Consider the following 537,731-nt stretch of genomic DNA (forward strand, 5'->3'; position numbering starts at 1 on the left):
CCTATACTTGCAATGTTAAAATAACGCTTATAAATTACATCTTTCCTCACAAAGTATTTGAGGTAGGAAGTTGAACTTTTTACAGATTATTTATTGGAATATGGGCTACAACTTAACACAGGGATTTTACAAAATTTTAGTTCAGTTATTAAAGATGATTTTTTTTTCAATTGTAATGAAAATTCACAACATTTTTTTGCAATTTTTTATTTATATATTCAAAAATATAGAGTTTTTTGGAAAAAGGCTGTGTTAAATATGCAGAAAGTACTGTGTAACATTTATTGAAAGTTTGAAACAAATATGTTTGGAAGATCCTTAGAAAACATGTAATTAGTATGAGAAAATAAAAGTTTTGGGAATCGAGCGACAAAGATTGGATTAACTTTTTAGTGCATTCCAGGTCCATAGGATGGATTATCTTCATCCTCTGCAAACTCCTCCTCCAGCTTCCTCTTGTTCCTCCTCCTGTTTACTCTTGCTTGTATTTCTAGACTCTTTACAGCCCTGTCTGCAGCCCGAAGGCGTTCGTTGTCTAAAGCAAGCATCGCTCGTACCATGTTAGAACCTATCTTCATTCCCATATTTCTAAATACCTTGCACCTTACAATGTTGCCATCATTGAAAGTCGCAACAGCATCATACACACCAAAGTGAAGTGTTTCTATTCCAACAAATACAGTCTTGGGGATTCTCGACCATGTTGTTGTTGTTGTTGTCTTCAGTCCTGAGACTGGTTTGATGCAGCTCTCCATGCTACTCTATCCTGTGCAAGCTTCTTCATCTCCCAATACCTACTGCAACCTACATCCTTCTGAATCTGCTTAGTGTATTCATCTCTTGGTCTCCCCCTGCGATTTTTACCCTCCACGCTGCCTTCCAATACTAAATTGGTGATCCCTTGATGCCTCAGAACATGTCCTACCAACCGATCCCTTCTTCTGGTCAAGTTGTGCCACAAACTTCTCTTCTCCCCAATCCTATTCAATACTTCCTCATTAGTTATGTGATCTACCCATCTAATCTTCAGCATTCTTCTGTAGCACCACATTTCAAAAGCTTCTATTCTCTTCTTGTCAAAACTATTTACCGTCCATGTTTCACTTCCATACATGGCTACACTCCATATAAATACTTTCAGAAATGACTTCCTGACACTTAAATCTATACTCGAGGTTAACAAATTTCTCTTCTTCAGAAACGCTTTCCTTGCCAGTGCCAGTCTACATTTTATATCGTCTCTACTTCGACCATCATCAGTTATTTTGCTCCCCAAATAGCAAAACTCCTTTACTACTTTAAGTGTCTCATTTCCTAATCTAATACCCTCAACATCACCCGACTTAATTCGACTACATTCCATTATCCTCGTTTTGCTTTTGTTGATGTTCATCTTATATCCTCCCTTCAAGACACCATCCATTCCGTTCAACTGCTCTTCCAAGTCCTTTGCTGTCTCTGACAGAATTACAATGTCATCGGCGAACCTCAAAGTTTTTATTTCTTCTCCATGGATTTTAATACCTACTCCAAATTTTTCTTTTGTTTCCTTTACTACTTGCTCAATATACAGATTGAATAACATTGGGGAGAGGCTACAACCCTGTCTCACTCCCGTCCCAACCGCTGCTTCCCTCTCATGCCCCTCGACTCTTATAACTGCCATCTGGTTTATGTACAAATTGTAAACAGCCTTTCGCTACCTGTATTTTACCCCTGCCACCTTTAGAATTTGAAAGAGAGTATTCCAGTCAACATTGTCAAAAGCTTTCTCTAAGTCTACAAATGCTAGAAACGTAGGTTTGCCTTTCCTTAATCTTTCTTCTAAGATAAGTCGTAAGGTCAGTATTGCCTCACGTGTTCCAGTATTTCTACGGAATCCAAACTGATCTTCCCCGAGGTCGACTTCTACTAGCTTTTCCATTCGTCTGTAAAGAATTCGTGTTAGTATTTTGCAGCTGTGGCTTATTAAACTGATTGTTCGGTAATTTTCACATCTGTCAACACCTGCTTTCTTTGGGATTGGAATTATTACATTCTTCTTGAAGTCTGAGGGTATTTCGCCTGTTTCATACATCTTGCTCACCAGATGGTAGAGTTTTGTCAGGACTGGCTCTCCCAAGGCCGTCAGTAGTTCTACTGGAATGTTGTCTACTCCGGGGGCCTTGTTTCGACTCAGGTCTTTCAGTGCTCTGTCAAACTCTTCACGCAGTATCGTATCTCCCATTTCATCTTCATCTATATCCTCTTCCATTTCCATAATATTGTCCTCAAGTACATCGCCCTTGTATAGACCCTCTATATACTCCTTCCACCTTTCTGCTTTCCCTTCTTTGCTTAGAACTGGGTTTCCATCTGAGCTCTTGATGTTCATACAAGTGGTTCTCTTATCTCCAAAGGTCTCTTTAATTTTCCTGTAGGCAGTATCTATCTTACCCCTAGTGAGATAAGCCTCTACATCCTTACATTTGTCCTCTAGCCATCCCTGCTTAGCCATTCTGCACTTCCTGTCGATCTCATTTTTGAGACGTTTGTATTCCTTTTTGCCTGCTTCATTTACTGCATTTTTACATTTTCTCCTTTCATCAATTAAATTCAATATTTCTTCTGTTACCCAAGGATTTCTACTAGCCCTCGTCTTTTTACCTACTTGATTCTCTGCTGCCTTCACTACTTCATCCCTCAGAGCTACCCATTCTTCTACTGTATTTCTTTCCCCCATTCCTGTCAATTGTTCCCTTATGCTCTCCCTGAAACTCTTTACAACCTCTGGTTCTTTCAGTTTATCCAGGTCCCATCTCCTTAAATTCCCACCTTTTTGCAGTTTCTTGAGTTTTAATCTACAGGTCATAACCAATAGATTGTGGTCAGAGTCCACATCTGCCCCTGGAAATGTCTTACAATTTAAAACCTGGTTCCTAAATCTCTGTCTTACCATTATATAATCTATCTGATACCTTTTAGTATCTCCAGGGTTCTTCCATGTATACAACCTTCTATCATGATTCTTAAACCAAGTGTTAGCTATGATTAAGTTGTGCTCTGTGCAAAATTCTACCAGGCGGCTTCCTCTCTCATTTCTTAGCCCCAATCCATATTCACCTACTACGTTTCCTTCTCTCCCTTTTCCTACACTCGAATTCCAGTCACCCATGACTATTAAATTTTCGTCTCCCTTCACTATCTGAATAATTTCTTTTATTTCATCATACATTTCTTCAATTTCTTCGTCATCTGCAGAGCTAGTTGGCATATAAACTTGTACTACTGTAGTAGGTGTGGGCTTCGTATCTATCTTGGCCACAATAATGCGTTCACTATGCTGTTTGTAGTAGCTTACCCGCATTCCTATTTTCCTATTCATTATTTTCCTATTCTCGACCATATAACACTATTTACACTTCCATTGGGGTTTTGAGTTTTTCCGTGAATACACTTTTTCAACAGTTCAGGTGCTGCTAAGTCTCTAAAAATAGGTTTTATCACCTCCATTATTGCATGAGGCAGACTATGCTTATGAGTGTACACTTCACCAGTTAGCAATCCTTTGTTATATTTACACCAACTGTCTTCTTCTTTGGGACACAAGCTATGTTGGGGATTTTCATCGGTTGAAGAAGTATGAAAAAAAAAAGAGCCCAAACAGCCTTCTTCATTTCGTCGACACTTTGTGTATTTTGCCTAATAACCATTCCATAATAGTTCTGTATTTTGTCAATTACACTGTCAGTTAACCTTCCCTTCCCATCCAACCCTTTACCATCGCTGAGTTTTTGTTTTTTGTACGAAGCTTTCAGTCGCCGAAGTCTTGTTCCCATTCGCACCAGCGATATATATTGAACCATCACAGGTTAGCCACAACACATACTTTATCTCACATCACTAAAATGTACCTGATGAACACGGACGTTCATAATAACACCATTTGACAGCAGTTTAACAGCGCCACAGTGGGTCACGCCCATGTAGAACACATTTCAAAAAAAATTTAAAAATAGTTGTAGTCTTCGGAATTGAATAAATTATATATCTATTAAAAGGTAATAGTCTGCAGATTCAGAAAACGCAAAAAAGTAAAAATTGAACTTTTCATGATTTTGAGCCTTTCCGGAGCCCCTTAATGGCGCCTTGCTAGGTCATAGCCATGGACTTAGCTGAAGGCTATTCTAACTATCTCTCAGCAAATGAGAGAAAGGCTTCGTCAGTGTAGTAGCTAGCAAAGTCGTCGTACAACTGGGGCGAGTGCTAGTACGTCTCTCTAGACCTGCCGTGTGGTGGCGCTCGGTCTGCAATTACTGACAGTGGCGACACGCGGGTCCGACATGTACTAATGGACCGCGGCCGATTTAAAGCTACCACCTAGCAAGTGTGGTGTCTGGCGGTGACACCACATTTCTTGACTTCCGCAAGGGGTTCGATACAGTTCCCCACAGTCGTTTAATGAACAAAGTAAGAGCATATGGACTATCAGACCAATTGTGTGATTGGATTGAGGAATTCCTAGATAACAGGACGCAGCATGTTATTCTCAATGGAGAGAAGTCTTCCGAAGTAAGAGTAATTTCAGGTGTGCCGCAGGGGAGTGTCATAGGACCGTTGCTATTCACAATATACATAAATGACCTTGTGGATGACATCGGAAGTTCACTGAGGCTTTTTGCAGATGATGCTGTGGTGTATCGAGAGGTTGTAACAATGGAAAATTGTGCTGAAATGCAGGAGGATCTGCAGCAAATTGACGCATGGTGCAGGGAATGGCAATTGAATCTCAATGTAGACAAGTGTAATGTGCTGCGGATACATAGAAAGATAGATCCCTTATCATTTAGCTACAAAATAGTAGGTCAGCAACTGGAAACAGTTAATTCCATAAATTATCTGGGAGTATGCATTAGGAGTGATTTAAAATGCAATGGTCATATAAAGCTGATCGTCGGTAAAGCAGATGCCAGCCTGAGATTCATTGGAAGAATCCCAAGGAAATGCAATCCGAAAAGAAAGGAAGTAGGTTACAGTACGCTTGTTCGCCCACTGCTTGAATACTGCTCAGCAATATGGGATCCGTACCAGATAGGGTTGATAGAAGAGATAGAGAAGATCCAACGGAGAGCAGCGCGCTTCGTTACAGGATCATTTAGTAATCGCGAAAGCGTTACGGAGATGATAGATAAACTCCAGTGGAAGACTCTGCAGGAGAGACGCTCAGTAGCTCGGTACGGGCTTTTGTTAATGTTTCGAGAACATACCTTCACCGAAGAGTCAATCAGTATATCGCTCCCTCCTATGTATATCTCGCGAAGAGACCATGAGGATAAAATCAGAGAGATTAGAGCCCAGGCAGAGGCATACTGACAATCCTTCTTTCCAAGAACAATACTAGACTAAATAGAAGGGAGAACCGATAGAGGTACTCAGGGTACCCTCCGCCACACGCCGTCAAGTGGCTTGCGGAGTATTGATGTAGATGTAGATGTAGATTGCTTGGCACAAGATTCATTGTGGCTTTGATGCCAGGGTGAGACAAGTTGTGAATGGCATTAAAGACATCATGGCAATGTTTTTGCAGGATTAAAGGCCTTAGACAGCAGTACTGCAGTTGCACCTCATACCGTTCCCAGATCCATCCACTGGCACACAAGTCGAATGAAACGATGAAGATGCGCCATCAAGGACGAACTGTTGTACAAATGCATCCACCAGCTGGTTATCTGCAATTTTAGATCACTCCACCATCGTTAAGCTGGCAATACTATTGTAAGGGCAATCAGCTATGGTCTTGCCCTGCCCTTGATGTGGTGTATGTCTGTACTAAACTGAGTCACTAAGTTGGCATGATGGCATTGACATGGGGAAACAACTTCAGTTGGCCACTGTAAAACAGAAGTGAGTGGTGAGAGTTCTCAAAAACAGCAAAATGTTGGCCCTCCAAAATCGGACTGAACTGTTTGATGGCCTGGTACAGAGTGAGCGGCTCCTTATCTACAGAGCTCCATTTAGCTTGCGCCTCTGTAAGATAACATGTATTTCTCAGTGTATGGTGCAGGAGATGTGGGTTCATATCTACACTCCTGGAAATTGAAATAAGAACACCGTGAATTCATTGTCCCAGGAAGGGGAAACTTTATTGACACATTCCTGGGGTCAGATACATCACATGATCACACTGACAGAACCACAGGCACATAGACACAGGCAACAGAGCATGCACAATGTCGGCACCAGTACAGTGTATATCCACCTTTCGCAGCAATGCAGGCTGCTATTCTCCCATGGAGACGATCGTAGAGATGCTGGATGTAGTCCTGTGGAACGGCTTGCCATGCCATTTCCACCTGGCGCCTCAGTTGGACCAGCGTTCGTGCTGGACGTGCAGACCGCGTGAGACGACGCTTCATCCAGTCCCAAACATGCTCAATGGGTGACAGATCCGGAGATCTTGCTGGCCAGGGTAGTTGACTTACACCTTCTAGAGCACGTTGGGTGGCACGGGATACATGCGGACGTGCATTGTCCTGTTGGAACAGCAAGTTCCCTTGCCGGTCTAGGAATGGTAGAACGATGGGTTCGATGACGGTTTGGATGTACCGTGCACTATTCAGTGTCCCCTCGACGATCACCAGTGGTGTACGGCCAGTGTAGGAGATCGCTCCCCACACCATGATGCCGGGTGTTGGCCCTGTGTGCCTCGGTCGTATGCAGTCCTGATTGTGGCGCTCACCTGCACGGCGCCAAACACGCATACGACCATCATTGGCACCAAGGCAGAAGCGACTCTCATCGCTGAAGACGACACGTCTCCATTCGTCCCTCCATTCACGCCTGTCGCGACACCACTGGAGGCGGGCTGCACGATGTTGGGGCGTGAGCGGAAGACAGCCTAACGGTGTGCGGGACCGTAGCCCAGCTTCATGGAGACGGTTGCGAATGGTCCTCGCCGATACCCCAGGAGCAACAGTGTCCCTAATTTGCTGGGAAGTGGCGGTGCGGTCCCTTACGGCACTGCGTAGGATCCTACGGTCTTGGCGTGCATCCGTGCGTCGCTGCGGTCCGGTCCCAGGTCGACGGGCACGTGCACCTTCCGCCGACCACTGGCGACAACATCGATGTACTGTGGAGACCTCACGCCCCACGTGTTGAGCAATTCGGCGGTACGTCCACCCGGCCTCCCGCATGCCCACTATACGCCCTCGCTCAAAGTCCGTCAACTGCACATACGGTTCACGTCCACGCTGTTGCGGCATGCTACCAGTGTTAAAGACTGCGATGGAGCTCCGTATGCCACGGCAAACTGGCTGACACTGACGGCGGCGGTGCACAAATACTGCGCAGCTAGCGCCATTCGACGGCCAACACCGCGGTTCCTGGTGTGTCCGCTGTGCCGTGCGTGTGATCATTGCTTGTACAGCCCTCTCGCAGTGTCCGGAGCAAGTATGGTGGGTCTGACACACCGGTGTCAATGTGTTCTTTTTTCCATTTCCAGGAGTATATGTTGATTTAAATCCTGTTGATTTAAATCAACGTCCCCTGGCAGGCAATGTCATCAATTCCTCTGTGTGTTTGACACATATCTGTGGAAATCACTGTGTACCTTGTGCTTGTGAAAAATCGTCTCCACCTGAAGAAACCGCAATTTGCAGCTGGTTGACCAGAATGGTGAAAGTTTCACATTATCAGTGTTTGGTGAAGAAGAAACATTTTGCTGTTTCGAATCAGAATGAGAAGTCGATCGCACATTTTTGGTTGGAGTTTCAGGGCTGGAGTACAGAGCGAAAGTTGTCAGTATTTGATAAAGTAGAAGATGTCTTAGGAGGAATATCCATTGTCTACGATGACGAAAATGCTGACACCGTTTGTAAATATTTTGGGTGAAATAGCTGGAAAGTCACCAGTGTAGGATACCTTTTGCAATGTTATCCTAAGTGCGAATGATGAAACGGTATAAGATAACAATTTATTCCGGAAATACACCTTGGAAGAGACACTGGTAACATAAGCATCTTACAAACACAAAAGGCACCAGGAATATAGAGATATCACTTTCCACCACACTGCACAATGCACTTCGATCAATCGATCTTATGATCCTCACAACATAATCTATTCATTGTGGCACCAGGGGCAAATCAAATATACAAGCCACGTTTTTGGAATTTTGATCTTCTGTACATTCTGTTCAAATCAAGAATACTGAGACCCCGCAGAAACATGACTGAGGACGAATTTGGAGAATCACTCTCAGAGGAAATTGATAGTATCCCTTCATGTTCATTGGTTAATTATTTCATACTGTAGCTCACAAATTAAATTAATATATAAAAACTACTTATGCTTAAGGAGCCACTGTCTTTCTGTTTAATTCAGTCCAAACTTTTTTGCGTTTATTTATGTATATTGAAAAACTAGTTGTAGACACAGACCACTGAAGACGTTCCTGCATTGTGTGTGTGTGTGTTGAACTGAAATTTTCTTTGATGAGCATAGCCATCTATTGTTGAAATTTCTTTTCTAGACCGAAAGGTGTCAGGCAAGCAGTAGACTGAAATTGTGTCATGTGGGTGCTCGAGATTTGTTGTGATTTTATATGTATCAAAGTAAACATTAGTACAATTGCCTTCCTTAGAGTAGCATGATACTTAGGTCTTTATAACACATGTCATGAGAGTGATATAAACAAGTGGAATGAATTGAAATGCAGAAGGTTTGCAGAAGGAGCTGAATTCATGAAGTGAATTACTAATCCGAAACTCCAAAAATTATTGAGGAAAAACACAAATTAATAAATCTAGAGGAAAGAGGAATGAAAAGCAAGACAGCTAGTGTGGTAGAAAAATGAGAGAACTGTATCCACAGAGTGCAAATGTGTAACAAACAAAAGAGTGGCATGTAAATACAATGAGTTGATGGATTCAGTGAAATAAGCAGTTCAGGGTAAAAACACTGTCAGTGACAAGACAAATCCCATTAAATCTTACAAAAGAAAGAGACAGTTTATAAGTGAGCATTTACGTATTTATATGTCCATTACTAAGCATGGACATGTAACTGATGTCATTTTGTAGATGCATGTATGCCTGTAGGAGCACGTATGTACGTTTTGGTAAAAATATAAGATGTAATTAGCTGTTAATATTGCTGACCTAAATACAGCTTGTCCATCAAACAATACATAGTAAATTCATTAGACACAAATACACATACATATGCAACAAATTAAATTAAATTAGAACTTAAGACCATCTTTAGGACATCTTTTGATTTTTTTCTACCACTTAAAATTCCTTTCCTGTGAGCCACTGTTGGTGGCGGCGTTTCCAAAAAATCTAACTGTTGAATCATAGGTCTGCCCTGACAATACATTAAATTAAGGGTGATTCACAGTATAAATCAACACAATGAAATGGAATGTCAGGCTGTGCTTTATAATAGATATTCATCTTAAAGATATGTGGTAAATTGCTGAGAAGTGAAAGAGCACAAAAATTGTTGTCCAAACATTTCAAATCATCGACATTTATTTGCTATAGTAGATATATACATACAAATATAAAAAAACAATATTTAGATTGGTGTAAATAGTACCACTACTTTAGCTTTTGAGTTTTTCCTTATAAGTACAGAATACCATTCAAATACAACTGTATTTTTCTCCTTTAATAGAGATGACTTTTTCATTGTTAAAAAGGCGATTTAATGAAAGTATGAATTTCTGTTCTTATTGATGCATATTGTATGCCTTTTCTCGGTCCAAATGTTGCTTCCAAATATCTGGCCTCTTTTGTGAAAGACCACTCAATGGAAAATATCCAATTCGTCAAGGAACAGTTGCTACATCTCATGAAAATAAAGCAAAATTATGGAGTAATGACTAAAGGCCAATACACACTGTTCATCAAGGCACCATCATGTCACAGCACCGGTACATCTCAGCACTATCATGTCAAAGTGTATTCACACTGTCCACCACGTCAAGTCAATTCAAGTCACGTGATCTCAGCTCACATGGCTGTCCTCACTGTTCTTTCCATGGGAATTGCTATCTTCAGAAGATGGTTTCCATGTGTTTTTACGTGTGAAGAGCACATACAAAATGTTATAGCTCAGGTATGTGGATGCTGGACTCAAAATTTGTATGAAAATGAAATTTACTGGGTTCAACTTGCAGGGATATTGTGTATGTTAGAGAAAGAAGACAGAAGTGCAAAACAACGCAAAAAAGAGTTTGTGTCGGAAAATACACTCCTGGAAATGGAAAAAAGAACACATTGACACCGGTGTGTCAGACCCATCATACTTGCTCCGGACACTGCGAGAGGGCTGTACAAGCAATGATCACACGCACGGCACAGCGGACACACCAGGAACCGCGGTGTTGGCCGTCGAATGGCGCTAGCTGCGCAGCATTTGTGCACCGCCGCCGTCAGTGTCAGCCAGTTTGCCGTGGCATACGGAGCTCCATCGCAGTCTTTAACACTGGTAGCATGCCGCGACAGCGTGGACGTGAACCGTATGTGCAGTTGACGGACTTTGAGCGAGGGCGTATAGTGGGCATGCGGGAGGCTGGGTGGACGTATCGCCAAATTGCTCAACACGTGGGGCGTGAGGTCTCCACAGTACATCGATGTTGTCGCCAGTGGTCGGCAGAAGGCGCACGTGCCCATCGACCTGGGACCGGCCCGCCTCCAGTGGTGTCGCGACAGGCGTGAATGGAAGGACGAATGGAGACGTGTCGTCTTCAGCGATGAGAGTCGCTTCTGCCTTGGTGCCAATGATGGTCGTATGCGTGTTTGGCGCCGTGCAGGTGAGCGCCACAATCAGGACTGCATACGACCGAGGCACACAGGGCCAACACCCGGCATCATGGTGTGGGGAGCGATCTCCTACACTGGCCGTACACCACTGGTGATCGTCGAGGGGACACTGAATAGTGCACGGTACATCCAAACCGTCATCGAACCCATCGTTCTACCATTCCTAGACCGGCAAGGGAACTTGCTGTTCCAACAGGACAATGCACGTCCGCATGTATCCTGTGCCACCCAACGTGCTCTAGAAGGTGTAAGTCAACTACCCTGGCCAGCAAGATCTCCGGATCTGTCCCCCATTGAGCATGTTTGGGACTGGATGAAGCGTCGTCTCACGCGGTCTGCACGTCCAGCACGAACGCTGGTCCAACTGAGGCGCCAGGTGGAAATGGCATGGCAAGCCGTTCCACAGGACTACATCCAGCATCTCTACGATCGTCTCCATGGGAGAATAGCAGCCTGCATTGCTGCGAATGGTGGATATACACTGTACTAGTGCTGACATTGTGCATGCTCTGTTGCCTGTGTCTATGTGCCTGTGGTTCTGTCAGTGTGATCATGTGATGTATCTGACCCCAGGAATGTGTCAATAAAGTTTCCCCTTCCTGGGACAATGAATTCACGGTGTTCTTATTTCAATTTCCAGGAGTGTAGTTATTAAGTGGCACAAAGGGGAATTTCACATACAAAGAGTTCAAGGAAGAAGAATCTTCATTTTATGTTTTAGGAAGTTGAAGCATCAGTTTCTTCATTCATCACGTTAAATTACAGCCGGAATTACTAAAAGGAACACAGTGTTACAAGCTGCCACCACACCCCACGAAAAATTGGTTTGTTTAAGGTTAAGTGTAGTTGCTGGTCCTGTGCAAATTTTTGTGCAATAGTCATATGTCCCTCAATACCTTTCTCTTCGATATTCATAGGTTTTCTTTATGTCTTGTACTTGGCATTTAATAGTTCGAGTGCCTTATTTGTGCTGGGGCTAGCTGCTGAAACCATATAAATATTTACTGCTGGTACTTGCTAAATTGTTTCACACACAATCCAGAGAGCTACTTAACAGCAAATAAGCCTGCCACAAACTAAATGTTTTAGTCTATTTCTTTTTGAAACAGCAGACATGCCTGACAACATACAAATAAATTCCAGCAACAATCAATCTGATTACACCCATAGCAATTTTTTCACTTCAAGTGCAGTACATTTCATTGTAAGACATTAAATACTGTGTCGTCCATAAAAGAATCAACTTTATAAATGTAGTAGAGGATAAGTAATTTTGTATGCTCTTGTCGTACAACTCAGACCACTGCCTTACTGCTTCAGTTAATCTTTCATCGCTTATAATAAGAAACAATGAACTGAAACAAATTATAATGAATAATGACCAAAAAACAACTGGTATTAACCACAAAAACCACAAACAGTGCTATAAATAGATCTGTGCTTGACAGTGTATCTAGGGGAAGTGAGTTTGTGGGTCATGTGATCAACAACAGATCGATTAGAAACAATGAAATGAAACAATTTATAATGAACCAAAAACAACTGGTATTAACCACAAAAACCGCAAACAGTGATATAAGTAGATCTGTGCTTGGCAGTGTATCTAGGGAAAATGAGTTTTTGGGTCATGTGATCAACAAAAGATGGATGACGTCAGCTGGTAAAACTTTCTTCTTGAGGAACCTTGATGGTGCTGTGACATGACATGCAAGGTGCGATTTGTGCTTTTACCAGTAGGGGGGATGTTTTAGAGGGTTAGTAGAATTATGTATGTTACTAGCTTGGACCATGGTGTTACGCATGGTTAAACAGCTATTTATAAATAGATGTTAATGCCAAAACTCACTATTCACATGTATGCACTATCAGAAAGGCCATCCCTTGTTATATCTTTAAAAGTACATTATAGGTAAAGCTTATTTACAAGATCATCTATATACAAGTATAAGAGGAGAATTCAAAAAGTAGAGGCACATTTGTGAAAAGCTGTACTTATTTTGATGATAGAAAACTGAAACATATTAATAGCATCAATAGTAAGAGTTATTAAAAACTTTCAGTGTTCGGCTCCATAAATTTAAATTATATGTAAAGTTTTACTCCAATGCATGGGAAATAAACATCCCAGGTTGGGATGCATAAACTAAAACCAGAGGAAGGGATGGTCTGATGCAGAGGGGGGGGGAGGGGAATCCCCCCCATCCCCCTCTGCAAATTGCACACTGATGACATGACGGGATGGGATGGCCAGTGTGGATGCCGCCATTTGAAACGCAATGCGCAATGATTTGAAGGGATGGTATGTGAAGTGTCATAATGGCCACTGTGAATTGGCCTTAAGAATACACAAATCCACTACTATAACACAAGCGCATACAGCAAAAATTGAACTTCCTGTGTCAGTAAATAACAACACTGTCACTGAGCTGTGCAATTACCACAATTTGAAGTGCATTCTGTAATGTTTGTATATTTCACTTCTCCTGTTGTATTCCATCAGGTGGGATTCGATCTTAATTGCGAACTTACGTGTTTGTTTTCCTAACTCTGGCAGTTGGAATGTCAGTCTGCTATTTTGGCATGTATCTTGTTGATGAACAATTTGTCATAGTTTACAGTTTTGTTACATTTTACATTACAGTAGCCATATTCTGTGGATAACATCTTTGGGATGTAGACAAATCAAAGATGTGCATTTTATTTGGTTTATGGCCAATACAGTTAAATAACGTAATGTTACTAAAGACTGTTGTATTACAGCACTAATTTTGATTATAAAGTAATCTAAAACATTAAATTTAAGAGTTTTGGGAAAGATACTCTGTGATTGTCCTTTATGATCTTTAATGTTTTTTACCTACATGGAGGTGTTTGAAGATCTGTTGCACAGAGATGGTACTTTTATGAATATCACTACAGCCAACATCTGCTGCTTTGGGAAGGGAAGTAAGATCTTTGAATGTTTATAATTGTGCTTAAAATACTGATATATTCACAGAAATAAAGCAGTTGAGATAACTGCAGAACACTGGCTGTTGTGTACATGCCATTTGTGATTAGTTGACAGAGATATCAGCCAAACACAGTAGGATATGAAATTTCTCATGGAGATGAAAGCAGCACGTATCATGTGGCTACTACTGAACAAGAAAGGAAGGTGGAGAACAATAAAAATTGGTAATTGTGTACCACAGTGAGCCTATTACTACTCTCCTCACACTATCGCTGTTTCCCCCTTATTGCTGCTATCTCATTCATTCATTTCTACTGCTGCTATATCACCTCACTGCCTCTGTCTCTCTCTTGCTCGTTCTCATTGTCATATTTTCGTTCTCTCATTAATACTGTGTTTCACCACTTCCACTGTCTCCTTCTCTTTATTCCATGCCCACTGGCACTATCTCCTTTTCCTACCACTGTTCTGTCACTGTTAACTATGGTTGAAATGTCTCTAGGCACTATTGGACTTAACATCTGAGGTCATCAGTCCCCTAGACTTAGAAAAAATTAGACCTAACTAACCTAAGGACATCACACACATCCATGACTGAAGCAGGATTCGAAACTGCGACTGTAGCAGCAGCGTGGTTCTGGACTAAAGCGCCTAGAACCGCTCGTCCACAGCGGCCGGCTGTTAACTATGTTCCAGTGCTATGGTGTCCCTCTTTTTCTCTCACACTGTCATTGTCTCCATCGCTCTTTCGATACCACAACCAGTGTCTACTATCTTCCAGTGTTTATTACTTTTCCATCTCCTTCCCACTGCCACTGTCATCTTCTCTCAACATAAAAAGTGTGAATATATTCACATGCCAAAATTTTTAGAACTTTTAAGATGCCAAGAGAAGTAGTATGAGACAGCTGGTATCCTATTTTTCAGTTAGAGTCTTTTAGTTCAAACAGGAGCATATTCGCCTTTTTTGTGCTCCAGTAGAAGCATTTTTCCGCCAGTTCCCTTCTCTTTACTGGTATAGCAGGGCACAGCACGCATATGGGAGCAGCTTTATGTGCCATTAAAACTCTGATAGTTTGCTTATGTGACACTGAAATAACACAAAACTAATTTTACACCTCAGACTAGATTCTAAGCGCACAAAAATTTTGCATGTTCTTTGGTACAACAACAAGGGATTCCCAGATTCCTTCCTGTGGCAACAAAGACGCTTTGCAGCACATTTGTCTATGCTACATCACTTTACAAACTACTTTTTCGCCTCAAACTGGATTTTATGTACATATTTTATGTGTACAAGTAAGATAAAACTGAACCTCTATCTCAAAAACAGAGTTTCAGGGAGAGCATAAGGGAACAATTGACAGAAATGGGGGAAAGGAATACAGTAGAAGAAGAATGGGTAGCTTTGAGAGATGAAGTAGTGAAGGCAGCAGAGGATCAAGTAGGTAAAAAGACGAGGGCTAGTAGAAATCCTTGGGTAACAGAAGAAATATTGAATTTAATTGATGAAACGAGAAAATGTAAAAACGCAGTAAATGAAGCAGGCAAAAAGGAATACAAACGTCTCAAAAATGAGATTGACAGGAAGTGCGAAATGGCTAAGCAGGGATGGCTAGAGGACAAATGTAAGGATGTAGAGGCATATCTCACTAGGGGTAAGATAGACACTGCTTACAGGAAAATTAAAGAGACCTTTGGAGAAAAGTGAGCCACTTGTATGAATATCAAGAGGTCAGATGGAAACCCAGTCCTAAGCATAGAAGGGAAAGCAGAAAGGTGGAAGGAGTATATAGAGTGTACTTGAGGACAATATTATGGAAATGGAAGAGGATGTAGATGAAGATGAAATGAGAGATATGATACTGCGTGAAGAGTTTGACAGAGCACTGAAAGACCTGAGTCAAAACAAGGGGCCAGGAGTAGACAACATTCCATTAGAACTACTGACGGCCTTGGGAGAGCCAGTCCTGACGAAACTCTACCATCTGGTGAGCAAGATGTATGAAACAGGCGACATACCCTCAGACTTCAAGAAGAATGTAATAATTCCAATCCCAAAGAAAGCAGGTGTTGACAGATGTGAAAATTACAGAACTATCAGTTTAATAAGTCACGGCTGCAAAATACTAACGCGAATTCTTTACAGACGAATAGAAAAACTAGTAGAAGCCGACCTCGGGGAAGATCAGTTTGGATTCCATAGAAATATCGGAACACGTGAGGCAATACTGACCCTACGACTTATCTTAGAAGCTAGATTAAGGAAAGGCGAACCTACATTTCTAGCATTTGTAGACTTAGTGCAAGCTTTTGACAACGTTGACTGGAATACTCTCTTTCAAATTCTGAAGGTGGCAGGGGTAAAATACAGGGAGCGAAAGCTATTTACAATTTGTACAGAAACCAGATGGCAGTTATAAGAGACGAGGGACATGAAAGGGAAGCAGTGGTTGGGAAGGGAGTAAGACAGGGTTGTAGCCTCTCCCCAATGCTATTCAATCTGTATGTTGAGCAAGCAGTAAAGGAAACAAAAGAAAAATTCGGAGTAGGTATTAAAATCCATGGAGAAGAAATAAAAACTTTGAGGTTCGCAGATGACATTGTAATTTTGTCAGAGACAGCAAAGGACTTGGAAGAGCAGTTGAACGGAATGGACAGTGTCTTGAAAGGAGGATGTAAGATGAACATCAACAAAAGCAAAACGGGGATAATGGAATGTTGCCGAATTAAGTCGGGTGATGCTGAGGGAATTAGATTAGGAAATGAGACACTTAAAGTAGTAAAGGAGTTTTGCTGTTTGGGGAGAAAAATAACTGACGATGGTCGAAGTAGAGAGGATATAAAATGTAGTCTGGCAATGGCAAGGAAAGCGTTTCTGAAGAAGAGAAATTTGTTAACATCGAGTATAGATTTAAGTGGCAGGAAGTCATCTCTGGAAGTATTTGTATGGAGTGTAGCATGGACGATAAATAGTTTGGACAAGAAGAGAATAGAAGCTTTCGAAATGTGGTGCTACAGAAGAATGCTGAAGATTAGATGGGTAGATCACATAACTAATGAGGAGGTATTGAATAGAATTAGGGAGAAGAGGAGTTTGTGTCACAACTTGACAAGAAGAAGGGATCGGTTGGTAGGACATGTTCTGAGGCACCAAGGGATCACAAGTTTAGCGTTGGAGGGCAACGTGGAGGGTAAAAATCGTAGAGGGAGACGAAGAGATGAATACACTAAACAGATTCAGAAGGATGAAGGTTGCAGTAAGTACTGGGAGATGAAGAAGCTTGCTCAGGATAGAGTAGCATGGAGAGCTGCATCAAACCAGTCTCAGGACTGAAGACCACAACAATAACAACATCTCAGAAACAGGTAAAGATATCAAGAAAATTTTCAAGATGGTTCAGGATTGGGATTATTTTTTGTTTATTATTTTTATTTAATCATTATTTTTAATTTTTATTATTTATTTTTAACTAAAATAGCTGTGTGGGGGTATGGGCTGCAACCCTAGCACATTTTGTTTATTTATACATTATATTGTATAAAACATACATTTTATTAGGAAATTCGATGAAGGGGCAGGTCAGTTTAAGTCAGGATCTTAGACTACATGTGAGATTTGGAACTGCACTGTGTGACGTAACTTCAAATAAATTTATGTACACCTGAATCTTTCTTTGACTGCTCACATTATTAGAGAACTGTGGTGTTACTGTAGTGTTCTCTGGCCCATCATCACTTACGAAATTTTCAAAAACTATCAGCTGCAGTGGAGCAACAAAAAGGATTTCAGTTCTCACCCTTTTTTTAACAATCTGAGCCACTCATCCAACTTCAAAAACTGTTCAGCTGTGTTTTTCAAGATTAACATTTGTCAAGACTTTTACTTTGATTTACTTTTATTTGAAAATTAGCTTGGCAATTACACCACAATATGGTGGAATGAGCTGGGATAGTGATCTAATCCGGATCAAAGTGCTGAAGTCAACCTGTGAGTTTCAGGTGTACCATTACAACATCAAGACTGAAAAGATTTTATTTCAAAATCAATATTTTAAACTGGACACTGAAACATTATGGAACCAAAAGATTATTTGGACGAAGAAATTGGACTGTGGAACTGTGAGTACCAATGGTTACAACCAATTTGGACGTCACAACAACTGAGGTGTATCATGTACTTTTATTTCATCTTTCTTCATTGTCATCAAAGTACTAGGCTGTGCTTTTGGTTCAGGGGTGTTTTTCTTGTATGTTACTTTTGTATATTCTCATAATGTCTGCCAACTGTGGGGCCAACAATTGAGAGGTGAAGGAGGTGGCAAATCCGATACAAGATAATGAGGAGGTGGTTGAAGATAATGTGAGTGATTACAGTCTGGAGGGGAAGCAGTAGGTGAAGATTCAGACAGTATCTGTTCACCAATTGAAAGGTTCAGTGCTGAGGAAATAGTTGGTGATAGTAGCAACCTTTTTAACATGCTGCAAAACTGATTTGGGAGAAATTAGATAAACAACATCAGAGGGTAGACAGCCAGACTGAGGCAAACTGGAAAATCAGACAAAAATTTGGCCATTTAGATAAAAACTTAGTGAGAAGAGGTCATTTACAAAAATCTATCAGAAAAGATTTAGATGATGTCAAATTCAGATAGAGAAAGCTGAAAAGATAACTGATAGGTTAGAAGTAGATTTAAACGATTTTAAAAGGCATGCAAATACAGAGCACTGTAAGATTCAAACTTTTATTAGTTCTGTAGAAAATAAAACCAAGAAGGTAGAAAACAAGCTGATCAGTGAGATAGAGAGAAGTAACAGGAGCCTAAAAACCTTACAATCTATAATTAAACGTGAAAGTGACAGTATTAATTTGAAACTGAATGAATGAAACAGAATATTTAATAAAGAAATGTCAGATGTTAAAGCTGATGAAATTTTTGTAGGAAAGATGGTAGGAATAGTATAAACATAAAGAACTTTTCCAGGGAAAACAAACTCCACCCAATGGATTTCGTTTTCCAGTGTAGGCATTATTGTACTAATAGTATAGTATAATAACCAGACAACTCGAAAATTAAATACGCACAGAAATTTTTAGACGTGGAGAAACTGTCATGGGCTAATAAGAAGATACTCATATGTACAGGTATGACTTTTGTAGAATTCAGAAGATGTTTTTTGAACAAATTTTGATCTGAAACCAAACAAGCTAAGATTAAATTAAAGTTCTTGAGTAGAAAAGAAGGTAGTTTTCAAGTGAAATTTTTTTGTAAACAGCAACTTTAAACACTTGTACACTTAGATAAACTATTAGATGAGATAATACAAAGAGATGCAACAAAGAGGCTTTTGTCACATAAGGTAAATTGTGTGTTAATTTACATACCAGATGACTCCACCAAACGGTTTTTAAAACATGTTGATAAACTAATGTAGCATCAGAAAGAAATGAGAGACAGAGGGATAGTCAAAGGTAACATGGATTTTGTCAGAATGGGAATAGCCCAATGATCACCATGGAGACAGAAATAAAAGGATCAATTATCATGATGATAGTAATAGTATGGACAACCATTGGAATGACAGATACAGAGATGATGACAGGAGAAATAAGAATTGGAATGATAGATGAAGGGATGATGAAAGAGGTCATGAGCAAAGAAGTAGGCAATGGGAATGTAACCATAGAAGGTTCGATAACAGGAATTTTGAAAATAGAAGAAGTGGATTGGAAGACTAAACTGCACTTTATAGGGAGCCTGTTAGTTTGGTGCAACATAGATGTCAAAATTAGCCTACTAAATTTAGAAGAGGCAGTGGTAATTTCAGAGGGTTTTCATAGTAGAGATTACAGTAGTTCACACCAGGTAAATGGGATAGAGTTTAGCAGAGATTTTTAGGAAGATATATTATGGGAAATGAAACATCAAGAAAATGGGAAGTAGAGAGATGAAGTTGATAATGATGATGATGATGATGTCTTCACAAATTTATTTGATGAACCTTGTAGCTGTAACAGAGTTTTGATCAAAGATACTGGTGATGATAACCGTGATGAGACGGGTTTTGTGACATTAATGAGTGATGAAGATATGGAGGGGAGTGGGAACTTACTTGTGCTTACATTAAATGTGTTGAGACTCAGAATCATGTACTTTAGGGGGGAGAAGATAGGATAGGCAGTAGTTATGGTGATAATGATGATGTTGATGATTCCAGAACGAGATTTTCACTCTGCAGTGGAGTGTGCGCTGATATGATGTTGATGATGTTTGTGCTATGAATAGTGATGTTATTGATGGTGATCTGGATAATGATGCTGTTGATGATGTTCCTGATGTCGAAAGTCATGATGATGTTATGCCTTGTAAAGAATTAGATGGGATGATTTATGTTGAGATTAAAGAGGATCATCACATCTGATTCGGATGTCACTGCACCTGGCTGGAACGAAGGTCATCACACATAACAAACCCCAACCCCCCATGACACACACAGTGACCTCATCTGCACAATACAACCCCAACCACATTGCACTTGCTACACCCATGCCTGGGGAGACCCATCCGTGTCATGCTTAGGCCTGAGCAGAACGCCACAGAACACACTGCATTCTCACCTGCACAAAACACCATCAGCTGTCCCCATCCAAACAGCAGCTCCACGTGACAAACTGTGCTACACCCCAGCAGATTCGCTTCAGCCAGCTGCTTGCACCTACATCCCTACCACAGCTCGACGTAGCTGTATCCTGTCAAAACATATGAGTGCACGTCATGCAACCACACCCCACAGAATGCCACGTCTGCACTGGAGCAGTTCACTGACACTGAGCGCGACAGTCGCTTATCTTGTAACTAATCAATAGTGCCCGCAACAAGTTCACCTACCCAGGAAGACTATCCTAGTTGCCTTTATGTCCCATGTGACACTGAATTTTCTCTCACGCCACTGACTATGACTGTCACTGGATTTCACATCTCTGATTGCCGACATATGAAAGTGATCTTCTCATTAACTCGGGTTCTGACGAGTGTCCTATGGCACTTCCACAGCTGCTCGTCCCACTTCTGACAACCACTCTTCGGCAGACATCAGATTGTTACCACTTGACGGCTCATCGACAATGGACAAATCTATGACATTGCAACTGCATAAAGCTGCCAGTTTGTCATTTGCAGTAAACGGATGCCTGACCCAGAACCCACTGCTGTCTCTGTCTTGCTGCATACATGGACATTCTCTTTTATGGGCATAATAAAAACAGACCTAACAATGAACTTTTATCACTAATTTCAGCTCTCCTCAGTAGTATAGCAGGCCGTATTCCTGTATTCTTATAGGTTCCGCTGCATCCCAGAACCTTTCGTCCTGGCGCCTCCAAACATACCTAGTACATTGATCGTTCAAGACAAACAACAAGAATAAATCCTACATCCAACGACATCAACGCTATGGCCGCTGCTGTGCGTCATTGGACTCACTCCACAAGGAAAACACATTGCTCCCGCAGAATCATAACGACACACCAACTGCCCCAGCCCTTTCGCATGAGCAGCTCGTGTACCTGACACACAACTGTCATGATGATGATGGAGGGAGCACACACATGATCCCAATCCCACACCCACCCGATGTCCAACCATGCCCACTCGCCTCTCCACCCATCATACACGCTGTAACTGATCAACCAGAACATACAAAGAAACACACATGATGGTACACTGTGCTTGTCCTCAGTGTCGGCTACTCCACTACTGGCACCACCAGCCATGCTCCTCTGGCTGTACAGCACACTGTCGCCATCTCTATTCCACATGACTCACTGGAAGGTAGCTCGATCACCATCTGCTGCAGATTATCACAGGACGACACCGACCTCACCGACCACATTCACTGGGTTTCACATTCGATTACAGCACACCTACCACAGGTTGATGATAGTATACAGTGCCACAGTTCGACCACTGCCAGCTATGCTGTTCGCCTCCAACTGTCACTGACAACTTCAGTGCCTCTTTCTGACACAAGTTCAACACAACAATGCTGCACTCTAGGACTGCATCTCCATCTGTACCGACTTCAACAGGTACACGAAATGGAATGGTACTCAACATTGCTAATTCGTCTTGGCCTCCAATCCATGACAGACAGTCACCTCATGGGCCACTGCCATCAGAGTTTGCACCACCTAATAAATTTATTGTTCACATCAGTCACACTGCGCTCTCAACATACACTGTCACTTTGATCAGATTAAAGTCCCTCTGGTATCTGTGACTTCAACATGCAGACATCCTCGCCACTCACACCCCACGCCTATCTCTTCAGTGACCTCCCATCTGGACACACCAGTTGCTTCTCATGTCACCCACAACTATGTCGCCTAATTAACGCTCATACCACGCCCATCGCGACTTCGAGAAATGACCCAGTTGTGTCTCTCGAAGGTGCCAGCGATGGCACGACTATTCACGCGCATCTGTGTCACATCACATCACATGAACAATCGGTCCAGCCGTGCCTCTTGAAAGGGCAAGCAGCGACACAATTGGTCATGCGCATCTGCACCACATCACGTCAAGAAATAGTCCACTCATTCTCGCAAAAGTGTCAGCGACGGCACGATTGGTCATGCACATCTGCATCACATCATGTCAAGGAACAGTCCAGGCTTGTCTCTCGCAGGTGCCAGCAACAGTATGACTGGTCATCTGCACAGCATCATATAAGAGAAATGGTCCAGCCATGCCTGGTCCCTAACCATGTCATGACACTGTTGGTCAGAAGACATTCACACCTACGAGAAACTGTCCAGCTCTGTCCTGTTCCTACTCCAACCATGGCATGGTTGGTCTGACAAATATGTGCAAAGACGATGAATCGTCAGGACACTCTCCTTACCGACTATGTTTTGCAGCACCATGGGGGAGGGTCTGTGTGGAACACCCACTACGATATACATCGCTGCTGAGATGAGTACAATTTCTGTGACTTGACCAGAGAATTCAGTTCCAACTTAGCGTCCATGTCGTACAGTTGTGTGTCCTTATCTGTGTATGTATTTGTTCAATAAAGTGTAAGTCGTACCTCACTTACATCCTATCCACACTGTAAACGACTTCCACAAGTCATTGGGTAGGACCCATAATGTAATTTCACGTTTCGAAATCTGCAGTGTGACTTTCAACAACTTCTTGGCAACGTATTGGCTAATATTACGTCCATCCATTAATAGGGACATTTATCGTCAATTCGTTTAACTGCAATTATGACTTTTCATTTACAAACAATTGGGTACCAAATATACTGTAAACTCACAATACGAAAGTAATTAACAATGTTAACTAAGTGGTTATGTAGGTTATTGGCTTATATATTTAAATTCTGTTTACACTAAAAAATAATGTAGTCATATTTGAAGCAGGAAACTTGATAGGCACACTTGGGATAACGTAGTTTTAGCGAAGTCAACAAAAATGTAGTCAGCATTGTTTATCTGAATCATTTTACTTATTTTTCCATGAACACAATAGATACGTTTTTGACTTTGTATCCTATTTCAGTTGTGATCACCAAATGATAACAAATTCTGTAGTTCTGAACAGCTTCTGTGATTGTAATTAACCATATGGGAGAACCGATACAATGTGAGATTTAGAGCTGCACCGTGTGACGCAACGTCAAATAAATTCGTGTACACCTAGAACTTTTTTTGACTTTTCACGCTATTAGAGAACCATGGTTCTCTCTGGCCCGTCATCCCTTAAGAAATTTACAGAATCAATCAACTGCAGTGGAGCAATGGAAAGGAGTTAAGTACTCGCCAACATATTTTTTTGTTTGGTAGTCTGAGTTACACCCTTACAACGTCAAGAACTTTTTCGTTCTTACATGTTTTTCAAGATTAACATTTGTAAAGATTTTTATTTTGATTTACTTTTATTTGACAGTTATTGTTCCCAGCCAGTTGGTTACACCGCAAATCCGTGGCTCGGTTTTGGTACCCAAAAACAATTTGTAGGGTGTTTCTCTATAAAAGATATAGGTTTTTGGAAACGTGCAGATGACACATCTAGATAAATGTCTGCAGAACATACGATAAAAATGTATGTGATTTTATGCTGTTAGTTGTTTAAACATCCGGTGCTGATGGCAGAAAATGGTGAAAATAGGTTTTTTCGGGTTTTCTTAGGAACGTTCATTAACTAAATCGTGCTTCTACAAGCCCTTTAAGACTCAACGCAGACCACATCAAATGTAAAAAGAGCCAACCGATTTGCTTCATTTGCCTAAGCTGGAGGTATTGTGTGAATTCAAGCTTTGACCCTGTACCATAGGATACTTACAGCAGGACAATCCTTCTGCCCAAGGGCTATCCAAAACACTTGACCTTCTTTTTGTCACCAACAGAATGCGAAGTATGAACCCCGGAAAAATCCAGTTTTAATGTGCGGCGTTTCGGGACATGTCAGTAGCACATGCTGTCGCATGCATACCAATAATGCTTCTCATTCCAGTATGGCAATATAGAATCCAGCCGTGTGGAAGCAGGTACTGGTTTCCTTACAGCAACTTCAACAAGAACAGAAGATTCTTCTGAAAACCTTGGTATACTCGCATGCCTCCTTACCCCAGGCGAGGATGGTGTTACCTCCACCATTGCAAGCATTTAAAGAAGGGAAGGAGTCATGGTAGCCTTCATCACAAGGTTCGAAAAGCAATTCCAGCTAACAATTGACGACGACCTTTTCTCTTAGCTTACTCTGGTGCTTAGACATATCAGACTTTTCAGTGACTTCACTCTTGTGCAGATCCTCGTACCCTGTCACATGTTCATTTAAAGGCACAACTGAACTCCTGTTATGCTTCATGCAAAATTCTCAGTGCTCAGACACACAGAAACATTTTGACGTCATCCACGATGCCAGGATCCCCTGCCAGTCCTTCATTTTATTAAACAGACAAGAAACCCAGAGCGCTTCAGCCACCACAGAACCCAGATCTGTCCTTCGCTCATTACAATTTTACAAGTTCGTAGTACAAGGTTCTCTTGCACTACCGGTTTATAGCATTTTGTTCCCCTGCTGCGCCGTTTGACAGCGTGCTTACCAAATGGTTCAAATGGCTCTGAGCACTATGGGACTCAACTGCTGAGGTCATTAGTCCCCTAGAACTTAGAACTAGTTAAACCTTACTAACCTAAGGACATCACAAACATCCATGCCCGAGGCAGGATTCGAACCTGCGACCGTAGCGGTCTTGCGGTTCCAGACTGTAGCGCCTTTAACCGCACGGCCACTTCGGCCGGCTGCTTACCAAAACAGATTAACTCACAATCATGGATCCACTATCTGTCTCTCTCACAAATTTGTTTCTTGTGCCAAATGCACACGCAAGCTCCATGGCTACCCTACTCCATGCTGTAGTGGCGTTCCTGCACTGTGCGCTCGATGACCTGATTGCCTGTTATGCATCTGTAAGCGTGTGGGACAAGGATTTTCAACTACAGAAATCATATCCTTGGTAGCGCCATTATTTCCGTCTGCAGATGACATTCTGAACACTTCTCCAATTGAATTAACAAACTTACAGGACGCTTCCATTCAGGATGTGGTGTGTATATCCAACTGTCACACATTAGACTTTCCTAGTCTCCCAGGACTGTATAGCATCCAAGTGTTGGACATTTCCGTGGTGCTACCGACGTAAGTTTCAGTGCTAACTGGTGACTATGACCCACACTCCTGCTGTGGTACATCAGTTTCCTAAACAGTAAATGTGCTCCACAATACTACAGATGTGGAGGAAGTTTCTTTAACCACATACCTCCTGACACTTTTCAGCCGATGCCCACCAGATAGACCAAGGACATTGTGTTCCAGCGTTAATGTCGTACATGGCAACCATTCAGATTACTCCAGTTCAGGCAGTCTTATTCAAGGATTTGTTCTCCAAGCTGGCTGTTTCAGTTATGGGCCTTTAAATTCACAACTTGGCGGCTCACCTATCCATGAAACTCATTCGGCATGCCACAGGTCTGACTCTCACAGACAACTCAAGTGTTCGACAAGCTCGAACACATCACAGACACCCATCTTCTTCTGACAGAATTTGTGATACCTTCTTCCATCACAGATAGACATCGAGCGCTCTTCCATTGTTTTCAGAAAGTAGACTGTGCAAGACACAGCATGCCAGCCTACATTCCATGCCATGGAAGACACCTGTAATGGTCATGCGTCATGTTTCCTCAGTCCGATGGAAATACATTCAACCACAGGGACCTCCCGCATTACCACAGCGTGACTAGCTCTCTTTCTTGCACAACCTCTAAGGATGACCATTCTGTTGCACCCTCACGGAAATTTAAATACAAATAATGGCCATGCCAGAGCATGCCTCTACTGCTAACTTCTATAATGAGGCTAAGTCTTCCACAAGAACTATACTGCCTTTTCTTCTTTTCAGTTATGCTTCAGATGGTTCTCATTTGAGCCAGCCGCAGCTTTCACAGACACAACCAGGCTGTCCTTGCCATCCTCTGGAAGACTTTTAAAGACCTCAGGTCAAGGATTCCGGAGACAAGGATACACCCATTAGGGCAACCCACATCCATGATGTTCCTCTTCAATTACCCAGAGCAACTCATCCATGTGAACATCCCTGCAATATCATTTTCTCTGACATTTTGATGATGCTGCCACCTCTTCTCACAGGAAAGTTGGGGGTAGGGGGAAGAGGGATACAGGATCATTGTCTGGCATCAAGATGGCTTCTCTTTCTTTCCTGTAGCAGAGAGGAGTGCTGTATTCCAGGCTACCACTTGCAACCACAATTACACAGCAGATGGTAGAGACAAGCAGATTTTCACACCAAGGAATCACAAAATGCAGGCCAGCAGGTAAGCATATCGACCACAACATAGACCAGATTCTATATCAACCACTGGACGACCAAAACACGCTAATCTGTTTAGGAGTTAGCCTGTGTCTGTTGCCATGAGATGTATGTGGTGCCAGGCTTGCCACCACTGCACGCATATCACCACCAGCAGCACTTCATTCTCAGGCACAAGTTAATGTCTGCCTGTCACATGTTTGCTGAGAAGAGAACAGCCGCTATCCATCAACTAGGCACGTACTTAGGACGCTGCCTGGCTGCTAGCAGGTCACTGAGTTTGATGATTCAGCAGGACCTACACCTCAAAACAGCCTCAGTTACATTCGTGGCTTTAACTGACGATCTACTCTTCCCAACGTCATAGCAGTCCAAGCAGTTCCAACCACAGTACCAACCACAGATGACGACCACAGCAGCACCACAGGAAGCCACCAGCAGTTGCAGCTAGAACTCTCGCCCTCAGCAGGATGGTTTATACTGGTTGGATTTGTTCTTATGTTGGCACCAAAATTTTCCAATTTGTCCATACAAAATCGCGGGGCATTTTTATTCGATATTTAGAATAATTGTAAGGATTGAATTACGAGAAAACCAAAACTTATGTCAGAGCTGATTTTTAATTGCCATTTTACGAAAATTATGTGGCAAATCTGTGAATCGCTTGCAACGTGATGAAAGCTGATTAAACCTATTAAAAATTTTCTGTGTTTTGCAAATTATATAACAGGGTTCTATACGCAGTCTCGGGAATATGGTTAAAAATTGTTACCACAAAAAAGTATTAGGTTGGTTGTAAGGGATCCGTGATCCCACGAACATAGATGCTAGTATCCGACGCCCAGGTCGATAGCAAACAGGAGTCGATTGTTGAGCGCTGCAGGAGGTAGAGAGAGGAGTGTCGAGTGAGCAGTAGTACTGGAGAGTGTCGAGTGAGAAGTGGTACTGGAGAGACGGGCAAGAATGGTGGTCGAGTGAGTAATTCACCGGACTATGACAAATGAGCGCGTCCCCCTGATCGACGTGGGGTGGACCCTCATCGATACCGGTTCGTGAGTGATATGAAACCAAAAGTGAAAAGTTGTGTGTTTCGCGTCAACCCCGTCGGCCACCAACAACCATGGATTGCAGTGAGGATTGTTGTGAATGTTAACCATCATCATTACGTGTGACGAAGTACTTAAAATCAGCAACCAATGAAAGATATAACCATAATTAAACATGTAAGGCGAAGGTAGCAATTGCCTCAGAACTTGTGTGCTAGTAGAAAATACATATCAGTTTGTACCTCGCAACCTTTGTGGTCCTTAATAATAGACAAACTTTCAATCATTCCACTATTCAGTCTCAGAACAGCAGCACTCGGTTGAAATACCCCCAAAACCATAGCAGAAAAACCGATGGCCACTCATCCATTAAGCACACGGTCATATAATTATAATAATTAACTGTTTGGCAGCTTCGGTAAATTACACAAAACCCAATAAAGGACAAAATAGGGGTGTTTCGTGGTGCACAAGGTCATAGCGTTTTTGCTTTGCATGTTGGTATTCTGATTGCTGTTGGTTTATTTATCGCTTGTAATTTTTTATTCGTAGTTTACTGTTGCTATCTGAGTTTACATATTGTCATTTTGTCTGTGGACGCTCGAAAATGGAGTGCCAAGTGGAGAAATCGGAACATTTTCGACATTTCAAGTTCAGTAGAGGGGTGACAGCATCGAAGGCAGTCAGAAACACTTGCACCATCTGTGGATAAGGCTCTTGGACAGTGCACAGTAAGAAAATGATTTCTCGTTTTGAGGAGCATCGTTTAGACATTAATGACTCTCCATTTTCAGGAAGATCTTGGGCGTTTGATGAAGATCATTTAAACCCATTAATCCATAATAATCCCTGTCAGTGTGCTCGAGAACTGGCAAATGTGATGAACTGTGATCATTACACTGTTGTGTGATATTTGCACACAGTAGAGAGGGTTCAAAAATCTTGTGTGTGTGGGAAGAGCATGTTGTAAGTCAAAATCACAAAAATCAGCAGGTATCCAAATGTGCATCTCTGCTTACTCGTCATTCAATTGGCTCGTGAACGGCATGGACGATTCCCGTCCTGTATCATTACTGGAGACGAAAAAGGTTGTCTTTAAGATAACATAAAGGAAAGAAGGAAAAGATTGAACCCAAAGAAAGCAACGACTTGTTGCAGGTACACACCCACAAAAGATAATGTTATGCATCTGGTGGAACAGCAATGGTTTGGTGTGCTATGATTTGCTTCCCTAAGGTGTAACCATCACTGTTGACATATATTGTCAACAACTGAGACGTCTTACAGATGCAGTCCAATAACAGCGACCAGGAAGACTGTGTGAAGTGATGCTACTGCACGAAAACGCCCACCCACATTCTGGCAGTCTGACAAAAAACACTACACAGTGGTTGTGTTGGGAAGTCATTCTGCACCCATCTTATTCGCCTGATCTTGCCCCCTCAGATTTTCACCTTTTCTGCTCTCTATTAAACAACCTCCAAGAAAATTCCATTGTGTATGAAAATGCGCTTCGAACATGGCTCGACAAGTTTTTAGTAATGGGGAAAATCCGGGTCTGGAGCACTCTGCGTTATTGCCAGATGTATCCAAGATGGCAGCAATGACGTCATCCAAGATAGCGGCATGTAGACTTGACAACAGCGCATGACGTCATCCAAGATGGCGGCCATGACGTCTAATGATGACACAAGTACTGTTATCCAAGGTGGCGGCTTTTGGCAGGAAAGTGCCACACCCCCCTCTCCCAGAAAAATGGCCAGAAGCTCAAATTCCAACAGAATAATGCAACACACCTCGGTCATCTCTACTAACCTAAGAAAATCATGGGAAGATAGGTCACTTGGGCTACGTCCACTAACCTAAGTCATCTGACTGCCACTTCTTCCTATGAACTGGCGCCGAGTTTGAATGTTGGCTGTAAATAAAGGTCAATTCGTGTATCTCTACTAAGCGAAGAAAATGGCACAAAAAAGGGCATTTGGACTAACCTCAGTCATCTGACCGCCACCTCCTCCTAAGGATTCGTTGGAAAAGGACTCGACCAGTGCTGGACATAAGTCTTTATTTTGCATGTACCAGTCTTTACCTAAACAATTTATGGAGCTCAGCTGTCCAATGTGTTCACCACGAGCTCCAGACTAAATTGACTTAGTACACAGTACCACCACCAGAGGGCGCTCTCATCTGTGATGTAATCCAAGATGGTGGTAAACAGTGCATTCGCCACGAGGTCTGGACTCAAACTGACCTAGTACACAGCGCCACCACCAGAGGGCACTGTCGTCCAAGATGGCAGCCATGACATCATGTGATGACACAATTACCATTATCCAAGATGGCGGCAAACAGTGTGTTCACCACAAGGCCTAGTGCATATTGACACCACCAGAGAGCGCTCTTGTGGACGTGGAATGAATTTTCGCAAATGCCACACCCACCCTGACTTGGAAGGAAATAGTTAAAGGCTCCACCACGATCCTCAACTGACTGCCACGTCCCCTTACCAACACAGTTGTCAGACCAACGTGTACTAGCGTGCTCTAACGTGTACTAACGTGCACTAATGTGTACTAATGTGCACAGAGCATAACGTCATCCAAGATGGCGGCTGCGACGTTAGTTGATGATGCAAGTGCCACACCCCCCCCCCCCCCCCCCCCCCCCCCGGCTGGAAGTTTGAATTTTGGCGGAAGATAGGTCAATTGGGGATTCTCTACCAACCTAAGAAATTAGCGAGAAACAAAGCTCACCTCCTCTAACCTAAGTCACCCAACCGCCACCTCTTCCTAGGGAATGGTGGGAGAATCAGCCTGTGCTGGGCTGCTGGAGAGAGGAAGGACTGTGCTTTATTTATTCTGGAACAATTTATTTACGGATGGAGTATATTTATCACACTGACACAAAACACTCGCCCTGATGTGCTTGGGGTCACAATACACATTCTGCAGACATTCAAACTACTCGTAAATAACGCAACAGACACGCTCACTAATGGCAGACTGTCAAAGTAATGCATTCCACAGCCTACACACATGCAAACTGCTACATCGAAATAATTTCAGTACAGATCTCAAAACGCCTCCTAAATAATGCAGCACAGTGATGTGCAGACACGAAATCGTAAACTGTCCAAATAATGCATAGTACAGCCTATAGATTTGCTCACAAAGTAACGCAATAGACACGCAATCAATGCTTGCAAGTACCCTCAGCCACCCCCTGTCCACTAGACCGCACAGAAAGTAAATGGAATCCCCGTGAAGTGATGTGGCCGTCAGCTGATAAACCACACAAACATACGCCCGCTAAGGTCCCGCACGCATGATGTGGTGGTGCCCATTCCATACTTGACACCTCTGAAATTCCTCGCGAAATACGTGATCACCTAGGCATCATTGATGACACGACCAGATGTGTGCGCAGTGAAAGTTTCCTCTATTTTTGAGTATACAGTCACTGTTATACTGACATCAAAGAACTCAAAGGCTTGCTCACGCAGCCCTCATATGCAAGACATCTCCGGGTAGCACATGTCCTTACCGTTGATGACAGAGTAGCTTCAAAATTTCGCAAATGCATCTAACGATGTTCTCAATCTTATACTCATGTCACGTGACTATGCAAAAAATAAGAACCGAGTCGACATCGTGGGAATTGTATAGTGCTCCCGAAATAGTTAACACTCGCTTTCTTGACGTCTCATCTAGTATGCACGAAAATTCTTGCCCTAACGGAACCTGTTTACGAAAATAACGCAGAATAACATAGAATGCAGTCTTCCTCGCGGACCTAATGCGGTATCAACTCCATCACGTGTTAGTTACCCTTCCTACTTTCATCACACACATATGTTCCCTCAGCTATGTAGAGGCTCCTATATCCCAGCGCAAAGGATGTGAATGAATCGAGCATTGTGATTGGCTCTTATCGAATTTACCCGCCAGTATCGCAGCAGGATCAACCTTTTCTTTCTTTCTGCAGACGGGACTTTCAGTGGTAAAATTATTTTGCACAGATTGCTAAATTGCACTTGCAGTTAAACCCGCAAAGTTGTCTATAGATCATCAAGTACATACAAGGCTCACAAGAATATTGGAAGCCACGAATATATTTACCAGTCTAACTACAATTAAATATTATTACGATTGCTGCAACAGTCTGCCTCTGATCGATGTACACGTAATTTCTGCTCTTGATGAATGTGCTTGTGGAACAAATCTCAGTATCTATAGCGCACATAATTTTCCACGTAAGAAATCTCTCTCATATCCTCACAGTTATCGATATGCTGAATCTATACGTCCCTCACGGTAGGACACACAGTCATCCTCTCTAGTCATGCCACAACATAAAGCATAGTAACTTTACAATGCAATAAATACACATTTTACACAACGTAAGCCACAGTAACTTTACAATACAATACATACACATTTTACACAAATAGTGCAGTTATCTGTTATATCTGTACAGCACCCAAATATATTATGGTATGCCTACACTCACACCGGCTATATGTCACGATGCTCTTCAGTCCTAGGGAAGCACCGTCAGCCTTTTCTTTCTTTCTACAGACATGACATTCAGCGACAATAAACTATTTTACACTGATCACCATATTGCACTGACAACTGAACCTCGCAAAGTGCCATACATATCGTCAAATATGGAAAGACTGTTACTCAATTACACTGCTGTCCAACTAAGGATATGAGCTTGAATATTAGAGCGTGAAACTGATATCCAACCCAGCAATATATCACCGCGTACCATGCCGATGTAATAAACATACAATTCATATCCTCCACCATACAAAATCATCCCTTTTACATCAAAGCACCATCAGCACACCGAAGTTGCCCTCAGTACTGTTCTACAAATTTGGGATCGTTTCCCTTCGTCTCGAACGCGTTACTGTTTCTGCTTCAAACCTGCTTCCTTGCTTGCTCGCCTTTATACTGAAATCAGAGAATGTGGGGGTGACTGGATACAGTCCAGTACAGTGCTATATTATGCCTCCAGATCAGTGCATTTGGGTTAGGTGTTGGTAGCTGTGCTACATATACAGGCAATTTTAGAACACAGAACAGGAGGTTAAGTCATGATTGCATGGATAGATCTGACATAAAATCGATAAAATTGCAAAAAATGACGCATGAATAGGTATAACTTGACCAAATATACAACGAAATGTGGGGAAATTGAGGATGTACTTGCGTATATTCTGGTTCGCGCCAAACGATTTGTACATAGGAACTAGTATGCGGGAACAAGAGGAATCCGAGAAAACGTTGACATCGAAATGAAGGGAATCAGAGAGGCAATCATTTTTTCCCGTGGAGGCAGCACTATACTTTATATCTATTGAGGTACCAGTGATATACACGAGTTGAGTACTGTCTTTGATGCTTTTCAGGAGGACAGAGAACCATTCATCTCTAAACTTACTTGCATCTGCATTAAAGGATAACAGAGAGTGGATGGGGTGATCGATTGAGAAGGAGCTGTAACGAGGTACAATTTAATGGTTGACTGATGCATTCTAGAGATGGAGAAGTTGCTGCCGGTCAATTTTTCCAGTGTTCTGTCCGGATGCATCAGTCGTGTGACATTGCCAGCACTCTAATCGTATGTTCTGTATGTGGTTTAAAGCACTGTCTACTTGCGATCGTTAATGGTAAACCTGGCGGTCATCAAAGGACTTCCATTTCATGTGTGATGAAACTTGACACATTCCTCTAAACGAACTTTGATTTATGCGATGTACTCCATCCTCCCTGTCGCATCTCAGGTGTAAAATCGAGACTTCAGCATCATAACTAAGTTAGCGATAGGTGCTGGTGAGGTGCTGTAATCACCGTGTACACATTTTCCCGACAGATGTGCTGTTTAAAGAGTTAGTGACGGAATGACTTGTAATTTTCACATGTCGGACGCTGCTGCTCTGCGTTTATTTGTTTCCTTGTAGAAGGTATCCCCCAATACTAACGATCGTTTATATAGGCCTGATGCAGGCATTGTATAATTTCTGAATCGTGATCAGATGTGAACGTCTCCAGAAAGCTATATTGTGCTCGTATCATGCAGAGAAAATGTTTTACGAAAGTAGTTTTTTTAGTTTTACTGTTCGATAACATAGTTTATCGTAGAGAAACTGGGAAGAAGGATGTATGTCATGCGCTTGAAATATATTTCTCACAATGAAATTTTAACAACGCTACATTCCATACGACTGTTAGGTTGGAAACGCAAGTGATCTAACATTATAGCCCGTCTTAAGTGCAGAACGTAGTAGCCTTAGGAGCGCGTGTGTTCATGTTCTCTCTTGCCAATACCTTCCAGGTACCGATCCTAGACTCGAGGACAATACTTTAGAGTTGATAGCTTGTTTTTTTTACGTAAAAATGCGTCAAACTCCATCCATCTGGAGCTCCATCGCGCATAAAAATCATTCGTTTCTTGTTCTTCTTGACTGCCTGCTATTACATCACGGCACTTTGAAATCTATTACTATACATCGATAAGGAGTGCTAAGTGTTCCACTTCACCCCAGGCAAGACGATTTTTTTTTAAATTTTTATTTTTTAGAAAACCTTTCTTAAATGTGTAATAACAATAGCAAGTTAATGATTTTTACAAGAAATTAATGTTTATTCACATGTAGGATATGTGTTACTTGAATAAAGTTTCCAGTACCTTAAAAAAGTCACAACATAACCTGTCAAAGTAAACAATACAACTGAGCAGAAAAGTTAGCGGGAAAAAACAGTTGACTGTCACACGCTTTAGAACAGACCTAGACGGTCAGAGAAACATCATTGTTCTCACCATTTACATTGAATTGCTAATACAGAGAAATATTATAACAAACATTGCATTTTGTCTCAGTTCACCCCATAGTAGACCAATGGCCTTTGTAGTCTGGTCCCTTCAACCCCCACAAACCAAACCAACCAACCATTCGTGTTCCACTTCACCCCATTGAACCTAACTTCTACACACTTGATTTTTTTTTCATTTTTGTTGGCTACAAAAAAATCCTAGGTTTTACAAGAGGCCCACTGGGACAAAACCTTTGAATCAGTACAATGCTAATGGTTTAGATAAAGCTGTAAATGAAATAAAAAGCGGAAAATTAACTTCGCGTGCAGCTTCAGAGAAGTGTAACATAGACAAGATGCAGATATATCCAAAATGCAAAAACCACCACCAAAAGTCTCACAGTGAGCAGACAACTTTGAGTTCTGTGGAAGAGTCTGTTTTAAAAGGTAGGTCCTATTAATTTGCTGCGCTAAAGTACAGTACAGTACCGCATTCATTCTAAGTTATTAAACAGTTACTGTAGATAATTATAGTATCACGTTGTAGATACCATGTTTAGGCAGAACCTATCTAGGCCAAGTGTAATACTCCGTAATTAAATTATCTAATAAGACAAACACATCATGTTATTCAAACATTATTCATTTTCAGATAAAATTATTCTTTTCGGAGAATGGGGCTTTCCATTAACATACATGGATTTGCGTGTTGTTGTTAAAGGATATTTGGACAAGAAAGGCAGGACTTTAAAGAAGTTCAAAAATAATCTACCAGGTGAAGACTGGGTCATTTCCTTTCTGACGAGGCACAAAGAGCAGCTTAGCTCAAGAATGAGCCAAAATATCAAAAGAGTCAGAGCTGGCATTTCTGCACAAACAATAAATGATTATTTTGACAGTCTTGAAGAAACAGTTAGTGGTGTAGAGTCTTGCAGTATCGTTAACTACACCACTGGGCATTAAAATTGCTACGCCACGAAGATGAAGCGCTACAGACGCGAAATTTAACCGACAGGAAGAAGATGCTGTGATATGCAAATGATTAGCTTTTCAGAGCTTTCACACAAGGTTGGCGCCGGTGGCGACACCTACAACGTGCTGACATGAGGAAAGTTTCCAACCAATTTCTCATACACAACAGCAGTTGACTGGCGTTGCCGGGTGAAACGTAGCTGTGATGCCTCGTGTAACGAGGAGAAATGCGTACCATCACGTTTCCGACTTTGATAAAGGTCGGATTGTAGCCTATCGCGATTGCGGTTTATCATATCGCGACATTGCTGCTCGCGTTGGTCGAGATCCAATGACTGTTAGCAGAATATGGAATCGGTAGGTTCAGGAGGGTAATACAGAACGCTGTGCTGGATCCCAACGCCCTCGTATCACTAGCAGTCGAGATGACAGGCATCTTATCCGCATGGCTATAACGGATCGTGCAGCCATGTCTCGGTCCCTGAGTCAACAGATGGGGACGTTTGCAAGACAAAAACCATCTGCACGAACAGTTCGACGACGTTTGCAGTTGCATGGACTATCAGATCGGAGACCATGGCCGCGGTTACCCTTGACGCTGCATCACAGACAGGAGCGCCTGCGATGGTGTACTCAACGACGAACCTGGTTGCACGAATGGCAAAACGTCATGTTTTCGGATAAATCCAGGTTCTGTTTACAGCATCAGGATGGTCGCATCCGTGTTTGGCGACATCGCGGCGAACGCACATTGGAAGCGTGTATTCGTCATCGCCATTGGTAACACGTCTCTGTCACCTCTTGTTCGCATTGACGGCACTTTGAACAGTGGACGTTACATTTCAGATGTGTTACGATCTGTGGCTCTACCCTTCATTTGATTCCTGCCAAACCCTACATTTCAGCAGGATTATGCACGACCGCATGTTGCAAGTCCTGTACGGGCCTATCTGGATACAGAAAACGTTCGACTGCTGCCCTGGCCAGAACATTCTCGAGATCTCTCACCATTTGAAAACGTCTGGTCAATGGTGGCCTAGCAACTGGCTCGTCACAATACGCCAGTCACTACTCTTGATGAACTGTGGTATCGAGTTGAAGCTTCATGGGCAGCTGTACCTGTACACGCCATCCAAGCTCCGTTTGACTCAATACCCAGTCGTATCAAGGCCGTTATTACGGCTAGAGGTGGTTGTTTTGGGTACTGATTTCTCAGGATCTATGCACCCAAACTGCGTGAAAATGTAATTACATGTCAGTTCTAGTACAATATATTTATCCAATGAATAACCGTTTATCATCTGCTTTTCTTCTTGGTGTAGCAATTTTAATGGCCAGTAGTGAATTATGAGACAAATTTGACAGATGATCCAGGAAGCAAAAAAATTATTTGTAGATGGGGTCAAAAACACCCTGAAAAAGTAAATGACTTTCCAAAATGATCAACAAGCTTGATGTTTACTTGCAGTGGTGTTGGTAAATTGCTACCATTTTATGTTGTAACAAAACCGAAAATTTGTATGACTCATGGCGCATTGGGAGGCCTAAGGGCACATGCTACAAGTGTACAAAGAGTGGTTGGTTTTACCAAAAACATTTTGAGGACTGCTATTTTACAATAGTTTTGCCTTACCTGCAGAAACAGACCGAACCAAGAGTTCTCGTTGGTGACAATTTGTCAAGCCATTTTTGTGAAACTGTTTTGACATCTTGTGGAGATAATGGAATCACATTTACGATGCTCCCCAACCACTCGTCTGGCTCAGCCTCTAGATGTGGCCTTTTTTAAGCCTTTGAAAAGTAAGTGGCGGTCACTACTCCAAATATGGAGAAATCAGGGTAACCGAGGCTCTCTGACTAAGATACATTTTCCACCTATCTTGAAGAAACTTATTGAAGAGCTTAGTGAAAGTTGTGGAGACAACATTAGGAGTGGTTTCAGAAAAATGGGCATTGTTCCATTAGATCGCCAGGAAATACTGAATCTGTTGCCTGACAAATGAGTGGATGCAAATCCTGTTGGTATTGAAGATAGCCTGGATGAATCTGTAAAAAGTCTGCTTAGGGAGCTACGCTATGGGAAAGAAAAACCGAGACCAAGAACCAGGCGAACGGAAAAAGTCCACTTTGAACCAGGAAGAAGTGTCAAGAACGTTGGAGAAGATGAACCACAGTCAGAAGAACTGAAGACGTCTCGTGGCAGCAATGACGAAGATGAGGAATACTATATGGCTGCCTCAGAAGAAAGTGAGAAAGAAACTGAAGCAGTTGAGTCAACCACAGAAGCTGATTACATGACCCTCACTGTAGGAAACTTTTTGCTTGTAAAACTAAAAGACAAATAACAAAAAATGACAAGATATATTGTTCGCAAGTCTCAGGTGTGTCAGAAACCAGCAGCGGTAGTAATAAGGTTATAGAAGTAAGTTTTTTAATGCAGTATAGATGCCATAGACACAGTTTTGTATGGTCAGAAATCAAGGAGACAAGTATTGTATATCCTCATGAATTTATCGCATGTCTTCCGAAGCCAGCAAATTTTCGCTATGGTCGCCTTCAATTTCCAAAAAGTGTTTTCTAATTTTTTTGTGAATAAATAGTTTTTTAAAAACATGTTATGTGTTTCAGTTCACCCCAGCACTGTTAGAACATGATACAGCAGTCATTTAATATGTTGTATCACTTCACCCCCCTTACCTGGTGTGAAGTGATACAAAGGGTTTTTTTTAAAAATAATAGGTGAAGAAAACAAAAAAATTAGAAAGGATTATATGGACTGATATTCCTAACACAGATCTAATCAGCCACTGATATAAATAGATTATTTTTTTATGTGTGTTAATATGTTTTTAATTTGCAAACTGTATCACTTCACCCCATTTTACGGTATTTTACGGACTATAAGACGCTACGGTCTATAAGATGCACCTTAATTTTTAATCAGTTTTTTAATTAACATTTTACGATTTTTATTATTAAACTGCAATGCCAACCTAAAAAAATTCCTTGGTATATAAAACCGAACCAACCTTTAAAATCCCTGAAAATCGTCATCAGAACTTTCTTCTTAGTCTTCCCCTTCGTCGTTATCGTTGTTCTCTTCATTTAAAAGATGGTCTTCACTGCCATTGACAGCATTAGTTATGCCGCACTTCTTGAAACATTTAACAACAATGTCTTCTTTCACTCTAGACCAGGACTCTTTTATCCAATGACACACTTGTTCGATTGTAAGTCGTTTTAAAGATACTTTCGGTATGAGCTGGTGTTGCATTTCATCCATCATCCATTTGATCCACTCCTCTCTCATATACGCTTTAAATAGTTTATTTATCGAGACATCAAGAGGTTTCAGCTGTGAAATAAGTCCTCCAGAATAACAGCAAGCTTTATATATCTCTGTCTCAATTTCTCTTTCACAGGATTTTTCAAATGACTTCTAAACTGATTTAGAACGAGATGAGAACTCTTCTTCACTAATGAACCTTTCCTTCTATTCCCGGATTTTTTAATCCATAATTTCACACCAACCTCGTCCTTCCAACCCTTATCATACAAGTGAACAACAGCACCTGGCAGTAGTGCAGAAGGTTTTGGCATTGTTTTGTACTTGAAAATGATCATTGGATTAAGTTTAGTACTGTGACCACAACAGGAAAGAGCAACAGTCTAGTGCATTTCTTCACGTCCACTTGTTTTTATAGTTACAGTTTTAGCACCTTTCATGGTAACAGTTCTGTTAATCGACACTACAAATGTCAAAAGAGTTTCGTCCATATTCTTTATTTGGCTTAGTTCCACACTAGTTTCCTTTCGATGTTGAATAATGAATAATAATACTCTTGTGACGCTTTCGGAGATGTTTTGGTTTTGGTCCGCTTACTATGTCCATGATGCTTCATAAACCTGTATAGCACCAGCCAACTCCGCCCTTAAAGTCTGTTAAGTTCCACTATAGCGGTAGCTTACGATCGTGTATTTGAATCGTTTTTTTTATTACTTCCAATGCCATTTTGACGTTGACCTTGAATTCATTTCAATACGTCATCTTCTAGTTTTGGCCATTTTGCATTCAGTCCTCTATCTGCAAATTTAGACTTCCTTTTTTGTTCAGTTCTTCTTTACTAGCCGACTAATCGCGAATGGTTTTTTTCTGTTGGTGGAGGACCGAAATGCTGCTCAGCTGCCCTGTTCTCATGTTCTCGTGCATATGCTATTACTTTCAATTTATAGCCCGCATCATATGAGTATCTTTTATTTTCTCCCTTAGGAAACTAGTTACTAACAAATATATTGTACTGTTACCGATTACACAAATCACTTTGAATTCAAGTTCATGACACCCTAGACTGCAATGACGCATCATAGGGTAGACAGTGTTCTGGGGGTGTGATGGTGGGTTGGGAGGGAGACAGTGTTAGCAACCTTAAGAATCTCCGCAACTCATGTTCGTCGCATCGGTGGATAGCTGCTGCCAGTTGAATCCAGTGCTGCAAGTTGAATCCAGTGTTGCAGATAGAAATAGATTTCCCGCAATATCGAATGTATGGGCATTTTTAAGGCTGGTGGAAATTTTAAATCAAACACAGGACATTTTTATATTAATTTCGAGTAAAAGATGCACCTGAGTTTTGGAGGCAATTTTTCGAAACAATGTGCATCTTATAGTTTGTAAAATGCGGTAGATTTGTTATCTTCTATATTTATATGAATGATAATATTGTAAAAGAATATGTGTCTTAGACGTCTATAAGGATTTTCCTAATCCTAAACGTCCTTGACTTCGTAAGCTTACAACCACGATTATGCCCATGTTTGAAATCGTAGAGGCAACTTTTATTCTTCAGTGGAAGAAACGTCTTGAAGCACATGAACAGTGCAGTTCTGTTACTACTGTGAAACAATTTTTGGGCTTAGTACGTAATTTATACTTACCTTTTTATGATTACTGCTCTGTGGCACCACAGCTACAAATATAGAAGAAACTTCCACACTTACTTAACCACATCAACTCAGCAGCTTATGTCCAATAGTAAACGAAAGGTTCTACTGTAAATTAGCAGTTTCTTAACGAATAGTTGGCACTTGAATAGGAAAAATTTCACACACCTGCTTCTGTTTCTCATCTTTATGTTGAAAAGCTAGTAAACTCCGAGGCAGCAACAATGCATTCACTTCACGTGCAGGTCAGCATGGTTGACGGATGCATGACTGAATAGTGAAGAAAGAACAATGAGCAAACCAATAACTAAGTGGAGCCAATAACGGACACGTGGGAAGGTAAACAGTTGTTGTGTGCTTCATTGTATTCTCTGTTTCTCCTTAGGGTGAGTTTATTTTGCGTTGCAGAGCGTCTGAAGCTTGTAGAGGCGGTGTGCAAAACGTGTAGCTGCTAAATGGAAAGTTAAGCGATCTGCTCATATTTTGCATGGTCAGACAGGTGGGTTTGTGTGCTCGGGGAGAGACAATGATGAACTCCATTGCCTCTAGCGAAGGTAATCGAAAGAACTGCAGACGCTCTAAAGATACATAAAGATAGTGTCGTCAAAATTTGTAAAGGCAAATATTGTGAAGAAGGGGAAGAGTCTGCTTCATCCAAACTGCAGACACTCGTTGAAAAGAGGACAGAATCACAAGTAACAAACTTGGACTCTTTTCAAGAAGATACTGTTCGTCTGTATCTGTATATGTACGTTACTATTCGTGAAGCAGACTAATTTAATGGTAACAAGACGTCTTTGTTAACGGTGTAACACGACAGCCTATTGTAAAAGGAAGAGACACTTCCTGAACACACACACACACACACACACACACACACACGCACGCACCAAAGACACAGATGCCAAATATTCTTCAAACTCGCGCGCCTCACCCATCCAAACGCGCTACGAAACAAATGAACACCACACAGTCACAACAACACATAATGGCGAAGAAAACTCGGCCTATGTTTTGAAAAATCGGAGAAAGTGCAGTGTCAAGGGACCATAGGTCACGAAATCTGCCTGTTCACTTCGCCAACAACATATGAGAAAGCACCACACCATCAAAACCGCAAGTTACACACGAAAAACGTGATATACATTCATTTCCGTTTGTAAATGCATAATAAACAGAAAAATCAAAAATTGCGTTTTGCTGTTTTGCAGATGAGAAGTTGTAGCTTGTGCAGCAGAATAGCTACCAAAATAAATGTTCCATAGTATCATGTAAGGTATCTAAACTAATGCATACATCCACTTTTTTTGGCAATTAGATATAAACAGAACTTTGAGATATTGTTACAAACAACACATAGTGCATCAGGTCGTTGATAAATATCTCATCTGTGAACTATGAACAAATGATGTATAATATTTTATAACAATTATTCATTCACAATTTTAAATATTATGTACCAAAAGTTTTGCTAAATGTTAATTTGTAACAACAATTTTAGTGATAAAAAATTTAAAAAAAGAATCCACTGAAGATCGCACAAAATGTGCTGAAACATGTCTGGATGAAACAAAACAAAAAAAAGGTGTCTTGCATAAGGCGAAACTCCTATTCCCATTTTGTAGCAAATACGGACATAACAAAAGAGCTGCAACACCACAAGATGATTATTTCTATGCCAAGCCAGGTATTTCCTTCACGGTTCTTCAAGAAATTCAAGAACACAATCCTCAAACTTTAAAAACCATACTCATCACAAAATTCAACAACCTATGTTTGGTTTATAAAATGCTACCTATGTAACCATAACTGTAAACAACATGTCATCAGTGGAACAGTAGACGAAATGTGAGGCTGAAATCACGTGGATAATGCAAGAAATCCAGTCTTTATATTCCAAAAAACAGGCTCTGAATATTGAACTACACAGAGTGCATACAGAACTAGCAAATCACATAAAGTATTTTTTGATGAATTAATGTACAGGGTTAGAACTTACACAGATACCATAATAGGCAGAAAACAGTCAATCCAACAAAAGAAACTCACCAAAATGATAAACCACACAAACACTTACCAGTCCCACCACCAATACAACAAATATACCTTTCACAAAAGTGAGATCAAACTAACAGTCATAAAATTATCTGAACAAGAAAGTAGCCTACTTGGAAAGGGTCCCAAACATAACATAAACACAATGATGACACACAGGACAGCTGAAAACATCATAACAGAAAGTGAACACATCATAAAGCAACAAGAAAAACTAAACACACATGAATTCAATGCAAATCTAACAAGAGAACTAGTTTCTGAGGAAATAAGAAACATAATCAAAGAGAACAAAACCACCATAAAACTAAACACAAGGACTGCTGGAGAAAAAACATATAGAAAACTACAGAACAAATTAACACAAGAAAAAGCCATCATCACAAAATCAGACAAGGGTAATGCAACAGTAGTCATGAACAAATAGGAATACATTGACAAAACATCAGAATTCATTCAAAGCAACATCACAGAATTAAGAAGTGATCCAACAAACTGATACCAAAGTAAGTTACAGAAAACGCTGAAAAACATAGAAATAAGTTTTACAGAAGCACAGATTAAAAGAATGATACAGAAAAATCCCTAGGCCCCACCCTAAAATCACTGCCTAAAGTTCACAAACCCAGAATACCCATATGCCCATTGATAAACTTTATCAAAGCACCAACAAACTACTTAGCCAAACACACACACACACACACACACACACTGCTACAGGCAGTATACAAATATACTGAAAACAGAAGTCTAAAGAACTCAGGTGACTTAATAGAAAAAATAAGGAATGAAAACATACCAAACACAGCAACATTTATTTCATTTGACATAATTTCCATGTGCACACATATCCCAACAGAAGATGATAGAAAGAAACCTTCAACTACAAGGAAACGTACCCACAACAAACATACAAGAAATATCAGCCATCCTCAGACTCATCACAGAACAAAACTATTTCACATTCAACAATAGATTTTACTCTCAACAAGATGGACTACCAATAGGATCCCCAATCAGTGGCCTCCTAGATGACATTTTTCTCAATCAGATAGAAAAACAAATCTTTGACAAAATAGAAATACCAAAACAGTACAAAATAATATATTGGTACAGATATGTAGATGACAAAATTTGCTTAATAGATGAACCACAGCCATGCATAAAAGAACTTCATGACAACATAAACTCCATCCATCCACAAGTAGAGTTCACCATTGAAACACAAACAGATGAAAAACCTAATTTCTTAGATCTCACCATACACAAAAGAAACAACTAAGATGAATTCACAATCTACAGAAAATCCACAATCACCAGCACCATTATTCATAACCAATCCAATCACCCCATAACTCACAAAGAAGCCAGCATCAGATATTTATACACAGACTGAACAAAATACCCATGAGCAAACACAATTACACACAAGAACTGAACACAATAAAACAAATTGCACAGGAGAATGGGTATGATGCAAAGAGAGTAGACAAAATGAACCACAAAATACAAAAACAAACAACACAGAACTACGAAACACACACACAAACGAACACAACACAACACAAGAAATCAGCCGACAGTAAGCAACAAATGGCACATAATGACTTACAACAACAAAGTCACACACAAGCTGGGTAATATACTAAAGAAACAAGGAGTCAACATAGCATACAGAACCAACAACACAATACAGGGCAGACTTGGAAGAAATAACCACCAACCCTGACAAATACAGCCAGTCCACTATATACCAACTTACTTGCAACTGCTGCCAGTCTGTATATGTGGGCCAAACATGCAGGAATTTCAGAATCGTGTACACAGAACACCTCAGAGCACTGAAAAGCAATAGCTCACACTCAACATTTGCAGACCACCTGATAGCACACAATCACCACCCAACAAACATTGAAACTGACTTACACATCCTTAAAACTAGTAACAGCTTATACCAAAAATTAACTATGGAAGAAAACTATCACCTCCAAAAATCAAAAGCCCAAGGAAAAAAAGTACTCAATGAATACCCATCACTGTGCAATAAAACCCTCTTCACCACAATAGAAGAACTATACAAATAGCACCCACACGAAAACAACTCAAGAAGTAAAAAAGAAGAATCTGTCTCTCTCCCTCTCTCTCTCTCTCTCTCTTTCTCTCTCTCTGCCCCAGTCCTGAAAACACACACGCACACACACACACACACATACACACACACACTCAAACAAACCAAACACACAGAGGCCAAATATTGTTCAAACTCGCGCGCCTCACCCATCCAAACGTGCTACGAAACAAATGAACATCACACAGCCACAACAACGCGTGATGGCGGCGAAAACTCAGCCTATGTTTTGAAAAATCGGAGAAAGTTCAGTGTCAAGGGACCACAGATCACAAAATCTGCCTGTTCACTTCGCCAACAACATATGAGAAAGCACCACACTACCAAAACCGTAAGTTACACACGAAAAACGTGATATATATTCATTTCCGTTTGTACATGCATAATAAACAGAAAAATAAAAAATTACGTTTTGCTGTTTTGCAGATAAGAAATTGTAGCTTGTGCAGCAGAATAGCTACCAAAATAAATGTTCAATAGTATCATGTAAGGTATCTAAACTAATGCATACATCCAGTCTTTTTGCCAATTAGATATAAACAGAACTTTGCCATAATGTTATAAACAACACGTAGTGCATCAGGTCGTTAATAAATATCTCAACTGTGAACGATGAACAAATGATGTATAATATTTTACAACAATTATTTCATTCATAATTGTAAATATTATGTACCAAAAGTTTTGCTAAATGTTAATTTGTAACAACAATTTTAGAGTTAAAAAATAAAAAAAGAACCCACTGAAGATCGCACAAAATGTGCTGAAACATGTCTTGCTGAAACAAAAGAGAAAAAAAGGTGTCTTGCATAAGGCGGAATTCCTCTTCCCAATTCGAACGCAGTATCATTTTATACACAAGGAGTGCGTTTGTTAAGCGAGAAGGATATTATGATCTTGTAAAGCGAATTCAGTATCACACATAAAAAGGCGGTGTGGGAAGGTATACCACTAAGCAAACGCACAACTGTTTCTACTACAGCCAAATTGCGTGTGTGTGCACCAGCCAACCGTCAACACCACCCTGTTCCATGCTGAACTGTTTTTCTCTGTCAATCGCTTTGTTATTTTGGTCCGAGTATAGTTGTCATTGCCGACTGCATGCAGATTACGAATAATGTCATTAATACATCAGCTGTGGTCTACACCACATCGTTTCACACGAATTAATGGTAATATTTGAAAAGTTAAGTATTAGTTACCTATCCAAAAATTGTTGGTTTAACCAGGTACTGACGCTGATTTCTTAAAAAAAAAATTAGTTAATGCAACCCTAATCGATCCCTTCTTGTCCCCCCCCCCCCCAGCAGAAAATTTCATTTCATCAATTATCCTCTGCTCTACCTCATTGGGAAATGACAGTGGTAAACAAAGTACCCTCCGCCAAACAGCAGGCAAGCAAGCGAGTTACTATTGTGTCGTCATGCAGTTATGAGCTATGTTTAAAATTTCGAGTCTCTAGTTCATCGGGAAGTTAGCTTAAAATCAACTGCAAAATTTGTGCTGAACAGAAGAGCAGTCAAGAAAGCTATCTAATAAAATGTGGTAAAAAAGGTATCGTGTGGATGTACCTTAACAGCCTTTTTACTTTCACATGTGCTTTCTGGTTACCATAAGTAGCAACTATTATTTCCCGTAAAACATTTGAACTTTCTGTTTTACGAATGTGTTCGGTATACTGCAGTGATGATTAAAGATCCTCCAGTTGCTATCTTCCTCAGTGCTCTTATAACTTAGTGCAAGCTGGTATGACATCCCACGTATGTGTAACTGACTTTTGTGTAGAAGAAGAAATACAGCGCAAAAGAAATTACAAATTAATTTTACTCATTCAAAAATGATTTGCGAATGACACTTCGTCCCTTGCTGATAACTTTTTTGTTAGTGTGTTTGACACATCCAAATAATTTCTGCAGGAAAACAAGTTTCGTACCCGTTATTGTGGGGGGGGGGGGGGGGGCGGGGTAGGGATGGATTATCTTCATTGACGTTTCTACGAGCTCTTGAAAAATACAACGACACTAACACCCACACAAATTTAGCGCGATAGTAGAAAACACACCTGCGGAAACCGAAGACAATGGAAATATCAATAGTCATCTAACGGCAATGGTAGGGGGAATGCATGTACATGTTTTCAACGACTGTAGGAACCCGTGTCCCAAATTTACTGTGCTCTTTTCATTAAAAGTTTTGAAGCTATAAGTTCATAGGGAGTTCTTCGCAGAAAATTCCAGTTCCATTCGTGTTCCTGTTACATACCAAACAATTGACGACGGTTTCCTTGTAAATAGGAAGAATAATTGATTCTAAAAATTTTTCCACACGTTCACACGACGAGCTTAAGATTCTACACCGCTGCAGCCATGCATCTCGTCCATAGCGTCATGCACAGGACAGCCTGCCCGTTCGGTTTGGACCCCCACGCTTCCGCCAAAGAGCTTTTACATACGCAATGGTATTAGCAAGAATCTGACCGGCATTCCTGTAATACATATTCTTTAGTACGTCGATCAGAATGGCATGAGATGTACCTCACAGCAGAGCAGGAACATAAACCAACCAACGGAGCACAAAATACGTGAATATGGTTCTCTTTAAAAGACTGATGGAAAAGTGGGGAACGGCTCCCTCAGTCATTTCTCAAAAATTTTTGGCATACAAATATATTTGCAATCTTTTAACGCAGAACGTTCTTAATCCTTTTATCCAGTCTCACGTCCTAGTTAATCCTTCGGACAGCATAACCTTCTCACTGTCACCGTGTATAAAAGTCTCTTTACTACTTTCTCCTTTTTCTCCTATTGATTTTCAGCATTTTCCACTGCTACTGCCCCCTCCCTCACTTGGACGGTCTCCATTTTTCTGTCTTTCCCACTACCACTGTCTCCAACACATCTTGGCAGCTCAAAACTTCTAGGAAGTCCACCCTATTTTTCCTCTATACCCACACGTTCCAGATTTCGATCCAAAGTGCTACCTCATATACCTACTTGTTAAATTTCGCCTATTTGGTAGGGCCCAGAACCCCCAAGCTCATGTAGAGTCTTTTAGCGTGAATAATAGTAACGAATGAAAGAGAAAGGTAACAAATTTTTTTGTACGTCATTAACATAACTGAACACAAAAATCAACAAAGGTAGATTAAAGAATAACAGAGAAAAAGTTCCGTCCATAATAATAATTCCAAGATGCAACCAGCAATAATCTTCTACTGTCGTCTGCTTGTCATATGTACTCCTGGTGCCTCAGGTGTGTTTATATTGTTGCTTGATATGATGGTCCACCCTGGTGACGAAAGCCTGTATTGCTGCGCCAGCATGTCTTCTTCGTTTTCTGAGGTTTTCGCTGCTGAGTGATTGTCTCTTCCACTTGATGCTGTCGATGAGTCATTGTCGGTAGGTGCGTCTGCCTGTTCACGTCATACTGTTCCCTCCATGTACTGGTAATACGGTTTCAACCATTCAGTTGTTACGATTTCTTGCTTCACATTTATGTCTAATGTCATCACTTTATAAGGACCTGTATCAGGCGGTTGGACCTGTATCTGGCAGTTTTAGTGGCTGTTGCATGGTATCATCAAGCAGCCAGACGCAGGGGCTGTTCGTGAGCCCTTATCTAGGAAAGCCCTTCTATCCCCATGTCTGACGGGTGGTACTGTTTATACACTACTGGCCATTAAAATTGCTACACCACGAAGACGACGTGCTACAGACACGAAATTTAATCGACAGAAGGAAGATGCTGTGATATGCAAATGATTAGCTTTTCAGAGCATTCACACAAGGTTGGCGCCGGTGGCGACACCTACAACGTGCTGACATGAGGAAAGTTTCCAACCGATTTCTCATACACAAACAGCAGTTGACCGGTGATGCCTGGTGAAACGTTGTTGTGATGCCTCGTGTAACGAGGAGAAATGCGTACCATCACGTTTCCGACTTTGATTAAGGTCGGATTGTAGCCTATCGCGATTGCAGTTTATTGTATCGCGACATTGCCGCTCGCGTTGGTCGAGATCCAATGACTGTTAGCAGAATATGGAATCGGTGGGTTAATGAGTGTAATACGGAACGCCATGCTGGATCCCAGCGGCCTCGTATCACTAGCAGTCGAGATGACAGGCATCTTATCCGTGTGGCTGTAACGGATCCTGCAGCCATGTCTCGATCCCTGAGTCAACAGATGGGGATGTTTGCAAGACAACAACCATCTGCACGAACAGTTCGACGACGTTTGCAGCAGCATGGACTATCAGCTCGGAGACCATGGCTGTGGTTACCCTTGACGCTGCATCACAGACAGGAGCGCCTGCGATGGTGTACTCAACGACGAACGTGGGTGCATGACTGGCAAAACGTCATTTTTTCGGATGAATCCAGGTTCTGTTTACAGCATAATGACGGTCGCATCCGTGTTTGACGACATCGCGGTGTACGCACATTGGAAGCGTGTATTCGTCATCGCCATACTGGCGTATCACCCGGCGTCATGGTACGGGGTGCCATTGGTTACACGTCTCGGTCGCCTCTTGTTCGCATTGACAGCACTTTGAACAGTGGACGTTACTTTTCAAATGTGTTACGACCTGTGGCTCTACCCTTCATTCGATCCCTGCGAACCCTACATTTCAGGAGGATAATGCACGATCGCATGTTGCAGGTCCTGTACGGGCCTATCTGGATACAGAAAATGTTCGACTGCTGCCCTGGCCAGCACATTCTCCAGATCTCTCACCAATTGAAAAAGTCTGGTCAATGGTGGCCTAGCAACTGGCTCATCACAATACACCAGTCACTACTCTTGATGAACAGTGGTATCGTGTTGAAGCTGCATAGGCAGCTGTACCTGTACACGCCATCCAAGCTCCGTTTGACTCAATGCCCAGGCGTATCAAGGCCATTATTACGGCCAGAGGTGGTTGTTGTGGGTACTGATTTCTCAGGATCTATGCACCCAAATTGCGTGAAAATGTTGACATGTCAGTTCTAGTATAATATATTTGTCCAATTAAAACCCGTTTATCATCTGCATTTCTTCTTGGTGTAGCAATTTTAATAGCCATCAGTGTAACTATCTCATGTGGTTGCTGAGCTGCCTAACAAATTCTGTTCTTGACTCTTGCACAGCTGAGAGTGTCATTGGCTCTGGTGTCCAGCCGTGCGGAAGTTGAATGGGCCACCAGAGCAAATGGACCTTGATGGACGATAGAGGGCAGCGTCGCCGCAGCGCTGCACTCGCCTAGTGAATGCGCGACCGTCTCGCCACGTGAATACGTCGCCCAATAGTGTCCCTTGTGACTGGGTGTTGTGTGATGTCCTTAGGTTAGTTAGGTTTAAGTAGTTGTAAGTTCTAGGGGACTGATGGCCATAGATGTTAAGTCCCATAGAGCTCAGAGCCATTTGAACCGTTTTTGTCCCCCGTGGTCGGCATAAATACCGCCGCACCTCGAATGCTCACTTATTCACTCAGTCGCGTACTTTGTCTGACAGCATACGTTATTGTATCTATAGAACTACTGACTAATTGTCGACGACTTTACCTTGGTGTTGGTTTTCCTCTTTGGTTTCGATTTGGATCGTGGCTCGTACTTGACCTCTTGACAGCACTGTGTCGAAAGTTCGTTGCTCTTCGTTGTTGCATAGGTTGCTATTGACTTCCTCTTGTTATATCGAGTCTGCCGTTCGGTCATCCCTGTTGCTCGACTCAGGCATGGGTTTGAGTCATGTCTGCATGTGGTCTTCCCACCTTGTGTCGTCATCGTTTCTCTCCTGTTGTTCTGATGTGCGCACCAGTATCCGGCTACTCGTGGATACAGCAATTGGCGAAGAGGGAAATGGAAGTTGTTTCATAGCATGGAAGCTAAATTGTTTAGCCTCCTCGAGTAACAGCAGCAGCTGATGCATAACCAGCAGACACAGACGGTCTTGTTACTAAAGTCGCTTCAGGTCTTGGTGGACAAACGTCGCGTGCAGGAGACTGATATGCCTCAGAGACTGGTGCCACCTGCACTCGACTTCACATTCTGTCCTCCATTGTTTCCTCCTTTCAGTGACGCTGTGGATGATTGGGGCACATATTTGCATCGACTGAACCAACATTTCACTGCGTTTCAAGTCACGGTTGATTCATTGCAGCTATCACTCTTTCTTTCTTGGGCTTCGCCAGACATGTTTTTTCTCATCCGAAAATTGGCGCCTGTGTCTGACCCTGTGGTGCCCTCCTGCACTGCCCTCCTTTCAGAAGATATTCGTTCTGCTTTCTAAGTATTATTCCCAGCGGTACCACGTGGTTGCCTCCAGGCTAGAATTTCATAAATACCATAAACAGACGGGAAAGTCATACCACTTGTGGGTCACTGACTTGCAAGAACTCAGACAAAAATGTGATTTTACTTGCGCTAGTCGAGGCTGTAAGGCTTCCTACGATGACTCCTTGATTCGTGATGTGGTGGTTCAACTGGCGCCTGACCCAGAGGTTCGCATGGCGGCATTGAAACTGGATAACCAGTCGTTTAGAGGACATCTTGCGCATCGCCCATTCATTCGAAATTACAGAGGCGGCTAACGAACGACTCATAGCAAGGCTACAAGTGGCTGCAGATCACACACCACCACATGCGTTACCTCATCGTCGTAATCGTAGGATAACAGCTAGGTTGCAGCCGATGGCTGCAGGGGCCGCTCCTTTCATGCCCGCAATGGTTTTCCCCTCACCACCAAGCAGACTGTCTAGATCGCTGTGGTCCTGTTCACTCTGTGGCAAAGAGGGGCCCTCGTCTCAGTAGGTCGCAGTCACACGACCCGCCCCCATACAGCGCCTTTACCACACCAAGACATGGTAGATATGCCTTAGACAGTAGTCCCCAGGGTGATCCCTTCATGCAGAAGCTGTCTCTCACGCTTTGCATGTCTCTCCAGGACATCCATTTTCAGGTGGACACGGCCACCGTCTCTTTCATCAATCAGGCGACTTATGTCCGACTGGGTTCACCTGACTTGTCCCCACCATCGTGCAATTTGGTGGCCTCTGTAGACGATGCGATTCCTATTCTTGGGCAATTCTCAATTGCGGCAACTTACAAATACGAGGGTCATTCAATAATTAAAGAGGAAAAAAGCATTTATTTTTACAAAACCATAGTTTTTCTACTTTTCAACATAATCCCCTTCAACATTTATGCATTTGTTCCAACTAGCCACAAACATTTTTATTCTGGCTGCAAAGAAATCTTTATCATAAAAGTTTGAACCAATTTCCTACAAACTTCCTTGTTGTCCCTACTTCAGTGCACCAAACAAATGGAAAGCAATATGTGTAGGACTGTAGGAAGGATGAGGCAGTACTACACAGCCCATTTTGTCGATGGTTTCACGGTTTAGTTGAGCAATGTGAGGACGTGCGTTGTCTTGCTGGAGAATCACACCTCTCCTCTGAGATCCACAACGTCTCTCTCTCATGGCTGGCTTCACATTGTTTAAAAGCAAATCCAAGTAGTATTATCTGTTCATTGTACGCTGTTCGTCGAGATAATCACAAATAATTGGACCTTCAGCATCCCAAAACACCGTCAAAACGACGTTTCCTGCTAATGCCGAGGTTTTGAATTTTTTCTTGACAGGTGAGTTGGTGTGCTTCCACTCCATGCTTTGTCTTTTTGATTCTGGCTCATAATAGTGAACCCAAGTTTCATCACAAGCTAAAATTTTGTTGAGGAAGTGCTCACCTTCTCTTTCATAATGTTCCTTTAGCTCTGTGCAAAGTCTCAACTTTGTTTACTTGTATAGCCGTGTCAACTCCTTTGGGAGTTGTTTGGTGCCCTGAAGTAGGGACAACAAGGACGTGATAAAGTTTGTAGGAAATTGGTTCAAACTTTTATGATAAAGATTTCTTTGCAGCCAGAATAAAAATGTTTGTGGCTCGTTGGAACAAATGCATAAATGTTGAAAGGGATTATGTTGAAAAGTAGAAAAACTATGGTTTTGTAAAAAAAAAATGCTTTTTTCCTCATGTTTTGCGGAACTTCATCTTGTTACACATAATGTTATGAACTGTACCAGTACTAACCTGAACCTTATCGACTATCATTTTCACAGTCACATGGCGGTTGGCACGAATAATGTCATCTATTCGACTTTCAAGTGAGGGAGTTGAAACAGCAACTGGGTGGCCAGAACGGTGATCATCACTGAGTCGCGACCATTATTGAACTGCTCTACCCACTTGTAAAAATTTGCAAGATTCATACAACCTTCACCATAAACTTTAGACATTCTACAGTAATATATTCACTGGTTTCTCGCCTTCAGCAAGTAAAAAACGAATAACAGAACGTTGTTCAATTAATGTGGACGTTTCAAGCGGACTCGCCTACTAAATTCAAATGAATGTGCGCGAATCTTCTAGTTGGTTTTGGAAACTGAAATTGGCTGGAGAGGGCGTTGGCTGAATTTTTTACAGTGCCACTCTAGGCATTCTCATGGCCAATTTTTTGCAACCTTTTTGTACGCCTGGCGCACAGTTTTAATCTGCCAGGAAGTTTCAATTTCCTACTGATCACGTCTGGTGCCTATCGAAAATGCGACAAAAAATCTGCCTTTCTTATTGGAACTGTGACACTGGCGATGATGAAGTTCCACTTCAGTTCATGAGGAAGTCAAAGGTCTGCAATGCGTACATGCTCTCCAAATGTTTCTTGATTCATCCGCGTGGTGAGGATATGTTGTGACGGTGCTATCGAGCAATTTGTCACACGTTTAGTGCACACTCACTCACTTCTGACCCTGAGTCAGTCAAGAAATTCTTACCCGAGTAGCAGCCATATACAGGGTGAGTCACCTAACGTTACCGCTGGATATATTTCGTAAACCACATCAAATACTGACGAATCGATTCCACAGACCGAACGTGAGGAGAGGGGCTAGTGTAACTGGTTAATACAAACCATAAAAAAATGCACGGAAGTATGTTTTATTACACAAACCTACGTTTTTTTAAATGGAACCCCGTTAGTTTTGTTAGCACATCTGAACATATAAACAAATACGTAATCAGTGCCGTTTGTTGCATTGTAAAATGTTAATTACATCCGGAGATATTGTAACCTAAAGTTGACGCTTGAGTACCACTCCTCCGCTGTTCGATCGTGTGTATCGGAGAGCACTGAATTACGTAGGGATCCAAAGGGAACGGTGATGGACCTTAGGTACAGAAGAGACTGGAACACATGCTAACACCTTTTTATTGGTCTTTTTCACTGACGCACATGTACATTACCATGAGGGGTGAGGTACACGTTCGACGGGCGTTGCATAGGACGTGGAGGACGCATAAATTGGCCAGCCCGTTCTGCTGATCTTACACCTCTGGACTTCTTTCTGTGGGGTACGTTAAAGGAGAATGTGTACCGTGATGTGCCTACAACCCCAGAGGATATGAAACAACGTATCGTGGCAGCCTGCGGCGACATTACACCAGATGTACTGCGGCCTGTACAACATTCATTACGTCAGAGATTGCAATTGCGTGCAGCAAATTATGGCCACCACATTGAACATCTATTGGCCTGACATGTCGGGATACACTCTATTCCACTCCGTAATTGAAAACGGAAACCACGTGTGTACGTGTACCTCACCCCTCATGGTAATGTACATGTGCGTCAGTGAAAAAGACCAATAAAAAGGTGTTAGCATGTGGACGTAATGTGCTGTTCCAGTCTCTTCTGTACCTAAGGTCCATCACCGTTCCCTTTGGATCCCAACGTAATTCGGTGCTCTCCGATACACACGATCGAACAGCGGAGGAGTGGTACTCAAGCGTCCACTTTAGGGCACAATACCTCCGGATGTAATTAACATTTTACAATGCAACAAACGGCACTGATTACGTATCTGTTTATAGGTTCATATGTGCTAACAAAACTAACGGGGTTCCATTTAAAAAAACGTAGGTTTGTTTTAAAAAACATACTTCCGTGCATTTTTTTTATGGTTTGTATTAACCAATTACACTAGCCCGTCTCCTCACGTTCGGGCTGTGGAATCGATTCGTCAGTATTTGATGTGGTTTACGAAATATATCCAGCCGTAATGTTAGGTGACTCACCCTCTATATATCAAAAGCCTGAATGCTTCGTGTATCGCTGATAGCATCACATTAGCGTATACTCTTATTCCACTCTTCTTTGAGCACACCCAGAATCGTTGGCGGACGTCGGCGCTGTTTAGCGCCCGTCGATATCATTTGGGTGCTGGCAAGATTGCGTGCATCTTCGCATGCCTGCTCCTTATCTTTGGTGATGCCGACACCTTTGTTCTCCATTTTCTTCTCAGGACTGATGCCTGCATCTTGCAACATGCTCCTCTTTTCGTCGGTATCTCTTACATGGCGACGACAACTCTAACATCATTCTTGCTTCTACTTGCTCCAGCTGTTCTATCCTTCGGCCCTGTTTGTGTGTCTCCTCACAGCCATAATGCGCCACACGAGCTACCTTTGTGGTCTCTCATTTTCTAACACTGCGCAAACTGGCCTTCCCCGCCACACTATCATCCTCTTTGTCAGCCTTATGGGACACTCACGTGGTGTCAGGTGTTCACAGGCTGCAACCGCCACACGAATGTTCGGTGGAAATTTTCGTTGTCGGAGCACTTTTAGTGACTGTAGTGGCATAAGGTCAGGTCCTGCTAAAGGTCGCAACAGTGGTCTGTCGCCCAACAGTTCATCCTCGAAAACTTTCTGAAGTCGATGTTCCGTCAGCATTGTACACATCAGTACTTCCTTTGGAGTCGCGTAGCATTGCTGTGGTAACATGTCTTCCACTTCTTCTGTAACTGCTCTATCCAGATGTCCCATGGTGATGATGTATCTAGTTTCATTTATGCTCACACCGTCCCGTTGAAAAATACGTTCAGCGTGTGTAAACCACATTAGTGCCCCATGTTATTTATTTGATGTCTTTCTGTTTGAGCCGGCCGGAGTGGTCGAGCGGTTCTAGGCGCTTCAGTCTGGAACTGCGCGACCGCTACGGTCGCAGGTTCGAATCCTGCCTCGGGCATGGATGTGTGTGATGTCCTTAGGTTAGTTTGGTTTAAGTAGTTCTAAGTTCTAGGGGACTGATGAACTCAGATGTTAAGTCCCATAGTGCTCAGAGCCATTTGAACCATTTTTTTCTGCTTGAACCATCTCCATACTGGTTTCATGTGGTGGTATTGAAGGAGGAGACAGTTCTTCCTTTATGTCAGTTTCTTCCTCTTGTATTTCTCGTTTGCCTCTGCCTTGGAGAAGAAAGTATGTTATCTTAGAATTATTCTAATCTTGTTTTTTTTTCTTTTTGGGATGACCACTTCAGTGTGAATAATAGTAGCGAATGAAAGAAACAGGTACGGAATCTTTTCATACTTTATTAATGTAACTAAACACAAAAATCAACAAAGGTAAATCATAGAATAACAAGGACAAAGTTCTATCCATATCAATGTATCCATGCTGGAATCATCTTCTACTGCATCATCTGCTTGTTGTTACAGCCTCCACTCATCCATATTTTTCAATTCCACTGCCCCCCTCTATTTTACTCCCACTGCTTTTATCTACATCCTTTTCAGCTTCGCTTTTACTGTCACTATCTCTCACTGTCAGTCACTATCTCCTGTCTCTTTGATTCCCACTACTATATTCTTCATCCATCTCTCTCTCTCAGACTGGATTGGTAGTCAGGGGCTCGTATTATTAACCAACAAACGGATTGTAGTAACACTTAGGAAGTGTATTTCTTTTGTTCAAACGTACACTTTTTAAAAAAATAGAATAATGCCTATTGACATTAACAGACTAAAAGTATGGTAAATTAGGATGTTGTTAGACGATTCTAGTGCAGGTAGTTTATGAGATATCTTATTTTGAAAAGTTTCTGCACCAACACTTGTTTATACCATTCAACCTGTGTCGTTGCTAAATACGATGTTTTTATGTTTGTTTACAGTGTGCTTGTGTGTTCCTGAGTGCATTGCGACTTGCTAGCCTGTTAGTGTGTGACAGTCAAAGCAGTAGGTTGTGATTGGACGATGGGATTAACCAATGCAGAAAAAGTCGACATGCTCATGGCGTATGGAGGGTGTAGGAAGAATGCAGTCCGTTCTTTCATGGTGTATGTGGCAAGATATCCTAATAGACGTCAACCGTTTCAGCAACTAATTATCAATCTCTTCAACCATTTACGTGAAAATGGTAGCGTAACACCTGGACAACGTAACAGAGCGAAACAAGTAGGCACAAGTATTGCAGCCTCCTAACAGACCATCTTCCACAGAAGCTAGAAGACGTTCCTCTGCAGACTGGGAGTAACCTGTGGTACCAACAGGATGCACGAAGCACTAAAGCATGTCTTCGTGAATTGTTTCCAAATCACTGGACTGGATGCAAGGCACCTGTACCTTGATTGGCCCATTCCATGGATTTGATGCCGGTAGACTTTTCTCTGTGGGGCAAGCTAAAACATGCTGTTTACAAGGACATACCATGTACACCCTATGATCTGCAACGATATATTACTGTAGTCTGTCCGGACATCTCTGCTGAAATGCTAGCTTGTGTGCAGCAGTTGTTCCATACCAGTCTAGAAGCGTGTACTGTTGCTGCCAGTGGTCATTTTGAACAAAACCTGTGATGGTCAATTATCTCGTTACTGGTCGTAATCCACATAACTAGTGTGTGCACTTGTGTTGTTCTTTCGTGTGGCGGTCATTATCCACACAGCTAGTGTATGCACTTGGGTTGTTTTTTAGTGTGTGCTACCAAAGGTATTGTACAAATGTCAGAATAGGAACTTTTCAAAATACGATATCTTGTAAAGGACTCGCACTAGAATCGTGCAACAAACACTACTGACATTCTAATTTACCCTACTTTAAGTCTGTTAATGTCAATAGGCATTGCTCTATGACTGAACAAAAGATATAATTTCCAAGTTTTATTACAATCTGTTGACTGGCTAATAATACAAGCCCCTAACTACCAATCCATTTTGTGGAAACTACACATCAATTGCACTTTGAATTTCCACAATATTAGCGGTGCAAGTTTTTGGTGATTCACTCTGTATACTTTGACTCATAGAAACAACAAATAAGTACGCATAATATGAGGTTAGCACAAAATCGTTTGCTATATATTTTTTCTGGGTACTTTGATCTTGTATCAAAGTTCATTCAAAATGCCTGGCTTATGATTTGTACCTTAAAAACGAGTAAAAATGTTGCTATAAACATTTCATTGAATTTGCAGGCTTTCCAGTTTTACACAATTTTTAGAATGCATTTTAAGTTATTTTCAGGTATATTAAGACCTTTTAAGCCAATTTTGTGTCACTGCAAATTTGGGCATATTTGTGTAGGTTTGAATTGCCAATTATATAGACACAGTGCATCGTAAAGTTTTATTGGAGTAGTATTTCCATAACCCTAGAGCCCTTTCCACGTGTTCACTACACCTGTTATAACTACATTTTCGCCTCTCTGAAAAATGCACTGTTAAAATTCGAGCCAGTTGCTATGTTACACTCCTGGAAATGGAAAAAAGAACACATTGACACCGGTGTGTCAGACCCACCATACTTGCTCCGGACACTGCGAGAGGGCTGTACAAGCAATGATCACACGCACGGCACAGCGGACACACCAGGAACCGCGGTGTTGGCCGTCGAATGGCGCTAGCTGCGCAGCATTTGTGCACCGCCGCCGTCAGTGTCAGCCAGTTTGCCGTGGCATACGGAGCTCCATCGCAGTCTTTAACACTGGTAGCATGCCGCGACAGCGTGGACGTGAACCGTATGTGCAGTTGACGGACTTTGAGCGAGGGCGTATAGTGGGCATGCGGGAGGCCGGGTGGACGTACCGCCGAATTGCTCAACACGTGGGGCGTGAGGTCTCCACAGTACATCGATGTTGTCGCCAGTGGTCGGCGGAAGGTGCACGTGCCCGTCGACCTGGGACCGGACCGCAGCGACGCACGGATGCACGCCAAGACCGTAGGATCCTACGCAGTGCCGTAGGGGACCGCACCGCCACTTCCCAGCAAATTAGGGACACTGTTGCTCCTGGGGTATCGGCGAGGACCATTCGCAACCGTCTCCATGAAGCTGGGCTACGGTCCCGCACACCGTTAGGCCGTCTTCCGCTCACGCCCCAACATCGTGCAGCCCGCCTCCAGTGGTGTCGCGACAGGCGTGAATGGAGGGACGAATGGAGACGTGTCGTCTTCAGCGATAAGAGTCGCTTCTGCCTTGGTGCCAATGATGGTCGTATGCGTGTTTGGCGCCGTGCAGGTGAGCGCCACAATCAGGACTGCATACGACCGAGGCACACAGGGCCAACACCCGGCACCATGGTGTGGGGAGCGATCTCCTACACTGGCCGTACACCACTGGTGATCGTCGAGGGGACACTGAATAGTGCACGGTACATCCAAACCGTCATCGAACCCATCGTTCTACCATTCCTAGACCGGCAAGGGAACTTGCTGTTCCAACAGGACAATGCACGTCCGCATGTATCCCGTGCCACCCAACGTGCTCTAGAAGGTGTAAGTCAACTACCCTGGCCAGCAAGATCTCCGGATCTGTCCCCCATTGAGCATGTTTGGGACTGGATGAAGCGTCGTCTCACGCGGTCTGCACGTCCAGCACGAACGCTGGTCCAACTGAGGCGCCAGGTGGAAATGGCATGGCAAGCCGTTCCACAGGACTACATCCAGCATCTCTACGATCGTCTCCATGGGAGAATAGCAGCCTGCATTGCTGCGAAATGTGGATATACACTGTACTAGTGCCGACATTGTGCATGCTCTGTTGCCTGTGTCTATGCGCCTGTGGTTCTGTCAGTGTGATCATGTGATGTATCTGACCCCAGGAATGTGTCAATAAAGTTTCCCCTTCCTGGGACAATGAATTCACGGTGTTCTTATTTCAATTTCCAGGAGTGTATTTATAAATAGTTATAATTATAATTGTGGCTCACAGTGCAAAAACGGCTAGAGACCAGTTTTTGCGGTTCCTTGCACAAGTATAGTAACTTCGAAAATCTGCATCTTGGTAATGGATACTGATGTCAAAAAAAATATCCAAATTCCCGAGATTATCATCTGAAGAATAGGTGGTAAAAATTTTGGCAATCTGCCATGAGTAGAAATTGCACAAGTGACCATCCCCATAACTGGTACTTTTCATATGCAAAAATTCAAGGGTTTTGGGGTTTTCTCAGGAACCGCTCATGATCAAATGGTGCTTTTATAAGCCACCCAAGTTCCACCCTCGCCAGAGTTAATGTGAAAGAACTAACAGAATTGATCAATTTGCCTGGGTTGAAGGAAGCGTAATGTTAAATTTTGACACTGTACTGTAGGATAGCGACTGTCTGCCTGTTCTCCTGACAGTTATACAAAAGGTCGCTAGGCCAAGGGGTATCCACAACACCTCCATGTAGCAACCTTGGACGGACGATCTATTTTTATTCTTAGTAAGTCTATAATGTATAAGCTCTCTTCTGGAGCGATAGTAGTAAGCTCAATGCTTTCATATGGAATGCGTGCTACGCATTGATTGCACTGTCTGAAACTAAAACGATGCGTACAGAGTGCAGCGTTGTTGGTAACAATTCATTGTCATTTTGCCTAGACTGTAAAAACCCACAACAAACCCTTACCTCTGTGATCAATGGACCTCAAGATATGACCTGAAAAATCACATTTTCGCGTGGCTTTTTGTAACGCTTTGTAGTGCACAAGCGATGAATTTTTATTCGAATAGCAAACTGATTGACAGATTTTTTAAATTTTTTTTTTCAAGAGAGCTGTCATAACAACTGTCATCCAGAGAACAAGCACTGTTACGGCTTATGTTTTGTTCGTCTTGGCACATCGCTCAGAGAATGACAGTGGTGTCACCGCCAGACACCACACTTGCTAGGTGGTAGCCTGTAAATCGCCCGCGGTCCTGTAGTATACGTCGGACCCGCGTGTCGCCACTGTCAGTGATTGCAGACCGAGCGCCGCCATGCGGCAGGTCTAGAGAGACTTCCTAGCACTCGCCCCAGTTGTACAACCGACTTTGCTAGCGATGGTTCACTGACAAAATACGTTCTCATTTGCCGAGACGATAGTTTTAGCATAGCCTTCAGCTACGTCATTTGCTACGACCTAGCAAGGCGCCATATTCAGTTACTATTGATATTGTGAATCATGTACCGTCAAGAGCGACGTTCATCATTAATGGATTTAAGTTAAGTATTCCGTCAGCTACGTCCGTTTTTTCTAAATTCTAATTTCCTTGTCCTGTTCCAGACCTCACGCCAGCCTGCGTGAGCTAAAACGCGTGCCTTTCGGCCTCCTCTAGTAACACGGTGTTGGCTCTCATGCCAACCACAACAATGACAATTACCGCCAATAGTGCAATGGTGTAATTCATGGTCGTCTGTGTGTTTCGTTTCGTTGCGCTTATTCTCTAATAATACACAACAGAATGACTGCCACTCGTAGAGATAATGAGCAAAACGGCCACTACGATCCTGTAAGGCGAATTCAGTACTCTTGGTTAACAGGAAACATTTGATTGCGATGACCATATCGGACGTGAGGGTAGCAGCGAGCTGCATCACCCCATTCTGTTTTCAGACGTTAGCCACTCCGTTATTCTGATCCAGGTACGAAATGGCAATGGAATATATTCGCGGCACCCATGTAGCAGAGTCACCACACCCTGATGCATATTTTGGTTACCTACCACTACTGTATCGCGTAAGTTACCACTGTCTGTGTCAGCATCTAATAACACGTTATGAGTTCGAACATTGAGATATCTAGAAAAGGACAACACAAATTTTGAAAACCAAGGTTTTATGAAAGCCAAGTATTCTGAAGCTGGCTTTCCACATGCTACAACACAGATATTACAGTAAGTGGCATGACGGCTGGTACGACAACGGAACTGTGTGCCGCCGTTTTCACAAGCACCTATTGAAATAGTACCACTATTTTCCAATACGGCGTCAGTTCAAGCTGTTTGTACAGACGTTGGTGATGATCAGCTGTCATCTTTCCAGTACTTATACGACCATTTCAGAAGTTGAGTTTTAGTTAAATAAGACAAATACTGAAGCTATTCTGTATCGAATTTTGTAATTAGGCTTTCTGCAAGTTCACTGAAAGACACAAATTTAGTTGGTGACTGGATATCCGTATTCCTTTATTAAAAGCTACAGTCAAGTTGAAATTATACAGCAACAAGAAATCTTGTTGCTTACTTTCTCAGCTTCACTTAACAGATGTTTTAAGGGCATTTATGTTGCCAGTCGTAGAATCAGAAAATAGTGTCAGTATTGCATCAATTTTTATCATTTGTGGAGTTAAATGAGCTGCTGTGAAACCACAAATCAACTTCTGCTAAAAACTAAGTAACACTCGATCACTCACCTGCAAATCTTACCCATGTGTCAGAGAATGGAAATATGTACTTTCACAACACAAATAAACAACCTTGTGCTGATAACTGCATTGCAAAACCTTTAGCCACCACTTTGAATGCTGTCGTTGTTACGGTCTTCAGTCCGAAAACTGGTTTGATGCAGCTCTCCTTGCTACTCTACCCTGCGCAAACCTCTTCATCTCCAAATAACTGCGCCAAGCTACGCCCTGAATTTTCTTACAGTATTCACTTTTGTTGGTCTCCCTCTACGATTCTTAGCCCCCCCCCCTCCCCCGCGCACATGCCTGTGTGCATGCGCGAGCGCCTCCCCCCCCCCCCCCCCCCCCACACACACACGTGCTTCCCTCCAATACTGAAATGGTGATCCCTTGACGTTTCTGAATGTGTCCTACCAACTGATCTCTTCTTCTAGTCGTGTTGTGTCACAAATACCTTTTCTCCCCAATTCTATTCGGTACCTTCTTAATAGTTATGTGAGTGAGCTACCCATCTAATCTTCAACCTTCTTTTCCAGCACCACATTTCAAAAATTTCTTTTCTCTTCTTCTTTGAACTGGAATCATCCATATGTGGGTCCACTCCATGCAGATACTTTCAGGAAAGACTTCCTAACTGTTGAGTCCACATTCGATGTAAACAAATTTCTCTTCTTCAGAAACACTTTTCTTGACATTACCAGTCTACATTTCATGGCCTTTCTGCTTCAGCCGTCATGAGTTACTTTACAGCCCAAAAAAAAAAAAAAAAAAAACGCTCATCAACTGCTTTAAGCATCTCACCTCTTAATCTAATTCCCTTGGCATAACCTAATTTAATTCGACTACATTCCATTATGCTCGTTTTACTTTTGTTGATGTTCATCTTATATCCTTGTTTCAAGACACTGTCCATTTCATTCAGCTGTTCTACAATGTTACCCTGCAACCTAACCAAAACGTTGCACTGACGTACAGATCAGTCTGGTTACACTACTAGGTTTTTTTACTTTCACATTCATTATCTTTACCCACTCACAACCAAACTGTCAACTTCGAACCTATCCTAGACCTTGGGCTAAGCTACAGATCAGTTTGTCACCACAAATAGATTTTTTTGTTTTGCTTTTTGTGCAAAAAGAGCCAAATATTTGTGATAAGCAAGAATGTAAATGCATGCTATGATACGCTGACAGGGGCATGTGTCCTGTGCTATGATTAGCTGATAGAAGCAAACTGAGCAGCCATCATCTTTAATTCAGTGACTATGGAGCTAACTTACTGTATTTGGTGCTTTTTGTATTTACACTTTCTATGAAAATATGCTGTTTCAGTACAGATCACATTAACAGTCTCTCCAAAACTCTTTGGGTTCAGTACAGTTTGTCGTGCTGAAGTGACAGGAAGTGCCAGTTTTCTGTTTAGACTCGTTATCCAAATTGTGACTTGAAGAAAAGATATTTTAAGACATTAGATTAATCTGACTTGTCTTATATTAGAAATACATCCTCAGAACATAACTTAGTCAAATGGAACCAAAAAATCAATCAGTCGACCACACTGACAATATCAGTGCCCCACCATTGTGGTAGGTAACACACATCCATGTGACACACCTATGTTGCAACCGCCTAGTTAATATCGGCAATGACAGTATGAGAGTGGTGCATACCTACCAAGGCATGCTGTGATAAAGTTTGCCTGAAGAGAAGTGGTCCCTGAAAAACATAATCTACCAAATACAGAATGCTATTTTACTTATGGGCTTATGTAATATTTATAGTGTTTTCTATTGGTCATAAAGGGCACTAAACAGAAAAATAATCAAATATGTGCACAACATATCACTAATAGTTTAACGAACAATGTTTAGTACAACAGGCAGATTATTGCCACTGGGTGGTATAACACATACACATTGTTTCTTGCTACTGCAGATCACCTTACCTTCCACATTGTTATATGCTCACCATCCTAGCTGGAATATTGTTTCTGTCCCTTACACATCACTGTGGAACTCAAGTGCAAGTGACTATGTCTATTGTTTAGCTGATACTGCTTTAATCTTCAAAACAGTATTGCGCCAGTTTGCTGCTTTTGAATGTGGAATGTGTCCAGTATTGTACAGCATCTAATTTTATTACTTATTGCAACATCTCCTTATGCATGCCTTGAAGGCCCAATGGATGTCAGTTCCCCCCCCCCCCCCCCCTCCCCGCCAGCCATTTGCCAGTCCCGGCCATTTGCCAATTTTCCAGACCATTACGCCACTACTTCTCATTCAGATATTTCCTCAGTTGGTGTCATGAGGCTGAGTGAACCCTGTACTGGTCTCCCACCGAGGAGAAATCATTGGCAGTACCGGGCACTGAACTCGGGTCCTTCACTTAGCAGCCATCTGCACTGACCCCTCAACTATGAAGGTGCACCTAATTTTATTACTACTACAGATGAACTACAGCAAGCTCCTGATATGGGTTGTGGATTACCTGTGTGTAGTTCTACAATTTTTGAAAAACAAAAAAATGACACCTGGAGTATTATGTTGTAGTTAGAATGAATATTTTCATCTGGAATACACTGTTCGTGCATGTGACTCGTGTTTTACAGCCAGATGAAAGTGCAGGCCTGAATCCCACCATCAGGTACCCCTGAAATATTTTTCCATTGTTTTCCATTTTATCTTCATGTAAATGCCTGTGGCTGATTTTCTTTCTATATTATTCAGGTATTCTTCAGGGACAGTTCCTTTCAGAATTGATATGAAATAAAAACATACTTAGAAAATTTAGTTTGCTTCTGAGGCAATAAATAAATAATAAATTACAGTGATGATATAAGTTCAAGGGGAAAGTAATCTCTAGAATGATAAAATCTGCTGGAGTGATTTTCAGTTAAAAAATTGGATCACTACCAGTGACATGCAATAAGATAGGCTTTCAAACTGACACTGTCAATGAAGTTCTCTGCGAACCAATCCAAACATGCTGCTTACTGTCCATAATGCAAGCAATGACACCAATAAACTCACTTGGGTGGTGACTGTTGATACAAGATATTGTTCCCTGATCAGAGTTCTCTATTTTTGATACCAGACACTGTCATACAGTAGATGAAGGGGGTTTCTCTCTCTGTCTGCCTTAATAATGTATAAAGCACATTGTACTATGGTACTTATCACACCAGAATTTGAGCAAGTGACACACAAATAGGAACTGAATGTAACATGAGCAAATTCTTTGACCATTTTGTAATATAATTGCGTCACTGTCACAATAACCATTTTAAAATTTGTCAGTTTCCTGGTTCTCAATCCAACAATGTTTGCCTCTATGCTGTGCATCAAAAGGAATCTTTTAGTCAAGCAGGCACATACAAACTAGGCCTACTATCACCGAAAGGACATTTGAGGAGCAGCAGAAGAGATTTCTCAGTTCTTAATGATCAATTACGTAAAAAAAGTAAACATTTGTAAAGATAAAAAAATCCAGGCATATTACATAGGGCTGAAAAGTATTACAAAATGAATTTGTATAGGTTCTAGAGATTACTCATATTTCAATAATATTATCATTATTGAGATGGAGTAATGGGGACTGACTGATGAGCTAATCCTTAATGTGGTGGTCATGCTTACTGCCTTGCTTGGTTTATTTATTTATCATGCAGTCTTATGGTAACAGGATACACTATTTCTTTTATTCTTTTGGCAGACCTGCTCCTTTTCCGTAACATGCCTCATTGTCTTACTCCGTGTTTTCTTTATGAAAGGGTAGTATCTGTGTATGGATTTTGTACTTCTAGTTATAACTCCTACAGATTTTTTATATGGCCGTGCTACATGTTCCACCCTGTAAATGATTCAGTCACATCAACAGGCATCCTTGTTGAATGTTTTACATGGAGATACTTATAAATAATGCTAGTGTATAGTGTTTTTCTTGAGGGTAGCTGTGGTCGTGTATTTCTGTCATGCTTTAATTTCACTTGTCTTATTTCAGTTTTTGTGGGAAGGTTCTATACTGACTCTTTTCGTTGGTAGCATCAGTTTGTTTCTCTGTGATTCTCATGGTCACGTCACAAACTCTTAAGCCATTATGTGTACATTGGCCTTCGCAATCTTTGTGATCTTCTGGGTGCTTGGCACTTCCTTAAATATGGAGATATTTTCAGGCATACATTTAAGTGAGTGCCCTATTTTGCTATATTTTAGTTTGTCATTTTCTCACTGGATGGTCTCTACCACAATACTGCACACTGTCAACCATTTATTTTGTATTACTTCGGTTTTTGTATTATCCTTCATGATACGGTATTTTTATTTTTGTTGCATGTTGATTTAGTGCTACTCTTCTTATATCCATTTATTTTCATGATGCATTTTGGGTGTTAATTATTATTAGGAATCTCTTGCTGCTTCTTTAGATCACTGGATTTTCTTTACTACCACTAGCAGTATGGATGTAGAATAGTGCATTATCTCACTTGTTCGTAGGATCTTTTGATGTATACGGAGAAACTGTTGTGGTCTTCTAATCAGTTTATTATAGTATACTCTGGTTATTTGCAGATTAATTTATCCTAGTAGTGTTTTTTCGCTCATAGGATTGCATGCGTGATCTATGCCCTTCACTGTAATGGCATATCAAATAGTTTGCATAAGAGGAGACTCTAAACCAACAATGGTTATTTTGTAACCCTATAGTGCGAACACACATACTCAGTGTGCAATACAAGTGGCACCACAGATGGCCTAGAGGGGTTACTTCACAACCTGGACAGATGGTGCAGCAACCTGTGTGCACAACAGCCCAATATAAGCCTGGTACACCGGGCCCTAGGCCTGCCTTATGTTTACTTGCTTATTGCATGCTCATCTACGAGACTGTACCTTGATGTGTGTATAGTTATGAGACTTCATTCCATTCTGTTGTTCATTCAGTATTATTGTGTACCTCTTCATGCGGAAGCAGAATAAAACTTGGTTGCCGTTACTTCTGGTATTCTGTACAACCTTACAATAGGTTACTATAGTCAGACAGTATTTGTAACCATTCCTTGACATTTTAGGACAACTTCACCTGTGCTACTTAAATTGTTCGCGGTGTGCATTGTGCACATTAGAATTATTTCATGTTAAAATGTGTAGAAATGAGGTACCTTATAGTATATTTGCCTCTTATTAGGCATGAACATGTACTGTAGACTTGGTTTCTAGACTTCAGAGCACTTATATACTAGAGCAAGACAAATGATGATTACATTAACAAGTTTCACATTAACTATAGAGCTGCATAGATTTTTTAGGCCTAAATTGGGTACACATAAGGATTGTAAAAACTGTGTTTTGATGTTTACTAAGTATAAGGAAGGAAGACCAGGTTTGAACATTCCATTGATGGTGAGGTCATTATCGATGGAATACATCCTTGGATTTGGGAGGGATGGAGATGGAAATTGTCTGCTTCCTTTTCAAGGGATCACCCTGCCTATTGTGTTTAGCAATTTAGGTAACCTACCTGTGGATGGCCAGATGGGGATCTGGATCCTGGTCATCCCAAATGCAAGTCCTGTGTCATATCTTGTGACAACTCACTTAATTTTTAGTATAAGACCCAAGGATGTTCAACAACTGTAGAGTAATTAAAGAATGCATAGATTTATCAGTATGAGCTGTTTCAACTAGTCCTAATGCATCATCAGGATCCATGGCAACTTGTACCTGAGTCGGGAGTGCAGTTGTGGTGACTTACATTCAAGCTTAATAATTATGATGACTTACGTTCGAAGTTACTAAAAAATTAAGAATATGCGAGTATCAAGGGCACACTACATTAAAAATGTAGGTACAGAAATGCTGCTAATCACAATGTAAATGATTAGTAAGGTACATTTAGACTCACTGTATCAGCAGTAACACCACTAGCCAGCTCTTGCATGTCACCATTTAATGACTGTATAACCACCGCACATTGCTGCAAGCATCTGTTTCAGCATAACACAACTGGGTAAGGTTGTGTATACATAGCACCCAACCAGATGGAAAAGCGCATTGAGTCTGCCACTGGTGTAATGGAGGCTACCATTGTATTGCTTGAAGAAGCACCATGGCTTATTCACTATCTGCTGGTGCAGCTAGCAGTACTGGTCAGTGTTATTCAGTGGGCCGGGTGCCATATGGGTCTGTGTTTTGCACTAGTGGGCCTGAAGGCTGTACTAGGACTCTATTAACCATCACCCTCTTAGTGACTGCCATTGTTAGACACTGCCAATTGGACTATGAAGGCTGGAGTACAGACACAGTCTTCATTTCAAGCTGTTGTCTAGCAGGTAATTGGCACCACCCAGTCACCCTGTGGCTATGATGAAGAACTGCTTCGCCAGCACTGACTCAGCATCACCTGCTGCCAACCTGCCCACCCAAAAAGAATGAGTTGATCTGAGCCAAGACATGCATGTGGGCATGGCCAAGATTCTGGTAGCATACCACTACTGAGGACTGTGGATTTGATACCCACCCCACCAGATAGACTTGGGCCTAGAGTGTTGTAGTATTCTGTAGAAGACTAATAAATGAATCTGGTTGCAATATGACCATTGCATAACTCACTCCTGTCTCTCACTAAGGAACTCATATGCTACAGGTGAGGTAGTTCGAACAGACACTCTAAAATGGGGCCAACAATATGCAGCATTTCTGATGCTGTTACACAGCATAATCATCTGAATATAAGGCAAATTGTTATGAAATGGTAACAGGACAACAAATAAAGAAAATATAAAGTGACTGATTGCAAGTGTTTATCACTAATAAGTATATCTTAGTGATTTTAAGTATGGGCTGTGGCCAGGTACGTCTCTTTTGGAAGCAGCTCAAGTTTTAATTTCTTTTACATTTTGTTTATCCAAATCGGAACTGCCCAAAAATACAGGTTGTACCAAAAAAATCATCCAGTTTAAAAAAAAATCATGACTATTATGTTATCTGAGATGTGTGTAAACAACATACTGTTGGAAAGAGCAAACTCTCAAGTTTTACATGGTTCCCACTAGGCAGCAGCAGTGTGCACCCACTTCAGTTCTAGTAAAATTTACAATGAACCTGGGATCTCCTGCTTACATGGCAGTTGCTCTACCCATCAGAGCCACTGAGGACACAGAGGATAGTGCGACTGCAGGGACTTCTCTGGCACGCCTGCTGTGAGACCCACATTCCCAACATATTGTCCTGCACTATATTCATAGTGCCCCTGCCCATTATATTCACTATTCGTGGTTTTTCTGATTCCCGTGAGAATATGGAGTATGGAACAACCACATGAAGTTGTACAACATGACAGGAACTCTCCAAAATTTAATGTGTTTTGATCAGTTTCACAGGAAAAGGTCCAATTTTCAATTTTCTTTGCCAAGAACACTGTTACAGGAAGCACCTATCTCGATATGCTTGAGAACTTTCTTTTCCCACAGTTGGAGACTGATTTGAATGACTTCATTTACCAACAGGATGGGGCATGGCCACAATGGCACTTGGAAGTGCAAGAATTTTTAAATGAAAGGATTACTAATGATGGATCGATCACACTGGAACAAATGATTCAGCCTCACATTACTGGCCTCCAAGGTCACTAGACCTGACTGTATGTGATTATCTCTTGTGGGTGTTCGCAAAAGACTCTGTTTAAGTGCCTCTGTTACCAGTATCAATGAATAAACTGAAAAATCACAGAACAGCAGCTATGGAAGCTGTAACTCAAGACATGCTCGCTGCAGTGTGGGAACAGTTTGAATACCGCATTGACAAATGCCATGCATCACAAGGTGGGCATATTGAACACCTATGAAAAGATTTTTTGAGTTGCCCATTCATCAAAAGACAAAATTCATTGTATTTGTTTATTATTTTCAGAAATATAGACATGCCAAACTGTATGATTCTTTGATACACCCTGTACTATGCTTTTGAACCTTTGTAAAACATTGGACATTGCATCTATAGAATGCTTGTATTCTATAATTTATTCACACATTCGTCATGTTCTGGAGATTCCAATGAGGAGAATTTTCAGAAAAGTGGAAAAAGTGAAGGATTACATTAGAAAAAGACAATAAAATCATAGAAACTTAATTTGTGCACATTTTTAACAATAACAGTGAAGGAACCTGTGGACACTGAAGGTACTCTATTTTACTTATTTTATGTTTACCATTAGATATCAGTTTAACTTTTTGTCAGAAGAAACCCATAACCATGTTCTGTAATAGTGTCTTCTTCTCCACTAGGCAGTGCCACAAGTTCCTCCAAAAAAATTGTAACACAACACACACACAAATGTCATACAAACTAATGTAAATGCACCCGATGATGGAGGTTTAAACCTTTGAAACGCATCATGGAAATAAATAAAACAGTGACTGGTAACAGTAAACTTGTTGTTTCATTTAATGTCAATAGCAGTCAAGGTAAAGCCTAACCTAAAATGTTCACATTTAAAATAATAAACTATCACTAAACTGCTTAAAGCTAAATTAAAAAAGAAAACATTCCTTTTTTTTTTTTAAAAAAACTGCTGCTTCTTTCATTGTATTAAATAGTAATTGTTTATTTACTGAATTACACTGATGTTTTTCGAAGAAAATAGTTACCACATCAGTAAATACTTAGTTCTGTTTACAACACATTGCTACCAGTCATGCATATATCATTTCTACTTGCCATGTAGCGAATGTAGTGTTTCAATCCTTGAGTGTACAAATATAAATCGATTATTTTTGTTCAAATATATATCCATATAATTTGTAATGTGGCATGTTTTCTTTTGAGTTTATTGATATCCCCAATTTCTTGCTTTATGTTAGATGGGAACTTGTTGAACAACTTTGTGCCAAAGTGCTCAGACAACGAGGCAAAGATTAAATGAAAATTATTCATGTGTCTCGTAATGGTCTTGTGTAGATCACAGTTCAGTTGAAAAGATTTTATATTGTCATACATAAGAACCATTCATGAGTTAATGGACTAGAAAGTGAGTGTAGTAACATCTTTAAAAAAAAACCTCTCCAAGATGTGCAGTTACCTGATTTACATAATGTTCATACTGATTAACGCTGTTCGCTTCTTTTGAATAAATTCTTTATTTATTTCTGATGCACTGCCCGAGAAGAAAATGCCATCACACAACAGGATGCGAAATTATGAAAATAAGCACATTCTTTATCTTTCAAGTCAATACAATGACAAATACTTTTGAAAACCAAACTTGCTGATGTGATCTTCTTGATTAGTTCATCTCTATATTCTTTTTCTTGCGTCTTTGTCCCCTATCAACACAGGGTCGTCATGATTATTAATGGAGTTAACATGACTAAATTAATGGGTGGCCAGATGCCCTTGCTGTTGCTATCCTGTTACCCCCGGGATGGAACGTGAGTATCCCAACTGTCTGTGTGTAGTGTTATTCATGTGAAAGTGAAAAAGGTTTTCTGATTTTTTTATGAATCATCTAACGAAGGTGTGACTTGGGTACCAGCCCAGTATTCACCTAGTGGGAGGCCGCATCCAGGCTGGTTGTCACATTGAACCTCATCATTAATCCACTGGGCAGATTCAATCCAGGGCTGGCACACTTCCTCATCCTGAAAGTGACAATTTAACATGCATAGGTATCCAGTCTATCTATATTGATATAATAACCTGCTATCCAGCTGGACCCAACAGAATTTTATACTCAATGTTTCATTAGTGAATAGCCACTATTGTCTACTTATGTTGACAGCGGGTCAATTTTGCTTGTTTGAAATTGCATAATTTGAGTCTTTTTGCAGTTAAGAATTAAATTGTTTGCTGCAAAGCAGTTTCATTTATTTATTTATTCTCCATGGACAAATAGGATTTGTTTTGGATAGTTTACATATTGATCAGTGTAACAGTGTGGGAAACAATTATATACAATAGGCCTACAGATAAAAAAATTATGTTGCTTTTTTTTTGGTACATGTAAATACTATTTACACAAATGAAAGTATTCTACTCCTCTGAGAGGAATTCCTTAATACTATAAAAACACTTATTGCTGAGGACATCCTTCAAGGCACTTTCATAGCAGCTTCCACTTAAGCTGTTTAATTTTTTTGGAAGTTTGTTGTAACATTTGATCCCCATGTAACAGGGGCTCTTGTCTGCACTTTTTGTATTATTTCTTTCCAGGTGATAATCATCCCTCCTAGTATTGTACATGTGCACTTCTCTATTTAGATTATTGTACTGCTTATATTTTAGCATCAGCTGAACAGTTTTATAAATATATTGTGATGGGATTGTTAGTAGTTTCTTAATTTTGAAAATTGCTTTGCAGGACACATTATATCTAAGCTTACACACGATCCTAACTGCCTTTTTTTGAAGGATGAATACCCTATTTACATCCTTGGCAGCAGCACATCCCCATACTTCAATTCCATATGTAAGGTAGGGATACACTAAAGTATAGTAGATTATATTCACTTGCTCATATTTTTAAAAAAATGAAACATTGTCTACATTGCATAAATTGATTTGCTTAGTTTTTGACATAAGAAATCGATATGATGCTCCCAAGAGAGATGCTGATCTAACATTACACCAAGGAAGGAAGTTTTAGCTTTCAATTTTATTTCTGAACCATCATCAGACACAATACTCCATTGCATTTCATCTTGTTTGTGGTGTATTTGAAATTCCATTAAATTTGTTTTATTGATGTTTAAGCTTAAGTGATTGTTTTGGAAATAATTCTTCAACCCAAATAAGACACCAGAACAATTTTGGGCCAAATCATTCTCATTGGTTCCCCAGTTAACCTCTTCTGTTATCATCTCCACTGCATCAGGTAAGGTTATGTTTGGCTTCGTGATTAGTATACTCATATCAGCAAACATTACAGTTAATGAACCATCTTTTAAAATAACTGGAAGATTACCAGTATAGGTTACAAACAAGAATGGATCCAGCACTGATCCTTGTGCGACACCACGTTATGTTACCACATTCTGAGGTTGGTTTCATAGTTTCAGGTATGTAACCCACTGTTTTCTGTTAAAGTCTGATACTATAACAGTATAGTTTGCCATGTAGAATTTTGTCACAGTTCAGAGATATACACTGAGTCAAGTTACAAATGAACAGTTTGAAGTAGCCACTTGCAGGTAATTTCTGAAAAGTTTACTTGTAGCAGATTATGATGAGTGCTAATTTATCCACACTGATAATTATGGAAATTACATCTAGTTACTTAATGTATGTATTTCTATCCTGGGGAAGAACAACTACCTTGGAAAAAAGATGTTTGCTGATCCATCTCTTACATTAATCAGCTGCTGTTTTTATTGAAAGCTCGAAACAAAGCATCCATGTAGCTTTATGCTGAACTTTATCCTGGCTACCTCAAAACCTGTTTATTATGAACATTAGTTTAACATTAACGTTATAGTTTCTGTTAAAAGATTATAATTTATAGGAGTCACTAATAAGGTACTCTTTTACTTTGTTTGAGTATCTGAGGGGTTTCACTTCTATGCCTGATGTTTATCAACAAAATGATAGATATTTGCACCAGAATATAAAACTCTTTTCTGAAGCCTAGATATGGGCGCATAGTGTAAATGGAATTTATTTTCACTTTTATTATTATGGTTAAAAATTACTATTAACCACAAATACCTTTAATGAGTAAATGTACTGGCAAGGATGTATAATTATCCCTATATCAATATTCTTATGAATACTTCTGTAAATAGGTACTTTTGTACTACAGATCCCATTTCAAACTGTTTTGAGTTCTGTGTGAACGAGTTTGCAGCATTTTTAAATCACTGGATATAATTAATCATTAATGTAAAATTGTGTGTGTTTTTGACATAATTCTATTGTTTGAAGTCACATAAAGTAACAGGGTGGGGAAAACATTTAACAAAAACTGGGATTCCACCCATCACAAATATCTGGTACTACATTATGAACTTTACATAAAGTTACATATAAAACTATAACCATGCACCTTAATATTGTTAAGTCACTGTACTGATGCAATTGAGGTACCAGAAACATAATTAACTGAAAATATGTAAAAGCCACTGCAAAGAAAATGTCAACCTATGATCAACGAAACTGGTACCTAGAAATTTGATGGTAACTGTTTTCAGCTAATCATAAAGACACACAATTCATATTAGTATTAGAATCAAATCTATATTTACAAATAGACTTTAAGAAAAGTAATTCAGACATTACTGTAGAAAGGCATTTAATGTAATTTGACCACAATGATAATAATAGTTCAGCATGTTAACTTATTTATAAATTTTGAAATGAATCTTGGAACCAAATTCTGTAGCCAATTTTATAAAACCAATCAAACTTTAATAGAAAACTGTAAAAAGTCTATTTGAAATAATGTGTGATCAAACATCTTGATTGTTAAAATGTATGTAAGGACTAGAGGCAGTAGCCATACAGAATTAGTAATATCCAGTTTTTGGAGGTCTGTGTTTAGGCACTAAACATGGGCCAGTTTGTGGTGCAACAAACAATATTTTTAAAGTATTTTTTTTGGCTTCTTCATTTAATTTGATTATCAAGGCAGGTAGCTCCCAGCATACAGAGCCAAAGCTTTCATTACAGGTGGAGTTTAATGCAGCACAGATATACTCACCTCATTTCAACATCAAGAAGTTAAGTAGCACATTTTTTAGCTATATAACCTTGTTATATTTTGACATCTTAAATATTACAAACTGGCACTTCAGAATTTTCTTTGCATATTCTGTTCCATTATGGTGTGTTGAGCATTTCATGGACTTTCATCACAATATTGTCCGCAGAGGTTATCTGCTTCACTTTGTTAGCAAAATTCACCCAAAAATTGTTTGTTGAGATATAAGGGGCAGTCAAATGAAAACAAGACAGTAAACTGTTTATTTTTTCAAAAGTAATCCCCATAACCATTAATACATTTATTCCACTGTGTGACAAGATTGTCAGTGCCTTCAAGAAAAATGTTTGCAATTGCGTATGGAACCATGATTGTACCCAGGTGTGCACCTCTTCATCTCAGGCAAATTGACTGCCACAGACATTTTTCCATGAAAGCACTGACCATCTTGTTGCACCGTGGGATGAATGTGTTAATAGTTATAGGGATTATTTTTGAAATAATAAAAAGTTTACTTACGTTTTTCCATCTGTCTAATTTTCATTTGACTGCCCCTTATACTTGCATGAAATGTGACTTATGCCGTTCAGGGAAATAATTGGACAACCAAAATACTCCCAAAGTCTGTCAGCTATTTGTATGAATTAATGTTAGTGGCAATCTATATCACTTAGAGATGCTATTGCAGTTCCATTTTATATGCTTTCCATTAATTTTGAGTTCAGTGCACTGTGTTTGTGGTACGTTTCCTGTTCACTCCCATCAAATGTTGCAGTGTTAGATTTTCAGTTTCCACCACAAAGTGCAACACAAATTCGTCTCTCTGAAACAGAATATCGTGATTTTTACTGTGTGACACAGAACTAGGGAGTTGTTCACGAAATTTTATTCCAACAAGAAAGATAAACTTTTTAGAAGTGGTGCATCTTACTTTTTAACATTTGCTGTAGTAACTTGTACTCAGTTTTGAGGTGGTTTACACAAGCCAGTGTCTGCAACAAGTGGACCACTGTTAGTCCCACTTGCTGGTAATTTGAGCTATGGTAAAAGTCTGGAACAATAGTTACCTTATCCAACTTTCTGAAAATAAGAGTAAGATCAGCCTGGCCACTTGGTCAGTTTCAGTGTATACATGGCCTATGGAAGTAGTGGTCCGAAATCTTTATATAAGTTTTATGATGGAGAGGCTTATTATTGAAAAACTGGCAGTTCTTCCTTCCTATGTGATTGGAGCTAATAAGAGTGACTGTGAAATAATGTTTTAGTGTGTCAAGCAATGTTGATCAGATAAGTATCATGGTTCATAGAATCTGTTAGTGCTTAAATTAGTGAAATAAATTTTTATAATGTGTTACCTCCTCATATCATATATATGTGAAACAGTGCTTTAAAAATGAGTAAATGAGTACATATTGCTGAATAAGAGGCTCCACAACTCATCTGTGCTTCAGTCCTCGTGTAGCCTTAAACAGGCCATGTTACTGACATTCCATCATTGATTACAATATGGTGTCACTGTTTTTGCTAGAGCCTGAATAAATAGGTGTTGTGTATGGTAGCCTATTAATATGGGGTTCCTTGCACAGTGTATCTTGTAATTTTGCAGTTTAAAATCTATTTTAAATACATACGAATGCTTTATCTTTGCTTTGAGTCACTGCCATCCAAAGAAGTTGAATTACTTATCAATGAGGGTTTCCATGCTGCTTATAGCATCCACTTGCTGATTCATTGCTTATTATAAAACGAATTGTAATATGGATTAACAGCTCACTCTCTTACACTCATTCATTCTCTCTCTGACATTACTGATGATTGCTCAATTTGTTTAGGTACAATACCCTTTATAATACAATACAAAAGTGTTATCTCATGTATGTGTCCTCCAAAGAGGAAGGGAAGCTTCAGATCGCCTTACGTGAAGTATGAAATTCACTAAAGAGCCTTCAGTTCTATAATTACAAAGTTAATTAATGAGCCTCTTGCCGTGTTTGCAATCAAATTTATGGACTGTTCAGAATCATGTTCAGTAACATAATCTGTTTATGTAATTGTTTTCATGACACGAGTTAGAACCTGCGTTTCATTCATGAAGTCCAATAGTCCAGTTTGCTAACATTATTACGAGAAACTAACCTTTCTAAACATTATTAGCAGAAGGTAGGGTGGATGGGGAAAGGCACACTATACTTGGTTTGATTCCCAATGACACCTCAGACTTTTCTGTGGTGAAAATGTCTGAAATGTGGTCCATTCAGCTTTGTGAGGTCAAATGTGAAAATGCCTAAGAAAATAATCAGCAAAATTGACATATGAGCCACTGAATTGGCATCAAATGTGCAGGCTTGAACCATATGACTTTATTTCAAAAAAGGTATATTGTCTTTTTTTTTTTTCAAAACTCAGAAAACTGCTTACTGACTTAGTTCTAAGATCATTCAACTAAGGTTTTTAGGTTTTTTAAAGATTATATGCAAAATCTTGAATATTTGTTTCCTAATTTTGTACTGTTTATTAAAAAAATGCACAAAAGTGAAATATGGGTACTTTTCCGTAAATTAACATTTTAAAACAAAATACCATTTCAGTTCTAGCAATGAAGTTACTGGCCTTCTCTTACAGTTAACATATTTTCTCTGGAATTGCTATGAAGCTTCTTGCTACATATGATTTGCCACTGTTTTTCTACAATTTTCAATTGTTTATTGTCCTTTCAGTCATGTTTCTTACTGTTTCCTGCCACCACCCTTTCCTTTTTTTCTTTTTTTTTTAAAGAAATTCTGGATCAATATGCTTGGGCATGGTGTACCATATTTTAATGGAATAATAGCAGACATAAATGAAAATAGAAATAGTTGAGATGTATATTTATTCATGATCACTATGGACTCATTTTAAGGCTGGGATATGAAACTTTTGGTTTGTTCCAATTTATTTGATACTTCATTGTAAGAAAGGAAGATGTGTCAGTCTCAGATTTGGAGGGTAATTGGGAAATATCATGATTATTCTTAGCAACCTCAGTTCTTTAGGTGGCTTTTTGAAGTGAACCACAATATCATGCTTTTTGGCCCTTGGAGTGAGAGGGGGCGTAGTGTAGTTATGGTGGAATTCATTTCCTTTTTGTATAGTGTTCCTTATATGAACAAAGTTAAGACTTTCCCAAACTGGGACTTGATCTTAAATACTCTACTTTGGTGGGAAGAGTGCCTACAAATTGAGGCAGTGAATGACTCCTCAGAGGTGAACATATTACTCCAACAGAGTGACTTCATAGAGCATTGCTCACAGAAAGAAGTTACTGAAGTGTGACTCCTACTTTGGGAAATAATTTAAACTCATCACATAGTTTTACCTTATTACATTATAGCAGGATATAACTATGTTGGACTTTGAAACTGCTCTGCTTTAAATATGGAGTCTTGCCGGGTATAAGGTAACATAAAGTAAATTTATCGTTGAAACAGTTATTTTGTTTATTTCTGTTATTAGTGACATGTTTGGAGTTTCATGCTTGAGGTTCTTCCCTGAATGAAGTACAGTGATAAATGGTGCACTTTAAGGTTCTCAGTGCAGCTAATATCTACCACTTGACATGTCTCATACTGAGAAAGACAGGAGGGTTTGTTGCATCTTACAGCAAAAATAAGTAAGGGGAAGGTAGGATGCTACCATAAAGATGATATGTTAAGTTGCAGACAGGCACAATTAAGACACTTACACATACACTATCGGCCACAGCCTTCATCAGAAAAAGAAACACACATGCATTCATTCAGGCAAGCAAGCACACCTTGTGTACACATGACTGCCATCTCCAGCAGCTCAGGGCAGAATGCAACTGTTACACGAAATGCAAGCAGCAGTCTGCAGAGGTTGAGGAAGGTATGGGTGGGGGGAGAGAAGAGTGCTGTCAGAAGGTGCAGGGACTAGACTGCCAACAGGTGCAGTGTTGGTGGGAGTCCTTAGGGCAGGGAGGTGGGCAGGGGGGAGGTTGATGGAGTGAAAAAGGAGCATTGTCAGATGGCAGCACTCAAAGAGGGTGGGAGATGAGAATATGGAGGAGGTGTTAGGGCAGGGGGTGAAAACTGTTGGGTGGAAGCTGTGGGGAAAGTATGTTACTTAGGTCAAGGCCAGGATAACTTTCTCCTCCGAATGCGAAAATATATTGTTGGCACCCACCTACACAAGGAGAAATGATCACCATAATGAAATAAGAGAAATCAGAGTGTGGATGGAAAGATTTAAGTGTTCGTTTTTCGCACGTGCTGAAAAAAAGAAAAAAAAAAAAAAAAGGCGGACAGTGCTTCCACACCAGTGGCTTCAGCAATTCGGCAGGTAAATTCAGTGACAGCCAATCATAATGCTCCATTCATTAACAAGACATCCTTTGTGCGGGACGCAGGAGCCTCTACATAGTAGTGAGTATGTTTGCATTTCGGAGATGTATGTTGAAAGCAGGTCTTAACGATTTCCAGGAAGGGTAACATGTGATGGCTGGGGTGCCACTTAGGACCATCAGGAGGAATGCATTCAGCATTATTCTGCGCTATTTTCGTTGACAGGTTCTGTTACGGCAAGAATTTCCTTGCAGACAAGCTGAGACAGCATGAATGTGCCTGCAAAGGCTACCATTAACTCTTTCTGGGACACTATACAATTCCTGAGAGGTCGACTTAGCTCTTATTTTACGTAGCCATGTGACATCAGTATAACATTGAGAATCTTTTAGATGCACTTGCGACGATATGTAGCTATGCGAGCATTTTGCGGCGATGTGTCAGCCATGTTTGGCTGGTTAGTGCATTCACAGTTAGATGCAACTCACATGTCCTGTTAGGATTGTTACGAACAATGCAGCCTGTGCTATTCTGGAAAACAATGGAACAGATTTCTGCAGTGGCTACGAAGGTGAGGCACTCGGCAATTAGGTCTTCGCTGGACTGCAGGTAGAGAGAAGGTGAACACGTGCGTGTGGTCCAGAGGGTGACTTGGCGCTTATTTACATAGACATGTAACAACAGTATAACACTCGAAGAACTCTAACTGTATACCCGAAAATAGACGCGATTTTCACTTGCTGTCGGCAGTGGCGCCATAGCAATGGCTTGCGCTCTGGCACTGGATTGCATCTGGCTGGACCTGCAAAGCGTGTGCGTGCGTTGGAACAGTTCACTGATATGTGGCAATATTTACATACACTGAGTGTTTGTGCAATACATTATTTTCGGGTGTTTAAGCATTGCGAGCATGTTTGAATAGCGTTACACATGCGTTAATTTATACAATTTATGAGTTGTTTTCCTGTCCATTGCATTATTTTGTGAACAGGTGTGCAGACTGTGCAATGTGATTTCGACAGTTGATGATTAGCAAGCATTTTTGGAGAGCCTTATACATGCATTATTTTGACAATTATTTCGGCGATTTACGAGTAGTTTGCATTTCTATAGACTATTTACTGCGACCTCGAGCACCCGATGGGGAGTGTTTTGTACCAGTGTAATAAATAAACTACGTGAAATCCGTCCCTAAATAAATTGTATGCATTATTTCGACAGTTCATATTTAGTGTGTCTGCACATCAGTGTACTGCATTATTTCAGTGATTTACAAGTAGTTTGCAGGTCTGTTAACTGTGTATTGTGACCCCAAGCATGTCAGAGCGAGTGCTTTGAATCAGCATAATAAATGAGTTCGTGAAATCCGTCCCTAACTAAATTGTTCCTAAATAAATAAAGTACATCCCTTTCTCTCTCCAGCAGACGAGCGCAGGCTGAGTCCTTTCCCCAGCATTCTTCCCCTCCAGACAGCCTTCTTGGAGTATGTCAAGGAGGGGGACGATGGTGCCTCTGGTAGCAGTACTGTGTACTAGGTCAGTTGGACTCTGGACCTAGTGGTGAACATACTTGATGGAGACAGTGCCTCAAATTATTTAAATAAAGATTGTTTAAATAAAGACTTGCTCCCATCCTATCCAGCACAGGCTGAGTCATTTTCCTGCCAATTCCTAGGAAGAGGTAATGGTCAGGTGACTTAGGTTAGTGGAGGTAGCCCAAGTGACTTATCTTCCCGCCAAAATTTGAAGTTCCCACTATGTCATTGCAATGTTGCCATATCTGTCGCCGCCATCTTGGAGCTGCCATCTTGGGTCCACCATCTTGAATAAAATTGGCAATAATGGGAATTGGTGTGGTGTATACTTTCTTCCACTACTCATGTATGTTAGCTCTCTGTCTGATAGCCTGCAGCCATTCATGTCTGTTGTGCATTCCGACAGACTTGGGCAATTCCAGCAGACATTGCGACACCCCACATGTCCAGAATTGCTACAGAGTGGCTCCAGGAAAACTCTTCTGAGTTCAATCACTTCCACTGGCCACTGAACTCCCCAGACGTGAACATTATTGAGCATATATGGGATGTCGTGCTGTTCAGATGCAATCTCCACCCCCTTGTACTCTTACGGACAGCCCTGCATGATTCATGGTGTCAGTTGCCCCCAGCCCTACTTGAGACATTAGTCGAGTTCGTGCCACGTCGTGTTGTGGCACTTCTGCGTGCTCCTGTGGGCCCTACACGATATCAGACAGGTGTGCCAGTTTCTTTGGCTCTTCATTGTACAACAACTATTTAAGAAATGGTTTTGGTGCCAGCACCAGTTTTTAGTGCGGAATCTAGTAATATATTACAGCCCAATACACATTGCTCCCATATGGACTGCAAAGGCACTATTAGACTAATGAGAGTGAGAACAGAGGCATTTAAACAGTCACTCTTCCTGTGCTTTACATGTGAACGTAGCAGGAAGAAACCCTGATGTATGACACAATAGGAGTAATCCTTGGTTACGTATTTCCCATTGGTTTGGAAGGTGTAGGTCAGGGAAGGTCATAGCATGCCACACTTCCCACGGGGAGGTTGTGCAGGCCGCGTGCAGGCCATGGCTCGGCTTTGCTTGGTCCTTCCAGGAACTACTGGTACGGTGCGACATTTCGTTAAGTACTCCGGTGCGACATTTTTCGGTCGGCACAACTCTCTTCAGTTCGGCAGAATCATGTGTTAGCATTGTTTACCTTCATTAGTTGTTCGTGGTATGATGGATGTTCACATGTCTAGTGGATGTTTGCAGAAAAAGAGCCAATCTAGGAATCTATGGTCACAAGCCTTTAAAAATGAATGGGAATAGCGATATTACACTACCATGCAGAAAGAATTTAAAGATTTAGTTGATGATGAAAGAGCAAAAAATTACACTGATCCACAGATGCGATTCATTGGTCAATACATCAAGAAACAATTCGTTCTAAATTTGCAGAGATGGAGCATCTGAAGAAATTGATGGTATGAATACTAAAGTCACATGCGTTATGCCACTGTCACGTGCAACAGTTTTTGATGGAACCGAACGAAGAGTATGGAGACTTTATATATTACCTCAGAGTGCTTTGGTTAAGTCAGGGTGCATGCCTGGAACGATGTTTGACGATTTAAAACTCGCTATTGTTGAATGTATGAAGCAAAAAGAAGTGCAGGGACGAAAATCCAGAATGGATTGCAGACCTTGCATTTTAAGTGGGCTAGAGTGCACACTACCCACAGCTAGACACTGCAAGGTGAGAAACTGATTTCTGATTTGATGGATATGCATTTAAAAAGAAAATCGTGTTCTAGTGGGGACACATTCTGACAAACACAGTCCAGTTCCCCAAGCTCAGTGGCGTTAATAAAACGCGAGGTTTGAAGAATTCATTGTGGCCTTAAAAGAATTACAAGGATGATTTCCTAAACGTTTTGAGGACACTGCCAATCTTATATCTGTTTTTGGGGTGGTTTGCCTTCGCCTGTACATTTCTTATGCAACTCATTGATTTGCAACGCAATTCTCTTTTTAAAGACAAATCCCCTTAATGTTAAAACTGTCTGTGATGTCTGTGTTTGCTTTCCTCAGGTAGAGTTTCCACGTCTCCATACTGAGGTTTAAAAAGTGCTACAATGGCCAGACATGTGTGTACAGAAGACTTTTTTTGATTACGAAGCTAAATAGTCATGATTACATGGGAACTTGAGTGCAAACATCTGTGAAATTGCATGCTTTTGCCTGTAAGTCACCAGTTTGCAACAGATAAAAATTATATTATATGTTCACTGTGCCAATAATAATTAAATATTGCTGAAAATTTGTTTTGTTTTTGATACGTGTTATTGCAAAATGTGAAACAAAAAACTAAGTCATATGTAGTGCATCTGCACTGCCATTTGAGTGCAGCGCGTTCACAGTTTTCCCCTCTTCCCCCTTGTAAGGAGTCCTTAGGCCCTTACTATAAGTTTGCACTCGGCACAGGTCGATAGGGCAAACAATCGATTATGTCGTGTTGCGAGAGCGAGTGTAGAGTTGAGTCAGTCCTAGTGATGGGCTAAACTGCGATTTTCCGATATCAGTGATTTCTGTGAATGCTACTTTTCAGTATCTGTTATTCTTAACTGTGATTTGTCGCAGTTAAGAGTCGCAGTTAAGGAACCTAAGTCGCGTAACCCTCCGCCACTGCGACTTCTGCGACTTCCCACCGCATGAAAAAGCTACATCTGTCCACACAGAAAATTGCATCTCAACAAACCTGTCATTGGTAAGTATGTTTTACGTTTGTTCTTCTGTTGGCTTTAATCTTGTATTAAAGAAACAACTGTGAAAATATTAATAGTGTGATTAATATGTAAGTAGCCATACAGTACCGTAATAGTTCGTGTTTAGAAAATGAATTCTAACGTATTGTTATGTTCTCAGGTACCCGAACTACATTTCAGTCACTCAGTAAAGTGATAACTCAAAATATCATTGTCAGCAGATCTGGAGAAATTGCCACTGCGTCTTTAGACCGTTTTCGTCAGATGAGAGGTTAGTTTCTAAGTGTTTCGATGGACTTAATTACTTAAGTGAGATCGTTCTTGCAAATGTGAAATATACCCCATTGAGTGGCTTTCATTACAGCAAATATTAGCAATCTACTCTGGCAATTATATTGCTTGTAATTAGTGACAGCAAAAATTGTTTAATAAACCGTGTGATTTTGCAGACACAGTTCTGGTTGCTGTACGTATCTATCCACATCAAGGCTGTAGGGAGAGACTCGTGAAGATTCAAGAGAGCTCTTAGAGGATTTGCAGTTTAAAAGTGACATTATTGCGAAATAAGTGTGCAGATGAGTGATTAAACTGTGTTTTATTGAAGTTGTTGTGCGATTTTAAAGGAATAATAAATGTTAAATACAGTGAGCGAATAATGAAAATCTCATTTTCCACATGTTAAGCCGTCCTATACCCGTAATTTTCCGCCACATATTTATTGGTAAACACTTGTTGGAGAGTGACATGCCCCCCCCCCCTCTTTCTCCACAATCTTGTTGTGACACTGACCTGTAACATATCCCGAAGTCTACAATATGCATTTTGAGGCTGTTGATACGAAAGTGGGAAGTACAGATCTTACAGTTAAATCAGGAATAGCTTAAGTGAATTCCTTGAAAGTAACACAGGAAAAGCTTACTTATGTAGGTGGTAGTTGTGTCGGCAAAAAGTTCTTGTGTGTGAAGTTGCCATGTAGAACACCAGGTGTAAAACTTTTCTCCTGAGTCTTGAACTGTGTCGGAACAAAAGTGAGGCATTCATATGACTGTTTTCATTTCTCTACACTTATACAGATGTCTGAGTTCTGCTGTGTTAACATTGCAAAGTCCTGTAGGCATGTGGAGTATTAACCAAAACTGTCATATTGGAAGCAGAATCAAACACATTTGTTACGTTACTTGATATTTTCGGGAGAAAAAGGCAATGTTGCTTCTTATTAATATAATACATTCAGAGTCACAGCAGTATTTGACCAACCATAACTGATGCTGAATGTGCATGTCGTCATATAATATGAAGGGCTTATTTCAATAGTGGTACAAATCCATTACCTCCACTTTTCTGTCTATAATGCTTCTGAAATTAGTGATCCAAACAAACATAAATAAAGCTTCATCTCTAGCAAGAAGCCATATGCTTGAATATTTCTGGTATCTCAAATGCAGATTTGTCAGCGCTCATTTAACTTTACGACTCTGTATCTCAAAATGAACAAAAATGGACTTGTACCACTATTGAAATAAGCCCTTCATATGCGCACACGGCACATCGATCTCGTGAGGCACAAGGCTCTCATAACGAAGTACGTACGTCGGTCAACAGATGACACTAGGAAAAGTATGTTAACTGCGCTTTTTAGTTGCTACTTGCGACTCTTAGTTCCGATTTGTCACAGAAATCGCAGTTTGACTCGGTAGCGAGTAGCGTAGTATGAACTTTGCTCAACAGATGGCAGTGCTAACTGCGCTTTTTAGTTGCTACTTGCGACTCTTAGTTGCGATTTGTCACGGAAATCGCAGTTGGGACTCAATAGTGTATCGCAGAGATGGGTGTAGTACGAACTTTGGCCCACAGATGGCACTGTTAACCGCGCTTTCTAGTTGCTACTTGCGACTCTTAGTTGCGACTAGTCACTGAAATCGCAGAAAGCAGTGCTAAATTCGACCAATAGATGGCTCACGTCTTTGAATATGAAATACTACTTGCGACTGCTAACTGTGACTGAAATCGCAGTTAGATTCTGTAAAGTTGCTACTGTGATATCTGTGACTTCTCAGTCACTGATTTCTAACAGATACGCGATTTCCTGCCCACCACTAGTCAGTCCCATGTTGTGGGCCGAGCTGTGTGGAGGCCAGTTGTTATAATGCAAGGCTTTACCGACAAAGGGAGTGGCCATCGCCGCGGTTTAACCCCTTTGTGCTAGAATAATACTGGGAAAATGAAGTAGTATAATTAAGAGAGTGATCCGTGATATTTCAGTGCCGATATTTTGGTTTCGCGTCTACCGCGCCGGCATCATTTTGGATTGCAGTGTTGGATTGCAGTGATTGTATTAGCATGTGACGATAATGAATAACGAAGAAGCCTGTGCTGAGATTAGCCGTAATTAGATATGTATGATGACGGCAGTGGCCGTCTCCTCCTTTTTGTGTTTTTGAGACCAATATAGGTTCTTGATTAGTGAAACTGTTTTGGTGTGCTTCTTGTTACCAGACGTTTCATTACTACAGCATTTGAGAAGGACAAATTGGAAAGTAAGAACTCCGTAGCAGTCAATTCCGATTGCCAGCCCCATTAGGTACACGGTCACATTAATAATAATTATTGGGCTGCTATTCGGTCAGATCAGGATCGGGTCGAAAAGATATATCAGAGGTGTTACACCTTGGCTTACCGTGAAAGGACAAGTGGAATCTTTGGACGAATAGTAAGAACAATAGGCAATTTTATCTTGCTTAACGCGAGAAAATATTTTTTTTCAATTTTGGATGAAGACAGAGTATAAACTTTAAAATCACGACAAGAAACAGTGCATTTTGAACAATACGAAGTAATAGAATCTTACGGTTGTGACTAAACTGTTTTTTCTCGCTATATTTAATAAGAATAATAGTGTCGATAAACTGTGTTATAATGTGCAAATGCGTAAATCCACACTAAAAACTTTGAAAAGTGAACACCAAAGAAAGACACGTGTGAACATTACAATAGCAAAACGAGCCAAGAATTAGTCACGAAAGCTTTACAGAAGTGTTTAATAGTAATATTGTGACCGAAATTGCTCTTCGAATAGTGAAACTCGGACAGCTTCATGTGGCCCCATAAACTGTTATGCAGGCGACAATTTATTGTGGTGACGCAATTGTTGAGTGACGTCACGCAGACCCGTGTAGCAGCGGCGCCAAAGAGCTTTGATCCGCGAGGTGATTTCACACGCCATCCCAACTACCTGTTCAAGGAGTAGGTCAGGCACGGACGCACTACACTGACAGCGAGCAGCGCGACTTCGAGACACCAAGGGCCAACCCGGCATCTAGCAGCCGTACTACAAACTACACTCGCCTGCAGCGCACGGAGCGGCCGGCGGAGAACTACGTCGTCTCACCACGGATCTGCAGCGCGACTTCGAGACACCGAGCGCCAACTCGGCATCTAGCGGCCGAACTACAAACTACGCCCACCTGCAGCGCCACGGAGCGGCCACCGGAGAACTACGACGACTCGCCACAGATCTTCAGCGCGAATTCACGCGGCTCCGGCGGCAGTACAGCGCCACACCCACTTCAAACGTCAAACATCGTGACTCGTGGTAACTTCAATTGGTGAGTGAAGACGACTGGTTGGCATAACATTAAATTGCAGTGTGCAGTCTTCGCGGTAAATAAACAATTGTTAACTGAGTGTCACATTAGGAAAAGTGCCCAATTACAGTAATTTCCGAAAAGTTTGCGAAACATACTCTGAAATATAGCGTACTTATTGATGCATGCTGTGCTGTCTAAATGGTGATTCTACAGATATGCTCATTGTTTTTGGGGATTTTACATTTATAGATTTAATGAATGGTGTGATTTATCTTATTTAAAACATTTTACATAAACTGTGTATATGAAAATTGATATTTGAAATTATTAGATTTTGAGAGTCGTTATGTTCAGTATTCATACGTATTATATCAATTTTGGGATTAACTGAAAATACTGCAGGTACTGTTTGATTAGTTTAGCAGTAATGAGGAGTGTTTTGGGTTACTAGAGGTTAATTTATATTTCTTGCCTGTGCATTAAAAATAAACCAAACATGTCTACTGAAGATAAGCAGGTTTGTGAGGCAGTAGTTGAAAGGAAAGAGAGAGGACAGGAAGACAGAGATGATTCGGGAATCAGTGATTATGGAGTGTCAGTAGATAGCCCATTAGCACATTCAACTAGTTATCCTGAGACACCGGGACAAACGACGAGAGATAAGCCAGTTTCAGAGGATGCAGATATGCGGTCGATGTTGGCAGACTTGCTACAAGAATTTAGAGAATCATTAAAGGAATATTTTCAAGAAACAAGAGAAAGGAGAGAAATATTCCACAAATCACTAAAGGAAGATTTACAAGAATTCAGAGAATCATTAAAGGAAGATTTACAATAAGCTAGAGAGACATTAGAGGAAGATTTACAAGAGAGCAAAACATCACAAATGAAGATGGCATGTAATCTGAAGAAGGAAGTGCAGGAGTTACCAGAACGACTGAAGATGAACATCGACGGGAGAGAGAGGAAGCTACAGAAGAGCAGAGAACAAGTCCAGGGAGACGTGGAGAAGATGGAAGGAAAGTTAACAAAAAAGATAGAAGACGATGCTGAAGAAACTAAAGCCGAATTGGGAGAAAGGATCAACGAAGTGGAAACAAATTGCAATCATCGAATCGCCGAGGTAACACAGATGCAGAAACAATGCAATGATGTGGTTAGGGGGATAGGAGATAGGCAAAACCAACTGGCTGTCAATCTGAGAAATGCTACAGCCGTGCAATGAGAAGAGGATAACCAGAGGGTTGCAATGGAAGGAGAGGCCTTCACTTGTGGAGTCAGGAAGAAGGAAGGGACTACTAGTTTTGATCAGTTGGAAGGAGAATTCTTGAAGAAATACTGATCCTAAAGTCATCAGTGTGCAGCACTTGAGGACCTACTACACCGCAAGTCACTTAATACATGGAGAGGAACGTTGAGAGAGTCTGCCGAACATTTGTGGGAATTGAACGAGACCTTGGAACAACCCCTGAGTGATGACATAAAGATATCTGCGATAAAAAGAAGATTGAGCCGGAGAATGCAAGAAACTGTATCCGGGAGCCTAATTAAAGATAGGGAGGCCTTGATAGAGATACTGGAACAGTTGGAATCTGTTCGATCACAGGAACACAAGCAAGCTAATGATCAAAACCAAGAGGGAAGTAATGACCCAAGGAAGCATTTTAATCATTCGTCTGATTATAGAGGAAGAGGTGGAGGGACCGGAAAACTGAATGACACTCCAGGTGAGGTCCGGTCAAGATTGAGAGCTACAAGGACCCGAATAAACCTACTAAGATATATTTAGGACAATTAGTTGTTAAACGGACATTTGAAAAAGGGGAATGTTTATTTGCATTGTATTTTCTGATGTATTATAATTAGAACTTCATATTTCATATCAACGATTACCTGAGAATGGGTGTAAAACCTGTAACAACTAATTTGGTAATATAATAATTCAAATGTCGTGTTCACGTAATAATTTTTGATTGATTTGGACAATGCCATGTTTGTGAGATGTAATAACCTTTTGTAGAAATTATTGTGGAGGCAGCCCACTACCAGAGTCGAGGGATTATTTGGTGAATTGTAATTTCATTAATTATTTACACTGTGTGTTTTGTTCAGATGTAATGGTATCTAAATTTCCCTTGCCGATTCTTTTACGCCAGAGGCTCCAAAGAAGTTTTCGAGGGTGGGGATGTAATGGGTCCGTAGGCCCTTACTATAAGTTTGCACTCGGCACAAGTCGATAGGGCAAACAATCGATTGTGTCGTGTTGCGAGAGCGAGTGTAGAGTTGAGTCAGTCCCACGTTGTGGGCCGAGCTGTGTGGAGGCCAGTTGTTATAATGCAAGACTTTACCGACAAAGGGAGTGGCCATCGCCGCGGTTTAACCCCTTTGTGCTAGAATAATACTGGGAAAGTGAAGTAGTATAATTACGAGAGTGATCCGTGATATTTCAGTGCCGATATTTTGGTTTCGCGTCTACCGCGCCGGCATCATTTTGGATTGCAGTGTTGCATTGCAGTGATTGTATTAGCATGTGACGATAATGAATAACGAAGAAGCCTGTGCTGAGATTAGCCGTAATTAGATATGTATGACGAAGGCAGTGGCTGTCTCCTCCTTTTTGTGTTTTTGAGACCAATATAGGTTCTTGATTAGTGAAACTGTGTCGGTGTGCTTCTTGTTACCATATATTTCATTATTACCGCATTTGAGAAGGACAAATTGGAAAGTAAGAACTCCGTAGCAGTCAATTCCGATTGCCAGCCCCATTAGGTACCCGGTCACATTAATAATAATTATTGGGCTGCTATTCGGTCAGATCAGGATCGGGTCGAAAAAATAAATCGGAGGTGTTACACCCTCCACAATCTCAAGACAGCGTGGCACGGCAGTGGGGGAAATGTGCAGTGGGGCTGAGCCCATTGATAGTGGTGCCCGAGCGCAGACTGTGAGCCGAAATCCTGGCCGTCCCTGGTGTAGATTAAGAAATGGGTCGTTCGCGAACTAATGGGTCCACAGGAACGGTTCACCAAGATGAACGGAAGGAGCGAGGAACGAATTCTAAGGAACGGTCTTCCGTAGTTTACTTTGGTCGCGGCTTTCTACTTATAGTTCCCAGGAACAGGAAACGGCCCTGTTTAAAACTATTCCAATGCAAAACTTCCACTTAACTGACAGTTGTAGTTGCGTCCACCAGAGCATCACCGTCTTCTCGTAGTTGCAGTTCCTATAGACTCACCAGTAGCGGCTTCTACCTTCTCGATGCTGCCGGGCCTCGTCTGCTTGTGTCCTCTTCAACTTCTGCGACGACTCTGCTTCTTGCTGCTCGTGGATGCCCTTAAATACCCATTTTGAAGGTCTGCCCTGCTCGGATGCAGCCCTCGCATCCGCTTTCTCTAACTTATTTTTCGGTCTTCCCGGACATTTCGTCGCTGTGGACCTATATGGGTTTCGATATGTCCGGCAGAGTCCCGGGGCGGAAAGTTCCTTCTCGCCCTCCAAGGTCCGAGAGACGCGCTGTTCGTATCCTCGACGTGTTTACTAGCTCACGCTATTTGTACTGTGTGACACTTTCCCTTCCGTGTCTGCGGAACTTCGGGTTGCACTGCGCGGCGTCCGCGTAAGAAATAGTGGCTGAACCTTTACATTATGAATAGCTATGTCATTTTGTTAATTAAATCCTCTGGGGACCTGACGGATTAGCTTTTATTTGAGTGTCTCAGACTGCATGGAAATACTACGATACTTTTACAAGAACTTTTGCAGCCTGGACATCCGTTGCCAACCTGCATGACAGCTTTGTTAGTAACACAGGGTGTAACGCCGGAAATGCATATCCTCCTATTGCCATCTATTGTACTATAAATTTTTTTCCTTATTTTGTTACCTGAAGATATGACGTTTCTGTGTCTTTGTATATTGTAATTGTTTTACTATTTGTATATATATGCATTTATGTCGATGTATAATTGGTTTGTTTTGTACATACTATTTGTATTTTTACGCTGAGTCTTGCTATCGAACGATTACATCGATAGGTCGTGTGGAGAACCAAAGTGTTTAGGATCTTTGGTAGTGTGAACTAGACCGCGTGGAGCGCAGGTAGAGCAGAGGGAGTCTGGCTGGGGTGGTGCGGTTGAGCAGGTGTGTTGTGTGAAGCTCCCGCGAGTTGCCGCGCTTTCGGGGTTTGGCAGCATGTAATTTCGCTCGACTTGCTATGATAGTTTCTGACATGGTGTCGCGGACGGGAAGCATTAGCTGGCGCACATCAAGAGCCCGTTTCGCCTGGTGACCGTGTCGAGAAGAAGGCGCGCCAACATCCAGCTTCTGCAACAGCGACGGCCGACAATGAGTGACTGTCGCCACCTCCTCGATCGACGGCTTCAAACCTTCAATCAACCAACAAGGAAGACTGGTAGCACGTAAAGTTTTAGAACTGTATGGGAGACCTCAGCTTTTCAAACTGTTAAATTTTTCTGACTAAATTACAGCAACGTAGCATGAACCTTCGTTGCTCATTGTCCCAATTGCATTACCAAGCAGGGTCCCTTCCTTTTCCGGAATGAACCTGAGTGTCGTTGAAATTCAAACGTCAGCATTAAAGTAATATCATTCCATTTCACTGCTTTAATATCAAAGGTCAGTTAAGGTATTCATAGCTGGCTACAATATTTAGATTACACAAGCACAAATTAAGAGTGCGAGTTTTGTTACCGTGTTTTGGCTTACCTGTGACTGCAGCTCAGCTTGGTACGTACTAAATTTTACTATTGTTAATTGTTCAGAATCATTTAATTCAACTTCAAAGTTAAATCTCTTATTTCTGAATTGCGCAGATTCAAGTAGCTTTTGAAATGATTGTTGAGTTAGCCCAAGACTAACCATATTTTACTGAATTTCGATGTGCTTCAGAAAGAAAGCTCACTATTAATTTCAGTCACTAAATTAACTTTCAATTTTCCGGTTTTATTAATTCTTTTGCTAAATTAAGTCAGAGTGTAGCGAAATTTATTACTTCTGACAAACTTTCAGTTTTCACACTACATGTGTCAACCTTCAGTTGCCACGCTTCTAGTGCTAATTATATGTGTAATAACCTTTCTTTTTCAGTTACTATAGTAATTGTCCTTAGGACTGGCGACCGTAATTTCCCCCAAATCTCAAATATCTAATTACCGCTAGTTAATTGTTAACGTAACGACCGCACATTTACTTTCTTTATTAACTTTACCCCTTTTCAAAATTAATTTCCACCAGTTTCATTTTTTTTTACTTTCATTTAGATGTACCCCTTTCCTCCCTCTTTACCGACAGATTAACTTCGGTGACGATTGCTTTTCCCAAATTTCCATTAGGTATACGCGGTTTAATTTTTCACTGTCATCAAGGTCGATAAGTGAGGAGGAGGTTACAAGGGTCACAGCGTTTTCATCTAGTTGTATCGATGCACTGTTACCGCAGGTATCCAGACCTAAGACCGACATATCACAGACAATGGACTGTACAAAAGTGTTCTGTAACGATTATTATACTATATTGGTCAATCTACAACTGTATATGTTCTCTCTACAATGTGTGTGTGTGTGTGTGTGTACAAACAAATATTCTAACAGGAATTTTCTTGCATTTTATGAAAAAATAAGCTAGCTGTGTGGTGTAATCTAAAGGCCTATAAAATTAAAGAAAAAGAAACATAATGAGGTAGTTGAAACTGAATTGTAGCCTGGGATGTGTTTAGGTAACACGCTGGTAGGTCACTATAGAGCCACGTCTCCTGTAAAGGTCAACACTGTCACGCTATACAAAGAAATAAACAGTATACCAATTTTATAAAAATTTTATTTCACGTTTTTTGGAAATTTAAGAAGTCCTTTTCAATTTCTGACACAGGTTATTAAATGTTAATCGTTAACACAGGTAATTGTATCGAACTAGGTTACCACGCACAACACTCTGGAGTTAGTGGTTACAGACGGCTACGACGACACAGTCTCCAGTTTGCCAGACACTCGAGTGGTCAGCGCCGGCCCTGCCCCTTGCAGGCCCGCCGGTGCACCTCCAGCCGGTCCGGGTAGAAGGTGCGGCCGCAGCCGTGGCACGGCACCAGCTGCTGCAGGTGCGACTGCCACGCCGCCTCCACCGTCGCCTCCAGGTCGAGGCCGCCGCTCTCTGCAACCGAAAGCAACGCCAGCCGTGTGCTCACTGGGGCCCTGTTCTGCACCTTCCTGCCGCTCTGGCAGGCGAGCGCACCGAGTGACATTGTTTTCGAAGGAGAGCTCCCACATTATTCTGTAAGCATTTCAGAAGCGATGCCGTACGGTTCTAGCTAACCGAGACGCTGTTGTCTGTTCTCCTCGCGCCAACCAGTCAAACGCAGTCTACCGAAGATCAGCACGTGCGCACTGCAGCGCGCACAGCGGCACGAACCTGAAGTAGCTAGCAGCTGACATGGGCACACTGTTGTTTGCAGTACCGAAAAGTGTATTTAGAGTATGTAGTACTGTTCAAATTTCGCTGACCCTGTTTTTATGCATTATTAATAGCGATAGATAATTTGGCTGTGTTCTGGAAACTGTCACAAATGTCACATTATGTCATTTTATTCTCATTCACGTCGACGTCTTGTTTTGGATTTTACGTTACAGCATATGAGTTACAAATGGTGTGTAGTACCACAGCACACAAACACATCTATAAAAGCACCTGAAGAATTCGTAATTTTTTTCCGTCGTTTCTTAGTTGCTTCAAAATTCATGAAGGTATACTTCCATGAACCCAAAAAATTGTTTGAGAGAGTCAAAGAATAAGAAGATGCATAGAATGTCGTTGTAACTCTCTCCTAGAGATCCAAATGATGAAGTAGCCTACTTCCCTGTATGATACATCAACGATTTGGGTCTTAAAAACAAAATAAAAAAAACGCCTTTTCGAGAACATGTGGTGAGTGCAGCTATTGAAGTTCGTCATAGTTTATAACATGCACCTGATGAATCAAAATGTTTCATATATGGTGGTATAGTCTAAAAATGTTATGGCGCGGATCTTTCATCTCTGTCTACTGTTGTTAAGGATTCGATCACAGATAAATACTTGCAACAAGCAAGAGTAGAAAGACGATTGGTGCTAGTTTCATTCGCAGTAATTTAAGTTTGCTGTTAGATTCCTGTCTGACACACGCTCTGAAATAGCTACGTATCTGGGAAAAAAATGTTGAATTATTTGTAACAAAAAAATACAAATGTTAGTCAGTTGTTTCAAGCAAAGCAATGTCACCTTCCATTTCTTAAACATATGGAAGTCACGAAAACGAAGATAGTCATTACTGAGAAAGTGTGCCCTTACATGTCAATTACAACGAATATATTTACTTTCATGAATAACGAAGTCTCACTATGTGTTACAAACATGAAGGGGAAAAAAAATTTTTTTTCATACCCAGCAGCATGCGAACCTACGACATTTCGCACTACAATTTAGAGTCTTAACCACTTGGTTACGACAGCTCACTTGCAGCCGCTGCTTTGTTCTTGGTAATTCTAATCGACAGAGATGCAGGCTGACTTTGTTGCCGAATGATGTGGGCGTAGGCCGTAAATGCATGAAATTTGATAAGATTTCCACTATCAGTCTTCACAAAGCTCCTTCCAATTACTACATAAGAGTTTTAAACGCGTACGCGAAGAAATCGGTAATTTCAGCTAACACTCATTCAATATACGTAAGCATAGCCGACCTTCGGAAATTTGATGATTTTTTAAATTCTCAATTACGTAAAAATAATAGTTATTTCGTGAGAATATTGACCAAAAATGTTTTTTTATGTTATAAGGAAAAAGGTCTATCATGAAATCACTTTCCACACAGATGCATTCTGGTGATCCTTCAGTAAAACATAATCACTAAATCCGAAACTAAAATCACTCAATAATTCTAAAATAACATTCTAGCTGTAAAAAAAAAAAAATCACACTGAATCGAACGAGTGGCCACCTCTGAGTTCAGTTGTCGGAAAATCGGCGGTAGGACCGATCGGTAACAGGTCTCAGAAGCTTACAGAATAGCAACTTCGGATAAAGAACCGAAAATGACGTCACTACCGAGGATAACCTAGCGCACCGATCGGTATGAACGGTACAGAATAGGGCCCCAGGACTCGGAGCGGCTAATATGTTGTCACCGTGTGAGCTGAGATGAAACTCTGGAGCTTTTGACAGCTGTCGTCCTGAGACGTTCAAACTTTTGGCTACTGGGATAAGCGAGGCGTCCGTCTTGGGGTAAGTTTGTGCCGCAGTCTTGCTGCTTGCAGGGAGAATTTCCCCTGCAGCTGTTCACATCACTCAAGGTAGTTCACGACGACTGTCGAGTGCATTGCTGGCAGTACCTCAAATGGGGTGAAGTTAACGGCGTTAACCGATTTTGGACTTTAAACTTAAATAATTCCAAAAACTAGTAACATTAATGAACCTATATTGGATAATGGAATGCAGTCGAATGAAATCAGCTGAGGGAATTAGATTAGGAAATGAGACACTTAAAGTAGTAGATGAGTTTTGCTGTTTGGGAATCAAAATAATTGATGATGGTCGAAGTACAAATATATATCTTTGTTAAGGTTCCTGCATATTTTTCCAATACTGCCTGAAAGTAGTTGTATGTTAGTTCGTACACGCCAATTAATAAAATTCATTGTAAAATAACACAGATGTAAATAACTCAACGAATACACAAATCCCTGCTAATCCCTGCTACAATCACTTAGTGTTGTACTACGATACTGTAGCGCTGGGACTATTACGTGCATGAGGGCTGCGTGCATATACCTCCAAGCAAACAAAAAATTAGATGAGTGTCAAGAGAAAGTATTTCCTTTCCATCACTTTATTATCAACATCAAAAGAAAACTACTGTGGAACCATGCCAAATAGCGAAATGGACGAAACTCTTCTGACATTTGATGTGTCGAGTAACAGAACTGTTGCTGTGAAAGGTGCTAAAACTGTAACTATAAAAACAAGTGTACATGGAAAAAAGCGCTATACTGTTGTCCTTCCTGTTGTACTGACGGTACTAAACTTAATCCAATGATCAAATTCAAACGAAAACAATGCCAAAGCCTGAAATACCACCAGGTGTCACGTACATGACAATGGCTGGATGGACACGAGGCTCGTATGAAATTATGGATAAACAGAGTGTGGGAAAGAAGGAAAGGTGCTTTATTGAAGATGAGTTCTCTTCTTGTTCTAGATCAGTTTAGTGGTCATTTGAAAGATTCTGTGAAAGAGAAACTGAGAGAGAGAAATATAAAGCTTGCTGTTATTCCTGGAGAACTTACTTCACAGTTGCAACCTCTTCATGTATCGATAAATAAACTATTTAAAGTGTATATGAGAGAGGAACGAAACAAATGGATGATGGATGAAACGTAACACCAGTTTAAAACGACCTACAATCGAACAAGTGTGCCAGTGGGCAAAACAGTTGTAGTCTAGAGTGAGAGAAGACATTACTGTTAAATCTTTCAAGAAGTGCGGCTTAAGTAACGCTCTCGATGGCAGTGCACGACCATCTTATATATGAAGAGGACAACGATGACGATGACGATGAAGAGGAGGAGGAAGAGTAATAAGAAGAAAGTTCAGATGACGATTTTCTGGGATTTTAAAAGTCAGTTCGGTTTTATAAACTAAGAATTTGTTTTAGTCTGGCCGACAGGTAATTTTATCGATAATGCCTAACTTACCACAGAAGGTCTACATAAATCAGCTGTAAAAATGGACTTCAGAAAAGTAGAAGTGTTCGACTTTCGCATGAAAGCAGCATATCGCAATGAGGGAGGAGTCAGAACGGGCGTGGTGACTTCCAACTCTCGAAGAACACGTACGGAAATGGTTTACTCAATGCAGAGAACAGGACGTGCCCGTTGGAAGTCATACCCTTCAGAACATTGAAAGGGTCGCCGCAGATGACTAACACTTTAAGAAACACACAACCTCGTTCTCAAGGTGAATGCGAAGGATGTGCGACACTTTTTGCTCAGGACGGAAAAATACATGAAACTGAGATTTTCCTATATAGTCACAGAAATTTGTGTCTGCTTTTCGTTTGAAAAAATTAAAATGAATAAAACATAAAACTGGTAAAAATAATCTGAGTTCTAGCTGCTATTTTCTGCTTCCCTTTGTACAGAAATACGTTGTTATCGAAACTACAGTGCCATTTTTAACTAATACTCTTATTCAACTTTTTCCCAATTCCAACTTGATCAGCCAAACACCCCTTTTACAGAGCTCTCAATTACTCGAACTTCTTGTTAGCTCCCTTCAACTTCTTCCTGGCATTTCACCTTTCAGTTTTAATATATTTCTCGGATTGCTTTGAAAAAGTTTCAATGCCAATGTTATCAAATGTTATACCACTACAATGGTCTTCTCAACAGCTACTTGCTGTCAACAGAAAGTACCTGCTTCAGCATCTCGGTTGTTCCAAGAGTTAAATACGATTAAACATACAACAAAACTGCGCGCCCCTCTGTGTACTATCAATTGCAGAAAACCTCGTTTCAGTATCGAAATAAATGGAGTATTGCACCTTACCCTCTCACTTTGTTTAAGCGAGGCACCAGTGTAGAGAAGTTTCCAGAGGTGTGTTTGTGTACCGAACGTTCTGGGCGCTACTACCTCGCGTATACAGGATGCAGAACGATAACCCGACAATGAGGTCAGAATCGGGTAGCAGACATCGTATCGAGCAAAATGTACCAAATGACGAGAGGTCGGAATTGCAGCGTTATGGGACGACTGCCAATCAGATGCGAGCCAGCTGAACTTTGACCAGAAAACGAACATGTCTGGGAGTACATAGCAGTGTGCTCTGTCCGACTGAGCTGCTGCTGCTGCTGCTGCGTTCTTCGAGGGGATGAGCCAGCTAGTTCAGCGATGCCTATTTTGTGGCGATGTTGGAGGCAGAAATTTAAATAGTGTGTTTAAAATTTAATTTCTCTTTTCGTTTTCACCACTGTCTTGGTTGACACTGATCACATGTATTTATTAGAATAAAAGTTCATTCGCGTTTTCTGTAAATCACTAAGAATTACAGTATGTGGCCTTTAGATTTAATTTTCAATAACATTGGACATTACTGTGCCACACATATGTCGACTATCCTACTGCAGTACTGTTTTTACAGCACAGCTTACTATCTCAACAAAATAATGACATTATAGTACTTTTAGCGTAGTTGATCAAACAGTAAAGTTTTACCCACGAAGTCTAGCGTAACCAGCCACGGACAGTAGGGGAAAGTTGCTTATATTGTACCGGCCCCTAATTCGCACTATTGCTTGTACTACCGGACATTTAGGGAGGTCAGCGTGAACTAGGTGCTTCTTGGAGCCATATTGTCAACTACAGTATGTGTTCTGCGTGTTGAGGAACAGATCGTTTAAGACTGCGTTGATTTTGTAGTAGCCTTTTTTGTAATTTTTTTGTGCACATGGTCAAGAGAATCACTGTTAGAAGGTAAACGGCAATTTGATGTTTTATTTATGGGGGAATATTAATGAAATAACGATTTTTTTCAAATAGTTACGAATCTGCTTTCGTTGCCGTTCGTTTGTAGAACGTTCGTTTGTAGAAAACTGACAAAGAGAAAATTACGAGGTTGTCCGTAATGTACCGCTACAAGTTTCCGATATTGCACCGGTAGAATTTACGAATCTTGCTAGTAAATAAAGCTTTAAAAATGCGTTTAGTATTATGAGGGCAACGGCAATGTTTAGAGACGACGTGGTGAATTTTGTAATGCGTTCTTTGTCCTAAGTTAGCGTGACCAGACGTCCCGTATCTTACGGGATCCTCCCTTATTTAGCTCAAGTGTACCGTTGTCCCGACAAAACAACTACGGTTGATACATTGTCCCGTTTTTTATTAATCGTCGAGTATATTTTGAAGTAGCCTGTTTTTAAACAGTGTTTAGCGTAACCAAATGGAGAACAAATGTGGTCATGACCAAAGAATAAAGTAAATAGTCTGATTAAATTAAACTGAATGAGAAGTTCTGTGGTTGGTGTCATAGAGTAGCAATATTTGTATTCTGTGGTCGGTACTACGTAATGCTTGCGGATGGCAGCTTTTCCATGGTGTGCAGAAGTTGGTAATGGCGCGATGGATCACGGGAAATCCAGACGACCAATCCCTATTTCGTTCTTCATTTGTTTCGGTGCCGACACCGCGCACTACACTACGAGTAGTTTATCAATTTGTGTTTCTTTTTGCATTGTCTGTTGCCTCAGGCCACCGCGTTAAAAAGTGTGATTCAACTGATTTTAGACGGCTAGAGTCGCAGACTACGTTGCCTGGTGTAATATACTGCGAACTACCGTATTATAATACGGCGGAAAAGCGTTATGGGAAGAGAAGTTCAAATGAACTGCATTTAGCTGCAATGCGTTAATCAAGGCTAGTGAAGATGTAGATGTAAGGATAAGTGAAGACAAAACTAAATACCTGGTTACTACTAGAATGCCAACAGCAGTAGATCAGGAAATGTTAAGAGTTGGAGACATGCAGTTTGAAAGAGTGAACACATGTAAGTATCTGGCGTGGACATCACATCGAGAAATGTGAGTGAATCCGAACTGAAGAAGAGATTACGGGCGGGAAATGCGTGCTACTTCTCACTCAATAGGTTACTTTCATCACGGATATTGTCTAGGAATTTAAAGATTAGAATATACAAAACTATTATTCTACCAGTTATGCTGCGTGGGTGTGAGACTTGGTCTCTCACTGTGCAAAATGAAAAGCCGTTTCGAGTATTTGAAAACAAAATTTTGAGGAAAATTTTCGGAGCAAAAAGGAATGAGTTTAGCGGAGAGTGGCGAAAACTGCGTAACGAAGAGGTTCACATACTCTATTCAAGCCTTGACATAATCAGTATCATTAAATCACGTAGGCTGCGATGGGCGGGTCACGGAGCTCGAATGGATGAGGGCAGCGCAGCGCGCAGAGTACTGTTAGGGCACTTAGAGGGAAAAGTTCCTGTGGAGAGACCGAGGCGTAGATGGGAGGACAATGTGAAGGCCGATTTGAGGAGCCCAGGTATTGAAGGTGGAAATAGCCCAAGACAAGGACAGATGGCGAAAATACGTTGCTGCGGTAATGGGCTCTCGAGTCCGGTATGACCAGTGAGTAAGTAAGTGTTTAAAAGTCGCCTAAGCCAGCAACTAAGAGGCATGCAGAAAATAAAAACAAAAATGCAAACGGGGATGAAAAAAATGTTTGGTCACAGTACAGGTGTTTTCCAACGAGATTGAAAGCAAAATGATAGAGCGTATTCTTATGTTTCAAGACACGATCTTCAGTTTAACCACGTCGGACGTACGAAAACATACGTTTGACAATGCTGAAGGAAACATTACCCCATCGCTCAAGTACCGATACTTTTCGTTCATTTCCTTGTCCCTACTCGAACGCAAGTTTAGTACCAACGTTCCTCCTGCTTTCACTAATGTGGAAGATGCAGCGTGTGCGATACGGCTGTCGTGTCCCGCGTGCCGCATTAGCATGAGCGGGCCGGCCGGCCAGGGGTGAAGGACCGGCGCGACATCGACCGCCGCCGCCGCCGCCACCGCCGGCGTGGGACCAGCCGGTGCCTGGACGTGGACGTAGACAGCCCCCACTTGTAGTCCTGCACCAGCAGGGAGACGCAGCGGCCACACTCCAGCGCCCTGCTACCGCCCCCTCCCGGCTGTAGCGACTCCAGCACGTACACCACTCCGTACGTCACATCCGGTCTGTGTCTGGATGCAAGACTTCCTTGCAGGTAGAGCTTTAAAGCCGCTGCCTTGACGGAGCAAAATCGACAGATGTAAAGTGCTCCAAGGAAAGGTGACAGGACCCTCACTGTTCACAATATATACAAATGATCTGTTGTATTAAGCCGAAAGCTCCACGACGCTGTTTGCCGATGATGCCACAAGACAGTATCGATTTGCAGAATGACCTCCACAGGACTGCAGGCTCTGGCAGGTGACCCTGAACGTAAATAAATGTACACTACTTGCCATTAAATTGCTACACCAAGAAGAAATGCAGATGATAAACGGGTATTCATTGGACACATATATTATAGTAGAACTGACTTACATTTTCACGCAATTTAGGTGTATAGATCCTGAGAAATCAGTACCCAGAACAACGACCTCTGGCCGCAATAACGGCCTTGATACGCCTGGACATTGAGTTAAGCAGAGCTTGGATGGCGTGTACAGGTACAGCTGCCCATGCAGCTTCAACACGATACTACAGTTCATCAAGAGTAGTGACTGGCTATTGTGACGAGCCAGTTGCTCGGCCACCATTCACCACACGTTTTCAATTGGTCAGAGATCTGGAGAATGTGCTGGCCAAGGCAGCAGTCGAACATTTTCTGTATCCAGAAAGGCCCGTACAAGACCTGCAACATGCGGTCGTGCATTATTCTGCTGAAATTTGGGGTTTCGCAGGGATCGAATGAAGGGTAGAGCCACGGGTCGTGACACATCTGAAATGTAACGTCCACTGTTAAATGCGAACAAGAGGTGACCGAGACGTGTAACCAATTGGCAACCCATACCATCACGCCGGGTGATACACCAGTATGGCGATGACGAATACACGCTTCCAATGTGCGTTCACCGCGATGTCGCCAAACACGGATGCGACCATTATGATGCTGTAAACAGAACCTGGATTCATCCGAAAAAAATGACGTTTTGCCATTTGTGCACCCAGGTTCGTCGTTGAGTACACCATCGCAGGCGCTCCTGTCTGTGATGCGGCATCAAGGGTAACCGCAGCCATGGTCTCCGAGCTGATTGATAGTCCATGCTGCTGCAAACGTCGTCGAACAGTTCGTGCAGATGGTTGTTGTCTTGCAAACGTCCCCATCTGTTAACTCTTGGATCGAGACGTGGCTGCACGATCCGTTACAGCCATGCGGATAAGATGCCTGTCATCTCGACTGCTAGTGATACGAGGCCGTTGGGATCCAGCATGGCGTTCCGTGTTACCCTCCTGAACCCACTGATTCCATATTCTGCTAACAGTCATTGGATCTCGACCAACGCGAACAGCAATGTCGCGGTACGATAAACCGCAATCGCGATGGGCTACATCCGACCTTAATCAAAGTCGGAAACGTGACAGTACGCATTTCTCCTCCTTACACGAGGCATCACAACAACGTTTCACCAGGCAACACCGGTCAACTGCTGTTGTGTATGAGAAATCGGTTGGAAACTTTCCTCATGTCAGCACGTTGTAGGTGTCGCCACCGATGCCAACCTTGTGTGAATGCTCTGAAAAGCTAATCATTTGCATTTCACAGTATCTTCTTCCTCTCGGTTAAACTTCGCGTCTGTAGCACGTCATCTTCATGGTGTAGCAATTTTAATGGCCAGTAGTGTAACATAAGAGGTCTGTTCAAAAATTCCCGGAACATCCGTAATTTCCTGCCAGGGATGTCTAGGAGCGAAATGCGGTTGGCATCCCTGCACAAGCCTCAGTAGTGTAACATAAGAGGTCTGTTCAAAAATTCCCGGAACATCCGTAATTTCCTGCCAGGGATGTCTAGGAGCGAAATGCGGTTGGCATCCCTGCACAAGCCTGGGTCTAACGTGTAACTGCCGGAAGTTTCATTGTTGTATGGGTGCTAGCTGTTGTTCAGTGCTGTACTGAGTAGAACAGTTTGCAAATTTCGAGATGGCAGAGTTAGAGGAGAAGCGCGTCTGCATTAAATTTTGAGTGAAACTCGAGAAAACCTTTACAGAGACACACCAAACGATGCAGGAAGCTTACGGTGATGACTGCTTAAGGCGTACTCGGTGTTACGAATGGTTCACGCGGTTTAAAAATGGCAGGATGAAGTTAGATGACCCTCGTTCAGGACGCCCTCGACGTCTACCGTCGATGCTCGTCTCAGAAACATCAGCGAAATTGTGAGTACCTATCGGAGGCTGACTGTTCGAGAGATTGCAGAAGAATGTAGTATTTCGGTTGGATCATACCATGAAATCCTGTCACAGCATCTTGGAATGCATCGTGCTGGCACCAAGTTCGTCCCACAGGTCATAAGTCACAATCGGTGAATAGCTTTTGCATCGCGCAAATGAGAACGAGATGTTCCTTAAGAGAATCATAACCGGTGATAAGACGTGGCTCTACAGTTATGATGTTGAGACCAAGGTTCACTTTCCACAATGGCTCAGGAAATGTTCTCCAAGACCAAGGTCGTAAGCTGAGGTCAAACGTCAAAGCCATGTTGACAATTTTCTTTTACTTTGAAGGATTAGTTAATCACAAATTCATGCCACAGAGACAAACTGGTACTATTGGGACGTGTTGCGACGCCTGCGAGAAAATGTGAGAAGGGATCGCCCTGAAATGTGGCGAGACAATTCATGGCTCTTGCACCACGGTAACGCACCCACACATTCATCCCCGTTGGTGCGTGACAGCTGCATAAAAAACGAGATCACTGTGCTGCCTCATCCTCCGTACTCTCCAGATCTGGCCCCGGCGAACTTCTTTTTACTTTCCAAAGTTGAAAATCCCGTTGAAAGGACGAAGATTTGCAACGATAATCATGATAACAGAAAATTCGCAGACGGCGTTACGCGCGATCCAGCATGAGGCGTACCAAGACTGCTTCCGGGAGTGGAAACGGCATTGGGAGCGATGTATCAATTGTGGAGAAGATTATTTCGAAGGAGAGACCATGTACAATAAGTTAACGGTAAGCGTGAAAATACGTTGTGGACAAAGCCTCAGAAGTTTTTGAACAGACTTCGTACTGCGCATACACAGGAAAGGAAATCCAGTACCATACAACTACACTACCGATGAGAAACTACTGGAAACAGTATCTACCGTAACACGTCTAGAAGTAACTATCCAGATCGGCTTTACGTGGAATGAACACACAAAACAAATAGCTTGAAAAGCAAACGCCAGACTGAGATTCACGGAAAGAATCTTAAGGAAATGTAACTCATCCACGCTTCTTCGACAGATTCCTGAGTATTGTTCATCTATCTGGCATCTGTACCTGGAAGGACTGATAGAAGAGACAGGGGAGATACAAAAAACGGCGGCACGTTTTGTCACCGGATCGTGTAGTCAGCGCGAGAGCGTTGCAGAGATGGTCAACTAACTCCAGTGGCAGACGTTGCAAGAGACGCGATGTGCATCAGGGAGAGGTTCATTATTGAAATTTCGAGAGAGCACTTTCCGGGAAGAGTCGGAAAACATATCACACGTCCTCTCACATACGTCTCCTGAAATGACCACAACGAGAAAATTTGAACACTTTGAGCTGATACAGGGGTTTACCGACAATCTTTCCGCCACCGCGCTATTCGCGAATGGAACAGAGAAGAGTGATCAGACAGTTGTACCACGTACCTGCGCCATACTCCATCAGTACAGAGTACAGATGTAGGTGAACTGGTGTCCTCTAGCCACGTAGAGCGATTGACAGGTCTGAAGAAAACGTGTAATACTACAACAAAGTATGCAACGCTATAACATAGCATTACCATTCAAATATTTAATTCTATTCCTTTTCACCAATACAATTTTTTGTTTTCTTTCTTATGTATCATCATTTTCAATACTGTGTAAAAATTATAAACTGAAAATAAGAAACTGATTTGTTGTTGTTGTTATGGTCTTCAGTCCAGAGACTGGTTTGATGCAGCTCTCCATGCTACCCTATCCTGTGCAAGCTTCTTCATCTCTGAGTAACTTCAAAAATGGCTCTCAGCACTATGGGACTTAACTTCCGAGGTCATCAGTCCCCTAGAACTTAGAACTACTTAAACCTAACTAACCTAAGGACATCACACACATCCATGCCCGAGGCAGGATTCGAACCTGCGACCGTAGCGGTCGCTCGGCTTCAGACTGTAGCGCCTAGAACCGCACGGCCACTCCGGCCGGCTCTCTGAGTAACTACTGCAACATACATCCTTCTGAATCTGCTTAGTGTATTCATCCCTTGGTCTCCCTCTACGATTTTTACCCTCCACGCTACCCTCCAATACTAAATTGGTGATCCCTTGATGCCTCAGAACGTGCCCTACCAACCGATCCCTTCCTCTAGTCAAGTTGTGCCACAAATTCCTCTTCTCCCCAATTCTATTCAATACCTCCTCATTAGTTACGTGATCTACCCATCTAATCTTCAGCATTCTTCTATAGCGCCCCATTTCGAAAGCTTCTATTCTCTTCATGTCTAAACCATTTATCTTCCACATTTCACTTTCATACATGGCTACGCTCGGTACAAATACTTTCAGAAAAGACTTCCTGACACATAAATCTATACTTGATGTTAACAAATTTCTCTTCTTCAGAAACGCTTTCCTTACCATTGCCAGTCTACATTTTATATCCTCTCTACTTCGACCATCATCAGTTATTTTTCTCCCCAAACAGCAAAACTCATCTACTACTTTAATTGTCTCATTTCCTAACCTAATCCCCTCAGCATCACCTGATTTAATGCGACTACATTCCATTATCCTCGTATTGTTTTTGTTAATGTTCATCTTATATTCTCCTTTCAAGACACTGTCCATTCCGTTCAACTGCTCTTCCAGGTCCATTGCTGTGTGACAGAATTACAATGTCATCGGCAAACCTCAAAGTTTTTATTTCTTCTCCATGTATTTTAATTCCTACTCTGAATTTTTATTACGTTTCATTCACTGTTCGCTGAATAATATACATATTGAATAACATCGGGGATAGGCTACAACCCCGTCTCACTCCCTTCCCTACCACTGCTTCCCTTTCATGCCCCTCGACACTTATAAATGCCATCTGGTTTCTGTACAAATTGTAAATAGCCTTTCGCTCCCTGTATTTGACTCCTGTCACCTTCAGAATTTGAAAGAGAGTGTTCCAGTCAATATTGTCAAAAGCTTTCTCTAAGTCTACAAATGCTAGAAAGGTAGATTTACCTTTCCTTAAGCTACCGTCTACGATAAGTCGTAGGGTCAGTACTGCCTCGCGTGTTCCAACATTTCTACAGAATCCAAACTGATCTGCCCCGAGGTCGGCATCTACCAGTTCTTCTATTCATCTGTAAATAATTCGTGTTAATCTTTTGCAGTCGTGAGTTATTACACTGATAGTTCGGTAATTTTCACACCTGTCAATTCCTGCTTTCTTTGGGATTGGAATTATTATATTCCTCTTGAAGTCTGAGGGTATTTCGCCTGCCTCATACATCTTGCTCACCAGATGGTAGAGTTTTGTCTGCTCCCAGGGCCTTGTTTCGACTTAGATCTTTCAGTGTTCTGTCAAATTCTTCACGCAGTATAATATCTCCCATTTCATCTTCATCTCGTCCTCTTCCATTTCCATAATATTACCCTCAAGTACATCACCCTTCTTTAGACCCTCTATATACTCCTTCCACCTTTCTGCTTTCCCTTCTTTGCTTAGAACCAGTTTTCCACATGAGCTCTTGATATTCACACAGGTAGTTCTCTTTTATCCAAAGGTCTCTTTAATTTTCCTGTTTGCTGTATCTATCTTATCCCTAGTGATATATGCCTCTATATTCTTACATTTGTCCTCTAGCTATCCGTGCTTAGCCATTTTTCACTTCCTGTCGATCTCATTTTTGAGACGTTTGTATTCTTTTGCGCCTTCTTCATTTACTGCATTTTTATATTTTTTCCTTTCATCAATTAAATTCAATATTTCTTCTGTTACCCAAGGATGTCTACTGGTCCTCATCTTTTTACGTACTTGATCGTCTGCTGCCTTCACTATTTCATCTCTCAAAGCTACCCATTCTTCTTCTACTGCATTTCTCCCCTCCGTTCTTGTCAATCGTTCCCTAACGCTCTCTCTGAAATTCTCTACAACCTCTGGTTCTTTGAGTTTATCCACTTCCTTAAAATGCCACCTTTCTACAGTTTCTTCAGTTTTAACCTATAATTAATAATCAATAATTTGTGGTCAGAGACCACATCTCCCCCTGGATATGTCTTACAACTTAAAACCTGGTTCCTAAATCCCTGTCTTACCATTACATGATCTATCTGAAACCTTCCAGTGTCTCCAGGCCTCTTCCACGTATACACCCTTCTTTCATGATTCTTGAACCAAGTGTTAGCTATGATTAAGTTATGCTCTGTGCAAAATTCTACCAGGCGACTTCCTGTTTCATTCCTTACCCCCATTCCATATTCACCAACTACTTTTCCTTCTCTTCCTTTTCCTACTATCGAATTCCAGTCCCCCGTGACTATTAAATTTTCGTCTCCCTTCACTATCTGAATAATTTCTTTTATCGCATCATAATTTCTTCAATCTCTTCATCATTTGTGGAGCTAGTTGACATGTAAACTTGTACTACTGTAGTAGGCGTGGGCTTCGTATCTATCCCGGCTACAATAATGCGTTCACTCTACTGTTCGTAGTAGCTTACCCGCGCTCCTATCTTTTTATTCATTATCAAACCTACTCCTGCATTACCCCTATTCGATTTTGTATTTATAACCCTTTATTCACCTGACCAGAAGTCTTGTTCCTCCTGCAACCGAACTTCACTAATTCCCACTATATCTAACTTTAACCTATCCATTTCCCGTTTTAAATTTTCTAACCTAGCTGCCCGATTAAGGAATCTGACATTCCACGCTCCGATCCGTAGAACGCCAGTTTTCTTTCTCCTGATGACGACGTCCTCTTTATAAATATCAAAATTGTCATCTTGGAAGACGGGACTTTCCACAGCATACTAATCATGAAGAAAGGGCAGCACTTTGTCACCAAGAATTTCGAAATAAGCCTCATACACGTTCATGGTAACCTGGATGAGCGGGCATGGTGGACGAAAAATACTCTCATAACATCACAGAATTACCTCCGCCCTAAATTACATCTTCTGCACACTGAAGCCTAAACTCCTCATTCAGCCCTCGATTCACTTCCGCTGTTACTTGGCTGCGAGGTGTACACAGTTCCTTACAGACATCTTGGAGAATATGGAATGATACACCAACAAATCAAGCCACTTCATTCAAAGTGTCATGATGAGCCCAACCAAACACGGTGCCCCTCTTTTGCCAATCTGTGACATCTACAGATCGGACCATCTTAATGCGCTGTTTTCAAACAACCAATGCTCCATAAATTAGGACATTATACCATTCGACCAGCCGACCAAATAAAAACCCACAAGGCCCCTTTCATATTGTGTCATGCGTTCATAGCGCCGTCTCTCATTAGTACACACAGTTGTCACTCAAGATCTGACGCTCTTCATACCCCATGTATATCCTAAGAGGCCTTGCACGAGTACTAAATATGAACAGCACTTATGGCTCTGGTGGTCGTCCTACCTGTGACAGAGAATTGCAACTGTAATCAGTTCTGCACCTGCAGACTGTGTGTACGTGTATCAAGTTATAACCGACATCCCACCATATCTTCTGGGTGCTTCACTATTTTCTGTCAGGCAGGGTATTTTTCCGCTGAGCTTACTTCCAATCAGCTTCCTAGTAAACAATGTGACCAGTCAATGAATCAGTGATGTTTGCTATAATGGTGCACTGCAAGTTTCTCAACAGGTCCCAAACATGTGCTGTCGCATTCATCTCAATAGATATCACACACAATTCCATGGGTTCATTGCTACCTCCGAAGGTAAGATGTCCACGATGTTAGCACAGCGTCCTAATGCAGTATCACTTTGGAAGACCAACTCAACGCCGAAATTTTGACTATAGGTCTGGGGCAATAGCTCGGAGGATACTGTCGGATGCTGCACAGCACTTCACTTGCTGTCGATATCAATGAGAGGCATCCGACATCTGTACATCATGTGCTGGCTCAAATTGTGACTGACTCACGTCTCTGTTAAAGCCGTGGAACTGAAAGCGTCGACTGTGCATTGGTACCCAGCCACCTCGACACTCCTGTATGATGAACAACAGGCGCCACACAAGACCTGCACTCGCACCTGAAGAAAACGAACGTTGCCGAACCAGAACGAAGGTGACAAGATAACATATAATTGATCCAATCATCCTACATTGATTGAAATTAAGCTAAATGAGAAGTTCATACAGACAGGTACTAGGGATGTGAAAATATCACAAGATTCTCATAACAGTACAGTGAAAAATAATGTTCATATGTCACAAGATTCAAATAAAAGCACACTGAAAAATAATGTTAATATATTGCATCAGAATATCAGGGGTTAAAAAACAAAGTAGATGAGCTTCTTGTTTGTTTAGAAGATTTGGAAATTGAGGGTTGAATAGATGTACTATGCCTGTCTGAACATCATATAGTCAAAGGTATAGAAATGGTAAATTGAGGTGGATATAAGCTTTCTGCACATGTAAGTAGAGACACTATGGAGAGAGAGGAGTTGCCATATATGTTACAATTAGTCACAGCATGAAAAATTTGGAAACTAAAAGAATTTGCATAGAGCAACATACAAAAGCATGTGCATGTGAGTTTAAACTCAATAATGGCACTTTTATAATTGTAGCCGTGTATAAGACCCCATTGGGAAATTTTCAACTATTTTTGAAAAACTTGGATTCTTTGTTGTGCTACCTGTCAGACAAAGGAAAGTAAATTATTGTTTGTGCGAATTTCAAGATAGATTTTCTGAAAGAGCCCGGTAGACAGCTTGACCTTGAAGTATTACTTGATCTTTTCAATGTGACAATCAGTTATTGATTTTCCTGCACGGATGGTACAGGAAATCCATTCACTGATAACGTTCTCATAGACCAAGATAAACTTAATCAAATAAAAATGTTTCCTGTTAAGAATGGTCTGTCTGATCATGATGTGCAGCTAATTAAAGTATATGATATAGCTCCAAACAATAATGCAAAACAGTCCTCCAAAATAGTGCATTGCATTAACGATTGAAGTAGTCAAAATTTTAGGGAAAGCTTGCACAGCTAGGCTGGGATGAGGTGTACAGGGAACATGATGCTAATTTAAAATTTAACCTATTTCATAATACTTTTGTGAGTATATTTGAAAACAGTTTCCCTAAGAAAACAGTGAAATATAATTGTAGGAAACTATGTAAAAAGCCATGGCTTACTAAAGGGATAAAAATATCTTGTAAACAGAAAATGGAAATGTATTTTATAGCTAGGAGAAGTAATGCTCCTAAAACAGTGAAACATTATAAAAAACTACTACACTGTATTAAGAAAAGTTATTAAAAAGTCCACAAGTATGTGCATTATGTCTGAGATTAGAACATCTGATAATAAAATTAAAACAATTTGGAATATTATGAAAAGGGAAATAGTGCAACTGAGAGCATAGGAAGACTGTATTTCTATCAAACACAATGAAAAGTTTGTTAGCAAGAAGTCAGAAGTAGAAAACATTTTTAATAATCATTTTCTAAGTGTTGAAGAGAAAATAGGATCCAGTTATCCATTAGAAAATGCAAGGCAGTATATGGAAGAGGCAGTACCTATGCAATTTGATAAAATTGAAATTCAACCCACCTCTCCTACAGAAATTAGGAATATAATAAATTCACTCAAAAGTAAAAGCTCACATGGAACTGATGGCATTTCTAACAGATTACTGGAAGCTTGTTCCCAACAAATAAGTAGAATTCTCATCCCACATATGTAGTAGCTCACTGAAACAGGGCTTTTTTTCCAGACAGACTGAAATACGCTATTGTTAAACCATTGCATAAAAAGGGGCTAGATCTGATGCTAACAACTACCACCCAATATCACTTCTGATAGCTTTATGCAAAATTCTTGAAAAAATAATGTTGTCAAGAGTAGCATCACATATTTGTAAAAATGAATTGCTAACAAAATGTCAATTTGGTTTTCAGAAAGGCTTTTCAACAGAAAATGCTATATATGCTTTCACTGATCAAATATTAAATGAATTTAATAACTGAACATCACCCATTGGGATATTTTGTGATCTCTCAAAGGCTCTTGATTGTGTGAATCATGAAATTCTTCTAGATAAGCTTAAGTATTGTGGTCTGAGTGGGACAGTGCACAAATGGTTTAATTCATACTTAACTGGAAGGATGCAGAAGGTTGAAATTAACAGTACAGATAGTCTGCAAAAACCAGCAGAGTCCTCCAACTGGGGAGGTATCAAGAAGGGTGTCCCACAAGGTCCAGTCTTGGGTCCCTTATTGTTCTTAATATATACTAACGACTTACCACTCTATATTCATGAAGATGCAAAGCTAGTTCTTTCTGCTGATGATACAAGTATAATAGCCACACCAAAAAAGCAAGAATCAGCTGAGGAAATTGTAAATAATGTCTTTCAGAAAATTATTAAGTGGTTCTCTGCAAAAGAACTCTCAATAAATTTTGAGAAAACACAGTTTATACAATTCTGTACAGTGAATGGCATAACACCATTGATAAATATAGACTATGAATGGAAGTCTGTTGCTAAGGTAGAATACTCAAAATTTCTGGGTGTGTGCATTGATGAGAAATTGAATTGGAAGAAACACATCAATGATCTGCTGAAACGGTTAGGTCCAGATACTTACGCTATTAGGGTTATTGAAAATATGCCTATTTTCATACACTGTTTTCATATGGCATCATATTTTGGGGCACTTCGTCATTAAGAGAGAAAGTATTCATTGCACTAAAGTGTGTTATCAGAATAATAGCTGAAGCCCACCAAGGTCACCTTGCAGACAATTATTTAAGGGACTCGGAATATTCACAGTACCTTCGCAATACATATATTCACTTGTGAAGTTTGTCATTAACAGCCCATCCCAATTCAAAAATAACAGCGAAGTGCATAACTAGAACACTAGAAAAAAGGATGATATTCACTATTCTGGATTAAATCTCACTTTGGTACAGAAAGGGGGGAATTATGCTGACACAAAAATCTTTGGTCATTTGCCAAATAGTATTAAAAGTCTGACAGATAGCCAACCAACATTTAAAAGAATTTCTGAGTGACGCCTCCTTCTTCTCAATAGAAGAATTCTTAGGTATTAAGTAGTAACTGTAAAAAATTAATTAATTAATTTAGTAATTAATTATTTTGTGTAAAGGAAACTTATGTTAAAGTGACATGTTCCACACCATTACGAAATGTCGTATTCATGATCTATGGAACAAGGATAAATGTATGTATGTATGTATTTAGGCTCCATTCCAGGTGTTCTCTCGTCCAAATTCTTGACACACAAGTGGACTGCAGAATCTGTACTGTTCCAGGTAATGGACGTCTACAGGACGAGCTGGATAAACTTCATATTGTTCACATCAACACAGCCCCCTCCGCTGTAACGACAATCCTAGCATGCAGTTCTGTTTCATTCTACTTAAGATGCCTACGAGCCATATAATTTGTAGGTATCGATCATCAGCTGTTGTTGACTGCTGGCGTCTGCTAAGAGACAGATCTTCAACGTCTGCTGTCTGGCAACAGTGGCCGAATGTTCGAACGACGTTCCCGCGTGTACGTCAGCTCTGCAGCCAACTGACAACCATTCTTGCTGTAAAGTGACAGTGTCCTACTTGTTGACAGACTGAACAGTGCATACGAGGCACATAATCCAGATCATAATTGGAGACACAGTGTCCGCTACTAAATCAACCTGAAAATGCAGGTTTACTTTCATCTGCATTGCAATGGAGGAGTTTATGAGCATGAGGTTTATGATACAAACCCTATGCAGATCATGAGAGTGGAGCTAAATTTTATTAAGCTGAAATGATATGAATAAAACAAACTGAGGCGAACTGAAGAGTGAGATACGCTATCCGATCGAAAGTATCCAGGCAGCCCTATTTAATGCGGAATCGACCACTGGCTGTGACGAGAAGGGGATCCTCCAGTATAGAAGGAAGCTGGGAGTGGTGCGTCATCGGCAGAGAAGTCGCAACAGGAGCATTGGTTGGTCAGGAGAGCTCAGTGATTTTGAATGTGGGCTAGTCATTGGAAATCATCTGAGGAACAAATCAATCACAGACATGTCAAACCCTTGTAAAGCTGCCCAGTCGACTGAGGTGACGTAATTGTGAAGTGGAAATGCAAAGGAAGAACCAGAGCTAAATGAAGACCAGATAGAGCTTATGTACTCACAGACGTGGACCGTAGAGCATTGCACAGTGTGGCTGTAAAATATCGCGTAAAATCAGTGGAGAGAATCACTCGCGTGTTCCAAAGGGCTACCATCAATGCAGTTATCGCAGTGACTGTGTGCAGGGAGCTAAAAACGATGGGGTGCAATAGGTGAACAACTCATTAGCTGCACGTTCCTGTAGTCAGTGTTAAGCGCCACTGGACAGTGGATGAATGGGAGTGAGTGATCTGGAATGATGGATCACGCTATACCCTGCGGTAATCCGCTGAAATGCTAGCATGTGTGCAGCAGTCGTTCCATGCCGGTACGAAAGTGTGTATTGCCTCTGCCAGTGGTCACTTAGAACACAACCTGTGATCGACAATTCTCTTGTTACTAGTCAGAATCCAAAATGGTTCAAAATGGCTCTGAGCACTATGGGACTCAACTGCTGTGGTCATCAGTCCCCTAGAACTTAGAACTAATTAAACATAACTAAACTAAGGAATTCACACACATCCATGCCCGAGGCAGGATTCGAACCTGCGACCGTAGCAGCAGCGCGGCTCCGGACTGGAGCGCCTAGAACCGCACGACCACCGCGGCCGGCGGTCAGAATCCACATAACAGTGTATGCAATTGTGCTGTTATTTAGTGTGTGCAACCACAGGTATTGTACCAAGTGTTGGTGTGGGAACTTTTCAAAATACGATATCTCGTAAACGATTCGCACTAAAACGCTGCAACAAATACCTCTGACAATCCAATTTACCTGACTTTCAGTTTGTTCCCTCCAAAAATAGTATTTTTGCACAAAAAATGCACTTTTACGTGTTACTACAATCTTTTTATTGGCTAACATTATGAACCCCTGACTACCAATCCACTCTCTGAAAACTGCACATCAATAGCACCTTCCATTTCTGCAATATCTGCGGTGCAAGTTTCATGCGATTCACCCCTGTATACAGCATGTTGCATCTACCCATAAAAATTTTGAGGTTTTTGGCTCCCTAACTGAACCTGATACAAATCTGATTTAAATTGATTTATACACAGTTGGTTTAAATGTATCATAAATAATGTTCTGTTTTAAAAAATTATCACTCATTGCTGTAACTCTACAGAACGGGTAACATCTCTTATGCTCACATGTTGTTGTTGTTGTGGTCTTCAGTCCATAGACTGGTTTGATGCAGCTCTCCATGCTACTCTATCCTGTGCAAGCTTCTTAACGCCAGTTTTCTTTCTCCTGATAACAACGTCCTTTTGAGTAGTCACCGCCCGGAGATCCGAATGGGGGACTATTTTACCTCCGGAATATTTTACCCAAGAGGATGCCTTCATCATTTAACCATACAGTAAAGCTGCATGCCGTCGGGAAAAATTACGGCTGTAGTTTCCCCTTGCTTTCTGCCGTTTGCAGTACCAGCACAGCAAGGCCGTTTTGGTTAGTGTTACAAGGCCAGATCAGTCAATCATCCAGACTGTTGCCCCTGCAACTACTGACAAGGCTGGTGCCCCTCTTCAGGAACCACACGTTTGTCTGGCCTCTCAACAGATACCCCTCCGCTGTGGTTGCACCTACGGTACGGCTATCTGTATCGCTGAGGCACGCAAGCCTCCCCACCAACGGCAAGGTCCATGGTTCATGGGGGGGGGGGGGGGGATCTAGATAAATATTCCCCTCACTTAATGTTTGGGGTCCAGATATTCCTTCTACATTTATAGATATGATGTTCAAAGTTCGACCTGAAAAATACCTTTTGGATAAACACCGATGATCACTAGAACTGTTCTGAGGACTATGGTTTCATTAGAATAATTGTTAACTCACTGCCCAATCGAAGATTCTAGTTGAATTTCAAGGAAGACAAAGTTATTCAGAGGAACCAAAGAAATAGTCTACTCGACAGGAGTGTATTATCACAGATGCTGGATGACCTCACTTTGACAGTACAGAAAGATGAAATGAAATGAGTGTGTGGCTATGGCCACCTGTCGGGTAGACCGATTGTCCGGTGCAAGTCTTCTCAGGCGACGTCACTTGGGTAATTTGCATCTCGATGAGGACGAAATGGTGACAGAGACGACACAACACTTGGTCTCCGACCGGAGAAAATCTCCGAACCGGCCAGGAAGCGAGCACGGGCCCCTCGCACGGCGTTCAGCCGTGCTGACCACTCGCGTTACTGAGATATGATTTTGAAAAAGCAGAGCAGGTGTTCACAAGAGCTCTGGAAGTGTTTTCTGATTACTGCAATGAGAACCAGTTGAATCCAAACCTACACAAAACTCGTGTCTGCCACTTCCATCTACAATGCATACAGGTAGGAAGAAGTTACCTTAGACCAGGGGCGGGCAGGAATCCTGCACATGTGCGGTGCACTTGCACGCGTGCAGTTAACAGGTGTTCCGTGTGCACACAGGGGCAAGCTGGCCACCCGCTTATCTCCCATCCCCAACATACCTTCTGTCCGCTCCTTCCTCTGTAATGCGTTTTGTTTCCTAGCTTGCTTTATTGAGTGAATGAATAAGGTTAGTAGGAGTGCTTGAAAGAAATCATGGTTTGAAAGAGTACCTATTACCTACGATACGTTTTATTTAATTATCACAGGTGGAGTTTACAATACGTTTAATATCTGGAACAAAATTTCTACATACAGACAAACACAAACAGTTACGTAAATTTTCATCACTGATGTTTGCTCTTAACCGAGACTTACTAATTCAGCAGATGGTTTTCCAGATCTCGCTATATTAAGCGCAGTCTTATAACTTGCACATACCGCTGGGCTATTATTGTTTCGTACTGGTAACTTGAAAACAGTGCTCCATAAAATGTTGAATCAGTTAGATGAGAGACATGACGAGAGAAAGTCGCAGATCTCTCATGACAACAGCAACTACGACAAATTCAAATGGCTCTTAGCACTATGGGACTTAACTGCTGTGGTCATCAGTCCCCTAGAACTTAGAACTACTTAAACCTAACTAACCTAAGGACATCACACACATCCATGCCCGAGGCAGGATTCGAACCTGCTACCATAGCGGTCGCGCGGTTCCAGACTGTAGTGCCTAGAACCGCTCGGCCACTGCGGCCGGCCAATTACGACAGATTCATCTGGTATCGTCAGATCGCTCTTCTTAAGCTCAGTCAATTCCCCATCCGCTCAGAATCCGACAATAAATTGTACTCGTCCTTGTGAAATTTATTATAATGGCCTTCAATACTAAACTTCCGTTGACCAGCGAGAATACTGCCACATACTAAACATTTCGAATTTTCACATTTTTGCACAAAGAAAAAAATGATTCTCCCATTACTTTTTAAAAGATAACAAATCTCCACTTCTCCGTTTCTTGAAATACAACGTTCACTACGTAGTGCTCGCTTCGTATCAACGTCCGCAGCTTAGCCTGGCACTACACTGCCGCAACCTGCCGGCTGTCGCCACAGCCCCGGTCGACGATTGCACGCGAGCAGCACACGTGCAGCGCAGTGCGCTCATGAGCCGCGTGCAACGTTTGCCCGCCCCTGCCTTAGACAGATCACTCACTCACTAGCGGCACTACCTCAGTACAAAACGTAAGGTGTCAGCCCGAAACAACTTCATTCAGAATGTACTCGGTAGGTCCAAACTTCTGCTACAGCACTCTGTCCCTCTTAGCGCGAGTCCGCCCACACGGGAGGAGGCGCTGGGAGGGCGCACTCACCGCCGGCCGCGCGTCCCTCGGCGCCGGCGCCGGCGCCCCCCGCCAGCAGCTGCAGCAGGCGGCGCTGCGCCCCCAGCAACGCGCGGCCCTCCGCCGTCCTGAGGCGGCGCCGCTGCCGCGCTGCCCAACACAACGGCCGTCACTGCCGGCCGGGGCCCACACCTGCCACAGCGCGGCTCACCTCTCAGCCACTGCCCGGCCACTGACTACACCAAACGGGTAGCGTTCATCTCACGCTAGGTGAGGAGAGCCCTACGTCATAGTAACGTAACGCTACGTCATCCTGGCGTAAATAAACCTAAATCGACTTCATGAGTACGTATATCGATCTTTGCAGTTGTGCCGCACAGGTTGCACCGATAACGTGAAAGCTAAAATAAACAGACGTGTACAAACGAAGTGACAGCTGTTGTGTGGTAATGCTCATCCCAGTTGAATTACTTATTAAGCTGTAATCTCAACAATTTTGGATCTTATTGGGTGTTTCTTGATGTAATGAATGTCTGAACGAAGGAACCATAACAATAACGAAAGTCAAAAATAACGTCTAGTCATTTAAAAAAAAATCCAATTAATTGTGCAAAAATCATGTGGATAGAAAAATGAAATAGAGAGAAATTAGAGTGTTTCGTATTTTTATAAAACCCAATGGATGTTCATTATTTCTCTTCATAGCTATATACTGTGAAAAATCAATGACCTGCAAGTCACATTTACCACCATTTTAAGCAACTGAAAGCAGTGAGTGCTGTTGCCATTTTCAGCTACTTTATGTATGACTCTGACGCAATATGGAAATAACTATGCTACTCATGCCAAACACCCCCAAATTTATACAATGTCTATTGAGAGAATAAACAAACACACTATTCCGCCATCGCATATGAAACATCAGTTAGTTCTGCTAAAAACAGTGGGCTGTTGAGGTTATTTTGTCAAGTAGCTCACCCATTGTGACAGTGTTCAACATCATTTGGCATCTAATAGGAAACCTACTTTTTTATAGTTGATACTGTTAAAATGAGAGTAACAATTATAGACGAAATACAGTTTTTTTTACAGTATACAGCGTATAAAGAAAAATGAGATGTGTTATAAACAGGTTACATTATACTTTTAAATCAGCAATAATTTATTTCTGAAGAGCAAAATTTTCTGAGTTGATTTGCAACATGAAGGCAAAAGTAAAATTCCAGCAACATTCAGAATTATCTTTGGAACGACATTAATTTCTCGATTTAACGTTTCCGCCCAGAAGAATTTTGTACAGTCCATCGGCTTTTGTAAAAATATGAAACACTTTACTTTCTCCCTATTTCACGTTTCTGTCCACATGATTTATGCACAATTAATCGGATTTTTAAAAATGACTACTCGCTTTTTTTGACTTTCGTTGTAGTTATGGTTCCTTCATTCAGATATTCGTTATGTTCTAGAAACACACAATAACATCCCACATTCTTGGGATTAGAGCTTAATAATTAATTATTTCACGTTTCTGTCGACAGAATCATGCACAATTTATGGTATTTTTTAAAAAAATTATTACAAGCCTGTTTGACTTTCATTATGTTCATGAAATAGCCAATAACATCCCAAAGTCTTTGATTACAGCTTAATGATTAATTATTTCACGTTTCTGTCCAAATGATGTATGGACGATTCATCACATAAAAAAAGACTGCAAGTGTTTCTTTTTTTCGTTATGGTTCCTTCGTTCAGACATTCATTATGTTCAAGAAACACACAATAACATCCAAAATTGTTGGGATTCCGGCTTAATAACTAACTCAACTCGGCTGAACATACCGCACAACTGCTGTCACTTCGTTTGTACACGTCTATTTACATTTAGCTTTCACGTTATCTGTTCAACCTCTGTGGTACAAGTGCAATGGTTGATATACGTGCTCATGAAGTCGATTTAGTTTTATTTACGTCACGATGACATAGCGTTATGTCACTATGATGTAGGGCTCTCCTCACCTAGCGCGAGATGGATGCTACCCACACCAAACGGCTCACAGTGCGCACAAAATAACTTGGCTCACACCTTCGCAGGGGAGGGGCACCGGTAGTGGTGGGGGATCCACCACAAACGGCCACTGCGCAGTAGGGGAGGGCACTTCTACTGCTCGGGCCTACACACAGATGCGTATCTCGCACGACTTCTAAACTGAAACTGGCGAGTTTGCAAATGGGTTACGTCAGTATCACCAGTAATATGACAAATATAGTCGTCCAAATTCGATATTCTCTCACTAGGGTACAAAAAAGAAATAGTCACGTAAATAAAGGACGAACAACAGCAAAATGAGTGCAATCGCATCCTGCCAGAAGGAAATCTTATAAAGTAAAAACGTGGCAGTACTGTGCCTAGTGCACATCTCACTCACTATTCTTTCTTTGTTTCTCGGGGCCTTTGTCCCGCTCCAACGCGGGGTCGGCTTTGTTAGTACGGATTTGGCAGTGTTAATTGGAGAGGGTGGCCACATGCCCTTTCTGACGCCACCCCGAACCCCCCTGGGGTGGAAGTAGTGTACCCCATCTGTCTGCGTCTAGTGTAAGTCATGAAATAGTGCGAACATTTTCAAATGTCTGTGAGTCGCGTAACTGAGGCGGAACTTGGGGACCAGCCTGATATTCACCTAGCAGGATGTGGAAAACCGCCTAAAAACCACATCCAGGCTGGGGCCCTCGTCGTTAATACGCCAGGCGGATTCGATCCGGGGCCGGCGCGCCTACCCGAGTCCAGAACGCAGCGCGTTAGCGCTCTGGGCTACCCTGGCGGGTCACATCTCACTCACTATAACAGTAACAATATAAAGTAAAGCATGTGTGTAACAAGGAAATTACATGTCCAACCTCTGACGACCTGTTTGTCAATATTATCTAAATATAAAATTCACTACATTGTCTCTCCTGAAGTTTCCACCTCCTTTATTCTATTTGTTGTGCAGTTCGGATTACTAACTAACAGGCCTCTCAAGCACACTTTTTAATGAGATTTTTGCTCACTCGCTTGCCTCTTCCGACAAACGAGGGTTGCTCAATAAACAATTATCGTAATTCTTTTTTACAATCATAACTTCTTGCATCAGAATTTAATCTTATGATCTTCTGCTAGTTTGATGTCATTCTCGGCACTCCTGGTTCTCAATTGTGAGAGGCGGACAAGCTGAGACACGTTCAGTATCACCTACCGCAGCAATGTAGGTGATGTGCAGTGAACGATATGTGGCTTTGAAATTCTCTTTGCGGCTCAACAAATCTTGAGCTGAGATCTGCGTACTGTCACAGGAGCCCTGTGGAGAGTCAGTTATTGCTTACAGTGCAGCTTAATGATTGTTTAAGTCTTTTAAAAATGGGAGACAAACAATTTCAAAGGAAGGAGGATATGGGATTCCAGTTACTAATCTTACAGAAGACAACAACAACACCACTCCTGTCACTGTGAGAGAGAATTGACGAATAACCTTATGAACACTTTCTGAAATACAAAAAATTTCATTGTGTACTACCCATAAGTTGAGACAGGAAAATTAGAGTTAGAAGACTGCCAGTTCCCAAACAAAAGGACATTCATGCACAGGTCTGCATGCAGTGTAAGTTGATGTTAGAGAGTTTCTTTCAAGGATAATCACTGCTAATGAAACTTGGCTAAATCAAACAACGAAGCTCAGTGTGGAAATTTTCTCCATCACCAAGCCCCAAAGAAGCAAAGTTTGCTGGGAAAGTTACGGGCATCTCCTTTTTTGATATTCTTAAAATGTTGCATCAGCATATTGTACCTGCACACACACAACTGGCCAGTACTACAGCAATGTCCTGAAAACTTTGCAGGCCCATATCAGACATAAAAAACACATACCCACGAAGCAGGCTGAATGCTGCATCACATTAATGCACAGTCACATATTACAAATGTTGTTGCTGAATATCTTGGAAAAGTCAATGTGAAGTGCATCCCTCACACTTCCTATGCCCCAGATTTAGACCCATGTGACTTTTTTCTGTTCCCAGATCTAAAGAGACACCTTTTGTGCGAAGCATTTTCCATCGTCAGAAGGAGTGAAGATTGCGGAAGTGACTCTGAGAGACCTTTCAAAAAATGGTTTCAAGCATTTCTTTGGAGACTGGCAGAAATATTGAGACAAGTGCACTGCATCCAAAGGAGACTATTTTGAGAAGGACCATCAAAATTATGTGAATGAGTAAAGCTATGTTGTGAAAATAATCGTAATCATTCTTTTTGAACAGCCCTCATAAATGTAATGGCATTCCATATTATCATACGAGCCTGATTATGAAGAAGTTTAGTTGTATCAGTGTCTAGTTACGTAGTACAGACTTAGCAATCAGAACGCTCGGAAGAGTGCAGGTCGGAAGGCGACAGCCAACTGGGTCACCATCCCTTCGGAGCAAACTGTCGGGCTTGCCCCCCTAGGACTGAGAAGGAGAATGCGTTTCTGCTCGTGGGCCAAGTTATTTTGCGCGAGTTCTATCCCAGTTACCTCTACCTAAACTGCATGTTGAATGGCAACCGTCTGAGTGTGACAGACGAACACACACGTAAATCGTCCCTTGTCTAATAACAATGTGGCTAACGCGAACAGGGCCGGATTTATCCGTAGGACAAGTGGGCTGGGGCCTAGGTTTACAATAAAAAAGGGGGCGCCAAGAGACCTCTAGCAGTGCTTGTTTTTTCGATAGAGCACGCCAAAAACGAAAAAAAGGTATTTACAGGGCTATTACAAATGATTGAAGCGATTTCATACATTCACTGTAGCTCCATTCATTGACATATGGTCACGACACACTACAGATACGTAGAAAAACTCATAAAGTTTTGTTCGGCTGAAGCCGCACTTCAGGTTTCTGCCGTCAGAGCGCTCGAGAGCGCAGTGAGACAAAATGGCGACAGGAGCCGAGAAAGCGTATGTCGTGCTTGAAATGCACTCACATCAGTCAGTCATAACAGTGCAACGACACTTCAGGACGAAGTTCAACAAAGATCCACCAACTGCTAACTCCATTCGGCGATGGTATGCGCAGTTTAAAGCTTCTGGATGCCTCTGTAAGGGGAAATCAACGGGTCGGCCTGCAGTGAGCGAAGAAACGAATGAACGCGTGCGGGCAAGTTTCACGCGTAGCCCGCGGAAAATTGGCTCATGCCACAACTGGAGACCGACAGCGCCGACTTCATCTTTCAACAAGATGGTGCTCCACCGCACTTCCATCATGATGTTCGGCATTTCTTAAACAGGAGATTCGAAAACCGATGGATCGGTCGTGGTGGAGATCATGATCAGCAATTCATGTCATGGCCTCCACGCTCTCCCGTCTTAACCCCATGCGATTTCTTTCTGTGGGGTTATGTGAAAGATTCAGTGTTTAAACCTCCTCTACCAAGAAACGTGCCAGAACTGCGAGCTCGCATCAACGATGCTTTCGAACTCACTGATGGGGACATGCTGCGCCGAGTGTGGAAGGAACTTGATTATCGGCTTGATGTCTCCCGAATCACTAAAGGGGCACATATCGAACATTTGTGAATGCCTAAAAAAACTTTTTGAGTTTTTGTATGTGTGTGCAAAGCATTGTGAAAATATCTCAAATAATAAAGTTATTGTAGAGCTGTGAAATCGCTTCAATCATTTGTAATAACCCTGTAATTTGAACACATGAAAGTAAGGCAGCAGCAGTGTCGCTAAAGTAGCGTTTGGATCATTGTTGAGTTCAGTTACAGGCAACTGGGTGTCGCTGGGTGCAACTGTTGTACATTAAATTTGTGTTACGCATCGATTCGAACTGTTGAACTAAACCGGGAAGATGCTGTTGAAGCTAAGAGAGTTTGCGAGTGTAAGTGCGGAGTCGATGATATGTTTCTTTTAAGTAATTCCGTTGTTAATCTATCAGATCTTAGGCGCGAAATCGCAAAAACTATAGTTCTTCATCTGATATTTCGGTCATCTTTCGAGCGACCAATGGGACGACGGCCGAAATATCAGGTAAAGAAGCGGGGTTTCTGTGGTTGCAGCCGGAAATCAAATGAGCCGCGAAAATATGAAGATGCACAGTTCCATTATTGACTAATTGTTGTAGGGCAACAAACAGAAAACGAAAACTAAAAATTTCGAATACAATCGAGTGGTGAGTGATGAGGAGTAGGGCAGGGGAGGGGGAGGTTGCGCCGAAAAATCTCTGGCCTAATGCGTCTTCATTTGTAAATCCGGCCCTGGCCACGAAGCGATTATCAACAGATGCGAAATAAAATACTTTTCCCATCAGTCACTACGTTTAAATGCGACACATCTTCCGCAAGACGAAAATCGTTTTTCGCCGTCTTATTTACTATCCGCAAATAAAGTTTGCATTCGGCGCGGTGGCTGCTGAGAGCAACCGTAAAGGCATTTCCCATATACCAATCGCTCCCATCAGACGCCGCGCCGAGTATCAACTTCATTAACGCCTTTAATACATGTTAAGGTCTGAAAAGGATTTGCTAGCTTAGTTAAATGTGACGCCTGGAAAACCGCTGTTACAAACGCTGATTTACGTAGCACAATCATTTTTTTCTTCAATTAGACAGGGTGTAAACAGTTTCAGTTTAAAAACAAGACGAAACCTGACAGTCCAAGCACGTTCAAAACCGGTTGCGTTTCCATGGGAGCGAAAGTCGATTGCGGAATTGGAAAACGGGCAACTAGAAGCGGATTTCCAGAATCGATTTTGAAGTGTTTACATGACCACTCAGAAGCGGTATTGGGAAATTGGTTTACGAAATCCGGTTTTGGGAGCCCCGTGTAAGCGGAGTGAGTGTATTACACAGGATGTTGCAGAATTCTGAAGAACGAAATGAACTGCTTTAGAACTAGTGAAAAAAAAGAGGGAAGACAGTTCTGTAGTATTACTTCAAAACACGAGGACGAGGCGATAATTGACAATTCAAATAGAATATTTATTCTGCCTTATTATCACTTACTTTTTACTCATTCATTCTATTACATTTGAAACAATGCTAGGAGATCGATAAATTAGCTACCTCTAAGTACAATGGATTAGAAAAGTAGTGTCCCAAATAATGCAGACCATTCTTGTACAAAGTTGACGTATTTTAAACAGTTAAACACGTCACTGCTGTTGGAATGGGATACGCAGGTACTGCTTGCGAGTAAATAGAAACCGATAGTAGAATGTGCAAGGGTATCTTCTTCTCAATCGAAAGCGAAATACATTTTTACGAGCTTATTATCTGAAGTGATTCATTGCCTACAGGTATGCATGTTACCATTCAGTGTCACAGATGCATGTACTGCACATATAACGGCATTTCTCTCAACGCGACAGTAAATATCGAGTTTGCAGGATGATTATGGGTCCGTCTGGGTTCTACATATGATATGCTGTGTGTTAGAAGGGGATTTATACAGTTTCACAAGAATGTATATTCTACATGAATGAAGACACAGACTTGGGGTGGATTTTAAAAGATTACCAAGGCCCAGTTGTAAGCTGCCGATTCATCTGATAGCCGATAAGCGTCTCCGTGGCGTATCTGGATCGCTCGTTCATTCATTATCGAAACGACAAAACTAAAGACATTTTGTGTGCTCTATTTCAAAAGCTGCGAATCAGTTACAACTTTGCGTCGCGCGCCGGGTGGGGGAGAGGGCGGGGCTAAGTGTATCGCATTGTAGTGTTGGCTCCCAAGGTTGTCTGGCCTCACGCTATGTTTTCTATGGTACGCGTTCGTGAAACATTTCGTCTGCGTACCTCTCCTTTTCGATAATTTGAGTGCACTGCGATGTCGTATAGCAACACTAGCGAATGTAGTAACTCCATTAAGTTTGGGACGAGTTTCACTACCGTCTGGGTATTTGTCGTGCCTCTGGTGGCGTCCACGCGGAACATTTGCGAAAGGTAAATTAATACTTTGATACTAAACATAACTACAAAAAGTGCCGTAACGTGGTAGTATGTGCTTACGTGTAAAAGATATACCTTGTAAAATCGGACAGTTCTTAATTTAAAATAGAGCAGTGCTCTTCCTTTTATTAAGACGACCGGTAAATTAGGGTAGGGACGAATCATCGAAATGTGAATATCGACATTCGATATAACTGAACACTGCCGATGCGAATTTCGATATCGACAATTAATGAATGAAAGATAGCGACATTCAAACAAAGCAATGCTCTTCCTTCCTTAAGATGCCGGGAAACTCGGACTAGGGATGGGCCATCGAAACATGAATATCGATATTTGGTGTTACCGAATACCACCGTATTTCGATACCGACGACTAACGAATGAAAAATAGCGATATTTCAATATATCTGTGCCGAAAAAATAGTACGTAGACGCTTCAAAATAAAAACTTAGTGGTCCTATGCATAAATTAAAATATACCTCAAGTTTCTATCTTCATACTGGAGAAGACGTTGCCTTGTGAGACAGCAAAATCTTTTTGAAATACTATATTTTAGCCAGTGAGATGAACGTACAAGGTGACAAAAAATGCATTTCGGCAGTATTGTTGTAAAACCTTTTTCAGTTTCCTGCAGGATTTTCACGGTAAACAGACGAACAACACGATTTTTTTTTACTGGAGTACTAAATTTTCTGCTACCACGTGCCGAAATAAACCTCAAGACATACAGTAACGTTTGTAGCAATGTAAAATAGGGAATAATTTTAAGTGGCGTCTTGTAACGAAAAATCTTGTGCTGATGCTTCAGATCACTGCTTAGAAAAACTGTTGTAACCGTTAAGTACGACTTTTTTTAACAGGCATAAAATAATAATCCCTACTCATTAACAGACTGATCGTAACTTCTTGCCAAACTGCAACACGGCGTTCTCCATCCGGATAGCACAGGGATAACTGGCGTACCGTTACGCGTACGATCTTTTGGTTAATGACAACTCGGCTAAGGGGGTGTAAAGTAACACCATTACGTCAGCGGTCACAACACGGAACGACTCGAGGAGAAAGCAGAGTGAAGAAGGCCGGTCGGGGAAAAACTAGACGAGGCATAGGACGAGGTCGCTCGGTTGGCATCAGTGCACTCTAGCGGGCATTTCCGTTACTTCCGTACGGTTTGACGAGAAAAACAGGAGTTACTGACAAGGCGAAAGAAGGTGAACTACTTCTGAACAACACTACTGGCCATTAAAATTGCTACACCACGAAGATGACGTGCTACTCACGCGAAATTTAACCGACAAGAAGAAGATGCTGTGATATGCAAATGATCAGCTTTTCAGAGCATTCACATAAGGTTGGCGCCGGTGGCGACACCTACAACGTGCTGACATGAGGAAAGTTTCCAACCGATTTCTCATACACAAACAGCAGTTGACCGGCGTTGCCTGGCGAAATGTTGTTGTGATGCCTCGTGTAAGGAGGAGAAATGCGTACCATCACGTTTCCGACTTTGATAAAGGTCGGATTGTAGCCTATTGCGATTGCGGTTTATCGTATCGCGACATTGCTGCTCGGGTTTGGTCGAGATCCAATGACTGTTAGCAGAATATGGAATCGGTGGGTTCAGGAAGGTAATAATACGGAACGCCGTGCTGGATCCCAATCGCGTCGTATCACTAACAGTCGAGGTGACAGGCATCTTATCCGCATGGCTGTAACGGATCGTGCAGCCACATCTCGATCCCTGAGTCAACAGATGGTAACGTTTGCAAGACAACAACCATCTGCGCGAACAGTCCTACGACGTTTGCAGCAGCATGGACTATCAGGTAGGAGACCGTGGCTGCGGTTACCCTTGACGCTGCATCACAGACAGGAGCGCCTGCGATGGTGTACTCAACGGCGCACCTGGGTGCACGAATGGCAAAACGTCATTTTTTCGGATGAATCCAGGTTCTGTTTACAGCATCGTGATAGTCGCATCCGTGTTAGGGGACATCGCGGTGAACGCACATTGGAAACGTGTATTCGTCATCGCCGTACTGGCGTATCACCGGCGTGATGGTATGGGGTGACATTGGTTACACGTCTCGGTCACCTCTTGTTCGCATTGACGGCACTTTGAACAGTGGACGTTACATTTCAGATGTGTTACAACCCGAGGCTCTACCCTTCATTCGATCCCTGCGAAACCCTACATTTCAGCAGGATAATGCACGACTGCATGTTGCAGGTCCTGTACGGGCCTTTCTGGATACAGAAAATGTTCGACTGCTGCCCTGGCCAGCACATTCTCCAGGTATCTCACCAATTGAAAACGTCTGGTCAATGGTGGCCGAGCAACTGGCTCGTCAAACTACGCGTCACTACTCTTGATGAACTGTGGTATCGTGTTGAAGCTGCATGGGGAACTGTACTTGTACACGCCATCCAATGCCCAGGCGTATCAAGGCCGTCATTACGGCTAGAGGTGGTTGTTCTGGGTACTGATTTCTCAGGATCTATGCTCCCAAATTGCGCGAAAATGTAATCACAAGTCAGTTCTAGTATAATACATTTGTCCAATGAATACCCGTTTATCGTCTGCGTTTCTTCTTGGTGTAGCAATTTTAATGGCCAGTAGTGTAACTGGCGTTTGGGATGGCACCTGGTGCCGCGTCTGCCTGCTTCAGTCTGTCTGTTAGTGAAAACCGTACCAAAATCTTTACAGTAGTTCCTGACATTTGCCTTCACATACAGACAGAAAAACGCAGTGACTGAGTGTAATTTATGAGACGTGTGGGTGACTTGAAGCAGTTTTTTCACTGATCACTGGACAGCAGTGGCATCGTTTCCACAGCGAAAGCGGACTTTAGTTCGTCATACAGCCAGTTTGGCCGAAATGTTTATAAATTACATACACAAACGTTTTTCCTGGCTCAGTCTATCCATCAGCGACAAAATCTCTACACTATTTCCTGAGATTAACGTTAAAATACAGAGAGAAACAGCGGCGGCAGACTTTAATTTGTACATGTATATAGATATTATTGAGCGATAGAAGAATATTTGGGGGCTGTACTCTGATGCGTTCCAAAGATATCACTAGATTTTGAATTCTTCCTTTCTTTAAACTTCTATTTCCTTTGACACACACATAAACAGGAAAATTTATGAAGATGTTTACGTGCGAATGTATGCGAAACGTCCGTGGGAAACGTAAGACAGTCAGCTCGATCCAACTATCTCAAGTTCTCGGCTGAAATGGCCTGAAACCTCCGCTCCGCCTCAGGACAGACCACTTCCGTCGCCAGAAGGGGCGTCAAATCTCGCCCCTTAAAGTGTCGGCAACCTTTTTAACCAGGGTCCTACATGATGAAATGTCACGGAAAAACAAAGCTGTCAGGTTTCTGTTATCCTTTCGTTGCGTATTTCTCATCTTCCTAATTATTTAATGTTTTAACCGCACCATCTCATAAGTCACGTCACTTGATTTTGGGAAACGAAGGAAAACCTAAATGTGGCTGTTTTGACCGGGGATTCGAACACAGCTCCTCCGGGACGCAAGACGAATTCCGCTACCTCTCCGCCAACTCGCAGGCGCGCTAACGTCATTAGTCTCGAAATGTTTGGACACTCAGAAATACTGAATATTTTCGTTACTTTTCGACACTCCTCTTAAGAGTTGGCTGTGCGATGGCGTCTGGTTTTACCGTTTGCGTTCGGTCTACTACGTCACCAGTAAGAGAAGCACTTCACTACATCAATGACAAAAACCACTACAGTTGCTAAAACTACGAGGGTTGGAACTTAAACAGTGGCAACTATTTATTCACAACCGATACAAAAGAGTTACATGTTTGCATCTGTTACTGTCCTTCAAAGTAGTCACCAGCGTTGTGTAGAACCTGTTGCCAGCAATGTGGAAGGCGTAGTATACCGTTAGCAGAGCCTGTTCTGTTCATGGTATGAATGGAGCGGTCTACTGCCTGTCGAATCTCTGGAACAGTTCTGAAGCGAATGCCGCGAAGTGATTCCTTCACGTTCGGAATCAAATCAAAGTCACAAGGACTTAAATCGTATTACTGCTCGTTTTTGGAGCATCACCTGCTACCAACTTTGCGAAAGAAGCGGCGACACTTTCTGCGCAACCCACCCATCATTTTGCACGACAATGCGCGGGCGCATTCAGCGCAATGTGTGGCTGCTCTGTTCGGTCGATGGGACTGGGAAGTACTGTACCAACCACCATACTCCCCGGACTTAATTCCTTGCGACTTTGATCTGATACCGAAGATGAAGGAACCACTTCGTCGGATTCGCTTCAGAACTGTTCCAGAGATTGGACAGGCAGTAGACCGCTCCATTCGCACCATCAACAGAGCAGGCTCTGCTAACGGTATACAACACCTTCCTCATTGCTTGCAACGGGTTCTACACAACGCTGGTGACGACTTTGAAGGACAGTAACAGGAGCAAACATCTAACTCTTTTGTATCGGTTGTGAATAAATTGTTGCCACTATTTAAGTTCCAACCCTCGTACTTATTCCCAAAAGGGAAAGCACAACTCAGTTTCAGAATACATATCTTCAGGCGCATATTAAAACTTGAGTCTACAAAGGATGCAGAACTGACGTTAAAATAGGTTAAAATATGTTGTAATAGTGCATTCGTGGTACATGGCATGCACAGGATATCCTCTTCAATCCTAGGCCTGCACAGTCTCCCGCAGAGGACGACAACAATCCGGAAGGCGCGCCACACGTAGATTCCCGTGAAGAAAAAAGGCGGTCTTTCGAACACAGTGCTGCATAGACACCCACCAGTTCCGTACGAAGCACAACCCAAACATAAAACTGTCTTCATACGAATCCATGTGTAGCACATCCCATAAGCCTACACCGTTGTCCTCTGGCAGGCCTAGATTGAAGAGGATGTCCTGTGCATGCCGTGTACCAGAGGTGCACTATTTCAACATATTTTGACGTCAGTTATGCATCCTTTGTGGACTCACATTTTAATATGCAGCGGTTTTTATCACTGATGATGAATAAAAGTTGTGGATGTCCCGTCATGAGAAACGTGTGACTTCACTACGCTTTACACGGAGTGATCAATCAACCACGCTGAACGGTTACACCCACTATGCATGTCGCGTCCCGCAATGAAAAAGCGAGCCAATGGCGTGCGCGACAAAGGACCCTTGAAAATGGCAGCACTACTACGTCAAGCAGTCAAATAGTTAAACCTGCACGATAAATTCATTTTTTTAATTTGCAGATCTGCATCTGTAACCGCTACAGTAGGTAGGTATTTCTTATGAATTCTGATAGAGCGGGCGTGACCACGATTGAAATCAGTCGCTCGTAAAATAGGAATGACACTGCAATTAACCCTGCATACGAGAAGAGGAAAAGGCGAATCTAGAAGTTCCGTGCGCTGTTCCTGAAGGCGACGAGGGACTTTTATGTGGGTCATGCATAGGCAGCGGGGGTGGGTCATGCGCGGCTATAAAGCCGTGTCCGCCTTCAAGGCCCGGCGGGGCCCTAAACGCGATCGAAACAGTTGGCCGCTTCCCCGCCGCAAATAGCTCGCTCCTCGCCGTCCCAATTTTCCCTGTGGTCTCTTGCCCTCCCCCTTTTTTATTCGGCTCTGGAGGTTCTATAAAAACTATATTTTGCCACATTAGGCGTACCCGCAAGTTTTTATGCCAGCGATTGCCATGACGACTGATAACTAGCAAATAGAATATGGCATGTCGTTCAAATCGGGGAATACCCCAAGAGAGTCTTATACGACCATCACTGTCCACAAAACATGGTAAATGACCTAGTAGAGAAAGTCGGGAGGTCCATGACATTGTTAATGGAGTATGCTGTTGTACTGGGTATAAATTAACTACGCATACAAATTTGTAGAGTTATTAGAGGAGACAAAAAGAAACACTTCCTTTATGTGATACGATGATCACTCGTGCACGGTTTTTCCGCTAGATGTACTTGCGTCGTTTGACTGGACTTGCCTCGGATCAGAGTTCACACTTGTTTTGACTGTTTCGTATGCTACACGTTGACACTGGATCTTGATTTGCAAGACAAGCACATCTTACTGCTAGGAAGGGTAAGTTTTCATTACTGTTACCAGTGTCCACGTCCCTGCGTAAACAATAACATTATTATTTCCAGAATGAGATTTTCACTCTGCAGCGGAGTGTGGCTGATATGAAACTTCCTGGCAGAATAAAACTGTGTGCCCGACCGAGACTGGAACTCGGGAACTTTGCCTTTCGCGGGCAAGTGCTCTACCATCTGAGCTACCGAAGCACGACTCACGCCCGGTTTCAACATTATTATTGTTTATGTTGTATTGTGTTTGCATGAAACTTTTTACTGATGTTTACAGAGTCTTGATGACTGATTACACTCTAAGGTTTATGGCAGAAACAGCAACCAGCCACAACTAAGGTTTAATAAGGTCTATTTGCATCGAACCATGATCGATTTCGGATTTGTTACACATCCGTCTTCAGATAGTTGTCACAGAAATCGTTGTTTTCTTGTTGGGATCTTGTTCTGCATCTGTTATTGGTTTCCTGCACTAAAGTTTTTTTGTTAACTATTTGGTAAATTCCACGAGAGATTTGGTTCTTATGACCTCATAATATGATTTATGAAAAGGTTTTAAAGTTATTAAAACGTGAAATGTCGTGAAAACTTATTTTCTTGTATGGTCTTGTGTGACGATATCACCCTACGTTTTCTTTTTCGAATTTTGAAACAACACATTTGTGGACGTGCACTGTCTGAGTGTTGTTCAATTCACTGGAAAATATTTTACAGCACACCATTCTCTGCTTAATGGAAGCACACACAATAAACATTTACAAACCGTTGCCCAAATTCACATGAGTGCCATAAATAACGTTTTCAAAAATTTTACAGATGTTACTTTACGGATGATGTGACAGTGTATCACACACACATTAGTCGTTTTACTCATTATAAAGTGTGGGGCCTTGCGTTGTCATATCGGAGGAGAAGTTCGTTTGCATTTTTACGGCGACGAATGCGCTGAAGTCGTTTCTTCAATTTTCTGGGAGTAGTACAGTACACTTCAAAGTTGATCTTTGAACACTGAGGGAGGACACAAACAGAATAAGCCCTTCAGAGTCCCAGAAGACCGTCGGTATGACTTTCCCGACTGAGGATGTGGCTTTGAACTTTCTTTTCGGAGGAGAGGTGGCGTGGCGCCACTCTGTGGATTGCTGTTTTGTTTCCGGTTCGAAGGGATCAACACATATCTCGTCGCCTTGGCGATGTTCGACAAAAAAACTGTCACGACCAGCCTCGTAACACGCAAACAATTCTGCACACAAAGTTCTTCGTTGGTCTTTATGGTCTTCTGTTCAGAGGTGAGGAACCCAGCGGCCACAGGAGCCTCCGAGTACTGCAACTGTTGGGCCAGTGTGTCAGCACTACCAACAGAGACTACCAGTTGTGCAACGACTGGCTTAATTGTGATCCGTATATCACCTCGAATGAGAGTGCCCCACGTTCCAACACTGCAGGAGTCAGGCCGGCCGACACTCGGGAGACCGGACAGGTTGGCGCGAACTTGTTGCAATGATGACAGACGCCTCGCCCAACGACTCACGGTGCTTTTGTTTACTTCCATATCTCCGTAGACATCGTGCAAGAGCCTTTGAGTATCTACAGTGCTCTGGTTTTCCTCAAAAAGAAGGCCAGAGAGAGCTCTCTGCTTGGAACGCAGCTCCGTTACAGGCGAATTTTGAAGGCTGCGTATACCGCCGCCACAGATCGGAACGTCATGAACTATAGGGGCTGAAGCGGGAATGTTCCACCATGTCCCACATCAAATTACGCATTCTTTTCAACCGAAACAAAAAGAATGTGTTGCATTACTAATTGAACGCCTCTCTTATTCTGTCCCTTCGCGCGTCATATCGCACGGCACTTCTTGAAATAAAACAAACCTATCCGTCGATTCTGACCACTCAGTTTATTTCAGGAGAAACAACCGAGGTCCAGTCAGCGGCAATAGCTGAACTCACTATTCATTTCCCCAATTGAATTATTTGCTGCAGCTTCCCACCATGCAATTAGCAGCATTTTCCAGTTATTGTAAAACACTCTTTATAACTTGTCGTCTACATCTACATCTACATTTATACTTCGCAAGCTACCCAACGGTGTGTGGCGTAGGGCACTTTACATTCCACTGTCATTACCCACCTTTCCTGTTCCAGTCGCGTATGGTTCGCGGGAAGAACGACTGCCGGAAAGCCTCCGTGCGCGCTCGAATCTCTCTAATTTTACATTCTTGATCTCCTCGGGAGGTATAAGTAGGGGGAAGCAATATGCAAACTACACCGCGATGCAGAGCGCCTCTCGTGCAGAGCCTGCCACTTGAGTTTGCTAAACATTTCCGTAACGCTATCACGCTTACCAAATAATCCTGTGACGAAACGCGCCGCTCTTCTTTGGATCTTCTCTATCTCCTCTGTCAATCCGACCTGGTACGGATCCCACACTGATGAGCAATACTCAAGTATAGGTCGAAGGAGTGTTTTGGAAGCCACCTCCTTTGTTGATGGATTACATTTTCTTAGGACTCTCCCAATGAATCTCAACCTGGCACCCGCCTCACCAACAATTAATTTTATATGATCATTCCACTTCAAATCGTTCCGCACGCATACTCCCAGATATTTTACAGAGGTAACTGCTACCAGTATTTGTTCCGCTATCATATAATCATACAATAAAGGATCCTTCTTTCTATGTATTCGCAATACATTTCATTTGACTATGTTAAGGGTCAGTTGCCACTCCCTGCACCAAGTGCCTATCCGCTTCAGATCTTCCTGCATTTCGCTACAATTTTCTAATGCTGCAACTTCTCTGTATACTACAGCGTCATCCGCGAAAAGCCGCATGGAACTTCCGACACTATCTACTGGTCATTTATATATATTGTGAAAAGCAATGGTCCCATAACACTCCCCTGTGGCACGCCAGAGGTTACTTTAACGCCTGTCGACGTCTCTCCATTGAGAACAACATGCTGTGTTCTGTTTGCTAAAAGCTCTTCAATCCAGCCACACAGCTGGTCTGATATTCCGTAGGCTCTTACTTTGTTTATCAGGCGACAGTGCGGAACTGTTTTGAACGCCTTCCGGAAGTCAAGGAAAATGGCATCTACCTGGGAGCCTGTATCTAATATTTTCTGGGTCTCATGAACAAGTAAAGCGAGTTGCGTCTCACACGATTGCTGTGTCCGGAATCCATGTTGATTCCTACAGTGTAGATTTTGGGTTTCCAGAAATGACATGATACGTGAGCAAAAAACATGTTCTAAAATTCTACAACAGACCAATGTCAGAGGTATAGGCCTATAGTTTTGCGCATCTGCTCGACGACCCTTCTTGAAGACTGGGACTACCTGTGCTCTTTTTCCAATCATTTGGAACCTTCCGTTCCTCTAGAGACTTGCGGTACACGGCTGTTAGAAGGGGGGCAAGTTCTATCGCATACTCTGTGTAGAATCGAATTGGTATCCCGTCAGGTCTACTGGACTTTCCTCTGTTGAGTGATTTCAGTTGCTTTTCTATTCCTTGCACACTTATTTCGAAGTCAGCCAATTTTTCGTTCGTGCGAGGATTTAGAGAAGGAACTGCAGTGCGGTCTTCCTCTGTGAAACAGCTTTGGGAAAAGGTGTTTAGTATTTCAGCTTTACGCGTGTCATCCTCTGTTTCAATGCCATCATCATCCCGGAGTGTCTTGATATGCTGTTTCGAGCCACTTACTGATTTAACGTAAGACCAGAACTTCATAGGATTTTCTGTCAAGTCAGTACATAGAATTTTACCTTCAAATTCACTGAACGCTTCACATATAGCCCTCCTTACACTAACTTTGACATTGTTTAGCTTCCGTTTGTCTGAGAGGTTTTGGCTGCGTTTAAACTTGGAGTGAAGCTCTCTTTGCTTTCGTAGTAGTTTCCTAACTTTGTTGTTGAACTACGGTAGGTTTTTTCCCGTCCCTCACATTTTTACTCGGCACGTACCTGTCTAAAACGCATTTTACGATTGCCTTGAACTTTTTCCATAAACACTCAACATTGTCAGTGTCGGAATAGAAATTTTCGTTTTGATCTGTTAGGTAGTCTGAAATCTGCCTCCTATTGCTTTTGCTAAACAGATAAACCTTCCTCCCTTTTTTTTATATTCCTATTTACTTCCATATTCAGAGATGCTGCAACGGCCCTATGATCACTGATGGTATGGGGTGCCATTGGTTACACGTCTCGGTCACCTCTTGTTCGCATTGACGGCACTTTGGACAGTGGACGTTACATTTCAGATGTGTTACGACCCGTGGCTCTACCCTTCATTCGATCCCTGCGAAACCCTACATTGCAGCAGGATAATGCAAGACCGCATGTGGCAGGTCCTGTACGGACCTTTCTGGATACAGAAAATGTTCGACTGCTGCCCTGGCCAGCACATTCTCCAGATCTCTCACCAATTGAAAACGTGTGGTCAATGGTGGCCGAGCAACTGACTCGTCACAATACACCATTCACTACTCTTGGTGAACTGTGGTATCGTGTCGAAGCTGCATGGGCTGCTGTACGTGTACACGCCATTCAAGCTCTGTTTGACTCAATTCCCAGGCGTATCAAGGCCGCTATTACGGCTAGAGGTGGTTGTTCTGGGTACTGATTTCTCAGGATCTATGCACCCAAATTGCGTGAACATGTAATCACATATCTGTTCTAGTATAACATATGTGTCCAATGAATACCCGTTTATCATCTGCAATTGTTCTTGGTGTAGCAATTTTAATGGCCAGGAGTGTATATTCACTTAAAATGTGGCGTACTGCATGTAATCGGTTCACCATAAGTGCCACCGGAGGGTCCTTCGCCGGGGCAGGAAACCACATGACAACGGACAACATTCAAAAGAAGAGGCTCGGCAGCGCTTCGCGACAGTTAACTTGGAATAAACCAGAGCGTAGGTGGGAGGGATCCGAACGCCGCCGGCAGATCGTTCCCTAATCGATACAGCCGGCACTGGGTCATTCACAGCTCTATGGCCCGCTACGTCCCGGAATAACCGCCGACTCAGTCGCTAGGGGCGCCGACGGCACCTCACCAGAAACCTGTGCTTCCGCCTTTTAAATAATTGATCAGGCACAGACTGTTCGTTCGACCTGAAACTACAACACTACCGGCATTGCAGGGAGACGCTTCTGCTGTCACCAAAATGAATATGCGACGCTCGTACACCAAAATGCACTGCAGAATCCTCTCAGCCGAGTAGGTCCACGATTTGAAAGTTTTAAATCTCAGATAACTGTCGCCAAACTGCTAATTCTGTAATTTATAAGAATATGAGAAACGTGGGTGACTTCCAAGATCTACTACCCCTTATGGGCAAATTCATCCGACGTGGAATTTTAGAACAGAACAATTCTCCATTCTACTAATCCGAAATCGTTCTATAGTGTTTTGAGAAACATCTTGTTGAATAATTTGATGTTGGACGGTACGCATCCTTCATGTAATTATCAAACATGGTTGTTTCCGATTTTTATTTTCTGTTTCTAGAATTACTACCAATTATCAGGTAGCTGGAAGCACACAACAAATGAGTACATACAACGGTTCACAAACATAAGTGTCTGTTCTAATGTCTAAGTTTGGATATCTGTACTTGAGACAAAATAAGCGACACCCACACACACTTTGTTTAATATTTTGTATAGGACAAACTCTTATTTTTATGAACCGTTTTAAGTACCGATTAGTTGTGTGCTTCGATTGTCTGCTGATGAGTTGTAATACTCGAAATTCCAATTCCAATAAGTTATTTGACAGCTGTAACTGAAAACAATCATGCTTAACAATCTTACTGAATAGCAGTTCATGTCCAGGCCGACATATGCACCAGGTATCGACCAGATCGAAGTCATCTTTCACTCCCCCGAGCACCAGCTCAGACTTGCCAGCCTCGTCCTCGGAATGTACAGAAAATGCGAGAGACGCGAGTGTGCTCCCGGAGAGTTGTTTGCCTCAGCGCTGTACAGCGACACCAGGTCACAGGCAACGCCGTGGGGCACCGCACTCACCCCTCCCCGTGGCAAAGGCTACCGAACATCTTGTAGTGACGAACAGGCGCTCCTTTGATAGGCGGCATTTCCTTACATCTACATCTGCATATATACTCCGCTGGCCACCAAGCGGTGCGTGGCGGAGGGCACAATTTGCGCCAAAGTCATATCCCCCCCCCCCCCCCCCTCTGTTCCACTCTCGGATCGCGCGAGGGAAAAACGACAGTCTGAACGCCTCAGTACGAGCTCTTATTTCCCTTATCTTTGAATGATGATCATTACGCGATTTGAAAGTTGGTGGTATTAATATATGCTCTACATCCTCGGTGAAGGTTGGATTTCGGAATTTAGTAAGCAGCCCCTTCTGTTTAGCGCGTCGTCTATCTGCAAGTGTGTCCCACTTCAAACTTTCTATGAGATCTGTAACGCTCTCGCGATGGCTAAATGTACCAGTCACGAATCTTGCGGCTCTTCTTTGGACCTTTTGAACCTCTTGAATCAGACCCAACTGGTAAGGGTCCCATACAGACGAACAATACTCCAAGACTGGACGAACTAACGTATTGTAAGCTATTTCCTTTGTTGAAGGACTGCATCGCTTCAGGATTCTACCAATAAACCGCAATCTAGAGTTCGCCTTACCCGTTACTTGTGTAATCTGATCATTCCATTTGAGATCATTTCGAATAGTCACACCCAGATTCTTCATTGATGTTACCGCTTCCAAAGACTGATCATTTATTTTGTACTCATACATTAATGGGGATTTTCGCCTTGTTATACGCGGTAGGTTACACTTACTAATATTGAGAGATAACTGTCATTCATTAAAACACGCATTTATTTTCTGCAAATCCTCATTGATTTGTTCACAAATTTCGTGTGATACCACTTTCCTGTAGACTACAGCATCATCGGCAAACAGTCTAAGGCCGCTGTCAATACCATCAACCAGATCGTTTATGTAAATCGCAAAAAGCAGAGGACCTATTACGCTGCCCTGGGGCACACCTGAAGTTACGCTTGTTTCTGTTGAAGTCACCCTGTCTCTTAGAAAACTTTCCATCCAACAGCATATGTCATCGGATAGACCGTAAGCGCGCACCTTTTGGAGCAAGCAACAGTGAGGTACTGAGTCAAATGCCTTTCGAAAGTCGAGAAATATGGCATCAACCTGGGAGCCGGTATCTAGAGTCTGTTGTATATAATGCACAAAGAGGGCCAGCTGTGTCTCGCATGACCGCTGTTTCCTAAAACCGTGCTGGTTTCTGCAGATGAGCTTCTCAGAGTCTAGAAAGGTCATTATGTCTGAACACAAAATAGGTTCCACGATTCTACAACAAATCGATGTCAGTGAAATTGGCCGGTAATTATGTGCATCCGATTTTCTACCCTTTTTATAGATTGCTATGACCTGAGCCTTCTTCCAGTCCCGTGGGTCTTTCCGCTGTTCCAATGATCTCTGATAGATGATGGGTAAGAATGGTGCTATATTTGTAGCACAGGAGCACTGACTCTACGGACATGAGCTGGGGGACGTGACTGCTCTACAGTTTGTAACGACCATGTTCTCAAGTCTTGCCTGCCGAAAGAATTCGCCACTTACAGACCAGAGGTGGACGCTATCCTGAGGCCCCGGTAGTACACGAAGCGTGCTCGAAATAGAAAATTCTTCATCTGCTTCGACTGCCTGGATGCTTTACAAGCCATTCTATGCGTAGTACTGCAGAGTAACCTGTGCGTATTTCTGCTGCTAGCACAATAGTAAGTAAGTGTATCTAACGAATAACGCACTGAGGTGACAAGAGTTATGGAATACCTCTTAGTATCGTGTCAGACCTCATTTTGCCCGGCGTAGTGCAACAACTATATGGGACAAGGACTCGACAAGTCGTTGAAAGTCCCCTGCAGAAATATTGAGCCATGCTGCCTCTGTATCCGTCGCCGGTGTAGGATTAGGATTTTTGCACTAACTGATCTCTCCATTATGTCCCATAAATGTTTGATGGATTTATGTCGGGCCAAATCATTCGATCGAATTGCCGAGAATGTTCTTCAGATCAGTCGCGAACGGTTGTGGCCCAGTGACATGACATCGTTGTTTGGAAACATGGAGTCCATGAATGGCTGCAAATTGTACCCAAGTAGCCGAACATAACTTTTTCCAGTCAATGGTCGGCTAAGTTTGACTAGAGGACGCAGTCTATTCGATGTAAACACAGCCCAGCCACCACTAACTTGAACGGTGCCTTGTTGACAACGCGGACAAATCAAGAGATTTGCGCCACACTCGAACTCTATATCTGCTCTTACCAACTGAAATTTGGGAGTCATCTGACCAGGCCACATGTTTTCCAGTGGTCTAGCGTCCAACCGATATGGTCACGAGCCCAGGAGAGGCGCTGCAGGCGATGTCGTCTGCTGCCATAGCCCATTAACGCCAATTTTCGCCGCACTGTCCTAACTGAAAAGGTCGTCGTACGTCCCACATTGATTTCTGCGACTATTTCGCGCAGTGTTGCTTGTCTGCTAGCACTGACAACTCTACGAAAACGCCACTGCTCTCGGTCGTTAAGTGAAGTGATCAGCCACTGCGTTGTCCGCCGTGAAAGGGAAAGCCAGAAATGAGGTATTCTCGGCACACTCTGTGAATCTCGCAATACTGAATTCCCTAACGATTTCCGAAATGGAATGGCCCCTGCGTCTAGCTCCAACTACCATACCGCGTTCTGAGCCTGTTAATTCGCGCCATAATCACGTCGGAAACCTTTTCACGTCAATTACCCGAGTACAAATGACAGTTCCCCCAATGCACTGCCCTTTTATACGTTGTGTACGAGATACTACCGCCATCTGTATATGTGCATATCGCTATCCCGTAACTTTTGTCAGCTCGGTACATATTGTAAACATACAAATCGGGACTTGTAGTAGGTACAAAACAGTTATTTTACTCGGGGCAGTCGCAGCTTCCAAAGTGCAGTTGATGATTTTAACGATGTGCTAACTGAAAATTTAATATGTATTAGTCCAACTGAAGATAGGCGAAATCGCAAAACATGTATTGGTATAAAAATAAAAATACACAAAAAAGAGGATGGTCGCTGTATTTGTTAAAGTAACATAATCCACAGACACAAAGCTCAACAAGCAGTGCACTGGATAAATTAATGTTATCAGTATGTTCAATACGGGGCTTTGTTTCACAGGATATTGATCTGTTCTGTTATTATCACTTCATTTTGCAATTTTCGAGTCATATGCTATCACTTTGTTCATTTATGTTTTCTAGAGGCAAGTTTTTGCATGTTTTATAAATGTGTATTGTTCTGTCTCATCTGAGTAACTTTTTCTTTAATTTAATTCAAAAGTAAGACGAGGAAATAAAATAAAACGTTCCAGCCTTTGCCACGTGTGCCTAACCAGGAACATCGGAGTCTGATGTGGTAAAGGCTGGGACATTTATTATACTTTTTAGTCAAACATAGCTGCTCTAAATTCTGATCATGCTTTTTCGCAATGTAGTGTTACAGTTCACCAAAATTTCATTTTGATGAAGACACACTTAATAGGGTCGACACCTAGGTCAGTGTGCCATACAGTTATTTCCAACCGGTTGGCTTTATAATGTTACACTTAAACTAGTATACGGCTGTAATAGCCATGTTTAAAACTGTATTACAGTAACACTGTTACTGATTCGTAACTATTGAGCAAATAATACTTTCTGTACTTGTTAAATTTTTAATAATGGCAGGATTCACAAACCGAAAAGGGGGTTTTCACCACACAGCTCATTTTTAAATAGCAGTGAGAAAGCTATTCATATCTATTACAATGCTTTTCTTGTTGCTGTAAAACTTTGAGTAACTTAAAAAAAAAAAGCACTCCTGCCTTGTCACTGCAATAGACAGCCAAGGAGTTCCTTCTCGTGTCCAGCTATGCCTGGGCAGAGTGTAGATGCGGCTCGAACATTTTCCTTCCTTCGGTAACAGGAAACGTTGGCGGACTGCATAGTATATCGTAACGTACCACTCGTAATTAATAGTATAGCTCATCCCTATTACAAGGGGCGGGTGTCAAGTTGTAACCATCAAGTTGAAATAATAAAGTTACGTAATTAATCTTTTTTTCTTTGTTTATATCTGCACGTTGAAATTCCCGCAGGAGCAGGCAAATCAAAATGGTGCAATCTGCGGGCAAGGTAGGGTGTCGTGCTGCAATTAGTTTCCTGCGTTTGAAGCAAGGTGGAGGTTCCCGTGCTCTAAGAGCCGCCTCTGACAATGGAGGCGACAGAGGAGAAAGTAAAAATCAGTCATGGGTCAGTTTTCGACGTCCTGTACGAATTTTGGAATATGGAGAACATGACAAAGATCACCACATCACCACCCACTGGATTCCGCGACTTCTTACACGCATTCAATCAGCACGCCGAACGGAGGCAAGAGCGGAAACTTTGAAGCTATGACAGCAGATGACTGCTTTAAGACATCCAACCAGCACTGACGAGTGCTGGGCTTACGGGTTACGACCTCGGGAAAAAGGAGCAACGCAGACAGTGCAAGCGTGTGGATTCACGCCGCTGAAACACGCGAATACTCAACCGCCATTAGTCGGCCGCGGTGGCCTAGCGCTTCTAGGCGCTTCAGTCCGGAACCGCGCGATGCTACGGTCGCAGGTTCGAATCCTGCCTCGGGCATAGATGTGTTTGATGTCCTTAAGTTAGTTAGGTTTAAGTAGTTCTAAGTTCTAGGGGACTGATGACATCAGATGTTAAGTACCATAGTGCTCAGAGTCATTTGAACCATCAAGTAAGAGCATATGGACTATCAGACTAATTGTGTGATTGGATTGAAGAGTTCCTAGATAACAGAACACAGCATGTCATTCTCAATGGAGAGAAGTCTTCCGAAGTAAGAGTGGTACAAATGGCTCTGAGCACTATGAGACTTAACTTCAGTCCCCTAGAACTTAGAACTACTTAAACCTAAGTAACCTAAGGACATCACACACATCCATGCCCGATGCAAGATTCGAACCTGCGACCGTAGCAGTCGCGCGGTTCCAGACTATAGCGCCTAGAACCGCTCTGCCACAAGTAAGAGTGATTTCAGGTGTACCGCAGGGGAGTGTCCTAGGACCGTTGCTAATCACAATATTCATAAATGAACTTGTGGATAACATGGAAGTTCACTGAGGCTTTTTGCGGATGATGCTGTATTATATCGAGAGGTTGTAACAATGGAAAACTGTACTGAAATGCAGGAGGATCTGCAACGAATTGACGCATGGTGGAGGGAATGGCAATTGAATCTCAATGTAGACAAGTGTAATGTGCTGCGAATACATGCTTTATCATTTAGCTACAATATAGCAGGTCAGCAACTGGAAACAGTTAATTCCATAAATTATCTGGGAGTGCGCATTAGGAGTGATTTAAAATGGAATGATCATATAATGTTGATCGTCGGTAAGGCAGATGCCAGACTGAGATTCATTGGAAGAATCCTAAGGAAATGCAATCCGAAAACAAAGGAAGTGGGTTACAGTACGTTTGTTCGCCCACTGCTTGAATACTGCTCAGCAGTGTGGGATCCGTACAAGATAGGGTTGATAAAAGAGATAGAGAAGATCCAACGGAGAGCAGCGCGCTTCGTTACAGGATCATTTAGTATTTGCGAAAGCTTTACGGAGAAGATAGATAAACTCCAGTGGAAGACTCTGCAAGAGAGACGCTCAGTAACTCGGTACGGGCTTTTGTCAAAGTTTCGAGAACATACCTTCACCGCGGAGTCAAGCAGTATATTGCTCCCTCCTACGTATATCTCGCAAAGACACCATGAGGATAAAATCAGAGAGATTAGAGCCCACACGGAGGCATACATACAATCCTTCTTTCCACGAACAATACGAGACTGGAGTAGAAGGGAGAACCGATAGAGGTACTCAAGGTACCCTTCGACACACACCGTCAGGTGGCTTGCGGAGTATGGATGTAGATATAGATGTAGAACCGCTATTGGGTAACGTAATGCTACGTGTCCTTTGAGACTGTTACGATGTGGTGTTGACAGATTAATGCTGCTAAGGCGAAAACTGTTACAGGAACATACTACCGAAATGAACTGATGAGGATACGGGAGGCTTTCGAGACGAAACATCGTGGGAAGCTGGCCGAGGGTGTTGTCCACGACGACTACCCTTCAAATGTCCTCGTCGCCAAGTATTCTGCAGACACCGCAGCGGATGGTTTCTTCCTCTTTCAACCTTGGAGGAAGAAAGCACCGTGCGGTAGGATTACCAGAATGACAGGTGATGCTGTAGTCGGAACGTTTTTGGAACAGCCAAAATGCAGACTTCCACTACCGGAGTCTCGGCTACACTAGTGGCCATTAAAATTGCTACACCACGAAGATGACGTGCTACAGACGCGAAATTTAACCGACAGGAAGGAGATGCTGTGATATGCAAATGATTAGCTTTTCAGAGCATTCACACAAGGTTGGCGCCGGTGGCGACACCTACAACGTGCTGACATGAGGAAAGTTTCCAACCGATTTCTCATCCACAAACAAGTTTCCGACTTTGATAAAGGTCGGATTGTAGCCTATCGCGATTGCGGTTTATCGTATCGCGACATTGCTGCTCGCGTTGGTCGAGATCCAATGACCGTTAGCAGAATATGGTATCGGTGGGTTCAGGAGGGTAATACGGAACGCCGTGATGGATCCCAACGGCCTCGTATCACTAGCAGTCGAGATGACAGGCATGTTATCCGCACGGCTGTAACGGATCTTGCAGCCACGTCTCGATCCCTGAACGAACAGTTCGCGGACGTGTGCAGCAGCATGGACTATCAGATCGGAGACCATGGCTGCGGTTACCCATGACGCTGCATCACAGACAGGAGCGCCTGCGATGGTGTACTCGACGACGAACCTGGGTGCACGAATGGCAAAACCTCATTTTTTTCGGATGAATCCAGGTTCTTTCTACAGCATCATGGTGGTCGCATCCGCGTTTGGCGACATCGCGGTGAAGGCATATTGGAAGCGCGTATTCGTCATCGCCATATCACCCAGCGTGATGGTATGGGGTGCCATTGGTTACACGTCTCGGTCGCCTCTTGTTCGCATTGACGGCACCTTGAACAGTGGACGATACATTTCAGATGATCCCTGTGAAACCCTACATTTCAGCAGGATAATGAACGACCGCATGTTGCAGGTCCTGTACGGGCCTTTCTGGATACATAAAATGTTCGACTGCTTCCCTGGGAAGAACATTCTGCAGATCTCTCACCAATTGAAACCGTCTGGTCAATGGTGGCCGAGCAACTGGCTTGTCACAATACGCCAGTCACTACTCTTGGTGAACGGTGGTATCGTATTGAAGCTGTACCTGTACACGCCATCCAAGCTCTGTTTGACTCAATGCCCAGGCGTATCAAGGCCGTTATTAGGGCCAGAGGTGGTTGTTGTGGGTACTGATTTCTGAGGATCTATGCACCCAAATTGCGTGAAAATGTAATCACATGTCAGCTCTAGTATAATATATTTGTCCAATGAATATCCGTTTATCATCTGCATTTTTTCATGGTGCAGCAATATTGACGGCCAGTAGTGTATATTGCTCCAGATATGGAAAAACATGCGCGCCGCACGGCAGGGTGGGTGGGCTGGAGTGGCTGCCTACCTGTGAGGACTATGGCGGGTCGCTCCGGGGTGGGCCTGCGCTGCGCGGGCGGCAGGCGGTCGTTCTCCTGGTGCCACCGCTTGAGGCACTGCGCCTCGTGGATGTGCAGCGACGCCTGCGTGAAGCCGCGCCCGCACAGGTAGCAGAGCAGCATGCGCGGCCCGCGCGGGCGGTGCTCCGGGGAGGCGGCGCCGGAGGCGGAGGCCGGCGACGTGGGGGCGGGCGACGCGGCGCCGGAGGCGGGGGCGGCGGCGCGGTCCTGGCGCTGCGCGCACTGCGCCTCGTGGATGCGCAGCGACGCGCTGCCGAACAGCCGGCCGCACCAGCGGCAGGCGTGGCCGACGCGCGCCATGGCGGCGGCCGCCGCCGCCGAGAACGGCTCCCCCATCCCCTTCGCCTCCTCCTGCGGCAGCACAGCGCGCCACAAATCACCCTGTCTGCTGTGTACGTACCACATGAAATAAAATCGTCCCAACTTCTGAACGGTTTGCGTTAGGACGTTCAAACTGCACGGTTGGTGGCGTGGAATGACAGGAATTACACTGAAGCGCCAAATACACTGGTACATGCACGCGTCTTCAAATATAGAGGTATGTAAATAGGCAGAATACGCCGCTGCGATCGGCAACGCCTATACGGGGTGGTCCATTGATAGTAACCGGGCCAAATATCTCACGAAATAAACGTCAAACGAAAAAACTACAAAGAACGACACCTGTCTAGCTTGAAGGGGGAAACCAGATGCCGCTACGTTTGCCCCGCTACATGGCGCTGTCATAGGTCAAATGGACCTACACGAATATGTAATAAAAATGGGGGTTCCTATTTTAAAAAACGCAGTTGATATCCGTTTCATCACTGGCAACGCCATCTAGCGGGCCAACCATACCGCCATCTGGATTTCCCCTTCGAGCTAGACAAGTTTCGTTCTTTGTAATTTTTTCGTTTGACGCTTATTTCATGGTTGGTTGGTTTAAAGATTAAAGGGACCAAACTGCAAAGGTCATCGGTCCCTTGCTTCATAAAAACACAGAGCACAGTGAAACCATCCACCAGTCAGGCGAAGCACTAAAATAAAAATTCCGGGGGAAGAAAAGCCCCATGGTCAATGGTAAGACAACACGGAAAACGGAGCACAGCAACAAAAACTACATAGAGAACAAAGGCAGAAGGAATTAAAACTGCACAGCAGAGGACTGTGGCTGGCTGATCACGAAAATAATAGGATGAGCCAGCCACTCTGCAACACGTTAAAACCTCCAGCCTAAAAGATTAGGGTGGAGTCGAATTATAACACAAAACAAAGTAAAAGATACAGCACAAAAGAGGGTGATGTAATAAAATTAAATGGACCATATTTCATGAGATATTTGGCCCGGTCACGATCAATGGACCACCCTGTATAGGACAACAAGTGTCCGGCGCAGGTGTTAGATCGGTTACTCCTGCTACAACGATAGATTACTAAGATTTAAGTGAGTTTGAACGTGGTGTTATAGTCGGAGCACGAGCGATGGGACACTGCATCCCCGAGGTAGCGAGGAAATGCGGATTTTCCCGTACAAGTGTACCGCCAATATCAGAAATCCTGTAAAACATCAAATCTACGACATCGCTGGGACTGGAAAAAGATCCTACCAGAACGGGACGAACGACAACTGAAGAGAATCGTTCAACGAGATATAAGTGCAACCCTTCCGCAAATTGCTCCAGATTTCAATGCGGGGCCATCAACACGTCTCAGCGTGTGAACCGTTCAAAGAAACATCATCGATATGGAATTTCAGAGCCAAAGGCCCATTCGTGTATCCTCGATGACTGCATGACACGAAGCTTTACGCTTCGCCTGCGCCCGTCAACGCAGACATTGGTCTGTTGATGACTGAAAACATGTTGTCTGGTCGGACGTGAATAGTTTCAAATTGTTGTCGAGTAGATCAATGCCGGCCGCGTTGGGCGTGCGGTTCTAGGCACTTCAGTCCGGAACCGCGTGACTGCTACGGTCGCAGGTTCGAATCCTGCATCGGGCATGGATGTGTGTGATGTCCTTAGCTTAGTTAGGTTTAAGTAGTTCTAAGTTCTAGGGGACTGATGACCTCAGATGTTGAGTCCCATAGTGCTCAGAGCCATTTGAACCATTTTTTTCGAGTGGATCAACGTGTACATGTATAGATACAATCTCATCAATCCATGGACCCTGCATGTCAGCTGGAGACTGTTGAAGCTGGTGGACGCTCTGAATGATGTTGGACATGTACACTTGGAGTGATATGGGACCCCTGATACATCTAGATACGACTCTGACAGGTGACACGTATTTAAGCATCCTGTCTAATCACCTGCATCCATTCATGTTCATTGTGCATTCCGACGGATATGGGCAATTCCAGTAGGACAATGCGACACCCCACACGTCCACAATTGCTACAGAGTGTCTCTAGGAACACTCTTCAGAGTTTAAACACTTCCGTTGGCCAACAAAGTCCCCAGACATTAACACTATTGAGCACATGAGGGATGCTTTGCAACGAGTTGTTCAGAAGACATCTCCACCCCCTCGTACTCTTACGGATTTATGGACGGCCCTGCATGGTGTCTATTCCCTGCAGCATTACTTCAGACATTAGTCGAGCCCATGCCACGTTGTGTTGCGGCACTTCTGTGTTCTCGCTGGACCCTACACGATATAAGGCAGGAGCCGGCCCCGGTGGCCGAGCGGTTCTAGGCGCTTCAGTCCGGAACCGCGATGCTGCTACGGTCGCAGGTTCGAATCCTGTCTCGGGCATGGATGTATGTGATGTCCTTAGGTTAGTTCGGTTTAAGTAGTTATAAGTCTAGGGGACTGATGACCTCAGATGTTAAGTCCCATAGTACTCAGATCCATTTGAACCATATTTCTTTGGCTCTTCAGTGTAGTATGCGCATGCATGATTTGGTTTAGCGTCGAAGCCCATTTTCATTTGGATGGGTTCGTCAATAAGCAAAATTGGCGCATTTGGGGGACTGAGAATCCGCATTTCGCTATTGAGAAGTCTTTTCACCCTCAACAGGTGACTGTCTGGTGTGCAGTATCCAGTCACGGAATAATCAGTGCGATATTCCTTGATGGCATGGTGAGTACCGAACGGTACATCAAGGTTTTGGAAGGCGATTTCATACCCATTATCCAAAATGACTCTTTTTTGAGAAAATGTGGTTCTTGCCAGACGAAGCTCGACCCCTTCGAAGCAGGAGAGTGTTTGATGTCCTAGAGGAGCTCTTCAGGGACCGCATTCTGGCTGTGGTGCATCCAGAGGCCACTGGCAAGGGCCTCGATTGGACGCCATATTCTCCGGATCTAAACACATGCGACTCCTTTTTGTGAGGCTCTATTAAAGACATGGTGTACAGCAATAACCCCAAAACCATTACTGAGCTGAAAACAGTCATACAGGAGGTCGTCGACAGCATCGATGTCCCGACACTTCAGCGGGTCATGCAGAATTTCGCTATTCGTCTGCACTACATCATCGCCAATGATGGCAGGCAAATCGAACATGTCATAACCTAAATCCGAATATCTGTAATGACGTTTACATGTTGAATAAAGTGTGTAGTTTGTAACTAATATAGGTTTTTTTCATATAGTTCAATAATTGTCACCCTGTATTGTGTCTTCATTTCGAAGACTGGTTTGATGCAGCTCTCCATGCTATTCTATCCCGTACGAGCCTCTTTATCTCTGAATAGCAACTGCAACCTACATCTTTCTCAATCTGTTTACTCTATTCATCTCTTGGTCTCCCTCTACGATTTTTGCACTCCACACTTCCTTCAAATACTGAATTGGTGATCCTTTGACGTCTCAGAATGTGTCCTATCGACAGATCCGTTTTTTGGTCAAGTTGTGCCACAAGCCTTTTGTCTCCCCAATTTAGTTCAGTACCTCCTCATTTGTTACATGATCTATCTACCTCATCTTCAACATTCTTCTGTAGCAACAAACTTCAAAACCTTATGTTGTCTTCTTGTCCAAACTGTTCATCGTCCATATTTCACTTCCATACATGGCTACACTCCAGACAAATGCTTTCAGAAAAAGACTTCCTAACACGTAAATTTATAGTCGATGTTAACAGACTTCTCTTCTTCAGAAATGGTTTTTTTTTTGCCATTGCCCATCTACATTTTATATCCTCTCCATTTCGGCCATCATCAATTACTTTGCTGTCCAAATAGCCTTCTACTTAAAATGTCTCGTTTTCTAATCTGGTACCCTTAGCGTCACCTGATTTAATTCTACTACATTCTATTATTCTTTTTTGCTTTTGTTGATGTTAATCTTGTATCCTCTTTTGAAATCACTGTAAATTACGTTCAACTGCTCTTCCAAATCCGTCGGTGTCGCTGAGAGAATTACAATTTCAATGTGCATATATCATATTATAATGAATCCAACCCTATTGGAACTTCTGCTCAAGTAATGAAATGTGCGATACCATCTAAATTTTATCCACACTTCAGTTGATTTTATTACATAAATTATTTATTTCTGATATCATTTAAATTTTACCCAGACTTGAGTTGATTTTAAAGCGTAAATTAATTATTTTTTATCTACGAAAGCTAACAGTGTTCCCTAACTGTCCAAATTCTTCCGTAAATGTGAAGCTTGTTTGCAGACGGTACCCAAATCCAAAAAATTCAAAAAATGAGTTAGAGATGGCAGCCCCTACCTAATCGCTTGTTGGATCTAACAAGTAAATATTTCGTTGCAAAAAGTACCAAATTTCGTATATAGAGGTCGTCAAATCCAGCATCCGATCTTTCACAGCAAAAGTAACAAACCCTACTGCACTGATCCATCTTTCCAGTCAGTTCAAAAACCATTCTGTGAAGCAATTAATATGAAGCATATTCGATTGTTATGCGACAGTTGTGCATCTCAAAAGTAAATTATTGTATTTTGTTACTGTTTTGTGTGATTGCATGTCAATATGGATTTCAGATTGAGTGGTTTTTTTCTGTGTATTGTCATTCATACATGCGTACAGACAGGTCTTTTGGTATCGTAGAAAAGTAACTCTGGAAGCTTGAAACTGTAATGCTCCCAGAGGAATGTGACAGTGTATGTGAGACAGTAGGAACACTTCACTCCGTGAATTCTGATTTTTTCTGGGTCAGTTGGTAAGTGCTCAGTCAAATATCAGTTCCAAAGTAAAAACTTTCAAAATTAGTGAAGCTAAACGTGTCACTATTCATCGCATATGGGCAGTGGTTGATCTGCCTGCTGCATATGCAATGACGCCAGTATGCAAACATAAAATGATCAGAAGTGAGGTAAGGTATAATCGTATTTTGTCTCAAGTAAAAGATTTACCAAATAGTAGTCATGTACAACAGCCAAAGAAAAATAATTTGGTACCCCTACTTTCTGCAGTGGGCTATGAATTGAACCAAATTTTACAAAACTGTGGTAGAGGATAATGATGTAAAATTACTTAATGAGGAGGGAGACAATGATAACATACACATGCATTATGATGACTGATGTTTCCAACCAAATATCGATAGTACCAGGCAAATTAATTTCTGTATGTATAATCATTATTAATATAGTATCTCTTTACAACTTAAACAAAATAACTCTGTAAGACTTTAACTACATCCTATTCTAGAAGGTCCAGTGGAGAATCAATATATGATAAGCTATGTTCTAAGTAAGACAAAGATAGATTATGTTTTAAATGTTTGATTGACAAACATGTACTCTAAATTCATGTGCAACGAGTGTGACAAAATATATTAGTATTCAATGTTATTTGCTCATCATGTATAATCTGTAAACTTTTAAAATAATTTTTACGACAAAAAGTACCAAATCCAAATCAAATTACTAATAACTGTACAATAATAACGAAGAATACCTTAAATTTTTCTTAAAGGAACATCAGTGAGTCCCAGACAAACAGTATATGAACTTTGGCTTACACATACGAGAAATTTTATGGCCATGGTGAATTTTCCTGCTATAATGGAAAATTTGCTCCCTTGGATTTGGTACCTTTTGGAAACGAGCTCCACAAATATATTTTTCTACTTGTATTTCGATAAGTTGTCCTGCTTATATCTTACACAATCAAAATTAGTAGTCGCAGTTTTAAAAATATATGATCTGAAAATAAATCTATGTTAGATACAATAATTTGTATTTTCAGTGTTAACTTCAAACAAAATATCTGTCTCCATATATGATTTCGTTAATTTTACTTTCTATAATGAAATCGATATCATAAAATAACAGGAAGCTTCTGTGTTTGATGTTCTCAAAATTTGCAGTCTTTGTTATTACCCATTAGACCTATAATTCGTCACATAAAAAAATATTTTCAGAAAATAATACATTTGGCAAAAGTGACAAGCACTTTCAATAATGAAAGCCATCTTAACGTGAAACTGACTTATTTCCTGTACTAGAGGATACTGTAATCTGGGCCTATAACATACATACAATTTTTTTGTCGCCAAGCACGTCAGACTGGGGTTAGCATTTTTCAGAGTTTAATTCATGTTGCTGTCACCTTACGATCGGATGCTTTTCCGATGAAAGTCTTTGGACTGTATGAACAAGGTATATTTTCAATGTGTTTTTTTGGAAGGGTTTATGCAGTATTTGCGAAAATATCAGTTTTCAGTGAGAAGATAAAAATGAACACATATGGTAAACTGAAATAATTAATTCTTCAGGTACAGTTACTATACAACACCCAGGACCTTCTTTTATAGAATATTGCGCAGCAAAAGACACCCAGACACTGAATCCATCTTGAAAAGAAAAATACCACCAACAATTGAACTGAATGTGCACAAACTCTAGGGATTGAGCAATGAGAGGATACGGAAAAAAGGTCTGTTGAACTTATGTCCGGAAATGCATGGTTTCCATGCTAGAGACCATTCATTCAATCATACATTGTTACAGAGACAGCGGTCTAACGCGCTCTGTAAGATGCAGTCACAGTTAAATTACGTCTCGAGATATGGTTTCCATGTGCCTCAAAGCATGCGTGTAGCGCCATATCATGTTCTGTCTCACACGTTTACATCGGCGAGGCTGCATCTTAAGTGTCAAAGGCAGCACGAATACGCTGCTCCGGCCATCTGTAATGGGCCCTGCATACTTTTGAGATGGTCCCACAACCAGAAATCGCACGAATTGAGATCCGGTGAACGAGTAGGCCATGCAACTGGGCCCCCTCGTCCGATCCATCGACCAGGAAGGATACGTCTGAAATGCGTCCGGACGTTGACGGCGAAGTGGGCTGGAGAACCATCATGTAGCAGCCACGTAACACTTCGAATCATCAACGGCACTTCTTCCAGCAAAGGGGAGGCAAAGTCACCCGCAAGAAACGTCGACAGTTCCGGCCTGTTAGGCGACGTGGAAGGAACACTGGTCCCAGAATACGGTCGCCAATTATCCCGGCCACCATACCATGGGGGTTCTGCATACTATCCCACAGACGACTATTATGAAAGCTGAAGATGCCACTCTGCATAAAGATGGCCTCATCTGTGAATAGGATGGATGACACAAATCCCGGAATCGTGGTTGCCTGGTGAAGAAACCAGTGACAAACCTGCTCCCGATGTGGGAATTCTGTCCTACTAAGCCCTGTACACGCTGTAATGATAAGGATAGTAACAATTGCCGGCCGAGATGGCCGAGCAGTTCTAGGTGCTACAGTCTGGAACCGCGCGACCGCTACGGTCGCAGGTTCCAATCCTGCCTCGGGCATGAATGTTTGTGATGTCCTTAGGTTAGTTAGGTTTAAGTAGTTCTAAGTTCTAGGGGACTGATGACCACAGTAGTTAAGTCCCATAGTGCTCAGAGCCATTTTTTTTTAGTAACAATTGTCACGCAGAATGTTCCACACGGTCGTCTGGCTTACCCTGTACTGGTGGGCCAACTGCCTGGTACTGACACGGCGGTCACTTTCCACAATGTTAATCACATTTTCCTCGAAGAGTGGCGTCCGAACATTTCGGGTACGTCTTTCATGATTTCCTGCTTCCTGAAACGACCCTGTCTCAGACAAACGGTAAAACACTGTTGCAGACACTGAATGCTGTGTTTGTTGTCGGCGGGGATAGGTCTCCTGCCATTTGCCTTTTGGTAACTAAACACCATGGCGGCAGGCTCTCGATTCGAACACGGAACCATTGAGTTGAACGCTGTATCACATCCACTACAAGGTGAGTCGGCAAAAGAAATGAATCGGACAAAACATTACCAATTACTAGGGCAGGCGAGGGCGCTAGGGTATAACGTATAAGGAACTGTACCACCCTCTAGGAGGAAACCATGCATACTGTAACTGCGACTACATGGTACAGTACGTATTAGACCGCAGTCTCTGTAACAAAGTATGACTGAATAAATGGCCGCGGCGTGGAGTGGCCACGCGGTTTGAGGGGCCCTGTAGCGGATTTCGCTGCACCTCCCGCCGGAGGTTCGAGTCCTCCCTCGGGCAGGGATGTGTGTGTTGTTCTTAGCATCAGTTAATCTAAGTAGTGTGTAAGTCTATGGAGCGATGACCTCAGCAGTTTGGTCCCTTAGAAATTCACACACATCTGAACACTTGAACAAATGGTCTCTAGCGTAGAATCCATGTATTTTCGGACATAAGTTCATTACACCATTTTTGTTCCGTATCTTCATATTGATCAATCCCTAGAGTTTGTAAACGTTGGAGAAAATCAACGCTCCTTCTCTATAGGTATGGAGCATACCCAAATAAACGCAAGGTTAAATAGATTGTACCTCGGTACAAATCGCTAACACTTTCCTAATATTATTAGAGTTAAACATATATGCTCACGAATCGGCTTTCGGCTTCTTAAGCCATCGTATTTAATAAATTTCGAAATTTATTGGCTGACTGCGAATTCCTGGATGTCAGCTATTTAGGTATAGATCTACTACCCAATAGCGACATATGAAAGTTTGTGCCAGACCGGGACTAACCCGGAATCGGGAGCGGCGAATGCAAATAAGGGCGGGCTATACACGTAGGCGATGAATTTGGTGGATTAAGATAGCGTGTCTTGTTGATGTTTGCGGCGGTCCAGCGAGTGTGCACGGATAGCTCATGTGGTTAAGGCGACCGCTCGCTTAGAGCGGGGTATGCGGATTCAACTCGCGGTCTGCCACAAATTTTCATTCCACTATTTGTTTAGTTTAGTTTTAGTTTCAAAAATGGCTCTGAGCACTATGGGACTTAACATCTGAGGTCATCAGTCCCCTAGAACTTACAACTACTTAAACCTAACTAACCTAACGACATCACACACATCCATGCCCGAGGCAGGATTCGAACCTGCGACCGTAGCAGTCGCGCGGTTCCGGACTGCAGCGCCTAGAACCGCGTGGCCACCGCGGTCGGCATTTAGTTTTAGTTATGTCATGTTCCGTAGATCATTTTCCCCATTATTTTATCGGTATGATGTGGAACAGGTCAGATTACAAGATATATATATACACACATGAAAAGTGCTAATACTAATATTACTGAAATTTTTAGTTGTACACATGTAACTACATTTAGAGGTACAATCTTTTTTTTAAACTATTTCTGAAATAGAAACTCGTCCATGGAGTAGAAGGAGTTGTCCAAAAGAAATGATTTTAAGCTAGATTTAAAACTTCATCTGCAACCTGCCAGATACTTAATGTTGTTGGGCAGATAATCAAAGATTTTTGTTGCTGAATAATGTAGTCCTTTTTGAGCAACTGACAGCTTCAATAACGGATAGGAAATGTCATTTTTCCCTCTAGTTTTGTACGTATGAACATCACTTTTTTCTTTCGTGCAATCAATACTTTATGTCCGAGTGGTGAGTTACCCCAGAAAACTATTCCATAAGACATTATTTAGTGGAAATATGCAAAGTACGTTAGGAGGCTGATCTGTTTATTACGAAGATTAGCGATTATACAAAGAGCGAAAGAAGCTGAACTTAGTTGTTTGAGAAGCTCAGTAATATGCTTCTTCCAGTTCAAGTTGTTGTCAATGTGAACACCCAAAAATCTGGAGAAATGTACCCTGTTAACTGAGCCCTGTTCATATGCTACATCAATTGTCGATATGACTCTATTCGGTGTACAGCACTGGATATAGTGAGTTTTTTTTTCAAAATTAAGGCAGTGTCCATTTTCTGAGAACCACTTACTATTTCTTTGAAATACATCCTTAACAATATCTGCATATGCTTTTTCTGGAATGGGATTTATTATAACACTCGTGTCATCTGCAAAAAGTACTAGTTCCGTTTGCTGAACGTTAAGTGGGAGGTCATTCATATGAATAAGGAACAGCAGAGGACCTAAAATTGAACCCTGTGGGACTCCCTTTGTGATAACTCCACATTGACTGGAATTTACCACCCTCCCAACATTATTTGTGCTATTCAGCACAACTTTGGTAGGAGGTCTATACCTAATACAGCTGATGTCAACAAACTCGCATTCCGCTAATCAATTTCGAAATTATTTCATACAGCTAAGGGTCGTCAACATTGTCTGTTGTTCCACACATGCATGTAAGCATTTATTAAGTTATAATCATTAAGTACAATGTTTACAACAAGTCAGCTTTAATTTTATTTCTTGTGACTACTGCAAAAATGCGAAATCTTGATGCAAATTTTCCAAAAATATGCCGTCTTTTTTGTGTATCGTGAACATACAGTTAAGGACGAAATCTGACTGCCGTGCTGGTTTTGGACAGATGACTTTAGACAAAACTAGACCAGATATAGGAATGAATCAGGTCCAATACCAGTGTCACACATATTTAATCAATCTTGAAACAGAGGAGAGGAAAACTGATAGTGTAGCAAAGACTGTATCTCGAGGATATTATCACTATGGGAGACTCGAAACTGCTCTGAACTGTTCATAACAATTTTCTTTGTTTATTTTCTGTAAAATGTCTTCAAGTAACGCAAGAATTCCAACGGTTGAAGTACATTCGTCGCGCCATGAGAAATCTGAATTATCTCTCTTTCTTCGTCAGTGTGAGTGCTATAAGCGACTGTTGTTGAATCAGAACTTTTATGACCCCGAATGTAGAAAGAGAAGGGATTTGTTCCCACAAAACGGAATACATGACGCATGAAAACTGTAACGTTATTATTTCCCCTTTCTCCCAAATGGCTTCAGTTGGCGTAATCTCTCTAGCAAGCAGCAGAAAGTTCACACTATTCCCCATCCGTCACCTGCGACGCGAGACTGAATGCACAGAATAGTTTTTGAAACTCGAAGGAGTGAGAAAAATTTGTTTCGAAATACTTACCAAAAAAAGAAACAGCCCAAAAGAATGAACATAACCTTTTTTCTTGACAAAACCTTGAAGCAGCATTCCTGTTCAGTTAACGCTGAGGCGGTAACAACATGGCCGCACATATCCCAGTCACGTGCACGGAGCTCACCGTAACAGCGGTAAGCGAGGTCCAAGACTACCCGTCTCTTAACTGAAAGGCCAGAATAAGGAAATGCCCGTTCACGTTTTTTTAGGTGAACTTCCTGCTCTTATTGGCAACTGGAATTCAGCATGTCGATGTCAACTGACGGTAACTACTCGCCTTGCAAATATCATGGTAGTTTGCGATACAAGTCTGCCATTCCATTGCGAGTCTCGGGTATTCGACGAGACTCGAACTACCATTTAGTTCAGTGGTAGTCAAGCTTTTTTACCTAATGCTGCTTTGTGTCTGTTTTAGTAGTAAAATTTTCTAACCTCCCAACGGTTTCTCACTGTTGTATTATTACCTAGCATTCTGCCTAGAGGCAGGTCCATGTCCTCGTAAGGAGAATTTCTGACGCCAATGTTCCCTGTCTTCAGTTTCTTGCTGTAGTCTGCTGTATCTCCTTCCGTCTTTCATGTCATCCAGATGTTGAATTCTCTTCCTTCTTCGTCCTGTAGCCCCTTTAATCTTCCCTTCAATGGCGTCGTGTATGAGCCCCTCATGTCTGTGTCAGATCCAGTTAACCTTCCTCTGAACAACTGTATTCAGAATAGGAGGAGGAGGAGGATATTGGTGTTTAACGTCCCGTCGACAACGAGGTCATTAGAGACGGAGCACAAGCGCGGATTAGGGAAGGATGGGAAAGGAAGTCGGCCGTGCCCTTTCAAAGGAACCATCCCGGCATTTGCCTGGTGTGATCTAGGGAAATCACGGAAAACCTAAATCAGGATGGCCGGACGCGGGATTGAACCGTCGTCCTCCCGAATGCGAGTCCAGTGTGCTAACCACTGCGCCACCTCGCTCGGTGTGTATTCAGAATAGTTTTCTTCTCTCTTATTCTTCTCGGTAAATCATCGTTTCTCACTCGATCTGTCCAACTGATCTTCTCTATTCTTCTCCAGCACGAAATTTCAAAACTTTCCACGTATTTTTTTCTCAATTTTCCTCATGGTCCACGTCTCTGCTCCGTACAGTGCATTGCTCCACATGTAGTACTTCACTGGTTTCTTCCTTAATTCCAAGCTCAGCTTGCTGGTCAGCAGAGTCCTCTTTTCATGTTGCATGCGGCTTGGACCATGGCAGTTCTTGCTCGAATTTAATTTGTGCAGTGGGTACCCACTGTCAGTAAGATTCCCAAGTACTGAGCTGCATCACATTCTCCAGTTCTCGATTGTCACAGTTACCCTCAAATGCTTCTCCTGTTTTCATAACCGCATCGCTTTCGCTTTCTCGTTTCTGATTTCCATGCCAAGTTTCATTTCGCTCTAGGTGATACATAAAGTAGGCAACTAACTTTACATTATAAAATATATAAATCAGAGTTACAGCACGTTAAAGCATATGATAACGCACTAATGTCCACAACTAAAGCAACAAACCACTGTTTCCCCATGTTGTGTCTAAATCACGGTATCATCATACAAAATGTCAACAGATGTCCGTACAATCGTGTTCTTCACGGAAGATGGCATTCCGGTCAATGGACAACCACGTCTGCGATGACGTCAGGGCACCTATCTCAAACGGGGTAGTCTTTGCCGGGTAATCCCATATCCACAAGCGCTGTGTACACAATCACAGACGGTGCAGTATAGCACAAAGAAGACGCCTACCAGACTCTCTGTGAAGGAGGGCCACAAGAAGAATGGAAGCAGGACAGTCGCAAACTCATGTGGTTCAATGACTTGATGCGAATCGTTCTGTTGTTTCACAGATTTGGCGACAATTTGTAGAGACCGAATCCGTATGCCGGAGACCAGGGCAGGGCCGACTATGAGTGACGTCAGGAAGAGAGGACCGCTATTTGGCCGCAAGGACACGACGGTAGCGCCTCAGTATTGCACGGCAGCTGACATCTGACCTCGCAGCATCCACTGGTCGTGTTGTATAGAGACAAACGGCAGCATACAGAGCCTTTATTGTCGGAGACCTTCTGTACGTGTACCTCTGATGCGACTTCACAGGATGAAACGTCTAGAGTGGAGCCGTCAACATGCCACCTGGACGGACGAACAGTGGGCCACTTTTCTTTTCGCAGATAAGTCCCGATTTGGTCTGGAGAGTGATTCTCGATGCATCGCATCAGGAGTGAACGTGGAACACGATTTCGGAATCAAAACATTGTTAAACGGTCTAATATCAAGGAGGATCCTTGTGGGTAGGTATTATGTTAACCACTCAAACAGCTCTTCCTCATATTATACGGGTAATTCGGCAAGGTCTAACTGGTGTCGAGTATCGTGGCGAGATCTTGGGACCTCCTGCGCGATTGTTGCGAGGTGATGTGGGCCCAGACTTGGTACTGATGGACGATAATGCTCGACCTCATAGAGCACAGGTGGTTGATGTTTTCCTGGAAACTGAAGATATTGCATGCATGGCGTGGCCTGCTCGCTCTCCTGAGTTAAATCTTATAGAGAATGTATGGGATGCACTAGGGAGACGGGTTGGATCGCGTCAGCGTTCACCAACCACCCTCCAAGACTTTCGAGCGGTTCTGCAGGCAGAGTGAGCATTATTGCCTCAACATGACATTGATGGCGTTATTCACAGCATTTCCCGTCGTAGTATTGGAGCCAGAGGTGGTCACTTCCAATACTGAGCACATTAACCAGCTGTCGGAATGTGTGTGAGCAAATCCGTTAAGATGGAACAAAGACGAAGACAGCTTCTGTCTACCGTTATGCACGTTGCAATTTCTTGCGTTCTGTGTTCTTTACTTTGTTTCTACATTACTATCATCTGCTTTCACTGTTTTGCGACAAAATAAAAGCAACCTTGCTAAATTTCCTTTTATTGCTTTAATTTTGGACACCAGTGTAATTACTTCCCAAACATTTCACGTGAAAATCTTATGAAAATATTTCTAAAATTCCTTGTAGCGTCCACAATGAAAGTTCGAACGCCCACTAGTCGGTGGTAGAGACGAGATTCACTACCATTTCAGTTACTGCCTAGAAAGATACGTTACTCGCATGTTTTGCTCCACGCCATCTAGTTCTATACAATGGAAGCCACCTGGCGGTGTGTGACGGAGCGTACTTTTGGCACCTCCTTCCCTGTTCCACTCGTGCATGGCGCGTATGAAGAATGATTGGCGGTAAGCCGCTGTATTAACTCTAATTGCTCGGATTTTCTCATCATGGCCATTTCGCGAGACGTACGTGGGAGGAACTAACACACTGAGTCTTCCCGGGAATTGCGCTCTCGAAATTTCATTAGTGAACTTCTCCGTGACGCACAACAACTCTCTTGTAGTGTCTGCCTCTGGGCTTTCCCGAGCATCTGTCACTTCTGCAATGGTCCCGTGCTGACTGAACAACCCTGTGACAAAACGCCGCTCTTCGTTGGATCTTTTCTCTACCTGGTAAGGACCCTACGTTGATGAAGAATACTCAAGAATCGGTCGAAAAAGCGTCTTGCATGTCATTTCCTTCGTCGCTGAGTTACATTTGCTTAAGACTCTTCCTACGAATCTCAGTCTGGCATCTGCTTTTCCTACTACTTGTTTTATGTGGTCATTCCACTTAAGCTCGCTCCACACCGTTGCTCCTATACATTTTAAGGTAGTTACTGTTTTCAATAGTTTATGTCATCGGTAGTGTAATTGTGAGCCATTGGGTTCTTCTCCGATACGTGTGCAGTATGTTACATTTATTTATTTTAAGGGTCAACTGGTAGTGCATGCAGCACACATTAGTCCTCTGCAGGTCCTTCTGCAAGTCGTTACAGTCTTCTGGCATTGCTACCTTCATGTAGACCACTGCATCATCTGCGAATAACCTTAAAGAGCTTCCGACGCATTCTTTTAGACCTTGTATAGAAATTCTAAACAGTAGCGGTCCTGTCATGCTTCTTTGTGGTCCTCCTGAAATTACCTTTACATCTGTCGATTTTATTCCGTTAAGGGCAACGTGTTCAGTTCTTTCTGCAAGGAACTCTTGAATCCAGCCACTCGGTAAGCTCGATTTTTTTTCCCACTAAGCGAAAGTGCGGGCCGGCGTGGGATGCTTTCCTCCTGAAGTCAAGGAACTCGGCACCAACCTAAGAGCCGTTGTCTACAACGCTGTGGATCTCATGGACGAACAGAGCGTGCAAGAGTTTCGCAGGATTTCTGTTTTGCGGAATCCATGTGAATTTTAATAGGAGAGACAGTCGGACTCCAAAATAGTCACAAAACGTAAGCATAAAATACGCTCCATAACTCTGCGGCAGATCGGGTTCAGCAGTACAGACCTACAAATATGTGCACCCGTGCTGTAACCCTTCTCAAAAACAACAATGACCTGTGCTTCTTTCCAGTCGCTACGCACCCGTCGTTGCTCCAGCGTTCTACGACAAACTGCTGCTAGAATTGGATCAGGTTCTTTGGCATTATCTCTGTAGAGTCTCACCCGGTCCATAGAGCTTTCCACCCCTACGCCACTGTACTTCCTGTTCTACTCCGCGATCACGTATCTCAAAACCTTCCGTTTCGTGTCCGACTCTGGCGGAGTGGGGACTATGTATTCGTAATCGTCCCATTCCTTCTTTCAGGGAGGTACGGTTTCCGTCGTGCGGCAAATTGGCTTTTCCACAGCCCACAGCGCAGGCTGGGGTAATGCAGCAGGAAGTGTTGGGGCCGCAGCTAGTAGTGCTGTCCCGGCGTCGCGTGTCGCCCCCTTCTTTATTTTTTACTACGGCAGGGGCCGGCCGCAGCACGGCACAACTGCCGTCTCTACCCGTTGTGTCCTACGTGTGTCCTGGCCATTAAATTTGGAATTATTTTCATACAGCAGCGAGTTCACTTCTCACAACTTCGAGTGTTACCATTAGTGTCAGTATAGCCATTTTTTTTACAGCAAACGTATCACTCAAATGGCGCATTCACGAGCACTAATGTACCCACAACTTGGTAAGTCGATAAGAAAAGTATTTGTATGCGATGGCCACATCAGCAACGAATAACGAATTCTTTGTAATGGGTATGTGCCTCGACAATGCTGAATACACACGGTACAAAATTTAGCCGTTACTTTCACAGCCGTAAACGTGAGCTACAGAAGTCACCGACAGCACGCGGCATCCGTAGAAGACAAAAGGTTCAGAAATTTGGATTTTTGGGCGCAGTTGGTTACGAGCGCCCTGCAATACCGCTAGCTTCTCCCCATGCGTCCACCTTTAATCACTGTCTCAACGGGCTGCGAATTGAGTGGTTTGCGGTTGAAGTGTCACATCAAGCTCTCCTCACTATGCACCTACAAGAAGAAAGTTTCGTCCAAACAACGAAGGATTTTTGTTTCAGCATCGTCGTTTCGACGGCTGTTTCCTTGACACTGCTGAATAGTCATTTCAAGAAAGACAAAAGCTGTTTCGGGACGCGCTGACTGCTATCTACTTCCAAAGTGGTAGTCGTTCTATGACTACGGTCAGTTACACAAGGCAGAATACACCATAATTTTAAATGTAACGTCCACAGCGACATCTCTGGCAGTGGTCTCGGATCTGTAAGCAATGCGCTTCTGAAAAGTGTACAGACAAACAGAGTGTGAGAGCTGAATGTTTTGTTTTGTCGGTTGCAGTTTAAAACGAGTGCAAAATATCTGAAGCGTCACGAGGCTGTGTTCCATGTAAGCCATCTAAAGACATCAAAGATTTCATATCGAGCTGCTGCTAAAATTCTTAGAAAGTCAAAGACATTATTTGCTAAGTGTATAAAACAATAGTTGGAGGTTGGAAACGTGGATGATTTACCAGAGAGAGGCCTAAAGTGCCAAGCAATAATCGATATTGGCGGCGATTGGATTAACTATTAGGTAATTCTGCAATTAGTAATAACATGTATTTTCATGTAAACATATATTTAACATAGTAATAAGTGCTATCGGCAGGGGATGTCAAATTGATTCCATATTTTTAGATTTCCAGAAGGCTTTCGACACCGTTCCTCACAAGCGTCTTCTAACCAAACTGCGGACTCCAAAAACGTCACAAAACGTAAGCATAAAATACGCTCCATAACTCTGCGGCAGATCGGGTTCAGCGGAATAGGCCTACAAATATGTGCACCCGTGCACATGAGTACTAAAAGAAATCAGCTAAATTTCGATTACGCGATAAGTCACACAAATCTGAAGACTGTAAATTCAAGTTCCTCACAAACGTCTTCTAACCAAACTGCGTGCCTACGGAGTATCGCCTCCCAAATACTTAGGGATTAAAATTACAAATAACTAAATTGGAACGATCACATAGGTAATGTTGTGGGTAGAGCAAACCAAAGACTGCGATTCATTGGCAGAACACTTAGAATGTGCAACAGGTCTACTAAAGAGACTGCTTATACCACGCTTGTCCGCCCCATTCTGCAGTACTGCGGTGCGGTATGGGATCCGCATCAGGTGGGACTGACGGATGACATCGAAAAAATACAAAGAAGGGCAACTCGTTTTGTATTACCGTGAAATGTGGGAGATACTGTCACAGACATGATTTGTGAATTGGAGAGGCAATCATTAAAACAAAGACGTTTCTCGTTGTGACGGGATCTTCTCATGAAATTTCAATCACCAGTTTTCTCCTCCGATAGCGAAAAAATTCTGATGGCACCCACCTACATAAGGAGAAATGATCATCACGACAAAATAAGAGAAATCAGGGCTCACACAGAAAAATTTAAGTGTTCGTTTTCCCGCGTCCCGTTCGAGAGTGGAACGGTAGAGAGACAGCTTGAATGTGGTTTGTTGAACTCTCTGCCAGTCACTTTATTGTGAATAGGAGAGTAATCACGCAGACGTAGATGTTGTTGTTGTTGTTGTGGTCTTCAGTCCTGAGACTGGTTTGATGCAGCTCTCCATGCTACTCTATCCTGTGCAAGCTTCTTCATCTCCCAGTACTTACTGCGACCTACGTCCTTCTGAATCTGCTTAGCGTATGCATCTCTTGGTCTCCCTCTACGATTTCTACCATCCATGCTGCCCTCCAATGCTAAATTTGTGATCCCTTGATGCCTCAGAACATGTCCTACCAACCGATCCCTTCTTCTTGTCAAGTTGTGCCACAAACTCCTCTTCTCCCCAATTCTATTCAATACCTCCTCATTAGTTATGTGAACTACCCATCTAATCTTCAGCATTCTTCTGTAGCACCACATTTCGAAAGCTTCTATTCTCTTCTTGTCCAAATCATTTATCGTCCATGTTTTACATCCATACATGGTTACACTCCATACAAATACTTTCAGAAACGACTTCCTGAAACTTAAAATCTATACTCGATGTTAACAAATTTCTCTTCTTCAGAAACACTTTCCTTGCCATTGCCAGTCTACATTTTATATCCTCTCTACTTCGACCATCACCCGTTATTTTGCTCCCCAAATAGCAAACCTCCTTTACTACTTTAAGAGTCTCATTTCCTCATCTAATTCCCTCAGCATCACCCGACTTAATTCGACTACATTCCATTATCCTCGTTTTGCTTTTGTTGATGTTCATCTTATATCCTCCTTTCAAGACACTGTTCATTCTGTTCAACTCCTCTTCCAAGTCCTTTGCTGTCTCTGACATAATTACAATGTCATCGGCGAACCTCAAAGTTTTTATTTCTTCTCCACGGATTTTAATAACCACTCCAAATTTTTCTTTTGTTTCCTTTACTGCTTGCTCAATATACAGATTGAATAACATTGGGGAGAGGCTACAACCCTGTCTCACTCCCTTCCCAACCGCTGCTTCCCTTTCATGACCCTCCACTCCTATAACTGCCATCTGGTTTCTGTACAAATTGTAAATAGCCTTTCGCTCCCTGTATTTTACCCCTGCCACCTTCAGAATTTGAAAGAGAGTATTCCAGTCAACATTTTCAAAAGCTTTCTCTAAGTCTACAAATGCTAGAAATGTAGGTTTGCCTTTCCTTAATCTATTTTTTAAGATAAGTCGTAGGGTCAGTATTGCCTCACGTATTCCAACATTTCTACGGAATCCAAACTGATCTTCCCTGAGGTCGGCTTCTACCAGATTTTCCATTCGTCTGTAAAGAATTCGTGTTAGTATTTTGCAGCTGTGACTTATTAAACTGATAGTTCGGTAATTTTCACATCTGTCAACACCTTCTTTCGTTGGGATTAGAATTATTATATTCTTCTTGAAGTATGAGGGTATTTCGCCTGTCTCACACATCTTGTTCACCAGATGGTAGAGTTTTGTTAGGACTGGCTCTCCCAAGGCCGTCAGTAGTTCTAATGGAATGTTGTCTACTTCCGGGGCCTTGTTACGACTCAGGTCTTTCAGTGCTCTGTCAAATTCTTCACGCAGTATCGTATCTCCGATTTCATCTTCATCTACATCCTCTTCCATTTCTACAATATTGTCTTCAAGTACATCGCCCTTGTATGGACACTCTATATACTCCTTCCACCTTTCTGCTTTCCCTTCTTTGCTTAGAACTGGGTTTCCATCTGAGCTCTTGATGTTCATGCAAGTGGTTCTCTTATCTCCAAAGGTCTCTTTAATTTTCCTGTAGGCAGTATCTATCTTAGGCCTAGTGAGATAAGCCTCTACATCCTTACATTTGTCCTCTAGCCATCCCTGCTTAGCCATTTTGCACTTCCTGTCGATCTCATTTTTGAGACGTTTGTATTCCTTTTTGCCTGCTTCACTTACTGCATTTTTATATTTTCTCCTTTCATCAATTAAATTCAATATTTCTTCTGTTACCCAAGGATTTCTACTAGCCCTCGTCTTTTTACCTACTTGATCCTCTGCTGCCTTCACTACTTCATCCCTCAAAGCTATCCATTCTTCTTCTACTGTATTTCTTTCCCCCATTCCTGTCAATTGTTCCCTTATGCTCTCCCTGAAACTCTGTACAACCTCTGGTTCTTTCAGTTTATCCAGGTCCCATCTCCTTAATTTCCCACCTTTTTGCAGTTTCTTCAGTTTTAATCTACAGTTCATAACCAACAGATTGTGGTCAGAGTCCACATCTGCCCTGGAAATGTCTTACAATTTAAAACCTGGTTCGTAAATCTCTGTCTTCCCATTAGGTGTACAATCTATCTGAAACCTGTCAGTATCTCCAGGCTTCTTCCATGTATACAGCTTTCTTTTATGATTCTTGAACCAAGTGTTAGCTATAGATAAGTTGTGCTCTGTGCAAAATTCTACCAGACGGCTTCCTCTTTCATTTCTTAGCCCCAATCCATATTCACCTGCTATGTTTCCTTCTCCCATTTCCTACACTCGAATTCCAGTCACCCATGACTATTAAATTTTCGTCTCCCTTCACTACCTGAATAATTTCTTTTATCTCGTCATACATTTCATCTATTTCTTCATCATCTGCAGAGCTAGTTGGCATATAAACTTGTACTACTGTAGTAGGCATGGGCTTTGTGTCTATCTTGGCCACAATAATGCGTTCACTATGCTGTTTGTAGTAGCTTACCCGCACTCCTATTTTTTTTATTCATTATCAAACCTACTCCTGCATTACCCTATTTGATTTTGTATTTATAACCCTGTATTCACCTGACCAAAAGTCTTGTTCCTCCTGCCACCGAACTTCACTAATTCCCACTATATCTAACTTTAACCTATCCATTTCCCTTTTTAAATTTTCTAACCTACCTGCCCGATGTAGATGTAGTGTATTTTATTTCATACAGACAACGGCGTACACTTTCTTGTGGAACTGTCTGTAAATAGACCGTGTTGCTAAGGGATCTTCGCCAGCTATAGAATTCGCAGACGTACATACAAAGCACTTCGAGAAAACCTTCAGGAAATCGTTATCATGAACGGCAGGTAGGAAACGAAAGTGGAATGTAATCTCCAAAGGAATGGGAAGAAGAGAAAGACACCCTATACGCTAAGCAGCGCGCTGCGAACATCACCAGGCCCTTACACTATATTCCAAACAAGATCCCACCATACATTCTACGTGCATTAAGGAGAGAGAGACTACAGTTAAAGGCGTCTGGAATTCACAGTAATTCCCGCACTGAAGTGGTGAGGCGGCATTGGGGGGGGGGGGGGGGTGGAAACAGTACATCGGCAGAACTTAGCGATGTACACTGTCTGATCAGTAACATCCTGACACCCCTGTGTAATGCGGAACTGACCTCTGGATGTGACTAGAGGCAGACCCGCCAATATAAAAGCGGGCAAGAGGTGTTGTGTTGTCAGTAGAGAAGCAGTAACAGCAAAATGCATCGGTCAGGAGAGGTCAGTGACTCCGTGCGTGGACTGGTCGTTCGATGTCATCCATCACGGGCCTATCAGCCCTTCTAAAGCCGACTCCTGATGATGTGGCAGTCAAGTGGAACCGCTAAAACAACAGCACGCACACATCACGACTGTCGCACGGAGACCATCCAGTGCTGCAGATGGTGACTGCACAAAGTCGCACGAAATCACCAGAAGGATTCACTCGTCAGTGCTAAGGTGCTACCAACAGACCAGTTACCACAAACTGACAGTGTATGTGGTGTAAAAAGGAAAAGCGTACAATGGTTGAACACCTCCTCATAAGTGACAGTTTCCTGTACTCAGTGCTAACCGACGCCCCTGGACACTGGATGACAGGAGACTAGTGCTTTGGCGTGATGAATCACGCGAAACCCTGTGGTAATCTGATGGAAGGGTCTGAGCTTGGCGAACGTCCGGCGGACATTACTCGCCATCGTGTGTAGTGCCACCAGTGAAATATACAGGATATGGTGTTATGGTACGGGGGTGTTTTTTGTGTTTACGGTGTGGTCTTCTTATTGCGCTTAAGAAAAAGCAAACGCGGAAGGATATGAACATAGTTTTCAGAATTGAATACTGCATGCAGTAGAGGAACAGTTCGGAGCAGACAATTGTTTCTGTCAGCGTGACAGCGGCACCCTGTCCTAAAGCATCTGTGAGGCAAAGCTCTGTGGACAGTAACAGTCCTTATTTTATATATTTTATTATATTTACACGCCTAGTTCCGTAGGACCAAATTGAGGGGCAAATCTCCAAGGTCATGGAACGTGTCAGTACGTGAAATTACAACATAAAAGTAATAACAGATAAAATAAAATGTTTATGAACCCGAAAAAGTCAAGCCATAAGTTTAAGTAAACGCAATTAACAATACAACAAGAACCAACTTAATTTTTCAAGGAACTCCTCGGCAGAATAGAAGGAGTGACTCATGAGGAAACTCTTCAGCTTCGATTTGAAGGAGTGTTGTTGCTGCTAAGATTTTTGAATTCTTGTGGTAATTTACTGAAATTCGATACAGCAGTATAATGCACACCTTTCTGGACAAGAGTCAAGGAAGTGCGATCCAAATGCAGATTGGATTTCTGCCTAGTGTTACCTGAGTGAAAGCCGCTTATTCTTGGGAATGGGCTAATATTGTTGACAAGAAATGACAGTAAGGAATATATACATTGAGAAGCCCCTGTCAGAATACACAGACTAGTGAACAGGGGTCGAGAAGAGGTTCGCGAACTTGCACCACTTATTGCCTGAACTGCCTGTTTCTGAGCCATAAATATATTTTGAGAATGGGAAGAGTTAAACCAAAATATACCATAAGACATATGCGAATGAAAATAAGCAAAGTACATTAATTTTCGTGTCGAACGATCACTCACTTCAGTTACCGCTCGAATAGCAAAAATGGCAACATTAAGTCTTTGAACAAGATCCTGAACGTGGGCTTTCCACGACATTTTCCTATCTATCTGAACACCTATAAATATGAAGTGTTCAGTTTCACTAATCATATGCCCATTCTGTGAAATTAAAACGTCGGGTTTTGTTGAAATGAAATGGACTGGCTTGCTCAGAGTCCCTACCTGAAGCCAATGCAACGCCTCTGTGGTGTGTTACAGCATCGACTTCGCTCCAGATCCCTGCCTCCTCTTGTTTCGGTTCTTAAGCAAAACTGGGCTCCCATTCCTCCAAAGACATTCATACACCTCACTTTAAGTGTCCCGAGCAGAGCTCAAGCCGACATAGAGGCGAAGTGTGGACACACCTCACCAATATCTGTGCCCACATTTCGCTTAAATCAAATAGTGAACCTCGCAGTTCTGGATAACACACATACTGATGCTTGTGTTTCACTCCTACGTCGCCGTACCAATTCCGGCGCCTAACGGCAAGACGCGCACTAATACTACTAACAACCCAAATCCTGCAGAGCTCGGTCTGAACATCATTCCTATAACGGTGGGGTATCCATATTGTAAATAGTTCTCCGCTTACACTGGCTCAAGTAGCCAGTGTTTAATTATAACCATCCTGTATGTCATTTGAGCCACTAATTTCATCGCGTGCTTCAAATAAAAAATAAATACTAAACGTCTACAATCTGCGGCACACGTTATTGTTAACGCAGCGATTAGCCTGCTAACCGAGTTCCATACCTGAAATGCCTACGTGTCCGAAGACATTTTTCATTTAGTGTTCTTCGAGACAGAGCAGAGGCAGATAAGTAAGGATGTACGAGGGTGAGTCAAATGAAAAACTTAAATATCTTTTTAATATTATTTGTTGTGCAGAAGTGGTACAAAGCTGTATCAATTTTCAACATAATCTTCCCCACGCTCAATGCAAGTCCTCCAGCTCTTACGAAGTGCATAAATTCCTTTAGAAAAAGATTCTTTTGGTAGTCCGCGCAACCACTCATGTACAGATTGGCGTACCTCTTCATCAGAACGGAACTTCTTTCCTCCCATTGCGTCTTTGAAGGTCCAAATATGTGGAAATCACTTGGGGCAAGGTCTGGTGAGTATGGTGGATGAGGAAGACATTCAAAATGCAGGTCTGTGATTGTTGCAACTGTTGTACGGGCAGTGTGGGGCCTTGCATTGTCATGTTGCAAAAGGACACCTGCTGACAGCAATTCACGTCGCTTTGATTTAATTGCAGGCCGCAGATGATTTTTTAGGACATCTGTGTATGATGCACTGGTGACAGTGGTCCCTCTAGGCATGTAATGCTCCAAAATGACGCGTTTTTTTTCCCAAAACAGTCAGCGTAACCTTCCCTGCTGATGGTTCTGTTCGAAACTTCTTTGGTTTTGGTGATGAGGAATTGAGCCATTCCTTGCTCGCTCTCTTCGTTTCCGGTTGGTGGAAGTGAACCCAGGTTTCGTCCGCGGTAACGATTCTTGCAAGGAAGCCATCACCTTCTCGTTCAAAGCACCGAAGAAGTACTTTACATGTATCAACATGTCGTTCTCTCATTTCAGGAGTCAGCTGCCATGGCACCCATTTTGCAGACACTTTGTGAAACTGGAGCACATCATGCACAATGTGGTGTGCTGACCCATGACTAATTTGTAAACATGCTGCAATGTCATTCAGTGTCACCCGGCGCATTTCCTTCACTATGGCTTCAACAGCTGCAATGTTCTGTGGAGTCACAGCTCGTTGTGCCTGACCTGGACGAGGAGCATCTTCCACTGAAGTCACACCATTTGCGAACTTCCTACTTCATTCGTAGACTTGCTGCTGTGACAAACATGCATCACCGTACTGGACCTTCATTCGTCGATGAATTTCAATAGGTTTCACACCTCCACTATGCAAAAACCGGATAACAGAACGCTGTTCTTCCCTGGTGCAAGTCACAAGTGGGGCGGCCATCTTTATACTGATACTGCGACAGTATGTGTGCATCTGCACTATACTGCCACCTACAGGCCATTCTGCACGCTGTTTGTAGCACGCTTACCAACTTACAGGATAACGGCGCGAAATTTCGATTTGTTATTACAAATTTAAGGTTTTCATTTGACTCACCCTCGTAACTACGCAAGGCTACTACAAGGAAATTCGATCTGGTGCATAGCGTACTTACGGCGTCGCTATCCAAAGCCTTCATCCTTAAGGTAAACATAAAAAACTTCCAGCCTGTCTTATAGTCAAACTTGCACTACTAATCTTCTTAATGGTTCTCCAGTTGACAAATAATGTCTACCGTACTGCATTTTGGCTTTCGAAACAAATATAGCAGAAATAAACATGACATTGTCTTTACTTTCTAAGATATCCATAAACTATTCTCGGACCAATGTTTTCTTCTTCGGTCCTGCAGCTATGCAGTACAAGTACGTCTTCTAGCTCGCGCTCACGCCAAAGGAGTGAAAAGATCCGACTTTCCTCGTGCGTTGTTTAGAACTGCAGGCCGACCAGACTGCACGTATACTATTCTATGTGAAAAGTGGGCCAACCTCCACGTGGAACTCAGCCTGTTGGCTAAGAGTCTGAGCATGTTGTTGACCTCAGACACTTAAGAGTGCCACGAAATCGGGACATCATACACTTGTTTACATTCCCGAATGTCTCAGGAAGCATTCTTTACGAGAAATGCAACGGGAATTCTTCTGGTGCCTCGAGACATGCACTCTCATTTTCCGTCCCTAGTGAACGGTTATTACCGGGACTCGATCCACTGTACCCACACTAGGAAATCCCCGCCACCAGACGGGACACTCGCTTCGCAAGACACGTGAGGGATTCGCCCGTTGCCCTCACTGGAAAGGAAAGCTGAGATCTATAGTCAAAGGAACACTTTCTACGTGATCCCGTCACTTTACCCGAAGATAAAGAACAGAAATTTTGTCGGAACGTTGCTTCAAGACGACGATACTGCTCAGCTGATAACACGGGGAAACGTTATCGATGAGAGCACGCGCGAAAGTCTGCCTTCTCATAATCTTATTTAGTTTTCAGTGATTTTGATATCGAAACATTCCTTGTAGTATACTTCTACTGTTCGATGATTGTGATGGCTTCAGCCGTTTCTCTTCATACACACAACACTTTTTTTTCAGATAACCCTGTCCTCGTTGAAAGCTGTACTCACCTCCAAATTAGTTTCATACTTGTTGGGCTAATTGCAAGCAGCGATTATAAGACTGTCTTCCTTTACTTCAATTAGTTGAAGATACGGAAGTACGACATTTGTTTGCACAGAACACGCAATAAAATCTTGGCTGACGTTGCGTATTGTACACAACACGGTTGCTAGTATTAAAATAAACGACATTCGGAGATTAAACAAATTTATTTTACAGCAATGTGCAACGGCTTAATGACGTTTCTCTACATGAAGAAAGAAAGTTAACGTCATATTGCCAGAAATCTCTGGCACTTCTGGAGAAGAGGTCACATTGCAGCACTGTAACTCTCATTTCGTTTCCAGAAGGTTTATTTTTTTCTCATAAGGTTTACAGTGTGCTTATGATACAATACATTGCAGTTACACAAAAAGTCAGAACCATTTAGAAGTCCCGTTACGATCTGAATTACCAAACACAGTCCTAGTAGGAAAGGATGTCTTAATCGTAAGGTTCCAAAGAACGATTCAAAGTCTCAACCGACGTCGCTTTTCGACAGATTACGTGAGAGACTGGCACGGACGCTGTATAGGGTCGGAGGTTAACAAACTCGTCATTTTCGTGAATACACTTCGTCACGCCATGCAGCTCCAGCTAAGAAAGTGGAACGTCTACAAGCCTATTGTACTACATGACGACAGACTATTCTGCGGTGTAAAGCTTCAAGATTCTTCTTAAAAAGATTGATATCGGAGGGAGCAGTGCATCCTGCAAAACGTCCTTGTTCTGTTGACCTGCAGGGTGTCATACCATTGTCCATGATACTGTAATTACGACTGTTCGCGCTGAAACCTAATGAAGCGCAAAGTAGGTGGTTAGTATGTTGTAGCAGAAACCAGTGCTCCCAAGAATCTGTTTTCTCTTTTGGAAGTTATGGCAACAAGTTTCGCGAACACAAGAAGATTAAAACAGAGTTGTTGAAATGTATAACAAATACTACGACTGGCATTGCGAATCTTTACAAAAGTTAAAAAAAGCTCCATGTATTTATGTGGGTACTAAAATCAAATGGATACTCTGCTGAAAGAGGCGCAGCTGATTTCCTTCCGTGTCTTTGGGAAATGCAGCTTCCGCTGCACCTCTTATGACCTTAATCGCCCTCCTTCCATTTCTAAATGTTAATCCGCAGCATGTAGTTAACGCCGTCCCGCCCCTTCTCATAACTTGTTTCATTTCCTTTTTAACCTCAAACTGCATCTTTCATTACAACCAGTTTTATTTCTCTTAATTTAATTTGTCACACTTTTCCCCACATCTCTTCAGATACTGATGCAACCAATGCCCACCACTAACCTTATTCTCGGGCTTCACGTCCTTTCTCAATTTTTCTTATAGGCTGATAAACTGCATCTCCATCTATAGTTTCTGTCTTTATCTTACTCGTCAATATACTGTTATTCTGAGCTCCTTCTCTCCAATACTTTTTTCGTCACGAGTTCAAATGGTTCAAATGGCTCTGAGCACTATGGGACTTAACATCTGAGGTCATCAGTCCCCTATAACTTAGAACTACTTAAACCTAACTAACCTAAGGACATCACAAACATCCATGCCCGAGGCAGGATTCGAACCTGCGACCGTAGCGGTCTTGCGGTTCCAGACTGCAGCGCCTTTAACCGCACGGCCACTTCGGCCGGCCGTCACGAGTTCTTATATCCTATTACACTTTATGCTACCCTGACGTTTTACCTTATCTACTAGAAAGAAAAATCACCCCATATCGACATTGAAGAACACCATACAAGTATTATCGGTACCGATCACTGTTATTCTGATAAATCTCAGCGAGAGTGCTTTACGGATGCAGACTTTGTGGACGGCTTTCTTGCGTCAAAAATGCATGAACAACTGCCACGACGTTTTTCTATTTCTCTGTTTTCATTTCTTCCGTTACCCTACTGATTTCCACATTAAGTACGAGGATGTGAACGAGTGTGATTGCACACGCTGAGAAACAGTTGCTGCCAAAAGTTCACGGAAAATTCTACCAGCCAACTCATAATTATTGGTTGAAATGGCTCTGAGCACTATGGGACTTAACATCTGTGGTCATCAGTCCCCTAGAATTTAGAACTACTTAAATCTAACTAACCTAAGGACATCACACACAACCATGCCCGAGGCAGTATTCGAATCTGCGACCGTAGCGGTCGCGCGGTTCAAGACTGAAGCGCCTAGAACCACTCGGCCACACCGGCTGGCTCATAATTATTAATGCGGATAAACTGCACGATGATTTGTGTTTTCTAGTGTCTCAGAATGTAGCATATCTGTCGTTCCGAGAAATTCTTTGTGTCTACACCTTATATTCCACATCAGTGAGTTTACGCCTTCTTACGATCTCCTCTCTCTCTATTCTTTTTTTGTGAAGTTCTTCAATCCCGCTAATATCAGTATCCGTGTAAGCACTCAGTTCCACGATAACGTACCTCTCTCTCTGTGATCCAATTCTGGTTCTTTGCTTCCTCTTTCTCTGACTCGTGGATGTGGTCAGCTTCACGGCGCGGCTTTTAGTTTAACTCCACCCTTAGCTATAAGGACGCGTGCCTCCGGGTATCTGGTGGTGTCAGATATGGTACAGGACAGCTGGACTGGCGTGAACGACTGACCGTAGGCAAACGGCGTTTGACGCATCAGACTGCTATGAATAGCGCGATCCGAGCTCGAAACCCTGTCCTGCGGTTGACCCGGTTCCCAGGCAAATCAATAGGACACCGTCAGAACAGACACCTGCACTCCCACAGAAAATTTCATGAAACTCGGGACGGCTGCCTCAAGGCAGGATTGACGAGGGCGCCTATCTTTCTAGGAGCTCCAGGAACTGAAAAAGAAAGTGCGCCATCAAGACGTGGAGTGCACTGAGTCTGGAAAAACACAGTAACAAGAATAAACGTAAATAATGTTTAATGAAACAAAAGTCGTGTCCTACGCATCAGCCTACTGAGGCTACGTCATTAAAGAGGCCGTAGAGGTCAAACAGTGCAACCAAAACTTTACCGGGACAGCGCCTACAGTCTTAGTCTCGTATGGAAACGGCATCTCGATCCTGGGAGATCCAGAGAAATTTTCCCGACCTGTTTACGTTCCAAAGCGACCGGTGGCGCCACAAACATCACAGACGTCTTCCTCTGCATCTCTCCCCATTCCTTCTCCTCTCGATACGACGGCCCTGCCCATCCACCCGACACCTCCTCGTTTTCAGCGTTAACACTGTCTCACCCAACACCTACCAACGAAATTCAGTTTAAGAGAAGCCTAAAGGATTTATTGGTGGCCAACTCCTTCTACACCACTGATGAATTTCTCAGTAGAATCGACTGATTTGTGTGTGTGTGTGTGTGTGTGTGTGTGTGTGTGTGTATATAACTTCTGCACAATTTCAGTGCAGTAATGTGTTCATTGTAAATAAGTGTGTGTGTCTGTGTGTGTGTGTGTGTGTAAGTGCATTCTAACTTCTGCACCATTTCAGTGCAGTAATGTGTTTATTGTAAATAAGTATTATAGTAGTTCTATTACATGTTTATTACTTTATACATAAATTTTTTTTATTTTAAATTCAGTGAATCTGTGTTAGTAAAATGGTTCTTTCATATAATGTTCATTAAAAAATTACGATCATTCCACCTCGGACCTGTGGGATGGTACATTAGCTTATTTGTTTGAGTTATAAATATCTGTCATGTATTATTATATTTCTGACATGTTCTACATCCTGGAGGACCTCCTCACTAAGGATCAATAGGAATGAAAGTAAATCTAATTTAATCTAATCTACCTTCATCTCCATAGCTCCTACCCAATCGACCCCAATTTTTCTATCCACACCCTTCATCCCTATAGAACACCTTTCCCCCTAAACAAATCCTTTTCTCTCATGCAAGTCCTTCGGATGTTAAGTGAAAGTGCCACTTATGCGGTGGATTTTAAATGCATGTATTTTTGTTTTTCCGTCTTGTTTTTCCGTCTTTTAGTCAATCGATTTTATTTTACACAACAAAAACTCAACAGTCGTGACATTTTATGTAAATGCCAACAATATTTGCACATTTTAACCTTTTCACGTTTTAATATTATTCCTTTCGTTTCTGAATGCTCTTGGCTATTGGCAGCTCACCTCTACCCCCTCCCCCCCTCCCCTTTCTACCCACATGTTGCGAGGAGGATGAAACAACAAAGGGAAAAGACCTCCGTCAACCATCTCCCTGTCCTAGACTTTGAAATCTGCCCCAACATTTGTGCCCCGACCAGCTATAACTCCTTCCAACATATCCCATCTTGTCATCCATTCCCCTTCCCTTCCCATTTCCCTATACTCCTTTTTTCATTCCCTTCCCATCTGCCGGCCGGTGTGGCCGAGCGGTTCTAGGCGCTTCAGTCTCGAACCGCGCGACCGCTACGGTCGCAGGTTCGAATCCTGCCTGGGGAATGGATGTGTGTGATGTCCTTAGGTTAGTTAGGTTTAAGTAGTTCTAAGTTCTAGGGGACTGATGACCTCAGCTGTTAAGTCCCATAGTTCTCAGAGCCATTTGAACCTCTCCATCTTTCCCTACACCTTTTCCGTTTCATATTATGGAGCTATTCACATCAAAAGCTTCGCCTCCTTCCCTGTCTTCCCAACATCCACTCTAACATCTTCTCCACAGATGCTACCAATAGAAATTCTTTACTTATACCCATTCGCCGCTATTCTGCTAAACACCTAACATTTTTTCTTTCAAAAACAGCCAGTTTTTTTCCCAGTTAAAGTCCTTTAACTTTAAGTGAGCGTGCAGTGACTGTTTTTAAGGCCACTATTTCTACAATTGTTTTAAATGTATTTATATTGTTTAATTCCTACCATTTAGTTTTCTTATTGTTTTCGTTTTTTTAACGAAGTAAATCAAGTTTCTTTTATATAAAAACCTTCACAATATTCACCGTTTTACAAATTTTAAAATCATTTGTAAGTATTTCACCTTTTTAATGTATTTTCGTCTCATGGATGTTTAAATCCCTTCGCAGAACAGCAGGTGGTTGTACCACTGACAGCCAACTCCCTACCTCCCCCACCCACTCCCGCCCCAGCCCACAAGGGGCGAGGCCGATTAAACAATAATACAGAAAAAGCATTTCGTTCTCAAATCTCCAAGTCTGGAGAGTAATTTTCGTGCAAGATGAGTAATTCCCGTGCCAATGGCCGCCATAGTCGAGACGGGTGAGTGCACCTGTTGGATTTCTGGAAGGTGTTCTGAATTGTAGCGATCCAGAACACTCCCTTTGTCAGCAACCTTCGTGCGATTTTCGCCATGCTGAGTGTCTTTCGCTTAACAGCTTCTCCATGGCCTGCTGGAACCCCTGTCTTACTGCACCCTCGGCCTACAATAATCAGGATCGTAATACACTCCTGGAAATGGAAAAAAGTACACATTGACACCGGTGTGTCAGACCCACCATACTTGCTCCGGACACTGCGAGAGGGCTGTACAAGCAATGATCACACGCACGGCACAGCGGACACACCAGGAACCGCGGTGTTGGCCGTCGAATGGCGCTAGCTGCGCAGCATTTGTGCACCGCCGCCGTCAGTGTCAGCCAGTTTGCCGTGGCATACGGAGCTCCATCGCAGTCTTTAACACTGGTAGCATGCCGCGACAGCGTGGACGTGAACCGTATGTGCAGTTGACGGACTTTGAGCGAGGGCGTATAGTGGGCATGCGGGAGGCCGGGTGGACGTACCGCCGAATTGCTCAACACGTGGGGCGTGAGGTCTCCACAGTACATCGATGTTGTCGCCAGTGGTCGGCGGAAGGTGCACGTGCCCGTCGACCTGGGACCGGACCGCCAAGACCGTAGGATCCTACGCAGTGCCGTAGGGGACCGCACCGCCACTTCCCAGCAAATTAGGGACACTGTTGCTCCTGGGGTATCGGCGAGGACCATTCGCAACCGTCTCCATGAAGCTGGGCTACGGTCCCGCACACCGTTAGGCCGTCTTCCGCTCACGCCCCAACATCGTGCAGCCCGCCTCCAGTGGTGTCGCGACAGGCGTGAATGGAGGGACGAATGGAGACGTGTCGTCCTCAGCGATGAGAGTCGCTTCTGCCTTGGTGCCAATGATGGTCGTATGCGTGTTTGGCGCCGTGCAGGTGAGCGCCACAATCAGGACTGCATACGACTGAGGCACACAGGGCCAACACCCGGCATCATGGTGTGGGGAGCGATCTCCTACACTGGCCGTACACCACTGGTGATCGTCGAGGGGACACTGAATAGTGCACGGTACATCCAAACCGTCATCGAACCCATCGTTCTACCATTCCTAGACCGGCAAGGGAACTTGCTGTTCCAACAGAACAATGCACGTCCGCATGTATCCCGTGTCACCCAACGTGCTCTAGAAGGTGTAAGTCAACTACCCTGGCCAGCAAGATCTCCGGATCTGTCCCACATTGAGCATGTTTGGGACTGGATGAAGCGTCGTCTCACGCGGTCTGCACGTCCAGCACGAACGCTGGTCCAACTGAGGCGCCAGGTGGAAATGGCATGGCAAGCCGTTCCACAGGACTACATCCAGCATCTCTACGATCGTCTCCATGGGAGAATAGCAGCCTGCATTGCTGCGAAAGTTGGATATACACTGTACTAGTGCCGACATTGTGCATGCTCTGTTGCCTGTGTCTATGTGCCTGTGGCTCTGTCAGTGTGATCATGTGATGTATCTGACCCAGGAATGTGTCAATAAAGTTTCCCCTTCCTGGGACAATGAATTCACGGTGTTCTTATTTCAATTTCCAGGAGTGTAGTTATAGTACTAGTACCAGCTTCTTTCATCTTGGACCACTTTTACAAGGATACCGGACATATCGCGACAGTATAGTTTACAAACAGAAAAATTATCAATCAATACAGGGGTTAACATACTTAAGAGTTCTTATCGTTTCAATTGACAGTAGGACTTTTTATGTGTATCGGACAGCAGCTTTCAGTATTGTAACTGAAGGATGTAATTTCTGTCGAAACGTGGATCCAAAATATGGATATTCCGAGATGTTCTAAAGCTTGATACTCTGTACAAACAAGGAATGATTTGTAGACTGAAAAAAAAAAACAAAAAAAAGAAAGAAAGAAAGAAAATTGTTCAGCAGCAATCGCTGTACAATGTTTAACCCGTATAATGGTGGCTGTAGAGCGGATGACAATTGTAAATACCTTAAACAGTAATCGTTACGCTGAACATACTGTTTCGAGTCAGTAAGGCCTGCTTTTTTGACAGTTGTGAGTATTTATCAATGACGTGAAGTCGTGAGATATCTAGTAGACAGGACTGACTATGGGCACGGGACCACAAGTATAAATTCAGTCTTTTCGCCAGTGGAAAGGATATCAGAAAACTAAATGCTGATGGACAGATGTTGTCCCCGCTAGCGTCCCATAATGTCTTACTCCGATTAGAAGTCCGCGTTAAGGTCACGTAGTTATAATCAGACTGACGGAGGCCTCTTACTTGCGAAACAGTGGAACGCAGATGATTTAGTTGGTTAGGAGTTATCATCTCAAAAAGATCTGCACCATCTTATTTTGTTCCTTTTTCTTCGTTTTCATGTCAGTTAGTTGTGTATTAGAGTTACAACTCAGAAAAAACAAGCAGCCACAACTTAGGTTTAAAAACTACATTTAAAACTCATCATAAACGGTTGTTGTTGTTGTTGTGGTCTTCAGTCCTGAGACTGGTTACAGATTTGAAAAGCTCTTCTTCGGAATGCTGTTACAGGCTTTTTCTTTTTATTAATATTTGACCTTGTGTTCCCGCGAGTGAAAGATAAAAGGTCGACGCCTGTAGCAAGTATCGGAAGACGGACTTTTCATATTCGTCACCGCTTATAGTGACTTTTAAATACAGTCTTTAAACGTTATCTGTAACTGGGTTTTTTACAACGTTATAGTCCTCCATTATCTTTATAATTATCATCGTTATTTTCGAGTAGTACTATGTCTTCAGTTTCTAGACTTAAATTGTGATCATATAGTTTTTATTGAAAAGGGGACGAGTGGAGTAAAACGCAAAATAATTATGTTAATCGTCATCTACTTTAACGGATCAGTTGAGGGGTGAATGTGTGGATAAAAAATAATTAGTTCCCACCAACAGTGTTCTGCGCAAGGTCACATACATACAACGTAATTTCACAAAGTGCTGCATACAAGAACTGATTCGCGATTTAGATATGGAATGTTAACAACAGACTAAATATAATTATTCTATATTAAAATGATAAAATTATGTAATAACATATTACCAATGAAGTTTGATTTTTTCCTGTAAACCTGTTTATTCTGGGTCTAAAATGCAACAGAAACTCTGTCAACAGTGACTCATTTAAAAACTTGTATTTCAAACAGGAAAGAGAGTGTGAGGCCATAAAGGTCTTAGATCGTCATCCATTGATGACTGAAGCCTCTTGCTCCGTAAAGTACGTCCTCGCTTTCAGGAATCAGTCGTTTAACGTCTTTGCCTTTCGGTGCTGTGACAAAGTTGCAACTCGTCACCAGACTTGCCTCATTTATTTTTTTCTGAGACTATTTCAGTCAGCGGGCAACAATTCACGAGCACTTAATGTTTAACATTTCGGTACATCGGTTGGAAATCCCGCTCAGAGTGGGAACCAGAGGGAGCGATGGCGGACGTGCCACTGAATGATACGGAAAGCGACCAAATCCGAAACCCTCAACCTGAATTTAAAACCGAAATAAAACACAGAAAATAAAAACGGTGCACTTCATGTTAACGCACAATTTCACTCGGATCTTTTGTAAACGCAATAACATGGTGAAAGAACAGACAGAAACGAATACAGATTTAGCCTTCGAATTAAAACGACGTCGTAGTAGGAAAGTGGTTACAATATACACTAGTGGCCATTAAAATTGCTACACCAAGAAGAAATGCACATAACAAACGGGTATTCATTGGACAAATATATTATACTAGGACTGACATGTGATTACATTTTCACGCATTTTGGGTGCATAGATCCTGAGAAATCAGTACCCATAACAACCACCTCTGGCCTTGATACGCCTGGGTATTGAGTCAAACAGAGCTTGGATGGCGTGTACAGGTACAGCTGCCCATGCAGCTTCAACACGATACCACAGTTCATCAAGAGTAGTGACTGGCGTATTGTGACGAGCCAGTTGCTCGACCACCATTGACCAGACGTTTTCAATTGGCGAGAGATCTGGGGAATGTGCTGGCCAGGGCAACAGTCGAACATTTTCTGTAGCCAGAAAGGCCCGTACAGGACCTGCAACATGCGGTCGTGCATTATCCTGCTGAAATGTAGGATTTCGCAGCGACCGAATGAAGGGTAGAGCCACGGGTCGTAACACATCTGAAATGTAACGTCCACTGTTCAAAGTGCCGTCAATGCAAACAAGAGGTGACCGAGACGTGTAAGCAAAGGCACCCCATACCATCATGCCGGGTGATATGCCAGTATGGCAATGACGAATACACGCTTCCAATGTGTGTTCACTGCGATGTCGCCAAACACGGATGCGACCATCACGATGCTGTAAACAGAACCTGGATTCGTCCGTAAAAATGACGTTTTGCCATTCGTGCTCCCAGGTTCGTCGTTGAGTACACCATCGCAGGCGCTCCTGTCTGTGATGCAGCGTTAAGGGTATCCACAGCCACGGTCTCCGAGCTGATAGTCTGTGCTGCTGCAAACGTCGTCGAACTGTTCGTGCAGATGGTTGTTGTGTTGCAAATGTCCCCATCAGTTGACTCAGGGATCGAGACGTGGCTGCACGATCCGTTACAGCCATGCGGATAAGATGCCTGTCATCTCGACTGCTAGTGATACGAGGCCGTTGGGATCCAGCACGGCGTTCCGAATTACCCTCCTGAACCCACCGATTCCATATTCTGCTAACAGTCATTGGATCTCGACCAACGCGAGCAGCAATGTCGCGGTACGATAAACCGCAATCGTGATAGGCTACATCCGACCTTTATCAAAGTCGGAAACGTGACAGTACGCATTTCTCCTCCTTACGCGAGGCATCACAACAACGTTTCACCAGGCAACGCCGGTCAACTGCTGTTTGTGTATGGGAAATCAGTTGGAAACTTTCCACGTTTATTCGACCTGTCATCACCAAACAAGGTTGCAATCCAAGGTACTCTGCGCGACGTTTACAAGCCAACGCAAATTTCCGATGCGGCATTTCATTTCCATTTCTCGTCAGCAGCAGGCGGAGAACACGTGGGCAGGTACGAGGCCCTCACGGCAGCGGCCCGTGCTGCCTGCTGCCTGCTGCCGCCTGCACCTCGACACGCACGTCGCTAGGCTGACTGCGGGGCGCCCGCCGCCTGCGCGCCGCACCTTTGTGCCCGTGCCCGTGCTGTGGTGTCGGGCGGCGGTAACCACGCAAACAGTGCGGGAAAAGCATCGATTAGCAGCGCCCTGTGTCTGTGGACGGCAGCCGGGCCCACACGTCCGTCCCTCCACTCGACGCGTTTCACCTGCTCCTCACAGTGCAACGCTGCTCCCACTTCCTTCCTTCCTTCCTTCCTTCCTTCCTTCAGCTTACGCTGCCCAGTTCATTTCGGTGCAATGGGTAGCTGTCCTTCCCAGGGCAAACACGAAAAATAAAGATGTGTGGGAGAATCGTTATAGCAAACAGCTGCTACGGCTGTGAAAGAACTTTTAATGTAGACAAACGCGAAGCTGTACTCTCTCAAAAAATAAATAAATAAAAAAATAAAAATAAAAATAGTAATGTCGCTGGCTAAGCTGCCCGCTAGCCAATTTTTTAACTGCTTAGCCTACATTTCCAGACTCTCTGACTTAGCACAAAGAGAATTTTAAAAGTACAAAGTGAATGTTCTAGGATTGTTCGAGTCGCGATGCAGTGCAGGGCGTTCGGAGACTTCCATGCAATTCCAGGATGACTGTATCTTTTAAATGAATGAAGATAGAAATTTGCGATGAATTTTAACTTACCCACGATCCAGCTACAAGCTGCTGTTTCATGTGGCTGCTGGTAAGGGATACTAATCCTGCAGCTACTTCGCTCGCTCGTTCGTGGCCCAACGTCCGTCGAGAACTGACAGTTATAGGAGTGACGTACAGTATATGGATATTTTGTACACCTGGCTTTTTCGACAGCTGCAAGAACGTGCCGAAAGTTACGTTTATCAACAGGACGGAGCACCAGTGCATTTGCACGTCCATATAAGAGCATTTTTTTAACCATCAGTAAATTCCTATCCCCGATTCTTTGAAGAATCGAACTTTCGTGTTGCGCACGATATAAAGCTACCTGTCAGAAACTTCGACAGCAATTCGGCCTGGCGGCTTCTTTAGCGCCTGAAAAGCATGAAAAACCGCACCCTCGAGGTACGAGCGTCTATCGACTTCCAACAACCTTTACATATGAGGCACTGAGAACCGTACGGGCGCAAAGCACGGACACAGAGCAACCCTCAAGTGCTATAGCAACCGCTATGCTTATTTGGTGTCGAAATTTCTGAACGCATATATTTAATGCGCTCAACAAAAGAGTGTTGCCGAACTGGGGCTCTTAAAGTGACCCTTCCCCATGTTATTGACGCTGAAGTTGATGTTGCACTACCGCGTGATGTAGGATTTCTGGCTTAGTCAGACATCACATTAGGCTCGAAGAAGCAGTTCCGAGAGCAGTGGAGATGCAAGAATCATATAGATGACGAAATGTGGTGTGAGGTACCTGTGACAGATGTTAGATTGGGTACCATTCCCATAAGAAAGACCGCTGCATAATGCTACTGCTCTGTGATTGGCTGCTGTGTTCGCAGCAAGGGCGCCAAAACGTTAAAGTATAGTTATTATTATTAGTTGAACTACTCATTGGAATGACTTCACTTTTTAATATAAATATCTCTCAACGGCAGACTATCAGTCAGTCATTTCAGAATTATTAAAAACAATTTAAATCTAAAACAAAAGACTGACAAACGTTCGGAAGCGTTCGGGTCACGCCTTTTCTCGTATGGCGCGCGAAGTGTTTCGGGTTGTTCGTCACTCCGGATTAGGCCGTCGAGAAGAACAGACTTGTTGTGTGTCGTAGGATGTGTTTCCAATTTTTATTTACGTTCCTGTTCGTCATTCTGGATTAGGCAGTCGAGATGTACAGTCATGTTGTCTGTGGCAGCATGTGTTTGTCAGTATTCCGTATTAAAAGATTCACTCCGGTAGTCATGAGGCACAGACACGTGCCACAAATAGTGTAAAGATACATTTTCGTAAACATTGTGTTTGATCATGTACTTTGCTGTATCAGAAGGTGTTGTGTTAATATGATGTAGTCTTCTCGTGTGGCTATATTAAAATACGCGAGTGGCATCCCAAAAAAGTGATACATTGTTTCAGAACAGAACCTCGCTAAAAGTCAGTTTCAGCCTCAAGATACAGGACCTACGACCCGCGTGCTGTTTTCTGCGCTGGGAACATCAACTTGAAGACAGCAGGTCAGTTAACTATAGCAGAACCTTCGTATTCCACACAGTGCAGTGGAAACAACTAGGCGCCTCACGTATAATGCATGCACAGAACAAATGTGCTCTGTGACACGTCATCTGCAGTAATGCAGAGGAGGTAAAGGACGATGGTCGTTATTAACACCAACAATCAATTCATTCTTCCTTTCTTGCCGTAGTGATCATGCGAGAGGATGTCGGGAAACAGAAGGGCTGAACAGTATGAACTATGTTCAAATTTCGCTGAATGGTTTTCAACTGCCGCTAGTGGTTCCAACTTTTACACGAAAGCAAAAATTGCCTTCGCGCTGCTCTCCAAAGGGGTGCGATCACGTTCAGTGAGGATGCAGCCCCAAACGTCTTTAGAGAAGGATTGAAACGTCTGAGGGTGTCCGCAGCGTCAAAGATTGCCAGGAAAATCTTCCTTTTGCTCATCGCACTGCGAACTGCCGTTTCCAACAGTGAAATGTCGATTCTGAGCTTACGTCAATGAAACGGGTGAAATTTGGGTTCAAAATGGTTCAAATGGCTCTGAGCACTATGCGACTTAACTTCCGAGGTCATCAGTCGCCTAGAACTTAGAACTATTTAAACCTAACTAACCTAAGGACATCATACACATCCATGCCCGAGGCAGGATTCGAACCTGCGATCGTAGCGGTCGCTCGGCTCCAGACAGTAGCGCCTAGAACCGCACGGCCACTCCGGCCGGCGAAATTTGGGTAAGACAGGCTGTGACGATCTTCTCGCTGTATTAAGTCCACGACGGCATAGAGCGCAATTGTCGGGAAATGTTGTGCCAACGTGGCGTCAGTAACCCACCTTCCAGCTCACATAAACGTCTGAGCTGTGGCCTTTTCTTCGCGTGCGTCGACACTTCGCTGTCTGAACGGTGCCCACGCCGAAGGTGACATCGCTGGGTGCCACGCTCGTACACCAGTACAGAGGTAGGTTGTAGGCACCTTTGAGCCAAATTTGAAAGTTGTGCATCGGAATGGAAGGTAATTAAAGGGTTTCGAAAAAGTGATCCTTTAAGTCTATTGCACAGTGTATTTTTCTCAGAACTTTGCGTCTGTGCTTTGCTCCCGCATGGTTCTCAGTGGCTCATACGTAAAGTTTGTTGGAAGTCGATAAGTACACTCATTCTCAAATACTAGAAGAATATATTCTGGGTAATTTGCGCGCCGCCAGTTACGCTGCCTTAAGACACACACAGCTTCTGACTGTAATACTTGACTTCCTGTGTTAAACCTTCAACATAAGATTATAGCACTTACCGAGTAAATTTTGACAGCATTTTAGATTTTTAAATTCGCCCAATAACTGTAATGAAATGTTAGACATCAAATTTTTGTTCCCCCTGGCAACCGTTACATTGGCAACAAACAAATAGAAATGTACTCCAGGCTACCCATTTAATAACATAGAGGGTGACAATTATTGAACTATATGAAAAAACGTGTACACACTACACATATTCGTATTTCGGTTATGACATGTTAGATATGCCTGCCACCGTTGGCGATGATGTGGCCCAGACGAATAGCGAAATTCTGCATGACTCCCTGAAGTGTTGGAAAACCGATGGGGTCGATGACCTCCTGAACGGCTGTTTCCAGCTCACAAATGGTTTTGGGGTTATTGCTGTACGCCTTGTCTTTAATGTAGCCCCACAAAAAGGAATCGCCTGTGTTCAGACCCGGAGAATATGGCGGCCAATCGAGGGCCATGACAGTCGCCTCTGGGTACTGCAGAAGCAGAATGCGTTCCCCAAAGTGCTCCTCCAGGACATGAAACACTCCCGCGCTTCGACGGGGCCGAGCTACGTCTTGTCGAAATCAGAATCTCTTTGGATAATGGGGATGAAATAACCCTCCGAAACCTTCACGTACCGTTCGGTAGTCACTGTGCCATCAAGTAGTATTGCACTGATTATTCCGTGACTGGACACTGCACACCACACAGGCACCCGTTGAGAGTGAAGTGACTTCTCGATCGCGAAATCGGATTCTCAGTCTCTGAAATGCGCCAATTTTGTTTATTGATCAACCCATCCAAATGAAAGTGGGCTTCGTCGCTACAAAAATGGTTCAAATGGTTCTGAGCACTACGGGACTTAACATCTGAGGTCATCAGTCCCCTAGAACTTAGAACTACTTAAAACTAACTAACCTAAGGACATCACACACATCCATGCCCGAGGCAGGATTTGAACCTGCGACCATAGCGGTCGCGCGGTTCCAGACTGAAGCGCCTAGAACCGTTCGGCCACTCCGACCGGCCTCGTCGCTAGACAAAACAATGTATGCGCATACTAATTCCCATCATGCCGTGCAGTTTGAACGTCCTAACACAAACCGTTCAGAAGTTATGACGATTTTGTCACCCTGTAGATGACTCAACGGTCAATCAGCCGCAGGAGGCGCACCGGTCTCGCATCTCGCCCTGCAACATTGTCCTCCGACGTCGTCTGATCGCACGGTTCGTCATTTTTTTTGTCTAGATTAGAAAATACTCTGTTAATGTGCCTTCTTTTGCACGACTTTGGGTGAACTGCACCGCCACTTAGTACGTAAAGTGAATGCAGTCTAGCAGTCCTATAGATGTTTGCCGTGCATGCCGTGGAGGGCATCCCTTGAAAAGTAAATCAAAACTTTTATCCTAACCACAGCAGTACCAAGTATCCCAAGAAGGTTTAATGTACTACCATGCTCAAAAGTGTCCGAACGATCTGAAGGGGTTCCGCCCGATTTGTGTGCAACCCACATAACGTTTCTGTCTTGCAGGTCCTCTGCTCTCTTTTCAGTAATGTCGTTTGACTATACGAAATGATTACTATCACTTTATTAGAGACGACACAATCTTTAACACGTGTAATCTGAAATTTATTATAATGAATAACATTTCAAAATGGAGGTTTCAATTTGAAATTACGTGAGGAAGATTTTAGTATTGGACTGGGAATCTGGTCTGCAATCCAACAACTATTGCGCCTGTTAACTAACCACGAAAGATCTTAAATATGGCTGCAGTCACAACCAACAAAGTGTGCCCATGCTACAACTTGAAACCGCACAATCAAAATTTTTGCGCCGGACCAGGATTCGAATACAATCACGCAAAATGGATCAAGTATTTCACATCTGCGGTGGCAAGATATCCAGCAGAGAAACAGCAAAAATGTATTGCCTGAGTGCGAAAGTCAGGTCAGCTTCATTGGCAGGGCCTCCACCACAATTATTTCATTACGTGAGTGGAGAAACTCCAGAATCAAAACATTTTCTACTATATATGCTAGCTTTCAAATAACATCATTTTGTGCTACTTCCTTCAACTGTGGAAAACATCAATTCACTCCTGTGTTTCGATTGAAGGACGCTGTCTGACAGAGTGGGATCATTGTTAACGCTGTCAAAGGAATACTATAATTTTGTTTGCAAGTGGATTTCATTGACGACGAACCAACGTAAGTCGATCAACTTTGGACAGATGTAAGTAGATTGAGAAGGAGAGGAATTTTTGTAAGTACAGTGAACTGGTTCATGTATTCAAATCAGCACTAGACAAAGTGGTATCCATTGGGTGTAAAGATAAAGACTAAGTGAATAGGGTCTTTTTCAGCTAGTCTATACTTACAATAAATCTCTAAAACCAACGTGTCTGTCTGTCTGTCTGTTTGAACATACTGATCATGAAAACAACTAGACGAATTTTCAAGGGCTTTTCACAGGTAAATTAAGCGTAGGTTTGATTCATCAAAATCGGATCACAAAAAAGATACCTTACTTTAAAGCTTTGGGAATCTGTCCATCTTACTAGTTCGGATGTTTACTTTACTGACACGACAATAATGATGTAGTACATTAAAGAAGCAATAGATGGCGCTTAGTGAGAGAAGGATCTTAAAAAGTTTACAATAGTGACAATCTTAAGCACCACAATCTTATCGTTACGAATGCAAATTAACATTGAATTTACTTACCTAGGATATATGAATTTACTGCTGTCGCTTTCTGTATTAAAAACTTAATGAAATCGCTTTGCTTCTTTCGATAGATTTTATTTATATTTGACTTCTTGGCGAGGAGAAACGAATATATTAACAAAGGGTTCCGTTTTTGTCGACTAAGGCACAGGACCCTAAGAAGCGACAGTATACAAAGACTCTTCTTTAACTCCAGTCGCGGAGCACAGTCGTATAGCTGGTATATATATATCAAAAAAACTTACATGACTATCACTGTCTATCCCAAAGCCAGTATGTTCACTCTGTGTAAGACAAAGTTGAGTTTCACACGATCGGTGCTTGTGGAACTGCAGCTGGCTCGTGCAGTGCAGTTGTGTGTTCTTCATAATAGTCAACATACTACAGCACAAAATATGCTCTGCAGTTCTAACAGCAAAATGACTTCAGGGAAACAGATCTCAAAATCAATGTGTCTGTTCTGCGATCCTGTCCTACTGAGTCTGGAAAGAATGTCAACTTATGTAGCGACTTTTTTGAAGTATGAGAGGTTCGTTGCAACGGAACCCAGGGTCTTACCTGCTGCTGCTGCTGCTGCTGTTGTTGCGGCGGTTGCTGCTGGTGGACAGGCGCCCTCTTGGGCTGGGTGGCCTTGCAGCTGCGCTGGTGCACCTCCAGGCGGTCCGGGTTGAAGGTGCGGCCGCAGTTTTCGCAAGGCACCAGGCTCCCCTGCAACACAGGGCGGTCACCTGCTGCTGCGCTGCGACGCGGCTCGGCTCATCACTCAGCAACACATCCACATTAAACCCCACAACTGAGCGCAGAAAGAAACAACATCCTACAATCTTAACCCTCAGGTGGAAAACTCCAGAAATTTTCACAGCACCGTTTACTCCGTGAATAAATGACAAAGACAGCTAACGTCCGGTAAGAGGACATTATTTACATCAGAGACCTTTACTTTAAAAAGTTCATCGTTCTCTGAGAAAAACAAGGGATTTAAAATAACAAATAATTTTCTGCAAGTGAAGAAAGTAATGAAAACTAATGCAGCTCCATTGAAGGGATATATTGATAATGACTGCGTCAAAAGTTTTCAGAGCAACTTTTAGCTGGTTCCACGTTGGGAACCGTTTTATGCACCGAGAAATTTTTTGGACACACATAAACAGCATTATTTGTGCAGCGCTGGTTTGTTAGGCCGAGTCTGGAAATTAATTTCGGTAGTGATGGATTTATTATACCGTCCAACATGTACAGCAAAACCGTGTTAATAAATTTATTCTCGTCTCGGTTTCAGTAACCAGGTTATTTAAGAAGGGCGGGTGATTGGCCCACCGCTTCCGATTGCCCTGGTGGGGCTACCACCTTATCGCCCAGGCACTGAAGATTTCCAGATGTTCGGCATATGGGCTTGGCATTTTCTCCGCACCCCTAAACGTGGTTTAACCGCCAGCATCGGTTACGTGGAGGAAATGGGAAGGAAAAGAGAAATGATGAGCTACGGATAGGAAAAGGATAGGAGACAGGTTTTCGATAGGTCGTTGTGGGACACACTTGGTCTGGCTCCTCCCTTTCGGGCTGTCCGGCATGGGTGACCCTTCTGGTAGCTACGCTACCGCTGACATAGCTCCGCAAACCTCCTCACCCGCACGGACACTGCTACGTTAGGGCGGTGTCCCCTGAGGAGGTGATAAATGTATTAACTGAATTGCATTCGAGTGCAGCATCTGCTATCAATATCTAATAAAACATTTAAGTGTGTCAGCCACGAGATTTTAATGAAATTAGATTATAATCGTTTTATTTGTACAAAATTTAATGTAGTTTGGTCTACAAGTAAACCGACTTCTATCCTGTAACTATGTTCAAGAGAGGACAATTATACGTATATTGTTTGAAAACAAGCTGTGAGTCACTTTCCAGGACGTTGGTTATTATGGTGAGACAAACAGAACATTGGCAGGTGGACTTTTAGTGCAGTGTTGCAATGGATATTATTGTCAAGCGGCACTGGCTGTTCAGTGATGTCTGTATTGTGTCCTGGGAGAAAGTATACCGCCACTCGCAGACGCCTTTTGTGCATGTGCTGCCCGGATGTGACTTAGTCAGCCCTCTACCAGCAATGATTCGAGTCACAGTCGTTGTTTATGAGAGCCACCAACGTCTTGCCAGACCTCCTGGCCAACGTTCACGTTCTCAAACCAGGCCTAGCACTGAAACGTCCGTACAGGAATATCTCTAACTCTCCTCTTCTCCTTCTACCGGATCCCCTGGGCCTCCCCTAATCTCTGGTAGGACACCTTATTTTTTGTCTCACCAATCGAAATATCATTTAGTAACTTTCTATTTGGTAATGCCATCTTCTCCCACACTAAAAACACACACTTAGCAAAAACGTTACTTTTTAAAATAATTGCATTCCTGTATAATACTTAGTTTGGTGACGTCTGTCGAAATCTGCAAACTTTGCGTCTCATCGATTCATAAATCCTTACGCTGGCGTCTCCATTGTGCGTTACCTCCCGACCACAAGACGAAATAAGCGTCAATGTCCGTGTGGTTTCTCAAGCCGCTACAACAGCGTTCGGCTCGCCTGGGGTGTCATTTTCTTGCTACACAATTTTCTCTCACTGTGTCTTCGGGAGATAGACGTTGGAGCTCTCGCACAAGCGCATCACACATCGTTTTACAAAATCGTCATCGAGATGTGGCTACAGCATTTTGGGACACTGGGGAGGGGAGGGGTGAGGGTCAGCAAGTCTCACTTTTTATCTTCTCATCTGCACGCTGCAAGGGAGATACAACACGAAGGCTACAAAGAATTTGAAAGCATTATTCAATTCATGCTAAGTTATTGAGAAGGAAAAAAAGACGATGGTTTCACCGACTGACTCTCTTTCCAGAAACTCATGAAAATACGGCAGAGAACCGCTCACCTCCCTACCTACTCATTGGCTACTCGGTCTTGTACAGTACCTCACTACCTCGTCACTGACTACAACTGTTCGAATGCCTCCTGGCTGCAGCTCTGTACACTTCGTTACAGAAGGCCTGAGAAAGCAAATGACACAGTTTCAGCAGCAGGCCACTTGTCCATTTTACAAGCCCAGATTGATCTCATAATGGCTTCCTGACCATGATTTACAGTTGACGCCCTGGTCCCACAATCTTCCGGATCCCGACGCATCAAAAACATGTGAAATGCCATTGAGCGCAAGGTCAAAGCCTACAAACCAAGTTCAGATAATGTAAACGGTGACTATGAGACCCGTGTAGGGATATCTGGTGCTATCTACACTCCTGGAAATGGAAAAAAGAACACATTGACACCGGTGTGTCAGACCCACCATACTTGCTCCGGACACTGCGAGAGGGCTGTACAAGCAATGATCACACGCACGGCACAGCGGACACACCAGGAACCGCGGTGTTGGCCGTCGAATGGCGCTAGCTGCGCAGCATTTGTGCACCGCCGCCGTCAGTGTCAGCCAGTTTGCCGTGGCATACGGAGCTCCATCGCAGTCTTTAACACTGGTAGCATGCCGCGACAGCGTGGACGTGAACCGTATGTGCAGTTGACGGACTTTGAGCGAGGGCGTATAGTGGGCATGCGGGAGGTCGGGTGGACGTACCGCCGAATTGCTCAACACGTGGGGCGTGAGGTCTCCACAGTACATCGATGTTGTCGCCAGTGGTCGGCGGAAGGTACACGTGCCCGTCGACCTGGGACCGGACCGCAGCGACGCACGGATGCACGCCAAGACCGTAGGATCCTACGCAGTGCCGTAGGGGACCGCACCGCCACTTCCCAGCAAATTAGGGACACTGTTGCTCCTGGGGTATCGGCGAGGACCATTCGCAACCGTCTCCATGAAGCTGGGCTACGGTCCCGCACACCGTTAGGCCGTCTTCCGCTCACGCCCCAACATCGTGCAGCCCGCCTCCAGTGGTGTCGCGACAGGCGTGAATGGAGGGACGAATGGAGACGTGTCGTCTTCAGCGATGAGAGTCGCTTCTGCCTTGGTGCCAATGATGGTCGTATGCGTGTTTGGCGCCGTGCAGGTGAGCGCCACAATCAGGACTGCATACGACCGAGGCACACAGGGCCAACACCCGGCATCATGGTGTGGGGAGCGATCTCCTACACTGGCCGTACACCACTGGTGATCGTCGAGGGGACACTGAATAGTGCACGGTACATCCAAACCGTCATCGAACCCATCGTTCTACCATTCCTAGACCGGCAAGGGAACTTGCTGTTCCAACAGGACAATGCACGTCCGCATGTATCCCGTGCCACCCAACGTGCTCTAGAAGGTGTAAGTCAACTACCCTGGCCAGCAAGATCTCCGGATCTGTCCCCCATTGAGCATGTTTGGGACTGGATGAAGCGTCGTCTCACGCGGTCTGCACGTCCAGCACGAACGCTGGTCCAACTGAGGCGCCAGGTGGAAATGGCATGGCAAGCCGTTCCACAGGACTACATCCAGCATCTCTACGATCGTCTCCATGGGAGAATAGCAGCCTGCATTGCTGCGAAAGGTGGATATACACTGTACTAGTGCCGACATTGTGCATGCTCTGTTGCCTGTGTCTATGTGCCTGTGGTTCTGTCAGTGTGATCATGTGATGTATCTGACCCCAGGAATGTGTCAATAAAGTTTCCCCTTCCTGGGACAATGAATTCACGGTGTTCTTATTTCAATTTCCAGGAGTGTACTTCCAGCTACATACCAACGACGCGTTTAGAATCCATATTACTAAGATCCACAGCTGCTTGATGCCATAAGATAGAATAACACAGCGATAAGTGGCTGATCGATGCAGCTATTTGTTCAAATGTGTGGTCCGTGGTTGGTATTTAGGTTACTCATAAGATTACTAACAAATCACAGTAGCTGATATAACTGATAACAGATACGTTGCACAGTATCAAGACTGCCTGTCTACCTTTACGTGCGAACACTGCCAATACGATTGCAAAATGAAGCGTAACTCGTTCGAAAAATCGATCTACTTCTAATCTGATAGCCTGTCTGCTTTTTCATTTTGGATCAAAGTGTATGGTTGTAACTACAACACTGCATCTATTCTATCGATCTTCTACTTGGTCCGATAAAACATATGTAAGGTAGTAGTTGCAACATTTGTCTCAATAATCTGCAATATTTTTTGTTAAGTTTCAAATCCTTTCCAATTAGATGCTCAACAACCCCTCAGGGACTCCAGTTCGACGAAGCCATGCGAATCTTTCATTCTTTCCTTCAGGCAATATTGTCCCAGTGTGCGCTCTGTTGTGTTACACTGTGCAAGTGGCCAAAGCAGTAGTATTGAGTAAATGTGGCTCATTTATGTTTTCAAACAGCTATAAAATGCATAGTTATTAATGTATTTAATTCATTAGCCAAGATTAGGGACTTTGGACCCTCTCTTACATGTTGCCAGGCACTCTTAGTGAGTCAACATTACAATATGCGTCGTATATGAGTAATAATAATAACAATAATAATAGCAATTAATATATGAAGTTTACGAAATGTAAGTCTTGTTAACGCTGTGTTAACCAATTTTCTCATTATGTTCTTGTTGAATGTGAGCAATGCCGACGAACAGACAATTGCAATTCTGAGTACCAACTACACACCGATCCGGAGGTGGGTACTGTCTCACAGGAGCGAGTAAGCTGTTTTCAGCGACAATGCCCTCTGATACAAGCATGCCTCCTACCACAACAAGTGCCCCCGTAACGCAGTGAAATTTGTTTTAACTTTTATAGCTTTATATGGTAACAGGAGGGAAAGTTTAGTACTACAAATAGTGTTACCCTCAATTTACACGTTAATGGGACGTTTGTATGATTTTGTATGACATCAGAGTTTCGTCTCATTCCGATTGGGTGCAAGTTGTAATGTTGATGGTGTTAGGACAGCAACCAGCCACAAATTTACTTTGAGTTCCTTTATTCAAAGGAAACCGTTACCGGTTTCGAATCGTTGCGATCCATCATCAGACGGTTTACATGCTTTCTTTCTGACATTTGGTGTGTTTTTATAGATTAATTGTCCTAAAATATAAATAAAACATAATTACAAACACGCCACACACAGATGGTTGCGTTGCAGATTTTCGTTGCATGTGACTTACGTGAAACGTCGGTTTCGAGTGATTGTTTCCATAACGTTCATCCAATCGATGTAAATGCATTTCCACTGCATCCTCGTTGTTGCACACGTAATAGTTCTCACTGTACACTTTAGATTTGTCGCTGAGATCATTCCAACCAAGCACCACATGTTTTGGTACATGCAAAGAGCTTACAAACATATGGGTGTTACAGATGCTATGATATATCGTAACATTTGACGATGATGCCCTATGTTTGGAAAGGATCATATATTCTTTACAAAACTGTAATGTCTTTTACATTACTACAGAGAGATTGATTTTTTTTAAAAATCTGTTATTGCTAATTTAATTATAAAGTTTTTTATATATATTTAGAACTGTATAGGTAACATAGTATATTATTTTATTACATTTGGCAGCATGAGAATTATAGTAACATAAATTTTCTACTTGATCTGCAGATAGGTGTATTAATATTATTTGCTTTGGAGGCTGGAAAGTAATTTTTGGAAATTTTTCAGGAAAGGGGTGTTAGCCAACTCTGTTTGTTCGTTAAGGATATAGTCTGGGGTGCTGTTTTTGTGTGTGTGTATTTCTAATTCTTCTAATATATTCATAGTGGCTCCTTTTTCTGTTAGATGCAAAATCTTTAAGTTGTCCTCAATGTTTCCCACTGAATGGTTTTCTTCACCAATATGGGCTGCAAATGCTGATTTGTTCAAGTTACCAAGTCTTAGAGCGTCAATATGTTCTTTGTATCGAATTTCAAAACTTCTGCCTGTCTGTCCAATGTAGAATTTTGGGCATGTATCACATCTGAGTTTGTATATTCCTGATTTACGGTAGGGGGCTCTTGGAGGTGTTTACATCAAGGATTACTTTTTGTTGTAATTTATTATTTGTGGAAAAGCTGATTCTGATATTTTTCTTCTTTTTAAATAAGTTTGCTATTTGGTATGAAAGTGGGCCTATGTATGGGAGAGCAGCATATTTAGGTTTGGCTTCAGTGGCACACTGATTTGGCTTGAAGTGACTGCTGTGAAGTGGATCTGTGGGTTGTAATGTATTTCAGGGACCTTCGTTCATCATATCAATTGCCTGATGAACCGAGCACTGCTGGATTATGTTATCGTAACGATAAATATACATGTCTGCACTGACTGAAATGTATGTTTGAGATACTGGCGAACGTTATGATCGGTTTTTTAAATAACTAGTGTACTTTTCCAGTATGAAGAATTTTAATTACTCTCGTCCTGTTATTCTGAAAAATAACCGCTGTTTACCTCACAGTTTAGCGCCCCAAAGATCAAATCCATCCACTGGTGTGGACATCTTGCTGGCCTAGTTGAAGAAACCATGCCCGTATTTGGCGGGACTGATAGACACGAATCACTGAAAACCGTTTATCGATACGCCCGTATCTGGTTCTGAATGTAGAATTATTTTGGAATACGGGTCCACCGCTATCAGAATCGCAGCACATGACTCGCTGTTGACTGTCAATCATGTTGGCTGGACTTTAAAAGCATCCTGTCCAAGTGAGCAACAAGTATCAATATCCTCTCGACTGCAGCCAGATCAACAGATAAATGTAAATAGTTTGAGCGTCCACAGTTTTTCTCAATATTAGACACGAACATTGGATACGATGACATCCCGTGACGAAAGAAGGATTTGTCTGAAAAGCTCTCTTAATTCTGACGTGTGAAACCTAAGAGGCAGTGGCGTAGGACCCATTCCAAAGCGTTTCTCGTCAGCCTTGTGCTTTACTGCGCAACACGCAGAATGTGCTGAGCGTTATCAAGATTGTCTTAAGACAAGTGCGAGATAGCTTTATCACGGAGTGCGGCATAGTGGCGTGTGCTGGTGAAATACCTCTCACCTGTGTACAATTAGTGTGTCTCTTGTGTTTTGGGCTACCTCACTTTATGGCATGCTTTACAGTGTAGTTATTAGTACCGTCATTAAAATACGCTCCGGCGAAGTATTCTCATACACTACTGGCCATTAAAATTGCTACACCAAGAATAAATGCAGATAACAAACGGGTATTCATTGGACAAATATATTATACTAGAACTGACATGTGATTATATTTTCACGCATTTTGGGTGCATAGATCCTGAGAAATCAGTACCCAGAACAACCACCTCTCGCCGTAATAACGGCCTTGATACGCCTGGGCATTGAGTCAAACAGAGCTTGGATGGCGTGTACAGGTACAGCTACCCATGCAGCTCAACACGATACCACAGTTAATCAAGAGTAGTGACTGGCCTATTGTGACGAGCCAGTTGCCCGGCCACCATTGACCAGACGTTTTCAATTGGTGAGAGATCTGGAGAATGAGCTGGCCAGGGCAGCAGTTGAACATTTACTGTATCCAGAAAGGCCCGTACAGGAACTGCAACATGCGGTCGTGCATTATCCTGCTGAAATGTAGGGTGTCGCAGGGATCGAATGAAGGGTAGAGCCACGGGTCGTAACACATCTAAAATGTAACGTCCACTGTTCAAAGTGCCGTCAGTGTGAACAAGAGGTGACCGAGACGTGTTACCAATGGCACCCCATACCATCACGCCGGGTGATACGGCAGTATGGCGATGACGAATACACGCTTCCAATGTGCGTTCACCGCGATGTCGCCAAACACGGATGCGACCATCACGATGCTGTACACAGAACCTGGATTCACCCGAAAAAATGACGTTTTGCCATTCGTGCACCCAGGTTCGTCGTTGAGTACACCATCGCAGGCGCTCCTGTCTGTGATGCAGCGTCAAGGGTAACTGCAGGTATGGTCTCCGAGCTGATAGTCCGTGCTGCTGCAAACGTCGTCGAACTGTTCGTGCAGATGGTTGTTGTCTTGCAAACGTCCCCATCTGTTGACTCAGGAATCGAGACGTCGCTGCACGATCTGTTGCACCTATGCGGATAAGATGCCTGTCATCTCGACTGCTAGTGATACGAGGCCGATGGGATGCAGCACGGCGTTCCGTATTACCCTCCTGTACCCACCGATTCCATATTCTGCTAACAGTCATTGGATGTCGACTAACGCGAGCAGCAATGTCGCGAATCGATAAACCACAATCGCGATAGGCTACAATCCGACCTTTATCAAAGTCGGAAACGTGATGGTACGCATTTCTCCTCTTTATATGAGGCATCACAATAATGTTTCACCAGGCAACGCCGGTCATCTGCTGTTTGTGTATGAGAAATCGGTTGGAAACTTTCCTCATGCCAGCACGTTGTAAGTGCCGCCACCGGCGCCAACCTTGTGTGAATGCTCTGAAAAGCTAATTATTTGCATATCACAGCATCTTCTTCCTGTCGGTTAAATTTCGCGTCTGTAGCACGTCATCTTTGTGGTGTAGCAATTTTAATGGCCAGTAGTGTATATTCATCGAGTTGATGACACTACAGATATGCGACGTTCCTTTACGTATCTGTCTGTCTGCGCAAAAGAGTAAAGTCGGTGACTTGTCCGTTTGCTCTGCGTGGTCGCGCAACAGTGATGACTGTAACTGTACTTTCGCCGTCCCATGACGCTTAGATTCTACAGAGCCGGGCGCACTGACTGCGAACAGAGAGAATCTCGCTGACTAGCTGGACAGTTTTTTGTCGCATCCTACTGGACAAGAAAGCTGAAGCGATAGCGTGCACCTCCTGCGATACACTTTTAGGAGTGCAGCCTGAAATATAGATGGGACAGCGTCGTGTTCCGCGGCTGGGGACCCGTGTGCCGTCCCTCTGTGCGGGTGGGCGTGGGTCCGGCCCTGCCACCGGCGCGCGGCCGCAGCCCTGACACACAAACCCGCGCAGCCCGGCGGGGAGTCGGAGTCTGCAGCGCGCTATTCCAGGCGCCGTCGCGTGTCAGCCTCCAGCTGCGATCCGCCGCGGGCCACGCCACACGGCAGAGCGCTAGAGAGACTGTGTAGGGACAGAGCGGCCATAGGTGAAGTTGCCGGTGATTGGTTGATTAGCTATGCCGCCATTTTTCTGCCAAACGTCTGTCGCGCTTCCTATGTTCGCCGTGCTTTTGAGTTGAAGTTCAGAGGACTTTTGGAAACGATTAAAAGGTATTTGAATTATTGGGAGACTTGTGCGTTGTGCATGCATCTTCGATTTAGTTGTATATCGTTTATTAAGCTCTTAGTTCCTTAACAGTTCGTGCATACTGGTAGCATCACAAGCTTTTCTGAAGCCAATATCTGACAGTCCTTGCTGGAAACGGAAAGTTCCTGTAATTGTTGTGCCATGCTCATTCGACTGTATAGCGTCAAACTTTATTTCGTTCCGTGTCAGAACACTACGCATTATTTTGGTTTCAGTATTATTGCCTGACTGTTGACGCAGGCAAGTTGTAAGCACGTTTTTCGCAGTTGTCGTAGTTGCTTAAACATTATTCATTTATTCGTAGTAAATAATTGTAGGGTACCCTTGAAGACAGGTTTTAATAGACCTACTTACTGTGGGGTACAAGGGATGCGGTAGTTTTCTTGTTATATTTGGTCGTTATTACAGTAGCCTACATTTAACATTACCTGATTTTTGTAATCTTCGTAAGCACTTGTTTAGTTGTGACATGCAAAAATTTTGAAGAGGTGACAAGAAGTACTAATACGTCTCACACTTTTTGCATGTCACAAGTAAACAACAGCTTACGACTTTCATTCATCTGACGTAATACGGGTACGTTAAATCTTTAGCGTTTTGCACTTTCGATACAAAACAAATACTATACACTATATTTTTTATTTGCGTTACTTTCATTGCAATATGTCTAGTAAACGACCTTTAAAGGAGCTAAATGCAAGTAACGAATATTTTTTACAGCCACTGTTTAAAATTTTCCTGTGCTGTACGTAGTAGGCTACTATGAGTATATTATAGCTGTAAAGAAAAGCATTTAACGAATGATTTCGCCATATTGTCTTGTGCTTTTGATTCGGTGAGTGTGTACTCCACTACTGGCCATTCAAAAGTCCCGCCCGCAGTTTGGCAGAAAAATGGCCGCCGTATCGTCCGGTTGGTCACTCCCTCCCTATACAGGCTCTCTACAGATCACGAGTGCACGGGATGACGGGGGAGGGCAGTAGGCGAGCCGGTGAAGGGAGGGAACACACGGAGGGCACGGCTGCCAAAGCTGCGCCCCTGCGGCCAGCATCCCTCCCAGTCTCCCGCCACCCTCACCCCAATTTTGCAATTTTTTCTACATCTACATCCATACTCCGCAAGCCACCTGACGGTGTGTGGCGGAGGGTGCCTTGAGTACCTCTATCGGTTCTCCCTTCTATTCCAGTCTCGTATTGTTCGTGGAGAGAAGGATTGTATGTATGCCTCTGTGTGGGCTCTAATCTCTCTGATTTTATCCTCGTGGTCTCTTCGCGAGATATACGTGGGAGGGAGCAATATACTGCTTGACTCTTCGGTGAAGTTATGTTCTCGAAACTTTAACAAAAGCCCGTACCGAGCCACTGAGCGTCTCTCCTGCAGACTCTTCCACTGGAGTTCATCTGTCATCTCCGTAACGCTTTCGCGATTACTAAATGATCCTGTAACGAAGCGCGCTGCTCTCCGTTGGATCTTCTCTATCTCTTTTATCAACCCTATCTTGTACGGATCCCACACTGCTGAGCAGTATTCAAGCAGTGCGCGAACAAGCGTACTGTAACCTACTTCCTTTGTTTTTGGATTGCATTTCCTTAGGATTCTTCCAATGAATCTCAGTCTGGCATCTGCTTTACCGACGATCAACTTTATATGATCATTACATTTTAAATCACTCCTAATGCGTACTCCCAGATAATTTATGGTATTAACTGCTTCCAGTTGCTCACCTGCTATATTGTAGCTAAATGATAAGGGATCTTTCTTTCTATGTATTCGCACCACATTACACTTGTCTATATTGAGATTCAATTGCCATTCCCTGCACCATGCGTCAATTCGCTGCAGATCCTCCTGCATTTCATTGTTGCCATCATTACACGATGTTCAACGCGTAAGGTACGAGTAGAAATGACCGTTGTATCAATATTTTTTCTATGGCTATGAGTAATTACACAATGGACCAGAGAAGAAAAGTCTAATGATTTTAACAACTTTTGTTTTATCGTACGACATTACAGGTAAACATTCACCTACTATTACGTTCTCGCCATGTAGACCATGGGGCATAAAATAATATTTTATTATATCTCAGTGATCTTTCAGATTAATATTCACTTGTGTTCAGTATAGGCGTTTGTTTATCGCTTGTGGAGACTGGTTACACATTTCCACAACAAGTGTTTTTAATTTAGCTGTGTATAGGTTACGGACAATATGTAATGACAATAACATTCCAAAAATAGAAAATATTATTGGCTTAATATTTGACCTTGGCTGTGAGTAATTATTATTATTTAATGCATATCATGATCCGAGCACAAGTCTTATGGCTGGTAGGCTCGACAACTTGTAACATATGTACTACACGAGAAAAGCTGGTATGCTGTATACGAACTGATCTAATTTCATTTTTTGAAAATTTTGCTATGTTAACAGGTGCATCTGAAGATGGGACTGGCAGTCCCAAATACGATTATGTAATAAGAAAGTTATAAAACCATCCTTGCTGCCAGAGCCTATTTCGTGCGAAATTGCTAACGGCAGCTTCCTTAAATGTTAAGAAGTGTAAGAAAATGGTTATAGAAAAGAGAAAATACGCAACTGTATGTGATTACAATGTTAGCGGTGAGTATCTTAAGCACATGACATCATTAAGTATTTAGGGCTAACATTAAGGGGCGATATGTAATGGGCCGATTACGTAAAGTCAGTATTAAGGAAGACTTGGATTTGGTGGAAGGGTTTTGGGGAAGCGCAGTGAATCTGTAAAGGAAATCACCTGACCAATTCTAGGGTACCGATCCAGTGTTTGGATCTCTGATCGTGATTACAGAAGTCGAACGAATTCAGACACACGGTGATACAATCGTAAAAAATGGTATAGTCCATAGAAAACTGTAGCCGGCCGCGGTGGCCGTGCGGTTCTGGCGCTACAGTCCGGAACCGCGGGACTGCTACGGTCGCAGGTTCGAATCCTGCCTCGGGCATGGGTGTGTGTGATGTCCTTAGGTTAGTTAGGTTTAAGTAGTTCTAAGTTCTAGGGGACTTACGACCTAAGATGTTGAGTCCCATGGTGCTCAGAGCCATTTGAACCATTTTAGAAAACTGTAACGGAAATGCTAGGGAAGTTAAATGGGGATCTTTGGAAGAAAGACGATATAGTTCTAACGAAAGAGCACCTGCATTCGAAGAGACAAGTTAGAAGACGAGACTGAAGTTACATCGTCCATGTAACACATACATACGGAAAGTTATGATGTCAACAGCTATCCACTTTCATATCACGAATGTGAACAAAGCGAGCATCATGTCACACATAGCTAATACGCAATCATAAGTTTATAGAATGAAAGAACAAAACAGATAGAGTGTAAAAATTTAAATTAACAATGAAGTTTCCTTGCTCTTGTTGTTGTTGTTGTGGTCTTCAGTCCTGAGACTGGTTTGATGCAGCTCTCCATGCTACTCTATCCTGTGCAAGCTTCTTCATCTCCCAGTATCTACTGCAACCTACATCCTTCTGAATCTGCTTAGTGTATTCATCTCTTGGCCTCCCTCTACGATTTTTACCCTCCACACTGCCCTCCAATGCTAAATTTGTGATCCCTTGATGCCTCAAAACATGTCCTACCAACCGATCCCTTCTTCTAGTCAAGTTGTGCCACAAACTTCTCTTCTCCCCAATCCTATTCAATACCTCCTCATTAGTTACGTGATCTACCCACCTTATCTTCAGCATTCTTCTGTAGCACCACATTTCGAAAGCTTCTATTCTCTTCTTATCCAAACTAGTTATCGTCCATGTTTCACTTCCATACATGGCTACACTCCATACAAATACTTTCAGAAACGACTTCCTGACACTTAAATCTATACTCGATGTTAACAAATTCCTCTTCTTGAGAAACGCTTTCCTTGCCATTGCCAGTCTACATTTTATATCCTCTCTACTTCGACCATCATCGGTTATTTTACTCCCTAAATAGCAAAACTCCTTTACTACTTTAAGTGTCTCATTTCCTAATCTAATTCCCTCAGCATCACCCGACTTAATTTGACTACATTCCATTATCCTCGTTTTGCTTTTGTTGATGTTCATTTTATATCCTCCTTTCAAGACACTGTCCATTCCGTTCAACTGCTCTTCCAAGTCCTTTGCTGTCTCTGACAGAATTACAATGTCATCGGCGAACCTCAAAGTTTTTACTTCTTTCCCATGAATTTTAATACCTACTCCGAATTTTTCTTTTGTTTCCTTTACTGCTTGCTCAATATACAGATTGAATAACATTGGGGAGAGGCTACAACCCTGTCTTACTCCTTTCCCAACCACTGCTTCCCTTTCATGCCCCTCGACTCTTATAACTGCCATCTGGTTTCTGTACAAACTGTAAATAGCCTTTCGCTCCCTGTATTTTACCCCTGCCACCTTCAGAATTTGAAAGAGAGTATTCCAGTTAACATTGTCAAAAGCTTTCTCTAAGTCTACAAATGCAAGAAACGTAGGTTTGCCTTTTCTTAATCTTTCTTCTAAGATAAGTCGTAAGGTCAGTATTGCCTCACGTGTTCCAACATTTCTGCGGAATCCAAACTGATCTTCCCCGAGGTCGGCTTCTACCAGTTTTTCCATTCGTCTGTAAAGAATTCGTGTTAGTATTTTGCAGCTGTGACTTATTAAACTGATAGTTCGGTAATTTCCACATCTGTCAACGCCTGCTTTCTTTGGGATTGGAATTATTATATTCTTCCTGAAGTCTGAGGGTATTTCGCCTGTCTCATACATCGTGCTCACCAGATGGTAGAGTTTTGTCATGACTGGCTCTCCCGAGGCCATCAGTAGTTCAAATGGAATGTTGTCTACTCCCGGGGCCTTGTTTAGACTCAGGTCTTTCAGTGCTCTGTCAAACTCTTCACGCAGTATCTTATCTCCCATTTCATCTTCATCTACATCCTCTTCCATCTCCATAATATTGTCCTCAAGTACATCACCCTTGTATAAACCCTCTATATACTCCTTCCACCTTTCTGCCTTCCCTTCTTTGCTTAGAACTGGGTTGCCATCTGAGCTCTTGATATTCATACAAGTGGTTCTCTTCTCTCCAAAGGTCTCTTTAATTTTCCTGTAGGCAGTATCTATCTTACCCCTAGTGAGACAAGCCTCTACATCCTTACATTTGTCCTCTAGCCATCCCTGCTTAGCCATTTTGCACTTCCTGTCGATATCATTTTTGAGACGTTTGTATTCCTTTTTGCCTGCTTCATTTACTGCATTTTTGTATTTTCTCCTTTCATCAATTAAATTCAATATTTCTTCTGTTACCCAAGGATTTCTATTAGCCCTCGTCTTTTTACCTACTAGGTCCTCTGCTGCCTTCACTACTTCATCCCTCAGAGCTACCCATTCTTCTTCTACTGTATTTCTTTCCCCCATTCCTGTCAATTGTTCCCTTATGCTCTCCCTGAAACTCTGTACAACCTCTGGTTCTTTCAGTTTATCCAGGTCCCATCTCCTTAAATTCCCACCTTTTTGCAGTTTCTTCAGTTTCAATCTGCAGTTCATAACCAATAGATTGTGGTCAGAATCCACATCTGCCCCAGGAAATGTCTTACAATTTAAAACCTGGTTCCTAAATCTCTGTCTTACCATTATATAATCTATCTGATACCTACTAGTATCTCCAGGATTCTTCCAGGTATACAATCTTCTTTTATGATTCTTGAACCAAGTGTTGGCTATGATTAAGTTATGCTCTGTGCAAAATTCTACAAGGCGGCTTCCTCTTTCATTCCTTCCCCCCAATCCATATTCACCTACTATGTTTCCTTCTCTCCCTTTTCCTACTGACGAATTCCAGTCACCCATGACTATTAAATTTTCGTCTCCTTTCACTACCTGAATAATTTCTTTTATCTCGTCATACATTTCATCTATTTCTTCATCATCTGCAGAGGTAGTTGGCATATAAACTTGTACTACTGTAGTAGGCATGGGCTTTGTGTCTATCTTGGCCACAATAATGCGTTCACTATGCTGTTTGTAGTAGCTAACCCGCACTCCTACTTTTTTATTCATTATTAAACCTACTCCTGCATTACCCCCATTTGATTTTGTATTTATAACCCTGTAATCACCTGACCAAAAGTCTTGTTCCTCCTGCCACCGAACTTCACTAATTCCCACTATATCTAACTTTAACCTGTCCATTTCCCTTTTTAAATTTTCTAACCTACCTGCCCGATTAAGGGATCTGACATTCCACGCTCCGATCCGTAGAACGCCAGTTTTCTTTCTCCTGATAACGACATCCTCCTGAGTAGTCCCCGCCCGGAGATCCGAATGGGGGACTATTTTACCTCCGGAATATTTTACCCAAGAGGACGCCATCATCATTTAATCATACAGTAGAGCTGCATGTCCTCGGGAAAAATTACGGCTGTAGTTTCCCCTTGCTTTCAGCCGTTCGCAGTACCAGCACAGCAAGGCCGTTTTGGTTAATGTTACAAGGCCAGATCAGTCAATCATCCAGACTGTTGCCCCTGCAACTACTGAAAAGGCTGCTGCCCCTCTTCAGGAACCACATGTTTGTCTGGCCTCTCAACAGATACCCCTCCGTTGTGGTTGCACCTACGGTACGGCCATCTGTATCGCTGAGGCACGCAAGCCTCCCCACCAGCGGCAAGGTCCATGGTTCATGGGGGGTCCTTGCTCTTATAACAAATTTATAACTGCATTACAGAATTAACTGTTCAACAAACATAGAACTAGAGTGAAAAGTAATCAACAGTATTAGAACTGCGGATAGAGTATTTGTTTTTGTCTATGTTGCCTTGCACGCTCCACTGAAGATGCTAAAACTTGTCTTCAATAGGACAGTAATCTTGGCAAGTCCATTGTTTCGCTGGTAGCCATGTGGCATGTGACCTGCTCTTAACCTTTTGATGGCGGCAGCTGCCTCCGCTTGAGACCAGAACTAAGAAGCCTCGGGTGATACCGTATGGGCCGTTGTGACACCCATTACCACATTCCTTCCTGTTGCTTTAAATTTTTCGTGACAAGAGAGCGGTGAGGGCGGTGTTTCGAGTAGCATTGGGACAGGCGGCCTGCCAGTGCGTTCTGCGAGCAGCGGCGACGTGTGCGTGTGTGTGTGCGTGTGTGTGTGTGTGTGTGTGTGTGTGTGCGCGCGCCCCAGGCGCCTTATCCGTGACGGGAGCAGTTTTCAGAGAATCGAAAGTAAGAAGGGGCGAAATGAGCAAAGGGGACTGGGAATGGTGAAGTAAGATGAAAAGAAGGAGAGGAAGAAGAAGAAGAAGAAGAGGAAGGGAGTGGATTGGCGGGTACTAAAATGGGGTAAGGGGGCGAAGATGTATGAAAAGGAACGTTGAATGGATTCGTACTGAACTGTGTTCAGCAGCAATTCAATAAGATCTACCCCTCCTTGGTACAGCCCACTTTTGCCGTTTTCGGCTACTAGATGGAGCCACTCTCGCTATGCCAATGAGCAACGGAACCCCAAAAAGAACATTTTGCGTCTGTTGTTTTTGTTTGTTACGCTTTTGTTTTCAACGGCAATGAAACAGTGGAGAAGGAATCGCGTTGTTGTTCCAAACAGTGCAACGTTGGATAGCGTGCTGTTTTTTTAACAGTACCACACAAAAAAAATCACTGAAACGTGTACCTTTCACTTCATCGTTAAGTCGTGTTCATCTCAATAGACGGCTCACGGGCTGAGCAGTGATAAGGGTTAAATAAACATCCTGGCATATTAAAACTGTGTGCCGGACCGAGACTCGAACTCGGGGCCTTTGCTTTTCGCAGGCAAATGCTCTACCAACTGAGCTGCCGAAGCACGACTCACGCCGCGTCCTCACAGCTTTGATTCCGCCAGTACCTCGTCTCCTACCTTCCAAACTTCAGAGAAGCTCTCCTGCGAACCTTGCAGAACTAGCACTCCCGGAAGAAAGGATATTGCGGAGACATGGCTTAGCCACAGCCTGGGGGTTGTTTCTAGAATGAAATTTTCACTCTACAGCGGAGTGTGCGCTGATATGAAACATCCTGGCAGATTAAAACTGTGTGCCGGACCGAGACTCGAACTCGGGACTTTTGCCTTTCGCGGGCAAGTGCTCTACCAACTGAGCTACCCAAGCACGACTCACGCCCCGTCCTCACAGCTTTAATTCCGCCAGTACCTCGTCTCCTACCTTCCAAACTTCACAGAAGCAAAGGTCCCGAGTTCGAGTCTCGGTCCGACACACAGTTTTAATCTGCCAGGATGTTTCATATCAGCTCACACTCCGCTGTAGAGTGAAAATTTCATTCTAAAGATTAAATAAATAAATAAAATGGGTTGATGTCGACACTGAGGAGGAAGTGTAAGGTAGAGGCGCAAAGTCGAAGTTTGCCCTGAGCAACAGTTACCGTAGTTACGTCATTGCAGGCGCGTAACTTCAGGAAAATACTAGGCACGGATATCTAGTTGCTGCTTAGCGTCTGTCAAGCACAGTGGCTTGCTGTCGCTCACACTTTACGTTTTTCGGTAAGTGGAACCACGGCGCCGGCCGCTGTGGCCGGGCGGTTCTACGCGCTTCAGTCCGGAACCGCACTGCTGCTACGGTCGCAGGTTAGAATCCTGCCTCGGGCACGGATGTGCATGATGTCCTTAGGTTAGTTAGTTTTAAGTAGTTCTAAGTCTAGGGGACTGATGACCTCAGATGTCAAGTCCCATAGTGCTTAGAGACATTTGAACCATTTTTGAACCACGGCTGACGCGGGACACTTGAGTTCCGTCGACATAGAGATTATTCAATGGCGCAGCACGAGCTCAGTTTGAAAGAGTGGTGAATGAGATTATGGGATGTACACGAGATAATTTAGCGAAACAGCGAAAAGTATTGTGATGGCTGGGGATAAATTTGAACTCCCACCTTTCCCCAAGGTCACTTCTACTGGTGTCGAGGACACCGCGGTGCTGTTTGATTGCAGAGCAGAATCCATATCGGGCACCTGGCAACGCCGCGCGCATCACCCAGCAAACAAGGTGTGACGTCAGTGGTGCCTCCCACGCCGTCCGCAGGGCCTCAGACGGCTCCTGTCCTCTGCCGGTCTGACCTACAGCCGCCCACGTCTGGACAAAGCGCAGTGCGCGGTGCTACGTCGACCTTGCGGCCGGTGCGTCTACGTCTGTGTCGAAAGTTTCCTGACGCGGGCAACACTTCCCTATTCAGACTGCCGATCTATCCAGTAAAACTTCCTGACATACTGTATATGCGCGCAGATCCATCTCCGAAATCGGACCCTTGGCTTCCGCACGCACATCTAAGGTCGATATATAGCTGTCGAGAACGCTTTACGACCCACCCAAGTCACAGGTTCAGTCTGCCATTTCTTCTGTGAATGGGGGCTGACACCGAACCGCGCCAAGACGGCAGAAAGCTCATTTCATCTCAACAACAGACTCTCAAATAAGAAAATCTGTGTCTACTTTCAAACGAAACAGCTAACGCATAAAGGATATCCAAAATTTCTGGAAGCTTTACTAGACAGGAAAAAACATTTTCTTACAGCGGTTGCCGAGAACGGCTGCTAGACTTGGTCAGCATCGGCACAGAAAAATCTGCCCTTCGGCTGCCGCACCCCGTGGCAGAGTGCTGTACTGCGTCCATGTTTGGCTAAACACAGCCCGAATTAGGTTTTTTCATACACAACTACAGACGTCATCACAGGAACGCCCGGAATCATTCAAAAGTTCGGTTTATCTTCGCTTAGACAAAGTAGCACTTTCACCGCTGCGACGATGGAACTGGCAAAGAATGCAGACTTCTAGTACATAATTACACCTGAACCATCAACAAATAAAAGTGTCTTCGTCCACGTCTGTGTGCAGAAACAGAACACAGCGTCCCTTCCTGTAGTATAGATCAACATGGTTAGAATTATGGGTACCCTACACTCATCTTCCTCTAACGCTGATCCACAGTAAGTTCTTTAAATGGTCTCATTGGTGCTTTTGGTCATGTAACTGTTTTTATTAGGGAAGGAAGGAAGATTGGATTTAGCGTCCCGCCGACATCAAGGTCATTAGAGACGGAACACAAGCTCCGAGTGTGTCAAGGATGGGGAAGGAAATCAGCTGTGCCTTTTCAAAGGAACCATCCTCACATTTGCCTGGAGCGGTTTAGGGAAATCACAGAAAACCCAAATCTAGATGGCCGGGCGCGGGTTTGAACCGTCGTCTTCCCGAATGCGAGTCCAGTGTCCTAACCACTGCGCCACCTCGCTCAGTAACTGTTTTTATTGCACTATGGCCATTTCTGCTTATGTGGCAATGTCAAGCATAAGAATCGATGTCATATTGTGGCACAGAAAGAGGTTACAAAGGTAACAACGTCCTTGTAGGGCTGTGTTACCCTCGACGGTAATAGAAGCAACAGTTGTTATAAATGATACGAGTAAACGACAGAAATCTGTGTTTTTTATATGCGGAAGGAAATACAACACTATTTGTACAGAGTAGTAAACATTATTAACCATGCCCTAAGTTGACTGACTCTCTACGGACACAATTCTATTTCAGCCTGCATGTAAATAACGCATCACCCACTCGTGTCATTCATAACATCTACTGCTTCTATAACCACGACTTATCTTAGAAAATAGATTAAGGAAAGGCAAACCTACGTCTCTAGCATTTGTAGACTTAGAGAAAGCTTTTGACAATGTTGTCTGGAATACTCTCTTTCAAATTCTAAAGGTGGCAGGGGTAAAATACAGGGAGCGAAAGGCTATTTACACTTTGTACAGAAACCAGATGTCATGACCATTATAATTATCCGAGCTGTTATGCCGTCGTCGGTTGATGAATTCTGTGTCAATTCCCAACGTTTCGTCCCCATCTGCGGAGGACATCTTCAAGGGGATCTGTAGCTCGATGGAAGGTCCAACACACCCACTGGCTCGCTACTGAATTCATCAATCGACCACGGCATAACAGTCCGGATAATTATAACGGACATGACATTTCCGGCCATGAAAGTCTACATTTTAGTATCAGAAAACAGATGGCAGTTATAAGAGTCGAGGGGCACGAAAGGGAAGCAGTGGTTGGGAAGGGAGTGAGACAGGGTTGTAGCCTATCCCCGATGTTATTCAATCTGTATAGTAAGCAAGCAGTAAAGGAAACGAAAGAGAAATTCGGAGTAGGAATTAAAATCCATGGAGAAGAAATAAAAACTTTGAGGTCTGCCGATCACATTGTAATTCCGTCAGAGACAGCAAAGGACCTGGAAGAGCCGTTGAATGGAATGGACAGTGTCTTGAAAGGAGGATATAAGATTAACATCAACAAAAGCAAAACGAGGATAATGGAATGTAGTCAAATTAAGTCGGGTGATGCTGAGGGAATTAGATTAGGAAATGAGACGCTTAAAGTAGTAAATGAGTTTTGCTATTTGAGGAGCAAAATAACTGATGATGGTCGAAGTAGGGAGGATATAAAATGTAGACCTGGCAATGGCAAGAAAAGCGTTTCTGAAGAAGAGAAATTTGTTAACATCGAGTATAGATTTAAGTGTCAGGAAGTCGTTTCTGAAATAATTTGTACGGAGTGTGGCCATGTATGGAAGTAAAACGTGGACGATAAATAGTTTGGACAAGAAGAGAATAGAAGCTTTCGAAATGTGGTGGTACAGAAGAATGCTGATTATTAGATGGGTCGATCACATAACTAATGAGGAGGTATTGAACAGAATTAGGGAGAAGAGAAATTTTTGGCACTCCTTGACTAGAAGAAGGGATCGGTTGGTAGGACATGTTCTGAGGTATCAGGGTATCACCAATATAGTATTGGAGGACAGCGTGGGGGGTAAAAACCGTAGAGGGAGACCAAGAGATGAATACATTAAGCAGATTCAGAAGGATGTGGGTTGCAGTAGGTACCGGGAGATGAAGAAGCTTGCACAGAATAGAGTAGCATGGAGAGCTGCATTAAGCCAGTCTCTGGACTGAAGACCACAACAACAACAAAAATCGAGGAGGATAACACAGCCTAAAAGGACGTCGTTGCTTTTAACATGTTTCTATATGTTAATATGATATCCAATCTTATGCTTGATAATGTCACACGTATAGAAATTGCGATAGTACAACAAAAGATAGTTACAGTCAAAACCGCAAAATGGCGTCATTTAAAGGACTCAGTAACTCAATCCTTGTATCTCGACCAGTCCTCCTGCGTTTGACGAACGACGCATCATTTTGTATGCACCTAACACAATAGGGATAAATTGTGCGAGATGCACAGGAAATGGGAGCTAACAGCTCCCCCCAGCTGTGACTCCGGCGCTGGGAAACAAACAGTTTAGCACATCGTGCCCACTTCGAGCATATACTGAGAATATGGAGGAGGTGCTGATGGCACCAAAAGACTTTGAATACCTGTACACTACCTGATCAAAAGTGTCGGAACACCTCTATGTAATGCGGAACTGATCACTAGGTGTAACGAGTGGTGGACCAGCCAGTATAAAAGGAGGCGAGGAGTGTTGTGTTGTCAGCAGAGAAGCAGAAACAATACAACAGGTTGATCAGGAGAGCTCAGAGGCTTAGGACGTGCTCTAGTCATTGGGTGTTACATGAGTAGCGAATCCATCAAGGACATTTCAACGCTCCTAAAGCCGCCAAATCCGACCGTTGGTAACGGCACAGTGAAGTGGAAACGCAAAGGAACAACCGCAACAAGCCGAGGACCAGGAAGGCCTCATGCACTGACGAATGGGAACGGTTGAACATTCTGGAAGGGTTTGTAGAAAACAGCAGATAAAAATTCGCTTGATGCCTTCCTTAGAGAGACTCTCCATTCAATATGACTCTGAGCACTATGGGACTTAACTTCTAAGGTCATCAGTCCCCTAGGACTTAGAACTACTTAAACCTAACTAACCTAAGGACATAATACACATCCATGCCCGAGGTAGGATTCGAACCTGCGACCGATGCGACTGTAGCGCCAAGAACCGCTCGGCCACATCGGCCGGCAGAGTCTCCATTCCTTCCAAGCTAATTATGTAAGTGTAGACCAGATATGGCTCAAATTCAGAGATACAGTATCGACAGCAATAGATAGATTCATATCGCGTAAGTTAATAAGAGAGGGGACTGATGCACCATGGTACAAAAAACACGGCAGAAAACTGTTGCAGAAGCAACGAAAAAAGCATGCGAAATTCAGTTACTAAATACAGTTTTCCGTAATGCCTTCACGAAAGAAGACGAAGTAAATATTCCAGAATTCGAAACCAGGACAGCTGTAAACATGAGTGACATAAAAGTAGATATCTTAGGTGTTGCGAAACAACTCAAATCACTTAAGAAAGGCAAGTCTTCCAGTCTAGGTGGTATACCAATCAGGTTCCTTTCAGAGTATGCAGACACAATAGCGCAATTATATACAACCGCTCACTTGACGAAAGGTCTGTTCCTAATGACTGGAAAGTAGCACAGGTCACACCAATATTTAAGAAAGGAAATAGGATTAACCCATTGAACTACAGACCCATATCACTGACCTCAATTTGCAGTAGGATTTTGGAGCATATACTGTACTCTAACATTATGAATCACCTTGAAGAAAATGACTTATTGATACATACCCACACGGATTTAGAAAATATCGTGCTTGTGGAACACAGCTAGCTCTTTATTCCCATGAAGTAATGAGTGCTGTCGACAAGGGATCTCAGATCGATTCCATATTCCTAGATTTCCAGAAGGCTTTTGATACCGTTCCTCACAAGCGACTATTAATCAAATTGCGTGCTTATGGAGTATCGTCTCAGTTGTGCGAATGGATTCGTGATTTCCTCTCAGAGAAGTCACAGTTCGTAGTGATAGACGGTAAATCATCGAGTAGAACAGAAGTGATATCTGGCGTTCCGCAAGGTAGTGTCATAGGCCCTCTGCTATTACTGATTTACATAAATGATCTAGGTGATAATCTGAGCAGCCCCCTTAGATTGTTTGCAGATGACGCTGTAAATTACCGTCTAGTAAAACCATCAGACGATCAATTCCAATTATAAAATGATCTAGAGAGAATTTCTGTATGGTGTGAAAAGTGGCAATTAGCACTAAACAAAGAAAAGTGCGAGTTCATCCACATGAGTACTAAAAAAAATCCGATAAATTTTGGATGTACGATAAATCGCACAAATCTAAGAGCTGTCAATTCGACTAAATACCTAGGAATTACATTTACGAGCAACTTAAATTGGAAAGACCACATAGATATTATTGTGGTGAAGGCGAAACAAAGACTGCGCTCTGTTGGCAGAACACTTAGAAGATGCGACAAACCCACTAAAGAGACGGCCTACATTACACTTGTCCGTCCTCTGCTGGAATACTGCTGCGCAGTACGGAATCCTTACCAGGTAGGATCGAAATGCAGAAATATGCGATTTGTTTTGGAACACTCCTGCATTCGTGAATCGAAAAAGTAGGACATCGAAAAAGTGCAAAGAAGGGCAGCTCGTTTCGTGTTATCGCGCAATAGGGGTGAGAGTGCCACTGATATGACACGCGAGTTGGGGTGGCAGTCACTGAAACAAAGGCAGTTTTCTTTGCGGCGAGGTCTATTTACGAAATTTATTTCACCAACTTCCTCTTCCGAATGCATTAATACTTTGTTGACACCCGCCTATGTAGGGACAAATGATCATCATAATAAAATAAGAGAAATCAGAGCTCGAACGGAAAGAGTTAGGTGTTCCTTTTTCCCATGCGCCATTCGAGAGTGGAATGGTAGAGAAGTAGTATGAAAATGGTTCGATGAGCCCTCTGCCAGGCACTGAAGTGTGAATTGCAGATTAACCATGTAGATGCAGATGTAGAAACCGCATAAAATCGGCGGAAGGCGCGTCTCGTGAGCCCCAAAGCGCCACACTCAGTCCAGCTAGCACGACGACTGTGTGCAGGGTGTTAAAAAGGATGGGGCACAGTGGTCGGGCAGCCCCTAATGAGCCACACGTTTCAAAAGCTGGTACTAAGGGATGCTTGGTGTGGTGTAAATAGCGACGCCACTGGGCAGTGGGTGACTGGAAATGACTGATTTGAGTGATGAATGACGCTATACCCTGTGGCAATCTGATGGAAGAGTTTGGCTTTGGCGGGTGCCTGGAGAACGTTACCTGCCATCGTGTGTAGCACTAACAGCGAAGTACGGTGGAGGTGCGTTGCGATGAGAGGGTGCTTTCTGTTGTCAGTGTGTGGTTCGCATTTGGCGCCCAACAAAACCCTAAATGCCGAAGGGTATGAAGAGAGTTTACAGCATTGTGTACTCTGCGCACTAAAACAACACTTCGGATACGATGATTCTTTTTTCAGCATGACAATGCACCCTACGCCAATGCACAATTTGTGAGGCAATAATTTGTGGACAACAGTATTCATTAAAAGTGTCCCCAGCAAATTAGAAGCCTTTATATAGGTGAAGGGTGGACACAACACATATTAATATTCACTAATGTGTGCTAGGATAAGTTTGATCAGATATTGTATATTAGAAACTTAGACGTCTAACATTTTTTATAAAATCCAAATTAAAAAGATGTAAATGCGATAGTAGTTAAAACTCTGGTATATGGTTAGTCTGTAATGCGATGCTACCATTTAACTAACAGAAAGTCTCTTCTGGTTTAAAAACACCACATCGGCTCTCACGTAAACCTTGCTGGACTAGCGTATTTAGCGCCGGCCGCGGTGGCCCAGCGGTTCTAGGCGCTTCAGTCCGGAACCGCGCGACTGCTACGGTCGCAGGTTCGAATCCTGCCTGGGGCATGGATGTGTGTGCTGTCCTTAGGTTAGTTAGGTTTAAGTAGTTCTAAGTTCTATGGGACTAATGACCTCAGATGTTAAGTCCCATAGCCATAGTACTCAGAGCCATTTGAACTATTTTTGACTAGCGTATTTAGGAGAAGACACACCGTAAGTAGTGGCCTAGCTGAAGTTTGTACGACATTTTTTTAAGTTCTCTCAGTCGTACCATGACGCTTAGCTGGTAAGAGGAAAGCTCGCGAAAGACAACTGTTTCTGTCAGTCAGATAGTTTCACAACACTGCATGTTCCAATCTCAGAGACTCATTCTATGAACAACTAGGCTCTTTCTGGTCTAACCATTCTCCTCCATACCACATCTCCCTTGTAACGCTCGTCCAACTAGTTATGCGGGAAAACTACTGCGGAGTTTTTCTAGCAGGAGAGAGGTACCAGCAGGGTGAGCCTTCCAGCAACGCCTGAATTGGTCAGGCAACGGTCCGTGTTCGAATCCCGGCTCAGCAGACATTTTGAATCTGCCTTTAACGTGCACTGCAGTACGGACTCCGCACCAGCGTGGAACATTCGTTCTGTCGAGTCTGGGATCGAAACAGGGAACGAAGTTTGCACGAATTAGAAACGTGCGGCATACGTTTTCTGTGCGATACTCGGAACAGCGAAATTATTGCTTCACATCCGCAGTACTGAAGTCGACAGTCAGAATGCGGTTGCAGATAAGATTCGCAAAGATAGTGGTTCTGTGTTATCGACACAAAATCGCCGCGTCATACGCTTGGAGAGCCCCGAGGCTATCTGAGCTACGTGGGCGCTGAGATGACGCCAGCAACTGAGCTGGTCTAAAGTTCGCTGCACTCTCCCACACCACAGTCTACTGCAGTTGCGCAAGGAAAAACTGCCCATGGGTGGTGTCTCCGCACTTTCATACTTTGGAACTTGTGTCCATAACTTGTTAACGAAGGTAGAATGACATCAACGGGATAATCTCTCTCTTATATGGAACTTCTACAAAATAAGCTAGTAAATACAGTAAACATGAACAGCGTCACGGTCGAATGAAAGCAGTTCTCTTTGTGTTTCACACTGCTTACGTAGCAACAGACCTGAGACTGCGATGTCCACTTTGCCTCGGTCTTTTTATGCGTCATATTTACTGGCTTATTCTTCCAAACGATTCAGACCAAACAAGCCTTATGTGACGATACTCTTCTCAGAGTTTTTGACTGCCGTCACAAGAAGCACGCCGAGCTATTTATGAAAAACAAGTTGCTTCAGTATTTTGGTACATTAAGAAGTTACGAGTATTAATCTTACGACAAAATACTAGTCTCTTTGGATAGGGTGACTCGTAGAAATCCTTGTCTTCTGTCTTGAATCATATGTGAAACGTTACATGCGTAGATGTAACGCCAGAGTATGTACTACGGCTCAACAACAAAATGCGAGAGTCATAGCTAAGTATACCACATGTGTCATAAGAAAATGTTAATCTCACTTGTACTGGAAACACTGTCCGTGTTCATTTCCGTAATGTTTGCAAACTGTCGCCTCGCTATAGTTCCGAATGCACCAAAAGTCATCCACCCTTAGCTACACTGCGAACGAAGTATACTCGCATACAAAGTTAATCACCGTCCAGAGACATCACGCTAAATACTAGGGGGTGCATTCAAGTTACAACACTTTTTTTTTCAGGACTGGAAACAGACAGAAATATGCGATTTGTTTTGGAACACTCCTGCATTCGTTGTGAATGAGCGACGAAGATGGCAGCACTGTGCGACGCTCAGAACTCTTACGGTAGTGGCGAGAGCGAGGACTGTTTTTTTGTTTTGTTTTTTTTTGTTGTTTTTTTACTCAAAATGGCGACGTTTCGATTACAAGAACAGCGTGTAATCATTCGTTCCCTCCATTTGTGTGGTGTTGAAATTCATCACCAGCTGAGTGAGGCATGTGGTAATGGTATCATGGATCTACATTACTGGCCATTAAAATTGCTACACCTCGAAGATGACGTGCTACAGACGCGAAATTTAACCGACAGGAATAAGATGCTGTGATATGCAAATTATTAGCTTTTCAGAGTATTCACACAAGGCAGACGCCGGTGGAGACACCTAGAACGTACTGACATGAGGAAAGTTTCCAGCCGATTTCTCATACACAAACAGCAGTTGACCGGCGTTGCCTGGTGAAACGTTGTTGTGATGATGAGAAATGCGTACCATCATGTTTCCGACTTTGATAAAGGTCGGATTGTAGCCTATCGCGATTGCGGTTTATCGTATCGCGACATTGCTGCTCGCGTTGGTCGAGATCCAATGACTGTTAGCAGAATATGGAATCGGTGGGTTCAGGAGGGTAATACGGAACGCCGTGCTGGATGCCAACGGCCTCGTATCACTAGCAGTCGAGATGACAGGCATCTTATCCGCACGGCTGTAACGGATCGTGCAGCAAAGTCTCGATCCCTGAGTCAACAGATGGGGACGTTTGCAAGACAACAGGTTCTGTTTACAACATTATTACAACATTATGATGGTCGCATCCGTGTTTGGCGACATCGCGGTGAACGCACATTGGAAGCGTGTATTCGTCATCGCCGTACTGGCGTATCACCCGGGGTGATGGTATGGGGTGCCATTGGTTACACTTCTCGGTCACATCTTGTTCGCATTGACGGCACTTTGAAGAGTCGACGTTACATTTCAGACGTGTCACGACCCGTGGCTCTACCCTTCATTCGATCCCTGCGAAACCCTACATTTCAGCAGGATAATGCACGACCGCATGTTGCAGGTCCTGTACGGGCCTTTCTGGATACAGAAAATGTTCGACTGCTGCTAAGGCCAGTACATTCTGCAGATCTCTCACCAATTGAAAACGTCTGGTCAATGGTGGCCGAGCAACTGGCTCGTCACAATAGGCCAGTCACTACTCTTGATGAACTGTGGTATCGTGTTGAAGCTGCATGGGCAGCTGTACCTGTACACGCCATCCAAGCTCTGTTTGACTCAATGCCCAGGCGTATCAAGGCCGTTATTACGGCCAGAGGTGGTTTTTCTGGGTACTGATTTCTCAGGATCTATGCACCCAAATTGCGTGAAAATGTAATCGCATGTCAGTTCTAGTATAATATATTTGTCCAATGAATACCCGTTTGTTATCTGCATTTCTTCTTGGTGTAGCAATTTTAATGGCCAGTAGTGTGTCTAATGTGTGGTCGAGGGCGCGACAGTTCAATGAGAGCACAACGTCGGGCGACAACAAATAACGACAATCTCGACCTCGCACCAGCCGCTCTGACGACACGATCGAGCGAATGGTGAAAGTTATTTGGGAGGATCGCAGAATCAATGCAGAACACATCGCCTCCGAAACTGGCAGTTCCGTAGGATCTGCGCACACAGACCTGGAAGTGCGAGATGCCTCCTGCAGGTAGATGACATGAATGGTGCGCGCGTGAAATGTTGCCAGAAAATATCGACACGTGATGGCGGAATGAAAGCGACTTTCATCTCACCGACTGTGACAATGAGTGAGACGTGGTGCCGTTTTACAATCCTGAAATGAACTGCCCGTCAGGACAGTGGAAGCGTTTACTCTCGCCCCGAACAAAAGACTTCGGATTACCGCCAAAGCTGAAAAAAAAATGAAGGTGGCTACGTTCTCGGATAGCGGTGGCGTAACCCTTATTCATTGCGGCGCTACGGTGACAGCTGCATTCTACCAAGGTGAGGGTGGGAGAAGGGGTGAAGGCGTGGTGACAGGAAGGGGATCTTATGTACATTTATCACTGTTGTTGTTGTTGTTGTTGTTGTTGTTGTTGTTATCGCTGCGCGGGATTAGCCGAGCGGTCTAAGGCGCTGCAGTCATGGACTGTGCGGCTGGTCCTGGCGGAGGTTCGGGTCGTCCCTCGGGCATGTGTGTGTGGTTTTGCCCTTGGCTAATCTAGGTTAAGTAGTGTGTAAGCTTAGGGACTGATGACCTTAGCAGCTAAGTCTCATAAGATTTCACACACATCTGACCATTTGTTGTGACCTTCAGTCCAGAGACTAGTTTGATGCAGCTCTCCATGCTACCCTATCCTGTGCAAGCTGCTTCATCTCTGAGTAACTACTGCAACTCACATCCTACTGAATCTGCTTAATGTATTCATCTCTTGGTCTCCCTCTACGACTTTTACCCTGCATTCATCCCTCCAATATTAAACTGGTGAGCCCTCGATGCCTCAGAACATGACCTACCAAGCGATCCCTTCTTCTAGTCAAGTTCCAGACTGTAGCGCCTAGAACCGTTCGGCCACCCCAGCCGGTTATTTGTCTAAACTAGCGTGGAAAACCGCCTAAAACCCACACCTAGTCTGGCAGGTGTTGGAGGCCAATGGTCGTTAGCCCGACACCTGGATTCGACTCAGACGTGGCCCACTCCCGTGTTTCAGCAGCTAGCGCACTGAGCGTTACGCTAAACGAGCAGCTCACTACATAGTGATACACCGTTTCATGCTTCTGTTTTCATATTACAAATTGTTGCTTTGCCATGTCGTGAATACTGAAACACTAATATCCGCCCAGGGTAGCGCAGTACGGAAACGTGAACTGTACATGGATTTGTTGCCATCTTACTGACGTTTACGAAGAAATGCGACATGTCTGATAACTGGTGTGGTGGAGACAAAAAGTACGCAGTGTGAAACACCTGACAAAACAACTAGAATGCATCGCACTGCTGCCGCTACGGCGCAGTAACACTTTCATGTCGACGCCGTAAGAGAGGCCCGGCGGCCAGATTGCTGTCTAAATGGACGCCGAGCCGCAGCAGCAATATCGCTAAGCACGAATTCATACAAACGCAGGGCCTAGTACCGGTCGTTAACCCAGTACTGTTTTTCAATAACAACAGCAACGTACAGTTCTTAGCCCCATGCGACATACAATCAAACAGCAACGTCAAATATTACTCTGTTCTTTGACAAGCTGGTAAGACGATGTACTTATGACCGGCATCGAAGAAAATATAGCGTGATACAACGAGTACAAAAATGGTTCAAATAGCCCTGAGCACTATGGGACTTAACATCTGAGGTCATCAGTCCCCTAGAACTTAGAACTACTTAAGCCTAACTAACCTAAGGACATCACACACATCCATGCCCGAGGCAGGATTCGAACCTGCGACCGTAGCAGCAGCGCGGTTCGGGACTGAAGCACCTAGAACCACTGGTCCACAGCGACCGGCTACAACGAGTACAACTTCTATCGAAAATATGACCGAAAACTTCAGAAACTGGGGACATGCTTACGTCAGCAATGGTGTCACCATTTCCTCAAACACTGTCGGAAATGGAAAATGTCGTCAAACCATGACCACCTAGACAGAACGCTACCCAAGTAATGCACCAGTATTTCGAAGCCTGTGGGATTCCTTCATTAAAATTATATCCTTAAGCGAGCTTATTTTCAGTACAGAAAAAAATAATTCCTATAGATGAAGAATGGTATGAGTTCTTGATGGCTGTTGGGTGTGCCCAACGTTATTGAGAATTTCTAGTTGCTGACAGCAACACAGAATGCCCATGGGGTGTGCACGTGTACCTTATCGCCATATTTCTTAGTCTAAGAGATTTCGTTTCAGTCATAAGAGGGAGATGGGAGCATCATAGCGACAGATCGCACAAATTCAGTTGGATGCAATGGACTGCATGCATAATAAGTGGCGACCAATGGAGACCCTATACAACATTGCGCAAGAAGAGCAGCCGCGGTTCATCCCAGGAGGACTACACACTACGAGAAGATGGTAGGATAGTTAGACTGCCGTGACAAGCAGATACATGACAACAGCTGAAATTCGGGCGGAGGTTACGGGCAGACCGTCAGTACGAACCGTCGGGTGCAGATTGCTGGAAGCTGGGCTCAGATCCCGAGTAGCAAAGCGTCGCTTACCTTTGACACCACGCCGTATGCAGCAGAGACTTGCTTGGTGTAGACACAGAAACAACTGCAGTACTCACGGGCATTCTGTGGTCTCGCTCCTGTTTGTGGCAATCAGTGCGACGGCAACGAGCCTGTAGACGGGCTGGTGAAAGATCACACCAAGTCGCCATTCTCGAGACCCATGCCTCTCCATCTTCTGGAACTATGGCGTGTGCAGCTATTGGATATGACAACGGGATTGATTTGGCAATTGTGAAAGCGAGGCTGCTTGCTCGCCAATGTGTGGCAAGAATGATAAGCCACGTCGTCACGCCCTTCATGACCAGCGTACCAAATAGCACATCCAGCAGAACTCCACAGACACCTTGAGCAGTTCAAATGGTTCAAATGGCTCTGAGCACTATGGGACTTAACATCTGAGGTCATCAGTCCCCTAGAACTTAGAACTACTGAAACCTAACTAACCTAAGGACATCACACACATCCATGCCCGAGGCAGGATTCGAACCTGCGACCGTAGCAGTCGCCTTGAGCAGTGATAGCACCCATGACTGTCCTGCCCAGCCCCTGATTCCATCACCAATAGAGCAAGTCTGAGAAGTTTCGCAGAGATGCACATTTCCATGCCAGCCCCCAAGCTTCAGTCTTCAGAGACTTAAGATTTTCACTGTTTCAGGCATGGCAAAAAGTTCTTTAAGGAGGCATTCTGAGACTGTTTACTTCAATGTCACAACAATGTTTGCCCATGGGTCTACATCTATGTCTACACAGATACTCCGCAAGCCAGCATAGGGTGCGTGGCGGAGGGTGTCTTGAACTTCTACTAGTCATTTCTTTCCTGTTCCAATCGCAAATGGTGCGAGATAAAACGACTTTCTATAAGGTTGCGTAGGAGCCTCAATTTTCTGTCTACGTGGTGTTTATGCGAAATGTACGTTTGCAGCAGTGGGATCGTCCCGCAGTCAATTTCAAATGCCGCTTCTCTAAATTCTCTCAACAGAGTTTCGGGAAGAGAACGTAGTCTTCCCTCCAGTGATTCCCACTTCATTTCACGAAGCATTTCCGTAATACTCGCTGTTGCTCGAACCTGACGATAATAAATGTTGCAGCACGCCTCTGAACTGCTTCGATGTATTCCTTTAATCCGACCTGTTGGGGATCTCAAATATTCTACCAGCACTCAAACAATGGGGACCACTGCTCTATGCGTGGTCTCCTTTACAGGTGACCCACACTTTCCTGAAACTCCCCCAGTAAACCAAATTCGGCCACTCGCCTTCGTCATTGCCGATCTTACATGCTCGTTCCATTTCGTATCGCATTGCGGTGTTACACCTGTGTCAAACAGCAGACTACTAATGCTGTAGTAGAATGTAATGGGACTGCTTTTCCTACGTATTTTCATTAACTTACATTTTTCTACATTTAGAGATAGCTGCCATTCATCACAAAAACTAGAAAATTTGTCTAAGCCACCTTGTTTCCCCCTACAGTCGCTCAACATCGACACCTTCCCATACACGAAAGCACCATCAGCACACAGCTGCAGACAACTGCTTACCCAGTCCTCCAGATCATTTAGGTATATAAAAAATAACGGCGGTGCTATCATACTTTCCTGGGGCACTCCTGACGCCCCTGTCTCTGATGAACACTCGCCATCGAGGACAACGTGTTGGGTTCTACTACTTAAGAACTCTTCGAGTCACTCACATATCTGGGAAACTATCCACATGCTCGTACCCTTTTAACAGCCTGTAATATGGCACCGTGTCAAAAGCTTTTCGGAAATCTAAAAATGTGGGATTCCCCTGTCACCCTTCTTCGGTAGTTCGCAGTAAATAAGGTGATAAAAGGGCAAACTGAGTTTCCCACGATCGATGCTTTTCAAATTCGTGCTGATTTGTGGACAAAAGTTATACTGTCACAAGAATTTTTTTAATATTTGAACCGAGAATGTGTTCTGAAATTCTGCAGTAAACAGATGTTAAGGATATTGGTCTGTAATTTAGCAGGTCCGTTCTTTTACCCTTCTTATATACAGAAGTCATCTGTACTTTTTTCAGTCGCTTGGGACTCTGTGTTGAGCAAGAGATTTGTGATAAACGCAAACTAAGTGAGGGACGAATACCGCAGACCACTCTCTGTATAACCGAACTGGAATTTAAGCCGGACCTGGCGATGTATTTGATTCCAACTCTTTTAGCCGCTTTTCTGCGCCGGGGGTGCTTGTTACTGTGTCCTCCACATGCAAGCCTGCGCGACGATCGAACGACGATACGTTTGTACGATCTTACTGTATGAATGATTTTTTAAATGCAAGATTTAAAACTTTTGTTTTCCCTTTGCTCTCTTCTACCGCCATGCCATCCTCATCAACGACTGACTGGTTAGAAGTCTCCAACCCGCTTAGTGATTTTACGTTGGACCAAAAATTTCTCGTGTTTTTGGGAAGATCTTCCACTAACGTATGACGGTGGAAGTTTTTGTTTGCTTTCGAGCTTCGATCTTTTTACAGACGCACGAATTTGTACTGATGTTTGCCTGTCGTCATCTGCGCGTTCATTTTGTGACAATCTCTGCCTACTCACAATTTTCCAAATTTTGTTATTCAACGACGGTGTGTCTTTCGCATCCTTAAGACACTTACTAGGCACATACTTCTCCAGAGCGTGATTAACTACCAGTTTAATTCCTCTACGTCCATGACATCGCAACTAAATGATGTTCATTCATTGTCAAAGTAGGTTGCTAACGACTGCTTATCTGCTCTTCCAGCACAAAAGCCGGCCGGAGTGTCCGAGCGGTTCTAGGCGCTTCAGTCTGGAACCGCGCGACCGCTACGGTCGCAGGTTCGAATCCTGCCGCGGGCATGGATGTGTGTGATGTCCTTAGGTTAGTTAGGTTTAAGTAGTTCTAAGTTCTAGGGGACTGATGACCTCAGATGTTAAGTCCCCATAGTGCTCAGATCCATTTGAACCATTTGAGCCAGCACAAAAACTTTCGTAGCCTTCTTGATAGACTTATTAAGTCTAGTAACCATCGTGGCTATGATCACGTCAAGATCACTAATCCCTGTCTCTATCCTGACACTACCGATAAGGTCAGGTCTGTTTGTAGCTACAGTGCCTACAATATTTCCGTTGGGTGCGGGTTGTCGAACTAGCTGGTCAAATGTGTTCAGAACTACTTCACAAGACTGCCTGTTCGTACTATCTGCAACGAATGTACAGACGTACCAGAATATATTTGGAAGGTACAAGTCACATCCGACTAATATTGTATGATCGCGGTATTTCCGCGCTATTAAACGTAGACTTTCATTGAACGATACCTCATACCTCGTTGTAATGTCGATGATGGACATCATATTCGAATGAGGTGAAAGTTTAATAATCTAATACGCGACATGTGACGAGCATCTCTGTAAATATCGTACTCGCGTTTCGTAGTGCACCATTTCTCATTTTCGTCAACGTATATCAGTATCATTTCAGGATAAGAACAGTCTTGGATGTGAAGATATTTACTATCAGTTATGTGTTTCTACCTTTTGCAGCATCATCAGATTGTGTAAAAGTAGCTAGATATGTAATCCATCTGTCATGAAACAACATAAAATGAAAAATGGTAACAGTAACGGGATATGTAATCCATCCGTCATAAAAAACATATAAAATACAAAGTGGACGTTGAGCACACCAGCCTGAGAGCGCCATAGTAGTACAATATAGGCCCACGCTTGCAAAATATGGTATGAGGCATTATTTTCGTTTTGTTGAGTGAAGTTAAGGGAGATATATTTCAAGTGTGGCTTATCAATGACCTTATTTTATCGTAGGTGACTTTACCTTTCTATACTCTGTTACTTATATATTTTTTTTTAGTTTAGCGACTAAACATAGGATTTTTTCGCTAGTCTGTAGTGATTGCGACTGCCCCTGACCATGATGCCTTCATGTTTGATTGTTGTTCTAGTATGCAAACGCTGTGGTTGTATTTTAAAATTTAGGTATTTTAGTCCATGTAACAGTTTTAATGACATACACTCCTGGAAATTGAAATAAGAACACCGTGAATTCATTGTCCCAGAAAGGGGAAACTTTATTGACACATTCCTGGGGTCAGATACATCACATGATCACACTGACAGAACCACAGGCACATGGACACAGGCAACAGAGCATGCACAATGTCGGCACTAGTAAAGTGTATATCCACCTGTCGCAGCAATGCAGGCTGCTATTCTCCCATGGACACGATCGTAGAGATGCTGGATGTAGTCCTGTGGAACGGCTTGCCATGCCATTTCCACCTGGCGCCTCAGTTGGACCAGCGTTCGTGCTGGACGTGCAGACCACGTGAGACGACGCTTCATCCAGTCCCAAACATGCTCAATGGGGGACAGATCCGGAGATCTTGCTGGCCAAGGTAGTTGACTTACACCTTCTAGAGCACGTTGGGTGGCACGGGATACATGCGGACGTGCATTGTCCTGTTGGAACAGCAAGTTCCCTTGCCGGTCTAGGAATGGTAGAACGATGGGTTCGATGACGGTTTGGATGTACCGTGCACTATTCAGTGTCCCCTCGACGATCACCAGTGGTGTACGGCCAGTGTAGTAGATCGCTCCCCACACCATGATGCCGGGTGTTGGCCCTGTGTGCCTCGGTCGTATGCAGTCCTGATTGTGGCGCTCACCTGCACGGCGCCAAACACGCATACGACCATCATTGGCACCAAGGCAGAAGCGACTCTCATCGCTGAAGACGACACGTCTCCATTCGTCCCTCCATTCACGCCTGTCGCGACCCCACTGGAGGCGGGCTGCACGATGTTGGGGCGTGAGCGGAAGACGGCCTAACGGTGTGCGGGACCGTAGCCCAGCTTCATGGAGACGGTTGCGAATGGTCCTCGCCGATACCCCAGGAGCAACAGTGTCCCTAATTTGCTGGGAAGTGGCGGTGCGGTCCCCTACGGCACTGCGTAGGATCCTACGGTCTTGGCGTGCATCCGTGCGTCGCTGCGGTCCGGTCCCAGGTCGACGGGCACGTGCACCTTCCGCCGACCACTGGCGACAACATCGATGTACTGTGGAGACCTCACGCCCCACGTGTTGAGCAATTCGGCGGTACGTCCACCCGGCCTCCCGCATGCCCACTATACGCCCTCGCTCAAAGTCCGTCAACTGCACATACGGTTCACGTCCACGCTGTCGCGGCATGCTACCAGTGTTAAAGACTGCGATGGAGCTCCGTATGCCACGGCAAACTGGCTGACACTGACGGCGGCGGTGCACAAATGCTGCGCAGCTAGCTCCATTCGACGGCCAACACTGCGGTTCCTGGTGTGTCCGCTGTGCCGTGCGTGTGATCATTGCTTGTACAGCCCTCTCGCAGTGTCCGGAGCAAGTATGGTGGGTCTGACACACCGGTGTCAATGTGTTCTTTTTTCCATTTCCAGGAGTGTATTTTCACTCGCTATTTTTCATGCCATCATTTTACCTACTTTTGCTGCTTTTTATACTGGTACCTTACAGTAGTTTTGGTTTCATGTGATTGCAATAGTTTATACATATACTTGGTAATTTATCAGTTTTACGTAGTTTCTTTATTTCGTAAAGATGCCTCAGCCGCTCGCGCATGCCACGTGAGCACTTCTTGCCAGTTATACGCAGTGTTTGCATCTTGGTCTGTCACAGTAATATTTGTGTGCGCTCTAAACGGACATCGTGCTGTGTGCGGCTGATACTGCGTTTGTTCTGTAAGCGTGGACCTATTTTGTAACGCTAGGGTGGAGTCAGCTGGCGTGCTCAAGATCCACTCTGCATTTTATATGTTTTTATGACGGATGGACTACATATCCAGTTACTGTTGCATCCATTTTGGTTTTTATGTGGTTTTATTACGGATTGGTTACATATCCAGCTATATCTGATGATGTTCCAAAAAGGTTGAAAGTCGTCACTGATAAAGAACTTCGCAACCGAGACTGTTTTTATTCTGAACTTCTGGTTGCTGTAGCAACCTGCCACAATGGAATGGAAAATCTTTTGTATCAGTATCTCCACGAAACGGCCGCATTTGGTCGGATCACGCTCCCAACAATAAAGCGAGAGTGGCCGGGACCGCCGGCCTGCGGTGGCGACAGTTCGACTCCCGGGCAGACAGAGGCGGCACCGGTATAGGTCAGGGCGTGACCCCGTCGCGTGACGCGCCTGATACAGCGTCCATTTAGCCCGCAGAGCCTCCCGCCGCTGACGTATAACCACCACCTCACAGCGCCGCCGCCGTTCGTTTTAAGCCCGTCTCACACGGAGCAAGGTTCGCCGCAAGTTTGCGAGATGGCGTGCATGCCTGTCGGCTTGCAGGGAAAGGAGGCGGCTATCTTCCATGCCGAAGCTCTCCCACGGTGCAAGATCGGCTGCATGTTGTATCGAACGAAGATGGCTGCTTCAGGTACAGATGTTCAGAGCAAACTGTCGTTATTAGCTGTTTTGGTGCTAAACAATACAGAAATCCATGCTAATGAGAGAAGAAGAAAGAAAGAATAGACGAAAAACTGCATTAAGAGGAGAAACGCTGGAAAAGGTGCGCTCTCCATGCTTCATAAAGAGTTGAGGTTAATTCGCATAACACGTACTTTTGTTTAAAAAGTATCACCATTTCATTACTGTTTGATTTTATAAATATACCGATAATGACTGTTATATACGACTTTATTTTATATGATAGAAGATCGTACATCCTTTGCAAATTTTATACGAATGGATGTATTGGTATTTGCAACTCTTTCGAGTGCTTCTCCACGCAAGTGTTTATTATAATAGTTTACGCTTTTCACGACGTACAGACACTGTCCTTCCCTATAAGTACATATCAGTGCTTCAATCGCTTCCCTGGACCACTGCGGTGCCATTATTTAATAATTATAAGAACTTCCTACCGCACCACACAACAGCAGAAAAGCGACTATCAACAAAGGCTTCCCGCCCAAGCTTTCCGCGTCTGACGTCACAAACGAGACGTCTCATGATTGGCCAACGCAGGTAGCACGCAGGGAACCTTGCAAGAAAAATAGCACCGGACCTATCCTGGAAATCTTACAAGGTTCCCAGCGAGGTAGCCCGCCAGCAGACGACGGAGCCCGCAAGGCAGCCGCCGCGCGAGCCAGCAAGGAAACTGACAGCGAATCTTGCTCCGTGTGAGACGGGCTTTAGCGAGAACGTCTGTCGGGAAGAGCGCCACACACGACCAGAGCCGCCGCACGTGGCTCGCTCGCTCACAAACCACCTGCTCTTTTCCTACACAACAGCCCTTTCTGTCCGTGTTTAAGCACGCTAAGTCTTTCCAACTATTACTGCGTTTCCTCCATCTTTGCTTTATTACCATAATCTTTTTGTGTTTCCTCATGCGAGGCACTCGTCGGATAGTCACGGAGCTCCCCCTTGCACTCCTAGCAGCCGACGTGTGCGTGTACCGGCTGCGTTCCCCCGCACTGCAGACGCGTATCACTGGTCGGATCAGTGCCAGACACAGCGTTAATTCCACAGTGTGGAGGAAGCGTCGATTCTGCGTGTAGTTGGGGATATAACGCCTTCAAACGACCTTTCGCTTTCCCCAAGTTTTCACAGACGGCTGGTTTCCAGGTAAGGTGCCTATCGAGGGATACCGCTAGATATTTAGCCGTGCGAGATCAGGGGATGGGACCTCCCATGATTCACAACGGCTGGAGGTCCATGGACACTCTACGTCTCATTACGACGGCGGCCTGACGGATTGGCATTAAGGGGGGTAGGACGTCAAACGGGCCGACTTAGAGCAGGAGAGGCATCACACGACGTTTTAATTTCCAGTGACTATACTTTTACAAATAAGTTCATAAAACTTTGTCAGTATAACCAGGAAGGATTCAGGATCCACACTCATTGCAGTGGAAGTTCGAAAACATCATAAAATAATTTTCTTTTTTACGTGCGAAATTTCATTATTTTTTCACTTACTAATGGCTGCCTTTGTTGCTATAGGTACACTAAATGGCTCTGAGCACTATGGGACTTAACTTCTGAGGTCATCAGTCCCCTAGAATTTAGAACTACTTAAACTTAACTAACCTAAGGACATCACACACATCCATGCACGAGGCAGGATTCGAACCTGCGACCGTAGCGGTCGCGAGGTTCCAGACTGTAGAGCCTAGAACCGCTCGGCCACCCCGGCCGGCATAGGTACACTTTCCTTCATAAGTTAGAGATATTCTTGGATGAATTTTGGACACCATACATACCATACTTACAGGTGTATGAAACTGTAGAATTTATTTAATTTATGAAAAAACGAATGAGCTGTTATAGATTTAGGAAAAACACAAATTTTATAGTTAATTACCTCAATTTTTACCACAGTTTTTAATAGATTTGGAAAATTCTAGAGTTTCATACACCTTTAGGTATGGTTTGTATGCTGTGCAAAATTCATCGAAGAATCTCTCTTACTTATGAAGAAAAGTTACCTATACCAACAAATGCTGCCATTAGTAAGCGAAAAAATGTTGAAATTTCACATGTAAAAAAATTACTTCGTTATGTTTTCGAACTTCCACTGCTGTGAGTGTGAATTCTGAATCCTTGCTGGTCATGCTGACAAAGTTTTATGAATTTATTTGTAAAAGTATAGACAGTGCAAATTAAAATGTCCTGTGGTGCCTCTCCTTTTTCAAGTCGACCCGTTTGACGTTCTACCCCCCTTAAATTTCGGCCGCCATTTCGTTGCCCAAGCCCCCAGGGCGTCGCATGCCTCTTGTAAGAGGCGGCGAAGGACGTGGATCCTTAGGGAACGAACGTAGAGTGCGGTGTCGTCCGCGTGTAGTGCAAGTGATGCTCTGTCAGTGCGTGGCACGTCGGATGTGTACAGGGAGTGCAGCTGGGGGGGCCGAGAACCGACCCCCCTTGAATAAAAAGTGTCATTTCTGTTCGTCTCATTGTGTACTGCTTTCAGTTGCTTCTGTACTGTACTATACTGCAGCAGTTCTTTCTATTTACTGTCCAAGTTTCATCGAGGTACTTGGCAGGAACGCATCATGAGAAACTTACTTTCGTCCTTAAGTTCTGTCACGCAAGTGTATGTACTCCGCGAGCAACCTCACAGTGTGTGGCGGAAAGTCCTTGCACCACGACTATTTCATGCCTCCTTTCCTGTTCCACTCGTGAACGGCGCGTGCGAAGAGTAATTGTCGGTAAACCTCGGTATGACATGTAGTTTCTTTGATTTTCTCACCTCGCGAGATGTATGTGGGTGGAAATAAGAACATGCAGCTCGACTCTCCCTGGAAAGTACGTTGACTTTCAACAGTGAAGCCGGCCGGGGTGGCCGAGCGGTTCTAGGCGCTACACTCTGGAACCGCGCGACCGCTACGGTCGCAGGTTCGAATCCTGCCTCGGGCATGGATGTGTGTGATGTCCGTAGGTTAGTTAGGTTTAGTAGTTCTAAGTTCTAGGGGACTGATGACCTTAGAAGTTAAGTCCCATAGTGCTCAGAGCCATTTTTTTCAACAGTAAACTTCTCCCTGGTGGACAACACTTCTCTTGTAAAGTCTGCCACCGGAGTTCCTCGAGCATTTCTGTAATGATCTCGCGCGCGCAGGGAACGATCCCCTGACTAAACGAGCCTCTCTTCTTCCCTTCAAAATGGCTTCAAATGGCTCTGAGCACTATGGGACTTAACATCTGTGGTCATCAGTCCCCTAGAACTTAGAACTACTTAAACCTAACTAACCTAAGGACATCACACAACACCCAGTCATCACGAGGCAGAGAAAATCCCTGACCCACCGGGAATCGAACCCGGGAACCCGGGCGCGGGAAGCGAGAACGCTACCGCACGACCACGAGATGCAGACTTCTCTTCTTCCCTTATTCTCTGTTTCTTCTGTGAATCCTACTCGGGGAAGGGCCCAGACTGAAAGACAATTTTCAAGAACCAGTCGAACAAAGATTTTTTTGTGAGCGACGTTATCGTGGATAAGTGACATTTCTTTAAGATTCTGCCCAATGAATCCCCGTCGTCTAGGATCTCCTCTTCCTAATGTTTATTTTATGTGGTAATGCCACTCTACGTCGCTCCAGACGCTTACTCCTGGGTATTTTACTGTGGTTACTGTTTCTAGCGATTTGTCAGCGACAGTGTAATCGCAAAGCAGTGGATCTCTTCGCCTTTTTATGCCGAAAGTGTGGCAATCATTTGCATTCAGATTTCAGAGTCAACCAGAGTCCGTGTTCTAATCGTAGAATCTGCGGACGTCTTCCTGTACTTCGCCACAGCCTTGTGATGTCGCAACGTTTCTATATACGCCAGCATCGTCCGTGTGTAGTCTTACGAATGCTACAACATTATGCACTAATCATAAATATACGTTGTAATGCCACCGGTTCTATAACATTGGGTTGGAGTAATCCTCAAATTATACCTCACAACTCGCAAAGATTCGCCTTCTTGCGCGATCGTTTATTATAACAGAAAAAAGTACAAGACTACACAGAACAGCCTAAGGGTAAATCATCGCACGAAAAGGAACACAGACAACATACTGCCAGATATACAGTTAAGACATTTTTTTCATATTTCACAATATTGTTTCATCAAGACTCTGCTCTTCTGCTTGGAAAACTGATAATGAATATCTCTACGGAAGATACGCTTATTCATGATACAATTTCTGCAGAGTACGGCTGGCAATGTCGCCTTTGTGCCGAGAAACCGACAATTCTTATGCAAGTGTGACCTATTTATTTGGTATTCCGAAACAACCTATTTCTTTGCTTATTCCTGAAACGGCGAAATTGTAGGTGACAATGTAAAGACTAATCCGGTTTTATTTCACTTATTATCTAATGAAATAATATTTTATGTACAAAGATTGCACATAACTGAAGACTTCGATATTCCTTTCAGTCGCTACCACGCTTAATTCCCACTCCATGTGAATTCTCTACCCATATACACCGATCAGCCACAACATTACGACCACCGACCTACCATCGATATAAACCCGTTCAGGCGATAGTAGCGTCACCTGGCGAAGAATGACTGCTAGTCAGGCACACGCACGGTGCACGTAGTATCAGTAAGCATGCTGTCCATGTTTAGAATGGGGAAGGCCTGTGATGTAGCTTAGTCTGACCGAGGGCAGATTGTAATGGCCTCGAGGATCGGCAAGAGCATTTTGGGAAATGCACGAGTTTTCGGGTGTTCGCGAAATGCTCTGGTGAATGTCTTCAACATGTGGCGAAACCAAGGTGCAACCACGTCCAGGCGTCGTGGGGTTCGGCGGCCACCCCTCATTGCATATGTAGGACCTCATAGGCCGCCCAGACTGGTAAAACAGGACAGACGGCGAACAGTGGCGGAACTAACTTCAGATATTCATAATGGGCAGAGTACAAGTGTGCCTGAACACACAGTGCCCCGAACACTCCTTTCGACGATGGATCTCCGTAGCCGACAACCCATACATCTGGCAATAACACCACGACATGGGCAACCACGACTGAAATTGGTAAGTGACCACCAGCACTGGGCGTTGGCACAGCGGCAGATCGTTGGAAGGTCTGACGAGTCCCAATGCTTTCTTCATCATGCTGATGGGAGGGCGTGAATCCGTCATCTTCCAGGGGAACAGCTCCTTGGCACCTGTAACGCGGAATGGAGACAAGCAGGCACTGACTCCATTATGCTCTGGGAAACATTCATGTTGGCATCTATAGGTTCGGTGGAATTCGTGCAAGGCACCATGACAGCCAAGGACTATTGTACACTGGTTGCAGACCCTTTCATGACGACCATGTTTCCTGAGGGCTATGTCATTTTTCAACAAGATAATGCGCTTTGCATCAAGACCAGAAGTGTGATGGAGTGGTTCGTCGAGCACAGTGGCGAGTTGCAGTTGATATGATGGCCCCAAGATTCGCCAGATCCAAACCCGATCAGGCACATCTGGGATGTGACTGAACGTCAGAGCTCATCGCCCCCCTCCTCGGAATTCACGGGAATTAGGTGACTAGTGTGTGCAGAAGTGGCGCCACCTCCCCCCCCCCCCACCCACCCTACCAAGGAATCATTGTTTCCATGCCACGACGTGTCGTCGCTGCCAAATGTGGACATACCGGCCATTAGGCAAGTGGTCATAATGTTCCGGCTGATCGGCGTACCTCGGCCGCTCTGCGAAGGAGGTGTACCAGAACACTCCGGGAGCCACACAGCTACTCACCTGAACTAAGTTCAGTACTAACGTAACTCACATACCGTTGTTTTTGGGGCCCTTTACAGTATCTTTGCCTAAAGTTTTTTAACGCAGTTATTTAAAGTTTTCATGCGTATTCCAACGTTCAACCCGTTCAGATTCATCACTGTTATCATTCACGCCGGCTGAGTCTCGGAATTTCAGATTTCTAGCTTGCAAGTGCGATGTATGTACACTACCGGCCATTAAAATTGCTACACCAAGAAGAAATGCAGATGATAAACGGGAATTCACTGGACAAATATATTGTACTAGAGCTGACATGTGATTACATTTTCACGCAATTTGGGTGCATAGATCTTGAGAAATCATATCCCAAAACAACCACCTCTCTCCGTAATAACGGCCTTGATACGCCTGGGCATTGAGTCAAACAGAGCTTCGATGTCGTGTACAGGTACAGCTGCTCATGCAACCTAAACACGATACCACAGTTCATCAAGAGTAGTGACTGGCGTAGTGTGACGAGCCAGTTGCTCGGCCACCATTGACCAGACGTTTTCAGTTGGTGAGAGATCTGGAGAATGTGCTGGCCAGGGCAGCAGTCGAACATTTTCTGTATCCAGAAAGGCCCGTACAGGACCTGAACATGCGGTCGTACATTATCCTGCTGAAATGTAGGGTTTCGCAGGGATCGAATGAAGGGTAGAGTCACAGGTCGTAACACATCTGAAATGTAACGTCCACTGTTCAAAGTGCCGTCAATGCGAACAAGAGGTGACCGAGACGTGTAACCAATGGCACCCCATACCCTCACGCCAGGTGATACGCCAGTATGGCGGTGACGAATACACGCTTCCAATGTGCATTCGCCGCGATGTCACCAAACACGGATGCGACCATCATGATGCTGTGAACAGAATCTGGATTCATCGGAAAAAATTAGGTTTTGCCATTCGTGCACCCAGGTTCGTCGTAGAGTACACCATCGCAGGCGCTTCTGTCTGTGATGCAGCATCAAGGGTAACCGCAGCCAGGGTCTCCGAACTGTTCGTGAAGATGGTTGTTGTCTTGCAAAAGTCCCCATCTGTTGACTCAGGGATCGAGACGTGGCTGCACGATCCGTTACAGCCATGCGGATAAGATCCCTCTCATCTCAACTGCTAGTGATACGAGGCCGTTGGGATCCAGCACGGCGTTCCGCATTACCCTCCTGAACCCACTGATTCCATATTCTGCTAACAGTCATTGGATCTCGACCAACGCGGGCAGCAATGTCGAGTTAAGATAAACCGCAATCGTGATAGGATACAATCCAACCCTTATCAAAGTCGGAAACGTGATGGTACGCATTTCTCCTCCTTGCACGAGGCATCACAACAACGTTTCACCAGACAACGCCGGTCAACTACTGTTTGTGTATAAGAAATCGGTTGGAAACTTTCCTCATGTCAGTACGTTGTAGGGGTCGACAGCGGGGCCAACCTTGTGTGAATGCTCTGAAAAGCTAATAATTTGCATATCACAGCATCTTCTTCCTGTTGGTTAAATTTCGCGTCTGTAGCACGTCATATTCGTGGTGTAGCAATTTTAATTGCCAGTAGTGTAGATTAGACTTTCCCAAACGGCGTATCGCTACGTTTTGATCCGTGGCACAGAAATATGCATTATGTACTGAAATTTTTCTCTATCCAGAGGTCTGAACTTTACAATACGAAGCATTTTTACTTTTTAATGATACTTGCAATAATTTATAATCAGTTTCGAGACAGAATGCGTAAGCCAGTGTCTCCAACGGCCACCACGCTGATATTCGGTTAGTCTCTTTCGTGTTGCAGTGGTGAATGTTGATTTTCCAAACCCCATATGCAAACACAGTGTCTGTTGAAAGTATCCTAGCAGATTAAAACTGTGCGCCTTTCGCATGGAAGTGCTCTACCAACTGAGCTACCCAAGCACGACTCATGACCCATCCTCACAGCTTCACTTCTGCGAACCTCGCAGAACTAGCACTCCTGCAAGAAAGGATATTGCGGAGAAATGCCTTAGCCACCACCTGGGGGATGTTTCCAGAATGACTTTTCCACTAAGATGGAACGTCGCTTCATCACTAAAAATTACACGCTGCAGAAATGCGTTAAGCCCGCCCGAGAGCAAACTGGCACGCAAAGTCTGTTGGATCCTTTTTTGAAACGATCCAAACATTACCGAGAAAGTCGTTTTAAATTAGCTTTTAGTCAGCATTCCATCAATACGGCACAAGCTATGCACAAAGCTTTCTAATACCTAATTGTTCATATAAAACGTACCATTCTCGTTGTTCCTCAGTGTGTGCGTAATCGCTAACAGTCCAGGTGACCCATTCTGCACTTTCCGATGTTTCCTTTTATGGTTTTAGTTTCGGAGCCCTTAACGTAGATCATCTTCTAAGCGGTAGCACATTTATTACTTGAGTCAAGGAGCGGATGCCTTATAGTCCTTCACTAATTTTGAATTAATGTCCATTGCTGATAAACAGTTCAAATCAAAAACTGTCACTACGGTACGGTATTTCAGTTCATTCATTTCAGTGAGACAAGTACAACACAATTCCTTCGAAGAGTAGTACAAACGACAGTTTTTCTGTTCAACAGAGAACTAATATCTGTATCATACTGCAAAACTGTCTGTTGCAAACTATCTATATTACACACAGATTCACTGGAACTTGAAGTTTTTTTCAGTGAAGGGTGGACTGATAATATCCGGACAGTACAGGTGTGTTTAAATGCGGTAACCGTAAGTTGCTCATATTTACTATTAAATGAGTACATCTCTCCAGGCTCCCTGTAAGTAATGTCATTTTGATTTTCCTCGTCTGGAACTCCCTCCCTCAGGCTGATTCGTATTCTGTTTGCCGTACAGGCTGCTGGGGCGTGAATAACCCATGACCCGAGCGTCCTATTACTGTCTTGCCTTCTGCCTCCCACGTTCTTGTATTTCGACTGCTTCGCCTGACTCAGCAGCTGTCGCAAGGTGAGAACAGATTAGGCCAACACATACTATCTTCCGAGATAGTATCCGCCGCTGCAACGCTTCTTAGCTCATGAATTCGCAATTTTTACGAAAAGAGATCAAATCTGAGCTCCTCGTACTTACCATTGGCAAATTAAGACAATTTACTAAATAGTATAACATCGGCGCCGACTATACCTGAGAATCGTAAAAGCAGCACTGTCAAAGAGGTCGGTAAGGAATTACTGGCGATATTTCAAGCTATAATTCTTATCTTTACCGCGATAGATAGAGTCTTAAAAAAAATGAACCGGCTTCTGCAAGGTTTCACTTATGCAACGTGCACATAAATCAGCCTAAAAATACAGACAATGTAGTGCCGCTCAATGCGCTGCGCTATAAGGGGCAAGTAAATGTATCCACGAACTATAAATCTGTACGATGTTAAATGCCTGTAAACACTGCGATATCCTATCAATGTCAAGAAATGTCATAATTTAAGAAGTCGGGGGAACGAAGTGCTCACTCACAAGAGAGTATTTTGGGCTCCTCCATGTTACATCTCTGGTCAAATTCAAAGACAAGAACATAAACACATTAAGACAAAGCAATTTACATGTAAGACAGCTCTTTCCACTGGTACAAATGGCAAATGGAACTACTTGTTACCTGCACTTGGTGCAACGAAAACACAACAGGAAACTTGATCAGGCTCATTGTTACTAAACTGAGAGTTCGCACATTCTGCCAACGATCCTTTCATTTACTAGTTCCACAATCTCGACATGCTTTCCTGCCCACAGGGTTAAAAGATATCACACGTTGATATTCCTTTTCTTAGAACAGTAACTTGTGAATGAAGTTCACTTTCATGAATCAATGATTCCGTTGTGGATCGGTATACAGAAAACTGCTGTGAAAACTTATCAAGCCAGAGTTATCTATGGAACGGTACTAAACATTATCAAGCGTGCATTCTACGAACTGCCGCTTGCTGCCAAATGTGAAAAAACGTTCCAAAATTCACAAAAATTCCGGATAATCTTTGTCAATCTGCGTATCATCTGTTCCGTTTCTAAAGTAATATTTCATGAGTCTGACTGCCCGTACTCCAATATGAAGTTAGCTTGCAACACCGTTCATATGAAAATGTTTCTGTAGAACAATAGTCGTACGATACGCGGATACATTCGCTTACTAGAAAAGGAAGGAGAGAGGCTATTCTCTGTGATTTATTGCCATGGTGGTCAGTCATTGTCATAACGAATGTTGTACTAAAACATAAATGGGATCTTTTACACTTTTACATCCGTTGGAACGTGAAAACTACCAGAAAAACTGATGTCTTTCTGAAACTAGTCGCCGGCAGGAGTGGCCGAGCGGTTCTAGGCGCTTCAGTCTGGAACCGCGCGACCGCTACGGTCGCAGGTTCGAATCCTGCCTCGGGCATGGATGTGTGTGATGTCCTTAGGTTAGTTAGGTTTAAGTAGTTCTAAGTGCTAGGGGACTGATGACCCATAGTCCCATAGTGCTCAGAGCCATTTGAACCATTTTTTGAAACTAGTCACCAGCTGGAAAAGTGGCAGAAGAGGGACATTACGTATACTCGGATGGAGAGTGAGCAGTCGATTACACTACCCTCTACTCACTTCATAGACAAATTTTCCATTGTATCTGAAAGTGACCCTTACAAGTTTCTTCATATGGATGAGATTATCCTGAGTGGTATGCAGGTCATTTGGACTAATATCGAAGTTTATCGGGAAACTGAAATATTAGCTTGCCGAAGCAGCACAAATATTCTCTGTTCTTCATCCTACCATAAGTAAAACTTTTTCTAGTTCTCTTGTAATCTTAATACATTTTTGGCGTTCATTGAGAAACTCTGTTGGAGGCAGTTGTTGGCAGAACATATTGTGACGATTGCCCACAGCAACACCGCGTGCCTCATTTGATCTCAGATATTGTGACTGTGATAACTCCTATCATATCACAAACCAATTAAGTTTCGCGTAATTCAGGCGTGAAGTATCACTACCATATTAAGACAATGCGAAGATGAAAGCGCTCTTACGGCCGTTATCTGCACCTCGCTCAGAGCCGCTGATGGTTCCACATATATTGCGTGGTAGAAGGAGTTTTTAAAAACACGTAAAGGACTGCAACGGTCTGGGTCTTGTAGCGGGACTTCGAATTTCGCCGCGCTACACTCGTTCCCTCAGATAAAAAATATCCCGTCGCAGCGGTATGAGCGCTCGACGGCAGAGAAACTACTAAAATTGTTACTTCTGATGAAGACGTTAAAAAAAACTTATTAGCTAGTCTTGATCTGATTTTAATGTGTAGACATGTTGTGGAAGTTGTTAAGAAATTCGGAGGATGGAAGTAGCAAAGTAAATTAAATTGCATACAGTATCAAGATGATTTGAAATGGTATAAATTAGTGATTCCTGGACTATTGCAAGATTTCGGAGCAGACTTTTCACGCAGAAATGGAGATTTTTGAAGACCTGGACGCCGCCCGAAAGAAGACAAGTTAACCTGGTAAAGGATGATCTCTCATCTACGCCACTTCCCCCTGTCAGTTACATTTTGTTATTCTCTGTTTCTTTTCAGTGAGTTTTGTAGTGGAAATTGGTTTAACTTTTGCTCAAAAACGCCACAAGGACCACCCCAACTATAGCTTTTCTGTAATACGAAGTCCGATTTGCATTTCATTCTTTCCTTTTTTTACGGTCATTTACGATTTTAAAACCCCCTTTTTTATTCACCATTTCTTCCCACATTTTCAACCTTTTTCTTTTTCTTTTCTTCTCTATTTTTCTTTTTTCTTAACCACTACAGTCTGCTCTACCGTTCGGGGCAGACGATGTTTGAAAATAAAAGTACGACAGTACACAAATAATTAGATGCGTTTATATAACAAAAGCAAGGCACCTACTAAATTGAAAAAGGAAAACCACTGTAGTTGAATGAAGTGAAGGCAGAGAGCGAACAAATTGGGAATAATCTCCAAGGTAGCTGGTGCACCACAACAGTGGAGGGCATATACAAAAATTAACAAATAAATTCGAGTGACGAGTATACTAGTAAAACGGACAATCGTTTAGTATGGTTAGTCCAGTTTCTGTTTGTTACAAAGGAACTACAAAAATTCTCTGGGTCCTTTTCCCGTCGTTAGTTTCTAAATCCTCCTTTTCTTAACGTCTAGCGATATTTAATTCTTGAACTGGCGTCTGTTTATAGGTTGTAGCTTTAAGCCAGTTCGTTGTTAAGTCTTCTTCTTCTTCTTCTTCTTCTGGTTTTACCACCTCATTGGACCACTTCAGTCAATCATTGTTTGGTCATCTTCTTATTCAGTCTTCTTTCCGAATTTCGCAGTGTCTTTTCATTCGTTCCGATCTTTTTTTGTCGTTCTCAGCTGTAAATACCATTTTAACTGTATGTCGTTTGTCTATTTTTGATTTAAATCTCATTTTCATGTTTTTCAGTTTCTTTAAATTTTCTGATTTGTTTTGCAAATCGTCCAGGGTTAATGCTAGCCCTTTCATATCCTCTTTCGTTTATCACTACAACCTGTTGCTTTATATTCCAAAGTATCTATAATTTTACTTGGTAATCTTTTTTTTCGTATAGTTTCTGTAATGGACTGCAGTTCGCTATACACCACTTCACTTGGCACTATCCGCTATTGTCCTCCTTTCTGATATTTATTGTTTATGCATGTTCTAGCTATTCTTCTCTGTTTCGGATTTTGTCGTTCCTGTTTTTCTGGGTGACTTTGAAAAGAGTTCACTTCCGAATGTCACCTCTGGTTGAACAGCCGTCTTGTGATGTTGCAATTTAACCTGATTCATACACATGTTTAATGTATGTAGAACATGTTAATTTTGGACCTTACATAATTTTAATAGTTCTTTCTAGCCATGCAGGTTTCTCGTCCAAATTGTATGTTATAATTTCTGCTAGGCATTTATGTTGTTTCACTGTTTTTACTTTCATGTTATTTGCTGATATGTGGTTGATTGCAAGTGGATACGCTATCATTATCACAGTCTTTTTGAGTGATACTTGGACTCTTATTTTTTTTGCAATATTTTGTAGCCTTGTTATTTGATTTCTGGCTTCTTGAATGTTATTAGGCGAATTCGAGGCAATTTAAGTTTATCTGATTTTTCTTGGTCGCAGTTCTTATGTTTTTAGAATTTTACTTGTACCATTCCCTCATCACGTATGCCAGAGCACACTTGAAAAGTACTGGCAATAAACCATCTACCTGTCTTAAACCTGTTTTAAACGTACATGGCTCAGGTATTTCTCCCCTGAACTTTACCTTAGATTTGGTGGTTGTTAGAGTTAAGTTTATCACTTTTATTAATTTGGGATGGAGTCGGAATTCTTTAGTATCTTCATCATTGAACATCAGGGATATAGTCATAAGCTCTTTTGAAGTCTATAAAGATTATGACTTGTTGTTTTTATATTCTTTTGTAGTAATCCATTACCAGTTTCAAAGTGTTCTGGGCAACTTTGCCAGGGTGTAAATACTCCTTGGCATTCTCCTAGTTCCAGTTCAAGTTAATTTTTACGATGATTGTGTAGAATTCTTGACATGACTTTCTCTGTGATATCCAAATGGGAAATTCCTCTATAGTTGTCTGGATGTGATTTGTTTTCTTTTTTGTGTAATGGATGAATTATAGCTGTAGTCCCATATGTTCTGGTAGTTTCACTATCCATTGGTGTAATAAAATCTTCACTGGTTCTGCTGTATATTTCCAAAGTTCTGCAAATTTTTCATCTGTTCCACTTACATTGTAGTGTTTGAGTTCTTTCAAAGCTTTGTAGACTATGGATTGCAGGTGGGTTTATATTTTCTGCTGGTGTTTTAATATGGCTATCCAGCTTTTTAGTTCTAGCGGATCTCCATAATTTAGTACTTTGTTAAATGTTTCTGCCAAAATTCCTGTATTTTTTCTATTACTTTCTACTGCTATGGGCGATATTATTACTTTTACCCTTTAACATTAATGTTGAAGGGTCATATCGTTGTGGCTGATTGCTAAATATATTGTAGTTTGAGTTTGTTTCGTGACTATTTGTTTCTATCATTAGAAGTATATGTTCTGGATAGTAGCCTTTACTCATTCTTGTTATTTTTTGTGTTATCTTTCTTTGTGCTGGAGTTCCAAGGGTAATTCTTCCGTTTTATGACTCTGATACCTTAACCAGGCTTGGTGCATATCTACCAGTTTTATCACACTTATCGTTCCATTATAGGTATTTTTCCCTTGGATTTATTGCGGGCACCTGTTCAGCTATTTGTTTCAACTGAGGATCTATTTCCTCTGTACCGTCTGTTATTTTTATAGTCCTTCTTTGTTCTTCGTATTCCTTGTTACTTTAACAATCTGTGAGGGTCATAGATTCTCTTCTTTTTGGGGTGAGATTTTTTCCTCTCAATAGGGTGAATTTAATTTTTATTTTTATCATGTAGTGGTCTGATCCATATCTGTTCCTCTCAGAAGTTTCATATTGCAGATTTCTTTGTGGTAATTTTTATACATACAGAGACGATCCAGCTGCCATTCTCTTTTTTCAGTCTGGATGTTTCTAAGTTTTGGGTTTATTTGGTCTTCTCTTTAAGAGTATGTTGATATTGAGATCATGTCATGGTTTCTACAGAATTCCACCAGTTTTATGCCATTGCTGTTTGTCTTCTCTGTGCTAGCCCTTTCTCTATTGTCTCTACATCTTTCTTCCCTTTCTAACTGGACATTAGGTTGTTTAGTCATTAGGATAAAACATAAAAAAGCTCGTAAGGAAGTATCAATTACAGCAGTAGTTTTAGAAATCTTATGGGACTCTTCCGTTTCCACTTTGCTACTCCAAACTGCTTAATGCTACTTTACATGTGCACAAGACATTCAAAATGTGTTTGTGTACAAATATAAAGTAAGTAGAAATAATGATTAGAGATTAGATTAGATTCGATTAGATTAATATCTGTTCTGTAGATCATCAGTACAACTTTTCTTAACAATGTGCAAAGCGTCAGTTTAACAAAAGGTTTCTTTACACGACATAATTCGAGTTTTTTTTAAAAAAGATTACTACGTTATATCTAATTAGAAGTAGTTGTCATTCATAAATTCTTTTGATTTGTTTTTAAGTGTTGGTTGGCTATCTGTCAGACTTTTGATGCTATTTGTAAGTGACCCAAGAATTTTATGGCAGCATAATTCATCCTTTTCGGTGGCAAAGTTGGATGTAACTCAAAGTAGCGAAGATCAGCCTTTCTCCTGGTGTTGTAACTATGCACATTGCTATTGCTTTTGAATTGGGATGGGTTATTAATAGCAATTTTGCAAATGAATATACATATTCGAAGCTACTGTGAATATCCCTAGTTGCTTACATAAATGTCTGAAAGATGATCTTGGCGGGGCTCCAGCTATTATTCTGATACACACTTTTGTATAATGAATACATTTTTCCTTGGTGGTGAATTACTACTCTTGAATACATTACTTCTTCAAGAATTTTGGACAAAGCTGGCATCAAACCTATCCCCCCTTTTATGCAATGGTTTAACAATTGCATATTCTAAGGCATCAACAAAAATGCTCAGTTTCTGTGGGCTGCTACACATGTGGCTGAGAATCCCATTTATCTGTTGGGAACAAGCTTTCCCAATGAACTGGTGTCCAGAGTTTTGCGTAATCGGGAAGATAACGGAAAAAAAGACGATAGAAATCGATTAAACACTGCGACAGCCACCAAGATTTCCGTACAGACTGGATGTGCATATGAAAGAATAACTTTCTTCCCGGTGTAGGTACGCAATTCAAATATAACGAAGATCAGTGCATTAAACTCATAACCTGCCAGTCATCTGCACTCAAAGTTGAGAGCAGAGAGCTGTCCATTGGTAAACGTTTACAACGTAATGGCACAAGGACACCATTTGAAACCTGTATGTGTATGTGTTGGGGGAATCGAATACTCAAGTGCCCCGATGCATGTCAGATAAAGCCCTCGCAAAGTAACATGGCCACAGCGCAGACGCCCATTCTCGTCCTGAGCAGTGGGCGAGTCCACTCAACTGTTACAAAGGGTGATCGCCTCAGCTGACTTGGTCGCTGTCTCTCTATTACACAGCACGGCACTGCAGTCTTCGCACACTTTAGGCCCAGGGGAAGTTCTTCATAATCAGGCACGTGCGATTGTATGGAATGCCATTGAATTCGTCTTGTGAGCGGCAAACGAGGAAGCAAAAATCCTATTAGAAAGATTTCTGGAGAGCGTTAGAGAGCCTACTACCCATTCCAGTTGTAGAATAATGATAATAAACAAGGAGGGAGAAAACGTAGCTACAAATACTGCCCATGGCTTCACTGCTTCAGGAAACATGTGGAAGACACAAAAGAAAATTTATTTATAGGTAAGACTGAGGTTGTCCGGGGACTGAAACTTAGTTCCCATGTGACAGATGTTCTTCATTTTAGACTTTCAGTATCATAATAAGCAAGACTGCCGGCAACGCTATATTTTTATTTCCTTTTTTGTTTTATAAGATTTCCTTCTGGCAGCATGTGGTTGCACTTGTTTTGCTTTGGTCGAGTCTTTGTTTACGCCACTGTCGTTTGCCCGAACTCAGCGAGGTGGTGCAGTAGTTAGCACTGGACCCACATTTCGAAGGACGACGGATCAAATTCACGTCTGGTTGCCAGATTTATGTTTCATATGATTTTCCTAAATTGCTCCAGGCAAATGCTGGGATGGTTCCTTCCCCATTCTTGACACTATCCGAGCCTGTGCTCTGTCTCTCGTGACCTCCTTGTCGATGGGACGTTAAACCTTAATCTTCCGTCCTTCTTCCTCTTTTCTTTTCGTTACTGTAGGGCGAAACCGTTGACTCTGAATATCTAAACACATCAAAAAAAGTTTTGCATCACCCCGGTTCCCAGAACTCCTGAAGATAGACGTTGACTGTGGGTATTGTATCACAGACACAGTCCCTTTGACTGTTCAGAGATGTCACTAAACCCGCCCAAAAATGTAAACAACCATGTATGAGCAGCGCCTATTAGACGGTGGGGGTCCAACAGCCGATCATTCCACCAGGAAGGAGGTATGCGGCTCGTGTTGTCTGTAGTTCAACCATGCCTGCACGGCCAGTACCCCGGTTCGATCGCGTCCGCATTGTTATTTTGTGCCAGGAAGGGCTCTCAACAAGGGAAGTGTCCAGGCGTCTCGGAGTAAACCAAAGCGATGTTGTTCGGACGTGGAGGAGATACAGAGAGACAGGAACTGCCGATGACATGCCTCGCTCAGGCTGTCCAAGGGTTACTGATGCAGTGGATGACCGCTACCTACGGATTATGGCTCGGAGGAACGCTGACGCCACCATGTTTAATAATGGTTTTCGTGCAGCCACAAGACGTCGTGTTACGACTCAAACTGTGCGCAATAGGCTGCATGATGCGCAACTTCACTCCAGGAGTCCATGGCGAGGTCAATCTTTGCAACCACGACACCAGGCGGGGCGGTATAGATGGGCTCAACAACATGCCGAATGGACCTTTTAGGATTGGCATAACGTTCTCTTCACCGATGAGTGCCTCATATGCTTTCACCCAGACAATCGTCAGAGACGGGTTTGGGGGCAACCCGGTCAGGTTGAACGCCTTAGACATACTGTCCAGCGAGTGCAGCAAGGTGGAGGTTCCCTGCTGTTTTGGGGTGGCATTATGTGTGGCCGACGTTCGTGGTCATGGAAGGCGCCGTAACAGCTATACGATACGTGAATGCTATACTCCGACCGATAGTGCAACAATATCGGCAGCATATTGGCGAGGCATTCGTCTTCATGGACGACAATTCGGGCCCCCATCGTGCACATCTTGTGAATGACTTCCTTCATGATAACGACATTTCTCGACTAGAGTGACTAGCATGTTCTCCAGACATGAACCCCATCGAAAATGCCTGGGATAGATTGAAAAGGGCTGTTTATGTACGACGTAAACCACCAACCATTCTGAGGGATCTACGACGAATCGCCGTTGAGGAGTGGGACAATCTGGAGCAACAGTACCTTGATGAACTTGTGGATAGTATGCCACGACGAATACAGGCATGCATCAGTGAAAGAGGGCGTGCTACTGGGTATTAGAGGTACCGATGTGTACAGCAATCTGGACCACCACCTCTGAAGGTCTCACTGTATGGTCGTAGAACATGCAATGTGTGGCTTTCATGAGCAATAAAATGGTGGGAATGATGTTTATGTTGATCTCTATTCCAATTTTCTGTACAGGTTCCGGAACTCTCGGTACCGAGGTGATGCAAAACTTATTTTGATGTGTGTATATTTCTCAAATTAATTATTGGTCATATGATGGCTTGTAGACTCGCAAGCTGTAGCTTACAGGTTATGCGAGATATTATTTTGTGCATTTACACTCGAGCTGTCCAACTTCTCCCTTACTGCGCGGTGGTCGTTCATAACATAGTCGCCACCACGCCATCTGCACAAGTATGGGCCAAGTTACTTTGTGCGCAGTCTACGTACCGCAATATAAGGAGTCGCAAAGTGTCATTGCTGAAGCGTGATTTACTTACAACATTTTTGTTTCATTTGCTCTTACATATGGAAGTATAGTGTACTTGCATGTTTTCGACGTGTTCCTTTGGCGCTGACATTTTTGGCCAAATTTCAAGTTGGCTTCCAGCCCTACATGCTTCTTCACGCAAAGTACGATAAAACAGTGCACTATTATTGTTTATTTACTTTTATCTCGCTTAATGGATGACAGTCTACTTTATTTGTGTTTGGTGTTGCCAACTTATCTGATCGTGCTGCGTTTCACTTCATCTCTAAAATGTTCATTTGCTCTATCTTTTGCCATATGTGTACTAAGTGGTAATGCTTGGCTTCGTATACATTTATTTAAATTTGTAAATCCGATGACAAGTAACGTGGAAGGTAATGATCTAAATGACGACTCGGTTGGCGGGGGAGGGGAGGGGCACTAAGATGAGTCCAAGGTAGAGAATAATGAATGCAGAGAAGGAAGATAAGGCTTTGACGTCCCTTCGACATCGAGGTCATTGGAAAACGAGGACAAGCTAGGATTGATTCCAGGATGGGAAAAGAAATCGGCCGCGCCTCTTGCAAAGAAACAATCGCACTATCTATCTGGAGCGATTTAGGGACATCAGGCAAACCCTAAATCTGTTTTTCCTCCATGACACCGCCTCATCTTATTCTGCACAACGCACAGTCGCACACGCTGTCTCCTTAGGTTTCAACGTTTGCCCCTCACCTCTCCGCATTGGCAGTAAATTCTTCGCCCTTCCTCGGATGAAGAAACCATTGAGCGGCAGACATTTCCAAAGTGGTGAAGAGGTGATTTGTGAGCTGCAATTTCTCGAGAACAGCTGAGATGCAGGCTGCCACAACGAAGGTCTTTGCTAAACCATCCAATGTTGGAAAAAATGTGTTGCACTCGACGATGAGTATGGAGAAAAGGAGAAACACGATTGCCAAGTTTGACGGTCTATAACGACATATCAATATTTTTTCTTACGAATTCATAGTGTTTCAAAATTTGGAGAAAGACGCATAAACTACACTACCTTTGTGATGTCATCTCTATCTTTTGACTATCTTTCTTCTTCAGTCACTTCAGTCCTCCTCCAGGCCTTGTCCTTTAAGATGTATTTCTTAACATTGATCTCTTTACTATGTTAGTGACAGGTTCCAAAGTGGTATGTGGGTGAGTCTTAATGCTTGGGCGTGAATAACCGCATCGGGCGATATTGGTTTAGCCGCCGTGGCAGCCATCTGACCGACGTTACTACGAATTGCAGTAATTGCTTAGAACCTGAGTATCGTTTGATTAAAAAAAGTACTACTGCCCAGTCCGAATCAAATTACTCCATTTGAAATACTCCAAATGTTCACGATCTCCAAAATACGAAACCAAGCCACTTATTCTGAGAGAATATCATCTTGTGTAATCCGTCGACCTTTCTTCAATTTTACCCTCCCGGTTCTAATTACGGCGAGTTTGTTTATAAATAACTTTTCTGCTACCAGCCAAGATTTTCTTTTATCCTTATTTTACACGACGCGTTTTGGAAAATGATTTTCAAGTGCGTTTTCTTTTTGTACTATGCCAGTTTTACGTAATGTTTTCGATGTCTGAGTTCTGTTTTGTTTTGTTGACTTAACAGCAAAATATAAAAAACGCGCAATATTTAGTTAGTTATCGATTTTTATATGTAGTTAGTGGAGAAATTTGGAGAAATTGGACTTACACTTTTCTTATGGTCCATTTTTGCACCGTCTCACTCATGCTGAATATCACACATAACTTTTCGTGCACAGTGTACATTGAGAATAACTTACATAAACAAGCAGTTACAAAGATTATTTTACACGTAGTTGACACAGATGATGTTACAGGTCTTCTAAAGAGTGTGATACGATTTTGAGCACAACGTATATCTTAACAACATGGGTTAAAATTTTCTTACTTCTATTTTACACTGGTGCCTATTTCTATGTAGTACTATTTTTATTTAGTTATATTGTGGAAGCGTCTGAAGAAATTCACTTGTCCTCTTTCCAGTTTTTCGTTTAACATTTTATCTTTATATTTTCTGTAATGTGTATGTATCTCTTGTTCTTCTAACAAATCCATTTTGTGCCCTTTACTTAGTCGGTGAAGTACTTTGACATTTTTCTCTAGTTTTCAAATGAGTGTCCAGTATTATGTATGTATGTGTCTATTGCTGATGTTATGTGTTCATGGCGTGTGTAGGCTTTAATGTGCTCTGTGTGCCTGGTGTTGAAATTTTGGCCTGTTTGTCCTAATTAGAACATGGAATAGTGCTTCCATGTTACTATGTATATTCCAGAGTCTGAATATGGATCACAACTACACTGTTCAAAAGCGTATTATACTCTGTGGAAGACCTGTAATATTATCTTTGTCAGCTACATCTAAAAATATCTTTTAAACTGTTTATGTAAGTTATTCTGGATGTATAGTGGGCACCGAAAATTGTGTGTAATGATTAGCACGTGTGAGACTCTGTACAAATGGACCGTGAGGAAACTGTAAGAAGTTCTTCCAAACTTCGTTGCTAACTACATATAAGAATCGATAAGTAACTAAAAATTGCGCGTTTTTTGTTTATTGCAGTAAAGTCGACAAAACCAAACAGAACCTTACGCATCCAAAACATTAAGTAAAAATGGTATAATACAAAGAGGAAACGCACTTGAAAATGGGAATCATTTCCCGAATCGTGCCGTGTAAAATAAGAATTAAAGAAAATCGTGACTGGTAGCAGAAAAGTTATTTACAAACAAAGCCACTGCTTCAAGGTCGCAGGCTCTCACAAAACCATTTAAATGGGAATAGTCAGATAATTACGGCGAGTTGGAGATGGCAGCTTGTTTTCTTTCGCGGTGGCTGTCGGTACCTGCCGCGCTGACTCACCTGGGCGGCCTCCCAGGCCAGGTGGTTCCACTGGCTCGTGGTGGGCGGCTGGTCCGGCCGCGGGGGCGGCTCCCGCTGCAGCTGCGGGGGCAGCAGGCTGTTCTCGCGGTGCCACTTCTGCAACAGCACGCGGCCAAACGACAAGCTGTTAGAAACGAACAGGTTTTCTTTATTCAACGCAGGTAAAAGTGTTAATACAGGGTGACACTTATTGAACTACATTAAAAAAACGCATTATTGTGGCCAAGATAGACACGAAGCCCACGCCTACTACAGTAGTACAAGTTTATATGCCAACTAGCTTTGCAGATGATGAAGAAATTGATGAAATGTATGATGCGATAAAAGAAATTATTCAGGTAGTGAAGGGGGCGAAAATTTAATAATCATGGGTGACTGGAATTCGACAGTAGGAAAAGGAAAAGAAGGAAACATAGTAGGTGAATATGGATTGGGGCTAATAAATGAAAGAGGAAGCCGCCTGGTAGAATATTGCACAGAGCATAACTTAATCATAGCTAACACTTGGTTCAAGCATCACGAAAGAAGGATGTATAAATGGAAGAACCCTGGAGATACTAGAATGTTTCAGATAGATTATATAATGGTAAGACAGAGATGTAGAAACCAGATCTTAAATTGTAAGACATTTCCAGGGGCAGATGTGGACTCTGACCACAATCTATTCGTTATGAACTATAGATTAAAACTGAAGAAACTGCAAAAAGGTGGGAATTTAAGGAGATGGGACCTGGACAAACTGATTAGACTAGAGGTTGTACAGAGTTTCAGGGAGAGCATAAGGGAACAATTAACAGGAATGGGGAGTGAAGGCAGCAGAGGATAAAGTAGGTATAAAGACGAGGGCTAGTAGAAATCCTTGGGTAACAGAAGAAATATTGAATTTAATTGATGAAAGGAGAAAATATAAAAATGCAGTAAATGAAGCAGGCAAAAAGGAATACAAACGTCGCAAAAATGAGATCGACAGGAAGTGCAAAATGGCTAAGCAGGGATGGCTAGAGGACAAATGTAAGGATACAGAGGCTTATCTCACTAGGGGTAAGATAGATACTGCCTATAGGAAAATTAAAGTGACCTTTGGAGAAAAGAGATCCACTTGTATGAATATCAAGAGCTCAGATGGAAACCCAGTTCTAAGCAAAGAAGGGAAAGCAGAAAGGTGGAAGGAGTATATCGGGGGTCTATACAAGGGCGATGTTCTTAAGGACAATATTATAGAAATGGTAGAGAATGTAGATGAAGATGAAATGGGAGATATGATACTGCGTGAAGAGTTTGACAGAGCACTGAAAGACCTGAGTCGAAACAAGGCCCCCGGAGTAGACAACATTCATTAAACTACTGACGGCCTTGGGAGAGCCAGTACTGACACAACTCTACCATCTGGTGAGCAAAATGTATGAGACAGGCGAAATACCCGCAGACTTCAAGAAGAATATAATAATTCCAATCCCAAAGAAAGCAGGTGTTGACAGATGTGAAAATTACCGAACTATCAGTTTAATAAGTCACAGCTGCAAAATACTAACGCGAATTCTTTACAGACGAATGGAAAAACTGGTAGAAGCCGACCTCGGGGAAGATCAGTTTGGATTCCGTAGAAATGTTGGAACACGTGAGGCAATACTGACCTTACGACTTATCTTAGAAGAAAGATTAAGGAAAGGCAAACTTACGTTTCAAGCAATTGTAGACTTAGAGAAAGCTTTTGACAATGTTGACTGGAATACTCTCTTTGAAATTCTGAAGGTGGCAGGGGTAAAACACAGTGGGCGAAAGGCTATTTACAATTTGTACAGAAACTAGATGGCAGTTATAAGAGTCGAGGGGCATGAAAGTGAAGCAGTAGTTAGGATGCGAGCGAGACAGGGTTGTAGCCCCTCCCCGATGTTATTCAATCTGTATATTGAGCAAGCAGTAATGGAAACAAAAGAAAAATTCGGAGTAAGTATTAAAATCCATGGAGAAGTAATAAAAACATTGAGGTTTGCCGATGACATTGTAATTCTGTCAGAGACAGCAAAGGACTTGGAAGAGCAGTTGAACGGAATGGACAGTGTCTTGAAAGGAGGGTATAACATGAACTTCAACAAAAGCAAAACGAGGATAATGGAATGTAGTCGTATTAAGTCGGGTGATGCTGAGGGAATTAGATTAGGAAATGAGACACTTAAAGTAGTAAAGGAGTTTTGCTATTTGGGGAGCAAAATAGCTGATGATGGTCAAAGCAGAGAGGATATAAAATGTACACTGGGAATGGCAAGGAAAGCGTTTCTGAACAAGAGAAATTTGTTAACATCGAGTATAGATTTAAGTGTCAGGAAGTCGTTTCTGAAAGTATTTGTATGGAGTGTAGCCATGTATGGAAGTGAAACATGGACGATAAATAGCTTAGACAAGAAGAGAATAGAAGCATTCGAGATGTGGTTCTACAGAAGAATGCTGAAGATTAGATGGGTAGATTACATAACTCATAAGGAGGTACTGAATACAATTGGGGAGAAGAGGAGTTTGTGGCACAACTTGACTAGAAGAAGGAATCGGTTGGTAGGACATGTTCTGAGGCATCAAGGGATCACCAATTTAGTACTGGAAGGCAGGGTAGAGGGTAAAAATCGTAGAGGGTGACCAAGAGATGAATACACTGAGCAGATTGAGAAGGATGTAGGCTGCAGTAGGTACTGGGAGATGAAGAAGCTTGCACAGGATACAGTAGCATGGAGAGCTGCATAAAATCAGTCTCAGGACTGAAGACCACAACAACAACAACAACATGAAAAAAAACCTAAATTAGTTACAAACTACGGCATGCACACTCTTTATTCAACATGTAAACTACACTACACATGTTCGGATTTAGATTATGGCATGTTCGATATTCCTGCCATCATTGACGATGTGGCACAGACGAATAGCGGAATTCTGCATGAGCCGCTGAAGTGTCGGAACATCGATGCTGTCGATGAGCTCCTGTGTGGCTGTTTTCAGCTCAGCAATGGTTTTGTGGTTATTGCTGTACACCTTGTCTTTAATATAGCTCCACAAAAAGGAGTAGCATCTGGTCAGATCCGGAGAATATGCCGACCAATCGAGACCCATGCTACTGCCCTCTGGGTACCCAAAGTACTCCTCCAGGACATCAAACATTCTCGTGCTTCGATGGGATCGAGCTCCGTCTTGCACAAACCACATCTTGTCGAAATCACCATCACTTTGGATAATGGGGATGAAACAATCTTCCAAAACCTTCCCGTACCGTTCGGTAGTCACCGTGCCGTCAAGGAATATCACACCGTTTATTCCGTGAGTGGACACTGCACACTATAGTCACCTGTTGAGGGTGAAGAGACTTCTTGATCGCGAAATGCTGATTCTCAGTCCCCCATATGCGCCAATTTTGCTTATTGACGAACCCATCCAAATGAAAGTGGGCTTCGTTGCTAAACCAGACCGTACTGCGCATACTAATTCCCATCATGCCCCGTGGCCAGCCGTGGAGTTTCAACGTCATGATGCAAACCGTTCAGAAGTTACGACGAAATCATTTCATGTAGTTCAGTAATTGTTACCCTGCACATACAACCAAGTCAACTCATTTGTAAATATCACGTGCTCCATGGTAAAAGACCTTCTTCCCTTTCAAGGTACAACATGGTGCACGATCGACGAAGCATGGCTTAACCGTTCACATGGTGACGCTGGTGAATTGCCACTCGCCTACCGGCGCGATATACTGCTTTGTCGGTATGCCTGTCGGCTACTGTCCATGCCCGACCATCCGTCTTATCGTTCCTTTTTTGACGACTCGCTCGACCGTCAATACGGGTTGTATGTCTCTGCCCTGCTACCCCCTGGAGTTCGCTTTCGTCCCCTCCTTCAACACCTTAATTTTTCACTCCCTGCAACCTTTCGAGTGGGCGAGAGCCACACGCCACCTTGGCTCCAGGCTCAGGTTCGCGTTCACCTTGACCTCAGCTCGCTCCCAAAGGAGGTTACCCCCGGTTCGGTCTACCACTCCAGTTTTGTCGAACTTCGAACGAAGTTCATTAATATGACCTTCCTTTATACACATGGCTCTAAGACCAATGACGGGGTCGGGTGTTCTTTTATTGTTGGGGCACAAAGTTTCAAATACCGGCTCCATGGCCATTGTTCGGTCTTCACAGCTGAGCTCTTTGCCCTCTACCAGCCTGTTCTTTACATCTGCCGCCACCGACATTCTGCTTATGTCATCTGCTCCGATTCCCTGAGCGCCATCCAGAGCCTCAGTGATCCGTATCCGGTTCACCCTTTCGTGCACCGGATCCAACGCTCTCTTCAGCAGCTGGTGGACGTCGGTTCTCCGGTTAGCTGTATGTGGGTTCCTGGCCATGTCGGTATCCCTGGGAACGAAGCTGCAGATGCAGCAGCCAAGGCTGCGGTCCTCCAGCCTCGGACAGCTTCTTGTTGTGTCCCTTCGTCAGATTGTAGCAGGGTCATTTGTCTGCGCATTTTATCGCTGTGGCATGCCGATTGGGCTGCACTTACAGACAACAAGCTTCGGGCCTTGAAACCTCTTCCCGTGGCTTGGACGTCCTCCTCCCGCCCTTCTCGGCGGGAGGAGGTCGTTTTGGCCCGGTTACGAATTGGACACTGCCGGTTCAGCCATCGCCATCTGCAGACGGCTGCGTCGGCGCCGTTCTGCCCATGTGGGCAATTGCTGACGGTCCGCCACATTTTAACGTCCTGCCCGGATTTTAACACACCGCGTCTTGATCTTCGCCTGCCCTGTAGTCTAGATGCCATTTTAGCGGATGACCCACGAGCAGCTGCTCGCGTTCTTCATTTTATCAACTTGACCAACCTCTCTCAGGACCTTTGATTATGCTTTTTTTTTTTATCTTATGCCTGCCAGTCTGTCTTTTATCGTGTTTTCCCTTTTAGTTGCTGTTTTAAACTTGTGCCTGGCGGTGCATTCCTAACGTAGTCTGGGCGCTAATGACCACTGAAGTTTTGCGCCCTAAAACCACAAAAAAAAAAAAAATGGTATATTAGGTTGGTGCGTAAGTTCGTAGCGTTTTTCCATAAGCTTAATAAAAACAACTGATACGCATAAAGGAGATTTTAGTAATCAGTAATATATTCTCCTTCACTATTTACAACAGTCTGCCAACACTGGGATTCCACCACTATAGAAATCACGTGGTTTTGAGGCGAAGAATTCGTCGAGCCATATTGGAAGCGCATTTTCTTCCGGAAAGTAAGTTCCTCGAACGTTGTTCGATAGAGAGCGTAAAAGTGAAAATCAGACGAATAAGGGGGGTGAGGAATGACTTCCCAAACCCAACTCCTGTATACCGTTTTTCGTTAGTATAGCAGTATGCGAGTGGGCGTTATCGTGGAGTACATCACTTCACGGAGTCTTCCTGGTCGTTGTTCTTGAACTGCGTCTGGAAGATGTCTCATTTGTTGAAAATAAATGTCAGCAGTGATAGTTACACCTCGGGGAAGCAATTCTTAGTACATCACACCGTCGTTGTTGCACCAGATGAATAACACTCTCTTTTGTGTATGTGCACCTGTCTTTGTACTGGGAGTTGCTGCTTTGTTTGAGTTCGAACTTTCCTTTCTTTCCGTTATGTTTGCATAAAGGCTCCATTTCTCGTCGCCAGTAACGATACGGTATAGGCATGGTCGGTGTTGTTCACGAGCCAACAGACGACGAGCAAGCAGAGATGTACATATCGCCACAGGGTGATTTTTGTGCTTCTCATTTACAGCACGTTGTACCCATATACACTCAATTTTTGAACCTTGCCAACTGCATGCAAATGTCGTACGATGACGAAATGATCACACTTCATCACATTTGCCGGTTCTCGAGTACACTGACATGTATCACTGTGGATTAATGTGTTTAAACCATCTTCGTCAAATCCTGAAGGTCTTCCTAAACTTGGAGAGTCACTAACGTCAAAAAGAGCCTCCCTAAAACGAGAACAGTATTTTCTTGACGTCCTTTGTCCAAGGTCATTATCCCCATATTCGGTGCAAATGTTTCTGGTTGCCTCCGCTGCTGTCAGCCCTCTACCGAACTCAAACAGAAGAATATGTCGAAAATATTCCGATTGTTTCACTTGCCACTCTATTTTCTACCGTCCACAGCTCCACTAGCTTTCTCCAAATGGCAAAATGACAATATGTAAAATCAAATAGCAACAGTGAACTACAAATTAAAAATGACAATGGATAAATATACGCATAGCACCCGGAATACCAAAATGCGAAACAAAAACGCTACGAACTTATGCACCAACGTAATACGACTACATCAGGTTACCTTCCATCCGGAAAGTGGGTGCACTCAGCGACTGTTATGTGACTTATAAGTTATAGAGTGCAGCAATCAGTCATCCGTTTTTGGATCTTATTACGCAAATCCAGATTTCGGCTAGTAGCTAGCCATTCTCAGTGCACTATTTTCTATTGTAAATTCATGTAAGTTCCTGTCGTTCGCCGGCCGGGGTGGCCGTGCGGTTCTAGGCGCTACAGTCTGGAGCTGCGCGACCGCTACGGTCGCAGATTCGAATCCTGCCTCGGGCATGGATGTGTGTGACGTCCTTAGGTTAGTTAGGTTTAAGTAGTTCTAAGTTCTAGGGGACTGATGACCTCAGAAGTTAAGTCCCATAGTGTTCAGAGCCATTTGAACCATTTTGAACCCTGTCGTTCAGGCGTCAGTCACAGTTCTTTGAATCTTTGAATACTATTATAATATATATAATATAAAACTTTGAATAATAGTATTCAAAGAATTGTGACTGACGCCTGAACAACAGGGACTTACATGCATTGACAATAGAAAACAGTGCATTGAGAATGGCTAGCTACTAGCCGAAATCTGGATTTGCGTAATAAAATCTAAAAAGGGACGACTGATTGCTGCACTCGGTAATTTATAAGTAATACAACCAGCTTTAAAATCGTACAGAATTTTTCTTGCTTGTAGAATCTGTACCTGAAGAACTAACACCATATTCGAAATTGCTTTACTACTTTATACGACACCTACATGTGTTCAGCCCAAAATATTTTAAATGCTCCACAAGACACAACCTCACGTCTAACAACAACAAAACCAGTGGAAAATAACAAAACTGCTTGCGGCTGTCTCTAATACGCATACCTTCATATAATTCTAATATCAGTCACTAGACTGAAGCACCGACCGAAAAACGTATGTTCCTGTGTACATTATCGTCATGATACAACACTCTACATATAAATGGCACCCAATCACTTTAACATCTAGCGTTTAGCGACCCGCTCGGATAGCAGAGCGCGTTAGCACGCGGCCTTATCATCCCAAATACAAAACACACTGGTGGACCGCGATGAAAGAATCCGCGAGGCACAGTACTTGGAGGACGAGCTCCATTACTTAAGATCGGCCATCAGACGGATCGGCTACTCTGATAAAAAGATAAATTAGGCGTTATATCTTAAAAGGTCTAGAGCTCCCGATGAAAAAGACCCAACGAAAGGAAAAGTTTTCCTTCAATTTGTAAGAACTGTCACGGATCGCATCAACAAAATATTCGAAAAACACGGGATGATATAGTGTTTAACAAAAGAGGTGCGCGAATATTTGAATACTGCAAAGAACCGACGCCCATCACCTGCTACGGGGGGAATGTATAAAATCGTTCGCACTTGTGTCCAAGAACTATAAAAAGAAGCATTTACTCACGTTGTAAGGAACAGAGCAGCAGTTGTCCTTGGGCAAGACGGATAAATCAGCAGCAGCAGATAATGCACTAGAACTGGGAAACCACCAAATTCGTTTTCTGACACTGCTGTTTTAGTAAGATCTAATAATTACTACGCTAGAGTGTACAGAGAGGCCATAGAAATACACGAAAACAAAAGCAAATTCAGCAAGAAAGAAGAACGACTGAAATTAGGTACGATGTGGGCCCTAGTTCTAAATAAAACAAACAGCGCTAACTCTTCCCCACTACCACCTCCACAGCATACGTCGGCGCGACTGCAGTACTCTGATGACGTCACGAACCGGCCGTTGCGTGGATACATGTAAACAGTTCGACTTGCCGAGCTAGCTTGAGTTAGCAGCTGCTTTGTGAGTCGTTAAAGTCTTCGATGACGTCGCCAGAATTGTAAGACAAATTGTTAGGCACAGAATTACGCCTTGGACCACAGCCTAACGCCAATGATACAAATGTCAACAGAACCTAAGCGTTTCAGTTTTCATATTTGACATACGACACTACTGCATCTTCATCTAGCTTATTGCCGCGCGGGATTAGCCGAGCGGTCTAGGTCGCTGCAGTCATGGACTGTGGGGCTTGTCCCGGCGGAGGTCCGAGTCCTTCCTCGGGCATGGGTGTGTGTGTTTGTCCCTAGGATACTTTAGGTTAAGTAGTGTTTAAGCTTAGGGACTGATGACCTTAGCAGTTAAGTCCCGTAAGATTTCACACACACTCTAGCTTATTAAGTATGTAAATCTTTCCACGTGTTTTAGTTCCCCCTTTTGTACTGTCGTAATCCACTGTTGCTACAAGGCGCCTCAAGTCACTGATGCCAGTTTCAACGACGACTTCCATCAAAGAGTCCATGTCTATTAGTTGCCATCAGACATGAGTCCGGAAACTGTATAATTCTATGTTAGAACCCCTTTATTACAGAATCACGAGAAACACAAATGAACCATACGCAGCAGGTTACTACACTAGCTGTAAATTTGAAACCCACACCAAGCCCGAAGCTGGAACAGAACCTGCGATTACCATTGTAAGGGCCAGCGCGACGTTAACCTGAGATCAAGCAGTTGGCCATGAACGCTGTTTCCGTAGCGATGAATCCCGTATAGCGCGTAATCTTCCAAAGGTAACAACAGGTTTTGGAGAACGTAGGTGACCTGCAGCTACTGATCTTTTCAATATCTCACATAGACTTGGCAACTGCCTTAGCATAACACAATGATCGACTTTTGAACGAAATGTTTTCATTTTAATTGAATCAACTGTGGGTTCATGGTGAAACACTGTAAATTAACTGAACAAACAATGCATTTCACTTTGTTTCATAAATTTTATTATGGTTACTGCACAACTCAGGTTTCGGGTTATAAGCTCATTTTCAAGTACATTATTAATTCCAAAGACGACAAAGCGAAGATAAACAGGATGAGGCAAAATGAACAAAAAAAAAGGCTCTGAGCAGTATGGGATTTAACATCTGAGGTCAAAAGTCCCATAGAACTTAGAACTACGTAAACCTAATTAGCCTAAGGACATCACACACATCCATGCCCGAGGCAGGATTCGAACCTGCAACCGTAGCAGTCGCTCGGCTCCAGACTGTAGCGCCTAGAACCGCACGGCCACTCCGGCCAGCCAAAATGTACATCTAAACTTCTTAATGTATCTCTCCTTGGCTTAATGTAAAATTACTTCAATGATCATTTTTTGACAAATCACATACGGAATTACACAATTCATCAAATACACTAAAATACTAAATATACCTAGGAATAAAGTTAGGCGTCAGCCTTGAACTTGAGACTTAACTGCTGAGGTCATCAGTCCCCTAGAACTTAGAACTACTTAAACCTAACCAACCTAAGGACATCACACACATCCATGCCCGAGGCGGGATTCGAACCGGCGACCGTAGCCGTCACGCGGTTCCAGACTGTAGCGCCTAGAACCGCTCGGTCGCTCTGGCCGGCGAACTTTTTATGTGCTCATGGACTGAGACCCAAGTTTTACTTCTCTCTAGGAATTGTGATATCATATTGAATTGGGATTGCTCATTTAATAATACGTGTGGATGTCCCCACACCTGTTTTTTAATTTCAAGAATTTCTACTTGGCTGAGTTTCGCCTGCTTTTCCTTTACGTGTAAGACGTCTAAATCTATTATGTATTTGAGGTTTTTGTTAAGGTAATGTTCTGCAAAGGCTGAATCAGGCTTCCATCTCCAGCTTCTATGGTGTTCTTTAAGCCTGGTGCAGATTGACCTCCTAGTCTGTGAGTGTAGCAAGATGTTTTCTTTTTATATTTTACTATAAACATATTTCGTTTACTATCAGCTACGCGGGTAGGGAGGTACACCGCACTGCCGATAACAGTGGGGGGCGGGGGGGGGGGGGGGCTCTCGCATCTCCTGTTGCGCTTAAGTTACGACAGAGGCGTATATAGGCATTCTTATTGCCCGCTTGAGGTACACTGTTGAAGGAGAGAACGAGAAAAACAACGTCGCTTCCTTAAATATGGACGAGGCCTCGTTCGTAGTGGATAGCTTGCTGGGAATACTTTCAGTACTGGAACGTATGATTCCAAACTGGAACGTTACACAACACAAGTGTTATTTTTTGGAACACCGTCTAAAGGTAGAGGTCAAAAGCTCAAGTCCTTTCCTGCCCTCGTCGCAGTGTAGCTAAGGGGTTCTCGGTTTTTCTTCTCTCTTCATCACTGCTTTCAACTTACTCGGACAACATGGGCGACTTCTGAGCTGTCAGCCGCAAAACAGCGCGAGAAGTCTCTGGAGTGTTTGTCACTGCCACTGCCTTAGTGCTGGAGCTGCGGCACTAACGCCGTGTGAATTGGGCCCCTCCCTGCGGCATGACGGATAACTGCGCTAACACTGTGCTGTTCATTACCGCGGTCGATACGAAACGGCGCCGCCGGTGACACGCGATGCATACACTATAGCGTAATGTTGCGTGAGAATGCGTGGCGCGTGTCTGTGCGGAAGATCCTCTGGCCGATAGCCGGGCCTGCCTAACTAAATTTGCCGCCGTTAATGCAGAATGCGGAATACCTCCAAACAGTGATTCATTTCTCGTTCATCGTCATCGGCAGACAGAATATTCTAACAAGGAAACTACACCAGCTCGAAAGGCTTTAAATTACTGGTACGAGTGTGTCCTACCGCGCATCGAGATCATTTACCAGTAAAACTGTACAATCGATGTTTGAAGATTAAGGACTGTAAAGACAACAGAGGCACAATAAACGAGAAAGAAACAATATAGCGAACAGTCATTTAACACAGGCAAACAGACAAGGGTCATAAAAGAGATATTATGTTGCATAAAACTGAACATTTGCTCGACACAAAATATGTTATCCTTGAGGGTATTTTTGTTCTGTCGTTGCAACTACAAAAATTCGTGTTATTCGCACCAGACGCATTTCGCTTTATTGAGGTAAATCATCATAAATGGTCTGTAATTAAGTTATTTACATTTTGATTTACTTTAAGATCGAAAACAGTTCGTCAACAATATGTTGGTTTGTACTTATGATGATCAACATCAACGATGTGCTAGTAGGCGGCATTTCCCGACGTAAGCGAGGAATCAAGCAAAAATCACCATTAACTACAAACCAACATATTGTAAACGAACTGTTATCGATCTTAAAGCAAATGAAAATGTGAATAACTTATTTTCGGACTACTGATGATACTTTACCTAAATAAAGTGAAACGCGTCTGGTAAAAAAAAAAAAAAATTAAAGTATCATATTTTCGAAACCCCGTAACTGTCTCCCACTGCGACGCGTAGGTTTAAATTTCGCTCAAATGTGCCTACAACCTTCCTCTGTAATGGTGCGCCGGCCTCTGTGGCCGAGCAGTTCAAGGCGCTACAGTCTGGAACCTTGCTACCGCTACGGTCGCAGTTCCAATCCTGCCTCGGGCATGGATGTGTGTGATGTCCTTAGGTTACTTAGGTTTAAGTAGTTTTAAGTTCTAGGGGACTGATGACCTCCGAAGTTAATTCCCATAGTGCTCAGAACCATTTGAACCATTTTTGCAAAAGCGTGGGGCCCTCCGAATTCCCTCTCGGTCTCGGCGCGCTTCAAATAGCGAGGTGTCGACCCATGAGAACGAAAGGTCATAACTCAAAAGTTGATGTGAGCTGAAAGGTGCGTTAATGGTGTCACAGTGGCACCAAATTTCACCACAATTTTGCCCAACAGCGCCGAGGACGTGATACACGAGGGGAAGGTCGTCACAGCCCTTCTTACCTACATTTCACCGCTTCTACTGACGTCTCAGCGACGACGTCAGAACCGCGACACCTGTCGTCGAAATCCCGCGGTTTTTCTTACGGGTGTCCGAGAAAAACATTTCAGAAACACTGCCGCTCAGAACTGATCCAAAAAGCCCTCAGGGGGTGGTATAAAGGGCAGCAAAGAAACCACCCCTTTCGCTACAAATTTCGCAGTTGGGAACAACTCGCAGTGCGATGAGCAACAAGATGATGTTTTTGACCACCTTAGACACTGTTGACACCCTCTTGACTTTTCGACGCTCCTGTAAGGACACTGTGGAGCTGCATCCTCATTGAGCCTGATCGCACTCCTTTGGTGTGCAGCGCGACCGCAATTTTTGCTCTGGTGTACAGGTTGGAACCACTAGGGACGCTTAAAACCATTCGACGAAATTTGAACGTGATTCGAAGTAGAAAAGGATGCTTTATGCCTTTCCAGCATTTCTAGCTCAGCCCCTCCTGTGGCGAGACCACGGGAGGGCTCGACATTGACACATGCGCGAATAAAATGGCAAACTGTCGTTGTAAAACGCACGATCGTTCTTCAACACCCTCGGTGTCACCCACATACCTTTGTTGAGCAAAGACGTGGACGCCAATTCAGCCTGCCAGCTGCTCTGGCGCCTGAAGTCAGGCAAACCCAAGCTAAGGGGTGTCGAAGCGATTTCCAATAGATTTCAACTATGAGAATTGAGAGAAGGAGTGGAAGATGGAGACAGAGAAAAGGGGAAAAGAAATTGGCGTGGCTGATTGAGAAAGGCAAAGAGAACGAAACGTAAATAGGAGAAGACAGCAACATTTGTTTCACTGTTTGACAGATGGGTAAACTGGCCACATTCGTTACTTTTTGGGGAAACGTAATGAGGCTGACAAAGAAGTGCTTTATGTTGTGGCGTAGCAAGACAGCCACGCCACTAGGAAGTAGCCGAAAGGCACGCGTACACACACACCGGCTGGCGTGAGTTCTGGAACAGGATACTTTGTGAATGCTATAGAGAAAAGTATGCAGTTCCTCGGATACTTAACTTTATTCCATCATTGTGGTGCATCGCTCTTGACGATACAAATGAGACGTTAATTACAAGCACTGTAAGGCTAATGGCGCCTTGCTAGGTCGTAGCCATGGACTTAGCTGAAGGCTATTCTAACTGTCTCTCGGCAAATGAGAGAAAGGCTTCGTCAGTGTAGTCGCTAGCAACGTCGTCGTACAACTGGGCCGAGTCCTAGTACGTCTCTCTAGACCTGCCATGTGGTGGCGCTAGGTCTGCAATTACTGACAGTGGCGACACGCGGGTCCGACATGTGCTAATGGACCGCGGCCGATTTAAAGCTACCACCTAGCAAGTGTGGTGTCTGGCGGTGACACCACACTTTAGCTCCTTCTTAAATGTTCTAAAGTGTCACCAGAAAGCCGGAAAGTTTGCTGCAGAGGCAGACAGCAGCAACAGAGGAATCTGCGATTGTACATAAACGGAGAGTTTTACAGATAAATAACTTATGGGTGGTGCAACAGACACGTATCCGTAATTTAAAATCAGTTATATTCTGTTTTAGTACTTCGAGTAGGCATACTTTCCTTGTTAGTGACATGCTAGAACTTCATGTATTTTTCTTCGTGTAGTATTTCCTCGAACTGCAGAAGTCTTCATATCGAGAAATGAAACCACTGCAGCTGTAAAATTCTTTTATATTTAGGTACTACCGGTTCCGCTGCACTTCCAGCTGCCACCTTAAGATGCAACTCTGTACATAAGCGGAAAAACAACCATGTAGAAAAATAAATAACCCCAAACTCAAGATGAAATCGTAATGGGAAACGCACTCAATGGAGTGAAATACACTTAACACATTACGGGAAGACCCAGCGTTCATAGTCAGTCCCACGCAACAGATTATCCGCGAGAAAAGCGTATGCCCTAAAAGTTATAAGATATGGTGGAGAACGCTCCCGTAAAACCTATGCAGAAAGGTAAAAAACAATGAAGAGGAATTTTACGTAATGTCACGATGGATAAGAAGATGTAAGAGGCACTCACCGAACGTCAACATATAGAGGGTAACACTCACATGGTACCTAGGTGCAGCCGGCCGTTGTGTCCGAGCGGTTCTAGGCGCTCCAGTCCGGAACCGCGCTGCTGCTACAGTTGCAGGTTCGAATCCTGCCTCGGGCATGGATGTGTGTGATGTACTTAGGTTAGTTAGGTTTAAGTAGTTCTAAGTTCTAGGGGACTGATAACCTCAGCAGTCAAGTCCCATAGTGCTCAGAGCCATTTGAACCATTTTCTACCATCTGGGAATCTGAGATGTTAGACTTCGTAGTAACTTTATTTAACAAACTAGTTATTAATTAAAGATTAGCGGTTTCGAATTACACAATGTTATTAGATGATCGTGTACATCTAAACTACACTGGTGTGCAAAACTTAAAGATGAAATTAAGAAGCCCGCATCTCGTGGTCGTGCGGTAGCGTTCTCGCTTCCCACGCCCGGGCTCCCGGGTTCGATTCCCGGCGGGGTCAGGGATTTTCTCTGCCTCGTGATGGCTGGGTGTTGTGTGCTGTCCTTAGGTTAGTTAGGTTTGGCTGGCTGGCTCTGAGCACTATGGGACTCAACTGCTGAGGTCATTAGTCCCCTAGAACTTAGAACCAGTTAAACCTAACTAACCTAAGGACATCACAAACATCCATGCCCGAGGCAGGATTCGAACCTGCGACCGTAGCGGTCTTGCGGTTCAAGACTGCAGCGCCTTTAACCGCACGGCCACTTCGGCCGGCTAGTTAGGTTTAAGTAGTTTTAAGTTCTAGGGGACTGATGAGCATAGATGTTAAGTCCCATAGTGCTCAGAGCCATTTGAACCATTTTTTGAAATTAACATTCGCATGAGTGTCATTCTGCTTGTCTCATTGTCTATTTCTTTCACTTAACTTCAGTGATGTATTGCAGTAGTTCTTTCTATGTTTGGTCTAAATTTCTTCGAGGCATGTTACTTGCCAGTAACACATCAATCGGAAGTCACTTTCGTCCTAAGTTTTGCACACCAGTGTGTACTCCTTAGCAGTGCTGGCCTCGGAACAACACGTTCACAAGTCGACTATCGATTCACTTTCCTTTCTTTTCCTTTGGTGTTAGCAGACGATCGATGCGTCTGTTCGGCGCCTTCTGACAGCAGCGACGCCACCCCGAGGCGCCGAGGAACAAGTGGAGGAGCCTGTGCCAGGCCGCTGGTTCGATAGGCGCTATATATAGGCCTCATTACGGGCAGGGGAGCTGCAAGTGGCCGAGCCGGGCTGCGGGGCGCGAATAGCGAGAGGAGAGGGCAGCGCCTAGAGGGGGGTCCGACTCCAGGCCGCGACCTGACGTCTCAGCTGTGGAAGAGTCTGCCCCGTCTGTGCGCGCCTGAGCAGTGGCAGCTGTGAGGTGTCACCGTGTTCCTCATCACTACTCGACAAAACGAACCGCAGACTCAGTCTTCGGGACGGATCGAAGGGAGGGCGCGGACAGACGCATGTGCCACAGTAGCATGTCTACGGGCCTGGTGTCAGTTTTCCGAACGAACTGAAGGGAGAATAAGGGCCATAGTAGGATGGAGTTAGCAAGGTGTGTCTGCAGTGGTGCAGTGAAAAACTATTTTTTGTACACTATAAAAAAACGACGTACCACCAAGTAATTATCCGAATAGGACGGAAACCGGCAGATGTGATGTACATGTACAGACAAACAAATGATTACAAAACTTCCTGGCAGATTAAATCTGTGTGCCGGACCGAGATTCGAACTCGGGACCTTTGCCTTTAGCGGGCAAGTTCTCTACCATCTCGGTCCGGCACACTGTTTTAATCTGCCACGAAGTTTCATATCAGCGCACACACCGCTGCAGAGTGAAAATCTCATTCCGGAAACATCCCCCAGGCTATGGCTAGGCCATATCTCTGCAATATCCTTTCTTTCAGGAGTGCTGGAGTGCTAGTCCTGCAAGGTTCGTAGGAGAGCTTCTGTAAAGTTTGGAAGGTAGGGGACGAGGTACTGGCAGAAGTGAAGCTGTGAGGACGGGGCGTGAGTCGTGCTTGGGTAGCTCAGTTCGTAGAGCACTTGCCCGCGAAAGGCAAAGGTCCCGAGTTCGAGTCTCGCTCCGGCACACAGTTTTAATCTGCCAGCAAGTTTCATATCAGCGCACACTCCGCTGCAGAGTGAAAATCTCATTCTGGAAATGATTACAATTTCGTAAAAAATTGGATGATTTGTTCAAGAGAAAAAGCTTCACGAACTCAACAAGTCAATAACGCACTGGTCCATCTCTGTCAATTATGGAAGCAGTTATTCAGCTTGGCACTAATGGATACAGTTGGTTGGCTGTCTTCCAGAGGAAAATCGTGCCAACATCTTTCCAATCGGCGCGTTAGATCGTTAAAATCCCGGGCTGGTTTGGCTGGCCTTGCCCATAATGCTCCAAACGTTGTCAGATGGTGAGAGATATGGCGACTTTGTTGGTCAAGATACGGTTTCGCAAGCACGAAGGCAAATAGTAGAAACTTTCGCCGTGTGGGGGCGGGCACTATCTTGCGGAAACGTAAACTTGCCCGCATCTCGTGGTCGTGCGGTAGCGTTCTCGCTTCCCACGCCCGGGTTCCCGGGTTCGATTCCCGGCGGGGTTAGGGATTTTCTCTGCCTCGTGATGGCTGGGTGTTGTGTGCTGTCCTTAGGTTAGTTAGGTTTAAGTAGTTCTAAGTTCTAGGGGACTGATGACCTCAGATGTTAAGTCCCATAGTGCTCAGAGCCATTTGAACCATTTTTATTTGAAACGTAAGCTTGTGATGCTTGGCGTGAAGGGCAACCGGGCGTAAAATATCGACGACGTGGCGCTTTGTTGTAAGGGCGCCGCGGCTGATGGCCACGGGGGTCTTGTTATGGCACCCCAGACCGTCACTCCTGGTAGTCGGGCGGGTTGGTTTCACACCCCGCTACCTGGCGAGTCTCCAGACACACCTTCGCCGGTCGTCAGGGGTCAGTTAGAAGTGGGACTCATCACTGAAGGTAATTCTATTCCAGTCAATGAGATTCCAGGCCGAATGTGCCCGACACCATCTGCTACTGGTCGTTGTGGTCACTGAAGCACCGTTGCACGTCGGATCGATGATAACGATGGATCTGGGGCTCCGAGTGCCTCTCTGCCGACTGCTCGTTCCTCACATTCTGCCTTTCTTAAGATTTACCGCTTCTTTTTGACGCTGCGTTATTCCATGGTTTACTCATTCCTGCCAATATCGTCGAATAGTGGCGTTACTCCTAGTGAAATGTCGAGCGATTCGCCGATTAGTCCAACCGGCTTATTTGAGCCCAACTACACGTCCTCTGTCAATTGTTGACATCTGCGTATGTAGTTCACGATCGTGTCTGCGGGACATGTTTATTGTGTAACTCAGTAGACGGAATGAAATTCGCAAAGACTTTATGCCAGAGTGTCGACATGCCCCTGTTTACTGTCCTCGCGAGCCGGCGGTGAACTGCACTGCAGCGTCACACATTCTCCATCGTTGGCCACAATTTGCAATTCTGCGTTTTCTGACGCTACCTGTATGGACATAAATTTGTAACCAATCTGCATAACGCCTCGCGTCCTTTTCATTTCTTAGTGCATTATAATGTAAGTAGGCTGTTTAGGTTTTTATGGTGGTAACGCCACGTAGCGCTCTGTATGAAAATCACTGACTGTGCTGTGTGCAGTCTGTGGCTGGTTTGCATTGTTGGAATTTTTGCTATTGTAGTATTGGGCAGCTGGATGTGAACAGCGCGTAGCGTTGGGCAGTTGGAGGTGAGCCACCAGCAGTGATGGATGTGGGGAGAGAGATGGCAGAGTTTTGAGAGCGGATGATCTGGACGTGTGTCCATCAGAGAGAGTAAATTTTTAATACTGGATATCATGAACTGATATATATATATATATATATATATATATATATATATATATATATATATATATATATATATATATATATATTATGACTTTTGAACACTATTAAGGTAAATACATTGTTTGTTCTTTATCAAAATCTTTCATTTGCTAACTATGCCTATCAGCAGTTAGTGCCTTCAGTAGTTAGAATCTTTATTTAGCTGGCAGTAGTGGCGCTTGCTGTATTGCAGTAGATCGAGTAACGAAGATTTTTGTGAGGTAAGTGATTCATGAAAGGTTTAGGTTATTTTTAGTCACGGCCAGTATTTTGTAGGGATTATTGAAAGTCAGATTGCGTTGCGCTAAAAATATTGTGTGTCAGTTTAGTGTTGATCAGAATAAGTAAAGAGAGAAATGTCTGAGTACGTTCAGTTCTGCTCAGCTATTTGAAAATCAAATACCGTAAGAGGTTTATCAGCACAGTAATTCATTAATTTTTCTAAGGGAATGTTTCAATAAGATATCATGACCAAACTGTAAATGATCAACACAACATTCTGATATAGCGATCAGCTAAATGAGGCAGTGAAGTAGTTAAGACAAAGACTTCCACAGGATGGAGTTCGCTCTGTCTGGCTGTTCTGATATAGCTTTCCTGTGGTTTTCCCAAATTATTTCACGCAAATGCCTGGATGATTACTTCAGGAAGGCAACAGTTAACCACCTGTCCTAGTTTCGTAAAAACACATTTATGTATTCTGTGTGTACGATACTAGACATGTTCATTTTTATTCACGAAGGGACTTCGAAAAGCAAGTTACACGTTATGATGGCAGACCAGGTAACTTTTACTGAATGCTGCACTACACTTCCAAGTGACACAGATATATGCCGTTATTTTTCAACAACGGACGGAAATTCTGTAGAGAATTGGAAAACAGTAAGCTGCTTCATACTTTAAATTTTGGTATACAAGTTTATTTCGCTTTTATTGCTTCATCAGTACATGTCCTGACGATGTAGATGGACATTTGTCAACTTTGACTAAACCATTTTTGTTGTCTGTAGTTGTTACTTGTGTTATTATTATCAGAAACGTTTTAAAGCTGTCCAATAATTTGATGTTGTGCGTGTTTTATAATATGTTTTTTACTATGTGGCAGCTGTAAAAATTCAAGGCTGACAGCTAGTTGTTTACTGTCTACAACTGTCAGATAGTAAAAAACGTATTATAAAACAAGTGCAACATTAAATTACTGAACAGCTTCAAAACGTCGCTGAAAATTATACAGGGTGATTCAAAAAGAATACCACAACTTTAAAAATGTGTATTTAATGAAAGAAAGATAATATAACCTTCTGTTATACATCATTACAAAGAGTATTTAAAAAAGTTTTTTTTCACTCAAAAACAAGTTCAGAGATGTTCAATATGGCCCCCTCCAGACACTCGAGCAATATCAACCCGATACTCCAACTCGTTCCACACTCTCTGTAGCATATCAGGCGTAACAGTTTGGATAGCTGCTGTTATTTCTCGTTTCAAATCATCAATGGTGGCTGGGAGAGGTGGCCGAAACACCATATCCTTAACATACCCCCATAAGAAAAAATCGCAGGGTGTAAGATCAGGGCTTCTTGGAGGCCAGTGATGAAGTGCTCTGTCACGGGCTGCCTGGCGGCCGATCCATCGCCTCGGGTAGTTGACGTTCAGGTAGTTACGGACAGATAAGTGCCAATGTGGTGGCGCTCCATCCTGCTGAAATATGGATTGTTGTGCTTCTTGTTCGAGGTGAGGGAACAGCCAATTCTCTAATATCTCCAGATACTGTAGTCCAGTTACAGTAGCACCTTCGAAGAAAAAGGGACCAAAAACTTTATTGGCTGAAATGGCACAGAAAACGTTCACCTTAGGCGAGTCACGTTCATACTGAGTTGTTTCCCGCGGATTCTCGTCGATTCACTTCTGCCGTACTCAATAACACAAAAAGCTTTCTGTTGAGCGGTCGCCATCTTAGCATCAACTGACGCTGACGCCTAGTCAACAGCGCCTCAAGCGAACAAATGTACAACTAAATGAAATTTTATAGCTCTCTTAATTCGCCGACAGATAGTGCTTAGCTCTGCTTTTTGTCGTTGCAGAGTTTTAAATTCCTAAAGTTGTGGTATTCTTTTTGAATCACCCTGGATTACAACGAACGACTACAGACAACAAAAGTGGTTTACTCAAAGTTGACATATGTCCATCTACAACGTCAGGACACGTACTGATGAAGGCAATAAAGCCGCAGTAAGCTTATATACAAAACTGAAATACCACGCATCATACTGTTTTCCAATTCTCTGCATAATATGACATAGTATATGCTGCAGGTCCCACAATAAAGAAATGGTCGGAGAGTTCCACCGATCGTTCAGCTCCTCGACGCTTCTGGGCCACCCAACCATTCGAGAGCCTCTGTGTGTAAACGCCGTCGTGGTCGGAAAATCTGCCACTGCTGGTGACCTGTTCTTCGATTGCCTGGATATTATCGTCTATTGTCAATGTCGGTGGCCTTCCTTCCCGAACAGTACCACCCACGCTTGAGCGGCCTCGGTCAAATTGTTGGCACAGTTTGACTACAGCTGCGCGCGACATTGCATTTGGTCCACGTACCGCCAGTACTTCATTGTGAATCTGTGTGAAGAATCGTACCGTCCCGCGTACTTCAGTTCTGGAGTACGTTACCAGTTACGCAGCGCTTCATTTCGCCCCCATACTGTGACGCAGCTGCCTGCACTAGAACTGTCTCTGCAGGACGCCCGGAACAACACGTGCTCTCTTTTGACAGTGCGCCACTCATGTAGTGCTGTGGTCTTAGCGAGGAACGAAGTGTTTAACACTCCTTTTGGATTTTGTATGTCCATCCTTCTGATTGGAGGTCTCGGGGATTTTGGGCGTTCACTTACGTAAGAAAATGAAACACCTACAGCCGTCCTTATGATGTCATTTATTGTATGGCTACCAGTTTCGGTGCTTCACTACACCATCTTCAGGCCTTAGCTGATGCCGAGAGGGTTAACACCATCCGTATGCACGACATATCAGTGGCCAACACCTATAATCGCAACGTAGTCTCTCCAATCATCAACTATCAACTCTTTTTGGAGTCCCGTCCCATTACGATGACAAATCCTATGTCACACATTATTGATTGACAATTCATAAAGTAAACAGTTTTTTAATACAGGTGTTAAAATTATTAAATATAAAACTAAATGAATGAGTACCCGAACGATAGACACAGCACACGCTTCAACAACACATGGGGCGTTCGTAGCGTATGTTGTCAGCTGCTATGTTGGTGACAAACACACATAAGAGTGAAACTTCTTGCTAGGTGGTAGCCTTTAAATCGGCCTTGGTCCGTTAGTATACGTCGGACCCGCGTGTCGCCACTATCAGTGAGTGCAGGCCGAGCGCCGCCACACGGCAGGTCTAGTCTAGAGAGACTCCCCAGCACTCGCCCCAGTTGTACAGCCGACTTTGCTAGCGATGGTTCACTGCCTACATACGCTCTCATTTGCAGAGACGACAGTTTAGCATAGCCTTCACCTACGTCATTTGCTACGACCTAGCAAGGCGCCATATTCTTCAAGAATGTATTCTGAACTGATAATATTGTGAATCATGTACCGTCAAGAGCGACGTTCATCATTAATGGATTAAAGTTAAGTATCAAACTAATTACGTCCGCTTTCTGAATTCTCATTCCTTGACATGTTCCAGATCTCACGTCAGTATAGTTCTTCCCTCCTCACGCCAGCCTGCGTGAGCTAAAACGCGTGCATTTCGGCCTCCACTCGTAACACGTTGTTGGCTCTTCTGCTAACACAAAGTTAAGACTGTGTGACGGACTGAGAGTCGAACTCGGGACCTTTGCCTTTCGTGGGCAAAGCAACTTTACACAAGTTGTGAGGACGGGTCGTGCTTGGGTAGCTCCGACGTTAGAGCACTTCCCCGCGAAAGGCAAAGATCCCGAGTTCGACTGTCAGTCCGGCACACAGTCTTTATTTGCCAGGCAGTTTCATATCAGCGCACACTCCGCTGCAAAGTGAAAATTTCATCCTGGACACATGAGTGTGGCGACTTTTGTCGCTACAGGGCCCAGTACTTCTATGAATAACCTCTAAGAGGGGCATTGTCTGTTGCTTGACATAGGCCGACAAGAACGTATTCTAATGAGTAAAGTGATGACAGTTCCGTGATTTTAATACAGACATGACATTCATCATTGACGATAGTTTTTTGGGCAGGTGATGATTTTTTTTTTTTTTTTTATCAATTGAGTAGGGCTGAGGACTTTGCCTAGCCACGCCAACAGTTACTCTGCGGCATTGTGTAACTACTCCCCACGCCATATGACATAACATTTATACACACCAGAAGATGCAACTTAAAAGTTACGAAACCAGTTGTGTGGGTCAATACTTCGCTTGAATAAATACAGCTACAGTGCACTATTGGACTTTCCATTCAGGTTTATATTTAATAATTTCAACACCTGTATTAAAAAAAACTGTTTACTGCATAAACTGTTAAAAAATCGTGTACAACTTTATCTGGGGGACGCTGGTTTTAAAATTATCTGTAACTCCTGTGTCACAGTGAGATGATATCTGTATGAAAAAATAAATAAATAGCATCGGCAATAGCGAGAACTTGGCCGCGTGACTAGGTGCAGTCATTTTCCAGTTCAAAGTATTGCGCCTCGTTACCCCATGGTGCATGCACGGAGAGTCACTGCCGGAAATTCGTTTCTGGGCAGCGGCTACGGCCTGCTGTTGACATCATTAAACTTACTGACAATGAGAAAGACACGGGAGTGATGGTGCTCACTGAAACGCTGGCGCAAGGTGCAAGGAAAATGTAACACCTTAGTGAGTCGATGGTGTGCCGATTACGACAGCAAAGACTTGATAGTGAGCAGAGACGGATGCAAGGTTCAAATGGCTCTGAGCACTATGGGACTTAACTTCTGAGGTCGTAAGTCCCCTAGAACTTAAACTACTTAAACCTAACTAACCTAAGGATATCACACACATCAATGCCAGAGGCAGGATTCGAACCTGCGACCGTAGCGGTCGCTCGGTTCCAGACTGTAGCGCCTAGAACCGCTCGGCCACCCCGGCCGGCACGGATGCAAGTACCTGCCCCAAAGAAAAAGAAGCAAACTACTCACAATAAATACGTCCTTCGCTATATGGATAAATCTCTCATTCTGCGACTACATGAACAGTTCAAAGAAATACCAGCTCCGAGACAACTTCTCAAATTTTGTCGCACTGAACTGGACTTCAATGCTAGCAAGTAAACTGAGAGAAAATTTGTTCTACCTATGGCTTTTAGTTTTGATAGGTCCAGAGTAAACGAGTCATCATTTCCGAACATGGCGACATGGTATTATTTATATTCGAAAAACTTATGTACATTCGCAAAAGTTATGTATTCAAGAGCAGTCTCACATTTAAGTGAAAATAATTTCCTCAGCATGTCACAGTTCGGATTCCGGAAGGGTTACTCGACTGAGAGTGCTATCTACACATTCACCCATCAAATAGTACAAGCCCTAAATAACAAATTATCGTCAGTTGGTATTTTTTGTGATCTCTCCAAGGCATTTAACTGTGTGGATCATGTCACACTCTTAGAAAAACTCGGGTTTTATGGAATTAAAGGCTATACACACAGCTGGTTTGAATCATACTTACTGAACAGAAAGCAAAACGTTGTGCTGAATAGCACAAATAATGTTGGGAGGGTGGTAAATTCTAGTGAATGGGGAGTTATCACAAAGGGAGTCCCACAGGGTTCAATTTTAGGTCCTCTGCTGTTCCTTATTCATGTGAATGACCTCCCACTTAACGTTCAGCAAGCGGAGCTAGTACTTTTTGCAGATGACACGAGTGTTATAATAAATCCCATTCCAGAGAAAGCATATGAAGATATTGTTAAGGATGTCTTTCAAAGAATTATTAAGTGGTTCTCAGAAAATGGACTCTCCCTTAATTTTGAAAAAAAACTCACTATATCCAATTCTGTACACCGAATAGAGTCATACCGACAATTGATGTAGCATATGAACAGGGCTCAGTTAACAGGGTAGATTTCTCCAAATCTTTGGACGTTCACATTGATGATAACTTGAACTGGAAGAAGCATATCACTGAGCTTATCAAACAACTAAGTTCAACTTCTTTCGCTCTTCGTATAATCGCTAGTCTTGGTAATAAACAGATCAGCCTCCTAACGTACTTTGCATATTTCCACTCAATAATGTCTTATGGAATAATTTTCTGGGGTAAGTCACCACTTAGACGTGAAGCATTGATTGCACAAAAGAGAGCAGTGAGAATAATTAGTGGTGTTCACCCAAGGACGTCATGTAGGCACCTTTTCAAGGAGTTAGGAATTTTAACTGCACCATCAGAGTACATATATTCGCTACTGAAATTCGTTACAAATAATCCATCTCAATTCACGAAGAACAGTGATGTTAATACGTACAACACTAGAGGGAAAAATGATCTTTCCTATCCGTTATTGAAGCTGTCAGTTGCTCGAAACGGAGTACATTATTCAGCAACAAAAATCTTTGATCATTTGCCCAACAACGTAAAGTGTCCGGTAGGTAGCAGTTCAAGTTTTAAATCTAGCTTAAAATCATTTCTTTTGGACAACTCCTTCTACTCCATGGACGAGTTTCTCTTTCAGAAATGGTAAAAAAGTACCTCTAAATGTAGTTGCATGTGTAGAACTAAAAATTTCGGTAATATTAATATTAGCACTATTGATGTGTGTGTATACATATCTTGTAATCTGACTTGTTCCACATCATATCGATAAAATAATCGGGAAAATGATGTACGGAACATGACATAACTAAAACTAAAACTAAACTAAAAACTGGATTACAAAGACACACTACATTAAACTTTAAAAAAAACTGAGTATTGGAAGTAAAGCGACAAGTGGTTTATTCACACGCGTTCGTCGTCGGGTGAGATTCGTAACTGAGATTTGATTTTTTTTCCCTGTATTAGCTTTACTGCATAGCAGTTCAGATGCGGGGATGCCTTTGATGGCGTAGCAGACAAATAGTGGCATGAAAGATGCAGCCACACAGATTAGACAGTTATTAGAGGTTTGGAGGGCCTGGCTAGACGTGTCGAACTTTACACCTCTGACGTTTCTCATTCTCTAGTTTTCGACGTTCCGGCTCAAAATGTAAACCAGCAGCTGAGAGAGCTCACTGCCAGCGAATGCGATCTTGTTCTGCTGTGGCGGGTTTATGTTTAGACCCTTACGTCCTCCTAGAACTCCTCCCTGTAGCGTTTCAGAGGAACGCCATGCAGCCTTTTGCTGCGCTCACTTCACTGAGAAGTCTGTCGTTTCTCATTCTCTTGAGAGGCACAGTCCATCTGAGTTAGTGCCCAATGACGGTGACTTCTATACTGTTCATCTTCGACTTCTCTAGAACAGGTGTGATCGATATGAAGTCGTCCCTTAATGTATCTAAACTTCCGTTGGTTGAAGCTTTCTAGTTTCTTAAGATCGCGGCGAAACAGCGTTCACACGCGTTACGCTGTGAATAAATGTTGTCACGCTGATAGTGTACAACAGAGGTAGACAACCTTTCTTACTTTCCGTCCACTTTCGTATCTCTGTTTATATTTAAATTTTCTAATCGCCCACCAGTTCCAGAGTGGTGGTCATTAATTAAATTAAAATTTATAATGCAGAGTAACGGCAAGTTAAAAGCACGTAATAATAATTAGTTACCAAATACTGTACGTCGAAATTTTATGAAAACCTAATGAAAATGTTTTTAAAACCCCTACAGCCTGCACGCGACAGGATCCAGGTTTACTACCACTGCTGCACGAAGAGTACTGTCAGACAAAGGAGCCGATCAGAGGTCAACTGCTGTGCCATGCAGGGGGTCGGCTTGTTGTGTGTGACAGACAGCGGCCCGTTCGTAAGAACAGTGGAGCGTACGCCATTGCTGCCTCCCGTCCCTGCCGAAACACTACGGCGCCGGCATCCTCCCCCAGGTCTTCATTTCGCTTCAACGGGCAGTATGCCGCTTGGCTGGCTATGAAAACAGCGGAATACTGTTTACCTCCCGTCGCCCGCGCTGCACTAATTGACCTCCACGCAAAAGTGGAACACGCCAGCCCTGCCCTGCTCTGCTCTGCCTTAGCCTCCTTTCCTGAGGCTTCTCCGTGCTGCTGAGGAAGACACACAAATACACAATTACTGGAAGCCTGTAGACTTGGCACAGAAGACTGAGAAATGTTTCATATGACGCATTTGTACTGCGGCGGAGTTCGCAGTTTCGTAAGCCACAGGTAACCTACTCATAAATCTTTCCCCTGCGATTTAGGAGGCGAATGCGTAATGCAGCAACGAGGAAGATCATGATTTAACGCCCTGAACGCCCCGATGACAATCAATTCACCACAGGCGGCGGACTAATCCAGATTGAACACTGATTGCGAAGAAAATCGGCGATGTCTTTTGCAAATCGGCGATGTCTACCTTAAGTGATTCACGAAAACTACGGCAATCCTATATGTGGATGACTGGATGTGCATTTGAAGGTCGTTCCTCGAGAACGCGAGATTGATGAGTGACTGAGTCCTAAATTTATTCACGTGTATTCCCATAAGAAGCTCACTCGTATTTAAAGCGATTCGAAATTCTTCATAATTGTAACGTTTCCGTACTGTCAGCAGACGAAAAAAGCAACAACGGGAATTAAATCCTCAGGACTCGTCAAAGGTTAAGAAGAGCCTTAGGAATTTACATCTATACCTATACTCAGCAACCCACCTTGCGGTGTGTGGAAGAGTGTACTTTGTGTTCCACTGTCATTTCCCCCCCGTTGTGAATGGTTGGTTGGGGAGAATGATTGCTGGTAAGCCTCCGTGTCGTCCCGAATCTCTTTAATTTTATCTTCCTTCACGGCCTTTTCACATGATATACGTAGGTGAAAGGAATATATTGGTTGACTCGTCTAAAAACATAATGTAGTGCCCCCAGAATTTTACGAAAGTCTGGAGACACTTGTGTTCCAGCCGTTTCTAACACGCGTTATTTTATAGCAGGGCGTAAGGATGAGCATGGGATACTGCACCCATTTACTGTTTGTGCAGGCGAAACTGGAAGGGAGATAATTCGTCGGCGCTGGGAAGTGTTCAGCGCGACCTGTCAAGAATAAGCAAATACGGCCCGGAAGCTCCGTGGCCGGCTGCAAAGAGTAATGTAGCATTGTATTGTTAAAAAACAAATGGAGAGTCTCGAAATAGTGACTGTTTATTAGACGTTGAACTGCTGTTGAGCGTACGTGGACTGGACGTGGATAGTCAGCCACGATAAAAGCTTATGTATTAATTGTGTTCCAAAATGTGTAATTAACTGATTCTGGGTGCCCGGTAATGTGTGGGCTTACGTCATAAAGTTTTGTTGTTTTTTTATACAAAGTGAAAATAAATATGTTCTGGTGCATTGAATGATATTCCAAGAGTAGCGTATTTTTTAAATAAGAAGAGAGAGAGCGAGAGAGTGTAAATTTCCCGTTCCTAGCAGTCAAATCTTCGGAGACGCGTCCGGTGCTAGCAGAAGACATCGGCGCTGCAAGAAAGCAAAACCAGCATTCTTCAACAAGTAAGTCCACGAAAACGCTTAAGCTGTATAGAGAGAGCTTAACATTACACCGGGCCACCGCAGTAAACTCCCTGAACTTGAACAGAAAAACCACACCGTGACGCAGAATGCCTCTCCTGCAGCGTCTGCCACTGGAGTTGGTTGAGCGTCTCAGTGATGCTCTCGCGCTTACTAAATGGACCCATAACGAAACGTGCAGCTCTTCTTTGGATCTTAAAATTTCCTCTACCAATCCTATGGGGTACCGAACCCGGACAAACGAGCAGTAGTCAAGTATCGGTGAAACGAGTGTTTTGTAAGCCACCTCCTTAGAGAATGGACTAAACTCCCTCGGGATTCTTCCAACGAATCTGTCTGGCATCTGCCATTCGTACGATTAGGTTGTAGCGGCAGTCCCGCTTTAAATCGCTCTGTACGAATACTCCCAGGTTTTAACAGGCCTGACAGCTCCCAGTGATAATTCGGCAATCGTCCAATTATACAGTAACAGGTCTTTCTGCACGTCTAAGCGCAGTTTAGCATCAGTTCAGGTGGACGCACATGTCTCCATGCGTCACCACCTCGAACTATGACTATGCAGGTGTATTAGAGGTAATATTCATGACAATTATCAGCGTGGTTCTGATACAGCAAAATGTTATGAGTCCATCGTTAAAGATAACGCTCGACCGCAAGGGGTTTGTCTCGAGCTCGAATACCGGTACCAGAAAAAGAACTTTGTGCAATGAGCGCCAGCACAGCTTCTCGACCTATAAATTGCAGCAGGCGTGATTTCTCTCTCAGGGGTTGGGTCGCTGCTCGTAGTTCTCATCCCCAAGTCCCTGTAGCGCTGAGAACTACACTCCTGGAAATTGAAATAAGAACACCGTGAATTCATTGTCCCAGGAAGGGGAAACTTTATTGACACATTCCTGGGGTCAGATACATCACATGATCACACTGACAGAACCACAGGCACATAGACACAGGCAACAGAGCATGCACAATGTCGGCACTAGTACAGTGTATATCCACCTTTCGCAGCAATGCAGGCTGCTATTCTCCCATGGAGACGATCGTAGAGATGCTGGATGTAGTCCTGTGGAACGGCTTGCCATGCCATTTCCACCTGGCGCCTCAGAGTTGGACCAGCGTTCGTGCTGGACGTGCAGACCGCGTGAGACGACGCTTCATCCAGTCCCAAACATGCTCAATGGGGGACAGATCCGGAGATCTTGCTGGCCAGGGTAGTTGACTTACACCTTCTAGAGCACGTTGGGTGGCACGGGATACATGCGGACGTGCATTGTCCTGTTGGAACAGCAAGTTCCCTTGCCGGTCTAGGAATGGTAGAACGATGGGTTCGATGACGGTTTGGATGTACCGTGCACTGTTCAGTGTCCCCTCGACGATCACCAGTGGTGTACGGCCAGTGTAGGAGATCGCACGATGTTGGGGCGTGAGCGGAAGACGTCCTAACGGTGTGCGGGACCGTAGCCCAGCTTCATGGAGACGGTTGCGAATGGTCCTCGCCGATACCCCAGGAGCAACAGTGTCCCTAATTTGCTGGGAAGTGGCGGGGCGGTCCCCTACGGCACTGCGTAGGATCCTACGGTCTTGGCGTGCATCCGTGCGTCGCTGCGGTCCGGTCCCAGGTCGACGGGCACGTGCACCTTCCGCCGACCACTGGCGACAACATCGATGTACTGTGGAGACCTCACGCCCCACGTGTTGAGCAATTCGGCGGTACGTCCACCCGGCCTCCCGCATGCCCACTGTACGCCCTCGCTCAAAGTCCGTCAACTGCACATACGGTTCACGTCCACGCTGTCGCGGCATGCTACCAGTGTTAAAGACTGCGATGGAGCTCCGTATGCCACGGCAAACTGGCTGACACTGACGGCGGCGGTGCACAAATGCTGCGCAGCTAGCGCCATTCGACGGCCAACACCGCGGTTCCTGGTGTGTCCGCTGTGCCGTGCGTGTGATCATTGCTTGTACAGCCCTCTCGCAGTGTCCGGAGCAAGTATGGTGGGTCTGACACACCGGTGTCAATGTGTTCTTTTTTCCATTTCCAGGAGTGTATTTTGTACGGAGAATAAGCATTCACCTACTAACGAGATCCGAGAAGCCATCAGCCGCTGTATTCTAGGAGTAATCACATTCATGTAGTGATGTTGTTTATGTTAGTATAACGAACAAACACGTCCACATTGTACCTCTTAAAAATGTGCGAAAATAAATTCTTCGTCGGGCAGTGCATTCAATGTTTTATTTTTGCCGTGTCACGTTCTACATGTTTTTGTGTGACTGATTCCTAATTGTTCAGTACACATTGTATACATACAGGTAGGAAGTTTCGAAAGTCATAAAAAAATAAGACAAAAAAAACACATCTGTAGCTGTTTTGCTTGATTTATGTAAATGATCGTAGATTCAATAAGTAAAGATGTCTTGAAGACCCTATACTTCTAAATCTAGACTTTATTCCTCGCATTACTTATTTGTACTGGAAAGTGCAGTACCATTTCATCTTGTCTGTCTATTTACACTTTGTGAAAAAGATACGCAATACTTCTGGCGGAGGGTTTGTAAATTCAGTCAACAGCTGACACTACGTTCCTTCAACAGGCACAGTGTGGAAACGTAGAGTTTTTTGTTTGATTCTTGTGACATCTGTGAAAGAGACTGTCCTCGAAAATGTCGAAATAGCAGACTGATTTCGGGAACAGTTGCACATCTCAGTAGTAAGCGACTATGGCGATCTATGGGTAAATTGCAGCACTTCACACGTAGTGATTACGCAGATACGCCACACTGACAAGTTCTTTGTTTGTAGATGCTTCGTTACGGTCGCAGGTTCCAATCCTGCCTCGGGCATGGATGTGTGTGATGTCCCTAGGTTAGTTAGGTTTAATTAGTTCTAAGTTCTAGGCGATTGATGACCTCAGAAGTTAAGTCGCATAGTGCTCAGAGCCATTTGAACCATTTTTTTGTAGATGCTTACTGCCCGTGTAAGCGGCAAGGACTCAGTAGGTCTGCAGTTACTCGCCGTCTCCCGTACTCTATCAGCTGCCTCTGCTACACAGTCGTATCCTGTCTGGCCTTCTGCTTCTCGTCACTTCACTTTCAAGCATCCTGTGTAACCCACTTTGTTTTCTGTCAGCATCGAACATACGCATAACTTGCTACAGCTACTGCCTTACCAAACAGCGTACGCCATCTGTCGGCCTGGAGATGTGCCACAGATAACATCTCTGGTGGCCTCGGTAGGACGATTCTATCACTATCTTCCCCCGTCTGCGACATTTTCTGAGATATTCATTATCACAATACGTGGCGACACTTGAATATTGCATAAATCGGTTTTTCGGTGTTTATCGAGTTGTTGACGTCAGCCTTCGAGATATCATACCAAAATTCAGAACTTTACAATCGCCGACATTTAGCATATATCGAACGTCTTATTCAGATTTCTAGAAGAATAATTATATAACTATTAAGATGAGAAAAATACGTGGAACCGTCGTACTACAGGTTGAGCACATGTAGTTACGTTTCAAGAATACTTAGCAACCGTCGAGATATTGGAAGAGTATTGCTTCCTTACTTTTCAAATACATTAAGACATCTGTTAAGAAGTAGTGTGGTGTTCTGAGGCTGTACTGAATTGCTATACCAGAAGGAGTGATAGAAATGCTGTTTCCAAACTCTAGTCTCATGTAATACACATAACCAAATACTTCACAAACTATCGAAACAAGTGATAAGATGTAAAGAGAAGAGTACTCTCCAGTATCGTTAATACCCTTCACCTTTACGTCTACTCGGACAGGGAAAGAAATGTCATTTTGATGAAACACTGTAGGTTTTCGACGGCATTAAATAACAGCTTGTAAAGAGAAGAGCTGTGACGTGACACTTTTAAATTCCGGGAGTGAAAGAGTGAGCAATAATAGAAGACTGGTCCGAAGGCTGTTGATAAGAGAAGATTCACCTTCGCTGCAGATTAAACATTTCATAAGGGTGCTAAAACTGCGCTTAGGCTGCAGACTCCTGCTTCATGTTCCTACTTTCGCACGCTAGATTCGAAAAACGATCCACTACAAGCCTTGTATCATTGTACTACTCCTGTCTATTATCAATTACTCGAAACCACGCTTCCCTACCTTGAATCGTTTATATAATATTAGCATGCGCACGCTAAGCAAAACACGATGTGTATGTATGAACGACCAGTCCGTGAGAGTTCGTTGGTGACGTTGACGGCTACAGGAAGGTTATTTATCATTGCTAAATAAATCTTGGAAAACCTTCGAGGACTTAGATAAATTTCCGCCGTTTTAAAATAGAAAAGGAAGTCCCACAGCATTAGTTTACAGAATCGATAATAAAGTTTAACCTCGCGTTAGATAAACCGTTACAGGCAATGTTATAACTCGCTTTTACCTGGTGCTACTATGAACACTCACTTATCAGGGAGAGGTAAGAGAGAGAGAGAGAGAGAGAGAGAGAGAGAGAGAGAGAGAGAGAGAGTCCTCAGAAAGTACGATAGCTGCAGACACCGGTTCGTATCCGGACTGAACCGGCCTGAGGAAAAATGCGGAGGAGAGATTAAGCTGTGTACCAGTCGGTTGCGGAGATACTCAGAGATTTTTACATGCGAATCGTTGGTAGAACGACGACGTCCCTTTCACAAAAAGCTTTTAAATAAATTTGGAGATTCACTGAACAAAATACGCCGTGGTAGGATTCTACTGCCTCAGTGTCATTCTCATTCCACGGACCATTGTTGTTGTTGTTGTGGTCTTCAGTCCTGCGACTGGTTTGATGCAGCTCTCCATGTTACTCCATCCTGCGCAAGTTTATTCATCTCCCAGTAACTACTGCAACCTATATCCTTCTGAATCTGCTTAGTGTATTCATCTCTTGGTCTCTCTCTACGATTTTTACCCTCCGCGCTGCCCTCCAATACTAAATTGGTGATCCCTTGATGCCTCAGAACCTGTCCTACTAACCGGTCCCGTCTTCTAGTCAAGTTGTGCCACAAACTTCTCTTCTCCCCAGTCCTATACAATACCTCCTCATTAGTTATGTGATCTACCCACCTAATCTTCAGCATTCTTCTGTAGCACCACATTTCAAAAGCTTCTATTCTCTTCTTGTACAAACTATTTATCGTCCATGTTTCACTTCCATACATGGCTACACTCCATACAAATACTTTCAGAAACGACTTCCTGACACTTAAATCTATACTCGATGTTAACAAATTTCTCTTCTTCAGAATTGCTTTCCTTGCCATTCCCAGTCTACATTTTATATCTTCTCTACTTCGACCATCATCAGTTATTTTGCTCCCCAAATAGCAAAACTCCTTTACTACTTTAAGTGTCTCATTTCCTAATCTAATACCCTCAGCATCACCCGACTTAATTCGACTACATTCCATTATCCTCGTTTTGCTTTTGTTGATGTTCATCTTACATCCTCCTTTCAAGACCCTATCCATTCCGTTCAACTGCCCATCCAAGTCCTTTGCTGCCTCTGACAGAATTACAATGTCATCGGCGAACCTCAAAGTTTTTATTACTTCTCCATGGATAATTTATACCTACTCCGAATTTTTCTTTTGTTTCCTTCACTGCTTGCTCAATATACAGATTGAATAATATCGGGGAGAGGCTGCAATCCTGTCCCACTGCTTCCCTTTCATGCCCCTCGACTCTTATAACTGCCATCTGGTTTCTGTACAAACTGTAAATAGCCTTTCGCTCCCTGTATTTTACCCCTGCCACCTTCAGAATTTGAAAGAGAGCATTCCAGTCAACATTGTCAAAAGCTTTCTCTAAGTCTACAAATTCTTGAAACGTAGATTTGTCTTTCCTTAATCTAGCTTCTAAGATAAGTCGTAGGGTCAGTATTGCCTCACGTGTTCCAATATTTCTACGGAATCCAAACTGATCTTCCCCAAGGTCAGCTTCTACTAGTTTTCCCATTTGTCTGTAAAGAATTCGCGTTAATATTTTGCAGCCGTGACTTATTAAACTGATAGCTCGGTAATTTTCACATCTGTCAACACCTGCTTTCTTTGGGATTGGAATTATTATATTCTTCTTGAAGTCTGAGGGTATTTCGCCTGTCTCATATATCTTGCTCACCAGATGGTAGAGTTTTGTCAGGACTGGCTCTCCCAAGGCTGTCAGTAGTTCTAATGGAATGTTGCCTACTCCCGGGACCTTGTTTCGACTCAGGTCTTTCAGTGCTCTGTCATACTCTTCACGCCGTATCATATCTTCCATTTCATCTTCATCTGCATCCTCTTCCATTTCCACGGACCATAAAAGCAAGATAAGGAAGATTATGAAAAGTACTGAGCGAGCGGGGTGACACAGCGGTAAGATGGTGGAATCGCATTCCGAAAAACGGCAGTTCAGATCTTCGTTTCGCCATCCACATTCAAATTTTCCGGGGTTTCCCTAAACAGCTTGAGGCAAATGCCTGACTGGTTCATTTGAAAGTACACTGCCGAGTTCCCTCTCCAATCTGAGTTTAATGCTCCGACTTCGAATAAATTTTAGTGTGCGATTCCACTCGTCGGCTTTGACCACTGCCGTCACACCTAAGGCAAAGACGCTGCATAAAGGCAATCTATGAAAGGAACGGATCATACTCGTAAACAAACGAACGCAGCATGCGATAAAATTACACTCACATTTAACGTGATTATTATTTACGAGCGAATTACATGCAAACGAGTACAGATAGACAAAATAAATGAGAACAAGAACGGAAAGAAAGTTTTGTCTTATTAGAGTTATTATCATGATTAATGCGAGTAAAGGGGCACAGTAAGTCATTAAACTGCATTATAGTATAGGGCATGGTGAAATCGTACTATTATAAAATTCCGTTAATTTCAATATTAATTATTCATTTATACGGAAGAAGCGCAGGAAAGTTGGGGTTCTGGACGGAGAGAAACTAAATTACAACAGAACCAGGGAAAAATAAAGCGAACGATAACAAATACGAACTATTAACATGAAATATCGAGAAACCAACACCCTAAATCCTAAGAAAAAGAAAACAAAAACAAAAAACAGGAACATAAGTAAGGAAAATCCATTAAATGTAACAAATATTGGAATCGATAACTAGAATTGACCTATATATATCTGGTCAATTCTAGATACCGATTCCAATATTTCTAGCGTTTTCGCAGAAGTTCAAGGAGCAGTTACAAGTGCAAAAATGGTATTATATTTAAGACACGTTCTGGAAAAACTATCTAATTAATGAATAGTCGAATAGTTGGAATCGGTAACTAGAATTGACGTATATAGGAGGTCAATTCCAGTTAGCGATTCTAATGTTTGCACCTGATTCGTAGTAAATCAGAGAACAATTACAAGAGGAAAAATATTATTACATTTGGCACACCTGCTGAAAAAACCGATCCAGTTAATATACCATCGAATAGTTGGAATCGGTATCTAGAATTTATTCTATAAGGTTAGTTCTAGTTACCGATTCAATACTATTAACTTTTTCGCAGAAGTTCAGAGAGCAATAACGAGTGCAGAAATTGTATTATATTTAACACACATCCTGAAGAAACGATCTACTTAATGAACCTATCTAGGTGGTCAAGTTACCAATTCCAATAGTAATAACTTCTTCGCGGTAGTTCGAAGAGCAATTAGTACTACGGGAATCCCATCACATTTCAGTGCAGAAAGCTACTGCAAAAACGTCCTAAATTATGAACGTTAGAATGGTTGGGATCGGTGACAAGAACTGACCTACAAGGGTGGTCTGGTCTAGTTACCGATTCCAACTATTCAACCATAGAATGCTGGGAATCGGTAACTAGAATTGATATACATACATATGGAAAAACGATGTGCATAATGAACCACGGAATGTTTGGAATCGGTAACTGCAATTGGCCTATATACCTAGACTCCAGTTATCAGTTCCTCGCTTTTCATGGTAAATAATATCCAGTATAGGTGAATTGTAGTTACCGATTCCAAAAATCATTATTTTTCAACGTCTCTGCAGTAATTACATGGTGTGTTGTTGTAGGATTTCTATTTCACTGTTACTTTCTGTGCTACTGCAATAAATAAATTGTTTATTTGTCACAGGAGTAAAGAGAGGAAAGAATCAATGGAAATACTGAAAGAAATCACTGCAAACACACGTTGTAAAAACGCAGAACTCGCATACTTTGGAACCGACAAAAGAATTCTCCTACATAGAACAAATTTACTAATCCATTTCAAAGAGCATTATTGTCCAAAGTAGTAAAGAAGACATTTCCAAAAATGAAAATCCTTAAAAACATCACTACACGCTCAAAAAAATATAACGCAAAAATAACAGAAACTTGGAACCAATAACTATACTATACGTAACACACACCAGCTACAATAGCTCGAAAATGACAAACGATAGAAATTGTACCTCAGGAATGAAAGTAAAATTGATAGAAGTAAAGCAAAAACATCGAAATGGAAAACATAAAAATTGGCTACGTAAAAGGAAACTTACCACATATGAACTTCCAAAGGAGTGAAAGAACAAAATAAGGACATAACAAGAAATAATAATAGTAGGAGGTAAAACTATAACGAAATATGCAAAAACCAGAATAACTAATCAAAAAGTTAATAAGAAACACCAACGGACAGGCACGAAAGAGGCACCGCACCACCCAATCAATTCTTCCCCACCACCCGCTCCCAACCAGCCGCAAAATTTTAAAATAAAAAAGGCAAATGATATCACAGGTCAATCACATAAACCCACAGGCACAAGACACAACAACCAAACCCTCGCCCCACCATTGTAACAAAAAAAAAACAGGAAAACCTCCTCCTAGAGAAACCAAAAATGTACGAAACCCACAGACAATGGAAAAAACAACAGAAACAAGAAAAAAAATGAAACCCACCCATACGTAAAAACAAAATGGGGCTTGTACTTTTTGGTGACTATTTTCATAAATGCTAGAAATACACAATAACCTTTAGCAATAGTCCTCCTCCAACAGTATTCATCCAATGGCCTTGCAACACTGAAATCCTTCTCTTACCCCGCCGGACAACAGATTTTACAACCTGCCAATACCCCTGGATAGTATTTGTACATATCCCTGTCTTGTAATCTTTAAACTCAATATTGTGATTTACAGCCAAATGATAACCCCTATCACCGCCCCCCCCCCCCCCCGCCCCTTGTAGGAAGAGACATTACTATTGAACCCTCTTCCACATAATCTTCAATTAAAGATGTTAACACTTCTTTCGTATAATTTGGAACGACCCTTAATACAACACCGGTAAAATCCCCTCCAGAAATTATTTCTACAAAAACCCAAAGCCTAACAACCTCATACTCCCTTTCATACTTTCTCTTTCCAAAATGTGACTCGTATGCTTCAACTGTTACCCCTGTGCCCCCCCTCCCCTCCCCCCAATGATCGCCTGTACCTTAAAATTTCCCGCAGACTTCTCTACAAAATGAAAACCAGTCAACTACAGTGCCACACGCCACCCCTCTTTCCTGCATGACTGGTTTAGAAGAATATTCATAGTAAAAATAGTAAGTTAAAATGGCTGTTACTTCCACAGTCAGCCACGATCTTTCGAAATAGATCCCTCCGCACCTCCACATGTATTCATCGGGAGTTCTTGAAGATGGGACGTTTGTCAGCACCATACAATTACCACAAATACTGCACTTGCAAAATTCAGTAATAACGTCCAATGATCGTAAAAATCTTATAGTAGATTTACGGTCAGCCATTCTGTCAAGGAGAATTTTAGGTGTAAACACAGCTGGCTCATCCATAATGAAAAGCAACTGTATAAGAAATCAGAATTTTATAAATCACGAATACTTTCCTCCTTTCATCAACAGAAGATACCGAAACCAAATTGCGAAATGAAACAAAGGAATATACATCAGATTTTTATTATGCGCGCGTAACGAAGAAATCCAGAGAGACCATTTAACATTCGTAAGTTCAATGTGCGACATAAACAAAATAACATCATACATTACGTCATAGGTCAAAGCCGACGGGTGGAATTTGACACTAGAACTGACCTCCGACTTCCATATTCTAGTCCTCGACGAGACCTTAAACCATAAACTTCTTTGAATGCTGACCACAGTAATTTTCCCCCGAATAGGCGAATAAATGGGACAGGAAATTCGCCACCATAGGATGCAGTGGCCAGATTATAAGAAGATCCCTGACAGTTACAGTGGGCTTGGTGCGGCTGTTACGTGCCACTGTCTCAACCAGTGACGTAAGGCAATTTTGTGTACGTCTCCATGGCAACTCCTCAGTGCGGTCACGGCTCTACAGAAGACTTGTTTTCGCCCACAGCTGTTTGCGCTTCGCAGGTGACAGCTGACAGCAGTGCTGACAGCTGTCAAGCATGTTCTTTCGCCGGCTCTGCTACAGGTGGCACAGACGCTACCAGTGCAGTCAAACAAGCCTGAATGACGAAGTGGCTGACCATCTCTCTGTTAAGAACTGGGAATCACAAGAGAAGTGGAGGAGGCCCTGGTGCTCAAAGAGCGACTAATTTTAGTCTACGAGATTTGTGTAAAAAGTAAAAATCAGTCATGGGCCAGTTCTCAGCGTTTCGCGCATCATTTTAAACATGACAAAGGTCATCGCAAGTTGTACTTTGAGCCGCAAACTATTCGATTTCAGTTTTGTGTTTTCTGAATCCAAATAATCAGCAACCAGTTGCATAAAAGAAGTTTAATTTCTTCCTCAGAAGATTATACCTATCCCATTATTTGTGTTTACTGCATATTTTCAGTTTCGTTTATTCCCGATGAATTCGCATTTGCTATTTTTGATGCCTTGGTTGTTCCCGAATACTGTTTTCTTTATTAGCCTTTTTTTAGTTTGTCCCACCCATAGCCTCCTCACTCCCGTGGATGTAGCATTAATTCCATTTTTGTTGCTGATTGAAATACTTTGCGGGTTTTTAAGTATGTTTATGAACATAATGGTCTATTTTGTCGTCGCCATCTTCAAGAAGGTAATGAACCTGTTATTAAATATTATCTGTGCTAATCTTTGTAGCTAAGGTAAACGGTCGTCTTTACGTGTACTACGACGTATTGGTCAAAGCAGACGGGTGGAATCGGACCTTACTCTATTCCTGAAATCTCTAAATCTGCTGAGAAGATTCCGGATAATCATAATGAAATACAAAATTGATAAATGACATCGTTAGAGAAAGTCCACAGAGCTTGATGAGCTACTCTTTAGATTCTGTATATAACACGTGCAAAATGTGTCCATTGTTGATTAAGAGTCTATCGTGGGTCAATGAAAGAAATGAAGGTCACATGCGATTAAAGATTTCCGTCATAAAAGTCTTTAAGAACAGTCACAGGACAGATGCGTAGAACTTCAGACCTCACGGATGCCGCGCGGGATTAGCCGAGCGGTTTAAGGCGCTGCAGTCATGGACTATGCGGCTGGTCCCGGCGGAGGTTCGAGTCCTCCCTCGGGCATGGGTGTGTGTGTTTGTCCTTAGCATACTTTAGGTTAAGTAGTGTGTAAGCTTAGGAACTGATGACCTTAGCAGTTAAGTCCCATAAGATTTCACACAATTTGAACATTTGAATTATCTCACGGACGCCAGTTTGTTGTAGAAATTAAGGAATATCTTTTGTGGCTGCGTATCGCGATCTAATGAGACTGGATTATACTTCTGGAGGAAACTCGGCTCTCTCCGTTCGTTCACAATATCGAGAATACAGTAGACGGTGGGGTCAAATTTGTTGCAGTGTTTATTTCCTTGCGCAGAAAATTAGGTACAGTTCCGCACCAGTGCCTAATAAACGAAAAGCATGCTTACGCATTGTCAGAAGAGTTATGCAACTCACTGATAACGTACCTCTGAGTGTTCTTTGGAAATACAAATTCGGCTGAACATCCGAAAGTAAACGATTAATCAGTCACGCCGAGAAAATGGCTCTGAGCACTATGGGACTCAACATCGTAGGTCATCAGTCCCCTAGAACTTAGAACTATTTAAACCTAACTAACCTAAGGACATCACACACACCCATGCCCGAGGCAGGATTCGAACCTGCGACCGTAGCAGTCCCGCGGTTCCGGACTGCAGCGCCAGAACCGCTAGACCACCGCGGCCGGCGCCACGCCGAGAAAACGTGAGAGGCCATAGGTATGCGATTGGCTTAAAGACTTCCTACAAAAAGAAGTCAGTACCTCATTCTCGGTGGAGAGACGGCGTCAGTAGATAAAGTGTTGTCCGATGTACTTCAAGAACGTCTGACAGGGCCATTAGCTTTCAGGATATAAAATACCCGGCTGATATATTTTTAGCTTCCTTAGACTGTTCACAGAGCGTGCAGTTTTATACAGGGAAGTCACGTTTTCAGAAAATTGTTTCTAAATAAAGAAGGTTACAAGATGACCAGCGCTTCATGCAAATACATCTCTCTATACCTCTTTTCTCATTTTGGGTGACATTGCCGAATCTACACAAATATACAGTGTTGAACTTTCGTTCAGTGGTGTATACTATAATAACTAAGTTGCGCTTCGTTGTTTCCTTTGTCCCACAAGGGCGAGTTTCCATTCTCTCCACGGGTGGCCCTGCGTCACTAACAATCACTGCGTTTTACCCGTATCACTAAACAGCTAAGCCTGTTTATGGTTTACGATACCAACTGTAGATTGCCTATCTCGGCTTTCAGGGGCAACAGAAATTTCATTATCAGTATTTCATACAATTATTGCCTTAATTTAAAAATTTAAAATTCTGTCATAATCTACTCATTAAGAGGTATAATATTATGTTAAAGGTTAAACACATTGCGACAACTATTACAGTTAGGAACTGTGCACATGTCGCGAGGCGGTGTTTACTCACGGCGCGTATATTACCCAGACTGCGTCCGTGCAGTATTTGCGAACGAGAGAACTTAGCTGCTTCCAACAACATTTTCCTCGCTTGTACCTTCCACAAAATGGTGAAAGGAAAACCGTTTGTCGCCTACTACATTTTCGCTGTTCACGCAGTAAAACTTCGACATCAGGCACGACTTTTTTATTTATTACTTCTGTACTACTAACGGTATTCGCAGAACATTCTGTAGACAGTATTAAAATATACCACTAAATGTACCTGCAAAATTATAGCACTGCACGACATATAGCTCACGAGATATGACGTCATAAATAGTGAGACGCGTGAAAAAACCAGCTTTTGCTTAAAAGCGGAGCAGAAATTGTCACAACTCATTCAGTGTTTGATAAGTAGAACACTTAGTGATTTCCAACAGGCTTTAAGTATAATTTCAAACCTTTCCTAAATTTTTTCCGACTTGGATGCTTAACGTCAAATATTTAACACATTAATTCACCTGTAAAGTAATCAGACGTGTGAAGCTGTTTTATACACGGGAATTAGATTCTTTAAGAATCGGGGCTGGAGAGTTTACTGGTGTGCCTTTATAATCTACTTCCAAAAATTCCCGATACCATGAAGACTGTCAGCTGTTTCCCAAAGCCATTAGTGCGCCTAAGAGGATTAAAACTCGGTATCGTTTGGCCACACCATTGGTGATCAATCACTATAATTGAACATACAGGTACAAATCGCATGTTAAGATGGAAGAAGTAAGAGGAAGTGTACTTCACCCAGAAGGTGCTCGCTCCCAAAACACTGTTTCCCCCCATTCCGGTGCGGGATCCTGATACAGTTGCACTAACGAAAGGGCGGTAATATTCAGGAAAGTGTTGGGCAACTAACTGCTGTGGGAAATGGCACAGGAAAACCGTTGTCTATCCAGACGCTCAAACCTGCGACAGCCCATGTATGAATGCGTATCAAGAAACGGGAAGTTCAAGGAATATGTGGTGTAAGTTCGCGAACCTCTTGTCGATCCCTGTTCAGTAATCTGGGAAATCTGACACTGGCCACTAAATACATATTTTTTTTAATGTCGTTCCTTTTTAACAACATCAGCTTTTTCCCAAGAGTTAGCAGCTTTCACTCAGTTAATAGTAGGCAAAAATCCATCCTCCATTTGGAATGCAACTCTTGATTCTTGTGCCCAAAGCCGTGCATTATTCTGCCATACCCATTTTCAATAAGCTGACACATGAATTCATTTCGCAGTAACCCACGCACTTTCAAGTCCAAATTGAAGAGTTTCATTATGACTCACACTTTCTATTTTTTTAAGAAACACAACGTTATTTGACTGTTTTATTGTTTATTTAAGTACAAACGAGGTTTCGGCCTTTTATGTCAGTTTCAAGTATTTCATTTTATGTCTTTAACATATATTGCAGGACACTTAAATGTCGTCAGGCTCAAAGTTGGCCATAAATGGAAAAATATTGGCTCCCCCTGAATTGCCAGATGTAAAATCAGCATCTCGTAACAGATCAGTAAATATATTATGGCCAACTTTGAGAGTGACACATTTTAAGTGTCCTGCAATATATGTTGAAGATACAAAATCCAATAATTGAAAACGGCATAAAAGGTCGAAACCGGGTTGTACTTAAATAAAGAATAAAACAGTCATATGGCAGTGTGTTGCTTTAAAAACAAGTATATATTGTATGACTGTCGCTCAGCAACATCAAAAGCTGTTAACTTCTAGTCTGTCGAGGAACTCCTCGAAAAAATTAAACTAATTTCTGTGTTGCACTCTTGATTATATTTATTTAAACTTGTTGCTTGTCGTGGCTTGTCGCCTGCACAGGATTCACATACGTTTCATTGTATCTGTTATTACTCTTATATGATTTCAAGTACTCACTCGTTCCATGATCATGGAAACTTGCTCCTCAGTTTGGTCGTACGAAACATGACATATAAAACACAAACATATATATAAAAAAAACTAGTTACTCCAGAGTGGTTCTTGCGTAATGATCACGAAGGAAAACTCAGAGAAGCTAGGACGCACAATACAGATGATATTTCTTTCCGTTCACCATCTTCGATAGGAAAAGCGAAGAGATTCGAGGGGGGGCAGGGGGGGGGGGGGACGGGAAGTTGGTGGGAGGGGGAAGGGGTTCAGATATTCCAGCAGGACACGTGGCCTCCGTCACACATCTGCTGCGCCTTTCTGAGTGTAGACATTGATATGAATGTAGAAAGTGTACTTTCTTATATACGATTAGTGTCAGCGATCGCAGAGAGAAACAGTGTGTCTTTCACTTTCAAAACTGCCTGCTATATTACACTATGATATATTTAGTATACATAGCACCAAGTGTTCTTAACGTAGATGACACTGGTCTACTTTACATTGGCAGATGCTCGTCTCTTTACAGTTTTCAAATGCTCTCCAGTGTATTTCATGTATTTCTACACATTCTTATATCTATCTTACCCGTATATTGTATTTAAACTTTGTTATATGAGAATGTAGCCAGGTTTGGAGTGTAGCCACGTATGGATGTGAAGCATGGACGATAAACAGTGTAGACAAGAAGAGAATAGAAGCTTTCGAAATGTGGTGCTACAAAATAATGCTGAAGATTAGATGGGTAGATCACGTAACTAATGAGGAGGTACTGAACAGGACTGGGGAGAAGAGGAGTTTGTGACACAACCTGACTAGAAGAATGGATCGGTTGGTAGGACATGCTCTGAGGCATCAAGGGAACACCAATTTACTACTGGAGGGCAGCGTGGAGGGTAAAAATCGTAGAGGGAGACCAAGAGATGAATACACTAAGCAGATTCAGAAGGATGTATGTTGCAGTAAGTACTGGGAGATGAAGAAGCTTGCACAGGATAGAGTAGCACGGAGAGCTGCATCAAACCAGTCTCCGGACTGAAGACCACAACAACAACAACAACAACAACAATAACATCTGAGAACAATATCTTTCTCTGCTAAACACGTTGCTCGCAGTGCGAAAAAAGGGACCACATCTATATGCTGTACTGTGAGTTTTTTTTAGGAGCATCTGTGTGGTAGCAGGCCTTGATACAATTCCTGCAGCGTCCTCTCTACCTGCGCCAAACACGGAAGCTTACGTGACCTCGTGTTCAGCACTCCTAACCTCCCACTCTGCCACTCTCTCACCCTTGTCATTCCTGCTAGCCTACCACAAATGGCGAAGGAACTCTCATAGTAATGGCGAGGCAATCGTGCTCAAGTATTCCCTAGCAGCTGCCGCAGTCCAAGAGGCATGCAAGGCTCTACGAGTTGAAAATACCGAATACCCTACTAGTTCTGTGCTGCAGAGTCGATAACCACAATGCGTCCTCGCGATGAAAGGCAAGTTCCAAACATCGAACAATCGTCTGCACCGCAAACCGCTCAATAGCTGACACAGACTGTTCTGCTTTACTCTGCGGGTTATGCTCGCGACGTCGTCGGGTGTATAAAAGTAGTCTCTCGGACAGACGGAGTACGCGGGCCATACCAGAGTATTACCAGAAATTCTTGCCCTTCTAGTGGAGCATACCGTCCACTGTTGGTAGGAACAGCACTTGACGTGCATCTGATTTATACCATTCAGTCTTTCAAGAGTGGCTTAGCCCTAGGTATAGGTTTTCCATCGATGTTTTGTAACCCCTGTTTCGGGTTCGTGGTAGAGAACCATCCGTGGACGTACTTCTTCCATAAACTTCACGCACATGCTCGAGCAGCAACAAGCTGTTCCTCTCCTTTGCTGAGCGGTAGCGTGTTCGGCACAGTTGTATCGTACCCGTTAGAACATCTATGGTGCCGCTTGAGCGGTGTCGCTGGCAGCGAGAATTGTTGCCAGAGACACCCTTCGATTTCGACAATCGTCTCGTACACAAGAATTTTCACAAGCCCCCAAAAGAGTAAACCAAATGGGGTGAGATCAGGTAAACATGCTCTGCGAATTCACTTTTCAGGGAATGTCTGATTCAGCCATCACGAACCCTGAGTTAAAAGTGACGGGTGGGGTGGGCTCCATCACGTTGGACCCACATAGTCGGGATCGCCTATCCTACAGTTTTAGCAACAACAGAACCGCTACACGTATTACTTTGTCAGAGGTATCAGGACTATTTTCATTTATATCTTTCGGATCGATCGTTTCCGGAAACCTTCTCCACCATCCATGAAAGTTTGTAGCACCACGGCGAAATCACCGTGTGTAGGGAAAACACTGATTAGAAGGACGGACAGGTTGATACGACATGTTTTATGACATAAATAAATAGCTTCCATTGTACTAGAGGAAGCTGTTGTGGGGAAAAGCTGTTGAGTCGGAGAGTGGAAAACATCCAACCAATAATGAGGACGTCGCGTGCACGAGGTACCCTGAGATGGAGAGATTGGTACAATGAAAACAGCCATGAAAGAAAAATGAAAAGAAAGAGTAACTGCGTGTAGGACTCGCACTCAAGAGGGTTCCGTACAGACTTAGTTGTGTCTATAGACACACACATTAGTTTTTTCGTTTTCTGATGGTTCAGTTACAATACCTACGTCATTTAAGTACAAAATTCATCAAATATATAATAATTAACACATCTATTTATTTTTTACGAAGGATGTCTATTTTATTGTTCGTAATAACATACACCACGCAAAATTCCAGTTTCATTGTAAATATTAATTTTTAATTGCAGAATTTTTGTAAAACATTGATTGAATAAAATTAAATGTTTGGGGCAAAAATGAGAAATGAAATACTCTTTATTAGGACCGTGTCCATTGTTTTATACCAAAATTGTGATCTCACGGAATCCAGACTTACTAGCGTCGTAAAAACATGGAAATAATAATGGGATCGGCATGCAGCACACCGCAGAAATGCTGTATTTTTGTCATTTTTACCCTCAAGTCACATGCAATTTTGATAAAAACGATAATTATATATGTGTTAATTAGCAGATATTCGATAAATTTTGCATTTAAATGACGTAGGTATTCTAATTAAACGAAAAAAATAATGACCGAAGCGAGACTTGAACCAGCGATTACCAGAGTCGAACGCTAGCGTTTTCTTGTTTCATCTTTATGTGTTTTCTGCTACACGTAAATTTTCGTAGGATTTGTACCTTTGTTTAAAAATTTGTGTACTCCAGGAATCGAACCCCTGCCGACCGCATGGCACGAAAACGCTCTATCACATAACCGCGCAGCCCATCGAAAAACTGGCGTAATTTTAGTGAATTAAACACGCTCGCGAAAGTTCAAAGACGATTTTTTTCAGAATTTTCGAGAGCTGTGTCGACATGCTTTGGAGGATCGATGTTTCAAATGGCTCTGAGCACTATGGGACTTAACATCTATGGTCATCAGTCCCCTAGAACTTAGAACTACTTAAACCTAACTAACCTAAGGACATCACACAACACCCAGTCATCACGAGGCAGAGAAAATCCCTGACCCCGCCGGGAATCGAACCCGGGAACCCGGGCGTGGGAAGCGAGAACGCTACCGCACGACCATGAGCTGCGGACGATCGATGTTTCATCTCTGAAGTTCATCCACCATAAATATAAAAGAAATTACAAAAATCCGACTGCTGAGTGATGTGATTTTAAGAAGCGATATGAAACGACCGTCATGTAAAATCAGTGATAAGGAACGCGAATGGAAGACTTAGATTTGTTGGAACTGTTTGGGAAAATGAAAATGCAACTGTATTAGGGGAAATTGCGTACAAGACATTCGTATTAGCAATTGTAGAGTACCGCTCCAGTGTTACAAGCCCTTATCCAGTAGGCACGATAATTCACAGTACAAATTCATCCCGCTGTGTGAATTTAGAATGTGCCAACATGGTATACCTCGCATACTGATCAAGAGAAAAGGGACAAGAGGGATTAGAGAGCGTACAGACGCATTTCTGCCTTCGCTCAATACGCTAACGGAAGATGAGAGAAAACCGATGATACTGGTACGATGCGCCTTCCGCATTGGCGGGAAAAGTCGCTTGTGGAGGTTGACGTAGACGTTTAAGGGGCGATCAAAAAACTTCCATTCGAACACCGTACAGCGCAGAATCGGTATTCTAATCAGGCTAAATCACAGTGAGCAGTCATCCCAAGACAGCACTTTAGGAAAACACCGTGACCTGTTGTGTGAAGAAGTCCGTACCTGCTTGCTGCACATCCTCGTGCGACGTGAATCGTCTTCTTCCAAGGGCTTTTTTAAGGGCTCGAAGGCGTGATAATCGCATGGGGAGAGAGCCGGGTGCTCGAGCGTCCCCCACTCCAGTGAGACTGGCCTCCCAGATCGACCGGCGTCTTCTCTCGAATCGTGACCCGCACCGAACTTGGCGCACCATTCCGCAACTGTGGTTTTTTTGGAAGCACTCGGTAGTAACGTCGCCACGGCTCAAGTTTCCGCATTTACCACACGCACGTCGGAAAGACACGAGTACTACACCATCCCCTAGCCTACATGTCGGTTAATCAGAAACAGTCTGAAAAGTCAGTAAGGTTGTTGCTGGGGAGATTATGCTGCGAAATGATTGTTAATGACAAAACTCGATACGCTGCACAGTTTTCGAGTTCACTAACAATTAAATTAGCCAACCAGCCTGTTGCGAATGCAAATCCAAGCGGCCAGGCAGATACGAGGGTCACTCCAAAAGAAATGCACACTATTTGTTTTAAAATCCATCTTTTATTCTACATGTTTGAAAGTTTTACAGTGTGTAGATACATCCTTTAGGAACAATATTTTCATTTCTCTACATAATTTACATCCCTCTCAACTTCCGTACGCCATCTGGGAACCAGCGCCAGTATACCCGCACGGTAAAATTCTGGATCAACCTGTTGGAGCCACTGTTTGGCAGCGTGCACAAGGGAGTCATCATCATCTTCAAACCTTGTTCCAAGAAGAGAGTCTTTCAGTTTCCCAAAGAGATTATAGTCACATGGAGCCAAGTCAGGACTGTAAGGCGGGTGTTTCAGTGTTGTCCATCCGAGTTTTGTGATCGCTTCCATGGTTTTTTGACTGACATGTGGCCGTGCATTGTCGTGCAACAGCAAAACATCCTGCTTTTGCCAATGTGGTCGAACACGACTCAGTCGAGCTTGAAGTTTCTTCAGTGTCGTCAAATATACATCAGAATTTATGGTGGTTCCACTTGGCATGATGTCCACAAGCAAGAGTCCTTCCGAATCGAAAAACACCATAGCTATAACTTTTCCAGCAGAAGGTGTGGTTTTGAATTTTTCTTCGGTGAATTTGCATGATGCCTCTCCATTGATTGCCTCTTCGTCTCTGGTGAAAAGTCATGGAGCCATGTTTCATCACCTGTCACAATTCTTCCAAGAAATTCATTTCCACCATTCTCGTACTGTTCCAAAAGTTCGCTGCATGCCGTTTTTCTTGTTTCTTTGTGAGCCACTGTAAACATCCTGGGAACCCACCTGGCACAAACCTTTTTCAACGCCAACACTTTCAGTATTCTGCAAACACTTCCCTCCCCTATCCCAACGTAGCGTGACAATTCATTCACTGTGATACGTCTCTCAGTAGTCATCAATTCGTTAACTCTCTGCACATTGTCTGGAGTGTGTGCAGTACGAGGCCTGCCGCTGCGAGGACAAGCCTCAATATTGCCGTGGCCGCTTTCATCACGTAACCTGCTTGCTCACCGACTAACTGTACTGCGATCGACAGCAGCATCTCTACACACCTTTTTCAACCTCTTGTGGATGTTTCCCACTGTCTCGTGTTCACAGCACAGGAATTCTATGACAGCACGTTGGTTCTGACGAACGTCAAGTGTAGCAGCCATCTTGAAGACATGCTGTGACGGCGCCACTCACGGGAACAGGCTGAACTAAGTTTGAAAACAACAGGGAAGGATGTGTCTACATACTGTAAAACTTTCACACATGCGGAATGAAAACGGTATTTTTACAAACATAGTTTGCATTTCTTTTGGAGTGACCCTCGTACAACTAGTGTCCGTTGTTGTCGTTGCGTAAATGATAGCGCACGAGACTGCACAGCCTTTAGCTCGGGTTCGATCCTTACTACTGTCCCATGTCCAATCGTTGTATCGCTCCCTTGTTCGGTTTCAGTAAACAAAACGAAGCACGCCTTTAGCGACACTGTCTCTCTCAGGTCACTAGAATTTCCGCGCGTAACGGCCTGATCCGCTAGCTTCAATGCTAATTAACTCGGAAACGGTGCAACGTATCAAATTCTTTTCTTAACAGTCATTTCTCAGCGCAACCTTACGCAGCAACACAGTTACAACCTTTTCATACAGTTTCTGACCACGCCGTATACCCGTATCGGAGTCCGCATATACGCTGCAGCAACGGCCTCCTACGGAAACTTTTTGATCGCTCCTTTTTGATATAGATGGCTAATGGTTCAAATCGCTCTGAGCACCATGGGACTTAACATCTGAGGTCATCAGTCCCCTAGAACGTAGAACTACACTCCTGGAAATGGAAAAAAGAACACATTGACACCGGTGTGTCAGACCCACCATACTTGCTCCGGACACTGCGAGAGGGCTGTACAAGCAATGATCACATGCACGGCACAGCGGACACACCAGGAACCGCGGTGTTGGCCGTCGAATGGCGCTAGCTGCGCAGCATTTGTGCACCGCCGCCGTCAGTGTCAGCCAGTTTGCCGTGGCATACGGAGCTCCATCGCAGTCTTTAACACTGGTAGCATGCCGCGACAGCGTGGACGTGAACCGTATGTGCAGTTGACGGACTTTGAGAGAGGGCGTATAGTGGGCATGCGGGAGGCCGGGTGGACGTACCGCCGAATTGCTCAACACGTGGGGCGTGAGGTCTCCACAGTACATCGATGTTGTCACCAGTGGTCGGCGGAAGGTGCACGTGCCCGTCGACCTGGGACCAGACCGCAGCGACGCACGGATGCACGCCAAGACCGTAGGATCCTACGCAGTGCCGTAGGGGACCACACCGCCACTTCCCAGCAAATTAGGGACACTGTTGCTCCTGGGGTATCGGCGAGGACCATTCGCAACCGTCTCCATGAAGCTGGGCTACGGTCCCGCACACCGTTAGGCCGTCTTCCGCTCACGCCCCAACATCGTGCAGCCCGCCTCCAGTGGTGTCGCGACAGGCGTGAATGGAGGGACGAATGGAGACGTGTTGTCTTCAGCGATGAGAGTCGCTTCTGCCTTGTTGCCAATGATGGTCGTATGCGTGTTTGGCGCCGTGCAGGTGAGCGCCACAATCAGGACTGCATACGACCGAGGCACACAGGGCCAACACCCGGCATCATGGTGTGGGGAGCGAACTCCTACACTGGCCGTACACCACTGGTGATCGTCGAGGGGACACTGAATAGTGCACGGTACATCCAAACCGTCATCGAACCCATCGTTCTACCATTCCTAGACTGGCAAGGGAACTTGCTGTTCCAACAGGACAATGCACGTCCGCATGTATCCCGTGCCACCCAACGTGCTCTAGAAGGTGTAAGTCAACTACCCTGGCCAGCAAGATCTCCGGATCTGTCCCCCATTGAGCATGTTTGGGACTGGATGAAGCGTCGTCTCACGCGGTCTGCACGTCCAACACGAACGCTGGTTCAACTGAGGCGCCAGGTGGAAATGGCATGGCAAGCCGTTCCACAGGACTACATCCAGCATCTCTACGATCGTCTCCATGGGAGAATAGCAGCCTGCATTGCTGCGAAAGGTGGATATACACTGTACTAGTGCCGACATTGTGCATGCTCTGTTGCCTGTGTCTATGTGCCTGTGGTTCTGTCAGTGTGATCATGTGATGTATCTGACCCCAGGAATGTGTCAATAAAGTTTCCCCTTCCTGGGACAATGAATTCACGGTGTTCTTATTTCAATTTCCAGGAGTGTACTTAAACCTAACTAACCTAAGGACATCGCACACATCCATGCCCGAGGCAGGATTCGAACCTGCTACGTAGCGGTCGCGCGGTTCCAGACTGAAGCGCCTAGAACCGATCGGTCACACCGGCCGGCTAGATATAGATGTACATATAGTGGTACACTATGTCGTAACGTTAGCGCGTGACCTAGAGGAACAACAGTATACGTCTCCAGCGAGCGGTATGTGTCGGCATTCGAATTTATGTTTGCTTAGCAGCAACGTTCATATTAGGTCGCGTGCACAGTTTTGTTCCTAGGAAATCGCGTTGTCATATCCAAGTACAGAATACGACCACAGTTTCGTGTGCGTGTTGGCAGGTTGGTTTAACGGTTCTCTATCTGCGTCACACATCAAGTATCGGTGAACAGTTCGTGGAACAGACTGGTTCTATCACGCGACGGCGGAATTAAGCACGAATAAAGCCATAAGAATGTATAATCAGTACAGAAGATGTATTTGTGGGTATCCACTCGGGTTGAAAACATCATTTTTCCTCCCGACCTATTCGTATCTGGCATGTGGTCGTTATACAGACTCCAACAACACATGAATTACGTCTATGTCCGTCGCTAGCAACACTTGACAACGAAACGCTGAACAGAAAAATAAAATCAGATCTCGAACAATGGAATATCTAGGATGGAATGTAAAAGCATAATGAAAAGAACAGTTGCTACTCACCATATAACGGAGATGCTGAGCAGCAGAAAAGACTATCACATAATTAGCTTTCGGCCAACAAGGCCTTGTCGGATCTCGAGCCAGCCGATGTGACCGAGCGGTTCTAGGCGCTTCAGTCTGGAACCGCGCGACCGCTACGGTCGCAGGTTCGAATCCTGCCTCGGGCATGGATGTGTGTGATGTCCTTAGGTTAGTTAGGTTTAAGTAGTTAGTTCTAAGTTCTAGGGGACTGGTGACCTCAGATGTTAAGTCCCATAGTACTCAGAGCCATTTGAGCCATTTTTTCGCATCTTGACTAGAAAACCTAAAACATACTATTGCAAGATTAACAATGACGTTATTTATCCCTTGAACCTAGGGCAACAGCAGTAAGGAAAGGATCAAGAACAAATTAACAGTAATTGCGAGAACCACGCAAAAATCTACAGTTTCGCAGACAGGACTGGGAAGAAGCATGCTGGGTATAGCAAGAGCAGACAGGAAGAGAAGGAAGTGTGTAATTTAAAGACTGCTGTTGACGGCGAAATAGTGAGTGTTCTGAAAATGAAATGGAAAAATGCACAAGCAGACGAATGCACGCAGGATGGATTTATCGCCAGATTCCCTTTGGTAACAACCGACACAGACAACAAGCTAATAGAAGATGGGCAGGCATATAAACTAACCAGCACTGCGAGAACTGCTGGTGACGAGTTCATCAAACAGGAAGTAGACTAAAGTTTAACGCTGTGTCGACGGCGAGGCCATTAGAGATGGGCAGCAGTACTTATTTATTTTTTTAAAGAAAAAAAAACAACGTCTTCGCTATCCGAACACGTTACCTGTCCGCCAAATAGACAGACGTGGCACTCCATATCGGTTCACAGAAAGTAGGACGTGTACGGTGTATTCACTAGTAACAAGTGCACCCAGCGACGTATGTTGTGAAATCTCAAAGCTATTTCCTCATTCATCGCGAAATTAACAAGAGTGCCATTCGCTTCCAGATACCCTCCAGAGCCCACGTCCTGGTTTCGCTACTGACAGGAGACTCTGAGATGGGCCTTTTAATTACAGCAGCACAAGTCTTTTGGTCCAAGACAGATACGTCTTAAAAGGAAATGGCTACATCAACATGGCAGACAACTAGGTTCTGTCCTTTGCCCGTAACCTTAACGAAGAACGTTAAGTTTACTACACTACTGGCCATTAAAATTGCTACACCATGAAGGAACGCAGATGATAAACCGATATTCATTGGACAAATATATTATGCTAGAACTGACATGTGATTACATTTTCACGCAATTTGGGTGCATAGGTCCTGAGAAATCAGTACCCAGAACAACCACCTCTCGCCGTAATAACGGCCCTGATACGCCTGGGCATTGAGTCAAACAGAGCTTGGATGGCGTGTACAGATACTGCTGCCCATGCAGCTTCAACACGATACCACAGTTCATCGAGAGTAGTGACTGGCGCATTGTGACGAGCCAGTTGCTCGGCCACCATTGACCAGACGTTTTCAATTGGTTAGAGATCTGGAGAATGTGCTGGACAGGGAAGCAGTCGAACATTTTCTGTATCCAGAAAGGCCCGTACACGATCTGCAACATGCGGTCGTGCATTATCCTGCTGAAATGTAGGGTTTCGCAGGGATCGAATGAAGGGTAGAGCCACGAGTCGTAACACATCTGAAATGTAACGTCAACTGTTCAAAGTGCCGTCAATGCGAACAAGAGGTGACCGAGACGTGTAACCAATGGCTCCCCATACCATAACGCCGGGTGATATGCCAGTATGGCAATGACGAATACACGCTTCCAATGTGTGTTCACCGCGATGTCGCCAAACACGGATGCGACCATCATGATGCTGTAAACAGAACCCGGATTCATCTGAAAAAATGACGTTTTGCCATTCGTGCACCCAGGTTCGTCGTTGAGTACACCATCGCAGGCGCTCCTGTCTGTGACGCAGCGTCAAGGGTAACCGCAGCCATGATCTCCGAACTGATAGTCCATGCTGCTGCAAAAGTCGTCGAACTGTTAGTGCAGATTGTTGACTCAGGGATCGAGACGGGGCTGCACGATCCGTTACAACCATGCGGATAAGATGCCTGTCACCTCGACTTTTAGTGATACGAGGCCGTTGGGACCCAGCACGGCGTTCCGTATTACCCTCCTGAACCCACCGATTCCATATTCTGCTAACAGTCATTGGATCTCGATCAACGCGAGCAGCAATGCCGCGATACGATAAACAGCAATCGCGATAGGCTACAAGCCGACGTTTATCAAAGTCGGAAACGTGATGGTACGCATTTCTCCTCCTTAGACAAGGCATCACAACAACGTTTCACCAGGCAACGCCGGTTAACTGCTGTTTGTGTATGAGAAATCGGTTGGAAACTTTCAAATGGTTCAAATGGCTGAGCAATATGGGACTCAACTGCTGTGGTCATCAGTCCCCTAGAACTTAGAACTACTTAAACCTAACTAACCTAAGGACATCACACACATCCATGCCCGAGGCAGGATTCGAACTTGCGACCGTGGCGGTCTCGCGGTTCCAGATTGTAGCGCCTAGAACCGCTCGGCCGGCTGGAAACTTTCCTCATGTCAGCACTTTGTAGGTGTCGCCAGCGGCGCCAACCTTGGTGAATGCTCTGAAAAGCTAATCATTTGCATATCACAGCATCTTCTTCCAATCGGTTAAATTTCGCGTCTGTAGCACGTCATCTTCGTGGTGTAGCAATTTTAGTGGCCAGTAGTGTATGTCTGTCTCTCAAGACGTCCATCTTATAGTTCTCCAGCATGGACTCACACGAGCAATTTTCTTGATCGGTCATGCATCTGGCTCGTAAAGAACCCAGATTTGAACCTCAGTTAAAATGTCTGGGATTTCTATATAAAACTTTTCCATTCCAAATCAGCAAGGAACGTGTAGTTATTACGTCCTACTGTATTCAGTGTAGCTAACCAACCGTCGATGAGCTTATTCGATTTTCAATATTACCACGCTTTAAACCTGACCATCTGGCGGAAAATTTGAAAATGTTACGGACACATGCTGTTACGTGTGTTGTAACTGCACATTTGGCGGATACGGTTATCGTTGGCGGGTTGCCTAATCGCCTGCCACGCAACTGCTTGTTGTCTAGCTAGGGGTATGCGGGCATGTGTAATGTGTGTACCATCCACCTTAGGGGAATGTAGGGGGAAGGCAGGCGAGATAGTGGAATGTGAAACGCATTTGCCGAGGGCATTGCGGAATACTTCCTCCTCCTGGTTTTCCAGTAACATCAATAGGATTTATCAGCAATGTTCATGTATCTCCAACTCGCCGATAAGCAAAACCACCTCGTAAAAACGAGTTGTTTTGCTTCATATTGAAGCTACGGTGGAAGAAAGCGTTGCTCTTTCATAATATAAAGGAAAGATTTACAAAGACTATTTGTTTTCGCCAGAAAAACGTTTAGCGTAGCCTCAGTTTCTTAAGCGCTCAAATCGTAGTCAATGTATTAGTATCTAAGAAACCAAAACTACTTTCCCGTCCATTGTACGTCTTACATATTTCAGATTCTATCCTCCTCACCGTTATTTCGCTCTGCTATTCGTTGACGACGTGACTATTCTCCCCTTAGATGTGGTGATTTTGGTGCTTTTTCTAGTAATCGTCTATGGACTTATTTCCTCTCCTGTCAATCGTAATCTAATACCTGTTTTATAGTAATATCAGTCTGACTTTTCACCTCGCTGCATTCAGAACATTTAAAATACAATAAGTTTTTCATTTTTACAGATTTCCCCTAGATCACACATCACTTACATGCAATGCGAGGTTGGTCCCGGCGGAGGTTCGAGTCCTCGCTCGGGCATGGGTGTGTGTGTTTGTCCTTAGGATAATTTAGGTTAAGTAGTGTGTAAGCTTAGGGACTAATGACCGTAGCAGTTAAGTACCATAAGATTTCACACACATCTGAACATTTGAACATACAATGCGAACTTATATACATGCCATGTGGGGAACGTCTTCCTTAAATACTCTGACCCTTCTAATTTCATTACCAACTTCTTTCAAGAAATTCAGTTCCTTCACTATGTCCATTCGTCAGGGTGCTAAGTACCTTTAATCATAATGTCAACATTGAGACTCAGAACAACCAGGAATTGGAGATTATCAGTCTTCTTAACGAAGACCATAGAATTCCTGCACAGTGCTGATGATGTATGTGGATGACACGAGAAAGGACCATCAGTAATCACACTTCCCCACTGGCCCACCAACTCTCCAGACTAAAACGCCATTGACAGCCTCAAAAGCGTCCTGCAACGATGCCCAAAACGGCACGGCCGGCTTCCCACATAACGTGGTCTAGCTGCACGAGTTACTCCGATGGCACAAACATACGACACCTTATGCGATGCATAGCAAAGCTCGTGGAAGTTGTTAAGACAGTAGCGTCGAAGACTATATGTCCGCAGTCAGATGACAATTCAAGCTTCACATTGTTACCTACTAATTATTCTGTTACGCCGTTGCTGCAGAGAAGGTAGAAACACAGAAAGGTCCATTTTGCCGCAGTATAACAGTAAACAATAACCGAAGTCGCGATGCAAGACGCAGTGTGTCCGTTAGACTACTCAACACCGCTTCGCCTCAGCCTGAAAATAAATAAATAAATAAAATAAAATATTAAAGCTTATAGCGACAGCCAGGAAAAGAATGCAAGCATAATAAAACCTTCGCGTGCGCAACATCCTAACAGTGTCAACAAAGAAAAAGTAGATGTAAGAGCGTTGTACCATTTGCTGTCTTAGAAGAAGTTGTTTCCAAAAACTAAGGGTCTCATGCTTGCTATTAAGGCCAAGTGATAGCTTCAAGAAATTATTCAAAAAACTATTTGAATAAGAAGATAAAAATGCGCTTGACGCCTTCCTAAGAGACAGCCTCCACCCTTTCCATACCAAATGTGTAAGCCTCGACCGAATGTAGCTCAAGTTCAAAGAAATAGTGTCGTCAGTAAGTGAGAGATTTATACCAAGCAACTTAATAAGAGACCGAACACATCCGCCATGGCACACAAAACATGTCAGGACACTGTTGCAGGATCAACGAAAAAAGGCATAGGTCTACCAGATTTAAAAGGACGCAATATCTCCTACAATGGTGATAATCGAAACTCAATGCGGACTTCAATGCGAGATTTTTTAATAGATTCCACAATGACACTATTCCTTTAAATCTGGCAGGAAAACCGAAGATCTTTTGGTCGTATGTAAAGTATACCAGCGGCAAGACACAACCAATACCTCAACTACATGATAGCAAAGGTAATGTTACCGACGACAGCATCACTGAAGCGCGGTTACTAAACGCAGTTTTCCGAAATTCTTTCACCACAGAACATGCAGTAAATATGCCACAATTCGAATCAAGAACAGCTGCCAATATGAATAATTTGGAAGCACGTATCCTACTTAAATCACTTAAGAAACGAAAATCTTGCAGTCGAGATTGCATAACAGCTACGTTCGTTTCACAGTATGCTAATGATAACAGCATTATTCTCAGGACTCGTATAACCGCTCGCTCGATGAGAGATCCATATCTAAAGATTGGAAAATTGCACACGTCACACGAGTACACAAGATAAGAAATAGAAGTTCAAATGTGTGTGAAATCTTATGGGACTTAACTGATAAGGCCATCAGTCCCTAAGCTTACACACTAATTAACCTAAATTATCCAAGGACAAACACACACACCCATGCCCGAGGGAGGACTCGAACCTCCGCCGGGACCAGCCGCACAGTCCATGACAGCAGCGCCTTAGACCGCTCGGCTAAGAGAAATAGAAGTAATCTGCTGAATTACACACGCATCAGTGACATAGATTTGTAGTAGTATTTTTGAACATATGGTGTGTTCCAACATCATGAAATACCTCGAAGAAAACAACCTACTGACGCATAACCATCACGGATCCATAAAATATCGTCACTGTGAAACGCAGCTTTCTCTCTATCCACGCTCAGTAATGATGAGTGCTATCGAAAGGCGATCTCGTGTTCAGTTTATTTTTCCAGATTTCCAGAACACTCTTGACACCGTTCTTCTCAAGCGGCTTCTAATAAAAGTGCGAGTCTACAGAGTAATATTTTAGATGTGGGACTGGAATGGTGATTTCTTTGCAGAAAAGTCACAGATGGTAGTAACTGACGGTAAATCATGTAGTGAAACCGAAATATATTTGTGGTTCCCAGGGAAGCGGTATAGCCTTTCTAATGTTCTGAATCTGTATAAGGGATTTTGAACAGAATATGAGCAACCCTCTTAAATTGTTTGGAGATGATGCCGTCGTTTACCGCCGCGTTTAAGTCATAAGAATATCAAAACGAACTTGAAAATGATTTAGACAAGACAGCTGCACGGTACGATATGTGTCAATTGACATAACAACAAAAAGTACGAGGCAGTCCACAAAAGTACTAAGAGAAATTTGTTAGATTTCTCATACACGATGGATCACACAAATGAAAAAGTTGTCGTTTTAACACGGTAGCTAGGGATTTCCTTTAGTACAATTGATGGACTTTCTAAGTGTTCTGCCATTAAAAAGCAGTACGAGCAACAGGTCTATTAAAGGTATAACACTAGGCTAGTGTGTCATGTCCTGGAGTACTGTTGCGCGCTGTGGCAGCCACAACAAATTGGACTGACGGAGGGCGTCAAGAAAGTTCACAAAAGAGCGACTCGTTTTGCATTATCACGAAATAGGAGTGTGCGTGTCACGGATGTGATAAGCGAGGCGTGGTGACAGTCATTAAAACTAACGTATTTTAGGTTGCGGCGAGATCTTTTCACGAAATTACAATCACCAACTTTCTTCTCCGAAAACATTTTGTTGCCTCCTATCTACATAGGAATCAATAGCCACCGTGGTAACACCAAGAGCAATCAAAGCTTGCGTGGGAATATTGAATTCTATAACTACAGCTGGAATTCACACTTAAATATTCGGCCGAGGGCTCATATAATGACATATCTCTCGACTGTTCCTTTCTCGAACAGTGCATGGGAAAAATGAACATGTTCCCTTCTGCTCATTTTTCCAATATGCTATTCGAGAGTGGACAGATCGATAAATACTCTGTCTGACACTAAAGTGCGAACTGCAGAATAATCCTGTAGGTCCATATGTAGATGTAGATCTAGAAGTGGCTGTATATGTAGATACACGTATTTGAAGTTCATCGTAAAAGACACCGCTGTGGTAAACACCATCTGTCGATACGGCTGTAATCAGCTCTTAATACCAGAACCTCCTAGCAGTTACGTTCCACAGAAAGGGTATTTTCAGAATCAATGCTATCTGAGAAAAAAAAAAAGTTTACTTCACACGTATTTAGCATATCAACAGAGCATAGTTTAAATAAAGTTTTTTGATAGTTTGTCTATATTTTGTATTGTTCTTAAAATTATGGAACAAGATCCTTGTTTCTGAAAACATGACGTCATAGACGCGAAGACTACCGACTTGTGCCGATATGTAGAGAGGAGAACAAGGGAGCAAAGCGACTAAATCTTGTGTTTTTATTGTTTTGATTATACGAAATCGTTCTAAAAACCTAAATTTCGGAACAGTATTCTGTAAAAAAATGATTTCTCATTGTAAGTTTTATCGCAAGTTCTCAAAAGGGTTCAAGAGGTGCGTTCCGGCACCTAACATTTTAGAAATCGAGCATTGGCTGTAATGTTCTGCAGACAACATAGCACATAATAGCAAAATAAAAAATAGTGCACTAGGTACACACACTGAAACATTACTTGGTCTTTGACGTTAAGTGGATATACGAATCTCGAATTACACTAGAAAAAGAAGAACGCCGATTGTTTCTGGGAGCAAAAAATACCATAAAATGTTGCAGCACTAACGCACGGTCCTGACAAAGTGCTACTGCGTAAATCCGGCCACAAGTACTGCCTAACTGACATCGCAACTCAAGAAAACGATTCACAGGTAAAGACAATGGAAAAATGCAAGCACGTTTGCTGATCTGCCGGAACAATTAGAAAGATAGGGGCACATTTCAATTATTCGCACAACACCAGTGTTCATTTCAAGCACATCAGTCACAATTCTAGGAAGAGGTCACACGTCCAACAGAGCACGAAGGTCTCAGGTAACTGGGCATACCAGAAGAACTGTGGAGGCAGCCACAGAAAGCTGTGATTGTTACAATGACAAAGGGAGTCAGAATGTTCTTCAGAAATAGAGGCAAAAGTGAAAACATCGTCTTAGGTTTCAGTTATTTGCCATTGTAAAGTATAACAAGGTGTGTGACATCATAATAAAAATAATAAGACTAATATTAATAATAAGAGGGAAGTGATTAATTTTTTGTCTCGTGAGCTTGTAGCTTCCGCTAATGACAACAGGAGAATTTCATAAATCACATCACGAACATGTGGTATCGTACACAATCGCTGCGCAGGATTTAACGATGGGATGCAGTCTGTATTCCTTGCACCACATGACAATGTAGGAAACATAAGTTCGCTTTTGTCTTGGAAGTGCACAACCTCTTCTTACACACTGTGATGTAACGAAACAAAAATCAAAATACCAGTGCAGACAACACAGTGGACTAACTGGATGGCGTCTGTAAGACCGGTCCTAAAGCAGAGAGCAGCGACAGCGTGGAAACACTCCTTTCGATGTGACCGGCTGCGTTAAAAAAAAAAAAAATGCCACCTGCTACCCTGAGAATGGTCTCCAGTTACTGAACACAACACGGGCAGAAGGTGTCGCGTTGCTGCACCGTGTTAGCCTTGCTAGCCCCACGTAGTGTATTGTGTTCCCATGTCATCGATACAGACGCCTCTTATTATTTTCTACACGATCGTGAGACGTTCTTGTCAAAAATGCCGTATTTATTGCGCAACATTCACTGGAACCCACGATATCTGATCAAAACTATACGGGCAAGTTATAGGATATGGGTTCCGCCTTTTTGTAATCGGTTCCGCCTTTTTGTAAACACACTGTTTTTTCTTTCTACCCAAACATGCTTCAGCACCTCTGTGCCATCATCAGTGAGTTTTTATTTACTGAAAGCTGTAAAAAGTGGAAGTATTTTATGTTATAACTGATCTATCAAAGTTGAGCCCTAAAGAAAGTTTTTGTTTGTTTTGCTTTATGCCGTGATTTTACATCATTTTGGAGGTCCAACAGTACGGTGTCCTGTACTGATAGCTTGTCATCTGCAGACCAAACGATGTAAATCTAAATTTCATCGGCGAGTTAACACATCTCTTGATTTTTTAAAAAACATGATTTTGGCGTGTCAAAATGTTTTGCATATGCGGTTGTTAGTAATCACGCTTTGTTGAGACTGATCCTCCTCCTTTTAGGTGCAGTGAATCTGATGCACCTTCAGAAGGACGATTGCATAGGTTGGAAACTATGGAATTTCAGAACCGGAAGACAACAACCATCGTCAAAAAGCCGATATATATTCCTTCTTAAAATCTTAAATTTTAAACGTTAGTATCATATAATAATAATTAATGTCGTGTGACGAGGGCCTCCCGTTGGGTAGACCGTCCGCCTGGTGCAAGTCTTTCGATTTGACGCCACTGCCGGCCGCGGTGGCCGTGCGGTTCTGGCGCTGCAGTCCGGAATCGCGCGACTGCTACTGTCGCAGGTTCGAATCCTGCCTCGGGCATAGGTGTGTGTGATGTCCTTAGGTTAGTTAGGTTTAAGTAGTTCTAAGTTCTAGGGGACTGATGACCTCAGATGTTGAGTCCCATAGTGCTCAGAGCCATTCGAACCATTTTTTGACGCCACTTCGGCGACTTGCGCGTCGATGGGGATGAAATGACGATGATTAGGACAACACAACACCCAGTCCCTAAGCGGAGAAAATCTCCGACCCAGCCGGGAATCGAATCCGGGCCCTTTGGATTGACATCCTGTCGCGCTGACCATCAGCTACCGGGGGCGGACTAGTATCATATCACCGACTAAATGATAAAAAAACTGGTTCAAATGGCTCTGAGCACTATGGGACTTAACAGCTCTGGTCATCAGTCCCCTAGAACTTAGAACTACTTAAACCTAACTAACCTAAGGACATCACACACATCCATGCCCGAGGCAGGATTCAAACCTGCGACCGTAGCAGTCGCGCGGTTCCGGACTGAGCGCCTATAACCACGAGACCACCGCGGCCGGCGACTAAATGATAAAAGACTGCGATGAAAGTGACTGTCGAATTAAGCAAAGTTAAATTTTATTCAGTATAAGGGAGTATTTTCAAAGCTAATTTAAGACAAGAACAGGAGTATCATTACTTTTTGCAATTTTTACACTTTCAAGCTAAAATTTAGATAATACTTCCACGACCAAATTAAGTGCGACATCAGTAAATCGGTAGGTACAGTTGTAAATTAACACAACACGGTTAGTATTGCAATGGTATCCCCATCGACAGGACGTTTTCATTCCCGTAAACTGTATTACACGATTACGTAAGTGACGACTGCGTGACCAGCAACTTAACAAAGTTTTGACACTTTTACGTTAATCGCATCGGGAATTACGTGCCAAAATATTTTTAAAGCTATTGTACATGTTCCACGAACAAAGAGTTTTAAGGTTGTTCTGTGACTCTGCCCCGAAGTTGACTAGGCGTTGGCAGTATTTAACACGGCGCCACTGCAAGCCTGTATTGATTTCGTTATGACTGAATACAGGAGAGATTGGTTTGGAGGGGAAAATACCGCAGTCGGTCAGAAGAAGTGGGGAATATGTTTTTTTGTTTGTCTAAGCAGCTATACTACTGAGTTTCCACATGAAATGCAGTATCACTGATTTCAGAAGCAATAAATAAGAAGAGGCTCGTCGTAAGTCATCAGGGACTTGCTGTACGGGTGATTTTATCGGTCACCACTTTCGCATGGGACCGTCGCAGGAGCAGGGGGGGGGGGGAGGGGGTGCGAAGAAAGAACGCATGGTTTTGACACAAGCGTTGCTCGTTTGGCTCTCTGTGACATTTTTACTGTCTTTTTCGGTATAAAAGAGTACTTTAATTTTGGAATATTCTTTTGAGAAGTTAGGGAGTGAAGCTGATGGTGCTGTTGCATCGTAAATGCATTTACTATCTCAAGGTATTAATTGTTAATTACTCATCACATAAACATCATCATTTAGTAACAGTATTCGATACGCTCCCCTTCTATGGCTACACTAACTGTACAGTCCGTTGAAGATTTGATTCCTTCCCAGAGATTCCCGTTGCAACACTAGCTATCGACCTACTGTATGGCATCCCATTAATATGCTGATGCCATTTAGGTTGGTACGTGTCTACATGATACACCATATCTTATGCAGGCCATTGTTTCCCTCTCACTTCGTACCCATCTTCTGTGCCATATTTATTCTGGTTTCATCATTTTTGGTATCACAATGTGAATTTCTTTTCTCGTTTGTTTATCGAAGTTTCTCTTCAGTATTCTATTTTTTTCGTTTGTTAAATTCTTCTCCATGTCTATTTGGTTCGGAATGCGAAATATGGCTTCAAGGTATTTTATACGGTCTGTTAACTGGTTCTGTTATTTTAAAATTGAATGCAATTCATATTCTTGAAAGACTTTTTCTCACTGACAACCTTCGCCTTTCTTTTAGTTTCCAAAATTACCGAACTGCTGTCACAATGTGAAAATATTAGTGGAATTCATAAATCTAATGCTACGAACGAAGATGGTCTCCATTTAGAACGTAGCATTACTCTTACAAATAAGCAGCCATAAAAATATTTGAACGCCTCATTAAGAATTAAAAGTACTGACAGACATGAAAACAGTTTTAAAACGATCTCTTTCTACACCTTCGACGTATTTCTTAACATCTGTAGTTAATAGACTTAAATGCAGACCGAGAATAATTAAAAGCGGATCATGTAAATGGGAAGTATATAACCATGTTTTGAAACCAACTGATGAGAGCCACATTGTAGCGAGATGACACAATTGATTCCTAGAACCTCTGAGTAACTACGGTACGGACTGGAGTGTGTGGCGACCTCCAGTGGCAGAAGTGAGGTGCTTGTTTGCGGCGTGCCAGCTTTTGTTAGCTACGTTGTGATTGATTGCCCCTTTTGTTCGGAAAATAGGGCAGCAATTTGCCTTGATAACGACGTAACCTGCATTTCAGATAATAATAACATGAATGTACGAAAGGTCTAAGGTTTTCGTGTAGTCCAGATTCATGATCAAATTTTTGGGCGAGCTATGTCAAAGAAGTTGGTCATTCTCTTACTCCAGTTATTTTCATTGAGGCATAATTAAACAGTGTCGTTTATCTGAATCGCTGCTTTTCACCCGTAAATTTTAACTGCTTTATACACCTTTAAGCATATACATACAGAACAGTATACATAATTTTACGTTTTTAGTCATACTCCTCTCATAGCGTAAATAGTACATGAACCATAAAAACAATACCACCACGAATATTTTTTTAATCTGTATATTTCTTCCCAGACAGGTGTCATTTGCTTGCAGCTGGCACCTTTCAATTTGTATGTCACATGTCGTTATCTTTCATTTGCGGAAGGAAGGAAAATTAGAGTATAACGTCCCATCGGCATTCATTTGAGGCAAATCCTAAAGAATAATACATGATTTTAAGCTTTCACGGCCAGGTTTCATATTAGTAAGAGTCTTCTGCTTGTTTGACCGCGTCGTGATAACGGCAAAACTATCATCGTTTCGCTTACTACTGCATACAACCTATATCAGGAGTAATAGGCCCTATTTGCAGATTCGAAAACAAATTATTGAAGTGGCTTCTGGAAGCGTTAGCTCGCGCTCATATGGTATTAATCTGTATGGCGGGTACAGCACAACAGCGTACAATCACCAAAAAAAATCACCAAGTAGTCGCCTGATGAAGGCTGCCTGCAGTAGTAGCCGAAACATCGGTAGTTCTATCGTATCGTGACGCAGTCAGACGCAATGAAAAATCGTACTCAAATGGATCTGATAAAAAAAATAACAGCGCAGAAAAAAATCTTGTGAGCGTGAGTGTCAAGACACATCTTACAAATGTGAAATTATGTTCTGCATCGAAAATCTTGCCTCTCTGTCAGTGCCGCGGCCTTCTTGGATATCCATGATTACTATATTGAACCGCTACCCTCGAAGTTCTAATCGCTGAAAAATGCGTAAATCGACAGTTCACTCTTAAAAAAATAAAAAAAAATCCTTGTGCATATATCCCCACATCTTCGTACCAAAATGAAACCTAGTAGCATCGAGAAATCTCTACAGGCACTCCATTATGCTTTGGTTTGGCTAAAATATCTATAATCGTATACACCTATCAAGGGATAGGCCATAGGCCTGTTCAGGTAGTAAGAGGAGCGATTTGTGATCGTGGGACGTGTGATTAGCACGTCGGCAATACTTCCAGCCGTTGTCGCCAGTAGATGAGTCCTGACGATGCCGCTGCTTCTTTATTCAAGCAGCTCCTCATTTGGCCTCATCAGACTGAGTGGATCCCGTAGGAGGTCTCCTTGCCTCATAAAAAAAATAAAAAATCTGAGGAGTAACCGGGAATCAAAATCGGATCCTTCCACATCGAAGACGGTGACGCTCAATATCAGGCATATCCATGTTTGTTTATGTACATGAACATCCATATGAGAATGTCCCTTGACGCTCACCACGAACACACACCGGCTGACCAAAAAACGTGAAGCCGTCAGAAGATATGGTCAATATACACTCCTGGAAATTGAAATAAGAACACCGTGAATTCATTGTCCCAGGAAGGGGAAACTTTATTGACACATTCCTGGGGTCAGATACATCACATGATCACACTGACAGAACCACAGGCACATAGACACAGGCAACAGAGCATGCACAATGTCGGCACTAGTACAGTGTATATCCACCTTTCGCAGCAATGCAGGCTGCTATTCTCCCATGGAGACGATCGTAGAGATGCTGGATGTAGTCCTGTGGAACGGCTTGCCATGCCATTTCCACCTGGCGCCTCAGTTGGACCAGCGTTCGTGCTGGACGTGCAGACCGCGTGAGACGACGCTTCATCCAGTCCCAAACATGCTCAATGGGGGACATATCCGGAGATCTTGCTGGCCAGGGTAGTTGACTTACACCTTCTAGAGCACGTTGGGTGGCACGGGATACATGCGGACGTGCATTGTCCTGTTGGAACAGCAAGTTCCCTTGCCAGTCTAGGAATGGTAGAACGATGGGTTCGATGACGGTTTGGATGTACCGTGCACTATTCAGTGTCCCCTCGACGATCACCAGTGGTGTACGGCCAGTGTAGGATATCGCTCCCCACACCGTGATGCCGGGTGTTGGCCCTGTGTGCCTCGGTCGTATGCAGTCCTGATTGTGGCGCTCACCTGCACGGCGCCAAACACGCATACGACCATCATTGGCACCGAGGCAGAAGCGACTCTCATCGCTGAAGACGACACGTCTCCATTCGTCCCTCCATTCACGCCTGTCGCGACACCACTGGAGGCGGGCTGCACGATGTTGGGGCGTGAGCGGAAGACGGCCTAACGGTGTGCGGGACCGTAGCCCAGCTTCATGGAGACGGTTGCGAATGGTCCTCGCCGATACCCCAGGAGCAACAGTGTCCCTAATTTGCTGGGAAGTGGCGGTGCGGTCCCCTACGGCACTGCGTAGGATCCTACGGTCTTGGCGTGCATCCGTGCGTCGCTGCGGTCCGGTCCCAGGTCGACGGGCACGTGCACCTTCCGCCGACCACTGGCGACAACATCGATGTACTGTGGAGACCTCACGCCCCACGTGTTGAGCAATTCGGCGGTACGTCCACCCGGCCTCCCGCATGCCCACTATACGCCCTCGCTCAAAGTCCGTCAACTGCACATACGGTTCACGTCCACGCTGTCGCGGCATGCTACCAGTGTTAAAGACTGCGATGGAGCTCCGTATGCCACGGCAAACTGGCTGACACTGACGGCGGCGGTGCACAAATGCTGCGCAGCTAGCGCCATTCGACGGCCAACACCGCGGTTCCTGGTGTGTCCGCTGTGCCGTGCGTGTGATCATTGCTTGTACAGCCCTCTCGCAGTGTCCGGAGCAAGTATGGTGGGTCTGACACACCGGTGTCAATGTGTTCTTTTTTCCATTTCCAGGAGTGTAACTTCATAAACGTGCACACCATCTGCCCGTACATAAATGATTAGAGGTGCAATTCCTCGTGCCCTCCACATACGAGAACAAGTAATGGGCACTCCGCAACATTCTGGGCCGAATGTTTAAAGCATTCGACGTAAGATTAACACAGAAAACGACCTCAGATCAAGCTTAACTCGGAAATCTGCGTTGTATAAACGTTAATCCCAGATTACATCGCCGTGAAGTAGGGTCAGCTTTGATGGTCGAAAATTCGCGGGTCACAGTCAGGTTCGAATGTAATCGTCAGTTTGTAGTGTAGTGACATTACAAAACAACGCTTTTGTTTTGCTCAAATACAAACTAAAATAATAAAGAAGTTGTTATTAAGACGCAAATATGTAACTACGCCAATGCCACACCGCTGAATTTCGAAATATATATATATTCCGATCTATAAGGTTACGTTGAGGAACTTATCAAATATGTATGTAACGAGTGCAGATAATTTATCTCATAACAGTTCATAGAGACATCTCGCAATTTATGTGATTAATGTCGAGGCATTTTATAGACACTCACCAGGAGAGTAAGGATAAAAGTTGAAATACTTGCCATGAACAGTTAGCGTATGTTCATATTAAGAACAATGAATAATGATTGAGCGCCTCTTATGAATGTGCTGTCTCACCTCTAGTAGCAGTAACTGTACAATGCGTATTAATTTTGGAAGTACTGAACAAGTGACTAAACAGCTCTGGTGACTGTACGAGCGCTGATGAGTAAAGCATAAGTAGGCATGTATACGTCATCTGTTTAGCAAGTTATTATTTATCAGGCGATATCTGCACAACTGTTTCGATAGTTCAGGGTCTGCGTTTTAGTCTCTCACGTTCAAGTCTGGAATTTTTTTTCATTTGATACTACTTTCTCTGCTATGTTGGCCATAGAGATAATTATAACTACACTACTTTCCCAGACCTAGTCACTTTTTACGTTTTCCGAGCGTTCTGGGACACTGTGCCTGGCAGCATTGTGTGTGCAAGGAACTTACACGATATGAATTACGGTGTATTGTTTCCTTTCGTTTACTTTGCAAATATCTGAATACTTCGATGTGTCTGCTGAGGATGACACAGGGCGAACTCATTCTCGAAATTAAGTGATAAATTATTTAAGGCTGAAAAAACCGCGCAGCTGTTAGAACTAAGGTTGAGGGAGTAAGAATCCGCTGAAATCACGAAAAGAAACCAGCCACTGACTCCAGAGTGCATGCTACGTTTAACGTTAAGATTTTGTCCTACAGTAAGCTTTCAGATGATGGTTGGCGATTTGTTCAAACAGATGTAACAAGAGCTCGCAGAGTCGTTCTCAAGGTACCGGCCTGTATTCTATGACTGAAGAACGAATTCATCAAAATACCTACGGAAGAAAATAACATGACGAAAACGCAGAGTGTCTTTTATCAAATATCACGTTCTCCTGGTATTTTAGGCGCTGTGGTCTGTACCCACAACCCCCTCATATCTCCTGGCGGTTCAAGTGCAGAGATAGTTAGGAATCGTCACTGATGGTTTTCGTTAAACGTACAAGCAATCTCAGGCGCTAAGCTTAATCAGAGCATATTAAAATGTATAAAATGATTGCACGTAAATTGTGGATGACAATCTGTCTACGAAGAAGGTTCAGAACGAACAGAAAACGAAGAGAATGAAATGAGTGCGGAATTTATTAACACTATATTTACAAAAAAGAAAAAAAAGTTATCCCTTTTCCTTGTTGATGGTAGTAATTTTATCAGTTTGTTTGTATTCTGCTGTATCGTTCTTCTACAGGATTTTAGAACTTTGAAAATTCATGTAAATTAATTCATAGTACCTAAAGAGGTACTAGTGCCGAATCGCATCGTAAGGAACACTAGTGGCAGTTGCTTTGAAAATGGCTGCCTTCACTGGACCCGAGCATGCTAGCTGTCTGTTTCGGTTTCAAGAATCGAAGTCGGCGACAACAGTTCAGCGTAATTTCCGTACCAAGTACGCTAAAGATCCTTCTAGTAGGCCTACAATTTATGAGTGGCATAAATGGCTGACGTCCTTGATTTTCTCATCGACCGCTTTCCGGGTTAATGGATTGGCCGTGATGCGCCAATTTCATGGCCCCCACGTTCCACAGACCTGACACCATTTGATTATTTTTTTTGTGCCGGCTTTTCTAACTGAACTTAGAGCAAGAAGTTAGGCCGTCACTGAGCAAGTTACACCTGTAATGCTACAGCGAATTTGGGAAGGAATTTACTTCCGATGGGATGTGTGCAGGATAACCAACGGAAGTCACATAAAACGTCTTTAGTTTAAGGTAAAAAAAAACTTCATATGTTTCCCTACCCTACAAAGTAACACTAAACCCAGCTCTATATCTTCTTTCAATAAATTTATATGAATTTTTAAGTTTGTAACCTCCTTTTTGAAACAGCCTGTATTGGCTCATACGATTTCCAGCAAAGAATTTATTTTGTTTGGGGAGAAGTTAGAAAATTGGTTCTTTTTCACTTTCTTCCATCTTCCGAACACGACACTTCGATAATAAATACTGTGTATCTACGATGCACGATCGATGTCTGCGCTCGAAGCGTGATAATCGTGATGGTAGCCGATTTCTGCGGTGCTGCCAAGCATGTTCCTTGCTGTCTTAGCTCAACACTGAACCTCCTTTGGAGGATCCAAGTTTAGTACTGTACAACTGAGGGGAGTCGTTAATAGAGTTCAGTTGCTGAAGTAACGTCAAAATTTATCTCCAGTCCAGACCTTAGATGTTAAGTCCCATAGTGCTCAGAGCCATTTGAACCTTCTCATTTTTTTTTTTTTTTTTTTTTTTTAAATAGTGGGTGCATCCAGGCCAGAGGAAATGCAACGTCACGCTGATTAGTGGGCTCATACTACCGAGTTCTTTGTAAATTTTAATTCGACCTTGTAATCGCAGAAATAATATAAACGCTCTCAAACCGTTATGTTTCATTTCGTTTCCTCCTCCCTTTATTGGTATTTTGCTTTTTCCTTGGGCTGTGTAATATCACCTCGCAGTGTGTACGTCTGCAACATTTCCATCTGTTTGTCGACTACATTGTCTGCGTAGGACAAAATCAAGTCTGGGTGGAATCAAGACTTCCCTTGTGGAATTTTCTGTAGTGAGCAACGATAAGGAACCAAAAGTATGAGGGTGAGTCAATAAATACGTAGCAAATTGGTATAGAGACATCAGAGCCGTGTGTACCAGCCAGAAATTTATTTTCATTTTCACCGTACTCTCCTTGTAAACTTAAAACATTTATCTCACTGTTCGACAAGACGTCAAAAGCCTGCAGCATAGAATGCTTGTAGCAGCGTTCGTATAAAACGATTGACCTCTCGTGATGCAATAAGTTTATTTGGTTCCTAATATTGCTGCAGTCCACAAGACCGATATGTCCCCGAGGGTAGCGAAACAGAACTAGACGGGCAAGCAGTCAGCCATAACTGGATAACCAGGGCGGCCAGGACACTCCTGATTGGGAGATATTTTTTTGGTCCTTTGCTGAATTCTCGTATCCCATTGAATCCAAAATTCCGTGTAATACAGTTCTAACCATATACGGGACGAATTTCGCTTTGGACGCGCTCTGCAGACAGTCCCACGGCTGATATAAATCTTGTTAGTCTAGTCGGATACACACACACATAGGACGCCTGCCATCATGGTCTGATGGCAGATCATTAACCATTGGTTCCGGAAAACTGTGTATTGGCTACCTTCCACGCGAAATGCGCTGCCGCGGAATTTAAAACGATATACGGTATTCTGGCGTTTGCGACTTATTTATTGACTCACCCTCATAGGAACACAACGCCTGAGGTAATGCAAAGGACTCAAGAGCTTCCATTATCACTCTGCCAACACCTTTTAGAGGGCAAGAAACACACAGGCAGGGGGCTGAGTCTCTCTTCTCTACGGATCAAGTTCTTACGACCGACCGTGCACTTTGAGACAGGACTATGTTATGGACATCAACTCACAATTCATTTACCGAACGAGGTGGCGAAGTGGCTAGCACATTGGGGTCGCATCCAGATTTAGGTGTTCCGTGATTTTCCTAAATCGCTGCATGCAAATGCTGGAATGGTTCCTTTGAAATGGCCCGGCCGATTTCCTTCCCGATCCCTCACACAATCGGAGCTTGGCTCTGTCTCTACTGATTTTCATGTCGACGTGACGTTAAACCACATCTTCCTCTTTTCTTCCGTAATAAGTTTTTCATATTAAGAGCCTTTCGATTTACGCAACTGGCCTCGATAAAACAGGATTTTTTCCTGTATATCTGCTACGCTTTCAAACAGCTGTAGGCAGCTCTTGAGAGACTTAGGGAGGGGAACAATGTTCTCCTTACCAGTTCCAGTCGCTCCTATTTGTGAACAATGGACAACGTCTCTACTGAGCAGTTTCCAGTTCCACGCCGTCGAACTTCTTGTTTGTTTTTGTTTTAGGGCGCAAAAAAAAAACAAAAAACAACTAACGTTATACGCGCCCATGTCAGAACCATAGAACACGAAGACGAAAAAGGAGTTGAAAGCGACTACACGTTAAGCACAATCGCCAGACGGAAAGATAGCTAAAAACAGGGACTTTCTATCGGAGAAAGGGGCATAAAATAAGTCATGAAGACAACGGAGGTCATGAACTAAAGATTAAATGTCCTTCCCCATATTGCTGCGACGGACAAAATGTAAACGCCTTCGTCAGGCCGTGCGTCCTTCGCTAAAACGGCCGATAAATCAGACGTCGATGACATCACGCTTCCATACCTAGGGGCATTTGCATGTAATGTACCGTCTCCACGACCATAAAATTCGTACGTCTTGTACTACCCGACTTTTAATGAGATCAGCGTAAACTTGGTGCTTACTGTAGTCATAATTGTCAGCTATAAGCTCTGTGTGTTGACGAACAGATCGTCTGAAACAGCGTTATTTTTGTTGTAGTTTTCATCAAACTTTTCGTGTTCATAGCAAAGACAGTTATTGTTATAAGGTATACGGGAACATAATGTTTTATAAACAGGTAAATGTAGACGAAAGAAACGCACTTTTCAAACAGTCATGAATCTGTATTCTACATCTACATCTACATCTACACGGATAATCTGCAAATCACATTTAAGTGCCTGGCAGTGTGTTCATCGAACCACCTTCACATTTCTCTATTATTCCAATCTCGTATAGCGCGCGGAAAGAACGAACACCAATATCTTTCCGTACGAGCTCTGATTTCCCTTATTTTATCGTGGTGATCGTTTCTCCCTATGTAGGTCGGTGTCAACAAAATATTTTCGCATTCGGAGGAGAAAGTTGGTCATTGGAATTTCGTGAGAAGATTCCGTCGCAACGAAAAACGCCGTACTTTTAATGACATCCAGTCCAAATCCTGTATCATTTCTGTGACACTCTCCCCCATATTTTGCGATAATATAAATTCATTTGGAGAAAACTGACAAAGAAAAAATGACGACGTTGCTTACAATACACCGCCATAAATTTCCGCTACTGAATCTGTACAGTTTAAGAAATTTTCAAGTTTAGTGAGTTTTTTTTTTAATGCGTGCACTATATTGTTTCGAAATGTGGTAAATTTTCTAATACGTCCGTTGCCCTAAGTTACTAACTAAATAAATTTTGTGTTGCAGTATGGCAACAGAGAAGCATTATGGAAAGATGAGCATATCTGAACTGTATTTAGCTCCAACAGCATATCTAAATAGGGATCATGGATTAAATGAATACGCATGCATATACAATGTGTCTAAACCAACTATTAAGAGGCATGCTGAAAATAAAAACAAAAATGCAATCAGGACAAAAAAATTTTTGTCTACAGTAAAGTGCCTTTCAACGAAGTTGAAAACGAAGAGGAACATTTGAAGACACGATGTTCGGTTTAAGTCAGTCGGACGTAAGAAAACTTGCTTTCGACATTGCGGAACGAAACGGACTGCCCCATAATTTTAATGCAGTAGGAGGCTTAGCAGGCAAAAAGTGAGCTAAAGTTGTCCATCCAAGAAATATCGTCGAATCCGAGGGAAATTGTGAAATCTCAAAGCAAGCCTTCAGGCCAAGGAGCCTGTGAGCTGACGAGCAGACCGTGCTAAAAAAATCTGTCCGAAGCAAAGAAGAAGAAACCTACATCTTCAAATCCATCTGTCAAAAGGAAATGTTTTTGAGATTTTTGGGGAAGCCACCGCAGCACTCATTCGTAAGACAGAGGAGCGATATTGCGAGTTTTGCGAGGAAGGTCGAACGAAAGAAACAGGTGCGTAAATGAAAAATATGGACTCATGCAAAGTGTGTGGGGTGGAGCAAGCACTGGAAAAGTGATTTAAAATGGAATGACCATATAAAATTAATCGTCGATAAAGCAGATGCCGGACTGAGATTCATTCCAAGAATCCTAAGGAAATGCAGTCCGAAAACAAAGGAAGCAGGTTACAGTACACTTGTTCGCCCACTGCTTGAATACTGCTCACCGGTCTGGATCCGTAGCAGACAGAGTTGATAGAAGAGATAGATAAAATCCAACGGAGAGTAGCGCGCTTCGTTACAGGATCATTTAGTAATCGCGAAAGCGTTACGAAAATGACAGATAAAGTCCAGTGGAAGACTGCAAGAGAGACACTCAGTAGCTCGGTACGGGCTTTTGTTGAAGTTTCGAGAACATACCTTCACCGAGGAGTCAAGCAGTATATTGCTCCCTCCCACGTATATCTCGCGAAGCGACGATGAGGATAAAATCAGAGAGTTTAGAGCCCACACAGAGGCATACCGACAATCTTTCTTTCCACGAAGAATACGAGACTGGAATGGAAGGGAGAACCGATAGAGGTACTCAAGGTACCCTCCGCCACACACCGTCAGGTGGCTTGCGCAGTATGGATGTAGATGTAGGAAGTTATACTGTATTGCCAGAAAAAAGTGATGTAAAACATGTATCAGTCCTTTAAACTTGGACTTGTGCATATCTTTAAGCTTAGGAATACACACTCCTGGAAATGGAAAAAAGAACACATTGACACCGGTGTGTCAGACCCACCATACTTGCTCCGGACACTGCGAGAGGGCTGTACAAGCAATGATCACACGCACGGCACAGCGGACACACGAGGAACCGCGGTGTTGGCCGTCGAATGGCGCTAGCTGCGCAGCATTTGTGCACCGCCGCCGTCAGTGTCAGCCAGTTTGCCGTGGCATACGGAGCTCCATCGCAGTCTTTAACACTGGTAGCATGCCGCGACAGCGTGGACGTGAACCGTATGTGCAGTTGACGGACTTTGAGCGAAGGCGTATAGTGGGCATGCGGGAGGCCGGGTGGACGTACCGCCGAATTGCTCAACACGTGGGGCGTGAGGTCCCCACAGTACATCGATGTTGTCGCCAGTGGTCGGCGGAAGGTGCACGTGCCCGTCGACCTGCGACCGCACCGCAGCGACGCACGGATGCACGCCAAGACCGTAGGATCCTACGCAGTGCCGTAGGGGACCGCACCGCCACTTCCCAGCAAATTAGGGACACTGTTGCTCCTGGGGTATCGGCGAGGACCATTCGCAACCGTCTCCACGAAGCTGGGCTACGGTCCCGCACACCGTTAGGCCGTCTTCCGCTCACGCCCCAACATCGTGCAGCCCGCCTCCAGTGGTGTCGCGACAGGCGTGAATGGAGGGACGAATGGAGACGTGTCGTCTTCAGCGATGAGAGTCGCTTCTGCCTTGGTGCCAATGATGGTCGTATGCGTGTTTGGCGCCGTGCAGGTGAGCGCCACAATCAGGACTGCATACGACCGAGGCACACAGGGCCAACACCCGGCATCATGGTGTGGGGAGCGATCTCCTACACTGGCCGTACACCACTGGTGATCGTCGAGGGGACACTGAATAGTGCACGGTACATCCAAACCGTCATCGAACCCATCGTTCTACCATTCCTAGACCGGCAAGGGAACTTGCGTCGTCTCACGCGGTCTGCACGTCCAGCACGAACGCTGGTCCAACTGAGGCGCCAGGTGGAAATGGCATGGCAAGCCGTTCCACAGGACTACATCCAGCATCTCTACGATCGTCTCCATGGGAGAATAGCAGCCTGCATTGCTGCGAAAGGTGGATATACACTGTACTAGTGCCGACATTGTGCATGCTCTGTTGCCTGTGTCTATGTGCCTGTGGTTCTGTCAGTGTGATCATGTGATGTATCTGACCACAGGAATGTGTCAATAAAGTTTCCCCTTCCTGGGACAATGAATTCATGGTGTTCTTATTTCAATTTCCAGGAGTGTAGTTTACAAGAGTGCCACCAGCGGCGTTCAATAAGTAATGCTCTCTAATTTTTTTCTCGGCCAATTTCGATTGAAAAAAGAATTGCAGAATTTGTTGTGGAATATTGCGGAATATTTCCGCTTCAGCCTCTATAGTATCATGAAGTTCCGATAGGTGGTGGCACTAAACGTAGCCTTCAAAGTGGCGCCTGTAACGGAGATGCGTTCCAAGCGGAGAGCTGTCATTGAGTTTCTTTTGCCGAAAACCAGAGCATTGCAGGTATTCCTAGGTAATTGCAGAGTGTACGGAGACCTGGCAGTGAACAAAAGCACATTGAGTCGTTGGGTGAGACGTCTGTTATCATCGCAACAAGGTCGCGCAAACCAGTCCAATTTCCTCCGTACCGGCCAGCCTCATACAGCTGTGACTCGTGCAGTGTTGGAACGTTCGGACACTCTCATTCGTGGTGATCGCTACTCACACACATCCACCAGTTAGGCCATTCAAAGGTGTGTGCCCGGTGGCTTCCTCGCCACCTATCAGGAGACCAATCAGTGCGGAACTGCTTGCGCGTTACAAGGCCGATCGTGACAATTATTTGTTGAACATCGTCACAGGCGATGAAACATGGGTTAATCATTTCTAACCGGAAACACAACGGTAATCCGTGGGGTGACACCACACCACCTCTCCTCCCAAGAAAACGTTGACAGCTACACCCTTAACCAGTATACTTATGGCGACAGTCCTCTGAGGCTCTGAAGTGGTTATTCTGTCTGATGTCCTCCTCATGGTGCAACAATCAACTCGGAAATGTATTGCGTTACCCCCAGGAAATTCAAGAAATGACTTCAGCGTGTTCGTCGCCACAAAAATGCAAACGAACTTCTCCTGCAAGACAAAGCATGGCCTGATACAAGTCTGCGCACCCGAGACGAGTTCGCAGAACTACACTGGACTGTTATTGCTCTTCCACCCTACAGTCCGGATCTCGCACCTTCCGACTTCCATCTGTTCGACCCAATGAAGGATGCATCTTGCGGGAAGCAGTACGTGGATGATGGCGAGGTTACTGATATAACAAGAAGTTGGCTTCGACGTTGATCAGTAGAGACCTCCCATGCGGGCACACTGGCCCTCCCAGTAGGGTGGTGTAAGGTCGTCACATCGAACGCAGATTATTTTGAAAAATAGGGTTCTGTAGCTAAAACATGTGGGAATAATCCAGAATCAAACCAACATGGTTTCAGAAGAAATCTGTTGCGTTACTTGTTGAACACCCCTCGAACAATTTGTGCACGGACTGGTACAAATTAGCGTACCAGATTTCTGATTTGTGCCACTTGCAGATAATGAGAACATGAAGTGAAGTGTGTTCATTTTTCTCAGAATTCCATTCTTTACAACATGCAGCAAGAACACAACCTATTGTTGAGGGTACCACTGTTTGCATCTCTCCCGTACGTATGTACTCTGCATCAACATGCAAAGCTCGCCAGAGGGTATTCAGTGCACCAGTTCAGTATCACGTTTGCCTCTTCCTATTCTATTCGAATTCGATACGGAGGAAGAAAGATTTTCGGCAGATATGATTGTGTCTAATTGTACCGTGGAAACAGTTGCGCGAGACGTATGTGCAGGATTTACGAGATCAAGTCTTAACGTGAAGCACAGTGTTGTGTTGTAGCATCTTGCACTGGAGACTGTTGACCATTCCTGTGGCCTTCTCGCACTGTTTACACAAACTTGTGACGAACCGCGGGGTTCTATTTCTAATTTGATCTGCCTATTGAGTTGCCTTGATACGTCGCTAAGTGATAGAGGGGTTGACGAAAATTCCAAAAACCCGGGACTCTGTACTCAGTGGGCCGTAATTGGTTTCCTATCATTTAACGTTTCTTTGCCCTCTGGCAGTGACCTGTACATAAAAAAAAAAATGCAACGTTACACTGTGCTCCGAAGTCTACGATAAACTGCAGGAATGCACGTTAATCTTTGGACCGCCCTATAACTGACTGGATAAGTCAGGTCAACGATATGCCACATGCAAAAGGTTTATACCCAATAAAGCACTGCCGTGTTCAAAACCATCTTTTTATGCCGGGTCTCTTCCTTTACTAGAACTTCGCAACAGTTCCAGTCTGATGAAAAATACTCAAGAACATAACTGTCGGGTGTCTTGTACACGGCCTCCTTGATCAACTAATCAACTTAATTTTTTACAACAAACCTGCTACACAGTCAGATTAATGTGCTTATTTTACCTTAAATAGCTCTGGATGGACGAACGTCGAGATTTGAGGATTGTCTCTGGCCCTAGCGATTGAGCTGTGATGGTATACTCAAATAAAGTCGGTTCTCTTCGTGTATCTACGGACATTATACTATGCTTGCTTACGTTGGGGGGTCATTGGTAAGAAGATAGCTCGGTGGAACTGAATCAAAGGCTTTCTAGAAGTCAAGAAACATAGCATTAATCAACACTCTGCTTATTTACGGTCTTCATCAAAAACCTGAACGAAAATATGAGTTCTGAAGGATGATTGTTTGCCTAACTGTGTTGAAAATGAGTTACGTAGTCTTCAAAAAGTCACCCTACACGAGGACAACTGTATACTTCCTTCAACTACGTGACGTTAGCGATACGGATCTCCCTGTGGCCTGCGACCTCTTCCAGACCTATAGACCTTGTTCCAGAGAGATCGATAAACTTCTGCTACAACTGAGGTTAATTATCACCTGTAATTGATAGGTAAGTTGCAAACACACTTCTCGGGTTTGCTGCCGGATCTTATTATACAAACCACACATTTCGTCCATACAACAGTTCGACGTTTTCAGGTGGTGTTAGCTGTTATCGACAAAATACTGTGGGATTTGCACAATACGATCCGGCGGCAAACCCGAGAAGCGTACTTACAATAGATCCCTCGGGAAAGCCTGATATGTCACGATACGTAAGCTCCCCGGACAAAAGTTTAGTCATCAGGTTAAAAGAGCACATTGGTAGCTTTGGTACGCCAGATGTATTGTAGATATGGTACCATGGATGGTCACGTGACTCCTATACCGGTGACGTAGATCACGCAGTGAAGTGGTGCGTGTATGGGTCGAGATGCACACGTGGCACAGTGCCACAAACGACCTACCGTGTTTGAACATGCACATGACCACACCGTGAACAAAGCTGCCCGATATTTTGTGTCTTCAAGGAATGCCCAGCGTGTCTTCAAGGAATGGTGTAGCACCGTTAACCATGTAACGTGGCGTAAGAATAGCGGTCGTAAAAAAGAGCCTAAGCAACAAGGGCCGCAGATCGAGTCTCTGACCTTGTCAATAATAATCGGTATCAAACCCGACAGGAATTGCTACTGTTAGTGTATAGAGATCCATCTCAATCAGTTACCGAGCGAACACTGGGAAGGGAACTGCATGCATTGAACATTTGGAGTCGGATACCTCAAAGCAACCAATGCTCATGGTAAAACAGAGTTGCACGTCTTCAGCGGGCCAAGCAGCACAGAAACAGAAGATGTCTGGAGGCATGTAGTGTGGTCCAGTGTCTCGTGACATTGCCTCTTTTCCAATTACACAATGCGTCGAGTGTATCGGCGGCTCAATCTGTTGTTTAACCCGCAGTATGTGGACGTTGCTAAATCGCGCGACCTTAATGCCATGGGAAATGTCTGGGACTATTCGCAGCAACGGGTGAAAAGCAGCTATCAACATCCCCGCAGTTTGGTAGCGCTAGATGATCGGATCATCAGCTGAGTAGCTTCATCCCCTGCACACGGCATGCCTGAAGGAACTTGTGGACTCTCTTCGTCGTTGAACTGAGACTATTTCAAGGCCAGATGCAATCTGAAGCGAAATCGACGTGCTGTCTCGTGTTCCTTGTCATATACAGTATTCGCCAGTCTGCTGAGCGACTGATCGAAATTCGTAATACGTCGTACGCTCGGGTGGTGCGGGGTATAAAGCATGGTCTGGCCATCCAATTCGAGATTTTCCGCGAATCTCATAAATGTCTTAAAAAGACTACCAGGACGGATCACTTGAAAGGAACTTGGCCGATTTTCTTTCTCGTTCTCATAACAAAACCGAGCTTGTGCTCGGTCTGTAGTGACCTCATTGCAATGGGTCGTTAAGCCACAGCGTTCCTGCCTCTTTTTATTGAGAGACTTGGGTAAATTTTTGATTCAGCAAAAATTCACTTCTACGTCCATCATTTCCGTGTCGAGATGATGGTTAAAATGAAGAAATGGAGTGTGATTTTCCTGACTGCAGCTACCTCGAAAGATTTCAACATCTTCAGCTTTCCAAATGGTTCAAATGGCTCTGAGCACTATGGGATTTAACATCTGAGGTCAAAAGTCCCATAGAACTTAGAACTACGTAAACCTAATTAACCTAAGGACATCACACACATCCATGCCCGAGGCAGCATACGAACCTGCGACCGTAGCGGTCGCACGGTTCCAGACTGTAGCGCCTAGAACCGCTCGGCCACCGCGGCCGGCTCTGCTTTCCAGTACGATTAATATGCATGTACCGCGGACGAACAAAGTGGACACTCATTTTTGATGGATGTGTGCATTACGCTGTAAGACCCACAAATGAAATGATTCTCGTGGGCGTGCAACATGTCATAAGGTATAACGTAAAAAAACTGCTAATATTTAGAGAAGTAGTACACTGCCAGAATGAAATACAGTTATACACTTTTAATAAGCTTATCATACACAAAATACCTAGTCTTGACTGTTGTGACCAAGTGCTGGCATAACTTAAATCTAACAGATATTTTTACTTAATCTGGTCTAACAGCGTCTGTTAACATATTCATCTTTAGAGTAGAAGGAGTTGCCTACCAAAAAGTCTTTCAAACTCTGTTTTAAACTGTGCTTTATCCGAAACCAAGGTTTTAATGGTTGCTGGCAATTTATTGAAAATGTCTGCTCCTGCATGTTGGATCCCTTTTTGGACCAAGGTAAGTGAGTTTAGGTCTTTATGTAGGTTGGGTGATGTTCTTGAATTTACACCACAAATGAGTCTTATTACACGCTTTTGCACACTAAAAACTTTTGCTCGCTTTTGACGATGTACCCCAGAATTTGATACCGTATGACATGATGGAATGAAAGTAAGAAAAGTATGCAAGTTTTTTACATTTATATCTCCTACAACTGACATCATTTTGACTGCAAGTACAGACTTGTTTGCGCGCTTCAGCAATTCTGTGGTATGCCCTTCCCAACTGAATTTATTATCGAGTTCTAATCCCAGAAATTTAACACTGTCATTCTCTTCCATCTGCATGCCTTCATACTGTATGTTACAAACATGCTGGAAGGAAATCTCTTAAGAGTTTCCGAAGTGCATATAGCGGGTCTTTTCGACGTTTAATGACAGCGAATTACTTTAAACCATTCATTAATGTCAGCGAAAATTTGATTAGCAGCCATTTCTAAATCTGTACCTGCCTTGCTACTTACTGCAATGTTTGTATGATCTGAAGGCAAAACAAACTTAGTATCTAGCAATATAACAGGCGAGAGGTCATTAATGTACACAAAAAAAGCAACAGACTCAAGATGGAACCTTGAGGAACACCACCTGTAATTAGTTCCCAATGAGATGAAGACTGGCTGCTTACTTGATAGGTATTTCGCAGCGACACCCTTTGTTTCCAGTTAGTTAGGTAAGACTCAAACCATTTCGAAGCACTGCCGGTGACAACATAATATTCCAAATTACTTAAAAGAATTGAGTACATTTTCACTGTACATTTATATAGCTTTCTCAACGTCAGGATCCTTAATAAATCCAAATTGTGACTTGGACAATATTTTTTTTTTTTGCAGTCAGGTGCTTCAGGAGACGCTTCAACACAACCTTTTCAAATATTTTTGAAAAAGCCGGTAAAAGTGAATCTTGCCGATAGTTTGATGCTATCTCTTTATCCCCCTTCTTGTAAAGAGGCTTAACTTCAGCATATTTTAGGCAGTCTGGAAATATTCCGCTGATAAGAGAACGCAAGTGTCATTCCAAATGGAGCTCTAGGTCAATCGTTAAGTTGTGACAGGAGGGTCGAGGAAGCGTACAGAAGGAATCATTTCAGCGCTCAGGTGAAATTGTCTAGAGAAACCACGGAAACTGATGTCGGACTCCGAACCCCGTCCCTACCGATAACGAGCTGAGTACTTCAACCGCCACCCCGCCTCGTTCCGTGTTTGTTTTCCGCACCTGTGAGCCCTGTGCACCCGCAGAATGTCGGCTGCGTTACGTAAAACGAATGCAGCTTCCGCGTGTGCTGCACGCAGATTGCGGCAGCAGTGCAAAAAAGGAGAATGATGCGGGCTGCAAGTGGGTACTTTCGCTCTAACAACTCTTCTTTTAGACCCATATGACTCGCGCGGTGTCGTTTCTCATTACTCTAAATCTACCGTAATTGACCATAAACTAAGAACGCGGAAGCCTTGATCAAAACATGTGTGTTCCGACGATTTCTTTATGTGTTGTTTTATGAAATGCCTGTAGGCATTAAATGTATTACAGATTGCTATTTAGGCGGCCGGTGTGGCCGAGCGGTTCTAGGTGCTTCAGTCCGGAACCGCGCTGCTGCTACGGTCGCAAGTTCGAATCCTGCCTCGGGCATGGATGTGTGTGATGTCCTTAGGTTAGTTAGGTTTAAGTAGTTCTAAGTTCTAGGGGACTGATGACCTCACAAGTTAAGTCCCATAGTGCTCAGAGCCATTTGAACAATTTTTTTGATTCCTATTTATGACGAGGAACGAAAATCCGAGAACTCTGATACTGATATCAATATGAAGTTGTCAGGCTTAATTTTTTCGATGATTTTCCGGTGAAAATTGACAATAGTATGGATATTCAGACGAGGTAATCAGTTAAAGAGTGTTTATGGCTGAAATTAACATTCAATGTGGACTCAGATTAACTCAAAGTGTACATCATAAATGCGTACCGATGGAACACGATCTGATGATTTGTTAATCCTTCTCCCCGCTCTCCCCTCCCCCCCCTTTTTTTCCGAAAATGAAGGAATAGAACTCCAACCGCCCGTCAGAATGTGGCCGTTCTACAGTCGTACACATGCACAGAAAAGGACAACGGGATGATAAAAGCCAAGTTTAGCTCTGTAAAGGGTTGGCTGAGTCATTTTGCTGTGAAGAATAAACCTTCACTCGTTTTGCTATGAAGAATAAAGCTCCACTGGCTTCACGACGAAGAATAAAACAAGGTCACGAATATTTGTCAGAATTCAGAATTGTGTGTAGCAATACATCCGCTACTGCGCTACCAGATGAGCTAGAAGTTACAGTAGAGTCTCGATTATCCGATATTCGGTTATCCGACCTGTGTTATCCGACCCTTTCACCGCGCCGGCCGTGCGCCAGCCGACGACAAGTCAGTGACTAACGTGTTGTTTATTGATACACAGTTCATTATCGCCGTCTGCTACTCCTCACTACTCAAGTGGTAACTGGACTGGCCGTGTTGCACTTAGTTTATTGAAAAAATTTGTGGTGATGGCTTCAAAACGGAAAAAGGTGGTCGTTTCAATGGAAGAAAAACTTGAGGCTTTAAAAAGAATAGACAATGGTGAAACTTTATTAAAAGTGGCGCAACATTATAACGTCGGACAAACAACAGTTGGAGACTGGAAAAGGAACCGCAATGAAATTGAGAAGTATTCTCAGCGAGCAACCTCGGCTGTTTTGGGAGATCGGAAAAGCTTTGTTCTTATGATTTACTCAACATAGAGATAAAGGTGCTTTAAAATATGTAGTGCAACTGGAGGAAACATCGTCTACCGCGGTTTTACTTCTTAAGAGACTACGTGATTTAGCGGCAAAAAAACGGCAAACAGCAGGCAAACAAAAGACAATTACTAACTTCTTCACACAGTAGATATCTATTCAGTATAATTTGATTTGTATTGGATTAAATGTTTAACTCATTTGGCCTACTTTAGTTTCATTTTTGTGTTGTTTTTTTTTGTATTATTTTCCGTGTTATCCTACCTTCCCGCTTATCCGACCTTGCCCCGGCCGGTTTAGGTCGGATAATCGAGACTCTACTGTATTAATAACGTAATATTTTTGAGAGCTTTCCCTTGGATGTCAGGTCCCCTACCATCGCAGAATGAATGTTAGCGCGCGGAGTTGTGAGAACTGCTATAGAAAATGCTGCAAACTGTTATATGTAGATGGAAGCCATATAAACAACAGTAAAACAAAAAGGAACTCATTTTTTCCCGGCCTACTCGCGTAGCAGAATCTAGAGTGCGGGAACGCGTGCTTCGGCGTATGAATATTTAGGACGGGGGTGACGCAGGAGAGATCGCGCCACAACACCCTTGGGGCGGTCCGCAGCGGAAACACTGTGCCGGGGACCGGAAATGCTGTCGTTCTATTTGCGGCAGGCAGGGCCGTCCCCAGGCGCCAGCCGCTATTCTCGTACGTGGTTCCTCTGATGAGAAACCAAACGGCTGCCTTAACGGGGAACAACAGGGCGACGCTCGAAACAGCTTGAAATTTTTTTTCACGGGATTCAAGTGTATGTTATTGAAGAATTATTCCCCAAAATATTCGGGCACGGCAGGTTTGGCGTTAGAGAACCGGTTTCCACTAGTCATTATCGATGCCGTCACTCCCACTTATACCGATTTGAGTGAATCTGATTTGCTGGAGCGTTGTTTTGTAGGTTTTACTCAAAATGTGAACGAAAGTTTCAATAGTGTCATTTGGAGACACGGTCCAAAAATAACACCCAGCCGAAGAGAAATTGTCAATATTGCTTCAAATTTGGACGTATGTCTATTCAGCGTAGGTCATGCTGCATTAACGTAAGTGGCCAACGCCGTTCAAATCAAAATCGGCGATGAAATTCCCCGATTCTGTGAAGATACAGACGCCATCGGCGACGTGCTCAGCGACGAAAAGGGCTTTGAGGACGAAAATGAGGGTTTATCAGGTCAAAGTAGCAGAAAGCGGCCATCCACTAGCCGGGGCGATTGTTATTAGGAACCAGGTATCGATGATATCCCGTAAGTTTCAAGCTTTGTCCCTTTTTTTATATGATAAATACTTGTCCAACTTTAAATGCGTTTCCCTCAAAACCATATTTTTCGGCATGGTTACTGTCACCCACGCCACAATTTTCATCCGATTTTAAAGATTTTTGGTGTCCCTTTGTAATGGTACTTGAATTACGTAACCATTACGGCACCTCACCTCAACCTCTCGATACCAGCAATATTCTTCTGTGTTTCCGTAAAGTAGTTAACATATTTCTGAGGCAACATTCAGATTTGATTTCATTAATGTAGAGGTACTTTGATACATCGATATGTTTATATTGCAATGAGATTATTGTTATGTGTATTCTTTCTTTTGTCACTATGATCTTTGACGTACTTGTAACTCTGATTTTTTGGGCGTGTAACCGGTTATTAGAGAGAGTCAAGTCTTGGTCGTCATGTTGAAAAGACGCTAATTGTAGTCAGTTTATGAAATGTGAAATTTAACAGTGAGGAAGATATTTTCAAGTATGTTTTATATTGTGAAGTTACGTTTTGTGAGTTACGTGATATTGCAACAAAAGTAATAAAAAAGAAGTGTAACTTAAATTGGGAGTGCTGATTACTATTTTACATCACCATTGTCCTAACTTGCAAAAGTTTAATCTTCAAGAATGGTTTGTGAAGCGCATCTATAAAACTTTTGAATATCGCAGAATAACACCAGGGCCTCTTTGCACCCGAGCTTGGAATCATCACTACCTAGATTTTCGACGATTGAGCCATGAGTTCACAACGAGACCAGCGTGGGAAACACGAAAAGATGAGTGCCTAGTTTATGCATTATTTCATGAAATGACTTTATTAACTGTGCTCTAATGACACCTGCCACATAATATAACTTTGTTGTTGCCCGAAAATGCAATATTTAGCAGCGTGAGCAACACTACAAATCATAATTAATTTTTTACCTTTTTGTGGTAGGGTTGTTAGACCATGAAGAAAATTGAATTGTCTTCAATTCATCGTAGCTGATTTTTTTTATATTGATATTTAGCATTTTTTTCGGCCAAAAAAGAGGGGTTCAAAATGGCCACGTTTCCAAATACCTATAATTTCGCCAAAACAGCTTTTTTTAAAATCCCTACGATGAACTAAAATTACATCTATAAGGATCAGGGTGATACGTTAATTTCATATTTACGATAGCCAAAACCGGAGTTACAGCGACAACCGTCGATCTACCTCCTTTCAGAGCCGCCTCTGGGAATTCCAAATTACACAGTGAATATATTAACATTTTTCAATTAAAATAGCAATAAAAACTACAATATATGCTTTATTCATTGTAGCCAACTCCATTTGTCTACTACATTCAAGTGCGCAGGAAAAAATCCTGAATTTGAGCAGTATTTTCGTCCATCACCTTGTTGTTCCCCCTTAAGCGACGATGACGAGAAGAATGACAGACCTGTGCACCGAACACCAACTACCTCACACGATATTATTCTCTAAATACACTAGTTGCGGTAAATATTGAATAAACCACAAAAACAAAATTACGTCAGAAACATAGGAACCAGCTGGCACGAAAGATAATCGTCTTGTTGCAGTAGTAAGGGCAAATTGCGCCAAGAAAAATAGCGCCGCTATTGCGTCAGCTGTATACACTAGACAACAGCGGGTCTCAGAGTGGGAGGGAAGCTGGTACCCTGCCAGTGCGAGAAGACAACCTCGCCAGGGGCGTCGAGGTCTCATCCGCTACACAAATTGCGAAGGGGGCCCAACGGCAGATTGGGAACGCGTCGATCTCACACAGCGTGTTCCAGCGCTGGGCCTTCTGTTCCCTACAGATATGGTAACACAGTCTCAAACCCGGTTTACGCGAGCGCCTTCCTTGTGTAAGCCGACTACTCTTGGTGGGTGCGCGCCACGTGCTAGCACGTTAATTCAGACGCCAACCGCACGGCAAGTGGGCCGATGACGCCAATGACAATGCATGCGCTCGATCGTGTTATAGGAGGGTCACTCCAAAATAAATGCACAACATTTTTTCGAAAGTACAACTTTTGTTCTATATCTTTCCGGCGTTGTGAGAACGAGTCAGTGACAAACATTCACAAGAGATTGGAGAAGATGTGTGGGGACGATGCTGTTGATCGCAGTAGACTTAATAGTTCATCAAGCAGGTTATCTGGCGACAGTGGTCACGCCAGTACCCGGGACCTCCCGCGCAGCGGCAGACCGGGCACAGCACAAATTCCTGACAATGTGCAGCGAATTGACAGTCTCATTTTGGCTCACAAACGCATAACAGTGAACGAACTGTCAGTCCGAGTGGGAAAAGGAGGAGCGTGTGTATGGACAATACTGGGAGATTTTCGGTTGCACCAGGTGGGTTCCGTGAATGACGGATATTCAGAGAGATACACGGAAGATACTGTGCACCGAGCTTTTGCAACAGTACCAGGATTCTGAAGATGAAGAATTGTGACGGGAGGTGAAAGCTGGATGAATTCGAACTGGAGACCAAAAGAAAACGGGAGGTGAAAGATGGATGAATTCGAACTGGAGACCAAAAGAAAACCGATGGAATGGCATCATGCAAACTCGAAGAAGAAGAAATTGCGCCTGAGTTGGAAAAGTCTTTTTATTCAGAAGGACTGTTGCTTGCCCACATCAAGCCACACGGAACCACTATCAATTTTGACGAGTACGTGACAGCCCTGAAAAAATTTCATGATGGAATGTGTAGCGTTCGAAAACTCTGAGAGAAAAACTATGCTTCGTTGTTGCATGATAAATCCCCGCCGCATATCAGTGAGAGAAACACCACAGAGGTCACAAAGCTTGGGTGGACAACACTGAAACATCCACCCTACGGCGCGGATCTCGCACCGTTTGAAGACCACCTCTTCGGAAAACTGTGGGAACCCCTTCGCGGAATGAGATTTGAAGACGATGACTCCCTTGAGGAGCCTGGTAAACAGTGTCTGAAATGTTCTGTTCCTGACTTCACCCGTGCAGGTGTACAAGCATTAGTTTCTCGGTGGCGTAAGGCAGTTGAAAGGGACGAAGATTATATGGAATAATGTTTTGTCTCTGACGAATGTATAAATATACTGTTAAAATAAAAAAAAGATATGGAAAAGCAATTAAATGTATAAAAAACTTTGTGCATATATTTTGGAGTGACTCTAGTAGTAACGGATTTGTGTGTTTAATTCTCTTCTTAGTCTTCACGTTATTGTTTACTCTGCTTTCGTGACACGTTACGAAGGCTGCACGTGAGCTTGATCTTTATGTTGTCAGTGTTCTGTCACAAGTGAGAGCAAATCACTGAAGGGAGAAAGTTATTCATGTTTCACGGTGCCTGGACGTGGAACGAGCCTACACTGTGTGTAAATAAGAACGAAAGTGCATAACACAGTAGTTTACACAGTTAAAAAATAAGTTCTATTGTAGTAGAAAAATAGTATTTTATACAATTTTTCCCTTCGAAAGAAAGCAAAACACGAAGGATGAGGTAAAAAAAGGCGCTGCGTTCTCCTTTGTAGACAGTATTTTATGTGGTTTGTATGTCTATGTTTTGCCAAATAAATGGCGATTTTCTGAAACGCTTTGATGACACTTTCTTCTTCTTTCAGTTCTCAAAGGTGTAGGGAGTTTATCACGCGACCTTCGTCAAGAACATCCACTATGTGTTTGATTTTGGTTAATAACAAACTGTACTACGAGGGCAATCCCAAAAGTAAGGTCTCCTATTTTTTTTCATAAGTTCAAAATGGTTCAAATAGCTCTGAGCAGTATGGAACTTAACAGCTGAGGTCATCAGTCCCCTAGAACTTAGAACTACTTAAAGCTAACTAACCTAAAGACATCACACAACACAGCCATGCCCGAGGCAGGATTCGAACCTGCGACCGTAGCAGTCGCGTGGTTCCGGACTGAAGCGCCTAGAACCGCTCGGTCACCGCGGCCGGCCATAAGTACATAGCCCTGTTAATTTCTACAATGGTTTACATCAGTCTACAGCTTGAACATTTAGCTATTTTTCGACGTAATCACCATTTCTGTCGATGCATTTTTGTAGACGCTGTGGCAGTTTTTGTATGACCATGTCATACCACCTCGCCGCCATGCTGTTCAGGAAGTTATGAACCTCTTCTTTCACGGCGTCGTCGGAGCTGAATCGCTGGGACCACAATTAACTCTGACAGGTACTGTGAGACTCTGAAAAAACTCAAACGGGCAATTCAGAACCGGAGAAGAGAAATGTTGAGCACGGGCGCACACATTCTGTGTTGCCTGCTGTCATGTTTAGAGCCAAGAGTGAAGCACAGAACACGTGGTTTTGCGGTGTGATTGTGTTTTTCGTGGTTAGGATGTGGTCTCCTTGTTGCGCTTAAGAAAACGCTAAATGCAGAAGGACATGGACGACCTCGCTCTAGACCCCAGCGCCCAATCTCACTACCTTGAGGACGAATGAGTTGCAAGTCCTCTACGGACTTCAGATACCGCACTGGAGGTGTCCCCAGCAGCGTTCAAGCCGCCAAAAAGGCGTAGGGTGGACAGTCCCAGCAACACAAAACACCAAACACCACGTTAGCCATCTACGCGGATGACACTGCCATCCTTGCACAAGACTGGAAACCGTCGAACATTAATTCACGAATACAGACAGCACTCAGAACAGCTGAGCCTTGGTTGGAGCGATGGCGTATTAAAGTAAACGTCGACAAGTGCGAAGCAGTTCTGTTTATACGCAGACCGATACTACTGCGCAAACATCAACACAGTAGACCGGTAACACTACATACACCCCCAATACCTTTCCGAGAGAAAGTCAGATACCTAGGTGTCTGGCTGGACAGGAAACTTACATGGGGGGACCACATCGAGTACGTTGCCAACAGAGCGCACGCGAGGCTCAAACAGCTCTACCCAATGCTCGACAGGGAAAGCACACTGAATTGGAGGGTGTCGAGGTCCATATACATGACACTGATTAGACCTCTGATGATGTACGCAGCTCCCGTCTCGGTATATGCAGCTCCTGCACGACTGTGCCGCCTGCAGATCATACAGAACAAGGTGCTACGAATCATTAGCAACGCTCCACGCTACACACGCACGGTGGATCTTCACCAAGAATACCGCCTTGAAACCCCCAAGGAAGTATTCAAAAAAACACGCCACACGACTACACAGGAACTCGAGACACTCGAACAATTCTTTCATCCTCACTGTGGGAAACTGCTACCACAACCATAGGTGGAAGCACAAGCGGCCAAAGACACTACTAGCTAGGGCATAGCCACCTATTGTAAACTAACATACACTAACAAGCGACAAACGTCGGAAAGCCCCTGAATATCAGCAACACTGACTGGTAACTACCAGCTGCTATTAGAGCCGACCAACAGGCCACAGCAGGGACGCCGACGAGCTCGCCCACTGACGCACAAACAATTCGCCAACATCACCCTACACTGTGCATCCGATATATGACCTATCGGACACAAAAACCATGATAAACCTAACTATTGCAGGTTGCTGACGCTGAACGAGAGCTCAGCACCGGCACCCAGCGGCAGCCACCGAGTAACAGCACTCCACAACGTCAAAGTTATCGACCTGCACGATACCCACTACTAACAAAGCCTACCCTTGCATAACCTGTCGCAGGCAGCTAGACATCCGCTACTGCTCTTACCACCCGACCTAACTATCGCAGAGGTTTCTTTCCCTTGGCTCTTGCCCTGGCACTTTTTTTCCTCTGCCCTTCAAACTGCTACCCTTCGTTCGACGTCGACCCAATCTATCTCCAGATGAGCGCGTCTTAATGGTTAACCTTAACCAGACGCACGCAAACATCGCAGTGCCCACATGCTGCGACACCTCACTTTAGTGAAAATTGACCCTTATGCAGAGATGGCAGTAGACCTTTTGAGTTGGTCATCATGCCGGGCTCCACCTCCATCACTCCCCATATTAATGTCCACTAATATGTGTCTGGGTACTTTCGATTAGATAGTCTAGGTAGCCATTGCACTTCTAATGGGCCGCTAAACCATGCTATTCTGATGTCATAATAATGTGTGGGACTATATGGAGCAGCGGCTGAATCGTAGTGGAAATTTCTCCACAGTCTACTGGCTCCTCGAGCTCTAATTGTCAGTTGGCTTCAGGTGGACATGACACGCCTGAAAATGCTGCTGCACTCCTTATTCTCTGAAGTCATATTGAGGCTAGAGGCGGTCGCACAAGGTATTAACAAGATGTTGCCAGGGAGAGACTTATTGTTTTGTCTGGTGCGCAGGAAAGTACCTCTTGGTCGAGCAGACCTTTTTGGACTCCGTCCCACTTTCGAAGCTGCTTGCAAAGAAGCCATTTCGTACTTCGGATGTACAGTTTACCGATTCGCCCAAGCTGTTTACGAGGTCGTCTAATAAGAGACCTGAGGAAATATGGAAATTGTGTTTTAGCTACGGACTTGAAGCCAGAACCGAAGTAGGCCGAGCGTGGGCGCTACCGCGTCTACCGCCAGAGGAAAGCAGGACTCCAGCAGGTGCCTTACAAGGCAGGTGGGCTGACCGCGGCGCTGGCGGCGGCCGCCCTGGCCGAGTAGGCGGGAGCCCGCCTGCCGACACGTCGGTATTTCTTCTGTGCCAACCACTCCGGTCGCTGCTGTGCGAGGGTCCTCGTGTCGGTCGCTGTGGCACACTGCAGTCCGTCCGCGGCGAGGTAATAGCGAAGCGGGGCCCGCAGTCAATTCAGAACAAAACTAACGTAAGCAGTAGTTTTCAAATTTCATTTACAACTGTGACCTGCTTCGTGGAAGCTGCACCAGGTGCTTCAGTCATCAGCAACAGTAACAGACGATTTACACCATGAACAGCACACATTTTTCATGTCTTTCCCCATTACTGCTCTGACGGCCCAACAGCAGCAAGACTGCACCCGTTTCTTGTGCATAGGCACCTTGGATATCCACCGTGGCAAGTGACGAAGGGTGTCATACCTGTGCATGGTTGTAAATAGTTCAATCGGCGCTGGTCTGCGACATTTAAGTAGAAGGTCATGCTTCCCTCTTCCAGCTGCGTCGTCGAGCGCACAGAGCACCTTGAGATTAGTCCTCTGTGACGTGCTTGACGTACTGTACTGGCATTCGGGAGGAGCGGCGTTAAAATCCCCGCCAAGACATCCTAATTTAAGTGCTCCATTTTCTCCCTAAGGACGATTTGCTCCCCCATCCCTCTCCAGTCCGATCCTGGGCTTCATCGGGCCGCTAAGACCTAATTTGTTCATGTTTGCTATGTTACTCCTAGACTGCTGCTGGCGAGTACATTTTTTGACAATAACATAGTTAGTTAGTTACATGTTCCCTAGCTCATTGGGCGGCTCTTTTATCGAAATGATGTGGAACGAGTCACTTTACAGGATATGTATACACTATTAGTGTTAACATTAATGAACACATCATTATATTTAATTCCACTTCTGCAACTGCATATAATTCATTCTTTTTTTTTTTAACTGGTCACCAGCTTCTAAATAGAAATTCGTCAATGGAATAGGAGTTGTCCAAGAGAAATGATTTTAAATGCATTTAGAACGTGCTTCGCTAACTGTCAGATATCCTTCGTAATTGGGCAAGTGATCAAAAAATTTTATTGGTGCATATTGAACTCCTCTCTGAGCCACTACTAGCATTATGAAAGGGAAAAACGGTCATTTTCCCCTCTAATGTTGTGTATATATATATATATATATATATATATATATATATATATATATATATATATATCACTGTTCTTCTCAAACGCTGAAGGATTATTTATGACGAATTCCATTGGCGAATATATGTATTGTGACGGCGTAGTTAAAATGTCCAGCTCCTTGAAGAGGTACCTACAGGACGTCCGTGCGAACACCACGTATCATTCTTACTGCTCGCTTCTGTGCAATCAATACTTTTTTTTCTAGCTGATGCATTGCCGTAGGAAATTATTCAGTACGACGCTGAGTCGAAATATGCAAAACATGTCAGGAGGTTGATATGTGTTGTAACACTATCGACCTTTTAAGAGTCGAGAGACTTGGCACTTATGAAGCAAAGAATGAGATTTGTACAGTATGCAGAGTATAAGAGGGTCTGCAGAAGACAGTATCCTTTGACTGTGTGAAGTTTAATGTTTATATGTAATTAACAAATGTTTATTATGTTATGTAACTAACAATAAGTATCTTTTATTTAACTATGTGTAATTGTTTGTAAAGTGAAGTCAACACCAGCCCAGGGCTAAAGTTAAATATAGGTGAAAACCAGGAGGGATTTACCGACGTTCTGGAAGGTCGGAAAAGGTGGAGATTTTTTCTGCTAACGGAAGCAGGTAGGGAAGGGGAGAAGTGGAGCGGGGCAGACAGGCGCAAGACACTGTTGAGGCAAAATTAGAATTATATATTAATACCTTAAGCTGCTGACGGGCATTGATATATATCAACGGGGACAGGTGAAAATGTGTACCCTGACCGGGACTCGAACCCAGGATCTCCTGCTTATATGGCAGACCCTCTATCCATCTGAGCCACCGAGAGCACAGAGGATAGTGCGACTGCAGGGACTATCTCGCGCACGCCTCCCGCGAGACCCACATTCCCACCTTATATGTCCACACACTACATTCGTATTGTCCCTACCCAACAAACTCATTACTCGTGGAAGACATTCTTACGAAGTCTCGTAAGAGTTCGGGTAATATGTGTGCATCCGCACAGAAGAGGAAGGTCATGGCCGGTATTGCCAGAACTATATACCGGTACTTATATGGATATGGATATGTGCGGATGCTCACATATTACAACGTATATGGATTTGGATATCCGTATATAGTACTGACAATACCGGCCATGACCTTCTTCTTCTGTGCTGATGCACACTTATTCCCCGAACTCTTACGGGACTTGGTAAGAATGTCTACCACGAGTAATGAGTGTGTTGGATAGGGACACTACGAATGTAGTGTGTGGACATATAAGGTGAGAATGTGGGTCTCGCGGGAGGCGTGAGCGAGATAGTCCCTACAGTCGCATTATCCTCTGTGCCCTCGGTGGCTCAGATGATTAGAACGTCTTCCATGCAAGCAGGAGATCCCGGGTTCGAGTCCCGGTCGGGGCACACAATTTCCTGTCCACGTTGATATATATCAACGCCCGTCAGCAGCTACAGGTATTAACATATAATTCTAATTTCGTTCTAGACGGCTGCAGATCATCAATGGTATCGGACATGTCCGAAAGAACAAACACCATATCCATATAAGTATACTGTTGAGGCAGGTGACGAAAGCTGATGCGCGCTGTACTCCGCAGTATTGTTTAAACAAAGCTCAAGTTTAATTGCTTAATAGATGATAGTGAAGGGGAAGTGCTAAGGTACAAGTTTGCGACGCTTTAGAGGAGAGATAAAATTACACCTGCAACGAGTGTTGGTTCCTGAATGTAAAATGGCCTAAGGCATCCATTACTTAGATTGACGCAGATCCCAAAGAAAGCCAAACTCATAGTTGCGATGGTATAAGTCGCATAATTCGACGCCACGAAGACAAGTAATAATCTCCGTCGCTTCAAAACGGTACGTGCCTTCTAAGCACCTAAACCTCCAAGCAACTGTGCTCACAACACTACTGAAATTAACCGTCCGTAGTTCTGTAAACGAGCTGTGTTGAAAAGTTTTTGCGTGTTTTGTTCAATAATCATTTAATTTTTTTACGCAGAACTGCTCATTTAACCTAAAGTGTTCCAAGTAGGTTTCATTTCCTATACTACAGAGAATGAAACCGAGAATCCATTGGTGTGAAACATTATTGCGCAACTGAGTGTTTTCTTGCAAAGTAAATTTAAATTATAACTCAAGTGCAACATTAAAGTAAATGTGGAGAATTGTAGATTGCCTTGAAGTTAAGGAAAGTAAATAACAATTCTACCTAGTGTGTGAACTTGTTTATAGGGACCTTCTGTCCAAGAAATTACGTAAAGCAACTATTTCAATAAAACTGAGAAAAACCAAGTATAAAAAACTTTTTGCAATCATTTCGATACTAACAAAACTATCGTAAAATATTGCTTATGTATAATACATGTTTTCAGAGGCAGTGTTGCTGATCTTACCTTCAGAAACGTAAGTAGGCATTATTGTCGTTTCGGTGTTGTTTTCATGGACCAAAACTTTCTAAGCGTGTGCATGTGACCAATTCTGAAAGGAGTGCGCATTAGCCTGTTCCTTCAGTGATAGAAATTATCAAAAGAGAAAAATTTTTAGTAAAAACCAAAATATAGTAAATACCAAATTTGGTGAATTTGTTAAATAACGTCAATCAATTCGTCATTTTGGCTGGCGACTGTGTTTTTCAGTATTATTATCACTCGCAAGAAGTAGTTTGACGATAAAGAAAAGCTGCAACCAAGACTATACGATACCTTCACATTTGACCGAGCTTTATCCATTACGCGGCATCTGAGGTCACTAGTGGTTGTTATGGAGGTAGTTGTGTTTAAGTGTTTCAATTATCGAAGCTAGAATAACATCCGAAGTACTAAACGTAATTGCAAGAGTAGAAACAGGGGTGTTGTAAGCGGCCTTTAGACAGGACTAGAACAAAACTACGTGTACATACTATCGTCACATATATCTTAAGGTGACAGAACAGCACTTACATCGCCATGCTACCGCTATAGTATGTTTCCAAGATCAGCAGTTATACGAAGAGCAAAAGTATCTGAACTTAATTGTTTGACAAGCTCGGTAATGTGCTTCTTCCAGTTCAAGTTTTCATCAATTTGTACAGTTGAAACTTTGGAGAATTCTACCCTGTTTTCTGACTCCTGCTCACGTTGTGCATCAATTGTTGGTATGGCAGAACGTACTGTGTGTTTTCAAAATTAAGGGAGAGTCCATTTTCTGAGAACCACTTCATAATTCTTCCGAAAATATCATTTACCAACTGTTCTATTCCTTTCGCTCAAACGGTATTTTTCATAACACTAGTATCGTCTGCAAAAAGTACCATTCCCCTTGATGAATGTTAAGTGAAAGGTTATTCAATATATAAGGAACAGGAGTGGACGCAAAACTGAACCCTGTGCGACTCCCTCTTTGATTTTTCCCCAGTCACTAAAATTTTCTAACCTTCCGACATTATCTGTATTATTCAGCACAATCTTTTCTATTCTGTTTGTTAAGTATGATACAAATCAGCTGTGCGTAAAGCCACCAATTCCATAAAACTCCAGTATTTCTAAGAGACTAACTTGAAAAGATCACAAAAAATATCAACTGCCGATAGATCTTGTTTCGAGGCTTGTACTATTTGATGAATCATGTGTAAACAGCATTCTCAGTCGAGCAGCCCTTCTGGAACCAAACTGTGATATGCTAAATAAATTAATTCCATTTAAGTGTGGAAAAGTTTAGTGTAGTCAAATCCTCGCACAAAATCTGCACTGGGTAAACTGGTTTGACCTGACACGTCGTTATCAACAACCCATGAATGATTCTTAGCCTACGGCTGCGACAGAATATCCGGGGAGTCACATTTAGTGTGAGGCTCCTGCCAGAAGCAAGAAGTCTTCTCAATGGAGGCCCACACAAATTGCAACTGCCTGCACATTCAGACAGTTCGTATTTCCACTGATTCCTCAGTGATGGACTTTCAAAAGTTCTAAGTATGGGCCGCAATTTTCGTTGCACTGTTATTCAGCGAATGACCAGTACAATCAGAGTATCTAGCAATAGCGGATTCGCTACCTTTAAGTACTTCTTCACCTACATCTGTACTCTACAAACCTCCGTGAAGTGCGTGGCAGAGGGTACCGTCCTACTGTACAGGTTATCAGGGTTCCTTCCCGTTCCATTCACATATGGAGCGCGGGAAGAATGGTTGTTTGAAGGCCTCTGTGAGTTCAGTGATTACTCCAGTATTATCCTCCCTATCCCAAGGTGAGCGATACGAGACGAGTATAGTGCTAGGCTCCAACTTCTTTGTTAATCTCAGGAAGTCTGTACAGTCTTAAGTGCAACTGAGCCAAGTGATCACAGTCTCCTAATCACATCCTTTGGTAGAGACCTAGAACTAAAAAATTCCGACGTTCTCCTCATCACACGGTTAGTATGGACCTTATCGATCTTTGGATACGTTGAGTTGCATAATAAAAAACTGAAATTTTCAATAGGGTCCACCCGTGGAATAAAGACGGTGGCCTTACATGTATCCGTTTTGAGTGCTCCAGTATCCACGTCTGTTCGTAACTTCATGTACGGAGGGCTGCCCTCTCCTTAGGCCAAATGTTCCCCTTCGGTGGAGCAGCTCTTGTCAAGATCCCCGACGATTTACTCTCATGAAACTGCTTTAGAAAAGCACACACCGCCCTCGATGGAGCCAACAGAGTCAATTACTAATGATAAAACGGGTGTACCTGTAACAGCAGAGATGAGACTCCTTGGCAGCTCGAACAGTGGTGCCTCATCCATAGATTTCCCCAACAAATCGATAACAACAGGCCTCCGGTATCAGCGTCGCAAGGCGGTTAAACTTTGCGGCTTGCCTCGTCTTAGCCTTGATGTGAATCTAGTTCGCCTTGGCCCGTGTCACATCAGCCACCTGGACCCAAGACAATGATTCTACACAGAGTACGCGAAAGAACTTGCCCCCCTTCTAACAGCCGTGTACCGCAAGTCTCTAGAGGAACGGAAGATTCCAAATGATTGGAAAAGAGCACAGGTAGTCCCAGTCTTCAAGATGGGTCGTCGAGCAGATGCGCAAAACTATAGACCTATATCTCTGACGTCGATCTGTTGTAGAATTTTAGAACATGTTTTTTGCTCGAATATCATGTCGTTTTTGGAAACTCAGAATCTACTATGTAGGAATCAACATGGATTCCGGAAACAGCGATCGTGTGAGACCCAACTCGCTTTATTTGTTCATGAGACCCAGAAAATATTAGATACAGGCTCCCAGGTAGATGCTATTTTTCTTGACTTCCGGAAGGCGTTCGATACAGTTCCGCACTGTCGCCTGATAAACAAAGTAAGAGCCTACGGAATATCAGACCAGCTGTGTGGCTGAATTGAAGAGTTTTTAGCAAACAGAACGCAGCATGTTGTTATCAACGGAGAGACGTCTACAGACGTTAAAGTAACCTCTGGTGTGCCACAGGGGAGTGTTATGGGACCATTGCTTTTCACAATATATATAAATGACCTAGTAGATAGTGTCGGAAGTTCCATGCGGCTTTTCGCGGATGATGCTGTAGTATACAGAGAAGTTGCAGCATTAGAAAATTGTAGCGAAATGCAGGAAGATCTGCAGCGGATAGGCACTTGGTGCAGGGAGTGGCAACTGACCCTTAACATAGACAAATGTAATGTATTGCGAATACATAGAAAGAAGGATCCTTTATTGTATGATTATATGATAGCGGAACAAACACTGGTAGCAGTTACTTCTGTAAAATATCTGGGAGTATGCGTGCGGAACGATTTGAAGTGGAATGATCATATAAAATTAATTGTTGGTAAGGCGGGTACCAGGTTGAGATTCATTGGGAGAGTCCTTAGAAAATGTAGTCCATCAACAAAGGAGGTGGCTTACAAAACACTCGTTCGACCTATACTTGAGTATTGCTCATCAGTGTGGGATCCGTACCAGATCGGGTTGACGGAGGAGATAGAGAAGATTCAAAGAAGAGCGGCGCGTTTCGTCACAGGGTTATTTGGTAACCGTGATAGCGTTACGGAGATGTTTAACAAACTCAAGTGGCGGACTCTGCAAGAGAGGCGCTCTGCTTCGCGGTGTAGCTTGCTCGCCAGGTTTCGAGAGGGTGCGTTTCTGGATGAGGTATCGAATATATTGCTTCCCCCTACTTATACCTCCCGAGGAGATCACGAATGTAAAATTAGAGAGATTAGAGCGCGCACAGAGGCTTTCAGACAGTCGTTCTTCCCGCGAACCATACGCGACTGGAACAGGAAAGGGAGGTAATGACAGTGGCATGTAAAGTGCCCTCCGCCACACACCGTTGGGTGGCTTGCGGAGTATAAATGTAGATGTAGATGAAGAAAGTATTGCTGTCATTTCTAAATGCAGCAATACATACTTCTGGAAACAGAATCCAATTCATGCGGTCTAAAACGTATTCTTTCTCTCCCTTACACTCTGACATTCTGTGTATCGAAAGCCCGCCCATACAGGCCTATATTTAGAAGCTACCAGTTGCCTCCGTCCAGCACAGACAATGGGCGTTCTCAAGACCTCAATTCACAAACTCCGTACCATCTCGGATGTCGAAACCTCCTGCTGGAATTGCAACAAGTACAAACCGTGTCCCTGTTGTTGTTGTTGTTGTTGTGGTCTTCAGTCAAGAGAATGGTTTAATGCAGCTCTCCATGATACTCTATCCTGTACAAGTTCTTCATCTCCCAGTACCTACTGCAACCTACATCCTTCTGTATCTGTTTAGTGTATTCATCTCTTGGTCTCCCTCTTCGATTTTTACCCTCCACGCTGCCCTCCAATACTAAATCGGTGATCCCTTGATGCCTCAGAACATGTCCTACTAACCGGTCCCTTCTTCTACTCAAGTTGTGCCACAAACTCCTCTTCTCCCCAATTCTGTTCAATACCTCCTCATTAGTTATGTGATCTACCCATCTAATCTTCAGCATTCTTCTGTAGCACCACATTTCGAAAGCTTCTATTCTCTTCTTGTCCAAACCATCTTCCATGTTTCACTTCCACACATGGCTACACTCCATACAAATACTTTTAGAAAGACTTCCTGACACTTAAATCTCTACTCGATGTTAACAAATTTCTCTTCTTCAGAAACGCTTTCCATGCCGTTGCCAGTCTACATTTTATATCCTCTCTACTTCAACCATCATCAGTTATTTTGCTCCCAAAATAGAACACTCCTTTACTACTTTAAGTGTCATTTTCTAATCTAATTCCCTCAGCATCACCCGACTTAATTCGACTACATTCCACTATCCTTGTTTTGCTTTTATTGATGTTCATGTTATATCCTCCTTTCAAGATACTGTCCATATCGTTCAACTGCTCTTCCAAATCCTTTGCTGTCTCAGATAGAATTACAATGTCATCGGCGAACCTCAAAGTTTTTTTTCTTCTCCATGGATTTTAATACCTACTCCGAATTTTTCTTTTGTTTCATTTACTGCTTGCTCAATATACACATTGAATAGCATCGGGGAGAGGCTACAACCCTGTCTCACTCCCTTCCCAACCACTGCTTCCCTTTCATGCCCCTCAGCTCTTATAACTGCCATCTGGTTTCTGTATAAATTGTAAATAGCCTTTCGCTCCCTGTGTTTTACCCCTGTCACATTCAGAATCTGAAAGAGTGTGTTGCAGTCAACATTGTCAAAAGCTTTCTCTAAGTCTACAAATGCTAGGAACGTAGGTTTGCCTTTCCTTAATCTTTCTTCTAAGAGAAGTCGTAAGGTCAGTATTGCCTCACGTGTTCCAATATTTCTACAAAGTACCTAATGATCTCATCAGATACAGAGAGCGCTACAGACGTATAAACGGCAGAACAGGAAAGAGGTTAAGGCCTTCATAACGACAGATTATCTGCCATACATTAGAAATGTTTTCGCGAAAATAGGCAGAGCACTAAGACAACACAAGGTTAAAGCAGTCGTTCGTCCTGTAGTAAAATTCTCGGTGCATCTGCGAAATTAAACGACTTATAACTGCGCAAGCTGGGGATTTTATAGGATTCCGTGCGAGAAAGGCAAATCTTTTGTCGGGCAAATCGCGGCCCCTGTTCAGAAGCACATCATACAGGCCCAGAGATACGCTCGTCTTCTCCAAACTAGCAAATACGCTATTACTGAACACGGTATTTCTACTGCTCACTCCATGAATAACAGTGAAACGAAAATTTTAGTACATATTTCGAACATTTGGAGCACTGTCACTAAGGAACCTGTGGGAAAAAGACTGTCTGAGGAACTTATGAATCGTCACTGTGATTTCCAGGTACATATGGATGGCATCCTGCCATTGGAAAACTTCGTGTTCTGCGTACCCGACGTCGTTTTGAGATTTTGTCGAATGAAAGTAATCGATCTGATGTCGATAAGGCGAGTTTCCACCAATGCACAGAGTTAAATCAGAAGAGCATTCGGTCACGTAACGCTTGCGCAGAAACTTTCATGAGCACCACGCGTGCGCCACCGAGGTCTTAAATAGGGGAGTTCGGTATAATTTCGCCAGTATCGAAGTTAGCCAGTATACAACTCAAGATGCCCAGAAGTCTGTGACTCGAAATGTCGTGGCAGAAAGTTACCGACATCAGGCAGTTTGCCCGAAATTTCATGGGACAACATAAAAATGCACATCTTATTACGAGCAATGCTCGCTTGCTTCGAAGTATAGTCTATCGCAAGGTTCTGGAACACGTACTTGCTTTTTATGCGTCGAGTGAGTTTCGTCTACGGAAATAATGTAAAGTTGACTTCACAATGAGTGCATCAATTCTCAGGTTACAGAAGGGCAAGGATGTACGGTATCCAATAAGACAAAACCTGCTGATGAAAATACTAAGCTTTGGATTATGATGCAAGGAAAGTTAACTGCGCATCCCAGTCGTTAGTTTCTGTGGCAGGTGATACCAATGCCGAAGAAGGGAATGTACAGGTGTGTTTCTTTGCTCTCTTCCAAATTACATTATAAGATTTTAGTGTTTTGATGCTATTGGGGGAATCTACCTACTGACACCCAAATTCGCCACTGCATTGTTTCACAATCGCCTTGGCTGTTAAGTTTATCTGCATACTCAGTATTCCAGCAAACAGGATGCCGTACTGCTCAGGTGTAGCCGCCATCACGTCACGAAGTGTCGAAAGAGACACCAGGACAATGGATCGTTGTGTTAATGGCACCGCCGAAAATGATAAATGCACACGGGGCTAAGGGCGCATAATATTCAAAACAGGGTAAAAAGTTTTTTATACGATGAGTGCAACGCCAGTCATTATGCTAATACCAGTATACTCCACCAGCAGATATTTACGACCTACAGATACCTGACGAGGCCACTTCATCGGCAAACCCAAGGGCGCACTAAATGCAATGTTACTTTTCAGAACTTTCTGTTCTTCGGATTTCTTCTTTTTAATCAACTCGAAACCGAGTCACTATAATTTATACGGTATGTAGGCACACGAAACCCTAAGCGATCATCTTTACAAGTACGAGACTGTAAATTAAATGTAGCACGCTTTACGATTAATGTTTTCAGTATTCAGACATAGGTGCAACGTTTGAGCCGTTTTATTCCTGTAACTAATACATTTACACAAAGCATTGTCTATGCTTAAATTGTAATAGACTATTAGCCTTCGTGGAAAAAAGACGTAGCGAATACTGAAAGTCTATGTGTAAATTTACGTTCCCAGTAGTGTCGTTGTCAAATCTTAACAAGTACGAGGTGCATTCAAGTTCTAAGGCCTCCGATTTTTTTTCTAATTAACTACTCACCCGAAATCGATGAAACTGGCGTTACTTCTCGACGTAATCGCCCTGCAGACGTACACATTTTTCACAACGCTGACGCCATGATACCATGGCAGCGGCGAAGGCTTCTTTAGGAGTCTGTTTTGACCACTGGAAAATCGCTGAGGCAATAGCAGCATGGCTGGTGAATGTGCGGCCACAGAGAGTGTCTTTCATTGTTGGAAAAAGCCAAAAGGCACTAGGAGCCAGGTCAGGTGAATAGGGAGCATGAGGAATCACTTCAAAGTTGTTATCACGAAGAAACTGTTGCGTAACGTTAGCTCGATGTGCGGGTGCGTTGTCTTGGTGAAACAGCACACGCGCAGCCGTTCCCGGACGTTTTTGTTGCAGTGCAGGAAGGAATTTGTTCTTCAAAACATTTTCGTAGGATGCACCTGTTACTGTAGTGCCCTTTGGAACGCAATGGCTAAGGATTACGCCCTCGCTGTCCCAGAACATGGACACCATCATTTTTTCAGCACTGGCGGTTACCCGAAATTGTTTTGGTGACGGTGAATCTGTGTGCTTCCATTGAGCTGACTGGCGCTTTGTTTCTGGATTGAAAAATGGCATCCACGTCTCATCCATTATCATAACCGACGAAAAGAAAGTCCCATTCGTGCTGTCGTTGCTCGTCAACATTGCTTGGCAACATGCCACACAGGCAGCCGTGTGGTCGTCCGTCAGCATTCGTGGCACCCACCTGGATGACACTTTTCGCACTTTCAGGTCGTCATGCAGGATTGTGTGCACAGAACCCACAGAAATGCCAACTCTGGAGGCGATCTGTTCAACAGTCATTCGGCGATCCCCCAAAACAATTCTCTCCACTTTCTCGATCGTATCGTCAGACCGGCTTGTGCGAGCCCGAGGTTGTTTCGGTTTGTTGTCACATGATGTTCTGCCTTCATTAAACTGTCGCACCCATGAACGCACTTTCGATACATCCATAAGTCCATCACCACATGTCTCCTTCAACTGTCGATGAATTTCAATTGGTTTCACACCACGCAAATTCAGAAAACGAATGATTGCATGCTGTCCAAGTAAGGAAAACGTCGCCATTTTACGTATTTAAAACAGTTCTCATTCTCGCCGCTGGCGGTAAAATTCCATCTGCCGTATGGTGCTGCCATCTCTGGGACGTATTGACAATGAACGCGGCCTCATTTTAAAACAATGCGCATGTTTCTATCTCTTTCCAGTCCGGAGAAAAAAATCGGAGGCCTTAGAACTTGAATGCACCTCGTAACACTGCAGAAGCGTCCGTTGAAGAGCAATCGACAAAGTTGAATTAAAATCCAAGTCAACCGGAGAAACGCTTTGTTTCACTTAAACTCTTCATCTGTCGTCAATCGCAAGAAACGATTGGTAGTAGGAGTTACAAGTGAGTACTTCCAGTTGGGCAGCATTTTATATGATGTTTGTTGTCGAATACATTTTATGAACACGATTACGTCGCCGTTTAAAAGGATGCCGGCATTTCACTTTTTACCAGAAGTGTGGTGTTTATATCAAAGAGAATTTCTCTCGGCCATTCAAAATTATTTTTAACTAGTATTACTACCATTTAGACTAGTACGTCTTTCGCCTGTTTTGGTACAGTGTTCCTTTTCTTCCTACGTTGCGCCAATGTCACATCTCTTCTGCACATTGCAATTCTCATCACCAGCAATATTTCTCCCCCATTGTCGGTCTAACATTTCCTTGAATAGCCTGTCCTGCACGCATTGAACTATCTCACCAACATATCTCACCTTCCGTTCCGTCGTTCTGCGGCAACGATCCAACAAGGTTCCTATCGGTCATCTTCAGATGACAACTAGGAAACTTGTTGAAACGTTTCCGTAGAACGACGCCTTGACTCGGCTGACAGCCCGACTACCCGACTCATCCAGATTCGCCGAGAAAGCCTAAACTCACCTGTGGCATTCTTTTTTTTTTCCCTTGTACTGTTTTTGTCAGTTTGTTCGGCAGCTATTACAGCCAGACAAATAAATAATAATTAAATGAGAGAACTATATATCAAGAAGTATCAAAGAAATTCTCTGGGAGACACCACAAAAATCTCACTCAGTCTCGAAAAGACACATAGCGTGTAGTTCGCACGCGTGAAAAGCATAGGGGTACTTTCACGAATCAAATCAACATACAGGGTGACAATTAATGAACTATATGAAATAAAATCGTCTAACTTGTGAACGGTTTGCGTTGGGACGTTCAAACTGCACGGTTGGCCGCGGGGAATGATGGAAATTAATACGGTTTGGTTGAGCGCTGAAGCCCACTTTCATTTGGATAGGTTCGCCAATAAGCAAAACTGGCGCATGTGGGAGACTGAGAAACCGCATTTCGCGATCGAGAAGTCTCTTCACCCCGTCTGTTTCACAGTGGAATAGTTGTATTAACAGTTCATGCGGTTACTTTTGAAATAATAAACAGTTTACTTATTTTTCCCATCTGTCTCGTTTTAATTTGACTAACCCTTATATGTGAGATATTAACCATTTTAGTGTACTGGAGATTTTTAAGTGTCCCGGTAATGTATAAACGAGACCAGGAATAAAGGACGACTAACCAGACGCAAAAAAATAGTGGTTTTCATAAAACCTTGACCACTGTTTCGACGGATATAAACCCGTCTTCTTCAGAAGAACAGACCTTTGGCTCGTTCAAAACAACAACATGTCAAATAAATGCAAGCTGTTAGCAGCTCCCTCCCACTCCCGTCGTTTTGAATCTCGCAGTCGCACGTAGTGCGAGGGAGTTGCTAGCTCCCTGCACTTATTTGATATGTTATTCTTTCGAATGAGCCAAAGGCCTTTCCTTCTGAAGAAGACGTGTTTAGATCCGGCGAAACAGTGATGAAGGTTATATGAAAACCACCTTTTTTTCTTTTTTTTCCAACTGATTGGCCGTCATTTATTGCTTCTGCTGTGTGACCGTTTCAGCCATGTTCAATATATTGTATAATCGAGAGACGGGGTTTCAGCAGTAAAACCGGGGCAGTCCCGACTACATGGGAACACCTAGCAAGCCAGCTTGTGCCGCCGTGCGCCTAGGGTGAAGTGTAGGGTGAGATGCGCGCTCTGACCTGGAGGCAGTGTGGCTCGTGCAGCGGGTACGACTTGGTGCCGAACTCGCGTCCACACAGGTAGCACACCACTGTGCGGGGGCGGCCCGGCGCCCTCGGGGCGGCGGGGGCGTTTGCGGCTGCGGTGGCTGGCGTGGGGGCGGCCACGGGGGCGGACGCAGAGGAGGCTGGTGCTGCTGCGACGGTGACGGTGGCGGCGGAGGCGGACGGCTGCGGGCCGGGGGACTTGTCAGGCGCGGGGGCGGCGGCGGCGGAGCTCTGCTGCTGCTGCTGCTGGGCTGTCGAGGCAGAGCTGCGGAAGTTGATGGGCATCGGCTTCCGCACAGAGCTCTTGGGCGGCTGCGGCGGCGGCTGGGCCTGCGGCTGCGACTGCGCGGCCTGCGAAACGACAGACAGCGTCCACCACGAGGCTCAAGAGGCGACAGCAGCTTCAGAGAGCGGGGCTGCTGGACCATCAGCACCCTTACACGATATAAATAAAGACGACTAATTTTTTAAATCGGTCAAGTAGCTCTAAGGCAAGACAAGAACAGCACACTAACACGGCGCATTTAAAACAGCATACTGACCTAAGGGAGGTCATATTGTTGTTGAGGTCTTCAGTCCTGAGACTGGTTTGATGCAGCTCTCCATGCTACTCTATCCTGTGGAAGCTTCTTCATCTCCCAGTACCTACTGCAACCTACATCCTTCTGAATCTGTTTAGTGTATTCATCTCTTGGTCTCCCTCTACGATTTTTATCCTCCACGCTGCCCTCCAATGTTAAATTCGTGATCCCTTGATGCCTCAGGACATGTCCTACCAACCGGTCCCTTCTTCTAGTCAATTTGTGCCACAAACTCCTCTTCTCCCCAATTTTATTCAATACCTCCTCATTAGTTATGTGATCTACCCATCTAATCTTTAGCATTCTTCTGTAGCACCACATTTCGATGATTCTATTCTCTTCTTGTCCAAACTATTTATCGTCCATGTATCACTTCCATACATGGCTACACTCCATACAAATACTTTCAGAAACGACTTCCTGACACTTAAATCTATACTCGATGTTAACAAATTTGTCTTCTTCAGAAACGCTTTCCTTGCCATTGCCAGTCTACGTTTTATATCCTCTCTACTTCGACCATCATCAGTTATTTTGCTCCGCAAATAGCAAAACTCCTTTACTACTTTAAGTGTCTCATTTCCTAATCTAATTCCCTCGGCATCACCCGACTTAATTCGGCTACATTCCACTATCCTACTTTTGCTTTTGTTGATGTTCATCTTACACCCTCCGTTCAAGACACTGTCCATTCCATTCAACTGCTCTTCCAGGTCCTTTGCTGCCTCCGACACAATTACAATGTCATCAGCAAACCTCAAATTTTTTATTTCTTCTCCATGGATTTTAATTCCTACTCCGAATTTCTCTTTTGTTTCCTTTGCTGCTTGCTCAATATACAGATTGAATAACATCGGGGAGAGGCTACAACCCTGTCTCACTTCCTTCCCAACCACTGCTTCCCTTTCATGCCCCTCGACTCTTATAACTGCCGTCTCGTTTCTGTACAAATTGTAAATAGCCTTTCGCTCCCTGTGTTTTACCCCTGACACCTTCAGAATCTGAAAGAGAGTGTTCCAGTCAACATTGTCAAAAGCTTTCTCTAAGTCTACAAATGCTAGGAACGTAGGTTTGCCTTTCCTTAATCTTTCTTCTAAGATAAGTCGTAAGGTCAGTGTTGCTTCACGTGTTCCAGTATTTCTACGGAAGTAATAAAAAACAATAAACTGCTGCTAAAATCCACGATACACACAAGAACAGATGTGTTTAAAAAGAGACTACATCACTGTGGGTGGAGAAATAATCGATGACACGGCCACTCCGTAAGAGGCTAAAGTCTCCCTCAATATATTTTGGGATAGATACAATACAACATTTTAAAAAAAAAAGTCTGTATGTTCCATCAGAAAGGTCCGAATAAAATGAACTCTGTTTCGTCTTCATTTACACTCAGTATTTTTTAGTTGAAGCGTTCAGTTTATCCTCTAATGAAAACGAGAATAAAAAAGTAGTACTTCTGCTTCAGGCGCGTTATACTCTTGTCGTAAGAGTCACTACTGAAAAAAAAAAATCAGGTCAGTTAAGTTTGCTAGACTGCTCAGTCCTCATCTTCTAGAACATAAAAGGGGAGGTAGCACGCTGGGATAATGAATACAGTCAAATCCCGACCAAGTGCTCTGAAGTTGTTAACTACGAAATAACACAAATTCAATTTTGGTCAGATAATACCAAATATACGGGGTGCTTCACGATTCATGTTACACACTTTTAGCCGGCCGGAGTGGTCGTGCGGTTCTAGGCGCTACAGTCTGGAACCGAGCGACCGCTACGGTCACAGGTTCGGATCCTGCCTCGGGCATGGATGTGTGTGATGTCCTTAGGTTAGTTAGGTTTAATTAGTTCTAAGTTCTAGGCGACTAATGACCTCAGAAGTTAAGTCGCAAAGTGCTCAGAGCCATTTGAACACACTTTTAGAGGTTGTAGTAAGCCTAAGCAGATCAAGTTTCACTCAGGAACCCATGCCCGGAAACGTTATTCTACGACGCTAGAGAGCGTAGAAGTTACAGGCGCCTGCATATATATATATATATATATATATATATATATATATATATATATATATATATATATATATATATATAATTACGCCGGCGCCTGTAACTTTGAAATTTATTATGGAATATTGTTCTGACACCTCTGACTGTGGAATACATGTATTGGTACTGTTGTTGCTAAGATTGTTGGGCTGCCAAAGGAAAAAAAAAATCCCTAGTAAACACGGGCTCTAAAATTCCCACTTTAAGAGGTATGTCAGTCCCTGTTCACTGTACATTTTTTCTTGTTGTGGTCCATACTACCAACTCTGACTGTTGCTCACCCTACAATCTTAGAAACAACAGTACCAATACATGTATTCCACTGTCGGAGGACTCAGAACGGATTTAGCTTATAACTTTCGACTCGTTCGTTTCCGGCACAGGGACCCCTACCTCAAATTCACACACTTATCCTTTGCCATCATCCTAGGAAGTCTGTAGCATCATCACAGTGTCATCCCGTGTGTACATACACTTACAGGCGTCGGCGCCTATAATTATGATGCTTAGTACCGTCGTTGGCTGACGTTTCCGGACATGGGTTCCTATGTGAAATTTGATGTGCTAAGTGCCTTCTACAGCGTTTACAAGAGTGTAACATGAATTGTGAAAGGCCCTGGAGATGCTAAATCACTGACTATAGAAAACGTTTAGGGAATTCCAAATATCTTGAACAGTGAAGCCTCTGAATGAGATGCAATCAATGTAGAGCTCTGAAAGTGAATAGTAAGAACTTGACGATCGATTTGACATATGTCCCAAGAAAATTTTGGGAAAAGCTGTGGTTTCCAGCAGATTTGGCAGTAGCCAAAATATACCGTTTTCATAAAAAGAAAAATATTTTAGAAACTGGGAACTACACTGGAATACAGGAATACTAGTAATACGAGGTTTGACTGAAAAGTAATGCCTCCACCTTCGTAACTCTGCAACAGTTGGCAGTATTGGTATGTGGCAGGTACTGGCTTGTTCCCTAGCCTCTTCTCTACAGCTCCAGTTGGCGGGAAGCCTTAGCATTGAACGGTTGTGTTGTTACAGAGTAGCCGGCCGGAGTGGCCGAGCGGTTCTAAGCGCTTCAGTCTGGAACCGCGTGACCGCTACGGTCGCAGGTTCGAATACTGCCTCGGGCATGGATGTGTGTGATGTTCTTAGGTTAGTTAGGTTTAAGTAGTTCTAAGTTCTAGGGGACTGATGACCTCAGTAGTTAAGTCCCATGGTGCTCAGAGCCATTTGAACCATTTGTTACAGAGTAAAGTATGGAACCCTGAGCAGACGGTCGGTCAATGCGATTTAAGCAATGTGCAGTAATTGAATTGTTGGCATCAGAAGGTGTCACCCTAAAGGGGACTTGTTTTTAATGGTAAGGTTTATCGGACCAAACTACTGAGGTCATCGGTCCCTAAGCTTACACACTACTTAATCTAACTTAAGGGGCTCCGGAACGCCCTATACTTGCAATGTTAAAATAACGCTTATAAATTATATCTTTCCTCACAAAGTATTTGAGGTAGGAAGTTGAACTTTTTACAGATTATTTATTGGAATATGGGCTACAACTTAACACAGGGATTTTACAAAATTTTAGTTCAGTTATTAAAGATGATTTTTTTTCAATTGTAATGAAAGTTCACAACATTTCTTTGCAATTTTTTATTTATAAATTCAAAAATATAAAGTTTTTTGGAAAAAGGCTGTGTTAAATTATGCAGAAGGTACTGTGTAACATTTACTGAAAGTTTGAAACAAATATGTTTGGAAGATCCTTAGAAAACATGTAATTAGTATGAGAAAATAAAAGTTTTGGGAATCGAGCGACAAAGATTGGATTAACTTTTTAGTGCATTCCAGGTCCATAGGATGGATTATCTTCATCCTCTGCAAACTCCTCCTCCAGCTTCCTCTTGTTCCTCCTCCTGTTTACTCTTGCTTGTATTTCTAGACTCTTTACAGCCCTGTCTGCAGCCCGAAGGCGTTCCTTGTCTAAAGCAAGCATCGCTCGTACCATGTTAGAATGTTATTATTTACAGTAATAACACATACCTTTGGCTTTCCAACATTTCTCCTTTTCTTACAAGCCTTCAGAGGATTTCTAATACTTTACTTTTACTCATTATTATACTTCAACAAAACAGAGACTCAAGAAACAGAATTAATTACGAATATTTTCGAGATAACGACAGAGTAAATAAACATGAAACAATCGACAATAACACCAGCGATATATATTGAACCATCACAGGTTAGCCACAACACATACTTTATCTCACATCACTAAAATGTACCTGTTGAACACGGACGTTAATAATAACACCATTTGACAGCAGTTTAACAGCGCCACAGTGGGTCACGCCCATGTAGAACACATTTCAAAAAAAATTTAAAAATAGTTGTAGTCTTCGGAATTGAATAAATTATATATCTATTAAAAGGTAATAGTCTGCAGATTCAGAAAACGCAAAAAAGGAAAAATTGAGCTTCTCATGATTTTGAGCCTTTCCGGAGCCCCTTAAACTAACCTACGCTAAGGACAACACATACAACCATGCCCGAGGGAGGACTACGAACCTCCGACAGGGGGAGCCGCGCGGACCGTGACAAGGCGCCTCAAACCGCGCGGCTACCCCGAGCGAAACAAAGGAGATTCAGCAGAGAGTGGGAACAGTTTATGGTGGTTGTGTTGATGTGAGTACTGTGCGTCGTTGGGCTAGTAAGTTTAAAGATGTTGAGGCGTGAACATCTGACCTGTGTGACAAACAAAACAACGCAGATGGTGTTATCCATGTTGATTTCCTTGATCATAGAACAACAATAAATTCAGAGCGTTACATCACAACACTGCGAACTCTGAAACGACGGCTAACAAGGGTCCGAACGGAAAAAGGAAATGTTTTCCTGCAGCATGACAATGCCAAACCACACACTCCACGTGCTATAAAATGACTAAGTCGTAGCTGGTACCTGAATATTGGTTGCTGCCTCCTTGAATGATCAGCTTCTGCACCAGTTGGTGACGTATTATAATTTGGAGCAAGTTATTGTTCTCTAAAGTTTAAAATACGGCTCTGTTAGTTACTTGGCCGTATTGCGGATAGGTTTGACCCCAAGTTTTCGTAGCTTTTCATACCTAAGGGACCACTGTTGTAAGCAAATAAGATCAAACAGCAATCTGCTTTTCGTGAGAAAAGGAGATCGCTTGGCTGACAAACTTCCTTCAAACTACACGTCCTGCAAGTTCAAAATTGGTCAGTGAAGTTAAAAAAATGGTTCAAATGGCTCTAAGCACCATGGGACTTAACTTCTGAGGTCATCAGTCCCCTAGAACTTAGAACTACTTAAACCTAACTAACCTAAGGACATCACACACATCCATGCCCGAGGCAGGATTCGAACCTGCGACCGTAGCGGTCGCGCGGTTACAGACTGCAGCGCCTAGAACCGCTCGGCCACTCCGGCCGGCGGTCAGTGGAGATCAGCACCATACTATTGTACAAGAACATAATCCAATTACTGTAATTGAGAAATTATGAAAGGGTGGTTACTTATTGAATGAAAACTATAGAGAATACATTTCTTTCCCTGTATTTTAGTGAACTTCGTAGACTTACAATTCTGTCGATAGATAGACGGCGACGACAATGAAGTTCACCTCCTTTTCCGAAAACAAGATATTTCTATTCTTCACTTCCAGAAAATTTGTATACATAAATGTTCGGCAACTCTTACGCATACTTTACTCGATTTTAACACTAAAATTTCAATTTTCATTAAATATAACAATACGTTCTGAGCGACGGCCTAGCAACACGTCCTCTTTTCACAAGATACAGATAACAGTCCTCTTTTTTTTAATAAATCAATTGTCTTTTTTGAGAGTCCATACTCAATGATTCACGAGTACTATCGTTTCGGGGATTGCGCGCTTAAGAGTTTCTTGCTGTCCAGCTGCGCTTCACTTCACTTCAAGTACTTTTTGAATCACATTTACATTTACGGTATTTTTAACAACATTACTGAGCTTCTCAGAATAAAATCAGGCACAACTTCGTTAAAAAAAAAAAAAAAAACAGTGAGGCACACGTAACATTAAGTGACACCACAGCAGAACTTCAGAGACTGAATCTCACCACCGTACGACATCCTCCATACAGTCCAGATTTAGCACCGTCTGACTTCCGTGTGTTCCCGATAATGAAAGACGATCTGCGACGACATCATTATGCTTCTGATGAAGACGTTGACAGAATTGTGAGACTGTGGTTGCGGAAACAGATTGTCGACTTGTTCCGTAACAGCTTCAGAAAACTTTTTCATCGTTGGCAGAAATGTATCCATTGGCTGGTGATTATGTGGAAAAGTGAATATTGGTAATTAAACATCACATTCTAAGGATTATTTCTGCGTTTGATTTATTAAAACATTCCCATCCGAACCCAGTTAACGAAGGTGGAGGCATTACTTTTCATTCAAGTACTGTTTCATCAACTGGAAATGCGAAGATAGAAGAATCCGTATTGATCTTGCTGTTCCATAACGTAAACAGCAAATGGTGCTTAGAAATGCAAGGAGTAATCCGAATGCACGTGAAGTGTAAAACAAAAGAAGACAAATAGTTTACGTGCTGTTTGTAGATAACAAACACGCATATAGCAGGTTTACACCCATATCACAGGTTTTTAGAAACAGCATCCATTTAGAAACAGTACATGTACAAGCACAGCAGCAAAACTATTGCGCCCTGGTCTGACTTTTAAGACAAAATCACAGATCTGCCAGAGATGGGATATGTGGTACTGGCAGTGATGCTGACTCAGTCTGCCACATTGCCACTGTTGCTGGAGGAAGTCACACGAAGGAAACACATGACCTCATTTCCCGCATAAATAGCGGACGCGAGGAGAGGTCAGTCCCCACTATTGACCGCCCATGTTTTGACTGTAGCTAGTCTACCCTTATACACTCCTGGAAATTGAAATAAGAACACCATGAATTCATTGTCCCAGGAAGGGGAAACTTTATTGACACATTCCTGGGGTCAGATACATCACATGATCACACTGACAGAACCACAGGCACATAGACACAGGCAACAGAGCATGCACAATGTCGGCACTAGTACAGTGTATATCCACCTTTCGCAGCAATGCAGGCTGCTATTCTCCCATGGAGACGATCGTAGAGATGCTGGATGTAGTCCTGTGGAACGGCTTGCCATGCCATTTCCACCTGGCGCCTCAGTTGGACCAGCGTTCGTGCTGGACGTGCAGACCGCGTGAGACGACGCTTCATCCAGTCCCAAACATGCTCAATGGGGGACAGATCCGGAGATCTTGCTGGCCAGGGTAGTTGACTTACACCTTCTAGAGCACGTTGGGTGGCACGGGATACATGCGGACGTGCATTGTCCTGTTGGAACAGCAAGTTCCCTTGCCGGGCTAGGAATGGTAGAACGATGGGTTCGATGACGGTTTGGATGTACCGTGCACTATTCAGTGTCCCCTCGACGATCACCAGTGGTGTACGGCCAGTGTAGGAGATCGCTCCCCACACCATGATGCCGGGTGTTGGCCCTGTGTGCCTCGGTCGTATGCAGTCCTGATTGTGGCGCTCACCTGCACGGCGCCAAACACGCATACGACCATCATTGGCACCAAGGCAGAAGCGACTCTCATCGCTGAAGACGACACGTCTCCATTCGTCCCTCCATTCACGCCTGTCGCGACACCACTGGAGGCGGGCTGCACGATGTTGGGGCGTGAGCGGAAGACGGCCTAACGGTGTGCGGGACCGTAGCCCAGCTTCATGGAGACGGTTGCAAATGGTCCTCGCCTATACCCCAGGAGCAACAGTGTCCCTAATTTGCTGGGAAGTGGCGGTGCGGTCCCCTACGGCACTGCGTAGGATCCTACGGTCTTGGCGTGCATCCGTGCGTCGCTGCGGTCCGGTCCCAGGTCGACGGGCACGTGCACCTTCCGCCGACCACTGGCGACAACATCGATGTACTGTGGAGACCTCACGCCCCACGTGTTGAGCAATTCGGCGGTACGTCCACCCGGCCTCCCGCATGCCCACTATACGCCCTCGCTCAAAGTCCGTCAACTGCACATACGGTTCACGTCCACGCTGTCGCGGCATGCTACCAGTGTTAAAGACTGCGATGGAGCTCCGTATGCCACGGCAAACTGGCTGACACTGACGGCGGCGGTGCACAAATGCTGCGCAGCTAGCGCCATTCGACGGCCAACACCGCGGTTCCTGGTGTGTCCGCTGTGCCGCGCGTGTGATCATTGCTTGTACAGCCCTGTCGCAGTGTCCGGAGCAAGTATGGTGGGTCTGACACACCGGTGTCAATGTGTTCTTTTTTCCATTTCCAGGAGTGTACAACATCAAAAAATGCTTCTTCCGTTCCTCTGCCGATGATTTTGAGGTTACCGTTTCTTTGGCTCCTGTTGGTACACTGTTTCGGCCACGGTGTGGTTCGTAACACGTATGCCACCAACACACGGCGCCTTCTGCAGAAGGCGTGGCCCACGGGCGGCACCGGCGAGATCTGCGGCGGGCCAGTACAGTGTTCTGTTTCGACGGCGAGCAGCTTTACCTCGGAACGTACGCTAGCTTATTACTGTATGGAACGTTCACGTTTTTCAGACTTGATTCAGTTTATCTCTGTTTGACCACCTCTGTGTGTCTGTATTTGTAGAATACTGTGTCAGTAAAAGAAATGGATAGTATACTGCTCTCCAAAAGTTAGGGAAGAGCTACACAAAAGATGAATAAAAGTACGCGAGCATGTAGCCTTAGGTTTCCTAGCCGTGCACAGAAGCGTTACGCGACAAAATTAGTAAAACAACGGGAGAGTAAAATTTTTTCTATGTTCAAAACAATTAGCGTTACTCAGCTACGCGAAAGTGTCGCCAGCCGAGGAGCCTAAACATTTCAACACTGTTATTGGATCAGGCAGAGTAGCCACCTCGCCGCTCTTAAGAGAGTCTGGGAGGAACTCAGCGGAAAATGGCTGGAATAGTGCAGACAGTACTGCCTTCGTTACTTCCGTAGAGTTACACAAGAGACACTAGGCAGGGCGCAACAACGTCTAACGAGACTTTGACCAACAATAAGCACTAAAGACCCTGTACAAATTCTGTAAGCAAATGCAGCGGAACTGAGAACCGCTGACAAATCGGGAAGAACAGAATCAATTCGGTCATTACGAATGACGTCATACAGCAGAGCCTCTCCTCGGCGACATAAATACTCCAAACCCACTAGTGTTTGGCACTCGTTCATTAGCATCGATGGCGTTCACGTCGTTTGCGATACCATGCCTCTCATACAACCACAGTAACCAGTATCGCAAATTTCCCTTAACCTACGGCTCAAATAAGGCAACGATACCAGATGTCGTTAACCCCCCCAAGACACACACATAAAGAAGCCATACAAAACGTTACAGCAAATTTCACTTAACCTACGTAATTCAAACGAAGACAACGATATCAAATCCCCTTCACCACATCTATCTAATCAAACACAAATCAAAAAGTTCTCACTTCAAATAAATTTGCCTTCCATAAGAAACTACAGTTTCCCAAAATGTGTACTTAACAACCATAGCCAACTCCAAATTAATCTAGACGGGCCACACACACACACACACACACACACACACACACACACACTCACACACACACACTAATCACTCCAAAAATCTCCAGCACCCAAATCATACCAAGAATCCACTGCACCCAAACCATCCCCAACTCACCACCGCCCACCCACCTATATCCATCTTCAATAAAGCACTCAGATAAAAAATCGAATACAACAAACGCTAAAAAACCTAATTATACGCCTAGGAAGAACTTGAATCTTGGACAACGAACTAGCGACGAAAAAGGGAAAATGACATTTAGATGTTGCAATGTGCAAGGTATCTCCACAAAATTTAAAATATTACCAACAGAACCTGACAGGTTAGAAATGGGTGTTGTCTTATTCTCTGAGACCAAGAGGAAAGGCAAAGGAGAAGAAGAACTCGGTAAATACTGCCAGAATTCCTGAGGATAGACGTTGACTGTGGATATTGTATCAAGTCACAGTCCCTTTGACTGTTCAGAGATGCCACTAAATCCGCCCAAAGAAGTAAACAACCATCCGTGAGCAGCGCCTATTAGACGGAGGGGGTCCAACAGCCGATCAGTTCCAGACATTCCACCAGGAACGAGGCACACGGCTCGTGTTGTCTGTAGTTCAACCATGCCTAGACGGTCAATACCGCGGTTCTGTCGCGTCCGCATTGTTACTTTCTGCCAGGAAGGGCTCTCAACAAGGGAAATGTCCAGGAGTCTCGGAGTGAACCAAAGTGATGTTATTTGGACATGGTGGAGATACAGAGAGACAGAAACTGTCGATGACACGCCTCGCTCAGGCTGCCAAAGGGTTACTACTGCAGTGGATGACCGCTACCTACGGATTATGGCTCGGAGAAACCCTGACAGCAACGCCACCATGTTGAATAATGCTTTTCGCGCAGCCACAGGACGTCGTGTTACGACTCAAACTGTGCGCAATAGGCTGCATGATGCGCAACTTCACTCCCGACGTCCATGGCCAGGTCCATCTTTGCAATCACGACACCATGCAGATGGGCCCGACAACATGCCGAATAGACCGTTCAGGATTGGCATCACGTTCTCTTCACCGATGAGTGTCGCATATGCCTTCAACCAGGCAATCGCCGGAGACATGTTTGGAGGCAACCCGGTCAGGATGAACGACTTAGACACACTGTTTAGCGATTGCAACAAGGTGGTTGTTCCCTACTGTTTTGGGGTGGCATTATGTGGGGCCGACGTACGCCGCTGGTGGTAATGGAAGGCGCCGTAACAGCTGTACGATACGTGAATGCCATCCTCCGACCGATAGTGCAACCATGTCGGCAGCATTTTGGCGAGGCACTCTCTTCATGGACGACAATTCGCGCCCCCATCGTGCACATCTGGTGAATGACTTCCTTCAGGATAACAACATCGCTCGACTAGACTGGCCAGCATGTTCTCCAAACATGAACCCATATAAACATGCCTGGGATAGATTGAAAAAGGCTGTTTATGGACGACGTGACCGACCAACCACTCTTAGTGATCTACGCCGAATCGCCGTTGAGGAGTGGGACAATCCGGACCAACAGTGCCTTGATGAATTTGTGGATAGTATGCCACGACGAATACAGCCATGCATCAATGCAAGAGGACGTGCTACTGGGTATTAGAGGTACCGGTGTGTACAACAATCTGGACCACCACCTCTGAAGGTCTCGCTGTATGGTGGTACAACATGCAATGTGTGGGTTTCATGAGCAATAAAAAGTTTGGAAGTGATGTTTATGTTATGTTGACTCTATTCCAATTTTCTATACAGGTTCCGGAACTCTTGGAACCGAGGTGATGCAAAACTTTTTTTGATGTGAGTATGTATGTATTTGGAGCGGGACGTCCAAAGCGGTAGGAGCCAAATCAGGAGTCTCCATTATGATAAAGAAAGCATGGAAAAAGAGACTCACAAATTGGGAATTTATTACTGAACGTGTTTTATGGTGGAAATGACTCTATTTTCCAGGGAAGTTGTAATTATTACTACAAGAGACCAGGAGGAAGGTACTCTCTGGACAACCCTCAGGGAGATTACAGAAAAAAATCCCGAGGAGGAAGCAACTGATTATCATTGGGATATGAACGGAGGAGTAGGAATTAGAGAACCACGTACAATATTGGGAAAACATGGAAAGACAGAATATAATGACAATAGAGAACGATTGATTGAAATTTGTGAACAGTTTGATCTGAAAATTACCAACACATTTTTCATACACAAGGATATTCATAATATTAGAGAAATTCGTTCTATAATAGATTATATTACCATTAGACAGACAAGTCGTTTCAATGCAGCAGATGTTAGATCTTATAGAGAGGAGCCCAGTGCGGATCACACCATTAACTAGCAAAAATGAAGAGCTTTTGACCATGGAAGAATGCAAAGAAAAAGATGGGTGTGAAATCTTATGGGACTTAACTGCTAAGGTCATCAGTCCCTAAGCTTACACACTACTTAACCTAAATTATCCTAAGGACAAACACACACACACCCATGCCCGAGGGAGGACTCGAATCTCCGCCGGGACCAGGAAGAATGCAAAGAATGATACTAACAACACTAGAACGGACTGTGTTGAGAAAGCTCAAAATCTGCATTTCAGTATTGACAGCCTACAAAATGAAAGTACACGAACATTCCTTGCTGCCGGAATGGAAAGGACATTGGAAGAATCATTTGAAGGAAGTACAGAGGAAATTTATGAATACATAAAAACCAATGTTATAAATAAAGCAACAGAGGTGCTGGGCATACAGGGAAACAACCACAGCTGTACAGCATAATGATGGTCGGAGGAAATAGGGGTGGAATTAAAGAAAAGAGGAACGCATTCAACCAGTGGTTAAATAATAAATTGGAAACAAGAAGAACAATCTACAAGTGAAAGAAGAACGAAGTGATGAACAAAATAAGGATAGTAAAGAATGAAGCATTGGAAAGGATATGTGCCAATGTCAATAGCAAACTAGGATTTGGGAGAGCGAAAGAAGAGTGGTCAGTATTAAACGGGCTTCGACAAGAGACGAAAGCCAAAACCAATCTTCAACTGATAACACCAAAGGAATGGGAAGAATATCGCCGTAAATTATTAAATGCGGATAGAGAAGAATATCTGGAGGAAGGAACAGTGGAAGGAAAGGAATAGGAAAGGGCGGAGATCGAAATTTTAGAAAGTGAGGTGAGTAAGGTATTAAGAACAGGGAAGAATGGTAAGTCAATAGGCAGTATCAATCTGGAGTCCTTAAAATATGGTGGTGACAAAACTGTGAAACTAACAACACGGTTATTCAGTAAAATGTGACATGGAGATTCAGTACTCAAGGAAATGAACCTGGGATACATTAATATCATGTATAAGAAAAGACATCGCAAAAGCTGCTCGAACTATCGAGGAATTTGTGATATAAGCACATTAATGGGAACTTTTTGGGAAAATAATTAAAAATAAGCTGGAAATAAATTTTAAAACCCAGGAAGAACAATGACGCTTCACAGCTAGTAGATACTGCATAGATCATATTTTCACATTACGACAGAACTTAGAGAAACACAGGGAAAAATAAAAAAAACATACGATTAATTTTTATGGGTTAAGAAAAAGCATATAATACTGTCCCGGGAAAAATCCTTTGGAGAGCATTACACATGGCGAACAGAAAGGGTCCTTTAATTAAAATAATATGTACAAGAAGTACATAAAGATAACATATCTCAAGTGAGAAATGGTAATACACTTTCACAGAAATTTAGAACAAGCAAGGGCGTCTTGCAAAGCTACCCCATGTTAGTAACGTTATTTAAAGTCTTAAAGAAAGATATGGTCTCGTAAATGCAATTGGATGTGGCTAGAAATTAAAGATGGAGTTTATTTACATCACCTACTATTTGGTGGCGATCAAGTAGTAATAGCACAAGGTGGAGAGGATACAAATTATAAATGTAATCAGTTAGCAGTGGAATACTGAAACTGGGGATCGAAGATTGTCAGAAAACAGAAAACCTCACTAATGATCCAGATGACGTATGTATAGAGGGAAAGAGAATTAAGAAGGTCAATACTTCCTGTTATTTGGGGCCCGTTTTAGAGATGGAAGCAAAATCAGAGGTAGAAATTAATTAAAAAAGATTAACAGTGGAAGAAAGGTCACTGGGATGCTCAACTCAATCTTATGGAGCAGAAATGTAATAAACCGAACCAAAAGAATTTTATATAAATCGATACAAGAGAGTATAGTCATGTAAGAGGTGTAGACATGGACTACTAATCGAAACACGCCAAAAAACTGCAAACAGTAAAAATAGACTTCTTGAGAAAAGAAGCAAGAATTTCTCGAAAAGAGAAAGTAAGAAACGAAGAAATAATAAAAAGAATGGAAGTAAGAGAAAGAATATATGACGTGGTGGATAGAAGGAATGGAAGTAAGAGGAAGAATATATGATGTAGTGGATAGAAGGAAGTTACAATGATACATCTACATCTACATAGATACTCTGCAAATAACATTTAAGTGCCTGGCAGAGGCTTCATCGAACCACCTTCACAATTCTCTATTATTCCAATCTCATATAGCGCGTGGAAAGATGAACACCTATATCTTTCCGTAGAGCTCTGATTTCCCTTATTTTATCGTGGTGATCGTCCCTCTCTATCTAGGTCGGTGTCAACAAAATATTTTCGCATTCTGTGGAGAAAGTTGGTGATTGGAATTTCGTGAGAAGCTTCCGTCGCAACGAAAAACGCCTTTCTTGTAACGATTTCCTGCCCAAATCCTGTATCATTTCTGTGACACTCTCTCCATTATTTCGCGATAATACAAAACGTGCTGCCTTTCTTTGAACTTTTTCGATGTACTCCGTCAGTCCTATCTGGTAAAGATCCCAAAGCGCGCAGCAGTATTCGAAAAGAAGACGGACAAGCGTAGTGTAGGCAGTCTCCTTTGTAGGTCTGTTACATTTTCTAAGTGTTCTGCCAATAAAACGCAGTCTTTGGTTAGCCTTCCCCACAACATCTTCTATGTGTTCCTTCCAATTTAAGTTGTTCGTAATTGTAATACCTAGGTATTTAGTTGAATTTACGGTTTTTAGATTAGACTGATTTATCGTGTAACCGACGTTTAACGAGTTCCTTTTAGCACTCATGCGGATGACCTCACATTTTTCGTTATTTAGGGTCAACTGCCACTTTTCGCACCATTCCGATATTTCTTCTAAATCGTTTTGCGGTTTGTTTTGATCTTCTGAGGCCTTTATTAGTCGATAAACGACATCGTCATCTGCAAACAACCAAAGACGGCTGCTCAGATTGTCTCCCAAATCGCTTATATAGATAAGAAACAGCAAAGGGACTATAACACTACCTTGGGGAACGCCAGAAATCACTTCTAGTTTTACTCAATGACTTTCCGTTAATTACTACGGACTGTGACCTCTCTGACAGGAAATCACAGATCCAGTCACGTATCTGAGACGATATTCCGTAAGCACGCATTTTCACTACGAACCGCTTGTGTGGTACAGTGTCAAAAGCCTTCCGGAAATCCAGAAATATGGAATCAATGTGAAATCCCTTGTGAATAGCACTCAACACTTCATGTGAATAAAGAGCTAGTTGTGTTTCACAGGAACGATGTTTTCTAAACCCATGTTGACTATGTGTCAATAGCCCATTTTCTTCGAGGATAATTCATAATGTTCGAACGCTATATATGTTCTAAAATCCTGCTGCATATAGACGTTAACGATATGGGCCTGTAATTCAGTGGATTACTGCTACTACCTTTCTTGAATGTTGGTGTGACTTGTGCAACTTTCCAGTCTTTGGGTACGGATCTTTCGTCGAGCGAACGGTTGTATATGATTGTTAAGTATGGAGCTAATGCATCAGCATACTCCGAAAGGGACCTAATTGGTATACAGTCTGGACAAGAAGACTTGCTTTTATTAAGTGATTTAAGGTGCTCCTCTACTCCGAGGATATTTACTTATACGTTACTTATGTTGGCAGCTGTTCTAGATTCAAATTCTGGAATATTTACTTCATCTTCTTTTGTAAAGGCATTTTGGAAGGCTGTGTTCAGTAACTCTGCTTTGGCAGCATTGTCTTACAGGCATGTAAGAGGATGGAACTAGTCTGGATAGAGAAAATTATCTTGGAATGAGAACCGGAGGGAAAGAAGAGAAGAGGACGACGCCCTATGACCCCTGGCACTAAAATGTACAATTAACTATGAGAAGACGTGGCGCTGAGGAAGAAGATACACGAGATCGAAACACCTGGAGGGACATCCTGAAGAGATAAAATAAGATCTTATGTAATAATTTCTAGATATTTGTTATATTGGAGAAAAACCGTTAATAGAGAAAAAACTCAATAAATAAAATATAAGACATGCACCACAAAAACAAACAAAACCGACACACACACACACACACACACACACACACACACACACACCCTCCTCTAAACTATTCCTGCCTCCGCGTTGGTTCCTCATCCAGCCCAGACACAAAGAAGAAAAAAATAAACCAACAGAATTTATGAAAGCTTGAAACGGATAAAAATTATGAGGCGCACTTATCCACCAAAAATACTCATCAAGATGATAACATTCAATTCCAAATTATGATTAACAGTCAACTGAGTATATCCCCTATGCCACAAATCCCTATACGAAGAAAAACAATGCGAAATAATTGCCGACCCCTGCTCAAGATATTGCTCAATTAATCCCACCAAAACCTGTCTAATTCACATACCCACAACGCTAAAAACCACATTCAAACTCTAGCCCCCGAAAACGATACCCCATTATACCCATGTTCCCACAGACCTGTCCACCCTCCCATGTTTCGCCGTATCAAAGTGTTACTCAACAATCTTAACACACGCACCCGGACCCCCCAAAAGATTGGTTGGTTGGTTGGTTGGTTGTTTGGGGAAGGAGACCAGACAGCGTGGTCATCGGTCTCATCGGATTAGGGAAGGATGGGGAAGGAAGTCGGCCGTGCCCTTTCAAAGGAACCATCCCGGCATTTGCCTGGAGTGATTTAGGGAAATCACGGAAAACCTAAATCAGGATGGCCGGACGCGGGATTGAACCGTCGTCCTCCCGAATGCGAGTCCAGTGTCTAACCACTGCGCCACCTCGCTCGGTCCCAAAAGATTCCCTATACTTAATAAATTTAGTGCGTACGTCCCAACAGAACGAATACAAATCTAACATACACCGCTTACGCCGGTCTCATGCACATACAACCGCAACGGATAACAGTAACACCAACAGTAACTTGCACGCACATCATCACAAAAGGCCAACCGAGATTGTTCGAACCAGGAATCTCTTATTATCGATTCCATACATTCTCTTTCCACATCTCCAAATATAAAGGTCCCCTGTCCGAGACGGAGAAACTCGGGCCAATCTCGTGAGTTGGCCTCATTGCCGGCACCTCATACATTCGGCAATGACCCCAAGCAACTGCAAAATGGTATAATACTATGCATACCTTTCCCCGTAAGTGCATCAAGCGCCATAAAACTTAATTTAACAGTCGGACCCACACCTATAAACAAACAACAAACACACGACCCTCAATCTCAAAAGCAAAAAACTACAAACGGAAACGGGCACCTCAAATACTAAAAACAAACAAACAGCCTATAAATTACGGCCAGAACTAAAAATACTTACTGACTAGCCAATAGCAAATTCCCAAACCGAACCGTACTGCAAACAAGGAGACATTCAAACAACTCCAAGGCAAGCATTCAGGATTGCATACATCGACACACCAAACACATGATCCCTTACAACTAAAAACCAAATTGCCAACACAAACATCCGCCACTGTAGTGCGTCACCGCTTACTACAACCGTAACGACACGCCCCTACAAAAACAGTTTATTTCAAATACGCCAGACCTCCGTGACGTCACACAAAACAGCAGAGTTACGTCACGGGTCAAAACCGACGAGTGGAATTTCGGGTAAATAGAAAAATGGCTCTGAGCACTATGGGACTTAACATCTGAGGTCACCAGTCCCCTAGAACTTAGAACTACTTAAACCTAACTGACCTAAGGACATCACATACATCCATGCCCGAGGCAGGATTCGAGCCTGCGACCGTAGCGGGCACGCTGTTCCGGACTGTAGCGCCTAGAACCGCTCGACCACTCCGGCCGGCCGGGTAAATAGTTACGGTACTTTTTCATGATAAGAGTTCCGATTTGCAGGGATATAGTCCTAATTATTATTACAGTCTCCACTTCAGTAGCTTAGCAAAAGTGTACTTTGTGATACTAGCTTCGATTTATTTACGATAAACGTGTTTGATAAATGTATCTCTTACTGGTAAATTGCAAGAAACGGTGCACATCGAAGTGGCGGCCTCATTGCGTGCGATATATATCGAATGCTCGGTTCTCTATGCGGGAATTATGGATATTGTTTTCTGCTGTGACAACGAAACGTCGCATGAGGGTAAATATTTCAGTTTTTATATTTTCACAACTTACGACTAACTGGTAAATCTCTTTCCAGTGAGACTCTCCCAATTTTCCGAAAAGACATGTCAAAAGTGCATCCCGGGTATGGGGTAAAAGGAATGTTGGCTACACCAGACACGGTGTTGTGCACGACAATGATATACCTGATCAGTGATGTAAGTGATATTATCCATTCCTTTAATAAATTCCGGTGAGTGAAAAAACAGCTGTTACTCTCTCTTTTTTGATGACTTTCTGGTTTCACTACGTTCGTATTTTGTCGTCTCTCTTGTCAACATCTCGAGGGTCGAGCGTTCAACACATACCGCTCGTAGTGAGGTGTGATTTCGATGTGCACCGTTTCTTGGAAATTACCAAACTGTCTTCTTTGTTTCAAAATATGACCAAGGAAACAAAATATGTCCAAGGAGGGGTGTAAAGCTAGTTTGTGTCCGTAGTATAACACTACACGTGCACTCTGGGTAATGCTAAATGAACTAGCACATACTGGCAGTCAGATAATCTGAGGATCTCCTGACTATAAGACACTTTCAGAAAGAGATATATCACCAGACAGACCAAACGGCCCTTCTCAGGTCCCTCTGACCCCGAAACTCCGACCTGTGGTTCGAATTTGTCACATAAACATAGAAGGCATAAGCTATGCTAAGTGCCAGTTTCTATCAAAACTATTGAAAAATGACAACATTGACTTGGTTGCTGTACAGGAAACCCATTGTGATACAGTGCAACAACTAAATAAAAGGGGCAAAATACCAGGCTATGAGCTGTTGGGAGCGACCTATCATAGGTCTTGTGGAGTAGCCACATATGTCAAACAAGATATTAAAAACGCTTTCCTAATTTCTACATTCACCAACGAAGACATTCATAATATTGCCACAATAATCGGAAGCATTACCGTCTCCAATATTTATAAGCCACCTGCTACACCTTGGCCAGCCTACGTTCTTCAAACTCAACCACATCCTGTTGTATAAGTTGGGGATTTCAATAGTCATCATGAACAGTGGAAGTATAAAGACAATTATGCAAATGGAGAAGCAATAGCAAAATGGGCAGAAGACGAATACTTATACCACGTATTCGATGCTAAGGATCGATTTACGTTTAGATCAGCTGCCTGGAGAAAGCAATACAACCCTGACCTGTGTTTCGTCTCGTCCAACAACAGAGACCAACCTCTCATGGCCTCGCGTAGAGTGCTGCCCGACTTTCCGCACAGTCAACACCGTCCAATCATAATAGAGGTAGAAACTCAAATTCCCCTAATTACCTCTTTTCCTCGCCCACGATGGAATTAAAAAAAAAAAATTGGACTGGGTTCTCCACAGATCTGGACAAATGTATGTGATGGATACCACCTACTAGCAAAAATTACCAAAAATTTGTTGCTTCCATGCTAAGCACGGCCTAGAAGCACATACCAAGAGGGTACCGCAAGGAATATATCCCTGGATGGTCCCAAACCAGCGAAGAACTATACCAGAGCTTCCTTGAATCCGCAGATCAGCAAATAGCGGATGAACTGCTTCACAGTTTGGATGCTGCCAGAAGACAAAAGTGGACGGAAACTGCAGAAAGCCTCAATTTCCAAACATCTAGCAGGAAAGCATGGTCACTGCTGAGAAAACTAGAGAGCGGCCCACCAGCACAACGACAAAATAAAGCTGTAAGACCAAATGCCATAGCTGCACATCTAGTTAACACGTCTAGGACACCAAAGGATAAAACACCTACAATGCAAGTGAAGCGAGAACTCAAAATCTTAAAAAATGCAGCCACAGAAACTGAACACTCTCGCCCTTTCTCTAGCGAAGACATAGAAAAAGCTCTGAAAGATGTCAAACCAACAAAGGAACCAGGTTTCGACAGCGTTCACCCTGAATTCACAATGAACTGTGGCAAGTATACAAAAATATGGCTGGCTCGATTTTTCACAAACATCATGCAAACTGCCAATATCCCACAAGGACTCAAACGATCTAAGGTAATAACTATTCTAAGGCCTGGGAAGCCAGCTGACAACCCAAAAAGCTACAGACCAATTGTCCTGCTCTCTGCAATTTACAGATTACTAGAGAGGCTTATATATAACAGAATTAGCCCAGAATTGTTCAGGGTGATCCCAATAGAACAGGCAGGCTTTCGGCCAGCAAGAAGTTGTACTGACCAGGTGTTGTCACTCACTACTTACATTGAGGCGGGATTCCAGAGAAAATTTAAAACATCAGTGGCCTTTATTGACCTCTCAGCAGCTTACGACACCGTGTGGAGAGAAGGCATCGTGTACAAAATTCTCCGAGTAATTCCTTGCAAATCTATAGCACGCTTAATAGACAGCATGCTCAATGATAGGGTGTTCCAAATAAGTATGGGCACTGACTACAGCTCCATCAAAAAACTAAAGAATGGCTTACCACAAGGATCAGTGCTCGCACCACTGCTGTTTAGCCTCTATGTTGCAGACCTGCCGGAAACACAATCAAGAAAGTTCGGGTATGCAGACGATTGGGCCCTCACTACAAGATGTAGCACAAATGAAGCATCTGAGGACATCATAACGAAAGACCTGAAGATAATGGGTGAATATTTCCGTAAGTGGAGACTTCAACCAAATGCTTCCAAAACAGTGGTTAGTTGCTTCCATCTCAACAACAAACTCTCTGGACAGGAACTCAACATTCGCCGGCCGTGGTGGCCAAGCGGTTAAAGGCGCTACAGTGTGGAACCGCGCGGCCGCTACGGTCGCAGGTTCGAATCCTGCCTCGGGCATGGATGTGTGTGATGTCCTTAGGTTAGTTAGGTTTTAGTAGTTCTAAGTTCTAGGGGACTGATGACCTTAGAAGTTAAGTCCCATAGTGCTCAGAGCCATTTGAACCATTTTTTTTGAACTCAACATTCGATTTGAAAACACCATTCTCAGGCATAATAAAACTCCGAAGTACTTGGGCATGACGCTGGACAGAACACTATCTTTTAAAGAGCACCTAACAACGACTGCCGAAAAGTTAAAGACAAGAAACAACATTATTCAAAAGCTCTGTGGTACTACCGGGGGAGCAACGGCCTCCACTCTCCGCACCTCTGCTTTAGCAATTGTATTCTCGGCTGCCGAATACTGTGCCCCGATTTTGCTAAACAGCCCACATGTAAAAAATGTGGATGTCCAGTTGTATAACAGTCTAAGGATGATTTCTGGAGTAATTAAACCCACTCCAACGCAATGGCTCCCAATATTAAGCCACATCCCGCCGCCACACCTGCGACGTACTGACGCCCTTGTACGTGAATACAAAAACATCACGGGAAATCGAAGCCTGCCAATCCACCAAGACATTGAGGCTGCAAACACTAATAGGCTTCCGACTGCTACGGTCGCAGGTTCGAATCCTGCCTCGGGCATGGATGTGTGTGATGTCCTTAGGTTAGTTAGGTTTAAGTAGTTCTAAGTTCTAGGGGACTGATGACCACAGCTGTTAAGTCCCATAGTGCTCAGAGCCATTTGAACCATTTTGAACTAATAGGCTTCGATCCAGGAATCCGCCAACAAGAACAGCAAGGAGCTGTGTACAAGAAGGTTTCAGTATCACAAAAAAATGGTCTGAAAAATGGAACGCATGGCAAAATCATAACACGCCTTGCATCACACAAAAGCCACCTGGTTTTGACCTACCACGCAAAATGTGGTCCACTCTAAATAGGATTCGAACTCTTCATGGCAGATGTGCCTTACTCCCTGTATAAATGGGGTAAAATACCATCCCCTCAGTGTGACTGCAGAGAAAATCAGACCACCAGCCACATTGTTGAAGAGTGTCCCAGAAGAGCCTATAATGGGAGCCCGGACGACTTCCTGCTCGCAACTCCAGAGTCGATAGATTATATTAATAGACTTGAGGCCGGCCGGAGTGGCCGAGCGGTTAAAGGCGCTACAGTCTGGAACCGCACGACCGCTACGGTCGCAGGTTCGAATCCTGCCTTGGGCATGGATGTGTGTGATGTCCTTAGGTTAGTTAGGTTTAAGTAGTTCTGAGTTCTAGGGGACTTATGACCACAGCAGTTGAGTCCCATAGTGCTCAGAGCCATTTGAACCAATAGGCTTGATGTTTGTTTGTAATCCTTAAACTTTGTTATATTAGTGATGTTTGTTTGCAATTATTAACGTTTGTTATATTAGTGATTTGTCTGTTTCTTTCTTATGTGTCTGTATTGCCTTACGATAAATAAATAATAAAATGGCCAAGGACACGACGTTACAGTCGTATTGTGTAAATCGTTCGACGCAAATTAACTGCAACACTGAGCAAAGCTGACGGCTAGTATACCAACTCCAGTTTTATCCCCACTACTTTCTACAGTCTATATACTACACTAAGTGAAAAGCAGTCATAAAAACGACGAAGGCAAAGTATGGTTTAGCTCGGTGAGGTTACCTGTTGGTGCCTGGCAGGCGGGTGGCTGTGGAGGCGCTCGGGCTGCTCGTGGCGGCCGCACGTGGTGCAGGGCTGCGGCACCGCCCCCGCCCCCGCCCGCGCCTCCTCCGCCTCCCCCGCGGGCGCGGGCCGCCTGCGAGCCGGCGGCACCTTCAGCTGCTGCTGCTTCTTGGCCGGCTGGCGGCGCGGCGTGGGCGGCGCCGTGCCGCTGCTGGTGCCGTCGTCGTCGTCGGTGTGCGAGGAGCGGCCCGCGGCTGGCTGCTGCCGCCCCCGGCGCGCCACCCCCGCCGCCGCCGCCACCCCCGCGAACCTGCGCGACTTGCCGCCGCGGCCGTCTCCGGGCGACGCGCCGTTCCGCTTGGCCGCGTCGGCCGGCGCGCCCGCGCACAGGCTGGAGATGGAGAGCAGCGCCTTACGCGTCAGCGTCATGTCGATCTTACCCAGCAGCGCGATGTCGAGGATGCGCGGTCTGTCCAGCGTGGCCGTCTGCGGCCGCGGGCTGGGCAGTCGCTCCGGCGGCGCCCGCTGCGCCGCCCCCACGTCCAGCTTCAGCGTGGTCGGCCTCTTCTGCTGGTTCTGGCTCTTCAGCTTGGGCCACGACGGCGGCGGGGGTCCGTGGCCGCCGCCCTTGCCTCCCGCGTGCATCTGGTCTATGCATGCCACGTCCGCGGTCGAGTAGTTATTCGCTATGGGAGACACGACCCCGTCGCTCGGGCGCTGGGTCGCGATCTGCGGCCTCTCGCTTACGATCTGGTAAGCGCGCGGAGACTTGGAGTGCCTGTCTTTCAGTTCCCACTTCATCCGGTCCGCTTCTTTAACCTCCCGCTCCGGCAAGCGCCCTGGCAATTCTTTCCTCCGTGGACCCGGTTCGTTCGTTTTCCCGGAAATGTCTTCCGTCGTCTTTCGTTCGCCTGAGCTCGCCGCTGGCACACTCGTTCACTCGCGTGCGTGCGGCGCGGCAGTCGGGTACCGACTGCCGGTGGGACGTGTGCGCCGCAGTTGGCGCGCAGCTACCGGTTTGTGGGGGAAGGCGGTGACGTCACCGCAGACCGGGGTGGTGCTACGGGGCGCCGGCGGGCGAGAACGGCGCAGCGAAAAACCGCTGCAGCCTTTGTTGCGATGCGCTAAAGGTCAAGGCTTCACCAGCTTCCTGTAGCCTGTCTAAAATAAACACGCTGCTCCGTGCATATTAGCGGAGTTAACAGGTGTATATTTAATGAAGCCAGTTCATTTGTCAGGCACCATCTACAAATACACTTTCCCGATTTGTCTCCGTTAAAACACTCCGCGACGCGTACGTCGGTCTATCAAAAAACACAAGAACGTGCCACATTATAATCTCGTATTGTAAGCGCCATTTGAACACGATTTTCAATGCGAAGAACTATTATCATTCGAATTATTTTTTGTGTATACTTGAAACAAATGACAACACACTGAGAATTTAGCTTACAGTCCGAAAAAAATGCAATAACTGGGGGCAAAGATGATAGCTGCATATCGGCAGCGATATTACGAGCGTACTGCTCAAAGGAAACGAAAAACAACTGATGACATCGAACTTCTGTCAACAAAATCGAACATACTCTAAGTATTTTTTTGGCCTTGTTTACGGAAAACCGTTGTTTTTCTCCATATCCCTTTTCCACATAGAGAAAAAACTACGACCACTGAAAATAAAAGGTGCACGATATCATTAAATTTAATGAATGCGCGAGCGACAAACCATTATCTTTGACCAAGACGAAAATTATGATTTACGTATGGTTCCAGTTTCTCACACATACAGTTAGCTTGTTTTGGCCTACTTGTGACTAGTTCACAACACAAATTCTGACAATGGTCGACGATCAATGAACCCTATGAACCATTGTGGCAACGCTTAATAATGGCTGTTTGATTTGTTATGAGTGTACTAATTTACATTATGACAAGTTATTAATCTGATAGGATCATTTCCAAATATTGATAGTATCAGTATTCTTAGCCACGTTTGTTATCCATGTAAATTAGTAATAAATTGTCGAGATACCAGCGAAACAATACGTTTTTCACCCCCTCAATCTCTAGACACATGTTAGTTAACATCGACATCTTGACTGCCAACGAAGGAATTCGGAAAGTTAGTGATGATGTGTGTATTTCACGCTTATACAGGGCGTCTATCAGAAATGCGTTATGTATGTATTCTGTAATAACTGCCTGTAAGGTGGTACATCCAAAAAGCGAAGATAGTCAATTCGATTCTCCTTCTACGACCAGTGACACGAACGAAATCAAATACCTCGCTCTAATGCTGTTTACAGTTTATCAGAATCAACAAGCATCCGGATGATCATCAGAAATTGTCTCCCAACACATATTGCACCGTAACTTGATTTCCCAAATACAGTTCCTGTGTCACAATGATTGACGAGGGAGGACTTCCTTCTTGTTGTCCATGACCGTTTTCTAAAAGGTTGCACGAGCAAATGAAGCTCAAGAATACATTCTTGATCTACATCTACATCCATACTCTGCCAGCCACCTGACGGTGTGTGGCGGAGGGTACTTTGAGTACCATTGTCGGTTCTCCCTTCTATTCCAGTCTCGTATTGTTCGTGGAAAGAAACATTGTCGGTATGGCTCTGTGTGAGCTCTAATCTCTCTGATTTTATCCTCATGGTCTCTTCGCGAGATATGCGTAGCAGGGAGCAATATACTGCTTGACTCTTTGGAGAACGAAGACATTAGCAATGAGTGGTCATATACGTCTACATAAATAGTATCCAAAGCACTGTGAAGTGCAAGGCATGGGGTACTTACCATGATGCCATGAACGGCAATAACGCTGACAAAGTACAATCAACAGAAAACTGGCTGAAACAAGACATTAATGGCAATGAAATTCTAAATTCCGTTTGGAATGTATATCTCAAAGATAGGTTGATCACCGTTAGTGGAGGCGTGTTTATAATAATACTATAATATTCTTTAAGGTTAGTACAGATACGGAATGTGGTATAATTTATCCTAAGATGAATTTTAAAGGCGGTTTTAGTACAGATACGGAATGTGGTATAATTTATCCCAAGATGAATTTTAAAGGCGGATCAAGCATCAACTAAGTTATCTGTGCACCGCTCAATCTTTCGACCAACTTTGTTGTATGGGAGCGAAAGCTGGGTGGATTCAGGTTACCTTATCAACAAGGTTGAGGTTACGGATATGAAAGTAGCTAGAATGATTGCAAGTACTAGTAGATGGGAACAATGGCAGGAGGGTGTCCACAGTGAGGAAATCAAAGAAAAACTGGGAATGAACTCTATAGATGTAGCAGTCAGGGCGAACAGGCTTAGATGGTGGGGTCATGTTACACGCATGGGAGAAGCAAGGTTACCCAAGAGACTCATGGATTCAGCAGTAGAGGGTAGGAGGAGTCGGGGCAGACCGAGAAGAAGGTACCTGGATTCGTTTAAGAATGATTTTGAAGTAATAGGTTTAACATCAGAAGAGGCACCAATGTTAGCACTGAGTAGGGGATCATGGAGGAACTGTATAAGGGGGGCTATGCTCCAGACTGAACGCTGAAAGGCATAATCAGTCTTAAATGATGATGTTGATGATGGTGATGATCAAGCATGATCATCGGATACTGTTATAGACCTCCTGCCTCAGGAGCAGTAGTAACGGAACATCTGAGGGGAAACTTGGAGAAGATTTTGCGTAAATTTCCATGTTATGTTATAGCATTAGGTGACGATTTCAACTTACCAACTATAGACAGGGTGGAGAAGATTTTGCGTAAATTTCCATGTTACGTTATAGCATTAGGTGACGATTTCAACTTACCAACTATAGACAGGGACCGTCAAGTGATTTGGGAGGATAGCATGGACAGGGAAAAACTGGAAATTTGTGGTAAGGTGTTACGGGACCAAACTGCTGAGGTCATCGGTCCCTGAGCCTATACACTACTTAACCTAACTTAAACTAACTTACACTATGGACAACACACACACCCATGCCTTAGGGAGGACTCGAACCTCCGACGGGGGCAGCCGCACGGACCGACACAAGGCGCCTAAGACCGCGCGGCTACCCCGCGAGGCTGTGGACAGGGAATAATGTGAAATGGTTCTAAATGCCTCGTCCTGAAAATTATTCGAGTAGCTAATCAGATAACCGATTCAAGGTAACACATTAGGTCCTCTGGTCATAAACAGGCTCGAACTTTTCGATTCAGCTTAGAATAAGGGATCTATCTATTTACGTCATACTCCGCAAGCCACCTAATGGTGTGTGGAAGAACGGTTGTCGGTAAGCCTCCGTATTGGTCCTAATTTCTCGAATTTTCTCCACGTGGTCATTACGCAAGTTGTATGTAGGTGGATGTAAAATGTTGTCCGACTCTTCCCGGAAAGTGCTCTCTCGAAATTTCAGTAGTAAATCTCTCTGTGATGCACAACGCCTCTCTTGTAACGTCTGCCAGTGGAGTTTGTTTAGCATCTCCGTAACGCTCTTTCGCCGGCAAAACGATCGCGTGCCGAAATGCTCCGCTGTTCGCTGGATCTTCTCTATCTCTTCTATCATTCCTACCTGGTAGGGATCCCAGATAGATGAACAGTACTCAAGAATCGGTCGAACAAGTGCCTTGTAAGTCACTTCCTTCGTAGATGAGTTACATTTCATTAATATTCTTCCCATGAATCTGAGTCTGGGGTTGCTTTTTCCTCTATTTGTTTTATATGGTCATTCCACTTAAGGTCGCAGATACTGTTTCAAGCGGTTTGTCATCAAGTGTAGCTGTACAGTAGTGGATTTCTTTTCCTATATATGCGCAATGTGTTACATTTGTTTACTTTCAGGGTCAAATGCCAGAGTCTGCACTATTCATTAGTTTTCTGGAAATCATTCTGCAAATCGTTACTATCTTCTGGCGTTGCTACGAGGTGCATTCAAGTTCTGAGGCCTCCGATTTTTTTTTTTTCTAATTAACTACTCACCCGAAATCGATGAAACTGGCGTTACTTCTCGACGTAATCGCCCTGCAGACGTACACATTTTTCACAACGCTGACGCCATGATTCCATGGCAGCGGCGAAGGCTTCTTTAGGAGTCTGTTTTGACAACTGGAAAATCGCTGAGACAATAGCAGCTCGGCTGGTGAATGTGCGGCCGCGGAGAGTGTCTTTCATTGTTGGAAAAAGCCAAAAGTCACTAGGAGCTAGGTCAGGCGAGTAGGGAGCATGAGGAATCACTTCAAAGTTGTTATCACGAAGAAACTGTTGCGTAACGTTAGCTCGATGTGCGGGTGCGTTGTCTTGGTGAAACAGCACACGCACAGCCCTTCCCGGACGTTTTTGTTGCAGTGCAGGAAGGAATTTGTTCTTCAAAACATTTTCGTAGGATGCACCTGTTACCGTAGTGCCCTTTGGAACGCAATGGGTAAGGATTACGCCCTCGCTGTCCCAGAACATGACCACCATCATTTTTTCAGCACTGGCGGTTACCCGAAATTTTTTTGGTGGCGGTGAATCTGTGTGCTTCCATTGAGCTGACTGGCGCTTTGTTTCTGGATTGAAAAATGGCACGTCTCATCCATTGTCACAACCGACGAAAAGAAAGTCCCATTCATGCTGCCGTTGCGCGTCAACATTGCTCGGCAACGTGCCACACGGCCAGCCATGTGCTCGTCCGTCAGCATTCGTGGCACCCACCTGGATGACACTTTTCGCATTTTCAGGTCGTCATGCAGGATTGTGTGCACAGAACCCACAGAAATGCCAACTCTGGAGGCGATCTGTTCAACAGTCATTCGGCGATCCCCCAAAACAATTCTCTCCACTTTCTCGATCATGTCGTCAGACCCACTTGTGCGAGCCCGAGGTTGTTTCGGTTTGTTGTCACACGATGTTCTGCCTTCATTAAACTGTCGCACCCACGAACGCACTTTCGACACATCCATAACTCCATCAGCACATGTCTCCTTCAACTGTCGATGAATTTCAGCTGGTTCCACACCACGCAAATTCAGAAAATGAATGATTGCACGCTGTTCAAGTAAGGAAAACATCGCCATTTTTAGTATTTAAAACAGTTCTCATTCTCGCCGCTGGCGGTAAAATTCCATCTGCCGTACGGTGCTGCCATCTCTGGGACGTATTGACAATGAACGCGGCCTCATTTTAAAACAATGCGCGTGTTTCTATCTCTTTCCAGTCGGGAAAAAAAAAATCGGTGGCCTTAGAACTTGATTGCACCTCGTACTTTGTTATAGACAACCGCGTCATCTGCGAACAGCCTTGAAGAGCATCCGACGTGTACCACTAGATCATTTAATTATATTGTAAACAGTAACGGTCCCATCATACTTCCCTGTGGTGCTCTGGATATTACATTTACATCTGTCGATTTTGTTCCGTTAAGAGCGACGTGTTGAGTTCTGTCTACAAAGTCTACGGCGCTGTGGATCTCACGAAGGAACAGAGCCAGCTGAGTCTCTGTTTGCGGAATCCACGTTGATTTTTATAGAGGAGATTTTCAATCTCAAAAGACGCCATAATTCTCGAGCATAAACATCCACCATAATTCTAAAACAGATTGACGTCAACGATATAGGTCTATAATTTTGCGCATCTGTTGAAAGGTCTCTGTTGGATTCCTTTCATGTTAATTTCTTAAATCTGTTGTCATTTACGGCATAAATTCCTCTTCTAAATTTACTGTGGCGTTCCTGACTATCTGGGAGGAGACTGAGTAGTGGAACGTGTTACTTTTGCACATAAACAAGAACGATCTGTCACACTACTACACTTTAAAACACAGTTTATATGTAATTCATGTCACACAGTCTCATACGGAACCTACATCCGCTTTCTTTTATATACTGTATATGACAAGATACTGTCATCCCCCTACCCTTCTGTGTGAGAGGATGAATGAGCAAATGTATTTCTAGTTGCATGCTGGATGGTAGCAGACGAGCCTGTCTGCTAGAGAACAGTAGGACCAACGTCGGAACAGGTAGCTACGCTTTCTAAAAGCGAAGAGGTTTCTATCCTTAGTATGGTCCTGTCCGTCCCCTGTCATGTTGGTATAGGAAGCTGCCCCTCTGGCCACTTCCGTTTGTATTTGTGAGCCACCCTCAGGAAGGGACCACGGCAGTCTGTCTGCGGCGAGCGTCTGAAGTGGTAAGATCTCCGGCTAAGTGCGTGTCTGCTAAGTCTGTAGGACAATGGATTTCTTAAGTTCAGCCTAACTGAAAATTTAATCACCTTTATTTCAGGTTTAGCTCTAAAATACCTAATGTTATCTTAAATTGCAACACAGTGTAATTCGAGTGTACAGTTCAGAATATCTTCCAGTAGTTGCTTTGTCACTACTTTGTGAGTAAAGTGGAACCACGTGTTGATCAGTAACTCTAAGTTCATCAATCTTAAATGCGAGTGTGCGTGAGATTATAACGTCTCGTCTTGACAATATTTTGCAATATATCAGCTTATCTTTATGTTCAACCCACATGGGGTGTACTTTGTGAAACCAGTACCACGTGCTTATACAATTGTTTGACCCATCAGGTTAATAGTAAGACGTTAGTAACCAGTTCGAGGTTTTTCTTTAGTAAATTGCGTTTCGATGTAATTTATTTTAATTATCAAAATTATTGTGGAGTTAGACTCTTTGTGTAAACCAAGTTGACCACGTGAAGCATGTGGTGTAAGCATCAAATAGCCCTCAGCAATTCTTTTCAGCAAGATTTCACAGAGAGTTAGTATGAATTTAGTATACCAGTGTGTGGTAATTTCATGACGGACAGGATTGCGCTACGAACGTAACTTCTTTGGGTGAAAATTGAATCGGTTGGTTGTGGTTAATTTCCTCTTGCATATGTTTCAACGTTCTTCGTGTGTTATTTTATGAATGCAGTGTTGTATGTAGTCTCACAATCTTGGCTCCCTATTTGATGTGTTCCGTAAGATTACAAACTCACATTTACACAATCCTAAATAAGGCACCAGCTTAGTTATAATTCAAGTTTAATATGCTGAAATTTCAATGATCAATGTTAAAATAAATTTCCAAATAAAAACTGATTTATTTCTTTTTACTTAAATTCTCTTATATATATATATATATATATCACCGGTGGTCGTATGACTATTAAAAGATTATAATTAATGTTAGTCTGGTTGGGAATTTGGTAAGCTAGACTGGATACCTGGTGAAACAGTTGCTCAGTAATGCAAGGTTAACTTCCCCAGACAGCTCACAGCTTTTAACCCGCTTTTATTATCTATCAGCAACGCTTTCATAGCAAATCAATGCAACAACATTACACTGTCCTACCGTCCTACTTAAAAACGGGAATGACCTGCGCTTTCTTCCAGTCGCTAGGCATCCTTCTTTGCTCAAGCGCTCTACTATAAATGACTGCTAGAAGGGGAGCAAGTTCTTTCGCATAATCTTTGTAGAATCTTATACGTTTCTCGTCTGGTCCTGACGCCTTTCCACTACTAAGCTACTGTAGTTGTTTTCCTGTTGAACGATCTGTTATCTCAATATCTGCCAATTCGACCTTCGCACGACGATTGAAAGGAGGGACCTCGTCACATTCATCCTCGATGAAACAGTTTCGGAAGACCGATTTCAGTATGTCGGCCTTCTCTCTGTTATCTTCCGTTTCAGTGCCAGTATGGTCACTGAGTGAATGAATAGATGATTTTGACCAACTTACTGATTTTATTTAAGAGCAAAATCTCTTAGGGTTTTTATACTCAGTTCAATTAACAAAGCTCTACTTCCAAAGTCATTGAACGCTTCTCTCACTGCTCTCCTTATGCTCATTTTCGCTTCGTTCAACTTTTGTTTGTCAGTTAGCTTTTTACTTCTCTTGAATCTGAGTTGTTCTCTTTGTTTACGTAGCAGTTTTCTAGCACGGCTATCAAACCATGGTGTGTCTTTCCCATCCTTTTAGACGTTACTAGGAACAGACATGTCTAAGGCATACTGCAAGATGCCTTTGAATTTTTTCCATTTGTTCTCCACTTCTTCGTCCTCATCACCGAATGTTTGATGCTGACTTCTCAGATACTCTGAAATTTGTATCCTGTCACTCTCGCTAAGCAAAAATTTCTTCCTACCTGTCTTAATATTCTTTGTTACGACCCACTGTCATAGATGCTATCGCAGCCTTATGATCACTGATACCTTCCTCTACGCCAGCTGATTCCATAAGATCGGGCCTGTTTGTTGCGGGGAGGTCTAACACGTTACCCTCACGAGTTGGTTCTCTCACTATCTGCTCAGAGTCATTTTCCGACAAGATATCTAGAACAATGCCACACGAATCCCTGTCTCTGGCACCAGTTATGATAGCGTGACACTCCCAATCTATACCTGGTAAATTGAAGTCATCCCCTATTACAACGGCATGATGAGGACAACTACCAACGTTATTCTGCGCGTTCTGTAAAGCGCTCTATCACAACAGCTCCTGACGCACGCAGTATATAAAAGCATCTGACTACCATTTTTGATTGATCTTTGATACTTAACTTCCTCCAGATTAATACACAATCTGAATCTACATCTACATCTACATTTATATTCGACGATATTGGCAGGAATGAGTAAACCATGGAATAACGCAGCGTCAAAAGAAGCGGTAAATCTTTAGAAAGGCAGAATGTGAGGAACGAGCAGTCGGCAGAGAGGCACTCGGAGCCCCAGATCCATCGTTATCGTCGATCCGACGTGCAATGGTGCTTCAGTGACCACAACGACCAGTAGCAGATGGGGTCTACATCTACATCTACATCTACATTTATACTCCGCAAGCCACCCAACGGCGTGTGGCGGAGGGCACTTTACGTGCCACTGTCATTACCTCCCTTTCCTGTTCCAGTCGCGTATGGTTCGCGGGAAGAACGACTGTCTGAAAGCCTCTGTGCGCGCTCTAATCTCTCTAATTTTACATTCGTGATCTCCTCGGGAAGCAATATATTCGATACCTCATCCAGAAACGCACCCTCTAGAAACATGGCGAGCAAGCTACACCGCGATGCAGAGCACCTCTCTTGCAGAGTCTGCCACTTGAGTTTGCTAAACATCTCCGTAACGCTATCACGGTTACCAAATAACCCTGTGACGAAACGCGCCGCTCTTCTTTGGATCTTCTCTATCTCCTCCGTCAACCCGATCTGTTACGGATCCCACACTGATGAGCAATACTCAAGTATAGGTCGAACGAGTGTTTTGTAAGCCACCTCCTTTGTTGATGGACTACATTTTCTAAAGACTCTCCCAATGAATCTCAACCTGGTACCCGCCTTACCAACAATTAATTTTATATGATCATTCCACTTCAAATCGTTCCGCACGCATACTCCCAGATATTTTACAGAAGTAACTGCTACCAGTGTTTGTTCCGCTATCATATAACCATACAATAAAGGATCCTTCTTTCTATGTATTCGCAATACATTACATTTGTCTGTGTTAAGGGTCAGTTGCCACTCCCTGCACCAAGTGCCTATCCGCTGCAGATCTTCCTGCATTTCGCTACAATTTTCTAATGCTGCAACTTCTCTGTATACTACAGCATCATCCGCGAAAAGCCGCATGGAACTTCCGACACTATCTACTAGGTCATTTATATATATTGTGAAAAGCAATGGTCCCGTAACACTCCCTTGTGGCACGCCAGAGGTTACTTTAACGTCTGTAGACGTCTCTCCATTGAGAACAACATTCCGTGTTCTGTTTGCTAAAAACTCTTCAATCCAGCCACACAGCTGGTCTGATATTCCGTAGGCTTTTACTTTGTTTATCAGGCGACAGTGCGGAACTGTATCGAATGCCTTCCGGAAGTCAAGAAAAATAGCATCTACCTGGGAGCCTGTATCTAATATTTTCTGGGTCTCATGAACAAATAAAGCGAGTTGGGTCTCACACGATCGCTGTTTCCGGAATCCATGTTGATTCCTACATAGTAGATTCTGGGTTTCCAAAAACGACATGATATTCGAGCAAAAAACATGTTCTAAAATTCTACAACAGATCGACGTCTGAGATATAGGTCTATAGTTTTGCGCATCTGTTCGACGACCCTTCTTGAAGACTGGGACTACCTGTGCTCTTTTCCAATCATTTGGAATCTTCCGTTCCTCTAGAGACTTGCGGTACACGGCTGTTAGAAGGGGGGCAAGTTCTTTCGCGTACTCTGTGTAGAATCTAATTGGTATCCCGTCAGGTCCAGTGGACTTTCCTCTGTTGAGTGATTCCAGTTGCTTTTCTATTCCTTGGACACTTATTTCTATGTCAGCCATTTTTTCGTTTGTGCGAGGGTTTAGAGAAGGAACTGCAGTGCGGTCCTCCTCTGTGAAACAGCTTTGGAAAAAAGTGTTTAGTGTTTCAGCTTTACGCGTGTCATCCTCTTTTTCAATGCCTTCATCATCCCGGAGTGTCTGGATATGCTGTTTAGAGCCACTTACTGATTTAACGTAAGACCAGAACTTCCTAGGATTTTCTGTCAAGTCGGTACATAGAATTTTACTTTCGAATTCACTGAACGCTTCACGCATAGCCCTCCTTACGCTAACTTTGACATCGTTTAGCTTCTGTTTGTCTGAGAGGTTTTGGCTGCGTTTAAACTTGGAGTGAAGCTCTCTTTGCTTTCGCAGTAGTTTCCTAACTTTGTTGTTGTACCACGGGGGGTTTTTCCCGTCCCTCACAGTTTTACTCGGCACGTACCTGTCTAAAACGCATTTTACGATTGCCTTGAACTTTTTCCATAAACTCTCAACATTGTCAGTGTAAAGTTAGTTCGCCTCCACGTGGTGCACCCTGGGTAACGCTAAATGAACTAACACAACTGGCGGCAGACCGAACGAAGAATTCCTGCCCCACATCGCAGTGAAACAGAACGACAGACAAAGCGCTATGCAAGATACATACAACGGTCCTTTTAGGGACCAACTGACAAAGGATCTCGGACCATGCATCCGAATCTGCCATTTCAACATTGAGGGCATAAGCAGAGCAAAATGTCAAGTATTGCAGAGAATTTTACACGATAACGACATTGACCTGGTAGCCATACAGGAAACTCATGCTGAAAATAGAGCCCAACTTGAAGCTAGAGGAAGGATTCTGGGATATGATCTACTTGGAGCCACGTATGACAGACACTATGGCGTTGCGACATATGTGCGTGGGGACATAGAGGACGCCTTTCCAGTTGAAGCCTCCATTGCAAATGATATCCATGAAGTTGTCATCAAAATAGGAGAAGTTACAGTAACTAACATCTATAAACCTCCTGCTACTACATGGCCAGCTGAAGTGATAAAGATCCACCCACACCCAAGCGTATACGTTGGGGACTATAATAGTCACCACGAAATGTGGAAATATAGTACTAATGATAGCAATGGAGACATGCTGGTCGATTGGTCCGAGGAACAAAATACATATCTGGTCTTTGATGCCAAGGACCGAGGGACATTCAGATCAGCCGCATGGAACTGCGACTATAACCCGGATCTGTGCTTTGTTTCGAGGGATACAAGCGATAAACCACTGACAGCCTCTAGAAGGGTCCTGACGGACTTCCCTCATAGCCAGCACCGCCCTGTGCTTATTAATATCGGTCTATCCATCCCGATAATAAGGTCTTACCCTCGACCAAGGTGGAATTTTACAAAAGCTGACTGGACAAAATTTTCTGTACAACTTGATTATACCTTGAGATGGATCCCTCCAACCAGCAAGAGCTATGAGAGGTTCGTGGGAGCGGTCATTAGCTCTGCGAAAACAGCGATCCCAAGAGGGTACCGCAAAAAATACATTCCCGGTTGGACAGGGATATGCGATGACCTGTACGCGGAGTTCCTCAAGAATGGGGACCGGGAAATAGCGGATGAACTATTACATAACATCGACTTTATTAGACGGCAAAAATGGGAGAATACTGTTGAAAATCTAGACTTCTCAAAGTCAAGCCGACAAGCCTGGTCCCTACTACGTAAACTTGGAGGCGCAAACCCACCTGAACGTAGAAAGGACGAAATATCTCCCAACAAGGTTGCATCCCGCATAGTTTCTGCGTCTAGAGCCCCACGAAATAGAAAGCACACAACAAAAGTGAAGAAAGACTTAAAAACATTAAAAAGGACCCGTGCAATAGACTCAGAATATTCATCAGATATTCGCATCGAGGAGGTTACCAATGCCCTGAAGAAGGTTAAATCAGGCAAAGCTCCGGGTTTCGATGGTATCCACCCTGAGTTCCTCATACATGTTGGAGCCTACACAAAACAATGGCTGGCTAAGTTCTTTACGGACATTCTCCAAGTGGGTAACATTCCTCCCTCACTTAAACGAGCAAAGATCATCGCAGTCCTGAAACCTGGTAAACCAGGCGATAGACCAGAGAGTTACCGCCCCATTGCCCTTCTCAGTATGGTATATAAATTACTAGAAAGACTGCTCCTCAACAGAATAGGCCAGACTATACTCAAAAAAGTCCCTATCGAACAAGCAGGATTCCGTCCATATCGCTGCTGTACAGATCAAGTCCTATCACTGACAACATATATAGAGGCGGGGTTCCAGAAGAAAAATAAAGTAGCTGCAGCATTCGTAGACCTAACAGCAGCCTATGATACAGTTTGGAAACAGGGGCTCATGTACAAATTAATCTGTGCCGTCCCCTGCAAGAAGATAACCAACCTCATTGATGATATGTTGTCAAATAGAACCTTCCAAGTAATAATGGGGAATGAGAGAAGTAAACAGATGAAACTCAATAATGGACTCCCACAAGGCTCTGTCCTTGCACCCCTTCTTTTCAGCCTTTACATCGCTGACATGCCTGCAACCAGATCGCGCAAATTTGGTTATGCTGATGACTGGGCTCTAGCAACAGCCCACAGAAATATAGAAACTGCCGAAGATATCCTTACGAGTGACCTAGGGATTCTCAGCGAGTACTTTAAAAAATGGAGGCTACAACCTAGTGCTACAAAGACGGAAGTATCTGCCTTCCATTTGAACAACAAAATGGCCAACAGAGAACTACAAGTCTATCTAGACGGGAAATTACTAAATCACAACAAACACCCAAAGTACCTTGGGGTTACCCTAGATAGGACACTAACATTCAAAGAACACCTGACGAAAACTGCAGCGAAACTTAAAACACGCAACAACATATTGCAGAAGCTCTGTGGCACCACTTGGGGCTCCACAGCATCTACCTTAAGAACATCCGCACTTGGCTTGGTGTATCCAGTGGCAGAATACTGTGCCCCAGTGTGGCTCAACAGCAAACACACACACATGGTAGATAGCCAACTTAATGCAACAATGCGTATTATATCAGGCACAATCAGGCCAACTCCTACAGTGTGGCTGCCCGTTCTCAGTAACATAGCCCCTCCTAACCTGCGCCGTGAACACGCTCTGGTTAGAGAATTTCAAAAAATCATGACCAACCCTCAATTACAAATCCATGAAGATACTCACGACATCCAAGGAAACCGACTCCGGTCTAGGCATCCTCCACTAAAGACCGCACAGGCTCTGCACCAAACCAACTTCAAAATAAATGACCGATGGAAAGAGGAATGGGAGAGCAGAACAGTAGTAAACTGCCACAGTATGCCATGCATCTTTAGTAAACCAAAAGGATTTGATTGCCCTCGCAAAGTTTGGTCAACTCTTAATCGCATCAGAACCAACTGTGGGAGATGTGCCGACTCCTTACACAGATGGGGTAAACTTCCTTCGGCCGCTTGCGACTGTGGCGCTGAGAGACAGACGGTCAAACACATCGTGCAGGAATGCCCACTAAGGGCATACGAGGGTGACCCACAAGATTTCCTAATGGCGACCCAAGAGGCAATCGACTATTTACTATCTAAGCTGGACGTCTGCTTGTGACTGGTCTTCTGTGAGTGTAACGTTACAATTGGCGGTGTCCTTATATACAAACTGTTATTTATTGCTCTGTTTATACATATGTGATTTTTTTTAATCGTGTTGTTTCTGTAATTTTTACTGTGATGTTATGAGCCATACGCTAAATAAATAAATAAAAATAAATTGTCAGTGTCGGAACAGAAATTTTCGTTTTGATCTGTTAGGTAGTCTGAAATCTGTCTTCTATTACTCTTGCTAAACAGATAAACCTTCCTCCCTTTTTTTATATTCCTATTAACTTCCATATTCAGGGATGCTGCAACGGACTTATGATCACTGATTCCCCGTTCTGCACATACAGAGTCGAAAAGTTCGGGTCTGTTTGTTATCAGTAGGTCCAAGATGTTATCTCCACGAGTCGGTTCTCTGTTTAATTGCTCGAGGTAATTTTCGGATAGTGCACTCAGTATAATGTCACTCGATGCTCTGTCCCTACCACCCATCCATGATAACCTCGCTAGATTTTATCGAATTCTTTACTGCAATAAACTCGCCGCCACCATTGGCGACTATCCTTTCCTTACAATGAATATTCCAGTCTGAACTTGGATTTCGTTGTCATTAACATCCGGCTTCAATCAACTTTCTGCTCCTAATACTATCTGTGCACTATAGCCTTCAGTAAGCGGTACTACACTACTGCCCATTAAAACTGCTACAATAACAAGAAATGCAGATGATAAACGGGTATTCATTGGACAAATATATTATACTAGAACTGACATGTGATAACATTTTAACGCAATTTGGGTGCATAGATCCTGAGAAACCAGTACCCAGAACAACCACCTCTGGCCGTAATAACGGCCTTAATACGCCTGGTCATTGAGTCAAACAGAGCTTGAATGGCGTGTACAGGTACAGCTGTCCATGCAGCTTCAACACGATACCACAGTTCATCAAGAGTAGTGACTGGCGTATTGTGACGAGCCAGTTGCTCGGCCACCATTGACCAAACGTTTTCAATTGGTGAGAGATCTGGAAAATGTGCTGGCCAGGGCAGCAGTCTAACATTTTCTGTACCCAGAAAGGCTCATACAGGACCCGCAACATGCGGTTGTGCATTATCCTGCTCACATGTAGGGTTTCGCAGGGATCGAATGAAGGATAGCACCACGGGTCGTAACACATCTGAAATGTAACGTCCACTGTTCAAAGTGCCGTCAATGCGAACAAGAGGTGACCGAGAAGTGTAACCAATGGCACGCCATACCATCACGCCGGGTGATACGCCAGTATGGCGATGACGAATACACGCTTCCAATGTGCATTCACCGCGATGTCGCCAAATACGGATGCGACCATCATGATGCTGTAAACAGAACATGGATTCACCCGAAAAAAATGACGTTTTGCCATTCGTGCACCCAGGTTCGTCGTTGAGTACACCATCGCAGGCGCTCCTGCCTGTGATGCAGCGTCAAGGGTAACCGCAGACATGGTCTCCGAGCTGATAGTCCATGGTGCTGCAAACGTCGTCGAACTGTTCGTGCAGATGGTTGTTCTCTTGAAACGTCGCTATCTGTTGACTCAGGGATCGAGACGTGGCTGCAAGATCCGTTACAGCCATGCGGATAAGATGCCTGTCATCTCGACTGCTAGTGATACGAGGCCGTTGAGATCCAGCACGGCGTTCCGTATTATCCTCCTGAACCCATCGATCCGATATTCTGCTACCAGTCATTGGATTTTGACCAACGCGAGCAGCAACGTCGCGATACGATAAACCGGAATCGCGATAGGCTACAATCCGACCTTTATCAAAGTCGGAAACGTGATGGTACGCATTTCTCCTCCTTACATGAGGAATCACAACAACGTTTCACCAGGCAACGCCAGTCAACTGCTGTTTGTGTATGAGAAACCGGTTGGAAACTTTCCTCACGTCAGCACGTTGTAGGTGTCGCCACCGGCGCCAACCTTGTGTGAATGCTGTGAAAAGCTAATCATTTGTATATCACAGCATCTTCTTCCTGTCGGTTAAATTTGTCGTCTGTAGCACGTAATCTTCCAGTAGTGTAATTCTTGAGCCTTTCTTGGATGCTCTTGCAGTTTACTAAAATCGTATTAACCTTTTCTATCTCTGATCTGCGTCGACGAACTTTCTCTGAGTACATTGTGGCTAATTTAGCAAGCAAATCGTCTTTGATCCCCAGTGTGGGTTCCTCTAACAAGGGGAGGCCGCCAATTGTGAAATTCAGATTCGATTCATACCGCGCATAATAAAAGCTCATGCCCAGAGGTGTAATGTGGCAAAGCACCAAGATGCACTTCTCAGCCGTTGTCGAGAAAATCGACAGTTAAAAGAAACCGTTGTGGTGAACATCATTATGTTTTCCGCAAACAAAGTTGTATTTCACAAATGTTATTAATTGTCTTCATAATGTTTACCACGCATAGTTAACGGAAGACGTAGAAACGATATTCCGAAACGAATACGTATAGTGTAAGTCAAACGTTCGAATTAGAATAGAGACCGAACGAACACAAATTTGCTGTGGCAGGTATGAAATATAAACTCCGTTACTCGCTCGTTACACTTGAAGGACAGATGTTGAATGGGCCGAAACGAGCCGCCGCATAACAGCGTAGTTGCCTGCTAACTTCGAAAGAAGGTAGATGCGGTCCCTAGCGCAACTCATAACATCGTCGAATATCAGTGCGTACGTGAGAGCTTTGGTACACCCTGTTAAACAAACGGAAAAATGGAGGCGGTACAATTAGAGAGCGATCCGGGCCCTTCGCATGAAAGTGATGTGATCGAAGAAGATTCTATATACAGTGGAGTGGCGAAACAACAACTGAAAGATGCGTTGGTGTATTTTGAAAGCCTCCTTCGTAACAGTAATCGCATCGCAGCAGAACCGTCATCATGAATCAACGAAGAAGCCATGGTAATTGGGGAAGAAATGTTCCAGAATACGCTGCAAATGCTCGCCGAAAACACCCTCGTTCATGATGAGGAACTGATAGACATTAATGAAATCGACGATGCGCACGATGTCGTGCTGTTTTCTGCTTTCCATGTTTCTATGGTAACTATCAGTCTGGTTCGTGCGATACTCCAGCTACTTCTGGTTACTAATTGTTAATTATGTGCGAGTATATACCGAACTTTTCAATAAATTGTATCCACTTGAATATTATTTGTGATATTTTGTTTTATTTCAAGTATTATTTTTCCACGACAAACGACTTTCAACAACTTATTATATGCATAATTGTTGCAACTGATTGCCAGGAATTATATATATATATATATATTGTAATTCAAATATATATATATATATATATATATATATATATATATATATATATATATATATTTGAATTACAAAAAAACAAATAATAAAAAGAAAATGTTGCATGGTGCGAGATTCGATCCGGCGACCTTCGGATTACGAACCCGAGCGCTTACCCCTACGCCACGACGCTGTAGAAAATTATTAATCGTAGAAAGTATTTCACCACAACGGTTTCTTTAACTGTCGATTTTCTCGACAACGGCTGAGAAGCGCATCTTGGTGCTTTGCCACACTACACCTCTGGCCATGAGCTTTTATTATGTGCAGTATGAATCGAATCTGAATTTCACAATTGGCGGCCTCCCCTTGTAAGTTAAAAAAAGTCACATGTATACGCCACACGCACTCCGCTACCCTAGTAGCCGCTTCCTGCGTGTTGTGCACGCCTGACTTTATTAAGGGGAACCCTACAATTCTGCAACCGATAGCGGAGGTCGAGAAATCCACATCCAATACCGGCACACAGTCGTCTGAGTCTCTGGTTTAGACCTTCCACTCTGCTCCAAAGCAGAGAACCGCGAACAACCCAGGGTACGATGCTACAAATAGACAGCTTACAAGGGAACCTCCCCATCGCACCCCCCTCAGATTTTGTTATAAGTTGGCACAGTGGATAGGCCTTGAAAAACTGAACACAGATCAATCGAGAAAACAGGGAGAAGTTGTGTGGAACTATAAAAAAAAAAGCAAAATATACAAACTGAGTAGTCCATGTGCAACATAAGCAACATCAACGATAATTTTAGCGCAGGAGCGCCGTGGTACCGTGGTTAGTGTGAGCACATGCGGAACGAGAGGTCCTTGGTTCAACTCTTCCCTCGAGTGAAAATTTTAATTCTTTATTTTCGTAAAGTTATGCTCTGTCCGTTCGCTCATTGACGTCTCTGTTCACTGTAATACGTTTAGTGTCTGGGTTTTCGCCACCGCACCGCAAAACCGTGCGATTAATACACGAAAGGACGTGCCTCTCCAATGGGAACCGAAAATATTTGATCGCAAGGTCATAGGTCAACCGATTCCTCCACAGGAAAACACGTCTGATATATTCTATACGACAATGGTGACGGCATGTGCTTCACATGACAGGAATATGTTGTCGACCCACCTAACTTGTACACTTGGCGAATGGGTAAAAAGATTCTTCTACCTTGCCCGATTTAGGTTTTCTTGTGGATGTGATAATCACTCCCAAAAAGTGATGAAAACATAAGAGTTTGTCACATAAACTGCAACAAATGAATGCAACAGTTTCACAGTCGCAGTTTTCCCTGTGCTCTGTCAAAACTTATGTTTTTAACGTTTTCAAATTTTTCCGTGTGTAGGCCGTCAAATCCTGCATATGTGCAAGCAAATCTCAACATGTCCTGGAATTTTGGAGAGCGAAGTTGATTATGTGTGAGTGCCCGAACTTTGATAATTATCTGAAAACAAAAAATTAAACTTTTCACTCGAGGGTTGACTTGAACCAAGTACCTCTCGTTCCGGAGGTGCTCACGCTAACCACGGGACCACGGCGCTACTAAGCTCACATTATGCTTGATGTTACCTATCTTGCGCATGGACTACTCAGTTTGTATATTTTGCTTTTTTTTCACAGTTCCACACAACTTCTTCCTGTTTTCTCGATTGATCTGTGTTCAGTTTTTCGAGGCCTATCCACTGAGCCAACTTATAACTAAATCTGAGGGGGGTGCGATGGGGAGGTTCCCTTGTTAGCATGCACCCCGCGTGCGGTGCTAGTCGCCTTCACCAAATCAGCCATCCGCCGAAAGGAGCCGAGGATGCCCTCAGAACCCATTCGTACCGACTGTGTGCAACCCGTTGCACCCAGTGCTCTCGATAGCCTCCGGCAGGGCCTCTTCCACGCCACGGACGAGACATCCCCCCAGCAAACATACCGAGTGCACACTGGCATCCTTTCCCACCTTGCCTCTTATTTCTCTGAGGGGCTCCATCACCCGCCTAACATTGGACCTCCCAATGTTAAGTACACCCATCCTTTGCACTTGTCCGGACTGGGCATGAAAAGTGATCGTAAGGTCGTTAAAGCACCACAGAATATTGTTGGAAACAGGAATGTAAAGAAAGGTAGGAAGATATTTCTGCTCAGCAGGAGCGACAAAAACCTGAGTGTTCTACTCGGGAATTTCATCTCCAGGATCGAAAATGTTGCACAACAGTGAACGGAGTTCGGGAGTATTGCACAATACCCCTTGGTCGGATATGTGCCGAGCAAAGCTGTGAAAGATACCGCCTTAGAAAGCAGCTACGAAAGCAGAGAGAGCTTCACTGCAAATTTAAACGTAGTCAAAGTATCACAGACCAACTAAAACTGAAGGAAATTAATATTAGCGTAAGAACAGCTACTCGCGAGGCGTTCAACGAATTAAAAAACAAAATTCTGTTTACCGACCTGACCGAAAGTCCTGTTTTGGTCTAGTGTTAAATCAGTAAACAGATCGAAACCATCTGTGCAAATGGTTCAAATGGCTCTGAGCACTATGGGACTTAATTTCTGATGTCATCAGTCCCCTAGAACTTAGAACTACTTAAACCTAACTAACCTAAGGACAAGAACCGCTCGGTCACGAAACCATCTGTCCAGATACTCTATTACCATAAAAGGATCGAAAAGGAGGACGATACAGAAAAAGCAGAAATACTAAGGGTCTTTTTCCGAAATTATTTCACAGAAGAAGATCGCACTGTAGTACCTCGTTTTGATCGTCGCAGGAATGACAAAATGTATGACACCAAAGTAAGTGACAATGGCATAGAAAAGCAACTGAAATCACTCGACACAAGGAAGACTAGACCCGACGGGATACCATACCATTCCACGTAGTACAGGTCTGTCCAACGCGGCACACCGGAACACCGTGGTGCCCGAGATGTGTTCTCCTGGCGCCGTGCATCAACAAATTTCAGAAAAAAACTGTTTTTTGTACGCTTATGCTTAGGTTCATTATTACGCTCAATAGATGTTAAGACCTCAACTTTTGAAACTGCGAGACAAGCTTACGTTAATCCCAACCAAGCTTCGCCGCAAACAATGAATTCACTCTTCTTGAACATTGCTTTTTTAACCGATAGCTCTTCTTGTGCAGTGTTTTTGGCGCTTTCCGGTATAATGTGAGAGCTTGTGAGTGTAGGTTCAGTTGTACGTGTCTTCTGCGTGATCGATTGTTCTTAATGCAATGTGGCTAAAGCCAAAGAAATTGCTATTTTAATAGTGATGGGACGGAACAGAACTGTTTTGTCGAGTTTAGAGGGAAACCCGTGCGTTTATGGTGTAACAGTAGTTTCTCCGTTCTCAAGAAAAGTAATTTACAATGTCATTCTTCGACAAATAACACAAACTTTACTAGTAACTTTCCTGTTAATTCCGAATTCCGAATTACCTAGACATAGAAACTAAATAAACATTACAGCAAAGGATGTTTAATACTAGTAACGTGATAATGGCCTTTTATAGAGTTTCTTATGTTTTAGTGGAAGGAAATAAAATTCAGTGACAGTGAAGGAGTTGAACAAGCAATGATCAGTTATGCTTAGCCTCTTTCGATAAATCTGCTCTTGTCTTCTATAAAAGGACTTAAGTTGTCTTAGAAAACTGTTGGTAGACGCGGTAGAAATATGTCTAAAAATCTAGAATCTCTGCTCGATAAATCTGCACTTGTCTTCTATAAAAGGACTTTAGCTGTCTAATGAGCAGACTGTTGGTAGACGTGATGGAAATACACTCCTGGAAATGGAAAAAAGAACACATTGACACCGGTGTGTCAGACCCACCATACTTGCTCCGAACACTGCGAGAGGGCTGTACAAGCAATGATCACACGCACGGCACAGCGGACACACCAGGAACCGCGGTGTTGGCCGTCGAATGGCGCTAGCTGCGCAGCATTTGTGCACCGCCGCCGTCAGTGTCAGCCAGTTTGCCGTGACATACGGAGCTCCATCGCAGTCTTTAACACTGGTAGCATGCCGCGACAGCGTGGACGTGAACCGTATGTGCAGTTGACGGACTTTGAGCGAGGGCGTATAGTGGGCATGCGGGAGGCCGGGTGGACGTACCGCCGAATTGCTCAACACGTGGGGCGTGAGGTCTCCACAGTACATCGATGTTGTCGCCAGTGGTCGGCGGAAGGTGCACGTGCCCGTCGACCTGGGACCGGACCGCAGCGACGCACGGATGCACGCCAAGACCGTAGGATCCTACGCAGTGCCGTAGGGGACCGCACCGCCACTTCCCAGCAAATTAAGGACACTGTTGCTCCTGGGGTATCGGCGAGGACCATTCGCAACCGTCTCCATGAAGCTGGGCTACGGTCCCGCACACCGTTAGGCCGTCTTCCGCTCACGCCCCAACATCGTGCAGCCCGCCTCCAGTGGTGTCGCGACAGGCGTGAATGGAGGGACGAATGGAGACGTGTCGTCTTCAGCGATGAGAGTCGCTTCTGCCTTGGTGCCAATGATGGTCGTATGCGTGTTTGGCGCCGTGCAGGTGAGCGCCACAATCAGGACTGCATACGACCGAGACACACAGGGCCAACACCCGGCATCATGGTGTGGGGAGCGATCTCCTACACTGGCCGTACACCACTGGTGATCGTCGAGGGGACACTGAATAGTGCACGGTACATCCAAACCGTCATCGAACCCATCGTTCTACCATTCCTAGACCGGCAAGGGAACTTGCTGTTCCAACAGGACAATGCACGTCCGCATGTATCCCGTGCCACCCAACGTGCTCTAGAAGGTGTAAGTCAACTACCCTGGCCAGCAAGATCTCCGGATCTGTCCCCCATTGAGCATGTTTGGGACTGGATGAAGCGTCGTCTCACGCGGTCTGCACGTCCAGCACGAACGCTGGTCCAACTGAGGCGCCAGGTGGAAATGGCATGGCAAGCCGTTCCACAGGACTACATCCAGCATCTCTACGATCGTCTCCATGGGCGAATAGCAGCCTGCATTGCTGCGAAAGGTGGATATACACTGTACTAGTGCCGACATTGTGCATGCTCTGTTGCCTGTGTCTATGTGCCTGTGGTTCTGTCAGTGTGATCATGTGATGCATCTGACCCCAGGAATGTGTCAATAAAGTTTCCCCTTCCTGGGACAATGAATTCACGGTGTTCTTATTTCAATTTCCAGGAGTGTATTTCTAAAAATATAGAATCTCAGACACATCAAGACCTGCAATAATATGAATACTTTTCGCTTTAGTTTGATGAAAGTACTGATATTTCTCACATTGGACAGTTGTGTTTATTTATTAGAATTGTCTTTCATGATTTTACGGTTAAGGAGAAGTTTGCAAATGTGCTGCCACTTCATGGATGTACTAGAGGTGAAGACATACTTAATGGATTCTCGAAATTTTCCCACTCTCTAAACTTGTTATTATAACAACAAATGGGATGACTTCAATAACTGGAAACTATAATGAGTTTCTTCCTTTTTGTGCTAAAGATGATTCATTTCAAAAATTTCTTTCTTATCACTGTATCAACCACCAGGCTGCCTTGTGTGCAAAGGTTTTCATGTTTGACCATATTATGAATGCTGGTAACTCGTGTAAAAAATTACATTCGATCATATTCTGCACGTCACCGATTGCTTGGAAACCTTTCGAATATATCAGATTCTGAGTATGGTGCAGTAATTCATCATGCAGACGTAAGGTGGCGTGGTTGGGGGGAAAACTCTGACACGATTCTGCTATCTTCTGGGTGAGATAAAAGAATATCTGAAATCATCTTGTGGGGAATGTTGTCAAGAACTTGACGAGATGCCATGGTTCCTAGGGTTTGGGGTCTTGGCAGATATGACCTCATAACTGAATGAGCTACACGTCCCATTCCAAAGGAAAAATCACAACATTTCAGCCATGATAAGTACTATAAATGCATTTCAGACGAAACTAAAATTATGGATGGCGACTTTATGTCGCATAAGGACACCCGTAGGAGAAACTGATGATTTTAAGGTGTACACTGGACTGAAACAAGGGGATGCCATTTCACCTGTTTTATTTAACATTGTCCTAGAGAAGATCGATAGAGAATTTTCTAAAATCAGTCCACAAGGGATCCAGCTACAGGATGTGAACATTACAAGACTTGCCTATGCAGATGATGTAGCACTAATAAGTAGTACCAAAAGAGAATTAATCAGAATGATGCAAAATTACTACAAAATTGCTGAGAAAACAGGAGTACATGTTAATGAAGAAAAGACAGAATACCTGCCCATAAGTAAGAAAACCAGAAAAGATGCACCTCTGACTGTAGATGGATTCAATTTCAAGGCTGTTGACCACTTCAAGTACCTAGGAAGTCTTTTCAGTAATAACAACAGAGCATATATAGAAATACATGCCCGTTTATCAACAGCAAACAAGACACTTTTTAGTTTCATCAAAATTCTAAGAAAAAGATCATTTAGCAGTAACTTCAAAATCCGCTTATATCAAACGACCATTATACCTGTGATGTTATATGGATGTGGAACATTAATATTTAGAAAGAAAGATGAAGAAAAAAATATTCGAAAGAAAAGTACTAAGGAAAATTTTTGGACCTGTATACGACGAAAATAACATGGAATGGAGAATAAGAAGAAATGAAGAATTAAGAGGGCTGTACAAACACCGTTAACATCGTCGAAGTGCTCAAGAGGAGAAGGTTGAATTGGACAGGCCATATAGCAAGAATGACAGCGAATAGACTAACAAGAATGGCATTCAGCAGAACAATAGATGGAACGAGAGGAAGAGGGAGACCCAGAATCAGATGGCGGGATAACATTCGGGAGGACACAACTAGGATGAACAGCAACAGCAACTGGACAAACAGCGCATTGGACAGGCAGATGTGGAAGAGGCTTATAGAGCAGGCGTATCATCGATAAGGCTCTTGCCACATGTACAGTAAAGTAAAGTAATATTTAAAAAGAAATTCTGAATCACACTTTCCAGCTCTGAAATCCAAGTCACAGAATTTAGTAATAAGTTTAATCAGTTTCCAACTCTTAGACCAGTGTTTATGGTTCTTAATAATCCATTTGTTTCAGTTGACATTACTGAACTTGGAGGTATGATATGTGAGCTCTTCGGAAATTATAAGTTTGTGAATTAAAAATGGAAATTCTAAAGCTTCAAGAAGATATATCTTTCAAATCATGTTTTGCAACTTCAAGTCATTTCTGGCCTCTGATGAGCAGGAATAAGTATCCCATGAACGTTAGTGTTGCTCTGAAAACTTATTCTTGTTTTTCCTCGACACATGTTTGCGAGATCACATTTTCATCTATGAACACTATCAAGAATAAATACCCGTCCAGCCTGACAGACATCTAGATGAAGCATTAATAATGTCTTGTTCCAGCCAAACCAGATTTTTATAAACTTAACATTAATTATGTAAGCCGTAAATCTAAGGAACTTTAATGATAATTCTTTGAAATACTTTTACAGCATTACAGGTTTGTAGCAGCAGCAGTAGTAGTAGCAGTAGTATAGTCCGCTCCACGAACGATGCAGTTCGTGCAGGTCGATATAAGGACGAGGATTGCATTGTTGGCCGTCCCAAGCGACAGCTGCGGAATCCGCATGCACGAGCTTTGCGCTTGGTGAAAACATGTATGCCGCAAATTATGCCTCTCACTTGCTCGTACAGAATTTGTCGTTCACCACCACCACCATCTGCCATGACAAGTCGCAGCAAATGGAATAGAAACTCACTAAATAAATCGCTACGTTCGCATATAACGCTCGCGGTGTGTGTGTGTGTGGTTTGAGGTTTTCGGGCGCTAAACAGCGTGGTCATCAGCGCCCAAACGCATAGAAACACGAACACATGCAGTGAAAGGACAAAGACGGACAGCGAACAAGGAGAACGGCTAAAAGACACAGACCTGACGCAGTTACAAATCCTCACATACAGAGGCAAAACAAGAGGAGAAGAAACGCACTAAAAGAGGAAAGGAAACACAAGGAAAAGAGAACAGAAATCGAAGTGAAACAAGTAGGTAATCGTGACCGGCGGACCTCTTACCTAAAGCCTGGGTGAGCCAGTCACCCAGCAGCACATTAAAATCCTCTCCCTAAAATCCGAGGCAACAAATTGGACAGGACACAAAACCGTAAGACCTTAACCACAGTCGTTGCGTCGTCTTGCAAAATAGTGGGCAAATCCGGTGGCAAGGAAACCACCGCCCTCTGGTCAGAGAATAAAGGACAGTCAAGTAAAATGTGGCGGACCGTAATCTGGACGCCACAAGCACTGCAGATTGGGGGCTCCTCCCGCCGGAGTAAAAAACCGTGCGTTAAGGGACTGTGCCCGATGCGGAGGCGAGTGAGGAGAACCTCATCCCGCCTGCATGACTGCTAGGACGTACGCCATGGCCGCGTGGTGGCCTTGACCAGACGCAGCTTATTTTCACCGACTGCCAGCCATTCCTCTTCCCATTGACGCATAACACGAAAACGCAAAAGGGAGGTAGCAGCATGGTAGCGTACAACACTGGCAACAGTGCGCTCAGAACACTTGTGAACACTCATTGGCTGTGAGAGAACGCGTGACTTAGGTGCGCAAAGCACGCCTAAATTCGACCGCCATCGTTCGTGACTCCAACAATAGTAGTAGTAACACTTAAACAATAATTGTGATGGCGGCAGTGCCTGTACCACATTAGGCATGAGTTAAATGTTCCTCGAGCACATAAGAAAGTTGGGCGGCGCTGACACAGAGAATGCGAGAGAACTGGCCCCTCTTCTAGCAGAAGTTTACTGTAGATTGCTGGAGGAGCGAAAAGTTCCTAGTGATGGGGGAAAAAGCGCATGTCACTTTAGTCTTCAAGAAAGATAGTCTAACGACATAGGAAACTGAAGACCACTTTCTCTGACTTTGGTGTATTGTACAATGTTTTGCAACACGTTTGATGCTCGTCTAATATGACGGTTCTGCAAACCGGAAATCTCTGCTGTAGGAACCAACGTGGGTTGTGAAAACAACGATCTCGTGAAACCCATCTGGCTCTGATCGTCCACGAAACCCAGATAGTAATAGATACTGGCGCCTAGGTTAGTGCCGTGTTCCTTGCCTTCCAGAAAGCGTTCGACACGGTTCCACACTGCCTCCTAACGAACAAAATACGAACATATGGAATATGAGACCAATTGCGTGATCGTATTGATGAGTTTCTAGCATACAGACCACAGCATGTCATCTTCAATGGAAAGAAATATTCAGACGTAACAGTAACTTTGGACGTGTCCCAAGGCAGTGTTACAGGACCATTACAGCTCACGATATATGTAAATGACCTAGTAGATCACTATTTTTTTCAGTTTCAACATTTTGTATACAGGAAACCAGCATCTTATTTAATATTTCATGAAACGTTTGTTAACAGTTGCAGTACATATGTTTGGCGACTAGTTGTGAACCAGCTGATTCATTTTCAAGCCTGGCCTACTGAGGCTGCACTGAAAGTGCGTGATCTTAATAATAAACTTCAAAATGGCAACACATGAACACATGCCTTATAAGCGTTCGCAGAATGACTGTCACAATCCACACGTGCCTCTTAGCAAGTGAGAATCAGAGTCAAATTTTGACTTGCTAAGGAGCACATGTGGATTGTGGTAGTCGTTCTGCGAACTTTTTATCAAACATTTGTTGACATTTTGACGTTTATTTCGAAAATGAAGCAGCTGGTTCGAAATTAGTCGCCACAATTGTGTACAGATTCGTTAATGAACGCTAGTAGACAACATCGGACGTTCGATGAGGCTTTTCGTGGAAAATGCTGTTGTATAAAGAGAAGTTGCGACGCTAGGAAATGGCACAGAAATGTAGGAAGACATGCGAAGGATCGATGCTTGGTCGAGGGAAGGGCAGTTCAACTCAACAAAAGGAGATGTAACACATTGCGAATAAATAGACAAAAATAAACTTCATTGTATGATTACACGACTGCAGAACAATCACTAGAAGCAGTTACTTCCACAAAATATCTAGGAGTGTGCGTACGGCCGGCCGGAGTAGTCGAGCGGTTCTAGGCGCTACAGTCTGGAACCGCGCGACCACTACGGTTGCAAGTTCGAATCCTGCCTCGGGCATGGATGTGTGTGATGTCCTTAGGTTAGTTAGGTTTAAGTAGTTCTAAGTTCTAGGGCACTGATGACCTCAGAAGTTAAGTCCTTTAGTGCTCAGAACCATTTGAACCAAGTGTGCGTACGGAGGGATTTAAAGTTGAACGACCTCATAAAACGTAACGCCGGTACGGCAGATATCAGACTGAGATTCATTGGAAGAATCCTCAGAAAGTATAGGCCACCCATGAGGCTTGCAACATCTTCGTCTGAGCAGTGTCTGAACATTGCTCGTCAGTCTGGGATCCTTATCAGGAAATACAGAGGATTCAACGCAGAGCAGCGCGGTTCGTTGCTGGTTCATTTAGTAAGGTGAGGTGCGCCCCGAAAAAGTTCGACGCATAGTTTGTGAATTTCTTGAAGTTTTATTGTTACACGCGGGCAGACCGTAGAGGCCCAGCCCGGCCGTTGTGCCACTGGACGATTTTGTTGACGTTATGACAAAACAATTTGGGCAAACAGGAGTTTGCGAGACTGGTCAGTGGTCAAGCGCATGGAACAGCTAACACAATGCGATCAAGAGCGAAGTACAATAATATTTTGTAATTCGTGCACTTGCGTGCTGCCACAGAGTGAGCTAGGAAAAGCCGATATGACAAGGAAGCAAACTTGCTCATCCCCATCCCGTAGGATTGCATCAGAAGGATATAAATAATCGAGCTTCGGGGTTCAATGCAGTCAGTCGTGCCGCCATTCTGTCTGCCTCTTGAAGCGGAGAGAATGATGGTCTTTTGAGTTCCAGAGAAACCCCGATTCGCCCTTGGTGATGGAAATCGGCTGGGAACTTGCCGCTGGTTAACTCATCGAGCTGCGGCACGCGGCACGCCGTACCTGCGGCTGCGGCACTCTGGGGGAAGTTTCACCGATGCGTGGAGTTGCGATCCAGCCAGGCTCCGCCCTCTGAGCGACATCGACCGAGGGATTGCGAGCCGTCTACGATCCGGCTGAGGGGGGGTCCGCCCTCGCAGCCTCCTAAACACCTACATGTCTTCAGGTTCCGTCTTGTCCTAACACCGGGGGTGACCGGAGCACTGCTGCACGGCGTCAACACATCCAGCATCGGCTACGCACCCAGGCGCACGACATGCTGTCAACGAGTAGTGTACGAGGTGCATTCAAGTTCTAAGGCCTCCGATTTTTTTTCTCCGAACTGGAGAGAGATAGAAACATGCACATTGTTTTAAAATGAGGCCGCGTTCATTGTCAATACGTCCCAGAGATGGCAGCACCGTACAGCAGATGGAATTTTACCGCCAGCGGTGAGAATGAGAACTGTTTTAAATACTTAAAATGGCGACGTTTTCCTTACTTGAACAGCGTGCAATCATTCGTTTTCTGAATTTGCGTGGTGTGAAACCAGCTGAAATTCATCGACAGTTGAAGGAGACATGTGGTGATGGAGTTATGGATGTGTCGAAAGTGCGTTCGTGGGTGCGACAGTTTAATGAAGGCAGAACATCGTGTGACAACAAACCGAAACAACCTCAGGCTCACACAAGCCGGTCTGACGACATGATCGAGAAAGTGGAGAGAATTGTTTTGGGGGATCGCCGAATGACTGTTGAACAGATCGCCTCCAGAGTTGGCATTTCTGTGGGTTCTGTGCACACAATCCTGCATGACGACCTGAAAATGCGAAAAGTGTCATCCAGGTGGGTGCCACGAATGCTGACGGACGACCACGCGGCTGCCCGTGTGGCATGTTGCCGAGCAATGTTGACGCGCAACGACAGCACGAATGGGACTTACTTTTCGTCGGTTGTGACAATGGATGAGACATGGATGCCATTTTTCAATCCAGAAACAAAACGCCAGTCAACTCAATGGAAGCACACAGATTTACTGCCACCAAAAAAATTTCGGGTAACCGCCAGTGCTGAAAAAATGATGGTGTCCATGTTCTGGGCAGCGAGGGCGTAATCCTTACCCATTGCGTTCCAAAGGGCACTATGGTAACAGGTGCATCCTACGAAAATGTTTTGAAGAACAAATTCCTTCCTGCACTGCAACAAAAACGTCCGGGAAGGGCTGTGCATGTGCTGTTTCACCAAGACAACGCACCCGCACATCGAGCTAACGTTACGCAACAGTTTCTTCGTGATAACAACTTTGAAGTGATTCCTCATGCTCCCTACTCACCTGACCTGGCTCCTAGTGACTTTTGACTTTTTCCAACAATGAAAGACACTCTCCGCGGCCGCACATTCACCAGCCGTGCTGTTATTGCCTCAGCGATTTTCCAGTTGTCAAAACAGACTCCTAAAGAAGCCTTCGCCGCTGCCATGGAATCATGGCGTCAGCGTTGTGAAAAATGTGTACGTCTGCAGGGCGATTACGTCGAGAAGTAACGCCAGTTTCATCGAATTCGGGTGAATAGTTAATTAGAAATAAATCGGAGGCCTTAGAACTTGAATGCACGTCGTACAAGCAGGATACCGTGACGGTGTGCAGTCACTAGTGTCTGTCCAAAGCGCTCAGTGGGTTCATTCGTTCGTTCGGAAAGGGGACAGCTACACTGTCTGCCGCCGTTCAGCCGGTCGGGGATGACAGAATCTAGGCCAACGTTCAGCAATCTTTCTCAAAAGATTTTACAGCAACTATTCGGTCTATATCTACATCTACATCTGCATGACAGAGGGTTCATCGAAACACCTTGATAATTCTCTATTATTCCAATCTCGTATTGCGCGCGGAAAGAATGAACACCTACATATTTCCGTACGAGCTCTGATTTCCCTTATTTTGTCGTGGTGATCGTTCCGCCCTATGTAGGTCGGTGTCAACAAAATATTTTCGCATTCGGAGGAGTAAGCTGGTGATTGGAATTTCGTGAGAAGATTCCTGAACTAGTTGTTCAAAATAATTTTCTGAGAAGGCATTCAGTACGATTTCGGACAACGTTTTAGACCTACCACCGACTTTAAAAACGTTATATCGAGGGTAGATTGAAGTCACCACCAACTATAATTGTATGAGTGGAGTACCTGTTGGAAATGACAATAAAGTTTTCTTTGAAACGCTCAGCAACTGTATCATCTGAGTCGGGGGTTATTTATTTATTCCGGTTGTCAAATATAACGTCTACCCATACTAACTCACAGGAACTATCTACTTCAGTTTCACTACAATGTGAACTACTTCTGACAGCAATAAACACTCCACCACCAACTTTATTTAATCTACCCTTTCTTAACATTGTTAGGTCAATTGTAAAAAATTCGACTGAACTTATTTCTCACTTTAGCCAGCTTTCTGTGTGTGTAACGATTTGAGCTTCAGAGCTTTCTATTGGCGCTTAGAGCTCTGGTTCTTTCCCAACACAGTTACGACAGTTCACAACTACAGTACTGACTGTTCCTATGTCTACCCTTTTCCTAGGGTTCGTCCTGCATTATTTCAGAGTGACGCCCTTTCTGCACTTTCCAGAGTCCCTCTTAACTAAAAAACCGCCCAGTCCTCTCTACACAGCCCCTGCAGCTCGTGTAGCCGCTTCCTGCATGTAGTGGACTCCTGACCTATTTAGCAGAACTCGGAAACCCACGATCCTATGGCGAAAGACGAGGAAGCTGCAACCCGCACGGTCGTAGAACCGTCAGAGCCTCTGATTCAGACCCTCTAGTCGGCTCTGTAGCAAAGGAACACACTCGGTTCTGTCGACAACGCTACAGATGTTGAGCTCCGCCTTCATTTCGCAAGCAAGACTGGCAGTCTTTACTACTTCAGTTAGCCCCCAAAAACCATAGAAGATTTCCTCCAGTCCAAAGCGACACGCATCATTGGCCCCAGCTTGAGCCAACACACGCAGTTGGCTGCACGCTGTGCTCTTTATGGCATCCGGAAGCATCGTCTCCTCATCTGGAACAACTACTCACAGTAGGCACACTGGATTCCTTCCCCTCCTTTGCATCCATATTCCTAAGAGACCCCATTACACGCCTAATGTCGGAGCTCCCAACTACCAGTAAATTAACCCTTCGTGAATGCCCAGGTCCTGCAGACTGAGAGAGTTCCTCTGGAACTGAGCGATTTCATCTGGCTCATGGACTTCGTCAGCCACAGATAGCGTCCGAAAGCCGTTCGTCCAACGAACTGGGGATGCCCTCCGACCAACCCTTGGGAAGTCTCTCACTGATGGCCACACTTGGAATGACCTGCCACTCGACCACAGGTGAGGGGTCAACCTCAGTGAGGGCAGTACCTGGGGCAGCCACAGTGCTGGACAGATTGGGTGACATGTGGGTAGTGCTGGATGTCCCACGGACCGTCTCATGCACCTCCCCACAGCGATGGCCACTAGTAATTGTCTCAAGCAGTGTGACCAACGCCAACACTCCCTGGACCTGTGAGCAAAGGGACCCGAGCTCAGGTCCCATGTGAACGCAGCAGTCACAGTTGATGTCCACATTAAGATGCTCTGATAAATACAGAGACACACACGAAATGTAGAAACTGAAACTAAAGAGCACTGACGAAATGTAAAGTAAGGCGCTTTTTATGAGAAGCTGTGCCATTACACAGGACCCTCATGAGCCGCTGCTGCTAAAAGAACCATCACTCGACTGGGGAAACTAACTACTAGAAGTGGCTCTTGAAACACAAAACAAATGTCTGGCGCGATGCAAACAGTGGTTCTATGCACTGCACAGGGCATAGCATACCCTTGGACAGGGCTTATGTGAAGGACCCACTGACTACTAAAGACTATTATCGGCCTGAAGCAGATGGTCAGTATATCAACACAGTAATCGGATTTCTGAAGGTCAAGCGACACAAAAATAGTCTGCTAGTGGCCATTGAACTAATGAGTTAGAAGGAAGATGAGGTGCAGAAGTGAATGATACGACAGAGGAGGCTGGACAAAAGTCACGCCTTCTAACAGAATGTTGTAGGTGCTTGAGGATGCGTTGAGCGAGGATAGATTCAAGGATCTATCTGAACACCAGTTTGAGCTGATAATTATGTATACAGGCGTTACAAGGGTGGAGTGCTGTCAGGCTTAAGGAAAACAAGACTTTGCCAGAAGACGATGAGTAACACATTTTTCGAAGCGTCGCGGGTGTGAACACGATACCTTTTCATCATCAAGGTTCTAACAGTTCCCCACAGCTCAGGAAACTAACTGGTATACAATAAAGGATAGTGTTTTAGTGGGTGAAAGCGATTATTGAGAAGGAAGGGAATATTCTTCATCGTATCTACAAATAATGCAATAAAGATCAGATGCAACGTTGCATTTTCCGCCCAGTATCTTTACACTGCCATCTGTCACTACCAGTGGTAAGTATGATTTGTCTTCAATAGTGACGTCAATTAAATATCTGGGCGTAACATTGCAGAGCGATATGAAGTGGCACAAGCATGTAATGGCAGTTGTGGGGAAGGCGGATAGTCGTCTTCGGTTCATTGGTAGAATTTTGGGAAGATGTGCTTCATCTGTAAAGGAGACCCCTTATAAAACACTAATACGACCTATCATTGAGTAATGCTCGAGCGTTTGGGATCCCTATCAGGTCGGATTGAGGGAGGACATAGAAGCAGTTCAGAGGCGGGCTGCTAGATTTGTTACTGGTAGATTTGATCATCACGCGAGTGTTACGGAAATGCTTCAGAAATTTGGGTGGGAGTTTCTAGAGGAAAGGAGGCGTTCTTTTCGTGAATCGCGACTGAGGAAATTTAGAGAACCAGCATTTGAGGCTGACTGCAGTACAATTTTACTGCCGCCAACTTACATTTCGCGGAAAGACCACAAAGATAAGATAAGAGAGATTAGGGCTCGTACAGAGGCATATGGGCAGTCATTTTTCCCTCGTTCTGTTTGGGAGTGGAACAGGGAGAGAAGATGCTAGTTGTGGTACGAGGTACCCTCCGCCACGTACCGTATGGCGGATTGCGGAGTATGTATGTAGATGTAGTAACTTCGCTGTAAATGACTGGTAGGTTAAAACTGTTTGTGTCTACCAAGGGCATCATTGCATGTCATTTTCCTAACGGGAAACCAACCAGGAAGTAGAAATGGAAGGGAAAGCCTGCAGCGTCCCTCGCAGAGTGAGTGCGAGCTAGGCGGGGTCCCAGCAGTCTGCAAAAGGCGGTGTCGCGCTCACCCACGCTGTGGTACAGCGAGTCGAGTCGCGCTGCCTCTACTGTGACGCAAGCCCAGCTGCTCACCCTGCCAAACAGGGCAGACGCGGAGGCGGCGGTGCATCTCGGGAGCACCAGCAGTCGCGTGGCAGCATCGCTACAGTCGTTCGTATCCCAGGCCAGGCAATTAGCGAGCATGGCGTGGAGTGCACGCCTGGAGTGCTTCTTCAGCATAAATTAAGCTATCATCTAAGCACTACACTGGCTAGCCAATAAAATTGCAACACCGTGAAGACGACTCGCAACAAATGTCAAAATGGCACGACTTGTCTCCTCTCACACCCACTAGAATGCCTCGTCAGGAACTCTGACTTATTTCCTCATAAAGCCGTCAGGCCACTATCCCATGTGATATGCAACTGGTGTATCTGAGATTAGTAAATTAATCGATAAAAATCTGTAGTAAGCGATACTGGTACATACGCAAATCTACTCGGCTTTCTCTGACTTACACTACTGGCCATTAAAATTGCTACACCAAGAACAAAATGCAGATGATAAACAAGTATTCATTGGACAAATACATTATACTAGGACTGACAGATGATAATATTTTCACGCATTGAGAAATCAGTACCCAAAACAACCACCTCTGGCCGTAATAACGGCCTTGATACGCCTGGGCATTGAGTCAAACAGAGCTTCAATGGCGTGTACAGGTACATCTTCCTATGCAGCTTCAACACGATACCGCAGTTCATCAAGAGTGGTGACGCCTATTGTGACGAGCCAGTTGCTCGGCCACCATTGACCAGACGTTTTCAATTGGTGAGAGATCTGGAGAATGTGCTGGCCAGAGCAGCAGTCGAACATTCTCTGTATCCAGAAAGCCTCGTACAGGACCTGCAACATGCGGTTGCGCATTATCCTGCTGAAATGTAGGATTTCGCAGGGATCGAATGAAGGGTAGAGCCACGGGTCGTAACACATCTGAAATGTAACGTCCACTGTTCAAAGTGCCGTCAATGCGAACAAGAGGTGACCGAGACGTGTAACCAATGGCACCCCATACCATCACGCCGGGTGATACGCCAGTACGGCGATGACGAATACACGCTTCCAATGTGCGTTCACCGCGATGTCGCCAAACACGGATGCGGCCATCATGATGCTGTAAACAGAACCTGGATTCATCCGAAAAAATGACGTTTTGCCATTTGTGCTCCCAGGTTCGTCGTTGAGTACACCATCGCTGGCGCTCCTGTCTGTGATGCAGCGTCGAGGGTAACCGCAGCCATGGTCTCCGAGCTGACAGTCCATGCTGCTGCAAACGTCGTCGAACTGTTCGTGCAGTTGGTTGTAGTCTTGCAAACGTCCCCATCTGTTGACTCAGGGATCGAGACGTGGCTGCAAGATCCGTTACAGCCGTGCGGATAAGATGCCTGTTATTTCGACTGCTAGTGATACGATCCAGCACGGCGTTCCGTATTACCCTCCTGAACCCACCGATTTCATATTCTGCTAACAGTCATTGGATCTCGACCAACGCGAGCAGTAATATAGCGATACGATATACCGCCATCGCGATAGGCTACAATCCGACCTTTATCAGAGTCGGAAACGTGATGGCATGCATTTCTCCTCCTTACACGAGGCATCACAACAACGTTTCACCAGGCAACGCCGGTCAACTGCTGTCTGTGTATGAGAAATCGGTTGGAAACTTTCCTCATGTCAGCACGTTGTAGGTGTCGTCACAGGCGGCAACCTTGTGTGAATGCTCTGAAAAGCAAATCATTTGCATATCACAGCATCTTCTTCCTGTCGGTTAAATTTCGCGTCTGTAGCACTTCATCTTCGTGGTGTAGCTATTTTAATGGCCAGTAGTGTATTAAGTGAAGCACAGAAATAATTATGCGTCTAATTACTAAACAGTTAATGTGTATCAGTCTGGTTTTAGGCAAGAGAACTTATTTTTCGAATTGTAATTATCTGGCTAAAGACATTGTACAAATAATTTATGAACCATTGCTAGAAAACAAATGTTCAGATGTGTGTGAAATCTTATGGGACTTAACTGCTAAGGTCATTAGTCCCTAGGCTTACACACTACTTAACCTAAATTATCCTAATGACCCATGCCCGAGGGAGGACTCGAACCTCCGCCGGGACCAGCCGCACAGTCCATGACTGCAGCGCCAAGACCGCTCGGCTAATCCCGCGCGGCGCTAGGAAACAATGTTACCCTATTTTAACGAAAACACTTCTTATGAACAACAACTGTATTTATGGTTAAACAGTGTCAAACATTATACACAGGGTGAGTCACTAACTATTGCCACATAGAATAACTCTGAAAGTATGATATTAGCTAAAAAGTATATGGGACAAATGTTGCGTGGGACAAGGGGGGCCACAAAGTGACATTGGATTTCTGTTGCTAAGTGGGGTCGCGTCAGAGATATGAAGGTCAACTTTGTTTTTTTTTTAGATTGGATGCTATAGTTTGGTACTTATTTTCTGATAGCGGCTATCGAGACGAATCCAGTGATGTGTAAAAGTAAGGTCTTTGAAGGTCAACGAAGTTCAAAATGTGGCATGAACATCCATTTACAGAAGGTGTTCGAAGTGATGACCATTGGTATCAATGTAGTGCTGCAATCTTCTTATCATGGAGTGAGTGGTATTCTTTAACACTGCGACACTTATCGAAGCACATGCATGGACAATTCTCTCTCGTATATCGTGCAAATAGGAAATATTCGCCGAATACGGCGTATCCATCTAATGTGCCATTGACATGTAAACATCATTCAACGGTTTCGCAATACAACGCTAATAAGAACCGTAAGACTAGTATCGTCGAATCCAGCGAATTTGAATGATGTACTCCTTCGAAGGACAAGTCGATATGCTGCTCATTTACGGAGAATGCCAACGAAGTTCAGTGAGAGCTAGAGGCTTATATCCTGCAAGATATTCTCAACGTACTCACCCTACACGTCGTACACTTAAATATGTGTATGATAAGTTGAGAACAACTGGATCTTTGACGCATTGAAACATATCCGGCAAAGGAAAGTTATTAACGAGGAAATGGAAATTGGTACTCTTGCCACTGTGGTTCGAGATCCTTGTGTTAGTTCGTGTCAAATCGCAAGGGAATCTGGCATGAGCTAGAGTAGTTTTGTTCGTGTTCTGCATCGCCATAAATATCATCCTTACCATATCAGTCTCCACCAAGAATTAACTGGTGCGGATTGTATGCGTCGCATTGAATTCTGCCGATGGGCTCAACTTCAGATTCAGAGGGATGACAGATTTATTATTTTGATTTTATTTACTGACGAGGTTGCATTCACGAACCATGGAAATGTTAATTTGCATAATATGCATTATTGGGCAACTGAAAATCCATGTTGCGGCAAGTTGCACACCAAAAACCGTGGTCGGCGAATGTATTGTGTGGGATTCTGGAGGACAGAATTATAGGCCCCTGTTTCATCGAAGGAAATGTTAATCGTAGGAAGTACACCACATTCCTGTAAGAAACATTAGGTCTGTTATTGGAAGAAATACCTTTACGAACAAGGAACAGATTGTGGTAGCAACACGATGGATGGCCGGCACATTTTTCGCTGGTGGCTAGAAGTAAGTTGCAGAGACAGTCCCCAAATCGTTGGAAGGGACGCGGAGGAGATGTGTCGTGGCCGGCTCGTTCGCCACACTTGACGCCTCTGGATTTTTTCTTGTGGGAATTCGTAAAAAACATTGTTTATAAAGACATTCCAACTACACCTGAAGATAAGCGGGAGAGAATTGTTAGAGCATTTGTTTCGATAAGTGCCGATGTGATAAGGAATACCACTCAGTCCATGATAAGAAGATTGCAGCACTGCATCGATATCAATGGTCATCACTTCGAACACCTTCTGTAAATGGACGTTCATGCCACCTTTTTGACCGTCGTTGACCTTCAAAGACCTTACTGTCACACATCACTGGATTCGTCTCGATAGCCGCTATCAGAAAATAAGTACCAAACTATAGCATCCCATGTAGAAAAACAAAGCTGACCTTCATATCTCTGAAGCGACCCCACCTAGTAACTAAAAACCAGCGTCATATCATGGTCCCCATTGTCCCATGCAACTTATGTCCCACAAACTTCTCAGCTCCTATCATACTTTCGGAGCTATTCTTGGTGGCAATAGCTAGTGACTCACCCTGTATTGTGGGCAAGGGTAAACCAGTGTAAAAGAAAATCTAAATGTACAAAATCCATAAGCTGACGAATGTAAAAATATCGATTTACGACGATAAATGTACAAATTTTAACGATTATTAAGGTGGCCAGACGTCCCGTATTAGTCAGGACAATCGCTTTTCTTTTTTTTCTTTTTGTTTTGCGTCTCTGTCCCACTTTTTAAGATACGATGTGTCGCCAAAATGTCCCTTTTGTGGCAATGACTTATCGGATTAAAACGCCGCTAACTGTAGTTCTCAAAAATTCAAAATGTCATGTTTTGCATCAGTTTGATGAAAAATTTAAAGATACTAACAACTGACACAGCAAAGCGCAGTTTATGTCGTGGGTCTATTATAGAGACCTGTATATACCTGAAACTGTGTGGAGGATTCGCTTGGAAAGGTACAGCTTCGGACGACAATTGAATTGTGCCGATTGCGCTGGTGTTTGACGTGAATGCCGCCACCATTAAAGAAAACTTTAAACGCATATGTTTGAGTCCGAGTAAAAAACAACTCATTACCGTTGTGACTGCGTTCTGTATTGGATCTGAAATCTTTGGCTGGAGAAACAGAAAAAGCACTCGCTCTTTGTGCAGGTAATGAGAACTGCAGTTTTGGTAGTGTCTCTAGAACGGGCTTCAACAACATATTCAAAAAACTAGAAGGAAATTTAGGTCATAACTTACTTGGGGTTGAGTGTTCTGTTCATATAGTTTACAAGACTACGCAGATAGCCTTCCTATTGATAATTAAGGCATTGATTCTAAAATATATTTCTATTTCTAAGAGTGGACTATAAGAGGTGACAATCTTAAAGAATTTTGTAAATTTGTAGACCTGGATTACAAACAAGTTATAGGCTGTATCAAAACAAGGTGGCCTGCACTACGTCCTACAGTCGAAAGTCTCCTGACTAAGTTTGTTCCTCTGAAAATGTATGTCGAATCTTAAAATAAATGACCATGTATTACCATAGCATTCTATGAAAATCCTTTATCAGTAGCTTGACTGTACTTTCTTCATAACCAAGCATTAGCTTTTCACATCCCAGTTCAAAAAGTAGAGGGGAAACAATTACAGATTTTAAAGTAATTACTGTGTTAAACGATTTAAAAGCTAATTTTGTTTCCAAAGGTGAAGAGTTTTTCATAACATCAACTGTCAAATCAGTTCTTGGTAAAATGGAAAATGAGGGATTATCATCAGAGTCTGCAAAATTTGAGAAGTATGTCCGTACACTTTATTAAGCTGCAGAGAGGAGGAGGAGGTAGAGAGAGAGATAGGGGGGGGGTATGAGATGGACAGGGAGAGGAGGTAGGAGGAGGTGGACAGAGAGAGACAGACAGATAGGAGGAGGAGATGAACAAAGAGAGAGCGAAGAGAAGATAGAAATTGGGGGAGGAGGGAATATAGGACGTATGTCCAATTCTCATACATTATTTAGAAATTGCAAAACATTGTCAGGTTTGCTAGTGATGGTTATAAAACCGTTAATCGTTGCATTAATGCTCATTACGTCTTTCTGTTGACAGAGTACGTCTGACGACGCATATGCATCATGACCGCAGTTCATTTTCACTACATGCCACTACATATTCATGCTATATAATGGCTTTCTCCAAAAATTTCGCACATTAAGGTCTTTAGTTTATTTTGTAATGTCATCTATACGTCCTCGCAGTCTTTTGTGGCGGCATGCCTCAATAATAATATTCTCGGTTTTCAAGCTCCGACACTTCAAATACAATACTCAAATTTTCGACAGCTGTCTCTACTATCGTCATCGGGAGTAAAACACCATTGACTTTCGGGGCTGGCACGTTGTTCCGCTCAAACCAATGTCGTCTTTAACAGGCACAGAATATCTTGTACCTTAGATGCGGGTCAAAGCACTGGTCTTAGATGCGATAGCAGCGTCTGGAACCTTCCAGGGAGGGCCACTATGACGCTTGCGCAGGAAGAAGGTGAGGTGGGCAGCCCAGCCGCTCCTGCCCGTTGGGGGAGTGAGTGGCATCAAGTGGCACGTGGAGCTGGAGCCATGTTTGGCACTGAAGGTCCCACCTCCCTACAAGCGTCGAGCATTGTGAAAGAGTGGCGGTTATTCTAATCTCGGCATCTTCCTTTATAACGGAATCGCGATATGACGATACATGAACCAAAACTCTCGTCTTTTCAGATTATATTTTGTGCACGTTCTCGAAGCAATATTCTGCCACAACCGATTCCTCAGTTCTCGTTGTTCAATGTGTCGCCGTGCCCAGCACAACGCTCATCAACAACATGAACAGTCTGGCCTGTGTATATGCTCCTGAATTCACAAGGGTACCATAACACACGGGCACTCCAAGACCGATGTCGTCTTTAACAGGCGCAGAATATCTTGTACCTTAGATGCGGGTCAAAACACTGGTCTTAGTCTATGTCTCTACAGCACTCATCTTATCTTGATGGTCTTTGCCCGACAGTTGGAAGGAATACAGCTGACTTGCACCTGCTGGCGTTCGCAATGCCTCCCTTGCTGTAACCATTTTCTCTGCACATGCCGTCTCAAATGCTGCAATTCGGACTGTAGATGATCGTTTTCAAAAATAGTCTTTGCTCTGTGCACTAACAGTCTGAGGCCCACTTTCTGCATTCATGGCGCTGGAAACTATTAGTGTTCAAGTATCAATCTGTGTATGTTGGTATCTTGCTCAATGAATGGCCAACCCAGTTTCCTATCTTCAGCACAATTAAAAAATCCAAGAATGGAAGCTTACCATCCTTCTCCATCTCGGCTGTAAATTTAAGACTGAGGTGGGCATCATTCGTGTTATTGACGAACTGATGCAGTGCATGTTCAGCGTGAGGCAATATCGGGAAGGTGTTGTCAATGTACTATAGGAAGCAAGGTGCATGCAGAGTGGCAGAATTCGGAGCTTTCTCCTCAGAGTGCTTCATGAAGAAGTTCTCGACGACAGAGACAGTGCGGATCCCGTCACTTGCCATCCGTCATCTCATAGTATTCGTCACTGTACAAGGAGTATGTTGTCGACAGGACGTGGCAGAACAACTTGAAGATCTCCCTTAGAAATTGTTGGGCCAGAAGTTCCAACGTATTTTATATCAGCACTCTCGTAAAACAACTATGTCCAGACTAACCATTATGTCATTATGACCTATCTTCATTTTCTTGAATGTCTCAACAGAATTCTGAGCGATAACACTGTGGTGTTTTCAAAGTCCCAATTTTGGTGCTAATAAACTTTCCAGGTGTTTCAACGGCCTGTAGACAGGCGATCTGATTGCGTTAAGAATGGGCCTAAGAGGAACTTCATCCTTGTGCATCTTCGGCAACCCATGAAGCCATGGAAGTCTGGCAGCATGTGGACTTTATTTCTTCACCGATTCATCTAGCAGATGAGAATCCATCAACAACTTCCCTATATTTCTGACGACAGCCTGTACCAAATAGTGACTAAGCTTACGGTATGTATCATCCTCTAATAAATGCAGTACCTTCTGGTGGTGGTCTTAAGTGTTCAGAACCACTGTGGCATTTACATTATCAGCTAAAAAGACAACGACGTCTTCGTTTTCAACTAATAAGCATAAACCACGTCGTTCCTCCTGGCTAATACTGGATTTTGGTGACTTTACATTCGCTAGGATACAGCTGGTAGCTAGTCTGACGTCTTCAATTGCGTCATGTGAGAGATACCTAATGCACTGCTGTGTTCTACTAACAGTGAACAGTTTTGGCAGACGTCACTGTAAAGGAAAGTTACGTGTCCTTGGAGTCTTTCACAATGGCATGCCTCAATAAAATCTTCTGTTTTCAGGTTGCGTCACTATGAACTAAACATTTGGTGAGTATTGTGTGGAGCACAAGTGACACATTAAACAACCGGAATTTCGGAAGTCAGCTGTGGCTGAACAGTACCTCAAGAATAGGCTTTATGCCTTCAGTCTCAAAAGACGAGATTCTTTGCTCATGCAACACCATATTAGGAATCCATTATAAAGTAAATGGGCAAGATTAGAATAAACCATAGCAATTTCGAGAGCCGCGCAGGATTAGCCGAGCGGTCTCAGGCGTCGCAGTCATGGACTGTGCGGCTGGTCCCGGCAGAGGTTCGAGTCCTCCCTCGGGCATGGGTGTGTGTGTGTTTGTCCTTAGGATAATTTAGGTTAAATAGTGTGTAAGCTTAGGGACTGATGACCTTAGCAGTTAAGTCCCATAAGATTTCACACACAAAAAACAATTTCAAGAGCCCAGAGGTACGCACTTAGTACGGCATGAGGGTGGACTTTGGATATCGAGTAAAAGCCAACGCAGATACTGACCCTGATGGAAGGCGGGAGCGCCAGTTTCAGCTGCTGTTGAAAGTTCAGATGCCTTATTCGAAGTGACACAGCATCAAAACCGGTAAGATTATTTTCATCTATACATGCTCTGTTAGGTTATAATCTCAGACTTCTCTTATTTCTCGGAAACCAGCGATTAACTTCCTTGGTTTATGTACCATCCATTCATCTGTCCACTTCGATTCAGTTTTTAGTACAGTCGTAATTACTTCTTCAATTCCAGTCTGTTTCCCGATTCGTTTGGTTGTTTTTAATCTCTCCTAATAACTCCCTACGCTCATCTCTATTAGTCACTGAGAAACCCTCAGGTTGTGTATGGTACGCATTACAAGTCCATGTTTCGCTGACATAAGCCAACACTGGTAGTACACACTGATAGTAAGATTTTCCTTTCTGACAAATCGTTAACTTAACTTTGAAAATCGTAGTTGCTTTGCCAAGAGTACTTGAAGCCACTTTCCCTCTTCTGTTTATCGCTTTTGTGTTCATGCTGTCAATCATCTCAAATGTCCTAAACAGAAAAACTCGTAAGCTGGTTCTGTGACTTCGTTGTCAATTTGCAATTTTACTTTTCGATATGTTGGTTATACAGTATTTTGTGTTGCGCCTCAACTCTGCTGGGTCAATGAGCAGTCCTGTATCAAAAGCACATAGTGAGGGGAACGGTCGTCATCCTGAATTTCAGGCAGTATACGCAATAAGGTGTATTCAGGATGCAAGAACACTCATTCAGGACGCTGACAAAGATGAAGACGGCCAGCCAGCTGCTCTGAAAGGCAAAGCTGAGAAATTTTACAGCTTCGGCAGGGCTAGGAGGAGATGACCGAACAAAAACCCAAACCAACATTCGAGGGCGACACATTGTCACTACAGTGCTATGAATGCCAGGATGGAAGTGCTGCCTTTGAAGAAATACACTCTAAAACACACACAAAAACACACATACACACACACCACAAAAAACTGACGCATCATGAACGAATTATCCGAATGGGACAGGAATCGATAGATGTCATGTGCACGTCCAGATAAACAAACGACGATAAGATTTTCAGAAAAAATTGGATGATTTATTCAAGAGAAAATTGAGCAAATCAGTAACATGTTGGTCAACCGCTGGCCCTTATGGCAGGAGTTATTCAGCTTGGCATTGATTAGCCGGCCGCGGTGGTCGTGCGGTTCTAGGCGCTGCAGTCCGGAACCGCGGGACTGCTACGGTCGCAGGTTCGAATCCTGCCTCGGGCATGGATGTGTGTGATGTCCTTAGGTTAGTTAGGTTTAAGTAGTTCTAAGTTCTAGGGGACTGATGACCTAAGATGTTAAGTCCCATAATGCTCAGAGCCATTTGAACCATTTGGCATTGATTGATAGAGTTTTTGGATATCCTCCTGAGAGATATCGAGCCAAATTCTGTTCAATTGGGGCATTAGATAATCAAAATCCCGAGCTGGTTGAAAGACCCTGTCTGGCGACCTTGCTGGCCAAGTTGGGGTTTCGCAATCACAAAAACAAGCAGTAGAAACTCACGCTGTGTGTGAATGAGCATTATCTTGCTGAAATGTAAGCCGAGGGTGGCTTGCCATGAAGGAAAACTAAATGTGGTGTAGAATGTCGTCGACATGCTGCTGTGCTGTTAACAGTGCTGTGGATGAAAACCAAAATGGTCAAACCTTCTATGAAATGCAATGGCAACCCAGACCATCACTCCCAGATGTCAGGCGGTACAGCAGGTGACAGTCAGTTTGGCACCCACCACTATCTTGGTCGTCTCCACACACGTCTTTGATGGTCACTGGAGCTCAGTTCGAAGCGGGACTCATCACTGAAGGCAATTCCACTCCAGTCAATGAGATTTGAGGCCCCAGAGACCAGTGAAGAAGTGTCTGGAGATGCCCCAGACAGGAGTGGGATAGCATCCTGACTGTCACGGGCCATACGAGCCCCCAGCGAAGAGCGAAGGACTAGGGTGGCATTTCATTTCATAGAAGGACTTCTTTGGTTGTAATCCAAGGCACCCTTACAGCACAACAATAGGTCGACGATTTTCTATGCCCCATTTTGTTGCCCTTCATGGCAAACCATCCTGGGCTTGCATTTCAGCAAGATAATGACTGCCGTGCGGTGGGAGTTTCTACTGCTTGCTTTCGTTCTTGCCGAACTTTACCTTGGTCAGAAAGGTCGACAGATCTCTCCCCGATTGAGAATGTTTGGAGGATTGTGGACAGGGTCCTCCAAAAAGTTCGGGTTTTGACGACCAACTGCCTCAATTGGACAGAATCTGGTATGCCTCTAAGGAGGACATCAAATGACTATCAATCAATGCCACACACTGCTACTTCAGCCTGCTGTGAGGGCCAGGATGGAAGGCTGCCTGCATGAGTGCCAGAGGTGGATCAATGCTTTATTGTCTAGCCCAATTTGTGTAACTCTTTCTCTTGAAAAAATCATCCAGTTTTTCTGCAATTGTTATCATCGTTTGTTTGTCTGTGCCTGTACATCACATCTACCAGTTTCATCCGATTGGGATAATTCCTGCATGGTGCATCGTTTTTCTTTTCATTTTTTTTCTTTTTTCTTTTTTTTTTTTTTTTTTATTGTATTAACCCGCCAGCTCACATATATAGCCACAAAATCGAACCTTCACTCGTTATATCCAACAGTATCCAAATGTGTACAGTATGTTGTGTGACACAGTCGTTGCCAGCTGTTCACCACGAAACAGAGAACACTGGCAGAACAAGATGACACAGCACACATCTGTCAGTACCCACAGGCTGAGCTGAGGCCTTCATGCAGTCAAGTTGGTGCCTCTGCCCTGCTGGGTCACTAGCTGCTGTTGCCAGCCATCTCTCTGGTGAGCTGAGAGTTCAAGGTTGGGCCAGCTTGCTGCCCATCTACACTGTCGCTGTCATATGGGATGTACGGGCCTACACTGTTGCTGAGTGTCACCCAGGACAGGCTCGCACCACCATCTTCAGTCATGCCTTGCATCACAGTTTAAGCACCGTGTATCCTGGTGGGCTGTTGCTGCAGCAGTGGAGCAGCCAAGCCACAAGCAGCAGCCACAGTGCGGCACTTGCATCAGGATTCCCTGATTGCATGTTTGTCAGCAGCTGCAGCTCCCTACATGCATTGCCTGCTGGATGGGCGAAACGCTGACACTGAGATGCTACATGCTCACGGCCACCTAAGTTACCGAGGCCAGTAATCTTCCCTGCAACTTTAACCCCATCCTTGGAACTAACATGAATAAGGAACTATTATAACGACAGATTATATATATATATATATATATATATATATATATATATATATATATATATATATATATATATATATATATATATATATACAGGGTGTTTAAAAAATGACCGGTATATTTGAAACGGCAATAAAAACTAAACGAGCAGCGATAGAAATACACCGTTTGTTGCAATATGCTTGGGACAACAGTACATTTTCAGGGAGACAAACTTTCGAAATTACAGTAGTTACAATTTTCAACAACAGATGGCGCTGCGGTCTGGGAAACTCGATAGTACGATATTTTCCACATATCCACCATGCGTAGCAATAATATGGCGTAGTCTCTGAATGAAATTACCCGAAACCTTTGACAACGTGTCTGGCGGAATGGCTTCACATGCAGATGAGATGTACTGCTTCAGCTGTTCAATTGTTTCTGGATTCTGGCGGTACACCTGGTCTTTCAAGTGTCCCCACAGAAAGAAGTCACAGGGGTTCATGTCTGGCGAATAGGGAGGCCAATCCACGCCGCCTCCTGTATGTTTCGGATAGCCCAAAGCAATCACACGATCATCGAAATATTCATTCAGGAAATTAAAGACGTCGGCCGTGGCACCATCTTGCATAAACCACGAGGTGTTCGCAGTGTCGTCTAAGGCAGTTTGTACCGCCACAAATTCACGAAGAATGTCCAGATAGCGTGATGCAGTAATCGTTTCGGATCTGAAAAATGGGCCAATGATTCCTTTGGAAGAAATGGCGGCCCAGACCAGTACTTTTTGAGGATGCAGGGACGATGGGACTGCAACATGGGGCTTTTCGGTTCCCCATATGCGCCACTTCTGTTTATTGACGAAGCCGTCCAGGTAAAAATAAGCTTCGTCAGTAAACCAAATGCTGCCCACATGCATATCGCCGTCATCGATCCTGTGCACTATATCGTTAGCGAATGTCTCTCGTGCAGCAATGGTAGCGGTGCTGAGGGGTTGCCGCGTTTGAATTTTGTATGGATAGAGGTGTAAACTCTGGCGCATGAGACGATACGCGGACGTTGGCGTCATTTGGACCGCAGCTGCAACACGGCGAACGGAAACCCGAGGCCGCTGTTGGATCACCTGCTGCACTAGCTGCGCGTTGCCCTCTGTGGTTGCCGTACGCGGTCGCCCTACCTTTCCAGCACGTTCATCCGTCACGTTCCCAGTCCGTTGAAATTTTTCAAACAGATCCTTTATTGTATCGCTTTTCGGTCCTTTGGTTACATTAAACCTCCGTTGAAAACTTCGTCTTGTTGCAACAACACTGTGTTCTAGGCGGTGGAATTCCAACACCAGAAAAATCCTCTGTTCTAAGGAATAAACCATGTTGTCTACAGCACACTTGCACGTTGTGAACAGCACACGCTTACAGCAGAAAGACGACGTACAGAATGGCGCACCCACAGACTGCGTTGTCTTCTATATCTTTCATATCACTTGCAGCGCCATCTGTTGTTGAAAATTGTAACTACTGTCATTTCGAAAGTTTGTCCGCCTGAAAATGTACTGTTGTCCCAAGCACATTGCAACAAACGGTGTATTTCTATCGCTGCTCGTTTAGTTTTTATTGCCGTTTCAAATATACCAGTCATTTTTGAAACACCCTGTATATATACACTCCTGGAAATGGAAAAAAGAACACATTGACACCGGTGTGTCAGACCCACCATACTTGCTCCGAACACTGCGAGAGGGCTGTACAAGCAATGATCACACGCACGGCACAGCGGACACACCAGGAACCGCGGTGTTGGCCGTCGAATGGCGCTAGCTGCGCAGCATTTGTGCACCGCTGCCGTCAGTGTCAGCCAGTTTGCCGTGGCATACGGAGCTTCATCGCAGTCTTTAACACTGGTAGCATGCCGCGACAGCGTGGACGTGAACCGTATGTGCAGTTGACGGACTTTGATCGAGGGCTTATAGTGGGCATGCGGGAGGCCGGGTGGACGTACCGCCGAATTGCTCAACACGTGAGGCGTGAGGTCTCCACAGTACATCGATGTTGTCGCCAGTAGTCGGCGGAAGGTGCACGTGCCCGTCGACCTGGGACCGGACCGCAGCGACGCACGGATGCACGCCAAGACCGTAGGATCCTACGCAGTGCCGTAGGGGACCGCACCGCCACTTCCCAGCAAATTAGGGACACTGTTGCTCCTGGGGTATCGGCGAGGACCATTCGCAACCGTCTCCATGAAGCTGGGCTACGGTCCCGCACACCGTTAGGCCGTCTTCCGCTCACGCCCCAACATCGTGCAGCCCGCCTCCAGTGGTGTCGCGACAGGTGTGAATGGAGGGACGAATGGAGACGTGTCGTCTTCAGCGATGAGAGTCGCTTCTGCCTTGGTGCCAATGATGGTCGTATGCGTGTTTGGCGCCGTGCAGGTGAGCGCCACAATCAGGACTGCATACGACCGAGGCACACAGGGCCAACACCCGGCATCATGGTGTGGGGAGCGATCTCCTACACTGGCCGTACACCACTGGTGATCGTCTAGGGGACACTGAATAGTGCACGGTACATCCAAACCGTCATCGAACCCATCGTTCTACCATTCCTAGACCGGCAAGGGAACTTGCTGTTCCAACAGGACAATGCACGTCCACATGTATCCCGTGCCACCCAACGTGCTCTAGAAGGTGTAAGTCAACTACCCTGGCCAGCAAGATCTCCGGATCTGTCCCCCATTGAGCATGTTTGGGACTGGATGAAGCATCGTCTCACGCGGTCTGCACGTCCAGCACGAACGCTGGTCCAACTGAGGCGCCAGGTGGAAATGGCATGGCAAGCCGTTCCACAGGACTACATCCAGCATCTCTACGATCGTCTCCATGGGAGAATAGCAGCCTGCATTGCTGCGAAAGGTGGATATACACTGTACTAGTGCCGACATTGTGCATGCTCTGTTGCCTGTGTCTATGTGCCTGTGGTTCTGTCAGTGTGATCATGTGATGTATCTGACCCCAGGAATGTGTCAATAAAGTTTCCCCTTCCTGGGACAATGAATTCACGGTGTTCTTATTTCAATTTCCAGGAGTATATATATATATATATATATATATATATATATATATATATATATATATATATATATATATATATATATATATTCTCGAATCAGAAACATACAAATTTACAGTAGTCATACACATCAATAAATATGTGCATATATATATATATACACAAATTGTATTTTTATTACATGTGCCCAGTACTTTGCAACCTCCAAGGCGCCGGCCGCGGTGGTCTAGCGGTTCTAGGCGCTCAGTCCGGAACCACGCGACGGCTACGATCGTAGGTTCGAATCCTGCCACGGGCATGGATGTGTGTGATGTCCTTAGGGTAGTTAAGTTTAAGTAGTTCTAAGTTCTAGGGGACTGATGACCACAGATGTTAAGTCCCATAGTGCTCAGAGGCATCTGAACCATTTGAACCTCCAAGGCGCTTGGAGTGGCTTGCAGGAGATCAATCTTCGAGCAGGATCCAGGACACAAAAGGCACTGGAGCATGTGACTTGTGGTTTGTCCTTGTCCACAATCACAGGACGTATCTTCTGGTATGAAGCCCCATCTCTTCAGGTTGTCTCTGGATCGTCCAAGTCCTAATCGTAATCTGTTTAAAGATTTCCACACCAGCCAGCTCTCGTTGTGTCCAGGTGGTAGTTCTTCAGCTTCTGGCGTCTGCAGGTGAGGCGTCGACTTCTTCCATAACTCCAGCCTTGCCTTCTCTGGTGAAATGGTGAGCTTCTCGGATGTTCTCAGGAAGCTTTTTCGCGATCTCAGCCGTTGCTGTGGTGGATTATGTCCGTGCAGTGGATGGGCACTGTCCTGCTCCACTTTCAGTCTCTCTTTGTTGGCAGCCACTGTTCTGCGTATCCGTGGTGGCGCTATTCCAGCCAGGCAGTAGAGCTTATCAGTTGGGGTAGGTCTTAAGCAACCTGTGATCAACCTGCAGGTTTCGTTGAGAGCAATGTCTACTTGTCTGGCATGAGATGACCTGTACCAGACTGGAGAAGCATATCCAGCAGTAGAAAAGCACAGTGCCATTGCAGAACAGCGAATAGTTTGTGGATGTGATCCCCACTGTGTCCCCGCTAGTTTGCGAATTAGGTTGTTTCGAGCGGAGATTTTCATTTTGGTGTTCTTGCAGTGAGTTTTGAATGTCAGAGTTCTATCGAGAGTGACTCCCAAGTATTTAGGTGCGTGATGATGCTGGAGTTGGATGCCTGACCATGCAATATGTAGCCCACGATTAGCTTCCCTGTTCCTTAAATGAAAGGCACACACTTGTGTCTTCGAAGGGTTTGGTCTGAGTTGGTTCCGATTGTAGTAGCTTGACAGTGTTCTAAGTGCTGTTGTCAGGTTTCTTTCCACTCTTTCAAAGCATGAGCTCTGCGTAGCAAGGGCTAGATCATCTCCATATAAGAATCTCCTTGTGCTTAGGGTCAATGGCTGGTCGTTGGTATAGATGTTGAAAAGAAGTGGGGCCAAGACGCTTCCCTGAGGTAGACCATTTTTCTGCGCTCTCCAGCGACTGCGTACCCTGGGCGTCAGGTTTCTCTGCCGGCTGATCCTTTCACACCAGAAACATCATCTTAGTCCTTTCCAGGACCACAGTTGACCATCATATCGATAACGACAGGTGTTTTACTGACAATTTACCGTACAATACCAGTCACCACCACATCTGCAGCCCACGCCCACACTGGGAGACAGCACTTCATTCTGATTTGCTATCAGTTGATTCACCCATCACCGTCGGGATCACTTCATGATCCTGACAACTGTTTCTTCTTTTTTTATTACTGAATATCATTGGGAATAGATGGGCATTGTAAATATGGCCTTTAACTTTCTGTGGCGTAGTGGTACCTGCAATTCCTCATAATAGCCCATGATACAACCCACGAGTTGTATCCAGCTGTAGTTTTCTTTTACGTCTGCGTGGTATTTTCGATTCCGAAATCTACAGTAAATGCTTGATGATGTTCAAGTCTGGTGTTGAAGTTCAGACGCTTGTTGGTAAAGCCAATTGCTGGACAGAGGAAACTGGGATACACTTGTTATCACTGGAGAGCATCGTGTACAGTATTGGACGTATATAGTCACAGAAATATTCACCTATGCCTTGGTGCCGGTGTTATTCCTTTGAAAAGGTCACAGTCATCTTCTGTCCCTATCCTTCTGCACCCCGAGCAAGTGCTCCATCGTTAATGACGTCGCCATCGACAGGAAGTACACATTAATCTTCCGCCTTTCCTGTTTATGCCTTGGTCATAATTCCTCGCTTAAGAATAGCAATAAACCAGTGGGAAATCATACAGCTGCCACACAAACCACCACAAAGATATCTGTGCCTTTAAGAGTAGGAAGCAGCCACTTCGACGCGTTGACTTTGTATAGGCGTCTGCCATAAACACACTCGGCTTGTTGCTGGGAACAAGGTAAGCGATGAGTCATCAAACCACATTAATCTCTTCCAGCAAGCGTCGCTTACGTGTCTGTAGTCTCACCACTGTCCATGTAACGCTAATGTATTCTCGATGCGTGAAAAGGCTTGGAAACTTTAATGTCGTTCCCAACATTATAAAAAGCATAATACGGCCGAAACCAGTGGGGAGTGTGTGACTAGTATCGAACTAATTCTGTCAAGTTCGTCCATTCGGCGTTGAAATTTATCTGCTCTAGAGGTGAATAGTACAATGTCATCAACAAAACGAAGGCGTTTAAGATAGTTCTCTTCCCGGTTTATGGATCTAAATTTTCTTCTAGGGTTTCGAACAGTATTTTTAATGATATGGAAGCTCCTCAGCTGACTTCTCTGTCAGTTTTGAGTTTCTCACTATCCAAATGAAGTCTACTGGCGGCGCGGGATTACCTGAGCGGTCTTGGGCGCTGCAGTCATGGCCTGTGCGGCTGGTCCCGGTGGAGGTTCGAGTTCTCCTTCGGGCATGGGTGTGTGTGTTTGTCCTTAGGACAGTTTAGGTTAAGTAGTGCGTAAGCTTAGGGACTGATGACCTTAGCAGTTAAGTCCCATAAGGTTTCACACACATTTGAACATCTGAAGTCTACTGGTAGCTGTAGCACTGAAGTAAAATGTGTATTTTGAACAGATTCATCAGATTTCAGAAGGCTACATCCTGCTCATGAATGAAGATATAAACTTGGGGGAATTTTAATTTACGCATCAAAATTAAATAAAACTGTACATTGGCGCCAGTTGTGAACTGCTGGTTCACGTGGTTTCCAATAGGGGCGCCTGCCTCACACAGCGAGATCTCCAGTCGTTCGTTACCCTACAAGTGTCGAGTGGAGATGGTATTAACACAGCAAACAAAGGCTGCTTTCCGTTATCTGTCTCAATAGGTACATCATCAACGGCCTCGCATCGTTAAATTCACTGATTCTCTCAGATCCACGAAGCTAAGCAAAGATGGGTGTGGCTAGTACTTGGATGGGTAAAATGGTTCAAATGGCTCTGAGCACAATGGGACTTAACATCTGTGGTCATCAGTCCCCTAGAACTTAGAACTACTTAAACCTAAGGACATCACAAACATCCATGCCCGAGGCAGGATTCGAACCTGCGACCGTAGCAGTCGCGCGGTTCCGGACTGAGCGCCTAGAACCGCTAGACCACCGCGGCCGGCCTTGGATGGGTATGTTCCTGGGTACGAACCTCTCCGCAGTGTCTCATGAAGTGAGGGGACGTGATACTGCTAATGGTAATCTGGTAATCCGTCCGTCGGATGGTGACGTTAAACACGGCAACCCGGTCTCCTTGATGCTATTCGACAGGCGTAGGCTTGCGTGGCCAACGTGTTTCTCCTTCTCCCTTCTCTCATTATCATCATACAACTCAAACATTATATCACACTACACACACACGACACACACGTCCTCAAGGGGGTATAGAGGGGGACCAGGGTGCAAGACGAGCCACTTTCCCCTCCTGGAATCTGGAATTTGTGGTTCAAACTTGGCCTCTCAATATATGTATTCCTTACTGTCATTTCTTGTTAACAATATTAGCTTACTCCCAAGAATAAGCAGCTTTCACTCAGTTAATTCTCGGCAGAAATCAAACCCGCATTTGGATCGGACTTCCTTAACTCTTGTGCAGAAAGGTGTGCAATATACTGCTGCATCCATTTTGAATAAGCTACCGCTCGAATTCAAAAATCTTAGCAGTAATCCACACGCTTTCAAATCGAGACTGAAGAGTTTCCTCATGGGTCACTCCTATTCTGTCGAGGAGTTCCTTGAAAAATTAAGCTGACTCTTTATATATTGTTAACTGCTTTTACTTAAACTTATGGACTGACATTTTTCGGGTTCATAAGCATTTTATTTTTATCTGTTATTACTTTTATGTTGTAATTTCATATACTAACATGTTCCATGACCTTGGAAATTTGATCCTCAATTTGGTCCTACGGAACTAGACGTGTAAGTAAAAAAATAAAAAGTGGCAGAAGTGCAACCATTCCGCAAACTGCTCCATATGCTGGGCCATCAACAAGTGTCAGCGTGCGAACCATTCAACAAAAAATCATCGATATGGGCTTTCGGAGCCGAAGGCCCACTCTTGTACCCTTGATGACTGTGCGACACAAAGGTTTACACCTCGCCTGGGCTCGTCAACACCGGCATTGGACTGTCGATGACTGGAAACATGTTGCGTGGTCGGACGACTCTCGTTTCAAGTTGTATCGAGCGGATGGACGTGTACAGGTATGGAGACAACCTCATGAATCCACGAACCCTGGATGTCAACAGGGGACTGCTGAAGCTGGTGGAGGCTCTGTAATGGTGTAATGGTGTGGGCGTGTGCAGTTGGAGTGATATGGGACCCCTGATACGTGTAGATACGACCCTGACAGGTGACACGCACGTAAGCATCCTGTATGATCACCTACATCCATGTCCACTGTGCATTGCAGGACAATTCGACACCCCATACCTCCAGAATTGCTACAGAGTGGCTCCAGGAACACTATTCTGAGTTTAAACGCTTCCGCTGGCCACCAAACTCCCCAGACACGAACATTATTGAGGGTATATGGGATGCCTTGCAACGTGCTGATCAGACGAGATCTTCACCCCCTTGTGCTCTTACCGATTTACGGACAGCCCTGCAGGATTCATGGTGTCAGTTCCCTCCAGCACTACTTCAGACATTATTCGAGTCCATGCCACGCGTGCTACGGCCCTTCTGCGTGCCCGCGGGGGCCCTACACGATATTAGGCAGGTGTACCAGTTTCTTTGGCTTTTCAGTGTATATCTTGAGACACCGCAACACATCATGCGCAGCCACCGAGACTATATTCTTGTACTATTTGAGAATGAAAGCACTCAGTCACTTGCAATAAACTTTACACGTAATCTCAAACCTCTGCGAAACTTTTCTCGTTGGCACCCTCCACAAAAAAATGAAAGGAAAATGTTTATCGCTCACTACATTTGAACTGTTCATGCAGTAGAACTTCCGCATTAGGGGTGGTATTTAATTTATTTCTGCTTTAAATTAACTCTATTTGTAAACACGTTTTGGAGACAATATCCACATACACCTCTCAGTGTCCCTGCAAAATTATATCAGCGTACGACACATGATTCGGGAGGTATGACGTCATAGACATTTAGATGCGTGAAAAATATTTTTTCGTATCCATTTACTGTACCGCAAACTAGTTTTGCCTAAAATAAACAATGGATAAGAAAAATAGAGGCAGATCTAGGGAGAGTAGGAAAGCTATCCATGTTGAAAGTCTGACTGAATAGGAACGGAATAATTAGAACGAAACTAGTGTAAGCGGAACAGATGTGACGCTTTGCAGCGCAATTTTTGGAGCAATGGGGGACTTTCCACCGTGGATGAAAATGATGTTAGATAAGGCAGAAGAAAGAGATAGGAAAGTTGAGGAAGGCAGGCTGAAAGCAGAGGAGGATCAAGAGGAGGCCGAAGCCGATAGACATAAAGCATCTCGGCCTTCATTCGCTTCCTCAGGGCACTACTCCAGCCTTGAACTATCGCCTGCAGTTTCCCGGCATTCGCACGGAACTTCGCGATAGTACCTTCGTGTTCACCGATGGCTCTCGGACTGACCGTGGTATCGGGTGTGCCTTCGTCACTGGCACAGACGTTTTTCGGTATCGGCTTCCAGAACACTGCTCAGTATTTACAGCAGAGCTTTGCGCCCTGTATCAAGCCACCCAGTACATCCGGCGACACAGGTTTTTCAGTTGCGACATCTACTCCGACTTTCTCGGTGCCCTTCAAAGCCTCCGTGTGCTGTACACCGTCCATCCCTAAGTGCAACGGGTCCAGGAAAGCCGTCACTAGCTCACTCTTGAAGGAGCCACTGTGGTGTTTATTTGGGTTCCTGGTCACGTCCCTGCTTTTAGCTGTCTTCTCTTCCATCGATTGGGATTAACGTGTAGTCGTTTTTAACTCTTCTCTTTGTCTTCGTATTCTACAGCTCTGACATGGGTGCGTGTGACCCTCGTTGTTTATGCGCACTGAAACAAAAGAAAACAAAAAAATGGCTCTGAGCACTATGGGACCTAACATCTACGGTCATCAGTCCCCTAGAAGCTAGAACTACTTAAACCTAACTAACCTAAGGACAGCACACAACACCCAGTTATCACGAGGGAGGGAAAATCCCTGACCCCTCCTGGAATCGAACCCGGGCGTGGGAAGCGAGAACGCTACCGCGCGACCACGAGTTGCGGACAAAAGAAAACAAAACAACAGGATGCAAGGGACGAAAGGGAAGCAGGTAAGGAGGAGAAGAAACAGGTTATACAAAAATTGACTGGTTAAAAAAAATTAGCGCTTTCAAGTCTTTTGATGCACAGATCGGAGATCTTCCAAAAAGAGTTGATTACAAATGGTGGAAGACGAAATAGGAAAACTAGAGGAAAGCGGCACCTCTCTTGTTAAGAAAGTAAACAAGATTGAGAGCGAAAACGAAGAGTTAGCACACAGAGAGCAAACGCCTGAGGAAAACCACTTTCTGAAGTGACTGAGGCTGTTCAGCTCACTGAGACTGAAGAATTTGTTTCACTGAAACGGTGTAGAAAAGTTAATAAGTGAAGATGTGCACACTGCATGTGGAAGTTTACGACTAAGCGTCACAGTATCAACCACTGCGGAGAGGCGTGTGAAACAATTACTTGAACCACATCAATTGCAGAAGTCGCCACTTAATGATTTCACAGAATCGAGAGGTGTGAAACAAATTCTGAGAACAGTCCAAATGCAGAAATCACCAGCTGACGATTTAACACATTTTGGGGGAGTGAAGCATCTGTTTAGCTCAACAAGGAACTGGGTGTCGCCTGCAAATGATCTCGCAGACGTGCGAGTGGTGAAGCAGCTTCGGCACTCTCCAATGCAGCAGAAATCGCCATATAAAGACTTACGGGATGTGAGGGGTGTGAAAAGCCTCTTCAGTTATTCAAAAAAATTAAAATCCCCAGATAATGTTTGATCGACAGGTTATCGAGCAGGCCATTGCGACTATCAAAAGAGCGGCAGATAATGGCGGAGAAGGAGCGAGAGAAATACCAAGCAATGGTTCTCCTTCGCAGGGCAAAAGGTCATAGTATGAAATCACAGGCTATCATGCGAAGCGAAAAATAAAATTCAGAAGTTTTTCTCTCCGTATGTTAGACCATGCTGCATTAAACGTTTGGTTTTCGCCAACACATTGTATCGAAACATTGCATTGATCCAAACATTGCATACAAAGAAAGTCATTAGCACTCACCGCTTCTTCAACCTCAAGCCTTTTGTTCAATAGATTTCAGTTTTTTAACTTTAAGTTTCTCATGATCCATAGTTTTTTAGACATGTTAGTGATTGTTTCTTTCCTATAAGTCATAGTTTAAGTTAGATACAGTTTTAGACTTTTTGTATGTATCCAGTGTTTGAGTTTTATGTATGTCAAACCAGTTTCACATTTCACTAGTTCTGGTGTACAGGTTGACCTTCGCTAGTACTTTTCGAGTTTGTGTCTGACTATGAGTATCAGTATTATTTCCACTTTTGCTTAAGTGTGGACACTTGTGTTAGCAGTACGCTTGTTTTATATCAATAAACACACAGTTTCTCTTCTTATACGGGCTCTTTTTCACACTATGGATAACAGTATTATCTGTGTTTCTAACACGTTATTACCAACTGTTTTAAATTATCCTACGGCGAAGTAAAGTGCAGGAATGGAAAGACGTTTCAATTTATCTTGTTTTATTTCAGGAACGTCAACGACGAGATCGAGGTAAAAACATTCTGTTTCGTCTCCTTTCAGTATTACTCTGTTTTACATTTTCATTTGGTACTTGATTCATGTATCGTATTTTCAAACCCATTTTTGAATTGCCGTTTTCTTTTGTTTGAGAAGTATGTAATGTTTCTGTGGTAGAAGACAGTTTGGTCTCTACCGGTATTTTTGCTTTCAGAATGGTATTAGCCGCATGCGATTCTCGACGTGAGAGTGTTTTAGTATTCAGACAATGATAGTGAAGACCCAACCAGGGGAGACTTTGAGCTCTACCGGAAAATTACCGCTTGCTTTTTCTGGCAAGAGTTTTTCTTGTAAGTTTCCTTTAATTTACGTCTATGGTCACAAACGTTTTGTTAACAGATTACTGGTTTCGGTCTTTAATGACCATCATCAGATCTGTTTCATAAAAACAAAGTCCTAATGTACTGCAGCCATTAGGACTTTGTTTTTATGAAACAGATCTGATGATGGTCATTAAAGACCGAAACCGGTAATCTGTTAACAAAACGTTTGTGACCATAGGCGTAAATTAAAGGTAACTTATTACATATATGGGTCACTGTTTTTTCGCGACAATGTCGCAGCTTGCGAAAGTTTTTGTTGTATTGTTTTGTGGGCAGCCAGTTTAAGTCACTGATGCACAGAGATAGCCAGACGGGGGTTATCTTTTTGTTTTTGTTGTGTGGTGTGCGTAACTAGTGATGCGATTCCCCCACTGAAGCGTACTTCTCACAAACGCCAATTAAATGGGCTAATTTTAAACGAAAGAATTCTTTTTAATTTAGCTGTTCTTGGGGAAGTTAATAGTATTGGATTGTTCCTCAAATTATACACTGATCAGCCAGATCATTATGACCACCTGCCTAGTAGCCGGTATGTCCACATTTTGGCACGGATAATAGCGGCGACACATAGTGGCATGGAAGCGATGAGTCTTGGTCGGTCGCTGGCTGGACACATGAGTCATCTAATTCCCGTAAATTCCGGGGAGGGGGGCGATGAGCTCTGACACCACGTTCAGTCATATCCCAGATGTGTTCGGACGGCCGGGGTGGCCGAGCGGTTCTAGGCGCTACAGTCTGGAACCGCGCGACCACTACGGTCGCAGGTTCGAATCCTGCCTCGGGCATGGATGTGTGTGATGTCCTTAGGTTAGTTGGGTTTAAGTAATTCTAAGTTCTAGGGGACTGATGACCTCAGAAGTTAAGTCCCATAGTGCTCAAAGCCATTTGAACCAGAAGTGTTCGATCGAATCCAGCTCTGTCGAGTTGGGGGGCCCAGCATATCAACTGGAACTCGCCACTGTATTCCTTGATCCAGTCCATCACACTCCTGGCCCTGTGACATGGCGCGTTATCTTGTTGAAAAATGGCACTGCCGTCAGAAAACAGGATTGTCATGAAGGGGTGTGCAATGGTCATGTTGTCTTGCACGAGCTCCATTGGACCCATGGATGCCCACGTGAATGTTCCCCAGAGCATAATGGAACCGCCGCCAGCTTGTCTCCATCCCACAGTACAGGTGTCAAGGTCATGTTATACACGAAAACGACAGATCGCGCCCTCCCATCGGCATGATGAAGAAGGTATCGGGACTCATCAGACTCTCTGGCGCTCTGCCACCGCGCCAACGTCCAGTGCCGATGATCACCCTTAGTTGCCGATTTGTTGGTGTTAACATTGGCATGGGTCTTCGGCTGCAGGGGCCCGTTGTTAGGAGCATTCAGTGTACTGTGTGTTCAGACACATTTGTACTCTGCCCAGCTTTAAAATCTGACGTTAGTTCCCCTAGAGATAGCGACCTGTCCTGTTTTACCAGTCTGCACAGCCTACGACGTCCGACGACAGATGGCCACCCAAACGCATGACGTCTAGACTTAGTTTCTCCTCGGTTTCGCTATGTGCTGAAGACACTCACCACAGCACTCCCCAAAAACCTGACAAGCCGTGCAGTTTGCGAAATGCTTGTGCCGAGCCATTGGACCATCACAATCTGCCCTCGGTCAAACTCGGACAGATAGCATGCCTTCCCTGATACTACATGCAGCATGTGTGTGTCTGATTAGCAGCTATTCCTCGCCAGGTGATGCTGCTACCACCTGGACGGGTTTATATCGACAGGGGGTCAGTGATCACAGCGTTCTGGCTAATCAGTGTAATTCCAGTTGTTATCTTATGATAGCATTGCTCTATATTTCTATTAAGTTTCTATAATCAGTCGTGAATACTGTGAATAATTTTCAGATTTGAAATGGAATATTTTTTTAAAAAAAGATACTTAAATTTCTTTCCACAGTTTCTGTATTTCAATAAAATTACTGTAAGGTGGCGTGGTCTCCTGACCTTCATTTCTTACATATTCTGACCTCACCATCATATTCTGTGTATCAAGACGTTTCATTCGAGCCCAAACTCTATAGGTTAGAGTCAATTTTACATATTTCCGTTTAATCGATATGCAAATCTAATAAATAAATCACAAGTGCGCACAGAGATTAAAAAGTCGAGGCTGGCATGCACAAACATTCAAGACACGATGTTTGTTTGGCGGAGGCAACCAGCCTGCTGGAAAGTTCGTAGGAGGGTGAGTTAGCGTGTAGCTGTGCCAGCCGGCCGACCGCCCACAGACCAAAACAGTTTTTGCCAGAGAAAAGGGATAATGGCCTGCGTGTTCACCTTAGAAGCAAAACCTGCTGTATTGTTTGGGAGAGCCCCAGTATACGCATTTTTTGACGGACCTAGAGTGCAGTTTCAGAGTTCTCACAGGTGGACAGTAAACGCCTAACGCAGATGCTATATATTTCCGGATTGGTCGGCTTAAACGGAGCACCATTCTCCCGTTTGTAGGAGTAACGCTGATTGGCGGACTATCTCTGGCGCAATGAGCCGGAGGAGTGAGGGAAAGACAGTGGATGATATACCCTTTCGCTTTTTGCGTGGAGAGGGGTCGTTCCAGTGAGGCTCTTGAAGCGTAAACACACAGCGGGAGCGAGTGCGCTCATGCGTGTATGCAGAGAGTGAGGAACAGTCTCTACTCAGTACTGCACTGGGAGAGCACCTCTGTCTCTAGCAAATCGGAGTGATACTCAACATCGAGTCACTCGTGATTAAGCGTTTGTTCACTGTGTTGGCTGTGACACTTAATGTGCGGTGTGAACACAAGAGTATTAATTACTGCCTGCAAGCGAACATTGAGTGGCATCGCGGTGGACTGGTTATCTGACTGGTGTACGACGCCAATAGTTAGACTACGGGCAGATAGGAGTCCTTGACTTCATCAAGGCGTAGTGAGAGTTCGATTGGCGAAGATCAATCCCGATAGAAAGAGATAGTTTGTTATTTTTCAGCAGCGAACGATGCAGGCAGCAGTCATTGCGGCTCACGGTATTGTGCGCTACAGCGTAGGTGAGCCCCATCTTTCCTCCATTAGAAATAACATACTTCATTCACGTCACTCCATTACATTTCTCACGTGACAACCTCGGCTGTACTTAGAAAAATTCAATCAGATAATTATTCAAGTTGAGTAGGTGCGTCTCTCAGCCATTCTGCCTACTAAATAACATTCTTAAAGAAAAGGGATAAAAAAGCTTTCCCACACTTTGTATATAAGTGTCATTAACAGGATTCCTATCCAGAAGAGGTAACCTCCTATGCCGAAAAGAACCTGGAAATTTGTGTATCAGTTATAAATAAAAGTTTCATTTGATTTTTCTTAAATTTCGCAATAAATAATATTTTCCGTTCGTTTGATGTTTTTCTTACACTAACTAGCAATACTCCAGTACCCAAGTATCCAACTAATTACGTAAGAAAATAGAATATTTTTGTGTCTTTTCCTTACAGCGGACGACTCCAGAAGATATTTATTGCTGAACGTTTTTCAGGCATTTCTTTTTGGTACGTTAAGAGCGGTTGTCTGACTTCTGTAGTGGTGTGGGGTGGAAACTGCTTGTTGCAGGAGCCAAAGGGTACTTGTCAGATCAATCCGATGAGCAACTCGTCAACATAACACCCACACACTGACATTACTAATAGCAGACTCTAAAAATAAACTGATGCTTAGGAATTTGCACGAATTTTTTGTGTATTTGTGAAGAAGATAAGGCAGGGGAGACGCTTTCGGTGTTTCAGTGTCGCCTGCACCCGCTTTCAACTAGAATCGCGATGGGGTGACAGCCGCGTGAACGGCGTCGAGCAGGTAGCTGGCTGGCGTTCCCAGAAATCCGTCCGACAGCCTCAGACAACGCTAAAGGCCTGTAATGCGAGCTCCGTCTGGCGGCTGCTTCTTTCAGCGGTGCCGTCAGCCTTTTAACTGAAAGGCTTCAGCAGCTGTCAACACCTGTGACGGACAGGGTCGGAACGCGACTCTCAGGGCAGCGAGAAGCCACACTACCGACCTAGTAAACGCCGGTACGCGTGTACTCAAACCCATGACACACACAACACTCGACACGGAAACATGATTCACTGAATACATAAAATGTAGAGACTTTTCACTGTATGTTTTACCAAATGAGGTAGCCACTTTTCCTTATGTTTCCATATAACTATTTCAAAGAATTCTTATACATTTTTGCTATGTGCATTTTTGATAAGTCATCATAGACAGTATCAGATCATTATGTATATAGAATAAGGTGGCGAGTGAAAATTTGCATCAAGGCTGAGAATAGAACCTGTGTTTCCTGCTTGCTAGGAAGGTGTGTTAACCAATAAGCCACCTTGGCATAGCAGTTCACCCAAATGCACGGAAATTCCGCCTTATGCACGAACAGAGGGCCTTAAACTACACTCCTGGAAATTGAAATAAGAACACCGTGAATTCATTGTCCCAGGAAGGGGAAACTTTATTGACACATTCCTGGGGTCAGATACATCACATGATCACACTGACAGAACCACAGGCACATACACACAGGCAACAGAGCATGCACAATGTCGGCACTAGTACAGTGTATATCCACCTTTCGCAGCAATGCAGGCTGCTATTCTCCCATGGAGACGATCTTAGAGATGCTGGATGTAGTCCTGTGGAACGGCTTGCCATGCCATTTGCACCTGGCGCCTCAGTTGGACCAGCGTTCGTGCTGGACGTGCAGACCGCGTGAGACGACGCTTCATCCAGTCCCAAACATGCTCAATGGGGGACAGATCCGGAGATCTTGCTGGCCAGGGTGGTTGACTTACACCTTCTAGAGCACGTTGGGTGGCACGGGATACATGCGGACGTGCATTGTCCTGTGGGAACAGCAAGTGCAGACCGCGTGAGACGACGCTTCATCCAGTCCCAAACATGCTCAATGGGGGACAGATCCGGAGATCTTGCTGGCCAGGGTAGTTGACTTACACCTTCTAGAGCACGTTGGGTGGCACGGGATACATGCGGACGTGCATTGTCCTGTTGGAACAGCAAGTGCAGACCGCGTGAGACGACGCTTCATCCAGTCTCAAACATGCTCAATGGGGGACAGATCCGGAGATCTTGCTGGCCAGGGTAGTTGACTTACACCTTCTAGAGCACGTTGGGTGGCACGGTATACATGCGGACGTGCATTGTCCTGTTGGAACAGCAAGTTCCCTTGCCGGTCTAGGAATGATAGAACGATGGGTTCGATGACGGTTTGGATGTACCGTGCACTATTCAGTGTCCCCTCGAAGATCACCAGTGGTGTACGGCCAGTGTAGGAGATCGCTCCCCACACCATGATGCCGGGTGTTGGACCTGTGTGCCTCGGTAGTATGCAGTCCTGATTGTGGCGCTCACCTGCACGGCGCGAAACACGCATACGACCATCATTGGCACCAAGGCAGAAGCGACTCTCATCGCTGAAGACGACACGTCTCCATTCGTTCCTCCATTCACGCCTGTCGCGACACCACTGGAGGCGGGCTGCACGATGTTGGGGCGTGAGCGGAAGACGGCCTAACGGTGTGCGGGACCGTAGCCCAGCTTCATGGAGACGGTTGCGAATGGTCCTCGCCGATACCCCAGGAGCAACAGTGTCCCTAATTTGCTGGGAAGTGACGGTGCGGTCCCCTACGGCACTGCGTAGGATCCTACGGGCTTGGCGTGCATCCGTGCGTCGCTGCGGTCCGGTCCCAGGTCGACGGGCACGTGCACCTTCCGCCGACCACTGGCGACAACATCGATGTACTGTGGAGACCTCACGCCCCACGTGTTGAGCAATTCGGCGGTACGTCCACCCGGCCTCCCGCATGCCCACTATACGCCCTCGCTCAAAGTCCGTCAACTGCACATACGGTTCACGTCCACGCTGTCGCGGCATGCTACCAGTGTTAAAGACTGCGATGGAGCTCCGTATGCCACGGCAAACTGGCTGACACTGACGGCGGCGGTGCACAAATGCTGCGCAGCTAGCGCCATTCGACGGCCAACACCGCGGTTCCTGGTGTGTCCGCTGTGCCGTGCGTGTGATCATTGCTTGTACAGCCCTCTCGCAGTGTCCGGAGCAAGTATGGTGGGTCTGACACACCGGTGTCAATGTGTTCTTTTTTCCATTTCCAGGAGTGTAGATTGCGGTGGCAGTGAGAACTTGTATCGAGGAGGGAGGCGTGCCAGGGTAATCTGTTCAGTCGTGTAAACCTCTGAGCCAAGGTGGCTTAGTGGCTATGGCGCCTGCCTAGTAAGCAGGAGACCTGGGTTTGAGTCCCGACCGGCCGGGGTGGCCAAGCGGTTAAAAGTGCTACAGCCTGGAACCGCGCATCCGCTACAGTCGCAGGTTCGAATCCTGCCTCGGGCATGGATGTGTGTGATGTCCTTAGCTTAGTTAGGTTTAATTAGTTCTAAGTTCTAGGCGAGTGACGACCTCAGAAGTTAAGTCCCATAGTGCTCAGAGCCATTTTTTTTTAGTCCCGGCTTTGGTACGAATTTTCACTCGTCGCTTCAGTTTATGTGCGTAAAATCATATCCGTATGACACCAGTAAGGTCTACGAAATTGTGTCATTTCTTTATTATTTCAATAAGTACTTTACATCAATATAAACGTAGGCTTCCGCAGCCATTGTCACAGTCAATAAAATTTTTCTGGGTTTGTGACCGCATTGTCAATATGTAAAACTACCGACGTTTCGGTCACTGTTGCAAGTGACCTTCAGTCTGGAACCGCGTGACCGCTACGGTCGCAGGTTCGAATCCTGCCTCGGGCATGGATGTGTGTGATGTCCTTAGGTTAGTTAGGTTTAAGTAGTTCTAAGTTCTAGGGGACTGATGACCTGAGAAGTTAAGTCCCATAGTGCTGAGAGCCATTTGAACTATTTTTTTGCAAGTGACCTTCTTCAGGGCGTGTTTGTAAATAAACACACCCTGAAGAAGGTCACTTGCAACAGTGATCTAAACGTCGGTAGTTTTACACACTGACAATGTAATCACAAACCCAGAAAAATTTTATTGACTGCTTTACATCAAGTTTCCTTTAATTTACTTTTATGGTTACAAACTTTTTTTTAACAGATTACCGGTATCAGTCTATAATGACCATTATCAGATCTGCAGCAAAAAATGGGAAAAACAAATACACTCTCAGATTGCCTACAGCTTAAAAACAATACACAGACCATAATGAAAAACACTCCTGACAATATATGCATTTATGCGCTTTAACTATGCGCTTTAACTGTTATGTAAAAACAAAGTCCTAATGTACCGCAGCCATAGTGGCATCGTCAAATGTTAAATGCAGCAGCAGCATCAGCATCGTCAAAATATATATAAATAACATCACATGCACGAGTCATGTTGTCAGTAGTACTACTGTTTAAAACAAGCTGCCGTACAGTAGCCACAAAATGTTTGTGTTGTAGGTTAATCAGTTGTCGCTAATGTCGGCATAAACTAGTTTTCAATAATTAATTGAAAAGCGAAAATAAAGGGGGATACAATAGTTGAAGACTGTAATGAGGTTATAACGTATAAGAGGCATTACAGTAATAAAAAGCAATAAAAAGAACACGACAAAAGTAAGATTGTTAAAAAGAGGTAGAGTTAAGAAACAGTAGTTGACATATGCTTCAGTACCAACATTATAGATAATGGCATAGATATTAAACACCTATGATAGTGCACCGGATAATATTAGACAACCATAAAACAAATCTCTAAAGAAGCCACAAATGAAAGAAAACATAGTGCTGCACATAATCAGCGACCTCTGTTATCGCTAACGCCAGAATTCCGCACAGGCGGGAAGTGGTTGGAGGAACGTGACCGGCACAGGGCCCCTCCTACCCTGCGGCACTCCGATGCAAGAAAAGAATGAGAAAATTCCGTAACAGTGCATGACCTACATTATCTGGTTAATGCAGTCTATGAAATGAACAGAGAAGGAACAAGACCATACTAGTCAGTCAATACTAGGCGAAATTGTCAACAAACTATAACAGAGGCGTGCAGTGCGCAAAGGAGGCATTGGGCACAAAGTCACTCTTCCGTTAAGTCAGGGCCGGCCAGAAATTCTGCACGCGTGCTGTGCTCCTGCACATGTGCAACTTCCGGGTCACAGCGTGCACACCGCAGCCGTCAGCGTTCATGTAGTGCATGTTTCTACGCATAGATGTCGCTCCTCTATTACACGAAGTGCGTTATCGACACCTCGTATGTATATCACAACCTGGGCTGTATCTGTAAGGTCTGTTGCTTCATCGAGCGCAACAGAGAAAGCAACAAAGTATTTAGCCTTATTTATAGCTGCCTGTGCAGATCGCTGGACATAGCACTGATACGTCTTGTCACTGTTTGTTTGGATAGACTGATTTCTTGAAACCTGCTAATGTTCGTGGGACACACAAGTTCTGCAGCATCAATCAGACACCCTTTCACAAACTCCCCTTCGGAAAAGGGTTTCCCAGATTGTGCAATTCTTAATGCGATTTTAAAACTTGCTCGCAGTGAAGATTTAGCGTGGTTGTCATTCTGGAAAATTGAAAACAGTACATTGTACAGCGTACAGTAAAACAGGCATAAATGTAACACAAGAAACTAAGAGTTCAAGAAGTATCAGTTACTTTGACGTACAGTAAAATCGAGTTGATGTGTCTCATCCATTTTCTGAAGGACATTTAATTTTGATTGCCGTTCTTCACTGTTGAGTACACTACACTCGTCTTTGTGATAGGTATTGTAATGTCTTTCAATTGAAAACTTACACTGGACGCCTATTATTCGGCGGCACAGAAAACACTGTGAGTTTTCACCAACGGCAACAAAAAAGAATTGCAGTTGCCAGACATTTTTAAACGACTGAGAACATAGATCTCCTGTCCTTTACTTTTTCACCGTATTTGCCATTTCTCAGTACTTCTCTGTTAAGGTTACGGTCACCAGGGGTAAACGAGACTGGATATGATGCGCTCTTGCTTGTACCACAGGGAAATGGAGCCGCCGCCGTTCACTTAGGACACATGTCTAGTAACAGATGTCGCTGTCGCACACGTGCGCACATGTGCAGCACTTCCGCATGTCTGCACACTGTGCAGCGTTTGGCCGGCCCTGCGTTAAGTAATTTTGTTGTTTCTTTATTTTTTGCTCTATAAATCTCAAGCTCCTCTAACAAATTAAGACCACGGCTCCTCCCCACTCTGTGAAGAATACGCATACAATTCTCAATGCTTCCTATGGAATGACCAGTTTCAGAAAAATGCTGCCACAAAGTTTTATAAACGCTTCTTAAATATTAATGCGATGTTAGTATTTGCTCGGAAGCAAGCCTGCAATGTCATACCCAGGCTCACCAATATGTAATTCTTTGTTATTAAGTCAGTTTACGACCTGCACTTGTGAGCCATCGCGAAGGGAGGTGCTCAGTATGATCTACGCCGTTGTTGGAGCTACGGAACCAGAGACTGCAAGTAGCTGAAGAGGACAGCTGAACAATCGCGCTCATAGTACCCTGCACTCTGGATATTTTTCAGCATGGAGGGCACGGACCCGACGGTTGCTTCCATTTTCCAGATCGTGTAGGAAGAATATGTCTGTCATTCCCCGTGTGGAATAACAGGCTTCCTGTACGCTGGCCAGTGCTATACTATAAAAGCATTTCACTAATGTATCGAAACACAAACTGGTTCTATTAACACTAATGTATGCGCTACACTTACAGAACTGTGAATACGTTTTACAGTAACAACACTGACATATATTTACGGCACGCTGTATCCACGGACAATAACAAAGGAATTTGTCCTCATTTGCTTACTCCATTCTAGAGATCGTTCGTAATAGCAAAGGGCTTGAGCAGAAGAAATGTGTTTCACAGTAGCGAAGATGAACAAGTGCTCATAGCACTTAAGGTGTGCATTTTAGTGCCTACATTAACTGGACATTTTTGCCTTGTTTTGGTCCATACTACCACCACCCAAAATGTGAAATACTTTTTTTTAACACCCTGCATTTAGTTCTGGATATATTTGGGGTGGTCTGTCTTAGTTGCATTATACTGTTTTTAGTGATAAAAATTAATTACACTACTGGCCATTAAAATAGCTACACCACGAAGATGACATGCTACAGACGCTAAATTTAACCGACAGGAAGAAGATGCTGTTATATGCAAATGATTAGCTTTTCAAACCATTCACACAAGGTTGGCGCCGGTGGCGGCACCTACAACGTGCTGACATGAGGAAAGTTTCCAACCGATTTCTCATACACAAACAGCAGTTGACCGGCGTTGCCTGGTGAAACGTTGTTGTGATGCCTCGTGTAAGGAGGAGAAATGCGTACCACCACGTTTCCGACTCCGATAAAGGTCGGATTGTAGCCTATAGCGATTGCGGTTTATCGTATCACGGCATTGCTGCTCGCATTGGTCGAGATCCAATGACTGTTAGCAGAATATGGAATCGGTGGGTTCAGGAGGGTAATACGGAACGCCGTGCTTGATCCCAACGGCTTCGTAGAACTAGCAGTCGAGATGACAGGCATCTTATCCGCATGGCTGTAACGGATCGTGCAGCCACGTCTCGATCCCTGAGTCAACAGATGGGGAGGGATGTTTGCAAGACAACAACCACCTGCACGAACAGTTCGACGATATTTGCAGCAGCATGGACTGTCAACTCGGAAACCATGGATGCGGTTACTCTTGACGCTGCATCACAGACAGGAACGCCTGCGATGGCGTACCCAACGACGAACCTGGGCGCACGAATGACAAAACGTCATTTTTTTCGGATGAATCCAGGTCCTGTTTACAGCATCATGGTGGTCGCATCCGTGTTTGGCGACATCGCAGTGAACGCACATTCGGAGCGTGTATTCGTCATCACCATACTGGCGTATCACCCGGCGTGATGGTATGGGGTGCCATTGGTTACACGTCTCGATGACCTCTTGTTCGCGTTGACGGCACTTTGAACAGTGGACGTTACATTTCAGATGTGGCCCTACCCTTCATTCGATCCCTGCGAAACCCTACATTTCAGCAGGATAATGCACGACCGCATGTTGCAGGTCCTGTACGGGCCTTTCTGGACACAGAAGATGTTCGCCTGCTGCCCTGGCCAGCACATTCTCCAGATCTCTCACCAACAGAAAACGTCTGGTCAATGGTGGCCGTGCAACTGGTTCGTCACAATACGCCAGTCACTACTCTTGATGATATGTGGTATCGTGTTGAAGCTGCATGGGCAGCTGTACCTGTACACGCCATCCAAGCTCTGTTTGACTCAATGCCCAGGCGTATCAAGCCCGTTATTATGGCCAGAGGTGGTTGTTCTGGGTACTGATTTCTCAGAATGTATGCACTCAGATTGCGTGAAACTGTAATCACATGTCAGTTCTAGTATAATATATTTGTCCAATGAATACCCGTTTATCATCTGCATTTCTTCTTGGTGTAGCAATTTTAATGGCCAGTAGTGTTTTTTTGTAAGTCAGTACACACGTTCAGTCATAGTGACATATCAGATTGATGCGAAGAACATGATAGTATTTAAGAAACATGTGTCTCTGTTGAAGCAGTGATATTGTCAGGTACGATTGCAGTAGACACAGACACATCGTGAGTTGGCGCTGTAGCAGTCTAGACGACTCAGAAGACTCAAATGGCTGGCACCGGCTTGGAAGTCACAAATCGTTACCTCCAGTAAATGCGCTATCCATGTGTGGACGCCCGGTGGCTTCCACTAGGACCACGTACCGAGGGCTCCGAAAGTAAAACACCTGCACTTCGTTATGTTATGGATATTACAACAATGGAACAAAGTGCTGTAAGATCGCAATTTTCTGTCCGATCACTGTATGCCATCCAGCGGGCTTTCTTTTGAGGAAGGAAGTTACTTCACATTTCGTTATTGTTGTCTGAGATTATACTACCTTGTTCCACCTATCATTATCTATGACATCATACTTCCTACCCATTTCTCATGTCTGAATATGGCTCTAGAACTGGCAGAAAAAGGACTTCACAGAATATATCCAACAGACTGCATTCTACCCACCGCTTATCCTGCAGAACTGCATTTACGTGACCGCCCACTTCCTATAGTCTCGCGAGTTTCGATTTACTATGTTAGCAAAGAGGTTACTACAAGTGGCGGGTTGGTCCTTTGCTGTACCAAGGGCAAACTACATCAGTGTGTTTTACGATCAATGGAATCCGGTAGCTCTTATAATATATGGAAATTGGTGAGCTGTACTTGTACATTAGCTGATAGAGCCAATAACAGTCCTCCAAAAAGCGCATAGTTTTGTTATGCTGTCTTTATATACCCGGTGATGTCTGCACAACTAATAAATGAGCCGACCAAACTCCAAGACCGTTCATTCAAATTGCTAAGGTTGATTTCCACCCCTATACCTCTTCAGCTAAGCTGGTGTTCCGTCTCTAATGACCTAGACATCAGTGGGAGATGAAGTCTATTTTTTACTGTTTTCCTTCAAAATAAATCAATCACAAAAACTTTTACGGTCCCTATAAGCTAAGATCTATGAAAGAGAAATAGAAGAAAGGGTTTGTGAACAGTAGTACCAAAACGTCAGTGATCACCTTAGTTCGACAACAGTAACTTTAGCTCCCGTTAAACACAACATGTCAGGAAACTCATCAAGACCTTGGCGTGACGACACTTTCGCGAATGTTTCTGAATGTCCTGCAACAGCCGCAAGCCGGTATCGAAGCTCAGGGCCGCAGCGCCAATGACGTCACCAGCAGACTGGCGTAATACTCGCAAAGAATGGACGGCGAGACCATATAACGGCTTACTCGTGAGCTTGTGAAGCCTACAATGTCGTAGTAGGCTATAAACGTCCCTTGGTAATCAAGAGAAAGGGACTGAGGGTGGGTGTGAATCTAGAGCGTAGAAATCAAGATTGCACGAAACGAAAAACATGACATTCAAGGTATCTTACATCACGTCTTCGATTTAGTGAGTTGCAGTCAATAACGGGAAGGAATATTACAACGCAAGACTTCCGCGAAGCGGAAAACCTGTAAACTTTGTGAATAACTGCACAGGAATACTAAGCAACTTGAAACATTAAAAAAGGAAAATTACCATCACCAGCCTTCGCGAAGCTTAATATTTGGGAACCGACCGTCATCCAGCCAAAACTTATTTTGTAGCTCTAGGTTTCAGGACGTCAGCTAGGCATCTGCATAGACATGTGGAATGAAAAATCGCCGTAATCTGCGGCATATACAGAAGTAACCTCGGATCGGAATTGAAGTATAAGGAATCTCAACAGAGAGTTGTGCGTTTTTATTTAAGCAACTAACAGTGCGTTTTTATTTGAGCACCTAACACCAGGATATCACGTGCTACCGGTATCCATGTTGAAAGTACTAAAGAAGCAAACGTGGAAGGAAGGACGTCAACGCCACAAGTGATTCTAGCGCGCTTCATAGACTATTCAGAGCTTCGAACTGCACTACATTTCAGCTGGAAGAGTAGTGAGTGCGAAAGACGAAAACATGGATTTAGAAGTCAGTCTCAGTAACGCCGCGCCACTAGAGAAGATCGCGGTGAATTTCTGCAACCGAATAAGGAATTTCATTTTTTTATCTGATTGTAAAGCTTATAACTCATGGGAAATTCGTAATTCTTCAGATTAAGATAAATTTCTTGTGTATTGGACATTTAATTAAATAATTCTAGAAATTAGAATAATTTTGTAAGGGTGGTAAGATTCCATCTCACGTTGGTACAGCCTTTACATGTCCAGTGCCACGTCACAGCAAGTTCGAACACAGGGTATGTGGTGCACTGCCGCAGTTCATACAATGTCTGAAGACGGCATCGAAGTAAAGTCAGTCTGACTGCAGTATCTGGCTGTATGAGATACCAGTTCGATTTTACACAGAGTACGCGAAGGAACTAGCCCCCCTTCTTGCAGCGGTGTACCGTAGGTCTCTAGAAGAGCGTAGCGTTCCAAAGGATTGGAATAGGGCACAGGTCATCCCCGTTTTCAAGAAGGGACGTCGAACAGATGTGCAGGACTATAGACCTATATCTCTAACGTCGATCAGTTGTAGAATTTTGGAACATGTATTATGTTCGAGTATAATGACTTTTCTGGAGACTAGAAATCTACTCTGTAGGAATCAGCATGCGTTTCGAAAAATACGGTCGTGTGAAACCCAGCTAGCGCTATTCGTCCACGAGACTCAGAGGGTCATAGACACGGGTTCCCAGGTAGATGCCGTGTTTCTTGACTTCCGGAAGGCGTTCGATACAGTTCCCCACAGTCGTTTAATGAACAAAGAAAGAGCATATGGACTATCAGACCAATTGTATGATTGGATTGAAGAGTTCCTAGATAACAGAACGCAGCATGTCATTCTCAATGGAGAGAAGTCTTCCAAAGTAAGAGTGATTTCAGGTGTGCCGCAGGGGAGTGCCGTAGGACCGTTGCTATTCACAATATATATAAATGACCTTGTGGATAACATCGGAAGTTCACTGAGGCTTTTTGCGGATGATGATGTAGTATATCGAGAGTTTGTAACAATGGAAAATTGTACTGAAATGCAGGAGGATCTGCAACGTATTGACGCATGGTACAGGGAATGGCAATTGAATCTCAATGTAGACAAGTGTAATGTACTGCGAATACATAGAAAGAAAGATCCTTTATCATTTAGCTGCAATATAGCAGGTCAGCAACTGGAAGCAGTTAATTCGATAAATTATCTGGGAGTAGGCATTAGGAGTGACTTAAAATGGAATGATCATATAAAATTAATCGTCGGTAAAGCAGATGCCAGACTGAGATTCATTGAAAGAATCCTAAGGAAATGCAGTCCGAAAACAAAGGATGTAGGTTACAGTACACTTGTTCGCCCAATGCTTGAATATTGCTCAGCAGTGTGGGACCCGTACCAGATAGGGTTGATAGAAGAGATAGAGAAGATCCAACGGAGAGCAGCGCGCTTCGTTACAGGATCATTTAGTAATCGCGAAAGCGTTACGGAGATGACAGATAAACTCCAGTGGAAGACTCTGCAAGAGAGACGCTCAGTAGCTCGGTACGGGCTTTTGTCAAAGTTTCGAGAACATACCTTCACCAAGAAGTCAAGCAGTATATTGCTCCCTCCTACGTATATCTCGCGAAGAGACCATGAGGATAAAATCAGAGAGATTAGAGCCCACACAGAGGCAAACCGACAATCTTTCTTTCCACGAGCAATACGAGACTGGAATAGAAGGGAAAACCGATAGATGTACTCAAGGTACCCTCCGCCACACATCGTCCGGTGGCTTGCGGAGTATGGATGTAGATGGAGATGTATAGTAGTACCTGGCTGTCAATTAGACACGATTTCAATAAATAGTATACCATTTCCAAGTTACAGGCTAATTTAAACTTTCAGAATTTCACAGTCACGTCCATGCTGTAACGCGCGTTGCAAACATCCTTTTGGGTGCAGCGAATTTCCCCCCCCCCCCCCCCCCCCTCCTCCCTAAGTTTCAGTTTCACTGCCACCACAGGGCTGAAGTAGGCGCATTGCGTGAGCGTTTACAAGGGCAAAGCTGCATCTGGACGGGGCAAGTTTTCAAGACCGTAATATTCACAGAGCTGCAGAGTTCATGGTTGTCGACTAACAGAAGACACATCGAAAGAGCAAAATCAGAGTGATCACGCTCTGGAAAAATTAGCTAGGGTGTACTACATCAAGAGAAGAGTACTTTTGGCCTCCAACTACTTTCCGCGTTCTTTAAAAGTGCCACTTAAAACCAGGTGTATAGACGTTTTACATTACGTTAAAATATTTAGTCAAGCACGGAAAAGTTGCCCTTACGAGTAATCTGCGCCAATTCAATTAATACATCATGATAACCAGTTTGCATGCTCGGCTACTAGCTAATCCTTATAAATTTAATGCCATCTATAAATCAACAAAACATCACAAAAGTAGCTGTAAAAAAAATAGCACTTGCTGATTCTGAAGGAACTCGTCCATAGGGCTAAACACGTGGCATCGCTTGTATAAAATACGGTATGTATCTAAAAGAATCATACGATTTGGCACGTCTATATTTCTGAAAGTAATAAACATATACCATGAATTTTTTTTTGATGAACGGGAAACATAAAAAGTTTTTTTCATATCTTTTCATAGGTGTTCAACATAGGCAACGGCCTTGCCGCAGTAGATACGCCGGTTCCCGTGACATCACCGAAGTTAAGCGCTGTCGGGCGTGCTCGACACTGGATGGGTGACCATCCAGGCCGCCATGCGCTGTTGCTATTTTCGGGGTGCACTCAACCTCGTGATGCCAATTCAGGAGTTACTCGACCGAATAGTAGTGGCTTAGGTCAAGAATACCATCATAACGACCGGGAGAGCGGTGTGCTGACCCCACGCCCCTCCTATCCGCATCCTCCCCTGAGGATGACACGGCGGTCGGATGGTTCCAGTAGGCCATTCGTCGCCTGAAGACGGAGGTGTTCAATATGCCCCCTTGAGATACACGGCATCAATCAATGCGATATTCAAATTGTTCACATCCTGCAGCGAGCATGTCTCGAGTTACACCATCCACAGCAGCTATTATGCGATATCTCAGTTCATTCATTCATTGTTGCTGATAACGGAGGCACATAAACAGAGTCTTTTATAAACCCCACACGGTATAATCATATACAGTCAGGTCCGGTGACCTTGGAGGCCAATAATGTAAGGCTGAATCATTTCGTCCAGTGCGACCAATCCGTCGTGCAGAAATCCATTGATTTAACAATTACCGCACTTCCAGATGCCAGTGTGGCAGTTCTCCATCTTGTTGTTAAATGAAATCGTTCGAATCAGTCTCCAGCTGTGGGAAAAGAAAGTTCTGAAGCATATCGAGATATGTGCTTCCTGTAACAGGAGTGTCGGCAAAGAAAAATGGACCATACACTTTTTCCCACGAAACTGCACAAAACAGATTAAATTTTGGAGAGTCCTTCTCATGTTGCACAATTTCATGTGGTTGTTCCGTACCCCACATTCTCACATCACAACAGTTCACCTTTCCATTTAAATTGTAATGCTGCCTCGTCACTAAATACTAAGCGTGGAAGAGAACTGTCATCCTCATCTTGTCAAGAACGAAGTTACAGAACTCCTCTCTTTCAAGGAGAGATTGCAGTAGCTGAATTTTGTACGGTTTCATGTGCGAACGTCGACGCAACACACGCGAGACGGACATTGGGGTTATGATGAGCTGTCGAGCTCCACGGCGAACGGAATTCTGCGGACTCCTTGTGAAGCTACGGCGGATGCGTTTGAAGTCTATGTCAGACACTTTTTTTTTGTTTTATTGAATTTCCATTTCTCCCAGAGGGGGGGGGGGGGGGAAGGCTGCCAGCAGCGTCACATGCCGCTCTGCAGCCAACAGAAGGTAACATCATAATGAGGAGATAAAACAATAAAAACAGGTGATAAAACGGTGACTGATTAAAACTGCGACATGGCGAAAAGTTGCGAAGTGAAAATAAAAAAATAAAGTGTTGGTAATGCTGAGTAAAATACATAGTTGTTAGACAGGCACAATTAAAAAAATTGGCGATAGTCTGGTTTCTGCTCGTAAGAATTAAAACAAACCTATCGACAGTATGGTGGCTGTTCGCAACACTGGAAGGGGACGCACAACACTGAACACTCACTTAAAACTGCGCCATCGAGGAGACACGACGGCAGATGGGGAGGGGGGGGGGACTAGGACCGATGAAGGAGGGGGGGGGGGAAAGGGGGGAAGGGGAGAGAGGAACCGGACACTCGGGGATGGCCAGAAGATTTACCTTTACGCCCGTTTCACACTGGGACACTGGTGACGGTCACCAGCGACGGTCACCGACAGAGATACATTCGTTTGAACTGGAACGTACACACCGGGGCACTACACCGCCTCCCCGATCCACTGTGACCCAGCAGTGACTCACCCTCGCCACATGTGACGGACGCTATCGCTGTGTTCACAGCAGTCACCGCCGGACATGCATTAGTTTTAATAGGAGTGTTCGCTTTGGGACACAGATCACATACACAGCGCTGCAGTTTTACCAACCGACAGGCAGCCATTTCTGAGACAGTGATGCCAAATATTCATTGTACATTATACTGTTCTCACTTTACCCATGAGTTTAGATTTGCTTAACACGGAAGATTTTGTAAGTGAAGTAGAAGGCCGTCCTGCTATTTGGGATGTGAAAAGCAATGACTATAGCAACAAAGTGATGAAAACGAATGCATGGCAAGAAATTATAACGAAGTTTGTGCCTGATTTCAATGAGAAGAGCATGGATAAGAAAAACAAAATTGGTAAGTTGTACGTTCTTTTTTCAAATTTAATACCTTATTTTTCGGACCTTAAAAGGCCAGCGAAATTTAGTTGCTACCTCTGAACGAGTACATTTCACTAACTAATCATTTGGCTATACCTACGGTGTCGGACACCAGGGATCCGAGAGTGTTCAGCACAGTCACCAGTGTCCCAGTGTGAAACGAGCCTACACACACACAACCCGTTTCTCGGAATTGTTCATGCCATCGTCTAATGTTCTGTGCTATTGGAAGATCCACGCCATACCTAGTACGAAAGTCACGCTGAACAGTTATTACTGACCCGCACTGCGCAAAATGTAGAACACAAAACGCTGTCTGTTGTCTCGCCGCCGTTTTTACTAGAACTGAAGTGGGCGTATACTGCTGCTACCTAGCGGGAACCATGTAAAACTCGAAAGTTTGCTCTTTCCAACAGTAGGTTGTTCAGACACCTGTCTCAAATAACATAATAGTTATGATTTTTTTAAAGATCAGATGACTTTGCTGATACACCCTGTATAATGACTGCATGTGGCTCAACGGCCGAGTGCAAGTCTTTCAATTGCACACCACTTTGGCAACCTATGTGTCCATTATCTACCTAAGTTATCCAATCGGGGAAAGAGGACCTGCAGTTTATCGTGAGATCCGAGCCATATGTCGCCCCTGGCGACTTGTCACATTTTTGAGAGATGAAGGCAGGGTAGAAATTTCCGTGCTCCGACCGGGATTCGATTCCGCGACCTCTCAATGCAAACAATGTCGGAAGAGTAGAAAATTTTAGTGACTGGGGCGATGTCACAATGGGAGTCTCACAGGGTTCAATTTTGAGTCCACTCCTAATCCTCATATACACAGACGGAAAAAATTGCAACACAAAAAAAAACTAAAGTAGAGTAATGAAATTTTGGGAATACTTTAGTGTAGGTAAGATATTTGATTAATACTGCAAGATAACAGGTTAATGTAAGCGCGAGATAAGCCATTGCAAATGTGGAATGCTGGTACATAAAAAAAACAGTGTAACTGCTAGATTGCTGAATGCAAGCATACAACCGCGCATGCATTGTGTTGTACAGGTGCCGGATGTCAGTTTTCTGGGATGGAATTCCATGCTGTTGCTCTTGGTTAGTCAATCCAGGGACGGTTAATGCTGTTTGTAGAACCCGCTTGAGTTGTCGTCCGATGATGTCCCGTATGTGCTCAACTGAGGGGGTGGGGGGGGGGGGGGTGCTGCCTGTTATCCTCGACAGAAAGTTACCCATAGGGGTAGAAATAGTTTCAGATGTACCCTAGGCAAGTCTTTTGGGACCGTTGCTGTTCATATTGAGTGTTAACCCTAGAATACTAACGGAGGGAAAATGTTAAACTGCCACTAAACCACCGAAAATTTACTACTCCATATTTTATTCAAAGGAAGTCTCCAATGGTATTTAGATTCCAAATAAAGTCCAAAATACCCTTTTTTATCCTAATGCAATGGTAAATTTTAGCAGGGTTTAGTTCAAATGGTTCAAATGGCTCTGAGCACTATGGGACTTAACATCTATGGTCATCAGTCCCCTAGAACTTAGAACTACTTAAACCTAACTAACCTAAGGACATCACACAACACCCAGTCATCACAAGGCAGAGAAAATCCCTGACCCCGCCGGGAATCGAACTCGGGAACCCGGGCGTGGGAAGCGAGAACGCTACCGCACGACCACGAGTTGCGGACAGCAGGTTTTAGTAATCTATGTTAATGATCTGGCAGACAATATACAGTTACCCATAATGAAGTACACTTCTGGCCATTAAAATTGCTACACCACGAAGATGACGTGCAACAGACGTGAAATTTAACAGACAGGAAGAAGATGCTGTGATATGCAAATGATTAGCTCTTCAGACCATTCACACAAGGTTGGCGCCGGTGGCGACATCTACAACGTGCTACAATGCGGATAGTTTCCAACCGATTTCTCATACACAAACAGCAGTTGACCGGCGTTACCTAGTGAAACGTTATTGTGATGCCTCGTCTAAGGAGGAGAAATGCGTACCATCACGTTTCCGAGTTTCATAATGGTCGGATTGTAGCCTATCACGATTGCGGTTTATCGTATCGCGACATTGCTGCTCGCGTTGGTCGAGATCCAATGACTGTTAGCAGAATATGGAATCGGTCGGTTCAGAAGGGTAATGGGGAACGCCGTGCTGGATCCCAACGGCCTCGTACCATTAGCAGTCGAGATGACAGGCATCTTTTCCACATGGCTGTAACGGATCGTGCAGCCACGTCTCGATCCCCGAATCAACAGATGGGGACGTTTGCAAGACAGCAACCATCTGCACGAACAGTTCGACGACGTTTGCAGCAGCATGAACTATCAGGTCGCAGACAATGGCTGCTGTTATCCTTGACGCTGCATCACAGACAGGAGCGCCTGAGATGGTGTACTCAACGACGAACCTGGGTGCACGAATAGCAAAACGTCATTTTTTCGGATGAATCCAGGTTCTGTTTACAGCATCATGATGGTCGCATCCGTGTTTGGTGACATCGCAGTGAACGCACGTTGGAAGCGTGTATTCGTCATCGCCATACTGGCGTATCACCCGGCGTGATGGTATGGGGTGCCATTGGTTACACGTCTCGGTCACCTCTTGTTCGCATTGACGGCACTTTCAACAGTGGACGCTGCATTTCAGATGTGTTACGACCCGTGGCTCTCCCCTTCATTCGATCCCTGGTTGATCCTACATTTCACCAAAATAATGCACGACCGCATGTTGCAGGTCCTGTATCGGCCTTTCTGGGTACAGAAAATGTTCGACTGCTGCCCTGGCCAGCACATTCTTCAGATCTCTCACCAATTGAAAACGTCTGGTCAATGGTGGCCGAGGAACTGGCTCGTCACAATACGCCAATCGCTACTCTTGATGAACTGTGGTATCGTGTTGAATCAGCATGGGCAGCTGTGCCCGTGTACACGCCATCTGAGTCTGACTGAATGCCCAGGCGTATGAAGGCCGTTATTACAGCCAGAGGTGGTTGTTCTGGATACTGATTTCTCAGGATCTCTGCACCCAAATTGCTTGAAAATGTAATCACATTTCAGTTCTAGTATAATATATTTGTCCAATGAATACACGTTTATCATCTGCATTTCTTCTTGGTCTAGCAATTTTAGTGGCCACTAGTGTATTAATCGAAAAAAGCTGCATAAATATCCAGTCAGGGCTAGATAGAATTTCAAAGTGGTGGAAAAATTGGTAACCTGCTCGAAGTGTACAGAAATGTACTGTTGTGCTCCTCACAAAACGCAGGAAACTAGTGTCCTATGACTAACACATCAGTGAGTCACAGTTGGACTCACAAGAGAACAGTGTCTACTCGTCATCAGTGATTTCGTCCACAATTGTGGTACATACAGGGTTTGGACAGAAATGAAAGTGATAGAATTGGGAGCTCCAGATGTCCAAGCATTTAGAAAAAATAGCATTTTTGGCTTGAGTCGGTCTAGGCATGGGCCATTGAAGTAACGGTCGTTTCTAGGCAGCAGAAAGACTTCAGAGACGTAATGCGGGGGTCTTGGGATAGAGTCTTTTTAAATTTTTTACTGTCAATTTTTACGTTACACTGCAAATAACCCGAAGTAGTGCTGAATATTTTGTATCTTCATAAATGGCATGAAAAGGAAAGGCAAAAGCAAATTTGCAATTGCAAATAATTTCCAAGAAAGGACTGCACTTACGGCGTCCAAGATGGCTCTGAAAATAACTTTCAAAGAAGGGATTGTAATTAACGAGGACGTAACTTCGTATTCCGTTAGTTACTTTTTGACCTTCAAGCAGCTCTTGGCAAGTGGACAGGAACAATAAGTTTTACTGTTTGAATAGCACCCAACACGTGTAAATTGTCAACTGTACAATAGTAAATCGAGTCTAATTTATATGCGAAGTTCTCGTGTGAGCCTTACAATCCTTTCCAGGAAGTTTATTTTTAATCTGTTTTTTTTTTCACATCTACATCTACATCAGACTCCGCAAGCCACCTAATGGTGTGTGGCGGAGGATACTTTCGGTACCACTATCTGATCTCTCCAACCCTGTTCCACTCGCGACTGGTGAGAGGGAAGAATGATTGTCGGTAATCCTCTGTATTGGCTCTAATTTCTCGAATTTTCTCTTCGTGGTCAATACGCGAGATGTCTAGATGTACGTGGGGGGAGGGGGGGGGGGATAATATGTTGTCCGACTCCACCTGAAAAGTGCTGTCCCGAAATTTCAATAGTAAATCTCTCTGAAATGCACAACGCCTCTCTTGTAACGTCTGCCAGTGGAGTTTGTTTAGCATCTCCGTAACGCTCTCTCGCCAGCTAAACGATCCCGTGACGAAACGCGCAGCTCTTCGTTGGATCTTCTCTATCTCCTCTATCAGTCCTACCTGATAGGAATCCCAGATAGATGAACAATACTCAAGAATCGGTTGAACAATTGCCTTATAAGCCACTTCTTTCGTGGATCAGCTATATTTTCTTAAGATTTTTCCGATGAATCTGAGTATTTTATCTGCTCTTCCCATTATCTGTTTTATATGGTCATTCCCCTTAAGGTTGCTCTGGATAGTTACGCCTAGATATTTTACGGCAGACGCTGTTTGTCATCAATAGTGTAACTGTACAGTAGCGGATTTTATTTTCCTATGTATGCGCAATAAGTTATATTTATTTACGTTCGGGGTCAACTGCCAGAGCCTGCACCATCCATCAATTCTCTGCAGGTCTTTCTGCAAATTCTTACTATCTTCTGGTGTTGTTACTTTGGTATAGACAACTGCCCATCTGTGAATAGCCTTAAAGAGCATCCGACACTGTCTAATAAATCATTTATATATATAGCAAACAGCAAGGGTCCTATCACACTTCCCTGTGGTACTCCGGATACTGTCTTTACGTGTGTCGATTTTGTTCCGTGAAGAGCGACGTATTGAGTTCTATCTGCAAGAAAGTCTTGAATCCAATCGCAAGTCTGCTCCGATACTCCGTAAGCTCGTACTTTTTTCATTGAACGGTAATGAAGGACGGTGTCAAATGCCTTACTGAAGTCAAGGAACCCGGCATCAACCTGAACGCCGTTGTCCACTGCTCTGTGTATCTCATCGAGGAACAGAGCGAACTGAGTTTCGCAAAATCTCTGTTTGCGAAATCCATGTTGATTTTTATACACGAAATTTTCATTTTCCAAAAAACGTCATAATTCTTGAGCATAAAACATGTTCCATAATTCTACAACAGGTTGACATCAACGATACAGGTCTATAATGGTGTGGATCTGTCTCACGGCCTCTAATGAAAATACTAATCATTACAATATACTGAATATTCTTGCGGTTTATTTGCAGTACAATTAACGTAAAAATTGAAAATAGAAGAAAGGAAAAAAGTTTCCGCGTAGGGACTCGACCCCACGACCATCGGATTACCGCCGCTTACTATCTCCACTGCACCAACCGCTACCTAGAAATTAAGCTAAGGTGAATGGCTCTTTCCTCGATCGGCCCGCACCAAAAATGCTATTTTATCTAAAGCTCGACCATCCGGAGTTGCCACTTCTGTCACATTCATTTCATTTCTGGCCAAGACCTGCATATACCATAAATTTGGACGAAATCAGTGAAGACGAGAAGGCGCAGTCCTATTGTCAGTGAAATAACGCTAATACCTACGTGTAAAACAGTCTATGGAGACATTAAATGGAATGATCACTTAGGCTCAACCGTACGAAAAGCCGATGGCATTCTTTGTTTCATTGGCAGGATACTGGGAATATGCAGTCAGTCTGCAAAAGGTGGTGCTTACAAAACTCCCATGCGACCAATTCTAGAATATTACTGAAGTGTGTGGGACCCATACCAGATACGACTAACACATGGTATTGAAGGTATTCAAAGAAAGGCGGCACGAATTGTCACATGGTTGTTTGACCCAGGGAAGGGCGCCACAGAAACGCTAGAAAAAAAACTTGAATTGGCAAACACTTGAAGAAAGACATTATCTACTCCGCGGTAGGCCGCTTACGAAGTTCCAGGAAACCTTAAGTAGTGACGAACGTAGGAATACACACTGAGGTGACAAAAGTCATGGGATAGCGATAGGCACATATATGGGTGGCGGTAGTACCGCGTACGTAACGTATTAAAGGGCAATTGGCGGAGCTGTCATTTGTATTGAGGTGATTCGTGTGAAAATGCTTCCGACGTGATTATGGCCGCACAAAGGGAATTAAAAGAATGGTAGCTGGAGCTAGTCGCATGAGACATTCCATTTCGGAAATCGCCAGGGTATTCAATATCCCAAGATCCATAGTTTCAATTTCGGAAATCGTTAGGGAATTCAATATCCCAAGATCCATAGTGAGATGCGACGAGAATACCAAATTTCAGGTATTACCTCTCACCACGGACAACGCAATGGCTGATGGATTTCACTTAACGACCGAGAACAGTGGCGTTTGCGTAGAGTCGTCAGTTCAAAGGGACAAGCAACACTGCCTGAAATAACCGCAGAGATCAATGTGGGATGTACGACGAACGTATCCGTTAGGACAGTGCGGCGAAATTTGGGTATTAATGAGCTATGGCAGCAGACGAACAAGGCGAGTGCCTTTGCTAACACCAGGTTTTCGCCTCTCCTGGGCTCGTGACCACATCAGCTGGAACCTAGACGTCTGGAAAACCGTGGCCTGGTCATATGAATTCCGCTTTCAGTTGGTGAGAGGTGATGGTAGGGTTCGAGTGTGCCACAGAACCCATGAAGCCATGGACTCATGACTCGAAATGGTTATGTTCGGCTAATTGGAGCCAGTCATGGACTTAATGTTCCCAAACAACGATGGAATTTTTAATGGATGACGATGCGCCATGTCACCGGGCCACAATCATTCGCGACTGCTTTGAAGAGCATTCTGGACAGTTCGAGAGATTGATTTGGCCACGCAGATCGCCCGAAATGAATCCCATCGAACATTTATGGGACAAAATCGAAAGGTCAGTTCCTGCAGAAAATCTTGCACCGGCAACTTATTCGCAATCATGGACGGCTATAGAGGCAGCACGGCTCAAGTATTTCTGCAGGGGACTTCCAACGACCTGTTGACTCCATGTCACGTCGAGTTGCTTCCCTAACCCGGTCAGGAGGAGCTCCGACACGATGTCGGGAAGTAGTCCACATCTTTTTGTCACCTCAGTGTACTTCAGTTTCCAGCCCATCTCTCTCGTAGGGACAGCGAAGTCAGAGGGAGTACGATGCGGGCAGAGACGTTTAAGACTATGTTCAGAGAGGCACCGACAACGGCCAGCAGACATGGACGCCAGAGGCCACCCGGTAACATCAGCTGACAGCTTCGTCACAATGCGTCCGATCTCCCTCGTTAGTTTTTGGCAGGGATCAAGGACGTTAGGTTAGGATAGAATCTGATTTGTCGAGAAGGTCATAACCTACTTTAACTTCCTTGGGCGGGATTGGTATCACGAAAAACAAAAAAATGCGTGTGAATGAGCTACATCTGTCTCGAGAATAATGTGGCCGGTACTGTATCCACTTTCCGCAGATTATTGGAGTAACGAAACAAGTTTTACGAACGTATGAGATGAACAGAGAAACGTTCTATTACACAGGCGAGATGGTTGGTGGTGACGCTCAAAAGCAAAATTACAGACACTGCGCAAAACCTCAGCAAAATTCAGTAAAACAGACACATGTCAGTTAACCTTCAACTACTGTCATTCGGCATTCGTGTGAAAGACAAACATAAATATGTTGCTCTGAATACTGAAACTTCTTTATTTAAATCTGTACTTAAATTGCTGAATGACTGAGGAGATGAAACTTCTACGTTATTTGATTCTGAAACAGCTGAGTAAAACTGAACGTACTGAGCCTACTTTCTCTTTACTTTTCCTTATCATGTCAACACTGACCCACAATATTCTAGCGCAACGCAATCTCACTGTTCAAAAAAAATTGCAACCTAACTTCAAATAATTAATACAAAAGATGGCCCTGAATTAGAAGCAACCGTGACAATAACTTATACATTTCATTAAGCTGTTACCTCACAAAAATCTTAATTAAGCGAACTACTGCAATACAACGAGCGTCAGTACTGCCAGCTAAATAAAAGATTCTAACTACTAAAGCCATTCACTACTAATAGGTATGTGGTTAGCAAAGGAAAGATTTTGTTGCAAACCAAATAATATATTTTTTACCTTAATAATGTGACATCCATTTCAAACACGAATATAAATCGTCATTGACATCCAGTACAAAGATATATAATCATGAAGAATTTTCAATCTCCAAGTCGGATACTACCAGATCGTTAGCCTACGCTAACACTTCAGACCTCCACCCTCCATCAATGCTAATTTCTCACAATTAACATCCATCACTGCTGGCTGTTCACCTCCAACTGCCCAACAGTACTTCCAACACAACTGGCGACTAACTTCCAACGAGTCAAACCATCCACAGAGTCTCTTACAAAGAAAGAGCAGTCAGAGATCCAATGCAAAGCGCTACACAGCGCTGCCAACACAGAAGCAGTCCACTTACAATACCTAAAGCACTGGAAAGTGGAAACATACGCACCACATTTGCAAACCATTTCATATAACATAATCACCATCCTACTACCATAAATACCCTAGTAACGAGTAAAAATGGGTCTAGTGAAGCAGGGGATACAACCCGTCGGCTTTGACCAATGACGTCATACATTAGTCATAGGTAGTAATGTCTTGACTTCGAGGCATAGATAGTAAAACAGTTCTGTGTTCCGGATAAGCGCCATAATTGTACATTAAAATAATTATTCGTAATGATATTGAGGTAATTTGGAGTATTTGTTATTGTAGAACAATTTTTAGTGACTTATTTTCGTTTATAGGAATGGATTTGTCTGTTTGTAGCTATGTAATTTTCGTTACTGTCGGTCTAGGCGAGCTTCGGTTATTCCTCGATATTCCGTGTGGGAAGCTCACTTTTCCATTTGCTTCTTTCACTGTTTTGATATATTTCACTGTTATATTCCACCAAAATGTGTATTTTCGTGTTGCGAAGTACGTAACAGAAATTTCTCAGCTGTCGATCTTCTTTCGTTTCTCAGCACTAGTATGAGTACGACATTTTCGAATGTGTACTTGCTATATTACAGGCGAAACCCCCGACACAACTAAAATTTGTATCCCGTCCTTCACTTCGCCTTTACACTGACGACACAACTAAAATTTGTATCCCGTCCTTCACTTCGCCTTTACACTGACACTATATATGTCAATTGGCGAGCAAGATACAAATGTTGCGTACAGCTATATAGCTCAAGTAACGAATGGGATACTATTAGCGTCCAAGGCAACAAGAAAACTGTACCCCATAGTGAAGTACGGGATACAAATTGTATATGTGTCGTCTTCTTGTCTCCGTGTAGTTCAATTGAGGTGCAAGTTGCAAATGTAACGTACGTCTATTTCCAACTTCTCGTTATCAGTGTACATATATAGAGGTCAACGGAAGTCTGGTATACATACATGACATACGTAGGTCCTTCTGTCATCAATAGCACTGATATGTACGTAAGAAAAGACTGTTAGTAACAGCTGAGACGAAATAAGCAACACCTACAATTTGTATCCCGTGTTTCATTTAGGGTTTACTGAAGCGGAGGATACATCGTTCAAGTGAAGAACAGGACAGTAATGCTAGTGAAAACGAAGAAATCGACTTACGACAAACTAGTATTCCGTACTGTACCTAAGCAACACACTTCGAATGAGCTTTTAATTTGTATCCGGTGTTTCATTTACGGTTTAGTGAAGCAGGGGATACATAGTTCAAGTGAACAACAGGACAGCATTGCTAGTTGAAACTAAGAAATCGACGTACGCTGAACTTGTATCCCGTACTGCACTTAAGCAATACAGTTCGAAAAGAGTTTCGAGATACAACTGACATACATGTAACGTGATACATGTCTTTCCATTGTATTTTACGGAGAAATACTAAGATACAAACACGCGATATCGTCAACATGAAAATACTACTGGCCCTTATATATGTGAAATACAGTTTTTCTCTCTTCTATTCCTTTGTTTCTGAACCTTCTTCTCAGCTCTTTCATCTTTGTAATACATGCTCTCTGGCCAATTCTGACGTCATTGGTCAAAGCCGACGGGTTGTATCCCCTGCTAAACTAGACCTGTAAAAATAATACACTGTCTGAAAAAAATCACAACCCCGAAAATAATTAATGTGGAACAGTGAAATTTAGGAAATACATTAGACTAGATAGCATATGTAAGTGATCAATATAGCAAGATCACAGGCTAATGTAAGAGGGAGATAAGCCATTGCAAACGTGAACTGCTGCTACTTTAATAACTGGCGTAACAGCCAGAATGTTGAATGCATGCACGCAAACATGCATACATTGTGTCACACAGGTGCGGGATGTGAGTTTGTGGGATGGAGTTCCATGCCCGTTGCACTTGGTCTGTCACTACAGGGCCGGTTAATGCTGTTTGTGGATGACGTTGGAGTTGTCATCCGATGATGTCCCATATGTGTTTTACTGGAAACAGATCTGGAGATCGTGCATGCCAAGGTACCATGTCGACACTCTGTAGAGCATGTTGAGTTACAACAACGAAGTGTGAGCAAGCGTTTTCCTGTTGGAAAACTCTCGCTGGAATGCTGTTCACGAATCGCGGTACAACAGGTCGAATCACCAGAGCGACGTGCTGTTTTGCAGTTACGGTGCACGGGATAGCCAAGAGAGTGCCACACGAAATCACTCCCCAGACCATAACTCCAGGTGTAGGTCCAGTGTGTCTAGCACACAGACAGGAGGGTTACAGCCTCTAAACTGGCTTCCTTGTAACCAACACACGACCTACACTGGCACCGTGGCAGAACCAGCTTTCATCAGGAAACACATCAGACCTACACCCAGCTTGCGCTCGCTTGACAACACTGAAGTCGCAGGTGGCGGTGGTTTGGGGTCAGTGGAATGCTCGCTGCAGGGCGTGGGGTTCGGAGCTGTCCTTGAAGTAACCGATTTGAAACAGTTCGTTGTGTCACTGTGATGTCATCTGCTGCTGAGATTGCTTCTGCTAATGCAGTACGATGCGCCAGAGCCATGCGCCATCTACATCTACATTTATACTCCGCAAGCCACCCAACGGTGTGTGGCAGTGGGCACTTTACGTGCCACTGTAATTACCTCCATTTCCTGTTCCAGTCGCGTATGGTTCGCGGGAAGAACGACTGCCGGAAAGCCTCCGTGCGCGCTCGAATCTCTCTGATTTTACATTTGTAATTTCCTCAGGAGGTATAAGTAGGGGGAAGCAATATATTCGATACCTCATCCAGAAACGCACCCTCTCGAAACCTGGACAGCAAGCTACACCGTGATGCAGAGCGCCTCTCTTGCAGAGTCTGCCACTTGAGTTTGCTAAACATCTCCGTAACGCTATCACGCTTACCAAGTAAAGGTCGGTTCCCACTAGGGCTGCCGCGCGTCAAAACCGCGCGTCAGCGGCGTGGTTGCCATGGAAACGGCGTCAGCGGCACGGCGCGGCGGGCTCTGCGTCGCGGTTTGACCATGTCGAACCGCTTCCGCTGCCGCGTGACGCGCCCCAGGTGCGCGCCGCCAATCACAGACCGCGCTGAGCGTGACGTCAGGTACGCAACCCCGGGCCACAAGAACTTTCGCCGAACCGCTGGCGCGGACGCGTCGGCAGCTATGAAATACTTATCATCCGATTCCAAGGAAACTATTCGGTAGAAAAATTTGATTCTTGGGCATGTTACAGCCTGATATCTTCTCTCGATAAAGGGCCGAATTTCTTTTCGATATTCGTCGTGGTTACTTGCTGTATCGCATTTACGTAAACCTTTACACGAAATTTTAATGAGTGTGCAGAGGTAAAAACGCATTGCGTGGACTTTGCGTACAGTTCATTTTAGGTAATACATTATTGCGTATGAAATTTAGGCAACATATCGAAATTGCTTTTCAAGCTGAGAGCAGAACGATAGCTATCACCGTTCTCGAGATATTGAGTGATATGTCGGTGGACGGACTGTGCGGTGACCGCGCGCGGGTCGCTCGCGACGCGACCGATACTTCATCCTGCTCGTTGTAAACCATGTGGTTGTATCAACTGCAAATTTCGTAAACGGTTCAAAAAATCTAAAAGCGTTTTTTTGCAAACGATAACTTGTAAAAAGTCATGTATTTCGTCGCATGATAAATATCCAAAATCTGTTTATCTACCGAGATATGAAAGAAACTACAGTTTTTCAGAAGGGATAGATGATTTTTTTTAAACAGCATTTAATAACGTGTGGAATGAGAAGTTAAACAGAAACTAATTTGCTGGTATGTCATAAGATGTAATTTGCTAAGTATCTAGAGCTATTGATTATTTCCTTTGGTAAGTAACAAACTTTTTTTTTCTTTATCGAGTGTACTTTATTGGTTCAAGACGCGTTTCGCCTTTTACTTTAAGGCATTTTCGGTGGAATCTAGAATGATTCAGTTTTGTTTTAAATGCATAACTGATTACTTACAGTGAATCGAGTTTTTGGCGGACATATACATTTTCCCTCACCTGGTTGAACTAAAACTTAGATTATGGAACATAAGCACATTTTCATGTTCGCTCTTTTTTCTTCTGTCACTAGCTGTAGACATTTTACCGAAAACACTGATTTGAAGTCGTAACTACAGTGTGTTCACCTCATGCCCCTTCCTGTTTGGTTTGTTTATGTACGTGTTACCAACCTAAAGAATTATATGCTGAAATGGTTTGTTTATTTCTGTTCTCCTTATATTTGTATATGTGTGGGGCTAGCCAGTGATGGTTATAGAAAGTTGAAAGTGAATGCAGTAGTTGTCAGACAGTGGTTGAAAGGTTTGGTGTTCAGCTGATTTCAGTTTTGGTTTAAATGTTTTGTGTAGGAGTGCATGGAAGACTAAATTCACTGCTTACATTAACAGATAAAATAGTAGAATAGCGTTTGAACAAATGATTATTATCAGAATACTATCACCCAACCCCTTTGTCCTCACTCTTTGACACCTCATAATATGTCCTGTCAACTTACCCCTCTTGTAGTCAAAGTTGTGCCGTAATTTCCTCTTCCTACTCTATTTAATTCCGTACCTCTTCTTTAGTTACACGATCCTCATATCTAATCTTCAGCATTCTTATTGATCACCACGTTTTGAAAGCGTCCATTGTCTTCTCGACAGAACTGTTCATCGCCCACGTTTCACTTAGAAGGTTGCACTCCACACAAATACCTTCGTAAAATAGTACCCAATCATTACAATTTATATTCCATGTGAACAAATTTTCTTTTTCAGAACGCTTTTATTGCTATTCACAGTCTTCATTTTATATCCTCTCTACTTCTGCCTTCTCAATTACTGCTTCCCTTTCAAGTCATTGAAGTGTTAGAAATGCAGTTTGGTTTCTGTACAAGTTTTAGATAATCTTGTGTCCCAGTGTTTTATCGATGACATCTCCAGAGCTTCAAAGAATGTTTTAATTAAGATTGTCAAAACCTTTCTCTAAACATGCAAATGCTATAAACACAGTTTCGCTGTTCTTCAGTGTGTCTACTTAGTTAAGTGGTAGGATCAGTATTGCCTTGCGTGTTCAGACATCTCACAGGAATCTAACATTGTACTTATGTTAGTTTGTACAACCCCTTCCCCTCTCCTGTCTACATATTCCTTCCACTATCTAGCCTTCTCTTATTTGCTTAGTTCTGGCTTGCCAAATGAGTTCTTGACAGTTGCTCCTCCTTTGAGCAAAGTTTTCTTTGTTCTTTCTCATTTTCATTCCCTTATGTTTTCCAAGTGCAAAATCACGTTGCAATTTTGGACTTTCTGTCAACGTCATGTTTAGACATTTCTATTTCCAATGGCCTACTTTATTTGCTGCATTTTTATATTTTTTCCTCTTGTCAGATTTAATATTTCACATTTTATCTAACGATTTCTACTGTACCTTCTTCCCGTTCTCATACTCTGCTGCATTCACCACTTCTCTCAAAGATATCCATTCATATACTAGTGGATTCCTCCCTCTGTTTCAGTCAGTCGTTGCATTGCGCTAACTTTAAGATTATCGAAAAACTGTGGGTCTTGACTTATTCAAGTTCCATTTCCTTAATTTGCTACCGTTTACTGTCTCTTTAGTTGTAAACTGCAGCTCGTAACTAATAAAGTATTGTAGGTTTGCGTCTGCACCGGGAAATGTCTTATAATTTAAACTCTGGTTTCGAAAACTTTGTTCCAAATATGTATTATTCTTTCATGATTCTTAAGCAATGTGCTAGATAGTGAACAATGATGAACGGTAGTCATGAAATCTGTTTATGGTGAAATGAGAAAACATGCATAATGGAATATGTGAAAGAGTACATTGTACAGAAAATGAAAAATTGGTATGTCTTCACCCAACTTCGTCTTTCCTCCATGTAGGTGTGAGATATAATTTTTCAAACGCACCGGGAGTTTCAGTGGGTCCCGACCCGTACCTCAGTAGCTGTCCATCATTGGCTACCGCTAGCGTCTGCCACTTCCAGATGGGAACGCCAATTCCGCGAGCCGCCGCGTCAACGCGGAAAACGCTTGCCGCTGCCGTTGCCGCACGACGCACTGCCGCGCTCTAGTGGGAACTGGCCTTAACCCTGTGACGAAATGCACCGCTCTTCTTTGGATCTTCTCTATCTCCTCTGTCAACCCGACCTGGTATGGATCCCACACTGATGAGCAATACTCAAGTATAGGTCGAACAAGTGTTTTGTAAGCCACCTCCTTTGTTGATGGACTACATTTTCTAAGGACTCTCCCAATGGATCTGAACCTGGCACCCGCCTTACCAACAATTAATTTTATATGATCATTCCACTTCAAATTGTTCCGCACGCATACTCACAGATATTTTACAGAAGTAACTGCTACCAGTGTTTGTTCCGCTATCATACGATGAAGGATCCTTCTTTCTATGTATTCGCAATACATTACATTTGTCTATGTTAAGGGTCAATTGCCACTCTCTGAACCAAGTGCCTATCCGCTGCAGATCTTCCTGCATTTCTCTGCAATTTTCTAATGCTGCAACTTCTCTGTATACTACAGCATCATTCGCGAAAAGCCGCATGGAACTTCCAACACTATCTACTAGGTCATTTATATATATATATATATATATTGTGAAAAGCAATGGTCCCATAACACTCCCCTGTGGCACGCCAGAGGTTACTTTAACGTCTCTCCATTGAGAACAACATGCTGTGTTCTGTTTGCTAAAAACTCTTCAATCCAGCCGCACAGCTGGTCTGATATTCCGTAGGCTCTTACTTTGTTTATCAGGCGACAGTGCGGAACTGTATCGAACGCCTTCCATGCACGATGATCTTCCCTCTCGGTAGCAATGGCCGTCCGGAGCCCAATTTTCTTGTGACAGAACAATCTCGTGACCACCGCTGTCAGCAATCATGTACGGTGGCTACATTCCTTTCAGTTCTTTAGGCAGTATCGCGGAAGGAATATCCAGGTTCTCATAGCCCCATTACACATCCTCGTTCAAACTCAGTGAGTGCTTGAGCCTCAGGTTTCAGTGATGATAAGGGCGTCTTTGTCGCCCTAAACGCATTCTTGAGTAACATCAACTCACCACATCCAATCTCAAAGATAACTAACGCTCATGGCTGTTACAGCATGTATTTAAAGCAAACCTGATCCGCAACCTCATAATGGCAGTACTAGCGCAACTCTTATGTGACTGGCGCGAAATTTGAATAGACATCATGTTTCAGGTGTAGAAACACGCCAACCTACTTTCGTTTATGTCGCACAATTCCTTCTTGGTGTTGCGAAATTTTTTTCCCGTCAGTGTACGAGGGGCGTTTGAAAAGTCCGTGCGAAGTCCGGGAGGTGGCACCACCGGCGTGTTTCGAGGTCATTTTTAGTTAGCAGCATCTTTGGAAAGAACGCACACCAAGTTTCAGCCATATTGGTCTATTTCTTCGTGTTTAGCATTCGTGTGAATCAAGGAAGTCGAATGATTGTCAAAAAATGGACGAAAATGAATTTCGTGTGCTGATTAAACATTACTTTATGAAAGGCAAAACGCATCATCAGACTAAAGAGAAGCTTGACAAACATTACGGTCACTCTGCACCTTCGATTAGAACAGTTTATAAGTAGTATCAAAATTTTCGGAGTGGCTATATGGGCACAAATGATGCTGAACGTTCTGGACGCCCTGTGGAGGTTACGACTCCAGAAATCATTGACAAAATCCATGATATGGTGATGGGTCACAGAAGAATTAGGGTGCGAGAGATTGCTAGTGCTGTGGGCATTTCGAATGAATGGGTACATAATATTTTGCATAAACTTTTGGACATGAGAAAGCTATCCACAAGATGGGTTCCGCGATTGCTCACGCTCGACCAAAAACGGAATCATGTGAAGTGTTGCATCGATGGTTTGCAGCTCTTCAGGAAGAATCCGCAGGACTTTAAGCGTCGTTTCGTCACAGTAGATGAAACATGGATACATTACTATACTCCTGAGACCAAACAACAATCTAAAAAATGGGTTACCAATGGAGAATCTGCATCAAAAAAGGCGAAGACCATTCCTTCGTCCGGAAAGGTTATGGCGACTGTCTTTTGGGATTCGCAAGGGATGATCCTCATCGACTATCTCGAAAAGGGTAAAACTATTGCAGGTGAATATTATTCATCGTTATTGGACCGTTTGAAAACCGAGCTGCAAGAAAAACGCCGGCGATTGGACCGCAAAAAAGTTGTTTTCGATCACGACAGTGCACACCTCAGCAGCTGTGGTCGCAAAATTAGTGGAAATGAGATTCCAACTCGTTTCACATCCCCCCTATTCTCCAGACTTGGCTCCCTTGGACTACTATTTGTTCCCCAATTTGAAGAAATAACTGGCGGGACAAAGATTTTATTCAAATGCAGCAACTAATAGCTATTTTGCAGACTTGGACAATTCCTATTATTCGGAAGGGATCAACAAATTAGAACAGCATTGGACGAAGTGTATAAGTCTAAAAGAAGACTATGTCGAAAAATAAAAAAGGTTTACCCCAAATACGTAAGTAGATTCTATTTTTGCACGGACTTTTCAAACGCCCCTCGTATATAAAACGGCTAACGCCGATCTACCACAACACAAAACAGCTTGAGGCTGCAGTGGATGGGCGTCACTGTTATGGGCTGTCCATGAGGATCCAACGGACGTCCAGCACGCCTGAGTCCGGCGATCGGCCATCACTGGTGACCAGCCCAGTTACTGCTTGTACTGAGGTGTAGCCCTCACCTGTGGTTGGGTGGGAGTTCGCCTCGAGGCGTGGTAGGCGGCGAAAGACTTCCCAGGGGGCCGCACAGAAGGCCTCCCCGGTTAGTCTGACAAACAGGCTCCAGTTGCTTTCTGTGGCTGACTTTGTCCCTCAGCCAGATGCCGTTGCTTAACCTGCTACAGAGGGAACTTCTCAGCCTGCAAGATCCGGACAATAACAGAGGGTGGGGTTATTGATAGTTGGGAGCTCCAATGTTAGGCGCGTTATGGAGCTCCTTAGGGACGTGGCTGCTAAGTAAGGGAAGAAAGCCGATGTACACCCATGTGAATATCAGGTGGAGTCATTCCAGATGTGGAAAGGTCCTTCCATATGTCATGAAGAGCACAGGGTGCAGCCAACTGCTGGTCGTGGCTCTCGTCGGTACCAATGATGATCAGAAGAGATTCTCTTTGGTTTCAAGCTGCTAACAGAAGTGGTAAAGACTGCCAGTCTTGCCTGCGAGATGAAAGCAGAGCTCACCGTTTGCAACATATTCGACAGAACCTACTGCTGACCTTTGTTACAAAGCCGATTGGAGGGTCTGAATTAGAGATTCAGACGGTTCTGCGACCATGTAGACTGCAGATTCCTTGACTTGCGCCATAGGGTGGTGCGGTTTCGGGTTCCGCTGAATAGGTCAGGAGTCCACTACTGGCAGGACGCTGCTACACGGATAGCAGGGGCTGTGTATCGTGGACTGGGCGGTTTTTTACATTAGAGGGTCTCGAGAAAACAGAGGAAGGGCTTCAGTCACAAAGGGTGCAGGCCGAACATAGGAAGAACGTAGATAAATGAACCATCGGTATAACCGTTGTAAAATATCGTAGCTGTGTTCGGAAAGTACCAGAGCTCCAAGCGCTAACATAAAGCACTGATGCCCAAATCATAATACGCACTGAGAGCTGGCTAAAGCTGGAGATAAGCTCAGCCGAATTTTTTGCGAAAAATCTAACAGTGTTCCGAAAGAATAGACTAAGCACAGCTGGCGGTGGCGTATTTGTTGCTGTTAGAAATAGTTTACTATGCAAACTTGAAGTAGATTGTTCCAGTGAGTTAGTGTGGGCATAGGTCATTTTTGGCAACCGGAATAAAATAATATCTCTACCCTTTTACCAATCTCCCAACTCAGATGATACAACTGCTGAAAGGTTCTTACAAAACTTGAATTTAATTTCAGAAATTTACCTGACTCATACACGTATAGTTGGTGATGACAAATTTACCATCGATACCTTGGCGAAAATACGTGTTTAAATCCGGAGGTTCGCATAAAACATCATCCGAAATTGTGCTAAACATATTCACTGAAAATTATTCTACATCTACATCTACATTTATACTCCGCAAGCCACCCAACGGTGTGTGGCGGAGGGCACTTTACGTGCCACTGTCATTACCTCCCTTTCCTGTTCCAGTCGCGTATGGTTCGCGGGAAGAACGACTGTCTGAAAGCCTCTGTGCGCGCTCTAATCTCTCTAATTTTACATTCGTGATCTCCTCGGGAGGTATAAGTAGGGGGAAGCAATATATTCGATACCTCATCCAGAAACGCACCCTCTCGAAACCTGGCGAGCAAGCTACACCGCGATGCAGAGCGCCTCGCTTGCAGAGTTTGCCACTTGAGTTTGCTAAACATCTCCGTAACGCTATCACGGTTACCAAATAACCCTGTGACGAAACGCGCCGCTCTTCTTTGGATCTTCTCTATCTCCTCCGTCAACCCGATCTGGTACGGATCCCACACTGATGAGCAATACTCAAGTATAGGTCGAACGAGTGTTTTGTAAGCCACCTCCTTTGTTGATGGACTACATTTTCTAAGGACTCTCCCAATGAATCTCAACCTGGTACCCGCCTTACCAACAATTAATTTTATATGATCATTCCACTTCAAATCGTTCCGCACGCATACTCCCAGATATTTTACAGAAGTAACTGCTACCAGTGTTTGTTCCGCTATCATATAATCATACAATAAAGGATCCTTCTTTCTATGTATTCGCAATACATTACATTTGTCTATGTTAAGGGTCAGTTGCCACTCCCTGCACCAAGTGCCTATCCGCTGCAGATCTTCCTGCATTTCGCTACAATTTTCTAATGCTGCAACTTCTCTGTATACTACAGCATCATCCGCGAAAAGCCGCATGGAACTTCTGACATTATCTACTAGGTCGAGCAGTTAGTTCATGAGCCCACACGAATAGTAAATGGTTGTGAGAACACACCTGACCTCTTAGCAACAAATAATCCTGAGCTAATAACGAGCATCAAAACGGATTCAGGGACTATTGAGTACAGGGTCGTTGCGAGATTGAATATTGTAACCCCCAAATCCTCGGAAAATGATAGAAAAATACACCTATTCAAAAAAGCAGATGAAAATTCAGCTGACGCCCTTCAGAGAGACAGCCTACACTCCTTCCAAATTAACAGTGTAAGTGTATATCAGATATGGCTTGGATTCAAAGAAATAGTATCGACAGCAATTGAGAGATTAACAAACGACGGAGCTGATCTCTCTTGGTACACTTAACGGGTTAGAAGACTGTTGCAAAAACAATGAAAAAAGCATACCAAATTTAAACGAACGCAAGATCTCCAAGATTGGCGAGCTTTAACAGGCGCTCTAAATTGAGCGTAGACATCAATGCGAGATGCTTATAATAGTTTCCACAACGATACTTTATCTCGAAACCCGGCAGAAAATCCAAAGAGATTCTGATCGTGTGCAAATTATGGTTCAAATGGCTCTGAACACTATGGGACTTAACTGCTGAGGTTATCAGTCCCCTAGAACTTAGAACTACTTAAACCTAACTAGCCTAAGGACATCACACACATCCATGCCCGAGGCAGGATTCGAACCTGCGACCGTAGCGGTCGCGCGGTTCCAGACTGTAGCGCCTAGAACCGCTCGGCCACTCCGGCCGGTTGCAAATTATGCTAGCGGCAAGACACAGTCAATGCCTTCTCTGCGCGATAGCAATGGAAATACTATCGACGACAGTGCTGTGAAAGCAGAGTTACTAAGTACAGCGTTTCGAAATTCCTTCACCAAAGAAGAAGAAGTAACTATTCCAGAATTCGAATCAAGAGCAGCTGCTAACATGACTAACTTAGAAGTAGATATCCTCGGAAACTTGAAGCAACTTATATCACTTAATAAAAGCAAGTCTTCTGGTCCAGCCTGTGTACCAAATAGGTTCCTTTCAAAGTAGGGTGATGCAATAGATCTATACTTAACAATCATATACAACCGCTCGCTCGACGAAAGATCCGTATCCAAAGACTGGAGAGTTGCACAGGTCACACCAAAATTCGAGAAAGGTACTAGGAGTAATCGAATAAATTACAGGCTCATATAATTAAAGTCGATATGCAGCAGGATTTTGGAGCATATTTGTGTTCGAACATCATGAATTACCTCGAAGAGAACGGTCAAGTGACACAAAGTAAACATGAATTTAGAAAACATAGTTCCTGTGAAACACTACTAACTGTTTACACACACGAAGTGTTGAGTGCTGTTGGCAAGGGAGTTTAGATTGATTCCGTATTTTTATATTTCCGAAAGGCTTTTGACACTATACCACCCCAATCAGGTTGTAGTGAAACTGTGTGCTTATGGAATATCGTCTCAGTTATGTGACTGCGTTCGTGATTTCCTGTCGGAGGGGTCACAGTTCGTAGTAATTGACGGAAAGTCATCAAGTGAAACAGAAGTGATTTCTGGCGTTCCCTAAGGTAGTGTTATAGGCCGTCTGCTGTTCCTTATCTATATAAAAGATTTAGGATACAACCTGAGAAGCCGTCTTAGGTTGTTTGCGGATGATGTTGTCGTTTATCGTCTAGTAAACTCATCAGAGGACAAAAAGAATTGCAAAATGATTTAGAAAAGATATCTGAATAGTGCGAAAATTGGCAATTGACCCTAAGTAATGAAAAGTGTGAGGTCATCCACATCAGTGCTGAATGGAATCCGATAAACTTCGGTTACACGATAAATCAGTTTAATCTAAAGGCCATAAATTGAACTAAATACCTATCAAACAATGGAAAATACAGGATGGAATGTAACAATAGTATGAAAAGAAAAGTTGCTACTCACCATACAGCGGAGAGGGGCAACTCACACACGCATATGACTGCAGTCTCTGGCAGCTGAAGCCACACTGCCATTTGTGAGTTGGATTGCGTGAATGTGTGTGTGTGTGTGTGTGTGTTTTCGACAAAGGCCTTGTTGGCCGAAAGCTTATTTGTGACAGTCTTTTTGTTGTGCCTATGTGCGACTCAACATCTACGCTATATGGTAAGTAGCAACTTCCGTTTTAGAATATTGCAACTAAATACCTAGGAATTACAATTACGAACAATTTAACTTGGAAAGAACACATAGAAAACGTTGTGGGGAAGGCAAACCAAAAAATCTCCTGAAGAGACTGCCTACACTAAGCTCGTCCGTCCTCTTTTGGATTACTGCAGCGCCGTCTGGGATCCATACCAGGTAGGATTAACGGAGTACCTCGAGAAATTTCAACCAAGAGCGGCACGTTTTGTATTATCGCGAGATAGGGGAGAGAGTGTCACGTATATGACACAGGATTTGGAATGCACACCAGTAAAACGAAGAAATTTATCGTTGCGACGGAATCTTCTCACGAAATTTCAATCACCAGCTTTCTCCTCCGATTGCGAAAATATTTTGTTGACGCCCACCTACATAGTGAGAAACGTTCATCATAATACAATTAAGGAAATCAGAGCGCGCACGGAAAGATATAAGAGTTGGTTTTTTTCAGCGCGCTGTTCGAGAGTGGAATAATAGAGAATTATTGTGGAGGTGGTTCGATGAACCCTCTGCCAGGCGCTTAAGTGCGATTAGCAGAGTATCCGTATAGATGTAGATGTAGACTTAGATAGATTCTCTGCAGTAACTTTAAGCATAAGAGACACCCACCCGCCGGCCGAAGTGGCCGTGTGGTTAAAGGCGCTGCAGTCTGGAACCGCAAGACCGCTTCGGTCGCAGGTTCGAATCCTGCCTCGGGCATGGATGTTTGTGATGTCCTTAGGTTAGTAAGGTTTAACTAGTTCTAAGTTCTAGGGGACTAATGACCTCAGCAGTTGAGTCCCATAGTGCTCAGAGCCATTTGAACCAAGACACCCACCCTTCTCAATTGAACCAATTATTTTTTCCTACAAAGACTTTGCCTGTTTGTGGTTTCCGCGATTCCTGTCCATAGATGCCCAGCTACGAGTTACCACGATTATATTTATCATCCTCAGGACGCCACACACTTTCTTCTTTGTTGGACTAAACTTATCAGTTCCTCAGTGTTCATATTTCTTGTACGAGACGTCGATCTATTCGACCGAGAAAACAGTTTTAATTTTCACCGTCTGTCATCTGAAGACTGTACGGTCGGGCGACGAGATCGGCTCCATTGTGTTCTCGAACGCAACGGCGTACTGATTTGAAAAGATCGTCCGTTTTCGGTGCATGTCGGTCGTTGGCGGAACCCACCGACGTCGATGCTGCTGTGAGTGCAGCCTAAGCAGCAGTTCCCGCGCCCCGTACGCGATTGGAAGGGGAAGAAACAGAACAACGCTAAGTATCCTCTGCCATGCACTTCACAGTAGTCTGCAGAGCATGTACAGGGTGGCGCACGAAATGTGCTACCATTTTGTTTTTGAATATAAACTTTATTGTCAATACAATCTGAAAGGAACATATACTACAATGAAGAGCCGTCCCTGGAGATTTGTTCTAACTCAGCACATGCTCAATATGTCCACCATTTCGTTTCGTAACTTCCTTCAAACCAACACTGAAGTTAGTGATTACCCTACGGCACATGTCTTCGGTAATTTCACTGCAAGCTTGAAGAATAAGTCTTCTGAGCTCCATTAAATCACTTGGACTTTCGGGAAAATTTTTTCCTTTTTGTACCCCCCAAAGAAAAAAGTCACATGGATTGAGGTCTGGACTATTGGGGGCCAATTTTGTCCGTCATCGAAGCGACCTGGAAACCTGAGTGAAATGATCCGCATGTCGAAATGCTCGTGTAAAAACTCCAACACGGTGTTTGCAGTATGTGGCCTTGCTCCATCTTGCATGAACCACTGCGTGTTGAAGGGCAAGGCAGTAGCAAGAATCTATGGAATGAAGCTATTGAGAAGCCTGCTCAAATAACGCTGGCTGTTCACAGTTTCTTCAAAGAAAAAGGGTCCAATAAGTCCGTGACTGGAAATTGCTGCCCACGCTGTAATCCTCGGAGCATAATGTTGTCGTTCACGAAGCATTTGTGGGTTTTCAGTGGCCCAAAAGCGTACATTTTGTTTGTTGACCACACCGTCTAAATGAAAATGCGCCTCGTCTGAAAACCAAACGTTGCTGAGAGTTTCTTCCCTATCCTCCGCCCACTGAGCAAACAGTAGTCTCTGCTGCTTGTGTTCTTCAGTGAGCTTCTGTGCACAGGTCGTCTTGTATGGGTACATATGGAGGTCACTTTTAAGAATGCGTTGAACGGAGCGTCTGGATATTCCCAGTTGCACTGCTGCCTTTCTACACGATTTCCCGGGACTTCTCTGTACAGCAACTCGTACCGCTTCAATATTCTCCGGCGAACAAACAGGCTTAGGCCGAGGTCGCTTCGCTTCCAATACTGTTCCTTCCTGTACAAATTTATCGTACAACCTGTGGATGGTCTTCTTGCAAGGGACCCATAGTGTGTTAAATAGAGTGGTGGCGATCCGTGAATGAGTCGTTCATTTGAACGACTCTAAATAAAGAATCGTAAGAATCGAATCGTCATACGGACGAATCGTCGTTCAAAAGAATCGTAAGAACGATTGCGTTTTTTCGAGTCGTGACGGTTCCAAGTTCCAACGATTCATCGATTCTTAGTACGCTATGCTTCGAAGGCAACTTCCGAATCATGCCGAGTCGTGCCAAATGATTACGACCGCCAGATGGCAGTCAAGTGGAGGATGCGTGTGAACAAAGGAAGCTCAGAACGAACAAACGAAGTTCGTCGGCCATAATACAGGGTGATTCAAAAAGAATACCACAACTTTAGGAATTTAAAACTCTGCAACGACAAAAGGCAGAGCTAAGCACTATCTGTCGGCGAATTAAGGGAGCCATAAAGTTTCATTTAGTTGTACATTTGTTCGCTTGAGGCGCTGTTGAGTAGGCGTCAGCATCAGTTGATGCTAAGATGGCGACCGCTCAACAGAAAGCTTTTTGTGTTATTGAGAATTGGCTGTTCCCTCAACTCGAACAAGAAGCACAACAATTCATATTTCAGCAGGATGGAGCGCCACCACATCGGCACTTATCTGTCCGTAACTACCTGAACGTCAACTACCCGAGGCGATGGATCGGCCGCCAGGCAGCCCGTGACAGAGCACTTCATCACTGGCCTCCATGAAGCCCTGATCTTACCCCCTGCGATTTTTTCTTATGGGGGTATGTTAAGGATATGGTGTTTCGGCCACCTCTCCCAGCCACCATTGATGATTTGAAACGAGAAATAACAGCAGCTATCCAAACTGTTACGCCTGATATGCAACAGAGAGTGTGGAACGAGTTGGAGTATCGGGTTGATATTGCTCGAGTGTCTGGAGGGGGCCATATTGAACATCTCTGAACTTGTTTTTGAGTGAAAAAAAACCTTTTTAAATACTCTTTGTAATCATGTATAACAGAAGGTTATATTATGTTTCTTTCATTAAATACACATTTTTAAAGTTGTGGTATTCTTTTTGAATCACCCTGTATTACTCGTGAAAAACAAGCTGACACTTGGCGGTGGCTGACCGGAACGAGCGTAAAGGCATTTCCCATTTACTATCGCTACCATCAGACACCGCGCCGACGTCAGCTTAGTTTGCGCGAGTAATACACGAACTAGTGATGACAGAAACGATATACAGCGAGTACACAGCTCCCAATACACACGATTAAAATCAAGAAATCCAAGTATGATGAATAAATACGTACCTCTTATTTGTTGAAGATGCAATGCAAAACACACACACATCTTCTTTACACACGAGCAATAGCACTTAGATTATGTATATTTTGCGTATCTCGAAAACGGCCCTAACGATTTGGATGAAATTTTGTATTTAGACTGGTTTTTGCTTTTTGAGTTCACCTACATAGTTCCATTCCTTCGTAAAAAGTCAATTTTACTACATAGTTCCATTCGTAAAAGCGCAATTTTATATTATAAAAACGCTATTTCACATATTTTTATTACGCCATCTCGTAAAACTTTGTTAGTACGTATTGACTGTCGTTAAGGTTTTGGTTTTTATGTTTATCTGTATGTAGGTGTCTTTACTTACAGCACGCAAAATTTGCTGTGTGGGAGGGCTGTCAACTGCGTTGTGAATTACAAGGGTGATGTGGACTTGGAAAGACATCTTAGCACAGAAAAACATAGGATGATATGAGCCAAACCACGTCTGCCACACTGCTAGATTTTGTTACTATAAAACAGACGTCTGTAGTTAGATACGTTCAAGCCACACAACCAAACTGGCATACCACGTAATTTTGCACCACCTTTCGCACAAATCGACTCCTCTTTCCTGGCATACTGTAATAAAACAATAGATGCAATCAAATCAAATGTGACCTTTTATCAATTAAGGCATTAGACGTATAAATCGACTTGTAACGTCATATGCATATTTACTCATAAATAAACTATTCCTGGAATATCTTGTCATGACACAGTTCGATTCTAACCCCATTGACAATTTCAGACATCTCCTGCCATCTGTGAGTAAGATGTAGAACTTTTTGCATTCCGTAAGAATCGTGCTATCGCAGACTAGAATGAATCGTGAAAGAATCGTGAACGAATCGTAGGAATCGATTCGCAATGTGAGATCGAATCGTAGGAATCGAATCGGGAAAATGAATCATGTTGCCCAACTCTAGTGTTAAACTGTTGTCGAAAACGCCTCTGAGTCACAACAAGGCTTTTCGTTTCATGAAAAAGTAACACAATTGCCGATCGTTGCTGTGTCGTCAGTCTTCCATTGTGAGCCATTGTTGCTTACTAGTCTCCTAGCGGCAGTATCGTGAATTACACGTCATTTCGTAACTCATTTGTTTTTCCAAGCTCTGCTGGTACTGCTATGGAGATCCCAACAGGATATCTAATGTGCGTCGTAAATTGTGAAACAAACAATTGGTAACACATTTCGTGCGCCACCCTGTATAAGATGTATAAGTAGTTGCACAGCTGTAGGAACGTATGGTACTTACAGCGAGAAAGAATCTGCGAGCGGCTCCAGTGCGAGTGTAGCCCGCGGCGCCGGTGCTGCCAAACTGGCGGGGACGCCGCTGGCGGGCGAGGATGCGCCTCGCATCACATCAGCTCACATCACGGCTGGAACCGGCGCTGGCGCAACAGCTGCTGCAGCGGCGCGTGACCCGGGCCTCGCCTGCCAAGGCTGTTTGCAAACAACACGTACTGTTCTGTAGAACCTCCTGGGCGGCAGTGGTGGTGCCACTCAACAGAGACCCGTGGCTGTCATCTGGCTCCCTGGATTCCCCGAAAGGCTACACCACATTGACGACTGATAACTAAAACAGGCCCTTACGTCGTATTGGTTATGAACTGTAGATTAAAACTGAAGAAACTGCAAAAAGGTGGGAATTTAAGGAGATGGGACCTGGATAAATTGAAAGAACCAGAGGTTTTACAGAGTTACAGGGAGAGCATTAGGGGACGATTGACAAGAATGGGGGAAAGAGATACAGTAGAAGAAGAATGGGTAGCTCTGAGAGACGAAATAGTGAAATCAGCAGAGGATCAAGCATGTAAAAAGACGAGGGCTAATAGAAATCCTTGGGTAACAGATGTGCTATTGAATTTAATTGATGAAAGGAGAAACTACAAAAATGCAGTAAATGAAGCAGACTTATCTTAGAGAATAGATTAAGAAACGGCAAGCCTACGTTTCTAGCATTTGTAGACTTAGAGAAAGCTTTTGACAATGTTGATTTGAATACTCTCATTCATATTCTGAAGGTGGCAGGGGTCAAATACAGAGAACGAAAGGCTATTTACAATTTGTACAGAAACCAGATGGCAGTTATAAAAGTCGAGGGGCATCAAAGGGAAGCAGTGGTCAGGGAGTGAGACAGGGTTGTAGCCTCTCGCCGATGTTATTCAATCTGTATATTGAGCAAGCAGTAAAGGAAACAAAAGAAAAATTCGGAGCAGGAATTAAAATCAATGGAGAAGAAATAAAAACTTTGACATTGTAATTCTGTCAGAGACAGCGAAGGACCTGGAAGAGCAGCTCAACGGAATGGACAATGCTTTGAAAGGAGGATATAAGATGAACATCAACAAAAGCAAAACGAGGATAATGGAATGTACTCGAATTAAATCGGGTGATGCTGCGGGAATTAGATTAGGAAATGAGACGCTGAAAGTAGTAAATGAGTTTTGCTATTTGGGGAGCAAAATAACTCACGATGGTCGTAGTAGAGAGGATATAAAATGTAGACTAGCAATGGCAAGGAAAGCGTTTCTGAAGAAGAGAGATTTGTTAACATCGAGTATAGATTTAAGTGTCAGGAAGTCGTTTCTGAAAGTATTTGTATGGAATGTTTGGAAGTGAAACGTGGGCGATAAATAGTTCGGGCAAGAAGAGAATAGAAGCTTTAGAGATGTGGTGCTACAGAAGAATGCTGAAGATTAGGTGGGTAGATCACATAAGTAATGAGGAGGTATTGAATAGAATTGGGGAGAAGAGGAGTTTGTGGCACAACTTGACCAGAAGAAGGGATCGGTTGGTAGGACATATTCTGAGGCATCAAGGGATCACCAATTTAGTATTGGAGGGCAGCGTGGAAGGTAAAAATCCTAGAGGGAGACCGAGAGATGAATGCACTAAGCAGATTCAGAAGGATGTAGGTTGCAGTAGGTACTGGGAGATGAAGAAGCTTGCACAGGATAGAGTAGCATGGAGAGCTGCATCAGACCAGTCTCAGGACTGAAGACCAGAACAACAACAACGACAACAACAACTAAAACAGGCTCTTATGTCGTATCTTCGCTGATACACAACTGTCACTTTGAACTGCTGAATGCGGTTAAAGGCGCTACAGTCTGGAACCGCGTGACCGCTACGGTCGCAGGTTCGAATCCTGCCTCGGGCATGGATGTGTGTGACGTCCTTAGGTTAGTTAGGTTTAAGTAGTTCTAAGTTCTAGGGGACTGATGACCTTAGAAGTTAAGTCCCATAGTGCTCAGAGCCATTTTTTTTTTGAACTGCTGAATAATACAACTCAGTACGTTATCCTATACGGTGAGGGTTCATCATAAACGAAAATAACATCAAGCGTACCCGTAACCAAGCCTCAGAGGATTATTAATATTCTCAATACATAGAAACAATTCGTAAGATACACTGTCTGACTGCCTGGGAGAAAAAACGAAAGCTAAGCACCGGCAAGGCGAGGAGGAAACGAAATTATACTTCACGGTCTGAGAGGATATATGATGTCATTTCAGCGATTACAGTATCGAGTCAAACTTTCAAAGACATTGGCAATATGGGCCCACTTCCCAGTGTGATGTTAAATCCGTTCTGGCCTGGATACTCGCGCTGAATCGGTTGGGAAGGGTGTCATGAAGCAGTTTTATTCTCTCCTGATGCAAGTTGCTCCACAAGTGTTGTAACTGTTTTTTGCTACCCTTTGTACTGACACTGGGACGGAATTGGCATCCGAGCTGGTCCCACACGTTATACCGGCCTCTGTGGCAGAGCGGTTCTAGGCGCTTCAGTCCGGAACCGCGCTGCTGCTGCGGTCGCAGCTTCGAATCCTGCCTCGGGCATGGATGTGTGTGATGTCCTTAGGTTAGTTAGGTTTAAGTAGTTCTAAGTTCTAGGGGACTGATGACTTCATATGTTAAGTCCCATAGTGCTTTGAACCATTTGAACACATGTTATGTCGAGAACAGATCTGGGGATTGTTAAAAATTCAATGTGAAACCTTCAGCTGTCACAAATTTTGCACAATTCGCTACTAGTTTCGGTCAATGACCATTGTCAAGTTTAGCTGGCATAAAAGGTAGGGAAGTTAAGCCATGATATGAACAATATTAATAATTTACTCTTTTTAGCCCACCATAGTACGCAAAAAATTTCTCACAATAATAACTGTGTACGATTATTCTGGTCAAGAAGCAAGTCCACATCGGCAGTTAGTAAGTGTTAGTAAGTTGCTTCTTGGTGAAAATTTCGTGCACAGTTATTACAGTGAGAATTTTTTTGCGTACTATGGTGGGCTTAATAGAGCAAATTATTACTTTTGTTCAAATTATGGTTTAACTTTCCTACCGTTTATGCCAGCTAAGTTTAATAATGGCCAGTGACCGAATCTAGTAGCGAATTGTGCAAAATATGTGACAGCTGAAGGTTTCAGCAGGAATTTTAACAGTTACTTGGCGGCTGAATATTCCCATCTGCAAACGTACATAAGATATGGGGGACCTTTCTGGCCGCTGGAGTACCTGAACGTCACGCATACAGATCACAGAGATGCGTGTCTGTTTGGACGAGCACTGTCCCGTTGAAAACTAGCATCAAGATACTGTCCCAAGAGAGATAACATGCGAGGACGCAGGCTGTCATGAACTTGCCGTTGCGCCATCAAAGTTCCCTCAGTCACTACTAGCCATGATCTGAAGTCGTACTTCCCAAACCGTGGCGCCACGAGTAACACCGTTGTGCCTCTCCAAAACACAGGAAGAACGGGACCTCTCCGCTGGTCGCCGCATACCCGCCAGCGGTCATCAGGGGTAGCGCAGGACTGCGATTCACAGATGCATACAGTGCGACGTTGTTCATCAGCAGTCCATGCTTCCCGGTCGCGACCCCACTCGAAACGCAGCCATTTGTGTTGTGGTGATGACGGCAGACCGCGCATGGGGGTGGCAATTTGAAAGGTATTTGCTAAGGTCTGAGAGCCGAGCGCGCGAAATAAAAAAACCGGGAGTCGCAGATAGGTGCCCGGAGGAAGCAGATGTGTGGTGACAGCGTAGGTCGCTGCCCCTGACCAAACTTTAGCACGTAAATGAGAGAAGATATATAATGATTTCAAATTGGTTTTGTTATATAATGTTCAGAGTTAAGATTTGTATGTCCAAGGTTTGACACAGTAAGCGTTTGGTAAAATTTTTTGTAAGAGTGATTCGTGCTACAAAAATGTTGGAAATGGTAGGTTTTGTGTATGACTTAAAATTTTAACTATATATATATATATATATATATATATATATATATATATATATATATATATATATATATATATATTGTGTTTAAATCTAACAGCCTGAATCATAATCCACATCCTTTGCTTGTATTGAATATGAAAATGAGTTGTAAAGTAAAGTTACCCACCAATGAAAGAACGTAAAGAAAATGAGGCCTCTATGCAATATACACTCCTGGAAATTGAAATAAGAACACCGTGAATTCATTGTCCCAGGAAGGGGAAACTTTATTGACACATTCCTGGGGTCAGATACATCACATGATCACACTGACAGAACCACAGGCACATAGACACAGGCAACAGAGCATGCACAATGTCGGCACTAGTACAGCGTATATCCACCTTTCGCAGCAATGCAGGCTGCTATTCTCCCATGGAGACGATCGTAGAGATGCTGGATGTAGTCCTGTGGAACGGCTTGCCATGCCATTTCCACCTGGCGCCTCAGTTGGACCAGCGTTCGTGCTGGACGTGCAGACCGCGTGAGACGACGCTTCATCCAGTCCCAAACATGCTCAATGGAGGACAGATCCGGAGATCTTGCTGGCCAGGGTAGTTGACTTACACCTTCTAGAGCACGTTGGGTGGCACGGGATACATGCTGACGTGCATTGTCCTGTTGGAACAGCAAGTTCCCTTGCCGGTTTAGGAATGGTAGAACGATGGGTTCGATGACGGTTTGGATGTACCGTGCACTATTCAGTGTCCCCTCGACGATCACCAGTGGTGTACGGCCAGTGTAGGAAATCGCTCCCCACACCATTATGCCGGGTGTTGGCCCTGTGTGCCTCGGTCGTATGCAGTCCTGATTGTGGCGCTCACCTGCACGGCGCCAAACACGCATACGACCATCATTGGCACCAAGGCAGAAGCGACTCTCATCGCTGAAGACGACACGTCTCCATTCGTCCCTCCATTCACGCCTGTCGCGACACCACTGGAGGCGGGCTGCACGATGTTGGGGCGTGAGCGGAAGACGGCCTAACGGTGTGCGGGACCGTAGCCCAGCTTCATGGAGACGGTTGCGAATGGTCCTCGCCGATACCCCAGGAGCAACAGTGTCCCTAATTTGCTGGGAAGTGGCGGTGCGGTCCCCTACGGCACTGCGTAGGATCCTACGGTCTTGGCGTGCATCCGTGCGTCGCTGCGGTCCGGTCCCAGGTCGACGGGCACGTGCACCTTCCGCCGACCACTGGCGACAACATCGATGTACTGTGGAGACCTCACGCCCCACGTGTTGAGCAATTCGGCGGTACGTCCACCCGGCCTCCCGCATGCCCACTATACGCCCTCGCTCAAAGTCCGTCAACTGCACATACGGTTCACGTCCACGCTGTCGCGGCATGCTACCAGTGTTAAAGACTGCGATGGAGCTCCGCATGCCACGGCAAACTGGCTGACACTGACGGCGGCGGTGCACAAATGCTGCGCAGCTAGCGCCATTCGACGGCCTACACCGCGGTTCCTGGTGTGTCCGCTGTGCCGTGCGTGTGATCATTGCTTGTACAGCCCTCTCGCAGTGTCCGGAGCAAGTATGGTGGGTCTGACACACCGGTGTCAATGTGTTCTTTTTTCCATTTCCAGGAGTGTATATGTGCAGTTCATAGTCTGAAATCGATTTTGGTATAACTAACGTTATCAGAGCAAAGTTATTTCAGATAACTAATTTAATGCCATTGCGCAACTGGCATTATTCAAGTTAAGGTATAATTTCATTAAGTAAACATTAGGGCCAAAAGTTAATTTTCCAGTACCATCTTAATGCCATTGCACAAACGGCATTATTCTCTTAAACTTGACTGCTGACTCAAATACATGTTGCATTTCTGGCAAAATGGAGGAGTGCAAGAAACAAGTTCACAGACGCTGTCAGATGCAGGTTTGTTGAATAATTAATTTAGAACAATCTTATCAATGATACTTTCACAAAAAAGGATACAAGTTTATTTGTCTGTCTGCAGCTAGTCTCCCACCAATGGTGCGGGATGACACAGAATGGTGGCCTTTGGGTGACACGAGCAGATGTGACGGTCTTACGACGTGCTTGGCGCACAGCACGGTGATCATCCCTTGTGGCGGTCAGATGTGGTCGACCGGGACCTTAAAGACAATTATGCCTGCCCTCACGTTCCCATGTAGTCCAAATTCAGGCTGCTGTCACGTCCGAATGCCCCACAGATGTCAATAATGCACGATTCGACCAGCCGACCAGTTAGAGACCCACAATGACGCCCATTTCAAACTCAGTCAGGAGCTGAAAACGCTGTCTTACACCAGTACGAGTCATCGCCGTGTCCTTCATAGTGACCACTCAACATGTAACGCTCTTCACGCCTTTATATACCCTAGCATGCCTGGCAACAACACTGATGCCATCTGCTGCCCGTTTTACTCGCCACAGAGGACTGCAACTCTCATTGTTTACATACTCGCTGATGGTGAGTACTTGTGCAGAGTTACATTGACATTCGACCATCTCTTCTGGGTGCTTCACTTTTGTTGTAGGCAAAGTATCATTCTCTAGCTTCACAATGGCGAAGCACGATTGCGGCAGATACCTTATTATGACAAGAGATCGTGCTTTTCTTTTAAAATAAAGCCGCTTCTCACTGCCTTTTTATTTTTATCCAGTTGCTCCAGATAATTTGCAGAGTACTCGCCAGTTATTGTTTTACTCTTGCAAGGTAATCAATAAGGGATCTCAAGGTCGTTCCTTCGCATTAAACTGAACTTCGCCTTTTTGGGCAGGACGCCCGCATAAGCCAAATCAGTTGGTTACTCCTTCGTTCTTTGGCAGAAGTACTGAGTCGACGTGCCATCCAAAGCTAAAAATCGGAACAACAAAGCGGTTCGATTCTCTGTAAGAACAATCCCGACAATTCCGAGAAGTTAATTTTAGCTTTTCTGCTCTCGGACAGCGTTCAACAAATGCGACGCTTCTACAATGCGTTAGGAGCCTGTTGCCTCATTCACCATTTATTGCCGACCGTTCAGTAACATATTGTACATTTCCAGAAAGTTTTCCTTTGCACTGTAGGTTTTGGACGCCTTTTGTGTGGATCTGCTTCAAGTAAACAACGATCAATTTAAATTCACATGCCCAATTTTTTAATTGCCAAAATAAAGGGGAAGACGGCTAAACTTTCAAAATGGTTAAAATGGCTCTAAGCACTGTGGGACTCAACATCTGAGGTCATCAGTCCCCTAGACTTAGAACTACTTAAACCTAACTAACCTAAGGACATCACACACATCCATGCCCGAGGCAGGATGCGAACCTGCGACCGTAGCAGCAGCGCGGTTCCGGAGTGAAGCGCAACAACGGATATGAACGCTCTACAAAGGGTTGACGGTTCAAGGTTTCCCAAATTAGGTTTGGATTATAAACATTATGGGAGGAGAAACATATCAACACCTAAGAAAACGTATAAATAATTTGTGAAGACGGCAGAATCTCAAAACCTTAACTCATGAAGTTAAGAAAAAGAAGTGAAGAATTCAAAGTAGTTGTTTCGTATTTCGTTCAAACAGATAATTAGAATACCTTGTCGACCAAATTTTTTTCTTCTTTTGTACTGTCAGTCGAGAACGAGAAATCATCGTAAGTTGAAAGTTTAGGAGCCGGCCGCTGTGACTTTCAACTTACGATGATTTCTCGTTCTCGACTGACAGTACAAAAGAAGAAAAAAATTTGGTCGACAAGGTATTCTAATTATCTGTTTGAACGAAATACGAAACAACTCCTTTGAATTCTTCTCTTCTTTTTCTTAACTTCATGAGTTAAGGTTTTGAGATTCTGCCGTCTTCACAAATTATTTATACATTTTCTTAGGTGTTCATATGTTTCTCCTCCAATATTGTTTATAATCCAAACCTAATTTGGGAAACCTTGAACCGTCAACCCTTTGTAGAGCGTTCATATCCGTTGTTGCTGCACTTCATTTTCTAGTTGACAGCCACCGCCTCTTGTTCTTGAGATATGTCTGATTTATTGTATGTTATGTCCTAGGGAAACTTCTCGTTCTAAGAAATTGCACTTCGGCGCTCTGCAGTCGGCTTAATGGTTTTCTTGCTTCCACCCAGCTTGCGATGCCACGTCAAAGGTGTGGAAGGGTCACAGTTATTACAAATGTTTTCTCGTATCTTGTTGTGTTCTGGTTGTGAACGTGTTATGGATACTGCTACATATCTGTTCAAAATCTGGCCAGTTTTGTTTCAACATCTTCAATAGTATCTTGTCAAATTTGACAACGAAAATTCCATAATGATGACACTTGTTGTAACAACATGTCATGTACAGCAATTTTATTTTGGACTGGATCCTTGCCACAGAGCGCCATTACCTTTGGTTTAGATTTACAAATTTTTAAGTCATAGACCTTACAAGAGTTATTTAAAGATAGAGTGAGCACTGCAAAGCATCTTCTGGTTCTATAAATATTGTGGTACCATCAAAAGTATCCGGACGCCTATTAGTGGACATTAATTAATATGGGCTGTGTTCGCCCTTCGTCTTTATGATAGCTTGAGCTCCGCTGGGGATAGTTTCTGTCGGGTTTTTTAATGTCAGGAAAGAAATAGCCGTCCATTCTTCCCCAAGAGTCGAAACCACAGAAGGTAGTGCCGTTGGACATCCATTACTAGACTGGCAAATGTGCATCGTTTAGTGAAGCCTGACGTTTGGTGAGGTAAGATGGCGGCGTTAGCAAGTTTCTGTACGGTACTACTACAATTTTCTGAAAACAAATGACGTTGTAATCTTTACGAGATGGTCTAATCAATTTCTGCAGTCGAGCAAATATTTGCGTACTAGTAGAGGTTAAGACATGTTGTAGAATCGTGTTATGAGAAGAGCATCATGTTACACGTACATACGTTTAAAGCAGACCGTAGTTTTCGTAAGAACACTCAAATGAATAAAGACACTTGTTATCAACGACAAATAGCACCTTCTAATTATAGGAGCACTTTCATAACGAGCATACTATTCCAAGAAAAGCCAAAGTTGATAAAAACTGGATAAGAACACGTCATTAAGCTACGCCTGCTTCTATTAGATTTACAAAACCTCCTAAAATGCATATAAACTATTTAATCACTGCCAGTATTTCAGATAACTGTTATTTAATTGTTTAGGATTATGGGCAGCACAAAAGCAAAAATACGTACGATGTTTCTAGTTATTCTAGCACTGTGATATGTTCCTTTCCTTGTATCTTCCGCCTACTGCACGAGAAATAACAACCAAATACGACGCAAGTATTAAGCATTTTCTCAAAACTCTGAAGGTAGCGTAGTTATATCAGTTTATCGCTATTTCTTACGATTGTTTTATCAGTAAATAAACAGCTGTTTACACGTCCTTTGCGCTCGCTGCCATATTGCCATACTTGGTGCTGGCTTCAGTAACACCAATGATTCTGTATATGGTACTGCCAGTCTAGTAATGTATGTCTGTGGACGCTCGGGTCTGGAGGAAAGTCAACATTCTACTTGAGCCAAAAAGTGTTCCATTGAGTTCAAATCGTGAGTGCGGGCATGAAAATCGGTTTCAGGTATGTTATTGACTACAAACTGTAACAATATTTGTTTATGGTTCACTTAAATTTTATATATACATAAGAACTTCAGCCTCCAGTATAACACACTTCACTTTACATATACAGAAAATTTCAGCACCAGTCTGCGAAAATTATATATATATATATATATATATATATATATATATATATATATATATATATATATATATATATATATATATATATATATATATATAATTTTTTTTTGCTTTAAATTTTTTTCACAGACTGGTACTGAAATTTTCTGTATATGAAAAGTGAAGTGTGTTATACTGGATGATGAAGTTCTTTGTATTGTATATGAGTAATATAAGTTGGTTGGTTGGTTTGGGGGGGATGAAAGGGACCAGACTGCTACGGTCATCGGTCCCTTTTTCCAAATACAAAGAACACCCTCAGAGAATAAAAACGAGGAACAGAATAGATCACAGACGATACAGAACAAGAGAAACTGAGACAAAGACAAGACAAAACGAACTAAAACCACACAGTGTGACAGTGGTTGGCCGACCATAGAAATAAAAAAGGAAAAGCCAACCACTTAGAAACACATTAAAAAATCAGTTTAAAATCATAGGCCAAATGCGAGAATCAGCACAAAACAATAAAATAAAACAGAAACACTCAGATTAAATGATAAAATCCCCCTGCCCGAATAAAACGTAAAACTAAGTCAGCCATAGTGGAGTCGTCTGTTAAAAGGGCAGGGAGCGTATCAGGCAGCGCAAATGTCTGCCTGACCACAGCTAAAACGGGGCAGGCCATCAAAATGTGGGCCACTGTCAAAGCTGCCCCACATCGACATAGAGGAGGGTCCTCCCGGCGCAGTAAATAACTGTGTGTCAGCCGGGAGTGGCCAATGCGGAGCCGGCAAAGAACTACCGAGTCCCTGCGAGTGGCTCGCAGGGATGACCGCCACACAGCCGTCGTCTCCTTGACATCACGGAGTTTATTGCGCGTTGTCAGTTCGCGCCATTCATCGTCCCATAGCGCCATGATTTTGCGGCGGAAGACTGCCCGCAAATCAGTCTCTGGGAGGCCAACGTCCAGAGATGGCTTACTGGTGGCCTCTTTCGCCAGGCAGTCAACATGTTCGTTACCCGGGATACCGACATGACCGGGGGTCCACACAAAGACCACAGAGCGGCCGCAACGGGCAAGAGTATGCAGAGACTCTTGGATAGCCATCACCAGACGAGAACGAGGGAAACACTGGTCGAGGGCTCGTAAACCGCTCAGGGAATCGCTACAGATAACGAAGGACTCACCTGAGCAGGAGCGGATATACTCTAGTGCACGAGAGATGGCGACCAGCTCAGCAGTGTAAACGCTGCAGCCATCCTGCAAGGAACGTTGTTCGGAATGGTCCCCTAGAGTGAGCGCATCCCCGACACGACCAGCAACCATCGAACCGTCAGTGTAAACAATGCCAGAGCCCTGATACGTGGCCAGGATGGAATAAAAGCGGCGGCGGAAGGCCTCTGGAGGGACTGAGTCCTTCGAGCCCTGTGCCAAGTCGAGCCGAAGGCAAGGGCGAGGAACACACCACGGGGGTGTACGCAGAGGTGCCCGGAAAGGAGGTGGAACAGGGAAAAACCCAAGCCCGCAGAGAAGCTCCTTGACGCGTACGGCAATCGGACAACCCGACCGGGGCCGATGGTCTGGCAGATGGACGACTGACTGCGGGAACAGGACACGGTAATTTGGATGCCCGGGCAAGCTAAAAACATGGGCAGCATAAGCAGCCAGTAATTGCTGGCGTCGTAACCGCAGTGGAGGGACACCTGCCTCAACAAGGATGCTGTCCACAGGGCTGGTGCGGAAGGCACCAGTGGCAAGTCGGATCCCGCTGTGTAGTATTGGGTCCAGCACCCGCAACGCAGAGGGGAATGCTGAGCCATAAGCACTGTTCATTACCACCAATATTTACTGAAATACGGTACATAGAATGGCAAATCTACACAGTGTCCTGTTTAGGCCTATACTTTACGCCAGTTAATGTAGTGTTAGCTTTTAATTTGGTACATGATGAAGACAAAGTGAGTTACTCAACACTTCGATTATCGACGATACGTACGTATTATACTGAAACGTGAACTTGAAAACTAAGAATTTAATTCTTTGAATTAACATACCTTTTGCAAATGTTTTGGGTGTGTAGGGAAAACTGATGGACAGCATTTTCTCGGAGCCTTACTGTGAAAGGGAAGTTCGGTCTATGTCCTCTTCTCAGAAATGCTGAGAACATATAGTGCTCCATTTAGACGCACGCCAATTCTTCCTCCTGACGGCATTCTCCCACTGAGCTTTCCGACTTTCATTTTTAGGAAATCTAAAATCATACAGGAGAAAAACACGCTATAGTACAAGTACCGATGTTGCACACGTTCATTCACAATTAAGTTGTAAAATCACACTTAACGAGACACCTTACACATGAAATGTTATTCCCTTCGATTTCGCATCACAATCAGAACGATTCGTACATCCGAACACCACACAAGTCACCATAATAGCGCAAAAATCCTTCCAAAAGCGAGCGACAAACCTATGCACACAAGCTTACAGCAGCAATGTTTTGGTCGGATTGAGATGGCTACCCTCGGCTTCACATAGCTTCACAGCTGTGACGTCACGGCGTCTCCCTCTATTCTTACCTCCATGGTATTGCCAGTCTAGTAATGTATGTCTGTGGACGCTCGGATCTGGAGCAAAGTCAACATTCTAACTGACCCCAAAAGTGTTCCATTGAGTTCAAATCGGGAGTGCGGGCAGGAAAATCGATTTCAGGAATGTTATTGACTACAAACTGTAACAATATTTGTTTATGGTTCACTTAAATTTTTATATATATAATTTTTTTTTGCTTTAAAAATTTTTCGCAGACTGGTGCTAAATTTTCTGTATATGTAAAGTGAAGTGTGTTATAATGGAGGCTGAAGTTCTTTGTATTGTATGTGAGTAATGTAAGTACATTACTATGTAAATTGTTTATTATGTTAAATAATTTTCTGATGACGTTTAGTATTTAATATTATTTGTGTGTATAAATTGTTCATGTTAAAGTAAATTTGATGATTTAAGAAATGGTCACGTTTAGCAACAATATAAGAAACAGGTGTTATGTAAAAGCCGGTGTGCTTTTGTTTAAAACGAAAGTGGTTCGGGCGAGTGGAAAAGGTGGGAAGGGCGAATTGGCGCGCTACTTAGAGCAAGCGCGGAAAGTCACACAGTCTGTAGGCAGCAGTGATTGAAGCAACACTATCGTGGAGAAGGAGAAGCTTTACCTGCAAATTCGTACAAGATGCCTCGGATTGAGACTGCAAACGGCTTACGGCATAGCTGCGAGTTGTTGGGCTACTGTATGTGGATTTGACCAACGCCAAGAAGCGAAATTGAGCCCACACAGCAAGAAACTTGCAGGCCGTACTGTAGGCAGTGTACCCGCCATAATTGTCGCCACATCCAAGCTACAGCTACCAGATAAGATTCTTATAGTAAATTTACTTTTGTACAGCGTGAACCATTAATTTAAACTGTGTTTTAATAATCATTCTTGAACTTAAAGAAAGTGGTTCAGCCTGTTATTTCATCCTAATCATACATCTATATAAGGTTCCTTCCTAGTGTTTGATGAATCCCAGTATCCTATTTTACAGACCTATGAAGTGCCAAGTTAATACAAAGAGGTACCATTAAAATAGTTTTTGTGTTTTCTTAACAATTGCAAAGTGTTGTAGTAAAAGTTTGCGTACGTAAAATTCAATCAGAGTGTAGCCAAGTTATTAGAATCTGGTAAATGACTATACAGAGTTAGTTCAAAGGAGAGTAGGTTTTGAAAGCAAATTCCAGTAAGAAAGATGTTTTTTTTAAGTGAAATGTTCAGTATAAAAAGTGTATGTTTTAGTACTTAAGTATTTAAGTTTGTTTATTATAGAAAATGCTTTCCTATACGTCCCCCCTGGCCAAATTTTTTTTAGCTTCCTTGAATTATCTACTGGGCGTTTTCTCTTTTAAAAACGTAATTATAAAGGTGTAGTAGTCAAAACGAAATTCCAATGTCTGCACCAACATAGTTTAAGTGGAGTAATATTTAATTTGAAGAATCAAATTAAACAGTAACAAGAAAGTAGGCAAAATTCATACTTCTCCTTTTTCAATACTTCACTGTTTCATTGCCTGGATAGGCTGGCGACCATTAGTACATGTTTGAAACCAGTAAATGAACTTGGAACTGAGTTGTCCTAGCTTCAGTATAATATTATTCATATTGCGTTTCTATTTAGCCGCTGGATATAATCTTAGGAAAAAAAACTCAATTGTCTGATTTTCTTATCCATTAGACGCAACACACGGTCAAATCCTGTAAAAAGGGTAACTCTGTTGATTAGCTTTCGCTATTAACAGGACAATCCTCCGACAGTGTACTTTATTTGAAAACTAAACTAAATTTTAGTAGGAGGGTTATAAGTGGCTTTTCCCGTAACAGAACTATTCGTTCTGTTGGGATATAGCATACGTGACAACGTAGAGAGAGGTTTTTCTGTTATTTAGGTAAAAGCATACTAAATTATAATAGTAGAGGTAGACTTACAAAACCGTTGCTTCAGAGACGTTGCTTTATGACAGGTTGTTATGCTAATACAAACAATAAACGTCTCCGAAGTGTCCCTCCCACTGTTCGCAATACACAATGCTGCAAAGCGTGTTCACATCCTTCCGCATTTAGCGTTTTCTTAAGCGCAATAAGGATCCGCACGCTAATCATGAAACATATCTCCATACAGTAACACAAGCTCCTCGGTACTTTACTGTTGGCACTGCAAATGGTGGCAGATAACGTTCTCCAGGCATTCTACAAATCCAAACGCTTCCGTTGGATTTACACGGACTACAGCGTGATTCATCAGTGCAAATAAGTCGTTTCCATTCATCCATTGCTCAATGGCGTCACTCTACACCACCTGAAGTATTGGCTGGCACTGACCACTGATATGTGGGGCTTATGAGAAGCTACTGGACCGTTCTGCCTGTTCACTCCCTATCCAGTTACTGTGATAGCTGGAGAGCTGGTAGCACTTTGGAACTCACGTCTGGTTCCTTGCGCTGATTTCGTGCGATGTTTTACAGCCACCCTCCGCAACTGTTGACGGGCCATCTGCATCAGTACGAGAGGTCTACCTGGTCTTTTTTATCTGTCGTTCTTCCTTCGCTTTCCACTTCACAATCGCATCACCAACAGTCGAGTTGGACAGATTTAGAAGGTTTGAAATCTCCCTGATGTATTTGTTACCCACATGATATCCCATGACTAGTCCACGTGCGGAGTCACTGATCTCTGCTGACCAATCGATTCTGGCGTTACTACTGCTTTGACGACACAGTTGGCCTACTCCCTATCTCCACTTACCGTGGGTCGGTTGGCCGTTGATGACACTTAGTCATCAGTTCCGCATTACATAGGAATTTCCGAATAATATTGGCCACATAGCTATTTTAAAACTTCCTTTTTAAATATCAATACACCTGTGATTAAATTGCACCCAGTTATGGATGTGGTTATTTGTGCAGTATACACTCCTGGAAATTGAAATAAGAACACCGTGAATTCATTGTCCCAGGAAGGGGAAACTTTATTGACACATTCCTGGGGTCAGATACATCACATGATCACACTGACAGAACCACAGGCACATAGACACAGGCAACAGAGCATGCACAATGTCGGCACTAGTACAGTGTATATCCACCTTTCGCAGCAATGCAGGCTGCTATTCTCCCATGGAGACGATCGTAGAGATGCTGGATGTAGTCCTGTGGAACGGCTTGCCATGCCATTTCCACCTGGCGCCTCAGTTGGACCAGCGTTCGTGCTGGACGTGCAGACCGCGTGAGACGACGCTTCATCCAGTCCCAAACATGCTCAATGGGGGACAGATCCGGAGATCTTGCTGGCCAGGGTAGTTGACTTACACCTTCTAGAGCACGTTGGGTGGCACGGGATACAGGCGGACGTGCATTGTCCTGTTGGAACAGCAAGTTCCCTTGCCGGTCTAGGAATGGTAGAACGATGGGTTCGATGACGGTTTGGATGTACCGTGCACTATTCAGTGTCCCCTCGACGATCACCAGTGGTGTACGGCCAGTGTAGGAGATCGCTCCCCACACCATGATGCCGGGTGTTGGCCCTGTGTGCCTCGGTCGTATGCAGTCCTGATTGTGGCGCTCACCTGCACGGCGCCAAACACGCATACGACCATCATTGGCACCAAGGCAGAAGCGACTCTCATCACTGAAGACGACACGTCTCCATTCGTCCCTCCATTCACGCCTGTCGCGACACCACTGGAGGCGGGCTGCACGATGTTGGGGCGTGAGCGGAAGACGGCCTAACGGTGTGCGGGACCGTAGCCCAGCTTCATGGAGACGGTTGCGAATGGTCCTCGCCGATACCCCAGGAGCAACAGTGTCCCTAATTTGCTGGGAAGTGGCGGTGCGGTCCCCTACGGCACTGCGTAGGATCCTACGGTCTTGGCGTGCATCCGTGCGTCGCTGCGGTCCGGTCCCAGGTCGACGGGCACGTGCACCTTCCGCCGACCACTGGCGACAACATCGATGTACTGTGGAGACCTCACGCCCCACGTGTTGAGCAATTCGGCGGTACGTCCACCCGGCCTCCCGCATGCCCACTATACGCCCTTGCTCAAAGTCCGTCAACTGCACATACGGTTCACGTCCACGCCGTCGCGGCATGCTACCAGTGTTAAAGACTGCGATGGAGCTCCGTATGCCACGGCAAACTGGCTGACACTGACGGCGGCGGTGCACAAATGCTGCGCAGCTAGCGCCATTCGACGGCCAACACCGCGGTTCCTGGTGTGTCCGCTGTGCCGTGCGTGTGATCATTGCTTGTACAGCCCTCTCGCAGTGTCCGGAGCAAGTATGGTGGGTCTGACACACCGGTGTCAATGTGTTCTTTTTTCCATTTCCAGGAGTGTAGATGACGAAAATGGAATGTGATATTATACATGGCATCCTAGCCGTACGTCTTTATTTTTTTAATTTCATCTGTGTATGTTCTTCAGTTTATAATAGTTTTTGAGTCTTGGCACACCGTTTTTGAGACTTACGAGGTGCGACAATAAAGTAGTGAGACTGATGTGAAAAAAAGGTTGCTTACCGTTTTAGTCAAGTTTAGTGTTGTCTCCTTCAAACTAGTTCCCTTCTGATTGCACACACTTTTTCCAGCGCTTCTGCCATTGACGGTAACATTTCTGGAACTCATTTTCTGTAGAATCCTCCATTTCCTCGTCACAGCTTTTTGGACATCTTGTGTTGTTCCAAAATGGTGTCCCTTGACCGCCGTTTTGACTCTTGGAAACAGAAAAAAAGTCGCACGGAGCGATATCTGATGAATAAGGTGGCTGTGATAGTACTGAAATTTGTTTTGAGGTTAAAAATTGCTGTACTGGCAGCGCAGTATGGGATGGCGCATTATCGTGGTGCAGAATCCAATTATCAGCAATGTTGGCACGGACTCGAAGAACTCTTTTACGAAGTCTTTCTAAAATTTCTTTGTAGTAATATTGGTTAACTGTTTGTCCATGAGGCACCCACTCTTTATGAACAATTCCCTTGGAATCAAAGAAGCACACAAGCACGCATTTCACTTTTGACTTTGACATGCGATCTTTTTTTGTCTGGGTGATCCCTTTGAGCACCATTGCGAACTTTGGCGTTTTGTCTCTGGATCGTACTGTAAAAACCAACTTTCATCACCAGTGATAAGACAGCTCAACAATTCTGGACTGATTTCCGTTTGCTCTAATAGATCGGCTGCCACATTTTTCCGTGTATCTTACTGTTGCGGTGTGAGATTTTTGGGGACTATTTTTGCACAAATCTTTCTTATACCAAGATCTTCAGTTATTATTAGACGAACCGTTTCTCGATTGATGTTCAGTTCTTCTGCAATCATTTTCACGGATAATCTTCGATCAGATCGTACGAGTTCACGTACCCTGGCCAAGTTGACACCTGTCCATGAGGTTGATGGTCGTCCACTGCGGTCTTCATCTTCAACATTCGTTCTGCTTTCACTAAACATTTTACGCCAATGAAAAACTTGAGCTCTTGACATAATCTCCTCTCTAAAAGCTTTCTGAAGCTTACCGTAAGTTATCGTCACGTTTTCACCCAATTTAACGCAAAAAGAAATGGCATACCGTTGCGCAATATTATGTGGTTCCATTTTGTGACGAGTGACACAAACACGTGTTAACTTATTACAGCACAATTCACGACTGAGCAGTTGCATCGATGTGCCGCTTGGACTAGAAGCAGCTTGTAGACCCAGGTCAAAGATATTGTGCCTACCCAAGCCTGGAGGGTTGCCACATCTTGCAAAGAAAATCAGTCTCATTACTTTATTATCGCACCTCATATACTAGTGTGTTGGGGTATCCATTATATTATTTCCTATTATCGAAAATAGCATTTTGTTATTAACATTGCTTAATGCTTTTACAAAGGCTGTGATGTTTTGTGCGTTTTTAAATTAAATTCATTGTATTATCTGCTGTAAATAAATTCATTGTCTCCAGCTGAGATACACACATCAACAAAAGTTTTGCATTACCCCTTTATTTTGAAATCCATGACGCAGAAAATAAAAATTGGCTCTGATGCTCGCATACATATATTCATTTGTAATGTGTCCAGATCACCAAATTAAAAAAAAGAACATTTGTATAAAGATAAAATCATATATATCCCAAGGGGGAGGGGGGGGGGGTGGGGTTCGCAACACTCTTGAACAATGTCAATACGTGGTGGAACATCCTCTTGCTCGGATGCAAGCTTGAATCTGTCGTGCCATACCATCGATGAGTTCATGAAGTCCAAACTGTCCAACACTCCAGTGGCGATTCTGTGTAAGTCGCACAGGGTATGTGGTCGTTGTCAACATCCAAAAACAGCTCGTTTAAATCCATCCCACTTATTTTCGATTGGGTTCCTGTCCAGGGAACAAGCAGGCCACTCCTTTCTTGTATTCCTTGCATGCTGAAGGAACGTGTTCACGAGAACAGCATGATAAGTATGCGAGTCATCATCCATTAAAAAGAAATTGTCATGACAATATTGGTGATACGGTCCCACTATTGGTTGCAGAATCCTGTTCGTGTTCCGCAGAAAAGTGAGATTGTCCTCGACGACCACATGATGTGGCCCCATGTAATGCTACCCCAAACATCACTCCATCACCACCTTCTTGCACATGTGGGATACAGCGCTGGTGGTTCGATATTGCCGGCTTGTCGCCAAACAGGTCTGCGATTATCAGGGTGCATAAAGATCTGAGTTTCGTTCGTAAACAACACACGACGCAAATCCTGAGGCGTCCATTCCGGCTGATTTCTCCTGGTGTACGACATGGTGCTCGCCATGGTCGTCAGAAACGGAGACTTGCGTAATGCAATTGTCTGCTAACAGCTCGATGCAATACATGACATCCTGTAGCCTCTTCGAAAGCCGAATTCAGTTCTGGTCCACTCGGCCCACGTTCCTTTGACTCACAAGCCGTAGATATCAATCATCCTGTCCATCTGTCGAACGTGGACGGCCTGTACGTTGTAAGTCGTCAACACTACCTGTCGACTGGAACGGTTTCCATGTCCGCACAACATGACTGTGCACAAGTGACGTGATGACGCGATCCTGATCATTAGTCGGGATTGTCCTTCCTGGTATGATGGATGATCCCTCTGCTGTTGCACGGGCATCTCTTGTTGTTGTTGTTATGGTCTTCAGTCCTGAGACTGGTTTGATGCAGCTCTCCATGCTACTCTACCCTGTGCAAGCTTCTTCATCTCCCAGTACCTACTGCAACCTACATCCTTCTGAATCTGCTTAGTGTATTCATCTCTTGGTCTCCCCCTACGATTTTTACCCTCCACGCTGTCCTCCAATACTAAATTGGTGATCCCTTGATGCCTCAGAACATGTCCTACCAACCGATCCCTTCTTCTGGTCAAGTTGTGCCACAAACTTCTCTTCTCCCCAATCCTATTCAATACTTCCTCATTAGTTATGTGATCTACCCATCTAATCTTCAGCATTCTTCTGTAGCACCACATTTCGAAAGCTTCTATTCTCTTCTTGTCCAAACTATTTACCGTCCATGTTTCACTTCCATACATGGCTACACTCCATTCAAATACTTTCAGAAATGACTTCCTGACACTTAAATCTATACTCGATGTTAACAAATTTCTCTTCTTCAGAAACGCTTTCCTTGCCATTGCCAGTCTACATTTTATACCCTCTCTACTTCGACCATCATCAGTTATTTTGCTCCCCAAATAGCAAAACTCCTTTACTACTTTAAGTGTCTCATTTCCTAATCTAATACCCTCAACATCACCTGACTTAATTCGACTACATTCCATTATCCTCGATTTGCTTTTGTTGATGTTCATCTTATATCCTTCCTTCAAGACACCATCCATTCCATTCAGCTGCTCTTCCAAGTCCTTTGCTGTCTCTGACAGAATTACAATGTCATCGGCGAACCTCAACGTTTTTATTTCTTCTCCATGGATTTTAATACCTACTCCGAATTTTTCTTTTGTTTCCTTTACTGCTTGCTCGATATACAGATTGAATAACATCGGGGATAGGCTACAACCCTGTCTTACTCCCTTTTTAACCACTGCTTCCCTTTCATGTCCCTCGACTCTTATAACTGCCATCTGGTTTATGTACAAATTGTAAATAGCCTTTCGCTCCCTGTATTTTACCCCTGCCACCTTTAGAATTTGAAAGAGAGTATTCCAGTCAACATTGTCAAAAGCTTTCTCTAAGTCTACAAATGCTAGAAACGTAGGTTTGTCTTTCCTTAATCTTTCTTCTAAGATAAGTCGTAAGGTCAGTATTGCCTCACGTGTTCCAACAATTCTACGGAATCCAAACTGATCTTCCCCGAGGTCGGCTTCTACCAGTTTTTCCACTCGTCTGTAAAGAATTCGTGTTAGTATTTTGCAGCTGTGGCTTATTAAACTGATTGTTCGGTAATTTTCACATCTGTCAACACCTGCTTTCTTTGGGATTGGAATTATTATATTCTTCTTGAAGTCTGAGGGTATTTCGCCTGTTTCATACATCTTGCTCACCAGATGGTAGAGTTTTGTCAGGACTGGCTCTCCCAAGGCCGTCAGTAGTTCCAATGGAATGTTGTCTACTCCGGGGGCCTTGTTTCGACTCAGGTCTTTCAGTGCTCTGTCAAACTCTTCATGCAGTATCGTATCTCCCATTTCGTCTTCATCTACATCCTCTTCCATTTTCATAATATTGTCCTCAAGTAAATCGCCCTTGTATAGACCCTCTATATACTCCTTCCACCTTTCTGCCTTCCCTTCTTTGCTTAGAACTGGGTTTCCGTCTGAGCTCTTGATGTTCATACAAGTGGTTCTCTTATCTCCAAAGGTCTCTTTAATTTTCCTGTAGGCAGTATCTATCTTACCCCTAGTGAGATAAGCCTCTACATCCTTACATTTGTCCTCTAGCCATCCCTGCTTAGCCATTTTGCACTTCCTGTCGATATCATTTTTGAGACGTTTGTATTCCTTTTTGCCTGCTTCACTTACTGCATTTTTATATTTTCTCCTTTCATCAATTAAATTCAATATTTCTTCTGTTACCCAAGGATTTTTACTAGCCCTCGTCTTTTTACCTACTCGATCCTCTGCTGCCTTCACTACTTCATCCCTCAAAGCTACCCATTCTTCTTCTACTGTATTTCTTTCCCCCATTCCTGTCAATTTTTCCCTTATGCTGTCCTTGAAACTCTGTACAACCTCTGGTTCTTTCAGTTTATCCAGGTCCCATCTCCTTAAATTCCCACCTTTTTGCAGTTTCTTCAGTTTTAATCTACAGGTCATAACCAATAGATTGTGGTCAGAGTCCACATCTGCCCCTGGATATGTCTTACAATTTAAAACCTGGTTCCTAAATCTCTGTCTTACCATTATATAATCTATCTGATACCTTTTAGTATCTCCAGGGTTCTTCCATGTATACAACCTTCTATCATGATTCTTAAACCAAGTGTTAGCTATGATTAAGTTGTGCTCTGTGCAAAATTCTACCAGGCGGCTCCCTCTTTCATTTCTTAGCCCCAATCCATATTCACCTACTACGTTTCCTTCTCTCCCTTTTCCTACACTCGAATTCCAGTCACCCATGACTATTAAATTTTCGTCTCCCTTCACTATCTGAATAATTTCTTTTATTTCATCATACATTTCTTCAATTCCTTCGTCATCTGCAGAGCTAGTTGGCATATAAACTTGTACTACTGTAGTAGGTGTGGGCTTCGTATCTATCTTGGCCACAATAATGCGTTCACTATGCTGTTTGTAGTAGCTTACCCGCACTCCTATTTTCCTATTCATTATTAAACCTACTCCTGCATTACCCCTATTTGACTTTGTGTTTATAACCCTGTAGTTACCTGACCAGAAGTCTTGTTCCTCCTGCCACCGAACTTCACTAATTCCCACTATATCTAACTTTAACCTATCCATTTCCCTTTTTAAATTTCCTAACCTACCTGCCTGATTAAGGGATCTGACATTCCACGCTCCGATCCGTAGGACGCCAGTTTTCTTTCTCCTGATAACGACATCCTCCTGAGTAGTCCCCGCCCGGAGATCCGAATGGGGGACTATTTTACCTCCGGAATATTTTACCCAAGAGGACGCCATCATCATTTAATCATACAGTAAAGTTGCATGCCCTCGGGAAAAATTACGGCCGTAGTTTCCCCTTGCTTTCAGCCGTTCGCAGTACCAGCACAGCAAGGCCGTTTTGGTTATTGTTACAAGGCCAGATCAGTCAATCATCCAGACTGTTGCCCTTGCAACTACTGAAAAGGCTGCTGCCCCTCTTCAGGAACCACACGTTTGTCTGGCCTCTCAACAGATATCCCTCCGTTGTGGTTGTACCTACGGTACGGCTATCTGTATCGCTGAGGCACGCAAGCCTCCCCACCAACGGCAAGGTCCATGGTTCATGGGGGGGGGGGGGGGGGGCATCTCTTATACTTCCCTAATCATGCTTTACTTGCAGTCGAAATGCTGCAATCCATTTGAGTGTAGTGATCCGCCCGTATGTAGCGCTCATGGCAAACGTGGGGATGTTTACAAACGTGAGGGCTGACCTTCCGACCAGTACAGGAATATCATCCGGGAACAGTAAGTTGGCATGCAGACTCCCTAGTTGTGATCAGCAGCAGTCGGGAGATTTCGTGCCATAGTGATTTGCAGACATTCGTTGACAACTCTGTAGGCTAGCATTAGCCGCTGTTGACTGCATTGTCGTCCGCTTTGTTGCTGAGCTGTGCCGTCGCTTCCTGTATTTTGTTGCGCAACTTTCATTGCGACTTTTTCGAAAGTGAGTGAAGACGTGGTTCCTGGCCCGTCGCGGGAGTTATCTTCTGCTCCATTTTGGAATAGGAAACAGGTTATTAGGAGTTCGCGGAAGCTCAAAATGCAGGTTTCTGTTCCCTGCACTGCTTACTTGCGGTACACGAAGGCTGAGTTTGTTCTCCCACGCATCCCACCAACTCCACGCCATACACTTTGCACTCTCCTGCTCCGAGCAACCCACACACGGCAGATGCGTGTAGCAATGACAGTAGTTGCACACCTGCATGACATATCGAAGTGATGAAACATGTTTTGTTGATGTGTTTATAATTTCTAAATAGATTTTGGTCTTCTCGAATAAGATCCCCAAAAATTTGATTTAAACCTCGGTTATTATTCATGAATATAATATACACTCCTGGAAATTGAAATAAGAACACCGTGAATTCATTGTCCCAGGAAGGGGAAACTTTATTGACACATTCCTGGGGTCAGATACATCACATGATCACACTGAAAGAACCACAGGCACATAGACACAGGCAACAGAGCATGCACAATGTCGGCACTAGTACAGTGTATATCCACCTTTCGCAGCAATGCAGGCTGCTATTCTCCCATGGAGACGATCGTAGAGATGCTGGATGTAGTCCTGTGGAACGGCTTGCCATGCCATTTCCACCTGGCGCCTCAGTTGGACCAGCGTTCGTGCTGGACGTGCAGACCGCGTGAGACGACGCTTCATCCAGTCCCAAACATGCTCAATGGGGGACAGATCCGGAGATCTTGCTGGCCAGGGTAGTTGACTTACACCTTCTAGAGCACGTTGGGTGGCACGGGATACAGGCGGACGTGCATTGTCCTGTTGGAACAGCAAGTTCCCTTGCCGGTCTAGGAATGGTAGAACGATGGGTTCGATGACGGTTTGGATGTACCGTGCACTATTCAGTGTCCCCTCGACGATCACCAGTGGTGTACGGCCAGTGTAGGAGATCGCTCCCCACACCATGATGCCGGGTGTTGGCCCTGTGTGCCTCGGTCGTATGCAGTCCTGATTGTGGCGCTCACCTGTACGGCGCCAAACACGCATACGACCATCATTGGCACCAAGGCAGAAGCGACTCTCATCGCTGAAGACGACACGTCTCCATTCGTCCCTCCATTCACGCTGTCGCGACACCACTGGAGGCGGGCTGCACGATGTTGGGGCGTGAGCGGAAGACGGTCTAACGGTGTGCGGGACCGTAGCCCAGCTTCATGGAGACGGTTGCGAATGGTCCTCGCCGATACCCCAGGAGCAACAGTGTCCCTAATTTGCTGGGAAGTGGCGGTGCGGTCCCCTACGGCACTGTATAGGATCCTAGGTCTTGGCGTGCATCCGTGCGTCGCTGCGGTCCGGTCCCAGGTCGACGGGCACGTGCACCTTCCGCCGACCACTGGCGACAACATCGATGTACTGTGGAGACCTCACGCCCCACGTGTTGTGCAATTCGGCCTCCCGCATGCCCACTATACGCCCTCGCTCAAAGTCCGTCAACTGCACATACGGTTCACGTCCACGCTGTCGCGGCATGCTACCAGTGTTAAAGACTGCGATGGAGCTCCGTATGCCACGGCAAACTGGCTGGCACTGACGGCGGCGGTGCACAAATGCTGCGCAGCTAGCGCCATTCGACGGCCAACACCGCGGTTCCTGGTGTGTCCGCTGTGCCGTGCGTGTGATCATTGCTTGTACAGCCCTCTCGCAGTGTCCGGAGCAAGTATGGTGGGTCTGACACACCGGTGTCAATGTGTTCTTTTTTCCATTTCCAGGAGTGTATATATTGAATTTAAGTACATACACTGAAGCGCCACAGACACTGGTACAGACATGCATATTCAAATATAGAGATATGTAAACAGGCAGAATATGGTGCGGCGGTCGACAACGCCTATATAAGACAACAAGTGTCTGGCGCAGGTGGTAGATCGGGTTACTGCTGATACAATGGCAGGTTATCAAGTTTTAAGTGAGCCTGTACACGGTGTTATAGTAGGCGCACCAGCTATGCGACACAGCATCTCCGAGTTAGCGATGAAGTGGGGATTTCCCCGTACATCATTTCACGAGTGTACCATGAACATCAGAAATCAGGTAAAACAGCAAATCACCGACATCTCCTGCGGCCGGAAAAAGATCCAGCAAGAACGGGACCAACGACGACTGAAGAGAATCGTTCAACGTGACAGAAATGCAAACCTTCCGCAAATTGCTGCAGATGTCAGTACTGGACAATCAATAAGTGTGAGCGTGCGAACCATTCAACGAAACATCATCGATATGGGCTTTGAGAGCCGAAGATCCACTTGTGTGCCCTTGCTGACTGCAGAACACAAAGCTTTACATCTCACCTGCGCCCGTCATCACCGACATTGGTTGGACTGTTGATGACTGGAAACAAGCTGCCTGGTCGGACGAGTCTCGTTTCAAATTGTATCGAGTGGATGGACATGTACGGTTTTGGAGACAACCATGCACCCTGCATGTCAGCAGGGGACTGTTCAAGGTGGCAGAGGCTCTGTAATGGTGTGGGGCGTGTATAGTTGGGTCTGATACATCTAGATACGACTCTAAAAGGTGACACATACGTAAGCACCTTGATTATCACCTGCATCTATTCATGTCCATTGTGCATTCCGACGGGCTTGGGCAATTCCAGCAGGAAAACACGACACCCCACCTTTCCAGAATTGCTACAGAGTGGTTTCAGGTACACTCTTCTTCCGCTGGTCACCAAACTCCCCAGACATGAACATTATTGAGCATATCTGGCATGCCTTGCAACGTGCTGTTCAGAAGAGACCTCCACTCCTTGGTTCTCTTACAGATTTGTGGACAGCCCTGCAGGATTTATGTTGTCAGTTCCCTCCAGCACTACTTCAGACATTAGTCGAGTCCACGCCACGTTGTGAGCACTTCTACGTGCTCGCGAGGTTCCTGCACGATATTAGGCAGGTGTACCAGTTTCTTTGGCTCTTGAGGGTAAATTTCTATATATCCGCTCACCTTTCCCGGATACAAAACTAATTTCTGCTGTATTTCCATGAATCTGAAATTTTGCTTGTTTGTCAGAATTGGTTTACTATATGTAATGATCCGCAGTGCAAAATGCTGTCTCAATATTTTAATTGTTCTGATTCTATTCGCCCGGTTCGTTTTCCTATTTATAGCTTCTCATCATAATTTCTAAAGCTCTTCTGTTGTAAAGCGACGCACGTCAATGCATTGTGTTTTGGGCTACAATTTTTATACATTGTTTAAGCTACATTGTTGCCCAAAAGTTTTTGTGAGTAGCTTGGGATGGTCGCAACAGACTTCTGACACTCCAGCGGAAAGTTAGAAATTTCGGAATTTCTACAGAAGTATATAAGCTTAGGTTTGCCATGCCTAGCTGCAACCTCGTCCGGACACTCTGAGATGGGGGAGGGGCGGGGGGAGAGGTGTACAAATGAAGTAAAAAATTTATTTAATGTAATTACTTTTTATTTAGAACAAAATTACGTGGAACTGTTGCGGCAGAAGTAGTTGGTACACCATATTTTTCGGAAGATTTCACCTTTTTCAGCAAGTCTTTTTTTTCCATTTTACCTATTTATAAAACTCTCTGGAAACCAGCTTATAGTTACACTAGCACCGTAAGACTGATTACACAGTCTCTGGTAGCAGTCGATTTCTTTCATCAGTCCACTGGGCCGACATCAGCGAAAACACTCTTTCCAGAGTGCGTTGAGTGCGGTAATAGAAAACATACACTCGCAAATTTTAGCAGCTGGCATCCGCGTTCAGGAGTTTCGGCTTCCTTACGAAAGTAAATCCACCTTTCTTTCACGGAATGTTTAGCCTTCCATTCTTCTGAGTCACACTTAGTTTCTGAAAAGTTCTTCACAAACATATATTCCTGAAAACAATTGTCGCCTGAAATCTTCACATCATTTTTAGCCAGGTTTTCAATTATCTTCAAATCTGTGGTTTTAGATAGCGTCATCCAATCAAATACTTGATATTTATCAAAAGAAATAGCCTATTTCTCTAGGTAATGAAATACTATGGTATAGAAAGTCATTGTCCCTTTCTCAAATTTCGAAATCAAATTGATTATTTCTTGGTTAGGGTTCTCATTCTTTAATTTATTCAGACTCATCTTGGTTTGCATGCCAATAAAATTGCCAATCTTTCTTTCATTCAGACATCTTTGAGTGTATATTTGTTTATCTAGACTTTATTCTTCTCCACGCTTTTTATATTTTTTTCTAACACATCCAAGTTTGACAGTAGAAAGAAGAAGTAAATTTCACTGATCAGACCACTGAAAAAAATCTCAAATTTTTTGAACAGACCTCGTATGTTCTATATCTTGTGTTTCGAGTGTTCATAGTTGGATCGTAAAATATCCTCCATGGGCTTTGCTATACCCATGATCTAGCGAGAACCATCAAACCATGTGAATGATTGTTACTTTTGTATGACAACTCCATTAACACATGGTATTTACAAGCAGAAAAAGTCTCCCTTTAGATACGGTGCCCTACCATACCATCGGCCAAGAGACCAGTGCCTCATGGAGATGGACTGTCTTGTCCTGTCCCACCTGATTGTGATAGTGACGAGGGAGGTAATGAAACTAGTGCTGTACCATGACCTTCAAAACCCAGTTCTTCAAAAGATTTTGAAAGTGCTTAACGATGAGTCTACAGAGATTCACATAATTATGCAGTGTGAACTTAATGGACTAGGGAGAGATATGGAATGGCCGAAAGGTAAAGCTTAACTGTTGTCGTCAAGACTACAACAGTGGAATTGTCTTGACGGTAGACGTGACTGCGTTTCATAACTGCCATGTGCAATTCCTTCATTTTTCGAAAGTGACAAGAACTTGGTATTTCGTAGTGATGTACAGGGGTTAATGATGGCTGTGGACCCTGACTATAAAAGGGATAAGTGGAGGTGGTTCATCGACTCCTCCAAATAAAGTCTCAAGTGTGTGCTACTGCATAACGCAACGTGTTACCATCTGTTGCTACACACTAGTGAAATCAAGGAATCGACACAGTAAAACTCCTGCTCACACACATTTCTTTTCACACGTCCATTTACAGTTAGGAAGTTATATATCCGCTATAGAGGGAAGCACAATCTACAGTCTTAACACAACACCAACAAATGGCATAAGATTATTTATTCCCCGACATTCTCCCCACCCTGGCCCATCTCGACGGGGATGACCAGCTGGACAGGTCGACAGATCTTCATACCATCTGCCTAGCAGAGGACGACGCACCGTATTTTAGTGTCTCTGCCATGCTACACTTCTTTCACCACAGCCCTCTTCCACAAGTCCCGTGGTTTGGTGTCTTCTTGGAACAGAACATCCTCTCCAATTCTCGGTTTCCTTTGCGAAGGGTATCCCTTTACCTCATGGTATTGTCTTAGCAGCAGGAGTTATTCGGTCTTCCACCTACGCAAAATGTCCTCTTTGACCATTCGTCTAAGTCGGAACTCCTTGGCAAGGTCCCTTCTAGTTGCTGGCTCTGGCCCACATGGAATTGTTACTAATTTCTCACCATTTAGAAAGAGGGATGGCGTCAATGCAGTATCGCTGTCTCCTAGAGTGATGGGGTCGTGAGTTTATTGCGGCTTCTATGCTGATCAAGGTGGTGTTCAAACTCTCTTCATCCACCTGGGAGCGACCAAGAACTTCCCTCAAGCAGCGCTTGACAGAGCCTACCGTTCATTCCCACCAGCCTCCCCACCAAGCTCCACATAGTGGTATGAATTTCCAAGCGATTCCACGGTGGGCACAGTAGAGCTGTGCGTCAGTATGCACAGTAGAGATGGGCAAACTGAAACACGTAACTGTTTCGAAACAAATGAAACAGTACAATGTAATGTTCCGATACATTGTTTCGAAACAGTGAAACAGTTTGTGTTTTGTATTCTAATAAACCTACACATTTTATCATCTTGAATGTCTACTGTATAAGTATGTCCATATAAACACAAATGAGGTGCCAGAGAGCTAATCATGTTGCAGAAAGTAGGAAACTATCACTTAGGCGTCTTGGCAGTTTCGTATTTCCTGCAGCAAATGCGCTGCTTTCGTGTCGCGTGACTTTCATACTTTTCAATTGGCTGAGGACAGCCATAGCTGAAGACAGAAGAACCACCACGAACGGAACTGGAGGTGGGAGCAAACTGCAGAAACACACATTCCGTTAGTATGGGTAATATACCCATCCTGCTAATTTTCATCTACACAAGGGGAATCATTGTGGATAATAGGCACAGTGACTATAGACTCACAAATAACGCCAAATAATTCGAATAAATAACAAAATATAACAGAAATTTTTTTGTCTTTCAAGGTGTTTCGAACCGTTACTATAAATTCACCATGCTTCCCAGCCCTTCCCGTACACCATTACACTATCAGTGATTTGTCAAACAGATTGCTTGCAATTATACTTACATCAAATTTATGTATATGTCTAATAACTGTCACTCTACGCCTTTTTTTTATTCAAAATGTTGTAGGCTTACTTGCGTTTCTTAATATGATTACTGTACATGAACAGAGAAGCGTATGTTATAAAAAAAAGTGTAATTTAACTGAATGATTTTCACATATTTATTATTTTGAATGTGAATAGTATGCGTTGTTTTATTGTTTTGTTAGTGTTTATAAAGCAGATGTTACGCCATTTCGAAACAGGACAGTCAGCTAGAAACGAAGCTTTATTTTCGGATATCTTAAGCTTCATGCTATTGCTTGTCAAAAAGATTTCGACACTCTTGAAAGAGTTTCATGAAGTGGTATGTTGTGTTTCAGTACCTGTGCCGAGCCCGAATCTCGTCCGACACAGAGTGGAATGAAACATCACTGTTTCGATACAATTAGTCCGTTCCAGGCACAGGTGGACTGAAACAGCCTTATTTTGAAACAACGATACAGTTTCTGTGTCTGGCTCGAGATCGAATCTGGTCCGAGACAGGGGCGGAATGAAACACCACTGTTTCGAAACAGTGTACCACAACCGTTCCGAAACACTGAAACAGTTCCACGTATCGATACACTGTATCGAAACATAGAAACAGTGGCCAAGTCTAGTATGCAGTATGGTTCTGAAAAGCTGTGACAGTTCTGAGTTGGCTGTATGGAATGTTGTAGCATTGTCTGACTAGACAGTGACTGGCAGGTTCCTACATCCTGCAAAGTGTTGTACGGCCTCAAAAATCTATCAGTGGACATATCCATGGCAAGTTCAATATGAACGGCCAGTGTTGGGGCACAAGTGAATACGACCATTTAGGACTTCTTTGTTTGATGTCCAGATCTGACGTATAATGGTCCAGCAAAATCGCTGCAGGTTACTGCAAATGGTCTCGAAGGTAGAACTCTGTCCAGTGGTAGAGGAGCCTCCATCTGTTCATACCAGCGACTGTGTATTATCTTGCATGGTAGGCAAGAGTGAAGAACTCCCCAAACAGCTTGTTGCCCTCACAGAATCCAAAATTCTTTCCGCAGTTCCCCTAACACAATTCGCACACTGAGATGATGCAGTCTTACATGTGTGTGGGTCTTGGCACCAAAATGTTGCTACACGCTAGTGAAATCAAGAAATCAACGCAGTAAAACTTCTGCTCACGCACATTTATTTTCACACGTCCATTTACAGTTAAGAAGTTATATATCCGCTGCAGAGGGCAGCACAATCTGCAGTCTTAACACAACACCAACAGATGGCATGAGAGTCTATGGGACATGGGAATACAGATAACTGTATACGCAACGAACTGTTCCCATAAATGTCTATACATACATATATTTCAGCACATCGTAATCAGACAGCCAGCGGGGGTGGACAATGCGTCGGCCAGCCCGGGAGTAGAGGTGTGGGGAGGGGTGTGGCGTGTGAGCGTGCCTGCCGCTAATGCAGATCGAGCCATCTGAGGAGATGAACGCACGAATTCTTGACGGATTGCACTCTCGTATGAGGGACAGGCTATGTACGATCTTGACATCTAGTTCCTCGTTGAGTGTTAAGTCTGCAGAGTCTGTAAGGAGCATGAGCACACGGTCTTCAAAAGCGACAATCAACATGTTGTCGACGTGCTTAGGTGGTACATTACAGCGCAAGTTGAAAGTCAGGCAGCAAATCTCTCCAGTAGATGAAACGTAATCAAAACCTGCGCATGGGGTTGATGACGACATGCTTGAGAAACCCGCGAACTGCGGTGATGAATCATCAGAAGGAGAAGACCCTACCTTGGGATGAGCTAACTCATTATCGGGCTCAGCAATGGAAAATTCGTCCAGATGGTCCAACTGGGATGGCAGAGGGGCGTTGGAGTCCTCGAAAGCAGGCTTGAGCCTGTGTATTGAAACGGTCTGCAGGTGATCTTTAACTGTAATGTTGAACGTCGTCACGCCCCTCCCGAGTACTCCAAAGGGGCCGAGGTATGGGGGTTGCATGGATTGTCTAACAGAATCGTCCCTGAGCATAACGTGGGAGCATGTGTTGAGTGCAGTTGGCATGTAAGTGTCTGGCGGGGAGTTACTGACAGGCAGGTGTAGCCGTGCATGTCTAAAGTGGGTGCACATTCTACTAATAAAGTCTGGGGAGATGGGGAAATCCTCGGGTGCTTGAGGCAGGATAAGTTCCCCAGGTGGAACCGGGTTCTCGCCGAAAACGAATTTGGAAATGGTTCCCTGCAAGTCAAGTTTAAAGGTCGAATGGAGACAGAGTAACACCCAAGGAAGCGCCTTAGAGCAGAGGCAGTCATGGAACCTGAGTGCTGTTTTAAGGGTGCGGTGCCACTGTTCCACTAAACCGTTGCTTTTCGGGTGGTAGGCTGTTGTATCAATTTTTTTTTAATACTGCAAAGGTTACATAGAACCGTGAAAAATGCAGACTCGAACTGTCGATCCTGGTCAGTGGTGATGGAGGATGGGTAACCGAAACTAGCAATCCATGATGAAACGAATCCCTTGGCCACGGTTTCTGTTGTGATGTTGGGTAAAGGAACAGCTTCCACCCAACGAGACATGCGGTCGATTGTGGAGAGGGTATACCTGTGGCCCTCTGATGGTGGTAGAGCGCCGATAAGATCGATATGTACATGACGAAAACGTCCTTGTGGAATGTCGAATTTGTCAAGGGAGGGAGAAGTGTGGCGTCCAATTTTGTTGTGTTGGCAGGAAATGCAGCTGCATGCCCAAGTTTGACAGTCCTGCTTAACATTTTTTCAAACAAAACGCTCAGAGACGAGGCATGTGGTGGCGCGGACTTCAGGGTGGGTGAGATTATGCAAGGTATCGAAGGCTTGTCAGCACAATGTGGGAGAGAGCAACGGCTGCAGAGTGCCAGTAGAAGAGTCGCACCACACTTCGTCTGAAACACCAGAGAACTTGGCTTTGGTAAACACAAGCAATGTCTGAGGATCCGTGAGGAGAGCTTGGGATTCCTCGTCAGAGGCCTGGAGAGCAGCGAGATCAGATAAATCGACGATGCGTGAGACAGTATTGATCCGTGAAAAGAAATCAGCAGGAATGTTTTCCATGCCTTTGATGTAGCTTACATCCATAGTAAATTGAGAGGCCAGGTCGAAGTGGAGGAAACGCTGAGGGGGTGGGTCGTCAGGAGGGTTTCAGCAGGCGTCCACCAGTGGTTTGTGGTCAGTAAGGATGAAGAAAGAACGGCCCTTGATGTGTTTGACGGCTTCATAGACCACCAGAAGTTCTCTGACAAAAGCGGAATATTTTTTCTGTGCTGTAGACAGTATTTAGAGAAGTAATGAAGGGATGAAACCATGTCGCCTTTGCGTTGCTGTAATACTGCCACAACCGCGATGTCGCTGGCGTCCGTAGTAATGAACAACTCGGCAGACAGATCGGGATGGGCGAGTACGACGGCGTGAGCTAACGCTGTCTTTAGAGCTCTGAAGGCCTCTAGCGTAGGTTCAAACCAACAGACTGGCTTAAGGCCCAAAGTCTGTCAGCAGGGCCTGCACAGCGGCGGCAGAAGGTAGATGTCGGCAGTAGTAATTAATAGCACCCAGGAAATGTCAGAGTTCTTTGTATGTAGCCGGGGGTGGCAATGACGTAATAGCCTGCACACGGGATTTGGGAGGCTGTATTCCGTCTGCAGAGACGGTGTAACCTAAAAATGACACAGAAGACTGGCACAATTGGAATTTATCTTTGTTGATCTCGACATTGTTGGAGTTCGGGGTCTGGAGGACCTGGGATAAATGATCTTCGTGGTCCTCAGTCGAATTGCTGAAAATGAGGATGTCATCCAGGTATGCAAAGCAGAACTCGAATTGTCTTAAGATTGAGTCAATGGAATGTTACCACGTTTGTGCTGCATTCTTTAAGCCGAATGGCATGAAGTTGTATTGGAACAAACCGACCAGCGTGATGATAGCAGTCTTTGGAATGTCTTCCAGCACTACAGGAATCTGGTGGCCCGTTTACAGTCAATCACACCGAAGATTGTGGCACCCTATAACATATGGGTGAAATCGTTTATGTTCGGCACTGGGTAATTGTCCATGCCGGTACGATCATTTAAGCATCTGTTATCACCACACATTCGAAAAGGACCACAGTGTTTGGTGATGAGGTGAATCAATGAAGACCAATTGCTGTCCGATGGCTGTAGAATGCCTGCCTCCAGAAGTTCGTTAATTTGCTGCCGGGCCACAAGCAACTTAATGGGGTTGAGGCGTCTAACCTTGTGCCTAATAGGAGGGCTGGCAGTGGTAATTGTCTTGTGTGTCGTTCCGTCAGTGACCGAAGAGACTGAGAACTGCACATGAAGCTGAGTAACGTGCTGACGTGAAGCTTTGGGATGAGTGGGGTGCGATGAGGCGTAGCTGTTAGCTCGAGTGGGAAAAGGCAGCACGAAAGTCACATGCCTATTACGTGAGGGCGACGTGCGCTTGTTTGGAGATGTCGGCTGTACGCGCAGCACGGAGTGGATGGGGACACGCAGCGTCCGTCTGTCGTTAGCTTTGCCTTGAGTAACCGGCGCAGGCGAGAGAGGCGTTGGCATCGCGCAGGGAACGGCGATGGTCGCCGAATCACTTGGTTGGCGAGCGAGAGAGAGGGAGTGTTTACCAACACGCGGGGCGGCTGCCTGTGTGCGCGACTGTCATTAGAAGCACGGTTTGAAACACATGGCACTGCACGTAGCGGGCGTGTGGCAGGTGCAAAGATCACTGAACGCGAATCGTCACACACATTGAATGTTTTTGAGCTAACCTGATGAGTGTCCGTGCTGGTGTCTGCTGATGAAGGTCGATCAGGTGAAGGACCTGGGGGTTGCAGTTACAGCAGCAAAGTGTGAGCAATGCGTTGTTTCAACTCGTCGTTTTGCCAACAGAGTTGCGCCGCTGCGTCGTACTCTAACAGTAGATCAGTGACGCAGGTCACCATTTTGTCCGCGAGGGTGGGGCACTTGTGAACCAAATCACGTGTCGCGACGGAAACGGAACGACGAGCATAAGTGCCTGAGCACAGTATCTGAGTGTCAGAAGGGTGGTGTAGCACTGAACCTTGGAATATGTTCGGGGAGAGTTTGTAATGGGGCAAGAAATCCATACCGAGAATTGGTTCGTCAACATCGGCGATGTAAAAAGTCCACGGGAAAAGTAGAGAAAGAGACAGATTCACCATAACTTTAGCAGAGCTGACAGTTTGTAATATTGATTCGTTGACATCACGTAGAAGCGACTTCGTCGGTGAAAAAACGGGAGGAGCCAACGATGTTGGTATGATGGACACGTCAGCGCCTGTGTCGAGTGGGAAAACAAGCTGCGACGAAATGTCGGTCACGTATAAATGACCGCTCGGCCGAGAGGACGAGTGGATGGAGTGCAATGTTTGAGGACGCCTGTGAAGTTCCCCGCAGGACCCGGCATCTTTTAGATCATGCGGTCGGCGTTTGGGTGCTGGCAAGGTAATCTGCACTTCTTGGCCTCATCCCCGAAAATTTGTGGTACCAACAGTATGGATGAGCTGGATGTGGCAGCGGCGGTGATTGTGACAGCGGAGGAGGTTTGTCCTTGTTGATCTGTTCTGGAATGTAAACAAGGAGATATGGTGTGTGTGCGATTCTTGAGTGCTCAGAAAGAGAAGAGAGCGAACGAGTACTGCCTGGTGGTGTAGATGGCGTTGAGGTGGAACGAGCCTTGTCTCTGCCTGCAGATGGCCGGTAAACAGGCGCATAGTGCCAATCAGCGGTGAGAGGTGTGCTGGTTGTTTTTGTCGCAGTAGTGCATACAGCTAATCTGCGATGCGAAGGCGAGAGGGTAAGGTCCAGCATCGTGTGTTCACTCACAAGTAGCCGAAGGCGGCGCCAGAGTAGTGATGGAGTGTGCTCCCCCAGGTGTTCCTCGTACAGGATCTTGATTATTAATTCCTGCGGCGAGCAGGAGAGTCGGTCCAATATTGTCTTTTTGGCGAACTCGTGTTTTGGCGGCGGCGGTGACGAAAGGAGGAGGTCACAAATTAAATCTGAGTCGTCATGGAGGTGTGTGACCAGACATAGAAATTTAGAGTTGTCATCAGTCACCTGATGTAACTCAAAAAGGTGCTCCACAAGCACGAACCATGAAACGGGGTTGTCCTCGTATAAAGGAGGTAGCTTTGGCAGACAACCAGGGGGGAGGGGGATGAGGGTTGCTTCGGTGTATCTTGGAAGGTCTGCTGTCCCGTGTTAGGATAGGCTGTACTGTAACTCGGCACTACTCGCTTGGGCGTCTTACTACCAAACACGTCCCGAACAACGGCCAGTTGCAATGTCCCTGATGAGTCACGGAAGCACGACGTGGCAGGCATGGTCGGTACTGTGGGAACGATGGGTGAGCAGCACATGACGTAGGCCTGTAAACTGGACTAGAGGTTAAAGGCACAGTCCACCTCGAAAATGACGCAGAATGCCGGTGTCGCAGGCGCAGATGCTACTATGGAAGGAGCGAGCAGCTGTAAGGTCGAAATCGGGGCTCCTGTGAGTGAGGGGGCGTGGGTAGGGGGGGGGTGTTTTGTTACTTGGTGTGAAACAGCAAGTGTTTTCTGTGCACATCAGGGACGCATCCCTTGTGGTAGGACCATAAATCACTGGTGAAACCTGCTGGCGGTCACATTGTCGTGGTACAATATTCCTGGATGACGAAGAGCCGTCGGGTGTGCTCAAACCCACGTGGTCGAGAAACTGGGCCGCAGATCCGGTGGTTGAGCCTGGCGAACTTGATGTATAAAAATGTCCGTTATTAAATTGTGAGGAAGGCAAAACTGGCATAACTTGATAGCAGTTGACCGCATGTGTGTTTTGCACAAAAGGCGGGGTTGCACAAGGCACTAGTGTAACCGACGTTGCGGCGCGTAGAGGATCAAAGGACGTGTGCGAATTTGGGTCCCTTTGAACACTACATGAGCGATCGATCGTTACACGATTCTGTAAATCGTCCACTTCACCTTTCACATGTTGACGTGTACAGTCCGGCGACACGAAACCTGAGTCCATTGTTTGAGGTAACGGTGTAACACTCGGCCATTGTAGAGGTGCAAAGAGTGAGGTTAACTTTGTTGGAGATCGCGAATCACTGTCCGTTAGCGGCCAAACAACCGTTGGCAGGGGATTGGAGTAGCCTGGTAGCAGTAGCTGAGTCTCCAAATCCTCGTATAAAAAGTTGGGTGAGGCAGCCATGGCGTCGAACGTACAACCTTTTGATTCCACACAGCCGGCGCGGAACTTGCGGAAGACGTAGAAACTTCGGGGTCACTAATATGGGAAACGGGAATACGGATAACTGTACATGCAACAAACTGTTCCCATAAATGTCTATATGTACATATATTTCAGCACAAAGAAAGATACACGTGTGCACTGTACATAGTGCAAAGGCTGACTGGAACATTAACATCGTGGCTCGTCAGAGCAGTTAGAGTTCAAAGATCATGCTTTACGTGGTCGATGTGACCTATCGACGCCACAAGTCTTTATTCCCTGACACCATCCATTCCTTCTGGGTATGCAGCTTACATGAAAGAAACATTTGATAACATGAAACAATTGTTACTGCGATTGAACTATGACAAGTTTAAATGACATATTTCCGGTAATCTGAAAGCCATTGGTATATTGCTTGGGCTACAACACTGCGACACCAAATTCTGTTGCTTCCTGTGCCTCTGGGATAGCCGCGCCAAAGCACTTCATTATAAAAAGGAGGATTGTGGTAAGAGTCTGTCACTTGAACCAGGATATCACAACGTCAAGCACAAAGCACCAAGAACTAAGTTGTCTCTGCTCTTCATACAAAATTGTACCAAATGAAAAACCTTGTGAAGGCCATGGACAAAACTGGGGGAAACATTTCCGTATTTGCACGAGGTGCTTCCAAGTCTTGGTGAGGCGAAAATAGAAGAGGGCATTTTCGTGGCCTCCCGGTTACGCAAACTATACAAAGATGAGCACTTCAACACCATCCTGATAGGTGATGAAAAGTTAGCTTGGATACATTTGTTCAAGTGTCAACGAACTTTCTAAGAAATAAAAGGGCACAAAACTATAAGTATCTTGCGGCAAATCTTCTGCACTGCTACAATAGAATGGGATGCAACAAGTCCTTAAAGTTACATTTCCTAGATTCCCACTCCTTTCCTGTCAACCGTGGTCCTGTACCCGACGAGCAAGGAGAACGCACATTTAGGATATTGAAATGAGATACCCGGGAAAATGGAGTGCATCAGTGTTAGCCGACTATTGCTGGACACTAATCAGGGAATCACCAGCAGAAAACTACAAACGACAGGCGAAGCGGCCGCGCCTTCAGTTACCTTCTTCTGAGGGATAACACAAAGGTAAACACATGCAGAGGCTTGTGTAGGGAATAACGTAAAGTCATCATAATTTCAAAACGATAACTAATCTTGCATTTTCATGAACATTTTCGTTCTCGGCACACCCGAAAATAAAAATATAAGCTGTTTTCATGCCAGTTACAGAAAACAAGTAAAATTTTGTTAGCTAGTGCATCCTCTTTGCTCTTTTCGCTTAATCAACTATTTCAACAGTCGGTTATTAATTTAAACTTTCCCGTAGGGGGTAACGAAAAAAAAGAGAAATTTTGTCCAGTTTATGCCAAAACTAATCGCTTTTACCATTCGATCTAAATTTAACACCTACAAGCGCAGTGATTTCGAAGTAATGAAGCCACAAAAACAAAAGGCGTTATTTGTCAATTTTATGCTGTTAAAAGTTCAAAATACACTCCTGGAAATGGAAAAAAGAACACATTGACACCGGTGTGTCAGACCCACCATACTTGCTCCGGACACTGTGAGAGGGCTGTACAAGCAATGATCACACGCACGGCACAGCGGACACACCAGGAACCGCGGTGTTGGCCGTCGAATGGCGCTAGCTGCGCAGCATTTGTGCACCGCCGCCGTCAGTGTCAGCCAGTTTGCCGTGGCATACGGAGCTCCATCGCAGTCTTTAACACTGGTAGCATGCCGCGACAGCGTGGACGTGAACCGTATGTGCAGTTGATGGACTTTGAGCGAGGGCGTATAGTGGGCATGCGGGAGGCCGGGTGGACGTACCGCCGAATTGCTCAACACGTGGGGCGTGAGGTCTCCACAGTACATCGATGTTGTCGCCAGTGGTCGGCGGAAGGTGCACGTGCCCGTCGACCTGGGACCGGACCGCAGCGACGCACGGATGCACGCCAAGACCGCAGGATCCTACGCAGTGCCGTAGGGGACCGCACCGCCACTTCCCAGCAAATTAGGGACACTGTTGCTCCTGGGGTATCGGCGAGGACCATTCGCAACCGTCTCCATGAAGCTGGGCTACGGTCCCGCACACCGTTAGGCCGTCTTCCGCTCACGCCCCAACATCGTGCAGCCCGCCTCCAGTGGTGTCGCGACAGGCGTGAATGGAGGAACGAATGGAGACGTGTCGTCTTCAGCGATGAGAGTCGCTTCTGCCTTGGTGCCAATGATGGTCGTATGCGTGTTTGGCGCCGTGCAGGTGAGCGCCACAATCAGGACTGCATACGACCGAGGCACACAGGGCCAACACCCGGCATCATGGTGTGGGGAGCGATCTCCTACACTGGCCGTACACCACTGGTGATCGTCGAAAGGACACTGAATAGTGCACGGTACATCCAAACCATCATCGAACCCATCGTTCTACCATTCCTAGACCGGCAAGGGAACTTGCTGTTCCAACAGGACAATGCACGTCCGCATGTATCCCGTGCCACCCAACGTGCTCTAGAAGGTGTAAGTCAACTACCCTGGCCAGCAAGATCTCCGGATCTGTCCCCCATTGAGCATGTTTGGGACTGGATGAAGCGTCGTCTCATGCGGTCTGCACGTCCAGCACGAACGCTGGTCCAACTGAGGCGCCAGGTGGAAATAGCATGGCAAGCCGTTCCACAGGACTACATCCAGCATCTCTACGATCGTCTCCATGGGAGAATAGCAGCCTGCATTGCTGCGAAAGGTGGATATACACTGTACTAGTGCCGACATTGTGCATGCTCTGTTGCCTGTGTCTATGTGCCTGTGGTTCTGTCAGTGTGATCATGTGATGTATCTGACACCAGGAATGTGTCAATAAAGTTTCCCCTTCCTGGGACAATGAATTCACGGTGTTCTTATTTCAATTTCCAGGAGTGTATTTTGAGGTAAAATTTACACAGACGTCAATTTTATATTTCGTAGGTGCAAGAACAAGGTGATTTTAATAATCAATGGCGATTTCACACAAAATTTCACAGAATATTGTAAGGCGATTTTAGACGAAATTTCACAGCCAGAGTATAGTCTGTACGCCTACGTGATATAATAGCATTATTAGCCTTCTTTGCGATTTCAATGTAACCTGTCCGCAAGTGTAGCAAACATTGTCAGCACTGTTTACGCATTTTCGAGGCATATTTAATTACAGGAATTCTTCCTCTTCTCCTTCCCTTGATGCTACGATCCCGGGCTTAAAGAAGCGATAAAATACACACCGCCATTATTGCCTCAAACTCTTTATCACTCGCTCTACCAGTCTACATGGGAAGCGATTGACAATGAATGCTCATAAAATGTAACTATAAATAAACGCACCCTCTTTAACTTGGAAACGAGAGCTAAGTCGAGTTTTTCACTGTCGTTTTTGTTATCAACGTGGTCGATATAACTCAGAAACCGTTATTTCATCCCAGTTACTTTTCCACTGTTGCCTAGTGTTTCTGAAAATCTAGCACCGTTTTTGTAGGACAATTTGAGGCTGTTTCCCTGTTTGATAAACCACAAGCGTCCTATATCAATTTCTTCGTCTCGACTTCACCAGTATCACTGTTTTACATTGTAGACAGTTATCGTTTACATTCTGTATTGTATGTATCACTTCAAAATTGCTTCAAGACCGAAACTGACCAACTGCGAGAAACGCAAACCGAACACTTGAAAAACGCAAACCGAACACTTGAAAATTGTCTCCAAGAGAGGGCTGACTAGTAGCCAGATACAAATAAATTTTTGTTATCGCTCTGGTGGCTGCGGAACTGAATGTAAAGAAGTCGTTTAACTCAGAATATTTTGCTAATGACACATACAAATTTGTGCGCATGGTAGCAGCGCCCTGGAATAAGCCAAGGGATATTCAGAACGAATTAAAAGATAAGTATCCAGATGAATGACAGCTTGTCTTAAATGTTTATAAACGCAAGATACTGCGTATTAGCAGGAGGAAAAGATTTTCCGATCTCTGTGTGAAACATTAGTTACACGCCACAGGATGATTTATTAATTAATTTAGGTGTATCTCCATGAAGTGACACGAAAGAAAACTAAAACATAAAATTACTTGTACTGAGAGCCAATGAGAGACTTCGTTTTACTGGAAAAATTGTCGGGAAGAGTAGTGTAGTTGAAAAGGATATCGCGTACAAAGCCATAGTGTAAAGGAATTGTGAGATGTGCAGCAACAGGTCTATTCAATCTGTACGAGAGTTTTACGGATTGTTCGTACATCGATATGGAATAGGGAGAGAGGACGTTCTTTCTGCAACGATGATGGACTAGTTTAGAGAGCCAGTATCAGACACACAGGAAACGATTAGTTGTTCACATTGTTAATACATATCACGTCAATAGCTCAGTGATCTTCTCGTAATACTGGGAATATATACGAGGGCCGTTCAGAAAGTAACCTCCGGTTGATTTAAAAAAATACACCAAGTTAAATAAAAATATTTTAATATATACATCTTACAACTACATCTTTGCACTATTTTTCTACATAGTCTCTATAGCGATTGAGGCACTTATCGTATCTCTTCACAAGCTTTGAAATTCCTTCTGCATAAAAATCACCCGCTTGTGCCTGGAGCCAGCCTGTGACCGCATCTTTGAGCTCTTTGTCGTCATCAAACCGCTGTGACCCGAGCCATTTCTTCAAATGCATGAAGAGGTGATAATCACTTGGCGCCAGGTCTGGGCTGTAAGGTGGATGGTTGATAACGTCCCACTTGAAGGACTCAAGAAGGGCCGTTGTTCTGCGAGCAGAGTGAGGACGGGCGTTATCGTGCAAAAAAACGATACCGGAAGTCAGCATACCATGGCGTTTGTTCTGTATAGCCCGTCGTAACTTTTTTATTGTTTCACAGTACACGTCTTGATTAATGGTCATACCACGTTCCATGAATTCAACCAACAACACCCCTTTGGCATCCCAAAACACCGTTGCCATCAGTTTTCTGGCAGAAAAATCTTGCAAGGCTTTTCTTGGTTTGGTAGGCGAATTTGAATGTGCCCACATCTTTGATTGTTCTTTTGTCTCAGGGTTCACTTACTTAATCCAGGTTTCGCCACCGGTCACGATTCTGTTTAACAATGGTTCTCCTTCGTCCTCATAACGTGACAGAAAGTCTAATGCAGAGGCCATTCTTTGAGTTTTGTGGTGGTCGGTAAGAATTTTGGGCACCCATCGTGCACAGAACTTACGGTAACCCAATCTTGCTGTCACTATCTCGTACAAGAGAGTCTTAGAAATCTGTGGAAAACCAGTAGACAACTCCGACATTGAGAAACGTCGATTTTCACGAACTTTTGCATCAACTGTCTGAACGAGTTCGTCAGTCACCAATGATGGTCTACCACTCCTCTCTTCATCATGAACGTTTTCTCGTCCACTTTTAAATAAACGTACCCATTCACGGACAACTCCTTCACTCATAACTCTTGGTCCATACACGGCACAAAGCTCACGATGAATAGCTGCTGCAGAATATCCTTTGGCTGTAAAAAACCTTATGACAGCACGCACTTCACATTTGGCGGGGTTTTCTATTGCAGCACACATTTCAAACTGCCACAAAAACTAAACTAGCGCAGGTACGACGTTCACTCGACCACGGCTTGATGCCGACTGACCTGTTGAGTGCGTGAACGCACAGATGGCGTCGCTACTCCCCCCACAACCCGCACTGTGACCGATCGGAGGTTACTTTCTGAACCGCCCTCGTATATTGTGTTTCTTTGGCGAATACGGTACTTCAAATGATATCTCTCTCTCTGTCTCTCTTTATATATCCAGATTCTTTTTTAATTATTACGTAGCTAGGCGCAATACGGCGGGAGACTAGGTTCCACCTTATATTTCTAGGGACGGACGAGGCGCCATGGCTTGGCTGCGCGCGAAACAACCCTGGTCGGTACAATAGGGCGGCGTAGCACGAAAAGCGCCGGCTCATCCGTCATCTGTGAATGTGGCGACACAGCGACCTACTTCCGCGAAACTGGGTCTGCGGCAGCCGAATGATGTGTCCGCCGTTTCGCCGCTAAATAAGGGCGACCTCGCCTCAATGTTACTGCTTTGACGTGGGCCTTGGCGGCTCTGATTCTGGTCTTTGAGTGATTGGAGTAATCATCAACGAAACTTAACCCGGGTTCACATACGCAACAAAAGCGTCGCCATAGCTAGTGGCATACTGCAATTGCAATGCATTTGCATGTGTGAACGCCCAGTTTTTAGTGGCGCTACTTAAGCAACTTTCGTCACCCCAGAAAAAGTTAAACTAGGTTGTACTTTGTTGAGCCACTATACTTCCACCATTGCTCCCTGATAGCAGTATTTCGAAACACGAGCATTCTGTCGCATTTATCGTGGAGAAACTGCTCCTATGGTCCATTGAATTTCAGTGTGTTTTCAATTTATTTAAAAAAAAAAAAAAGGTGAAAACAGTGGTCGCCCGGTACACCCTCGTAGTTCCTGTAACTACAAGACAGTAACCTATGTTTGATTTTCTGCAGTGTGTGTGTGTGTGTGTGCGCGCGCGCGCGGGAATGTCATATCCCACAATCTTAAAAGGTTTTTGGATCAATAAATAAATAAAATTAATGAGTGTAACCAAAAAGGTTAGTCGTATAAACTTCATTATGTGTGAGGCCAAGCATTGTATAAATTGTGGATTGTATGCAGAAAATAACTCCCGATTATGATGTGGCAGCTGTTAAACTAGAAATTAGTTACTCAAAATAACTATATCAATAAATACAATAACATCTTAATATCTGGAAGAGTGGTGCGAGAATATTTACATGCCAGGTGTTGCTTAGTTTGACATTGCACACAGCATTTTCGTCTCGGAATGTCACTTTTTTTATAAAAATATTTGTGCCCCTGATTTATCTCTGTGCGAAATCTGGTATCGGTTCCAACATTTGGGTTTTGTCTTCCATTTCTTTAAATCTTGTCACAGCCCTAATGCCGTAACCTGCACTACAACATACACACCTCCCCATATGATTTCAATACACACCAACTGAAAGCTGTGCAACTACGTAGAATTTGTGGCGTCCTGCATTAACAACGCTAGCTCGCGATGCCATTTCAGAAAGCCACAAGCTGTGACGTAACAGTTGCGTGTGTGAACCCGGCTTTGTTCCATAAACCCAGCAATGAAAGTGACTTTCCTCGCATGTCACTAATACATTACAACTGTGATCTATTGTGTTGGTGCATAGGTTCGCAACGTTTTTCTGCAAGTTTAATATATGCAACAGATACAGATAACAGAAACTTTAGACGTCAATAATATATTCTCCTTCACTATTTACAACAGTCTGCCAATGCTGGTTTAACTTCTCGATTTGGCGATTTTAGAAATCAAAAATTTTTGAGAAAGTAATGTATTCAAGAGTAGCCTCCCATATTTGTAAAAATAAAATACTAACAAAATGTCAGTTTGGTTTTCAGAAAGGCTTTTCAACAGAAAATGCTATATACGCTTTCACTGATCAAATATTAAACGCTCTGAATAACCGGACATCACCCATTGGTATTTTTTGTGATCTCTCAAAGGCCTTTACTTGTGTAAATCATGGAATTCTTTTACATAAGCTAAATCATTATGGTTTGAGTGGGGCAGTGCACAAATGGTTTAATTCATACTTAACTGGAAGAATGCAGAAAGAAATAAGTGGTTCATGTAATGTTAAAACAGCTGATTCCTCAAACTGGGGGCCTATCAAGTACAGGGTCCCACAGGGTTCGGTCTTAGGTCCTTAACTGTTCTTGATATACATTAATGACTTACCATTCAACATTGATGAAGATGCAAAGTTAGTTCTTTTTGCTGATGATACAAGTATAGTAACAAAATCCAATAACCAAGAACTAAGTGATGTAATTGTAAAAGATGTTTTTCACAAAATTATTAAGTGGTTCTCAGCAAACGGACTCTCTTTAAATTTTGATAAAACACAGTATATACAGTTCTGTACAGTAAATGGCACAACTCCAGTAATAAATATAGACTTTGAACAGAAGTCTGTAGCTAAGGTAGAATTTTCAAAATTTTTAGGTGTATCTATTGATGAGAGATTAAACTGGAAGCAAGACATTGATGGTCTGCTGAAACGTCAGAGTTCAGCTACGTATGCTATTAGGGTTATTGCAAATTTTGGTGATAAGAATCTCAGTAAATTAGCTTACTATGCCTACTTTCATTCACTGCTTTCGTATGTCATCATATTCTGGGGTAATTCACCATTGAGTAGAAAAGTATTCATTGCCCAAAAACGTGTAATCAGAATAATTGCTGAAGCCCACACACAGTCATCCTGCAGACATCTATTTAAGGATCTAGGGATCCTCACAGTATATATATTCACTTACGAAATTTGTTGTTAATAATCCAACCCAGTTCAAAAGTAATAACAGTGTGCATAGCTATAACACCAGGAGAAAGGATGATCTACACTATGCAGGGTTGAATCTGACTTTGGCACAGAAAGGGGTAAATTATGCTGCTACAAAAGTCTTTGGTCACCTACCAAATAGCATCAAAAGCCTGACAGATAGCCAACTAACATTTAAAAATAAATTAAAAGAATTTCTAGATGACAACTCCTTCTACTCATTGGCTGAATTTTTAGATATAAATTAAGGGGAAAAAACATACAACTTAAACATTAGTGTCATGCAATATTTTTTGTAATGTAATATCTTGTACCGACATATTTTATTAACCTCACACGTTCCACATCATTATGAAGTGTCGTATTCATGATCTATGGAACAAATATTAATCTACTCTACATAATTGTGAGGCGAAGAACTTGTCAAACCTTGTTTGGAGCCATTTTCCTCCGGAAAGGAAATTCCTTCAAGGTTCTTCGACAGAGGACAGTTGTGGTTGTTGTGGTCTTCAGTCCTGAGACTGGTTTGATGCAGCTCTCCATGCTACTCTATTCTGTGCAAGCTTCTTCATCTCCCAGTATGTACTGCAGCCTACATCCTTTTGAATCTGCTTAGTGTATTCATCTCTTGGTCTCCCTCTACGATTTTTACCCTCCATGCTGCCCTCCAATACTAAATTGGTGATCCCTTGATGCCTCAGAACATGTCCTACCAACCGATCCCTTCTTCTAGTCAAGTTGTGCCACAAACTCCCCAATCCTATGAAGAGCAAATCCGAGGACAGAAAAAGTGATAATCTGAGGCCGCAAGACCACGTGAATAAGGTGGGTGTAGAATGACTTCCCAACCCAACTCCAGTATAGTGTTCTTTTTTTCAGTCTAGCAGAACGTGGGTGGTTGTTATCATTGAGTAGCATCACTTCACGCAGTCTACCTGGTCACTGTTCCTGGACTGCGCCTGCAAGGCGTATCAGTTGGTGACAGTAAATGACGGCAGTGATGGTTACACTTCGCGGGAGCAATTCGTAGGGTACCACACCGTCGCTTTTCCACCACGTGCACGACATTGCCTTTTCTGGATGCGCACAGGTCAAAGTTACGGGGACTGCTGCTTCGTTTGAGGTCAACCATTCCTTTCTTTTCATTGTGTTAACATGAAGACACTATTTCTCGTCACCAGTAACGATGCAGGATCGGAATGGTTGGTGTTTCTCACTAGCTAATTGATAATGAACAAGCAGAGATGTACATATCTACCTGTTCCTTTTTGTAGGTTTGGATTAGAGCTGTACTCATACACCCGATGAACCTCCCCCACAGCATGCAAATGTTGCACTATGGTGGAATGATCATAGTTCATCACATCTGACAGTTCACGAGTACACTGGCGTGGATCATTATGGATTAATGTATTTAAACGCTCTTCATCAAACCGTGAAAGACTTCCTGAATGTGGGGAGCCACTAGTGTCAAAACGATCCTCCTTAAAAAGAGAAAATCATTTTCTTAAAAGAGAAAATCATTTTCTTAAAAGAGAAAATCATTTTCTTAAAAGAGAAAATCATTTTCTTAAAAGAGAAAATCATTTTCTTAAAAGAGAAAACAATTTTCTTAAAAGAGAAAACCATTTCCTGGCCGTGCTCCACCTCATGCCAATGTCCTAATACGTGGCAGAAATGTTTCTGGCTGCCTCCACTGAATTCAAAACGGAAGAACATGTCTCAACTTGGCACTCCATTATCTATAGTGTTCACAGCTCCATTCACTATACCAACATACATAACAAAAACCCTATGATCTAATGAACCAATCTAATATTTTACCAAGCGATTACCCCGATGCATGGTCACCCACTCCTCATTGCGTATCTAACGGCTTCCAGAGCCACCAAAAATTTGTTTTCCATTAGTTCATACAATTATTGATAGAATTTAAAAATTTAAGATACTCTTATAATCTACGCATAACCTTAAGTTAAAGGTTTAACAAAGCCAGACAAATATTACTGTTAGAAACTGTGTATACATTTTGATGCAGCATAGCTCTTGACGCACAGATTATCCAGACTCAAGGGCAGTCTGATAAATCTGATAAAAAAGCAAGAAAAATGTTTGTTTCGTTAACAACTCACCTTACTTCTCGACATAGTTGCTTCTGGTCCAGCGATCCTGCTACTTTTTCATACCATCGGAAAAATAGGTTCTGTCAAACTCTGCAAAATACTCGTTGATGGCAACTATTTGATAAAAATTTCTTCCCAGTAAGCCAAAGTTTCAAGTTAGGGAGCAGGAAGAAGTCACTTGGGGCTAAGTCTCGAGAATAGGGTGGATGAGGAACCAATTCAAAACCCAAATTATGCATTTTCGCCACTGTTATCACTGACGTGTGGGATGCTGCATTATCCAGGTGAAAGAGTAATTTTTTGTGTGCCATCACCGATGTATTCAGCCAACCCAAGTTTCAAACAATCAAACAATGACACATAACAGGGTCCACTAATGGTTCTGCCTTTTTCCAAGTAATCTATGAGAAATGTTCCTAGGGAATCCCAACAAAACAGTGCCCATCACTTTACCAGCTGACAAAATGGCCTTTTGCTTTCTTTGGTGTACTTCTACCAACCTTTGTCCATTGTTTTGACTGCCAGCTTGACTCTGATGTGTAATGATGGAACCAGGTTTCATCAACAGTCACAAATTGGCGCAAAAAATCTTGCTGATTGCGATTAAACATCGCCAGACATCATACTGCAATGTCGTGCCGAACGCGCTTTTGATCGACTGTGAGCAATCGCGCCTCCCCTCTCGCACAAACCTTCATCATAGCTTATTCTCCAAGCAGGATACAATGCACTTGCTCAGTTGGGATGCCTACAGCGTGAGCAATCTCACAAATGTTTATTCGGCTGTCTTGCGTTACCATATCAAGGATTTTGTTAATGGTTTCCTTTGTGGTGACCTCAACTGGACGGCCAGAGCACACTCTGTCTTTGGTGCTTGTCTGACCACGTTTAAATTTATTAATCCAAAAGTAAATAGCCCATGTGATACTCTTTCAGTTCTGTTTTGATTTGCGTGGTACTCCAACCTATCAAATGAAAATATTCAATAACAGCACGGAACTCGGTTTTCTCATTTTCATTCGTAGTCGACACACTGACCAATTCATATGGCTGTCAACAATGAGCTGTACACTGTTGAAATTCTTTATACCGTACGATCCTTGAAATAATCAAGCTTACCAATCAAGAATGCCCAATAAAAATGTTCTATTCTTTCACAGAAATTTACCAAACTTATCAAATCAACCTCATATTCACCCAGTATTTGGGAATGAGAGCACTTAGCGAATTCCAACAAACTTTACACGTCATATCAAACTGTTTCCAAACTTTTTCTCGTTTACATACTTAACATAAAATAATTTAATACACTAACTCAGCTGTAAAGTAATCAGGTATTTCAAGGTGTTTTATACATGGGAGTTTGATTCTTTAAAGAATTGTGGCTTACAGATTTGGGCTGTCACGTGTTGCGATAAGATACAACGAAGAGTAATATCCAGATCAGGGTGCAATGAATATCTAAAGCAAAAGTAATCTTTTTTATAGCCCCAGATGTACACTCTCTGATCAGAGATATCCAAACACCCCAATTTAATGCGGACTTGACAATTAGGTCTCACGAGAGGTGGACCCACCAGACTTACAAGTACAAGGGGTGTTCTGAAAGTAAGTTTCATCATTGTTTTTCACAATGAAACTTCATTGTCAAAACAAATACATCATGGCATCATGACTTATACACCTTGCACTATTTTTCGACATAATTGGCTCTGACATTGAGGCATTTGTCGTGGCGTGCTGTCAGTCTGAAGAAACTGCACTGGTAAAACTCCGAGCCCTCCAATGCAAAAGTGCAGCTTTCAACACAGGGAACAAGTGTAAGTTTGATGGGGGCAAGATCAGGGCTGTTGAACCAATCTCTCCCATCCAAAGCAGCGAATCTGATCATGTGTGAGCCTTGTTGTGGTTTGTATTAGTGGCACACCTTCAATGAAGAGCCTTGGTCTCTTTCATCAAATCATGGGTCTGAGTGTGGTGAGGGTCTCACAGCCGCATGCTGCTGGATGAAACCAAGGAGACTCACACCTTCCGTGTCCCCAAAAACTGTGACCACAACCTTTCCTGCAGAGGGTGACACTTTGAATTTTTTCCTTACTGGTAAACTGGGATACTTCTACATCACTGAGGTGGCCTTGGATTCTGGGGTAAAATGGTGCACTCATGTCTCACCACCTGTGATGATTCTGACCAGGAACTCATTTCCCTCTCATATGTACCGCATCAAGTGATCAGGACTGATCCTCATTCTTGCACTCGTCATATACGGTCAGGTTTTCCGACACTCATCTTGCAGCAATCCAACACATCATGGAGCATGTGATGAGCTTGAGGACAGCCAATACACAGTGCAGACACCACATCTCACACCGTTATGTGCCTGTCTGCTAACACCACGTCCTGTATTCTATCACTGTTGTTTCATTCCTCAATATGGAGGGACACCCACTTCAACATTCATCCTCTACACTCTGCCCTCCTTCTCTGAACATGCAACACCAGCGACCAACTATTTGATGATATGTGACATCTTCACCATAAGTGGCATGTTGGTGTTCATGGATGACAGACATACTAGCTCCCCATTCGTAATGATAACAGCCTGCGCATTCATTGGTGACCATGTTGTCAGTACAAATTTGTCTGCCACCATGATGCGTACTTGAATAACCTAAGACATGCTGATCTCTGCTACTCTCTCTTCTTCGGCACTTCCCGCATATGTCATTCCTCCTCCACTAATGGCTTTTCCATTGTTGAACCAGCAACTGGTGTGGCCTCATATGGTGTCACCTGGTGTACTATCTTCTCTTTCAAAAATGATGATGAAACTTACTTTCAGAATATCACATGTACATACTGTCTTGTCAGTAGAGAAGCAGTAACAGCAAAATGGGTCAGTCAGGTGAGCTCAGTGATATCAAACAGGTACTAGTCACTTGATGTAACCTGAGTAACAAATACATCAGGGTCATTTTAAGACTGATAAAGCTGCCCAAGTGGAATGTTTGCGATATGATTGTGAAATGGAAATGCATAGCAACAACCACAGTTAACCAAGACCCTGAAAACTTCATGTACTAAAGAACAGGGACTGTGTAGCATTGCTGAGGGTGGTTGTAAAAAATAAATCGATGGAAGGAATCACTTGTGACTTCTGAAGCGCTACCAGCACACGAGCTGTAGGCAGTTACAAGAATGGGGTACGATCAGTTCCTCATAAGCCACACATTTCTGTAGTTTATGCTGACTGGCGCTTACGGTGGTAGAAAGAGCATAGCCACTGGACAGTGGATGACTGTAAGCAAATGATTTACAGTCATTAACCACATCATGCTGTGTATCTATCTGATGGAAGGTTTTAGCTTTGGTGAGTGCCTTGAGAACGTTACTTGCCATTGTGTGTAAGCCAACAGTGAACTACGATGCAGCTGGTGTTTCAGTATGGTGGTGTTTTTTATGGTTAGGATGTTATTCCCCTATTGCGTTTCACGGAACAATAAATGCAGAAGGTTATGAACATTTTACAGCATTGTTTACTGTGTACAGTAGAGGAACAGTCTGGAGACAAAGATTGATTGTGTCAGCATAATAATGCACCCTGTCATAAAGCAGCACCTGTGAGATGAAAGTTTATGGGCAATAACATACCTGAAATGGACTGGTCTGCCAAGTGTTACCAACTTGAACCCAACAGAGCACCTTTAGGATGAGTTAGATCATCAACTTCATTCCAAACACCCAGCCTCCAACATCACTTCCTTTTCTGGTTTTGTCTAAAGTGGAAGTGTGTGCTGGCATTCCTGCAGAGACATTCAGACACCTCATTGAAAGTGTTTCCAGCAGAGTTTAACCCATCACAAGGGCGAAGGGTGGACATGACCCATATTAATGTCCACTACTAAGAGTGCACGTGCTTTTGTAACAATATTACGAAAAGGTAACTTGCTACTCACCATATGGTGGAGATGCTGAGTCGCAGATAGGCACACACACACACACACACACACACACACACACACACACACACACACATTGTGCACACATAAACGCAACTCACATACATATGACTGAAGTCTCTGGCAGGTGAAGCCACACACAGTGTGCTTACAGCTGCCAGAGACTGCAGTCACATGCGTGTGAGTTGCATTTGTGTTTGTTTGTTTGTGTGTGAGTGGCAACTATTTTATGCTGGTACTATAACCTATCATCAAGGGATAAGAACTTCAGTGGGGTGCGAGAGGAGAGTCACAATTCATATGAATTCTGTCGCTGGAAGATGCAAGAAACTTAGCACAATCTCTCACTGAATTAAACTCAAAACTATTGAAAAACTGCATTTCTTAATTGCTAAACATACTAATGTTGCAACTACTGCTGTACTTACAATCTTGGTAACTGAGAAACAGTAGGTATTATTTTGCTGTCGGGCAGTTCAGTTCAGTTCAGTTCCTTACGAATGCTTTCCATATGAGCGATAGTCATACAACTTTAATTTGTATCTCTAGAAACTAAAGTTGTATAATTAATTTTTTACTTGTTTGCAGGTATAAGTTTGCAGTCCTGGTATGCACTGAAGTACTCATACCACAAAACTATAGCACTCAGTGAGGGCAAAATTCACAGATAAAGTGAAGTATTATGCTGATTTTTTTTTCCAGAATTGTAAGGAATACAGTGATGGAACAAACCCGTGCTGAGTTGGTGGAAATGTATAGCAACAATGTAACATCAAAAAAGGCACAACAGCTAGGTGGAGTATCATCATCGAACCGAAAGTGGGAAAAGTAAAACTCAGTCATGGGTCAGCTTTCAAGAACTTTACGATAACAAATGTTGCCTTACCTGCGGGATCCATGACTGCTTACACCAAGTCTACAAGCTCACAAAACTATGGCAGCAGTGGAAATGTTACAGGTGTATCTGGTCAATCCCAATGACTTATTTAGTCACCTAATCACCATGAATGAGAGCTGGATCTGTCACTCTGATTCTGAGACAAATGAGCAAAGTAAGCAGTGGAAAAGTTGAATTAACCACTGCCAAGAAAGGTGAAGATAACCCAGCTAACATCGGATGAGGAGATGTTGAGTGTTTTTTTGGACACTCCCATGGTGTGGTAAAAACATATTAGATACGATCAGATTCAGTCTTCATTCCACAGACCCTAAAATGAGATGATTCTCGGGGTGTGGAACAAGCCATAAAGTATAACATAAAACATCTGAATGTAATACTAAAGCTAAACTCCCCTCGAACAGGCCATGAAGGCACAATGGTATCAACCGGTCACGTCATCCTCAGCCAAGAGGGGTAATGGGAATGGATGTGGATACAGGGGGGCATGTCGTCAGCACACCGCTCTACCAGCCGTATGTCAGTTTACGAGACCGGAGCCCCTACTTCTCAACCAAGTAGCTCCTCAGTTTGCCTCACCAGGGCCGAGTGCACCCCATTTGCCAACAGTGCTCGGCAGACTGGATGGTCAATGGGAACCAGTGCTACCACTGCAGCAATGCCACTGTCTGAATACAATACTACCCTGATCATTTGTTAGGAGAATCTCAGTATATGAGAATACATTACAATAAACCAGAACTCTTAACAATTACAGACTTAATACACAGCATAAAACACAGTTATGCACTTTTAATAAATTTATCATGCAAAAAATTACTAATCTTGACTACTGTGACCAAGTGCTATCAAACTGAAATCTAACAAGACATTTTTACTTAAGCTGCTCTATCTGTCCCTGTTAAGATATTCATTTGAAGAGTAGGAGTTGCTTATCAAAAAGTCTTTCAAACTCTGTTTAAGCTGTGCTTTATCTGTGATGAAATTTTTAATTGTTGCTGGCAATTTATTGAAAATGATTGTTCCTGAATACTGGACCATCTTTTGGACCAAGGTTAGTGATTTTAAATCTTTATGTAGATTGTCATTATTCCTAGTATTGATACTATGTACTGAGCTATTGGTTGGAAACAGACATTTTATTTGCAACAAATTTCAATAAGGAATAAATATACTGAGAAGCAGGGGCTAGAATATGAAGGTCCTTGAACAGGTTTCTACATTATGTTTTTGACTTTATACCCCAAATAAGTGTTATTACATTCTTTTGCATGCTACAAATTTTTGCTAAGTTTGATGAATTACCCCAGAATAAGATCCCATACGACATAATACACTGAAGAGCCGAAGAAACTGGTACAACTGCCGAATACCGTGTACAGCCCCCGTGAGCACGCAGAAGTGCCACAACATGACTTGGCAGATTCAACTAATGTCTGAAATAGTGCTGGAGGGAACAAACACCATGAATCCTGCAGGGTTGTCCACAAATCCATAAGAGTATGAGGGGCTGGAGATCTCTTCTGAACAGCATGTTGTAAGGCATCCCAGATACACTCAATAATGTTAAAGTCTGGGGAGTCCGGTGGCCAACGGAAGTGATTAAGCTCAGAAGAGTGTTCCCGGGCCAACTTTGTAGAAATTATGGATGTGTAGGGTGTTGCATTGTCCTGCTAAAATTGTCCAAGTCCATTGGAATGCACAATGGACATGAATGGATGCAAGTGATCAGACAGGATGCTTACGTACGTATCACCTGTCAGACTCGCTTCTAGACATACCAGGGGTCCCATCGATATCGCTCCAACTGCATATGCTCCACACCATTACAGAGCCTGCACCATCTTGAACAGTCCCTTGCTGACATGCAGGCTCCATGGATTCATGAGATTATCTCCATACCCATACACATCCATCCACTCAATACAATTTGAAACGAGACTCATCCGACCATGCAACATGTTTCCAGTCATCAACAGTCGAATGTCGGTGTTGAAGGACCCAGTGATCAAGGGTACACAAGTGGGCCTTCGGCTCCGAAAGCTCATATCAATGATGTTTCATTGAATGGTTGACACGCTGACACTTATTGATGACCCAGCATTGAAATCTGCAGCAATTTGGGGAAGTGTTGATTTCTGTTACATTGAACAATTCTCTTCAGTCATCGTTGGTCCCATTCTTGCAGGATCTTTATCCAGCCACAGCGATGTCGGGGATTTGATGTTTTACCGGATTCCTGATATTTACGGTACACTCATAAAATGGTCATATGGGAAAATTCCCACTTCATCACTAGCTCGGAGATGCTGTGTGCCATCGCTCATGTGCCAACTATAACACCACGTTCAAACTCACTTAAATCTTGATAACCTGCCATTGTAGCAGCAGTAATCGATCTAACAACTGTGCCAGACACCTGTTGTCTTATATAGCCACTGTCAACCTCAGCGCCATAACCTGTCTGTTCACATATCTGTGTATTTGAATATGCATGCCTATACCAGTTTTTTTGGCACTTCCGTGAAGAATGAAAGTAAGCAAAATATTTATATTTCCTACATCTGACAAATACAGACTTATTCAGGCACTTCAGCAAATCTGTGGTATGCCTCCAACTGAATTTATTATCAAGTTGTAATACCACAAATTTAACACTGTCAATCTCTTTGACCAGCATGTCTTCATATATAAGGGATCTTTTCAAAGTTTAATGACAGTGAATTAGCTTTAAACCATTTATTAATGTCTGTGCTATTATGCTAAATTGTCACAGGAGCCTACTACCATAAGCTGCTGACAATATTATGGGAAGCTGTGCAGATGAAGTGTTACAGCTGTCCAAGGGGCCTTTCTGCTCAAATGACAAAGCCACAGCTCACTCTGCACAGGACAGCATTACACTTGCTGCATTTTTGGGGTATCAACCAAATTCAAATTTTGTCTCCCCACCCCCCAACCCCTCCCTCCTCTGCAATCACCTGACATGGCACTTAGTGACTTCTTCTTTCCTTGGATAAGAAAATATCATGTGATAGGTGTTTCCAAAATGATGATGAGGTAATTTTCATGGTGGAACATTTCCGGGACTGGCAAAAATTCAGACTTCTTCAAGCAAGGTCACCCCTAAATCATCCATTGGGAAAAATATGACACGCTGAAGGTTGCATATGTACAGAAGGACTAACTCCATCACCAACTTTCATGACTATAGCTTGACACAGAACAGCTTCAAGGAGCATAGTGGCAAATGGAGAACTAGTTTAGAGATTTCACAACAAATTATTAATGATTCTGGGTGCACTTGCTACTACTCAGTGTCTCTGAATTGCTGCAAAGTGATAATGAACTGACATGGATGTCAGTGTAACAAGGCAGAATGGATGATCAGTTTGTGGAGATCATAAAATTATGCTGTTGTTGATGGTGGTGGTGAGCTGCTTCCCATCACTGGGAATTCCCTTGCCTGCAACAGCAACCATCTGTTGTGTACACTGGCCACTCTTCTTCTGGTTGACATTTACTATTTTTAGCTTCTGGAGGTAATCCTTCACCATCCATTCTTCCAGATCCAATGGTCAATTCCGAGTCAAAGTGGTTGTCAGGATGGCTGAAATGACAAATGCTGCTAAGAAAGACACCAAGAGAAAATTCCTGGTTCTTCTTGGTGAAACTCAAGTGGATGGCTAGTACTGTCACATGTAACAGTAACATTACTTACCGCTAACAATATATGCATATTTCAAACATATCCTACTAGTATCATAAAAGACAGTAATGATTATACACTTACGTGCATTGCTACGTGTAAAATTGCTTTGACCTAGATCCGAAGCTGAACTGAGTCAGTTCATATACAAATTGAACAAGACGATAACTTCAACAATGATATGGATACAAGATGGACAGCTTGTATCCCAAACTTCTACTTTCTGTTCATTATGTATGTATCTTCTGGGGTATGTAGCTAAATCAAACAACGTAAACATTCAGCAAAATAGAATGAGCAATACCAACTTTGTATACAGGTATACTTTGCAGAATAAACAAATTTCTTTGGGATCATTTTCTTTAACTGAGTAATAAATGTACCTCCTGAACTATTAAGAAACTAGAACAGAGTAATGTGCGTGTTTTTGGCGAGTCTTACTGGCCGAAAGCTTTAAAGCTTTATTTGTGACAGCCTTTTGTTGTGCCTATCTGCGACTCAGCATCTCTGCTATATGGTGAGGAGCAACTATCTGTTTCATAAATTTGTTACATCAGTATTTCCATCATTTGCAGACTGATAACTATAGCTATTAACACGTCGTGTGTTTTTAGGTTTGCTAGTACCTACAAGTACATATGGCAAGAGCAAACTGTCAACATTTTTTTTCTCCTGGGCAGCAACTCAGGCTTTGAAGTGTGGACACAAAACATTTAGTCTATTGCAACAGGTGTAATCGACTTAGTGGCATTGTTACGACCATTCAGGAAAGTCAGGTAGTAAATTATGCGACGTGTTTGTAGGAAGACGGTTCGATGCAGAGAAAAAACAACCAACATACTGATGTGTGAACATATTAACACATTGATTGCCACATGAGTTAAATATAACTCACAGGAAATGATCTCTTTGGGCCACGTGAAGTAAATACAACTCACAGACATTTTTCCATTTAAAGCTCCATGGTGCAGTTGTAACTCACAGGAGCATGCTGTCACTCTGTGTTATAGTAAGTTATTGTCCCAGTAACAAATCATGTTTGTGGCCTACCGTTTTCAAGAGCTCTAGAGTAGTTATTGACATTTGAATTCATGAGTTATATATAACTCACATGGCTCAGTCGTATTGGACTTTTCTTCTTTCTATTATTTAGTTTGACATATTACATACACAGTAGATTGCAAACCACATACAGTTTTATTTACATTCCTCAACTCTAATTACAACAACAATGAAACTGAAAAATTTGGGCCATTCCACTCCGTTTCTCTAACACCTGTATGCACTGTGCTTTATGAAAAAACACTCTACGCAAAAATATGAGTCACACTTCTTACATTTCCATGCAGTTTGTTTGCATTTCTTGACAGCTTGCTCTCGTCAATATTCATTCATTTTTTCGTAGCTCACTGTACACCTATGTCCGGCTGCTCCCATGTTCACAAGTGGATAATCTGCAGGTAACGCAGTGGCTTTGGTGAGAGATGTCTCAGGCTCATCAGCATCTTCTGTATGGAGTAGTCTCAAAGTCGCTTCCTCTTTGAATTCTGTGACAGAGATCTTCTTGTTATTGATGTATCGGTAAATCACATGAGCATTTACCATTGCTGACCTTGTCAACAATTCAATTGCAAGCTCCTGTACTATTTCACACCTCGCCTTAGACAATGTGAGTACAAGTTCATTTGGTCAGTAAGATCAATAAGACTTTGACTGATTATAGTCAATTATCATTGCTGGTTTTTTCTTTGTGCCATTCCTGGTTTGAACTTCTGCTTCTTCTTCTCCATGAACAGTACTCAGCATCAGAACATCCCTCTTATCTTTCCATTTCAGTACTACTACATCTGTGGTACTTTCCTTTGCTTTGTGTTGCCCCTTCTTCAGTTCTGCCTGTACAACATCTTGAGGATTTAGTTTTCTGTTTGATCTTAGAGTACCAACTGAATGTGTTGACTGTTCAAGAAACTGGTGTGCTAGATGAACACTTGTGTAAAAATTGTCTGTATATAAGATTCTGCCCTCATTTAGTAATCCACTCATAAGGCTCATAACAACAGAAGTGGCAAGAGGAACACCAGGATTCGCATTCTTCCCACAGTATAGTTTCATATTCCATGTGTAGCAACCCTTCAGACAAAGTTTGAACAATTTAATCCCGAATTTATGCCACTTACTCTTTATATACTGAATGAAACTTAGTCTTCCTCAAAATGGCACAAGTGTTTCTTCAATGCAAACTTTTCTCCAGCACAACTGCACATTTAAATCTCTGCAATAATTTATCAATAAGAGGTTGAATTTTGAATAAGTGGTTTCCCAGTGGGCACTGGTTGTTATCGGAAAAATGCCACATACATAAAACCATTTCAAACGATTGCATGACATAACATATTTTTACATTGTTGTGATAGAGCATATTTCTTGACCAATAATTTGGAATCCTTGGTTTTACATTTAGTGACATCCATTACAAAAATCCTAAAAATTGTTCAATTTGAGTTTTGCTGGCATCAGTCCACTTTTTCAGTCGTGAATTAACAGTTACTGAATAACTTCCTAAGACTTGTTTTGCGTACAAATTAGTTTGTTGAGTCACGTATTCTAAAATTTCATCAGTTACAAAACATTTGGAAAATCGTATGGTGTCTTGCCTTTGAGAGTTGGTGCAACAGAAGCATTTACACCAGAAATGGAATGAATAAATGTAAAGTTTTTCATATTTCTGCCTGTAACTGGCCCCCAGACAATCTCATTAGAATTTGTGCTAAGTGTGCCATCTTCATCTTCAGAACTTTCTGATATTACACTTTACTTCAATTGAACCAGAATCAACTGCAGTAGTTATGGCACTAACACAGTTAGAGGTGCTTTGCTGCCTAGTTTTTACCGCTGTGAAGTCTGGTTCTTTGACTGAGTATGGACATATAACTCTTCTTCCCACCTTCGCTGATGCGTTTCTATCATCAGAACTTCCAGTTTTGCTTCCGGTCTCCTCTGGTAAAAATTCGTCTGAGCTACCACCAAATAAATACACTGAATCTGCATCACTTATGCCCATAACTTCATCTAAAAGCTACTGCACATGCCTTTGTTCATCTTCATAAATTCTACGAGACATTTTCTCCTGCCACAATATCACTCTGTTACAGAACAAACAACACTGAATAAAGACTGTAGCAACAATGCAGGGAAGCAATAATGGAAGTGTACACAAATAATGCAGTAGAATGAAAAACTGACAGGAGTACAAACCTAAAATTATTAGCGACATAAAATGACATGCCTGGTACCTTTACTCTGGGGCCATGTGAATAATACGTAACTCACACAAAAAAAATTATAAAAGGAACTAAAATGCCATATTTTCACTTTATTTGCACTTAACAAGTTTACTTGGAGCAAACTAAAGCAGGATATTAAAAAAAAAAAAAGTAAATGGCCCCAAGGGGTTGGTATGCCAACTATATAATGGCAATCAATGTGTTAAGGTATCACATATCAAAATATCTGCACTTATACCCCTTACAAACTGTATAATCAGCTAGGTCATTAAGCAACACATCCCACACAACTGGAAAGCATTACATGTATAATAACATAGGCAGCACCATACTAACTGCATCACCTCACTTAGGTAATTGTTCTCGGTATGTATTTTTTATGGTGATTTATTTCTGTGGAGGGAAATGCC

At 43.6% G+C, this 537,731-nt stretch overlaps 1 protein-coding gene and 1 long non-coding RNA gene across 4 annotated transcripts; one reads left to right on the forward strand and one right to left on the reverse strand.

Annotated features, from left to right (window-relative positions):
- The first annotated feature begins 83,322 nt into the window (after positions 1–83,322).
- On the forward strand, positions 83,323–84,039 carry LOC126088600 (uncharacterized). The gene is made up of 3 exons (XR_007519981.1): positions 83,323–83,397; positions 83,556–83,666; positions 83,845–84,039. It is a non-coding gene; the product is annotated as an uncharacterized LOC126088600 (long non-coding RNA).
- Positions 84,040–92,799: 8,760 nt separating this feature from the next.
- Positions 92,800–478,197, reverse strand: LOC126191505 (zinc finger protein 474-like). 3 transcript variants are annotated; one of them, XM_049932398.1, is made up of 7 exons: positions 478,058–478,197; positions 374,888–375,278; positions 351,646–352,023; positions 247,182–247,298; positions 187,999–188,148; positions 144,578–144,977; positions 92,800–93,147 (listed from the first exon to the last, which is right to left on the reverse strand). In XM_049932398.1, the coding sequence occupies exons 1-7, from the start codon at positions 478,159–478,161 to the stop codon at positions 92,996–92,998; spliced, it is 1,692 nt and encodes a 563-aa protein (XP_049788355.1). In that variant the 5' UTR covers positions 478,162–478,197; the 3' UTR covers positions 92,800–92,995. The 3 variants fall into 3 exon arrangements, with proteins under 3 accessions (XP_049788355.1, XP_049788354.1, XP_049788352.1); XM_049932397.1 differs by lacking the exon at positions 478,058–478,197 and having other exon boundaries at positions 144,578–144,974; positions 374,888–375,906; XM_049932395.1 differs by lacking the exon at positions 478,058–478,197 and having other exon boundaries at positions 374,888–375,906.
- Positions 478,198–537,731: the final 59,534 nt, after the last annotated feature.

This window comes from Schistocerca cancellata, chromosome 6 (genome assembly GCF_023864275.1).
Source record: "Schistocerca cancellata isolate TAMUIC-IGC-003103 chromosome 6, iqSchCanc2.1, whole genome shotgun sequence".
Taxonomy (NCBI): Eukaryota; Metazoa; Arthropoda; class Insecta; order Orthoptera; family Acrididae; genus Schistocerca; species Schistocerca cancellata.

Excerpts from the sequence above, each read along its gene's own strand:
- LOC126191505 (XM_049932395.1), bottom strand. The coding sequence starts at position 375,688 with ATGAAGTGGGAACTGAAAGACAGGCACTCCAAGTCTCCGCGCGCTTAC. Across the intron at positions 247,299-351,645 it reads ACGAGCCACACTGCCTCCAG|AAGTGGCACCGCGAGAACAG; the intron begins GTCAGAGCGCGC and ends GTGCTGTTGCAG. Across the intron at positions 188,149-247,181 it reads TGGCCTGGGAGGCCGCCCAG|GGGAGCCTGGTGCCTTGCGA; the intron begins GTGAGTCAGCGC and ends CCTGTGTTGCAG.